This window comes from Ursus americanus, chromosome 29, assembly GCF_024610735.1.
Source record: "Ursus americanus isolate L20-20 chromosome 29, mUrsAme1.1.p, whole genome shotgun sequence".
Taxonomy (NCBI): Eukaryota; Metazoa; Chordata; class Mammalia; order Carnivora; family Ursidae; genus Ursus; species Ursus americanus.
This window is the reverse complement of record NC_142155.1, coordinates 24,555,543-25,132,258: the sequence shown is the minus strand read 5'-3', so window position 1 is coordinate 25,132,258 and position 576,716 is coordinate 24,555,543. Positions and strand designations below refer to the sequence as shown.

Sequence of the window (576,716 nt, the reverse complement as noted above, 5' to 3'; positions counted from 1 at the left end):
TCCAGTGCCACCATGTCACTCCTCCAAAGCCAGTGACCATCTATCACAGCCACCACCCCTCTCCCACTCTTTCCCTGCTTGATTTTTCTCTTACACACTTCCCATCACCTCTACAAGAGCAGGGACTTTAACTGATGGTATCCCCAGCACTATTAGAGCCTGGGACAGAATAAGAGCTAAATCAATTGTTATCATTGTTACTGTTGGTGCTAATAATTAAAAGTTGCAGAGGAGATGAGACTGCGCCAATCCCCTTGAAAGCTGCCTCACAAGGATCCATACCTATGGAGAAGGCAACTCTATCTCAACTCAGAAATGGGCCAAGGAAGTACATAAGACAAAGCCAAGACTTCCCTCAAAAACTCTTTCAAGGGGCGCCTGGGTGGCTCAGTCAGTTAAGCTGCCACCTCTTGATTTTGGCTGAGGTCATGATCAAGCCCCATGTCAGACTCTGCACTCAGCAGGGAGTCTGCTTGAGGCTTCTCTCTTTCCCTCTCTCTCTGCCCCTCCCCCTGCTCACACTCTCTCACTCTTAAAAAAAAAAAAAAACTCTTTCAAGAGTGCTTCTGCATATGGGCAAGTGGTGATTTCGAACGTCATTGATTACACTGCTTTATGTATTCATTACATGTAAAACTATTCTATAAATTCTTTGCTGGTAGGCTTCGATCTGGTTCTCTTTAAACTCCCCATAGCAGCATTTCTCAAACTGTACTATTCATAGAAATTGCCTGAGGATCCTGTTAAAGTGCAAATTGATTCCGGAGGTCTGGGGTGCAGCCTGAGACTCTGCGTTTCTAACAAGCTCTTGGATGATGCCGACACCACTGGTCCAGAACCGCGCTTTGAGTGCCAAGACCTTCAGCATCTAGCACAGGGCTTTATAATGTTAATTGATTGATTGATTGATTGATTGACACTGGTTGTTGATACTAGATAGGCAACAGGGCAGAGGGAGGGTTAATAGGGAGAGTTTATAGCCAGTAATTAGGAAAGTAGGAATAGACAGTCTCTTGCTCCTTCCATTTCCCCTTAGTCTTACTAAAAGCTCACCTGCACCCATCAGACACTCCCCTTCTCATAGTGTTCCATTTTTACTATAGAGGGATGATACACAATCCTTCCAGACAAATCCTTGCACCACGCGTCGCTGGTACAGCATGCCCTGATAGGTGACGAGTCATCCTGCTTTGCCTGGGACTTTCCGAGTTTTAGCCCTAAGAGTCCCACGTCTTCATTTTAAAGCTGTTTAAGTCTCATGTCCTGGGAAACCCCTCATTCCCAAGAAAACAGGACAGTTGGCCACCCTGCCTGTGCAAAGCACTCTGCAGAGGGGAAGTGAAGATGACAAGGTCCCATGTCTGCACTCGAGGCATGTGCAATCCAGTTGGTGGGGGATGGAGAGGAGCCGAAGCAGGTTTGTGTGACCTGAACTGCAAAGCCAACCTTCTAAGAAGATCAAAGCCCCTTATAAATCTCGGAAGAAGACACTATTTTAGGCCCTAAATTCAAACCAATAATTATTGAGTTCATAGAGAATATGATCTTTCACCCCAAACACCCTATATCATCTGGCCCCTGCCTGAAACCACTGAGAAATAAGAGAGAGCTTGCTCTGTTTTTGTGCAGAGATGAGGAAGGGCAGGCCTCATAATTCACTCTGCTAGGCAAAGTCAAGTCAGAAGTGAGCTGTTCCTTTGAGCAATAAGTCTGTGGCAGGAAATGCTGCTTGAAAAAAATGTTCTAAGCCACAGTTCTTTGACCAAGAGAATAAACAATGACAAAAGTCCAAGACATTAAGGAAAGTAGCTTTGTGCTCTAAAAATCATACATTAATACATATGAGGGTTCCTGACATTCTTACAATCTGGCTGGGCTATTTTTAACTGGTTGTGCCTCTCAGAAGGCATGGAGAGATCCTTGGTTTCCATGGCACTAACCTACAATCCATGAGGTCAATGTCAATAAGACCCACTGCCTTCTGTCTACCCCCTGCTTAAATAGTAGTTAGCTTTGCTTGCTAGCCAAGTATCCAATCGTACATCAGCCCACAAACATTTGTGTACATAAGGCCTGTGTTTCGTATTTGCAGATGTCTTTACTTTTCAAGGTCCTTTCCCACCTGTTGGCTCATTTTAATCTCACACCAAAGAAGGAAGCTTGTGAGTTAGGCATCGTTAGGCCCGCTGCATAGCTAAGACAGCAGGGCAGCACAGAAGAAGCAGGAGGCTGAGCTTCTGAAAATCCCAGTTGGCATCAAGCTCTACGTCTTCCCATTGGAAAGCCTTGGACAAGTCACTCTTCTTCGAGCCACCATAATCTCATCTAAAAAAGTGGATAATACCATCTTTGGGGCAGCTCTAGGCATTTAGGGAGTGTGACTGCCCAGGTGAGGTACTCAAAAAATGGTACTGCGCCCATCATCATCATTATTAGGAGACTGCATCCCATAAAAGCAACCGAAACTCCTAAGGTCACACATCTGACCTGGACAAAAACCCAGGCGCACGTCTTAACTCTCAATCTAGTGTTGTTTCCACTGGGCCAAATTGTCCTAGTGACTCAGTGACTGACCCAGTTATGCCTGACACCCTCAGCCAACTATGATCCTTTATGTGACAAGTGACTTCATTTAAGGGCTCAAAAGTCAGTAGATCATTAGAAAAAAGTGCTGATGGCAGAAAACAAAAAGCTGTGAATCACAGGGGCTATGGAATTGATCACATGACAGGATAGGATTCCTGCATATCGGCAAGCATGCTAGCTTCAGAGGGTCAGACAGATGCAAGGGGTGGTGCTCCCCGGATTACCAATCTCTGCAGCTCTGGAAGGCTCCACAGCATCCAGTCTGGGCTCCACGTTTAGGAAGAGGGCTTCTCCACTGGCGTTGATGGCACGACCAGAAGGCCTCACCACCACGGAGAGCTGATGCGTTCCAACGGGCAGCAGGTCTGTCCGACAGACCACGTGTGTTTGGTTTGAGAAAAGAACTTGGCAAATTGTTTTGTTCACCATAACCTCCACGGCCTGGGGATCACCAGAGAAACTAGTTCCGAAAATATAAACCAGTAAGTCGATGTCACCATCTTAAAGGAGGAGAAAAAAATAAAAGAACAAAGTCATCTCTCAGTGATAGAACTCCATTTAAGAGAACTCTGTCCAATGTTGAATGCTCCTTTCTTCTCACCTTCCCCTCCCAAAACTCAAGGAGTTGAATGCTGCCTCAACTCTTGGGTATCTATATTTACCATTGCAGTGTACAGCCCCCGTCTGAAGTTTTCTCAAACTAGGAATAAGAGATCACTAGTCAACTTCAAAAAATGAAAAAAAAATCAAAATGAACACCATTTCAAAACAAGGGACAGAGAGAATAAAATATTTTAGGTCATCAAAACTCCACCGGTCTCGGGGCGCCTGGGTGGCTCTGTCGGTTAAGTGTCTGACTCTTGGTTTTGGCTCAGGTCATGATCTCAGGGTTGTAAGACTGAGCCCCATGTTGGGCTCCATGCTGAGCATGGAGCCTGCTTGGGATTCTCTCTCTCTCTTCCCCTGCTCATGCATGTGCTCTCTCTCTCTCTCTCTCAAAAAAAAGAACAAACAAAAAACAAAAACCAAAAAAAAAACCCACAAACAAAATAACACCTCCCCGTCTCCACTTCAAACCATAACCATATCATTTAGACTGAACAAAAACTACACTTTCCGCAGCATCACTCAACATCCACCCCATGAATTGATGCACCTTCTGTCCACCCATAACCAGGTACATGGCCTCTAACAAATCAATCTGAGTCTGAAGTTCATGACTATCTCAATGTCAATTCACAAATCTTACCAAGGGAATACCACACAGAGTGGACCTGCGGAGTTGACGCTTCAAGGTACTGGAAAGAACAGGAACCTGAGCAATGGGCTGGTATGTCATTCACTCGCACAACCACCTGAAAGCAAGGCAGAATTAAAGGTAAATGTGTGCATTTCGTGTGCTCAGGAGTATTCAGAAAGCACTTGTGAAATTTGCCCAAATTAACATGTTTAATAACTCTTTTTTTTTTTCTTTCTTCTGTTTCTCAGTAACAAATCCTAATGAATGGTTCAAAACATGTTAGGTTTTCTTAAAATGGTGGTCATTATGCTGAAACCTACCATTTCTACAATCAAATATGCTAAATCTTGAGTAAATTTCCTCTCTGTGGTAAATTTAATAAAATTCAAACTGCCCAAGGACTTTTTATCACTCTAGACTATATTCAACTGGATACGTGTGCAAAGTCCTTTCTTTGCTGCTACATGCCAACAAAGTACGCCCCTTCCTTCCATCGTACTACACGGGTACGGAACTGGAAAATTGCGTACGTGGGCATTTGGTTTGGGGTCTTCTTGTCCCAGAATGGTAGGTTCCCAATAAGAGACTACAGGACTCTTCCTCTCACTGTTAGTAATGTTAATCTGGCAGAACTCTACAATACTTGGAGATGGGGAAGGTGAAAAAAATAGGACTTGTGTGGTGCTCTACGTATAAAATATGCATTAAAAGCACACCCTATATTTATAATACTGCTTGCTGATGGAGTGAGGGGGTGTGGGGATGGCATGAAGGCACAGATGATAAAGAACAGTTTTATCTCTAATGTTTTCTTTTATTCATAAACACACACAAAACATAATCTATCAAAATGTTGGCAATCACTAACCTTTGGTTTGGATACCCAGGTGTTGGTTACATTATTCTTTGTATTTTTCACATTTTAAAATTTTCTCAAATTCAAAGCAGATGACTTATAACAGGAATATGGGCAGATGGGAAAGATAAAAAGACATTTTAAAGAGAAAAGGCACTGACTTAGCTCATTTACTTTCCAGCACCACCGTGTGGAGGTACTAAATCCTATGTAGCTACAGAGGTTCTCCGTTTTTGGCACCGTAATAACAGCATCGATAATTATAATAACAGGATGCTGTGTTTACAAAGCGCTTCTATTTTCGAAGTGCTTTCCGTGCACTGCTGAAGTAGAAAGAGGACAGGCATAACTGTCTCTGTTTTATGGATTGGAAAACTGATCCTTGAAACCGGTTCACGTTACACATCAGGGAGGGGCTGAGACACTTGGAACTGGTACTTGCACTCTGGGCGGCCCATCCACTCTCACCTGAGTGTGCTGGTTGGCGGTAACCAACATGTCTCCAAACACGGGTCCAAGAAAAACTCCACCATCATACACCACACGCGTGGTTGCCTCAGGGTTCACTCCAGTTAGATTTCCATCAGAGACCTGAGATGGTTACATTTCTGGTGAGTTCTGTCATGGAACAGACGTCTAATCTAAGAGAAGTCTGAATCTCATGATAAAGGGTCTTTTCCCATCTTATTTAAGATAACCAGATAGCTAGAAAGGGAAGATGGGGTGACAGGGGGGTGAAGTCTAGAGACCTAACTGTAAGTAACAGCTAATGAAAGCCCCAGTAGACTAGAGGTTTATTTATTTGCAAGTAGAGTTGCCAAAAAAGGCACAAAAAACAATCTTCTCTCTTGTCTTGAGATATTTTGTTTCGATGTGCTTTTCTATTTTATATGTTTGCAATCCAAAATAATAAAATAAAAGGTAAGGGGAAAAGTGCTATGAGAGGACTCTCATCTGTCCTCCATCTCCGCCCCAGTATTTGGTTTGAAAACCAGATGACCCACAATACCATATAATGGGGATAAAATTTTATCTTGGGTTTCATTTTATAATAACCAAATGCTAGATGATCATTAGATTATTTTTTTAAACCCTAAATATGCAAGAGCATCTGGTTTTGTCATTATCCAGAGACAGCAAATCCTTTTCGAAACTTCCTTCTGCTGTGCCATCTGCCTCCATGATCATCTAAGTCAATCACATCTGCTTAAATTATCCAATAACAGATGTAGAATTATTGTATGGTGGACACTGACCAACAACTTCTACCTACACTGAGTTAGGGAAGGAGATGTTGGGTTTAAATGGTTTTATCAGCAATATGATGTATGAGATACAAAACACATCTTGAAAATTTCCCGAAAGATCACTGAACCCTTTTACTTAAATATTCCAACAAAACTAATAATTCATGACAGTTTTCACTCACGTAATTCTGATTTTTTTTTAACAAAATTGCTCCCAAATCCACACCACTACCATACATACCCTAATGAAATTGGGCAAATCTCCAACTTGGGTGGACCAGGAGAGGGTCCACACATGTTCGTAGCAAGACTTTAGATCCTCTTTTACAGTGAGGTCACTGACGTTGAGGTACCTGGATGTAAAGTTATCAGCATTGTTCTGTAAGAGCTTGAGAAGGTGACTAGCTGATAGATGCACAGGGACATCTGTGGAACAAGAATTTGATATAAAAAACACAAGATACGAATTACTCCATTGCACGGGGTTTCCTCTTTACAATAACAGAGAATAAATATCAAGATGCCCACTAATTACACAGGAGACCCTCAAGTTCAAAATATGCCTTCAAGAGAAACCCCAGCCCAGTTAACCATGTGTTTCCTAAGGCAAATAAAAGTAGATGCCTACTTTTTTATATTGTCATACATTTAATCAGTATCCTATCTCATAGCAAGCAGAGAGCATAGTCACATCAGACAAAACCATCCCCACTGTCAACTCCAAATATACACTCCAGACACCCTGGTAATGCCTGAAAGCCTAATTAAATAGTGGGTTTTCCCTGGAAAAATTTAGCTAGCCCTGTGAACAGAGAAAAGTTGGCCACCTTTCACAGGGAGTGGGGGAGGCACATAGCAGCTGACACCCATAAAAACTTAGCCAACCCAGCTGAGGAATGTTGGCATTGAACTTTGGTTTCTCTATTAGAATTCTTTTAAGCCCAACCACCTGCTTCCCCATTCCACATCCCCACAGAGAAATAACAGCGCTCTGTGCTTAAGCCCTGCTCGTGTTTGAACCCTGGTTCTTGCTTTACCAAAAGTTTCCATTTCATTAGCTACTCCCAAAAACCCTGTGAGGCAGACCATTTAGGTATCCTAATGTCTGTTTTAGAGGTGAAGAAAATGAGATCCAGTGAGATTCAGAAGCTTGTCAACCAAGCGAGATGGGTTTACCCTTAACCTAGAACGCCTTTTATTAAGGGTCTTCCTCTTGAATTCCACATGGCCTAGGAGTGTTAAGAAAATACCTCTGTATTTCTAAAGTGCAAACAAAATTCTCCTCCTTTTAAAAAATGCTGTTCTACATTTAAATCATTTGATGCCATTACCATTTCCAAAGGCCAGGTTAAGGCTGACTTTCCTGGATTGTTTGGCAGTGGTGTGAAGAGCATTGTAACAGAACATCGTGTCAGGAAGCGTACCTACTGACGGCCTGCAGCTCAAGAGAGGGGAAGCATGATGCAGGGATGGACTTCATAGACACAGGGCACTGCTGACACTTACTCACCCATTTATCAGACTCCGATAGCCCATGGCCTTCAGTTTGTCCTAAGTGGCCCTATTAGAGTAAAAACGCCACTCCTCCCACCCGAGAAGATTCTTGCAAGCCCAGCCATCTTTCTTCTTGGGAAGGCAGAAGACTTTTGGACCACATGCCAATTTTTATACAGCCACCCTTCAACTCTCCTGAGCCTCCCTTCTGATTCTCCTAGGGTTTTACCAAATCAATAGTGTCATCACTTCTATTCGCTATCCTTTGTGAAATGTGTATATTCTTAAGGATTTAGAAAAGGTTCCATGCCAATTACATCTGAAAGGTCTTTCTACATTGTTATGACCATTTAAATTCTCAATAGCATATGGTGTCACCATGGAGTTTAACTCAGAAGGACCATAGCTACCATGGAATTTGGACTAGGAAACTCTAGAGAGAATAGGACTGACCGGATAATCAAATACCTGAGTTCACATCCAGGCTGCCATCAACTGTTTGTATAACCTCTGGGCACGCTCCAGTATACTGGGCTCAATGGTGGCCTTCAGAAAGATATGTCAATGTCGTAATCCCTGGAACCTATGACTATTTCCTTGAGGCAAAAGAGTGTATATTGCCTTATATTGTAGAAGATGTGGTTAAGAATCTTGAGAGGAAGAGTTTATCCTGGGTTATCCAGGTAGGCCCTAAATGCAATCATATGTATCCTTATAAGAGAGAGACAGAGGAGGTTTTGAGACAGAAGAGGAAGAAACAATGAGACGATGGCAGCAGGAGTGGGAGAGACGTGGCCATGGAATACAGGCAGCCACCAGAACCTGGTAGATCTGAGAGAACAGATTTCTGTTCTTTTAACCCACCAAGGTTGCAGTGATTTGTTATGACAGCCCCAGGAAGCTAATCCACTCAGTTTCCACATCTACAAAATTAAAAAGTTGGGATTGTTTTAACAATAATATGGTATTGGTATTGTCCAGATCTTTAATTTTAAGAAGGCCACTTTCACACGCTGGAAAATAAACAAAATAGCTTTAAGACTGTCACCCTGCCTGACAATCTCTCAGGATGCTGTTTGCCTGGGAATGCCCCTAAAAATGGAAATGAGACACTGGTGCACTCCAATTGCCCCTTTACCAGGAATCACTGTCGTAGGAAGTTGGATGCGAAAGTATCCTCCTAAAGGTGGACTTGTCCTCTGTATCCTCTGTGTTGTCACCTGGACCAACCTGGCTCCTTCTTCTCCCCCTTCAGTGGGCACAGAGCTGTGGCATGTCAAAAACAAAGCCTTAACCACAGTAACCATCCAGAAGTGCCACTCTACACAGAACTTCACTCCATCTCAAAGACCATACAGTCGGCCATGTTTCCAGGACACAAACTCAACCTCCCGAATATTGGATATCCCTGTCCCATCACAGCAGAGAAGTTCATTGTAAATATTAGGGTTCTTTTTTTTAAGGTGTTATTTATTTATTTGAGACAGAGAGAGAGAGAGAAAAAGGGCACAAGCAGGGGGGAGGGGCAGAGGGAGAAGCAGACTCCCCGGTGAGCAGGGAGCCTGATGCGGGACTTAATCCCAGGACCCTGAGCCAAAGGCAGACACTTAATCAACTGAGCCACCCAGGAGCCCCAAATATTAGGATCTTACAGAATGTTCCACCCTGCCCCTGCACTGATTCCGGACCCACAGGGACCCAGAGTAAAAGGTGATGACTCTGGCCTCCACAGCTCTGGCCCTGAAGCACAGAGTGGACAGAGAACTTGGTATTTTCTGACCCATTCACATCATCAAGTGAGGAGTCAGTGCCCTGTTCCACAGATGCTTCCCCCCACTCTGTATCCCCATCTGAAACACAGGCCTCTCCTTCTGGCAACTTCTTAGCTGGTGCCTGTGTACAAATACACTGCCTGCCTAATCTTGCTTTTAATCAAATAAATCATTATTTTAGTCAAATAAATCATGACATACCATGAGATGGAATACCGTTCAGCCAATGAAATCATATTTTAGAAAAAATCATACCATTCCCCATCAATGATAGGGGGAAATACTCAATTTATACCATTAGGTGAAATGGGCATGTTGTCAAATATAGTGTGTAATATATGGTCCCAATTTGAGGTTTAAAAAGTCTATATGTATACCTTATATACTTTATATATGTACACTTTAAAATGTGTATACATGTATACGTATACAACAACTGCTTAGGGAAAAGGGAGCTAGAATATGGATCTGACATGTCAGTAAAAGTTACCTCCAAGCGGAGGGATTATGAGTGACTTTTTATCTTCTTCTAAGTCTTTTTCTGTATTTTCCAAATTTTCCACAATGAACATATATGATCTTTATCAATACTATTTAAGAACAGCATGCTGGTGTACAGAAATACAACTCTACAGAAACAGAGTGGTACTGTGTTGGGGGACGAAGCTAGCAGAGGCCGGTCCAAGGGGCTCCTGTCTTGCTGAGGCAGGAGGCTTCCAGAAGGAGTGAAGGTATTTGAGGAAATATCAGAAAGGAAGGTTGCCAGGACCATTCCATTGTAGACCTGTTCAGAGTAACCCAAGCCAGCCCCTGGCATTCCTGAGTTAAAGCTTTGGCACTTGGAATGCAGGACTGCAGGCTGGCTAATATGGCAGCCCCCTCCACCACCTGGGCTCCTTTACTCCTTGATTCTATTGATGGTTTGCATGTCTTTCCCGCCCAGCGGGCCGTGGAACACTAAGTCAAGGAGAGTAGCCCACAGATCAAGCTCTCTGCGCCTGCCTTTTATACACCAAACCAAGCGTGGTATGAGAAGAGCTCATCTTGGAACATGTTAGAAAAAGATGGAAAGAAAAATGTTAAAGGCAAAGTATCTCAATTCTTTCATCCTACCAGGGTTTAAGTGAAAAATGAAAAGAGCGAATTAGAGCACACGTGTTCCAGGAGTTGGGGAGAGCCTGATCCTTAGTTACTGCTCTATAAACCGTGGCCGGACTCTGCTGACCATTAAGAAGCCGCAATGCTTATGGGCCTCTAGTGCCATCTGGTGGTAAGTTGTTAGAAACAGTTGTTTTTGTTCCTTCGAGTATTTCAATTCCCCTCGAAAGATTCCAGTAAGATAAATATATGGGAAATGGAATGAGGGAAGTAAACTGAAAACAGTGGTAACGAGAAGCTCTGAACAGCATAAAAATACAACTACTTAAAAACAAATTCACTAGACACTAGTTCTCAAAGTGTCGTCCCCAGACCCGTAGAATCAGCATTGTCTGGGAGCTCATTAGAAATGCAAATTATCGGGGCGCCTGGGTGGCACAGCGGTTAAGCGTCTGCCTTCGGCTCAGCGCGTGATCCCGGCGTTGTGGGATCAAGCCCCACATCAGGCTCCTCCGCTATGAGCCTGCTTCTTCCTCTCCCATTCCCCTGCTTGTGTTCCCTCTCTCGCTGGCTGTCTCTCTCTCTGTCGAATAAAAAAAAAAAAAAAAAAAAGAAATGCAAATTCTCGGGCCTTGCCTCAATCCTACTGAGTTAGAGAGGGAGTGGTTAGGGCCCAGCAATCTGTGTTTTAATAAGACTTTCCGAGTGAGTCTGTTGCTGCCTTCCTAAGACTGAGAACCATGGTTTTAGGCAACAAGTCAGGTAGCTCTTCCTGATAAAAGTCCCACCTCTGTCTGTGTCCCCAAAGGCCAACTGACAGTCCTAAAAAGGGACGAGTGAGCAAAGACCGCTCCCTACCTTGCACTGATGAGTGGGAGCTCCCGGCCACACTCCACCAACGAGAAGCTTACATTGTAGACTGGAGAGGATCCCACTACACAGAGTGACTCCACCAGATTCCCACCTGGGCGAGCTGTTCCGGAATCTGCTTGAGAAACTAGAGACCAATGATCCTATCATTAACAAGCAACTGGTGTCTGGTGGAAACTCCCAGGGGCAGATGTGGAGTTATTTATGTCTCAGCCCCCACTTCAAGCAGATTCCCACCTGTCTGCCACTATGAAAAGCAAAGGAAGAGGAGGCAGGAGGACCCGGCTTCAGACCAAAAGGAAAATGTAGGGTCATGGTTTAGGGAGACAAACACTAATTCCATAGCAAAGCCCCTCGCTAGGCTAACTCCCTCCCGATGCTATGCGAGGCACCCCCACACAGAGAATCTGCTGCAGCATGGACTGCTACCCCTTCCTCCTTTCCTCCTCAAGGCCCCTGGCAACTCTGGGAATGCACAGCTGATCCTCTTCAGGAACAAAGGGTGCACAGGTGCCTCCTAGCGATATATGAGCGCCCATCCACAGAGCGGGGTCAGCATGTGCGCAGAAACAGGCCAAGCTTTCTTTTTTTCTTTTTTCTTTTTTAAAAGGACTTAGCAGATGTCATTAAGGTTACTCATCATCTGATTTTTTTTTATTTATTTAACGGAGAGGGAACACAAGCAAGGGGAGTGTGAGAGGGAGAAGCAGGCTTCCTGCTGAGCAGGGAGCCGGACGTAGGGCTCAATCCCAGGACCCTGGGATCATGACCTGAGCTGAAGGCAGACACTTAACGGCTGAGCCACCCAGGCACCCCAACAGTGCAAGCTTTCAAACCGACTGCCGATCAAATCCTGATTTCTCACTTCCATTAGGTAACCGTTTGGCTGATCAACATAACCTCTCCGTTTCCTCATTTGTGAAGTGGGAATCATAACACATTAATCTGCATGGCAGGGAGTGTTTAGTGGGATGGCAGATTCAAAATGACCAGCACAATACATTTTAATATCCTCTTCCCCTGGGTAAGGGTCACACCTTCCCCAAGACTGTAATCGGAACAGTGGACAGTGTAAAGACAGCATCTTTGCACATCCCCTGCTTATTTAGCACAATACCACGCACACAGTAGGTGCTCAATAAATGCTTATTTGCTCAGCTGGGTACAGAGTCATTGAAGGCTTGGCTCTGGTGTCCAGATTCCAATGTTCCCCACATCTTAGATGTGTGATTTGGGACAAGCTACTCAACCCCTCTTAGTTTTGGTTTCCTCATCTACAGAGCAGAGATAATAGGACCACTTCAGGGACTTCTGAGATCTCAGTGAGAAGTAAGTAGTAGGCACCACTAGGTAAAAGGAACTGACCTAGAGGAGATTAGGTGAGAGAATATAAAGTGTGAAGCTAATCAGATAAATCTCAATTAACTATGACTATCAGGCCTGATTTTGTAGGGTTCATCTTGCCATTAACTAATCCTCAAAGCAAAGTCGTCGCCAGCAGGGAAACTAGACAAAGTGGGAAGGAGGCTGTTTCACCCAAGCCACCCCTCCCTCCCTCACCCTCACCTAGATGGTTCCACATACTGGAACATTTGGTGGCTAAAGGGTGGGGGCAGTGAGCAGGGGCTCTGGCTCCTGGGCTTCGGGGGATTGGAGAGAATGGAAACAGAATTGATCACCTAGTCCTGAGTTCCCAGTCAATGGTTCAAGTGTGTGAAATACTGATCTTCTCAGGACTCCAGAAATCTGGACAGTGCTTGGTGGGGGGCACCAAAGGGCCCAACCAGTTGTCTCGGGCCCCAAGAAATTCAAATGGTTGTCCCAGCACACCATTTGTATATTATCATCATCTATGTGTGCCATAACATGAACAAGGTTTAAAATCAGTAATAACTCAGCTCAGATGCCCTAAAACACTTAAACGGGTGAAACAGATAAGAGATAGAATTGTGATGAGTATCCTAGAATGATGAAATCTCAAAGCCGAAAGTGAGTCCTCTTGCCACCCACCTCCAAGCTCTCCTGCCCTCAGCTCTATAACTTTGAGACAAAAGACTATAAAGGGAAAAGGGAAAGTGAGCAAAAGTTGGAAGCCTTGAAGCCCCAGGGGATAGACTGCACCATTCTGTTTTGGCCATGGGCTTCTCTTCCCCTGTGTACCCATCATACCTGGCCAGCCTTTGTAGGACCCGTAATGAGCTCTTTGTCCATAAGACTCACGGACAAGCAAAGCCAGGGGAGGCCTCTGTGCCTAAGGGAGATCAAGGGGGATTTGTAGGACCCGTAATGAGCTCTTTGTCCATAAGACTCGTGGACAAGCAAAGCCAGGGGAGGCCTCTGTGCCTAAGGGAGATCAAGGGGGACTTCCTAGAGGAAAGGGCCAGGCTTGAACTCCGAATGGTGAGTAGGAAGAATGTGGATAGGCAGAAAGCAGGACAAGCCTATTCTCATGAGGACACGGTTACTCTCTCACTTTTCTGAGTCTGCCTTAAATGCATAGATGAGTTGCTGAAGGTCTCATTTACAGGGCCAGATATTGCCTTGTTCCTTCCAGCACTTTGCATGACAGATATTAATTCATGGACAAGTGGAGAAATCCTGCTGGCCTAACAATAATAATGGTAATAGTAATAACAACTGTTTATATTTATTGAGCACCTACCATGGTCCAGGACCTGTAATGACTTAATTACATGCTATACTTCAGTTAACCTTCACAGTAATTCAATGAGATGGGGCCCTGATTATGCCCATTTTACAGATGAGGAAACCAAGGCTTCTCAGCATGAAAGTGGTAAAATTGAGGTAAGAGCACAGAAGCGAGAGCAAGCATTGGATAAAAAGGGGGTGAGGGAATTAGCAAAAGAGATAGAGAGACCAAGCGCACACAATCCCAAACCCATCTTCTTTCCAGAACCAAGGCAGACAAGATAGCGAATCACCTGTTCCCTCTGCATTAAAAGAACCGCCCCTAGCAGAAAAATTTGAGGTCAGCATTTGATAGGCCCCTTGACGAGAGCAGATGCGATCATCACCTGTTATGTTCGTGTCCGTGATAATAATTTCATCCACATAGAACTGCCCTGTCTCCTGAGACAGAGGGAAGAGGTCAATCCGATGAACCAGCACAGGGCAGTTTGCCAGAGGTGGCTGGAGATACGCCGAGCGACGCACACAAGTCTCCCAGAGGTCAGTGCAAGTGAACCGCCAGCTGAAAAACAAGCCCCCAGCAGAAATGGACCTCTCCGTGTGCCCCTGCAGCCCCTTCCCGAAGAGCCAAGTTCACCACCTTGGGGGCCTGTGGCCTGTGCAGTCGGGAGAGACACCCCAAGAACCCCTGCACCCCAAGAGTCCTGTGTGCCCTGGGTACAGGCATCCCAACCAAGACAGGCTCAGTTAGACTTGTGGTATCACACGAGTGAGTCACATTTCAAGGCAATCATTCGCTCATGACACTCAATGTCAGCAGCATTTTCAGATGACAGTATTAATTATGTATCTCGGGCAGGTCGTATGTTAGGCTCTAAGCACAGACAAGAGTAATACTCCCGGACTCACTCAGGTTTAAGACCACTTAACAAAACCCACAAGACCTATGTGGAAAGCACATCAAATCAAGGGGTCAAGATGCCTGAGTTTTATTGCAGAGTCTTTGTCTACTTGCTGTATAAATTTTGGTGACTCACAAATTCTCTGGGTCCCAACTTTTCTCATCTGCGATGTCAAGTAACGGTCCCTAAAATCTCTTCCACATATGATGTTCTATCATTCTATCCCTGCGAGAAGTGCCAGAGTACTTCTAAAAAGTATATATTTATATATATGCATTATATATATCCTTATATATATATATATAACTTTTATATATATGTTATATATATATAACATATATATAACATATATATTTATTTATATTCCTAACAACTTACTCTTTTTTTTTTTAAGATTTTATATATTTATTTGACAGAGAGAGACAGCCAGCGAGAGAGGGAACACAAGCAGGGGGAGTGGGAGAGGAGGAAGCCGGCTCCCAGCAGGGAGCCCGATGTGGGGCTCGATCCCAAGACACTGGGATCACACCCTGAGCCAAAGGCAGACGCTTAATGACTGAGCCACCCAGGCGCCCGAACTAACTACTCTTAAATCAGACTTCTTAGCTGAATAAGACATGTTCAGAATCCCAAGTGAAGAGGCGCCTGGGTGGCTCAGTCAGTTAAGCGGCCAACTCTTGATTTCAGCTCAGGTCATGATCTCAGGGTGGTGGGATTGAGCCCCACATCGGGCTCCACACTCAGCAGGGAGTCAGAGGTTGCTTGAGATTCTCTCCTTCTCCTGTCCCTCCCCCCACTTGTGTGTGTGCTTTCTCTCTCTCTCTAAAAAACACACAAATCTTAAAAAAAAAACAAAGAACCGCAGGTTACTATCTGAGGCCCAAAATAAGAGATCATTAGTACCTCACATGGGCCCCTGTCCCCCAGAGAGCTAATCATCCCAGCTGGCGGAATTCCCACCACACCTCCCCACAGATTAGCTACCTGTTGGGACGGGTCCCCACAAGACTCCAGTCACAGGTGATGTTCTTCTCAATGAAGTTTTGAGAGTCGGTTGTGAAAAATACGGTCACCTTCAGAATGTTATTCATGTGGCCTTTGTATGCAAGGCACAACTATGGACACCAAAACAGTGTATGAGTTCGATGAGTGCAAGAAGCAGCTGTTCAGGAGGGTCCCCCTCCCTAGGAGCCTGCCTCATGCCGTGAGAGACAGAGAGAGCCCAGTTCCCATCCTCCTACAGCTTACTAGTCTCACTGGAATGACAAACAGAATAAATTGCGATTGACTCCACAGAGAGTTGTGCTTGGCAGTGAGGACTGTAGAATATCTCAGTGAGAACACCCCTGCTCCAACCCAGTTACCTGTGCGACCTTGAGCAAGTCACTTCACCTCTCTGAGCCTCAGTTCCTGAACTCTAACTCGCTGACATCCTTGGTTTCTGAGTTTGGTAAAATTGTCACGAGAAGACGTTATAGCAGGATTTTTTTTCCCCACAGTTGGCCTTTCAGACTGGAAAATTCTTTTCTGTGAGAGGGCTGTCCTGTGCATTGTGGGATGATTTGTAACATCCCTAGAAACTACCCTTTGGATGCCAGTAGCACTTCCCCAGGGGTGACAACCAGAAGCGTCTCCATAATCGCCAATCTTCCCCAAGCGGGCAAAATCACCCGTGTTGGGAGCCTGTCCTGCAGAGGGCAGGCCAGAAGATGGGTGGTGCCCCAACCTGACCCGTCTAATCCCAACTCCCCCAGCAGTTCCACTAAGAACCGACTGAACACTGGAACAGATAGGAGATGGAATTCTGAGGAATATCAAAGAATGACACGATATCGGGGCTAAAAGAGGCTCCTCTTGCCACCCACCCCCCAGCACTGCCATAAGTTCAGCCAACCCGTTAGGCTCCCTCTAGCTCCCAAAGGGCAAACAGGCTGCACTCTTTTTATGAAAGATGGCAGAGCTTAGCACAAAGGATAGAAGTTATTCAAGAAATGTGCCAGTCCACCTATTAATAACAAAAAAAACTATAATAAATAACAGCGACTAGCATTTAACAGAGTCCTAACCAGTGCACATGTTAGTAGATTATCTCATTTAATCTCAACCACAATTCTAGACCATATGACAACCCATTTCACAGAGGGGTAAACTAAAGCAAGACCCTGAGGACATGTAAGGGGTAGAGTCAAAATTCAAAACCAGATAGTCTGACTCTTTCCTCAGGAGCAAAGAAGATACTGGAGCACATAAAAACACCCATAGGTCTCACAGTTAAAACAAAGGCATTTCATTTTCATGTAACAACTAACTAATGAAGGACCACAGGTTCACCACTTGACACAGCAGTTAAGAAACCCAGAACCTCAGCCTGAAATGCACTGGCAGATCACAGCAATCAGTCCTTCGTGCTTCTGTTTCCTCAGTCTCAACCCCACAGAGTAACGTCAACCCCTCCCTACCCACCTCAGCGGGAAGCGTGAGGGCTGCTACTTACATGCGTGTACCGATCTAGCCGGTAGCCCTTCTGGGAAGCTGGGGGTGTTAGGACCAGCCGTTGAGGCTGGTGGAGGCTGAACCTCCCACAGAAGGGCTCTGTCCCACTGGTGAGGTCCCCCTCAAAGCTGGAACCTTCTGGGCCTGGCAGCAGATAAAACAGGAAGACCGGCATGGAGATTGATAAGACAGAGCTTCCAACATGTGTAGAGGAGTTGGGTTATGAGTTCACCATGGCAGGGGCCCTAGAGCCCTTGGGTGAGCAGGGGCGAGGCTTGTGCTTAAAGGCTTGAAGGCTCCTGATGTGAGAACCCCTTTCTGTCTGCCACGGAGCATCGAAAATCTATTACGATTTTCTCTGCATTCCATGGCATCAAAAACATTTGAGAAGCAAAGAGACAAGGAGTGCTGACTGTAAGTGAGTTCACCTTAGTATCTTAAAAACTTGCCCTCACATTGTTAGAATTTGGTAAGATGACTGTTTCATGTAACAATTCCTTTACTTGGATACAATTTGAATGAAATAAGATACACTGTTGCGGTGTCTTCCTTCCGCCTGTGTGGTTTGCCCTTTCCCCACTGGACAGCGTGGGTAGCACCTGGCTCCACCTGACAGCCCAGGGGGAATGGCTTTTCTTTCTCTGACACCCACACCAAGCGGCTTCCTCCCGCGTATGTCATCACTCTCTTGGCCACTGTGTCCAAATCCAGTTTCCACAACTTTTCTTGACTCTGGTAGCAGGAAGTGAAGATTTCTCCCATTTTACAGAAAAAGAAACAGAGAAGACAATGGAGGATCAGCATTTGTCAAGCCAAGGAGAGCACACCTTGTTCAAATCCAAGCCAGAGTAGGGTGCTAGCCGAAAGTGGTTCCAGTTTGCACTTGACAGCAAGTAATTCCTCAATGGCTGTTTGAATCTGGTTTAAAAAAAAAAAAAAAAACCCTCTAGAATTTATACCATGGGCATAAAGACCCCCCCTCCCCCACAGCTCCTCCACCTGTCATTATTTGGAGAAGGTTCCCACCTGATGGGCTGTGGCATTTGCAGGAATTGGCTGACTGGTGACATTGTCCCAAGTAAGGAAGAAGCTCCCTCTGCCAGACACGGTCAGCATCTGTCAAGAGTAACAGGAATAAATGACGTATGCTAATTAAGCCAGAGAAACTTGGGACATATCTCCTCCACTGGCTATTTCTTTTTATTTATAATTTCAGTTTTGTCTAAACTCACTGTCATCTAGAAATATCTGCAAACCCAAGTGTCAGCACCAAACGATAATGTTTATATGTCGATCTCCCTATTCATCCGTGTCCCCCCTTCTCTTTAGGATGTGAGACTTCAATGCTGCCACTGAACAGCCCCCTTTCAGCCCTTCCCGCCCAGCACCCTCTCCCAGGGTGGGTGGCCTGGTGGGCAGGAGCACAGGCTGATTGAGTCTCTGCTTTGCTCCTCACATGTTCCCCGACAGGCTCACTATACTTTAGTTACAAGTAAGATCGGTCACTTGTTCTTTTCCACTTTGTTCTATGCTTATTTGGGTACATGTTTTACTCTTAGACTCTAAGCTTGAAAAGCAGAGTCCATATGGACTCATCTTTGTACTCCAAGAAGTGAACAACTGAAAGTACACTGACCTTGTTCAACACATATATGGGGCGCCACTGAGAGACCCAAAGGATCTTCGGGTCCTTTACAAAGCGGATGGAGAAAACACCGTGTGTGGGGAGACAGGACCTGGACCAGTAACAGCAATGGAATCACGTGTGTGCCCACTCATGAGCATGCACACATGGGTGTGTGTTTGGAGGACTTTATCTCTACTCTGGGGAACAAGATTCCAAAAGAGAATTTACCTGGAACTTAAATTCCTAAAACTAAGACCACAAGTAAAATTATCTTAATAATAAGACTTTGCCTTTTTTTGAGATGTCCTCACAACCCTATTGGATAGATAGCCTATCTCTTTGGCAGCAGAATTACCATGACAACTCAAGTCTCCTGGCTCCCAGCTGGTGATCCTTCCACTAGGCAAGACGATGCTCCTTCCAGAGTCCAGACCCTGAATCCAACCCCACAGGGCAGAGAAGAGACACACACCTGGATTTCTGGAAGTCTCTGGGCACGGATTCGGATCTGATGCTTCTCCTGGAGGTACGTGCTGACCACATCAGGATTCAGCCAGGTGTTGTGGATCTGGACGCCGATCCTCATCCCCCTGCTGGGGGCTCTCCCACAATGCTCTGCTTCCAGGTAGTACCTGGTGCCACCAACCAGCTCCAACTTGGGAGTCTTCCATTGCCAGGTCCCTTCATGCCCATTCTGCTCCCAGGCGTCAAACCAGTCGGCAATGCCCACCCCGACGGAGGCCACTTTCACCTGTGGTCCAAGAAGCCTATCACGATCAATGCCATGAAGCGTATGGGCATTTCTTCCTCAAACAGCAAGTGTCTGGACAGGGACTAACAGGGTCTTTGGACTGGTCTGCTTTTCCAACAAGTTAGCTCCGTCACACTGGAGCGTGTGGTTGTCCATGCTTCTCCACTCCTCACTCTAGCGCTGTCTATTAAGCTGTATGCAGGTGAGGCTGCATGGGCCGTGTTTAGAGCAGAAACAGCCAGCGTGAAACCCTGGCTTTACATGATAGTCTGGATAAAAGAGTACTAAGCCATTTGAGAAACCTAGAATGACCTGACCACATCAACATCTATGCTGTTCCTCTAGCAACCAGAAAAGCAATTTCACAGAAGTGTGTTAGTAATTTGAGGGGGAATACATGGTTCTTTGTCAATGGTGTTAGTGAATTTTGGCTTTTCGTTTAAAGCACTTTTTCTTATCCTTCAGAGCTAATGGGGAAATTCCTAAATAAGACTGGCTACATGTCTATCCAAACACCAGGGGAAAAGGCACAAGTTTTAGAGTCAGATAGATATGAGTTTGAACTCTAACTATGTTAGGGTCCAAGTGGCCCTGGATTGCCCATATAATCTTCTAAGCCTCAATTTCCTTATCTGGAAAATGGAGAACAATATACTTAGCTCACAGAGATGCTGGGAAGAACAGAGACAAGGAACATAAAAGATGTAGCTTCATGCTCAGCTTATAGTAAGTGCTCAATAAACATGCCAACACATTCGACCAAATTCTTTTTCAACAATTCAAATCATGTCAATTATATCTCAGTTTTCAAAAAAAATTAATAAAATAGGGGCGCCTGGGTGGCACAGCGGTTAAGCGTCTGCCTTCGGCTCAGGGCGTGATCCCGGCATTATGGGATCGAGCCCCACATCAGGCTCCTCCACTATGAGCCTGCTTCTTCCTCTCCCACTCCCCCTGCTTGTGTTCCCTCTCTCGCTAGCTGTCTCTCTCTCTGCCAAATAAATAAATAAAATCTTTAAAAAATTAATAAAATAAACCCACCCATGCCCCAACAAAATGAAATATTAAAATCCCTGGTTGCTTAATGGTACATAACAACTCTTAGTAGAAGATGAGAGTTTTAGTGTTTATTCTTTTTTTTTTTTTTTTTTTTCAGGAGTGAAGGACTGGGGAGAAGAAAAAGGAAAGTAAGAGGAAGGTGAATACCTTGGTCCTTGGGTCTTCTGACTGACTGAGGTACAGAGAAGCTTGGCTGTCAGCGTGGATCCAGAAAGTATAATTATTTGTCTCTGGAGCCACAAAGAACCCACTGAGCCGTGCTCTGGAGAGGAGAGAAACACAGAGAAGTGAGAGCAACCAACACCCAAATCACTGACCCAACAAATGGGCACCCTTGTACTTTGTTTTTTTCTTTGTGGCAACGAGGAAGAAACACTTGACTCTTGTGCTACGTGAGTGACCAGCACACTCGAGAAACAGCTATTCCTGTGGCACCTGCTAGTCAGTATCTCAGCCCATCCCTTCACAATGGCCATGACCCCTTTGCAGTCAATGTGTCTTTGGGAAAGTTGTAGCCACCGCACAAGGCTGTCTGGAGGCTTAGTTGAGAACATTTACTAACACTTAGTGCAGGGCCTGGTCCATGGTTAGGAACTCAATTAATAGTAAATATTATTCTTATTATTAAAAATAAAGAGATCACCAATCAGAATTTGCTCTGACTTGCTCTGGAACCTTCATTCCTTGTCTCCTATTCCAACATATCGTACTTCCTAAGGTATGTTTGATAATGTCTCTGGATCAAGTCAGCTATTAGCCACATTACATGTGTGCAAGTGCATAGCCATAAGCGTCTGTGGATTCATAAACCAGCAAATGCACTTCCTGCCGAATAATCTTACTTGACTTGTGGACAATGCTTTGCAGTTCCTTATGAAGGGAGTAAAGGGATAGACTTGCAATGGCCCCAAGTGACATTAAGAGAAGCTTCTACTTTATCTCCCTCATGGTAGACATGAACTTCACAGAAGCAGGTGTTTATGTGGGGTTTCACAGACTGCTGTGTCTTTTAAAATATCATATTCCTATGGGTGAAGAAGGATATGTGCCATAATGTGGCACAGGCAGACTTACAGAGAAATCACAAGACCTGAAATCAGAAAAATTCAGAGCCTAGTTCTGCTACTTGATAGTCATATAACATTAGAAAAACACTTTACCTATCGGGGACTATGGTTCCTCACCTACAAACTAGACCTATAAATGCTTCCTCAGTTGTTGCTTCTCATGAACTAATGTCTTCGAAGGCCTGGAACATGGCAGTAAGTCAATACACATCAGTTGAACTGAATCAGAAGATTGGGAGACACCCTGGCTATGCTGAGGAATGTCAGTACGTGCTGTCCGACCTTGCTCTGTAGCCACACGTGCATATGACAAGGCCGGCCATTCCTCAAGATCGTGACCTTGCTCTCCACCTTCTAGACCTCTGGATACTGAGCACAATGTCGTGTGGAATGTACGTGATCAGTAAATAGTTTTTAATCGTTTGAAGGCTTACTAATTAAACGTTATCTTACAAAAAGAGGGGCGTGGTGATTTGCTCTGAGCTTACCAGACACCTCAATACCTACGGAGAGTATTTTTCCAGTTAAAAATACTCTGGCCCACAGAGAAAAGTCAATCAAATGTGTCAACAATTTCAAATTAAAAGACACATCCTACAACTTCAAAGGAGAATGCAGGCAATTTTATGAAACATTTTAAAAATATAACTACATTTTTTTAATGTTTAAGATCAATTCCAGTGACCTTAGTATTAGAGACAGATCTGGCTAAGTAAATGATTAAACTATCTCAATAAATATCAAGAATATTTTCTGAAAATCATTTGAAAATAACTATTTTAAAGGTCCATCAATACAACAATTTATCAATTAATCAATAAATAGTCTAATCTTTTAATTTAAAATTTTTAAATTTTAAAGAACTGAAGGACAGAGAGGATGAAAAGAGTTACTCTGGTTTGTAGCCCTTCCAAATGGCAGTTAAAGAGACATTCCCTGCAGGTGGTACCATACAGCCAAAATGCCCTTTTGTGTTTTGAGGGGGTCTGACTCTCTCCCTAACACTCCCCCACACACTGAACATAGCTGAAAGGTTTTCCTTTGAACATCATTGATGTTTCTCAAAAACCATGATAAAGATGTATCATTAGGTGCCACAAGGGACCACAACGATTGCCACTTTGAAACTATACATTGGTGGTTAAATACCTAGTTAGTTAGACTTCTGGGACAATAGAGACTACTCTTTTCTGTTCACAGATTTTCTTCCCTCCTTGGCTTCTTTGATGTCTGAAATTCCCTGAACGGGAACAAAGTCTTTCATTCCACAATTGAGTTGAAATTTTAAATGGCCAAATCCTTGGAGGAAGTCACGGAATGGCTGGAATTCACATTCAGGGGTCATGACCAACCTCTTTGAGAAGAGGTTTGAAAGGAGAAGAGAGATCCATCACACAGTAAAGAATCCATCCCTCTGTATATACGCTGAGGGCACATGAAGGAAACAGTGTGTCTAAGCAATTCTCAACTTTTTGTATTTTTAAGACCACTTAAGAAAACTAGACATTTTGGCCATGTCCTTGAAGGGATTAAAAATACTCAGAACAACACTAATAGGAAAACCATAATCACACTGCCATTGCTGCTACAGAAAACGTCTCTTGGAGACCACAATAGCTTCCCCTGCTATGTGCCAGCCATTGGGTTGACCTTTGACACTGGGTGCTTGTTTCAAATGCCCGAAAGGCATATTCTTGCTTCTTTCTTTGGCGTTGGTTTCACGTCTTAGCCACGTACTTACAGCAAGTTTTACCCTGCTCTCTACCAAGTCCCCTGGCTTATCCAGCTCAGTGTTCCAATTAATAGTCATCTCCCAAAGCAGACTGTAAACCAACTTGTAGAAAACATAAATTTTACCGATTGATCAAAAGTTCATGTGCACCTATAAAAGGCTTGTTGTACTAGCATGACCGACACTGGTTGAGAACAGTGGTCAAACTGCTGTTGAATCAGCAGCTGTTCAAATTTTTCCCCTGGGAATCTCATGGCTTGTTGTCTCCTGGTCTCACCTAGGCCAGTAAAGACATTTTTGATGGGAACTCCACTTTTCCTACAGCATACCTGAAGGGCTGCCCTTCTTTTGACCAAAATCCATATGGTGAACTGGCATTAGGGACAATCTGCCACCGGTACCCAGGGGTGGCTGAGGTGAGATCCAAGCCCTCGACAGCATCTCCAACTTCAAACAGAAGCCCTCGGTTGCCTGTAAGACATGCACGCCTCATAAACACCGGAGGACATTCGTCCCCAAACTGGGGAACTACTTTACCTCAGATAACAGACTGAAGGTGATCCAGATATCTACAATGGTAAGTCAATGGAGATCCAGACGGAGTAGTCATGTGAGAGGTTCTACAGATAATACAAATGTTCTGAAAGCAGAAAATATTGCATAGTGTAGGACTGGGCCTCTTGGAAAGAGATACTTGATAAGGAGCAGTAAGGGGAAATCTTTTCAGGGGACCACAGAAGGGTAGGAGCCCCTTCTAATGGGAGTGTCAGGGCAAGAGAAGCCCGTCATGGGGAGAACTGACAGAGCAAACAACTGCTGTGATTGAATAAAGGAGGACAACATAATCGTGTGCACTGACTTCTCTTGTTCAGTAGTGAACTTAGGTATCTTTTTCTTTTAAGATTTTATTTATTTATTGAGAGAGAGAGAGAGCTCACGAGCTAGGGAGAGGGGCAGAGAGAGAGGGAGAAGCAGACTCCCCACTGAGCAGGGATTCAGATGCAGGATTGGATTCCAGGACCCCGAGACCATGACCTGAGCCAAAGGCAGACGCTTAACCGACCGAGCCATCCAGATGTCCCCTCAGTATGTTTTAAGGTCGAGTTTGGCCTGGGAATTCTATTGCTTACAACCCCTCTTTCCCAGAAAATCAGCAATCCTTAAATTTTTCACATGTCGTGGCTCCAATTTGTGGACTCACACGTGGAACAAATTATGTGGTGTGCTGCCAGTACATGATATTTTCAATGATATTGTACTTATTAACTTATGTTTCATATTTTTTTAAAGATTTTATTTATTTATTCGACAGAGATAGAGGCAGCCAGTGAGAGAGGGAACACAAGCAGGGGGAGTGGGAGAGGAAGAAGCAGGCTCATAGCGGAGGAGCCTGATGTGGGGCTCGATCCCATAACGCCGGGATCACGCCCTGAGCCGAAGGCAGACGCTTAACCGCTGTGCCACCCAGGCGCCCCATAATTTATGTTTCATATTAAGCAAACCCTGACACCATCAATACTGCATGCTAACTCGGACTGAGGGTACAGCTAGGGAATCATCCCCTGTGGATTTGGATTCCAGCACTGCCACTTCCTGCACGTGCAGCTTTGAGCAAACTGCTTACTGCCTTCCTTTTCTCGTGCATCAAACAGGGACAATAAACAGAGAGCATGCACCAAAGACTAAGGGAGATGGAGTTACATGTCAATTGTATCTAAATAAGGCTAGGGGGGAAAATGAGTCAATTTGATAATGCTGGCAAAAAAGAAAAAAAAGACTAAGGGAGCTTAAAATATATACACAAAGAGGCTGAAATATAGTAAGTATTCAATAAAGGGTTGCGGGGGTAACTATTACTATTTCAAACTAGTATTGTTGTTCCTTGTGAAATCCAAAAAAAAAAAAAAAGGAGGGGCGCCTGGGTAGCAAAGTCGTTAAGCGTCTGCCTTCGGCTCAGGGCGTGATCCCAGTGTTTCAGGATTGAGTCCCACATCGGGCTCCTCCGCTGGGAGCCTGCTTCTTCCTCTCCCACTCCCCTGCTGTGTTCCCTCTCTCGCTGGCTGTCTCTCTCTCTCTGTCAAATAAATCAATAAAATCTTTAAAAAAAAAAAAGGAAATAGATAAGGAACAAGCAGAAAAATAAGAGCATATTTTAATATAGTACTTGGATTACTGGAGAGCTGTCTTGATGCCTGTGCTGTGCATGGAAAGATGTTCGGGGCACCCCTGACCTCCCCTCAGGAGAGGCCAGCCGCACCACCCCTACCATTTCTGATGTGCCAACCAGCTGTTGCCAAACATCCCCTGTGGACCACGGAACATCACTGCTTTACGTAGTAATTTGCCCTCCTTTCATAGAAGAAACGGCAGAAGGTCTTCATAAAGGACGTTAACTCCCAGGAACAGCTGCATTCAGGAAATTATCCTACCATCCATTACCCAAGTAGCTAAGGCAGGAACCACGCGAAGAGGGGCAGCTCTCTATTTCCTGACAGGAAACACACATTCTCTCTATCACCTGCTTCAGTAGTTTTGTTGGCTGGATGGGAGGTCTCCCTGCATAAAAATGGCAGATCTGGGACCTGGAGAACGCCCCAGCCAAAGCTTTGCATGCGTTTTCACACCTGAATGGCCTTTCTTGAGAAAGGCTTCTCCCCTCGCTGGGTTACTTGCCCTGTGAGTGCGGAGCTTCTGGAGTTGAGCTCACTGTCTGTAGCTGAACCATGAAGTCAGCCCCTGTGGGGCAGGTGAGGAGTACAGACGGCAGCCCGTGGCTCCAGGCTCTGTAACGCACCAACTGCCCTCAGTCCCCAACTACACCTGAGCTTCCAGAGAAGTGCTCCAGGGCTGCGCTTTTCATCTGCAGAAAAGAACAAGTCGAACCTGTTTCTTGTCTCCCTCATTTCTGCCTACTTCCAGCATAAACTTGAGGTACAACACATCCCGAATTCCCAAAGAAGCAGGCAGCCGCCCACAGGGAAGAAGAAATGGCATTTACATGCACCCCACTGTGCCCCACTCTCTGGCCTTGCCTGCTGCTGTCATTATGAGCACAGGGGAGGACTCTCCAATGCTCTGGTCTTCTTAGACAATGGGCTCCCAACCAACCCACAGTGCGGAGGGCGGCAGCTTAGGCATTTCCACCAGTAGCTACAATGATGTCTTGACTGCCATTATGCTTTCTAGGTCAGGTCTCCCCTGAACCCCACTGGCCATTTGTCTGCTGGGGACTAGAAGTGCAGTGTCCCAAAACATTGGAACAAAGCTAAGGGCCTCTCTGAAAGGAAAGACCTGACCGTGGTATCCCAGGCCCAGAGTTCACTGAGCTAACCGGTCAAACAGCTGAGACAGCACTCATTTCTACTTCCCAGTTCCTCACGGTCATAACTGGAGTTCATTGAACAGCCGTGGTGATGACTGCCTTACCTGCCTGAGGAGCAGTGAGCCTCGCACCTTTTCCTGGAGCCCTAGTGGTGCACTCAATCTTCCTGGGAGACACGTGTCTAATATCACATGGAATGCCTGAGGAGAATTTGTCAAATTAGATAAATGGGTAAAGACAGAGAGAGAGAGAAATAGGCATACAGATGTAATGGCAGGACAACACAGCCACACTGAAGTACACAGGCTCCTCTTCGAAGGCAACGAACTGGATGTGGATAACATAGCAAACGCTGTCCCCCCAAATGAAGAGGGCCAGGAAAGAAATAGCACAGGGCAACGGGACATAGGGCAGCTTATAGTAATCAGAAAGAAAACCAGGCAAAGCAATGCCATTCACTGAGAATGCGCCCAACCACTCAGCTGAGCATGGGAGGATAAGTATGACATGAGATGATGAGGACATTTTCCTGCATCCTTGGTGTCGCCAACTGGAGAAGCCTCCCACCTGGCAGGACAAAAGGTCCTAGAAGAGTCCCACAAAAGGATTAGCCAAGAGGTCATTCCAGAAGAATCTGCATAGCAAATGAGTGTCCACTCCATCTTATAGAAAGGGCTAAGCAGGGAGGGTGGGGAGGAGGTTGCCTTTCAGTAGGAGTAGACCTTTGTCAAGAGGCAGCTGTACTTTTCCCTTCTCTTCATTCCCAGGATGAGCACCCCTGAGGGAATTGCCCATGAATTACGAGTGTGTCCACAGAACACCCTGTTTCTCAGGACTGCAACCCCACCCGGTCTCAACGAAACACGGCAGCGTGGCAAGAGTTGTAAGAGGCAAAAACTGCTTCCCCCAGTCTCTCCATGCTGTAAGAGATTCATAATCTCCTATGGCATTTAAAACTAGGAACTATTTTCAGCCCTTTCACCTTAGTTACCTGCTATGGTAACCTGGGCAGGATTGTCAAAGAAGTCTCCTGTAATTGTGATGTCTGTTCTTCCCCCAAGGCTCCCAGTTTCTGGAAACACTGAAAGTATTTCTGCAAAAGAAAAGGGAAAAAAAAAAAGTAAGCTTCCGAATATAGACCAGAATGTGACCTAGATAATAATATAATAATAGAAGGCTATCAGTAATGTATTCTTCACTTGAACTTTTCTAAGATGAGCAACGGATGCAAATTTTTCTAGTAATAGTCATTTAAAATACATATAAGGACTTATCTCTAACAATATGTATAATATATATATAGGATCAATATTGGAAAGTGACTGAACTCAGTCACTCACATTATCAACAGAAATCCCTACATACCATGATGCTTTCTTAAGAAATCTGTCACCAGACCTCAAGTACTCAATTTATAAGTGACAGAATAGTAGGTTATACATTATACAGGAATCAACTTTGGATGCACCAAGCAAGGCCTCGGTCACCCATATGAGTCTGCAGTTTGCACTAAGCAAAAGAATGAATCCCACCACCGTCTTCAGGACCCTTGCCCTCCTCCCCTGCTGCAGGGTCCTCCCGCTGTGTGCACTCACCACCTTGAACCTGTTCTTCCATGCTGTCTCCTGACTGCTTCAAAGACCCACTGTCATATGCCACATATCCCCCAGAATATAAGATTTTCTGGTCCTTTCCTCTCCTTTCCTCTCCTCTGATCCAACTTTGACAGTTCTAAGTTCCATTCCCTCCAGGGAAAAGAGGAGTTGTGTTCTCCAATAAACTGAAGATACAAAGAAGCTAATCATGAATGGTTATGGAGTTTATCAGGGCATTTCTTACATAATGCTGCTGCCCAGGAAACAGTGCAACTATGACATCCTGGGCTACTGACATTAGAGAGTGCACAGGAAAGTGCACAGGGGAGGTTTAGGAATAGAGTGAGGGTCTGGTGGAGTAGAACGAAATTTCTAGAAATGACTCCTGAGCAGAATCTTAAAGCATGAGTTAGAACTGGCCAAGTGGGGGCGCCTGGGTGGCACAGCGGTTAAGCGTTTGCCTTCGGCTCAGGGCGTGATCCCGGCGTTATGGGATCGAGCCCCACATCAGGCTCCTCCACGAAGAGCCTGCTTCTTCCTCTCCCACTCCCCTTGCTTGTGTTCCCTCTCTCGCTGGCTGTCTCTCTCTGTGTCAAATAAATAAATAAAATCTTAAAAAAAAAAAAAAAAAGAACTCGCCAAGTGAAGGAGAGAGAGGGGGGAAAGGGTGTTTAAATAAAGCAAGTGATAGACTGAGTGTGGAGAGAAGTTGAGTTTCAAGTCCATTTCAGTGTTGCTGGAATATAAGAGGGAAAGATGGAGCAGGAGAAGCAGACAAGGAGGAGACCAGAGTCTGGTACCTGGTACCATTTCCTATAGTGGGTGGCCAGCAGGGTTAGAGGGAGAGGCATAAGGTGTGTGTTTGGTGTAGGGCATGGTGGTGGCAATGTTGAGCGCGGACCAGCAGGGGACAGATGGCAAATCGGGGCCCCTGGGGACCATTGTGGCAGGCCGGGCAAAAGATGATGGGGCTCTGAATTGAGGCAGTGGTTTTAGAGATAGAGTGGATACATCATCTTTAAGAGATCGATGGGAGGTCTAATTGCAATGAGTAATCTACAACCATATCAAGAAACCAACAGGAGGTAAAACCAACAGAAACTGGTAAATGAATGGGTTAGAGATGAGAAGGGAGGAAAATTGTAGATGAATCCCAAGACTCTTGCTCAACTCCCTTTCTCGACAGCTTTTGGAGTTAGGACAGACACCATTTTGTCCAGTTTACAATATTTAATTACAGCTCAGAAAGCCTAAATGACTTAACCAAACTCAACAGGTAATTGAATGCCAGTCCTCAGGGAGCTCTTCTGGGAGCTCTCTGTCATTGTCCACAAAATGTCACTGTCCACATCCCCCCTCCCATAGCCTCCTCTGCTCTGAGAAAGTTCTGGCCTGAGAGTCCTCATCCCAAGAAGACATTGGTGCCAAAAACGTGAAATAGCTATGTGCTTGGAGATACCTGTCAGCCTGTGTGGCATTCAGGGTTCAACAGTGTTAGCCACACTCACAAGAAAGCTTGGGGTCAGGTGGCCAGGAGAGTGCACGTTCCATTATATTGTTTATGTGCATAAAATTTCGAACTGGATCTGCATTTTCTAGCACTGAAACCTTTGGTTTCTTTGCCTTTCTGGTCTGTTTCTTCATCTGTAAAATGAGACTAGCACTGTCTGTCTCATAGTTGAATTAAATAAATATTGTGATCTCATGTAAAACACTCAGCAAGCCCCAGCCACGCTTCTCTCGGCCCTCACTCTCACCACCCCCGCGGGCACGTCTTCAAACTGACTCCCAAAGAGACTAGTTACACTGCTTCAAGAAAATAAAGGCGAGGTCGCAATTCAGCTTTTTACACAATGAGACTATCTAGAGAGTGAATGGCATTTGCCTCACCGCCTACGCAATTTCTTGCACTTTTGCCAAAGGTCAATCCTGCTGCCCCAGGAATGTGCTCCTACCTCACGGACACATCTTCAGCGGTTTTATGATCGCTGTCGAGACTCAGATCTAAGCACCCTTCTTTAGTGGTCAACTTCCTACTGCCGAATTGGGTTCACAATTTCATGCAAGTTTCCAATTGTCAGCATTCATTTTTTAGCACGGAGGTTGGGGTAGCCACACCATAGTTGAACACCAATATCAGCAAGTCATAAATTGTTGGACGAATGCTCAGAGGTGGTGTTCAAGTAACTGGAAAGACACACTTTTGTACTTCTCGGGGCCACCCCATTTCTGTTATTTCTCAGAACATAGAACAAGGATGACCTCCTTTCTTTCATTCTGTTTATATCCACAAACTTTGTATAAAGTCTATGACTGAGTCTCTTTTAATATAGCAGTGAAAGCTGACACTCACACAAGCAACTGCTTCTCATCCCAAACCCCAGGGTCACCCATCATTATGAGGATGGCTTCAGGTGCTCATGGTTGTAGACAAATGGCGCCAGGAGAAAGGGAAGGAGGATCCAACATGGCGTGAGGCGTGAGGGCGGGAGTGAGGAGTTCAGGGAGAAGGGCAATAGTACCTGAGTATGTCTGGTAGAGGAAAAGGTCCAGTTTAGCACTGACCAGCCATGCATTCTTGTGTACCATGGACCTTCCAAGACAAAGTTCTGTTTTAGATGAAAAAAGCACTCGAGATTCCATTTCTTAAATCGGCTGTCTAAAATGAAGATTGGGGGCCAACCTCCTCTGATCTCTAGTACAGTTTGGATACCAGCTTCCTTTGATGAGTAGAGAACGATACCAATGGGGCAACCTGTGTTTTGTGATTTCGAAAGTTTTTGATAATAATACCTACTTACAGAGCATCACAAGTTAGGGAAAGATGAATGTGAAAGGGCCTGGTAAGGAGCCGGCCTATGGTTGATTCTCAATAGATATTGGTGTTATTCCTCACTAAATTCGAGAGAGAGAGAGAGAGCCTCCATACCTGGGGCTGTGAGCTGATGTGTCACTATCACCACAATGGGATGAATATCAACTAGAGAGTATGCTTTTAAGGAAAACCCCTGACAAATTATACGGTGTCAGAACATAGGTGAGGCATGCAGAAACCACTCAGAATCATTATTTACTCTCCAAAACTCTATGAAATTTGGATCCTTTCCATCTTGAAGAAGGCATTTCCTGGAATGGTACAATGCATTTCATAGAACAATGTACTGTTTTAAACTGACAGCATTATGAGATTACTTAAGACCTAATTCTCACAATTTTATCCTATCATTGCACTGAAACATTTACATTACCTCAAGACGAGTGTGTAGGACACAATTATATTCACCTAAGTAAAAGAAATCAAGTGGGTACAGGCGGTTTCATTATACTATTCCGTTCCTATGTATCTGGAATTTTCCATTATAAAAGATTCAAAAAAATAAGCAAGACAAGAAAGAGCTCAATAATATAAGGTGATGATAAATTTGCTTGTTTCCAGTTACTTACTTTCCTTTGTTAAATACTGAGAAACTAACATTCTGGGAGCCTGTAACAAAAAGAAACAGACATTAACACAGGAGTCTGCATGTATCACCGGGACCAGGCCATTGCTACCTTAAACCCAAGGACTCCAGATATCACCAAGTTACCACCTAAACCTGTAATTTCTTTAACAGTGCCCAAAATAAACACCTCTGAGACTCAGCACCATCACTGTTGACTTCCAACAGTAAAAGGATAAATGTGGTAGCACATGGCAGTTATAATTACACTTAACATGGTAAATCCAGCTGCACTGGTTGCTACCTGCAAATTTCTCACCTATATAAAGTTAAAATTATATATATATATATATATATATATATATATATATATATATATGCATTCTCTGTAAGTATATATATATATACACACACATAATTTTATATATAAAATTTTATATATAAAATTTTATATATATATGCACACACACATAATATATAAATATATAAATAAATGTATATAATATATGCAGTATATTCTATATATAATATATATATTTAATAATATATACAAAGTGAAAATAATTCCAGCAACCTCACCAATCCACTCACTGTGAGGATTAAATTAGTTTCTACCTGAGCTGTTTCATATAGCTTTTTAAGCAGTTCTCAATACATGGTAGTTACTATTATCATCCTTGTGAGAACCAATTCTTGAAACAGTATTTTTCTGATACAGAAAAAGAAACAGATAAGACGTTCAACTTATGTTGCTTCTTGAACACACCGATGTAGTTGCCTTCCACACGACACTGCAGAGTCCCAAGACCATGGTCTTCCTGAAGAGGATAGCTAGAGAAAAAACCAAAACCTGACATGAGAATTACCAGACAACTCAGTTCAGAAGTTCTGACTCTTTAGCCAGTAAAGTAAAAAAATAAAATAAAATAAAAGGCCAGTTTAGTCAGTGAAATTGACAGATACTGAAGGCATAATGAATTCATTGGAGCAAATATGTAGAATAGTACTAACTAGAGTTCTCATCAATACATATGCTAGCAGTCAAACACAGTGTGAGAGACAAAATTTACTCACTCGTAACCTCTCTTCAGACCTTTCCATTCTTTCCAAAACCTTTACAAGGACAGCAAAACTCTTATCAAAAAAAAAAAAAAAAAACCCTATTATTAAGTGTGAACCCCCTACAGAATGGGAGAAGATATTTATAAATGACATATCTGATAAAGGGTTAGTATCCAAAATCTATAAAGAACTTCTCAAACTCAACATCCAAAGAACAAATAATCCAGTTAAGAAATGGGCAGAAGACATGAATAAACATTTTTCCGAAGACATCCAGATGGCCAATAGACACATGAAAAGATGTTCAACATCACATGTCATCAGGGAAATACAAATCAAAACCACATTGAGATATCACCTCACACCTGTCAGAATGGCTAAAATTAACACCACAGGAAACAATAGATGTTGGTGAGGATGAGGAGAAAGGGGAACCCTCTTACACTGTTGGTGGGAATGCAAGCTGGTGCAGCCACTCTGGAAAACAGTATGGAGGTTCCTCAAAAAGTTGAAAATAGAGCTACCCTATGACCCAGTAATTGCACTACTAGGTATTTACCCAAAGGATGCAAAAATAGTGATTCAAAGGGGCATGTGCACCCCAGTGTTTATACCAGCATTATCAACAACCAGCCAAAGTATGGAAAGAGCCCAAGTGTCCACTGACTGATGAATGGATAAAGAAGATGTGATATATATATATATAGAATACATATAGAATATATATATATATACATATATATATACATATATACATACAGAATATATATATACATATATAGATATATATATACATATATAGATGTATATATGTATATATATACATCTAGAACTACATATAGAATATATATATATAGAATACATATATATATATATGGAATATATATAAAATGAAATATTATTCAGCCATAAAAAAGAAAGAAATCTTGCCATTTGCCACAGTGTGGATGGAGCTAGAGTGTATTATGCTAAGCAAAATAAGTCAGTCAGAGAAAGATAAATACCAGGTGATCTCACCCATATGTGGAATTTAAGAAACAAAACAGATGAACATAGGGGAAGGGGAAAAAAAAAGAGAAGGAAGCAAGCCATAAGAGACTCTTAACTATACAACAAACTGAGGGTTGCTGGAGGGGAGGTGGGTGGGGGATGGGCTCAATGGGTGTTGAGTATTAAGAAGGGCACTTGTGTTGAGCACTGGGTGTTATATGTAAGTGATGAATCATGAAATTCTCCTCCCAAAACCAGTATTACACTATATGTTAATTAACTAGAATTTAAATAAAAATTTTGGAAAAAAAAATGTCAACCTAATAAAGAAGGATCCTGAGCAAACAAACTGAAGACACCAGGAAGTAACTACATTATAGAGTTCGGCTCTACAAAATGCCCGTCCTAAAAAACTAAGCCGTAGAGTATAATTCTTGTGATGGCCTCAAGGGAAGGTTAAATCTACTCAATCATGAGTGACGTGAAAATCCAGCAAAATGTTGGTTAGGTAAACCGTAAGCATGTAGACACTCATTTTAAAAATTCATTGTAATACATAAACAAACAAACAAATTTTAGTTGTTTTAGTTGTTGTTGTTGTTGTTGTTTTTTTCCCATTGGCTGGTCATTATAGTGGAGTAGTTAAAAGCATGAAGTTGGAGGCCGGCTAGTCAGCCCAGGTACTCATTCCAGCTCTGCCACTTTCTCTTTGCAAGGCCTTGGGCAAGTTACTGGACCCCTCTGTGCCTCAGTTTCCTCATCTATAAAGTGAGACTAAGAACCATTTGTCCTCACAAGGATATTGGGTAACCTAAATAAAGAAGTGTTAGAGCAGGGCCTGGCCTAGAACGAGCACTTAGTATTAGCTATTTGTTTTCAAGAACAGTTTCAGAATCCACTTCAATTTGCATTTTGAATCAATTACCATGTATTTTCCAGTAAGTCTAAAAATAAGGCAGTCAGCAGTTATGGGTGATCTATATTAAAAAATAGATGTGTGTGCCTGAGCATGCACGTGTGTGTGAGAGAGAGAGAGAGAAACCCACATGGAAGAACATAAAGCATGTATGTAGGCAGGAAAGACGCTCACCGGCTTCCTGTCTGCCTGTTTACAAGAGAGCAGGCTGTGACCCATTTGCCTCCTGGAGCTTCCAAGATCAATGGGCTGGATAAAAAAAAAAAAAAATGGGGGGAGAAAGACATGAGACAATAGTGTTAGGCTCCCTGTAAACATTCCCGGCAAAACTCACGAGAAACATGGTTATGAGCATTCTCCTCTGGTTTTATGGGACACTCTACAGGTGGCTGAGCCTGTCCCCTGAGGAGCTGTTGAATCAATTCTCAGCCTGCAGGTAGGAGTGTATAGCACTGTTTCATTGTCCTCACTTTCACACTGCAGAAGGAGTGTTTCTCTTTTCCCCCAAATCTTCATCACGTCCACCATGTCTTGGCTTTATTGGGTCTACCCAGAACCACCGTGGAGTGTATGCCTTTCTTCCCCCTTTCAAATGCTGTATCCCAGACCCAAGCTGACATGGGACCAAGCAGTGAAGGTGGCATATTATTAAGGATACACTTGGGGCTTCTAGCCTCCACAGAAAGAATCATTTCATTTCAGGACAAGTTGACCATGACTTCATGCCGGAAATGTAGATCCTGAGAGCAGCCAGATCATGTCCTCTAAGCTACGACGGAATCACAGAGAAGAAACAGTTCAGAGGCGGATACCCCCATCCCTTCTAGGAGTACGAGGAAAATCAGAAACAGTATAGAGAATCTGCTCAACTATAGTTTAGACTATGTTCCTTCTACCTCATCGATCCTCGCTGTAACTACCTCAGATGTTGTATAGTCAGCTGCATAGAGCTTCCCCCAAAGACTACAACTCCAACACTTTCCCTCTGGTTCTCCTCTTTCCCTAGCACACATGATTTAATAGTAACACTTTCTGTTTCAAGAGTCTCTGGTAAAGTCATGTTGGCCACCCCAATCATTCCCAGAAAACAGTAAAACTCAACGGCTCTCAGTACCTTCTCCCGCATCTTCCTCCGATCTCACTAATAGAATTTCTAACTGTACGAACGCATACCGACCAACCAAAGAAGTTATAATGGTCTTTTGGGTTCCCACGCCATTTTATAAGAAATTTATTTCAGCCTGAGAAACAAGGGGGAGAAGGGTAAGAATCGAAAAAGAAAACCCACAGAAGCAATTACAGCACGATTCATGCTGAGCCCAGAGTGACTAGTTGTCGGTAAATAAATGGACCAACTTAATCGACCAGTTGCAATTACATTAACAAAGTTTGCTGAAGCCCAGCTCACCAGGGACCATAAACTGCAAAGAGGAAAACAGCAATTCTGTGCCAACTGCTCCCAATTTATTGCTCTCGGGGAAGCTGGTCTCAGGAAGCAACCCAGCATATTTGTAACTAGTTCAACACCGAAACGAACACATGCTTACCTATCAATGTACGCAGCGTCGAAATCAAAGGTTTCTGATCTTCCAGTGATAATCCAGCCATACACGTGTATTAGTTTTCCTGTTTTAAGAAGATTTGTTAAAAATTTAATACACTTAGCTCCAACCGTAAATTATAAACTATTTCTTTTTGGTTACATCTATTTAATATGGCCAAACTGGTCATGAGTCAGAATATGAATGCTTTTTTACAAACCGTGCAACAGGAAAGGAGCCCCAAATATGATCCAGTGATCAATACTACACGTTAGAAAGGTTAAAATAACCAATTACTGCAATCAGACTTAATCATCTATGCATGGAGCACAGAAGCAATAACAGGTCTTCCTCACAGTCCCATGAAGTATGAGGCTTTCAGGAGGAAGGGGTCGGTTTCCACATGCTGCCTTGTTCTACTCTCTTGGCTGTATGTACACCATCCACCTAACATGGGACTTAAGGACAATGTGCGTTGGGGGGCTTCACGTTTCACTTTCCTCTGGACGCTTGCTAATATGGCAAACCAGGAGGTATCTATCCCGCAATCTGGACGGGTATTCAGGATATTAATCTTTTTTCCTTATCTCAGAGTACAAAAGATAAATGTCAAGGATGACTCAAAAGGATGGGAACTACGAAAGGAGGGGATGAAATGGAACAGAATTACGGCTTGAAGGATGGGCAACGGCACATCTCATTCATTCAACCAATACGCTCATGTTCAAAGACAGGGCAGATTGGGGATCTGCAAACAGTTGGTGTCTGCCTTGCCCACTGACAAACGGATGACTTCTGCTGCTGAGCTCCTCTATGTGACTCACAGGGATTTCCACCGGGTAGCAAACATTTCCTTAATACTCTCCTCTTTTGAGTTCAAGTGCAAGAAGAAGTGCAGGCATCAGCAATCCCCTCTCAGCAAGGTGCACTCTCGGTACTGCCCCCACCCGCTCTGCTCACAAGAGGTGAGAATGGAATCTGATGTAACTCTTTCTCAAAGAGTTTGGGGGCCCCTCCCGGATGTGACAAGAGCTGATTTCTTCCATCGTTGAAAACACCTAAACTCAGCTCTGTGCAACTACATGAGGCCAAGTTTAAGCAAACACCCCATAGCGAGGTGATGTAGTTAAAGCTACCAGACAACCCCATGACCTGGCAAAGTGTGCCTTCCAAATAATCAGAGAATTTAACCATCTGCGCTGTGATCTTGTAGCACCACAAATGATGTTAAGAGACGAGAGAGGCTTTTTGGTTAATGAGTAAAACCTCAAAGATGGAAAAGAAAAGAGCACCTATGGGACTCAGGAGGTCACTGAATGCAGAGGACTTGGAATCTCTTCACGGCCACGCTCAAAGTCACAAAAGAACGTTACCAAGAAGTTGTTCCCTTCCGACTGTGTTTGTGTAGTATTAATATGAGATGCTTTCAGATGCGGTCATTGGATGACTGGCAGTGAAACCATGGGAACCCTCCAGGAAGCCTGAGAGCCGCTGTGCAGTGAATGGGTAGAAAGGGAGGGAACCTAATGCCTTAGACAAAGGTCACAGACACAAGGAAGCCTAGAGTCTGCAGTTCTCTGCTCCTATCAACACCTGGCAAAATAATTTCCCTTCGTTTTAATAGAGCTAAATTATTGATTCCTAGTTCTGATGGCCACAATTTTAAAAATTGGTAACAAGTTATAGAAATTGGGAATTCTGTGAGTTTTTGTCTTGTTCCTAAACAAAGCAGCCCAACAGAGGCTGAGAAATGGCTAAACCTACCCATGATGCCAGGCAATTCTGCGTCATAGTGAAGGACTGTTAACCACAGACAGAAATTCAACTGCTCTTGGAACATCATCTCTCCTGTCCCCACCACCTCCCCCATCTCCCTGGCTGCCACTCTGGGCAGGCTTCCCAAATGAAATGAGAGTAATTGTCTGGAAAGTGATTTCAAAGATGCCGCTGCATGGATCCTGCCTGGAGGGACCACTCCACTCCACCCAGGCCAGCCACCAATCATTCCCCCAGAAGGTGAAGGAGACAGTGTGCGGCACTCATACTTGGTGGGAGAAACGGGCCTGACAGATCTGGGTGAGCCAACATCCCATTTCACACCTCTGATGGCAGGCTCCTTTCTCAGCCCTCACCCTGTGGACTTCTGCCATCGAAACAAGAGCTTTCTAACACCAGAACAGCAGGGACCGAAACGTCCGTATCTGATTTTTCAGACAACATCTCATTTTAATAAAACATGATCATGCCTTGATTATTCAGACAAATGGAAAGGTACAGATCTCTGAATAACCTGCATTAATAAAAACATGCCAGATTCATATTCTTCAGGATATCATATAAATACATGCATACATGCTCTATGTCTACACACACACACACACACACACACAAAGTACAAACACTTTCCAGCAACTCAGATAGTCATTTTGACATTCTTGAGCAGTCAAGCCATTTAAAACTAGATCAGTTTATGCATTTAGACACAACTACATATAAACATTTAGCAACTTGTATTCCCATAATTACACCATCTGGAAAGCCTGAACAAAGGAAAAACATGAAATAGACATAGGAATTTGCCAAGAATCAGACAGCAACTTCCATATAATCCTAGCTGTACTTACAGTACTTACTTGTCAGGCAGGCTTAGCAATTCTTGAACCTATTTCTTAGCTGCAGTCCCTTCTTTCATGTAAATCTCAGCTTTCTCTCTCTTCTTCCCTTCTAGCCCCTGGCCTTCCATGTGGTAGGTAACACCACCACTCAGCACAGAACAAAACGCTGGATATACCTGCCCACTTTGGATTCTGCCTGTCTGAGTCCAAATCCTGGCTGTACACCCACTAGCTGACTTTAAGCAAGCTTCTTAACCTTTTAGGTTAAGGAAATGAGAATTTCCTCATCTGCAAATGAGATTAGTACTAGTCCCTATGTCATCAGGTTCTTACGAGGATCTAAGAAGATAATACATGCCAAAAGCTTAGAACATAGCCTGGCTCTCAGTAAGATTCCATAAAGGTTTGCAATGATATGGATGATTATAAAGTTGAGAGCAAGGAGGATTTCTACTTCCACCATTCTCTGGCAGTACCTGGTTTGATTTTACTGGCCTCTTTCTTTTTTCATGTTTGGATTTCTTTGGTTACCAGTGAAGTAACAGAGCAAAAGTGCCCAGAGGTGAAACCAAACCCAGTCAAAAATAAACCAGAGATTGGCACTTATTTTCAAAACAGCATCAGAGAAGACGCTCAGTGCTCCCATTTACAGAGAGCACCCATGTGGGTAGAAGAGTTTGCAATAGCTTTGGCAAAGGGATCCATAATTATTCCTATTTCAACAGGAGATTTCTTACCTGGAACCCCACTTGGTGGTGTAACTTGGTAAACAATGGGTGTCTGCCCTCTGGAAAACTGTTCAGGAAAGGTCATCACAAGGGAGAATTTCATTAGCATATCACAACCGCAAACAAGAAGCAAAAGTCATTCGGCATCGAATATTAGTTAAGTTGGTAAATGCTTACGTTTCCTCAAATCAACTTACACCTATTTCTTTTTATCCCTGTAATCTATCTGCGAAGCAGAGGTGACGGATATTATTATAGTTCTTCCATACAGGAAGTAAAAGGAATTTTATCAAGGTCACATAGCTCTCTGCCCTGCACCATATTGTCCAAACTTTGGCAAGTCTCTTTCCACCTGCTCACTTGTCATACCCAGGAACACATTTTACCAGAAAGAAAGGTAGGTAGGCCAGGCTTGAGAATTCCATTATTGTAACTTGGTATCTTGGAATCTTGAAGGATTTTTTAATTTTTCTAGACAAGAATTTCCTTACTTAGATTGAAAGAACTGCAACTTAAATTATTATCAGCCAACATCTAGGCAGGAATTAGCAAGCTACAAAAAACTGGAAGTTGGGTAGGCACACAAGTGATGTGTTTTTTGGGAAAATGGATGGTGCCTATTGGGAGAAAAATTATTCAAATGATTCAAGGAATGGGAAGCAACCTTACTCTTTGAGAAGGAGGAAACAGCACTGATGGGAGAGAGGAAAGCCTGGTCATGGAACTCCAAACCATCTTTCTATGCTCCCTCCCCCAAAGCACATTATCTGCTAATTATAAGCTCCAGAAAGGCAGGGACGATGCTGGACTCAGTCGTGGTCATATCCTTGTGCACAGCCTGGGATAGAGAAGACATTCAAATTTTTGTGAATGAATAGAGCGGCCTGCTGTGAGAAGGTTGATCTGGTGCCTGGAAATAGAGGAGAGAAAAAGACAACTCCAGGAATTCCATCTCACCTATAAGCATCTGGGTTAGCCCAAGATTAGTGCATTTCATGGCCAGGGCCAGTGTGAACAAACAGAGAAGCAGAAGGATGGACTGACCAGGCCAAGGTTTGACCCACGAGCTAATGACACTCAGGAAGAGACCAGGTCTCCCCCTCCTGCCACCCTCACCCCCAAACTCCTCTGGATGCCTAGACCACCTTCATTCCCCATAAACTACACTGCTTCCTACTTGCAAATCCAATGAGAGCAGATTGTTTTGCTTGGTCTGCTTCCAGCATTCCAGGGGTCCACCTTCTCAGGGAGACTATCAGCAAAGAATAACTCCATTGTTCATTGACTGCCCTGAGCAGAGGGAAAGCCCATGACATTTCAACAAAGCTGACAGTGGCTTGGCAGGTATGGGGTTTAGGCATTGATCCACATGGCTGTACAGCCTGCCATCGAGGCTAGTTTCCTTCTTTCTAAAGGAGAAAGTTAAAGAACAGGTCACAGAAAGTATGTACAGTCAGGAGGTCAAGGTAAGAATGTTGTGACCTCACCAATTGGGAACTGGCTCTAATCTCACCAAAAGATAAGGATTAATGCAATTCCACACACACCTGCCAAACATGGACTCCCTACCCTGGTTTCTCAGCTTCCTCCCACACCCCAGCTTTCACCCCTCACTGGGCGACCTCCGTACCAATGTCATTTCCATTGAAAGTATATCCTAGGAGCCTCATGAGTAGAGCAGTGGTTACTGCTCCTTCTCATTGACGTTAGAAACGGAGGCGCAAGAACAATCGAGTCCAAACCAAATCAGGAAACACGCCTCTGGTTTCCAGCTTGCCATGTCAGATCTACCACTCAGTCTATGAGCCTTCCACCAGAAACGCGGGGGCAACAGAGTGACTCCTCGATCACTCCCTCCTGTTCCTTGGCATGGTGGGGCGGCTCAGAGTTAAACCCCACAAAGTCTCCCTTGTGAGTCTCTCTGAGCTGACACGACATAACAATGGTACATTTCTAAGGAAAACAGGTCCCGCTCACCCAGCAAGCTAGAGACATGACAAAGTGAAAAATTAATGAGCTTTCAAATCAAGCTTCCTGCGTGCTGATCCCTGAGCCCCAGCGAGGTCAGCGGCAGCAAGATGGGGGAGAGGAAACGCAGAGGATTAGGAGAGTGAAGCCACAGCCACCAGCTGCTTGATAAACCTTCTGTGAGTTGTTCAAACCTGTCAGCGCCCGCAGCGGGCTCTTTGAAGTGGACTGGCGAGATGGAATTAATTTTTAATACTCACGGTTCCCCCAGTCCCAGTCCCAAAACAGAGACACACCGTGTTTTATTTAGCTTGGAATGCCTCTCATTAACTGCGTCCCCTGGTGATTTTTCATCAACTCGCCAAGCTAGGCGAAGCACTCAAGGACTTGTTTTCTTTAATGTGCAATTTTAGGGAGTGCTTCTCCTCTCTCCCCTTGCTCTCCTTTCCGATCTTTAATAAGTAGGAACACTACTATCTGGGGTGAAAGGAACATCAAAACCAAAAACAGCATGGTGATCAGGGAGGGTGCTTGGCCACCTGTCTTCTGTCGCAGTCACAGAAACAGTGGAGAGGTGGGGGTGCGGGGCTTAATAAGAAAGAATGATCTTTTTTTTTCTTTCCGCTGCATATGTACAGAAGCAAAATTCCAGAAAACAAGACTCTCTGGGAGTGAGAAACAATTTGTTAAATGTGAACTGACAGCAAATTCCAAATTTGTCAATGAATTGCCTGTATAAAAATGTGGACTGAACAGGGATGAATGTAGGAGACGACGTCTTGTGCTAAAGGAGCATTAATTAATGACTAAGACTTTTGTGAACAGCTCTTTGGCGGAGGCACCCTGTGGGAAGAACCATGACGAAGAGCTCTGTCAAACCTCAGCCTTTTATGAAAAGTCTAGGGCCCACCCTTTCAGAGATCAGTGGAAAACTAACCTGAAATGGACAATAGGCTGAACCAAACATAAAATTAAGACCAAATATGCATATTGCTTCTCTAACATAAGTTAGGCATTAACTCACAAACTCTCCCTCTCTCTGCTTCCCTTTAGCTCTGCACTTGAAGGAGAATGCCACCAGCAAATGCCCTTTCAATCTAGGATTGGAAAGAAGGGCAGGAATCAAGCACAAAGCAGAGGGCAAGGTAGAGCTTGGGTCCCTTCTTGCTACTGAGACTTAGGAGAATTGCAGCAGTGAAATGAAACATTGACCAATGACAATCTTCGCGGCTCCTCATGGGCTTCAGTTTAGATGAAGATTTAGAATCCAACACAGGGGGATGTCTGGGTGGCTCAGTTGGTTAAGCGTCTGCCTTCAGCTCAGGTTGTGATCCCAGGGGTCTGGGATCGAGTCCTGTATAGGGCTCATTGTTCAGCTGGGAGTCTGCTTCTCCCCCTCCCTCTGCAGTTTCCCCTGCTTGTTCTCCCTCTCTCTCTGTGACAAATAAATAAAATTTTAAAAAAAGCAGAATCTAATGCAGGTTCAAATCTTAGTTCTTTTAGATTCCACATGTAAGTGAAATCATACGGTATTGGTCTTTCTCTATCTGACTCCTTTCATTTGGCACAAGACCATCTCATTCCGTCCATGTGGTCACTAATGGTAAGACTTATTCTTTTTTATGGCCGAGTAACATTCCATTGTGTACATACACCCCATCTTCTTTATCCATTCATCTACCGATGGACACTAGGGCTCCTTCCATATTGTGGCTATTGTAAATAATAAACATAGGGGAGCATATATCTCTTCAAATTGGTGTTTTCATTTTCATCACATATATATCCAGAAGTGAAATTGCTGGATCATATTTCTATTTTTAATTTTTTGAGGAACCTCCTTGCTGTTTTCCACAGTGGCTGCACTAATTTACATTCCCACCAGCAGAGGAAATATACTTAATAATATTGTAATAACTCTGTATGATGACAGGTGTCAACCTAAACTTATCATGGGGATCATTCTGTAATGTATAAAAATGTCAAATCCCTATGATATACACCTGAAACTGACAGGACATCATATGTCAATAAAAAATTAAAAATTAAACTAATTTTAAAAAATCCTAGTTCTGCCATTTAGTACCTGGATGACATAGATAAAATTATTGATGATATGGGCACATTATTTCATCTCCCTGAGCGTCAAGTCACTCATCTGCAGAACCAGGATAATGAATAGCTACCCCATAAAATTGTTGGGAGCATCGAATTAATGTACATAAAGCACGGAGCCTGACATACAAGTGCTCCATACTTGACTTTCGATGGTATCGTCTCAGAAACCCCACAACTACCATCCCCCTTTCTTCTCACCCTGGAAACGCAGTCTCTGGCTGACTTCTAACTTGCTTGCTGACAGCACAAGCATCCCTTCAGATTCCCCCTCACATTCCTCCATCCTTAGAACCCACCTTGAACGTACAGTTGTCTCGCGGTCCTGGGCTTGGGCTGCCTCCCACCTGTCCCCCAGAGTGCACTTCCAGGTAGTACAGACCCTCATGTGCTTCAGACAGCAGAGATCTGAGGGCAGAAAGTGGAAATCCTCATGAACCAAAAACTGAACTACCAAAGCCAGCAGCCCCACGTGACCACTCCAAATTTCCTCTGGCATCTGAGAAACAGAGCTACCCAAGGAGTCCTATGTTTCACTTTTCACCTTCTAGATCCACTCACCCACTAAGACTTTAAAGATTGGATCCTTCAGCAACATGTTATAATTGTTTTATAGAAAGTCCTTAAAATTTAAAAAAAAAAAAAAAGCTGTCTTATTCCTCAGAATTGTAGGTTCACAGGACTTCACGACTTGGAACAGACTTGATAGATAATCTAATCCTAGTTTCCATTAAAAAAAAATTTGACAGTTCCAAATAGATTAAGAAATTTATGTGTGTGAATACCACAGGTCAAAGGCAAAGTGGGACTTGAATCCTAGACTCTTTCTGATAAAAGGCATTCATTTCACGTGTTGCCAAAAAAATTCTTGACTTCATAATATTCAAGCAGTCCATAAACACTTCATATATCCATCAAGAGAGTCCTGGACCCCCCCCTCTCCTCTTTTCACAAATATCACAGTGGTTTTGTCACCTCTTTGATGCTGTCATTCCTGTGGATTTTTGTAAGAGAAGGAATATGATAAATAAGGAGCTAGAATTAGGAAGTGCCTCCCCTCCAAGATTTTCTTACCAAACTCTTCAGTATGACTTTAAGTATTTAAATCTGCAGCATCCAATGTGTAACCATTAGCCATATGTGGTTACTAGGTACTTGAAATGTGGCGAGTCCCAAAGAGAATATGCTGTAAGTGTAAAATCACAGTGGATTTTGAAGACTTGGGGTGCAAAAAGTATATAAAGTATATCAATAATTTATATATTGATTACATATGAAATAATATTCTGGATATGTTGAGTTAAATAAAAATTACTAAAATTAATTTCATTTGTTTCTTTTGAATTTTTGATGTGGCTACTAGAAAATTTTAAATTACATTTGCAGCTCACATAATGTTTTGAGTAGACAGTGCTGATTTAGATGCTACAAAGTCTGTTTCGGTGAAAGCAGATACATCTTTATGATAATGAATATGACAGTATATCATTGATAATAAAATGTGCATTTTTTTCACATTTGAGGGTTACTGGAACTTGATATTCATCTTCCAACCAATGAGTACTTGTAAGAGGGTAGTGTTTCTTTCCCTCTGACAAGATTATATAAAATCAATGGTGCATCTGAAAATCAGCAGCATGTTGGGACTGAGGAGATAGAACATATAAAACTTCAGTTTTTATCTATTTCATGGCAAGTTCTTGCAGGAGCTCTATGCCCACATCTACCATAAAATGTAAGATGTACAACCCAGTTTTAAAACCAATAGCAGCAGGGCTGTAAGAAAGTCCAGTTCAAGAGACATCTATGTGGCCATGTCTACTCACAAGGCATTGTGTTAAGTACCATAAGGACTACAGGGTGGTATTAACACATCCCCTGGCCTCAAAGCACTTCATTCTAGGATGAATCTGACAAGTGAACAACTGACATAAATATCATGGGAAACACAGGGCTGAGGAAAACAGGGCCACTGAGGCTACACGTGCCATGCCTTTCTGTAAATTACAAAAGGTTCTCCTTCCTCAAAATTGTGGCAACCGTCACCTGGATTTCAGCCCCTATAAAGAAGGGCAATATTATACTCAGTTGTATGTTCAGGGAAGAGGTGACATTTGCAGGTTAGGATTTCAGTAGGCAGACATGGAAGAAAGGGAGCCTTCCTGAAGGACAGAACAGAAAACAAAAGGAAATGACATTTTTCTTCTCTTAAGCAATGATCCACTTTCACGCAGCATCTCTAAGACATGAGTAGGGAAAGAATGAACTCGTGGAAACTTCGTAAGCCAACAAAATCTTGAGCAAAACAGTAGATAATCTGGAATCCCGTACAAATCATACAAAAAGGAAATACACTGAGGACGAAAGCAAATTTCTTTTCTAGCTGGTTTTGGGTTTACGCACAATCATTACAATTACGCCTATTTCAAAAGATGAGTTCTTTAGATGGTGAAATCTCACTGTTTATTGAAATCTTAATAGCGACAGAGCTCCTTGCAAACGACAACAAGAAAACGCAGCTGGAAACACAATCCAACCCCTCCTTATAAGTGTCTCAAGTTTCTCAAAATTCTTCCCTATATTTTCATCCTCCCTTAAAGCCCTAGAACCCTAGTAGGGAAATTTTCAGGAGCATATTCACATGGGACATTTTTAAAGCTATAGCTGATAACTCCCTTATAGAGGGAGTTGCTCTAATTTGCCACCCAAAACTACTGAGATAAGCAAGGCACTCGCCCTGTCTGATCTTCTCCTACCCAGACAGGTTACCTGGTCCTGCACGTGAGCACTGGCAAATCCAAGAAGGCGGGAGAAACATCACAAGGGATACTCGGCAGGGCGGGCACAGCCACATTCACCAGGTATATCTCCAGCTGAGAGCCATTGGTGGGGTAAAGGAGCTCCGATTCCCAACCTGAACACAAGGGAAAGGGGAATCTCGGGCTGAGCAGACTTGTTAAAATCCACACAGGAGAATATAAAGACATGGCCATGCAGGGGCAATGTGACACGCTAAGCTTGCCTGAGGATTAAATGACTACTCTTCATTTCCAAATGCATTTACGACTGTGGTGTAAATGGATGGTCTCATTTATACGTTTATAAAAATTTTCTCTCTTCAGGTCCATCCATTGAAACCCGGGACTTTTTCAGCTCTCAAAATTACTCTTTACCCTGGTACAAATGGGTAAGCTAAGCTGCGGTTTAGAAGTTCCCACATATAGAACCATCTGCAAGGAAGATAACCAAGATTCTGGGGAACACATTGCTAAGGACTATGCTACACGCTTCCATATCGTGTCATTGTGGGTTCCTAAGGTACCATCCCACAGCTTGGGATAAGAAAGCGGACATGGGCATATCTAATGGTGTGATGTGCTCTGCTTCTGTGACATCAGCAAGTAAGCATCTGGAAACACAGAAATCAGTGTGAGTGGGTCCAACGCCCGTCAGGCCCTCTTTTACACCTGTCCCTAGCCAAAGACTCATATTCTTTAGGATTCAGAATACCAGTAAATAAGAAACTTGCATTTGTTAAGACCTAAACCCACCATCAAAAATGACTGTGATCCACGTTCCCCCTGCAAGACTACCTTCTTCAGGTTCAATGTGGAAACTCAGGGAAGGCTCTGTAAATAAGTAAGAAAAACAGTGTTTTTGTCAATACACCCACTTCCCTAATGTTATAAAAACAAAAGTTAGCATTCTTCAGAATCACCAAAAGGACTTGATAAAACACAGATTGCTGGGCCCCACCCTTGTAGTTTCTGATTCAGTAGGCTTAGGGTAAGGCCCAAGAATTTACCGTTCAGACCAGGGGCTGCTGGAGCTACTCGTCTGGGGATCACACCTTCAAAAATTTCATTTTAAGGAGAGTTCTGACTGATTCTCTTATTTTGGACATCCAAAACCCCACTGTTCACCAGAACAATCCTGAATTTCTACTTCCTTTGGGAAGGGCCTCAAGGACACATTTGGTCCCTAATTAAACATATAGTATCTCTTCTCTCTTTCCCACACTCTAATTGGTTTGTCATACTTTAGTTGTAAAGTCACCATTTATTTCTTGTAACTCCACTTCCCAGAGGAGAAACTTCTAGAAGGTGTCCCTATTTCAATCATCGTGCTCAGTATACCATCCTTTGATTTCCTCCTTTTGAGTATATGATCAGAATGACTCCCCAGATGGATATAAAATTCTGTAGATTTTTTTTTTTTTGCCTTGCCTGCTCAGAGAGAGGCTGAAGCATGGATCAGTGCTGGAATTTTCTTGGGAGAAAAAAAGACACACTATAGACTACACATGCTAGGTTAGATAGGGTTCTCCCATCAAGACCATTGGCTGGGCATAATAATCAAATCCTTGTCTTTGAAGACACTCTTGGACATGCCTTAGCCAAGGCAAAGCCAATTCAAGGAACCATCAAAAATCAGTCAGCTCCTCAGTGAGATCATAGATAGGAAAAGTGTTATCTACAGAACACTTTTCATTTCCTATATCAGAAAAGATAAAGGGTAATCCAGGCCATGCTAACTCTGGTTAGCCCAGGCCTTCCATGTACACAGCAGGCATAATGCACAACCAGGGGTGATGGGGAATCACTCACATCAACACAATTATTCATGGCAGCCCCAGCCACCCCAGCCCATGCTTACCCTTCAGAAGCATATTAGATATTTCTACCTAAAGAAGGCCCAAAACAAATGCTGTAAAAAGATACCGAGGATCACCAAATTCACAGAAAAAATTAGAGACGTGATTTGAGAAACGACGAGTTTGATACAAGCAGTCATTAACTGCTGAGACAAGATAAGCTATTCCCTTTGGGAAGATAAAGCAATAAAATCTAAAAAGAATTACATCATATAGCTCAAAAAGGAATTATAAAAAGAAGGTTGTAAGTTATTATTAGAAGCTCTAGACTATAACAGCAACCTCCATCAGCCATTAAAAAATCGAAGTATATATCCATAACTAATTTATAACCTCAACTACTAAACAGAAAAAAATAATCTTTAAGCAGTGAAAATTTAAACCCAGAACAGATACTTCAAAACTTTCCCCCCAAATAACACTTTAAGTATCAATAGATTAGTTCTCAAGGTAAGTTCTATCTATAATCCCTTCAGAACACATCCTACTTACCTGCCAGAAGTAGTATTTCCATACTCATCAGAGAGATCAGCCAAACAGTCATCCTGTCCACTTAGATCAATCCTCTCAAAACTGCTCAGACATTACAAGCATTTTCAATTTTGCGGGAGCAGGATAGCTTTCGTGCTTTATAAAAAAATAAAATGAAAAATTACTATCATTTTTTGCTCACATACTATTACTTGACTGTGCCAACACTTGGTAAATTAAGGAGGTGATACCAACATGGCCCTAGAGTCTTCAAAGGGACCCACCAAACTCCCAAACTCAGGAGAAAAGGATAATCCAAGAATCTTGTATAAAATCATCACTATTCCACCCCCTCCCCTTCTCCCACCAACATATTTTATGCATGTTTAAGCAGGGTAAATAATAACAGCCTCTTTCATTAACTCATTATCGAACAAAGCTTAATTTAAAAAATAATAAATTCTAGATATCAAGATACTAGTGGTTCTTGGGTGGGGGGTAGGGAGAGGTTGTTTTTTTTGTTTCATTTTGTTTCTACAAGAGTCTCAGTCCTCCAGGAAACCAATCAACACAAAAAAAGTAAAAAGTTTAACAAAGCAAGTGTTAAGTACGGTACTGGGTTAAAAAAAAAAAAAATGGTACTAATGGGAATTTGGGGGGAAACGGTCCTGTCCTCGCAGCAGAGGAGAAAGGGAGAAAAGACACAGGAAGAAAAACCTGGACTCTCCAAACTGGACCCCATTATTCCAGGGTCTCTCTACCCCATTCTTGTGAAAAGTTGGTGCAGTCCACCAGGCCTATCTTCCTCAACACTACCTTTATTGCGCCATTGTTCTGCTTAATGCTTTTAATTCAGTGCAAAACCTCCATCATTCATAAAATAAGAATACCTCTCAGTGGGGCGCCTGGCTGGCTCCGCCTGTGAAGCAGCCCACTCCTGATTTTGGCTCAGGTCACGATCTCAGGGTGGTGGGGTCAGGGCCCCCCTTTGAGCTCTGTGTTCAGCACAGAGTCCGTCTGCTTTAGAGTCTCTCCCTTCCTCTGCTCTTCCACCGGCTCACACTTGCTTCTCTTTCTTTCTTTCTCTCTCTAAAATAAATAAATAAAATATTTTTCTATAAAAAGAATACTTCTCAGGATTTCATCAACATTAACCGAGGTGATATAAACAAAGAAATTAACACAGGGCCTGGCACAAAGGAGACACCCCAGGGATGTTAGTTTTCCTTTCAGGGGCTTTCTGTTTCCAATGCAAAGCCCTGTCTCTGACCTCTCCGTCGGTCACGACCTGGGCCCCTACCTTTCCAATTTTCCTGGCCATGGCTCTCCAAAGTGAACCATGCACTGCACTGGACGGTTCTCCCCATCACCTCGAAGACAAGCCCCTTCCTTGGCTCCTGTGGCTGCCTTCTGCACTCCCCAAACTCTCCCATAGCCTAATGAAATCCTGGCCTTCCTTCCCAGCGCTGCTCAGGAGCCACCTTCTCCATGGCATCTGTCCCCTGTGTTGGTTCGAATGCCCCCTTCCCTGGAGGGCAAGGAGAAACAGAGGAAAGAGGCAGACAGACCCCTCCGGACTGGCAGGTGGCAGGTTCAACACAAGGAAACATACGTACGGGTATGTCTCGGGCACCCTCAGGACGAGTAGATCTCCACACCTGCCTCCCTGAATCTTAAAAGTTCGTATAGAGGCCTCAGCTGGGTTCAAACGACACCCGGCAGGTAGTCTCAGCACCACACTGCTCTCAAGGCCGCGTCCCGGAAAATGGTGGCCACTGTGGGAAAGGTGGGCGGAGTGTACATTTCAAGGGGAGGAGTAAGGAGCCTCCGATGCCGGGGTCTACTCTCTGGTCAACTGGAGGTCACGTCCTCTCCATGACCTCTCCTCCCAACACTCCACGCCTCCTAGCCCGTGTTTACAATCTCACGTGCCCCCTCTTCTGCAGTGCGCGCTGAACAGTCAGCAAGGGCTTCCGCCAGCATCGAGGGGGCTCGTTGCGCGGCTCTTCCGCTGCGCTTCGAGGCAGATACCACAGCAACGCTCCAGCGCACGCAAGAGAAAACTTAGACGAAGATCATGATCCCCAAAATAAGTAATAATTTTTTCCACCAAGAGCCCCGTGATCCAAACCATTCATTTACTAAGCCCCCTAGCATAGAGGTCGAATCGTTCAGGGCAGTCACTTGTGTCCTGGTGAGTTAATTAGCAGGCTCTCACGAGTGTGAACATACAACACTGTTTGGAGAACGGCACAGGTGCCTCTTCTTGAGGCAATAATAACGTCCAAAGCCATCCTATTTTGGAGGATAGTTTTTCTCATCAGAGACATTTTGGTGTTCAGTAAGGACAGACTCTGCCGGCTGTCATTGAAGGCTTGCTGGGTGAATATAGTGAGGGCTTCTATGTGTTTATGATGTCCTCCAGGCCAAGGGAGGGACAAAGATGGTGGCCAAATGATTGTACCGGTGGAAAACAGAACACGCTCACCTGGCCTTGAGGAGAGGAAGTTGGAAGCTTTAGGAACTTGACCTGGTTGTGCACACCATACGTGTTGGCAAGGGGAGGTAGAAGAGAGGCGATGAACTAAGAGCTAAGACCAGGACCCTCACCTTCTCCCTCTTTCAGTGGTGTATGTTCCACTCCAAGCATAGTGTGTTTCAACAGGTCCAGCTTGCCACAGTACAACTGGATCCCAAAGGAGACTGAGTAGTTTCCATTCACCAGGGACGTGAAATAATTCACCCATTCCAGTAGGACATTCCATTGTAACGCTAGGAGATAATGCCTGTCCCAGGTATGATGGGGTTTGGTGTTCTCAGCAGCGTATCTTTGATCCATATGAGAGATGGGGCAATGGCTGTTTTCCATGACTTCCATATCTTTGCCATTTTGAGTGTCTCCATGGGGGTCCCCAGTCTGGTATATGGGGCAATGGGCCCTGCTGACTTATCATTCAAATGTCTTAAAATCTGGGATAGTATTTTAGCCCATCTATCCAAATGTTTTTTCTTGTTAGTAATTTAATCTGTTGCTTTAATATTATATTTTTCTTTCCTACCAACCCTGCTGCTTGCAGATTATAGGGGAGATGGACCCTCCACTCAATGTCATGTTCTTTTGCCCCATCTTGGACATCACGACCTTTGAAATGTGACCTCCTATCATTGTCTATTCAATAAGGGTATCTGTACAGGGTACTTAGCTTCTCTAATTCCCTAATGGTAGCAGCCTGGTTTATGCTGTGACAGAGGATAGCTTGGGTTAAGCCAGATATAGTGCCCATATAAAACAAGGCATATTTAGAACCCTCACTCAGAGGGAGGGGCCCGTTACAATCAATTTGCCAATCCCTCACTAGTTGGAAACTCCGGTGGATGGTCCCGGGACTCCTTCAGTAGTTGCCTTGGATTTTGTTTAGAACATACAGGACATGCTGTTACTGCATTAACCAAGTCACTGTATTTCAGGGCCAAGATGGAATCCTTGGCACTAGGCCATCTTATTTGGGTGCTCTGGTGACCTCCCTTTGTATGTACTCCATCTTGCTAGGGTTTGTACTGGGCTAGGGCATCAGCTTCCTGATTGCCGCGGGGTGTCAATGCCTTACTATCTGTGATATGGAAGACAGTGAGGGCTATTTCAGGCTCTGGCGGATGGCCCCAAAAGTCTTTCCACATATCCTGAGCCTTCTAGGGCTTATTCATGACCATCCATCCTTTGGCTTCCCATTATTTAAGCCACGGGGTTCATCTCTTTGTAAAGTCCGACTGTCAGTGCGAAGGGTTAACAGGCAGGATGCATAAGGGATCACCAGTGAAACCACAGAGCTCAGCCCGCTGGGCTGTTGAGGTTCCTTCCAGCTCTCATCCAGATGGTGTCAGTGTTGGGCTGCATGGCAGCTGCAGTCCCTACAGAAGGGTCGCCCTGACCACAGCCATCTCTATACCAGGCACCAGCAGGAATTGCCCCCATTTCCTCTCTCCAGGCTGCTGGGGCCTCACGGGGCTGCCTTAGGAAGAGGGGTGGGACCATCTACACACTCCACACAGCCCAGCAGCCCCTGCATGTTTTAGAGGGTAGGCTGCTTCTCTGCTGCAAACGGGCATGCCACTTAGTCCAAGCAGGGGTTTGCGCCATGGCAGAAGTGGGTCAGTGGAACATACTTTTAACACATCTCTTGACGGGAAGGGAAGTTCTGACTATGATATGCTCTTCCTTCATGTGAGGCTCTACCTGGAGGAGCACGGGGTACACTGCTAGGAGCTATTGCTCTATGGGGACATAGTGGGTTTCTACCCCCTTCTAGAGCTAGGACTAAAATCCTAGAGGGATTCTGTCTTTCCTTGTCTCTGCTATTGTGCCCATCCCATACCTCATGGAGTCACAGACACATCTAACTCAAAGGGTAGCCCTGCTTGGGAGAGGCCCTGAGCTTTAATCTGCTTCACTAATATTTTCACCTTCTCAAAGGCAGCTTGTTGTTTTGATCCCCGGTTCTAGATGTGCCCTTTCTTTACTAAGTGGTATAAGGGATGGAGGTATAGAATTACAGTCCCCCCAAGTCCCCAAATCCGTACAAAGTCTTGCATCTCTTTCATATTTTTAGGGGTTGGATAGACTTACATCTTATCAATCATAGCTGCCAGGATAATGTGCATCTTACCCAAACAGCTCCCCAAATTTTTATGTCACTGCCTTGGCCTTGAATTTTCTGTGGGTTCACTGCCCATCTTCTCCCACAGAGATGTTTCAGCAAATCCTGCAAAGTGTCCTGCAGCGGAAACTAGTCTTCACATTTTAATATGATATCAATGTAATAGGCCCATTTTTATTGATGTGGAGAAGGAGACCAGGGACAGGTCTCAGATTACCATCTGGGAACACATTGTGGAGCTGCGCAAGTAGCTTGGGGAAGTACTGGCATCGTGCATTGTTGCCCCTCCCACATGAAGGCAAATTGATCTTGTGACTCAGTGGCCAGTGGTATACCTAAAAAACCTTTTGCTAAGTCTAGCACAGCATGGTACGTTCCTAGGATGGTGGTCACAGTGTCTAGGACACTGGCAATGTTGGGCACAGCCACCTGGTTGGGGGGCATGACATTAGTCAATTTTTGGTAGTCTACTATTATCTTCCATGAGCCATCTGGCTTTTTTATTGGCCATACAGGGCTGTTGAAAGCATTATGGGCAGTGTATACCATACCCACCCAGTACAGTTCTTGGATAGCTTTCCTAAGTTCTTGTGTCCCCCAAGCAATTTGTATTGTTTCACAATTAGCATTTTCAAGGGGGTGGTAGACTTCCTGATTCCCAGCTGGCATTTCCCCTCAGCACGGGTTTGATGATGCCACCCTGGAGGCAGAATTCAATTAAGGTTTTCAGAGTGTGACCTTGTAGGCTCTGGATGCCCAGTGTGCTCGCTCGTATTGAAGAGATAGAAACTTTGTGTTCTTGAAGCACCTGTGAGGCACGGTCCATTAAGTGTCTGGCTCTTGGTTCCAGCTGAGCATGGAGTCTACTTAAGATTCTCTCTCCCTCTCCCGTTGTCCCTCACCCTAAGCGCATGCTCTCTCTCTATAAAATAAATAAATAAATCCTTAAGAAAAAAAAAAAATCTTTGTATTCTTACAGAAGAGAATGACCAATTTGTAGTAGTGTCCCAGCAACCTTCCTGACCATAACTGTTTGTCCTCAGTAACCATCAATGGCGTGAGGGGGCCAGAAAACTTCTGAGGGTTATCATGCGTTAGGGTGCATTCAGCTCTGGTATCCACCAGAGACATCACCTCTTGATAATCTCTGGGGGACCAGTGAACAGTGAGCTGAACATGAGGTCTCCAACCTCCTTTACTGGCTCTCCCCTGGAGGCGATCGTGGGGTGCACCCTATACGGAAGGTGTGGAAGGCACCCACCTCAAGTAGGACTGTATCCCGGCGGCCTCTGCGGGAGCAGATGGGGCAGCAGGGATGGTAGGGGCCAAGGGAACTGGTCTGAATTGCCGTTCAGGTTTTAAGGTCTTCCACTGGCCAACCAACAGAGAGCATTGGATTGCCGGTCTGTTTTTCAGAGGGAGGCCTGGCAGCAAGGACGTCAAACCACAGTAACATCCTCATTACCTTTATCAGACACTTTACAGCCAGTTGGAACAGCTTTTCAGCTTTTTGAGTTCCCTCTCTGCTCCAGATCTTTCCCACAGCCCATACCCCCTCCCAGGATTTGTCAGTTTCGCCTAGATCAGTGATGGATGGCCCAACATCATTAATGTCTTGTCCCACGATTGGACTCGGCATGGATCTCTGCGTTCCATACTGGGTGCTGAGGGCACACTGGGGTAACTTGGCTTTCATTCGTGAGGTGACTGTGGCCTGAGTGGGGCAGTCAACGACAGGGACATTGATTCCCTGTCTCATGTCCAATTCCCTAAGAATTTCTGGTACCCTCTCTATAGATTTCCATGACCTCTTGTACCCAGGGAGAGCCCCCTTTTGGGCCAAGCCTCCCTACAGGCTAGAATAATCCAATCTATAAGGAAGTGAGTCCCTTGAATGCCTGAACATCACACAGGCACTGCTGGCAGGCAGAGTATGTGGCGACATTGCTCCTCTTCTCTGTCTCCTACCTATTCAGAGAAATGACACGGCCACTTGTATCCATCCCATAGCCACGCTAACCACACCTGGATACTTACCCTTTGGGGAATTTGGCATCTGTATCAGTAAATTCCGTGGGAGTATATTGTGTCTTCCTGAATGTTTCCTGAACAAACCGGTGGCTGCCCCGGCAGGCTGGGCTTGCTGCTGCATGCTTTGTGCTTTCCTTTGTATTAGGGCTGGGATGGCACGGGGCTCTTTGTCCATTTCATAACATCCCCCTCAACATCCTCCTCCTTGCTCTCCTCACTTCCCCGGGATTCCACCTCTTCGCATCCCAACCAGGCTTTGTCATTAGTGCTGGGATCTTAGTCCATGGCATTTTGTGCCCTCCTCGCTCCGGCACATGAAGATCTCCAGCTGATTACCCTGCTCTTCCACCTTGTCTGCCAGCCGCAGAGCCAGCAGAGGAGGGCACACCTGCACGTCCTTCTCTAACATCAGCTCTTCTTCCAACTTTCTAGCTTTGAGTTTCAGCCTGTAGTGGGGCATCGGTGTCTGGCCAGATGGCTCAGAGCAGAGGAGAGCCCACTGCAGCAGATCTTCATTTCCCCTCTCTGCCACCTGGTGCTCCACGCAGGTCCTCCACCCAGCATGTGGGTCCAGCTGGCATTTTCTGGTGTCCTGGCACTCACGTGGTAATCCACAATCATCTCACATCCAGGCCACCCCTCCCTGCATGGGGGCCACTGGCCAGTGCAGGATTTCCCCTGCAGATACCTCTTTCCTAAGGCCCATGTCTCTGGTCTCCTGGCTGGATGGCCAATCATTGGCTTGCAAACTGACTCCTGTACTCAGAGGGCAGGGAGAGACCAAAGAAAGAGGCAGACTGCTCCCGATTGGTGGGTAACAGGTCTAATAAGCAAGGGAATTTACATATGAGGCTTGTCTCTGGCAGCCCCAATGAGAGTAGATCTCCATATCTGCCTGCCAGAATCTTCAAGTCTGTATAGAGGCCTTCACTGAAGTTAGTCATGTAGGCCGTCCGGAGAGTCTCAACAACGCATCACTATCTCAGGGCTGTCTCCTTGAAAACATCTTGCCCTGTGGGAACAGGGGGATGGGGGAGGGGCTGCGGAGCCTCCAACTGTCCTTGTCGAACTCAGGTCAACCAGCAGTCACGTCATCTCAAGACCTCCTCTAACACCCAGCCATTCTGATTCTTGTCTCCCTTTCCTCTCTGAACCTCTAGCTCATGTCCTGGGCAGCCTGGGCCACATGGTGCACATGTGCCTCTTCTTTTAAATTATCTCTTCCCCAAAGAGGTCCAGGGCCCAGTCTTCTATTTCCACAACCGTCTTTGTGTAAAGGTTCCACAGGGCATTCAGTAAATTCTGGCTGGTGAATATATATTTTAGAACTCTATGTCTGCTTTACCTAATCTGACAGAAATGGCTTTCACACATGTGAGATGGGCAGAATCCATGGAAGCCTAGCTAAAAACCATATGCCTTGGATAACGCCCTGATGACTGCTCCGGAGAGGCTGATGAGCTCCTTCCGGGCACCCCCAAGTCAGACGACACAGACAAAATCCTCTGAAAAATACTGGCTGTGATATTTTCTAAAAGTTAAAAAAATTCTACCGGGTATTTACCCAAAGAATTCAAAAACACTAATTCAAAAGGATATAAAAACACTAATTTGGAAGGATATATGCACCCCTATGTTTACTGCAGCATTATCAACAATAGCCAAATTATGGAAGCAGCCCACATGTCTACTGATAGATGAATGGGTAAAGATGTGGTGTATGCAGTGGAATATTATTCAGCCATAAAAAAAGTATGAAATCTTGCCATTTGCAACATGGATGGACCTAGAGAGTGTAATTGTAAGTGAAATAAGCCAGTCAGGAAAAGACAAGTGCCATATGATTTCACTCATATGTGGAATTTAAGAAACAAAACAAACAAAGGGGGAAAAAAAGACAAACCAAAAAACCAGACTCTTAACTATAGAGAACAAACAGAAGGTTACCAGAGGGGAGTTGGGTGGGGTGATGGGTGAAGAAGGTGAAGGGGATTAAGAGTACACTCAACGAGCACTGAGTAATATACAGAATTGTGATTCAACAATTATGTTCGACAGAATTTTTGAATCAATATTGTACACCTGAAACTAATATAACACTACATGTTAACTATACTGGAATTAAAATTAAAAAATAATAAAAAATAAAAGTTAAACAAATTGACAGAACTAAATACGTGTATATATTACTAAATACATATTTAATTTATATTTTTAAGAAAACAACGAAACTAGCTAACATAGTTATACCCTTTCAGAAAATATAAAAGCCACAATAAACTCCCAGAAAAAAGAATATCTGCATGAAACTTAGAATAACTTATAGGAACGTCCTGATTAAGATAACCCAATATATGAAATAATCTATATTTAATTAAACTCCGCAAACATTTATTATATTCCTAGTATATGCTGGGCACTGTGCTAGGAGCTGGGAAAACAGAGACAATCTGAGTACATGCCTTCAAGTCCCCTGTGGATAGGATAGGGATGGAGGCTACTTACATTTATGAAAGGAGATCTATAATATCCAAGTGGATTCAACAAGTGTTCCTGTAAGTTGCAAAATTCTCTACATTTTTACATCTATTTGGAATAGAATTCAATTTTAAAACATTCAATTTTCAGAAATACATCTACCACATAGGGAAAGATACCCAGGAGTATTTGCTACTCAGTCCAAAGAACAGGATTTGACTTGCCTATTACACCCAACAGAATATTCTCAGCACAGGAGAGTCTATTTTCAATCCGGCTGCATGAATTTACTATTTCATTTCAATGCCTGCTTCCCATCTTGGAACAACAGAAGTCAATAGTTATACATTGGTTTTCTTAAAGTTCTATGCTCAGACCTGCATTTTTCTTCTAGAATAGAGCAATCAAATCAATAATAAGTGTAATTTTTCTTAACATGATTAATCCACTAATTCCTCCAGCCTCCACTTAATTCTCCCAACCAGAGAATTTCCAACCAAACAAGAGCTGTGAGCATTTGGTCAAGTCTCCTCTCAGCCCCCTCTCTCTCTGCTCCCATTCCTCCCCTTCCTCTTGTTCTCCCTCCCCTATCACCTTCCCCTCCTTTGGAACTCAGAGAATAGTAAGTTTGCTAATACAGATCCTCCATTTCCTTTTGCTCACCCGGACTTTGGCAAGAGACACAATACCTAGAGAACAGAGAGCAGAGACGTTTCTGAATCACACGGTACCTTTTCTGTTTCTGTCTCGTTGTGAGTCAAGGGAAAGATTATCTTTCCTTTCTAAATGATCCTGTTTCTCTCTGACGAGAATCAATGGCCGTGTTATCTGGTTAACGCTCAGCCAGTGGTGCTGTGCAGGTAACCCACTCTCGTTGGACTGTAACTCACCTAACTCGTTTGTGTCCTGGCCAAACATGCACCAAAGTAAGAGTTCAGAACGGACCACAGGGCAAGTTTAATGATTAACACAAGCTACGTAGGCTTTTTCCTCAGGGACTTTTATTAATGACCAAAGAAAGAGCGTCTTACATTTTTCTCCACTTACTGCATGAGCCCCAGATAAGAATTTTAAGTAAAAGTCCACCCAGTGAGACAAACAGGCATTCAATGATTGAAAGAATTTGCCAGGAAGTTAGTGACCAAACACAGGGCCCAGGACAAAGGCCCAGCGGAGGGCTGGTCCCTATTTGTGAACAGTCTTTTCATCGAGAGGAATGACTCGTGAGTTCCCTGCTATGGGCTGACACTCTCCCTACAGGGGTGTGCGTCTAAAGAAACAGACAAAGGAAGTGACTTGTTCAAAGTCTTGCTAAGAAAGGGCCCACTAGCCCTCTTTGTTGTTTTACTTTCCTCCCTCCCTTCTGACCTCGCTTTCTTGACCAAGAACAGGTCCTTAACTTGTACTCATCACCTTCTAGTAGGACCCAGACCATGGGTCTTGGTCATTGATTTGATTCTCTTGATAAAGAATCAGAGAACCAGCAGACCCAGGAAGTCAACACCAGCCACATTTTTCATCGGTTCATGTCTGACTTCTCTGTCTCTGTCCCACCACCCATTCCAATTTATATCCCAGCTTCCTGAGCATGTCAGTCTATGCCCAGTGGTTCCTGATCAGAAGAAATGCTCATCTTTTCCTGAACTTTCCTTTGGGAGGGGAACCTTTCCAGTAGAATTTAATAGCCCTGAGTATCCACCTCAAAGGACTATCAGTAGACCTAGGAAGCATCCCCAATGAGACCAGATTTAATCCACGGGACTATAGCACAATTCTGATGATAATAGTAAACCTATTGTCTAAAAAGTATCAGAGGTTACAGCAAATCTGCCATGTATCACACCCTGCAATCAGTGACAAGCAGGGTGCTTTTCCTAGTGCTGCAGCCAGCAGTACGGAGACAGGGTGGCTGGAGAGGTTGGGCTAGTAGGGAATCAACCACTCTGCCACCCTACCTGCCTGCTCAACCTCAGTTTCCACTCTGGATCCCCCCAGTGCAGGTCAACAAGCACCCTTCAAGCCACCCTTGTGTACTTGGCACATGAGTAGTGGGAAGGAGAGGACAGACCAGGTGGGAGAAGATAATCAAAGGGGATTTCAGAATTATTGGTAATTTTTTATTTTTGTAAAAGAAAACATATTCATGGATCACTCAGCTGATTCAAAATGATTTTTTAAAGAATATGACACAGTTTCTGCCCTCAAAGCACTTGCTGTCTGGCAGGGGGGACAGAAGCATGATCAGATTAGATTACTACAGTGGAGTAAGTCTCCTGGTAAAGACCTAACCATGTTCTATTTCTTGCTACTTTAGCAAAAGGTTTCCAAAACTTAATCTCATCTATTCTTGGGTAAATAGCCTAGACTAGATATTTATAATTCTCTTTGCCAGCCTAGCTGTCAAGATATTACCCAAAAGCACCCCAAATTTCTTATGGGTAGATTTACTACTCCATTCTTAACCAAAAGAATCCTGATGACTCTGGCTTCTGTGCTCTAGGAACTTCCTGGCAGTTAAGCAAGCTCTACTGTTAAAGAAATGAAGAGAAATGAGCCATTTAACGTTCCAAGGCCTAAGGGAGAAGTTGCAGAACTCTACAGGGAATGGTATGCCACCTGAGAGCTTAGGAAGCCTCAAGTACTCCCCTCTGTGAGTTCCCACATCCACCTCAAGACCCCCGAAGCTAGGCACAGATTTAAGTTGGCCAAGCAAATGCAACTTCTAGACATTTAATCATACTCCAAATTCCCTCTCATATAGAAAATCTAAATAAAGTCTTGAGCTCAGGTCTCTGACCCAATGATAAAGACAAATGTTCCTTAGAAGGTAGCCTGACCATGGTTCCCCTGCCACCATAACAGAGGTGGCCATGCCCACCCCCAGACATTGACACTGTTCCACAGGAAGCTATTTCTATGAGAGTTTATGAAATCTTGGCACAAAAATTTTTCCCCAGGGCTATGAAGCCAACTTAGGGAGGTCAAGGGAGAAAGTCATTCTCTGACCCCTTTCTCTTGGATTCCAACACCAGTCTGAATTCCTGGGGACTAGCAACTTTAGGAAATGGGGGGACAGGGGCACATGAGAATGCACCTCGCAGATCCCCAATTATGGAAAGCATAATCAAATAAGTGTCTCGATGTTGTGCTCTAAAGTTCATCACCACAGTTGCCAAGGCCACGCTCTATAGGCTTCCCCCAACCAGGGAGCGAATGGGACAGGGCTAGCAAAGCACAGGACTCCTCTCATGAAGACTGTGACTGGAAGGCTCCCCACCAACCTTGTAGAACCTTTCTTAGACTACAGAGCAGCCCAGGATGCTTCTACCCACCTCTCCTTCACTTGGGGTCAGTCTGACAGCTCTCCCAGTCTTGCTAGCTCGTCCCCATTCTCTCTCTTCAGCACTTTCCCTAATAAAATCCTTGCATTTAATCCTGTCTTAGCATCTATTTCTCAGAGGACTCAGACTAACACAGCTACAGTGGAAGAGAACACATTGGCAAGAATTTCAGACATTTTATTAGTCACCCCAGGAGCAGTGTCAATGGTGAAAATCCTTTAGATCATTTTGCAGGCTGTGGATCTTAAACAAAGGAAAGCAGAACAAAAGAGGAAGGACAAGGGAGTATCACCTTAGGAACTCTCTGAAACCAGTGTGCTTGACATCTTCCATCTGACCCTCCAGATCTACTCTCTACCTTCTCTGCTCTGCTCTGTGCCCAGGAAGGGTGACCTATGTGGACTGCTCCAGTGGGCTTCCTCGCCCGTTGGCTTCCGATTGGTTTCGCAAATGGAGGACACCACCGGGAGCCCAGGGGGAGGTGCAGAGAGGCAAGATGTGATAAGGATGTTTTTCCCCCAGTTATTTCCCTGCAAATCTCGGCTTCTGACAAGGCACCCTTTCCATACAACGCTCTCTCTCTCTCTCTCTCTCTCTCTCTCTCTCTGCAAGTTCTGGTAGCCTTTCTCTTCGTCCCTTCAGGCCCAAGACGAACAGCTCCTATCATCGCTAGCTTGCATGTACCACAACATCCCTTATTGCTTCTCCTAACCCTTGGCCACACCTCTAAGAAGAGTCCCTTTATTAATTTTTCAGCCTGAACGTTTCATCTGCTTCCTACTGGAACCCTAACTGGTATATAAGCTCCAAGAGATAGCTAAGCTCCCAAGCGGGAAAACGTAGTTCCAAGTCATCAAAAATTGGATGCTACTGTAAATGTGGCGTCATGAATACGCACAGGCTGGTGATGCCTGGCAACTTCTGAGCTATCCATGCATTCCCAAATCATGCGGCATTTCGTAAGGAAAACAATTATCTGTATTTCTCTGTACCCCCAGAACATTTTACATTGTACCTTATACAGCGGAGCCATGACAAAATGCACAGGAATGCCTTGTAAGTCCATCTCAGAAAAAAACACCGAGTGGTTAAAGGCCACAGAAGCCAAAACTAGATTTTGAATAGAAGCCAAGAATGCTTAATGCATTTCGCTTTTTCGCTTTGTCTTCATCAAACTTGTTTTTCAGATGCTCTTCAAATTATATGCATGTTTCTGAAAGAAGGCAGAAGCAGAACACAAAGCAGGACATTCTCATGGCCCCTTTGTCTAAGTAAGAGCTTCATCTTACCTGGAGGAAGTAAGATAGGGGAGAGGAGCTCTGAAGCAAGCTTTGCCCTCTTTCTCCAGGGACACGTCCTGTGTGACCAGCCATGGAGCTACGGCCATGGAGCTGTGGCCCCGCTGTGCTGCTTCTGTGTCCTCCCCGGACAATTCCCCTTTCACCTGTCTAAAACAGACCCACTGGTCCTCCTTCCTTTTCCTCAAGGCTTCCTAGCATCCCTTGTCCATGGAGAAACAGAACTAAGGCAATGGTATTCTCTCTCGCTTAATATCATATTCCTAATTAAATGGAGATCCTAATTTAAAGGAATATAGTTACTCCAATTTGGGGGTGGGGGGACAAATCTGTTCCACCAGAGGGTCTAAGGTATGAGTGACATACCTGCTTCATAATTTCTTCAGACAAGTTTTCTTTGCCACTAAGTAAAATTACTCAAAAGTAATTTGTCATGATTGCCTCTGCCCTACTTCAGTTTTGCTCATTAAATTATTTTGATAACAATGACCCCACTTACCCAGAAGCCAAGCTGTAGTGACCTCCATCATCTCCATGAGAGTCCTGAAAACCAACAAGGCCCCTGGAGGGCACAGATGAAAGCAGCTTACAAAGCCTGCACACTTGGGAGTAACATGGAACTGTAGGAGTTCCTCCCATAAATGAACAGAGCTGAAGGGCGACTCTCCCATCATAGGGTCTGAAGGCACATGGTGCTGTATGCCTCAATCGTCCTCAGGGCATCATTGGATTATAACATTCAACACAGCTGGGTTCATACCAACAAAACACAGCAATCAGAAAGCGGTGAAATCAAGTCCATATCTAAGTGTAGGGTGGCCACCTCTCCCCGCTTACCCTGCCTAGGACCTTTTCCAGGACCTGGGAGACTTCCAGTGCCAAAACAGGGCAAGTCCCAGAAAAACCAAGATGGTTGATCATCCTACAGCTAAGAAAACAGGGAAATGAGTATAATGCACATTAGGTCTTATTCTAGAAAAATCAAATATTTTATAAAATACATTGGCACTCAAAGGGGGTAGACTTCAGTTGCTTATAAAATTCATTTATGTGGAGTAACTCGATGCTTGTCATGTTGGATAAAATAGATGTTGCAATATCCAATGTCTTCCAGACTGCAGAAACTTCCTTTGCTCTGAATTTGAAGCATCTGGGAGAGATGGGGGCAAAACAGCATATGTCAGTTTCTGAATTACAGTAAAGCTCCTTCTCCCCGGGTTAGCGGAATTTAAAATAAATCATCCCAGCAGGGAGCAAAAACACAAAAGCAATTAATTTTTTTCTAGTTTGATACCATGTTACTCTCTGAGTCCAGAAGCCCAGCTGAGATTTCAGAAGTGTATCTCACACTTAGTTTTAAAATTATGAGTGACACTAAAGTCATACATTTCTGCAGCCCAGTAGAATGCTTGCTTTAGCAGCAGAATGTTATGATACTGTCAAGTTCTGTGTCTTAGGGGAAATTGTTTTAAAAATGGAAGAAGCGTTTGCCCCTTCTCCAGCAAATGTTGCACAGCTGATAAAACAGCACAGAGTGCAATACCTAATACGAGGGACATTGAAGTGATAAACAGGAGGGGATTCCAAAAATCTAGAAAGAAGAGTGCCTTCAGAATTCAACAATAAAAACAAGTTAATGGGTCAAATGACTCAGTAGGACTTAAGGCCATTCCTGTATCTGAAGAAAACCATTCAGATGGCCTATTTGTGAAGATATGTAATGTGACAGTTCTATGAAAATGGTCACAAATTCTTTGTCAGCTATCTCACTGGAAGGAGAGTCCATGTCTCTCTCCTCCTGAAGCCGGAGGGGCTTGTTGCTCACTTAAAACTAATAGAAGGCGTCAGAAATGATGCTGCCTAACTTACGAGCCTAAGTCAGAAAACACAATGCAGTTTCGCCTTGCGTGTTGGAACACTGATGCTCGGAGCTCTGAGTCCCCCTCCGTGGAAATCCAACTACTCTGGGGCCGCCATGCTGTGAGGAAGCCGAGCCACACAGAGACACTTCCTGTAGGTACTCCAGTTGGCGGTCCCAGACACCACACCCGTGAGTGAATGGACATTCTCACCATTCCAGACCCCAGGCACCCAGTCACTGCCAACCTTTGAGTCTTCCTATCTGAGGCCTCACACATCACGTATTAGAGACAAGCCATCCCTGCCATGCCGTTTCCACAGTCTTGATTCACAAAACCTGTGAGTATAATAAAGTGGCTGCTGTCTATGCAGCAATGGCAACCCGAATCATCCCTAAAAGCTTGGGAATAGGTGAGCCCGGGACAAACACTTACTTGATCCACCAAGCTCTGAACTAAGAGGTAAGCTCTGAACTAAGCTCTGAACTAAGAACTAACGCTCCTGTTACCTCATTGTTAATTCCTACTCATCCTCAGATCTCCAAATGACTATCCCAAAGAGAGTTTTCCTCCTAGACTAGATGAGGTTCCCCCACTCTAGACACCTGTTAAATCCTTACTTCTTCATTATAGCATTTAATCCAATTATACCTAAATAATTATTATGGATGTATTAAACTCTGTATGCATTATTATTGATGTAGGTGAAATGGATTTCTTTTTCTCCAGTCACTGTCTTCAGGCATGCTCATCAAATTTTTTTATTGCTTTTTAATAACACCTCAGGCATATCTCATAGCTTGCAGCTTATATCTATTTGTTAAAACAAATCCAGTCCAGGTTAAATGTGAATAAAGCGTGCAGTTGAGTTAATAGTATTATATCAATGTCAATTTCCTAGTTTTATAAAGGTTCTATAGTTATGTACGATGGTACCATTAGGGAAACTTTTAAACTATTTTAAAATGGTTTAAAATAGGGAAACTTTTGGGGCGCCTGGGTGGCACAGTGGTTAAGTGCCTGCCTTCGGCTCAGGGCGTGATCTCGGCGTTACAGGATCGAGCCCCACGTCAGGCTCCTCCGCTATGAGCCTGCTTCTTCCTCTCCCAATCCCCCTGCTTGTGTTCCCTCTCTCGCTGGCTGTCTCTATCTCTGTAAAATAAAAAAATAAAATCTTTAAAAAAAAATAGGGAAACTTTTAAATTATTTTAAAATAAAAGTATATTTAAAAAAAAATCCAGTCCATCTTAATGTGTTCCACCTTGCATGGAGAAAGTCGCATCAGGTATGTACCTGATGCCCTTAAACATTCAAATCCTATATCCAGTCCCCAAATCTGACCCCATGCCACCAAGCAAACATTTTGGCTCTCAGGTACAGGTGTAAAGGGAGAGCTACACCAGCCAGGATCTGCCATACCACAAGCAAATCAATGAGTATTGGAGGATAACAGAGCAGTCGCTTAGGATTTAGTGAAGGAAAACCAAACCCAGCTGAAAAGTGGAGGTTCCTTGGTATGCCGGCCAATCAGGTTCCTGAACCGTGCTACATCCTGAGCTTCGGTGCTTTGCCTGGCAGAGTACGACTGCCCATGAACGCTTTTCTGAATGCCAGCCAGTCTTTCGCAGGTGGGACACCCAGTCTCACCACACGCTGAGGGAGCCTTTTTATTTTGGTACACCATACTTGATACACCATAGGCATTCAACAAAGAAAGTAATAGATGGCTGAATGGATGGATGGATAGATGAAGAGTTAAATTAATAAAGCCACAAACCATGAACAAGATTTACAGCAACACATTTGCTATGTAGACTATGTCTGAGGCACTGAGGCATCATGCTGGGAACGTTCACGTCCTAAAAATAATGCCTGATATTTTTTTTTTTTACTTTTTCAAGATTTTCTTTTCTTTTTTTTTTTTTTTTCACACATTAACTCATAGAATCCTTACTGAAGTCCTCTGGGTTATTGTACCCATTTATTGTGACTCCAGAAATAGGAAGTAAGCTCTTTTAAAGTCACAGTTAATTAATGTGGAATAAGGACTAGAAACCAAAATCCCTGGACCCCAATGTGTTTCCCCAACAGAAATCGGTATACACCTGCTGCGAGAACTGGTCGACACCAATGCCAATGAGGTAGGCTTAGGGCCGACATGGTGGAATGAGATGCACTTCAAAGGAAACTTCTCCCCTGGCCCCCCGACTATCCCCAGTGCAGACGGACGCTCAGCAGCAGTCCTGAAGAACTGGACCTACAAGGAAAACGTGTGTCATTAACTGCAGTTGCTCGTTTCTCACTTAATGAAGAAATTAAATTGGGAGATGGAAAATCCAAACTTCTGACTCTAATTCAATACTATTAAGCAAAAGAAACAAATGTTGATTGAGTACCAGTGACGTTACGCTAGATGCTGTGAGGGCCACAGCAAGCCTCTGCCCTCCAGAAGCTTTCAATCTACTTGAAAAAAATAGAACACTTACCAACCAGGCAACATAAGGCAGGACGCTGGATGCGCCCTCGAAGAGGAATGAGTGATAAATCCAGAGTAATCACTTCAGGGAGGCCTTTGGAGCCGCTGACACCTACGTGAGATGTGGTGAGATTTCTACGAGAGAGAGAGGAGAAAGACTGTTTCTTTGAAAAGAAATGGAAATCCAAAAGTACCTTTGAAAGCTACAGAGAAGCAAAGCAAAATTGGTCTCGGGAGAGGCTGCAGCGCAAGGCTTAAACGTGTGGTCACTGAAGCTTAGCCATGTGGGGTGGACATCCCAACCACAGCCCTGCGCTTTATCAGCGATTTCTGTCACATCCAACAGCTAAACTGCCATGAACGGTACAGCGATACGTGCAGCAAAAAGAAACAAAAGATCTTTGTCTATGAAAAAGAAAAGTAACTTGCATTACATTTCTAAATAGTAGGTTGGTACATGGAGAAAAAGATCACTGGAAAAAAGGTGCAACTTGATGGGATCCAGCTTTGACTGGCTCCCGAAACCTCAGGCAAAGGACTGCCCTCCTCAGTCTCCACAAACCTGGTCTCTTTGTCCATCTGTCTGTGGTCGCGGCCCACTCCCGAGTAATGCTGCGTTTGGGCGGCTCCTGCGGTACTGGGCCCACACTCACCTTGGGCAGCATTTCCCACTTTCTTCTTGGCTTCACACCCTGTGTCCCTCAGCCAGCCCCCCCCCCCACTCCTGACCAAAGCTGCAGGGAAATGGTTATATTGGGCTCTTTATTTTGATATTACCTGTACATACCAGTAGCATCACCTTGAGAAATAAATGATTTCTCTATACCTTTTCAATTTAGACCTGGATAACCCCGCTTGGATCCCCAAAATAAGCTGAGCAAAATGGGTTCGTTGTGGGGGTAGAAGCAGAGCCTCAGCAGATTCAAAATTGGCAAAATTCTGATCACTCTGGAATAATCTCCAACTTTTTCATATTTAAAAATCAAGCAAGCAAATAAAACTTTTTTAAAGTGAGAGAGAGAGAGAGAGTGTGTGCTTGAGCAGGGAGGGGCAGAGGGAAAAGGAGAGAGAGAATCTCAGGCAGGTTCCATGCCCAGCCTGGATCCTGATCCCTGGCTGGATATCACCCCAGACCCCGAGATCATGACCTGAGAGGAAATCAAGAGTAGGACACTTAATCAACTGAGCCAGCCAGGCAGCCCCACAAGAAAATAAACCTTAATCAGATAAGACACTCATTGATTATTTTCAGTTAAAACAAATGGAATAAATGAGAAAGTGGAGTCCATGCCATGGTGACACATTTCAAACCTGGAATTAAAATCAGAGCTTCCAGGCCTGGGTTTTCAGACAGTCCCTCAGAAATAGATAAATTATGCTTATCAACCTGAAATGTGAACCTCTGTACAAAGCCATCACGCCTCATTCATTAATTCATTCAACAAAAACTTAGATGAGCACATCTGTGTGGCCCAGACGTGCCCTAGGAGGTTGAGAGAGACACAGACAGGTGGGATGGGCCACCTCGTGGAGAGCACTTTTCTCCTATAGGCTTTGGAAAGCAGCCGATGCTTTTCAGGCATCAAACGACATCAACTGACAGAAAGGGTAACTGGCAGCTGTGTAGACTGGCCGAGGGGAAAATGGATGTTGGAAGAGATGTGATGAGGCCTTGGGAATGATTCAAGGAAAATGGACTAATAGGAAAACAGTGGTTCCCTGAACTCCAGCAGCAGCCAGAGGAGAAATTTCTGAAAGGAATTTCTGCTACAGATCCAGGAGAACTTGACCAATGACATAATGTAACAGAAAGATATATCAAAGATGAGTCTGGGGTTTCTAATTTGGGCTGTTGGACAGAAGGCGGTATGATGACTGAGACATAGGGTGGAAGCTATTGATGCCCAGCTCAGATCCCCTTCACCAGGCTGGTGCACCTGTCCCTCTGCTGCTGCATGTAGGTTCCCTTGTAGCTGTGCCCATCTCCAGAGAATCACCCTCAGTCCTGGGAGCCACCTTGCCCAGAATGCCTGGGAGATTACACCCATCCCCCAAAGCAACCCAAAGCCATTGACGGATGGATGTGGAGTTCCACAGGCCAGCTTTGGATCAAAAAGGGCTTTGTGGTACTGTGGTACTCCAGAGCTCTCTGAGGGATCAGGCTCACCCACATCTTTGCATGCCTTCCAGGATCCTCAATCCCATTCCTTTACACATCATCACCTGAGATCACCCCTCAATAAGCACCTTGCCCACGGGTATCACTGGCTCTGCTTCTTGGGAACCTGACCTGGCACAGGCAACAAGATAATTGGAAGGAGAAGATAAGTTAGAGGCAAAGTGATTATTTTAGCTTGAGATGCTTCCAGAGAGCGTAGCATTTACAAGAAAAGAGGAATCTAAATCAAGAATCAGACAAACAAGGCTTCCAATCGACGACTTCCTAGTCTTGCAGTCTTGGAAAAGTTGAGGTGTGCTGAGGTCTCTCCCACTGCAGGGTGGAGCCCAAAGCCCATCACCCTCACCTCGAGCAGCTCTCTCATTTTACCGCAGGGTGAAGTTCCAATGTTACCACTTTCCATGTGTACCTGGGAGTGAAAAATTGGGGAAAGCACTGCTTAACCTCCGCAGCCCTGACTCCCCGTTTGTGAAATGGAAATTCTTACACTCCAACTCCAGGGGGTAGTCATGAGGACGAGATGGGAAAACCTAGTATAGTTGAGTCAGGAGTTAGCCCCAATAAATACCGTGATCATTAGTATTACCACCCAGAGGGTCGTCCAGGAGGCACCACGGCTCAGAGAACGTCTGAGCGGATGTTGGCTACTGGGCTCTTATCCAAATGCTCATTTCTTTCCTCTTCCTTCTTATTAAAAGGAAGCAGGAGAGAGTCTGCCAAGTGTGACAGAGCTTTGATTATTCTCTCGGGGGCCTTCATGTATTTTTTACACGCAGTTGGAGGTGGAAGGATGGAGGAGAGGTGGGGAAAACGAATGAAACCAGGATTTCTCTCTAACACTGCCCTGCACTTCCAGTGTTCTTGTGAGTGGTGCCCTTCATCTCAGAACTCTGATGGCACTGGGCATGCCTTATTTATGGATAGCAACTGCTATAGAACTTCAAAGAGGGCACCCAGCCAAGCCAGAGACGTGGCAGGAACACTCTGAAATGTGAAGTTCTCAAATGCAGTATGGAAGGGACCGTACACAGCAACTTCTGGGATCCAGCTCTGAACCATGCCAAGAATGCCCAACTGTCTGCCCCTCCTAACTCTGTGCATAGGTGGCCAAACCCTGTAGGTCAATCCCAGAAGTGTGCCTTTCAGCCAAGGCAGGTGATGCAAGAGGGCTTTCTTTGACTTTCTGCCACCCTCTGACAAACTCTCATATTTATCGGATATCCATGGCCCTTAGAGACCATGACTTCCAAAAAATAAAAAATATCTAATTCTTACCTTAAGTTCTAAAAAAATAAGACAAAAAAACAGCAGAAGAAAGAAAAAGCCAGTGTGGTAGACTGAACTGATTGAATAACACCTCCCCCCAAGATATCTACACTCTCATCCCCAGAACCTGTGACTGTGTTACCCTACATAGCAAAAGGGACTTTGCAAATGTAGTTAAGAATCCCGAGATGGGGAGGCTCTCCTGGACTATCCATGTGGGCCAATGTTTCACAAGGGTCCTCAGGAGGATCACAGTCAGTAGTAGAAATGACAGTGGAAGCCAAGTTGATCTGACACGAGAAAGGGGCCAGAAGCCGAGGCATGCAGGTGGCCTTTAGAAGCTGAAAACAGCAAGGACACAGATGTTCCCCTCAGAACCTCCAGCAGGGACCGGCACTGCAAACACCTTGACTTGATGATTTTGGACTTCAGATCTGCAGAGCTGGACGATAAAAAATCTGCATTGTTTTAAGCCCCTAGGTTTGCGGTACTGCTACAGCAGCCACAGGAAACTCACACAGCTGGGAAGGTTGTCTTTGGGTGCTGTTAAAGTGTGTTCCTCTTGGAAGATGTTGATGCAATTATCCATAAAACATAGTGAGCTCCTTAGCTCCTGAGTTACCCCTTCAATACTTCACCATCTCTCTCCTCCTGCCTCCTTTATTTTTAAAAAAATTTAATTTTATTTATTTGAGAGAGAGCACAAGCAGGGGAAGTGGCAGGCAGAGGAGAGGGAGAAGCAGGCCCCCCATGGGGCAGGGAGCCCAATCGGGACTCGATCCCAGGACCCTGGGAAAACGACCTGAGCCGAAGGCAGACACTTAACCGACTGAGCCACTCAGGTGCCCCAGCTCCTGTATCCTTTAAAAGGACCAAAAATATTCAAGGAGCAGGTACTCTGATATTTAAGTGAAACACACACACACACATACACAAAGGCTAGAAAAAAAAATTTTTCACTTAAGAGCAGGGAGGTACAAATTTTTATGTACACATATAAATAAAAAAGACTGGAAGGATATGCATGTCTAAAGACTAATAGTTAACTTTTGAGCAATAAGATTATGGGTTATTCTTTTTTTCTTCATTTTGTTTACCTGAATATTCTTATTCCAAAACAAATGCATATTATTGTATCATAAAGATTTTTAAGTGATATCCTGTATGAGAACAGTATTATCTTTTTTGTGACTTTAAAAGATTCTGTTTTGTAGAAACTGCCAAGGTCATATCCCAAATTTAGGACAATTGCACAGAGAATCCAGGATCTAACTGGACCCACTGGAGGGCAATATTGAGCCCTTGAAGATGAACACAGGACCAGACTGCTGGGAACAAATGACAATTAGGAAAAGATAGCCATTCAAAATGTAAAATTTCAGGCCCCTCAGTGCCCAACCTGGCCCAAAATATCTTCCCACCAATCAACCCCACGGGTCAGCATTAGAGCAATTTCTTTAATTTGAAAAAGATTTAAAAAGGATATTCTGTGCATCTGAAAAATTTAGAAAGACAATCCTTAAAAAAAAAAAAAACAAGTTTAGTGGACAAATAAGTTTGGAAAATGCTGTTATCCCCTTCCTTAAAAACATACAAAGTAGATTGAGTTATTAAAGCCTCTGAGAAGTCCTGCAGAAAGGAATCCTATTTAAGATGTTCAAGTATCTCACAAATACTTAATCACAGATCCATTGTTTTGCTTGAAACTAGGATTTCTGAACATTCTTGGGAATTTGTAACAAGAAATATATATTTGGGGGGGGGCGTCTGGGTGGGTCAGTCAGTTGAACATCCAACACTTGGTTTTGGCGCAGTTCATCATCTCAGGGTGGTGAGATCAAGCCCCACATCAGGCTCTGCACTCAGCGTGGAGTCTGCTTGGGATTCTCTCTCTCCTTCTGCCCCTTCCCCCACTCACAGACTCCCTCCCTCCCTCTCTCTTTCTCTCTCTCTCTCAAATAAATTTAAAAAAAAAATTTTTTTTAAAGAATATATATTTGGTCTTCTTCTCATTTCTGGCACAGAACTCATAAAATCCTTGGAATTTCCTCAGTAATAAGAGCAATAAATGTCATATGAAATTCATAATAAACCTCTTTCAGTTACATCTGACTTGACGTTACTGAGATAACTTTTGGAAAGCACCTAGGAATGGGGGCTGGTTGCCAAGGGAACCAATCTTGTGATTAGAGGGTTGCAACTTCCGGTTCCACTCATTTGACATCCAGAAAGGGGAGAAGGGCTGGGGAGGGAGTTCAATCACCATGGCCAATGATTTAATCAGTCATGCCTAAGTAATGAAGCCTCCATAAGACCCCAAAAGAACAGAGTTCAGGTAGCTTCCAGGTTGGTGGAGATGTGGGGGAGAGTGGTGCCCTCAGACAGAACATGGAAGCCCCCTGCCTCTTCCCACGTGCTTGCCCTATGCATCTCTTCCATCTGGCTGCTTCTGAGTTATGTCCCTTTATAATGAATTGGTAATCTAGTAAGTGAAATGTTTCTCTTGAGTTCTGTGAGCCACTCTAGCAAATTAATTGAATCCAAGGAGGGGATCATGGGAACTTCTGATTTATAGCCAGCTGGTCAGAACTAAGGGTAATAACCTGGATTTGCAATTGGCACCTAACGTGGGAGCAGTCTTACAGGACTGAGCCTTTCACCTGTGGGATCTGACACCATCTCCAGGTAAGTAGTATCAGAATTGAGTTAAATTGTAGGACCACCCAGCTAGTGTGACAGAATGGCTTGATGTGGGAAAAACCCACACATCTGGTGTCAAAATGAAGTAGTGTCATAGTGAAGTGTTGAGAGTAAGTACCCAGGAGAATGTTTTCCCATCTCATCTGGTGTAGAGCGTTCAACGCCAGAAGTCCCAGTATGTTCCTTGAGAGAAGCAATATATTCCACAAACACCCATCGGGATTTCAGAAATTGATTTTTCTGTGCTTTGGTAGAGTTTCATCATTGCCGGGCCTAGGTGCCTGGTCCACATCTACCCTTCTAACTACTCATATACCCTTTATTTACCAAAGGACTTATGAGAGGGACTAGGAGCAGAGAGATTTGATCTTCAAAGTCCTGGCACGTAGGACCAATGCAAGAGCTTACAGACATTCTGGGAAGTAGGCAGTGGCACCATTGTTTTCTACAAACAGGACTCTTCTCATGGAACTCTAAGCTCGGGGGACCCCACGTGTTTAAATATACTTCTACAAAGAGGTGATCACATTGAGGTGTGCTGGCTCCAATGCTTCTCTTCAGATGATCCATCTCCATCACTGGGGGGAACTGAGGCAGCTTAGCAAAGTCATCATCGCTAGGTAGCCCATGAGCAAGATCCCTTCCCTGAGGATATGGGGCATCAGAAGGAAGGGGGTAGGTCTAGAAGAGAAAGAGTGTGGCTAGCTAGGTCTACACCAGCAATGGTGGGGGGAAAGGAGCCCGGGGGGAGGAGGGGAAGGGAGGAGGGGATCAGGGAGGTTGTAAGGCAAAACGTAGTCATGGGTCAGGGCACCTGGGTGGCTCAGTCAGTTAAGTGTCCAACTCTTGATTTCAGCTCAGGTCCTGATGTCAGGGTTGTGAGATTGAGCCCCCTGTCAGGCTCCACACTGGGTGTGGAGTCTGCTTGAGATTCCCCCTCTCCCTCTTCCCCTCCACATCCCCTGACACTCTCACATGCCCACACTCCCTCGCTCTAAAAGTAAATAAATAAATATTAAACAAAAACATAGAAAGCGTATTCAAAATCAGAGAAGTGACAGCCATTAATCCATGTCTTTGCTGATCTCCTAGGCTGGGAGGCCAGAGGATATTCAAATTATCCGTCTATCAGTAATCAATGTCAATATTATTAATATCAATCACCTAGTCCCATCCCCTCATTTTTAATGATGAGGGAAATGAGGCCTGGAGATAGAAAATGACTTGTCCAAGATCACACAGCTGACAAGGGGCAGAGACAGGCCCAGCCCCAAGGCCTTCCCATTATACCTTTACTTTATCTTAAATGGGCCCCCTTCCCTATCAGAGGCACTTGACAAATGGAAACTCTGAGGCATACTGTATGTGATTTTTCTTAGGCTTTTTTTTATAAGACCGAGCCTCAGTTTGCCACCACACTTTAAGGAGGAGCTATTTTCCCCAGTTCTCCATCTCAGGGACAAGGAGAGTTCATTCTAATAGTTGAGATATCAGGATAGGGAGCAGACCATACTGAAATCAATGCCCCTCAACTTGAGCCCAGCTGAACCCCAAAGAATGGAGCCCAGACAAGGTTGGGCCCCTTTAATGCAGTGTAAGGCCCAGAACAAATCATTCTCTCAGCTTCCCCCTCATTGCCCCAAACTCTCCCTAACAATGTATTTATGCAGGTGAAATTTGGATCAAATGAGCTCCAAGGACTGAGTTAAATAACCCAAGGACACATGAAATAGCGCTCAAGGGGAACGGGTGGCAATGGAGAGAAGCCATCCCACCTGGCTGGTTTGTCTCGATGATTGTGGGCTGCACAGGGGGAGTGAGGGAGGACTTGGGCCTGGAATATTGTTAGCATCTCCCAGGGGTTGCTATTTGTGTGTTTTGTTGTTTAGCTCTAGCTGGTTGACTCCTTGAATCCCTGCCCAAGCCCTGGGTCACCAAATCAATACCCACTCCCCTCTACAGGTTTGGGATCTAAGAAAGTCACCCAGTTTGAGGAAGGCGACTGTAACAAAGGGGTCGGGCCAAGTAAAGAGCCACACAGAGCCTCCTGGACAGTGATTGAAGGTCACTGACCTAAACTAGGAACTAGACGAGGTTCACCTTCTGACCTCCCACCTCCATCTTTCTTCCTCTTCTCCCATCCCCTCAGCCCCACACTTGCTCTTAAAAAGTCTATCAGCTAGAGCCCTTCTTCCAGGGTCTTTCAAAAGATATGCATATGTGCACCATCAGCTGAGAACACCTTCTAGAAAATGACCTTTGTTTGCTCTACCCCTCTATCCGCAGGACCCTCTTGGGGTCTGATCCACTCTGAACACATGAAGGCAGAGAAGCTACTGCAGGGAAAACAGAAGATCTTACTTTGACTCCTGCTTCAGCATGGACATAGGCAAATCCCTCAATCTCTCTGCCTTCCAGATTCTTCCTCTGCCAGATGAAGGTGATTTTTCTTTGAAAGATCAGATTAGAAAGAACTGTGATATACTTTGCAAACTGTAAAGTGCCCTCAAATGCAAAGAACTGGCCTTATTTGGAATATTTTACTAAGATGTATTCATGTATAATGTGTGTGATTTTAAAAAAAGAGAGAGATAGATGGTCCTAGGAATGAAGGTATTAATGATATGTTTCAAAGCCAAAGGATAATTAGCAAGAAAATGAGTGCAGTGATATTAATATGTGTTCAGTTAATTTTAATAAACTATTAAATGTAAATAGATTTCATAATTGAAATTATGAAATGTTTCCTAATTCTTTCATATTTCATATTTATGAAATAATATTTATAAGATAGTTCCTAATTCAAATTTAAATAAATTTCATATATTTCAAATTGGACTGGAAACTAAATTGAAATGAAATTAAAACGTTTCAAGGAAAGGAAAAAATAAGATTAGATGAAACAAATAATTAATTTTTTAAAGTGTGAGTTGTTATCATTTTGGTAATTCACTTCCTTGGAAAGTTGAAGTGGAAGTTGGAGGTATCTGACTGCACTCCACCCCCAACCCCACCAGAAGACCCCCTTTCACCCCAGTCCCTCATGACTCATCACTTCTCTTTGGAGCCTTCTTATCTCCTACATACACTTGACAGCCATCGGCATGGCTTCTCAAGGGCAGCACAAGATTCCTGAAACGTGATCCCAGCCTGCTGTCCTGGGACAGTTGTTCACAGTGGAAAAAATCTCCCTGTGGTATTCCGCCCGATTGGCAGCCTCTGCTGAGGAAGGGGGAAAATTTGCAAGGGATTTGGTGGCATGTGGCCTTCTTGCCCCCACCTGCTCCCACTCCTCCCAAACGGAGGCAGCTGCCTGTTCTCAGAGCACACCATCTCCTGCCCAAGAATTAAGATCTGATTGTACTCCCAGGTGCTTTTCAGTCAAAAACTGCCTAGAGAAGCCACATGGAAGACCCCAGCACAAGCAAGATATTCATTCCTGGCAAACAGCTGCTACAAAGAAGCCTGAGTGCAACCAGAGTGAATCATGCTAAGCTGTTGAACACAACCAAATTTGAATTTAAAACAAAATTTAACAAGACAACCCATTGAACCAGTTGAAAAAGAAAAAAGAAGGTGCAGACGAGGAAACAGGACTTGATTTCTCACGTATACTCTTCTACACTGAACTTTTTACAATAAATATATGATTTAAAAAATATTTTAAATAAAAAAAGTGGAAAAAAATAAGCCAAAACCAAATGCATAGTTTCCTACAACTGTTAATTCAGAATGAAACAAAGATAGATATCAAAATGTTCAAAGAACTGTAGCAAGATCTGTGTTCAGTTGAAGGTATTTCTATTAGCCCTGTGCTCTTCATTTCTTGAACTATGTGTCCCTCTGCCCCCACGAAACACTAAATGACTGTGGTCTGAGCACAGATCCAAAAGCTTCGAGAAAAAATTGCTCCCACTTGCAGCTGGGTTAGGTGACTGTCGCCATCCCCTCACATCTTCTTCACAGCCAGTTGGTCTTGGGGAAGACTCAGAGGTGATGAAGCAGGGAAACCTGAAAACAGAGCTCAGTCAAGAGACAGAGTTGCAATAATGTCCAGACTAACCCTGGTGGGAGGGTCCCTGGTAGGACTCAACAGAAAGTTTAAGGGTCCAGTTGGAGATTGAGAGTACTCTGACGCTTAGTCTAGGAGTGACTTAGCAAACAAGTCTTCCCAGAGAGAAACAAGCGTAAATGCTAGAACCATAAAAATGTTCGATGAATTTTTGGTCTCACAGGTGCAACCTGATACTGGTTTTTGTTTATAACCTACTGCCATGGCTTCATGTACTATCTATGTGCCGATGACTCAACTATTCTGAGCTCCTGACCCGAATATCCAACTGCCAACACTGTATTTCCACTCCTCTATCTCCCAGACATGCGAAACTCAGCAAGTCCAGATACTTTGAGCCCTTGATCTTCTGCCTGAAATCTCTTCCTTCTCCAGGGTTTTCTGTTTCCAGGAATAGAACAACCATTCACACAGGTACTCACACTAGAAACCTTAGATTCGTTCTCGACGCAGCTCAGCTTCCCATTTCTAATGATCACCAGTGGTTACACTTTTAGCCTCCTCACTGTCTCAAAGGCACCCCCTTTCTCCATCCCCACTGCCACAGCCCTAATCCAGGCTACCACTCTCTGTCCCCCAAACTACTGCAAGTTCCTCCTACGCTGTGACCCCAATGCCACATTTACTCTTCCCATCTTTCACAAATCTCCAAAGCAATCTTTTTTCAATGGAAATCTGACATTCATCGCCTTAAAATCATTCAGTGGCTTCCCAGTAAAGTCCAGAATTTGTAATGGAACCTACCTGCTCTTCCTTTTTTCATGCACTCAACAAATGTTTACTGAGGACGACTGTGTGCCAAGCACTACCCAAGCATTGGATATAATAGTGAACAAAACAGACAAAAAAACCCTTACCCTCTTTGAACCTACAGCCTAGTGGGAGAGAGTGAAAATAAACAAGGACAGTGAGTAAAATATATAACAGGTTAGACTATGTAAAGTGCCAAGGAAGAAAATTAAGGAAGGGAGAGATGAAATGTCAGGGCAGGGACTAAAATTTGCAAAAGGAAAGGGAAGGAAGTCCCCAGACGAAGACACAAAGAATGAAGAACAAGCCCACAGATGGCTCAGGGGCAAGAGCTCCCATCAGAGGAACAACGAGGGTAAAGTCCCTGACAGAGGCATTGGCTTGGTCTGTTCAATGTTTAAGATTTATTTATTTATTTGAGAGAGAGAGGGCACAAGCGGGAGGGCGGAGGAAGAGGGAGAGAGAATCTCGGGCAGACTCTACACTGAGCATGAAGCCTGATACAGGACTCAATCTCACGACCTTCAGATCATGACCTCAGCTAAAACCAAGAGTTGGACACTCAACCAAGTGCACCACACAGACACCCCCGTTCAATGTTTAATGAGCAGGCCAGTGAGACCAAAGTAGAGTAAGAAAGATGAGCTCAGGGAAGTGACGGTTGGGGGACGGGGAGGTGTGGCAAATTGTATAGGACCTGTGGGTCATCAAAGCACAAGACCTTGACTTACCCTAAGATGGGAAGAAGTAAAGGGTCATGAGCAGAAGAATGATTTATGAGCCCCCATATGTACCAGGCACCATTGTAGGCCCTGGGGGTTGAGAATTAAATGAGACGAGATCCATGTTCCCACAAAGGTTACATTCTTTCGGAGGGAAACAGGCAAAGCACAAAAAAATAATAAATGAACAAGATGATTTCAGTAGTAAAAAACCTGAGTAATAAAAAATAAAACAAGATGGAGAGCCTGGGTGGCTCGGTCAGTTAAGTGTCCGACTCTTGATCTCAGCTCAGGTCTTGATCTCAGGGTCGTGAGTTCAAGCCCCACTTCAGTCTCCACGCTGGGCACGGAGCTTACTTTAAAAAAATAAAGAAGTAGGGGCGCCTGGGTGGCACAGCGGTTAAGCGTCTGCCTTCGGTTCAGGGCGTGATCCCGGTGTTCCGGGATCGAGCCCCACATCAGGCTCTTCTGCTATGTGCCTGCTTCTTCCTCTCCCACTCCCCCTGCTTGTGTTCCCTCTCTCGCTGGCTGTCTCTATCTCTGTCGAATAAATAAATAAAATCTTTTAAAAAAATAAATAAATAAATAAATAAATTTTAAAAAAATAAAAAAAATAAAAAAATAAAGAAGTAAATAAAACAAGATGATGTAATGGGAGTGACAAGGTTGCCTAGTAGCTTTACATATCCAGGGAATATTCTGAGGCAATGATAAATCAGCAGAGACCAAACATCCAAAAGGAGATGGCCGTGGGTGCAGAAGATTCCACATGAAAGAACAACAAAAGGAGAGGGCCTGAGATGGGCATGAACAGGAATGTCTAAAGAATGGAAGGGAGGTCAGTGTAGCTGGAGAACAGAGCATTGGGAGAAGGGACAGCGGTTGACATGAGAGAAGCTGGTGGGGTTCACATACGTTATAGAAGAGGTCATGGTAGGGCTTTTAGATTTCATTTTAAGTAAAATGGAACTCTATTGGGGGGTTTAAACCATAAAATAAAACATTCTGATTTGTGTTTTAAAAAATCTCATGGCTAGGGGCGCCTGGGTGGCTCAGGCAGTTAAGTGTCTGCTTTCAGCTCAGATCATGATCCCAGGGTCCTGGGATCAAGTCCTGCATCAGGCTCCCTGCTCAGCAGGGAATCTGCTTCTCCCTCTGCCCCTCCCACCTGCTCATGATCTCTCTCTCTCTCTCTCATGCTCTCTCTCTCTCAAATAAAAAAGTAAAATCTTTTAAAAAAATAAAAAAACCTCTCATGGATAATTAGGTACAAATTGATCAAAAGGAAGCAGGAGTGGTCATAGCCCAGCCAAGACAGACTGATGGCTTGTAATATGGCGGTGATGCACCGGAGGAGACAGACATGGAGTGTATTTGGGAGGGCTCAAAGATGACACCAACCTGGATCTGGGGCCTTAGCTACCGAATGTCATCTTCTGAGGTGGACAAGAGAGAGGAAGAATGTAAAGCGGAGGAGAGCATTAAGAGTTACAATTTGGCCATGTTAAGTTTGAGGTACTTCTTAAGACTTCCAAATGGACAAGTCAAGTGGGCAGTGTGCTATATGAGGTGGAAGGTTGGGGACAGGTAAATCTGGGGTCGTCCACATAGGTGTCTACTAGGTCAAGCCACGGGGCTGTGTAGGATCTCCTCAAGAGACGTTACAACTAGAGAAGAGTTGGGGGTCAGCAGCGTACTCTAATACTTACAGGCCAAGCAAAAGAGAAAGAGCTGACATAGTAACTGAGAAGATGCAGCAAGGAAGGAAGCAAATGATGGCTGTGGAGATGCCGCCATGGGAACTAGAAAGCAGTCGGTGAACTTGGCCATGTAAAAGTCATTAGTGACCTTGCAAGGGTTTCACTGCAGAGAGCAAAAAAGCTCAACTGCTAAGAAGAGAAGAGAATAAGAGGTAAAAACATGGGCAGGAGACAACAGACATGTTTTTCAAGAAGTTTTGCTATGGCGGGTTTTTGTTGTTGCTGATGGTGATCCTGGAGCACACCTGTATGGCAACAATGGAGATGATTCAGGAGAGAAAGAAATGGATTCTCAGGAACGGGTGTCGCCCTGTGTTCAGGCCTTATCCAAATTAAGTTCCCAAAGTTGTATTCCATTAATTTTCCTACCTCCAGAACCACAGATTATGCCTCCAACTATGGCCAGTCACCCGGGAGAAGATTTTCCTTAGTCACTGGGGAACTGGATGCTAGAGTATGGACGGATCAACTCAAACCCATTAGCTCGACTGGGAAAGAACTCCAAATGCAGGCATGAGGAGGGTGGGTCAGCAGCAACACCAACAAAATAGGCAGCTGGTTATTGTTCACTGGCACACAGAACAAGCCTCCTCCTGGATTTACGGAAAGCTCTCAATACACAGCAAGTGTAGACAACTCCTCAAGGACAGGAAGGGCTCTTAATTCATTTCTACATCCACAGCACCTAGTATAATAATAGGCACACAGGAACTACACAGTAATGTTTGTTGGAGGAGGGTAGGAAAAAAGGAAGGATGGAAGGAAAGGAGGCCAAGGAATTCTGTAAGATGCAAGATTGCTGCCCTTATAGTTCTAATGGCCCGTGTAAGTTTCTATATGTCTCCTTTCTTTAAAACTCTTCAGTAACAGGAAATAAACTAAAACACTCATTAAAATTCAAATGTATTAATAAGCCATCCCTTCTCAACACACACACACACACTTTAGATAAAAATGCACAATTTATGTATGGTGTATGGCCCTATCATAGAGTCAGGCATGGGATCCCACTTGAATGGCCAAGATCTTTATTTGTAAATTGCAAAGGAAGAAAATGAAGTAGAGATAAATTTACAGGATTGCTCTTCCTCCTCTGTGAAAAGACATGTATCACGCCATAAAGATCAACAGGATAGGGAGCCCTTGCAAGGCCCAGAGAAGGGATGCTTCATTATTGGCTTCGCAACGGGGAAGGCTCTTCCATGCTCTCTTGGAAATGGGACTCAGCCCAGTGGTAGAACTACTCACCGGGGTAGTGGGGAAGACAAGCCTGACTAAGGGAATGTAAGGCAAAATACAGCTCATGGGTTTTTTGTCTCCAAGAAAGAACCTGGAATCCTGCAGCTCTGAGTTGAATAAGAAAACCAAAGGGAAATCTATCTCAACCATAGCTGCTCCTGTTTCATTCCCTCCCCTGGGTCTGTTTCTGCAAGCAATTTATGGCTCATGCAGCTGCTTTGACAACAGGTTTGGGGCTTCTTTGGTTTCAGCCATCAGCTCAGCCCCGTGCAGCCCTGCTATATCTGTGGGGGCTTAGGAGGTGTGCTCCCGGCCACCGCCATCATAAGGAGAGCAGATGTTCTGCACGTGGGGAAGGGTGAAATAAATGGGTCTCTCCCTCTCCACCCTTGCATCCAAATAGCATGGAGTATGAACTCGGCTTTCTGCAGCCATGGCCAGGAAGAAGCTAAGAAGATGGGCTTACAACACTCAGTAGCATACATAGTGCTGCTCACTTCAGTTTATTTTGACACAAATGCATGGAAGCAGAAGAGAGAACCAGACAATTTCCTTGCCTTATAGTAAAGTGAAGATGTTGCTGATTCCTAAACATTCAGCTTCAACAAAGTTCTCTTTCTCTTATGAGTCAAGCTATTTATCATGCATCCTACCGGATATCACCACTTCATGCTAGAACTGAACCCATAATCTGTCCTCATAACTGCCCCCCTCCCAAATGGGGGTCTTCCTGAATTTCTCCCTCCCCTTCAACCCCCCTATAGTAACTAAGTCTGTGAAGTCCTCTTCCCTGTCTCTCAAACCCAGCCACCTCTTACCTTCCCACAGCCATTTCCTCACTGAGGCACCACCCCCTTCTGCCTGAATTACCCTCACTGCCCCCTAACTAGCCTCACTTCCCCAAGCCTTTGTCTCCTTTTAACTCTTGTCGCCCTGAGGGCAGTGTGTTCTCTCTAAGCACACGTAAGATACTGGGTTCCCCCACTTCCAACCCTTCAACAGCTCCCCAGGGCCCTCAGGTTGAAGCCCAGTTTCCCCAAAATGGCACTTGTGCATTCCCCATCGGGACTTTGACTATCCTCTTCTCTGTCACTGGCTAATTCCTACTTACCTGTTAGGTCTCTGTATCAACATTCCTTCCCTGTCCCACTGAGGTCTAACAGCCCTGCTCTGTTCACACCTGGTGCTGCCTACTCCCATCGTCTCTGCACTTGTCAGACTGCCTGAATCTCCCATTTACCTATCTATATCCCCAAGCAGTGAAGAGCAAAATGGACACACAGTGTTTCTCAAATGAATGAATGAATGAACTATTCTACTTATTCTCCACATTCCCCCAAACCAGAAAGAGTCAGAAAGACATGCTCATCCCAGCTGTCCACCACTCTTCTGGTCAAAACTGGCGAGAACAAAAAAGAATAAAGAATTTCAGGAATACCATAGCACCTGAAAACACCTCCCTAAAGCCCAAGTGACATGATATCCTGGACCTGTGCTCTTAATCCCATAGGCCCCCACCTCCTCGTAAAGTTTGTTCTATCAATTACCAAACTATGTGTTATAATTAACTGGAGTTTTTTTAAAAACACCCATTCGCAGAACCCATACCAGAAGCATTAAGTCAGAATCTCTGGGAGTAACATGCCATTAGGGATATGAACCTTGACTTTGGCTTTCCCTTCCATTATCTGCAGACTGATTCTACTCCACTTAGAGACATGCTCAGATCTCATCTCGAGCGAGACAAAACTCTTCTTCGTGCCTATGCTTTCTTATTTTTTAGAGAGGGGGGAGGGAGGGGCAGAGGGCAATGGAGAGAGAGACTCTTAAGCTGACTCCACACCCAATACAGAGCCCAACCTCACAATTCTGAAATCATGACCTGAGCTGAAATCAAGGGTCAGACCCTCAACAGACTGAGCCTCCCAGGCGCCCCTCCTATGTTTTTTTGTAGCTACTGATGCATCTTTGCTTCTCTTCTCATTCAAATTTTCTGAAGAGTAGATTATGCCAGCCAGCACATCTTCCTTTTTCTTCCCAACCTAATGTCTGCTCTCACCACTCCACTGAATCTGGTCAGACAGCATATTTCAATATGCATCCATGTTGCCATGGGTATCAATAGTTACTCCTTTTTACTACTGAGGAGTATTCCATCATATGTCTGTACCATAATTTGTTTGTTTATCCATTCATCTGTTGATGGAAACTGGTGGTTTCCAACTTCTGTTTTTACAAAAAAAACCCACTGTGAACATTTGTGTACCAGTCTTTATTGGGACATATGTTTTCTTTTCTCTTAGCCTAAGCGTAGAATGGCTGGATCACATGTTAGGTAAATGTCTAACTTTTTAAGAAATTACCAACCTGTTTTCCAAAGTGGTGTACTAAAGTTATATGCCTACCAGCAATGTGAGTTCTTTTTCCTCCACACATTCACCAAGACTTGATATGGTCAGTCTTTTTTATTTCAAACATTCTAATAGGTTTCTCATTATGGTTTTATTTCATATGTCCCTAATAACTGCTAAGATTGAACATCTTTTCATGTGCTTGTCATCCATAAATCTGCTTCAATAAAGTGTCTGTTCAAATCTTTTGTCCCCTTTGGGGGGAGGGTAGGAGGCATTGTTTGTTTCATATTGTTGAATTTTGAGAACTCTTTACATATACTGAATATGAGTTCTTTATGAGATACAAAATTTTGCAAATATTTTTCCCAGTCTGTGTCTTTACTTTTCATTCTTTCACAGTGGGTTTTAAAAAACAAGTTTTGATTTTGATAAAGCCTAATTTATCCTTTTTTTTCCTTTAATGGATCATGCTTTTGGTACTGTACTTAAGAAATCTTTTTATAACCCAGGGTCACAGAGATTTTCTTCCATATATTCTTCTGCAAATTGTGTGGTTTTAGGTATTACATCTAGACCTATGATCCATTCTGTCCCAGCACCACTTGTTGAAAGGCTATCCTTTCTCGGGGCGCCTGGGTGGCACAGCGGTTAAGTGACTGCCTTCGGCTCAGGGCGTGATCCTGGTGTTATGGGATCGAGCCCCACATCAGGCTCCTCTGCTATGAGCCTGCTTCTTCCTCTCCCACTCCCCCTGCTTGTGTTCCCTCTCTCGCTGGCTGTCTCTATCTCTGTCAAATAAATAAATAAAATTAAAAAAAAAAAAGACTATCCTTTCTCCACTCAATTGCCTTTGCACCTTTGTCAAAAATCAATTCTATATACGTGTAGGTTTATTTCCAGACTCTCTATTCTGTTCCATTGTCTATCTTAATGCCAAATACCACACTGTCTTGATTATTACAGCTTTATAGTAAGTCTTTATTGTAGGGAGTATGATAGGTATATTAGAGGTATGTCAGGCAATGTCAGGTCTCCAACTTTGTTAATCTTTTTCAAAGTCGTTATGACTTGGCTCTTGTGAATTTTTTTTTTTTAAAGATTTTATTTATTTATGTGACAGAGAGACAGCCAGCGAGAGAGGGAACACAAGCAGGGGAAGCGGGAGAGGAAGAAGCAGGCTCCCAGCGGAGGAGCCCGATGTGGGGCTTGATCCCAGAACGCCAGGATCATGCCCTGAGCCGAAGGCAGACGCTTTAACAACTGCGCTACCCAGGCGCCCGTCTCTTGTGAACTTTAGAATCAACCTGTCATTTTCACTAGGATACCTGTTTGCAGATATTTGGTTTAGGGTTGCACTGAATCTATAGATCAGTTTGGGGAGAATTAATATCTTAACAACACAAAGGCTTCCAACATATGAACAAAGCACATCTGCCCATTTATCCAATCTCCTTTAATTTCTCTCAGCAGTATTTTGTAATTTCCAGTGAAATTGGCCTCAGTCTCCTAGGATTCTTAGCGCTGTGTCCTCAACTCAGAGAGTCTGCTGGTCTCCACTTGGGCTCCCCCTCCCTGCACCACAGCCTGGGGACTGTCTCCAAGCAGTAAGCTGAGGAAATCTTAAACCTCATTTGTTTCCATCTCTCAGAGATCAGTGTCCATGACCTGATGTCTGGTTTCCTGAAAACCTTGCTTTATGTATTTTGTTTGGGTGTTTTGTTTTTTTCAGGCAGGAGGGTTAGTCTGTCCCCTGTTACTCCATCTTAGCAGAAGCAATAGTCTCTACTAAACTGCTTTCCTTTCTCGCTACCATACTCTTCTGTTTCCTGCTTTCATGCCTTGCTCATGCTATCCCCTCTGTCTGGAGTGACTTTGTCCCCTTATTCACCTGGGTAAATCTTGCTTATCTCTCAAAACTCAATCAAAATGTCTAACTTCTCTAAGGACATCTTCCAGGTGAGTGACACTCTTTCTCCTCTTCGCTTCCATATTATTCTGTGAATGTGTTTTCTTCCTCTGTTAGCACTTTCTATTCAGATTATCTGTTCATATAACCTTCTTACCTACTTGATCATCAGCCCTCAAGGAGAGGAGCCATAGTTTATTCCCTTTCCTTCCCGAGTGCCTGGGGAAGACCTTGGCACATAGTAGGTACTCCATAAACACTTGCTGAACTACATCTTTGAGACAGAAGCTATGAACAATGAGTAAGAAATGGCTATCTATCCTTAGAGACTATAATCTCCAGGGACGGTGTGGGGCAGGGATGGGTGTTTCCTTCTGAACACAACAATTTAATTCACCATCTCTCAGTGGAGTAAACAGCTTCTAGAAGCTGGGTTACTGGGTCAAAGAGTATTTTTTAAATGGATAGTTATGGCCAAATTACTTCCCAAAACAACTATCAATTTATGTTACCAATAATGTATGAGAGTTCTGACTTCTTTCCATCCCCACCGAAACTAAATAGCACATTTATTCTGGTTTTCCCAGTCTGATGTGAGAAAAGAGTATCTTGAAATGTTAAATTTACATTTAACATAAATGTTAAAATTACATTTCACTGCTCATTAATGAGGTTGAGTTTTAAATAAATTCAATATTTATTAGATATTTATGTCTAAACTGTGAGTTTCTATTTATGACTATCCTGGTTATTCTCTGTTCCTCCAGCCCCACCACAGATCCATTCTTTACCCTTCTATGCTCTGCTCTGCATGTCTGCTCAGGCTCAGATCAGGATCCAAGACCTATAGGGAACCCCAGCTCTCTCCAAGCTTCAAGAAGCCTTTCCTTCCCCTTATGCCTCCAGACCTCGGAGTGGTAATGGCTTCCTAATTTTGCTAGTACCATTGCTGTTGTCCTCAATTCTGGTCTCATCTCTGTAAATAGTCCCTTCATAAAACTTCTTCATTGAGATCTTTGAGTAAGCCATTGTTTCCTGCTAAGAAGTGACCAATAAATTAACCTTTGCCTGTTTTTACATTGTAATCTTTACTATCATTGATTTGTAGGAGCTCTTTATATATGGTGGATGTTTTACTTCTTGGATGATATAGATATTACAAATATTTTCTCCCAATCTATAACATGTCTTTTAAGGTTGTCTTTGTATTTCATCACCATACATAAGATTTTTTTTCTTTTTCCCCTGAGGTCTAGCCTGATAATTGCAACACTATACCTGAGTTAAAAACATACCCTCACTTCCAGATTTGACCCAAATACTCTTTATATATCATTCTTAACTATTTTCCTGTGGCCAGGTTCAATCTCTCCTGGAGTTCATATAACCTTTATTACATAAGGCTAATTTAGCACCAAAATTCTCCCAGTCTTCTATTCACAGATTGCTTAGAAAGAATTCACAGATTGCCATAGGCCTTCTAGCCATCTCTAACTTCTCTTTCTTTAGTTGTCCACTGGAATAAGTAGGGAAGATATAACTTCCCTGAAAGACTGTAAATTCCAGAAAGACGGGAATTTTGTCTCTGTTTTACCACTGCATCCCCAGCTTCTAATGACCAGTGTTTACCACAATAAATATTTCTCTAATAAATGAACGAATGACAAAGGAGAAGGAATAGCATTTTCTCTCTGCTTTCCAGCTCCTGACCGTGTGATATATCCATGACACATCAATGTGAGTGATGCTGGGCCAAGTATTCTTCCTTAGGAATAAAGCTTTTTCACTTCTTCTATCCTATAAAATACCCCATAAATAGCATTTATGCTCCCTAAAAACCTTTAGAAATGCAATGCAGGCTACAAGCACACAGAAGGGAGCATTCAGACTTCACAGGCAGGTAACTTATTTGCCCTGGGGCAAGCACCCTGGTAGAGTTGTGGGTTTTTTTTTTTTTCCCCTCTTTCTTCATTGTAAAACTACAGAGGCAGCTCCCCTTTGGGTTGGGTATATATGTAGGGATTGGGGCAACTACCTTAAGACAGAAAGCAGGGATGCTATCAGGTAGAAAAGGGGGTAGAACCAACTTTTCATTGCTCTTTTAGTGGGAGAAGGCTAAGATGAGGGGCAAGGGAGCCATGACCTAAAGGGTACAGGTGCAGTGCACTGGGAAAGCAACTACTGTAAGAAGCACCCGGGCATCAGAAGCTGTGCTGACCTTGGCCATAGTTTGGCTATCCATCCCATCATATGAGTAGAGCCATTCATTCAACTTGCAGATGTTCTAATCATTTAGCACATATCCATGAACAAAATAAGGAATTTACATTTTAGCTCTCATCCTTTCTGTGCACATAAGCCCTACCTAGCCACTCTCTAGATATGGCCTATGTGGGAACATGATCCTACAGGAAAAAGTCCTCGAATAACTATTTATTTATCCAGCTGTGGGGTTCAACCCTTGATATACCCCAGACATTTATAATCCCGAAGGGGACTATGTCTAACTCCTAGCAGAGTAGGGAAGGAAGGATGCCCACGAGGGGTCTGGTAAGGCATTCCAAGCTGGGGAGGAAGGGTATGGACACTCCTATTACATGTTCTTTCATTCTTATCAAGCAATTCAAAACAAAATACCATTTATCTTGGTAGAATACTCCATTGCCTCCTCTCCTCAGATCACAGGCTGAATGTCAAACATTTACTTGGGTTTTCTTTTTTTTCTCTTGCTTCCCACATTAACCACGTTTAATAAAAATTCCCAAACATTCTTCCAGTGTAGTTGGAGCTAGTTAATGATTTCTGTATCACAAAAGCTAAGAGGATGGCCTTTCTCAGAAACCACTCTGACTGACTTCTCCATTGAACTTCCAGCCGTTCTATAGACCCAACTCATGGCCAATCTGGTGGTCTGTCTTCAAAGGACCCAAATCTCCCTTCTGAACACACTGGTGTCTGGGGTCCACTAACCTTCTCCCCTTGCCCTAAAATTCTAGGCTCTTACTCAGAACCTTATTTTCTTGACCTAAACCCTAATAATAATTCTTCCCTGAGAAACTAAAATGCCATCTCATCAAAAATTATTTGAGATTATACATCTAGTGTTCTCTGCCCAAGAAAGATCTTGGTGGGGGTTTCAGCATGAAGACCTTTTGTCATTTGAGAGAATTTCTTTCTGTTCAACAGGTTTTTGTTTTAAACATTAACTAGGCAACTTGCTGGTCTCGGGCTTTAAGGGCAGGGCTAAGCCGGGGGACAGGTGGGAGTGCTGGTTTCTGTCGATGGAGAGAGAAGCCAGGCAGTCTGTACTAGTCATTTTCCTGTTGCTATTGTAAAGACTACCCCCTTACTTCTCCTTAAAATGATTCCCAGAAGGTCTGGGGATCCATCTCGACTAGGTCTATCAGAGGGTTGAGACAGGAGATTACAATTTCTCTACTGGGAAAAAAAAATCAACAAGAAAAAGGCTTACTTCACCCCCAAATCATTGCCAAAATGGTACTTTTCAGCCCCAGCCTCTTGTGGAAAGGGTGGGGGAGGGGCATGGGATGTGGTAACTCAGAGGCAGCTGATAGGGAAGAAGGAAGGGGTTTCTACAGCTGCCACTCAACAAGAACTCAGGTTTTTATCTGTAACTTGAGTTTCCACTGGACAGCCACATACATTGGTATGTAGCGGCAAATGGGGCTTCATGAAACCAAACGTCATGGGCCTGGCCCTTACCTATGTGCTCATCGGGACTTCCGACGATTCTCCCCGAAGTATGTCAACATTTCTGAGATGCCTCAGGGAGACTTTTATTTATTTATTTGTTTATTCACAAGTAAGTGCTCCCACTACCAAAGACCTCTGCCAGGTCCTACCTGACAGTTCCTTGAAAACTACAGATTCAGAAACGGGGGCCATGCTGCCTTGTGTACAATATAACTTAATACCCCCTCTGACTGACCATTCTCCAAACTTGATTTTTGTTCACTGTACATACATTAAATATTAATAAAATTAGAAAGATAGAAATTGGCTTATTTATATGTGTGTGACAAGTCTCCCAGATGGAGTCAGGGATACGTGAAATTATCATTGTGTTACTGAAAGAAAAAGTATAATTCAAAACAGTGGAAGCCAATTTGACATCATGAATAAATAAGACTTTTCATTGTAATTGGAAAATGCATGGGTGGCTAGATGGCTCAGCTGGTTATGTGCCCAACTCTTGATTTTGGTTCAGGTCATGATCTCAGGGTCATGAGATCAAGCCCTGCATCAGGTTCCATACTCGGTCTGGAGTCTGCTTAGGATTCTCTCTCTCCCTCTGCCCCTCCCCACTGCACACACAATCTCACTCTATCTCTCTCTAAAATAAATAAATAAATAAATAAATAAATAAATAAATAAATAATAAAATTTTTTGAAAAAAGGAAAATGTAGTCACTTAGACTTTCTCTCCTGTTTAGATCTCTGCCTGTTTTGTACCCTTCAACATTTTTTCTACTAGAGTGAACTTATTTCTCCATTTTTATATGCAAGTACATTTAATTCTATAAAATCTCTGACTCTCAAATTTTATGGGCCATGAAGATGATTAACACTTTCTTCACTTAGCTCCATGCCATAATAGCATAAGCCTTTAACTTGAAGGACGTCAGCCTAGAGTACTATGAAAACAGCCACTTGGTTCCTCAACCCTTCTTGCCCACCCCAAGCAAACCCTTTTTGGTTGGTTAGACCAGAGGTCTGAAAATGGGAGTAAACAAAGATCTTTTGATAAGTACATGGACATAGAAAGTTCTAGGGAAACCACTTCCAGATCCTTGGTCTCTACATATACTCTCTGCTAAATCTCAACTCTTCTGACTACCTCAATCCAGTTCTCCTCTTCTACTACTTCCAGAGCCCTATTTCTTGCTCTCCACAAAAAAGACATTTTGCCTTTAAAATTCCACCTGATTCTTCCCAGGGCAAAGTTTCCTGAGGTAAAAACAAAAAACAAAAAACAGGGGCACATGGGTGGCACAGCGGTTAAGCGTCTGCCTTCGGCTCAGGGCATGATCCCGGCATTATGGGATCGAGCCCCACATCAGGCTCCTCTGCTATGAGCCTGCTTCTTCCTCTCCCACTCCCCCTGCTTGTGTTCCCTCTCTCGCTGGCTGTCTCTATCTCTGTCAAATAAATAAATAAAATCTTTAAAAACAAAAAAACCCAAAAAAACAAAAAACAAAAAAAACAAAACCTCGGAGTGACCAAAAAAAGGGGCCATTTGAAATGTTAGAAGTCTGCAAAACCTGCTTCAGTCAAGGCCCCATGAAACTGCCCTAGAGCTGTCTCTCTTTCTCTTTGGTATATTTCTGTTACTGCAAGGTATGGCATTAGAGATGGGCACTTGGACCAATATGCAGGTGTGTTGAATTTAGATACAGAGTAAACTGAGGATGCCAATTTTATCTTAATGTCCTCTCTGACCCCTATTATCAAAAAATACACTGCTCCTGATGGAGAATTTGCGACACTCAAGACTAACTGCAGTGTGAAACTATCTTTGCAATCTCTTCATTTCAAACATCCAGATTTGAAAAAAAAAAACTACAATTTTTTTGTTGATGAAAACTAAGGGTATTGGCAAAAATGTAAATGACTTAAACATTTTCAAGTAGTCATCAAAGTCGACTTTGGATACTCTATTACAAATAAGCACTGTTCATTGCAAAATATGGAAAGTGTTATATGATTGTTGAAAAAGTTATAATTCTTGGTACACTGGTGATAGCTACAAAGTTGATGGAACTGTTCTTTTTAAGATTTTATTTATTTATTTGGGAGAGAGAGAGAACACGAGCAAGAGAGAAGGGCAAAGGGAGAGGGAGAAACAGGTACCCTGCTGAGCAGGGACTGCCCCCCCCCCATGTAGGGCTCCATCCCAGCACCCTCGGATCATGACCTAAGCTGAAGGCAGATGCTTAACCAACTGAACCAGCCGGGTGCCCCCAAAATTTATGGAACTGTTGATAGCTAGATGCCAAGAGCATCATTCATTAGTTGAATGATTCATTCGCCTATTTATTCATCCAAAAAATATAAGAACCTACTGTGTTCCAAGCACTACTCAGGATAGTTAGGATACATTAGTAATAAAACAAAGATTTCTGCCCGAGCTTATATTCTAGCAGGGAAAAGTACAGAGGATAAATTAGTTATCTAAGTAATAAATTACTCCCAAAATTTAGTGGCTTAAAAGAACACGTTTTTTTTATCTCACAGTTTCTATGGGGCAGGAATCCAGGCACAACTTAGTTGGACCCTCTGTTTCACAGTCTGCCATGAGGCTGCAATCAAAGAGTCAGTACAGCGTCTATGGTCTCATCTGAAGGGTTGACCAGAGAAGGGTCCAATTCTGAGGACTCTCAGCAGTTGTTGGCAGCACTCAGTTCCTTGCAGATTGTTGGACTGCATCCTCAGTTACTATCTGGCTGCTGGCAGGCCGCTCAGTTGCGTGCCACACACACCTCTCCCACGGGCAGCTTCTCTCATCAAAGTACAAGTCAAGAAGGCAATCGAGAAAATCTGCTAGCAAGATAGAAGTCAAAACCGTATATAACCCTATCATGCAAATGACATTTCCTCAACTTTGCCATAGTCTATTAGTTAGAAACAAGTTACTCGAAGGAAAGGGATTACCCGAGGCTCTGAATACCTGGAGGTGAGGATCACAGGGGCCATCTTAGAGGCTGCCTGCCACAGGGTATAAAGGGGAATTGGACATGCTAAGCCAAGGAATCTGAGTGGCACTTTTTAATAGCACTCTCAGAGTAGGCTGCATTGAAGCGACAAGTGAACAAAAGCCTGAAGGAGGTGAATGGGTCAGCCACATGAATATTTGTGGAAACCAGTTCAGGCAGAGGAAGCAGTGAGAATGAAGACCCTCCCCCGCAATGGGAGTACCCTTGGGGTGAAGAAGAAACATCAACGAGGCTAGTCAGTGTGATGAGGGTAGAGAGCAAAAAGGAAGAATACCAGGGGATGAGGTCAGGGGATTGGGGGTATGGGGAGAAATCATGTAGGATCTCGTGGGCCATCATAAAGACAATGACTTTTATTCTGGGTGAAAGGGCATTGCAGGGCATAAGGCCAAGGATGGACATAATAGGATGTATGCTTTTAAATGATCCCTTGGGCTGCCATGTTGAGAATAAACCATAGAGGGGCACAGGTAGAAGCAGGGAGAATTGTTAGGAGCTTACTGCAATAATTTAGACCGAAAAAAGGATAGTGTCTCAGAACAAGACAGAGATTGTGGAAGTTGGGAGAAATGACCCGATTCTGGATATATTTTGAAGGTCGGCCTATAAGATTTCCTGGTAATTTGGATTTGGGGTAAAAATGAAATAAGATTTTAGGATGACTCCCAGGATGGATTTTGGCCCAAGAAACTAGAAGGGTGCAGTTGCTGTCAACAGAGATCAGGAAACTTAAAGATGAAAAATGAGTTTAGAATTGAAAATTCGTTTAGTTCTAAAGACCTCAAGTTTGCAGTGTCTGTTGGAAATGGGGAGGGAGATATTCAGCAAGCAGGTGAACACATGGTTCAGGAATTCAAGAAATAGCATTCCTACAATTAAATGGATTCTCTATTCAGATATCTTGGTACTTCACTGAAAAGCCATTCAGCGGATTGTGGTGAAAATTGCAGTAGATGAAGTATTTGCCTTACAGATTGGCAAACCCAGGGACAGTTCCAGCCATTTCCAATTAATAATATACGTTCACCATTACAATAAATGAAACAATATTGTATTTAACAATACTGTTAAATGTTACAGCATGCGAAGGCTTTTTTAGGTTCATAACTGAAGATGTGATTTTTAAGTTTCCCTACTTTGATTTGTGTTGATTTGGGCTTTTTTGGGTGAGAAAGAGTAAGAATGTCTATCAATGGAGCTGCGGCAATGCCCAGGCACAGCGGCTTCATTGCTCAGATCCATGCTTTAAACCTTAATGAAACCCTGTTTTATTCATGAACAAGCTTGACTCGCCCAGTGGTTGAATCTGAATTCTCCCAGAACATTGGATGTTGCCTTTAAGATAGCAAATGTTATGAAGTTAGGGGCGCTGAATTCCATCATTTTGAGATGTATAAGATAATACCAACTTGAGCTGTTTGAGAGGATTTATTGCTGTGTTCAGAAATAAAATGAGTGTCCCAGAAAGGCATATTAACATGTTCATTTGTATTGAAAAAATAAAGATAGATAAGCAAAGTTGAGTAAGTTTATCTTAGCTGATGAGTTTGAGTAGACAGACTGGTTTTGCCAATTAGGTTATAATGGCAGAGGCTCCCAAAACTTGAATGAATTACATCTATGGCTCCAATTTCTTTATGGTTCCAAATTTTTGATGATACATATTCAAAGTCCATGATAAGATTTTCAGAGAGTTTTTCAAAAATATCGTATTGACAAGTGTGTATTAAAAGTTAACAATACTTAGATTTTTTTCCCAACACTTTGATTGTATTACAGTAATGGGGGTGCCCCCATGCGAAACAGTAACTGCTGTAATTAACAGTCATTCAATGTGCCATGATAATGCTTTCTTGGTAGTGTTCCCAGAAATTAAAAACATAAATATGTCAGGGTCTGTGAAGGATCTGGGACTTTACCCTACTTAAAAGTTAATGACCTCATCTGTGAGGGTTTCATGGAGACAGTCAAAAGACATGAAACTTGTGGGTCAGAGGCTATGATCTTTGTTACTCTCAGCACAGCAAGAAGCATGAGCTTGGTTGGTTTACATTGGTTTCCTGTGTCCTCCAAGTCTCATGGAGGACATGCAAGTCCGTGGATGGACTTAGGTGAGTGCTGTGTACATGCCTGTGGGTTCATATCACACGGAGCCTGGGGTTTCAGCACTTTTATAGCAAGCAGAAGCAAGCCTGCTCTTTATCTAGGAAGAGATGTTACTTCATCTCAAGGTTGCTCACCGCCCTGAGAAGTGTCCTGGGTAAAAAACAACCAGCGCCTTGCTTCTTGGCAGACTTACCAAGAATGTGCAGGGACACACAGGGCCCATGTGGACTGCCCCTCCCATCAAAATACTTTCATAACTGGGTAACAGGTTCTTTTGCAAATTGGGTAGGTCCCATTTCTTAGCTTTCAACAAAATTGAAGGAGAACCTCAGCAAGTTGTGAGTGATGGGTTACTAATAATAATTTTTATAATAGAATGCTACATAATATCTGGCATAAAACTCAAGGGTGGGTCAAAGAATTTTGAGAAATAGCCATCATAAAGTTCCTTCCTCTCCCATATTCTTAGTACTTAGTACTTTCTTAGTACTTATCAAACAAGTACTCTCAGTATTCATACCTATAAGTGGAAAAAAAGAAGAGAGTCAATGCCAAACCTCCTCCCTAAAAATTAGCAATATCCGTCATGGATGTATGAACACATGGAAAAGGTTGGAAAGTTTTTAAAGCCCTATCAATTTCATGAGATATATTTCCAATAAATATTAATTTTTATGTTTAGTAATTATTATTTGAGACGTATTTATGCTATTCCTACATACTAGGAATCATTGTAATGATAATCCAGAGAAAAACATTTAATACTCTGTATTCACATGAAATAGAACAATTTCTATTTTAATTTTTAATTAAAAGGTTTTCATCTTAAACTTAATGTCAAGCTTTGTACATACATTTGGTAGCAAAATCTGATAGATAAATAAAGGTACTTTCAAACATAATGCACTACATTAGGATAAAATGTGTCGTAAGAAATAAAATGGAATAACACAGGTTTCAGGCAAAGAGAATGAATATTACAAAACTCCAACTGCTTAAAAGAGCTTGCTTTTGAATTCCTTTAACAAAAGATGATGAGCGTCAAATTGCTATGGATTAGGTTTCACTGGATACATTTAAAATAATGATATACTAGTTGAACTTAAAATGTAAGTATTTATAATAGACTAGAAATTGAGTCTTTTAAGTAATTATAATTTAACACCCCAACTATAAATTTTAAAATGTATTTGAGAATATGTCCTTTTTCAAAATTGTTTTAACTGGTGCATGGACAAAAAGGACATAGGTTACATTTTTTAAAATAATAATCTAAATGCAGAAAGCCAGGACAGAATGTGAAAGACAAAGAAGACGACCCTGCCATAGGGAGTTCAGCATCTCTTTGGGGTAAACAGTTTTATGAGGATTAAATGAGAAAAAGTGTGGGAAGGCATGGAGCTGTCCCAGGCCGGAGGACTGATAAAACTTAGTTTCCTTCAGATAAACTAAAAAAAAAAAAAAAAAAAAAAAAATTCTGGGGGGGTGAATCCCATGACTGGTAATCAACTCTCATTTAACATCTTTGTAAGCTAAAGAGAGTTAAATCACCTTTCTAGTCTCTTTTAAGTTCTGGACAAGCCTCAGATGTTAAATTTACAAAGAACAAGAAAAGGAGAGGAGAGAGAAAGGAGGGAGGAAGGGAGGGAAGAAAGGAGAAATGGAAAGAAGGAAAGAAGGGAGAGAGGAAGGAAGGGAGGGAGGGAGGGAGGAAGGAAGGAAGAAAATGAACAAAGAAACAAAGAGAAAGCTTTTAAACACTACATGCACTGTCTTCCCAAACCAACCAACTGGGATAACCTTTGTGTTGATTTAAGGGCACATCTAACCAAATGAATGTTCCATTGTTCCCACCTGTTTCCCAAACAGCTTCAACTGTTCTGCGTTTGACCTGCTTTGGCTAGATCCTATATAGAATCTGCACTCTTGGAATCCCCCACTCCTGAGCCCCTCCACCACAGAGCTGGCCCTAGCAGCAGCTGGGAAAACCTTCTGGGGAACAGCTGGTGTCCAAGGCCCCACATTTCTGCCACTACCCAGGGTGAGGAGTAGTTGTCTGCAGTATCAGGATTTGGGGGACACATTGCATTAAATAACACTTCACATTTGTGTATTTTATTTCATTGACAGATAACTCTCATAAGCATTTATTGGTCTCAGTTGAACAAACCCGGCAGATGGTAACATTACGAATCAGGAGCCCAAGTTCTGGGCCTTGGTTCTGATCCTGCGTTTTGACCCTAGCACTGGATGCTTACTCCATGAACGACATGGAGGGGGGCGGAAATCACTCTAAGACTCAGGACTTTATTTCCTTAGTACAAAAGGAGAAGACTACTAGATGATCTCCTCTTAAAATAAACATTTATGGACAAATGCCTCAAAGCATCTCCCCACCCTACCCCTGCCCTGGCCACATCGATTCCAACCACCATTGAATGAAATTCCAGCTGGCCCCTCACCTTTATCGCACCGCTTCCTCTTTCCCCACTGCAATATGACTAAAGCCGACCAACCAAGAACCACTTCGGGGTAGCTCATAGCAAATAAGCTACTCCATTTAATCCTCCCACCAAACCTAACGAGGGAAGTAGTTCAGATATTATTACATCTAGGTTTTAGATGAAGAAATTGAGGTGAGAATCGGGGGATTCTAGCCATCACATAGAAAGTAGCAAAGTCCTACCTTCTAGTTTTGAGGAACTCAAACCATCTTGGAAATGAAAAAGTTAACAGAACTTTACTGCTAACACCACCTGCATGGGCGTCCAGCCTCCTCCATGCTGACAACTGTCAACTGTTTGGTTGAAAACAGGATAATCAGCGGGGGCCCCTGATACTTTATTTGATCTCTGGTCCATGCAGGCCAGTTCACGGGGCCATAAATGCCTCTCTGTCAAACTTGACATTTTGAGCACATTTTCAAGTCCCACTAATTCCTTAAGGAGTGGTGTCTAAATCGAAACCCTCACCTCCAAGTGGCTTTGCCCTGTGTGTGCCCCGCACATCTTGTTGATTTGTTTCTCCCGTATCGGGGTGGGTCTCTCCTTGACAACTGGGGGCCACATTTAGCCAAGCAGCTGCCCAATGGCATCTAAAGCTTGCGATATGGAGTTCTGGCCACATCTCAAAGGATTTATTATTATCATCCCATGATTTCATTATTATTATTATTACCGTCCTTATGAAATTTGGTAGCTGAGCCCACTACAGAGCATGAGACCCATATTTAACATGGAACACTCTGTTTTCTGCCTTCTCCCCATGGTTGTGGGGTTCCCCTCATTTCTGCTCACTGTGGGAGGGCTCTAAGAGGTACCCTGCAGTCATAAACAGGTCAGTGTGAGTATTGCCTCTGCCACCACTGCCCTGTCCCAGTGTTGCCTGGAGGTGGGGGTGGGGAGGGGGACTCTTCACGGGCTCTTTACCAAACAGGAGGCAATTAGAATGCAATACAAAGAGCACTGACCTGGGGTCAGGAGGTACTCATTCTGTGACAGAGGGCAAGTCTCTGCTAACTGAGCCTTGGTTTCCTCATGTATTCAATGGGGTAACTAAGTGAGATGATCTTGAAGATTAATCTTGAATACAGTCTTGCTCAGACCAGCTCTAATTTTACCCTTTTCCTGGCTTCTGGAGATTTCCACAGGGAAGAGCATCTCATTAGGAAAGATCTGAGGAAAAGACCCTCTCCACCCCTCAGTTCGACCTCTGCTTCACTCATCAGTTTGCCTGGTTAAAAACCGACCTGGTTTACCAGAGACTTTAAGGAAACAAAAGTAGCTCTTTATCACAGAAATCAGAATTCCTCACCTAAAATGTGCCAAGATTTACAAAGGGGGGGGGTCGACTAGGATTTTGAGGACTTGGGTTTCATCCCAGTTTTTTCAATAATTAGCCACTTAGCCCTCAGCAAATCCCCTAACTGCTCTGTACTTCTGATGGCTCATCTCCCAAATTCGAGTATCAATACCTCTCTGACCGACCTCAAACAGTCTTTGAGGCTCACAAAAATATGACTTGAAAATGTAAAGTATAGGGACGCCTGGGTCAGTCAGTTAAGCATCTGCCTTCTGCTCAGGTCATGATCCCAGGGTCCTGGGATTGAGTCCCACACCGGGCTCCCTGCTCAGCGGGGAGTCTGCTTCTCCCTCTGCCATTCACTCTGCTCATGCTCTCTTTTTCTTATCTCTCTCTCTCTCTCAAATAAATAAAATCTTAAAAAAGAAAGAAAGAAAATGTAAAGTATAACTCTATATACGGATAAGCCATTAAATTAAGATCACTTCCCTCCTTGACCCTAAATAAATCTCAGAAGAACTAAAAAGATTGATACAACATTAGAAAGATGTTTGTCTTCCTATCAGTGGGGTGGCTGGTGGGTTTATATTTTGTTGTAGAATTTAGCAAACCTCTTTCTGTGGTTTACTTAACAAACATTTATTAGGAGCCCACTGTGTTTACCTTATACTAAAGACAAGGGAAGAAATTAAAATGAGTATAAACCTGACTTCTAGAAGTTTATAGTCTTGGGAATTCAAGACTTATACACACACAAATTGTAAAACAATTAAAACAGTATAATGGTGGGGCACCTGGGTGGCTCAGTCAGTTAAGCGTCTGCCTTCAGCTCAGGTGGTGATCCCAGGGTCCCAGGACCAGTTCCGTGTTGGGCTCCCTACTCAGCGGGGAGTCTGCTTCTTCCTCTCCCTCTGCCCCTCCCCTTAGCTTGTGAGCTCACTCTCTCTCAAATAAATAAATAAAATCTTTAAAAAAAAAAAAAGTGGGGCACCTGGGTGGCTCAGTCAGTTAAGCGTGTGCCTTCAGCTCAGGTCATGATCCCAGGGTCCTCGGATTGAGCCCCACGTCCGGCTCTCTGCTTAGCAGGAACCCAGCTTCTCCCTCTCGCTGCCACTCCCCCTGCTTGTACTCTCTATCTCTGTCAAATAAATAAATAAAATCTTCTAAAAATAAAAACAAACAAATAAGGCAGTATAATGGTAAAGTGTATATAGACCTAAAATAAATACTTAACCCAGCCATGTTGGGACTGAGCCTTCGAAAGAGGAAAGATGGTGTTGACTAGCATTTGGGACAAGCTACGTGAACAAGACAGAACTGGAGACAGACTGTGAATGAGTGGGATGAGCAGTTTTAACAGCAGACCTTCATAACAAATGCCAGAGTTAAAATAATATTGGGGTTGGAGAGAAATGTTTATTTCTCTCTATATTCAATAGCAACAGATTTCAGACTGTGGTTTTCCAGATGATGATATTCAAAGAATCCAAATTTATATTTATATAACTTGTAGAAATCATACCAACATAGCATTACTCTTTTTAAATTAGGTTAACCTATAAATGTGTGGTCTAAAGGACCATTGCTGGAAAAAACAAAACAAAACAAAACAAAAAAACCCCTGGTATTTCCTCCAATAAGTATATGTTCTCAAAATGGCTTGCTTTGCGTCCACAGCCTTCCCCAGGGTGACCCCTCTACAAAGCCCTGGATCCAGCCACAGGTTAACCAGTATTTCTGGAACACTCTGGACATTCCAGCTACCATGCCTTTGCTCTAGCTGTTCCCCCATCTAGGAAAGGCCTTCCCTCAGCCCTCCAGGTATGCAAGGCCTCCCTATCTTTAGGTGACAGCTGAAACCCAATGTCCTCCAGTAAACTGTCACTCCCTGGTTCACCACTTAACAATCTCTGCTTCTGAATGCTCATCATACTTATTTTCTGTACTATCACTTTGCAATTATCATATTTTTTTTCTAGATAAAGGTTCTAGCTCCAAAAAAACCTGTGTAAGTCTCTCAAGGAGAGGAACATGGACATGTCTTTGCCTTTCCAGTGCTCAGCATGGTACACCAAGATGGGCAGACACTCACTAAATATATGCTGTTGAATCTAGTCAACCCCCAAACTAGCCGTATTTTCTCTAACTCCACGGCAGCCAACCTCCCATTGGAAAAATGGCCAAAACAAGCTACAGGCAAACTGAAATGACTGTATCTGAGGTGGCATATATTGACATAGCCTAAAAGAAACCCAGTATCAAAAGATGGGGGATTCATTCGCTTGAAAAAAAAGTAACGTTCTCACTCTTTAAAATAACACGTGCCTCATTTCAGTATATTCCATTAACAGAAGCATTAATATAGATTTGCCTATCTGAAAAGGGATTTAGCAAAGGACATTTCTCCTTGCCATGGGACAGCTGAAGAGGTGTAATTTAACAGCTTTCAGAAGCCCGTCACTGTGGTGATTGAGGTGGACAGAAGGCATGGACATGATCAAGGCCCTTAAAAGACACAAACAGGTGGAGAGTGTGCTGGGGGTGGGCAGAGGGCTGGGGAGTACAAAAGGAGGAGGCTCGCTTGGAGAGCAGGGACAAGAGAAGGCAGAGGGTGAGGCTCGCAAGGAGCAAGAGGAGGGGAAGAGAGGGGGGAAAGGGGGGAGGGGAGGCAAGGTCACAGCCAAACAGGACATGAGGGGAGGTAGCAACAATAAAGGACAGACCTGAGAGAAAGACAGACAGACGAATGGACAGAGCACAGGGGAGAGAGGACAGACCATCGGAGCAAAGGGTATATATACAGGAAGACAAAGATGGCTCCTCCGTGTGTGACTAGAAAGATAGCGATTAAAAAGAAGAGTGAAAGGAAAGAAAACGGGGAATAAGTGAGGAGACAAAATAAGGAAGAAGCGCACAGGTACTAGTTAAATGCTTCGAAAATCACCAGGCTGTTAGGCTGAGCTGGAGGAAGCCCCACAGCCATACCCAGGAGGGGACCATCAGTAAGACAGAGGCAGGCAATTTAAGTAGCTAGCTACTGAGGTAAAAATGAAAAAAAAAAAAAAAGAAGATGGAAAAGGTGAGAAGCAAGAGAAGGAAAACCCAAAGGAGACACTGGCCCAGAAACCTTTTTAACTTTCTGTAAGAATCTTCAAGGCCCCAAACTAGGCCAAGATTCTGACTGACATTTCTGAGCTCACCAGCTGCTGTTTCCTTGAGAGAATTCTGACAGGAAGGCATAGAAATGCAAGCCAACACTGCCAGCTCTGAAAAAAATAATAATAACAACCCATGCTCTAAACACCTCAATGAGGCTGAAGCCTGCCAGGGAAGAAGACACACAGAGGAGGAGAGACCCGCCTACAACTTTTCCCCAGGTATGTACTGAGCTGTTCCTGGTCTTGCTTTCTCCTCTAATTGTCCTCTGGCCGTTCCTGCCTTGCCCATCTGTCTAGCTTTCTTTGTGAATTTTTGGGAAGCCCTGCAGGCGATCTGCTTCTGTCATCTGAAGCCAGCACGGCAGTGTCTATGCAAGCAGGTGAAGCTCCACGTTCAGCTTATCACATGGGCAGGGGAGGACGGTCAGAATCCAAGTCCATCAGGCAGAGCTAGGCGAGGGGACATAAACTAGAGAAATCACCTCTGCCCACAGTTTCGGTGCGTAGGAATGATTTGTTGGCTGTGCTGACAGTGGACCTGTTTCGGGGGGGTGGGGGGGGGCTCAAAGCAAAGGCAGAGGGAAGGAGGGTGGGCGTGGAGACAGACGGACAGGGAAACAGCTCGGCTTGAGGGGAGAGATCTGGCATAATGGCCCTAGGAGCCGGTCAATTACCTAAAGAAGAGCCAGGCTTTTTGGAGTGATGTATGAAAATCTGACAGCACATGACCTTGAACTTTCGGCTTGTCTTTTCAGTGCCTTGGTAAAACACTTTGAATGTATGTTGAAATTTCCTTCAAAGCAACTCGAAGGACTTTATTTCTAATACGTAACTTATCTCAAATATTCCATCACTGAATGAGGGTGGTTTCTTCGGATGACCCCAAAGCCATCCCCACTAAAACAACGTGAAGTGTTAAGTCTTTTTAAAAACTAAGAAACGAAGTCCCTGAGCAATGTATTTCTTTGGAAAACTAGGACAAGAACCAGATTCTCTGCCATCTCCCCTGGACCTTAAGCAATTCTGACTACTTACTCAATGTAATAAGTGCACTTTTTTAAGAAGAGTTTTTAGAGCTAAAAAGCTTTATCATTACTTGGTATTATTACATTATGTTATGTTATCTAATCATTACGATCCCTCTGCAAATATGATATGAGGTCCTGTGAGTGAGCAAACCCCTGCTGGCCTGTCTTTCCCAAGAAAAACATTCACTTCATTTTATATCCATTCTTCACCATAATCCACTTAAGTTTTGTCAGTAAGATCTGGGAATCAAAACGACAATTTCCAGTAGTGTACAAACCCTCAGGCTGAAAACTCCTAGTGACTTAGCAATTTAGCAACTTAGTAACTTCGCACATGGGGGTTTCCCTCTCTTTGGAGTGCTGACCATCTGTCTACACCCTCCTGGGTGAAAACTCCTACAATCATACCCTTAAAGAGGACTTACACTTTCTTGGACTTGGTGTGGCTTTACTCTTTTTCCTTAATCTCCCCGTTTTCAGGAAGCTCAGAACAAAATGCCAATGTCTTGCCCTTGAATTATTCAGGCATCAAAAACATTGAACTAGACCAGTATGGTCCCCAGACAAGCAGCATCAGAATCACCTAGGAACCTGTTAGGAATGCAGATTCTCAGATCCTCCTCCAGACCTCCTGAATCAGATACTCTGGGGATGGGGATGGGCGTTCTGTGCTTGGGCAAGCCCTCCAGATGACTCTGACACGCTAAATCAGGAGGTTACAAGTTTGTTTTTTTTAAAGATTTTATTTACTTATTCGACAGAGATAGAGACAGCCAGCGAGAGAGGGAACACAAGCAGGGGGAGTGGGAGAGGAAGAAGCAGGTTCATAGCAGAGGAGCCTGATGTGGGGCTCGATCCCATAACGCCAGGATCACGCCCTGAGCCGAAGGCAGACGCTTAACCGCTGTGCCACCCAGGCACCCCAGGAGGTTACAAGTTTTAAAGTGCTGTTTCCTTTAACACAGAGAGCTCAGGTCTTGTTACAGGCATGACTCCAGCCCCTACAGAGCTATTGTTTTTAAAGAGACCCTTCCACAGACAACCACCTCTCAGTCGGTGCTTTGTGTCCTTCGTCTGCAAAATAGGAGTATTTCTAATATGTGTGACTTGTGACAGCCCGTTCTCAGTACCCGCAGGCAGTGAGTGCTAAGTGAGGTGATGATGGTGGTTTTATCAGTGCCCCCCTTCCTGTGCTGAAGGCTTTCACTGGGTGATGTGGGAAATCAAAAAGGAAGTAGTCAGGATCCTGGCCCGAGGAGAGGAGATGCGTGACTCAGAGGTACACAAGGATTGGAACAGCAAAGACGGGATAGGTGCCTGAGTACAGGTCCAAAGGAACTAAGAAGAGAACGAGAGAGAACGGGGAGAAAACTTTGTGGGGGATGTGCTTTTTGAACTGGGGCCTAAAGAGAGAGAAATTTTAACTAGCAAAGATGGGCAAAGAGAAAAGAACATTCCAGGTGAAAGCTGAGCGCAGGGAACACTGCAAAGGTAAGACCTTAGTGGGCCGGTATGGACAAGAGTGCCCGCTCCCCTTTGTGTTATTGATATTAGCCGTTTGTGTTGTAGAGACGTATCACCTTGTGTCTGGGTCTAACCATGTGTCACGGGGGTTGCAGAAATTCTTCCTTTAATCCAAACGATATAATTTGCCTTAGACTGTTGTAAAATGAATCCTTTCCAGAATTAACGATTTTATTACTTAAGCATCCAACCCTCTCCCTTCCTCTCAGAATAAATTGGAAGAGGTTGCAAAAATGCAGATTCCTGGGCCCCCCAGATGGCTTCTTTCAGTATCTTTGAGAGCAAGACAGAAAAATCTGCATTTTAACAAGCTCCCCTGTGATCCTAACATTCACTCAAGTTTGAAAGCGATGCTTCTGGAGCTCTTCTTTGTCAGACTTGCTGGGTATCACCTGGGAGGGCTTGTTAAAAATATGGACATCTGGCCCCTCCCCATGGAGATTCCAAGTCCATGGCTGTGGAGTGAGGTGGAGGGAAAGGGGTTTTGATAAGTGCCTCTGTGGCACGAAGGATCAGGCAAGCTTGGAAAACATCACGTGTTAGAATGAATGCGTGCTTTGGGTTAGAGAGGAACTCCAAGTCGTAGGTCAGTCATTTACCAGCTGTGTGATTTGGGCGAGCTTCTTAACTATTCTGTGCTTCCAAATTACCTAACCTGCTGGAGACAGTCTTATCCTGTCTAATAAAACGTGCTTCACAGTATTGCTGGGAGCGTAAATAAGTAACTGCCTTTGGTAATAACACTGGCTCCCTCTCTACCCCTTGTTCCATCTTGCCTGAAGTCCCAGCTCGGGCTCTCCAGCTCTGCTGGGAAGCAGGGCAAGGACAACAGTGCTGGTGAAATGCCACCAGGACTCACCTCTGCAGAGCAAGGTGGCAGGATGCCTGCAGGGAGAGGAGATGGGCTCTTGGAGCTAGCCTTGCTCTTGGCTGCCCCGGGAAGTTAAAATGGGACTCATGCCCATGATTGAATCAACATTCAGAACTGGCCAGTCCTCTAAAAATAGCTAGACATTCTGGCTGAGCCTAAGGAAAAATAAGGTCCTATCCCAACATACTACCCCATGCTTGCCTTAAAAGGAGGGGCCTCTGCTTTATTTCCTACGTCCTCAGCCAGATGATGGTAAGTCCCAAATAATTTGGCTTGTACCTTGGTGAACTTCAGAATAGCTTCTGTTTCATGAACAGCTACCCAAAACAGCAGTAGTGATACCAGTGCGTAAGGTCACATGTGCTCAATTGGGGGGGGGGGGGGGACACATCTGTGCAGACCACCCCTCCTGCAGACACTAGCAGGGTCCTACTCTCCATAAAAGCATGCACTTCTGGTTATATTTTAAAAGAAAAAGAAAAGAAAAGAAGAAATTATTGATTATTTTAAAATTTTAGTGGGCCGGTACGGACACTGTGGACAGAGAAAGGATAGGGAAAGCTAAGTTTCCTATATTAGCTATTCACAGAGTGAGACACAGGCGATTTTTCTGCAGAAAGTCCTGTTTTCCTTCCCTTGTCCAGCAAAGGGCTGACTGACTAAGGATCTGTCATCAGAGGGCCAAGGCCTTATGGCCAGTAAGGGAACAATCTGAGCACCTGACTCTATTTCTCTTTTCATAACAATCCTGAAAATGAGACCGGCGCGCCAGATACTCAGAACCTCTAATGATTGTTATCAGAAATGACACTGATGAATCCTTCTTCTTAACAAATCCTTTTCAGACATTTGAGAATATCAAAAATTGCTTTTAAAAAATAGGCAAACCAAAATTGAGGGGGAGAATATTTTTGATAATATTTAAGCTTTCTCAAGTATCTTAGAACGACCCCTTTCCTCATAACAATTATCATGTTAATGAAACTCTTGAAAGGTGAGCAAATATAGGGACTTGCATGCAGTGAGTGGTTTTGGTTGCTGTCTTCGGAGGAAGCATGTATGAAATACTAGTAATCATAGTAAGGGACCATTTATTAGACTTTTATACTGTGTTCACGGCACCTTACATAAATCTCTCTCGTTGAAACCTCTTTTTGAGTAAGCATTATTATTCTCACTTTACAGATTAGAGAGTGAGGCTCTAAGAGGTTAAGTAGTTTGCTCAAGGTCACAGGGCCAGAAGGCACAAAAGCACAGATGTCCACACCATGGTCTTCCTCCCTACAGCCCTCTGCCTCCAATAAAGATGACATCATGTTACTTACATTAGTTAGTTACACCGTGTTCTCCCTGTCGTAACCCGTCCCGGATTTGTCCCAAATCCAAGAGTCTTTCTGCTGACCACTAATGGGAAATCCCCATCCTCACTTCTCTGTAATGCTGTGTCTGAGTCATTTATGTTCAAATGCTACCCTGCTCAGCAAAAGAAATAGGAAAAAAAAAACTGTGATTGCAGCTTATGCTTCTGATGCTGCTTTTACTGTTACTTAAGTTCTGGAAGCTTTAAAATGATGCTTGCTTCCCAGGAACTAGGGAAAGGACCATTTACTAATTTAAAGCTTTGAGCAATTGTCTGATTACAGGGCAGAGCAAGGGAGAAATAAATCTTGTTTCAATAACACATTGAGTGACATTTTCTATTGTCATCAGTCTGTTATCCTAAGAAACTCAAGACCCTCCCATGTGTTATCTCATTAATCTTCAACCCATCCTGTGGTGGGCAGATGGGGTTACACAGCTATTTGCAGATAACTGGCATGGGATCTGGTACAGGGATGAGGGACAGAAAGGTCACCAATATCACCCAGTACACAAGTGGCCAGGTGACACACCATCCCTCCCCATTCTTCCTCTTAACACTACCTACCAAAGTCAGAAGATTTGGGCAGGTAGGACACTAAATAAATAATGTGAAAAAAAACCTACATCCGATTGCCATATCAATGCCCTTTGCCCTGTGCAAAATTCAGAGAAACGTGTCTTTATAATTCCCATCCTAGATTTTTTTTTATTTCCAATCATGCTTGGTCTGAAACCTCTTAATTCTGTTGCAGTTGTTTGTTTCATTTTATCTTTCCAGCCTACCTTGTGTTCCATTTTCAAATCTGTTCCATGCATTTCTTTCCTTGCATGTTAAGTTAGATGACCAGGGAAAGTGTCGTGAGGATTTAGACAACACGTTCCAGTTTCAAACTTTCCCTTCAGGTTCAAAATTTTTTGTGAATTCTAAGTTGGAAAGAATTTAGTTTCCTGGACTTAAGAACAACCGAGTAATTGTTATTAAAAGCTTTTTGTTATTATTTTTTTCCTGTAGATTGTGAAGTTACCTTTTAAGTAACCGTTTTACCATATAAGGTTGGGCTTGATAAAGACCAAGAAATTCACACCCCAATGTTGTGTTAGCACTATCTTGGTTATCTCACATCATTTCTCTAGAAATTTATTTCTTTTGTAATCTTACATGAATTAATCACCTTCTGGATCTCAACTTACTCATGAATGGCAAGTCTTTTAAAGCTGGCTCTTTCTAATTCTCTGGACCAAAAAACACAGTGGTCTTTCTCTTCTGTGCAAACCTCACTCCTCAAACCAACATGCCAAACACTTTGGAGGATCTTGATCTGACAGATTTAACCAGTTAAAATGAAACTTTACTCAGCCTGGAAACTTTACTCAGTTCATTGGAAGAGATGAGACATCTTCCTCTTAGCCACATCTTCTCCTTTGGCCCCATTCTCTCTCCTCCCATCAGCTCCTGCTTTTGATTGACCACCACCCCACACCTGGGGGAGGAAAAGCAACCCCACATTCTCACTCATCTGAAGCTTGCCTTTGACTATGGGGGAGAGCCATGTTTTCATAGCAGAAGCTTGTACAGCCATTGGATTGGATTAAATGAATGACTCCCAAGACCAGCTGGTAAAGATGGTGAATGGGGCACTTAGGACATTTTCCTATTTGCCTGAGAAAAATTATGGTTTCTAAGCCACCAGCAGCAGTGGAACATAGCTACAGAGGAACAAGTGTGCACAGAGTGCAAGGCCCATAGTGATTCTTTCCCTTTCTTCTTTCTCAACATGTACCTTCGTGGCCTGTCTCCATGGGTTGATGAAGACTGTCCCTCCAACCAGATTAGTTGCTTTTTTTTTTTTTAAGGATTACCATGTACATATATGTAAATCAATTTGTTTCTATGACCCTTCCCTATGAAGCCAGATAACAGTACTAGCTACTTCATAGAGTAGTAGTGAGGATTTCAGGAGATCGTATTTGCAAAGCACAGAAAATTATCCCTGTTACAGAGTATGCTCCGGCGGAAAAAAATTGTTCTTACGTTTAGTACTTGTATTAGTAGAATTCATTAACTGCCCTTGTCAGGGCTGTGAGCCTCTAAACTTCTTCGGGGCGCAATTCTACTTCGGGCATCCTCCCTATTTGCTAGCAGAGAAGCAGATGCCCGGAAGCTGCAAACCCCATCTTCTTCCAGCCAGGGTGGCCTGTCCAGACCCAGAGCGGCAGGCAGGACAGCTGCCAGCGTCCCTCACTCTTCCATGGCTCAGGCCTCCCAGACAGCAGGGCAGGTGACGGGCTAGGGGGAGCAGAAGCCAAACAAAAAGATCCTTCCCACAATGAACAATCGTGCTTGGAATGCTGCGCCGGCAGCTGCGGCCCATCACCGCGCGCCCACGACAACTGTACAGTAGGCGACCCAGGACGGCCGCTGGGTTTGCACGCAGGAGATGCTCTCCGCACGCATGAAGAGCAGTTCTCTGCTGGGTTCTCGCTTGATTTTAAAAAAGGTTTTTCCTTCATGGGATTCCAAACATGAAAACAGAATCATATTGACATATAGAAAGCCGCGGCGATTTAAATAATGAATAGTCATAACAATCACACGATGGTAACGGCACCAAAATCAGCCAGTGACACTTGGGTGCTGTTTAGTTCTGAACAAACAGTGGGGGGAGAAATTGGGCCCCCAAAGCACCGCCATTGCCCACCACACTGTTCCAGGATGGTCTGGGGGCCACAATAGGATGGCAGAGGAATGTCCTGGTGGTCCCGCCTCTGAGCGTTTCCATCTCGCGGAGGGGTGGGGGGAGAGGTGCCAATAGCCCACATCAGATGTACGGGGCTGCATCTGGGCGAGAGGAGAAGCCAGGCCAGGGCCAACACTGCTTCCCGAGGCCACATGCTTCTTTATATCCCCATACGGATTACGTGGCTATGGAATGTAAGGAAGTGTGTGGTTTCGGCAAGTGCCTCTTCCGCAGGCCCACCCCAGCACCCAGCACGGGTTTGGCCCCCTTCCTCACAGGGGCTTTGCCCCCACAGGCAGTTCCCTCTGCAACAGAAGCAGGAGCCTCTGCATCCTGTCGGGCCCCTCTCCCACAGACCCTTCTCTGCCTCCAGAAGCTTCATGGCTCAGCCCAGTTCCAGGCCTGCTGATGGTTGTGCCAGCCTCACAGACCCCACTGCTCATGCCCATTGGCAGAGAGAGGCCACATCACCTAAAGGTTTTCACACGGTCAGCCCTCAGCCTCCAAGTTCCTCCCTCCAGTCATTTTCCTCCTGAAATGAGAGCTAAACAAACTGAATCGTGATTCCTTCACATTCATCTGTAGCACTTACTTCCCGTTAGAACCAGCGGTGTCTCTGGCACTTTGCACAGCTCAAGGGCTTTCCCTGCAGGCCGGCGGGTGCTGTGAGGCTCAGGAGACTATAGTCTAGGTCCCCGGAAGTCCCCTGGCCCTGCTCTGCCCCCTTTTCCCCTTCACATCGCAGCCCTGTTGCAAAGCAGTGCCAGATGAAGCTGCTTGCTGAAAAGGTCAGAGTACTCAGAGAGCGGTTCACTCATCGAATTGGCTAAGTTCCTTTCTCCCCTCTTCCCTGAACCCCTGTGTCCCCAGCCCTGGCCCTAGAGGGCCTGAACCCACATGCAAAAGGAGTTGGACTCGCAGAGCGAAGGCTTGGGCATGAGGAGACACAGCAGTCTCCCAAGGCTTGGGCCATCACCTAGCCCAGCATTTCAGAATGGAGGAGGCAGCTGAAAGGATCCCCTCCATCACTTAACCCCCAGCGGCAGGATGGCCTTGTGCCTTCCACCGCTTCCTGCTGTTCGGGTGCGTGTATGTGAGGTCAGGGCTAGGCCACCCTGAATTTCTACTGTGAGTTCTTAAGCAGAAGCATGGGATTTGAGGGGTGCGTGTGGAGACACACAGGATGCAGAGGAGACAGCTGTGAGATAGAACTGAGAAGCAGCAAGACGGGGCATGGGCAGAGGAGGACAGGGAAGGATGAATGTAGAGTGGTGGCAGGCAAAGGGGACCACCTCCTCAGACGGGACTGCGGCACAGCCCCCACCAGGCTGCTGCGGTGCACGCGGCACTGCCCACTACCTCGCCCAGATGCCAGGCAGGGGTCTAATGGCCTTCCAGGGCATGCCGACCTGTACTCCTTGGGGGCTGGAGGGAATTCAGAAGAACGTGGGGGGCTTACCAGAGATGGGGCAGTTGCAGGACTGAACACAGAGACTTAGAGCTCTAGTTAAGTGGTTCTCAGCTGCAGGAGACGTTGCCCCTCACAGCACATTGGGCAATCCCTGAAGACATTCCTGGTGGTCACAAGTAAGGAGTTCTACCCGCATCTGGTGGGTACAAACCAGAGATGCTGCTAAATACTAAATATGATGCACAGGACAGCCCTCCTCAGCAAAGACTTAGCTGGCCCCAAATGTCCACCTGCTGGGATTGGGAATCCCTGCTCTAGACAGTGCTGCTTTGAATGAATAAGGTCTCTGATGTCGGCATATTACGACACACTCAATCATCCAAAGAAAATTACTGCCCTTCTTTTCCAAACGTCAGTCAGTCTTCACGTCTCTAAAATAGGCAGGGGACTCAAAGCTGTACTTCTTCTCAATGACAACCCTTTCTTTTTCTAAATCAGACTTGCTCCAAAGATAGTTCTCTTTTTCCTCCCAAGGTTGATTCCATGTCATCTGTGCAGAAACTGGGAGGCCGGGGAGCCTGGGTGGCTCAGTTGGTTAAGCATCTGCCATGGGCTCAGGTCATGATCTCAGGGTCCTGGGATTGAGCTCAGCAGGGAGTCTGTTTCTCCCTCTCCCTCTGCCACTCCCCCTGCTTGTGCTCTCTCACTCTCTCTGTCAAACTACTAAATAAAATCTTAAAAAAAAAATTGGGGGCTATTGTGCAGGTGGGGCAGGACATGAGTAAAGAGAGGAGAGAGGTGATGAGGAGTATTGTCCTGACTTGAAGAAATTACCCTGCAAGAGGTCTGTTCTGATTGGATGAGCGAGACACATGTACTGCCTGGCTGCCCCCTGCCACCACAGCTGCTACTCCCTTGCTCCCCAGGAGGAACAAGGACAAGGTTAGCCAGAGGAAGAGCTGCCAGGCCATAACCCCAAGACCCCTGTGTCACTGATAGGAGGCGGAGGGAGAAGGTAAATGCCTGACCGCGGAGCCAGCAAGATGCGTGCAAAGGCAGAGGGGACTCAGCACAAGCAAGAAGCTGCAACATGGTGCTCTACCAACCATCTAGAACCAAGCCATAGTCAGTGCGGCTCCTGTCCCCCCACCCCCCACTACATCATAGTGCGCTTTTCCCCAGTCGCCACATCTACAGTGCCTTGTTGACCGCACTGACTTCTGTGATCTCATACTTATTTCAGACAGAACCCCCAAGCTGCTGTCCATTTGGCAGAAGTCTGCTTGGCAGGGTAAACCCGTTATGCTTTTCTGATCAGTGGTTTTTACAACCTCAGGGTTGAAATGAAAATACTTGCAACCAAGGGAAGGGAAATAGGTAAAGAATGGGCCGAAGTTGAGAGTGAAACTTTGGGCCTCAAAAGCGGGCACAATTGTCTCTAGGACTTTCCCACAATGCCTGGAAGTGTCCACTGTGTCCACCGGGGACCTCGTGTTGAGCAACCTTTCTGTGGTTATCATTAAGTCTTACAATGAGGAGACAAGGTAGGTATGCTCTCCCACTATACAGGTGTAGACACTAAGGTTTAAAGAATTTATGTAACTTTCCCCAAAGCAAAACAGCCAGGAAGCCTCAGTGCGATTTGAACCCAGATAAGTGTGACTCCCAGGCCACTCTACTACACTTCTCTTCATCAGGGAGGGAAAATTAAAAGAACAGGCAGGAGTACCCCCCAAGGGAAGTGGACAGCCTTCTGGCATTCTTCAAACTGTCCTCTCTGCCTGCCTCTTCCCCTGCCTGCTCAAAAACATCATGACGATTGCCAGGCTGCCTGTCTGGGAAAGGTCTTTGTCTCAATCAGCTCCCTGCTCCCTTGATCACACTTTCCCAGAAATAGGCAGAAACCAGTGGGTACCTCTGCGGGTCTACTGGTTCTCAAACTTCAGCTGCGTGAGAATTACCTGGAGGGCAGGCACACGAATGCCTGCGCCCACCTCCCGTGTCGTAGCCAGGTAAATGTTACTTCCTCTGCAAGGCCAGCATTCAAGTTCTTTTTTTTTTTTTAATGATTTTTTATTATATTATGTTATCACCATACAGTACATCCCCGGTTTCCGATGTAGGGCTCGATGATTCATTAGTTGTGTATAACACCCAGTGCACCATGCAATACATGCCCTCCTTACTACCCATCACCAGCCTATCCCATTCCCCCACCCCCCTCCCCTCTGAGGCCCTCAGTTTGTTTCTCATAGTCCATAGTCTCTCATGTTTCATTCCCCCTTCTGATTACCCCCCCTTTCTTTATCCCTTTCTTCTCCTACCGATATTCCTAGTTTTTATGTTCCATAGATGAGAGAAATCATATGATAGTTGTCTTTCTCTGCTTGACTTATTTCACTTAGCATTATCTCCTCCAGTGCCGTCCATGTTGTAGCATTCAAGTTCTAATGCCCTGGAATCCGGACTTCTCCTTTAGAAACTACAAGAATCAAAGATTTCCCTACCTCCCTTGAGAAACTATTTTGTCAATTCTACCCATTTGTCAAACCAAACAATCTCAACATCTATCCCTAGCAGAATGACTAAATACATTGTAATATATTCACGTAGTAGAAAGCCATAAACAATGAAAATTAATAAATGACAGCTGCCTCATCAATATGGATGAATTTTACAAACATCATTTTAAGTGAAAATACCAAGTCAGATGAACACCTGTGGTATGGTACCATTATATAAAAAACAAGCAATATATTGTTTAGGAATAAATGCATAAATATAAAAACTATAAAAAATAACATTTAAATTATTTTTAAAAAGGGAATTCAGAATAATAGTTGCCTCTGAGGGGAAACTGAAGAGATAAATTGGGAAATGCATTCAGGAAGCCTCAACAGTATTGGTGAAGTTCTTTTCCCAAGGTAGACGGTTATTTGTGGTAATGGTTTTATCATTATGTGTCATAGCTTACCTATGTGTAACATGTATTATTTTACAAATACATCATATTTGAATTAAAAATTATAAATTTTATTTAAAAAATTAAAATGTAATCTTACATCCAAAAGAATATAGACCAAAATGTTATGTTGATTTTGGAAGACAGGAGGAGAGAGAGTTATGGAAGGAAGACTTTCGTTTTCCAAATTCTACAATTTGATATTATTTTAGCTCTTCGCAGTGTTTATATTTGAAAAAGAATAAAGATCTGTCTTTATGATAATCACCTGTGACCAACAAAGAATAACCAGCCCCTAAAAAGGAACTAAGCCATTGAAGGTGTTATCAATAGAGATGTTAAAAGGATTTAAGTTTCCTGTTTAGCTTTCTATAAAAGACCAAACCTAAAGTCCTCATTGGCAACCCTGTCGGGACCCCTCTCATTCTTGAGAGCTTTTTCTGTATCTTCACTTAATAAACTTCTATCTCTTTACTCAGAAAAAAAAAAAAAAGAATAAGGATTGAAGACAGAAGATAAAACAAAGTCACTCAATGCAAAGTACAAATTACACATGGCTTTCACAAGCCCTGTGAGACAGCGTCCTGGGTGTGGCAAGCTACTGGGATTTGATTCATGCTAATGCTGGTTCTTTCTGTGTTGCAGGCTTGCACAGACAATGCTCGGAGGTGTCAAGGGATCCTGACACTGGAGGCTACCGTCACCTCCCAAGGGAGCCGCCCCCTGCTCTGGCTGGTCAAACGGAACCAAGTCCGTCTTCCTGAGAGGTTTGGTCCCCTTCAACCAGCTACAGCAGGGCTGGCAATGCCCAGTCCTTGGAGAAACAGAAGAGATTCACCTGAAGCTGAAATCACTTACTAACGCTTCCCTTTAGGAAATGACTCTGATTTTGTCACATACTCTCATGCTCCCAGGAAGGGAAAAGAGAGGGGCCTTGGGTTCAAAAGTGAGCAAGATTTTCATGCTAAACACATAGAGCTCTGTGCCCTTGTACTCACAACTAGACCCATTCACGTGCTCTTGACACCCACAGCCAGTAAAGATTTGGAGGAGGGAATTTGTGCCAGCCAGGGGAAGAGTATGGGACCTAGAAGACAGGGCTCCTGACCACATGGGGCTAGGAGTCTAAGTAAAGAAATTAGACGTATGAATATGGCACAATTCAATGGAATCGCAAGTCCGAGCTCAGCTAGTTCCAAGACATAATTCTTCTCACATAGCCCACCAAACATGCCCAGCACATGGCACGACCATCGAACCTCTACACATCCATCCAGCCCAAGATATCTATTCACTAAACAATATGCACATGACTCAGTTTCCTGATCTGTAGAATGCGGATAATAGTCATACCATCTACCACGTATGGCTTTGTGTGGGATGAAATGAGAATACATGTAAAGGAGTTAGAAAACTCTTAGTAAGTGTTACCTGTTATTAAGGGGAATATCCTGACTTGTCTTTCTTTCAAAATTTGTACCTTTGACAGTGCACCTGGGAGTGTGCCCGGAACTTAGCTGGAGCTCAGTAACATTTGTTGTTTGAATTGCAGAAGCACACTGTTCTACACAGTGTGGTCTCATGATGCCAAGAGCCCACCACGTCTCCACACAGGGGATGTGGTGCTTATCTGCGCACGCCTTGGGGTCAGGGAGACCCGGGTTTGGATCCTGCCCCTCTCACTTTTTAGCTCTGTGACAGCCTCTCTGAACTTGAGTTAACGTTGCAGAAACCTTAGTTTCCCCATCTGTAAAACGGAGGCAAGAATACTTAAAGTTGATTGAAAGGATTAAAAAGTAAGGTTTAACATAATATAATAAAAAATCGTATATTAAAAAAAATAAATAAATAAAAATAAAAAGTAAGGTTTACAAAGGGCCAAATATAAGCCCTCAAGAATAGAAGCTGTTGTTTTGCTATTATAGTACGTGGCAACAGCTCAAGGACCACCCGTTGCGTCTGCAGGCACCGGACAAGGGGAGAGGAGAGTTTTAAAAATAAAATAAAAAAGAGCTCAAAAAATAAATAAAACCTCATTACATTCTATTTCCCAACTATTAATTCTACTATCATGTAGCATGCATTCATCTTTACATGTGTTACTAGTATTTAATGAGTTACTTTAAAAACATGCTTCATACATGAGACTGATACTATCATCTTAAAAAAATATCCTGCCTGGAAAGCCTTCATTTGTGAGCAGTGCTGAGATGCTAGCCTGTAACCACGTGTCCTCCCGAGCACACAAAGCCCACAGAGTGAGTATTCCAAAGGTGTGGAGTTTGGACATCAGCACGGGAGCTGGAGTGCCTGGGCTCAAATACCAGCATTCCTACTCCCCCCCCACCACCAGCTGTGCCACTTTGGGCCAGTTGCTTGACCTCTCTGAGCCTACATTTCCTCATCTATAGAATGGAGATGTTAATAAGAGCATCTACCTCAATGGGGTTTTCATGAGAATGAAGTAAAAATACATGTAAATGTATAAAACTAGTGCTGGGCACATAATAAGTTTTTAAGGGTTTTTATCTTTGACAATGTGCCTGAAATGTTCCTGAAACTAAATTGGTGTTCAATAAACACTTCTTCAATAAATCGCCACCTTCTTTTTTTTTTTATTATTCAAACACAAACTATGGGATCCTACAGTTTGTGTTTGGTTCACACAACCTGGTTCAACTATTTCTGCTGATCTCTTTAAGCTGGTGCAGATCAGTAGTAAGGGGTGGGACACCGGCCAGCCCCATCTCTCCAGTTCTGCAGTGTGATGGAGCTGCCCCCAGAGCGAGACGCACGCCTCTGGGGGGATCGGCAGGGGGGTACCTAAAGCACCGTGATAGAACTCCGAAGCAGACACCCCAAAGAACAGCAAGGTTAAAAGATTGAAAACAAATTTGACATAGTCAAAGACTAGGTGTACTTCACAAGAAAGGACCTTTTCCCTCTGGGAGAGCAGAGGTCCTGTCGGTAAAGATGAGATGAGCACTGGCAGGTGCAGGTAGCAGGAGACTAAAGAGAGGGCCACTTTCAGATTTGGGATTTTATGGCTAAACCACCTGATGAAACTGGACAGGACCACATAAGTCTAAGATAAATAATGTCTTCTGCTATGTTAGGAAGAAGCAACGCACACACACCTTGACTTGAAAACTCCTAGCCACCCCCATCTAACTGGGTGGTTTGGGAAGCAACTCTGTCCCTATGTCAGGTCACAGGACTTTCGACAAGGGTCAGACAACACGGGGTAAGTATTACCATCCAAATTCCCACAGCCTGGCCCCTGACCACCCCACTGGATGAAAGCAGTTCGAGTCACAGCTTGCAGCCAAACCCAAGATTCCATACTGGCGCCACTCGGCCCCAAGAATACAAATGCAATGCAAGTTTCTGTCTGATTTTCAAAGAACTAGAAGAGGAGCACATGTACCTCTACTCCTGCCAGCCCCGAAAAAGAAAGGCAGAACCCTTCAGAAAATGGGTATTTTCTGGTAAGTGTGAATGTTCTCGATAACTTTGCCCCAAGCCGCCACAAAACCAAACTCTGCGTCTTAGGAAGGAATCCAGCTCAGTCACAGAGTTGGGGCATCGTGCCATAGGTTTGCTCTTGTTCATCCTGCCACAGCCCCTTTGCAGGGCAGAAATCTAGGTTAGGCCACCCAGCGGGGCCATGTGGTTTTGCTATTGCCGCTATGTCCCTTCGTGAGTGTTCCTGTAGAATCGTCATTCCTGTGCCAGGAAGAGGCAGCACATGACCTCATGGTGGTCAAAACTGACAACTCTGGGTCCCCTTTAGAATGGATCCCATCCCCACATCCGGCAAGCGTTATCTCAAAGAGGGAAAAAAATGATAGCATGAGAAGTGCTGAAGGAGCTCTTCCCCACAGGAGTTGATGGGAAGCAGCGCCGGGGCTGTCTCGCAGGAAGTCAGAACAAACAGGAAAATCCCATTAGACAAGGTTCCTCAAGGCTTTCTTTTAGGTGATAATTTCCAGCACTGGCGAGACCGCAGGCCACCAGGCGGCCCGTACACGGCGGTGGGGAGTGAGTACGGCTACATGCTCTCGAGAGCAGCATTTATCAACACACATGCACTGAGGATGCTACTATTTCTCTGTCCCAAATCCTCCCTTCCTCTGTTAACAGCGCGGTCCCCCTTCTATGCTCATTCTCCTTCAAATTCTTCCTCCACTCTACTCACCACCAGGTTTTCTACAAAAACCTTTCATACCTACACACTGCTAAGTAATCCCGGTGGAGCCCACTTGTGGGAATTTGGACTGTGGTCTCTACAAAAGGGGATATATCTCCTTGGAGAGCTCACATGGAAGGATGTAAAACTCCACAACTAGTCCCAGTGTGTCCCCCCAGTGTTGCCTAAGAGAGAAGAATAAACCAGTTACATTTAAAAAAACAAAATCAGAAGAGATATAGAGTCCTGGGGGCATTCATGTCCTGGACCCACTTATTCCTAAAGCCCAGTCCCTAAATCCTGTATCCCTTTTAAGGCACTTACTACTGAAATTCTGCCACTTGGGAACAAAATATGTATTGTTAAGTGACAAAAACAAAATAACATGATCCAATTGTTTAAAAAATGCATCTATGTGTTGAGAAAAATATGGAAGCATCTGGAATGAAATTTCAATAGTAACTATTTCTAAATGGTGCATCTCAGGAGCAGTTCTCTGAATTTTCTAAATTTTGCCCAATAAGCATGCATTTATTACTTGTATAACAAAAATTTAGCAGCAGAGATTTTTTTAGATTTTTATACACTTTTTTCATTTTTCTCAGAGGTACACATGAACAAAGTTTTGATATTTAAAGCTTTAATTTTTTTAAGATTTTATTTATTTGAGAGAGAGAGAGAACAAGCAGGTAAAGCGGCAGGCAGAGGGAGAGGGAGAAGCAGACTCCTTGCTGAGCAGGGAGCCCAATGAGAGGCTCAATCCCAGGACCCCAGGATCATGACCTGAGCAGAAGGCAGACACTTAACCTAATGAGCCACCCAGGTGTCCCTAGATATTTAAAGCTTTATTTTTATTATTTTTTTATTTTTTAAAGATTTTATTTATTTATTTGACAGAGATAGAGACAGCCAGCGAGAGAGGGAACACAAGCAGGGGGAGTGGGAGAGGAAGAAGCAGGCTCATAGCGGAGGAGCCTAATGTGGGGCTCGATCCCATAACGCCGGGATGATGCCCTGAGCAGAAGGCAGATGCTTAACCGCTGTGCCACCCAGACGCCCCCCCCCCCCAGATATTTAAAGCTTTTAATGAAAAACAGTAGTGCTCTGCCCCATCCCCAGTTTCTACTCCAACGGTGGCATCCATGTCTAAAGCAATCAAAAAGATTATTTGGAGAAAAACATAGGTCATTGGAAATAGGTCTTTGGAAATGCAGATTGGGAATGTTCTGTGAGTCAGATCAGGCCATCCTTGCTGTAAACGTAACCATTACTTAGGCCAAAAGCCTGATGGCTCCTCAAAAGACAGGGCTGAATTTGGACATTGACTCCTCCGCTGTGGAGGACCCCTTGAATCCCTGCGGGCAAAGGGAACTGGAAGGAGGGTGGGTGGGGTCACTGCAGACGCCTCTGTGTCCTTGGCCAATGTGGACCCTGCTGTGACTATTCTACCTCCCAAAGAAAGAAGCTTCATACACATTCTTGACAGAAAGTTGCTGCTGAAAACTCTTCATTATGTCCTCCCCAAAATCCCCCCCTGCTATGTGAGCCCATTTCCTCTCGAGGTTTTCTCTGGGGAAACCAATAACAGCCACATTTCCACCCAGCCCCACCCTCAAATGTTTAGTTCTTTCGTCATAGAAGGCTAATAAGTAGGTCTCATATACTTAGAGACTTTTCAAGTAAACTATTAGGAATTTTTGTTCTTTTCATACGAAAACATATTGTTCTAAGTAAAAGTACACTAATGAGAGCACACTTAGAAAATACAGGAGTGTGTCCACGGCCCAAACTTCCTGATAATTCTATGGCTTGTCTCAGGGGGCCATGCCCAAGCAGTTTCTTCCCCCCGAATGTAAATCCTTCCATGGGCTTTTTCTGTTAGCAAAGATGCAAAGTCATTTCTGTTTTCTTATAGTTCTTGGGTGAAAAAAAGACCAATGTAAGAGAAATAACTTTATATATCTTGAATGTTGCCCTTTAAGATTTCTCATGTTAGCCTGAGTACCTCACATTTTATTATGGTCATTTTGGAGCAGCGATTTTGACCCCAGTCATGTTTGGACACTTAGCCATTTCATGACTCTTTAAAAACAAACGTTAAATAAATGTTCGACTTTTCCTTGTTATCAACTTCCATGTATAGCCACACTTACCCTCCCTAAGCCTTATTCCACCCCAGATCCCACCCCACCCCCAAACTTTCTCCAATCCCAAACTTCTATCCACCCCTACGCGGTCATTCGGTGAAGAGGGTTGCAGTGAAGGTGATGTAGGCAGGTTACTTGGTAACTTATTCTTTTATAAAAAAAAAACGCTAAAGGTTCACAGCTTGTCTTTCTGTTCTCATTGGAATGGATCAGTGGCCACATCGCAATGGTTTTTCAAAATATTCCTTCAGTCAACACACCCAAAAATGGTATTAAAGCCCAAGGCCCCAGAAGTTACCTGAAGGAAAAAGTCCCAATGTTGTTTGACAGCAACTGAAGTCTGCATAGCGGTATCCCCTAAGGGAATTTGCACACTTTTTTCCCTTTATTTTTTAGGTTTTGCGGAGAGAGACTACTGGTCAGAAGAATTCTAGCCAGTGACCTAAGCTCACAGTGATGTCCTGTTCCTGCCTGACCCTGCCTGACTCAGCTGTTGAGCATATGTGCTCGTCCTCGTGACCTCCGTCTCCCATCTTCCCCCCGCCTCCACATCCTCTTCCTGAGGCAGCAACTGTGGACACCTTAGAGAACTGGAAAAATGCCGTCCTGGAAAAACAACCACCTGTTGACTGCCTCTCCTGAACTTTAACCCCCCAGCCAAGGGCACTCAGTAAAGCATGTTAGCCAGAGGGACCCACTGTTCTGCTTGACTTGTCCAAACTGGAATGCCACACAGTGACACAAGGGACATATGCCAAAATAAAAGACTTACACTCTACAACAAAGAAAACCTTTCTCCCCTGCCTGTGGCAGGAGACCCCGCCACACACACGCACACGCACATGCACACGCACACCAGTACACACACATAAATAAAGAGAAAGGGAATCCTTTAAAAAAAATAAGCTTCTGTGTTACAGACATGCCTTTGGCTCCCAGCCTTTCCAAGTGGCAAATGGCTCCTTCAGTCACTCTCTGTTGGAGCTCATCAATGTGCTTTATTCATCACCGTGGACATGCATGGGAGGAGTGCGGTGGGTGGGACAGGAGGGTGTGAGGGAGGTGCAAAAGAGTGAAGAAAGAAGGATGGAGAAGAAATTGGAGGAAAAAGAAAAGGACGTACTTTTAAAAATATTTATTTATTTTAGAGAGAGAGAGAACAGGGGGAGGGGCAGAGGAGATGGAGAGAGAAAGAATCTCAAGCAGGCTCCACATTCAGTGCAGAGCCCAACAGGCGGCTCAATCTCAGGACCCTGAGATCATGACCTGAGCCGAAATCAAGAGTCGGACACGTAAGCAGCTGAGCCACCCAGGTGCCCCAGAAGGGACATATTTCTAAAGACTAAGAGCAAATACTGTATTCCTGAATTGTGGATCTTCCGAATACATCACTGCACATTGGTTTCTAAGCAGGAAGCGATAACGCCTTCTCAAACTCCAATTCTCAAATTCCAACAATGTAGCATGTTTTGACGTGATCCACAGAAGTGCTTCTTGATAGAGAAGGGAGGATTTCAGAGAGATCTGTCCGGAAATGGACTGGGGGGACTATGGAGGATCAGACATTTAGAAAAGAAAAATCTGGTGTGAAGAGGTAATGCTAAAAACTGCCATATACATTACTCGCTTTAGATATTTCTGTGACCTTAATATCTTCTCTCACTTCTCTTCCTCACTCCGTGCCCCTTACCCATTGCATTCCCCTGGCTCCCTGGAGGCCCCTGCCTCAATTCTGCCTGCCCTCCCAGGTCATAGTCTGAGCCTCGCTCCCAGGGTTCGCACCTAGCCTCAGCCGTGCAGTGACGTGCTGGAACGTCACCACGCTTCAAACCCACTGACAGAGTGAAGCTGAGCCAGGAACTCTTCCCTCTCGTCAGCTTAAAGGGGAGGGAGGGAGAATAAGGCTAGATCAGGAAAAGCCAAAAGTGTCCTGGGGGTGAGAGCTGAGCTGAGCCGAACATTAGCCGGGGTGCCGCAGAGCACCCATCCCTTCATGGCCCTCAAGGGGGACATGTGTTTGCTTATCATTTATGCCATTTCTACTTCTCCCAACAAACACATGCAGTACATCCTTAAGTTGTGCAGTTTGGGTTCTTTGCAAGTGACTCAAAAAGCCCATGATGTAGTGATTCATAATTCTTCTGAGACAGGAATTTGTGTTCCCTCCCAGAGGCTGGTGTATGGAAGTGAGTCATTTAGGAAGTGAGGGAGCCCCAGGGGGCTGCCCTGCATCTAGCCCCTCAGCTTGGGGGTGCTCACTTCTTCCACAGTCTCGTGTAATCCTCACAACAATATAGGTGTCTTTATTTCCATTTAAAGATGGTGAAATGACAAAAGCAGGTATTTGAGATTTAGGTCGTCTCACGGGTCCTGGAGCAGTTCAAGGCAGAGTCAGAGCAGAGCGTGGGATCCGAAACATGTACACGAGGGAAGTAACCCAACCTGGGAAAAGATGCTCCCTGTGGGCAGGCATTGAACTTCACCAGGAGTGTCCTCACAGCCAAGGCCAGGGGGAGATACGGCAAAGTTCAACAAACTCAATAGCTTAACACTTCAATCATGAATGCTATTGCCTAAGGTATCGTATGTATTTGCTTGGTAGACAGAAATCTGTTGAAAGAAATTCCTTCAAAGAGCCGGGGCACCGTTGGAGTTCAACCTTTTCTGACTCACTGGAATCCAGCAGGCAACTCTCCCCCTCCACCTCATGCTAATAGATCTATGCCACCAGAGCCTGCATGCTCAGATTTATCGAAAAGTACTACTTTTTGGTATTGTTTTCCTTAAAGTAATAACAGAATGGTTTTCAATGTACAAAAAAGGGTGAATCTCCATAGATGGCCAAGAAAAGAAACAGACCAATTCACCAATATCCAACATGCCAAATGATTACAAAAATCTCCAAGGATGGGGTCCCTGGGTGGCTCAGTTATTAGGTGTCTGCCTTCGGCTCAGGGCATGATCCCAGGGACCTGGGATCGAGCCCTGCATCAGGCTCCCCACTCAGCGGGAAGCCTGCTTCTTCCTCTCCCACTCCCCTGCTTGTGTTCCCTCTCTCGCTGGCTGTCTCTCTCTCTCTGTCAAATAAATAAATAAAATCTTTAAAAAAAAATCTCCAAGGAGTATATTCTTTCTACAAATACGCTTTTTCTTATAAACATATCCGTGATAAATATAGTCACGAAACAAAGAAGTATTAGGTAATTGTAAATAGAGGTCTAAGATCACCAAAAAGCATAGAACCTCTGCAGGTGAACAATACAAAAACAGAATTAATATTCACTTTAAAGTTGCCCAGAAAATAGAAAAAGAACAAATGTTAGCCAGTTCATTTTAGGAAACTACTGTAATCTTGACTCTAAAGCTATCTATGAGCAATACAAATAAAATTCCATTATTTTCATTTATGAATATGGATAATAGTCATAATAGCGATAATACTAGGTAAAATATTAGATAAGCAAATCTAAAGAGTAATAAAACAATAATATGTTATGAACAGGTGCATTTTCCCCCCAAAAGAATAGAAGCACAGTCCAACATTTTTTTAAAAATCTGTCAATATAATTTACTACAGAATAACATAAAAGAGGAAAATTATCTGATTATCCCAATAGGTGCAGAAAAGGCATTTGGTAGATTTCATCACTATTTATAACTTTAAAACAACTCTTAATAAACTAAGTTATATTTCAACTTGGTAAAAGTTATATACCTAAAAACAACAGCAGAGAAACTTTGGTGCGTTTCTTTTAAGAAAAGGAACAAGGTAAAGAAACTCCCCCATACCACTACTGTCCAACATGGCATTGGAGGTCCCAGAGGACATAGAAGGATGAAGGAAAGGTTTAAGAATTGGAAGGGAAGAGATAAAGCTGTATTTGCTGATGATATGATTGCCCACCCCACCCACCCCCATAAATACTAACAGAATCAACAGGCCAACTATTAGAAAAGAAAAAAAGAGCGTTCAGCGGGGAAGCAGGATATAAGATTTAAAAAGAAGAAGAAAAAAAACCCTGCATTTTTCAACATCAGCCAGAACTGCAAAATATGTTTTAGAAATAAGATACCAGGGGCGCCTAGGTGGCACAGCGGTTAAGCGTCTGCCTTTGGCTCAGGGCGTGATCCCGGCGTTATGGGATCGAGCCCCACATCAGGCTCCTCCGCTGTGAACCTGCTTCTTCCTCTCCCACTCCCCCTGCTTGTGTTCCCTCTCTCGCTGGCTGTCTCTATCTCTGTCGAATAAATAAATAAAATCTTTAAAAAAAAAAAAAAAAAGAAATAAGATACCAGTACCATGCTGTCTTGGTGATCACAGCTTTGTGGTATAGCTTGAAATCTGGCAACGTGATGCCCCCAGCTTTGTTTTTCCTTTTCAACAATTCCTTGGCGATTCGGGGCCTTTTCTGGTTCCATACAAATTTAAGTGCTGTTTGTTCCAGTTCTTTGAAAAATGTCATTGGTATTTTGATCGGGATGGCACTGAAAGTGTAGATTGCTCTGGGTAGCATGGACATTTTAACTATGTTAATTCTTCTGATCCATGAGCATGGAATATTTTTCCATCTTTTTGTGTCTTCTTCAATGTCTTTCAAGAGTGATTTGTAGTTTCTAGAATATAGATCCTTTACGTCTCTGGTTAAGTTAATTCCGAGATAATGTATGATTTTTGGTGCTATTGTAAATGGAATGGATTCCCTAATTTCTCTTTCTTCAGTCTCATTGTTCGTGTGTAGAAACGCAAATGATTTCTGAGCATTGTCCACAATAGCTAAATCGTGGAAGGAGCCGAGATGCCCTTCAACAGATGACTGGATTAAGAAGATGTGGTCTATATATACAATGGAATATTACTCAGCCATCAAAAAGAACGATTTCTCAACATTTGCTGCAACATGTATGTGACTAGAGGAGATAATGCTAAGCGAAATAAGTCAAGCAGAGAAAGACAATTATCATATGGTTTCACTCATTTATGGAACATAAGAAGTAGGAAGATCGGTAGAAGAAGAAAAGGAAGAAGAAAGAGGGGGTAAACAGAAGGGGGAATGAACCATGAGAGACTATGGACTCTGGGAAACAAACTGAGGGCCTCAGGGGGAGGAGGGGGAATGGGATAGGCTGGTGATGGGTATTAAGGAGGGCATATATTGCATGGTGCACTGGGTGTAATACGCAAGTAATGAATCATGGAACTTTACATCAAAAACTAGGGATGTACTGTATGGTGACTAACAATATAATAAAAAAAATTATTGTAATAAAAAAAAGAAAGAAGATACCATTTGGTGTTACAATAAAACTATCCGCTATCTTAACTGAAAGGTTTTATTTCTGAAAAATTTAAGCTCAATAAAAAACATAGAGAATGATTTCAATAAGTAGAGATATATTCTTTGCTCTTGGGCCAGATGGGTGATATATAGAGAGCACTTCTCCCCCATTAACCTACACATTTATGTACACATTTAATGTAATCCCAAACAAAGTTATACTTGGATTACTTTTTTTTCAAGTCAGAAAAAAATATTTTTTTTAGTTTCAGAGATAGAATTTAGTGATTCATCAGTTACATATAATACCCAGTGCTCATTCCATCGTGTGCCCTCCTTAATGCCCATCACCCAGTTACCCCATCCCCCCACCCACCTCTCCTCCGGCAACCCTCAGTTTGTTTCTTATAGTCAAGAGTCTCTCATGGTTTGTCTCTCTCTCTCTCTGATTTCATCCTATTTTATTTTTCCCTCGCTTCCCTCATGATTATGTTTTGTTTCTTAAATTCCACATATGAGTGAAATCATATGATAATTGTATTTCTCTGATTGACCTATTTTACTTAGCATAATACCTTCTAGTTCCATCCATATCATTGCATGTGGTAAGATTTCATTTTCTGATGTCTGAGTATTATTCCATTGTACATATATATACCACATCTTCTCTATCCATTATCTGTTGATGGACATCTTGGCTCTTTCCATAGTTTGGCTATTGTGGACATCGCTGCTATAAACACTGGGGTACATTACTAATTTTTTTTAGAACCAATTGCATTTAGTCAAAAATTAATGAAAGAATAATTATTAATAGCGAGTTAAGTCAACTTAAAAAAGAGGTAGGTATCTTGCCCTGCTAGACAGTAAAGCCTACTAAACCAAACTCATTGAAACAGAGAGTAGATTGGTGGCTGCCTGGGAGTGCGGGTGGGGTGCATAGGGTGACATTGGTCTAAGGATACAGATTTTCACTTATAAGATGAGTAAGTTCTGGGGAACTAATGTACAACATGATGACTGTAGTTAATAATACTATATCATATACTTGAAAGTTGCTAATAGGATAAATCTTAAATGTTCTCACCACACACACAAAAAAAGTTAACTATGTGATGAAAGTGTTAACCTTGTTGTGCTACTATTTCACAATATACACATGTATCAAGTCATTGTATTCTGCACCTTAAATTTATACAATGTTATCTGTCAATGATATATCAATGAAACTGAAGGAGGGGGGAAAAAACTTATCAGAAAGCCACAACTAGTGGTGTCTGCATAGTTCAGTCAGTTAAGGATCTGCCTTCGGCTCAGATCTTGATCTCGGGGTCCTGGGATCAAGCCCTACATTGGCTTCCCTGCTCAGTGGGTAGTCTGCTTGTCCCTCTGCTGCTCTTCCCACTGCTTGTTCTCTCTCTCTCTCTCTCAAATAAATAAATAAAATCTTTAAAAAAAAAAAAGCCAAAACTATAAGTTAGTTCAGTGTAGTTTTGATGGAAACGGAGAGATAAGCCAGTGAAACAGAGAGCTCAGAGGCACACCCATCTACGTACGGAAACTTAATAGCATCAAAATAGCCCCATATGTTGAACAGAAAAAGGTGGATTATTTAGAAGATGATGTAGAGAAAACAGCCTCCTTTTACAGAAAGAAATAAAATTGGTAGGTAGACTCCACGTAGATGAAAAACTCATGCTTAAAGTAAAACTCTAAAGACAATAGAAGAAAATACACAGTAACTGTCTGATACCTAGGTATAAGAAAGCACTTCTTAAACAAAGTCTCAAAACACAAAGTGAAAATAAAAGGGGGGAATGAATTAAATTATATCAAAATTACTGATTTCTGTTCAGTAAGGAACCCCATGGAAACATTAACGAACAGGCAACAGATTCACAGAAGTCCTTTGCAAACTATAAAATAAGCATTGTAAGTCGAAACAATGAATATTTATAGTATACAAGAAATCCCACCATGCAGCAATAAAACGAAGAAATTAAAAAGTTAACAAGTCTAAAAAGTTGTAGTAATCACAGAAGTGCTAATGGAAACAACCGTGAGATGACTTGATACATAAGTAGATTTGCAAAACATTTGGATCTGCATAGAGGACCCCTTGTGCTCTGGAAGAAGTAAAGGCTGAGGAGAGTTCTGGCAAGTCTCAGTAAAACCGATACGAACATACCTGATGATTCAGAGTTTCCACTCCTAGGTATAGAGCCTAAAGAAATTCCCACCCAGGTCTGTAAAAACACACATCAAGGGGATTATTATTACAGTGGTACTTGGGTAGAGGCAGAGGGGAGTTGGCTGCAGCCTGGTACCCATCACTGAGAGAGGAGCTGGGTGAAATGTGGAGACGCTGCCGCACAGGGTCAGAAACACCGGTCAAGGTGTGCTGGTGATAATTTGAATGGCTTTTATCATGGAATCCTGAGTGAGCCCATAAGAAAGAGAATGAGATCTATAACATAGTATCATTTGGGTAAGTGAAAAATACATATGCACAAAATAACACCCATGCCGCCGAACACATAAAAGCAAAAAGATACAAATGAAGCTCATTTTAATGCTTGCCTAGGTTGGCATGGGGGAAGATGAGAAGAGGAAGTGGGAATAAAATGAAAGAGGGAGAGAAAGAGAGAGAGGCTTTGGGCCCTTCAATGATAATGATAATGTTTAATAACTTGACAATCCTATGATCCTATTAGTTCCAAAGAAGGGGAGGAGAGAATATATTCATGAAGAAACATTAATATACTCCTGAAAATAAAGATTCCTTACAGTCTTTTGTCAGTGAATGAGCCCGCCACCACTACCACCCCCAACCCTGCTCCCCCTCATCCCCATTCATCTTCCACCTCCCTCTACCCCATGGCATCCAAATGCAGCAGCAGGAGCTGGGGCAAGAGCAAATTTAACATCCCTTAAAACAAAGTTATGAAAGTAGGTCACACAATACCGAATATATAAAAACAAGTAAATGTGGTACACTGATCAATTGATGAATGGCTTTCAAGAAATTGATTTTTGGAAAGTTGGCATAAAGCCATTAGGAAAACCTAGGTTCTGATTCTCTTTATCCAACTTCCCATAATACGTTGGAACAATGCCATCTTCCTGGCATCAGTTCTGTATCTACAAAATTGGGGAAAGCAGGAAATGGGCAAAAACATCAATTCTATAAGCCAATGAATATTCAGTAGACCCAAAAGCCAAAGAATTAAATTCTGTAGCTTCAATCTAGCACGTTCCTTCATGCAAGGACAGCAATATTCCTTCAACAGTGCTGGACACCTACTATGTGCTAGGTACTATGCTAGGAATGCACACAGATTTCAAGTTTTGACATAAAATCTACTCTTAGGACCAAAACTTTCAAAGACTGTATCTTAAAGCAACCAAAGTGTAGCATCATTGAGGAAATACTACATAGAATAAGATACAAATGTGTCTATAATAATTAATGGTATAAATATGTTTATAATTACTCATGCATTTTTGGTAGGCAAAAAATTGTCAGAAACACTAACACAAGCAGCACATAAGATTGCTTTGTTTCTTTCCTCCTTCTATTGAATTAAACCTTGACGCCCCCCACACACACTACAAAAAGGTCTTCAATTAAAAGTTTTTCCTTTAAATCTACATCTTATTCCCAATATAAAAATCTTCCTTTTATGTCCTTCCATAGACAAGGATCTTTATAATATATTTTTTAAAGATTTTATTTATTTATTTGACAGAGAGAGAGACAGCCAGAGAGAGAGGGAACACAATCAGGGGGAGTAGGAGAGGAAGAAGCAGGCTCCTAGCAGAGAAGCCCAGTGCGGGGCTCGATCCCATAACGCCAGGATCACGCCCTGAGCTGAAGGCAGACGCTTAACCGCTGTGCCACCCAGGCACCCCTATAATATTTTGAGCATATTATAAATATAGATTATTAACATTCCATAGAAGCAACAATATTTCAGAATGCTAGTCTGGAAGCATCCACATAGGAATGGAGTTTCTGTCTTCAGAAGATCAGTGGCAAAGCATTTAATAGAATTGGGGGTTCAGAGTCAGAGGTTACAAAGTAGTTATTTCATTTAAAAAATGTTTATGACCCTAAAAATATTTCTTACATAATGAACTATTAACTATAATTATGTCTTCTTTATCCTTCAAATTAACTTTTAAAATAAAGACTCTTGGATCTAGGTTCTTATTAGTGGTGCTAGATTTGCCATCTTCAACGTTAAAAATCAAAAAAGGAATCAGAAATAAACATTGAGTTGCATTGTAAAAAACAAAACAAAAAAAAAGAAAAAAAATGAAGATCAGTGGAACTTTGGCTCAGTGACTCTCCCCACCCACAACTGTCCAGGCATGTTCTCTCCACCAGGTATTTCTCAGGGTTCCCAGAAGAGTTTGGTCATATTGTTTCTAAATTTTCTCTTAGGTATTACATCATTTGTAGAACCAAAACTTTAATTAGGAAACTACCATGTAATAGAAGTGAAGGAGGTAGCAGTGGTAGGAATGAGGATCCCAGTCCCACCAGCCAAGCACCCCCTTCCTTCCCGTCCCTCTCTCACTGGTCTCATCACATGTGGAACCACCAGTGCATCACAAATACCAGCTTGGAAACCAATGATCCTGACCACTTCCAAGATTTTACAGAAAAGAGAATGGGACGTAGCAAAGGGGAATATGCCTCAGATGCCTCCTGAGGTAAGTCTTTTTTGGACCATGGAATTATTTTTAATAAGGTAACGGTGGAGCTAAAATTCACACCCATGGGGCGCCTGGGTGGCACAGTGGCTAAGTGTCTGCCTTCGGCTCAGGGCGTGATCCCGGTGTTCTGGGATCGAGCCCCACATCAGGCTCCTCCGCTGTGAGCCTGCTTCTTCCTCTCCCACTCCCCCTGCCTGTGTTCCCTCTCTCGCTGGCTGTCTCTATCTCTGTTGAATAAATAAATAAAATCTTACAAAAAAATAAAAAAATAAAAAAAAATAAAATTCACACCCAAATCTTCTATTTCCAGTTTCTTCTCCCTCCCTGGCCATCTTTGCTTACGTGTCTACTGTAAAGCAGTGATTAAGAGCATGCACGCAGAAATTGGGTCTCTTGGATTACCATTCTGGCTCTGTCACTTATCAGCAGGGTGATCTGGATGAATTAGTCAACCTGCAGATGCCACAATGTGATAAAATGAATAATGATATCCACCTCATAGAAGTCTCAGAAATATTAAATGAGATGAACCGTGTAAAGCACTTGAAACAGATCTTGGTGTCTAATACACTTTCATTAAATATTGGTCATTCTAACCTGAAGAAAAATGACTGAAGATGTTAATCTGTGGTAAGTGCTAGCTTTGTCAAGAAACACTTAATTTGATCATATGCTACAGGCAAACACAACGAAAATACTCAATCCACTTTGCTGAACAAAAAGAGAAAATTACTATGGTTACTGAAGGTTTCTGCTATTCCTCAAATTTGCCACCAGATGACAGCAGTTGATAACAGGAAAGACAGTTCAGCCAACGAGTTGATGAATGTCCATAAGAACATCCCTTCATGCCTCATTATACACATACGTTTGTAAAGCGTTGTCAAAGAGGTGTCGAATTTCCTTCCTTCTCTAGAATTTCTACTCTAAAATGTATGTTGACAACAAAGGTTTAAACAGAACAGAATCTAATTATATACATATAGTTACTACTCAGCATTTTGAGGGAATAATGCTCATAAATATTTAGAAACTATAGAATTTACATTGAACCAGATTTTCACAGTGAATAAGCTATGTCCAAGCCAATACGAGCAGTTGTTCACAAAATAAGATTCCAAGCATCAGAAGAAGAAAAAAAAAAGCACAGATTCCAGCCCCATTTGACTTTTAATTGAAGCATTGAAGGTAGGGTTTCTTTAGAACAGAGGGTTATAGGAGTCTGATTAAACCCAAAGAACCAATCTCGCTCAGTCCTCTGAGCCTCAGTCATGCTGCCAGTGGCTACCTGCAGACCTCAAGAGAGTAAGACAGAAGGGGCATGGAGGATTGCTCCAGAAATCTGGTATACAAATTAGCCTCCCGAGTCCTTGGGCCAGACATGACGAATTTGAGCCTAACGGGTCCGAGGTTCCACTGGAGGCCACCACTCGTGGAGAACCATTGAGAGTGTGAGCTCAGAGTCAGACAAGAGTCAGACAAGTTGGGCTCAAATTCTGGCTTTGCCATTTGCTCTCTGGCTGTCTTTATAAAATCTATTTCACCTACCTAAGCCTTCATTTCCTGATTTATGAAATGGAAATGATAGCACCTTTCTCAAAAACTTCTAACTGAGGGTTATGTGAACTTAAGTTAGTGAACAGTCAATAAATGTTAGCTACCACTTGTCTTATTTTTATCATCACCTAAATATTATATGCCAGGCTCTGAGGATACAGTAGAGAACAAAATAGAGATATACCTTCACAGGTTAGATATAGACAGGCAAATAAATACATACTGGGTGTTATAAAAAGGAGAGAATAGGGTGCTATGGGAGCCAGTGGAGGGCAGTTAAGCCCAATCAGAGAAGCAAGGGGAGGCTTCCCTTGGAGAAGTAAAAATCTCCACTGGGAACTAAAAGATGGAAAGCTTTATCCAGGTGGAGTGTCTGCAACAAAAGGAACAGGGCCTGCTAAGCCCCGGATTTCAGATATTGCATTTAGCTTATGCTTAATAATAATGAGAGCTAACACTTCCCAAGAGCTTAGTGTGTGCCAAGCACACTCCTAAGTACTTTACATGTAAAATGTATTTGCTCTTCATAATAACCCCCCATGAAGAACTATTGCAATCCCCCATTTTACAGATGAATAGACTGACGACTGACGCAGAAGACCAATTAGGTCACATGCCCAAGGGCATATATCCAGTAAGTAGCATAGCCAGGATTTGGTTCCAGAAACTTGACTTTCAAGGAATTACTAGGCTCTATTGTCTGGGAAGAACAAGCTAGAATGGAGTATTCTCTACTATAAGTTTGGAGAGACCCCCAAAAGACCAACACAACTAAAATACAGATCTCCAACCCCATCCAAGAGGACCCAAGAATCAGTGTTATCTCTCTGAAATCCTCAGATCTGAGAATGAACCAGGGTTTGCCCAGAACCCCTGGGACATCTACAGATCAGACCAGCCCCAAAGGAAATGGCAAGAGCCATCTGTCACCACAAAGACCTCTCTCAAGAAGCTCTCGAAAGCTATGCTCTCTAGTACGGTAGCCACTAGATATGTGTGGCTCCTGAGCACTTAAACAGCGCTAATGGGACCCAGGGGCTGAATTTTATGTTTTACTTCATTTTAATTAAAATTTATATTTAAAAATTGAAGCAATGTAAAATATTTCTCTGTTAAAAACAATTTATTGTTTTGGTAGAACTGCATTTCCCTTTCACTGCTGTATCACATAAGATATTGTACTGTAGCGTGTGTATTGGCAAATATTGTCTTTTCTAATTTCTTGTTAATTAATTTTTATAGTATTGCAGGTTGAAATGATAATGTTTTAGGTGTACTGGATTTAATAAGATATATTTAAAATTCATGTTATCTATTTCTTTTCACTTTAAAAACATTTTTAAATTACACATGCAGCTCACACATTCTCTCTACTGAACAGGGCTGGTCTAAAGGACCTGGAGGTTCCATTCAGAGTCACCATCCCATCATCAGGGAAGGGTCTGAGATGGAGGATTTGGCTTCTCACACTCCAGGTGCTACATCCTTGTGCTTTGAATGTGTGAGTTCTTTGAGCTTGAATTAGAACAGGTCAAAAAATCAGCTTACAATTTCTTAGCCCAACTGGCTAAATCCATGTGTTGCAGTAAAAAGAGCACTGACTAGGGAGTCAGATAGCAGGCAGCTCATAAACTAGACTTAGCTTTCACCAAATTCTTTTTTTTTTTTAAGATTTTATTTATTTGACAGAGAGAACGTATAAGCAGGGGGTAGGGGCAGAGGGAGAGGGAGAAGCAGACTCTCCCATAAGCGCAGAGCCCAACGTGGACCTCCATCCCAAGACCCTGAGATCATGACCAGAGCTGAAGTCAGACACTTAACTGACTGAGCCACCCAGGTGCCCCACCAAATTCTCTTTTTTAAAAAAAATACTCACTATGATGTATTTTACTTAAGAATAAATTATTTTTAACAGATCCATGTAGTCCTTTGAATAAGTGAGAATTTCCAAATATTTCACATCCAAGGTTAGGAATACCACTGAGAGTAGGAAAATGACAAAGGGAAATCTCTTGGCTATCAGAGATATCACAAAGCTTAATAAAGTAAGTTATATTAATTATACAGAGAAGGCAAAATTTAAAAGAAATAGAAATTCCCAGAAAAAAAAAGAAGAGGCATGACCAAAAAATGTCAACACTTGGCTCAGGCTATGGGCTTTGCAATCCTGTGCAGTTTTTCATCCCCAGGACGATTGGCCCTTTTAGACCTGCCCTCCCAGAGAATCTCATCAGAGCCTCCCCTATGTCTTTGTTCCTTAGGCTGTATATGAAGGGGTTTGGCATGGCCATGGCCACAGTGTACATCACCAAGGCTACTGCACTTGAGTGGGAGCTCTGGGTAGCAGCAGAGCTAAGGTACACTCCCAGGCTCATACAATAAAATAAGGAGATAACCGAGCGATGAGACACACAGGTGGAAAATGCTTTATACTTGCCCTGAGCTGATGACATTCCACGTATGGGGAAAACTATCTTAGAGTAAGAGTAAAGAATCCCATCAAAAGGACCAACAACCAGCAACATCACTGCAAAATATATCGCCATGTTATTGAGAAAGGTGTCAGACCATGCAAGTTGTATCAACTGATCGAGTTCACAGAAAAAGTGGGGGATTTCCAAGACTGTACAGAAGGACAGCTGCAACACCATTGATGTTTGTAACAAGGAATGCAAGACACTCAGGATCCAGGACACCAGAACCAGCAGTCCCCAGAGCCGGGGGTTCATGATCACCATGTATTTCGGGGGGTGACAGATGGCCACAAAGCGGTCGTAAGCCATCACAGTGAGGAGGAAGTTGACTAATCCTGCAAAGAGCATGAAAAAATACATCTGGCTGAGGGAGCCTTCATAAGTGATCACTCTGCTCTGAGTCTGGATGTTCCACAGCATCTTGGGGACGGTGGTGGAGGTGAAACAGATGTCTACAAAGGACAGGTTGGAGAGGAAGAAGTACATGGGTGTGTGGAGGTGGGAGTCAGCTGACAGCAAGGATGATGAGCAGGTTTCCAAACACAGTGATCAGATACATAGAGAGGAAAAGCCCAAATATGAGGGGCTACACTTCTGGTTCCTCTGAAAATTCCAGAAGCTGTAACTCTGAAATTCTTGTATAGTTTCCTGGGTCCAACAGTGGAGGTGACTTTCCCATAAGGAATGTAGAAATAGTACCAAGAAATTCCTATTCCTATTCCTATTCCTATTCCCACCACCAAATTCTTTAATCTCCTCATACGTGCTTCCTCACTCCAGGTGGGCTAGATGCTTACTAAGATCCATTGACATTGTGATCTTTCATAATTAAACCAAGTTATCAGAATCCATCCTGCTCCAGGTCAGAGAAAAACCAGTCCACAATCACAAACTCAGCAAGATAACATTTTGGAGATGCCCTTGGCAGAGCATGGACAGAAAGTGGGAAGACGAGCACAAGACCTTCACCCACTGGGGGGACAAGGTATGCACACCCATCCCCTTGGGTGCTCACACAGCTCTCCCCCAACACACCCTCATTATCTGACCATGCACAGATATTAACCCAACCCCCAGCCAAAGACCACTGAAAAAATGACACTTGAGACCATTCATTCATTCACCTAGCAAATATTTTGAGCCTATATGCTATCCACAGGCACATGATAGGTGCTAGGGATAGAATGTTAATAAGACTGAAAAAATACCTGCCCTCAGGGAGCTTAAATTCTGGCAGAAGAGACATTTAAGAAAGCACTGCACAGATAATTATTTAATTTAGTACAAAGTAGGAAGAAGAAACACCAGATATAAAGAAGGCTTAGAACAGGATCACCTACCTTGTCTAGGTGATATTTCTGACATGTTTGGCAAGCCAATGCAGCTTAGTGGTGAAGAAATAAGACTCTGGGTGCAAACTGCTGGGTTCGACGCCCAATCATGCAGCCAACCAGTGGTGTGATTCCTAATCACATTGTTCAGCCCCTCTATTCTTTACTTCTCTCACCTGAAAAATAGGGGTGATCTTAATAATACTATCTACCCACGAGAGTGGTTGGAAGGAGTTAGTGGGTAAATATAGGACACTAGTGGGTCTATTAGAACATCCTTGGCAAATAGTAAGCACTATATGCCAAGGGTTTGCTAACATTAGAGATTCCAATAGACTTTGGAGATCCCTAAGTTTTCCATTTGCAGCCGAGCCCATTTTAGAGACTTTATTCACAGCCAGTAGCGGAAGATTTTCTTTGGGGCCTGAGCCAGTCTCCCAAGTACAAATTACAAATGTTAGCCTGCCTCCAAACAGCACCAAGTGTCAGCATAGAAACAATTTCTTTCATAAATTTCTGGACCCAGAAAAGCAGCTGATAATGCACAGAAGAGCAAAAATCAGGGCTAATAAATATGAGAAAAATTTTCCAATTATACCAGTCTTCAAGGAAATGTAAATCATAACAGCTAAATGCATTTCTTTCTGTATCTGTTAGCAAGATATGTATAGTTATTAATGTCTGCTTTTTTTCTTTTAGTGTGGATTGCTTATGATAACAGTGCTAGTAAGGATTCAATTCAATTCATTCATTTCATTCAATAAATTAAATAATATGTACACTCCTTGCTAGTAGTAATAGAAATTGGAACCCGGATCTTCAGAAAGTAACTTGACAATATGTAACATGATTTCCAAAAATGTTCATGCCCTATCAATTTCACTTTTAGAGTCCTAAGATAATAATCTAAAGCAGAGAGAAAAATTTCTATTCAGAGATGTACATCCTGTTATTATAGCAGAATACTAGAAATAGTCTAATTACCCAATAATATGGAAATGTTAAACAAATGATGGTATATCCACAAAGAAATTTTAGGCGCCCATTAAAAATAATCACAAAGACTTTTTAATCATATGGGAAAATATATTCATATAATTTTAAATTTTTTAAAATGTCAGGTATAAAATTATATATCCAGGTTAATTTCAGACACATATGATGATAGACATAGAGAGATGTGAATGCTGTGATGCTTTTAGGAGCTGATGGGATAATTGGTGAATTTTTTGTTCACATGAGTATTTTTCTGCCGGTTCTGTTTTTCAAAATGCGCATAAAGGTGTTATTTGCTTTAATGATCTTGCGAGCTGGTAACAATAGATATGGGCATGTGACTGGAGAGTTTCAGGATTGTAATCGGACCTGAATTTGAAAGAGTAGCTATGGGTCAATGAGTGCCTAATTCAAGCCCACAACCCGAGGATTTAGGAATACAGAAGACAGGTATCTGAGCACACCACGGAGTAGGATAATTTAACCTTTACCCTTTCAATATTGTCTCTGCACCCTTCCCTCATCCTTCCCTTACTCCAAGACTTCCTCTCCTGGCTTCCTAGGTACCCTCGGAATATCAGGAAAGATTCTTTGAAAGTAGTGTCCACCACCATGTGTTTAACATCACTTGTTTTAATAAAAAGAGTTTCAGAGAATGGGCAAAGCTGGTAAGCAAAGAAATTTACCTTCAAGAGTGGCATTCCAAGCTCTACCATTACTGCCTGGTGACAGAAACGTGACGACCAGACCATGTTTTGAAGATGTGCCTTCAATCTCCCTCCATGCAAATGCAGCCCCGGGCTCTTGTGTCTGGAGCTTTACACATTCTGATTCCTTTCCCTGTGGACAACAAGAAGTTTCACTCGCCCACATGGATTTTCAATCTCAATTCTGATCCTTAAGACTCACCCAAACGTGGAGTGAATCTCACGAAAGAAAACCCACCTGTATTGGTTTCCCTCGATCCCCATCCCACTTCAGGATCCTTCTTATAGCATCACACCCAAGATCCGTGTAACTAACCAAGCATGTCTGCAACAACGTTTTCACTCATCAGCTACATGAGAGTAATGAAGATGGATGTGGCTTTCCAAGAGGGTCCCCGCATCTCAGATTCTTTTTATTATGCAAGCGTGTATTCTGATGATGGTGAATGTCATGGGTAAACCCAGCCTCTGGGGCCTGGCAGTCCTTGGCTCAGTTGCCTCAAGAACATACAAGAGTACCCCCGGCCTCCTAATGTGTTACAGGCGAGAAAGGGGACTGTTTTTTCGGAGGTTGTGCTAAAATGCTGGTACTCTGAGAAAACTTACATCAAAGGCATCTGAAGAATAAAGCTCACAATTACATCCATTTCTCTAAAAGATTCTTAAAATTTTGGACAAAGTAGTGTGCTTTCTGACCATTTTTCCTTTCCGTTTGCATTCATTGATATTAAATAAATAAATATTTTATTTTCTATTAGAGATGGATCATAAAATCATTATTGTTCTAACAAGGAAGACTTAATTTCGGTTAAATTCCACTCCTTTTCCAGCATTTATCTTTGATGTGTTTTCCAAGAGATGGATCATAAAATCATTATTGTTCTAACAAGGAAGACTTAATTTCGGTTAAATTCCACTCCTTTTCCAGCATTTATCTTTGATGTGTTTTCCAAGCTGTCTTTTTAATTGCTATTTTGTTGGAAACATAAATTCAGAATCATTAGATTCTTATTATTCAATGTATCTTTCCCATTACATGCTGTTTTTCTTATATTCACAAGATTCTAAACCATCTGCTAAATTTTCATCAATGTATCTTTTTATTTCACGTAGGGATTGAATTTTTAACTTTGATCGGAAAATCTTTTTGTAGGGAAATTACAATCCTTTCACCTCTCTCATTCTGTCAGTTTGTCATTATTGAGCTGTGAGCTCTTTCATTTGCATAGTTTCTATAAGTAAACCTGAAACTTTATTTTCTTAGAAAATAGGTCATAAATCATCTTAACTGATCCAGCTATTTCACTAACCTTCAAAGTTAGTGACTGCTATTGTAATCCAGTGGCTTAAATTATAGTTTTAACGTATCTTGTTAACTTAGCAACATTTGATCTTCTTGCTAGGGGATATAAACCATCCTTTTTCCCTTAATAATTTTAATAATGCCTCTTAACAAAGAAACTTTATACACTTCTCCTTGCCCTTATTTAGACTCGATTGCCTGAAACCTGTTAGCCATTCTCCTCTTATACCTTATAGTTCTAACACAGGGTCTAATTTACCAAAGAATTTCACTTAGTTCATTTGAATTCATTTATTTCTGAACTATCTCTTTTCAAAAAAGAAAAAAAAGGCCTTACTCTTTAAAGATATTTAGTAGATGGGGAACTTAGAATACATTGTTTCAGGTATATTGTTTTAAGTATACTTTTTTTAAAGATTTTATTTATTTATTTGACAGAGAGGGAGAGCATAAGCAGGGGGAGGGGTGCAGGACTCTATCCCAGGACCCTGGGATCATGACCTGAGCCTAAGGCAGATGCTTAACAGACTGAGCGACCCAGGTGCCCCAGTATCCAGTATTTTTAAGTGCCTATAATGAGGTTATCACATTACCATCTGTTAGCACTTAATCAATTAAAGATGAAGAACCATGGGTTAGGAAGCTTTCATACTTCATATCAAGTAGCATAGACAGTAGAAGAACCAGGATTTAACCCATGTATCTGACTCCAACAAGCCTGTAAGAACTTCAGGTATTACTGGGGAAAATAAACCACACACAAATAAATGTCAAATCATTTGTTTTAACAAGTAATACACACAATACGTGTCCTCCAGTGGACTCTGTGGTGAGGGTTGATTTTGTAAAAGCTCTCCAATCTATTTTATGGTGAAGAAGCACTGCTCTAGGAAGAGAGAGCAAGAGATATGTCAGAGGCTCAGTAAGGAGTTATAGCCTCATGTATTTGAATACGATGGAAGGACAGTTAGGCTATGGGTGGGTATCTGGGGGTGGGAGAGCTGTAAGTGCAGGAAATGCATGGAGGGGAGCTGCAGGAAGAGGGCTCTCCTTCTAACTGCACCATGTGTTTCCCATTGCCCAGCTATGATAGCACCTCTCATCCACCCCACTAAACCCTATCGTCTTCCTAAGTTTCGTGTCCTTCAACACAGTTTAGATTCACATCTTCAAAACATCTTTATCAAACACTAGAAGGAGAAATTACAATAAACACAATGAATGCAAAGAAAAAATATTGAACATAGAAGATAATAGGAAACTTAGGTAAACTCGAGTCACAAATCTCTTAATCAACAAAATGTTCTACATGCGTAGAGGTCACTGTTCTTCTTTCCACCTACAAGGATACTCCCCTCTGAAACCATTCTGGGTGGCCCTGTGAAAAAGGATCTCAACGCCTTCCAGAATTCAGTTCTTAATCTTTTAAGCATGTTCCTTGGGGCCCCTGCTTTCTCCAACCAGAATTTCTATCTTATCTCCAAAATCAGTGCTCTGAAACAGCCAAACTGTGGTTCCCTAATCTCTGACTTCTGTAACTGAGAAAAGCCCTTTTCCAGTCTGAGCCTAAATCTTGGGCACTCTGACACTCAGGAGGTCCTAGGATCATTTTGTACAGCTTTCTCCTGGTCGGTGCTAATGACTGGTTCATCCTTTAGTGACACTTGGTTTCTGCACCTTGAGTTTCTCCACAGTATCCAAGAAAGACTTCATCACCATGGTGTGGTACAAGGCGACAAGGTGACAAGTTTCATCTTGGCAGCACTCAGTCCCAACTTCATCCTACCTTCCTTTGGCCTGTCAAACCCCTAACCAAAGCTTCTTCTTGCTGAATGTCCTATTTCTCTTAATGAAGGTGATGGATCCTCCCACCTGAAAACACATGCACATACACATGGATCTTTACTTGTAATTTTGTAAGTTCATAGGTCTCTTGAATCCCATCCATAGACTTCCTAGAAATCCATGGACCCTAAATTAAGACTCCCCATCTCAGAACCTCCCACCTCTCCCAGGTCCTAGTCTGAGAAAGACACACAGTTCTCATGACTGTCATCCCCATGTCATCCATTTCCCTCGCAACTCTTCTCTCCCATAATGAATTACTAGCAAATTTTAAACATGTATAACTGCACCATTTTTAAACCATGTAGCCATATGATAGTCAAAAAGTAAGAAGTTGTCTAATTTCTTCAGAAATGATTTACAGGAGCAAAGACTTGCTGAAAGAATGGGAGCTCTATGTTTGTAAGACAGAAAACTATTGGGAAAGCAGCACTGGGAATTATAAAGGACAGAGCAGGATAAGGGCATTCTCTCATGTGGAGGATCTTGACGTATGACAGAGAAGACCAGACTTCATCTATCTTATAATAACTTTACATAGGAAAATCTTTGATTAGAGCAATGGTTAAAGGAAGATGGATGTGATTTTGGTAAGCAAGATGGGCTGTAAGGATGAGGGTCCAGAAATAGGGAAGTCCACAGTAGGAGGCCAAGACTATTGGAACAGCATGGGGGGATGGGGGTTCAAACAAGTGTGAGAAGAACTTCTTCCACTACATAGCAGAAGGACACCAGGGAAAAAAGAACTCAGTAACAAATTGCAGTTGGTGATAGGACTCAGAAGAGAGGTAGCAGGGGAAGAGAAAAAGGCAATGAAAAGTCAGAGACGATGAAAAGTTGTGGACCTCATTAACTTGGAAGATACTCCTTAAAGATAAAACAAAACAAATTAACTGAATTTACAAATGTGGGGAGTTTGGTTAGAAATTAGGATAAATTTCAAAGGCAGTTATAACATTTCTCTCTCTCTCTCTATCTCTCTCTATCTCTCTGAATGTGTTTAGATAAAGCATAGATAATTGGGCAAGTTTTCAAGAACACCTATTGACTGGATAAGCTCTCTGGATTGTTTCCATTTTCCATTCTATAAGTCTGAGTCTAAGGCCATGTTTACATGCTGTCAATCTCTTCAGATGCAAAGTGAAAAAATTAGCCCATCTGAATACAGTAGTAGTAAATAAAGTTATATTTGGCAACACGTAGGCGAAACATTCTGATAATCTTTTCTTCTTTCAGGTATCTTGTTATTTTATGGACACATCCTACATGAAGCAATTTCCTTAGAATGACAACTTGTGGCAGGCAGAATTTATCTTCTTTCTATGTATTTCGCAATGCATAAAAGTTTGATCTCCTATAAGAACTCATTGGGGCTGATGATGAATATGATTAAAATGGTTAAAAATAATAATACATAATATTTGATCTCCTATAAGAACTCATTGGGGCTGATGATGAATATGACAAAATGGTTAAAAATAATAATACATAATATTTATGGCTCTGTGCAAAAAAACATTACGTGCAGTATCTCTCCCAATCTTTACAATGACTTTATGATGTAAGTATTATTATTACTGCCATTTTAAAGACGAAGAATGTGGAGTTTAAAGAATATTAAGTAACTTGACTAAGGTCACAGATGTGTCTAACTCAAAGCTTTCCTATGTATTTGTGAACTCTGAGTGTGTCTCAACCACTGCTCTTTCTAAAACTAATTCTTGCTGCCTTTTATGCAATAATTGCTCAATAAATGTTTAATAGAGGATAAATGGGATGGATGGATGGATGGATGGATGGATGGATGGATGGATGGAGACTTTTGATGAATTATGACAAGCAGTTGGGCAACATATTTCTGCTGAGATCCCGGCTCCCAAAAACAACAGCATTTCTAGAGCATTCCTATGTATACACCACAAGCAACTTGCCGAAGTATCTCTTCTGGCAACAAGCACAAAGGCAGATAAGTGAGTTTTTCACCTCGGTCAAATGGTCTGTCAACCACTTCCTTGACAGCTGTTTACTCATCACATGTAGCAGCTGCTCTGTTGAGCCCACATACGATCCTGGTTCCCTCTGCCTCACTTTCAGGTATTAAGCTCACCACATTTGGTCTCCATGTTTTATGCAGCAGATCTTATCAGAAAAAAGTTTAAAAACCACATAGGTTTAGCAAGAGCTACACAGACTTACATAAAACATATAATTACTTTTAAAAGTGCTAGATAATAGGTCTGCACCTAGCCTTTTCAGGCAGGGAGATGATCTTGAGAAGATAATAAACAGACATGTATTAAACATCTACCATATATGTTTTGTACAATGCTAAGAACTGCAACTTAATAAGTTTAAGTCTCATGAAAATAGACCAAAAACATTTTATATGTAAAATATAGATATATATGTGGATATACACATATATACATATAAATTATATAATATATTCATACATATATATAATATATTCATATATATTTAAAATGTAATGCCATCAACTTTATAGCAGCATTATCTACAATAGCCAAATTATGGAAACAGCCCAGTGTCTATCGACTGATGAATGAATAAAGAGGATGTGGCTTATATATAATGGAATATTATTCAACCATTAAAAAAGAATGAAATTTTGCCATTTGCAATGAGGTTGATGGAGCTAGAAGGTATCATGCTAAGCGAAATAAGTCAGTCAGAGAAAGACAAATACCATAAGATCTCACTCGTATGTGGAATTTAAGAAACAAAACAAATGAGCAAAGAGGAAGAAAAGAGAGAGAGGGGCAAACCCAGAAACAGACTCTCAACTCTAGAGAACAAATTGATGGCTACCAGAGGGGAGGTGGGTGGGGGGAATGGGTCTAACAGGTGAGGGGGATTAAGGAGTGCACTTGTCGTGATGAGCGCCGGCTGTCCTACAGAGGTGTTGAATCACTATATCATACACCTGAAATTCATATTACACTGTATGTTCATTAGAATTCAAATAAAAATTTGAAAAAAAAGAAAAGAAAATGTAATGCCATCAGCAAAATAAAAACAATCATTATCATTCAGGTTGAGCAGGAATAATAAAGCTGAAAGAACTAGGGGCATCCTGGCCAAAATTTAATGGTATGGATGAAATTACTTTGTCACCTACACACGTTTTTCCTTTATCCTAGGAGGAAACTTACTTAGTGTACACACACCATTTAGAATGTCTTCCTGACCCTCAGCCCTTTTCTTTGAGAACAGAGCAAACTGAACCACAAGGCTAGACCCCCAGCGGCGCTGGTTGTACGACGTGATCCCGCACAAGGGTAGCTGATTGGACACTGACTCAAATTAAGCCAGTCAGACTCTCCTGAGACTCTGGCTTAGATGGGAGAAATGCCTATTAGTGGGCCTGAGAATGTGTGAACTTGGATAGCCAGCAGTGTAGACAAAAGGTATCCACAGAGAGAGTAATGACATAGTTTAGGGAAGAGGGTGACTAAAAGACTGGGGAAGCAATTGCTTGACTCCTGTTTTTTAGTTCTTGTGCCCACAAGTACTCTCCTAAATGCCTGCTGTAATTCCTGCCCTTGATTTCCTCAAGCCATCTTTATATCCTTACAATTATTTCACATTTTTGCTTAAGCTAGCTCGACTGAGTTTCTATTATAAAGAAAGAAACTATATAATCTGCAAATTTTCTTAATAAAATATAGACAATAATGCAAAAACCCTATATATCCGATAATAATAATAATAACATGTATCTGAGCAAATAAGTAACTAATAAGATATTTATCATTGTATCAATAGTGAAAAATTTGAAATGAATTTAAAGTGCATTAATAACAGACTAAATACATGAATAATGGTATATAAATACAATTGAACTTTGATCAAACGTTTTTAATAATATGTACATCAGACATTTTTCAAAATTCATTGTTCTTCATCTACGATCATCTTACACTTGGCATCAGGTTCATGAGGTTTAACTCCATACTGGTCTAATGTTTTTTTTTTTTTTTTTTAAAGATTTTATTTATTTATTTGACAGAGATAGAGACAGCCAGCGAGAGAGGGAACACAAGCAGGGGGAGTGGGAGAGGAAGAAGCAGGCTCATAGCGGAGGAGCCTGACGTGGGGCTCAATCCCGGAACACCAGGATCACGCCCTGAGCCGAAGGCAGACGCTTTAACCGCTGTGCCACCCAGGCGCCCCATGGTCTAATGTTTTAAACCTTGACTCCTGCAAAATTTATCTTCATAGTTGCAATGTATAATGACTGTAATATTCCAGTTCTTCAGATCAAACAGAAAAACAATCTGATTCATAGTCAACATATAATATGTGGTTCCCATGCTTAAGTTCTACTTCTTCCAATGACCCCATTTTTAGGGAAAAAGAAAAGTAAGATACTGATCTTCTAGTCCAAAATTAAGCCAGAAAATTAAGCACTGATCCTCTTACCTCCACCCTTGGTAAAAGACAGAAATATAGACACCTCTCTCTGCTCCTCCCTTAGTTATTTTTATGGAAATCTACACATTGGGGGGGTCATAAAATAAATATATGTTAGAGATATCTTAATCTAGACATAGTCACAGCACTAGACAGAGAAGGATTGTCATAAAACAGAGATAACAGACAAGGATAAATGGAAGAGGTGATACCTGCAAATAGATGAACAGAAGATAATTTGATAATGTTTAAAACTTCAAAATTTTTAAACTTCAAAAATAACAGAAAGTCACTTTTAGAAAGTAGGGAAGTCTGTTGTAGAATAAGTTTTTGTAATGTTTCATTATCAACAACAAGTGTTGGTGAGGATGTGGGGCAAAAGGACCCTTGTACACTGTTGGTGGGAATGCAAACTGGTGCAGCCATTCTGGAAAACAGTATGGGGGTTCCTCAAAAAGTTAAAAATAGAATTACCGTATGATCCAGTAATTCTATTACTGGGTATTCACCCAAAGAATATGGAAACACTCATTTGAAGGGATACATGTGCCTTATGTTTATTGCAGCCTTATTTACAATAGCCAAGATATGGAAATGATCAAGTGTCCGATGATAGATGAATGGAGAAAGAAGATGTGGTATATACATATATACATATGCAATGGAATATTATTCAGCCATCAAAAAGAATGAAATCTTGCCGTTTAAAACAACATGGATGGACCTAGAGAGTATAATGCTAAGTGAAATAAGTCAGAGAGAGACAAATACTATATGATTTCACTTATATGAGGAATTCAAGAAACAAAACAAATGAACAAAGGAAAATAAAAAGAGACAAACAAAAAAAAACAGACTCTCAATTATAGAGAACTGGTGGTTACCAGAGGAGAGGTGGGTGGGGAATGAGTGAAATAAGTGAAGGGGATTAAGAATCCACTTATCCCAAAGAGCACTGAGTAATGTATAGCATTGGTGAATCACTATATTGTACACCTGAAACTAATATAACAGTGTATGTTAATTATACCAGAATTAAAATTTTTAAAAAACAAAATTGTAAAAAAAAAAAATGTTCCACTATCAGTGTTTTCAGTTTTTCATAGTGAAGAGACCACAGACTTGAGAATCAGCCCTATCTGTGACCCATCTCAGGCCCACCACCTGCAGACTAGGTGACATTGAACTAGTAACTGAAACCCACCAAACCCTAGTTCTCTTTTCTGTAAATTTGGATAATAATATCCTATAGGATTGTTGTAGAAATTAAATAAAATAAGTGAGTAGACAAATACAAAAAAAGTCTTGCTCCATGATGTTACAAAATGTATATCATTGACATTTGTTTGACACCTATCATGTTAGGCCACTGTTTTTCATACTCGTAGGCCTTTCTGTTGTCAATATTTTGTTAATGTCTTTAATGGCTATTGCCTTTGTAATAACATTACCTAGGATTTTTAAGAAGCTTTACAGATATCTGTCAATTTATCCTCAACATTATTTTTATTATTATATTTGATTGTCATCCATCTGTGAATAGATTACCATACATTATATTCACGTTCTTGTGGACCAGATAGTATAGTCTCCTTAATAAAGCTGTTAACATCAATACAATTTTTATTTATTCTTACCAAGCAAAAACTGGTAAGGAAGTATTTTGACCCAAAAAATGCACTCCTTTCTCCAGCAGGGGAAAGTACAAGTCAGAAAATTGCAACTCAGTGATGCCTGAACGAATAAATCCTTTCATGTAATAATTTATCTGCCATAACCATTAGAATAGTGAATGTGTCCCATTATCATTATACTTTTCGTACTACTCTAACTACAGAGCGACCTTTGTTCTCCGAACCCATCCTGTTGGGCCTTGTCACTAGGTTGTTTTTCTTTTTTAACTCTTGAGTTGGAGTTGCTTCCTTCTGAGTCAAGCCATTATCAAAAAAAATTGTAACTTGCCGGCATTATGAATTCACAAAGGTCACCCTACTTTCGCAACCAAGCATGTGTAACCCTATGGGTCTTTCTCTTTCTTTGCTTTTACGTCCTGATAACATTGCATGTCAGCCAAATTCAGTGACTTTGGAAGTGTAGAACTCCACAGGAATTCCACTGAGCACCAGGTATTAGGTTGTCACTGCTATGGGGGGATGATATAGAGAAGTCAAAGACATAAGACAAACTTAGGAGCTGCTACAATATTTAACAATCAACCATTGGTTAAATGGTCTGCTGTTCACTCATTTCTCAGGATGTTAGGTTGCCAATCTGTTTCAAACACACACAAACAAAAAGAAGGTTACGAGGACGAAATGTTTAGAATACATTGTGAGGTGAGAAAACAGGTTACAAAACAGTATTACAATATGACCCAATTTCACTAAATATTTATAGTTTTTTAAATATATTTTTAAAAACTAAAACAATACACCTTAAACAGTCACAATTTTGTAAAATTACAGGAGCAGTACACTCCAAAAGCTTATTTCTAAGAATTAGAATTATGGATTAATTTTACTTTCTTCTTTTTCCTTTTCTTCCTTCCTCCACCCTGTTCTATTTTGTATAACAAATGAACATATATCACTTTCATGGTCTGAAAAAAACTGTGTGTGTGTGTGTGTGTGTGTGTGTGTACGTGTGTAGAAAGGCATATGATGATGGATGGATGAATGGATGGATGGACGGACAGATACATAGAAAATATATAAATATATATGGGATGTCAGCTCTGAGTTAAGTTCAAAACAATAAATGTAAACCTTGAAATTCCTTTATTGTCAGTACAACAATATATAAACCAGAAGGATGAATTAATAATTTGTAATGGGAACTATTCCTTTGTACTAATCAGAATGCCTGGATCTACTATCCACGGCACTGGTTTCCAGGTTATCTAAGTACCTAATAAGGCTACTTTATTATTAGCAAATAGTTTGGTAAGCACAGAATATGAATATAGGGTCTGGATTACCCTGAATGTCAGCCCCTCCTACCCTGCCGTATCCCTAGAGCTCAGCACAGTGCCTGGCATGTAACGGGTACTCAAGAAACATTTGTTGAATGAATGGCTATTTCATCCAAGCCTTTATGGAACCCTGAAGAAATTCCCCTACTTCCTCACAGAGTAGACATTCAAATGATCAGATGAGTATCCCTCAGAACCAATGGCTTTTTTCTCAAAAAAGTTTGACAAAATCTGACAAATTCTCATGCCCTGACATTCCGATAAAAGCTAACATTTTACCAACATTCAGTGAGCACTTAATACACATATATATTACCCCAAAAATATTATCTAATTCACTCCTCACCAGTCTTTCTGAGTCATGTTTTATTGTGATCTCCATTTGGTAGGTATGGAAACTGAGTCTCAGGTGATATAATTTTCCCAAGGGCACACAGCTACTAACATGGAGCTGAAATCTGATTATGGGAATGTCAAATGTCAACAACTTGTCCTTAACCAATATACTAAACAAGGGCCGTTTATAAGCCCCAGGCAAAAACTTCCCTTCAAAATGTAATGATAGGAAAAACTCCATCTCCTCTAAGAAATTAGCTGGCTTCTTCCTTTCTCAGAGTGAGAACTACGTAACTGAGCATATCTACTTTTTTAATTTGGCTGTCAGGAAGCTCAGAGGCAAATGTAAACCTCAACTAGAGTAATTATATTGGTCTTTATTGGACTTACGGACTGTGAATTTGGGTTTTCTTTTCCTGGAACTTGACTTTTGAATCTGCATGCCCTGGGCCCGATTCATATTTTTATCAACTTTATTACCTGAATTTTTGTTATAAATTATCTCAAATTCTTCAAAGGATTTTGGAATAAGGAATACAGCACTATTATCTATTGATCTTGCCATATTTCCAAGTCATGGAGCCACCACGGCCCCATAGCATGCTCTCTATTGTATCGCCTAGAGAAGAAAAACCAAGTAGCAATTCATATGCTGTATCTTTCCTTTCCACATTCTGTGGTTGTCTCTAAATCACATTAGCTTCAAAATATCTGAAAAGAAAATAAAGGTGCTATCTCGGTAGCCCACCCTTAGCGTGCGGTTTGGTTTGCTTGTTTAATTTTAGACCTTACTTTTCAGTGACATCCGTTCAGACTTGAAACTTCAGTCATTTGCTGACCTTGATTCTCAGGGTATAAGATGAAGTCAGCATTACCAAAGGGAAGGCCACCGTAAAACAAATTTGCATGTGCCTGTTAATGTATAGTTATAGAATTCTAAATTTATTTTTTCGAAAAAGAAATGGAAAGTTTCCTGACCCACTTTAAATCAGTGTTTCAGTAAAAGGCTAGTGAGAAACCCACCTAAGGAAGAGGCTTGGTTTCCATGAGGTTAGTAGTTATTACTCAAAGGAGAAATTGACACGCTTATATGATGTGTTTGATTGTGGATTTTAATGTAAGGATTGGGGAAACGCTGGTAGATTGCGGTTGTTTTAAGATGACGTGATGTGAGGTATCTTTTTTCTTGCATGCCTTGGACTTTTAAAGAGCTTCCAGGCATTATCTCAGTGCTTTGAGGCTGGAAAAGATGTGTAAACAGCAAGCCTCATTTATGAGATAAATGATAAAGTCATTATGCACTATTTGGAAGTTACCAGGAACAGAATCAAATATCTCACATGGTTAATGTAATGGTTGTTCACTGTTCTTTTGACCATATAGATTTTTAAAGATGTTCAAACAGTTTTATGATCTGATTTCATCTGATAAAAATAGTCCAGTCTGGACTACATAGGGGGCAGCATTAAAAACCAAAAGTAGAAGAAAATAAGTTACTCAAAGGAGCTGTTCACACAGGTCTTCATCAGCGAAGAACAACCCACCAAGAACTGGAATGACCAATGGTGAAAAAACAGAACCCAAATTTTGAAGAGGATTCTGCCTCTCATCTCTCAGCCCTCAACAGCCCATTAACAATCACCCTGTTCAGATATCCTCATTGTCAATCATTCCTTCAATTCATCATGTCATCGAAGGAGGAGAAATTCTTCCACCAGGGATTCCAGAGGAAGCCTGTCCCTACCCCTGCAGCATTCCCACCCACAATTCATCATTCAGGATGGCCCTCAGAAGCACAGGCCATTGTGAATACCTAACAGTATTATGCTGGAGAGGAACAATGATACTATCAGGCTGACATTAAGATTGATATTTCCTATGGAATAAATCATGTTAATTTCATATATCGTATGTCCTGCTTCTCACAAGAAAACAGTTTTAACCGCGAAGCTGAGCCTCTGGCACATAACACCATTAATATTTTGAAGTTGGGGGTAGATGATCCAGACTTTGATAAATTGAATCTAAATCTGGGTCTCAGTTAAATCCTGACTTTGGCAATTCTCCAAGGCCTCCCAGATGACTCTTTATTGCAAACATTCTTCTCCCTTAATATCATATCCTCATTTAAAGTGTCTGATGTTGCTTGCTGTATGCTAGACCATTTTCAAAGTATCGGCCGCTAGATTTAAAACTCAACAGGAAGGGCACCTAGTTAGCTTGGTTGGTTAAACACTTGCCTTCGGCTCAGGTCATGATCCCAGGGTCCTGGGATTGAGCCCTGAGTCAGGCTCTCTGCTCAGCAGGGAGCCTGCTTCTCCCTCTCCTTTTGCCTGCCTCTCCACCTGCCTGTGCTCTCTCTCTGTCAAATAAATAAATAAAATCTTTAAAAAAAAATAAAACTCAAGAGGATTCTCTGCAGCTACTATTTCCTTTTATTAGATCAAAATCAAGAGAAAAGGAGTCTTGCTATTGATGTGCATAGCACTAAATAAAATGGCATGCATGTCTTTGTATAGCCATCGCCTTTCAACACACTAATCGTTAATGATGGCACAGTGCCTCTGCCTATACTGAGACAGACTATTGTTATTTTTTATTAAAAAGGCCATAGAATAGAAATTAAAATACAGTATCATGACAGATGATCGCATTGTGGTGAGCACGGCATGACATATAAACTTATATAAACTTGTATATGTTGTACACCTGAATGCAATATGTGTGTCAACTATACTTAGAAAAGAAAGAAAGAAAGAAAGAAAGAAAGAAAGAAAGAAAGAAAGAAAGAAAAGTAAGGAGAAAGAAAGAAAGAAAGAAAGAAAGAAAGAAAGAAAGAAAGAAAGAAAGAAAGAAAAGGAAGGAGAGAAAGAAAGAAAGAAAGAAAGAAAGAAAGAAAGAAAGAAAGACAGACAGACAATAGTATTTCAATGGTAACTTCACTACCCAAGCAAGATTTTTTCAAAATTAGCTTATTTATTTATTTTTTTAATGATAGTCTTAATTTTCCACTACATCAAGACAAAAGATTCCACAATACTCTCTCCTGAATGCAAAAGGAAGAAAATTTTCTTCTATCTCTCACATTGTTCTTTATTATAAGTAGAGAGAAATAAAGTTTGGTGTCTTAATAAAGTCAAGGAGCCTTCAAAATCCTTTTCCTAAGTCAGGAAGCCCACAGGCATTTCACCAGTATCATCCCCTCAAACGCACCCAGGATTTTGGCTCCCAGGAATATTTCCTGGTCTCCAGCAGCTGATCTTCTCCTCACCCAAGTCCCAACTCCCAATTTGTTGTTCCCCATGTCTTGTAGACATCTGTTTTCCAAGCCTTCAAAGAAGGAAGACTGAGAAACCTGAGGAAAATCACAAGGCAAAATAATCATCCCTAATGTACTGCTCCTATTTGTTCTTCCACCATTTTCTTTGAAAATTCATAAGTAATCAAAGATTACCTGATGCAAAAACTCATTCTATCAAGAGAGAAACTGAGCCTCAAGGACATGAGGTACCCAAAGGCATGGGTAGTTAATGGCAGAGCCTCAGTGAACACAAAGTACCTTTTTGTCCAGTGTCCCAAGGATCCTAATTCTCAATCCAGCATTTCCACCCCTGCCACCTCCATCTCAAACCTGAGCCAGCTGCCTCTGTAGACAAATACAGAGGAAGAGCCTCCCCACTCTTCACACCCCCTTTGTGCTTCTGACCATTCCTGTAGGAGACACAGGCTTCCAGCTCAAGTGTACATCTGGGAAACCAGTCCTACTCAAGGCTGGTCACAGCATGCTCTGACCACCACTTCAAAATAATCATTTTTACATTTTTATGAAAACCCACCATGTTTCCCCACTCTTATTTTAAGGGTTGGCATGTCAAAAGTCAGCACCCAGGCTGGATTTCATTGGTATAGGAGGCAAGCAATAGAGAGAACAACTAGAGTCAGCTTTCCCCTCTTTTGGCCATCAACCAAAATAATTGGCAGCAAGCACATTCTCCTCCACTTCATCCTTGCCAGAAAGCAACAGGCAAGAAATTCTCCACTCCAGGGTGGTCCAAAACAGGCCATAACCTTGTCATACGACAAAAGGATTAGGATGGAGAGTCAAGGCATTAGCTCAAAATGGTTACTGGAATGCAGTTGGGTCCCAAAAAGAATATTCAAGATTCTAAGCTACCCAAATAACATTCATACTGTCAATCAGTCAAAATATTGAGCACTTATTATTTACCAGTCACCATGTTAGGTGATACAAAGACAAAGAAGATGGTGACCTGTCTCCAGATAGCTCACAGCCTAGCAGCAAAATCAGATATGTAAACAAATGACATGCAATGTACTAGGAACATGTGCAAATGCTTGTGAACAAGAGAGAAACAAGCAACACAAAAGCAACCTATGAAGACTCATGTTGTATAAAGCTCAACATTAGGTACCATGAGAGTTACAAAGACAAATAACACACTGGCCTTGAAAGATTACAGCAAAAGCTAAAAATGGAAATAGACATATTCCTTAAATATGCTTTTCCAGCCAAACAAAACACAGTACAAAATGAAGCAAAAGTTATTAGAGAGGTAGGTATAAGCTATGTGTATTGGAAGCTGTTTGTTCCAACTAAAAAAATCAAGAAAGACCGCCAGACCTAGAAGACACATTTGAACAGGTTCAAGAAGGACAAGTAACATTTTGAGGTTGAGAAGCTCATTTCAAGATAGTAGCTTAACAAAATGCATGTAGGCATTAGAAGGAAGAGAATCAGGACCCATGAGCCCAGGTCACAGAGCACAGTGGGAGGTAAAGCTAGAAAGGTTGCAGATGTCAAATACTAACTCAAATACTATTTCAAAGGCTCAAGGTTCTGTGTTTTGTTCTGTATGCAAACTAAAGGAACAGAAAAAGGCACAATTGGAGCCATGCTTTAAGGATTACAGCAGGAATGTTGATGATAGGTAGAAGGCAGCAACTGGAAAGAGCAAAGATGGCTATTCGAATAGTCCAGTGGGTAAGAGTTTAAGTTAGAGGAATGGCAGTAGGTCTGGAAATAGGGAATAGATGTGAGAGACAGAGCAGCTTTTGAGATTGCTACCTGATCACATGTGGAGGAGAAACAGGAAGGCTCATAGTGACTCCATGTCTTCAAGGGTAGATGGTGATATCAACACCAGAACTAGGGAAATCAGGAGATGCTGTATCCTACCTCCTCTTCTATCTGTATCTGCTTCACCTACCAAGTTCATCTACAGCTGCCACCGAGATCAGCTGTTCGTGGCCTCCCTCGCTGGACAGTCAGGGTCTGGCCAAGAAAAGTGACTTCAGGCATTTGCAATAGAGAAAATTTAATGCAAGGAACAGGTTACCAGAATGATTGAGATTGACATCAGAGGCTACTACTATCCCAAACCTGGAGGGATAAAAAGAGCAAGCACTGTTCCAGAAGACAGAGTAAGGAGACACTTTGTTCTTCCCCCTCTTCTCCCAATTCTCAGTCTTCTTCCCTCCAATTTCCCTTTGGCTGAACCTACCTGGAAGTCAGCTGATGGAAGAGTCTAAGAAAGCAGCCTTTGGGGTCAGTCCTCTGAGGCACAGAATAGAGCAGGGCAAGGAGGAATGCGTTGCATAACAAACAGGCCCAAGATCCAGCAGACTTCTTATATTCCCCAAAGGTTGAGTTAGAACTGCTAGTCAGCCCCCCTGTGTTATCGGGTATAATATGACATACCAGCTGCAAGGACCTAGGAGCCATCATTCACCTCACTGGGGAGAGGATGGCATGTGGCCAGACACATCTGTATCCCCTGACCCCTTCCTTTATCGTCCTTGTCCTAGTCCTCAGTGTTCCTGAGGGAGAGCTATTCTCAAGGACCGGAAATTCAAGTTCATCTCATTTAGAGTGGAAAGAAAAGGAAGGAAAGAACCATTATCCCTGCTCTTTCCTCCTTCCCCTTGTTGTCATTCTCTACTTTCCACTGCCCTCCTTTTCTCAACTTCCATCAGCTTGCTCCAGTCTCTGTCTTCATTCTCAATTCCTTCCTTCCCCTCACTCCCTCATTTCCATCTCACTCCTCCTGAAGAATGGCATGTGTTAACAAGTTGCTTGGTAACATGTTGTATTGGACATGCCTTTAATAGTAAAGCTCATGTCTCTTGAACCTAGTTATTAGTTTCTTGAGCAGAGTAAACATTCAACAAAGCAGGTGTTAATTCAATGAAATAATATACCCTCCCATCATTAAATTTTTACTCATTTTTCAATTGTTTGTTTCCATGGAAAGACCTTGAATAGTTTCTAGAATGGACTCCACAACATCTGCCTAGGGAATCTGGTGAGGAAAGGAATTATCCAATGGGAAATCAATGTACGTGACACCAGAAGACTTGAACGTTCTATCAAACTTTCATTTCCCCATAAACATTAAAATAGAGCATAGCTCTTATGGCCGCTTATTATTTGCCCATAAGTAAACGATATCAGCTCATCAGTAAAATGTCTTTGCTCAGCTTCTGCCAAGTAATAGTTCCTTGAAGAATGAAGAAAGGACATAGTCTTTCGAAACATGAATTTCTGCCCTTCCGTTTTCCTATTACCCGTCATTAAGGGGAGGTTCTTTTCTGACCTCATTTGAGGATGGAACATTTAAGTAAAATGGTGTCATTCTTGAACCCACTTCAATATGTCAACGTAACTGACCACAGAAGAGCAAAGTCCTATAAAAAGGGGCAAGATAGCGCTACACTCTGTCCATCTCGAAGCAGGCACAAGCTGATCCATCTCCAGTCAACTGGGAGAAACTACAATGGCTCCTGTGACAGCTTCACCCATGGTGAGTCCTGCACTAATGTGCAATGCTTTTGTTGATTTGGACCAGGTAATATTTCTGCACTGCAGGCGTGAAATTCTGGATTCTAACTATGGAGATCCAAGAACGCTGCATACATAGGATAGGATACTAAAGATTTGGTAGATACTCATCATTTTATAGCATTTTCAAGAACTGATACACATCAGTTTGAAAGATGAGATTAAAACTGAAAGATAGCTAGATTTGGGCTAAACCACATGAGAAGTGTCACATGATGTTGTGCAGTGAGAAATAATGCATTGAAAATCTGCCTTTCTGAGTACAAGGGATTTAATATAATTCTCCCACAGCATTTTTCTTTATTCCATAATAAAATGGAACACTATCCTTGAGGATTTAATTAATTGCAGTGCTGACTTTCCTTTCCATTATTCTATTATTATACTACAGGCTTCTTTTTAAAGATTTATTTATTTATTTAAGGGGGGTAGGGACGGGGCAAAAGGAGAGGGAGAGAATCTCCAGCAGACTTTCTGCTGAGCAGAAATCAAGAGTCAGATGCTTAACCAACTGAGCCACCCAGGCACCACTATCATACCATAGTCTAATACACCAAACCTACTTATTCTAATAGATACATGTGTAACTATGTTTTAAAGTATATGGTCTTTATATTTTTTAAATATTTAACTTAATTGATTACAGAAGCAATATACATAAATTTAGAAAAACTGGAAAATATACATAAGAAAACATAAGGGGGGGGACCAGTTTGGGGTTGAATGTCTGCCCAGCATTTCTAAGATGAACACTGATATGATATGACATGCATTTTCTACAGCCCTTTCTTCTAAGGTGAACATTTGACTTCACATAGGGTTTCACAGAATGCTAGGACAGAGATAGATGACCTGCCGTTTTTACTAAAATTACTGCCAAAATGTAAAAAATGTGTCTCTCCTAAGTCAAAAGAAGAACGTTCAAGACTAGTAAACACTCCATGATCTTAACATTATTTTGGTCATATAACCAGTTTTTCATCTAACTGATCCAAAAATTTATTATAGATTGCCCTGGAACATAGTATATTCTCCATGATTAGCAAGACAATAATCTTTACAGTTTGTTAGCAAAAACCACATGCTAATCCAGTGTCCTACCTCTTCTTTTTCCCATTCAGTTCCAGGTACTGCTGCTGCTGCTGCTGAGCCTGGGGGCTATTGTGAAGGCAGGAATAGCATTCCCACAAAATCCAGGATGCCCAAATACTGAGGACAAGAACTTCCCTCAGCATGTGAAGGTCAATCTCAATATCCTCAACCGGAATACGAACTCCAGAAGGCCCTCAGATTACTACAACCGATCCACTTCACCTTGGAATCTGCAGTACGTAATGTATCCCCATAAAAATCTCTGTATTGTTCTATCTTTTATGCAAAGGACTGCCAGTTTAGTCACCTTGAGGATGATTTTACTCAGAATCATCAGTCAAATCTGGAAGGGCTACTGTGCAAAGATTCTCAAATTTTATTCTACAGACTTCTTTGATAGAGTGCAGGTCCACCTTGTCCCCATATGACCTATCCATTAGATTTCATTGTCACTAACACCAAAAACCCACTCACATGAATGGTGGTAATTATTCTAATATTCATGATACCCCAACTCTATTGTTCATTTATTTTTTAAAAAATAGAAATTTATCTTGGGGATTAATGCTTGAATTCTCTTTACCAGCTCTACCATTGAGATGATTTGTTGAAAACAATTAGTAATTAATTGGGATTTTTGTGCTTTCTTTTTTTGGTCATGTTAGCAGTGGGATAATATAGTTTGAAATCCATGGGATCGAGCGTTCTGGGATCGAGCCCCTCATCAGGCTCCTCCGCTGGGAGCCTGCTTCTTCCTCTCCCACTCCCCCTGCTTGTGTTCCCTCTCTTGCTGGCTGTCTCTCTCTCTGTCAAATAAATAAATAAAATCTTAAAAAAGAAGAAAGAAAGAAAGAAAGAAAGAAAGAAAGAAAGAAAGAAAGAAAGAGAGAGAGAGAGAGAGAGAGAGAGAGAGAGAGAGAGAAAGAAAGAAAGAAAGAAAGAAAGAAAGAAAGAAAGAAAGAAAGAAAGAAAGAAAGAAAGAAAGAAAAGAAAGAAACCCAGTGAAGGAAATATCCTGTTGGATATTTCCACCCCTTTTAGAGTCGGACAGGCTTGATCTATATTACCAACAGACCTGTATTTGCTGTGTCCTTAGTACATCTAATATTTAGACCCCATTAAGATTAAATACAAAATGGTTTTCAGTGCTTTCATTTTATGCAAAAAAACCCTCAGTTATGTGGTGACTAGAGATTCACCTGACTGTGGTGTTTCTTCTCCTCCCATTACTAAGAGTAGTTCAAATAAATCAATTCAAAAGTCAAAGCAAGTCATTCACTCAGCTGGAGGAGAGACGGAAGAGAAGGTTATAGAGGGGCTTATGCTTTTGTTTCCAGCCCTTCATGTCAGCTCTGGGCTCTGTCCCATGAATGTGCTGTCAGATAAAATTTTGATGTATTCCCTGCTTCAAAGACAGATTTCATTAGGTCAGATTAATGGCTATCGAATTCCTAGATGATTCCTTTGGCCTTTCTCTATCAAATATACCCTAAGAAATTGTCGTTTGTATCAAACTTAAATCCCCTCTGCAGTCTAGTCTCTCTTATTTCATTCATTCTTCAAAGAAATTGGGAAAAACTGATCATTCTCTTCTATAACATTTCACGTACCTACAAATCCAGGTTTTCCCCCAACTACTTTTTCTGACTAGCAGCACTTTGAGAATTTGCAATGCCTATACTTTGTCACCCTGTAAATTTGCCTCCCTTTGTTTTTTCCTGTCTGATTTCCTTCCTGCTTTACCAGGTGTTCATTTTCTCCCTCGCTTTTGTCTCCCCTGCAGCCGCAATGAGGACCCTGAGAGATATCCCTCTGTGATCTGGGAGGCAAAGTGCCGCCACTTGGGCTGTGTCAGTGCTGAAGGGACTGTAAACTACCACATGAACTCCGTCCCCATCCAGCAAGAGATCCTGGTTCTGCGAAGGGAGTCTCAGCACTGCCCCCACTCCTTCCGGCTGGAGAAGATGCTGGTGGCCGTGGGCTGCACCTGCGTCACCCCCATTGTGCGCCATGTGGCTTAAGAGCTTCTGGTCTAACCCCAGCTCCCCAGAGTAGTTAGGCTTTCTGGGGAGTAGACCCAGCCCCATTTCTGACCGAACTCACTAGGGTTCTTAAACTAGCTCATCCAATAGAAGTTTCAGAGATAACACTTATGTGCAGAAATAGAATCTGAATGATCTTTCCCTCTCCCCAGAGATGAAAGTTTTGACTGAGTACCAAATTGCTTTTTGTGTGCTTTTCTAAGGGCTCTAAGTTATTTATGTATTTAATAGACCCTGAGATAACTTTGGGGCAGAAGATTCCATTTTAATGTTTTATATGCCTTATTTTGTATTTTTTAAGATGAGATTCCAGACTTGAGAATTTAATTATTTAACAGGTAAACCTATATTTATATGAACTATTTATGGATCTATTTATGTTTAAGTCTTTAGAGAAAGGTGAAAGAGTGTGATTATCTGTTCTGCCTAGGGAAATCCTACAATTTAGTGGCGGTTGAAAATTGTGTCTTTGGGAGTGCATGACATGGCTGTAAAAAAAACTAAACCTAATCTCCTATTTATTAACTTTGTAAATTGTTGAGGTTTCACAAGAGAGATGGCAAGTCTAACTCTGCTCTGTTAAACCCTCGTAATAAAAAAATTTTTATAATCAAGTTTGGAAAGAAAATTGGCTTCCTTATTTTTTCTCATTAAAAGTCCTTCAGAGAGCCTAGCTCTTCCCTATTTGAAAGAGTATGAAACTTTGCTGAAAGAAGAAAACAAAGCATGCTTTGAGTAATAGCACCCCACTCACCCCAAGTCCACATACTCAATGTCCTGTCTCTCCCCAAACTCAGGCTTCTTTTGAAGATTAATGCCAACTGGAGATCTAGAGAGGAACATTTTTCCCTTCCTCAGGCCACAACCCAGGACTACCCCTCCTGCTCCTGGCCTCTGATCCCAGGCTCCCCAGAACACAAAAAAGAGCCACGGAGGCAAAACAAACTTCAAGTATGAGAAATGTTCAGCCCAAGTAAAATAAAAACTGAATCATATTCAATTCCAGAGTAGTTTCAGGTTTCAAGTCATAACCCTGTTCCCCCACCATGGCCCAGTACGCTCTCTTGCCCTACTTCTGGAGGTCCCTGGAAATTCTCAGGCCAGTCCAACCACTCCTGGCTTGGTGAAGTCCATTTTATGGGCTCCTTTGTTCTTCTTCTCCCACATGCTCTAGCCCCACTCAGAGACCCATGGCTTCTCTCTGCTCCTTTTCCAGTCCCAAACCCAGGGGTCCCTCCTTCCAGTGTCATCTATGCGCTCACTTGGAGTCCCATGGCCGTCTCCTGTCCTGGTCCCCATACAAGAGGTCCAAAGACAGCTGCCACTGGCCATTTCTTACCACCTTCATGCTTTACAGCCTTGTGCTCAAATCCTGCTGTTCATTTCCCAGTATTCCCTGAATGGTGGTGGTGAAAATAAAAATTTGTTTCCGTTTTCGGATGGAGGGCTGGAAACAGGCATATATACCCACAGTCCTGACCCACTCTTTCCCACTAGACTGTATTTCTGGGAATCCTGTGGGTGGGGAGAAGCAGTTACCTTCCCATCTCCCTCCAGTAGGTGCTGCTTTTATTCTGTCTTCACTTTGCCCTGTTAGAACCATCATCTGCCCAGTCACCTGGAAATCTGAGAGGTGTCCCTGATGCTTCCCACTTCCTCTTCTTTAGTCCTAATGCCTACACATCACCAAACACAGTAAATTTCACTTCCTGAATGTTCTCAACTTAATTCCAGGTTCAGGACATCATCTCTTCTCATTTCTCTCCTTAGTTATTGCAACAGCGTCCCATCTGTCCTGGTTGCTACAGCTCCTGTCCTCCTCAATCCCTCCTCCTGCATCTGTCTATGGCACAAAAGCAGACAGGACAAGAGTCACCTTCCATAATCTGGCCCCGCACCTGCTTTATCTCATGTGCCTCCTCCTTGATGTTTACCCTGTAGCCATAGTGAAGTCCTTGAACTTTTCTTGAACTCAATGCCTGTGTCGTGTGGTCCCCTCTGCCCTGAATGCCTTTACCACCTTCTCCCTCCTGTTCCTCCATTCATACCCCGGGTTATGGTCTGAATGTGTATGTTTCCCCCAAAATTCATATGTTGAAACCTAACCCCCAGCGTGATGGGATTAAAAGGTAGAGTCATTGGGGGTGATTAGATCATGGAGGCAGAGCCCTCATGAATGGGATTAGTGTCTTATAAAAGAGACCCCAGGAACTCCCTCTCTCCTTCTGCCAGTTGAGGATACAACAAGAGGTCTTCAACCTGGGAGAAGGCCTTCATTCAACCATGTCAGCCCCTTGATCTCAGACTTCCAGCCTCCAGAACTGTAAGAAATAAATTTCTGTCAGTTATAAACCACTTAGTCTGTGGTATTTTATTTTTTACAGAGCCCAAATGGCCTAAGACACCTGTCCTGCTCCCCCCGTTCCCACCCTCTCCCACTGCTCTACCCATGCTTTAAGACTCCATTAGGTAACATTTCCTCTCAAGAGCCTTGCCAGACCCATCACTCCAGAGTAGGTCCCTCTCTTCTGGTCTCTAAGAGCACAGCAGGTATCGTTTGTCACTACTCTTACGTACTGTATTGGACTTATCTATTTCACCAGTTTGTGGTCCCTTGAGAGCCAAACCATTTGCACCTGTCCTGGAATGTAGCAGACAGTCAATACCGAAGTGAACTTTGAACCACTAGCCCACAGGCACCTCAAAGTCAACAGGTACTAAGCTCACTAGCTCTACTCCCAAACTCATTCTCCTACTGTCTTTTTTATCAACTCAGATGACATCACCTACTTATTCATCTGACCAAGAAATCTGATTTCTCTCTGTCACTCATTCCTCTCATCTAATCCGTGACAAACCCCTCCTCAGTTCCCTTGTGTCTTCTCTCTCCTCTGGAACTCCAAAGTTACTGTTAAAGCTGCATTGTAATAGGATCCTAAATGGTCTTTCTGCCTTGCTTCTCACAGTTTATAATTCAGTGATTCTCAACCTGGCCAGTGTAGGTCATTATGAGCTGTTGCAATAGACAAAGCCCAAATAAATGAAAGTTTATTTCTTGTTCATGTTACTATCCGGCAGGGATTCTCAGGGAGCTCTGCTCCATTCAGACATTCAGGAACTCAGGCTGGAGTAGGTTCTGCCTTCTTGGAGCAGCACCATCTAGAACTGCACTGTCTCAGGGGTGTCTGCAGGGGCTCAGTCGGTTAAGCATCCAACTCTTGATTTCGGCTCAGGTGGTGGTCTCAGGGTTGTGAGATCAAGCCCCACAAGGGGCTATGTACTGGGCCTGGAGCCTGCTTCAGAGTCTCTCTCTCCCCCCATCCCTCTCCCCCTTCCCCACCCTTTTGGGCACCATGCACTCTTTCTCTCAAAAAAAAGAAAAAAAAGGAAAAGAAAGAAAGAAATTCTAACTGATTAGCAGATACAGCAGAACTGCACCGCCTTATAGAACAGCCGCTAACCACATGCAGCTACTGAGCATCTGAAATGAGGCTGTTCTTAACTGAGTTGTGTTATGTGTAAAATACATACTTACTGCAGAGAAATTTTTTGTTATTTTTGAGAGCACTTTCTTGCAAGAGCGCAATTATTAGTTGTGAGGGTCTTAACTGCATATGTGGCCCACGCAGAGGGTGCTACCAGTATATTAGCATGCGTGCTTCCTAAACACAAAGCGTGAGCAATCTTTTTTTTTAAAAGATTTTATTTATTTATTTGACAGAGAGAGACAGCCAGCGAGAGAGGGAACACAAGTAGGGGGAGTGGGAGAGGAAGAAGCAGGCTCATAGCAGAGGAGCCTGATGTGGGGCTCGATCCAATAATGCCGGGATCACGCCCTGAGCTGAAGGCAGATGCTTAACCGCTGTGCCACCCAGGCGCCCCAAGCATGAGCAATCTTATTACAGACGGCGGGTTATAAGATATGAGGGGGACTGTGGCAAATAGTCTTAATATTTTGAGGGAGTTGGACAGTGGAACACTGAGATGCCTGTTTTCCATTTTGGCTCCTTAGTTCTGGGGATTCTAGTATTTTCCTCCCCTTTTTAAAAATTGAGATATAATTGACATATAATATTATATTGCATCATGATTCGGTATATGTGTATATGTATATTTGATATATGTATATATATATGTATATATCGCAAAATAATTACCACAATAAGTTTAGTTAGCATCCCTCAGCACACATTGTTACACCCTTTTTTCTTATGATGAAAACTTTTAAGATCTACTGTCTTAACAACTTTCAAATATATAATACAGTATTGTTAACTCTAGTCATTATGCTGTACATTATATCCCCAGGATTTATTTAACTTATAACTAGAAGTCTGTGCCTTTTGACCACCATCACCCATTTCAATATTTTTAAATGTAAAAATATCTTGCTAACTTTTATATTAATAAATGTTGAAATGATAATATTTTAGATGTGCTGGGTTGGTTAACTATATTATTAAAACTGAAATTACTAGAAATTCACCTGTTTCTTTTTATTTATTTATTTATTTATTTATTTATTTATTTATTTATTTATTTTTGAGAGAGAGAGTGCAGGGGGTTGAGGGGTGGGCAAAGGGAGAGAATCCTAAGCAGGCTCCACACTCAGCACAGAGCCCAATGCCAGGCTCAATCTCATGACCGCAAGATCATGACCTAAGCCAAAACCAACAGTAAGATGCTTAACCAATTGAGCCACCCAGGCGCCCCTTTACTTTTTTAATATGGCTACTAGAAGTTTCAAATTAAAATGTGGCCAGCATTATATTTCTGTTGGACATGTAGCCAAAGAAATAAAAGAGAAGGCTGAAAACTATATATGCAGTTTTTAAGAGCTGATCTCATTAGTCAAAACACAGTCACACAGACCCAAATTAATACCAATGAAGACTGAGTAATGTAGTCTTTCTGCCTGTTCAAAAAATGGAAAAAGAAATGGCATTTGGTGAAATAGAGCATTTCCTCTGCCACAGGACATATGAATGAAGGCTCATTCAGGACATACTCCCACTTATACGATTCCAAACAGCTGAGCTGTTCGATGGCCACTGTCTAGTGTAAGAAAGCCTAGGTTGCACTTGAGAGTGATATTATTATAGGAATAATCTTGAATCTACTCTAATTTTTTCAAAAATATTCTTTATAAAATTTGGTATTTTAACATACTACAAAACAAATAACTTTGTTGTAATGCACCTTAAAACCAACTAGAGCACACTGTGTCTTGTTACCATGCAACAATCATTGCTCTGGTTCATTTCTCTCCTTATTTCAAGGGTGTTCTTTCTCAAATGCAGATCTGATCCCATAACTCCCCTGATCACTCCTCAGTAACTCCCTCATGCCTTATGATAAAGCGCAAACTCTCTTGCATGACATAAATATTCCTCCATGACCTTGCCCAGGCCACCTCTCACAGTGCTCCAGACCACGTGATCCCTCTCCACCACTAGCACTCAATGTCATGCATAACTGTTTCCCACATCTGGGGCTTTGCTTATGCTTCTTGCTAATCTGTTATTTCCTTCTTGGTCTCCCCATTTCTCATCACCTTTAAAAGGGCATAAATATCTCTGGAGATGGGGGTTGAGAAACTATTCTTAACAAACTCCCCAGGTGGTGCATTCTGTCTGGTAACTCTCTGCAGACCAGCCCTTGAGAGGACGGTTGGAGACGACCGATTTGAGATGTTCTCTGGGAATACAGATAAAGAGTACCAAAGAAACAAAGAGATGATAAATACAAATTGATAGGAGATATAAAGATCAGGGAGCAGAGATGAAATATGTGAACAACAAATAAGGAACCTGGGTAAAAAAAAAGAAAAAGAAAAGAAAGAAACCTAGATACATTAAAGAGATACAGTAAAGAAAGTTATAATAGGATAAAAGATCCCATGGTTGCAGATTTTTTTTAAGTGAATCTGAAAAGTAGATTTAGACTAAATGATTTTAAAGAGACCATACTCATATATATTGAACCAGGTTTTTTTAAATTTTAAGAATAGAAAAGATATAAGACTCACAGCCAGGAGGAAAATATTAAATACCAGATCAGGAACCAAAATTACATTGATGTCAGACTTGTCCACATCAGTTCTGGTTCCAAGATAGCAGAGGAGCAGGATCCCTAAAGTTCGTCTGGTCCTGAGAATTCAGCTAGAGAGCTACCAAACCATTCTGAATACCTATGAACGCAACTGGAAAACGAAGAAAAGAGTAGCAGAAACTCTATGAACAGAAAAGCGACCACTTTCTGCAAGGAGGAGAAAAGATGGTGGAGGAGTAGGGGACCCTTTCTCAGCCGGTCCCCTGAGTCGAGTTGGATATCTACCAGACCAGCCTGAAAACCCACGGAATCAGCCTGAGACGCAGGAAGATGCATCTGGATCTCTGCAAATGAACATCTCCAGAGCTGAGTATTGAGGTACGAAGCGGGTAGCCATGAAACTGTGCACAGATATTGGAAGATAAACAGAAGGGGGAGGAAGCCCATGCGCTCTGGCGCCAGGAAGCAGTAGCCTCCTGCACTGGGGAGTGGCCGGACTCGCAGACCGGCACCCGCAAGAGAGCAGACTGAGACCGTGAGCCGGAGAACGCGTTCTGGAGCGTTCACTGGAACCGGACTAAAACCGGGAGCTTGGGAGCGCGTGCGCGTATCCAAACTGAAAAACAGAGCTCCAGAGCGCACACTCAAACTAGACTGAAACCGACAGCTCGGGAGTGCACGTGCACCCGACTAGACTGAAAACCGGAGCTCCGGAACACTCACTGGAACCAGACTGATACCGGGAGCGCGTGGGCAACCTGACTGAAAACCAGTGCTCCGGAGCACCCATGAACCACATTGAAACAGGGAGCTCGGGGGCGTGCGTGGGAACCGGGGCAGCTGGCGGTGTTAGAAGCACAAAGGACAGAGACGTGCCAGCCCTGGAAGTGAGGACTGGAACACCAGCTGTGGGGCGTACAACCCGGGACACTGCAGGGTTTTTACCAGCACTGACAGAAACAGAGTTAAAGTGGCCAAGAGAGCTCAGTGGAGAGCGGACTGCAACCTCCCTGTTCTGAGACAGAGGCTAGGATACGGCCACTGCTGCTCTGACTCTCAGAAGAGGCACAGAAAACCGCCAGGGAAAGCCGCCAGAGAACAAAAGCCCGGAAATACCAGCTCACATTGTGCCCATCCTCAACCCCCTCATAGGGGACAGGGCAACTCTACCCAAACAGGGTTGCCTGAGTATCAGTGCGGCAGGTCCCTCCCCCAGAAGGCAGGCTGAAAAATCAAGAAGCCAAATCCCTAAGGTCCCTATAAAACAAGTGCACGCTGCCTGGGTCCTGGTCAATAATTTGGGCTCTGGGCGTCCCCGCAACTTCTCCTCATCAGAACAACAAGGAGGAGAAATCCCCCCCAGCAAAGAAAAGATAATGTGTCTGTGGCTTCTGCCACAGAACTGATGGATATAGATATAACCAAATTGTCAGAAATGGAATTCAGAGTAACAATGGTCAAGATCATGTGTAGGATTGAAAAAATATTAATGAAAATATTAATTAGAATATAGAAGCTCTAAGGGTGGAAATGAGAGTGAATCTGGCAGAAATTTAAAAATGCTGTGAATCAAATGCAGTCTAAACTAGATGCTCTGATGGCCAGGGTAAATGAGGCAGAAGAACGAATTAGTGAATTGGAGGATGGGATGGTAGATGAGAAAGTTAAAACAGAAACTTGGCTCAAAAAAATCCAATCTTAAGAATGTAGATTACGGGAGATTACTGACTTAATGAAACGTTCCAATGTCAGAATCATCGGCATCCCCGAGGGGGTGGAGAAAGAGGTCTAGAAGAGATATTTGAACAAATTGTAGCTGAGAACTTCCCTAATCTGGCAAAGGAAACAAGCATTCATGTCCAAGAGGCAGAGAGGACCCCTCCCAAGGTCAATGAGAACAGACCTAAACCACGTCACGTCATAGTGCAATTTGCAAATATTAGATCCAAGGATACAGTATTGAAAGCTGCCAGGGGGAAGAAAATCCTTACATACAGAGGGAAAAATATCAGAATAACGTCAGACCTGTCTACAGAGACCTGGCAGGCTAGGAAGGGTTGGCAGAGTATTTTCAAAGCCGTATCTGAGAAGAACATGCAGCCAAGGATCCTTTATACAGCAAGGCTGTCATTCAGAATTGATGGAGAGATAAGGACCTTCCAGGATCAGCAGAAACTGAAGGAATTCATAACCACCAAACCAGCCCTATTATTAAGATATTAAGGGGGGTTCTATAAAAGTAAAAAGGACCAAAGAGTGATACAGAACGGAAATTTACAATCTATAGAAACAAAGACTTCACAGGCAACATGACATCATTAAAATCATATCTCTCAATAATCACTCTCAATGTGAATGGCCTAAATGCTCCCAGACTTGTCCACATCAAACACCAGGAAGTAATGGAGTAAAATCTTCAAAATACTGAGGGAGAGAAAATGACCTCACATGGTGCCTGCTCAGGAAAGACTTCTTTGACCACCAAGTGATAAATTTGTGAAATTTTATTGAGTTGTACACTTATGACTTGTACATTTCTCCATATTTATGTAATGGCTCAATTCAAATTTTTCTTAGGAAAAAGGAACAATGTTTAGCACATGTAGATTCCCAAACAAATATTTGCTAAATAAAAGAATGGCTCAACCAAAAATTCTTTATCAAATAACATTTTGTAAGGTCAACAGAAAGACCTTCTCCAACATGTGAGGATGGAGGAAAATGGGGGCACCCTTCCAAGTAAAAACAATATTCAGAAATATATTTTAGCTGATTGAGACATGAACCAAAGCTAGGGATTTAAGAATGGAACCTTTGTTCTGACATTCCTCGTATCCTGGACACTCTGTGAACATCAAAACTAGGTATACATGCATGATGTCTAAATAATGGTTATAAATGTTTTTTAAGTGGATCCAAAAGCCAAAAAGAAATTGTTTTGTAGAAAGTGAGGTAGCTAAAACGTAAGCTAATAACAATACAATAATCATCACCTAGATAACCGGACATCAACATCTCGATGACCTGGATAGTCATCATCCTGTAGACCTTCAATCAGAGATTCAGTAAGCCACGCCCAGAAGCAGGTGTGAAAAGGAGTGACACAAGCAGAAAGGCACAGAGTCCCTCGCCTTCATTAAAGTGAAGTCAAAGTTATTGCTTCATCCTTGGCTTTGACACATACACATTTAAAGGTCACTTAATTTAATAAATAGGCTAAAATTTAAAGGTAGCCATCAGTAGATGTAAAACAAACTATATACCCTGTAAGTCTCTGCAAAGGATAAAAGACAAACCAAATATTGATCAAAAACCAAAGCCAAAGAACTTAAGGAACAGGAAAACATCAGGAAAAAAAATCAACACAAAGAAAGCATAAAATAAGAGACAATAAGACTGAGTGTTTTTAATTCATCTCTTAAAGAACAAAAAGCTTCAAATTTGGTTTTTAAAAATCTAAAGATACCCTAGAAATAAGAAATAGCCCTAAAACCAAATGTCATAGAAAGTTTCAAAATAAAAAGAAAAACAAGGACATCAGGCAAATACATTCCAGAAGAAATCAGAATATCAATATCAGAAAAGTAAAATTCAGAAGCATTGAACATAAAAAAGTAACTTCATATCAATAGAATTTATATTAATAATGGAAAAATGGGTTATTAAAATTTATGCATAGGATCACATCCAAATGTATGAGTCAAACAACTTTAAAAATGCAGAGACACTGCTGTTATTTAACATTGTCTGGAAGTTCTGTCCAGCAATGAAACAAATGTTGGAGAGGAAAACACAAAACCATTAGTATTTGCAGAGGGTATAATTACATACTTAGAAAAAAATAAGCAAATCAATAGAAAACCCATTAAATGTAAGGAGAATGCTCAGAAACTGGTTAACTACAAAATAAATATTTTTAAAACAAATTTCCCATCTGATGATAATAACAAGTCCAAAAATACAATAAAATAAAGTACAACTCATTATGGAAAAACAAAAACCTAAAATACCTAGAGTTAACCTTATTGAAATATGAGAGAGACTTAGAGAACTATAAGATATCAACGAATTATTGAAAATAATAGAAGTAAGTGGTCAGAAATACAATGTTTATAGATGGGAACGTTATATACATCCACAAAAGGAAACAATTATTTCTTAATTATTTCTTTTTCCCCAGGTTTAATCAAATGTAATAGACATACAACACTGTGCAAGTTTAAGGTGTATAATGTTGTGATTTTATATATGTACATATTGCAAAATGATTACCACAGTAAGATTAGTTAACACATTTATCACCTCACAGAGTTACAATGTTTGTGTGTATGTGTTGAGAACTTTTAAAATCTACTCTCTTAGAAAATTCAAATATACAATACAGTATTCTTAACCATAGTTGCCATGCTATACCTAACTTATTTCTATGTCTAATGCAACACCAATCAAACCCTGATAAGCCTTTTGTGGCAACATAACAAACTTCTAAAATTCTTCCTAGGAAGAATTGTGGTTGAGAAGAGAAAAATCAATACGCAAATTAAATAACCCAGAAATATATCATAGTATGTACAAAGAATCTAAAATATATGGTAAAAATAAACTGCCACTAATTTGTCACAAATTAGTAACAGGGAGATTATTTAGTTGAATAGGTTTGGGTGTATTTATTAACTATTTGGAAGAGAAATAAAATCAAAACATAGCTTTCCGTTATTTCATATATCCAAAAGAACTTCAGATTATAGAGTAAAATTATAAAAGATAATAATCACATGGGGCAACTGGGTGGCTCAGTCAGTTAAGCATCCAATTCTTGATTTCAGATCAGGTCATGATCTCAGTGTCATGGGATTGCGCCCTACATTGGGGCTCCATGCTCAGTGGGGAGTCTGCTTGAGATTCCTTGCTCTCTCTTTGCCCCTTCCCCTGCTCTCTGTCTCTCTCTAAAATAAATAATAGATCTTTTAAAATAATAATAATAACCACAAGTTATAAAAACTGAAAAAATATCTCTAGCCAGCGAGATTATAGACAATTTTTACTGTCATTACATTTCAATAGATAGTCAAAAATTTTACCCTAAGTACATGTTATGTTAAAAACAAACAAACATTTTAGGGGCACCTGGTGGTTCAGTCAGTTAAGCGTTTGACTTGATTTTCGCTCAGGTAATGATTTCAGCATGGTGAGATCAAGCCCTGCGTTGGGTTCCGCACTGGGCACAGAGCCTGCTTAAGATTCTCTTTTCCTCTCTCTCTGTCCCTGCCCCTCCCCACTGCTCACTCTCTCTCGCTCTCTCTCTCTAAAAAACAAAACAAAACAAAAACAAAAACAAAAACAAACAACTCCAAACATTTAAAATTTTCTATATACTGGGCTCCTGGGTGGCTCAGTCAGCTAAGTGTCTGTCTTCGGCTCAGGTCATGATCCTGGGGTCCTGGGATTGAGCCCCACATGGGACTCCTTGCACAGCAGGAGCCTGCTTCTTCCTCTCCCTCTGCCCCGCCCCTGCTCATGCTCTCTCCCTCTCTCAAAAATAAATAAATAAAATCTTTAAAACATTTTTCTATATACTGAAAAATTAAAATAGAATTAAATATTGAATAATTATCAGATATCAGTACGGCAGAAGAGTCCATAAGCTTTACAGAAAAAGGATTTTCAACCTAACAGGGTGAATTAAATATCTAATTTTCCTTTGTCCTGAAACTGTACTAAAACTACAATAAAGAGATTATTTAAAACAAAAAAATCCATAAACCCAACAGACAAAAGCAACATAATGTTACAGGTATATAGCAGAGGATAAGTGATAGCTGATTTTATAAAACTGAGAGAGAAAAAATCCTAAACCAGCAGAGAGGAAGCTGAGAACCAATCCAATTTATATCCCAGAATCTTCAGAAGGCTCAGGCCCTGGTAACACCAGGTCCCTCGGAGTCAGGGGTAAGGGAGAAGGTGGAAGACTCAGGAGGTCTGTATGAAAAAACTGTTTGAGCAGCAGCTGATCCTTGCCTTTTCTTCCCAACCTCCAGCTGCTAGGCAAATGCTCCTCCCAATCCAGAAAGTTGGAATTTATCTCTAGAGAGGGTAAAAGAGCAGATCTTTGGACCGGGATCTGCCAGCACAGATGAGGGTGTGGTAGGACCAAAACCAAGATTAAGTGATCCTATGGTTCTGAATGCTGAGGAACATCCCATCCTAAGATCTCTTTCCCTTCAGTTTCCAGAACTCAAGCAACAAAATCTCTACCTTCTGGCAGAAGCTGAGGAATCTTACCAGTCCAAAAGGAAAGGCCTACAGATATTCACAGAGGGTCACTAGAAATGGCCATCCTAATCATCCTTTATGAAACTCCAGAAATTTACCCACTGAACTTCTAACCAGCTTTTATCTTAATCTCAAGCAGACATCTGAGAAAATCCCTCTCAAGTGGAAGATATGCCAAAATAAACAAACAGAAAAGAGGAGTTAGGAGGAAATGGAAGATATACAAGAAGCCATCCAAAAATATAATTAATATCCTCAGATAGAGAAGATTATGCATCCAGGAAATTAAAATAGGATACTGCTTTAAAACGGGAAACAGGGAAAACCTGGGCGGTTCAGTCATTTGAGTGTCCGACTCTTGGTTTCAGCTCAGGTCATGATCTCAGGGTCCTTGGATTGAGCCCTGAGTCAGGCTCCACACTCAGTGGGAAGTCTGCTTGAGATTCTCTTCCTCTCCATCTGCCCCTCCCCCTGCATGCTCGCTCTCTCTCTCTCTCTCTCTCTCTCTCTCAAATAAATAAATCTTTTTTTTTAAGGGGGAAATAGGACATTAAAAAAAAAAAAGGTACTCTTAGAAATTAAAACCGTGATAGCAGAGATAAACCAGTCAATAGAACCCTAGAAGAGAAAGTTGAGAAAATCTCCCAGGAATTAGAGCAAAAAGATGAGAAATAAAAGAAAAAAAGAGAAAGGAAGAAAAGAAAGGAAAGAGAGGAAAGAAAGGAAAGGAAAGGAAAGGAAAGGAAAGGAAAGGAAAGGAAAGGAAAGAAAGAAAGAAAGAAAGAAAGAAAGAAAGAAAGAAAGAAAGAAAAGGGACCAATCCAGAAAGAACTGTATCCAAATAGAAAGGAAATCAACAACAAAACATATGAAAAAAAATTTCCAGAACTGGAAAGTATGAATTGTCAGAGGACACATCAACCACCCAGTCTGAGTGAAAACAGACACACCAAGGAACATCTTAGTAAAATTTCAGAATTCTAAAAACAAAAAGAAAATTCCACAAACTTCCTAGGAAAACACATCAAATATAAAGGACCAGGGATCTAAATGGCTTCATAATTCTCAACCACAAACATAGAATATAGAACAGCAAATAATGCATTCAAAATTCTGAAGGAAAATCATTTCTGACATAACACTCCAAACACAGTGAAGCTGTGTTATGAAGGAAGAAAAAATACATTTTCAGATATTCAAGATCTCAGAGAATTTGCCTCCCGTGCAACCTTCCTCAACAAAGTATTTAAGAATGTGCTCCATCACAGTAATCAAAAAAACTACCAAAAAACAAACGTCCAGGACCAGATGGATTCACTGGTGAATTCTACCAGACACTTAAAGAGGAATTAATACCTATTCTTCTCAAACTATTCCCAAAAATGGAAGAGGAAGGAAAACATCCAAATACATTTGATGAGGCCAGCATTATTACCCTCATACCAAAACCACAAAATGACACCACACACAAAAAAGAATACAGACCAATATCCCCGAAGAATAAATGCAAAAATCCTCAACAAAATATTAGCAAACCACATACAGCAATACATTAAAAAGATCATTCACCACGCTCAGGTGGGATTTATTCCCAGGATGCAAGTTTGGTTCAATATTCACAAATCAAGTAATGTCACACATCACATGAGCAAAACAAAGGATAAAAATCATGATCATCTCATGCAGAAAAAGCATTTGACAAGATTAAACACCTATTCCATAATAAAAACTCTCAACAAAGTGGGGTTAGAAGGAACATACCTCAACATAGTAAAGGCCATATATGAAAAACATATAGCTAACATTATCCTCAATGGGGAAAAACTGAGAGCTTTCCCTCTAAGGTCAGGAACAAGACAAGGATGTCCACTCTCACCACTTTTATTCAACATAGTACTGGAAGTCCTAACCACAACAGACTAAAAAGGAAATGAGAGGCATCCATATTGGTAAAAAAGAAATTAAACTGTCATTATTTGTAGATGACATGATACTATGCCTAGAAAATCCTCAAGACTCCACCAAAAAACTACTAGAAGTAATAAACAAACTCAGCAAAGTGGCAGAATTCCAAATGAATACCCAGAAATTGGTAGCATTTCTATATACTAATAATGAAGCACCAGAAAAACTTTTTTAAAAAAAACAGCATTGTTCACAATTGCACCAAAAAGAATAAAATACCTAGGAATAAACTTAATCAAGGAGGTAAAAGCCCATACACCAAAAACTATAAAACACTGACAAAATAGGGGGCACCTGGGTGGCTCAGTCGGTTCAGCAGCCAACTCTTGACTTCTGCTCGGGTCATGATCTCAGGGTCATGAGATTGAGCCCCACATCAGGCTCCCTGCTCAGCGGAGAGTCTGCTTGAGATTCTCTCTCTTTCCTCTCTCTAGTTTCCTCCCCTGCTCATGTCTCTCTCTCTAAAATAAAAAAATAAATCTTTTCCAAAAATTGAAAAAAAAACACTGATGAAACAAATTGCAGACAACACAAGCCAATGAAAAAATATTCCATCCTCATGGATTGGAAGAATTAATATCATGAAAATGTCCATCTTACCCAAAGCAATCTACAGATTCAGTGTAATCCTTATCAAAATACCAACAGCATTTTTCATAAAAGAAGAACAACTAATCCTAAAATTTGTATGGAACCACAGAAGACCCTGCATAGCCAAAGCAATCCTGAGAAAGAAGAACGAAGCTGGAGGTAGCACAATCCCAAACTTCAAGCTATACTACAAAGCTGTGGTCATCAAAACAGTATGGTACTGGCACAAAAATAAACACATAGTTCAATAGAACAGAATAGAGAGCCCAGAAAGGAACCTACGATTATATGGTCAGTTGATCTATGACAAACTAGGCAAGAGTATACACTGCAGAAAAAAGAGTCTTTTCAATAATGATGCTGGGAAAGCTGGACAGCTACGCGTAAAAGGATGAAACTGGACCATTTTCTGACATCACACACAAAAATAAACTCAAAATGGATTAAAGACCTCAATGTAAGACCTGAAACCATAAAAATCATAGAATAGAGTACAGGCAGTAATTTCTCTGACATTAGCCATAGCAACATTTTTCTAGATAGGTCTCCTGAGGCAAAAGAAAAAAAAAGCAAAAATAAACATTGGGACTACACCAAAATAAAAAGCTTTTGCACAGCAAAGGAAACAGTCAACTAAATGAAAAGACAACTTACTGAATGGAAGAAGATATCTGCAAATGATATATCTGATAAGGGGGCTATATTCAAAATATATAAAGAATTTATACAACTCAACTCCAAAAAAAAAAAAAAAGAAAGAAAGAAAAGTCTGATTAAAAAATGGGCAGAGGACCTGAATAGATATCTTTCTTAAGACACACAGGTGGACAACAGACACATGAGGAAATATACTCAACATCCCTCATTATCAGGCAAATGCAAATCAAAACAAAAATGAGGCATCACCTCACACCTGTCAGAATGGCTAAAATAAAAAAGACAAGTAACAAGTGTTGACAAGGATATGGGGAAAAAGGAACCCTTATACACTGTTGATGGAAATGTAAATTAGTGCTGTTACTGTAGAAAACAGTATGGATGTTCCTCAAAAAATTAAAAATAGAAATACCATATGATCCAATAATTCCACTATTGGGTATTTACCTGGAGAAAATGAAAAAAATAACTTGAAAAGTTATCTTTATCGATACCTATCTTTATTGAAGTATCATTTACAAGAGACAAGACATAGAAGCAACCTAAGTGTCCATCAATAGATTAATGGATAAAGAAAATGTGGGATATATATAACAGAATATTACACAGCCATAGACAAGGATGAGATCTGCCATCTGAGGCAACATGGATGGACCTAGAGGGTATTATGCTGAGTGAAATAAGTCAGACTGAGAAAGACAAACACCACATGATTCCACTCATAAATGGAATCTTTAAAAAATGAATAAACAAACAAAAAGCAAAATCAGATCTATAAATACAGAGAACAAACTGGTGGTTGCCAGGGGGGAGGGGGATGGTGGGAGGGGCAAAATGGGTGAAGAGGAGCGGGAGATACAGGCTTCCAGTGATGGAATGAGTAAGTCACAAGGATAAAAGGCAGAGCATAAGGAACATAGTCAGTGATACTGTAACAGAAATGTGATGGGACAGATGGCAGCTACACTTGTGGTGAACACAGCATAATGTATAAACTTATCAAGACGCTAAGTGGCACGCCTGAAACAAATGTAACATTGGGTGTCAACTACAGTTAGAGTAAGTAAGCAAGTAAATAAATAAATAAGTAAATAAATAAAATAACGTGCTCCATCAAAACAAGAGCATAAACCAAGACACAGAAGAAACAGAATACGGGAAAAAGGGAGTCAACATAGGAAAGAGGCAAAGGGACTTCCTGATAGATTGGCAAAGAAGATGCGGGATGGCAGCTGTGTGCCAGGGATGGAGGGCACCCGGTCTAGATTAGAGCAATATGATTCAAGAGACACACCTAGTAAACACTGTTATCAGTAACATCCCAACTCCCACTGAGCTCTCTCTTGAATTTAAGATAGCCGGACAAGCCTATCCCAGATTCTTCTCTGTACTTGGCCTCTCTTGGCTATGAGCTGAAGAGCTCCTTGCCCTTCTGACTGGATTAGTTTAAGACACTTAGCTCCCTGCCACCAAAGGGTCTGTTTTGATCTACCTCTGAAAACTGAAGATGGGACCTGGTCATCTCCGAAATAGACAATACGGAGCTCACCGTGACTATCCTTCTGCTGGACCTGGAGAAGGTTCAATACCGGTTGGGGTGGGCTGAATGGCTGAGGAACAGCTCCAGAATGCTTAATGGTGGAACAGAAGTTTATCCCCACTCACATGCTGTAGACTGAATGTGTGCCCCCAAAATTCATATGTTGAAAGCTAATCCCCAGTGTGATGGGGTTTGGAGGTGGTGCCCCCTGGATGGAAGTAGCTCATGAGGGTGGAACCCTCTTAAATGGGATTAATTCCCTCACCCTTTCTGCCATGTGAGGACACAGCCTCCAGAACTGTGAGAAATAAGTTCCTCGTCCTTATAAGCCACGTAGTCTCTGGTTTTCTGTTACTGTAGCCCAAGTGGACTAAAACATCACATAAGACTTTGAGTGAAGTATTCCTGCCTGCACCCTCCATGTGAAGATTTGGGAACCCAGGCTCCCTTCCCTCCCATATAAGGGTGCTGGGAAATGAGACCCCAGCATGTGCAGAAGCATCCCAATGACAACTCTGCACCAGATTCTGGGGGCAGCTGGCCACTCTGCTTCCCTGGCCCCACCCCACACCTCTCAGGTTTTCCTAGGTCTCACTCTGCCTGCTCCAGGTGCTCTTGCAAAGTCTCAGGAAAGCTGAAAGCAGACTCTGACCAAGATAAAGGAGTCCACAGCTCCTGGATGGCCCCCAAAACAGTGGGGATGTGGCCTCTCACCAGCTAGGTTTGTGGTTGCCCCTTGGTTTTTCACAACTAAGCAATATGTCATTTAAGGATGTAAACATAAGTGTGATATGACTATTTTAAAAAGCAAGAGAAAGGGGAACACAAAAATTAGGACAGTGGTCCCTTCTAGAGGGAAAAAGGGGGGGGGGGGCACCAGGACCTCAAGTCCTGGCAGTATTTCACTTCTTAACTTGGATAGCACAGTTTTAGGTGTTGGGATTTTGTTCGTTTTTATTTAATTTTTTAAATTGTACACATACATTTTATTCATTCTTGCACATGTATGACGCATTTCACAATTAAAAGGTTTTAAAAGATATGGGAAAAAACACAAAGGAAAAAAGTGATAGATTCAGCCACACAGAACTGTAAATCTTCTATATGTTGAAACACTAAGTTGAAAGGCAAACAACAAATTGAGAAAATATTTGTCACAAATACTGCAAGACATTAATATCTGGATTATTAATCTGAGAACTAAACACACTCCCACCTCCAGGCCTTCACCCTTGCTTTTCCCTCCCCCAGGGCACTCTTCCTCGGATGACCTCATGAGCTTCTCTTCCCTTATTTTAATCTTCAGGCATATGTCACTTTCTCGGCAAAGGCTTCTCTGACCACCCTAGTGCTCCTCCTCCAACTTCTCTGATCTATTTTTCTCCATGGTGTGCATTCCTCCTAACATACTATGTCACTGACTTATTCTGTTTTTGTTTCTCTGTCCTCACCAGAATCAAAGCTCCTTGTCGGCCGGAATATTTGTCTGCTTTGTTCACTGCTGTATCCCCCCCACCCAGTGCCTCCAACAGTGTCTGGCACCTTGCAGGTGCTCAGTAGATATTTATTAACTGAATGAATATGAAAAGCTCAAGTTAATTGGTAAGACAAGCATTAAGAACATATGCTCAAAGGACAGAAGATGTAAACTGAAAATGTAGTAAGGGATCAAAATGTCTTTGAAACCCATGCAGAAACATTTACTATCACTAATAACCAAATAAGTTCACATTAAATAATTATCTACCTTTTACCTATCAAATTAGCAAAGTCAATTTTTTACCTCTAATCGTATTGGCAATAATGTGCTAAAATTAGCAATTATTTACTGCTAATAAGCATAAATGAATACAGCACTCTGAAAAGCAATTTTATAATTTAATTCAAGAAACTTAAGAGTGTTCATGCTCTTTGGACCAGTAGCTACACTTCTAGAAAGTTATCTGAGCAAAATAATTTAAAAATATACAAACTCTGTATGCAAAACTATCATAACTTATCATAAAATATCATGAAAGTTTTTCAAATGTTTAAAACGTTATTAAACACTTGAGTAAAAATCAGGACGAGAGAGAAAAGAGTTCAATTATTTGAAAGAAGACATTAAAAAATAGGAAGAAAATACATAAAAATACTAACAGGATTTAGTCTGAGTCATGGGGAATGGAGAATTTTAATGTTTTCTTCTAATTTTTTAAATTTTTTAAAAAGATTTATATATTTATTTGAGAGAGAGAGAGAGTGTGTGGGTGTGTGGGTGCGCGCGCGCGCTCGGTGGGGGGAGGGACAGAAGGAGAGGAAGAGAGACTCTCATCCCATCCTGGGCTCAATCTCACAAAACCGAGATCATGACCTGAGCCAAAATCAACAGTGACTGAGCCTCCCAGGTGCTCCTATAATTTCTGATTTTAAATGAACATTTGTTTCTTTTTTAAATGCTGGTACCTTTATGATCTTTAAATTGGCATCTTTAAAAACAATGGTTGTTTGGTAATTTAAATCAGTCATTTCCATGTTTAATGAAATAGTATAATAGTATAATGCACTTGATCTTAGCCAAAAGGCCGAGAAGTGACATGAAATAGTATAATAAGCGGGAGATATGAAATTATATGAAAATGGCTCTAGGAAAGAGTCAGTATCTGAAACCTGCAACTTCACATCAACAGAAACAAAAACAAAAAACAAAACAAAAAGACAGGCCACCCTGGTTGTGGCCCATTGCGCCCCCTTGTGGCGGCACATACAAGTAGAGAAACGGCAAGGAAAGAACCCACTCGAGCTGAAAAAACCCCACAAAATCTAGCAAATAATTCACTCTAAAAACAAAGCCTCATATTCAAAACATCAGGAAAAATATCTCACCCACACAAAGCAACACTGAGGTAAGCATGTGCATTCATCCGTTTTATGTTGTATCAGTTCCCCGGAATGAAGACCACAGCCACAGATACTAAACTTCAAACCTCTGTTAAGGAACGATTTGTGCTGAAGGCTCAGTAAGTCTAAACTAGCCACATCGGTTATTTCGCTTGATCAAATTAAGGTCATCATGCCACATCTCCACCATTTGCTCAGACTTGTGGTGTCTCAGATGAAAAATCAATTCAGCAAGATCAAAAAACAAGTTATGGGGGCAGTTTAGGTGGAGGTGGGGAAACAGGCAGAAATTGGGTTCAGAGGATTTAAATATCAAAATGTCACAAATTGAAATGCTAAGAAAGTAGTAATAGTTTACCACCTCTTAAAATGGGGAAGATTTTTGAATATTACATCACCTATTCTAACCAAGCTTTCACTCCATCATTTCCCCAAAATGGCTCCTGTCACCAATGACTTCCATGTTGCCAAATTCCATGGCCATTTCTCAGTCTTCATCTTACCCCTCCTCTCAGCAAAATTTGACACGTAGAAACATTCCCTCCTCCTTTCTTTTTGCCCCAGTTTCCATTCCATGGCTAACCTTGCAAGCAAGTTTTCTTCAGATACAAAAGCACCATGACTACACCATGAAGGATAAGTGGAAAGATGAAGTAAAATGTCCCACACACGTTTGCCCCTTCCATATGCCAGCCAAGTGCCAAGGGTGCTGGAACCTAGTCTCAGAGACCTAGGGAAATCCATGCTTCCCACATTCCTAAGTCTCAGAGGGGTTCCGCCAGCCCACCTTTCCTCCAAATGTGGCTCATGCTCTCACCAGTTATCCCAGGGCACTGGGCTGGACTTCATGTTGGAAGGAATACCTACCTTCCCAGGGTTATCTGTTGTCAAATGTCTTGGGCTCTGAAAGATGCTCAAAGGGTCCATCAAGAACCCTGTCTAGTAGACCAACAGCAGACCTACCCTGAACAAAATAGTGAATGAGATGAAATCCAATTTTCCTTGATTTGTTTAATGATCAGTTTCTCCTGCTGCTTTATCAACAGGCTTCAGCTGCAGCTCCCTGCGCTGATTGTGACCGTATTTCCAGTGGGAAAATACATCAAGACATGAGGTCTCAAAGGGGTCTGTGTGCCATTTCTGGGTGGGAGGAGAACTTGCATGATGAAGTTTCAACTTCAAAGTGTTGACATTTTCAGGATAGATCCAGTGATTTGGGGAGCGATGGAAAGAATATTTAAAATCCAAACTGGCTTATACAATGTGAAACAAACGGAGGCTCTTCCTATGTTCAAATTACCCCTCTGTCTCTTCTCGACAAATCATCGCTTTCTATTTTCTCTCTATCCTTCTCTCAGCTGCCTTTCAGGGGAGTTTTTAATCCATACGAAGATATCAGGGACAGACATTAATGTGTCATTACTCCTTGCACATTTTCATTTCATTTCCCTATTAGACCGAGAGAATTATCAAATAGTGGGCACCCACGCACCATCGAGTGGAGCAAAGAAGCCTTTTCTCACTCCCCAAAAACCAGAGGCAGCAAATCATTTGATAACAAGCCTGAACTTGCTTTTGACAGCCCTGGTGGACACCTGGCCTCAGCTTTAGTAATTCCGGATGTCCCTAATAATGCTCGTTACACTGCTCGCATGGTCATGGTGCCTAGGGTGTAGAAAAGCCTCGATAAACTTAAATGATTTGCTATTGCATTTATTTGTTTCTATTGGCTGGGCAACTGGCTAAACTATATATAAAGGGGGTCAGCAGAAAATCCTGAACCCCCACTAATATCGTGGTAGAGTACACAGACCAAACTAAGAGAGAGCTGAGTCAGCATGTGCTGCCACATGTTTGGTCTTGTTGCTGGGGTGGTTTTCCTCTTCTGCTGGAAAGGTCTCTCTTCGCTCCCTTCTGCTTGCATGTGGGTCCCATTTGGAGGTCAATCTGCACCATTCATGCTGCCCTCTCCTCAGCCCCGATCAAACTCCAGTGGGAGGAACTGGGGGATATAATGTAACAATGGGTTTTTACCAGTTTGATGAGTTTTCTCCTTCTTTCAAGTATTCATTTGATGCTTAATCTGTGCCTTTTTTTGAACTAAGGATTTATGGCAGTAAAAAGGAAACATAAGACCATCTCCCTAGAGGAGATCGTGCCTACCCCTCCTTCTTCTTTCTCCTCTCCTTCTCTTCCCCTTCTCCTACTTTTTCTCCTTCTTGCTCGCTTTTTGTTCCCCCAAGAAATAAAAGTTCTCCAAGAAGGGTGAAAGACACAGCTTCTCCAGAGGCTAGGGTGCATCGATAGGTCCATTTTACAACTTTCCTAAGCCTTAGGCACTCTTCCTTTCGAAGGCTCACCACACATGAGATCCAACCACAAAAATTCATCTATATCCAACCACAAGCATAATTTGTATATAATTATTTGAGTTGATAAAATGCAACTGACTAGTTGACATGATACTTGATTCTGTGAAAGTGTGTAATTTTTTTTTAAAAGACAGTATAAAATTTAACTTTGCTTTTCTGACATCAGTTTCCTTTGACATTTTGGAACCAGTTAATTCCCTTTTCACCTCTCAAACATTTTTTCGGCTCCAGAAAAGTTTACAAACCCTGAGCACTATGCACTAGAGCTTAAAGGACAAACAGCCCTGGCTGGAGTAGGTTTAGCCCAGGTCTATCTGTTATTAGCTCTATGAGTTCAGGTAAATCACTTAAGTTCTCTGAGCTGCAGTCACCCTATCAGTCAAATGAACCCATTCAGACATAACTTAGCAAGCTCTGAACCCACCACTCTCATAGAAAAGCAGCTCAGTGACTAATTGTTTTTCCAAATTTTCTCACCCTGAGTCTTAAAGCACACACAGTCCCCAGCCAAGTTACTCTGAGCTAAACAGAAAGTATGATATAGATTGAGATTGGAAAGAACCTGTGTGAATATAGCATCTCCTGCCTTTAAGTTCCAAGGCTCAGTCACTGAGAACCTCAAATGGAATGTGCTGAAGGAATGACACATTCTCTGACATTCTTTTTTTTTTTTTTAAGATTTTATTTATTTATTTATTTGAGAGAGAGAGAGAGCATGAGCAGGGGGAATGGCAGAAGGACAGGCAGACTCCCCACTAAACAGGGAACCCAATGCAGGGCTAGATCCCAGGACCCCGAGATCATGACCTGAGCTGAAGTCAGGCTTAACCAACTGAGCCACCCAGGGGCCCTCTAAGAAACATTTTTGTGTTTGCTTTTGTTCATTCCTACTCTCACACTTCAAGCCCCAGTCTCTGTGTTCTGTAACAAAAACAATGACTCTTCCCTTCACATTCATGGGGAACATCCATCCTGGAGATCCAAACATCAGACCTCATGTGCTCTTGTGTCTTGGTGGGGGTGCTGTGAGGAGACAGGGGTGAATAGAGGAAGCACACAGATGGGCTCAGGCAACATGGAGGCATCTCAGAGCATCAGTGGTGGAGCAGAGCTTGCAAAGAGTCAGAGAGCAGTTTGTTTCTTCAACTGAACAGCTTTTCTTGGTTATTCTCCACGAAGGCAAACCCAAATGACCAAACACAGTTGATTTTTTTTCTCAGATATAACAACTGTCATGCAAAGAGCCATGGATCAAAAGCAATTGAGGGGCACCTGGCTGGCTCAGTCAGTAAAGCATGCGACTCTTAATCTCAGGGTTGTGAGTTCAAGCACCACGATGGGTGTGGAGCCTACTTAAAATTAAAAAAAAAAAAAAAAGCAATATAGATCAATCATTTTACTGTTTCAATTGTGTTGAGCACTTATTTGGAGCAAAACATCCTGCTAGGGGCTATGGAGATAGTCAAAGATGAACAATGAAGTGCCCATCCTCAAAGAACCTGTAGTCTGATAGGGTCAGGGAGAGTGGGGATAGAGGACAAGTATGAAGAAAGAATTGAGGTCTTGTGGCAGGATATAGACTAAATTAGTGAGATTATAAGTGTCAAAGACTTTCAGAAGAAAGGCACTTCACTTTTGGAGGGGATGGCCAAGAAGAGCTTCACCGTGCTTGGGAGCCGTGCTTGGGAGAAGTTTCAGAATAGCTGAAAAAAGAAGTGATAAAAGTAACCAGAGGCTTAGGAAACAGAGAAAGAGGAGGGAGGGAGGCAGGTGGGGAAAGAGAGGGGGATGGGGTGAGCAAGCAAGCAGGGTCATGGTCCAGGCATTTCCTGTTTCTTAGACTACAAAGGCATATTTAGAACCCAGGTTCGGAAGCTCAGAGCCTGTCACAAAAAGAACAGTAAGAAAGGGTAGTGCTAACACTAGCAAGAGAGGCCTGGAGGCCTCACGAGTGGTTGTCCTTGTGCTCGCTCCCCCACATCATCACGCACCAGCTCTCGCCAGGTGTACAATTGAGAGCACAGCTGACAAAGTTAATTCTCAATGCATGTAGCTCATTGCTGGTGATGTAGGGGAAGTCCATATGTGTCTGTGGTTAAAAGCAAGCAGCCTTAAAAGGCTCATTATCAAAGGTGACCTGTATCTCACATGTCTCATGTTGGAATGCTACAGGCAGGTTACTGTCATGAGTTCCTGGAAGGAGTAACAATGCACAGTAGTTTAAACATGCCCAGATGTGTGCCAAATGTATACTTGGTAAAAATAATGGCAATGAAGATTTGGTCCATAACATTTACTGAGGAAACTTGTGTCATCAATCCCGCGCTAACTATTTGGGAAGACAAAGGTAAAAAGCCTGGCTCATTCACCTTTATCTGCCCAGTGCCCTCCTGGAGGAGTAGGGCCTTAGCTGAATCTTATTGGATGATTACAAGGATTATTATGAACGTTTATGCAGGAAGAAAGTTTGAATGGTCTTCCCGTCTGTGTCTCTGTCAAAAGGTAGGAAAGTGATATTCTGCATAAGCAAAAACATTATAACATCAGTTTTAGGAAAATAGAAAAAGAATAAAAAACAAGAAGTATTTACAAACGCCTTGGTTGCCAGATTGTGGTTTGACTTCCTTGTAGGAAATCAACAATAGATTTAAAGAACTTCAAATATGGAAATGTCACAATCCAGTGAGTGATTCCTTACTCCCAAAAAGCAAGAAGTCCTGCTTATGCCCAGCTGAAATCTTCGTCTTGGTTCATGTATCACTGTATAAAAAGTCATTACAGCTATTACCCCATTTTTGGAGGCCATGCTACGGGATATCAAAGAAGCCATAATAACCTTATTTTTAATTGAGAAAAAAACACAGCATTGATTCAGTAATAAGACAGCACTGGTCATAATGACACCATATAATGATATAATACTATGTCAAATTATATCCCATTAACCGAATCTTATAAAGTGGTATTACTCTCCTGAAGAGATCTATGCTAATTTGAATAAAGCAAGAACTACAAAGAAACCTTTGTAGAGAAGAATTCTGGAGCTATGAGCTTGAGTAGGGATGAGAGCACAGGAACTAGTGACTAAATGGAGCAGACAGTCTTAGCTCAGACTGCAGTCAGGTCATCTGGAGTAATAGGAGAGTAGGCAGATCCATGTAGGCAGGTAGGCAGGTATGTGTATACCATAGGACTTAAGTTCTCTTCTGGTTGCTTTTTTTCTGAATAAAATAAGAAGCAAGGTTATCTACCTAGTGGAGGAGGTATTGGAGATTTGAGGAAGCTATCAATCGAGGTAGACTTGGAGAAGAGAGGCAATACATTGGTAACTGGCGCCAGGAGATAAAACACAAAACAGTTACACAGGAGAGTGGGTGGCAAACGGATGTTTGGGCAGCATTAGAGGCCCAGTTGAGGTTCGTGATCATGAATTTAATGTGAGATTAGTCAGCAAGATTGCAGATTTTTCTCCACCCACATTCAGCAATGTAAGTTCAAGTACAGAATAAATGGAGACTTGAATTTAACTGCAGGTGGGGTTTTACCAGTTGACTATGACCAAGTGACAAAGGCAAGGGACTGAGGTCATGTGCAAAAGGAGTGATTATAATAATTGGCCGTGGGATTTAAGCTTGGTAGGAAGGGGAAATAATGACATAGGGCAAGGGACACTAAACTGATTATAGGGTTTAGTGGGGGTGAGGGAGCAAGTGTCAAAGACTGTTGGATCTGGGGTAGTCAACTCACATTTAGTCACTATTGACTATTAATTTTTCCAGTCCACCTGCTTTTTACTGAGGTATAATTTAGTCTCTGTCTGATCGACATATCTGACTCCAATCCAGCTTAGAGAGTGATGAATTTCATAATGGGCAGAGTAGCCAGTTTGGGGGGTGATTGGGATGGGAGTAGAGGAAAGGTCAATTAAGGCTTATACTCCTAATATGTGGTTTAGTGAGGAAGCAGGCAAGAGGAGTTGTCTAAGATAGAACAGAACAATTGACTAGAAGCTGATACTGCCCCCTTTAATAGTACTTTGTATGTAACACATAGTTGCTAGCTATGTTTGAAGAATGACATTGAGTGGGTAAATGAACAGCATTCTCAGCATGGAGGAAGTAACTGAAAAGATATGATTTTTCTGAGGAAGAAAGTAAGTAGTGGCTGTGGAATTGGAGAGAAGGGACGACTTTGAGAAACATTAAGGGTAAAATTAATAGGATTTGATGGGGAAGTTGGGGAGAAATAAGTGGGAGTGGAGAAAGGCAAGGATGGCTCCAGATTTCTGACTTAGTTAATGGGGTGGATGGTGATGTCCTTCATTAAGATGAATAATGGAAGGAAGAAGAATACTAGGTTAGGTGCCAGTGGAAGCAGTGGATTTACTTTGAGCATCTTGGGTTTGAGCTATCTGTGGGACACCTACATAGAATGTCCAGTGGGAAAATGGAGAAATGAGTTCAGCAAAGGTCGGAGCTTGAGGAACTTGGACAGTAAAACCCCTCAGGCCAAAGCAGGTGACATCCAAAGTACAGCACGAGCATGTGAATGATTATCAGAAGCAATGTTTTCATTGGCATCTCCGGAAGAGAAGTTACAAAGTGAAAGGACCCAACAGCTGAAAATTGAGCCCAATGTCCATGAAGGAGGCTCAGAAAGAGCAACCCAAGATGTACAAAGGGAAATCAGAGAGAGAAGCTAACAGAATAGAGAACTTAAAGATGAGGAAGGAGTCAACAGAATCAAATGTCAAGAAATGTCAATTAAGTTATGACCTAAAAAGCGTCTGTTAGATATGAGAAACTAAATCATTGAGCCCTAGAAAGAGACGTGTCTTTCATGTGATGGCAGCCAAAATCAGATTAGAAGAGATGGAGGAGAGAATGGAAGGGGAGGAAGTGGGAGACACAAGAAAGGGTCTTTTTGAAGTAGCTTGGTTATAAAAAGAAAGGCGTTAGAGTGGTAGCCATGGGAACCTGTGAATTCTTTGTAGTTTTTATGGTTTTGCTTTTCGAAGACTGAAAAATTCTTGAGCAATAAACAGAGAAAATGGCCAGGGGTTGAAGACAGAGGAGAGTTCAGGAGAGTAAGGTACCTCGGGCCAAGGCAAATAGAATCTAAAACACAGAAAGACGTCTACCTCTTCCTCTATTGTAAGAAGCAAAGGATGGCTCAGATATATCTTTACGTCTGCCACGCTTATTGAAAGACATGTCTGTCCTTGTTTCCTCCACTTTCTCATTACCTGATTCTATGCATTCTGGCTTCTGACTCCACTGTTTTGCTGTCACTGCACTTTCTAAAGTCTTGAATAACCTCCCAATTTCAAATTCAGCAGTATCTTCTTGGTTCTCTCCTTCTAAGCCTCTGTGCAGGATTAACCCTATTGAACACCCTCTCCTCCCTAAAACTCTCCCTTGGCTTGGTTTCTGTGACACTCTACCTCATCTCCCTATCAATTTCTTCTGTTTCCATGTCAGTTTCACTTCTTTGTCTTGTGCCCTAAATATGGACATGCTCCTAAGATCTGTGACTTCAGCTGTCATCTAGATAAAGATGGCATTCAAATTTACCTTTCCAATCCCTATTATCTGACTTCAGCTGTCCAGGACTCCATTGTTCAGGCCTCCATCTCAAGATATTTTTTTTAATGGAGCAGACCAATCGGGGTCACTGGGCATTGTAAATAGCACCAAATCAGTAAGGAGAATCAGTGATGACTGACCGAAGCTTTCAATATAGGACTATGGTAGAGTGACTATGGCACAAACATGAAAACCAGTAAAACACTGTATCACCTGGGGTGGATTCAGAATAAAGATAAATGCCAGTCTACCAGGAGAAAAGAGAAAGGCAGAAGGTTGACTTGTACTTATAAAGGATGAAACTGGAACCAGATTGCTCACTGAAGGACATGTGCCAAGATGCCATATATTCTGTGAAGAAGCTCAAAGGAACCCTCACAAGATCAGACAAGTTGACATAAAAGGTGAAAAATCAACTTTTCTGATAAAGAATTATCTAAGATGGAACTATGGGTACATGGGATTGGCCCTTGTACGTGCAAGCCCCCGTAAATGGTAACACCTAAATGAAAGGACAGAGCTCTTTAGTGTCGCAAATGTTGAAATCAATATAGTAAATTAAAAGCATGTTGATGGGGTGCCTGGGTGGCTCAGTCGGTAGAGCATCTGACTCTTGAACTTAGGGTCATGAGTTCAAGCCCCACATTTGACATGGAGCCTACTTAAAAAGATAGATGATAGATATAGATAGATAGATAGATAGATAGATAGATAGATAGATAGATAGATAGATAGATAGAATAAAAAATAAAAGCACATTGAAATACCCTTACCCACCCACTACAGAGATGAGAACTTTAACAATCCCAAGCAAGTGCTGACAAGAATGTGGGAGCAAATGGAGCTCTCGTATGTTTCTGGCAGGAATGCAAAGTGACACAGTCACTTTGGAAAATAGTTTAGCACTACACACTACATAAAAAACTAATGATGTACTGTATGGTAACTAACATAACATAACAAAAAAATTAAAATAAAATAAAATCTTTAAAAAAAAGAAAGAAAATAGTTTAGCAGATAAACATACACTATCAAAAGCCCCAACAATCCTACTCTTCAGTGTCTATGTAAGAGAAATGAAAATGTATGTCCACGCAAAGATTTAAATGTAAAATTTTAGTCAGAGTAGCCCAAAATTAAACAACTCAATGCCTATCAACTGGTGTAAGAATAAATAAATTTTACCATAGGCACACAATGGAATCCTATTCAACAATGAAAAGGAGCAAACCACTGACACACAACACTATGAATGAATCTTAAAAGCTTTGTGCTAACATGAAAGAAGCCAATTGCTGGAGAATATTCTACCATTATTCTACCAATATTCATTCTACCATTTCACTGTGCCTGTGATGAGCAAACAGTTTTGCCCAAGGGCAAATTTTAGAAAAGAAGAACAGAAATATTTGCAGGTTACACTTTATTTTACAAATTATAGTTTTTCTATCAGGAGTGCAGTATCTGCAACTAGGCTTACACATCTGTTTAATATTTCTTTAATGAAGGGTTTCAAATGATTTGCCAAAGCTTCTGAAATGACAGAGGACCATATAGTACAGTATCTGGTTTTAACTTTCGTCCTTGAATAGATATTGTTGTTGAGTAAAATATTCATAAAGCTCCTCCCTGTCCCAGATAACCTTGGGACTTTATCTCTGTGTCACAACCAAGACTCCTCCCACAACCCTTGTCCTCTCTCTTGGCTCCGTCTAGCTTGTGTCTCAGTGAGCCGTGTGGTTAACCAGACTGTCTACAGCCTCCTGACTAGATGATGGTTCTCCGTAGTGATGCTTACCACAAGAATGTGATAACCCTTTCTCTCAGATCCAGAGAGAAAGGGGAAGAAACAAATGCATATGCTCTCTACATTGCAACGAAGTTGAAATTCTCATCTTGAGTAATAATATGAGTGAATCTAGCACAGCCAGAAGGAGAGCTACTCCAGTGACAATCTCTTTGGAGACCTTTCCCCTGCCTTTTAAGACTCCTTGCCTGCCCTCAGCCTCAGCCTCAAGTCCAGAACTAAAGAAAACTGAAACAGAAAAAAACTTTTCCGTACTTCTAGAAAAAGTTAAATCTTTCACAGTCAATCACGGCTCAACCTGAAACTCGGCTCAACCTGAAACAACTCCTGAGTTGTTACTGTAGTTGTAATTTTTCTAAATTTCCTCAAACACTGGTAGATCAACAAGTTCAAAAAGGTCCTAAACAAAAAAGAAAGAGAGAGAAGGGAAGGAAGGGAAGGAAGTGAAGGAGGGAGGGAAGGAAGGAAAACAGAATGCGTCCATGTGGTCTCGAGGACAGGGAAGTTGGCAGCTTTAGGAACTTGACATGGTTATACACACCATACATGTTGGCTGGGGAAGACAGCCTTGTCAGGCACAAGGACATGGACTGGGGGTGGGATATGCCAGTAGAGGACCCCCACCCCCATATGCCAGTAGAGGACCCCCAATGGTGTGTGTTCCATTCCAGGCATTGCACATTTCAACAGGCCTGGCTTACAGCAGGACAATGGGATCCCAGTGAGATTGAGTAGCTCCCCCTCACCCATGGGTGTGAAGTAACCCACCCATCCCAGCAGGACATCCCATTGCAAATTCTAGCAGAAACTGTCTTTCCAAGGCATGATGGGGCTCGATGTTCTCAGCAGCATAGCACCTGAGTCCACAGTGAGACTCAGGGCGATGGATGTTTTCCATGACTTCCATCCCTTTACGGTATTGGGTGCCTGGGCAGGGATCTGAAGTCTGGCATATGAGCAACAGGTCCTACTGGATGATCACTCAAATGTACGTAAGCCTGGGACAGTACTTTAATCCACCAGGCCAAGGGGGTTTTTAACTGTTAGTAGTATAATCTGCTGCTTTAATATCCCATTTGTCCTTTCTACAACTCTGCTGCTTGCAGGTTATAGGGGAGATGGACCCTCCGTTCCTTTGCCCCATCTTGTATGTCACAACCTTTAGAATGTGACCTCCTATCATTGTCTATTCAACAAGGGTACCTGTACATGGTACTTAGCTTCTCTAATCCCTAATAGCGGCAGTCCAGTTTGCACAAAGACTGGAGACAGCTCAGGTTAAATCAGATGACTGTCCACACAAACCAAGACATATTTAAAATCCTCACTCACAGGGAGGGTGACCAGTACGATCAAGGTGCCAATCCCTTACCAGTTGGGAACGCTGGTGGAGGACTGTAGCCCATTTTAACAGTCTCCTTAGACATTGTTTGGAACACACAGAACATGTTGTTACTGCATTAACCAAGTCCAAGGGCCATCTGGCTTCCTTGGCAAAACACCACCCCACCCAGCCCTGTGGTGGCCACTCTTTCTATGCATTCAGTCTGCTGTATATACTGAAGGGTCAGTTGCTAGGGCTTGTATCCAAGCAAGGGCATCAGCTCCTGATTGAATAAAAGACCTCTAAACCCCTAAAATCCTTACAAAGACTTGTGTCTCCTTTATGTTGTTAGGGGTTGGATAAGCTTGCATCGTCTCAAACACAACTTCTGGGACAACGTGCATCTTACCTGACTCCCAAAACTTCATGGCAGTGCCTGGGCCTTGAATCTTCTGTGGGTTCATGGCACATCTTCTTCCTCGCAGATGTTCCAGCAAGGCCTGCAGGGTGTTGTCCTGCAACAAAGGCAAATATTCACATGTGAACCTTACATCATCGACGTAATGGGTCCATTTGATGGATTCACGGAAGAGGAATAGGGACACATCTTAAGCTACCATCACATGCACTACTGTGAGGCTATGCAGGTAGCCTTGGGACACTTGAAAGATTTATTACTGTCCCTCCCATGTGAAGGCAAACTGATCATAATTATCAGTCTTTTCCATGAGTCTCCTTGAAGATGAAGCACTTCTGCAAAAAAATACTTTTTGCCAAAGCATCAGAGTAAAGCAATTATTGCCTGCAAATAACAAAGGACTTGCAAACAGCAATCATTAAGGATCTGATGAGAGTGCCTTTTACTGCCATTGATTGACAAGGGAATTTGGTTATTTCTTTGACATACATTTTCAAATGATGACTGAAACCATGATACTGGGGCATATCAGATTTAGGAATTTCATACAAATATACTCTAAAGAAAGTCTACATTGTTTCTTATTTGACAATGCTTCCTATGAAATTTAACATATACAAAAAGTCACATAGTTTTAAAAAAAATAACTTAGCTCTTTTAATAGAGATTACTCAGTCTCTTAAGCAATCAAAGGCCAGATAAAGACAAAACACAGAGTCTTTTGTTTCATAGGTAGATTCCATTAAAGGTAAAGAAAAACCTGTGTTTACAATTTCTTAGCAAGAGCAGACCAATAGCCTAAAAAAACTTTGTCCTTTTAACAGAGAAAAAAACAAATTCTAATTTTGCACCAGTGTGCATTTGATATTAAAACTCTTTTTTCTTCTCACACAAATCCATTCCAATTTTAGCTTAACTGCATATAACAATCCTTTCTCAATATTCTTTTTCCACAAACAAATACATATATTCTTTTTCCACAAACCGTCTGCAAATTTCTATATCCATTCAGCTTTTGTCCTATATTGTTTTTCCATCCTGGAACAATCATTTTACTTTAGGACAAAATTACTTTCCTTTTTCCTTTACAGAAAGAAAAAAAGAAGAAAGAAAGGAAAGGAAGGAGGGAAGGAGGGAAGGAGGGAAGGAGGGAGGGAAGGAAGGAAGGAAGGAAGGAAGGAAGGAAGGAAGGAAGGAAGGAAGGAAGGAAGGAAGGAGGAAACCTATACCCTTCATACCTTTCCTTATCCAAAAAAGCCCACATTTATTTTCCTTACCTACTTATCATTTTCTTTCACCCTTCTTATTTCTAGTAGTTTGTTAGAAAAAAAAAAAACAAACAAACAAACAAAAACGACCTTAGATCTCTTATGAATCAATTTTGGCAATACCTCTGGAGGTAGGAAAATATCACCAGATGTGACTTAATGATCTTTGATTCCCCAGTAGCTGGCACAATGCTGGATCTTTAAGCGAAGAGTTTGGGGAGGCTGTCACAAAAATTTAACCTACCTCTCCAGTCCAATGTCTCAACCTCCTGGAGGTGTGTTTTTAAAAAAAAAATTTTTTTTAAAGACTTCAAAAGTGATGTTTCAAAGCAAGGATTTAAACAGAACACAAAGATCTATTTTGGCAGCGGAATCCCTTCTCAGTGCCCCCACAAACCACAGCACCTAGAAAATAGTCTGTTTTGCTAAGCCTGAGACCCAGCCATAGCTGACAATCCCACATGAGGATGGAAACAAAGAATGAGAGGCTCTGGAAGTGGAGGAAGCAGGTTTTCCTAAAAACATCACATCCACAAAGACAAATAGTGACGCACTCAACTTTTTTTTGCCTTATTGCCCTTTAATATAACAAATTCAAAGAGCTTAAGAAGCCAAAGAATTTCAAATAATCTTCATATCGAACATGATTGCCATGCAGTTGTTTACTTTTCTAGGTTTCACCCTGCTCCACCACAGTAGAAGGAAGGTCATTTTGGAGGATGAAAATGTAGGTCAGACATCTGGGCTTAAGTTCGTGGAAGGAGCACTCCACCGACACTGACTTCCTTCCCCTGAGCTTACTGTAAGACGTTGCTCGTTTCGGTCAGATGGTGAGAAGCCAACTTGGGGTCCCAGAATGCTCTTCGTGCGTCTCCCACACGGGGCACACAGCAGTCAACCTGAAACAGCATCCTTCTGCATCCTTTCCGACCCACCACAGGGGTGAGTCAGAGGCATTTCCCAGCCTGCACCGCCTGCTGTCACCGAAGACACTGATCAACCGGGTTGGCCATGAGACAAAGCAAATTGTCCAGAATAGACTAAAAGGGGGCCCGAATGCAATGAAGCTCTATTACTGCTCTGTGGCAAGGACAGTGGCCCAGTGGTCACCGACAGGTAAATCATGCCTGATAATTCCTGATGCAGGCCCTTCCAGCCCGGGAGTACAAGGCTTAGGCCCGTCAAGCAACCAAGCTGATGAAGAGTTTCCCATGCAAGAATGATTTTCAAACAAGAAATAAACAATCAGATATGCACTCTATTAGTTTGTTACCAGGGCTACAACAAATTAGCGCTAATTTGGTGGCTTAAAACAGCACTTGTTTATTCCCTTACAGTTCGCTGGGCCGAAGTCAAGTTGTCAGCAGGGCTTTGCTCCTTCCAGAGGCTCCAGGGAATTTGCCATTTCCAGTTTCCAGAGCTACACTCTTCGACCAGTGGCCCCTTCTTCCATCCATCGCATTATCCTCTTCTGTTGTCAAATCTCCCTCTGTCCCCCCCTCCACCCTTATAAAAACGTTTGTGATTACATTTAGGGCCTACCATAAAATTCTAGGATAATCTCCCCATCTCAACAGGCTTCATGTAACCACATCTGCACAGACCCTTGGCCATGTAAGGTAACAATCACAGGTTCCAGGGATTCGGATAATGAATATCTTTGGGGGTATTTCGCCAACTACCCTATGTAAGATTTTCAAAGAAGAAAACAATCAGAGGCACTCTACAGCACCCTAACACGATAGAACATAATTGTCTCTTGATTATTTAGAAGACAACACCGAAGAAAGAAAGAAAGAAAGAAAGAAAGAAAGAAAGAAAGAAAGAAAGAAAGAAAGCAAGCAAGCAACACCCAAGGTTGCTCTCGTTTTGAATATCAATTTACCAGATTCTAAGGTCACAAAAATGCTTGTTAATACAGAATTCTGACAAATAAGTGAAACCAGAGATTCAGCTCTATTTGATTTCAGAATCAACAATGAGGGAGGTTTTCCTCCAATAAGAGTCCCCTAAAATCTTTGAAAGCTTAGTGCAAATAGTAGAATTAGGAAATCTGCATTTCCAAGCTGCAAGCATTTTTTTTTTTTTTGCCTTGCACAAGATGTCTTGAAACTCCCTATTTTTTTCTAAGAAATGCACACAATTAGGCCTTTTAATTATGCAAATATAAAGTGGAACAACTTGGGGAAGCTGTGGCTCCTGGGGACTAAATTGCTCTTTGTAAAAGGTGATTTTGAAGGTCATTTATATTGCCAGCAGAGTTTGTCTCTGCAGACTATGTCCTTTGTAGGAAAAATGCCTTTTGAACTGTCGATATCCTGTGCTGTTGTGCACCGTTGCTTGTTATTACACAACTGTGTATTTGTGAGTTTTTAATTAGCAGTTGTTGAAATAGTCAAAAATGCAGCAAAGATACCAAGGCACAATTTTCCACTCCCGCTGGAGGACAGAACAATAAATAGAATTGGACTATAGGTATAGGCCAGCTCACCTAGACTCACAAATTCAAGGCTAAATGAACTTTTAGAAAGTGTAACAATGCTGGGCTATTGGAGCCTGAAATAATTGTCCTCAGGGCTGATGCGATTACCGTGGCCCTGTAATAAATCACCCCAGATTTTCTGGTAAAACAACCATTTTATTTTGGTGACAAAACTTTGGGAAGGTCTCCACGGCGCAATTCTCAGGAGATCTTGCAAGCAGGCTGGCTCGTGCATGTACAACCTGTGAAGTTGCATACGGACACTGCTCTTAAGTGGGCCCCACACTTGGTTTAATGCTCTGCTTAACAGTCGTGGAATTGTGTGCTTTAATTTTTCACTGGGCCCCACACATTATGTAGCCAGTCCTACTTACGCGGTTGCATTCAGATATTGGCTGGGACTGCAGTGAATTGAAGTCTCGGCCTGGCTGAGTGTCCCAGATGGCTCTTTCACATGCCTGGAAGTTGAAGCTAGCTGTGGGCTGGGAGCTCATTAAGCATTGTCAACCAGAGCATCTATGCATGGCCTTTCCAGCTTGGCATTCTCAGGGCAGCTGGGCTTCCTGCATGGTGATTGGCTTCCACCAGAAGTAGCATTTTAAGAGAACCAGATGGAAGCCTGCGTAACCTTTGCTAGCCTAGCCTTGGCAAATCATAAAGCCGGACAGATTTCTGTCAGCCCTCTCCTGTAGGCGGCAGGGAGGGGCAGGGATCAGTTGTCCAAAGCCAGACACTTGACCAAGGTAGTAAGCAACCTCAGGAAACATTAGAGGGAAATGAGGAAGTTGCTCAGAGATTCCCAGAAACCTCTGAGGAAGAAGGCCAGGTAAAGGACTGGAATTCTAACTAAACAAAGAAGATGAAGGCCATTCTAATTTGAGGTATTTAGGGAAGCTGGTTTAGTCAAGGATCTATTGATTCCATTTCCAGAGAGCTTCCCATAAAATTCTATAATTGTATGAGTATGCAAATATTGTACTTCACCTGCTCTCTCTGACCACTCCCACAGAAGTATCCTCAGAGAAGATTCCGTGGTTGAGGCATTTCAGTACAGGCAAGTGATTCCTGGCAGATCTCTCACAGAGAGGCAATGTAGCTTAGGGAAAACAGGCAAGAGTCTACCACCAGGCGACTATTCTAACCTCAAGGAAGGTATTCACTCAGTCTGTGCCTCAGTTTTCTCCTCTGTACAATGACACTAACTAATAGTTTCCAAATCCCAGCTTTATTATAATTGAACGAGAAAATGTATATAAGTTGGAAGAGAGTTTATCTATTCTATTGTAATAATTCAACAAGTCTTAGCTTTCATTATAAAGAGTTTTGCTACTAATGAGAATAATTGGGAATCCCTTGGTATTCGCCTTCTGTACAGTAGAAGTAATTCAACCATTTCTTCACCCAGTAAACTCATTCTCATGTGACAACTTCAATTCATCTAAATTCTTACGCCCAAATTATAGTAGTAGATTTCAAAAGCAAAGCAGCATAGATCCAAAGGGTGTGTTTTCTTTTATACTTCATTCTATTTTTTACATGTTTTCAAATACAGGAACCAGAAGTTTGGCATCCCCTATGCACAGTCCAAAGCAAGTGGCAGAAGCAAACCTTGTTTTCTTAATGGATCTCACTTGGAGTTTGGGGTGAGCCCCGAAGGCAATTAGGCATTTGACAAGTGATCGGTGGGAAATCTGTGGGTTTTTTCTCCTAGATATTGAAAATCCCACGACTGTGGAATTGGCAGATGCCTGGGTCCCCACAGGAACCTTGGAATTTCCAAAGAGCGAGGCGTCCCATCTAAGGAAGCCAGGTGCACTCAGATCCCACTCCCACCATCCAGTGCACGGAGCCCATCCAGGGCGGTGCCTCCCAGATCTGGTCTCTGTCAAAGTCACGAGAATGTGGTTGTGGGAAATGGTTACATGGCTTCTGGTGCTGTCACCACTATAAACAGGGTCTGGTCCTTGCCTTCAGGCCATGCAAAGGGCTGTGGTGTCTCACCTACAGACAGCATATAAGGAAACCACAGAGGTAAGCCAGTGGAGTAGGAAGTCTGTATGTTTTGTAACAGCCACAACCCCAGAACCAAGTCATAAGTCCATCTTTGTCAAATGCATTGATTTTCTTAACTTTGAAAACAAGAATGAAAACGTGGGAGTATGTATCCAGAGGCCCTATGTAAGGTGGTGTATGAAACCAGTAAGGAAGAGTAACAGCTAGTTCAAACTCAGAACTGCTATAATGATTTATATTTATTATTTTTTTAATCCACACCACAACCCTAGGAGGAAAGTATTACTGTCCTCCTCATTTTATAGTTGAGGAAACCAAGGCTCCAAGAGATTAAGTAACTGGCCCAGGGTAGCCTGTAGATAATGAAAATGCACACACATAGAATTTTAACAGGGAAGACACTGTACATAAAGAGATACACTCTTCTGTCCACATTATATAGCTCGTAATAAAAAAAACAGTAAAACAGTGACAAGCATTATCTAACTTTTGTAAATGGAAATAAAGATTTTTAAAAAAAGAATAGTTAGGGGCACCTGGGTGGCTCAGTTGTTTCAGCACCTGCCTTCGGCTCATGATCCCGGGGTCCTGGAATTGAGCCCCATGTCGGGGCTCCACGCGAGGCGGGGAGTGGGCTTCTCCCTCTCCCTCTCCCTACATGTGTGCTTGCTCTCTCCCTCTCTCTGTATCAAATAAGTAAATAAATAAATTTTTTTAAAAAGGAATAACTAAATAAATTCTGGTTTATCAACCTGAAAGAATAGTATGTAGCCACTAAAAATTATTGCGAACACTATATAGAAACACAGAAAATGCGTAAAATGTAATTTGAAGTAAAAAATTACCAAATACAGATTGCATGTATGTTATGGTTACAGCTGTATAAAGCAGGTGAGACAAATGAGCAGAAGTGAAAGCAAAATATGAAAATTAATATGTAATTGAGATACTGGATGACTTTTTTATTTTTTAATTTATTTTTTTAATTTATTTTTTTTAAGATTTTATTTATTTGACAGAGAGAGAGGCAGCCAGTGAGAGAGGGAACACAAGCAGGGGGAGTGGGAGAGGAAGAAGCAGGCTCCCAGCAGAGGAGCCTGATGCGGGGCTCGATCCCAGAACGCTGGGATCACGCCCTGAGCCAAAGGCAGATGCTTAACGACTAAGCCACCCAGGTGCCCCTTTTTTTTAATAACATACTGGACAATACACGTACCATGCCAGGTATTAGTTTTAGCACCTTATCTATATTATCTCGTTCTAGCCTCTCAACAACCCTGTGAAGTAGGTATTGCTATCATCCCCATTTTACAGTAGAGAAAAGGGAGGCACAGAGAGGTTAGGTGACTTGCCCAAGATCACTAGTAATGGCACAGCTAGTAAGTGCCGGAGATGGCATTTTCACCTGGCATCTGGCTCCAATGCCCACGTGCTCAGTCATTAGGCTGTGATCTCTGACACTGCTATGATGTCTGTACATTTTAAGAGAAGAGATGGCCATTTTGCAAGCAAGAATGTCTTCATGCTCAAATTGGAGTCATCCTTTTTTTAAAATTTAATCTTAGTTTCAACATACGTTCTCTTCACTGCTGAGAAAAATTCTCAAAATCAGCACCCACTAAGTGCTGCTAGTGAGATAGTAGTACTTCATAGTTTAAAAAAATTTTTTAGGGTCAGGAAGAGCAGAGGGAGAGAGAGAATCTGAAGCAGGCTCCATGCCCAGCATGGAGCCCGATGGAGACCTTGATCTCAGAACCCTGAGATCAAGAGTCAGAAATCAGAAGTCCAACGTTTAATCCACTGAGCCACCCAGGTGCCCCAGTACATCACAGTTTTTAAAGCACACACTTCACATAGTACCTATTATAAAATTACAAGACCGAGTTCATGCATCTGGTACTAGTAAATAGATATGTGTTTCTGGAAAAGCAGTGAGTAGTGGATCACCAATGTTCTTCGTAAATCAAAAGTTAATCTTGAGAACTTCCAGTGACCTATGTAAGAAATGTAATCATTCTTAATTTTTGACAGAAAAAATCCAGTGAAGATGTAAGTACTATGTAACTTACCCAACTTTACACAGGTGGACCCATGAGATGATCAGGCAATAGGGGGTCTTCGGTCCAAGAGATGCAAGTTTAAACTTTGAGTCTAATATTCACTAGCTCTTGTGAACTTGGGCAAGTAATTAATTCCTCAGTTGCCTCATCTGTAAAATGGGGATAATAATCTTTCCAAACTCATGCCATGTGAAGACCAAGATGCATATAAAACAGCACAGTGCCTGACACACATAGCCAACACTCAGTGTGTATGAGCTCCTGTCATTGTTATGGATCTGTCATTGAGTTTAGCTCCCAGGGCCACATTAGTACTCCAGACGTGAAAAGTAAGGTTCTGTCAGGGCACCTGGGTGGTTTCGTTGAGCATCCAACTTTTGGTTTTGGCTCAGGTCATGATCTCAGGGTCATGAGACCAACCCCTACATTAGGCTCCATGCTCAGTGGGGAGTCTGCTTGAGATTCTCTCTCTCCCTCTCCCTCTGCGCCTCCCCCTGCTTGCACACATACACCCGCACTCTCTGTAAATCTTTTTAAAAAAGAAAAAAGAAAAGTGAGGTTCTGTTGCAAATGCAATTTAATCCTACCACGAACATAAGAAGATGCAGAATTATGACTTGGTAAGTGTAACCTCCCGATTGTCCTATTCATAAACAAAAGAAGCAAATGAAGGAAAATCCTCCACAGATAAATGCTTCTCCTCGCTACCATTGGGCAGACACCCTACATCTGATTTCTCTCTCTAACTGAAGGATTCTGTCTTCTTGGGTGCTCAGTAAGGAGGAAGGACTGGGTTTTTGTAGTCTTTTATGACACTTGGAGAGGTACAAACAAGGTTCAGAAGCTATCACTTTTTCAGCGATTCTTTTGGCACCAAATAGGGTGCCAAAAAGAAAGTCTCAGTGTTGGAGAAAATGTATGTTCTTTTGTACCCTGAAAGAAGTCCAGCAACGTGTACAACTCCTGGGGCTTATTGGACCAAAAAAACCGCTTTTCTCCTAATTTATATGGGTGTAGTAGGCTACAATGAACATTTGGGGGCCAAGGGGAATTTTTTTAATTAAAAAAAAAAAGCTTATATCTATAGCTTCCTCTATTCCTGTCAAATGAATTTAAAGTAGATTAAACAAAAGACCTATATAATAATATTAACAATGTATAGATCTTTTGTTTAAACCACCTTAAATTACATATGTGTGTATAGAGAGATTAAATGGAGAGCGTAAACTTAATGACCATGAGGGATAATACAGCTGTGGTATTTAAGCAGAAAAGTTGGTTGTGAGTTTCCTGGGGCCAAGCAAATAGGAAACATAAGTTCTGTTCCTCTTGAGATAAGGACTACCAGGTACTAAGTACCTATCATTTCCTGGGTACTGTATTAAGTCTTTATGTTTTATTTCAATTACTTTACACTCTACTCTTTAAAATAGATATCATTCCCCATTTAACATATGAAGAAGCTGAGTCTCAGAACAACTAAATTGCCTAAATTCATGTAACTGGAAAATGGTAGAACCAGGATTCAAAGCCAAAAGCTGTTGAAGTATTATATGCATTTTTTTCTACCACTTCTTCCATTAGAAAAGAAAAAAGAAAAGAAAACCAATTTCATAACCATTTTCCTCACTGTAAATTACAAGTGAAATTTCTCCTGTGGAGCATTACAACCATAGGTGATTTTTATCTGGATATGGGAATAGGGGAGAGAGGGAGAGAAGAAGAGGGAGGGAAAAACAGAGAGAGAGAGAGAATATGTATTTCCCCTCAGCTGAGCTGCCATAAATAAACTGGATATCAAAAGAAAAGACTATATGCTTTCAAGCTCCATGTGGAAAGAGAAGTTCCTCTCTCTACACATTATGATGGCAATGCAGTATTCGAACATCAGGACTGCTCGACGTAGACCGTTTCTCCTGCATTCAAAATAAAGGACCTCTGAGTCCCAGGAAGCTAGGCTCAGCGCTGAAGAACACAGGCTGCTCTTTCCGCCTCAGCAGTGTCTCCAGTGGCTGCCAAAGACAGACTCCCCCCTAAGGGAGCCACTTACCTATGGGCGCAGTGTGCCCCCTTGTGAGCTGGAGACAATGTGCAATTTCCTGAACGACAGCCAGCCTTCAGAGCAAGCTGTAACTCGGGCCCCAGACGCCAGGGGGCACCACGTGCAACGTAGTTGGAGGTGTGGGATGTGCATTACTTCTGTACCTACTCCCAGGCTGCAAAGAGAAATGACTGATATGAATATTTATTGGAAACGTTATCTAGTGCTGCAAATCCAACATAAAAAGTCATGAACTTGGAGTCATTAAGCCCCTTTCTGCCACAAACTACTTCACACAACCTTGAGCAAGTCACCCCACTCCTCTGGGCCTCATCTGCAAATGGGAAAGTTCGACCAGGTGATCTGCAGGGACCCATCCAGCTCTAACAGTGTGAACCTACCACAAGAGAGAAACTGTCACCTCTCTGGTCTCCTAACTGGCCTCAGCTTTCTGATCCTGTTTGTTCACTACTGCCGAAAGGGTAAGATACAGCTATGGTTTTATCACATCTGTAATACAGCACACGAAACCATTCATAAGTGGGCCATTTGCCTACTGTTCTTTGCCTACCACCACATTCATTCATTCAATCACTCTTTCAAGAAATATTTATTACATCCCCCACCGTGTCCACGCTATCCCAGGCACATGGAACTACTCGCTGTTCCCCTAATGTGCCAGGCTTCTTTGTGCCTCTGTGTTTGCTTTCACTGTTCCCTGTGCTATGGATGTGGATGCCCTTCTCCCACTTTCCACTAGACCAACTCATCTTCATCTCAGCTCAAATCATTTCCTTTCTGAAATTTCCTGGATAGCTACCATCCTCTGTGGCTTCTTAACATTTCATACCTCGGTCATAGTATTGAGCATATTGTTTTGAGATGGCACGTGTACATGTGTAACAAGGTAATATCTTGATACCCTCAGAGGTGTAATTTTTCCCTCTACAATTTCCTTCCTCTGTGTACTTCTCCTACCACTGACACGGAGGCTTTATATATGTACTATCCTCACGTTACGGCAATTGCTGCCAACATCAACAGAGAAAGAAGGATTCATTGCACAAATCTGAGCACCAAAATGGACTTGTGAGATTCATAGCAAACTTACGAAGCTGATAGCTACTACAGAAAATGTTTTCTAGATTTCAAGAGCCTGCACATTTAAATATCAATATTTATACCATAAGCAAAAGATTCTGCAGCCAAGAGATAAAGACCCGGCCTACCCAGCTACTCCATTCCCACTCCCACCTAGACTAGAAAAAAGTTTCCCACACTAGAGTTAAAAATGGGTGTCGGGCTTCTGCCACCTGCCTCAAGCCAAGTGTCAGGTGGGAGTGAGAACCTATGCCCCACTTCCTTTCTTGGACCTGGAAAGCAGCGGCAATGTAGAGGTATTCTGAGCCAGTGGTAGCATTAAGGAGAAAATGTGCTGTGCCATGTAGAAGCAAGGGAGGGATGAGAGAATCTCTGAGTTTTCCCCAGAGTGGCATGAAAACCAGAATCTGGAATCTCCTGTTCCCCAAGAGGCATAAGATATTGATGAAAGACAACCAGTAACCCTAAAGGTCCCAGAAGTCAGAATGAGGCAGATACAAAGAGAATGCATGTCCCCATGACCAGGGACTCTGCAGATGGCCAGTCCCAACACTGTGGTCCTTCCATATGCATTTCTTACTTGTCTCTGTATCTCTAGTGGCCAGCATAGTGGCCAATAAATGTTCATTTTGTAATATAATAGAGCCAGGAACATGGAGCAGTAAAGAGTTAGCAGAGAACCTGAGTTCTGTTCACACCATTTTCTTTAATTCTCCATGTATCCCCAAGTACCATTAATAATAAAATAACTCTCTATCTCATAGAAACAGAGAATAGAATAGTAGTTGCCAGAAGCTGGGGGGGGCAGAGAATTGGGGAGATGTTGGTCAAAGGGTACAAAGTTATTTATAAGATGAATAAATCCTGGGCATTTAATGTATAGCATGGTGACTATAGTTACCAGTACTGTATTGTATACTCGAAACTTGCTGAGAATAGATCTTAAATGTTCTCACTACACACACACACACACACACACACACACACACACACACAGAGGTAACAATGTGAGGTAATAGAAGTGTTAACTACCTTATTGTGGTAATCATTTCACTATATATGGAGAGACAGAGAAACAGTCATCATGCTGTATGCTATAAACTTACATAATATTGTCAATTTATCTCAATAAAGCTGAGGAAACAAGTTCCCAAGATCACACACATACAGTAGTAGTAGTAGTAATAATTATTATTTTTTTAAAATAATGCTAACTAATCCTCTAATGAGGAACTGATGAGAAAATATGAAAAACAAATGACAAGTATTTACAATTTCAAAATCTTGAGGGCTCCAAGCTCTGTGAGTACAAGCCAAGACTGGAAACAAACACCAGAAGTATTTTTCAATCATTAACACTTTATTATATTAATACTCAATATATTAATTTTTCTCCTAAAACTTTATATAACAAACATCATAAATAGATGGACAGTTTCCTTACAAATAGGAGCATCAGGCCAACGTCTCTATTTAGCAAATCTTAATAAACATGTGTACTAGATTCTTATCCCCATCCTTGCCACCCCACCCCACCCTGCACAGCCCCTCCCACACGCTCATATTGTGGTTACATTTTCTACATTTTCATCCACACGGAACAGAATTTACCAACAGAATTCTCCGGGAATGGCACCGAATCACAGTGACGGCAGAGCTAGAAAGTGGTCGTCACTGCGCACAAACAAGCGGGCCAGGCGCGCCTTCCCTCCCGCCCATCCATTTTCAAGGGGTTAGGGACAGTGGAACAGCTCAGGACTAGGTTATGGTTCAGAAGCGCCAGAAAGTTGACACTATATCTAATACAGAGCTTTGAGAATTCCGGACAGGTCTTATCAAGAGGCCGATGAAGTGGAGAGAAGTGGGACCACAGAGGACTTGCTGCAGAGCGCTGGGGAAGGAGTGGCATTTCGGGGTTTCTTCAGCCAAGCTGACATTCAGGCGTGCACATAGCGGACAATGGGAGTGACACAGGTGCAGCCCACTGTCACCAGCACTTTCTCCAGCCGGAAGGAGCGAGAGCAGCCCCGAGGTTCCCTCCGCAGGACCAGGAACTCCTGCTGGATGGGTACCGAATTCATGGAGCTGTCTTCCTGCCCCTCAGCATTGATGCAGCCCGAGTACCTGCACTGGGCCTCCGCAATCTCCGAGGGGAACCGGTGGGGGTCCCGGGTGATGCTGCAGGGGGAGCGGACAAAAGCAGATGGTGAGACAAGGGAAAGGGAGATAGACAAATGTGAGCATCCCACCGCACTGGGCACTTACCTGTAGAGAGGCATTTCCCAGCAACCCAGGGCTGCAGCCAGATGGCCTGGGTTCATCCACTGCCCTTCGGCAGGTGCTTAACTGCCTAAGCCTGTTTCCTCCACTCTAAAATGCGGGTTCTCACAGGTCTCTTTCATCGGACTATTGAGCATATTCAATGATACAAATGCACATGAAACACTACATGCTGGCATTCAATAAATGTCAGATCTTTTATTTTTCATTACACTGTCATAATTATTATTCATCCTTTGCTAGATATATAAAATATCAGTAGAAGGTCTCCTAATATACAGTCTACAAAGCCTGCTGCTTGGAAAGGAAAACCAAAGCCCCAGAGGTCTTTGAATCCAGCACATTCTCTCAGTTTCTTCCTTCATAGCCCCCTCTGCCAGGAGGCACAAAGGCAGCAAAGCCATGCCAGCCAACTTGCCACCATACACACTCCCTTCCTTGTAGGAAGCCATGCAGGAGCCCCAGAAACACTTCTAATTGCCCTGGAATCTGTTTTCATACTTCTATTTGGAACATATAGATGAGTGCTTGGTATTCCCAGATCCGACACATCAGACAATATCACAGGACAGTACCCTGAACACCGCATCCCCATCTTTCATCCCCTCTCCAAACTGGCCTTTCTTGTCCACTCTGCCCTCCTCCCCATTCCTTGAAGACTGATGTCTAATCTGAGTGGATCACTCCACACTGACTTTTCTGGTTCCCACTTATCCCCATGCAGAGATCATTATGGGGGCTGTTTTAAAGAGCCCTCTTCCAACACAGAAAGGTTTGTCAATTCCAACCTAGGGCTTCAAGAAGCAGGAAAGCAAACTAGCAGGACCTCTGACCACATAGGAGGACCTAGCCCAAAACAGCAAGAAAAAAATGTGAGCTCCCAGGCAAAGTGGGATTTCTGTTTTTAAGGGTAAATATTAGGGCTTTAATTTTTTTCTATATTTCCTAAATTTTCTACTTTATGATTAGAATAAATTAACATATTTTTCAAAAGAATGTGAAGATCAGTCTCATTTACACTTACTTGTAATCCCAGGGGGAGCTGGAGCGGTTCTGGAAATCATTTGAGATGGGAATACCCTGGTTTTGCCTGAGGATACGGATGTCAACCCTCACACTATTATCCTCTAGAGGAGGGCACAGGGCAGCATCCCCTGTTTTTGGGTTTTTCCGAGATGCCACCTCCCTCAGGAGGGTGAGCCCCAGCACCACCAGCAGCAGGGACTTGACCTAGAAAATAGAGAAGGTTGAGTTGGTTAGGGACTCTGGTGTCCTTTGTTGGCAAGAAGCACCCCATGCGCTAGCTGAACTCAGGATCCCCGGTATTTTATGGGACCACGGCTTCTTTCTAAACCTCAGGTCCTCATCTGGAAATGGGAACAGTCACTCATGAAGATATCAGGGTGCCAAACTGAGTAGTAAACTCATTAGCCTCGTGATTGAGCCTCCCACAGTCTGACAGCTCCTCAACAGTGGGACAGAAAGGTGTCAGGATCTGGGACTGGGTTTAAATCTTGAACTGGCCTCATCACTGAACCTCTGGTTTCTCTTCTTTCCAACTGGATTATAATACTTGCTTTATAATAATATTCCCAAGATTAAATGCAATATTCTATGGAAAGCACCTATAAATTTATCTAATAAAAATAAAGGATTAATAAATGATAGTTCTTGTTTTTATTTCCAACCTCATATTTCATGACTTCTCCACAAAATCCTTCCTCCCAGCCATCCCTCCACCTAGAATACACTGCCCTACCACTATCTATCCAAATCCTACCCTTCCATCAAGGCCCCACACAAAGGTGGTCTTCTCCAGGAACTGTCTCTAAAGTCATTCAATTTGAAATATGTTCATTTTCCTTAAATCATAAAGCACTTGCCATTTGGCATTGAATGCCATAGCATTCAAGTGCCATGTCTTTATTGTCTGGAAATGTACTATTTTTGTTCAGGTCAGACAGACACCTATTGGATTGTAAGTTCCTGCAGGAGAACGTATCACAGAACAGGTGTTCCACAAGTACTTTCTGGATGAATGGAAGAGCAGGTGAGTGAATGAATGAACAAAACAATACAATTAAATTCAAAGCATTAAGAAGAACACTGCACAAAACCAACTACAGCAAAGTTCCAATTATCCATGCTCTTTGAAAGAAGCAGGGCCACTAATGACGCACAGTAACAGAGAATAAGGAAACTATTTGCCTTTAGCTCTGGAACATATATTCTTTATACTTAACATCGATATATCGGTCTATCTGGTGCTATAGGAATGCAAGAAGAAAGTTCTCTGTGAAGACCTAACTAAAAGAAGAGCTAAAAATCTCTCCAGCTTCCCTTTGTTGCAACCACGCTCTGCTCACCCCACCATCACAGCCGACCCTTACTGGGGACGGACGAGGCCCATCACCAACTCTCAACATAAAGCAGAACAAGAGCTGAAGTGCACTTGCTTTCATTCTCTGGGTTCAATACTGTTCAGGCTCACATCCTTCATGGGTTAAGGTAGGGGCGGCGATTAGACATGTCTGTTTAAAGGACCTCCTTTTTATATTTTACAGATGCTGGAGGCAAGCAGTGACAAGAGTATGCAGAAAGGTCACGGTGTCAGTTTGCTGTACTAAGGTAGCTGATACTAAAAAGAAGTTGAAAGCAAGATTGACTCTGATAAGCCCGAAGTAGGCTGATTTGCCTTCAGATAATCAGCACTTGTCTACTTTCATCTACTACAATCATTCATTCATTCAACTCTGTCTTGACTCCATATGTGGTGACTCAGGACACACGCTCTGGAGTCAGATGTCCTGGGTCCGTAACTCAGTTTCAGGACTCTGACTAGCTGCGATTCAATTTCCTCCACCAGGAAATGTAAAGATTAAATGAAATGATCCACATAAGGCAGGAAAAGCACTGCCAGCACGTGGTAAGGATTCAACACAGGGGGCTATTAGGTCGACCTTGTCTGAAGACACACAGTGGACAGGAAAGATGTGGAATTTGCCCTCATGCATCTTCTGTCTAGACAAAGTGCTATGAAGTAAGTTCTAAAAAGTTAAAAGATGCCTACTGTGACCACAGGGTCCTTGGCTTCCCAAGCCTACCAATCACTTCCTTTGGTTTCTTAAGAAAATTCCTCCTGTGTATTTCCTCTTTCCTCTTCGGGATCAAATTCACTGAGTCACTTCTAGCTTTCATTATCAAAGCTTTGAAGTCACTGTATCTTTGGGTTATATGATTCAGCAATTATTTCCATGCTTCTAACAAATCATTATATTTGCTTATATTCTTGGAGTATTTTAGAACACACCTTCACATCTCATTGAAAACTGGATTCTCACAACCCCCTCACGAGGTAGGTAGAGCTAGTATTAATTATCCCAGTGAGACTGGTGAAAAGAGTCATGCCTGAAAAGTAACAAACAACTTGGTTGTGTTCACCAGCCTGCTGGTGCCAGTCTGGGGACTCAAACCTAGCAGTGGTCAGTAGTGTTGCCATTGAAGTTCGTTATTATTATCAATATATAGCCACTCGTGGTGTTTAATCTTAGCTTTGTCCCACAGGAGGAGCCAAGCTTTGTAAGCAATGTGACAGCTGTGTCAGAACTGCATGAGCGTTGGAAGTCACAGAGCTCTTTATCAGGAAATCAGATGATGCCTGCAAATCACTCTAGTTTGTTCCACAAAGCTTTTGATCTGCAACTATAGATTTTAGTGGTTATGCACCAGGGGCTTTGATATGGCTCTTGCTGATTCTTAAGAATGACATACACAGCACTTCTTCTCTGAGAGGTTCAGAGCATCTTATAGATTTGAATTCTTATAGGTCACCTCTGAGGCAGATAAATAGATATCACTCCTACTCTGTACAACAGGAAACAGAGGCAAGAGAACACACCAGTGAAGGTGGGCAGTATCAGGACATTGACAGCCCAACTCTACTGCAAGCTCACCTGAGACCATCTGAGTATTTGTCTCCTGAACTTCTCTGTGATGTGCACTTACAGGAATGAACGTTCTCCAGAGCCTGACCAGTTCCTAGGTCCACAAGAATTTGCCTCAACTACTTATTGAATGTGTCCTACCTGCCTGTACCTCCCAGCTTCTAATCATATTCTAATACCCCTTGTACCGCCATGTTTCTTGCAGATGGCCCAACAGATTACTTCAAACAAACAAGAAATAGAAATGGCTTTGGAGCACAAAGCCATCTGACAGATTTGTTTAGACACAATGGCTTCAAATTTAGAAATCTTGCCTCTGAACCACTCAAGGAAAAACGTACTGTACTTGAGGTTGATAAACCTAGATTCATATGCCAGTTCTTATGTGTACAGTACCCAGTGATGTTAAATCACTTGGCTTAATTGAGCTGTTTTTCATCTGTATGATGGAGAAAGTGGTCCCAATCTACTTCCCTGGGTTGACAAGAGTTTCAGAGGTAAAAATAATAATATTATTAATATTTAACACATTGAATGCTTTCTCTATCTTTACTGGTTAATATATTAAAATGGCCAATTTAACTAAAATCTAAGCCATTTCAGAGTACAGATTTAGTCATTCTCAATGATATCAATTAATCGCCCAAGAAAACCTCTGAGGGAAATGCCATCATTATTCCCCTATACAGTTAAGGGAATAATTATGCACAGAGCAGCTAAGTCATTTACCCAAAATCCCACATTTAGTAAGTAGTGGAGCCAGGTCTGTCTGACTCCAAAGCCTATGCTCCCCAACTATTGCACTTTGCTGCATTTCTGGTATTCTCTAAAACAATACATAAATATAACATAGTATTATCATCACCACATGCCATGACCTTTTATGAAATCCAAGCTTTTTTAAGTTACACGGCTTGTAAATGGAGAAAAAAAAAAAGAGGGCTTATTTAAGCACTGGCTTATATGGCATATAATTTCCCAAGCCCTGTTTTCAAGCTCCTCTACATTATATTCTTCCCAGGTTTTACCTGACTAATGCCAGGCAAGACTCCAGACCCAGAAGAGGTAGATTTCCATCACACTAACATCTCTCTCTCCTCCATGAGGAATGAGGCAATGCAAAAATAATGAGCTAAGACATAGCAAATTTCCCTCCTCTGGGAGCTATCCAAAGTTCAATACTGAGTGGTTTCACTTCCTTCATCCTGGGCACTCTTTGTCTACTACAACTGTAGTCTTAGGGGAATCATTAAACCTTTTGGGCCCCCACTTGCCTTAGCTAAAATACATGTGTACGTATCCTAAAAGGCTGGAAGTCCCCATGATGAGATAAGAGTTTTAGACCAATGTAACTCTATAATGGTGGCCACAGGGAAGATCATGTTCAGCTGTCTGTGACACCAGAGGTGAGCAAGCTATCAACCACCTATGCAAAAGCCACCATATGAGAAGCTATGCTTTCCACCCCATCATAACTTCTAGTTATTTGTTCTTTTTCTCCACCAGACAGGGGTCAAAATTAAAATCAGTTCTGTTCTTAAGAAATATTCTCAATAAAGACGCCAGTGAAGCCTAATTCCTTAGAAATCTGCTCTCCTGAAATCCTAGGGATGGTGGCTACAAAAGAGGAATTCTCTGTACTCACCATGGCCGTGTTGCGCAGGATGGTCATTGTCATTTTGCTCTGGTTGCCTGCTTTGCGTAGTAAATTCTTCCTGTGTGTGTGTCACCCTGTATATGCCTGTGCTGTGTCAATGAGAGTACCTGTCAATTTTATAGCAATCACTGTCCTTATTTCGATTGACCTCCTTACTGTCTTAGTTGTGGTTACCCCAGAGTTACTGACGAATGTAGTTTTTTTTTTTCTATTCCACTTCCTGAAGGGGAATCAGAGAGGGACCCTAAAAGGGGATGACGGAAAAAGGACCAAATCTTCCTTTTCTTCCACCCCCTTGCCCTCAAATTACAGCAAAATTCTTAACTAATTTACTACAGAGATGAACCAAATTACAAATTGCTGTCATGATCTTTTATGTTCTTCCCCAAATGGCTAACGATTCTTGTCACGCACCATATGTTCTACTTTCCAGTCATGCAATATGAACCATGATTTAAGTGGGAGATATGTCATCCTTAGAGGGTCCTTGGTATTAAATGAGAGGACTATCTTTAGCTCCATTTTATGAATGGGGAAACAAAACCAAAGAAATTAATGACATCAGTAAGAAATTCAGAATTATATCCGCAGGTAGTTTCAGAGACTCCCTGAACAAATTCTATTTTAACCCAATGTTTAAAATCCTACTGATGCTGAATAAATAATCATTTTCATAAAACATATAATTGAACATTATCTTAGCCATCTCTCTTTTTTTTTTTTTAAGATTTTATTCATTTATTTGACAGAGAGAGAGACAGCCAGTGAGAGAGGGAACACAAGCAGGGGGAGTGGGAGAGGAAGAAGCAGGCTTGCAGCAGAGCAGGGAGCCTGATGCGGGGCTCAATCCCAGGACCCTGGGATCACTCCCTGAGCTGAAGGCAGACGCTTAACGACTAAGCCACCCAGGTGCCCCTATCTTGGCCATCTCTGATTGAGGATATTTTTTTTTACAAAAATGAGTTAGCAAGTAGAACTTTTAAATGCTCTAACATAATTTTAAATGACCTACAGAAAACTAATTTTTCTCAGTTCCAATTCAAGTCAACAAACATTTATTAAGCACATACTATATGTCTGGTATTATATTCTAGGGATACACAGATATTTCTGAAATAACAGTAACTTACTTTTTTTTTTAAATCTCCATTAAGATCAGGGAAAATTACCTATGCTCTTTTTAAAAGGCAGGGTACACTCTAGCAGGCAAACTACTTTTCTATCACAACATGTTTGAATAAACTTTCCTCCATTTTCTTTAAATGAAGGAAATGAAAAGGAAGCAGCTCTTGGGTTCATTGGAAGCCCTCCAAGACTGATCGAAATTCTTCTGTGATCATGAGCCTTTCATCCATATTTCTCCTCCCTATGCCTGTGGATTCTTCTCTGCACCTCTCCTCTGGATCAACGAATTTAACTCCTGTAAGAAGGCTTCCTTGAATCGTTCCCTCAGGAATCTTTCCCTTCCTCGTGACCTCTGTGCTCATATTTAGTCTATCTCATACTTGTGTGTATGTTTTAGGAGGGTTTTCTGAGGGCTTCATGGACTTAGGGTAACTTTAGTTTCTCCTCCCCAATGATCTCTACCAGAGTCCTTCTCTAAATATACATCCCCAAATCTACAACCTAAATTAAAAGAGTACATTTTCTATGCATATACAGATTCAAGACAAGTCCCCTAGCTGACCCCTTCCAGCCAGACTAAAGCCCCTAGGCCACTGTATTAGAGAACTTTCAAGGCCGTGCCAGATATGTCCTTCCATAGATTCAGGGAAGTTAGCACATAAATCAAGAGCCATGTTTTCAAAGTTGCTAATTATCAGTCATGCTACCAAAGCAATATATGCAACAGACCCTTAAAAGCATATGAAATTGAGCGGGTTGAGTCACTTGCTTTCTTTGGTGGTCTCTTCTCTATTCAGAGCCAAATCTCAATGCATAGAAGACTACACCAGCCCTCTTGAAAGAAGGAACAAGTAAGTTATTTTGAATTAAGAGTGCCTAATTCAGGGCACCTAGGTGGCCCAGTCGGTTAAGCATCCAACTCTTGATTTCAGCTCATGTCATGATCTCAGTGTCATGAGACTGAGCCCCACAACAGGATCTGTGCTCAGCATGGAATCTGCTTGAGATTCTCTCTCCCTCTCCCTCTGCCCTGTCTCCTACTCACACTCTTGATCTCTCTCTCTCTAAAATAAATAAATAGATTGATAGATAGATAGATAAAATCTTTAAAGAGTGTCTGATTCAATACAAGAGGATTTGCTGCTGCATTGCAGAGGACAATTAAATGGCCCTTTATATAAGAAGGAAACTGACCTTTTACACCCAGCAGTCACAAAGTCTTCCCTCATCAGGGTAAAAATAAGTAAGTCATCAAGATATCAAACTAGTAACCAGCTATCGCCAAGTTCAAATTGAATCAACAGATCCAGATCACCATTTCACCTAACATTTATTAAGCATGTCTTACATTGCAAATTATGTGCCAGTACTAGGGACACAATAACAAATATATGATTAACACACAGCTGGTTATGGTGGACGCCCTTCACTGAATACCCCTGTACCACCCATGACCCAAGCTGTTACCACCCTTTCAGAGTTTCAGTAATACACGTGGACCTGTCATTCAACTCACTGAATGCCAGGAAACCCTACGCAGAAGTCCAAGAACCCACAGAAAGAGATGGCAGAAGATGTTGTAGTTCCAAGAACGAGTAACACACAGCCTCATGTGTGCTAAAATATTATAGCTGGTCAGACAATCAAGTTAGCAAGATTTTTTTTATGCCCTACTATGTGCTGGAAGCCATGCCGCACGTTTGTTGGGGCTACTCTTACAGGAAATAGACTGTACTATTATAGTCTCTACCTTAAAGAGTTTAAAATCTGGTTAGGGAAAGAAAGCAAATAAACATATATTAATTGATAAGATGATAACATGAGACTGTTGGGGATATTGAGAGTTAAACATACACATTTAGTTTACATTGGAGAGATTTTATCCTCAAAAAAGGTATATCTGATCAAGATATGCAGTCATAATCTAGCAGTATATATGTGGATATAGAAATTGATGGCTAGAAGTGAGGAGTACCACAGCAAAAGGCTAAAATAGCAGCATGATTAATAATGGTCAGGCAGCAGGCTGCAATGACATGGCTATCGTAGGCTAGATTAATGATGACCCATGTCATGCAATGGCAAAATATTTAGTAAAATTATTACCTGCAATAACCTAGAGGTACAATAAGAGCTATAGAGAAAGAGATTGGAAAACAGAAGGTTAATTGTGTATGTTAGATGCTATTGTCTGCATTTGACAAGGTAATACAAGAAAGAGCTGGCGAGTTTATAAACAAAATGAAAGAGAATGAAGAGTCCAAAAATTCAGAGCCATAAAAAAACCCTATTTCTATACTATTTGAACCCCTATTTCTATACTATTCTAACTATTTCTATCCTCTAAAAACAAAAGATAGATTGAAAAGCCTTCGAGGGAGAAATGTCCAGTAAAACCTTTCAACCAATAAACTTTCTACAGGCAAGAATCAAAATGAAGCATCTAGTAAATGCTCTTAATTCTGTAAAAGGACTCAGAATAAAGAGTGTAAGGGTATAGTTCTAGTAATCTACCACTAAATCAAGAGAGGGAGAGAGACTTACAGGAATGAAAAAGCAAAGCAATAGAGAGTTCTGGGAATTATACCATGAAAAGAACCAACTTAGATAAAAGTTCACTAAGTTTTTGAGAGTTCTCAAAGTTAGTCACAAACCAACTCTCAGTCCTGTAACCATCTAGGAGCAGGAAGTAAGGCCCCAAGGAAGGTATATTCGCCAACACTATTTCAGATGTGGCCAGAGATCACTGGTGGGGAGAAAACTCCCAGGAGGTGGAGCCAGGGACCACATGAGTACTTGGGAGGTGAACCCCTCTCAAAAAACAAAATCAGGGTCTAATCAAAGAACATCCCACATGCCCTGGCTATGGGATCCCCACAATGTCAACCAAGCAGGATTTCAAGGTTGTTACAGACCAAAACTATTATGCACCTCCCACTCTCTCTCTTTCCAAGTCTAAGTGTTTTATCCCAGTCTAACCCGACTGATAGAAACATTAAGTAATCTTACAGGCTTTTCTGTTTATTTTCATTTTTTTTTTTTATCAGAGGTCTGACTCCTTATCAAAATGGCCAGTTGAATGATATCATCATATACAGGTCTAAAGAACACTTATAAGGAATTAAATGCAAAAAATAAACTGAGACTATCATTCACTATCTTATTCACTAAACACAAGCTATTAGTTTATAATCTACTTTAACCTCAGTCATATCTCCAAATGATCTTAAAACACTACTTTCTAATTTCCCTGAAGCACTTCTTTATGTTAGAGTCAGACCTTTCTGAATACGGGCTTTTAATGCCCATCTTCAAGCTTCTTACAGCTCTTCTCCTTCTCAATCATAAAAATTCTTCCTCTGCTTAGGCTATTCAAACAATCAAATACATGGCTTATTTGCTTTTTTAGCCCCTAGATCATTTAGAAAGTCCACGTCTCATTCCCTTTTAGAACCTTACCTCTCTGTCCCGTTGAAGAAAACCATGTGGTAACATGACCACATTTGTTACAGATGTAAAGCTACAGACCCCACAAACTCCACATAATCCTTTTTTCCTCCTTTTAATGCAAAAGGTTATTTCCTGTTCCAGGATTCTTTGTGCCTGCTAATTCAGTTTCACCTATTTTGTTTGAAGCTAAATTCAAACTCATTATGAGCTTTCTAGAATCTCCAGAAACTCACACTCCATAGCGACCAACCCCTCTTTTTTTAAGTTGAACACATTTTCACTGTGAAAAGATTTTCCAGAATAAACAACTTTACTTTTGATTTAACCACTAGAAAGAGCTTATTATAATGATCATTTGTCAATGAAAATATTATGACAGGATTCTCATACACTGATGTTTGCGGGCATAGGGATTATGTGCGGCTTAGGTCAACAGAGATAGAAAACACAGAAAAGGCCTCCTTCCCCTTCTCTCTGTAAGTGTCTCAATATCTGTGTGTGTGTGTGTGTGTGTGTGTGTGTGTGTGTGTGTGTGTGTGTGTGTGTGCTGTGTGTGTTCTGTCTGTCTGTCTAAAAAAGAGTATAATTCCTGATCATCTGATGAAAAAATGAATCTGTGTGAAGAGTTGCAGTGAAGAGAGATGAAGGAAGAGGAATGGAGACAAAAACTGACAGGGGAAGGAAGAGGGAAAGGGGAAAGGAAAGGAAGGAGGAAGGAAAAGGGGAAGGAAAAGACTTAACAAAGGAGTTTCCCCAGGGTGCCGTGTGAGAATCCTGGATGAAACAAGGTTGAGGTCACTGCAGAAAATTCCAGATCAAATGAGGGACCCCTCAATTCTGAATCTATTCTCTGGAATGTGGAAGCTTTTTGCACCAGAGTTTTATCTCCTTGTTAACAAAAACACCATTTATTAAGTGCTCACTCTGTGCCAGTCACTGTGCTGGGCACCTAAACTAACATGGATAAGAAGAAAAATAAAAGTACTGTCCAAAAAAAAGAAGGAAATCACCAGGACAGTTTACTCCACACAGGAGAGCCATGAATTTTATCTTATGCCAGATGGCACCTCTGTTTTGGAGAAAACTTACTGTGGGCCTTTGGGAAGTGCAATGATAGAGACTTTCTCTATCCAGAGTAAATACAGGGAGGAAAATGCTGTTCTTCCAGGGTAGAAACTGAGAGGGAAGGTGCTACACATACACATAACAGGAATCTGAGTTACCCCCGGGGGGAAGAGAAATGAGGGATGCCGGTGAGAAAGTGTGGTAGCTGACAGAGCAGGAGAACTTTAAAGAGTCAGGAGCCTAGTCTTCAAAGTGTTTCCATGCCTACATTGTACATTGTCTTCCATTAATTCCAGGTCTAAAATCGTTTACACACAAGAGTCCCACAGTGTTGACACAGATGCAAAGTGAGGCAGAGAGAGGACACAGTCTCAGAAACAGAGGCAGCAGGAGTGGAGCAAACAAACATTTGCAGTGAGAGAGTAAACACCGCCCCCACACCCCCACCATTCAGGAGGGTATTACTGCTCAGCTTGATCCTGGGAACTTGTTAAAAAGGTAGAATCTTGGGGCCCCTGGGTGGCTCAGTCAGTTTACCGTCTGCCTTCAGCTCAGGTCATGATCTCGGGGTCCTGGGATTGAGCCCTGCATCAGGCTCTCTGCTCAGCGGAGTGTTTGCTTCTCTCTCTCACTCTCCCTCTGTGCTCTCTCTCTCAAATTTAAAAAAAAAAAAAAAGGGTAGAATTTCATGGTGCCTGGATGGCTCAGTTGGTTGAGCTTTTGACTCTTGGTTTTGGCTCAGGCTCCGTGTTCAGTGGGGAGTCTGCTTGAAATTCTCTTTCTCCCTCTCCCTCTGCCCCTCATCCCTGCACAGTCTCTCTCCCTCAAATAATAAATAAATAAATCTTAAAAAAAAAAAAGGCAGAATCTCTGTTGACAGATATTAACTAGACTTATTGTGGTAATCATTTTGTAATGTATACAAATATCAATCACACACTTGAAACAAATATAATGTCATGTATCAATTATATCTCAATTAAAAAAGAACGACAAAGGAAATGGTGTACACTAAAAGAAATTAAAATAGAAAATGTATGAAAAAATAGCTTAACCTCACGAGTAATCAAAGTAATGAAAATTAAACTAAGATAGCATATTTAGCCTATCAAATTGGCATAGATTTTTTTTAAGATTGATTGATTGATTGATTTACCAGAAAGAGAGAGCACACAAGCAGGGGGAGCAGCAGGCAGAGGGAGAAGCAGGCTCCCCATTGAGCAAGGAGCACTTGATCCCAGGACTCTGGGATCACAGCATGAGCCAAAGGCAGACACTTAACTGACTATGCCACCCAGGTGTCTCAAACAGGCATAGATTTTTAAACATGCAATATGAATAGGAGAATAGGGAAAAGGGGCACTTGCAGGTATCACAGATAGGAGTGTTTTGGTACAATTTTGTGTAGGTCACTTAATAATATGGAGCAAAAACCTATAAAAAGGTCCACCCCTGGGAATTGTTCTAGATAAATACAGATGCACTCATATATCCACATACAAGGATATTTACTGGGGAAAATTGAAAGTGCCCTAGATTTCCAATAGTAGAATAATGGTTAAGTAAATGTCAGCATGCAGAATGATAGAACTTTTATAGCCATTAGAAATTGTTTTCCAAGAAAATTTAATAATTTTAAAAATACCTCTGTTGTAACATTTGTTGAAAATATCAAGACATAGTTCATATAATGCATGACTTTACTCTGTATGTATAGATACATACATACTAGGTATATGCATACGTGTATATATATGTATATGTAAATGTACACTCATAGAAAAGTGCCTGAAAATATACACAAAAAAAAAAGTAGAATCTCTGGTCCCCACCCTAAACCTATTGAATCGGACTCTGCATTTTCACGGGAGTCCCATCACATGAAAGTCTGGGATGCTTTACGGAACCTTTAAAAAGTGTTGAGATTTCCGGTAAAATCACAGCGGGGCTCACTTGATGCATTACATTCTCTGAAGCAGAAATGGAGAGTCAAGTGCCCTGGAAAAGTGATTGGGACAGGAAAACCTGAGCATTAAATCTCAAAGCTGTACGCCCTCATAGCTAAGAACCATAAGGTTCCTCAGTGAGGGCAGGATGAAGGGAATAATAGGACAGTAAGGTTGTTCCATGTCATAATTCAGCAATAGCTGCTTTAGGGTGGCCTAACCAAGCTACCCACAGGCTAGCTGCAAGCAACTCAGGTTTCGTGCAGACTTTCACTTACTCAGCAGCCAAGCTGATTTCCTGCATCGAGGTGGATGGAATTAGTCAACATAAGACCCGAGTGCCGATGCTTGGGGAAAGCCCGAGTGAGTATCTGTCAAATGCTGTCGAATTTTCCTGGCTTCCTCCCACTAAAATTTCTCCTCAGTTTGTTTCTACCAGGGTCATACAGGAACCAGGGATCAGCAATGTTTGCTCCTGGACTTTCCCACCGTTGTCATACTGACAACCAGCAAAGTTCTGGGGTGGAGAATTGGGATGGCCAGTCTAGCCCCAGAAAGATGACCTTGCACTCCAGGTTAAATTGCCAATTCTTTACATATTGGCTCGAGTCTAACGTGTGGTCCCAGGCCAGTTCATTAAAGAAAGTCACCGTCCAAGGGGCGCCTGGGTGGCACAGCAGTTGAGCGTCTGCCTTCGGCTCAGGGCGTGATCCCGGCGTTCTGGAATCGAGCCCCACATCAGGCTCCTCCGCTATGAGCCTGCTTCTTCCTCTCCCACTCCCCCTGCTTGTGTCCCCTCTCTCTCTGGCTGTCTCTATCTCTGTTGAATAGGTAAAATCTTTAAAAAAAAAAAAAAAAAAAAAGAAAGAAAGAAAGAAAGAAAGTCACCGTCCCAAACTTGCCATGTGAGGGAAACTCATTTTTCAGCTTCTGCTGCACAAAATGTTTTGTATTTCTGAGCCCTTGCTCTCTCTGGGCCAGTTCCTTTTTCCTGGACTGACCATTTCAGTTCTTTCTGCTCATTTAGGTTCGCCACAAATTCTTAGCCTCTTCCTCAAAATCCATCTCCTCTGACTGGTAACCCACTTGTATCTTTCCCTTTTCTGATCTCTCAACTTACTCTCATGCCATTTCACTAAGCATTTACTTAGAGACAACTTGTCTATTGTCCTCTTGAACAGCTATTTGTACATGCTTTTGCTTTTTAAGTTTTCAAGTGTTTATTCCTAATGTGTTCTCTGGATCTTACACTCTTTAAAGGAGACAACTGTGACTTCTGTTTTATGTTGCCACCACTCCTGCACCCCCAGCAAAATATCCTATTCATACCTAGTACTCTGAATATTTACTCACTTGATTTAATCTGATGTTGACACTAGTTTATTGTTTCTTCCACCTAGTTACTTGCTGATGAAGGGGATCAAAATATGCAGGAAAAGCTCTCTGCCTACACCCCTCCCCCACCCCAGTCTTTCTGTCTAAAAGCAGGGCATAAATTTCCCTTTGTAAAGGTGTGTCCTTCTCCCATTATGAAGAGGAGGATAACTTACTCACGGGAGGCAACTCCTATCAATGGTGAAGTCCCAACTGGAGTCTGCATAACAAATCCTACTAAATATCCTTATCTTTTATTAGTTTCCCCCGCATACCTACCTTCCCATAATTTACTTCCCCTAGAAGTCCAACTCTTTGTCTAGTTACTTTTCCATAGTTTATCACTCTTTGTTAAAACAGAATATGATTCCCCACATCTAACCACTTTTTTGGTCCTTCCTATCTCTTCCATGAAGACTTCCAGATACATATGTAATAAACTCTTTTTCCTGTTAATCTGTCTTTTGTCAGTTTAATTTACAGGGCCTGGGTGCATAACCTAAGAGGGTGCAGGAGAAAGTTTTCCTCCCCTACATTACTTTCAATTCCTAATAGATCAGATGGGCTGCCCCAAAAATTATTAAAGAGGGTTATTTTGAACAAGAGAAAATTTACAGACACATAATATTGTTTTCAAGTATTTGGAAGTTTTGTAAAATGGAGAGAGATTAGACTGTCCACCAGAAGGTCACACCAAGATGTTGGGGAATATCAGGTAGTGACATTCCAGAGGGCAATTATATATTGGGGGTCTCTTTAGACTGGACCTCCTTGAAGGTCTCTTCAACTTTGGGATCCTATGAAAACCAAAAACAAAACAAAACAACAAAAAAAGTATTGATATTTTAATTAAACCCGCAATCTCAGTCTTGGGAGTAGGGTATTTATGAGTGTGTACATGTGGGTGGATACAGTTATGTATCTTCTGCCCTTTTCTTCAGTTTTTTCCTCTTTCTATGGAAAACGATCACATGACTCCAAATGCTAAAAATTCTGCGTACGTTTCCCACAAAGATCCAGGTTAAGAAGAGAATAACTTGGGGGTGGGGGGAAGACCAGAGAAAGAGCACCGAAACAACCACCCTGCTGAGAAATGTGTTACTTTCACTCCTGCATGGGACTGACTCACAGTGATGACTCTCGGGGCTCCCCTCATTTGCATAGCAACACCGTAGAGTGGCAGGATGAAATGGGTTTCCTGCAAGGGGCAGTTCATCGTTGCGGAGGTGAGGGACTGCAGGGTATACAAGGGAGAAGGGTGGGAGAGGAGGAAAGGAGAGTGGAAGGGATGTGGGAATGAAAAGTGGAGCCCGTGGGAGCAGAGAGCAAGTGCTCCCCAGTTAGCAGGCTTGTTCCACAGCTCCCTCCGTTGCATTTGACCCAAGAGGAAATCAGAAGAAGGTGGATAGGGAAAGACATCAGGGAAAAAACAGGTGTACTTATTTAAGCTGGGGAGAAATCTTCCCATAGATTGCATGTTTATGTCCATTACCCAGGTTTTATGCTAAGCAAATAACCCAGAGAACACCACTGCTGACTTTCTTATTCCATGACACCTCTCATACCCTATAAATGCAAGTGTCCAGAGCACCCCTTCACCTGGTCCCCAACTCACAGTAGCCATTAAGGCAGGAAGGTACCTCTTTACTTTTGCTGTTGGCCTCCATCACAGATGTCTGGAGCTGCACAGGTCTTTGGGGGTAATCTGGTTCAACCCCCTCAGCTGATGATGGAGGTTGGATGGCTTTCCCAAAGACTACCTCTGGGGGAGGAGCCAGGCTTGGACAGAGGCCTCTTGACTCCCTCTAATATCCATCTTCAAATAAATGGGCTCTTCTCTCCAACTCTTCCAGGGCCATTTTTCTCTTTAACAAAGTGCTGTCAAGGAAGGAAAGTGATTCTAATATTAATAGCCTTACATGGTAGGGAAAGCCCTACAGCTCACAAAGCATTTTCATAGACTTGATTTTATTTGCCTCTCACAATTGCACGAGGAAAAGATGATAAATCTCTCCGTTTCACAAGTTAAGAAATTGAGACCTAAAAAGTGCATGGCAACTGTCCAAAGCCATGCAGTTCTCAAATAACAGAGCTTGCAATCCAAAACAGGGCTTCTGACCCCAAGAACAGAGAGGTAGTGCAGATGCAGGCTGGAGAAAAGTTTACAACACAGATGCCCAGGACACGGTGGAAAGGAGAACCAAGTCAGAGGATCAGCCCTGAAAAATGAGCAGCATCTTCTAAGTAATGTCTGGACTAGAGTCAGGACACCTGAGTGACTCTGCCTGTTCTCTGAAGATGAGGAGAAATATAACCAGCCTTTTACTTGTTTTATTCTTAACCCTTTATAGCCTTTGCACATTGTTTTACACACATTTATCTGGGTGCCAACAAGATAAATGGAAACAAGAGCAGGCCAGATGGTTTCAGTGACAGCTCTTACGATGTCTTGCTCTACTGACTTTTCATCTCCAGTTCTCGAAGATTATATAGCGGTGGGAAGTTGCCTTCTCTGCACTTGCTGTTTGTAATGATAGAATTTTTAAAACAATTCCGTTAAGTCTGAATTGCAAGTACTACGGAAGGTATTATATGGGAAGTACATAGTTTGAGATCTTAAAAATTAACCAAATCCTAACCAGAGTAAATTTGGCAATTTAAAAAAAGTGTGGGTGGGGGTAAGCAACATATCTAATGTCAGCAAGGATGTTGGACAAAGGGCATCCCTCATACATACGTGTGGGGATATAAATTAGTAATTTAGTGAAACATGTCTATAACTTTAATAATGTTCGTATTTTGTCCATTATGTTTTATTAGTCATAGTAACATTTTTAAAAAGTAGAACTATGCACATGGTTCATCTCCAACTTTAGGCTACGTTTTTGGAGATTTTATCCACTTTATTATAGCTCTCATTCAGGACTCCATCCACTTAAATTAATAGAATAGCAGCACACATATGTAAGATGGCATGAGCCAACCTTTCTATGCCAAGGTTAAATGTTGGTACTTAAAGGTAGGAAGGCTTAGCTTGCCACCAAAAGTACCTGCTGGGAAAATGATTATCAGAATGGTAGATCTCAGCAGAGGCTAATAACCTCCTACAGGCTGTGGGAACATACTCAGGGTTTAATAGTAAAAATATTTCACAAACAAATTTAGAATCTTAATTCTCTCCCTTGAGGAAAGACTGAAGAGAATGAGCTAGGATTACATGCTGGTTAGTATCGGACCAGACAGAAACCAGCACTCATCACTGAGGCATCAGACCTGACAAAGAAAGTGAACTAGGTTTATATTTCAGCAAACTAAAACGAAATTAAACAAAAACCAATTTCATTCTAAAATTTTTCCAGGAATTAAATGAAACCCCTTGAGATAAATGGAAACATCCCAGAGTTCTACCCACAAAACAGAGAAGCCCCAAAATCACAACCCTCAAAAAGGCTTTTTAACAAGATGCTAGAAGATTCATTCCGATCTGCCTCCAAGTGGTGCCAGGGCCAACAACGTGTCTTGTGGGTAGAACTGACACTGGGTGCTAAGAGTCATATGCATTACCAGAAGGGACTTCAGATCACCTATTTCAACCACCTCCCTTCCCAGATAAAGAAACCAAGCACTTCCCTCTAAGGAAGTGGGTTGCCCAGCCTGGCTCGCTAACTCAGCCACATACTGCCAGAAAACGGAGCGGAGGGGGGTGGGGGAATGGGATAGGCTGGTGGTGGGTATTAAGGAGGGCACGTATTACATGGTGCACTGGGTGTTATACACAAGTAATGAATCATGGAACTTTACATCAAAAACTAGGGATGTACTGTATGGTGACTAACATAATATAATAAAAAAATTATTATAAAAAAAAAAGAAAAGAAAAGGAACTCAAAGGCAGTGCCCTTGCTTCCCAGTGCGGGGCTCATTTCCTCTGCCAACTCTGGGCTCTCTGGAGAGATTTCCTGTGCAACCCGTGCATAGTACTTCACCTCCCCTTTTCCCTACTCTGAAGCTCAAGTGGTGATACCTGGCTCCTGAGAGGGGAGCGACCATGGCAGGGGAGATGGAGAACTCCCACAGAGCTCTTGCCAGGAGGGAGTAGTGAGGCGACCAGTACACAGTGATGCACACCTGCCTTATTCCACTGACCAAACCCTTTGGGGAAACCTGACCTTAGGAAGTTTGGAATCATCAGGATCACTGGGGATTGAAAACTCAGGAAAAATGAGAAGGGCATAACTGATTCTCTGGTTTCTGTGAGCCTTTCTCCTTATTACCTTCGTCCTCTGTGTTTTCCTAACCATACCTCACAGGGCTGTTGTGAGGACTGAGGTAACAGTGCCCACACGGGGCAGATTCCAGTCCCTGGGAGAAAGCTGACGAGCCCAGTGCCATGAGCTAGAGATAAGGGTCATTCCTGTGAGAAGCACTTGAGCTACACTGACCAAAGGGCAGGAACCATCAGGAAGTGGAAAGGCAGGGAAAAAAACAAAACTCAGGAACTCAACAAGGGGAAAATTGTTTCAAATGGCTTTGGTCAAAGGATCACTTTTTTTGTAAACACACCAAAATGAAACATTTCGTTTTCGTGAAACTTGGACTTTGCAGTAGTAACGGAAGTATCATGGAGTATTTCTGTGCTGGCAGGCACTTCTCACTTGCTCTTAGTCATGCCTCACAAGCACCCTCCAGGCAGTGAGTATCCCCATTTTACAGATCAAATAACAAGCAGCTCAACACTTACCCTAAGTTATTTGGTAAGTGGCAGAGGAGAGACCCCATTTCAGCAACTCTTATCAAATTGTCTTTTTTGACAACTATCTTTTCATATTGACACTTCATTTATCCAGGAGAGTTAAGGAATAAGGTAGCATAAAATTTTCCAAGATAGGACATATTTCTCTAAGGCCCACAAACTATCTTAACTATTTCTATGGCAAAATTAAATGTAAACAGACTTCTCTTTTTGAGTGAACTATATAGATAACGTATATTTTTTTTGTCCTGGTAAATCTGGGCCATCACGGATCTTAGCGCTGTATGGCAGTGACACCCTCAAGGGAGAACGACCTCCAGAGAGGTCACCCCTACATGAGCGGCCTATCAGTGCCTACAGCAGGAAGAGGAACATAAGGACACTGAGCAGAAACATATCCTTTAAATGCTTACCAACTTCTTTAATGTTACTGTAAGCTGGGAAACTACACACACACGCATTTTTAAAATACTGATGTAAAGACTCACTGAGTTCCTAACAGTCAATTTAACACCATTAGCATCTATCATGGCTGCAGGACACATGGTCTTCTCCCTTCAATTCTTTTGGTTAGCTTGTAGAGCGCTGAAATGTCAGCAAGGTAAACTTGGCTTTACGGCTATTACAGACTGCTAGATCTGCCTACTCTCCTATTCTGCCTCAGTTTCTCCAGGTGTGAAGGATAGTGAGTCCTACTGACAAAATGCTGGACCTTTCTGGAAATGATCATTTGAGACACCCCCTTTTCTTCATATCAGTACCCCATGGTAGACCACACCCCTTTTTGATACTCTCATGGCCCCCTCAATTCCTATAGTTCTTATTGTATATGCCCTCATTGTATTTTAGAATTTCTCATTGACACATTAGATATAAATCCGCAACCGGGAGGCCTCAAGCGTGTGCAGTCCTATATTTGCACCCACTGCTGAGCAGAGCACAATACAGGACTCATTGCCAGTGCTCAGTTCATGTCAGATTCCACCCTGATGCCACTTCCCTCTCCTGACTCTGTAGATATTTCCAATAGAACTTGGATCTCACATCTGGCAGAAAAAAAAAAAAATCAAAGATGAAACTAGAATTCCCCATCTTCTGCCCCATGGTTTCACGGTAAGGTGTTCCCCTCATCAAAAAGGGAGAAGGAAGTACTTCACCAATCTTAGAACCAACACAACCTCCTTTACAGAACAGCTTCCAGTTCATGTGACACAGGCCCCCATAAAGTCACGCTTTTTTTTTTGTTTTTTTTTTTTTATTTAAGTAAACTTAAAAGTTCTTGGGAAGCTACTCAGAGCATTACAGCAGGAAAGAAGCCACCTGGGCCCCTTCACAAACTTCCGCGCAAAAAGATGAAGAGCTGAACATCCAGGTGCAAGTGGTTTCACAAGGATCCTGTAAGGGGATCTCTTTATGGGCCAGAACTCACAGTATTGAGATGTCTGATATATCAGGTATTACATCACCATGAATGGGCTTTGATTCAGGCTCAAAAAAGGCAGACAAAGGGTCAACTCTCCTGGACTTTCACTCACTGGCATCCTACGGCCACTTAGGTATTCCAAATTGGCAAAGTTTGGCTTGCACAACTTTAACTGATTAATGCTGGTGTCACTGAGGAAGAAAACTGCCTAAAGTCCTAAGCCCCAAGGACAGCACAGCAGCCTGCTGCCACCCTGTGGTGACTTGGTGCAAACGTGGAAGCAGCAAATTCTGCAGGGCAGAGCTTTCAAGGAAAACAAAATTAAAAGTGTCCACAAAAGCACACAGTATTAAGGCCATGTGTATAATATAAAAATAGGTAAGTTTATTCATTGTCTCAGATATTTAGGTCAGAAGTATGTATTAGTTTTAATTGGTGCTACAGAAAAGAAAGCTTTCTTGGCCTTCATGACTTGCTTCAGAGCTTCACTCTACCAGCACAGAACAACCCAAAGACTATTCCAAACTGATGTACTCAGGAGAGAAAAGACAGCCAACAAACAAGGAAAGGATGAGCAGAAACCAGCTGTGCTCCCCCCAGATTCTCAGAAGTTGTATGTTATTTGCCGCAAATAATGGTTTGGTTTGTTCTGGATGGGAGATAAGGAGAATGAATGAAGACAGAACAGTCTTAGTCCTTGCCCACTTTCTTTTCTTTACCCCACGCCAGCTTTCATTACCCATTCCCAAAGCTCAGCGTCGTCACATGTCCCTCAACTTCGGTTCAATTAACACTGTTATTCAGGAAATGAAGGCAAAGGCTGGCAGGAGCAGGGAGAGGAAATATGTTAGACATGTTCTTGGGAGAGCCCCAAACTTCAGAAATGAGTTCTCCTCAGATGAGGAAGATGATGCCCTCGGAGACCATGACCTGGTTATCGTCCTGCATTTTGCTCAGCGCAGCCTGGATCTCTGCTGAAGAGAAGGGCTCTTCTCTGTCCTGGTTGATGGATTCTGTGAGGCGATTCATGCCCACGGACTGTGCATGAGCTTCCCGGAACACATCCAAGAGGGCCACCTTGAATTCCTTCAACCTGCCCAAGTCAGGAAAAGACAGGTGAGAGAGAAGTAAACAAACCCAAAAGCTCTCAGGCAAGATCTATGTAAGTATTAATACAGTATAGGCATCCCCCAACATTCTATTATAGAGCGCCACTTTCTGCTCACCTGGATTCACTCAATTCCACCTTCTGGGACTCCTTGGTCTCCTGTGAGTCTGCTGTCTTTGGAGTGTGCACTTTGGAGGATAAATGGTTGCAGATAACGGGAAGACAACACGGTGAAGCCATTTCCACAGACACCAGAGAGGTAATCTTCTCCACTCCCCCCACCTCACTGAGCCCACTGAACACCCACTTCCTAGATTCTTATGGAACCAGCCAAGGTAAAGAAACTGAGTCAGGCAAGAGACCCTCAACATACATTATCTGAGATGCTTACACTGGGCGTGGCAAAGAATACAGTTCCTCGGGAAGGAAGCAAACAACTGAGCAAAACCCAGCTTCCAAAGTTTTGACTGGGTTTCCCAAGGTTCTCTTGGAACAAACCTCTTGAACACAGGGCCCTGAGCACAGGGAACCAAACTGCAACCCACCAGAAAATGTAGTACACAGAGCAACTAAAGTTACCAAAGGAACCACCTCTTTATCAATAGGAGACATTCACTCACCTTGAGGCATTTCCTCCTCTGTGTCGCTGAAGTCATAGGGGTCATAGGAGCCCCCATCCTTGGCATCAGAGTGACGAGTCCTCCTCCTAAAATACCCGTAGCAGTTAAGAGAAAGGCTTTGGAGAAAACCATCCTGTGCCTCTGACCAGAGAAAAAGAACTAGAACGATCTACAATCAAAGGAAAATGCTAGGCCCAGGCCTGTACAAATTGTCACTTTTTCCTGAAAGAGACCAAAAGTCTCTGGACTAGAACACAAACAGGTCCTGCTTCCCAATGCTCTTTTTCTCTATCAACCACCTTAGACATTCAGTCACAGGCATGAAAGGGAAAAGTTACCATGAGGAAAGGATTCTGGAAGATACACTCAAAAACCTGTTTGAGTTAGTGTGCTCCTGCTACTTAGCGTTTCTTTAGCAGGGAAGAGGTCAAAAGCATCCTACCAGGGGTGCCTGAGTGGCGCAGTCGGTTAGGCGTCCAACTCTTGGTTTCCACTCAGGTCGTGATCTCAGGGTCCTGATCTCAGGGTTAGGGGATCGAGCCCTACAACAGGCTCCATGCTCAGCATGGAAGTCTACTGAAGTGTCTCTCTCTTCCCCCACCCACCCCCTGCCGTGCACGCAGACAGTCTGTCTTTCTCTCTCTAAAATAAATAAATAAATCTTTAAAAAAAAAAAAAAAAGGCATCATACGAAAGAATAGAGTGGCTGGCTAAGCTCTCTACCTTGCCTAGGTTGTCTTTAGCCGCCAACCCTACAGATTTAGGCACCCTTTCCCCAAAAAAACTTGATGGCAACCAGCAGTACTGATCCACCTCCCTCCCCTCTCCCCAGCCCCAACTCACGTCTTTGTCTCCTTTCTCTTTGCTCTGCCTTACCTCTTGCTCTTCTGCTCTTGGTCCTCCTGGCTTTTCTCCTCTTCATCCTCTGTCTCTGATTCATCCTCATTTCGCTTCTTTCGTTTCTTCTCCTTCTCTAGAACCTAAGACCAAGCCAAGCATGGGTGGGTGGGAAGGGTCACTGATGCTGGGAAACTGAATGAAGAACTCTGAGTAAGAGTCCCTTCTATACCATCAGCAGAAATAACTTCCATAGGTCTAATGACTGAGCCTCTTTCATCCCCGACTCCTAGAACCAGGGGAAGAAGAATAGGCTGCTACCTATCTTAAAAATGCTGAGAGGTGGGATGCCTGAGTGCCTCAGTCAGTTAAGTGTCCAACTCTTGGTGTCAGTTCAAGTCATGATCTTAGGATCATGGGACCGAGCCCCACATCGGGCTCCTCGTTCAGCAGGGAGTCTGCTTGAGATTTTCTCTGCCTGTCCCTCTGCCCCTCCTCCCGTGCTCTCTCTAAAATAAATAAGACTTAAAAAAAAATGCTGACAGGTATGTTCAATTCCTTTGACATAGTAGATACTTAATGAGTATTTAAGGAACAAAGAAATGAATAAAAAGAAGTCCAGCCATAATGGTTAAGTGGAAAACAATTCATTTCTTTATAGATCAGGTGGTTAATTTAACTTAATGACAACTCCTACCCTAGCAAAAAGAGTAAGCAAAGAAAAGCCTATCAGACCCACAACTAAACCCCAGAGGGCTACAATTCACTCAACTGGAGAGGGGGTGGGCAACAAGGAAAAGATAGTGAAGGCTTCAAGGCTCGGTGTCTTACAATGACAGAAACACAATGTTAAAAGCAGACACAGAGAAAGAATGACAGGCCCAAGGTTGAGAATTCAACTTCTGATGCAAGTTTTTGAGACGCCAATGGGATACCTGAAGAGACTGGCAAGGGAAAAGGTATAGAGGGAAGAGGAAGATCACCACTGTTAATCCTTTGGAAACCTCTACTTTTTTAAGAGACTAAGGAAGTATGAAAAGGCAGAGAAGCAGTCGATTGATGGTACAGCACTTCAATGAAACCAGAATCTCTGGGGCCTCTAGGGGTTCTGGCATCAGTATTTTAAAGCTTCCCAGCTAAATGCTACTTTCCACTAATGACTTAAATGCACGTGTCAACATGGAGGACTGGGCAGCCCAAGCACCAACACTTACTCAGGAGGAGCTCTCAGGCCGAAACATGTGAACCCTCACCTTCTTGAAGTAAGCGTACTGGACCAGCTCCACAGCTTCCTCTGCGTCCTGCAGGTCCACGGTCTTGCTCATGCGGGCCTTGGCATGGGCTGTGGCCAATCGAATCAGAGTTTCCAGTGTCCGGGCTGTAACTGGGGATGTCTGGGGAAGAGCACAAGGGAGGATTACTTGTCCAGAATTCCTTAGGCATGTCCATCATTCCTACAGTACAGAAAAGGATAAAGATACTACTAGAATGACTGTAGGAAGTAAAAGGAAAGGATTCAGAGCTCTGTATTCTGTATAAACGCCACATAAAATTCAGAAAATTAAAAATAGCCAAGGAAATATGAATGTTGAGGGAGAAAGGGGTAGGTGAACAGGGAAGAAGAAAATGAGGCACCTAAGAGGTGGGAAGAAAAAAGGCTAGAAAGACTACAATAGTGAAGGAGGAAAAATAATCCTTCACTGCCGACCTGCAATGCTCCAGGAACTTTGCTTTTATATCAACTGCATCGTCTAACACTCTCATTAACTTCTCCAAGTTTTACAGATGAGGTCAGGGCTTCAAGTAACTTAGGCAAGGTCACACTAAAGGAGGGGTATGAAAGAGGTCATCCGAGGACAAATGTTTAAAGTTGGGTAAATTCAAGTCCAAAGGAGGAACAGAATTCTGGCATGTTCTCATCAAGTGGTTCTCATGGGGCGGGGGGGGGGGGGTGAGTTGTACATACTCCTATCTTTTTAAAATGCTATTGGCAGAGAATGGCATCTCTGACCTAATGAGTCAGAATATCTATGTTTAGGACTGGACATGCATTCTTTTTAAGTTTCTGGTGATTATGATATGCCCGCCTAGTTAAGCATCCCTGACATTACCCAACCTTCTCATTTTATGGATAAAAAAACTATGAGCTGAGATGGGAAGAGATTAGTGCAAGACCCAAAAATTAGCTGAAGACCTGGATTTAGAACAGAGGGCTAGTTCTTTCTGTCACACCCCCACATCTCCCATTGTATGATCCTTGACCTGGTCACTTCTACGTTCACGTTTCCCAAATTATCATGGGATGGGGTATTATTTATACCCCATGGAACAGTATAAACAATACTTCACCCCATGTTCAAAAACAAATGTATTCACTTTTAAATAAATTCACCAAATCTTTTAATGATTTAGAAGCTATCAGAGGGTGGAGATTACACACTCCATTATAAGCTCCAATTCTTGGATAACCTAAAAAGCAAGAGAAATCCTAGCTTACATTAGCATAACTACAGAATCCAAATTGAGAGATTTACCAGACCCACTAAGACCACAACTAAAATGGTGTTTTGTTCAATGAGAAGGTTTATGACACACTGGAATATGTTCACTTGAAGGAAATAATTAAAAAGAAAAGGGGCTGCTTAATCTGAAGAAGACAAGTCATACACAATCCCCAGAAAACAAAATTAAGACCCATAGGTCTAAGTCATGAGGAAGCAAGTTTAAGCCCAATAAATAGAAAAATATTCTAACATTTCAACAGGCATGTTGCCACTGGAGGTGTCAAGGAAGAATGCAGAAGTTTCAGAAGATGGAATGCCTATCTGGGTGTGAGGCTGGAATAGGCTCTAAATCCAAGACTCTATGTCTATAGCACATAACAGTCTTGGACTTAGGTCTTTCTGCCATGAAATCCTGTATAAACTCTACTGCCCCAAAAAGTTTAGATAAATTCACAGGCAGATTTCTTGAAATAGCTTTGGATAACAATTATTGGTATCCCACTAATCATTTGTCAAAATTCAGCTCAAATACCACACTCTCTTCCCTCAAATTCATACCCCTTCTATAAAGTCTAAAGGAAAAACTAGTAACTTCTTCATCTATACTCACTCCAATCATCTTTCACATTCATTCCCTTTTAAGTACTATACTGTGGTAGTTACTTATAAATATGCATATATGATCTTTCCATCTACCTTCCTACCTCCTAAGTTCCAGATCTGAGTTCTCCGAGGATAGTTCCTCCTATTTTAACCCTGCATGTAAGAACAGACACCAGTTCAGTTCCCAAAAGTGGCTCCTTATGTTCGCAGAATGAATCATAACTTCTGGAAGCCAATGTCATCTGAACTAATGAGATACCGGTGTTCTCACTTCATTTTCCTTTTGTAAAAGGAAATTATTAGAATTGTAGAACAGGAAGCCCTTCAGACCAGACAGAAAAAGGTAAGTAATCACTAAGTAAAATGCTTTCAGAGCTCCCAGATAACAGGGACTGCCCAGCCTTCTACTTCAGGAATTCCCAGGTCCATCTTCCTTGTGGGGACTCACCCTGGCAGTGTCCGAGCTCATGCTGTCTTGGCTGCGCAGGCGCGAGTACTCTTCTGCAATGTAAGCGGCTGACTCCTGAGTTAGGATGGGCTTGATGATTTTGGCCACGTGGATGTACTTCCTCATGAACGCTGCACTCACCATCTTCTCCCTGGATGCACACACAGTGAATTCTTCTTCTCTGCCACACTCTGGCACTTGACTGGGGTGGGGGCTTGGCCTCTCCTCAGAGATACAATCTAGAATCCACTATCATAAATCCCATTTACATAGAATGTGTACGAAACCCTTTCATATATGTTTATTGAATTCTGTAGCTATTACTTAGATATTTGTGAGGTAAACAGTACAGGTAAAAGTTTAGGTATTATTTGCCCTATTTAATAGGTTAAAAACTACAGCTCACGGAAGACTTAAATTCACTTTTCTGACTCTAAATTCTATGTTCTTAAATGACAGGTTTGAATCTACATGCTTCCTACTGCACCACAGCCCTAAACAGAGGTATAAGATTTCACATTTCATGCTTTGAACACCTGAACCCCAGTCTCCTTTATCCAATTCCACCTGCACAGCACCCAGGGCTTGCCATCTACTGTCCTTTCAACGTTAGCTTGCCACAAAAGGCTACAGGATTTGTGCAGTACTTCATGTACGAGGATAACATCATATACCTACCATCAGTTGAGCATGTTGTCAAAGCCTTCCATTTTAGAAAGATTAGAACCTAAGCCTATCACCATAAACACTTACAAGGCAACAGGCCAGGAAAAGAGGTATGTAAGTGTAGGATCCAGAAAAGAAAACAGGGCCACATGGCTACAAATCCAAGCATGATCTGGCCTGGGCAGCACATGAAAACTTGCTAATATGACAGAAATCGCAGGTTCACTCAAGGGAGAAGTATGAAGAACACTCACTTTTTCTTCTTGGTCCCATGCAGAAGGTTGTCATGCTTCTCATAAATCTGGGTGTCCTGCTGGTCTTCCTGGTTAAAATTGGGATCGTCTGTGGCCAGGTTATCCACGGCACTACCCAGAGGCATAGCTGGAAAACCCAAGTTGGGAGAAAGGAGAGTAAGAAATTGCTTCTTCTGAAGAGAGAAAAGACTAACAAAGCAAAGACACACAGACACGTGGAGCCCACAGTAAGAAAGGTGGAACCACCTGGCTCACAGAAGATGCTCAAAGGTGTTCCTACACCCAGAAATGGACAAAAGACACATCTTAGGATAACTCCCAGTGAGCAAGAAGGGAGTGGTCACACAGGCAAGGGCGCCTGCAACTTCAACCCAGAAACGGAAACACCTACCACAACCTGGGCCAGGTCTGAGATAACCGCATCTGTTTAGGTTCCCCTCCATTAGTCAGTCTGACTCTTCCCATGGCCTCACCATCGCCATCCTGTTCCCCAGGTGCCCTGTAACGGTGCATCCTAAGGACGTGGTCCGAGATCTCCCGATCCTGCTCAGGGTCCATCTGATCCAGCATGATGAAGAGTAAGTCAAACCGGGATAGCAGTGAGTCCTGCAGTCCAATGTTCTCCATGGGGGTCTTATACTGATCATACTGTGGAACGGAAGGAAAAAGGAAAGTGGAGGCAACATCAATGGGGAAGAAAGGACAAGGAGGCTATTTAAAGCTATTAAAGTACTTAATTCAGTTCCTCCACCTGCAACCCTTCTCTCACTGAAGCTCAGGAGACCTGAGCAAACTCAGAGCCCCACCTCCTAGCTGATGTGCCTCTAATAAGCTTACTGTAGGTCTCAAACCAGCTTCCTCCTTCCCAAGCTTTATTCTGCTCCCGCCATTCCCAGGGCAGGACCAATCCTGAAAGATGATTCTTTCTCTCCTACCTGTTATAAAGTTGACAAGCTGGCTAAGCCAAAATCACTTGGAAACTTTGGAGTCCCTACTCAGAAGGTAGTAAGTGAAACCGCAATGAAAATGGTCAATAATCTATAAATCATAATGTTTTAAGGATCAAGGGAGATCTTCCCTGGGACTCAAGGACCTCTATACTTTTTTATCTTTCAATTCGGGGCCTATAAGGCTACCCACCCGTAGATACTTCACAGTCAGAGGGTCTAACAACCTTGTGGGTAATATCACTAATGATTCTGACCACGTTCCCATTTCAGGACCTGCCATTTTCTCCCTACATTTCCCAATATAATTCTTCAGAACGACATAAACATATGTTACCATTAATCTAAAAATCAAGGTTTTCAACCCAAGCTATGCATTATCAGCAACCTATGGAGCCTTCTAAACCATAGCTACCAAGAGCCCCAACCCTAAGATTTGAATTCAGAAACCCTGAACTGGGGGCCAGGCACCTGCATGTTTAAAAAACTCCACCAAAACAGGTAACCCCATACACTGTGGAATTATAAATTGCCAGAGCACAGTATGGGCTCTGGGTTCAAATCTTGACTCTGCCATTTTCTAGCTTGTGACTCCTGAGTAAGTTACTTAATTTTTTACACCTCTATTTTCTCACCTGTAAGACAAGGATAATAACTACTTACCCATGAGGTTATTGTGAAGATAAAAGCAAAGTATTTGTAAGTCTTAGTTAACAGTATTGTTATGGTACAATCTTTAAAGAGAGCAATTTGGCAATCTCTACCAAAATGAAAATGCATATAACTCTTTAATCCAGTGATTCCGTTATGAGGTATTTATCATACAGATATGTGTAACAAAATACACATAAAGGGATATTCACTACGACTTCATTTCATAATCGCAAGAGGGAAAAGGGAAAATGCCAAATGCCCATCAAATGGAGACTAAGCAAATTACTATAAATCCATACAATGGAATATAAGACAGCTGCCACCCCCCAAAAAAAGAAAAAAATAAAGGCAAAATTCGGCAAACCCAAGCTGGATAAATATAAAAAATACACCTTAGCACATCATCATCATCATAGTAAAATACAAAGATAAACAGACTAATTTGGTAACAAGGAGCCAGTATAGTTGTTGGTACACGCTTAAGTTTTTGTCTCCCCAAACACTCAAGAGTTGTTAGTGGTTATCTCTTGGAAAACGGACAGGAGAGAAAAGAAAGGCTTTTAATGTCCATACTGCACTCTCTGTTCTGTTTATACATCCTACCATCTGCATGTGGTACTTTTATTGTAACAGTAATACAGGTTACTGGGTTGTGAGACCGCAGGTCACTTTGGTTTTCTTCTTTGTATTTTTAATTACTTGAAACAAATAATTTTCCAGGGGTTTCTGATGTAGATGAAAAGGTGAGGAACCATTGCACTAAATCAAGGACAACAGCAAAATGATGGCTGAGCTTAACTTTAGTCTTTGGCCTAGTATTCCTCTGGGATACCAAGAATCAACTTCATGGCCCAGCTATTCAGCAAAACTAAACAAAGGTGAGGCCAACTGGAAAGTGCCTGATTCCACTCACCCTGCCATAGACAGGGTTGGCAGCTGCCAAAACACTGCAGCGGGCATTCAGCCGAGCATGGATGCCAGCCTTGGCGATGGTGACTCGACCCTGCTCCATCACTTCGTGGATGGCTGTGCGGTCCATGTCGGACATCTTGTCAAATTCATCGATGCAAACCACACCTCGGTCAGCAAGGACCATGGCCCCTGCTTCCAGACGGCGCTCCCCTGGGAAATGAGGAGGTAAAGATACATTTTACTATCCAGGTTGTAGAAGACGAGGGGAAAGATTTCAATCTCCTTCCTAAGCACTCAATGTCGCTCATGAGAATATAGTGAGGAGCGGTCAGTTCTTAGAGACAGAGAAAAACCCTCACAGGTCAACCTTTTTAGCTTCAATCTGAATGATCCCTAAGCAGCCAGCCTCCAACAAACTTCTTTCATGGATTCTCTATCTTCATCTTCAATTACCCAACTAGATCTCTGCTCTCTTTTCACTGGTCTTCATATCCCTTCCTCTAATTTATAAAATAGCACAATCTTCATTTTTATTTCCCTTCCAATTTATAAAGCTTTCTCCTTCAAAAACTGTCTTCTAGGAGACATTCTTATCCATAGAGGACCACCCAAAGACTTAAATAATTTACCTCCTATTGCCAAAGGATACTCAGTCCTCTACAACCCAGCTCAAACTAACCTTTCTAGTGTATCTTCCCAATACAAGCATCCCGAGAGCAAACTCAAAGAAACTATGCTTGATCTCACTGCAGGACCTTTGCTAAAGACTCTTCTTATACCCTTACCGGTTTCCTGGTCTGTGGTGACAGCAGCCGTCAGACCCACTCCAGAGGAACCCCGGCCAGTGGTGGGTATAGCCCGGGGAGCAGTGCACAGAACATAGCGTAGAAGCTGAGACTTGGCAACCGATGGGTCCCCTGTAATTGGGTGGGGACAGTGGTGACTTCCTAGGAAAATCTTCCCCCTACCCCAGGAAGTTCTACTTTTCTAGCACAGCTCTTAGCATAACAGAAATTTACAGTAATTGGTTGTAAATAATATTCCTTTCACTTTCCCTTTACCGTTCACGGAAGAATTTATTTTAGACATAAATCAGGAAACACAAAAATGAGAACAGTAAGAAAAGATTCATTTTAGTCTTTTGCCTTTTGATGGAACTAAAATACACCAGGTAGAGAATACACAATCATATAGATTATAGATTCCCACAAGCATACTCCAACAAGCGAAGACCAAGAGTCTGATACAAATCCCCAATGCCATACCGATCAGGAGAATATTGATGTCCCCACGGATGTGGCTGCCATTTTCAAGGTCTCGTTCCACCCCTCCCAAGAGCAAGCAGAGAATTGCCTTCTTAACATAGTCATGCCCATGGATGCTAGGGGCCAACGACCTGGCCAGCTGGTCAAAGATATCCTACAGGAGGAATAACCAAAAGCGTGAAAAGCCTAGTGAGATTCAATGGGGTTTTGCTGAGCTCTGCTTTATACTTCAGCCTATAAAAATGCTTGAAGAACTCCATAAATGTAGATACTATTTCTAACTGTAAAAGCTTTTCTTAAGACAAATCACACTGATCAGACCACTGTCAGAACAGATAAAGAGAAAGCCTGGATTCCAAAACCTGCTTAGAGGTTTAATCTTTAAGAAAAAAGTATTTCCAGGTTCAAAACACTTTAGGTTTAATAAAAATGTTTGTTGTGATTCCAGTAACCTTTTGCTTTGGTTTGGTTTGGGTTTGTTTTTTCAGTAACCTTTATCACACAGGCATATACAGATGACCCTTCAACAATGCAGAAGTTAGGGGTGCCAACCCCCTGTACAGTTGAAAATACATGTAAAACTTTTGATCCCCTAAAAATTTTACTAATACCCTACTGCTGACCTCGCCTTACCAGTAACATAAAAACAGTCAATTGACACATTTTTATGATACGTACTATATGATGTATTCATAAAATAAGTAAGCTAGAGAAAGGAAAATGTCATAAAGAAAATCATTAGGAAGAAAAACACATTTATAGTACTGTACTGTATTTATCAGAAAAAAACCCACAAGCAAGCAAACCCACACAGTTCAAACTCATGTTGTTCAAGGTCAACTGTATTTTCTTCAATTTTACCTGTGGACATTCTGTCTTTAAAAAGAAAACCAAATTAGAGAACTAAAACAAAAATAACCTATTTTAAACTTAAATAACAATGCATCACTACTGTCTTCCATATAGACTTATTGGTACATTGATATTCTCTTATTCTAGTACTTGTATTAGGTTCATATAGCAGCCTAGCAGGTAACAAAACAGAAATATTAAACAGCAAAATCACCCTTTTACTTGCTGACTGGGTCAAAACTAAAAGCTAACACCACATCCTATAGAGACAAAACCTTAACCCTCCTCATGATCCAATACAAAGATGAAAGGTGGCCCATGCGAAACTCAACCCTAATAAATCCATCCCCACCCTTAAATCCCTAAAAGATGCTCAGACCTTGGAACGAGTTTTACTGAACTTCTTGATCTTGGCTATATCCTCAGCAGAGAACGAAGGCTGAACGTCCTTGCTCATTTGCTTCACATTACAGGCAATCAGGATAGTCCTGGGACAAAGAGGGGAATAAGAAGCAGCCCGTGGTTTTCAATTTCTAGCATCAGAGCCAACAGCAAATCAAAAACAATAAAGAAAAAAAGATAAGTTGTTCTGAAATCAACAACTGATTTTCTCTTAGTCTATGACACAAATAGGCTGATGATTCTTCACCTCAGGAATCTATCCTCTGCTGCCCCACAGATCTTTCTTCAGACCAAAGTGTGGATGAGAAGGAGGTGGGAATACGTGAGAAACTCACGTAAGTCATGAGGCTATAACCATGTTACCAGTAACTCCCACTTTTAGCATAAGATAGTATTACCAGTTTTATCTGATAGAAAAGAGGTATCCCATCTCCCAGGCAGCTAGACTGCTCCACCTGTCTGATGTATTCTCCAGAATATGTCAAACTAGAGCAAGAATACTACCAGAAATGCAAGCTACCAGCAGCATGCCAAATACCTCACAACTGCCTCTTTACCTGAAGGTCCCTGAGGTGTAGCCTCCCTTCTTTCCCGGAAGGCAACGGTAGGTCCCCACCACCTGGACTCGGTCACCAGGCTTCACTTTATCTACCAAGTCATCATCCAGAATGACATCCACAGAGCGGGGAAGTTGGCCAGCTGGGGCCTTCTCTGGCATCTCCTGGATGGTGATGGTCTGGTGGTCCTTGTAGACAGAAAGGCCATATTCGGTCTCGAGGGGATTGTTTTCCTCATCCTGAAAAAGACACACAGAAAAGCATTGTTATCTCGTCCTGGTCTTAGAAATGCCGCACTCATTTTTTTGTAGGAAAGAAATATAATCTGGAAATGACCTCATGAGATTTTAGTATCTAAGAACAAAAAAAGCCAAATGTCTTCTCTAATTTTTCCATTCCCATCTGTTCTAGTAACAATCATCTAATGAAAGGGACAACTATAGTCTGATGGAACCATGGCTATGTTAATATCTAAATTAAGATACTTATTTCCCCTGTACTATGAAACAGTATTTCCACTCCTAGGTAATACCCAACAGAAACATTCATCCAAAGCCACATACTACAATGTTCACAGCAGCATTACTCCCAATAGCCAAAATTAGAAAATAGCCAAATGCCATCAACAGAATGATTAAATAAATGTGGTATATCCACCCAAGCAAACACTATACAGCGATGAAAATACATAAAATATACCTATACACAACACGGATGAATCTCAAAAACATCTGTTGAACAAAGGAAGCCCAACACAGGAGTATTTAGACAAAATATAAAAACAGGCAGAAGTACTCTGTGTTGCTAGATATCAGGATAGGATTAACCTTGGAGAGTGTGGGCCCTCAAATACTTCTGAGTGCTAGGAAGGTTCTGTTTCCTGGTTTGGATGCTCATTTTACAGGTATTTTCAGCTTGTGAAATTTCAGTAAGCTGCATACTTACATAAACTTTCCTGTATATATACTAAACTTTAGTAAAAACATTTTAAACTTTTACTTCCTTGCTATTTGAATTTTCTAAAAACACAACAGTTACCGTTTACTGAATGCTTATTATGTACAAGGTATTGTGCTATTATCTTATGAGATGATCTCCGGTAATCACCCTAACAACTCAGTAAAGCAGGTATTTTTCACGTGTAAACAAATAAGGAAACCGAGGCTGGAGAGGTTAAATTAGCTCCCCAAGTCACACAGGAAATTGCAGAGCCAGGACTTGAGGCAAGTGTAACTCCAAAGTCATATTCTTCAGCACCATACTAGATGACCTCCAGGAATCCAATGTATTTCAGGTTTTGAGCAAAGCTTGGCCCTGGTAATCAGCACAAGAGTATTCCCTGAGCAATTACTGAAGACATTTTAGAAGGAGGGATCTTAATGAAGAAGACAGCAGGATGACTTAGAAAATGCAACCGGCCTGAAAGCAAAAGGACATGGGTCCTAGTCCTTGGGGTCATCACTAACTGGGACCGCGTGCAAGCCACTTAACCTCTCCAAATCTCAGCATTTCACCTGGAGACAGACTAAATGATTCTAAAGTATGCCTCAGTTATAATTCTAAGATACTCATTCTTGTTTTATGTTAAGATTCCTGCACCAATTGAGTTGAAAATAAGAATTGGGTCTCATTCATATCTGTATCCTCCTTAATAATTCTTTGGATACAGTGGCTCTCAATTAAAATTTGATGGCAGGGGCGGGTACTCTTTGATAGAATGAATTCAGACATCAAGTAACCAACATTAATCATCTTCTCTCATTAAGAGAGCCTCACATTGTCCTCAGTTCAGATCAATCTGAACACTAAGTATGAAGCCATTTCCAATGCCATTCTCCTCCCAACCCAAAGTAAAATATTTGCGAAAATTTCATGGTAACATTATAGCATAAGTATTCTCCCATATTACTTTAAGTAGATTATAAAGTTATATATAACTTTGCTAAAAAATCTATGTAGATTAATGACTTTTTTCAATCCTTCCATAATTTGCCAAATTTTCTAAAGTGAATTTTTTTTTTTTTTTTAAATTAGGATTGAAGATGTTCATATTAAACTCTGGCTAGCAATCAATCTTTCCTTTAGATTAATCCTTACTTTTCATCTGATTTATTTTAGAAGACTTCAGATATCACTCAATTATTTGCATTAAAACAGACATCTTTGACTCCAACCTCCCAAGAAGCCCAATTAATTCATTCCCCTCACCTTGGTGGGATAGACAGAGCTGGAAGGAAAAGCCACCAGGGTGGTGAGATCAGAATAACGTCGCTCTATAGTCTTCTTGGTAGCAGGGCAGTAATGGACACTGCGGACGACTTTGGGACGAACTAGAGAGCCTGGCAATGGAAAAAATATGCATATAAAATCATGCAACTAAACAATGACAGAGGTGGAATCTGACCCAGGCAAGTCTATCATGACTGTAAACACTGTGTTCTTCTGACTAGTTTAAGCTACTTCAATAATATTTGTTATTTACTCATTTTTATATTTATATTTAGAACATCAACATATCTATGTAAAACTTCAAGTACAACCGATCCTGACCAAGAAATAATAGGAGTTCAGAGTTAGAATGAGGAGATTTCCAAGAGCCAAGACTCCCCTACACTCCGCAGAATTCAGCATTCTGGACCCCCAATCATTGTGCACACCACAGCTCCTTCTAGCTTCACCCTGTTAAGTTCAATGCTATATGCTACCCAGCTCTACTCAGCCTCTCCTGCTTCCCCAGCCCCTCTTAAGTCTATCCCACTTCCACTCCCTTAGCCCCCACTTGAAGCCACTCACACTTAGTGACAATGCCCTCCACGCAGACTACACAGCTGAGGAAGCAGGAGGTAAGAGTCCGGGGAGAGACATGCTTGGAGCCAAAGCTGCCCTCCAATCCTATGTAGAACTCCTCATACTGCTTGGCATAGGTAGCATCAATGGAGGCCACAAAATCCTTTAAAGCCCGCTGGAAGGCAACCAGCTCCTCAAAGGCATTGCTCAGGAGGCTGTACATGGGCAAGAGAGAGAATAATTAGGCAGAGAGAAAAAAACTCGAAAAAATTGACCCTCAAAAATAAAAGCGGTGTGAAAATCTAGTGCCTGCTTTCTCCTGCTATCCTAGAAGACTCAGTAAAATACATCAGAACTGACAGCTAACTTGAATTCAACTTCTCAAAGATGCAGAAATGGTAACTCAGTTAAACATGGAAGGAGGAGCTCTTAAAGGAAAATGCCCACCACCTACTTTGGGAAGAAGAAAAAAACACAGAAGAGAGTGAGGCAATGAGGGTCAAAAACATTTCATCCAGGTCCTCTCCTGGGAAGCCTGTTCCAATCTGGGGAAGAGAAAGGGGAGCCACTGTCACTCAGAGCCAGGATATCCTCTTGGGAACCCTTACCACTTACCGGTTAGCCCTCTTCTCATTTTTCCTGCGCAGGTCATTCACATTGACAATCAATCGGTGTTGGTTGTCACTGATCAGCTCCCGAACTTTGCTCTGATAAATTCCTTGGTCTTCCTGCAAAATAACCACCACATATCACAACAGCCACAAACTCAAAATAGGACTGTTATTTAAACAGAGGCAGTTCTCACAGCAAGATAAATCAATCTCTGCAGCAGAACTGACCTCCAATTTCTCCACATTTTCACTCACTAGCCTGAGACTCCAAATACACTCTAAGGAGTTATAATGATCTCTTCAACATCCATGCTATTATTTCTATTATCATCTGCAGCTTTTCTGTATGCAGTCATTTCTCAACTTCTAATGGGGAATTAAAATAAGCTCATAGAAAGTCTAAAAGGACACATAAAAATCTTGTCAAAACGTCAATTAGCATATTAAAATGACTTCATTTAAGAATTACATAGGGAATTAAAATATCGTATTTCTCGATCAGCTGTATAATAGGGAAAGAGTTCTCTCAAAACCGGACCTAAAGGAAGAGGGAGCTTTACTATTTGTTTACAGACCCAGCATTATCGAGCCTTTAAGATGCTTTACCCATATTCTATGGCTTCCGATCTTGAGTGGCATACAACCCCCCCCCCCAGCATGGCAAACACTTCTCTTCTGCATCTGCTTTGGCACCGAAAGGTGCGACCATGTCAAGAAGTCTTTTCCGCCCTGTAAGAAGTCAGTCCTTACAACTTGCAGGTTTATAAGGCAGCGGGTCACTACCTTTCTACAGCATTCTTTCAGGATCTCCACACTCCCTCCAAATTCAGAGAGCCGGGAGTTATTTCCGAAAGGTCAAAGGGAGCTGTGCCATTTTGTGTGCGCTTAAAAGAAACCCGTCGCCTTTCGCGAGACCCCGCCATCATTTGCCCTGAGGAGAGCCACAGGATTGCTCTCTCAAGGCTGCACGTACAGGAGACCAACCAACTGAGGACTCCACCGCGAAAAACGTTACGAGATCGGGGATGGAAGCCTCCTGAGGGCGCCGGCCCGGCCGCAACAGCCCGCGTGGAGCAGCTTCTGCCGCGGCCTCCCTCGGCCTGTCAGCGTCCCCAGGGGCTCCAAGCGCCAGTCTCGGGGCCCCGCGCCTCCCTCACCTCGTCATCCAAGAAGTCCAGGTAATCTCTCTGCGCCTCTCGCAGCTCTACGTCGTCCAATACCACTGTCCCCGCCATGCTCGCCGGCAGGGACCGCTGCCTCCAGTTCCGCGCGGAGGGTCTTCAGATGACCCCGCCTCGGCGCGAAAACTTCCGAACGTTTCCCGCCACCAAAGGCTACGTCGAGAAGGGGCGGGGTTTTCCGGAAGAATATACAGATTCTGATTGGCCGATTCCTCTTACGCGAGAATAGCGAGTATCCAATCGAGAACTGTTCTTCTTCGTCTTTCCAGAGCGGCGCCTCGCGGTGGCGGGAAATGTGACATCCGGAGCCCTCTGTTTCTCCCCTCACTGACAGAAAAGCTGACCAACGGGGACGGAAGGAGGCTCGCGGAGTCTGATCTTTGCACAGCCGGGCGAGGCGAGACGCGCTGCATTCTGGGAGTCGTAGTCTTCCCCCTTTTACCGGATGTTTTGTAGGGCTTTATTTTTTTTCAAGCTGCGGTGCCTTGACCTGCAGCTGAGAGAGAAGACAGCCTGGCGGTTGTGCTAAAAGTAACCTAGACGTCAGAGAATGGGAGTTTATACGCAAGGAGATAAAAACATAAAAGCAAATCGTTTTTTTTAAATGCAAGTCAAGTGTGCTGGGTATGTTTCTCAAGCAATTGCCCTCAAGTGGCATTCCGAGAAAAAAAAGTGAATTTTGAGAATCCGTGGGATGGGAATAGAATAATAGCATCTTTGGGAAAGGTTCTTTAGTTCAGCGACCCGTTTGCTCTCTGAATACCATTGCCTGAAAGTACCCCGTAAGAATAGGCGGCGGAAGAGGGCGAAATGAAAGAAACGTTTTCAGTATTGAATTCCGCCCCCTAGAGATGGCCTGATGTGTTATTCTACAAAATTCAACACATAATTACTACACCATCTTACTTGCAAATGGGTAAGTTAAAGCCTTTCTCGCCTTATAAGGAGATCCCAAGACCTTTTAAAGTAACTTAGTTTATTGAAAGATAATTAAATAGAAGAAACAGAAAAGTATTTCAAGCCACTCTTTAAGTATCAATCGTAATTAAGATATAGCAAATCTGAAATTACAAATAACTAGAACATCAATTGCATGTTTGCAACCATTGCAAAAACGGGGGGGGGTTGCTTGTTTTTAGTCTTTTGTGGTTTATACTTTTTAGATTTATTCTTGAGGTATAATTTATATACAGTAAAATGCACAAAACTTAAGTGTACAGCTCAATGAATTTTTATTATGTGTATACCCATGTAACCACCCAGTGCACAGTCAAGAACAGTCCCATTGCCCCAGAATGTGTTTTTTATTTTACTGAACAGGACTAGACACCTATTAATTACATATCTGAAATTTCAGCCAATTAATTATTAGCTTATGTTCAAAGGTCTCCAGGACTCACTTTGCCCTAATAAGTATTCTAAGTATAATCTGCCTAAACAAAATATATATGCCATCTGTTTGTATGTGAATATGTATTTTTAGTTATTACACAGTTTATAGTTTCTTTGTGTTTGGTGTCATCCTAATGGGTAGATACATTGATCCTTAGTCAAGGAAAAAAGGTGGCCATCTGACTGCTTGCTTTTGTTTATATTAACAGGCAAAATGTTTTTAAAAATAGAAAGAAATTCTACATGAGGATCCCGTTTGCAATTATACAGTGAGAGATAATTACTTATTAACTTAAGAGTACCTTTATCCCTTGATCATAGCTATCATTTTATGACTATATTGAAGGCACTACCGACAATATTCTCAGCTCTGGAAACAAGTTGAAATTGATACTAAAAGAACCAGGACGCTTTGTTCAAGCAAGCAAATTAAGCAAATAATTTCATTTGCAAAGGAAAAGTTCAAAGGAGTGGGAGTATGAAAACCAAATCCATGACTCTAACACACTTTTCTGTGGGCTTCAGTTTCCTCATATAAAAGATGAGGAAATTAGAAAATTCCTAATAATTTCTCCCATTCTAACATTCCATGAGCCCATGGCAAATATGGAAATGGTGTAAAGACAATTCCATTTAAAATTAATCATGCTGTGTTTCTTGATAAAGGCTTAATTTGCCTTAATGTCATAATCTTCAGTCATGAAAGACATGTGGATATTTAATTGGTGTTTCTCCCTTTCATTCGGGCATGAGATCTTTGAGCAAAGAAAGTGTTTTATTTGTTATTCCCTACTCCTCCAAACCACTCAGAAAGAAAAATCAATCCGGTTGTTATTAAAAAAAAAAATGCTAGGGGTATTTGTATGCATCTCATACAGTCTATATAGAGTCTACCTGAGCTTAGCCAATGGCCTTCTTCTACTTCTTGTTCAGAAGGAAGAGGCAGGTGTAACCTGATGAAGTAGTATATCAGTCGTTTCCACTGTTGCTCGCATTCTTGCTTTCCCTCTGTATCCATTTTCTCTCCACCCTATGCCTTGATGGACCTAAGCCAGTCTCCAAGGCTAAAAAAACACTAGGGGGCCCCCTGGAGAGCAGAAGCATGCAGGAAGATGGTGGAAAATAAAAGATTACAAAGTATATGTAGTACTTCCATTTTCCATGTCCTTAGGGACCAAAAAATACCGAAAGGCATCATAATAAAAACGATTTATTCTCACTAAATGATACATATCTCTCTTCAAACCAATGAGCAATATTACGTGTTGCAAAACTTGAAACAATACTCCGTGATTAAGAATGAGATTTAGGCACTCAGGAAAATGCCGTATGCCATTATATACCTTTGGCCTTCACTCAGAGGCCACAAAAGATTGGAAGTCAAAAACTCCACATCTCTAGGTGCCAGAGCAGCCTAAGGAATAACATACAGGACCAGGCTTGCCCTGGCTAAGCTGATCTGTTTTCTTATGTTCTACAGACTTGTCAGAATCTTCTCTACATGCTGTAGTCTGGGGTCTTGAGTACCAAGATCAGCAGGCTCATTTCTCTTTCTGGCTGCTCTAATTATTAGTTGTGCGACTGTGGGCAACTTAATTAACTACTCTGTACCTCAGTTTCCTCATCTTGAAAATCAGGAGTGGTATCTAGTTTAAAGAATGGTTTGAGTATTCAGTGAGGTAATAACAGATGAAAAATATTGAGAAACGTGCCTGGGGACGCCTGGTGGCTCAGTCGGTTGAGCGTCTGCCTTCAACTTGGGTTGTGATCCCAGGGTCCTGGGATCAAGTCCCAAGTCGGGCTCCTTGTTCAGTGCGGAACCTGCTTCTCCTTCTGCCTGCTTCTCCCTCTGCCTGCCACTCCACTTGTGTGCTCTCTTGTGTGCTCTCTCTCGCTCTCTCTCTGACAAATAAATAAATAAAATCTTTAAAAAAAATGTGCCTGGAATGTAGTAGCATGTAGTAAGCACTAAATAAATGTTAACCACTGGCGGTGGTGGTGAGATGGTGGTGGAGGTTTTAGTGGTTGGAGAAGAGTCAGCAGATGTTGGGGAAGAAAGGGAGGAAGCCCCCTTGTGCATTGTGGAACAATGAAACAATCATATTCAAGCCCCCTCCCACTTCCACCAAAAGCTTAGAATAGAACCAATCCAGATATTTCTTTCAGTGAGATCTTGTTTGGTGCAAATCCAACTGGCTAAAGGAGTAATACATTCTGAGAGTATTATCTGGCTCCAGTTCTGCCTGTGTTGAAAACCATCAGAGGCATTTGCTCCATGCCTAAGGAACATTATGGAAGAAGACCAATGGTCTCTGGATTTAGCCAGCATGTCTTGCACTGACAGGAGAGTGCCATAGCATCTGCCCCCATCTGTTGCTTCCTGGAATCCTTCCAGTTAGATATGCTATAAAGATCAGGAAAATGCAGGAGCCAGAGGGCATCAGTAATCCTGATTTGCCCATTAGATTTGACAACATAGCTGGACTGCAGACAATTTGTGATTCATTGTCATTTGCCAAAGTTAATTTCAGCAATTGGGTTTCTTAGTCCTGGAAAGGTCATCTCCGTTCTTTTCTGGGTTTTTTTTTTTTCAGCTTTACTAAGGTATTATTGACAAATAAAAGGTCATTCCCATTCTTAACTGCACAAATTTCACTAAAGCTCTGTTTGAATAGTTTTGTTTCAGTGCTTAAAGATTTGCAGAAGAAAATCACCAAAAACTTACTGAGTAAATAACTCATTTACACATGAGATACTCTATTAATAACCACTCTGTAAATCTGTCTTGATTTGTGGGCACTTAAAAAAACAGTCTCTATGCTTTTAATTGTGCCAATGTAATGAAGTGTTGAAGAGATTTAGCCATATCAACCAACCAGTCAAATATTAGTGGAACATCTGTATACCTAATTCTGTCCTGGACCAGAGACTTTAGCTTAGTGCTGCCAAATAGTAATACAATGCAAGACTCATAGATAATGTAGTTTTCTAGTACCTACATTTTAAAAAGTAAAAACAGTTTTTACTTTTGAGAGGTGAAAATTAATTTGGTGATACATTTTATTTAACCCAATTTATCTAAAATATCAATTCAATATGTAATTGATATAAAAGTAGTATTTATGAGGTATTTTACTTTTTTTATACTGAGTCTTTAAAAATCCAGTGTGATTTCTATACTTACCCAAATCCCAATTCAGACTAGCCACATTTCAGTTGCTCAATTACCGCATGTGGGTAGTGTCTACCATATTAGACAACACAACTTTAGAATACAAAAATCTATCTCTTGAAATAGGTTACGATTTAACTTGAAAAAATAGCAAACATTTATTGAACGTGTACTATATGCCAGACACTGTGCTAAGCATTTTACCATATAATCTCATTTAATCCTTAAAATAGTTTGTGATCTGTTTATTTTTAATCCTTATTTTACAGGTGAGAAGACTACAGCTTTAAAGATCCCAAAATCCCATACCAGTAAGGGACAAAGGCAGTGTATGAACCCAGGTCTGTATGGCTATATATTATATACTCAAATAAGAACAAATGAGTATGTTAAGATCCAAATGCAGAATCTGACCCAACAGACTCAGTAGAATTTACTTAAATATTAAGGAAACAGATATTTTATATTTTAAAATACTTTGAGTTAAAAAGACAGCGTATTGTATTTTTACCCAGCACAATACAATTTTTCTTTTTCATTTTACTGTTTAAAGTATAAAGAGCCTTTTCTCTGGACATGATGAATACTTTCTGCTAGTTTACAGATGGGCTAGTGTCTGTATATGTCCAATAACATTTGTTTATTCATTCATTTATTCAATTATGTGTGAGTTATGTATGGTACAGTAAATTAGATATTATTTGTCATCAGTTTTTATTTTGTCTTATCGTTCAAGTAAACTGTATATCATAATTTGGAAGTTTCAAAATCATTTAAGTGCCTGTTTTTATTCAGCCAACAGAGCTTTGAGATGTGAATATTTATTCATACTACAAATAGTACTACCAGTATTTTATTATATTATATGCAAGGTATTTAGGAGGATACCAAGATGAAGAAGATGAAAAGTTTACATTCTAGTATGGAACATAAGGCACAAACATAAATTGCCATGAGAAAAGGCAACGTGTGTTCTAGGCATGGTACAAAGTGCCATAGGAGTTCAAAAATGGCAGATATAAATTTGCATAGGAGTGATGATAGCTAAAGAAAGGGATAGTATTTGATTTGAGGATCAACAGGTGGGCAATATTTCCTGTAGGGAGATGTGACAGCAATGACATTCTAAGCCAAATATAAAGGCAAGTGAGTACACAGTACGACTAGAAGCAGGGCTGCATTGGTCCTGACTGTGGAGGACACTGACTGGCAGAGTAGGGCTGTGCTTGATTTAGTAGGCAGAAGGGAGCCCTTGATAGCCTTTGAGAAAAGGAGAGACAGTATGAAGTGCTTTAGGAAGATTAATCTGGCTAGAGAATAGGTAGAATGGATTGTTCTCATCAAATGAAAGAAATGAGGCCTGGAAAGGGTGTTCAAAGAAGGAAAAGAAGAAAAGGATGATAGTGAAACATTTCAGAGGAAATATGGACAGATCTAAAAGCTATTTAGATGAAAGTAGGAATGAAGGAGAGAGACATAAAAATTATGAATAAACGCCTGTGCTTCACACACAATGCCTCGAGGGCTTACAAAAAGCATCTAGTTGATAATGATCTTTATTTAGATCTCTGTTTAGAATGAAAAATTGTTTTACAGTTACAACACAGAGGAAAAGAAATTTAAGAGGCAACCACATCTTTCAAAACACCAGTAGTCAGGAGAGGAATACAACTTTAACATTTAGTTCCAAAACTTTGTCTAGGATAGCACGGAAAAGGAAGGAAATTATATTTTGTTGAATTTTAAAACAAGGTATATATAAACTATACATCAATAAAGCAAAGCGTACATAAATTATGCCTCAATCAACTTTATTCTAAAAATCTAAGCAAAGAAAATAAATCATGAAAGCGGCACGACTGCATCTGGTCAAGTGGAGGAGGATCTTGGGGAAAGCCAATGACCTTTGAAGTAAGCTGAATATCCATTTTAATTGGCTCCGTGCCATTTGCCGAAGAACTTATACAGGCCCTGTTCACAGCATTCACAATCAGTTTAATAGACCAGAAGCCAGGATTTGGGAAGACTGAGTCTCAATGCATCCTCTTCTCAACTGAACATTTGACATCATAGGAGCAAAATTTGAAAGATGCTTGTGAGGCACTTTGAGATACAAGCTGCAGAGATGGTTGTATTGATCACTCACTTCCCCTTTATAGAAATATATTAAGATCATGTCCTGCATTCTTCATCCCCAGCTTATAAGCCATAGTTCACTTCCAGCATCTTCTTATATTCTTCTAGCTCAATTGTGGTAATCCTTAGATAAAAAGAAATACAGGCCTTCATTATCATTCTTCCAGCCCTCCAGTATTCCAGAGAGTGTAGGGAAACCATTAACACTCTAATTTTATATTTTAAGAACTACAACAATCAATCCAAAAATCTCTGGAAAGCTAAGAAGTTTAATGTTTACCTCTTTTCCCCAGCCTTTCAACTGGATTCTTTGATGAGCCTCCAAAAAAATAGCTCTGATCTGAAACCAGACCCAGATGGATATTTTTCCTGGCCTGTTTTCATCTGGTTAGCCACCTGTTTCTTTCTGTGCTAGGACAGGAAGGGGAGATGAGAAAATGGAAGATGTTGGCTTAAAGCCCTAGAGGTCTGGGGAAGGTGGCTTTTAAAATAATCATTCTTTATTCACTGCCAGGCTCCAATGCCACCTTCATTGATTGGAAATGCAAAGTAGCCAGCAGTGTTTATAAAAAAAATAAATGAATATTAGGGCGCATACTAGAATTTCGGAGGTGGAAGTCACTGTAGAGGCCATTAAATTTAAAGTCACAGTTCATAATCTAGACAACCAAAGTCCAGAGAAATTCAATTAGATTCTAAAATCAATATACTTAAAATAAATCAGTAAAGAAATAGTACACAACAAGACCCTGAAAGAAAGGTAGTTTTGAGCAAATCAAACTCTTAGAATTGCAAAATATAGTTATTGAAGGAATAAATTAATGGATGGGTTAAAAGCAAAATGACACATTTGAAAAGAGAATTAGTAAACCAGAAGGTGGAGCTAAGATAATTGCCATAATGCAGCAGAGTACAGGAAATGAAAAATACAAAGAGAAGTTAAGGGAAATGAATGATAGAATGAAAAGTTTCAATATATTTAATGGGAATTCTAGATGGAGAAAAATTAAGGAAATAAATAATATGTAAATATTTTCCAGAATTGGTCAAAGACAAGAATCCTCAGATTAAAGAATCATAATGAACCTGAAGCAAGGAATATGAAATCACACCTTCACTTAGACACACTGCAATGAAACCCAAAAATATGGGGGAAATATTAAAAGCAATCCAAAAAAAAGAACAACATTTAGGATAGCCACAAATTTCTCTATTACAACAACAAAGGCTAAAAAACCATGGAATAATATTTTCAATTCCCAAAGAAAATAACTGACAGCCTAGAATCCTATACCTTGATAAACTATTATTAAAGAATAACACTTGAGACTTTGTATTTGTTAGGGCTGCCATAACAAAATACTACAGGCTAAATGGCTTGAACAATAGAGACTTATTTCTCATAGTTCTGGAGGCTGGTAGTCCCAGATCAAGGTCTGGCAGGGTTCATTTTCTGGTGAGAGCTTTCTTTCTGGTTTGCAGATGTCCAGTGAGTCCTCACATGGTCTTTCCTATGGGCATATTCAGATAGAGAGTGAGAGACTGAGAGAGAGAAAAGGAAAGAAGGGTCTCTCTGCCTCTCCTGTTCTAAACAAAGATTCACAACAGCCATGTTCTGGTTTCAAAAAGGAAAGAAAACTTTATTATTATTATAGAAACCTTGTAGAAACAGAAGAGGAAAGGAATCTACACATAGGTGAAGGTAATAGCAGGCAAGAAATGAGAATAAGACAAAGTTACATCAAATCAGGTACTTACAACATCCAACATCATTAGCTAGGGAAGCCCCATGGAAATAGCCAGGCTGGAGTCCTGACTGAGAGGCCTGGGCAAAGCATCCTCCCCTCAGGTGGGACTTCCAACTGACCATCCCCATAAGGGTTATATTTATATGGCAAATAACAGGGTTTGAAATTAAACATTTGTTCACCTACATGCTGTTTGGAGCGAGCTGTATTTCTATGTTATCATGATTCTCTATTTTCAAGAAATCTGGGCCATGTGTATCTGCCTACCCTCCCAGATTCCATTCTGGGGGGGCCAGCCCAGCCTGGAGCAGGAGGGGATGTGACAAGATTTATAGTTCTTGGCATCCAGAACAGAAGAGCCAGTTCTGACCTGGAGGCCAGATAATATATTTCAAACAACTAGGCTCCCAAGGTTATTCACAGAGCAGGAGTCTCACAAACAACATTCCTTAGCCTGCCTGTGTATATGCAGGTCCAGGTGGTCGGCTATGCAGGACAAATCACAAAAACATCTACCCCTACAGAATATCTTCTAATAAGGCCACCAGTCCTGTTGGTTTAGGGCCCCACCCTTATGACTTCATTTAACCTTAATTATCTCCTAAAGACCATATCTCCAGATCCAATCCCATTGAGGGTTGGGGCTTCAGCATATGAATTGTGGGAAGGACACAATTCAGTCCATAGCAGACTCCTATAGGATAATTTCAGAAGAAAGGAAATTGAATATAAAAGTAAGGGGAAAAAACAAAGATGAGCAAAGGAATTGGTAAACACAAAGGTAAATCTAAAGGAATATTGACTCTAAAAATCATTACTACTAATGACAACTAATTTGGAGAGGACTAAAATTAGATGTAAATAACTAGCATTGTCCAATACTACTTTCTATAATGATTGGAACGTTCTATATCTGCTCTGTCCAAAATGGTAGCCATTAGCCGCATATGGCTATGAAGCACTAAAAATGTGTCTATGCAACCAAGAAAAATTTTAATTATATTTAATATTAATTAATTTCAACTTAAGTAGCTGCATGTGGGTAATGGCTACCATGTTAGATAGCACAGCATTACACAATAACAACATGGCAAGTGGCTAGAGCAGATCAAAGTTAAATAGTCTAAGGTCTGTTTGTTTGGAAGGAGAAGAGACATTTTGGAGGCAGTTATTCATATTAAAAATTTAAGGATAGAGGCTAGAAAAATTGAAATAGAATGTATCATTTCCAAAGTAGTAGAAGGAAAGAAGAATAAAGAAAACACTGTTGATACACAGAAGGTAGGAAAAGAGATGGAAAAAAGAAATCAAAGAAAAGCATGATAAATAGAAAGCATAAGAAATACAATAGAAATAAATAAGAAATATATCAGTTTCTTCTTACAATGAAATACAGAATTTTATTGGAACCTCATATATCAAGGGCATATTGAGTAAAAAAAAAAATCAGGTAGCAAAAGATATGTATAGTATTAAACCTTTTATGTAAAGTTTCAAAACATATAAACTATTAGTATTTATTTTTATTGACACATAAATATGTTAACTATAACAATATGCATGGGAATGAATGACACAACCCAACTTCAGGAGAGTGATTTCTTCTGGAGGAGGTGCAAGGGAAGGGGAGTAGATCTTTAGTTGAATCTAAATATTTTTAAGAAAAGATCTGAAGCAAATATGTTAGTGTTAACTTATAAAATGTGGGTGGTGAGTACCGAGATTTCATACTATATTGTTTGAAACTGATAATAGTTTCAAACTCTTATTTTTTCATAAATAAAAACTCAAGTTCAAAAGAAACACATCCATCCAGATACTTTCCTCTTTTCTCTGTATTAGATTGTTTCTATCTGACTGGTTTAGATCTTAGGACTTGAACTTGATTCTTTGTCACTTAGGAAACTTCCATCCACAAAATAATAATCTAACATAATGAGTCCTCCTCACACCAGAGGACTAAGGAGCTAGATAACCCAACTCCACTGGAAAGTTCTGTTTCCTTAGGACAGGGGTCAGCAACTTATTTAACATTGTTTCTATTAGTGGGATGAGTGAGTGCTGTTGGGTACCATTGGATGCTGTGGGGAAGGAAGAAAGAAAAGAGAGAAGAAAAAGAAAAGAATAGGGGAGGGAATAGGGGAGGAGAAAGTTATGGTAGAGGGCTACCAATCTACTTTGCTTACATGGGAGCCACCCCCCACATAACCTATAGAAGAAAGTAGGGTGGGGCCGCCTGGGTGGCTCAGTCAAGTTAAGCGTCTGACTTTGGTTCAGGTCGTGATCTCAGGGTCCTGCGATGGAGCCCCAGGTTGAGCTTCCTGCTCAGTGGGGAGTCTGCTTCTCCCTCTCTCCGCTCATGCTCTCTCTCTGTCTCTCTCAAATAAATAAATAAAATCTTTTAAAAAAAGAAAAAAGAAAGAAAGAAAGCAGGATGGAATGACCTCACCTCATTGCTTTGGCATTTTTCTGTTAGTCCTCCTTTCATTGTATTGCAATTACAGTTTACATAGTATCTCCCCCACTGGACCATGTCTTATTCCACTTCTTACCTTGAGTGCTTAGCAGTTGTGTGACAGAGTAGGTCTTAATGAATGTCTGTTGAATTAACGTTGAATACACAACTTCAGATCTTAAGTGATTTCCTGGGTTCTTATTTAAGCCTTCCAAGCCTTTCTCTTTTGCTTTACTACCTTCTTGGGTCCTCTTTCAGGCTCTCAAAATTTGAAACCTTTAAGCCTCTGTCCAGCTCTAAGCTGGGACACTCAGAACAACTTCTAGGTGGCTCACAGTGTGCTTTGGCAGGAAGACAAGGGAGATAGACTGAGAGCAATGTCTGGAAATGCGGATGTTCTGAAGGTGTCTCAGGAGTGCCACCAAGTCCTGAACTTGACTTGTTTCCTTTGTAGGAACTGTGACAGGGAGCCATGGTCAAAAGGATAAAGAAGAGGGATGTGGCAGTTCCTAACACCTAGTGTTCATGTCCTTCCTCCCCTGGTCCCAGGCAGAAGTATGAGTCCCCCAACCACCTTCTCACTCCCAGCCCAGCCCTGGCTTCCCAAAGCCAGCCCTAGTGTTCATGATAACAATCCTCTCTTTTCAAGACAAATCAGCTGTTCCTCACAGCTGTGGGTGGTACTATCTTAACAGAGACAGCAGTCTGGCCGGCAAGATATTTCTGTCATCTGTGCTGTGGGAATAGGTCTGTTCTGCTTGGTTGCCATTGAAGGGATTTTCCTACAAAGCTGTTTGTGCAAACAGTCTATTGGAGGATAACTGGCCCTGTTTGGGGCCTGCTTGCTTATTGGCCAGCCAGTGTCTTTCAGCAGTGAGCTGTTCAGGAGCCAGGGTGAAGCGGAGGCAAATAAGCAAGAAGGCTGACTGTAGCCCAGATAATTGCACACTGCAGTGAGACAGACACTGGGCAGCGCACCCCTGGCTTATTTAGAGGAAGCCTGCTGTTTGCTTCAACAGGGCCCAAGACAGCAGTTGCATACTTACCTTTCCCCTTCAACAGATTGGGGTGGCTGTGGCTAGCCAAGGAAACTCCTCAACTCACATCCAGTCTTGTTCGGTCCTGGGCAGGTCTGGGGCCTCTGGTTCACCTGGGTGAATGAACCCTCTCTGTAGGTTCTGTCGGTCCCTGCCATAGGCTCTAACCAAAGCAGGGCAGAGTACAAGGGCCTACAACATTAGCAAGCTCTATCTTGAAACCTCCACAGCATCATCTGTTGTACCAGGCACAGCCCTGATAATCTCCCTGGAGATTATCAGGTACGGAACACAAAAAGCAGCAGCCATAGCAAATTCTATAGCAGTGGGGACTTCTCTGGGAGTTCTTTCCTCAATCACATTGTCCCTCACCTATTGCCATTCCATCCACTCTCTGCAATAGAGGTAACAGAAACAGAGTACAGGGCCTTTCATGTTAGCTAGCCTCAGTGTGGTCCACCCTGACTGTCCCATCACCCACTGGGGGTTGTAAAGAAAGAAAAGGGATCCCAGCCTACTGCCCCCATAGCCTCCAAATTGCTCCAATAGGGATGCTATGCCCTGGGAGGGAAAAGTGAACTCTGAACTCCCACACAGCACAGAAGATTTGCCTGAATACTGTGCTAAGAAACTTGACCAAACTTTAGCCTGGTTCTGCCTACATTAGGCTCAACATAGGTGACCCCAGCCCCTGTGTGTCTTTGCTCAAGAAAACGAAGTTCTGTCAAACTTCAAAAAGTACTTTGTCCCAACCCATATTGCCAAACTTTTTTCAACCATTTTCCACTTACCCCCTTCAGTAATTTTCCAATTCCCCATGGCCCCTTTATTAGTTCCTCATAGTCGTCCCTAGTCCCTTTTTATTCCACCCTTTTTTACTACCCAGTAGCCCCTTTTAATTACCTTTATGGGGTGAATTCCCTGTAACCCCTTAAAAAACCTCAGCCTTAGTTGGTGTTGAGCTCACTTTGTATTGAAGTCTCTCTTCCCTGTTGCAGTAGTCTGAACAAAATCTGTCTTGCCACCTTTAACAAGTGTCCAGTGCTGTTTCTTTTTGGTAAGACCATGCCAGAACTTCCACTGATGGCTTCAACCCTCATGATCCCAGGCCAGGAGCCACTGGAACCATCCCAGACACCACAGCGGGATCCATCTGGGGTCTGCTGGCTCCAGCAGAGATCCAGCAGTTGTTCACCATCATAAAAGAGCCTGCCATCAAGAGGTGCCTAAAGATGTTTCACCGCAACACTTCAGTCTTTGAAGATGTGGCCGGGTGCCTTCAGGAGCAGGGATGTGTCTGGCATGCACACCAGTGCTCCAAGGGCCCCTAGGTGGCCTACAAGAAGGCCGACATAGCATTCTGCACTACAAAGTGATAGGTCGAGTGCTACAGATCACGGGCAACAGCAGCCTGACAAACCTCAGGGAGCAGACCTGTCCATGGGCTCTCAACCACTACCAGGGCAACACGGGAGGAGAAAAGGTAATGAGCAGAAATATGGATGAGCAGAAGGATACTCACCTGGGCAGGAGCAGCTGGAGGCACCAGAACACAGATGGAGACAGAGACAGAGTATCAGTTTAAGCTGGAAGTAGAAGTGTTAGAGCTGTCCAGTGACCTCAGCCCTGAAAGTTCAGCTGGTACCCAGACCAGTAAGACAACTGAGATGAAGGATACCCAAGAGATGATCAAGGGACTGGGCACATAAGTAGCCAAGTGTGTTCTACCAGAGCCCCAGGGACATGAGACTGGGTGGAGAAGGAAGTCATAAACGATAAAAGTTGGAATCCCCCCAAAGGAGTCAGAGGTCCTGAAAATTTAGAAAGCATGGTGTCACTACAGGTGTTGGAGTCAGCATATTAAAGCTGAAAGGGGTGGCTGGAGACTATCGTCAACCCTAGCATTTTACAGATAAGGACACCTAGCTGGAGGAAAGTACTTTGCAGAAGGTGCCACTGCCAGTCAATGTTAAGCCTGACACTAGAACTCAAGCCCAGTGATCCTGCCACTGGCTTTTAACTGGCTCTTGCCTTAATGTAGTTGATAATTAGTCATCATGGTAATCTTCTACAGTCTTAAAGCTGAGGCCTGGAAAGAATGGGATGAGGAGAGCAGCTATAATTTCTCTCTTTCTCTAGCATAACTCCAGAGGAGGCCAGAGTCTCCAGACAGAAACCAGCCTCCCAAAAAGCCTCCATCAGCAGGCCCAAATATCCCAGGGGTGTCTACAGTATACCCTGGAGCACAGGTGGGCTAAGAACACAAGCTGCAGCACAGCCAGGACCCTCAGGCACCATCAGACTGTTGTTGCCACAGTTGTAGATGAAATGGCAGTGCGCGGGTTCCTGGTCAGAGAACTGGCCTAGGAGTCAGCTACTCGGCTAGAACAGCACAATACCCACTTGGCAGCCCTGGTCCAGCTGGCCGGAGAGTCACACCTTGCACCAGGAGGGTGTCCATAAGAGAGTAGCCCTCCTAAGGTCATCTCTAGGCCACTTGGGCCAGGAAGGAGACTCACAGACCACAGCTTCTTCCATACCCAGGTACTTGGGACGTTGGGAGGATTTCTCTACTGGGACTTGGATTCTTGCTTCTTTTTTCTCCTCCTTTTTCTTTCAGAAGAAATTTAAAAATTAAATGGAAGAAAGGGGTAGATAAAAAGATGAATAAGAAGCAAAGAAACTTGGGATTTTAATAAAAAGATCTTGATTTGAAAGCAGTTAGTGTTTTAGGTTTTTTCCTTATGTTTTATTCTGTCTCAGCCACACAGCAAAGAGCGGACAAGCCTCAGGATCAGGGCTTCTAATGATTAGAATCAGGCCTTAGCTAAGAGAGGCCGTGGTGGTGAGGCTTAGGCCTGTTTTCTTGTTAACCCCAAGTCCCTTTTGTTATCATTCATATATTCAAGAGACATTTGAACATCTACTTTTTGCCCAGGCGTTACCTTAAGTATGGGGTATGGTATTCATTAGTGATAAAAATGTATATTATCTTGGAAAAATAGTATGGCAGTTTTAAAAAATTAAAACTGAAACTACCATATGATGTAGCAATCCTACTTCTAGGTATAGATCCAAAAGAATTGAAAGCAGGATATCAAAGAGATATTTACATACCCATGTTTATTGCAGCATTATTCACAGTAGCCAAGACGTTGGGACAAAATAGATGCCCATCAGTGGATGAGTAGATAAACAATATGTGGTGTATTTGTGCAATGGAATACAATGTAGCCTTAAAAAGGAAGGAAATCCTGTCACATGCCATAGCATGGATGAACCTGGAGGACATTGTGCTAAGTGAAATAAGCCAGTTACCAAAGGACAACTGCCATATGTAGTCAGATTCACACATACAGAAAGCAGAATAGCGGTGACCTGGGGCTGAGGGGAGTGGTAGGGGAGTTCTTGTTTGAAGGGTATAGAGTTTCAGTTCTGCCGGATGAAAAGGTTCTGGAGATCTATTTCATAACAACGTAGATATACTTAACACTACTGAACTGTACATTTATAATAATGAAGATGGGAGATTTTATGATTTTTTTTTACCACAATAAAGAATACACATCATCCTTGCCCTCATGGACCTTATTATTTAAAGGGGAAGATAGTCATTAAATAAAGCTACAAATGAATAATTACCATTATAAAGAAAACGAACAGGAAGAGTTACCAGGCAAGGCTAGAGATCACCTCAATGTGATCCAGGAAGGCCTTTCTGATTCTGGCGCAAATTTAGTTATCAGTAGGCTCTTTAGAGAAATCCATGCTCCCCATTCCCTTGTCCAAATGTAGAATAGTCCTGGAAATGAGTCTCTGCTAACCCAACTGCGGCCCCCTGCCCTGGGCACTGCAGGTGACATGTGGTGGTAACAAGAGTCTCCCACCAGCAAATACATGCCAACTCCTCTTCCTTTCTAAAGCACAGAGTGGGCTGAGAGGGGCAATTGCCTGAGCCTACACTGGAGCATTCTTTTTTTGTGTGGTATTTTGATAAGCCTGTGTATATGACTTTTTTTTTTATCGTTATAAGCAGGACTACAGCCTATTTTAGGCCTAGTGTCTCAAAGCATCTTTAGTATCTCATTTACAGTTATTGTGCAGAGAGTAGGAGCTCCACACACACACAACTCATAAATGTTCCTCTCCAGCCATCTCAACTAATCCTTGGAGGTGGGTGTTTTAGTGGTTATTTTCAAACTCCCTGAAAAGACATGTCTTTTTTCCTGGAGGAAAGAGGGTTACCTTTGATGCTTTTTCACCAAATGATGGTAAAACCATTGGTGAAACTTCTCTCCTTCTGTATTTTTGATGATCTCAGCCTCTGCTGAATTGCTGTACTCCCTCCTCTGCCCAAGGCCATGCTGTCACCATGACCCAGGCCTCTGGGTAGGCACCTGCCTTCCTTGGTTCCAGAAAGTTAAGAATGGCAGGGGACAGGAGAAGCAGGCCCCCTTTCCTCTTCCTTTCCTGCCACCTAGCTGGAAAGTCTTCACCCAGGAACTGGGACCAACTCTCATCATCATAAACTTGTCTGAGGCCTCAGAGAATGCTGCTGGGTCTACAATGAGGAAGGACAATGGCATTTTCACACTAGAAGTGATACAATGATAGAGCTACAAGCAGACTTGGTGATTTTAGTGAGGCTCTCTCATGTTACAGAGAAAGAAGTTGAGACCTGAAGGAGGTTCCAAGACCATGGGGTCCCAGGAGATGGACTTCCCAGTCTAGAACTTTTCCAAGTTTAGGCTTCACCCAAAGCTTACCTTGATCTCAACAGACCCCCAACCACTATTTTCCCAGTGGTAATCTCTTGGTAGAGTGCAGTGGCAAGTGAAAGATGGGCCTGAGGTGTGATTTTACTCTTCTCATCCAATGTTTGAGTGCCACCCCCTCTCCACTGGTCACTGCTTCCAGTTGCTTAGCATTCTTGGGGCCCTAAGACCAGCCTTCCTCTCACCTCAAGCCTGAAACAGCTCAGGAACAAGTCATTCCTCTTCCTTCTCACCCTGAAATTAGCAAATACTAAACTTCTGCCCTATCTCCTCATGTCCCCCAACCAAAACAAAGGCTTCCTGTCTGCCTTATTATCATCATTCATATTTAAAAGCATTTATAAATTACTTACCACCTCCCCTCAAGGTGACCTGTAAGTCTTAAGAGGTTTTTTTAAAGACTATTCAAAACTTTGTTTTAAATTACACTTTTTAACTAGTAGAGCTTTCTCATATACTCATGGTATACTCATGGTCCATGAGTACCTAAAATCCTCTCCACCCACCTCCCCACCCACCTCCCCACCCTCCATACAGACACCTGTAAGGTTTTTCACTTGCCAAAATTATGTGAGGGAAGGAGAGAAAAATGGAGAAGGGTGGGGAGCAGCACAGGGTAAACACAAGCAAAATCACAGCTGGGTTTGGGATTGTTTGGCTACATTTCTAAAGATGGAGGAGAAGAGGCTCCTCTTCCAGCTCTACAGAATTCCAGTCCACAGTTTGCCTCTCACTCTTGCCAGCTCCAGCCTCTGTGGGTGGGTGAGCCTAAGCAGGTAGAAGAGGGTTCTGGGAGGGGAGGGAAGATACTTGCCTTTAGAAAACTGCCTGAAATGTCAGGGCAGCTGCAGAAACTGTATCCATGGAGTCCCTCGATTTAACCCAACCCAGAGAATGGACAGCTTCATCATCCAGTAAACTACAATGGCCAATCATAAGTAGAAGAGGGTGGATGCTTAACAAAGTAGAATTTTCTGGGTGATCTGATAAAGTGTCCTCCACCCCACCCCTACATACACACACACACACACACACACACACACACACACACACACACACACACAGCTGTACAGTTCAGCCTCCAGCTTTCAGATATTCCCCACTGATATCCTAGCTGATTCTCCTGCCCTCTTTCTTCTCCCTCTAATTCATCCTTCTGTGCTACTAAGGATTATCTTTTTTTTTTAAGCTTACTTATGGAATTTTTTCTTAATTTAAATTCAGTTAGCCAAGGTATAGTGCATCATTAGTTTTTGATGTACTGTTCAACGATTTATTAGTTGACTATAACTAAGGATTACCTTTTTCAAAGGCTAAACTGAGGGGGGCCTGGGTGGCTCAGTTGGTTAAACATCTGACTCTTGATTTTGGCTCAGGTCATGATCTCAAGGTCATGAGATCAGGCCCCAGCTGGGCTGTTGGCTCAGCAGAGTTGGCTTGAGATTCTTTCTCCCTCTTCCTCTGCCCCTTTCCCCACTCTATTTCTCTCTCTATGAAATAAATAAATAGGGATGCCTGTGTGGCTCAGTCAGTTAAGCATCTGCTTTTGGCTCAAGTCATGATCCCAGGGTCCTGGGATAGAGTCCTACATCGGGCTCCTTGCTTAGCAGGGAGCCTGTTTCTCCCTCTGCTTGCTGCTCCCCTTGCTTGTGCACTCTCTCGCTCTCTGTTTCTCTGACAGAGAAATAAATAAATAAATAAATAAATAAATAAATAAATAACATCTTTAAAAAAAAAAGATAGACTGATCATGTCACCCCTTGCTTAATTCCATTAGTGATTCCTTTTGGCTCACCGGAAGGTCAGCCTCCTTAGCATGGCACGCAGGCCCTCTGCCTGCTCTGCTGCCCCACACTTCCACCCTACTCTGGCCTCTAGCTTGCAGAACTACCTGCAGTGCTCCTGGAGCACCACACTTCACCCCTGTGCCTTCTGTAGGCCTCACTTTCTGGAGCGCCTTCTAGCCATGCTTGTCCTTTACCACTCAGCTCAAGGGCAAACTCTTACAGGTCTACTCAGTATGCTGCCCCTCTTCTGTAGCCATGTGCCCAGGTCTTATCTCCTCATGACAGCTCTTACTGTGTGTCAACTGTCCAGTTGCTTGGCTTTTTATCCCACTGGAATTCTTGAAGGCAAGGATTGGATCTTTTTCCCTTTTGTAGACCTAGTGGCCAGTACATAGTAGGCACATAAAACTTGTAGTGAATGAATGATCTCAACAGTACGTGCACTGCCCAGCAGAGAGTGGTTGGGAGATGACTTCATGCCTTGAAGGATCCCTGGGCAACTTTAGCGCACCTCCGTCCTCTCCTAGTTGTAGAAGGGACTTCAGAGCTCAGAAGAAGCAGGACGGAGATGTGACGACAAGCAGAGGTCAGAAAAGAGAGAAGATGCTCTGCAGCTGGTTTTGAAGATGGAGAAAGGGGCCACAAGCCAAGGAATACAGGTGGTTTCCAGAAGCTGCAAAAAGCAAGGAATAAACTCTCCCCCAGAGCCTTCAGAAGGAGCATAGCCATGCCTACACCCTGACTTCAGCACACTGAGGCTGATTTTGGACTTCTGACCTCCAGAACTACAAGGTAATAAATTTGTGTATTGTAAGCCACCAAGATTGTGGCAATGTGTTGCAGCAGCAATAAGAAATTAATACAGATTATTATTAGAACAGGATTGGTTTATTATTATTTGAACAGTTATTACAATAGGTGTGTGTGTACAACTGTAAATGTATATGAAAATGCATTATGCCTTTATGGATGACAAAAGCAGCACTAAGGAAATTTTAAGCAGGACCAGCAGGTGAGCAGATCTGGCACTGTAAACTGCTCAGGCTGTAAGGCAGCCATACACCTGAAACAGGTTTCTTTGACATGACAGTGCCACTTTGACATGCAGGCAATTTGTTCCTCTCCCCTGGAGATGACCAGCCTGCATGCCCTTTCCATGCCCTTTCCATGCACTTTATAGAAAGATACAGCACCTTTGGAGGGTTGCAAACATTAATGGCACTGTTTTATCCTCTGGGAGAGGGGAAGCTTAACATGGAAAGAAGAAAGAGGGCCTAAAGGAGAAATTCAAGTGAAAAAGCAGGGTGGAGAGTTATCACCTTGAACTGGCCGGGTTTGGACTACCAGGTGCCATCTGATGACCTGACACACCTGGAACTCCAGCTGCCTTTGGGCCTCATTGTTTGCACGGCAGCTTCCTTGCCACAGCAAGGGCAGAGGCTCTGGGCCCACTCCAGACAGAAGACCTCTCCTCAGTGGATACACAGATTATGGACCCAGCAGCAGCCAGTGACCACATCATAGATGTGCTGGGCCTGACATAATGCCTTACCCCGCCACTGTCACCAGCCTCCCAACTGCCTGAAGGCTTGCTCCACGTGCCCCAGAAAGCCAAGAGCTGCCCATTGAAACACAGCTCCTAGGGAGTGATGATTTGGTGTTAGGAGGCTGTCAGTCACTGATGGATGGAGAAGGTATGCTCTATTCACTCACAAGGACAAGCTTTATGGCCTTAAGGCTTTCCCCATTTCTTTTTGGATAGGGGGTAAGAGAGTGCCTGCATCTCCCCTAGGGCAAAAATGACTTACCTGCAATACATGGGAATTATGGCTGGATCCTGGGCAGCCAACAAATGCTTGGCTGAAATGAAGATCAAGACCAGCCACAGCTTAAAGAATTACCGAAAAGTACTGTACTGATGCCTGTTTGGGGTAGTTCTTTTCCTACCCTTTGGGGCAGGACACCTCGATATGTGTGCCTCCAGTAGCCCCAGCACACATCAGGAAGCCATATTTGGTCCAGAACTTCTCCATGACCTCCTCCAGGTCAGGCTGGTTTTCCTGGAGGTGGCGAAAGGTAGCACAGATGGCATCTACAACCTTGTGGACGGCCCACCCAGCACGAGATCTGCCCACTTCAAAGAGCTCAGCTACACAGCCTGGAGGCACCAGAGAGGCCAGCAGAGACATTCCAATGGCTACTTTCTGAGGCATGGAGGAAGGTAGTTTCCTGTGGGAGGCTTCTCTTTGAAGATTTGGGACCAAGTTTTTGCAGACACAGTAAAATGTCTCCTGAAACATCTAGAAGGCGCCTCCATCTGCAAAGGCTAAGTCTGTCTGCTTGGAGTTCCTGCCAAAGATGGGATTGTGTAGGGAGAGCCCCAGTCCTGTGTGCTCTTCTTCCAAGGGACTAGGACACGGCAGGCATCTGTGGCTTTCTGAACAGAAGTGGATGACTGTGTGGGTTCTCCAGGTATGGAGGACGACCTCATTCAGGTGGACCTGGGCCAGGACAGCCTTCTTGTCAGCCCCTTCACTCTCAGCCACAAGCATGGCAACAATGGCTCCCATTTGCAGGGTGGCTTGTATAACAAGTTAGGGCACCCACTGGCCTGGATTCATGGAGCATGCTTTGGGGGTTGTGGGTACCACTGAGCTGAGTTAGGCAGAGTGATGTGTAGGTGTGTATGCCTTTCCTAATGATGGTCAATGAAATTCTTATCCCCCAAGTAGGTGTGGGCACCAGGAAGCTCAGGGTTGAGTTAGCTGATGAATATCAGGCCTGCCATTATGAACTGGATGTAATGAATGTAATTTCATCTGTGTAACCACACATCAGCAACTTCTGTTCATTTCCTTGCAGATTGAGCCAGCAATACAGGAGCCAGGATAAAAGAACTCAGAGCAAATGAGACTAGGTTCTTCGTATGGCTATCGGTTTGCCTTCTTTTCTTCACAGACAGACTTCTTCTTAATGACTCCTCCTGGAGGACTTTTCCTTTCTCTTGGCCTTCTGAATCTTTTCACAAAGCAAACACATTGGTGAAATTCTACAGGAAGTCTCCTCCCACACACGAAAATCAAGGGTTACCCTGAAAATACAAAAGACTTCACCAGTTTTACTTGCCCTGATCATCGGGCGCTCCCACCAGGAAGCACGTGAAGAGCTGATTAGTTAATATTCTGGAGGACAAGAGGATAAGATCGTTTGCAATTCGGGCATCTGGCTTTTAGCTAAAAATTTCACCCTGGATTTCAACTTCTTTATTATGAAGAAGGATCTGCTTCACAGAAGCACAGAAAAAGATCAATTATTCCTTAGTTTTTAGAATGAACAACTACAAAGAAGAAAAGGCTTTAACATTAGCACTTATAGTTCTAGACCTGAGAGTTCCACATTGCCGAGTCACTCTCAGTGACCCTGAGTTGCCTAATGCTAGAACTGAGAAGCTGCTAAGGACTTCACACACCACTGCAGTGACTTTCCTGATATTTTTTTCCTAATGAAAATCTACTTCTATAACATCATGTGTCCTTTGGGCTGATCTTTTTCTAAGAGCTGGTGGCCATCCTAGGCTGGACTAGGAGTGTTCATATCCTAGCTCCATAGGCTGTGTGAGCCTAGGAAAGTTACCGCCTCTCAGTGTGTCTCAAGTGTTCTCCTCCTAAAGCAAATAGGGCGTACTCACCTAGCCCGAAGGTCCCTTGCTGCTCTAACATCCTTGGGCTAATTTAAAAGGCCAGATTCCATAAGATGTCAGCGAAGATGGCTGAAACTGCATCTCAGAGCTTGTTTCTAAGAAAGTCTAATAAATATAATGTAGTAAACATTATTAATTCAGCAATGCATTCCACAAATATTTATTGAGACTTATTATGTGCTAGGAATTCCAACAGGCACAGGGGATTACATTTCACCTAGGTTATTAGATCAGCAGCTTAGAAAAAATGCAGTGATTACTCATCCCTTTCTAGGTGGCTGTCTGTAAATGGAAAGTCTGTGTTTGCTGTTGGTGGCTAATTCTTGACTTGGGCAAGACTGAACATTCTGGCACTTGCGCCTTTATGACTTAGATGAATCCTTACATGTAGTAATTAAGCCTATCTTCTATCTGGGTGGGAAGGAGTTTATTAGTTACTGTCACAACCTTGGGGCTCACTGTAATCTCATGTTAATAGTATATTCCCTGTCCACCTGTCTGCAAAATTGCTCTCTTACTAAACTTTCTGGCATCTTCTACTTGGAAATGACAGCTTAGCCAGCCCCCACTGATCAAGAGGAAATTTGGGTTTCTATTCTGCCTTCTCTGCCTTACCATTTCCTTTGATATAAGACATCTTCACAATCAGTCTTTAGTAATTCCTCCTCCTAACATGTTAAAAACTGAGTGCCTAGTGAGTTTGCTTCCTCCTTAGTTATATTAACTCAGCTCACCATCTTAGAGCTTGGGGCTTTTCACAAATCATATAAACTTCCCCTTAGCAGTCATGGACTGGACCCACTGGACCCCATGAGGAGAGACAGAGGCAAGAGGAGTTTTCAGCTGATTTTCTCTACATCCCATTGCCTACCTTTGAGCAAGTCCTTCTGTTGCTAATAAGTTGCTATTAATTGGTTGGTGGGAAGTGGAAAGGAAGAAAACTGAGTGCTCACAACGCCCTTCCTCCCCCAGCAACACACCCCTTAAAAAAAAAAAAGACGGTACATGGATGAGGACACTTTAAGAACTTTCTTTTTCCCATTCCGGTTTGAAGCTTTTATCAGATACTGCCCCCAGATCACTTTCACTAACTGCTCTACTCTGTCCCTTTTCCCAAGGTTTGCTCTCCCTCTCCGCCAGCACCGCCCCTGTTACCGCCTCCAGGCAATCTCTAGAGGAAAGGGGGTTTGTTAAATCTGAAAACCTTGCAGCGCAGATGCAACGAACCGAGGACTGATCAGACTCTCTGTTTCACCTCAGAGCAGGGATCTGTTCACCCAACCTGAACTTCGGCTTCCGGGCGGAGGCAGGTGAGAACGCACCGAAACCAGCCCTGGCCGAGGGCACGGGCAACCGGAGCGCCCCAGTCCGCGCTCATCATGCAGCCCTGCTGGCGGGACAGTCCGAAGAACCTACGCGCAGCCGGACCCGGCGCCCGCGGGAGGTGGAGCCCGGAATCCGGGCCGGGCGCGTCTCACCGTCGCCGCCGCCGCGCAGGCCTCCAGCTTGCGCTCGCGCTCCGCCCGCCATCCGCCCCCTCCTCCCTCGCTCTTTTCGGCCTCTCCCTCCTCCCCGTTTCCTCCAAGCCGCTTTCAAAGTGTATATTGCCAACTTACGGAAGAGTTTCAAAAATAGTGGGAGGGACTCCTGTCTGCCATTTACTGAAAAGCCCCAATTGTCTTCTGCCGGATTGGCCACGCTTTAACTAAGGTGGGAAGATGTTCTCTCTCAGGCCTCCGAAAGGATCTCGAAGGATCCCTCCCAGCCGTCTGTTGTCTGTCGAAGGGCCTGCCTTTTAAAGGGATGGAAAACTGACTTTGAAGTTAAAGCGTATCCAACGCAAAAACCCTTCAGAGGAGGTAACAGGTGGTTGCGAGGTGTTATTCTTACCAGAGACCTGGGTCTTGCTACTGCTAATACTTGCAGTGAGTGAATTTACCAGACTTCTCCCAGGCAAACTCTTAGCTGGCAGGAGATCCTTGCCACAAAGGAGAGTTGGTAAGCAGGGACAGGTGCGCCGCGGGGGGTGACCACCTGAATTGGATTCTGCAGTTTGGGAACTTGGCTCTCAGAACAAAAAAGAGAGGCAAGAGTGAGAGAAGAGAGAAAGAAATTTAAAAACCCTCAGAATAAAAACAAACAAAGAAACCTCAAAACAAAACCTAGAAGCTCCAGCTTCCTCCTTCCGCTCTCTGTAGTAAAGACTCAGGCCAGTGATTACAGAACAAGGCTCACAGAAGTTGGCTCTCTGGTGGAAGAAGCTGGCCACCGGAGGATTTTGACTGATAGAGAAATAAATGCTTAAATTCAACCTGTAACAAGATCTTACTCTGGCTCCGTCAGCATGGTTCTAGTCCCTGAGCTTCTACAAATAGCTCTGTGGCTTCCAGAGTCCCTTTCCCCCTCTGACTGGGGAGGATGTTTGCTCCCCTATTGCTGACCACTCTCAAAAGCCAACCTCATGTCCGGTGGGCCGACTCCTGCTCCTCAGGCTGGTTTGGTTTTGTTTTTACATTAGTTGCTAACATTAAAATACTAGGAGATTTCTCATAAAAATCTGGATTTCGATCTTTATTAAAAAAAAAGATTCATACACACCATCAACACTGGACCTAAATTTTGCACATATCAACAAAAGACAGTTACTAGATACAGTCTTTACCAAGCCAGATTCACACATTGCTACCTGCCAGGTGCCACTGGGTATTTGAGTGTGGGCCTGTGCTCTACTCCAGGTCTAAGCCCAGGTTACAATCCTTCCCAGGAGGTCAATGCTCATTTCTCCACTTAGTCTACTCTTGTACTTCATAGCGCCACTCTGGGGCCTTGGTCTGCCTCTCCCAAGCATGAGGAAATTTTCTAGGAAGCCAAGTCGAAGCCCTCAATTGATATAAAACCTACGGAAACTGACCAGAAAAGGAAGTGAGTTTAGCCTGCAAAATTAAATTACTTCATCAACATAAATAAAAAAGAGCTGATAAAAGACTATTGAAAGACTTAGGAAAGGATGTGGTCATGATTAACACCGGGATCCTGTACTTCTTGCTTTCCCTCTAAGTTCCATAACTTATAACTGTTTATTGAAAATAATAACAGCTATTATTGAATGCTTACTGTACACAAGGCAACCCGACGAGGTTCGTACTGTTATTATTCCCATTTTGTGAATGAGGAAGCCGAGGCTTACAGAGGTCAGGTTATTTCCATGGGTCACAAAGCTAGTGAGCTGGTGGAGGTGGGATTTGAACCCAGGGTTTGATCAAGAGTGGGAGCACTAGTGTCTTGGAACACCTTGAAGTGAGGGGCTGAGTCTGCCGTTTTGTAGCTCTCCAGAGAGACACAGAGGCTCACAAACTATTGAATGACAGAAATAAGGAAGGAAGGGAGAGAGGGAGGAAGAAAGAAAGAAAGAACAAAAGAAAGAAAAAAAAAAGAAAAAATCAATAGCCCAAAATTTTTATTTTTCATGGAAACAATGAAATTGAAAAAAATAGATTTTAACTTGTTATGAATCCGTTTATCTATCCTCCAGTCTGTACATTTCTAACTTGCTCATTAGAATGTGCAAAATGCATTGTCTAAATAAAAACATAGCCATCTTTTACCTTTATCACAATGGGAAGCAAGGTTTATCTAGAATAATTTCTTCTCACTGAAAACTCGCTGGCACCTAGTAATTATTTCCTTCCTTTTTTATATGTTCCCAACTTGCCCTTCAAGAACTTTGCCCAGGACTGGCATCTACGGTTTGCAGAATCAACTCTCTTCCCCTTTTCACAAATTGGAACAGTGTGTACCCATCCACAGCCTTTGGCACCCCTCCCTGGCTCCCCAGTCCCTGAACAACAGCCAGCAGTCTTCTCATATATAAATTCTCTTGGTCCCCCAAACAGAATTTGTTCAACCTTGGAGACATAAGCCCCTTCAAAGCCAGGCGTTCTCTTACAATATCCCATTCATTTTGTGCTCCAGTGTCTTCCTACCGATATTTATATTATGAATGTTCAACTTCACGAAGGTCAGAGCAGGAAAGCTGGTGTTCTGAGATGGAAACCAGGAAATCCTGGATGCAAATCCAGATTCTGTTACTCTCTGGCAGTCTGATCTTAGGCTAAGTTATCCAAGTCCTTGAGCGTCAGTTTGTACCTCTGTAAAATAGAAATGACAATGGCTACTCTTATTAGGTGGTCAGATCATAAAGAAGATTGAAAGGCTTTGTAAGTGCTGAGACAACTGATTGAGAATCACAACAATGGAGATGAGATGAATAGAGCTGCCTCCTCTCAGCTGTGTGGATGTGTGGGACTCCGGAGTTGGAAGGTACTAGAGAAGCTGCACAGTCCTGCCTTACACTCACTAGAACTGGTACTCGTGAACAGCGCCTTTCAGCGTTGCAAGGCTTCTCTCTGTCCCGCGTTACCCGCACAGCTCCCGCTCCTGAGCCACGCACCTGTGCCTTCCATGCTCCATCCAGAGCTTCACAAGGCCTATTCTCTGTGCCAGGCACTCTAAACACACAGTCCCCTAATTCTTACCACAACCCTATATCATATGCACTCTTATCTTCACTTTACAGCTGTGGAAACTGAGATGTTAAGTAACTGGTCCAAGGCTACACAGGTAATAAATGGGATTCAGCCAGGTCTGTCTGGATCTGAAGCCCCTGCTCTTTTCTGCATGATTACACTGCCTTAAAAAAAAAAAAAAACAGAATTGTGCTTATTTTTCTCAAGTCTCAGCTCATCCCTTTGCTTCTCTTGTAGGTGTACCCTTCTGCTAATGGACTGAAATTATGTCACTCGAAATTCCCATGTTAAAGCCCACCCCACCCACCCTGGTCCTAAATGGGGTCGGAGCCCTTGGGAGATACTCGGGGTTAGATAAGGTTGCGAGAGAGGAGCATTCATGATGGGATTAGTGCCCTTATAAGAAGAGGCCCAAGAAGGCTTGTTCTCCACCCCCTCCCTGCCCCCATGCCCACAAAGAGGAGGTCATGTGAGCACACCTCTCAGGGTCAAAGGAGAGGCCTCAGAACCACACCTACCTTGTGGGCACCGTCATCCTAAACTTCCAGTCTCCAGGACTGAGAAATAAGTGTCTGTTGTGTAAGCCACCCAGTCAATGGTGTTATGTCTGGCAGTCTGAACAAAGACGTTGTGTTTGCATCTATGCTTTCCCTTCCCCACTTGGTTTTTTCCAAATCTGACCTCAATGAGCTTGCATTTCAACCTGCACAGTGTCTCCGGCTCTCAGCTTCCTGACACCCCCATTGTTCATTGTATTCTCAGTGTTGGGTTTTTGACAGCTCTCTCACCTTCTGGAGACATCTTTTTGTTCAGTGTCTCAGGCCAGGTAATCAGACCTACAGTTTTTTCCTGAATGGTTTGATGTTGCCTTCATAAAATCTGACTGTGTCTGTCCTTGGATACTCCGAAATTTTAAAAAGACATGGTTACTTCTTACCAACACTCCTAGTGCTTTCAATTGACCCACTAGTGTCTGCTTTGGGGTCCAAGTTAGGCCCAGACTAGCAGTGCCCTCTTACTTCCTGTTTCCTAGGAGCTGCAGTATTGGCCAGGCAAATCAGCAGCTTACCAGGTAGAGCGTGTGAGCCTTCCTGCTCTGCTGGCTTCTCCGTTCCCTCATCTTTTCCATCTCAAATCCCTGTGCATTTGTTTTCTTTCTACCCAGTTCAGCCCTTGATTACAGGCTGTACCCTGCATAATCAAAATTAATATGTGTATTTTTAAGTGTCCACAAATTTAACATCAAGAAAAAGAATTAACTGCAATGCAGCTCTACTCTTAGGTGATAACCTATAAACAATGTATGATGTAAACTGTGGGTCCATTTGAGTATGTTTGGAATAATGTGGGGGTAGCAGGGCCTCTGCGAATAAGAGTGCCTGGAACCTACCAGAGTCTTAAAACAGCTCTGCTTGATTATGCATTATTTCAAACTTATTCTAATTCCCTCTGTAAACTCTTGATATCTTAGTGAGGATGTAAATCAGTGAAGCAGTCAAATCCATCGATGTGTTGGTCTATCTACTATGTATTAAACACTGTGCCCGGTACTCAGGGTGGGAGTGAAGGGTAATATATAAAAGACAAAATGAAGTCCCTGGGCTTAAGGAGTTCAAGGTCTAGGTGGCGAAAAAGGGCTTCATCTTTCCCAACTTTTCTTTGCCTCCCCTGGCTTCTTTCACTTCCTCAAATTCACTGAGCAACTTCTTTCCTTCCTACTTCAGGGCTTTTGTAGATAACTGCTCTTTAGAATACTCTTCCTGCCACCCTTCCTGCTGCCTAATCCGTTCTTCAGGATCTGTTTGAATGTCACTTCTTGGAGACCTTCCCTGACCGCACCCTGCCCCCACCCTCTACACCCTCTAATTTAGGCCCCTCTGTTATTCATAATTTTCTAGGGTTTTTTTTGTTTTTGTTTTGCCTCTGCAGCACTTATCACTTGAAAATACTTACATTTATTTATTTATTTACTTACAGTTTATCTTGCCTCATTCTTTTATAAGTTCTAGGAGGGTAGAAACCAGGTCTGTTTTGTTCACAGTTATATATCTAGTGTCAATCACATTGTATGGCAGACAACAGTGTTCATTAAGTATTTGCTTAATAACTGAGAGAAGAGCACACACTCCTAAAATAGGTAAATAGCAGTGTGAAAAATGCCTAGAATTAAAAGGAAATCACAATACTCTATATGATACAGCAGTGGTGCATACATGTCATTATACATTTGTACAACCCATGGAATGTACAACATCAAGCGTGAACCCTAATGTAAATTATGGACTTGGGGTGATTATGATGTGTCAACATAGGTTCATCAATTGTAACACATGTGCCACTCTGGTGGGGGTTGTTGATATTGAGGGCAGCTATGCATATGTGAGGGCAGAGGATATATGGGAAATTCCTGTACCTTCTGCTCAGGTGTTCTGTTAATCTAAAACTGTCCTCAAAAAAATAAAATCTTCTCTAAAAGAGGGAAATTGGAAAAAAGATATGGACCTGTAAGGAAGCAGTTGAGTAGAGAGAGGAGGGATAGACAGGATTTGATTAATGGAGAAGGGGACTGAGCATTGAGTTGGGAGAGCAGCATGAAGAGCACCCTGGTTGTCAAGATAGGTTTGCTGGTCTCAGAATAGTTGAAACGCTAGCTTGATGGCCTGATTCCTGCTTGAAAATGGTGGAAGACCAAATTAGACAGTACGTTCAGACCATACTGTGGAGGGCCTTGAAAGCTGTTCTACGAGTGACAGGGAGCCATTGACAGTAGTGGTGAGACATGAGGGAAGCGCTGGAGGTGAACTGTGGGGTAGATGGTAAACTGGGCATAGAATAGAGACAGGGTTCAGGAAGATGGACCACCAGACCCTTGCAGTTATCCATGGATGAGATTCTAAAGGCTTTTTGAAAGCAGGGATCCTGTTTTTCATTCTTTTATATCCATCCCTACACCCTATTAAATTCTAAATATTCAAGTTTGAACCATGGATGAGAAAACAGAGATAATCTGACATGAATACACTAAATAATATTTAATTGGAAGGAAAAAACCTGTGAACACACAAGCATACATTTCCTTCAAAACTTCAAGTTGAACCATGAGTTTATTTTGTTCTATTTTTTAACATTGAGTATCTGGGGTAATTACAGCATGAGTTTGCCTTTTTTTCTTTCTAAATTATTTGATCTCCACGCATAGATGGAGAATGGGGGCACAGAGGGAGAGTACCAGAACTATATTTTGTGTTTCTTTTCCAGATAGCACTGTCACTGGCCTTATATCTGCCTACTGAGCACTAATCACTAATTATAGAGGCTCTGACTGCCACTGGATTTACCCCTGGCCTCTGTGACTGGGCATCTCCATATATTGCCTCATCCTGTTTCGTTCCTTAAAAGTTTCTCTTTGAAATAGAACTCCTATGGGGAGAGGAAAATGCTTACTCCGTGTGAAACATAAACATAAAACTGGTATGAAAATGACCTTGAGTTAAAAGAGAATGTACAATATGAATGTCTGTGCATTGTTAAAAATAACAACGTCTGTATTTTTTGACATGGAAGAAACCCTTGTAACAGAGACCCACATGTCCATTCTCCCCTTAATCCATATTGTACACCCCTCAGTGATCAGCTGGTCATATGTCCCTTTGGGACAAAGACTCCATTTACTGCCATCTCTTCCAGCTAAGTGTTCATGTGTGTCTAAGTTCTTTATATGCCTATTGTAATATCTTTTAGTGAGGGTATCTTGTCTTTTATATCATCTTTCTTTCTAGAAGATCAAAGTTTTTATACATTTTCAAAAATAGTATCTTTTTCATTAATTAAAATGTCAATATCCATAGTGTTCAAGGTATTATAATATTTTCATTCCTAAAGGATGTTACAGCTGTTTTAAAAAACAATAACTTTCCAACTTACCCAAGGACATTTTTTTTCTTTTCTTTTCTTTTTTTTTTTAAGATTTATATATTTACTTGAGAGAGATTGAGAGCAAGAGCATGCATGCACAGTGGAAGGGTGACTGGAGCAGAGGGAGGGAGAGAATCTCAAGCCAACTCCACAATGAGCACCAGGCCCGTGGGGCTCAGTCTCATGACCCTGAGATTATGACCTGAGCTGAAACCAAGAGATGGACACTCAACCAACTGAGCCACCCAGGTGCCCAGACATTTTCTTTCTTATTTTAATACATGTAAGTTTCTTTGAAAGAAAATAGAATAATGGAGAAAGAAGCAAGCAGTCTAATTTCATTTTTAAATGTGAAATAATTTTCCTGGTAATTATTTGCAAGAAAGATATTTAGATTACCTATTTAACACTTAAATCTAATTTAGGGTTAATAATGTGTAATTAACACTACTCACATTTTATAAGAGATAACTGATGTATGAGAAGTATATATTAGAGCTCTCTGTAGTGAGCAAAAAGAAGTCAATTCTGGCTAATTTAAATACAAAATAAATTTATTTATTTTAATTTAATTTTTTATTTTTTTATTTGAATACAGTTAGCATACAATGTTACATTAGTTTCAGGCATATAACATAGTGATTCAACATCTATCCGTTATGCTGTACTCACCACAAGTGTAGCTCCCATCTGTCACCATACGACACTATTACAATATCATTGACTATATCCCTGTGCTGTGCCTTTCATTCCATAACTGGAAGCCTGTATCTCCCACTCCCCTTCACCCATTTTGCCCATGTCCCCACAGCTCTCCTCTAAATGGATTTTTTTTAAAGATTTTATTTACTTGAGAGAGAGAGAGAGCATGAGCAGTGGGGAAGGGCAGAGGAAGAGGAAGAAGTGGGCTCCCCACTGAGCAGGGGGCCTGATGCAGGGCTCAATGTGGCGCTTGATCCCAGGACCCCAAGATCATGACATGAGCCAAGACAGATGCTTAACCGACTGAGCCACCCAGGTGCCCGTGGATTTAAAGTATTGGGAAGGTCATAGAATCTTCCAGGGTGTGAAAACTGGACTTGGAGGCCACATTGCAGAACTGACATCCCTGATGAGGTTCAGATTTGGTTGCCTTCTAAGTGAAACCAGCTAGAGGAAATGAAATATCCTGCATGGGTAAGGGCACAATTTGGTGACCTTGGCATGATTTTGAGAGATAAAGGCATACTTGGCTATAAAAATGGGATACTATGGCCTTAAGGTTTAAATTAAGTTTACATGAGGGGCGCCTGGGTGGCTCAGTCATTAAGCATCTGCGTTCAGCTCAGGACGTGATCCCAGCATTCTGGGATCAAGCCCCGCATCGGACTCTCCGCTCTGCTGGGAGCCTGCTTCTTCCTCTCCCACTCCCCCTGCTTGTGTTCACTCTCTCACTGGCTGTCTCTCTCTCTCTCTCTCTGTCAAATAAATAAATAAAATATTTAAAAATTAATGAATTAATTAATAAGTTTACATGACACATATGATGACTGCTGTTCCTAACTTAACTCAAGCACAAGAACATCTACCATCTCATAAATCTTACAAAATCGAGTCCACAGGACATTGGAAATAATGCATATATTCTATCTGTTGTATTACAAATACAGATTAAAATGCTCAATATTGAACAGTCCCCTGATTTATTTGTGCATATTGAAGGCTCAAAAAGTTGCCCCCCCAAATTCTCTCAGTTATTGAAGCCACCATTAAGAACTTAAGAGGGGTTAAAATGGGTTATTGGCAACAGTTCAGGCATAAGGCAAGGAGCCAGTCCTGGCAGTCTGATTAAGGAGTTTGCAATACAAAACAGCTCATGAATTCTCCTCTGACCAGAGCAGAAAGCACCTTTGTCCCCTCTGCAGATGGTTGTTCTAAGTCAGCAAGATGTCTCACTTTGATTGGTTTCAGGGTTAGAGAGACAGGGTGAGAAATAGGCAGGGTCTTTAGTATACCCACCAGGAATGCCGACCCCACCCGGAAGTGTGCTTTGACTGTTACTTGATGCTTGTGAAAGAGGAGATGCCTCACTGATGCATGATCTCACTACTGTTTTTGTGGTCGTTTTGTTTTGTTTTGTTTTGTGGTTTGTTTTTTGGTTTTGGGGGGTTTTTTTGCCTAAAAAATAAATATTTGTTATTTCAAAATGTCTATGGGTCGGGAGCGCAGAAGAAGCTTAGCTGGTGGTTCTGGTTTAAAGTCTGTCATGGGGTTGCTGTCAAGCTATTGCCTAGAGCTGTTGCCATCAGAAGACTTGAGTTGGGTTGAAAGATCTGCTCTCAAGGTGACCTGCTCATATGGATAGCAAATGGGTGCTGGCTATAGGCAAGGGGTGTCAGCTGCTCACCACATGGGCCTCTTCATAACACTGCTTATTTTTTTAACTGAGGTATAATTGACATACGTAATGTTCAATTAGTTTCAGGTGTACAACATAATGATTCAATATTTGTATACATTGCCAAACGATCACCACAGTAAGTCTCGTTAACACCCATCACCACACATAGTCACAAATTTTTTTTTCTTATGATGAGAGCTTTTAAGATCCACTCTCTTAGCAACTTTGAAATATGCAGTACCGGATTTACTGTAGTCACCATACTGTACATTACATCCCTACTCAGTACTTTTAAGACAAGAAGAGAGAACAGTAATAATAATATAACTTTCTAACACTTAATGAGCAGACACTATACGTGCCTGGGATTGTGCCAAGCACTTAGATGCTTTACATCCTTTCATCCCTGTGGGAATTCTGGGTGGAAGGCACTGCCATGTCTCCATTTCACAAGTGAGGATGCTGAAGATCTGAAACGTTGTGCAACTTCTTCAAGGACAAGCACGTAATAGTGAGAAGTAGCCTGGTCTAGAATCCAATCTGTGATGGCAAAGCCAGGGTCCCCAACTCCCGTGCCACACACTGTGCCCTTCCCATGGGATCCTGGCCTTTCTTTCCTTCTTAGCACTTTTCTTGATGTCTCTCAACATCATCCACTCCCCTTCACATCTCTCTCTTACCTGCCACTTAGTTCCATGGCAGTGCCCTGGGAGTGTAAATATTAGAATGACTCCCTGGTGAGCCTCTGTGTTCTTACTGGAACCTCACAGAATCAGCCACAGAATAATGAAATTATCAAACTAAAGAGAACTCTATGCATCTTCTGCTCCATCCACTCTGAATTTGTGTCTCCTAAGTGGCATATGCCACTAGTAGAACTGCTTAGCGCAGCATTACCCCCACAGGCTCAGGACCAGAGCTGTTCCCTCCACCACACCAGAGGGAGACCCATCCAGACTAGAAACTTCACCAACCCCAAGCCATATCGGGAATCCATTTCCTTGCTTATCTGGCAGAGTGCTCTCCTCTGGCCTCAGCTTGGGTTTACACTTCCCTCTGGGCCCTCAGTTCCTGTGTGCATTGCTCCAGCCCTGAGTTCTGGCTGAGAAAGTGTCTTCCTTCTAAGCTCCTGAGATTCCCTACCCAATTCAGGCAATTCTGCACTAACCCTATCCTTTCCTATTTTCTCTTTTGAAAGCAAGAAAGTCTCCCAACACTCCAGAGAAGGCCCACCCTCTTCCCTGACCCTTTCTAGTGACCCACCAGTTCTTGTTCAGGCTGATTCTAGCCAACAAAAAGCAAACCGCAAGGTAGAAGAGTGAGGAAAGGGCCTCAACTGAGCCTCTAGAGGTATGCAAGCCACCAGAGTGGACACCATCTTCCCAGGGAACTTTTTCAAAATAATTTTACTGAGGCATTGTGCATACTAAGAATACAATCTGGCGATTTTTAAAGTAAATGTATCAAATAGTGTAAACCATCAGCATAAACACACTTTGGAACATTTTTATCATCCCAATAAGATCCTTCATGCAAATTTGTTGTTAATTCCCTGCTCCCCACCCTGGGGAACCACATAGATAATTTCTGTCTCTATGGCTTGGTTCTTTACAGATATTTCATATAAATGGAATCATATACCATGTGTTTCCTTGTGTCTGCCTTCTTTCACTGAGCATAAGTTCTTTGAGATTCATCTGTAATTTGATCCTTTTTAATGCTGAGTAGTTTTTTCATTGTATGGATATTCCATGGTTTATCCATTCACAAACTTTGATGAACATTTAGGTAGTTTTTAATTTGGGGCTATTAGGAATAATGCTTCTATAAATATTTATGTGTAAGTCTTTGTGTGGACCACTGGAACTCTTTTCAGACTCAACAGGCCTGTCTTTGCATTTTGTCCCCAGTCCTAACCATTAAATTCCTATATTTCTTTTAGAAATGCTCCTCTAGCCATTGGTTCACCTGGGGAACAGAAAAGACTCAAAGTTCCTGGGCCAACCAGTGATCACATCAGTCATAGTTCTGATTACTACCTTCATCTATTTACCCAAATATTGTCTGAAGCTTCTTGGAGACTCACTTACCCACCTGGAGAAGGTGGAACCCTTCACAAATCCCCTGACACATATTCTTCGTTGGATTGCTTTCCTTTTTAAAAAGGTTTTAACAAATTTTCTATTGATGGGCTTTCAGATTGTTTTCAAGCTTTTATTATTACAAGAAAACACTGCAGTGTGTCATCTTGTAATCTTATAAGTTGTAAGTACAGTATGTCTGTAGAATAAATTTCTGGGAGTACAATTTCTGAGTCAAAGGGATATGTTTTTATAATTCGAATCAGTATTGCCATTGTTCCTTCTATGGGGTGACAAGACATGCATATTTCCTCATACACTCATTGGCTCTTGGAATCTCAGCTGTCTTTTAATCTTAGCTAACCTAACAGGTGTAAGGTAGTATCTCAATGTGATGTGAATTGAATTTCTCTTTTTAGGAGTGAAGTTGAGCACATTTTTATGTATCTAAAAGCCAATTTTTTTTTCTTTTGTGAACTCTCTGTTCCTGTCATTTCCCCCATTTTTCTATTGTACTTGGGTCTTTTCCCTATTTCTTCATAGGACAATTAACCCTTTGTTCTGATAGAAGTTGCACATATTTTGTTTCTTTTCACTTTGGTGGGTGAAACAGAATTTTATTTATTTATTTTTTCATTGTGGCAAAATATATGGAACATAAAATATATCATCTTAACCATTTTTAAGTATACAATTCAGTGGCATCCAGTACAGGCACCGTATTGTACAACCATCACCATTATCCATTTCCAGAACAGAAATCCTAAATAGAAACTCTGTACCCATTTAATAACAAGTCCCTTTTTCTCTCTCCCCACTTCCCCCACCCCCGACCCTGGTAACCACTATTTCCACTTTATGTTTCTGTGAATCTAACTACTCTAGGGATCTCATATAAGTGGAATCAGATGGTATTTGTCCTTTTGTGACTGGCTTATTTCATTTAGCATAATGCCTTCAAGTTTCATCTATATTGTAGCATGAGGCAGAATTTCCTTCCTTTTTAAAGCTAAATAATATTCCATTGTACGCATATGCCACATTTTGTTTATCCATTCATCACAGTTTTATTTTAATGTGGAAAAAATCTATGTTTTTTAAATAGGTTCTAATATTTATGCTAATGGAAGTATAAAGATTCGTTTCTAGTTTCTTCTACCACATTGATAGTTTACATTTTTTTTTAATTTTACCTTTGAAGTTTTGATTCAGCTGAAATTTATTCTAGTTGAATTTGCAAGTTTTGCATCCAGAGAAGAAAGTCATTTTGAAGATCAGGTTCCCCAAGAGACAGATTTTGGGACAGAGATTTGAATGCAAGAAGTTTGTTGGGGAGTACTCTCAGGAATCATACCTATAAGGAATGAAGGAAGTGAATTGGGCAGAGGGAGAAGTTGAATTGAAATGCAGTGGCAACAAAGCTTTATCCGATTGCATGAGCTCTGGCCCTGGAATGGCTTTGCAGAATCGTCTTAAATTGAGTGAAGAGGTCCAGGCATTTGTACTCCTGCATCAACCAGTCCTTGGAAATTACTGACCCTAGGGTATGCTTTTATTTATTTTTTATTTATTTTTAATTTTTTATTATGTTACGTTCGTCACCATACAGTACATCCTTAGTTTTTGATGTAGTGTTCCATGATTCATTGTTTGCGTATAACACCCAGTGCTCCATGCAATACGTGCCCTCCTTAATACCCATCACCAGCCTATCCCATTCCCCCACCCCCCTCACCTCTGAAACCCTTGGTTTGTTTCCCAGAGTCCATAGTCTCTCGTGGTTCACTCCCCCTTCTGTATGCTTTTAGATGTGGCAGCTCCCTTCAGCTGAGATCAACTCCTGCAGAGGGAGCCAGCCAGGAGCCTCAGTGAACAGCACTCCCAGCAGCTGTGGGAATTGGTGCCTCGGTCCTGAAGCAGGAGTATGGATGGCACACTACAGCATCCACTACACTGCCTTCCTAACACCATGTAGGAACTAATGCATCTCTTTGCTAACTTTACTATATACAAAATCCCATATGTTTGGGTCCATTCCTGGACTTCTCCCTTCTGCTCCATTGATCTATTTTTTCATACATCAGCAGTATACTGTTTTAAAAAATATAGTTTTTATAATATGTTTGAATATATGCTAGGGCTAGTAGTCCCTTCTCATTACCTTCAAAATTTTCCTAAATATTCTTGCTTATCTTTCTGTATAAAGTTTAGATCAGCTTACTAATTAAATTTGGGTGGGAGAGGATGACTGGATTAAATTTATAGATTAATTTAGAGAAAACAGACATATCTATGATGTTGAGTCATCATCCTCTCCAAGAATATATTTTGACTTTCATTTTGTTCAAATTATCTTTTGGGTTCCTTACTGGTGTTCTAAAATTTTCTTTCTATAGGTATTACGCATCTATTACTGTTTAATTTATATGTGGCTATTTTATCCTTAAATTTTTTTTATAAATGGGGTCTTTCCTGTGTATTCCTGACTAGTTGTTTGTCTATGTGAAGATTAATTATTTCTGTATATTAATTTTGAATGCAACCATCTTACTATATTATTTTACAGTTTATGGTAATTTGTAGCTGATACTCTTGGGGGTTTCAGATATGCAGTTTTATCACTTCCAAATCATGACATTTTTGCTTCCTCTTTTCTAATTTTTCAGCCTCTAATCTCTTTATTCTACTTAATAAGCAAAAGTACAAGATATTTTAAAACACTAAAACTCTGAAACACATCCTTCACAACAGGAAAAGAGAGCCACTATGTATACTTCTACGGCTGTGGTTACCACACTCTTACAGTTATAATTACATATGGTAGTTATAATCTTGTAAGTGGCTGTCTCCATTGTAAATTATGATCTTCCTTGAGGGCAAGGACTGTGTTATTCACTTTTATGTCCCTGGCACTTAGCTTAGTACCTCAATAAGTGTCTGTTGAAAAATTAAAAAAAAAAAATAATCCAATAACCACAAACCAAAACCTAATAATCCTAAACAAGTAAAAATAACTATCATTTACAAAGTGTCTGTTAATGTCAACTAGCCCATTTCTCTTCAACTTTTTTAAACCATGGAACATAAAATAATGTTTTTTAGGTCTGAACACCTCTCTCCTTGGCCTAGTTCTCTGTTCTGCCAACCACGTGTCTGCTTCAGAAGACTGATAACCTCTGTATCACCAAACATCGACTGCCTGAAACTAAGTGAGCCATGCTGGTCAGCTCCAATACCCTGGACAGCCTGGGAATTGAAGACCCCAACCTCCAGGGGTAGGGCAGATGTAAGGTGAGTAATTCTGGAGAGCATGGCCGGAGACTGAAAGCCTTCTGAACAGTGTCTATATTTGGTATCTATCATTTTTAAACATCATTACAAAAATAGAAAAGCAAAATAGGATCTGGTCTACTCTGAGGTCTCTCAATTTTTTTGGTGGTCTAAAATATTTTCAGAATAATACAAGTACTAACAGAACTCAGCCAGAACTTGAGGTTATATGCACTGATTCCAAGTCCAGTGTTCTTTCCAGCAGATTCCCATGTTGAATTTTACTCATCAGAAAACCTTTCAGTTCTCTTCTATTTGGCGATGGCGGTGAGTGCCTTCTAGTTTACAAAAATGTTGTCAGCATTCCTAGGAACAGTAACACACAAAAGGAAATTACAGTAACAATAAAGCATAAAATCTCAGCCAGAATTTGCAGAAAAGACACAAGTACTATTTTACATTTATTAAACTACCAACAAATTCTATGGTAATAATTTCTAGTGACAGAAGATTGTGCTGAAATGCTCCTTGATGCAGCAGTATAAATGCTATAATTGTTTTGGAGAGCAATTTGGTAACAGATACAAAGAGACCTAAAAATAGTTGTTCACTCCCTTTTACTCCATCATCTTACTACTCGGGACTTATGTAAGGAGTTAATTCAATTGAAGAAGACAATCATCTGAAGGGAGATATTAATTTTATATAAGATGTACTCTATAAATAAACCTAAATGACCACAATAGAAGAACAGTTTTGGGGTTTTTTAAAAAATTTTATTTATTTATTTATTTGACAGAGAGAGAGTGTGCGTGAGCACAAGCAGGAGGAGTGACAGGCAGAGGGAGAGGGAGAAGCAGGCTCCCCACTGAGCAAGGATCCTGATATGGGACTCGATACCAGAACCCTGGGAGATGATTAACTGACTGAGCCACTTAGGCACCCCGGAAGGATGGTTTTTAAAAATTATGCTACATCAACTGAAGGGAATGTTATATCGACATAAAATGAGATTTATGAAGACTATGTAATAATATGTGGAAAGAGTGCATTATGATAATGTTAAGTTAATAAACACAAAAGTACATGTACACAAAGATAATAATCAAGCCCCCACCCATCCTGCAAAAATATGTATCAACTAGGGAGGAACACAGAAAAAAAATAGATGTATTAGGAACTGATACAATTAAAAACTGCCACAAGTTAAGTTCCCCAGAAAGCAGTCTGAGATGGAGATTTGAATGCAAGAGGTTTCTAACCCTTGATCCTCGTGACCAGCACGTGGGGATGGGTGGGTAACGTGGAATGATGGCAGCAGGAGTGGGTGGAGAAAAACTTGGATTCGTTGCAATCCCAGGAGAAATTCTGAAGCTGGACTGGCCTTGGGAAGGAGTGATTTTGAATGAACCTAGTGAGTATCCTTCCCTGAGGGAAACTTAGAGGAAGATTAATGGAAAAAACTCATCTTCTCCACTGCACCTGGTCTCACGGTCCCACCTAGCACTCATTAACTCCATCTTCTACTGTCTGTGATAAAGTTCACTCACCCTTAGCTAGCAGTTTTTCTGGGTTAGATAGTTTTTCTAAGTAGCATGATCCAGACTCTTGTACCTTAGGAGCTTGATCTTCCGGTCACCTTGCCCTTCTCAGGCTAAGGCTGCTTCAAGAAAGTACCAAGTGGTCGCCAATGTATTGGGGTCAAATATATTATTCCATGCCCCCCTCTCTCCTCCAGATGTTTAGGGTCAATTTCCCCCTAAGGCAACTGACTTCTTTCTATGCCTGCTGATTTCTTGGCATGAGGAACCTGAAGTGACTAGGCAGCAGACAAAACTTGAACTTGAATAAGATTCTTGCTGTGCACCCTGGTGGAACACCCTCTCCCTGGGAGCTAAGCTCTCTAAATTCACAAAGGCCAAAGTTGCAGGAACAAGAGCAGAAATTCCCCCAGTGGACCTCTGGGAGTGTGGGTAAGCAGGCACACTTCTACTTCTACCCCGTGGTTCTTAGACCTATGTACTCTAACCATTAGGGACAACACAGCGTATAATGGCTGTTGATTTAAGGTATATACTGTAAGGTATCACCTCCAGTCCAGTCTCTCAGTTGCACCTCAACAAGTCATTCCATTGCTTTATCTGTGTGATGCAGTATGGGATGGGATAAGGCCAGTGGATCCTATGATCATATACTCACTACTATACCTCACCTATTCCAGTGTGATCTTTTGTAGAACCCCCTATTAGTGGATCAAATATTCTATGAGCCCTTGGATAATGGTGTTGTCTAGGAGCCTGTAAACAGGAAAGACAAACTAGTAGCTGGAATATTTATTGATTTCAGTCCAGATAAATTATTGCCCCTTCCAGGGTGGAAGAAGTCCAGTGAAGTCAACTTGACACCAAATGGCTTGTTGATCTCCCCTAAGTGATGATGCTCTTTAGGAAAATAGGATTGGTTTCTATTGCTGGAAGATTGGAAATTTGGTAGTGGCAGTAGCTTCAGCAGTCTTGGTGGGTGGGAGCCCATGCTGTTGAGTCCATATGTATCTACCATTCCTGCCACCATGGCTACTTTGTTGTGCCAACAGTGAGGTACAACACAAAGCCTAGCTGATGTCAACTGGCTGAGCCATTCTGTCTACTTAGAGTTTAGTGTGTTCTGTGGTTCAGTTAAGAGTTCTGGGTGTATAAAATAACCCAGATATGGAAGCTGGGCAAAGGATCATGAGTTTTTATTAGTATTGCTGCCCTCAGCCTCTTGATCATTCATCCTTGATTATTTTGCTTGGGTAGATTGAACAATATTCTTGTTGGTTGTCTATCCATCTTGCCCATAAGGATATACTGTTTTCTGTTAACCAACTCCATAGCTTTCTGGGATCAGGCTCCTCTTGCTGCCTCTGCAACCTTGCCTCTCACTATAATAATTGAACCCATTTTGCTTCTAAAGGTTAAGCACTGCCACTGCCTCTAATATTTCAGGTTATTGTCATCGCCATCATTATCAAGGAGCCCAGTTCTGTAATGACATCTCTAACCACAAGCTCTGGACTATAAAGGAGAGCCACCAGTGAGTTCCTCAGTGAATCTGATGTCCCTCTTACCAGGGAATGTCGGAAAATAGTCATCTGGCAGAGTTTTCAACCTCACATAATAAATCCACTCAAGCATGCTTCCTTCTATAAGACATTTGGTTCCTTTTTCCATGGTCTGCAAGAAAGGTTCTGACATTTATTCCTCATTGAGTATGAGCATCACTTTCTCCAAGTATCTAAGAGCCGTCCTAGCAGTGTATGCTGGGGTCCCTGCCAATGCCTTATAATCCTATATAGCCTAGGAGACTGCTCCCATATCAATCGACACTCCCTTAGCCAACTTAATATTCTACTTTCCCTTGATTCCACACCCTCAGACTCCAATCCTGTACATCCTCTCTTAGCTCTGTACATATTGGTCAGATCCTGCAACTCCTTCAGGGTATAGTTCCTTTCTTCCTCTTGCAGACCCAGTGCATCCCTAACTACATTTGCTATGACTTAATGGGTTATGTTTTGTACTATAATGGGTTATGATGGGTCTAGTGGCAAGAAGGGAAATGGTGGCAGATTCTGATGGTAACACAGGTTGTCTTGCAAGTCAGAAGCCTAAGTACCATCCTTAAGGGGGGAATGAGTACCAGCCTTTGACAGGGAGGAGTAGGTCCTTTTTGCACACCTAGAGGCTTCAGGGGAATATGCAGATTCAAGATTTCCATCACATCAACCCAACTATCTACCTTCCATTTAGCAGGGTCCCACTCTTTCCCAATTAGAACTTGGACCTAAGAGTAGCAGACCCGCCACTGAGAACTGAAGGTTTTCTGGAGCTCTGCTAAGTTTATGCTTAGATCTGAGCCTGATCTTCATTTTTATCTGCCCTCCAGCTATTGGAGATGCGAGTCTCATTGTACTTTGCAAGGAGGCCCTGTGACTTTTATGTTTAGCCATTATTTTTTAAATTTTTTTTTAATTTTTATTTTTGCAATCTTTTTCTCATTATTTTTATACATAATTTCTTTTTTAAATTGTGTTATGTTTAGCCTTTAATTGCTGATTAATCGCACTCAGCCTTTCCTTGTCTTTCTCCAGAGCGTTTTTTGCCCTTGTAATTACCAATTTCCTCATGCTTATCAAATACTGGTTCCATTGCCCCAACCAATGCATTCCCTTCCAGAAAAGTATGCCATTCCAGAAACTGTCAACAGTCACACTGCTACTGTGGGCCTGGCTCTATCCATACTCTACCAACAACTCATGATGGGGGTCCTTATTTCTAGATAACTGGTGGGTGACCCAGATTGAACATCTGCTTTCTTGCACCACTCCCCCCATCAACTGTTACAAGCTAGGTTTCCAGCGAGGCAGTCTGTGGTGGTGAGAAGCATGCAGTAAGTTTTTGGAGGGCACTCTTGGATCAACATCTGTGGGAGTGTAAAGAAGTAGGATTGAGCAGATAAGTTCAGCTGTGAGTCTGTCACACGTAGGCCTCTGCAAATTCTGAAAGAATCTCTGGAACTGGGATGGCCCTGAAGAGTGGCCCTCACGTTGGGGAAGTTGACCAGTCATTGGGTGTGGGCTGCCCCTGAGAAAGGGAAATAATTTTGGATGAAGCTATTCATTTCAGCAAAGGACGGAGGAGGTTAGCTGGGATCTGCCCATCCATCCATCCACCTGCAGCTAGCTAAAGGAAAACAGACCTGAAAGAAGGGTCTAGATTAGGGCTGCATACTACCATGTCCACTGTCATGTTTTTTAAGTTGTTACAACGAATTATATTTTAACAGCCAAAAAAAAAAAAAAAATCAAGTCATTTAAAAAATGCCCAGGAGAAAATAGTATCATCTTTTCTGTGCTTTCTTCCAGAAATCTAGTGGTTTGTGCTGGGACAGGTTTCCCCTCCTGAAGAATGGCCCAGACATCCCACAAAACAAATAGAAGCTTGGGAGCAGCTTGGTCAGTGAAACTACTGATAGGGGGGTCAATTAGCCTCTCATGACTCACCATCCCCCAACTTACCCAACCCATACCCAAAAGAGGCATGTCAGGTGTAGACTTCTGGCTGCTTCGCAGCAGAATGGGCAGGCAAACCTATGTAACCTGAACAAATAAATCGAGGCTTGCGTGGAGGCCTATTACCATGTGGCACCCACACTAAAAACAAGCATAAATCTGATGCCTAAGACCTTGAAAAACAGTTTGTGTCTTTACTGAAGCCTCATGAAAATGTGGCAAGGGCACACTTCCTAAAAAAAAATTATACTTGCTAAGAATTCTGTGAGGACATCTCATTCCTAGGTTTCGTGTCTTCAAGCTGCTGCTTTCTGAATCTCTCCTTTCTTCTGCTGGTAAAACTCCAGAAGACCCTTGCCTCCACCTCTGGATTTAGTCCTTTCGTTCATGGGTGTATACACAAATCAGTTTCATGTGTGTAAATCAATTTTGTCTTTCTCTGCACTTATCAGTTCTCCTGTCCTCATTACCTTCAACTGCATGCAAAGGACAGACGCAGACTCATGAACAGAGGTGCAGGGGGAGGGGTGTAAAATTTGACCTGTCCCACTGGAATTGGTAAATACACGATATTTTCAATGCGATATTTGATGGTGAAACACTTCACCAGATAAAAACCCAATCATAAATTTAAATGTACAAATTACCCCTTCTTTGGAACTGCCATCTCATTATTCTTACGATGGTCTATCCCCTTCTCATCCTCTCATTGCCCATCAGAGTGTTTCCATGGTGCTTTGTCTGGAATAGATCTGGCTGCTTTCCACTTGTCCTTTCAAAGCAGCTTGTCGACCTGCCTGATAGGGGAGAACACATAAATGTGAGTGCAGACTTGCGCATAGACACATGAACACAATTTTACATATTATTTCAGTGAGTTCATGGACTCCTCAGTAAGTCCATTAATAGCCACTTAATTAGTTTCCTTCCCTAACTCTCAGTTTCTAAAATTCTGACCCCCAAATTTTAGCTAAGCCAGTAATACACTTAGAGGCCCATGACAGGATACAAACTCCATTTTTTTATATTGACAAGTGATTCATCCTTATAAATTACATAAAGCATACGTAAATTGTATACTAGAGAAGCCAACATTTTTATTCATTCCTCCCTTCCTCTGTTAGTCACTCATTCATTTAACAAGCATTTGTTTGCTAAGCACTTACTATTTTGGAGTAATGTATTTACTTAAAATCAATGTCCAACTTTAAGAATGAAGTCAGTTCATGGGGACAAGGGCTATGTAATTAGGCAATTACAGTAGTCCACCAGGACAGAGGGTGCTGTAGGAACCTCAGGGAAGAAAGGGGAGGGGAGTGGAGGGGAGGGTGGTGGCAGGGAGGGCAGCTGATTCAGCCTGAGAGTTGGGTATGGCTGAGAGTGATTTCAGGGAGAGCTTTTTGGAAACAGTGGTGCATAAACTGCATATTGGGAAATTCTTGGCGTTTTCAGAAGACAAGAGTGGGAGAAAGATGTTCCCTCCAGAAAGGATAGCATTTGCAAAGACGGAGAGGCAGGCGGAAGCATGGTGGGTTGGTGAGCTCATCACTGGTTTACTAGGGCTGGTGTGGAGGGTAGATAAGGAGATGGTCTCAAGAGGTGAAACAAGGGCCAGTTCGCAGAGGGCCTGGGATGCTGATTGAGGAATTTACTCCTTACCCGCAATAAGATGTAGAGCCTCTGAAAGCTATTTAGCAGTCACGACATAATCAGATTTGCGTGTAGCATGGTGAGGTGTGAGGGTCCTCACACCCATGCATAGAGATTGCTTCTATGTCAGCTGCATTTAAAATTTGGAAATAATAATAAAGAATTGATATTATAAACGACTTGTTTTTAATAAAATAGATACTTGGCTATGTGTTTATGTAACACACTCTGAGCCACTTAGTTTTAAATATTATTTTGAGAGGCACCTGGGTGGCTCAGTTGGTTAAGCATCTCCCTTCGGCTCAGGTCATGATCCCGGGGTCCTGGGATCGAGTCCCGCATCGGGCTTCCTGCTCAGCGGAGAGTCTGCTTGTCCCTCTGCCCCCCACTCGTGCTCTCTCTTTCTCTCTCTCTATCTCAAAAAAGTAAACTCTAAAATAAAGTAAAATAAAATAAAATAAAATAAAATAAAATAAAATAAATACATTTTGAACAGTGTTATCTCCAGAGGTGTGGGAATAGCATGCCTAACTCCCCTACCAGCTTATCCCTGTTCCAGCCTTCACAGAGGCTCTTGATATAACCTCTAATACCAGGGGAGTTTAAGTATTGTTTGTTTACAATCGTATATTTATTTCCACTTTATTTTTATTTTTCCCATTATTATGTTTTTAGTTTTAAAAGGAGAGAAAATGGGGGTGCCTGGATGGCTCAGTCAGATGCCTGACTCTTGATCTCAGCTCAGGTCTTGATCTCAGGGTTGTGAATTCAAGCCCTGAAAGCCTATTAAAAAAAAAAAAAGAAGAAGAAGAAGTGGAGAAAATGAAAATGAAGAGAACATGCATAGAACATCAGTATCATTAAGTGGATATTCCACTTACTTACATATTTAGAATATTTTTATTAATATACCTCTTCCCTGAGTAGTCTGTGGCCTATTTGCTTCACTTTCTGGGTAAATTTGTGTCAGAACTTAGATCAACTCAAGGGAGGGGGTATGCACATGAATGTCATTTGTCGTGCTATATTGAAGCAGGAAAAAAATGTCTAAACCCAATTCACTGGGGTAGTGAAAAGAACACAAAGTTTGGTAACAGACAGATCTGGGTTCAAATCCCAATTCTGTTACTTATGAGATAGATAGCATTGGGCCAGATATTTACCTTCTCTGAATCTTAGTTCCCTTTGCGTAAAATAGAGCTAATAGTAATTTTCTTGTAAGATTGCTGTGATAAGTGAAAGTGCATGTATTCAGTGTTGTACAGTGTTTAAGAAGTGGTGCTGAATAGTCGAAAGATCACCATGAGCAGGGTGGTTTCTGAAGCTTACCACGTGGGTTGCTTACCACAACCAGGCATAGGAGACTCACTCGGGAAGGTGAGCAGTTGGCTCAGGAGGCCTAAATGAACACTGTTGCAAAGAGGAGAGAGACTAACTTTTAGAAAGATTCAAAACTGGATGGTTAACTGGAGTATATGCCAACTACGGTAGCAAACAACCCCCAAGTCTCTATGGTAGGATACGATAAAGGTTTATTTCTCCCCTGTGTTAGTTCAGGGCTGCTGAGAAGCAGATGCCCCGATGAGATTAGTCACGAAAGAGGTTGACTGGGGGGAAACACCTGTGAAGGATAAATCGGAAGATGCCAAGGGAGGAGAGGAGAGCTTTCAGACCTCAGTACAGACCTGACACCACTGAAAGAGAGCGGCAGGGAAGATTGAGTAGGGAGATTCCTGGACTTCACTGTAGATCCAAAAAAATTCATCCAGGCCAGTGGGGACTCCAGGAGTCAGAATCACCTGCTGGAGGAACCCCATGACTTGCAGGAATGGGTCTGAATTTCTATACTCACCATGCTCAGTCCTTCACTGGTAGCAGCCCATGGGAAATGTAGCCTTGGCACAAACATGGTGATAAGCCCAGTGTGGCAGCAGCTATGGTCATAGTAAATCTTGTCCCCCATTCCCTGCAGTAGATCTGAACGGCACACTTTCATGACCTCCCCACCAGCACCTCCTCCCGCCCCCCCCCACACCCATCTTGTACAATGCAGATTGATTCTGGGGGTTGCAGAACTCCACTGAGTCATTCAGGGACCCAGGCTCCTTATATCTACAGTTCGACCCTCCTCTGGGTTCCTGAAGTTCTCTCCATTCAGTTGGCAGATGTGGAAAGAGAACACAAATAATGTATGAAAGGTTTCCACAGGTTCCACCTGGACTTTGTTCATATCACGTATGTTCAGATTATATTGGCCAGGATGCAGTCATACGGCCCCATCTCATTGCAGGAAGACTGGAAAATATAGGCCAATTGCATACCTCAACAGCCATTTGCACAGGGCGGATGAGAGACAGAGCAATATCCCCAATTTCTGGCTTGGATTACCGGATAGATGGTGATGCCATTCATTGATATAGAAGATACAGGGGAGGATGGGACTTCAGAGGGGGTCGAGCTGTCTAGCTGCCAGCTGGACATTCAAGTCTGGAGCTTGGGGTTAGAGACACCCCACGTGGTGGTTGAAGCCATGAGTTGCTGAGAGATAGTCTTAGCACATAGTTCTTAGGCTAAGAACACAACTCGGAAAAACACTGAAATTTAAGGGACTGTGTGACTCAACGTCTATTTCAATCTCCTTTCAGTGCGCCTTCCTGTGCTGCAAAGTTGGAAAGCTAAAAACGTTTCTGAGACTCCCTGCAGCGAGGGTTTCCAAGGATGTGATTTGGGTTCTGCCAGTTGGATGCACTCACATAAGACTCTAGTTTCAGAGCTGAATTCGTGAGGGGCCAGGCAGGGCAGGAGGTATCCATTTTGCTGGTGTGGAGTGTAGCAACTCTGGCCCTCCGGTGGGCCGCTCTAGCTGCAATTTCCCAGCTCAGCAGGCACTTCCTGATTGTGGCAGACTCCTTGGCCACCTGGTCCTGCGTAACTTGTAACTGAGCCCGGAGGCTATTTCTTCAACGCTCCCACTGATTCTGTAAGCCAATTAATACCTTGTAATTAACCCTTTCTACTTAAACTAGCCAGGGTGTGTTCCGCCCTTTGTGCCTAAACCAGGACAAGATACAGTCGGAGAAATCGGAGCCATTGAGAGAGGCTGAGGAGGAGAGGCTAGAGAAATGGCATGAAAACCAGGAAAGACTGCTGCCCCAAAATCCGGGGAAGGGAGCGTTTCGGCCAGTGATCAGCAGTTAAAGGCTGCGGAGCAGCCAAGACAGATACAAGTGTAAAGTAAAATAATCCAGCCAGGAGGTCACAGGAAATCTTGGCTGGACCAGTTTCAGTGGAATAGTTGGGGAGGAAGCCAGGTTGCAAGAGATTTAGGAGATTCTTCCATTTTATTTGGACTCAATTTATAGGGTAAGAGTCAGGTATTATAGTCAGGTATTAGGAAGATTATTTCATGCTCCTTACTGTGCCTGAAAATCCAGCATGGCAGTCAAATCCCTCCAGATGTAGGAATTTGTCTTCTGACATCATTTATTCAAGAAGGCTGTAAGCCGGGGCGCCTGAGTGGCACAGTCCTTAAGCGTCTGCTTTCGGCTCAGGGCGTGATCCCGGCGTTCTGGGATCGAGCCCCACATCAGGCTCCAACGCTTGGAGCCTGCTTCTTCCTCTCCCACTCCCCCTGCTTGTGTTCCCTCTCTCGCTGGCTGTCTCTGTCAAATAAATAAATAAAATCTTTAAAAAAAAAAAAAAAAAAAAGAAGGCTGTAACCCCAGCTCTGTTAGTTCCATAAAACAGTTCTCTGAACCTCCATTCTTAAAAGAGAAAAAAAGATCCCTTAGCAAATGGACATATTAAATCTACTTGGCCTTCTGCACAGTACATGGAGATAAACCACCTGCTTGTACAAATAGGAAGCCCAGAAATCCCTGGAGATGGACAGGTGAATTCCTCTTGCTTCCCTGCCTCGCCCGGCCCTACTCTTGGCTCTCCACTACTGCAAAGAGGTGGAATTACATGCCATTCTCTGCAGCCCCCTTACTTTGTTCCTCCCCATAGGAATACAGCCATAAAGGTGCCTACCGGTGGCCATGGGGCCTCCTGATACACCCGCCCCACCTCCTATTCCACCCTACCCCATCCATTGACTTTATCCTTATTCCTATTAGAGACTAAACATAGCCAGGAGAGTGAGTTTTTCACCGTGGATCATTTTAATTTTTCCATTCACTGTTGTTCTAATCATCAATCATCCATTCTCCCTGTTAACTCATTCTATAAGGTGAAGAATTAAAGCTGTGTTAGAGTTCAAGGTCAGGCTACCTTCTGCAGCCAGAGGCACCCCTGCCAGCCCTCAGCTTTACTCGCTTGGCTGCTGTCATAGACCCTTTGGGAGTGGAGAGCAGGGGCATGTGGGCAGAGGCACTGTGCCCACTGAATGGGTGTCAGTGTGGGCTGAGTCAATCTGCTAAGAGGGATGGGCTGGTGCTGGTCCATGGGAGGCTAGGAAATCACTCCTGACTTCTAAACCTCTGAGACTTCAGGTCTTATAATTTTCCAAAACAGACCTGTGATTACAAAGGCTCAACCTAGTCATCACTGCCCAAGCCCAGATGTTCTGAAGACGTGGGGCGTAAGCCTGTATTGAAAAGGAAAACGATAAGGAGGTATTTACCCAGCAAATACATTCTGTAGAGCAGATCACACGTACACATTGTACTGCTTTCCTCCATCTTCCCACAGCACCCTACGAAGCTCCCACAAGCCACCAAATCAGGATTATATTGTGGCTGTCCTTTCTGTAGGCCGTGCTCATATTGTTACAAAAGATCATTTAATTTTATTCAATTCGGCCCACCAAGTTTATGCATTTATTTTAGCTCCTATTCTATGCCTGGCACTCTGGGGCGAGACACGAATTAAAACACTGGGACCGCCTTGAAGGTACATTCAACAGAGTTAGAGAGTAAGCACCTTGACTATTTCACAGTGAACACTGAGGGAAGTAGATAAAAGTGCTTTTGGTTTTTCTCCCCTCTACCCTAGACTTTCTGAAGATCATAGCCTATACTTTCCTCCCTCTCTCTTGCCTTGGGGAAAGAAAAATTGAAACCTTTATGTAAGGCTTATTCCTCCATGGGATTTGAACCAGACAGGGACTTAGCTTCATTCATCAACTTTTTCTCTCATTATCAACCTCTTTGCACTTTCCCTAGAAACATGTTCGAATCTATTCTATCTTTACATTTCTTTCTCTATCTTCCTTTCCTCCTGGGATATAGTTTGTTTGGTTTTTTTCTTCCCATTCATGCAGTCATTTACTCACTTTATCCCAAAGACTTAGCGATGGGCAGTGTGGGCAAGGCCTCTCCTAGGCTGGAGACATAAAAACAAATTAAGTCTTTGCTTTTGAGGAGCGCACTTTGTGGCTGGGGAGACACATTTAAAAGGGTATATATTGGTGCCCCCTTTCTCCCTCTTCTCATTGTCGAACTTTCTGCAAGAGGAGCCACCGCTTTGTTTCTCAATTCCTGTGGCTCTCACAGTTCTTCTGAAATAGACATCACGAGTCTGCTGGGACTTCCTATTTCCAAAGATTCTGTCCTCACATGGCGCTCACTCATCTCGGCCCTCTTGCTGGACTTGACATCTTGCTGAACTCCTGTTACAACCTGTTTTTCTGGAGAGAGAGAGATCCCGTTCCAGCTACACCATTTACTAGCTGAGTGGCCTGGGTGAGTCACATATCCTTTCAGACTTAGTTTATCCTGAGATTCTGTCAACCAAGAATTTTAAAAGTCCATGTATCAGTGTTATTGTGATGATTTAGTGGAGATATTGCATGAGAAGTGTCTCTCATGTGGTTGGTATTAAACAACTATTGTCTCCTTTCCTTTGATGACATTAAACATTCTTTTTAGGTTTTTGCCTACGTGGCAAAAACGTAGGCAATTACTTAGAATTTCTTTCCTGGATATTTATTCTCCCTATCCCTTGAATGATAGGCATGCTTTAATGGAAATTTGCTTTTTGGGGGAGCTGCTCTGCAAAATTCCAGGGCAAGTCCAAGATTTCTATCTGGAGAGCCTATACCTTCCCAACTTCTAGCTCTAGCAGATCTGAGCACAGCATGTTACCCAGGCCTGGCCAAGCAGGGTCTTTCACTCTCCTGGACAAACAGTGATTGGTTTAGCAGTAGACAGGAGACCTCCTGTCAGAATCACTGAGCATCCAGGAGATTTCTGCTAAGGCTTCTGGGAGTGAGGCACTTTTTCCCACTGGGCTTAAAAGTATAAAGATATAAGACCAGAGGCAAACACAGCCATCCTGCTACCACAGCGGAGACACAGCTTACGAATAGAGCAAAGCCAGAGGAAGTAAAGCCAAAGGATAGAGAAAGAAAAGTAGTCCTGGTGATATCATTTGGGCCTCTGCACCAAATCACACCTAAAATGACATAACATCAGGACTTCTCTGTTTACTCATTAAGTCCCCCCTTTTGCTTAAGCATTAATCCCTTTTTGGATTGAGTTTTCTGATACTTGTAAGTAAATAAATTTTAACCAAGAGAGAAATATGTTAACATTCACTCCTCATTTATTCAGAAAGTGCTCATTGAGCATCTTCTGTGTGCCAAGGACTGTACTAGGAACTGGAGGTACTGTTGTGAGTGAAACCCATCTCTGCCTTCAGTAAGCTAGTAAGAAACAAGGAAGGAAGTAAAGACAATATAGTGCCCTTAGAACTACAGAAAGGGGTTTTATAGCCTGCTCTGGAAGCACAAAGAGGGAATACTTAACACTGTCTCAGGGAATGATGGAAGACTTTCCAGAGAGCATAATCTGCATGGAAACCCAAAGGATACATAGCCAGGCAATGATGCAGAGTGGGATGAAGATTGTTTTGTGCAGTGGGAAAATGGCAAGAAAAGGCTCAGAGAAAATACAGAGCACAGGACATTTTGGAGACCTGTAAAAGTAAAATAGTGTCCTAAGGAAAAAGTCTATCAAGAGTCTAGAGAGGTAAGCAAGAATAAAACCATGAAGGACCTTGCAAGCTTGAGGAGTTTGACTGGAAATGTGAAAGGCTTTCAGTAGGAGAGTGTGTGGCCATGATCACCTATTGCTACATACACAAACGTACCATCCATTCCCACAGCTGTCAATGTCATCTACTCCTAGGCTGATGACATCCAAATCTATGTCTCAAGCTTCTGTCCTGAGCTCCAGGTGCACGTCCTACGGGAACCTCAAATAATCTCTTCATCTTCCTCCCTTCTCTGTCATTCTGCTTGAGTCCCCAGATTCAATAATGACAATTGTCCTCTTTCCAGTCACTGGCTCTAAAGCCCTGAGTCATGCTTCTCTCTTCCATTTCCTGTACCATACTCAATGGTTGCTCTATCTCAGCAATCTATTTTCAGAATGTCTCTATCATTTTTATGTGAACTGGAAGCTGTATCTTTAATTTTCCAGAAAGCTTTCCCATCCCCCATCTTCTGATAATTGAGCTGGTATATGACCAAGGCCTGGCTATTCATGGTATCTGCAGCAGACAGATGCTAGGGTGACCCTTCATGAGTCCCACTTTCTAGTGTTCATGTCTCTGTGTGATCCCCTCTCTTAAGTGTATGTATATGTGACAGTTGGTTCAGTTGGTAGAGCATGTGACTCTTGATCTCAGAGCTATGATGAGTTCAAGCCCCGTGTTGAGGGTAGAGTTTAATTTTTTTTTTAATTTAAAGGTAAAAAAAGAGATGGAAAAAAGGTAAGTGTAGGTAGGATGTGTGACTTCCTTTTACCCAACAGACTATGGCAAAGGTGATGGAGTGTCACTCCCATGTTTATAAGATCCATCTTGCTAGAAAACTTACTCTAGAGATTTTTCTTGCTGGTTTGAGGAAGTAAGTGGCTATGTTGGTAGGTATGTCCCCACTTGGTAGGAAACTGGAGGCAGCCTCTAGTTGCCGAAGGCAGTCTCCCACCAACAACGAGTCAGGGACCTCATCCTACAACAGCAAGAAAATAAATTCTGCCAATAACCTGAGTGAGCTTAGAAGTAGACCCTGTCCCAGTTTTGCCTCTAGATGAAAACCTAGTGCTGTCTGACCTTGACTGCAGCCTTTCAGAGAACCTAGTTATACTGTCCTCAAACTCCTGACCTATAGAAACTGTGAGATAAGAAGTGTGTCTTGTTTTAATCTAAGTTGGTGGCAAATTTTTATGCAGCCAAAGAGAACTAATACAGTGTTTCATTCTCATTGCTTGGTAGATATGCTAGTTGTTTGTCTACTCACCACTGTTCTCTCTGTCAGAACACTAATTGCATTTTAGATATTGGGCATTCATATCTCCATGGGTACCTCTCCAACCCCAGGGGATATTGGTTGATTGGTCTTAACCAATCTTGTTTATTCCGTTTGCCTCAGCACCGATGGGCTGAACATGTGTACATAGGACACAATCACAACCAATGGAACTTAAGAGGATATTTCCTCACTCTAAATATGGATGCAAGTCAAAGACTTGCTTCTTTCTGCCTAGGACTTTGTTATGTGACAAGATGATTCTGGAAAATGCAGTAACCATCTTGCCTTTGAAGGGAAAGTCAAGAGAATAGCAGAGAAGCCACCTGAGACCCCAACTAACATCACTGAACCACTATCTTAACCAACTCGGAACTTCTTGTAATCAAAATATTAGATTATCCTCATTATTTAAACTATTAGTAAATGGGTATTCCATAGCTCCCAGGTAAGAGCACTCTAACTGAAACCTCGCAGAAGGTTCAGAACAAGGAATGGGAACAGGGTCTTTTGGAATCATTCACTGGGATTGATGTCCAGGTTCTGGACAAAGTCCAGCAGGCTTGCTAAACTGGAGGAGGAAGTGGATCCCAGGCTGCTAGAGGCTGTCTTTACCACCACTTTCAGAGGGGCCTCTGTGCGCAAAGGAAGAGGCCAAACTCATGGAGAGAAGGAGAGGCAGAGCAGTAGTGAGTCCCATGCTGCCCCCAAGCACTGGTTTCCCTTAGCTCATATCATTTGGTTCTGTAAAATAACCTCACGTTCTTCTTACCTATGCCAGCCAAGGAATAAACTCTTATTTATCAAGTTTAATTTTAATTGCTATCTCTTGCCCTGTAGGAATCCCAGCTAATACACTCTTCTGCCCTTCTAGCGCCTGCCTAGTTTACTGCCTAGCAGTCGGTCTCTCTCACCCTTCAATCTGTTCTTTCTCTGTATCTGATTATGTCACTTCCCTCCTCAAAAACCCTCAGAGCACCTCCTGGAAGGCAGCTTTAAGCCAGAATTCCTGAGACTGACATTCACAATCTAGCCCCGGCCTGCCTTTCACCGTCTTGTATTACGATGTTTCTTAAACTTTCCACTTTTACCATCTCCTGCAATAAGAAATATTATATACTTTAAAAAGAACTATTATATAGAATATAATTATGTAACATATAATTATATAAATTATGTATTCTATGACAAATAATTATATATTATAAATTATATATAAAATATATAATATATAAAAGAAAAAAGTATATTGTACATGGTAAGAGTAAGTATTGTTTTGTAAAATGGTTGTTTTAGTTGTGTGTATATATGTTTATAGATAGGGTCAAATGTAAAAAATGCTTATATTGTACATATATAATTATATAGCATATAATTATATATACTATGCACACTATAATACTATATATACTATATTGCATATTATAGCATAAACAATAGTCAAATTATATACAATATATAGTATACAGTATATATGTAATATGTGTGTTTTTTATATTATGACCTAACATATATGTACACAAATATAACTAAAACAAACATTTTACAAAACAATACTTATCCTTACTATTTACAATACACTATCTTTCCTTCTTTTCTATCCTATTGATTCTTTTTTAAAATGCTGCTTGCAGGGGCGCCTGGGTGGCTCAGTCGTTAAGCGTTTGGCTTCAGCTCAGGGCATGATCCCAGGTCCCTGGGATTGAGCCCCGCATCCGGCTCCCCACTCAGCAGAAGCCTGCTTCTTCCTCTCCCACTCCCCCTGCTTGTGTTCCCTCTCTCGCTGGCTATCTCTCTCTGTGTCAGTAAAATAAAATAAAATCTTAAAAAAAAATAAAATAAAATGCTGCTTGCAGCCCATGTGCTTCTCTTCTCACCAGAGTGAGAAACTCAGTTGTTTTGTGCTCTGGGCTGCGGTCGCTACGAATATAGGGAGTCCGAGATGCTCTATGCCATGATGAGGAGCCCCAAGACCGGGTCTTTTTGTTGTGGGAGCAAATCTATAGCCCAGTTTCCTGCTTCCGGATTTAGGAAGTTTGCTGCAGAGAATGAGGATGAGGCTGAGCCTTTGGCAGGAACTCTAAACCCTGATGGCTGAGAAGTGGATTACAAAGAGCAGGGGATGATTTCAATCAGCTTCTCTTGGACAGACCCCCAGGGCACGCTGAGATGCTCAAACATTGAATAACTGCTCCTCACAAACTTCCTAACAATCCTGGATGAAAAGGATCCATGGAGAAGGAGAAGTCTAGGAATCTCCCCCTGAAGACTGGTTTCCAAAGCGGGAGAGAAGCAGACCTCAACTCATAGGCATCTACCCCACCCTCCCACTCTGTTCCCCAGCAGCGTTTTAAGGAAGTTCTGAGGGGACAGTGTACTTCCATTTGAAGTAGAGAGCAAGATTGGGAAGCAAAGAAAGATAAACATGTACAATAATCACAAGTGAGAGCAAACAAGAGACTCGGTGACTTGCTGGACGATGAGATGAAGATTTTAAAAGGCAGAACATTTGCAAAGCATGTAAAACAGAACATAGTACATTGTGTTAGTAAAGACAGCATTTTATGTATTACATACTGCTACACTATATCATTCTGGGATTCTTTTATTTTCAAGCTAATAATCATGAAGATATATCTTTTTACAAAAACATATCCCCCACTCTCTTCATGGGGATAATTTGAACTGATATTTAACGTCCTCTAAAATCACTACTTTATAGTTAACTGTGGTGTATGTAGAATAGTTGAAAATTTTGGAAGTGCATAGGAAAGCCATTATATAGACCACAAATAAGAACTATTGTAATCTTAAAAAATGCCAATATTCCCTCTGGAGACAGTATTTTAGATATTTTAAGGTAGAAAAAAACACAAAAACTTGAGCTTCTTCAAGCAAGAAAGGCCCTGAGACAGGGCTACTTTTTATGACTGATTTACAGCAGTATTTTAAACTTTTATATTCAATTGATGCAAAAATGTTAAGAGAACATACCTTACCTTAAGAAACATGATCGTAATTCCAAGAATCACTTGTCTAGTGACAGACATTGAATATTTTTAGAAAAGTTTCTCTTTTGTCTTCTACATACCTGAGCAGGAAATAAAGTAAGTAACATATTCAATATAAATCAGTATCCTTGTGTGTTACAAGTTTTCCCCAAGAAGAGCTCATTTTATCATTTAATTCAAGGGAAGCCAGTAGAAAATGTTCCATCAAGCTGCCTGAAGTATAACAGGTCCTCAAATACTTGAAATAGAGTTAAGTGAATATGAATGAAGTTTGCAATAGTGATGATACAACAAGTTATATTTGGAATGAGTTGGCTTGCCACATATCCAGATTCTCAGCACTCACAGCTTCTGTTATGAACACATTCTTCTGTCCTTCCTCAGCATCTTGTCCTGTTTTCCCATAGACCTTGCCAAGCTAAAGCTACCATCTCTTTTCCGTATACTTTTTAACTTGTTATTTTGAGATATTTGTAGATTCACATCAATTGTAAGAAACATCACGGAGGAATCTCATATACCCTTTATTCAGTTTCCCCCAGTGGTAACATCTTGCATAACTAGAGTGCAACATCACAATCAGGATATTGACATGCGTGCGATCCACCCAGGTGTTCAAACCTAACCAGTTTTGCGTGCACCTGTTTGCGTGTGTGTGTGCATTTAGTTCTATACAGTTTATCACAGGTGTAGATTCGTGTGTCCACCACCATAGTCAAGATAAAGAACATTCCATCAGGGGATTCCTTGTGCTACCCTTTTATAGCCACAGCCAGCTCTTGCCCTTCCCCCATGCCCTAACCCGTGGCACCTACAACTCTGTTCTCCATCTCTACATTTTTGTCATTTCAATAATGCCATATAAATTGAACCATTCAGTGTATAACCTTTTGAGATTGCAGGCGTTTTTTAATTAACATAATTCCCTTGAGATCCATTCGAGCTGTTGCCTGCATCAGTGATTCATTCTCCTTTATTGCTGAGTGATACTCCATAATATAGTTGTATGACAGTTTATTTAACCATTCCCTGGTGAAGGACATTTGGGTTTTTCCAGTTTTTATCTATTGTGAATAAAGTTGCTAAGAACAGTTCTGTAAAAAACTAAACCAAATTAAACAAATGCTGATTGCAGTCCACAAATTGATGTCATGATCCACTAATGGGTTGATACACAATTCTAAAAGATGTCTTCAATTCCTTGGCCCTACTACTAACCTTGTTCTCGAGCCACACTAGTGGTCTTGCTCTCCTCACACATGGCTCATGAGCTCCTATTTCTCTAACCCTGCTTAGGCTATCATTTGTGCCCCAAATGCTCTACTAGAGCATCTCTGTCTAGTGAAATCCTACTTACTAGAATAAGTTAGGCGTGTGTTTGGCTACAAATCACAAGAGACTTGACTACAGGATTTTTTTCTCTCTCTGTGTCATAACAGGTATCGCCTAGAGCAATAGAGAAAAACAACTAATATTATAGAAAAGTTGGCAAACTTTTCCCGTAATATTAATAATAAATATTTTAGACTTTGTGGGCCAAAAAGTAAATAGTAAAGATTTTAGACTTTGTGGGCCAAAGAGTAAAATCAAAGATATTGTGTAGGCACTTCTATTAACAGGAGAGGAAACTCCTGCCCTGCCCCATTTGTTTGGTTTGGGCCATATGGGGTGGTGGGCATGCTTTACATCCACTTGTCTCCTGCTGCAGACATTCTTGGGAGAGAGAGCTTATTGGCTTAAGTGGGAGGGGCCTGGTCAGGTGGGTAGTAGGGATGGCTACCTCATTGGTTAATTTCATTCTGCCCCAGTGACATCAGGGTCCTGTGCATCTTATATTCTTGTGAGCCCAGAGTATCAACTTGGGCAGTTGACCAGAGACAGGGGGACTCACATGGTCACAGATCCCCAAACTGAGAGTCCATCACTCAGTGCCCATCTGTTGCCAGTGGTGGAGTCCCTAATATCTTGGTGGTGGTCAGCTGGACCCTAGACATCCTCCCTCACATGGGAATGATTAGTAAAGAGACACACATCTGCTTAGTGAGGACCATTCAAACCCAGTGCTTGAGAGACTCCTGTCTCTTTACTAATGATTCCTGCCAGTCCCAGAGAAAACACCAAATGACCCAGTTTGGGTTACATATTCATGCCTGTTGCCAAGGGCTTAGGACACTCTGATTGACCACTCTGGGTCCATTCTTGACCCACAGGCCAGGAGAAGGGGGTCAATGTGATTGTCAGCACTGCCATGTGAGGGAGGGTGAGTTCCCAAAGGAAAAGATGCTGGCAGAAACAGATATCCACTACAGAAAAGAGTCATTACATTGCCGCTAAATTGAATTGAAGTATCATTATGAAGTAGTTATACTCAAGGTTTTAATGGATTTGTAAATGCTGCTCTCCTGGCAGTATACAAAACACTAGACAGTATTCATTTTCAAGAAATTTACAGCCTGGGGTAGACATAAGTTATTTGGCTACATATGATTCTTTTGGTAACAAACGAAAGAATATTTAACAAAATAAATAGCATGGACAAAGCCATAAGTTTCTGAATAACAGAGACTCAGATGTAAGTCAGTAGTGTACTTTTGCATAAACAAACAGAAATGGAGAAGATTTAAATGATATATCTGCAGCTGTACTGAAAGCAGTGACCAAAGTGGGGTCAAAACACAGGACTGTTACTGAGGGAGCAGGGACTAAGCCTTCTGAGTCCATCCAGCTTGGTGTGTTATGCCCTAACATGAGAGGTACTCCGTCCCAGCAGACATGCAGAGTGTCTGCTGACTGATTATGTTTCCCCTTGGCTTGCTCAAAGCACCTGGTTAGACAAGAGGCATTTTGCTATGCCAGGCAGCACACATGCTACCTGCAGCCAGGCTGGGACTTGGCCAATGAAAGAACCGTTTCACAACCAGTGATACAGGACATTGAGATGTTCTAAGTTTCCTCACTTTCCTTTGCCAAGTGTAGATTAGGACAGAGGATGCAGAATGTGGAAGTGGCAATCCTAAGGAGAAGAGGGTATGTTATGCTATTGTGGTGCAATCGGGTGGGGGTGGTCAGAGAGCTTGGCAGTAGCAAAGCAAAGAGCAGAAAATCCTCTTAATGTGTGCAAGGCAGTTCAGTGCTGTCTTTACTTAGTAATTACTGAATTAAACGGCCATACAGTCAGTGTGCATCAATTCCTGCTTGTCAGCCAGAATCAAGATCTTCTAGCAATTCAACAAGGATTGTTGATTGATTCAAAGTGGCCCACGCCCCCTAAAATGCAGATGTAGTCTCCCTATCAGTGATAGTTATCAGAGTGAGTAATATAAGCACTGATTAATTTCTTCTGCCATTCAATGATGCAAGCATCTTCCATATTTGTGTGATGCCAGGGGTGTGAGGCAGAGAAGGAGAGGGAGTGTTGAAGGGGGAGACAACCGGAGTGAATACAAGAAGACCTACAGTCTCCAATCCCACACATCTGTGTGATGCCAGGCAAGCTCTCTGGCTCTCTGGATCTGTTTTCTTATCTGTCAAATGACGGAGTAATTTCTAAAGTCTTTCCTAACTCCATTTTTTTTTAAATTTTAATGTTTATATTAAAAACATTCTCAATTGGGGTGCCTGGGTGGCTCAGTCGGTTAATCGCCCCACATTTTGGCTCAAGTCATGATCTCAGGGTCCTGGGATCAAGCCCTGTGATGGCTCTGCCCTCAGCGGGCAATCTCCTTGAGGATTCTCTTCCTCCCCCACATCCCTTGCGCGTGAGTATGTAGACTCTCTCTCCCCCACACACATTCTCTCTAAAATAAATGAATCCTCAAAATATTTTAAAAATAAAAGCATTCTCATTTAGAACTCTTTTGGTTATCAATAACAGAAACTCACTGGAGCTAGCTAAAGCTAGAAAGAGACACTTGTTGGAAACTCTGTGTGCAAGGAATGACACATTAGTGTATTTCCTTTGACTCACACAAAACCTGATTCTGATCCTTCGTCCCATTGTGCCAGCAGGAACATGCAGGATAGGGTGTATGGGAATGTAGAGACGATGGTGTGAGAAGCAAGATGATACACAAGATATTGAATACACGCTACAGCCACAAAGATGCATACCAGCTGAACACCAACCTGGGTGGAGGGATTGGGAGCTGGTGAGATGGGGGAGCAAGGGAAAAAGAATTCAACAAAAGGAGCTCTTCTCCTTTCCAGTCCTTTTCCTCAAAAACAAGAATATTGGTGCCTTAATAAATTAACACATAAAGATACCTAAGCTTTTAATGGAATTCAAGGGTAGAGAAAGAGCCAGCCTACAAGGATGAATTAGAATCAAGGGTTTGGATGGCATTAAGACTCTAGATCCACCCCTTGCAGGCTCCTCTCTGGAGGAAGGACTCCCTCACTGTTTTCTTTTTCTCATTTGCTCCAACTGGCTTTGTCTAGTTTTCCAGTTTGAATGCTGCCAATATCTCCTAAATTTACTTTTTTGTTGTAGAGAGCTTGGCAGTAGATTAAGAGCACTTAATCACATAGATTAAGGATGAACCAAATCCAAATACTTCATGAAGGGGGACTAGTTGGCAAAGCTTGGGTCAAGTGCCTTTTTCTGGACCATCTAGCTGTGACCATAGTCCTATTGTGGCATAGTCATATTGGAAAAACAAAAACAAAAACAAAACAACCCTGCTGTATACTCTTGTGGCTACAACGTAAATGGTAGCCCAGGAGTGGTATTGAAAATATTTAACAGTTGCTATGGGATGAACATCAACCACTGAGAATGAACAACAGCCATGAAGAACCAGTACAGCTGAATAAGGGCATTCTAGCTGGATATCAGCCTGGGAGAGGGACAGAAGAGGACGAGCTTTTAGAAAATGGGAAATAATCATGAACTAGACAATTATCCAAGAGCGGTCTATCACAGAGTCTAAGAAAAAAACAGTCAAATCCATTGTAAAAACGAATAGTGTCCCTGGAAACTTTTTTGCAATTAGAGAGATAATTTAAGTTTCATTTTGGTCTCTATTTGATTGTAGGAATAATTCCACAGAATGTTGTGTTAAGTGTTGCAAACAATAGAAAAAAAATATAGCACGGGACACTCCCTATCCTCTGCCCCCAGGAGCTTTCACTCTGATGTGAGAAGGAAGACAGGGGAAATGCATAGAAGCAGGCATGTAACTGCATAGTGCCCCCAGTGTGTGCCCTGGGAGTCAGAAAAAGAAGGCATCCTTGTGGCCTAGAGAAGTCAGGGGTGCCTTCAGGGAGTAGCTGAGGCTGCTTTTTATTGCTCCTTTTAGCAAATTCTATAGATTAATGAAGGGACCCACCATCTCCACTTTGAGGGATGTCCTCACAAGGTCCAAGACAGCCTTACAAATCAAAGATGGGAATGCAGGAAACTTTGCTAAAGATTAGACACCAGCCTTCTGAATGAAGTGCTGCTACATGCTACGGCACAGAGGAGCCTTGCAAACATTATGCTAGACATGAAAGCCACATATTAGATGACTCCATTACATAAAATATCCAGAATAAGCAAATCCGTGGAAAGAGAAAGCTAATTTGTGGTTGCCAGAGGCTGGAGGGAATAGGGAACGCGAAGTGACGGCTCCTGGGTATGGGTTTCTTTGGAGGATGATGAAAATGTTCTGGAATTAGATAGTGGTGATGGTTGTACAACATAGTGAATGCACTAAAAGCCACTGAACTGCACACTTTAAAATGGTGAAATGTATGGTATGTGAATTATATCTTTTTACATTTAAGATTTTATTTATAAAAAAAGGGACACATGGGTGGCTTAGTCAGTTAAGCGTCTGCCTTAGACTCAGGTCATGATCCCAGGGTCCTGGGATTGAGTCCCACATCGGGCTCCCTGCTCAGTGGGGAGTCTGCTTCTCCATCTGCCTCCCGATTCCCCTGGTTGTGCTTTCTCTCTCTCTGACAACAAATAAATAAATAAAATCTTTTAGAAGAGAGAGAGAGAGAGATTTTACTTATTTATTTTAGAGAGAGAGCGAGAGCACAAGTGGGAGGAGGGGCAGAAGAAGAGATCCTCTAGCAGACTCCCTGCTGAGCACGGAGCCTGGAAACAGGGCTCAATCTCACCACTCTGAGATCATGACCTGAGCTGAAACCAAGAGTCCGAGGCTTAACTGACTGAGCCACCCAGGCACTCTGTGAATTATATCTTAATAAATACACAAACAATAAGAAAAACAAAAAAACACCAGCCTTCTGGTTAGAAATAACTTCTTTGTTCTTAACCCTCTTTGCTTTCCTCTATACATTTGTCCTCCCTATACCTACGCTGTGAATGTCTAGCTATTCACTGACAACTACCTAATTTATAATGCCAGACTAGAACCCTCCCCTGGGCTCCCACTGCAGCTGAACATCTTCCCCGAAGATCCCACAGTCACCTCAAACCCAACATAAGGAAAATAAAACTGCAGTTTTGGACCTGGCCCTCCTTTTCCCCGTGTACTTCCTCCCTAGTTGATAGCTCCCCTGACCATCCAGTCATTTAAACCATCCATGTGTGGGTCATTCTTTCTGTCATTCATTCATTCGTTTGTTTATCCTCTCAGTTAAGGCTATCTGAAGACCTGCTATGTATCAGGCATGGTGCTGTGTGCTGGAGAACAAGATATACATGATTTCAGCCTCTGCAGAGGACTCTGGGAAGGCGATTTAATTAAGAAATCCAACACAGTGGGATGAGAGCTATGACGTGGGAAACACAGGGATGTGTGTCTGTAGGCAAGCACACAGCTATTGGCATCCAACCTCCTACCTCCAACTAGCCACCAAATGCTTTTGATTTTACCTTTTAAATATTTCTTCAATCTGGTGTTTGCTTTTCATTCACAATATACCCTTGCCTTCTTTCAAGCCCTTAGCAGCTCATGCTAACATGACAGCAACTGCTTCCTAACCAGTCTCCTTGTCCCAGTTTCTCAGGCCTCCAGCCTCACTATTCTCAATTCCTTTTCCCACATTGCCTCCAGAAAGATCTTTCAAAACCGAAACATCTCACGTAATTTCCTTGTTTATAATTGTTCATCTCCTGTAGTGATGCAACACACCTGGGGGCTGTGCCATGCTCCCATCAGAACAGGAGCCCACGAAAGCAGATTGATGACATGAAGGGGGTTTGCCCCCCCAATCCCCAACTCTGGCAGAGAATCCTTCCGAGGACATGCATAGTCCTTTATTATGTGGCCCCCGCTTCCTTCTCCAATATCACTCCTTGCCATGGCTCCTCTCGTGGTCGGATAGATTTTCTTTCTCTAACTTTCCCAGTCCCCATGGTCTACACATCACCAAGCAAGGCAGAGAAGTTGACAGGCTTAATATAACAATTCATAAATGCTTTGCTGGCAAATGGATAAATGAGGCCACACGAAAGTTCTGAAGATCTTTCAGGTATTTGACCTTGAGGCCAGCTCTTGGGCTCTATCCCCCACCCACTTGATTAGAAGCCCTGACCCAGCCCAGCAGCAGGGGTGGATGGAGTGACGACAGCCTCCCCAAGACTGAGCACAAGAAGAGGTGTGACGCTGCGCAGAGCCGAGAGTGGAGGGAATGAAACAGCTTAAATGTACCAAAGAAAGAGGGCAGAAGAAAGGAAACAGAGAGAGAGCCCAAAGGGGAGAGATGACTCTCCTGTCCTTGCTTACTCAGGGTACATATCATACGGCCAGTGTGAATGTTGATACCCAGTCTTGGTGCTAGTTAGAGGAACCTGTGCGGTAAGAGCAGCTGCTCCTGAATATCTCTTCCCCTGCGGATTTTATATGAGTTGGAACATGCCACTGGAACCCACTTTCTTGAATATTGCACATGTGTGATTAGGTCTCTTCCTTCCTTGTTGAGGGCTATAAGCAGGGGTTGCACCCATATGTGCCCTACACACTAGCCCTTGTCATTCCCTGCTAGTGTGGTGCTGTTGTGTGCCTCCCAGGTTTTGCACCTGCTCTTCCCTCAGACCAGAAAGCTTCTCTCTTCTCCTGTCTGTTCATTAGTCCTCATCCTTCATGATTTACCTTGAGCTTTTCCGGACCCTGCCAACAGGATAAGCCAGGTGACTAAGGAGCTAGACGAGGCTACTTCCCTGTTTTTCCATACAGGGAAAAACGTCCTGTATCTGTCTCTTACAGCCCTTGCCACAGTGTATCACAATTATTTGTATAAATGTCTTCTCCACTAGATGGGAGGATGGGGATTGCATCAAGTGTATCTCTTTATCCTTAGGTCTTAGCAGAGTGCTCTTAGCACCTAGGGGGTCTTCAATAAATATTTTCTGAATAGATGAAAGAATTAATAATAGACTGCTGCATATTGAATAATAGGCACCCATCCCTTTGTTTCCAGACTAAATCTTATTTAGTGTCCTCATAGCATCCAAGTAAGGTATTTCCCTCCTGACCTAAACAATTTGCTGACCCCCTTGTCAAAAATGTAGAGGGATCAGGGCTAATTGGATTTGTCTGAAGAGGAAGAGAGAAGAGAGAAAGAGAGAGACTTAGAGCAGCCAGGTCTCATCTTGTTGCAAAGTTTACTGGGCTCAATCTCAATAAAATTGGATCAGCCAGCACAGTTCTCTTCCAGCCCTGATTTAATAGAGGGGATAAGAGATGTCAAATGCACCATCAGAGAGGATCATGGCAGGAAAGAAAACTGTTTAGATTCAAAGGAGCTGGCCGAAGGAGCCAGTCATGCCCATTAGTGGCTGTTAAGACAAGAGGCACATTGCCTATTGCACTCAGTGTCCCCTCCAAGAACCTCGGGTTCTTGGAATCCAAGCATGGTGATTTTGACCTCCCTGCCACCCGCTTCCCTGGTGCCACTGATGATGGAGTGACTCTGATACAGTTTATGGTTGCCTTGAGCTAGTTACCTCTTTGAACATCTATTTAAAAAAGAGGATAATGATACTTGTTTGTTGTTGTTATGAGCTCAGAAGCACTGACAAATCACAATTGTTGTAACTAACTTCGTTATGTTTTTGTCCTACCGTAATCTACAATTATAGTCCATTAGAATTATACTTAGGTACAGAACAATCAACAACGGCCATTTGTGTATTTATTTTATTAAGGATTTTTTTGAAAAATGTTGAAAATAACTTTTAAAAAAATTAAGTTCTCCTGAAACATCACCATCTAAAAGTAACCATTATGAGAGTACAGCTCTCTTTTTCTTTTGTCTCTCTCTCTTTTTCAGATTTTATGTTTAAGTAATCTCTACATCCAATGTGGGGCTCAAACTCACAACCCTAAGACTGAGAGACGCACGCTGCATGAACTGAGCTAGCCAGGTGCCCCCATATATGTCTTTTTTTAAAAAATTAGATCACACTGCATATCCAGCTGTTTTACTAAACCACGGAACTGCAGACTGCAAGTTTCTCTATGCTACATGGTCTGCACGATTTTTGAAGACTTTACAGTATTCCGTCTCATGCATGGACCCTAGTTAATTTGGTCAGGACTCAGTCATCGTATTTTACCCCAGAGACTATTTGCCCTGTGATCTTCCTGCTGAAACTTCCTGTTGGCATTGCCAAGATTCTACGTTTCCGGTCAAAATACCCAGGGTTTTAGGTAATTCTTGGAGGCTCTCAGGAACATTTTGGGAGAAAGACCCAATCAAGTTGGATCTCTATGCATAGAGTGGCTTCCAGGTTCCTCCCTGGGTTTCTTCAGGGCTGGAGAATCATGGTCTAGTGGCAGGAGTAACCAGAGAAATTTAATTTAATTGAGAGGGAGAAAAAAGGAGGGGGAGAATTTTACTTTAGTTTTTTTTTTTAAGATTTTTATTTTTAAGTAATCTCTATGCCCAATGTGGGGCTCGAACTTATAACCCCAAGATCAAGAGTCACATGCTCTACTGACAGAGCCAGCCAGGCACCCCAAGAACTTTACTTTGCTTTGAACTCTTCAGGATGCCCCCTCCATCGGCTGAATTTCTGCAACTCATTTTACCTCAGTTCAATTCAGTTTGACTTAAAAAAATGGAGTGGTCTATTTCTGTAGCATGTCCCGCTGGGGACCCAGAATTACCCTTGCTCATTCTTTTTTCTTCTCTCTCCCCCTCTCCCAAATGGGAAAACATGCTTCTCCTCAGTTGCTTTTTCTTGTCCTCATTGTTTCCACCCCGAGGGCATAGTCTTTTCTAGTCCATTTCTAGATCATTCTACCATCCTCTAAGGGATCTGGAGTAGATGATCATGGACTCCTGGGCTCACTGGATTCCAAATATGCAGAGCATTCACATGATTTGTTCACTTATTCGGTGATTTTTTTTTCCAGCACATACCATGTGCTAGGTCGTATGGGTGTGGCAATGAATGGCATGTACACAAACCTTGCTGCCTAGGACCTTACAGTCTAGTGGAGCATAGGGAATTACAAAATGATGTAATGATGCAAGAGAGGTCAGCTCAAGATGCTCTATCTCAGTAGACCAAAGGTCACTTTTGACCAAACTTATAACTTTAAACCTGGCCCAGCATTCAGGTCACTGGGCTCATTCAGAGAGGTATATATATGAACTAGAGAAGACTCCAATTTATCTTCTCCACTCCTGAGGTCTGGGCTAGGGTAGCCCTTGATCTCCCCTATTCTCCCCCATACTCTTCCTCGGGTATAGCCCTAGATCTCCAGATGGCTGCATGGACGGGCCAGTTCTGGCTCCCTAGCTTACCGCTATGAAGTAAAAACAGACTCAGTGAACGTGAGCTGGCTTAAACTGGTCAATTGTTTCACTGATTTTTTTTTTTCTTTTTAAAACCATTAAAACCCTGAAACCAAGCCAGAATCAAACATGAATAATGCAATTGTTAGTCATGTTGGCCAAGATTGCCATTTTCATCTTTCCATGCTCTTTAAAAGAACTGAGAGCCAAGATAAGTCTCTTTCAGACAGACATCAACTAAAAGGCAATGGATGGAACATTCTGCCACTGTAGGGAATTCTGGCCCTACCCCACCACTGTTTAACAGAGGATGGATAGTCTGTGACTTTGCTTATCAACCTGACTTAGATGACAGATGGTAGGCAGAAATGAGCTACAAGGGGCTGTATACTGCCCCCTGCAACACACCAGTGGGGGACATGGTGAAGTCAAAGGTTCAAGCCTCAGTTTTCCATCCTGGGTGACTTCACATGACTCTTCTTCTCTAGTCCTAAAGCTGAGAAACGTCCCTCCTAAATTTCCCTGTAAACATAGTCCGGATTGAATTGGAGTTGGGCAGGCTAAAAAATGTTTACTTCCCCAAATTTTTGACCTCAGTCTTGGAAGTTCAATTCCTCTGATTTTCCCCAGGGTCAGGGATTGCCCACCCTCCTCCCTCCCCCAGGATATAATGACTAAGAATCAGGAACAAAGTGAAGGGAAGAAACTTAATTGTTAGGACCTTTCGAGAGGGGGGCAACCACGTTATTTACTCTGAGGCTCTTCATTCTTCTAAAGAATAAGTAAAAGCCTCATATTTTAATATCCACACTTTTATTTGCCATTCAATTACTATGATCAAATTATAAACCTTGTTTTCTAAATTTAAGTGTTGTTTGGAACAAATGTTAAAATTCTTATATACATCAAATGTTGTTGGAATGCAGGAATTTATATTGTTGTATTGATTATATAAAGGGTAACTGGTTGCTCATTTTATCATTCGTCCTTATAGTTTCCTATCTGATGCTCTTGGACCAGGCACGAGTTGCAACAGAATGGGTGGTCAAATCCAAGGCCACACAACCTCACACATGCCCAGGAGCAATTGCTGTATTTTGTCTCTTGCCTACATGTGTTCATTGGTTTGCTCCCTGAATTGTTAGCTAATTGTTATCATTAAGAAATAAAATGGGGGAAAAAAGGAATAAACCACTCCAGAAGAAATAAAATTAATGAACCCCACCATTCCACTATTAAGTAAAATAACATAGACACACAATACAAGAAAACCATTATACTTATTTTTATTTTGAATTTGATTCAACCACCGCTCATTAGAATCCTGTGTGTGAAATTAGTATCATGGTTGTTTCCCCACTTGGCCAGCAGGCAGTTTAGAAAATAGAAAAGCAGAGTGTGGGGGCACCTGGGTATCTCAGTCGGTTAAGTGTCCAACTCTTGATCTCAGCTCAGGTCTTGATCTTAGGGTTGTGAGTTCAAGCCCTGTGTTGGGCTCCATGCTGGGCATGGTGCCTACTTGAAAAAGAAAGAAAAAGAAAGAGAGAGAGAGAGAAAAGAAGAGGGAGGGAGGGAAGGAGGGAGAAAAAGAAAAACTAAGTGTGGATGTCTGTCTGATGATGGAATGTTAAGGAATGGATAGATTTGATATCAGGGTTAAAAATATAGATATTCAAGTTTTTCCAAATCACTCCTTTCCAGTCCACTGGAATAAGTATATCTTCTCTTCAAGTAGAAAGTATTAGAACAAGGATCCTATAAGCAACCATTCCATGAAGCCATTGCTTTTTTACCACCATTTATCAAGCCCTCATTATATGATAAGCACAATGCTGAGTGCTTAATATGTGTTATTTCATTTAATCCTAGCAATAAATATATGAAATGGGTACAATTATGATTTCCATTTTACAGATAAGGAGCCTGAAGTACAATACCAAAAGCTCTAAGTGATGGCAATGGGGCTCAGAGTCAAGATGGTCTGATTTCAAGCCCAATTTTTTTAATTAAAGTATAATGTATAACACTATATTAGTTTCAGGTGCTCAACATAATGATTTGATATTTGTATAGATCGCAAAATTATCACCACAATAAGTCTAGTTTCCCCTGTCACCATATAAAGTTACATAATATGAATACAATATTATTGACTATAGTCACCATGTTGTATGTTACATTCCCATGACTTATTTATTTTATGATTGCAAGTTTATACCTCTTGACTCCCTTCTCACATTTCACCCACTTCCAAACCCCCTTCTCCTTTGGCAACCACTAATCTGTTCTCTGCACCTATGAATTTCTGTTTGTTTTGTTTATCCATTTGTTTTATTTTTTAGATTCTACATATATGTGAAATCATAGACTATTTGTCTTTCTCTGTCTTACTTATCTCATTTAACATAATACCCTCAGAATCCATCCATATTGTCACAAATGGCAATATTTCATTCTTTTTTTATGGCTGAGTAGTACTCCATTATAAATACACCACGTCTTCTTTATACATTCATCCATCAGACACTTTGGTTGTTTCCGTATCTTGGCTATTGTGAATAATGCTGCAATGAACATAGGAGTTCATATGTCTTTCCTAATTAGTGTTTTCATTTTCTTTGGAGAAATACCGAGAACCAGAATTATTGGACCATAGGATAATTATATTTTTTGTTTTTTGAGGAATCTCCATACTGTTTTCCATATTGGCTGCACCAGTTTGCATTCCCACTAACAGTGCATGAGTGTTCCCTTTTATCTACATCCTTGACAACAATTCTTACTTCTTGTGTTTTTGATAATAGCCATTCTGACAGGTGTGACATGCTATCTTATTGTGAATTTGCATTTCCCTGATGAATAGTGAATCTTTTCATGTGCCTGTTGGCCTCTACATGTCCTCTTTGGAAAAATGCCTTTTCAGATCTTCTCATTTTAAATTCCATTTTTAAATTGAATTATCTGAGAGGTTTGAATGTTGTTGTTATTATTGAGTTGTATGAGTTTTCTATGTAGTTTATTGGCTATATCATTTGCAAATATCTTCTCCCATTCAGTAGGCTGCTTTTTTATTTTTTGATCGTTTCCTTTGCTTTGCAGAAGCCTTTTAGTTTGATGTAGTCCCATTGGTTTATTTTTGCTTTTGTTGCCATTGCCTTTGAAGTCAGATCCAAAAAACATCACCAAGAGCCATGTTAGGGAGCTTACCGCCTATGTTTTCTTTTAGTAGCTTTATGGTTTCTGGTCTTATTCAAGTATTAATCCATTTTGATTTAATATTTGTGTGTGGTATGGGATAGTGGTCCACAGTGCAAAGAGCTTCTCCTTTTCTCTGCCAAGATAGTGAGAAAACTCATGGCCCTCAGTTTGCCTATGAGATGTAAAAGAAAACAAAAAAAACCCTAGTGTTTTAAACAACACTGTTTCTTGTATGAGTTTTCAGGAGTAGGTCTCTTAGGGTAGACCAGTATAACCCAGTATAGATGTTTCAACAGATGGTTTAACTATAGCACACTTCCATTTCTCCATGTCACTGTGAGGGTAACAATTCCTATCCCCTTCCTACTTCATGTAAAATATATGAAGTTTAGGGATACAATGTCACCGCAAGCACTTTGAGCTTTTTGGAAGAACAATGCTATGTAAACACACTGAGAAAGCAATAGAAAAACAGTGTCAGTGTGGTATGTATACAACATAAAATGGACCAAATTATTTTTTTAGAGTTTGGGACAAAAATAGCTCCTTAATCTTGCATATCTAGTTTTTAATTACTCTGTATATTGGCTGTGTCCGTGGCTCTCAAGGGCAATCTGAACAAGGAATGTGTCTGATAGAATGTTGATTGGGTTGGCAGTTTAGCATTCTCTTTCTAGAGGAAATTCTGTAATATCCCAGATCTTGCCTGTTTCCAGCTTTTGGAAAAACCACATCAAAATTTTGTTGACAGATGAAAGCGCTACATGGAGGGAGATTGGCCATGAATTTCTATACACTAAAGGCCATCCTTACTATCCTTTATGAAAGATCCAGGAGGCTTTTATTAATTCAAAAATAGTAACGTCACTTTAGGGCTCTTTTTTCCAGAATTACCAAAACGTCACTTGTACTGCCCAAACTAAAGTGGGCCATCACCTCCAAGTAAGAAATGGAAGAAGCTAGTGTGAGATCCAAGTAGTGTGAGATCCAAGGATGTGAATGTACTTAACACTACTGAACTGTACAGTTAAAAAAAATTTCATATTATGTTTACCACAATTAAAAGTTTTTTCAAAAGGTTAAGATGATAACATTTATGTCACGAGTATTTTACCACACTTAAAAGGAAAAAAGGCAAGACGAATGAGAAACCACCTCTCTTATCTCGTGGCTCTGGACGGCACCACTCGTAAACAGAACCCTCTGCCCCCAGATGAAAATGCCTGATACCCATTACACTTTAGGCTGAACTTTCACGTCTGCCCCCTAGATAGAGGTTCATAGGACAGGAACATTTAATATTTTCTTTTCTTTTCTTTTTAAAGATTTTATTTATTTATTTGCCAGAGAGAGAGCATGAGCGGGGGGAGAGGCAGGTTCCTTGCTGAGCAAGGAGCCTGACAAGGAACTCGATTCCAGGACTCTGGGATCATGCCCTGACCCGAAGGCAGACACTTCACCGACTGAAGCACCCAGGTGTCCCCATTTACCATTTTCTTACTGTGACACTGAGAAAGCCTTAAAGGACTTGTTGGTCTTCTTTTAAGACAAGAGACCCTTTTCCACACTCCAGGTAGAGGGGCTCTCAGGGGAGAAGCAGCATAATCAGCATGCATTTCACAGACTCTCCAGCTCTCACTGACAGCCCCCTTCAGTTGGATTGAGTCTGTGGTTGGGCCTTCATATTTGCTGACCAGTAATTTTGTTTCTAGAGTGGCAAAAAGAGGAAAAAAAGGGACTTTTTATTCCCTGTCAATCAGCTATCCTGTACATTTATGATCTCTGGCCAAAAGATAAATGTGTGTTAATATTGAGGGCTTGTGTTTTTGTGAATATGGGAGGATTCCCTGACATCTTTGGGGTGAAGCAGGGATGGAGAGGGCAAATCTGCAGAAGGCCTACTGTGACACTTCCACCAGTATCTATGAGTACTGGGTCTGTGATTCTATGGGAAGACCAGTGGCCCTGAAGCCCCGGCCCCTTACTCTTTCCTAGTCCTGACTCGGCTTCAAACCTGGCCATTGAACCGCTGAATTGAAAAGTCTTCATTTATGAAGTTCGAATAAACCCTGTTGGAAAACCTACTATTTTTGCTTCATGCTGTTTTGCTGAAGATAAAGACAATAATGGATTTCAAAATGTTTTGAAAAGTGAAAACACAGTACAAATGTGAGGTGTTGTTAAACATGTTACTGGAGCAGGGTGGTATAATGGCAAAGTGGCAGGTGTCAACAAACCGGAGCTAGGCCCCAGTGTCTCGGGAAAGTAATGACATGAATCAAATGAACCTCCTCCAGGAGCATTGGTTCAGGCCATCTTCTCAGGATCCGATCGGTTTTTCTTTTTTTCCAGATAATGGAGGCTGCTTTTCAATAGCAAAGCCAATTTGATTTGTTAATTGATGTTCCTACATCTGAAGTGTATTTTTGTCCTGGTAAAAATACAGACGGGCGAGGAGAGCAAGTCTGGGACCAGGTGTGGAGTTTCCTCTCCTGCCCTGTCCCCTTGTGTGTGTAGCTCATTGATATTGCGGACGCGCTAGTGAGCTGTGGATTGAGGATATAGGGGTAGAGACGTGGTTTCCTCGCATGTCAGTGTAAGAGGTGTGTTTGTGCGGTGCCTAAGTCGCAGGAGAATACTTCACGGGTGTATCTCAGGGGTGTGAAAATGTGTGTCTGCCAGGGCCCTCCTTGGTGTGTTATAACATGATCTCACAGGCAGAATGACCCTGAATGTGCAGATGCGGGTGGCTGAGAGGCCAGAACTTGAATCGGTCTTGAGATGGAAGATGAAGTTTGTTGTTGCCGTCCCCCTTTTCCAAAAACACCTCCAAAAACCAAAAAGCAAAAAAGCCTTGGAAAAGGGCCTCTGGAGTGTGTTCTTCGAACCGATAGGACAGCAGTTAACGTGTCCCTCTCTCAAGCCCGCGGGCCTTCCCAGCTGAAAGGAGAGTGTGTGGGACTGACCCCGGGAGGAAGGAAGAGGTGTCAGTCAACTTCCTCGGTGAGGCGGCACCCCGGTCGCGCGGGGCGCGCGGGTCTGCGCATCCCGCCTCCGGCCGGGAAGGGGCGGAGCCGGGCGGTGCCCGCCCCCCGGCGGTCCCCTCCCCCGGGCCGCTCCCCTCTGCTGCGCCCGCCGCAGTCACAGCCGCCTGCGGGAAGCTGGTAGCCGGGAACCCGAGCCGGAGTGCGGGCTGGGCTGGGCTCGCTCGCGGGCTCACCCGCCGCCCCTGCAGGTGAGTCGGGGGCTCCGAGCCGGGCGCGCGGTCGGGGGGGCGGGGAGCGTCAGGACCGCGCAGTTGGGGAGCCCCCGGGCTCAAGCACGGGGGGGTGGTGATGGAATGTCCCCGCGAGGTTGGGGAGCCCCAGACCCCGAGCCCCGAGGGGCGCCCAGAATCGCAACATTGAGGAACCCGAGCCCGGGGACTGGGGTTCAATGCTCCAGTGTTGGGGAGTCTCAGACCCCGAGCCCTGAGAGTGAGGCGGCAGGTCAGGATCCAGACGTTGGGGACTCCCGGAGCCCGAGCCTGGAGGACTGAGGGATCAGGACCGCGACGTTGGAGAGCTTCGTTGCCGGAACGAGGGTGTCCTGTCGGCATTCTTGGGGCGCCCTCCGCAGGGCGGAGGGGAATTGAAGGCGGGGGGGAGTGCGGCGGCGGGGAAGCCCGAGGCGGGCGGGGCGGCAGGGGAGCCCCGGAAAGGGTCGGGGGGTGGAGAGGCTTGTGGCTTTTGGGGGGGAAGGAAGGAGGGGGCCTCTCCTGGAGGGGGCGCGGGAAGCGGAGTTGTGCAGGAAGCCGGGGATACGTTGTGGAGCATAGGGGGTCGGAGGGATGGAACGCCTCGGCGGAGGATCCCGGGTGGCTGGGGGCGGGGGTGAGGGGGCAGGGACTCGCGGAACGTCTCGGCCTAGGGGACGCACCCTCTCGGTGGAATGGGGTCATGGAAACCTCGAGAGGGCATTCACTCCGGAGGGCAAGACCAGGCCATCACAGACGGGGGGCGGGAGGGACTAAGGAGCGGCGCACCTCGCTGACTGCCGCGGGGACCTGAAGGCAGCGAGGGCACCCCAGATCCCAATGCATTTGTGGGCCCTGGAGCACAGACCCACGGGGGGTAGATCCGCGGGCCCCGATGGGGTCTTTGCTGCATCTCCTATTTCTAAGCTGGGTTAGAAGTGATTTTGCCCAGGGACCCATTGAGAACAGTCTGGGCTTAAAGGAGTAGTTAAGGAGTGAGATTTCAAATGTGCAGAGAAGCTCTACCTGTGTGTGTGCCTTAGACACAACTCATAATAAAGGTGTGTTTAATTCTTAGATCCACTTGTGTTACTTGCTCCTCACTCTCCTATACTTTGTGAGAAGCCGTTTCTGAGTAAAAACTGGAGGAAAATAAGCGAGGCGGGGGGGGGGAGGGGCGTGCACGCAGGCACACAGGGACACACAGCGCCCACAAATGCACTGCATTCCACAGCCGAGTAAACACGAGAAATATTGTACAGTTTTGGATTGTTTGTGTTGGCATGGACTTCCTCTACCGAAGTTAATAGGAAGTTACCTGCATGGAAGGTGGACGGCCTTTGACTACCCTCTTAAGATAGTCACAGCGGGTACCCACCCCTGTGCTGCTTACACCCTTGACCAGGTCACTGGCAGGACACTAGGCTGCTTAGTGCCTCAGTGAATGGGTAGCCAAATGTGTGTCTAAAGATAAACAAACGACCAGTACATTTTCTGGTTTTTTTTTTTTTTCCTGTTGTTTATTTTGGGTCTCCAGCTCCCTTCAATTAGTTAAATAATATTGACATTGTATATTAACTTATCCATATGGTTAATTTTGTATGGTAATTAGTTTAATTATTTCATGTAACAGTTAATTCAGGACTACTCAGGGCCCCAGGAGTCCTATCGAGTGGATTTCTCCCCTGGAAGTTTCCTGGCCTTTGAGGGGCAGGCAGAGAGAGAGATGATCCCCACCCCTTTCCTTCTGTGCTGTAGATAAAGGTCCAAATCTGACACATACTGAGATTTAAACTTCCTGGGAGGACCAAGGGCTATTTTGGCAACAAGCTTATGTTGGGCCTCTTTTTTTTTCTTCATGAAAAGGAAATCTCTTCAATACTGATGCAAGTTAACAGAAAAATGATTTATTCATTTTGCAAGTATCATTTCAGGACATGCTTTTTTTTTTTCATTAAGGGGGAGGTCAGAACCTTGCCCCCAAATCTGCGTTATCATTATTGCACAGCGTATTTATTTACTTGGACATACCTAGCTGATTCTTTATATTCTTTATCCAAATGTTATAATAAATATGCCCATATTTATACATTCAAATGAGTATTTCTCCCCTTCAGAAGACTCATCTTGGCAAGCTGTGGACTGATTCTAGTGATGCTGTCATTGCTGAGCATAATTTTGGAGCTCCTGCCTTGGAGTTACCTTCAGAGTTTGTAACACATTTACTGAATTGCCTCCATGATGGCAAACCTTCCTCAGTTGGGAAACAGACAAATACCAAGCGGGATCAACTCTGGTTTCTGAGGTGACGAATTGAGGCTGTAATAGGAAATATGCCCATTAAAGTAATGAAAGTCCTCTTGAAGGACTGGCAGTTTTAAAGGGGGCATCCAGTACAGGTGTGCAAATGTGTCTTAGGATTCGAAAGTAATTGCTTTGAAGCAATCTTTATTTGCGTGTGTATGCTCTCATGTGCATGTAAAAAAAATTGGTCCCATCACCTATTGTTATACGATATGGCCTCTTGGGCTGGAGAAAATAAGCCTTTCTTTTCTCTTTCAAGGTACTCTTTACCAGGCAGGTTCCATCACTGTGCATTTTTACAGAAAACAGACCAAAAAAAGACTTGTTTTCTCACCAAAAAAAGGTACCCAGAAAGTCACTTACCCCACATGTAGTTAATGACTGGTACTTGAGTTTTTATGTGAAAGGATCTATGTAGAAGTAAGGGGAAGAGAGTGAGTTCTGCAAATGTGTTTCAGTTTTGGCACTCCGTGGCACACAGTGTGAAAAATTAACATGTCCTTTTCCATTTTTTCCCTAAATTACCAATTTTTTTAAAGGTTATGTAACGTGAAGCTTCATACACCCAGGGCTTGAATCTTGATCTAGCTGTGATCTTGGGCAAGTGATTTCATCTCTTTCAGACTCAGTTTTCCTACCTTAAAATGAAGATGCTAATGATTGTGCACCCCATGAGGCTGTAATGAGATTTCTGCATGCAAAATACTGAATCCAGTGCCCGACACATAAGTGCTCAAGAGAGTCTAGCTATTTTTGTTACTAATACTGTTTATTGATAGTTTTATATTAAAAGTCCTTTGAAGCCATGTATAAATTTACCATTTCCAAGGTAATGATATTCCCTCTGCTGGGCTTTGCAAATGAATATGTGAATGGGAACATTTTGTTTTTACTCTCCTAGCTTCTCAGGAATTTTTTAAGTGATCTTAAAAAGCAACCATTGCTAGCTGCTTTATTTTGAATTCAGATTTTTTTTAAATGAACATTCTTATTTTTATTGTATATTAGGTATAACAGTTTGGTGAAAATCTGAAGGAAAAAATTTTAAAAGCTCCTCCTATAATTCTTTTCCTTGATCGGTCAAATACTCTTCTAATGTAATAGCCACCGTTCTCTTGGCATGTATTGAAAGGGATGATTCGGGTGCACATTTGTTTTCATTGAACTCGAATTTCAATCTGCTTTGTTTGTTAAATGACAGGGAAGAATAACTTGGCACTAAGTTCTTGGCTCTTTCATAAATACTGACATTAATTTTTTTCCGATTCTATGGTTTCTGTTGTGATATAAATTAGGGAGCTGTAAAAATGTGGGAAAAGAATTTTATCTTAGTTTTAATCAAATAGCTAGGGGTTGCTGTGAAATAGATGTTTCGTGAAATGTTCGACATTTAGCGAGAGTTCTCTGTTTTAGGCAGGTGTGTGCAGGAGACAGAGGTAGAAACAGACTTGTCATCCAAGAGTTCACATAAGGTGTTCCCTTAGGACCATACAGTGGCAAAAAGTTTTTTCTCCTAATGGCTTATGGGACTAAGGATTCATGTGGATTTCACTACATGTTCTCTTCCCTCAATTTCTTGAAGAAAGCTAAATATACGGGTCTCTTAATAGTGTTCATATTTTTGAGGAGGATTAACTCTTAGAATTAGATCCTGCTGTGCATTCATATGCCGTGAAAGGAGATCCTGCTATTAAAGTACTTAGTGAATTTTAAGTGATCTATAACTGTAGCATAAGGTGGTATTATTGTTGTACAGTACTTTCCTAGAGTATTCTGATTATCACCTCCAGAGTAGTGTTTGGTTCCAGCTCTGTCTCTCTTCTGAGTAGTTGTGAACGTACTTATGAAGTACCAGGGAGCAAGACAACATGGTGGTGATTTAGACTAGAGTAGTGCTCCCCTCCTCTCCGCCCCACATCTGATAATGTCTGGAGATAATTCTTATTATCACAGCTGGAGGGGAGAGGGATGTTAAGGCATGTAAGGGGTAGAGGCCAGAGATGCTCCTAATAAGCATAATGTAACGCAAAGGACAGCCCCCCAAACAAAGAATGACCAACTGAAATGTCAGTAGTGCTAAGAAACTCTGGACTGGAGCATGGGATCTGGAGTGGACATCAACTTGCGTTAGCATCCTAGCACGTCCCTGGGTAAGTTCCTTAAACCTGAGATTTTATATAACTCGTGCCTGAAGAGATATTGTAGAATTAAATGAGATAATGTGTATAAAGTGCTTAGTGCACAGAAGGTGTCCAGTAAATGGTAACTCTTAGTATTATGTCTCGTTAGGAAATCCAGGGACTAGGCTTCAAACAGCTTTGGTTATTTAACTCGTTGTGTATAGAACCAATCCAGGCTTCCTGATCCCATCTGTGTGTCTGAGAGTAGGGCAGAGACACGGTAGGGTGGAGACACCTCTGGCCCGCCGTGGTTCCTTCTGCATTCTGGCCCAGGTTCTGCCGTTGTCCTGCTAGGCAGCCAAGTACAGGCTGAAGGTGATTCCAGCCAGGTGAACAGGACAGTCTATCTCCCGCACCTCTCTTGTGTAGAGGAAAGGCGAGCTGTGGGTGGAGGCCCCTTCTGTTTCATCTAGGCTCAACTGGGAAGGAGATAGCCAAGCTGGGAAGCTCCTTCCGACTGAGCTAATCTCTAGGATCTACTCAAGACCCTTGTCTATGCCTGGCCAGAGCTTTCTCTGCAGCCTTAGCAGGCTATGAGCAAGGTCTGGCAGTTTCCCTTTTTTTTCCCCTTAGCCCCTTCTACTCAAGCGACAAGTTCTTTGGGGGTCCCTTTACTTTTTAAAGAGCCGTCCAAATCTACTCCAGTTTTTGCTCTGCATGGGGTTACCAGCCATCTGGGAGGAGATAGGAGACCTCCCATAAAGCCCAGGCTCTGTTTTGATCTTCTTGCCTTTCTGTGTTTACCTCGTGCACACTGGAGCCACTGAGTGAGTAATCCACTCACTGTAAGCAGCAGAGCTTCAGCACGGTGGGGGTGGGGCAGCCATTCTGGGTGCAGAGAGTATTTAGCAGACCAGGATGTAAATAACACAGCGGTTTTTTTAGCTGTGAGCTAGAAACCATTAGTTGTGTTGTACAATAGAATCAACTGGGCCTCTCTTAAGAATGCTGAGGCCTCAGCCCCACCACAAACCATTGATTCAGAATTTCAATGGGTACGGCATGGGCATCAGATTTTTAAAATTACTCTGATGCATTAAAAGGAAGGAAGGAAGAAAGGAAGGAAGGAAGGGAGGAAAGAAGGGGGAAGGGAGGGAGGAAGGAAGGGAGAAAGATAGGGAGAGTCTAATTAAAAATAACAAAGTAACGTAAGAATTATTTTGTTAAGCTTTTGTTTTAGTGATGAATGTGTGCCTGTTTGCAATGTAAAAATACGTTTCTTTTGGGGCGCCTGGGTGGCACAGCAGTTGTTCGGCTCAGGGCGTGATCCCGGTGTTATGGGATCGAGCCCCACATCAGGCTCTTCCGCAGTGAGCCTGTTTCTTCCTCTCACTCCCCCTGCTTGTGTTCCCTCTCTCGCTGGCTGACTCTATCTCTGTCAAATAAATACATAAAATCTTTAAAAAAAAGTACGTTTCTTTTAATGGGTTGCAGTCAAAAAGTTTGAAAAACATTGTTTTAGAGCTTTAGAGTATTTAATTAATATTGACAAATTTACCTCTTTCAATATTCCTGTGTGAACGTCTGTTGGACAGATTTCAAAGTGTTTTTATTTTCCTTGTGAAATAGAACTTTTGCAACCATCCTATGGAGGCCTAGAGAACAAATATCATCATACTGACTTTTTTTTTTTTTTTAACAGATGAAGGGAACTTGGGGTTGGTGAGGGTAAGACATTTGTCAAAGTCGCAGTGAGAAAATGTCAAAAACAGGGACTTAAACTCCCAGGGCTTCTGATTACTGCTGCGGGCCTTGGTCCACCACATCTTTATGCCTCTTCTGATTAGCAAACCCTATGAAAAAGAATTACGACTAGAACATGAGTCTGGCTTTAGCCTTGTAAAAATAATAACTGTTGACCGAGCACTTGCTAGTGTCAGGAAGCGTGTTTGTGTTACTTCATTTAATTCTCAGAATAATCGTATGAGATAGGTACTATTATTAGCCCCATTGCACAGATGAGGAAACAGGTTGTGACTTGCTCAAGGAGCAGAGCTGGGCCCTGACAGCAAACCCACATTTTTTATGGGTGCTCTTTATTGCCCCAGTACTGGTATGTTGCCATTTCTCTAACTTCTAAATTCCTGCCTCTGGGGCAGTTTAAATAAGAGGAAAATGGCCCTATGTCTTAATCTGCTCAGGTTGCCATCACAAAATACTATAGGTTAGGTGGCTTAAGCAACAGAAGTTTATTTCTCACATTTCTGGAGACTAGGAAGTCCAAAATCAAGGTGCCAGCAGATTCCGTTCCTGGTGAGGGCCTTCTTCCTGGTTTACAGATGGCCGCCTTCTTGCTGTGCCCTCCCATGGCAGGGAGGGGGGAGCAGAGAGGGGGGAGGGCAAGAGAGCAAGAGCAAGAGCTCCTCTACTTGTAAGGACAGCGATCTCATCATGGAGACCTAGTCCTAATGACCTCATCTAAACCTAATTACTTCCCAAAGGCCCCACATTCAAATATCAGTCATCACATGAGAGGCTAGGGCTTCAACCTAAGAATTTAGGGTGGAACACAAACACGCAGTCTAGGTCTTGTAGCTTCCACTCAGCTTTCTTGGCGTATGTGGCTAGAAGCCCACACCCCACAGTGATTAAGTGAGGAAAGCCCTCTCTGCTGCCTGATCTACGTTATGCATCCTTTTTCAGCCCATTTATGATGCTCAGTGCCAGGAATTGCTGAAATTCATGATGGGGCTTTGGTAGTCCAGGCTGAGAAGGAACCTGAACACTAACCCCGTGGAGTGAGACCTGGACGGACTTCGCAGTGGTCTGGGAACCAAAAGATATCTTGTTCATGCATGCACTCATTCATTCATTCATTCATCAAATATTACAGACTCATTCATTCACTCATTCATCAAATATTATGGAGGATACAGTTTGCAGGTAAGTTTTAGAGATGACAGTCCCCTTTAAAAACTGGAGGGAGGGACTGTTTATCATGGCTTTCTAATGACCAGACCAAAGCAAAGTTTAGGGCAAGTGTAAAGAGGAGGCGGCTGGTTGGCTACCTACTGACAAGTTTAGGGTGGAAGAATTAGACGTCAGCGTTATCCCACATGACGTTCAGAAACCACACTTCTGCAAAAGTGGGCAACTGCTGCTCTCTGTAGTAAGTCAGCTGGGTTGGATGATCAGGTTGAGTTAAGCCTGGGGCTTGGGGCACCTGGGTGGTGCAGTCCGTTAAGCGTCTGCCTTTGGCTCAGTTCATGATCCCGGAGTCCAGAATCAAGCCCTGCATGGAGCCCCACATGGAGCTTCCTGCTCAGCGGGAAGTCTGCTCCCTCTCGCTCTACTCCTACCCCGCTCGTGCTTGCACTCTCTCTCTCGTTCTCTCTCTCTCGCTCACTCTCTCTCTCAAATAAATAAATAAAATATATTTTTTAAAAAAGCCTAGGGCTTAAGGAAGACTTTACTTCTCTGCATGTCTGGGAGGGTACAAGCCTCCAAGCCATCTAGATAGTGAATAAACTATTAGTATTTTCTATGTGAAGAGGATTCAATACTATATCAGAATAGTATTTGTTGAGTGAGTGAATTAATAATTACGATGAATGTTAATATATAATAGAGATAATTGGGGACTTGAAAATTTTGAGACGAGTACACCCAGCGAAGTACCAAGGCTAGCTCTCCCGCCTTGAGAGAGTTCAGCCCCCGGGCTGAGCAGACATCTGACTTTAACCAATTCCCAGTTCCTAGGATTTGAAGATCAAAGCAAAGGTTAACAATTTTAAGAGTTTTTGTTGGTCTTGAGATGTAGCTAGCATTAAGGGCAGTGACATTTATCCTTCTGGGGTGATGTAGTCCAAGATTAAGAAAAGCAAAGAAGAAAACATGTTTCTCTTCCCAAGGAATAAAGAATTTGTTGTTTTTCATCAGTAGCTTGAAAATTTGCCTTATCCTTGACACCTGCTCTTTGGGGTCTAAGAGAATACCCAAGAGGTTAAAGATAAGTCTATAGGTGGGAAACTGAAGGAGGGCTACACCTACCCTACCCAATTGAAGATGGAATTAAAACACACATACCTTATTGAATATGGCTTATAGATCATACTTCTTTGAGATAAAAAACTCTCGTTGGTGAAAACTACCTTCTCATTTCTCTTTTAGACTTTGCAGAGGATTGGTAAAGAATTTTTAAAAATGGACAAAAAGGGAGAATGGTGTAAAAATCAATGTCAAAGTGTAATGGCTCTTGAATTAGGAAGTTTATATTCTCCATGGTATATTTGAGTCTGTCCAAAGAATTCATTCCAAGAGTTCCATCTTAGCTTTTTTATTCCCTCCCTTAAGCAAAATAAAGGCACTGCTACTATTCTCTTGAGCTGCCAGGAACCCTGAGCACTTCCAAATGTGGAATTAGTTTCATGCGTATGCTGATGCTGAGCTTGGAATTGGCTGCAGTACTAGAATGTCACCCAGACAGGTTCAGGTAAAGCCGCAGGGATGTCATTGACACTGGGCAGCATTTCAGGTAGAAACTGACTCATCAAATCTGGGCTTGGTGAAGGGTTCAGGTTCATTCATGAGGTGCCATAGGTGTTTCTTGGGTTTTGTGGCCTTTTCTTTTTTTCCTTTTGAAAACATTCTGAATGATGACTTGTTTGTGGCTTACGTCTCTGGATGTAATGCCACCTTCTGAGTTGCTGCTGTCAGGGTCCTTGACAATTTTCTGTCTCATCTAAGATGGTCCTATTTTAGATCTCTGCAGCTGGAGAGTCGTTCCGATAGAGGAGCACTTGGACGGATGAGCGAGAAAAAGGAAACAGACGTTCTTGGGGGAGTCAATGGAATCACGCCAGAGCAGCAGCGGTGGGATTGGAAGGAGAACTCTGTTAGTTCCCGGGTGGGGATTTTTTTTGACTATGCAGTAAGTGCCTAACCCCGTGCTAGTTACTTTGAGGGGTTCAAGAGAAACATAAAGCATGGCTTTGTGCTTAAGGAGCTTATCCTACATTTGGATCATCAAATTTTCCTCCTATGAAAAAGAAAGAAAACTTTAAAGTGCATATAGTTACATGCAGGGCTGTAAAGCCCTGGAAGTGGGGGTGTTCCACTCAGTTTAGCAAAGGGCAGAGTCACCGTGAGCTCTTAAAGTCGGTATGATTCAGGAGAAACAACCTGCGTGAGATCTTAAAGGGGGGGTAACTTTTAGGTAGAGAGGTGGGTATTTCTGATGGGAGAAACAGCTTAAGCAATAGCACAGGGGCAGGAATCAGAAAGGCGCCTGTATGTGGTGCACGTAAGGCCCTGAGGAAATCACTTCCTTCTGCTTCATTTTTCTTCACCTCACATGGCGCCACTTCATATACTATGCGCTTAGCTGCTCACGCTCTGTCTCCTGCACCGGGTCCCGGCGGTCAGCCATGTGAGGAGTACACGGGGCAGGACTGCAGAGCTAGATGCCCTTTTGTCGTGGGGTGCTTGGAGAGGAAAAGAGAATGAAACCATTACAAAATATTTTTCAAAGGCCAACTCCGCGCTTGGCCCTAGTTCGACAGTGTTGTTAGAGATACAGACGTGATCAAGATCCCTGCTTTCAGGTAACATGTATTCTCTCAGGGGGAGACAGACAATAAACAAGTAAGTCAGGAAATATATACTTTCAGGTAGTGAAAAATGTTATGAAGAAAAATAACTCAGGATAAGGGGAAAGACAGTGCTGGTTTTAGGTAAAGTTAAGGACAAGATAAACATTTCCGATTAGCCTATCTATCTATCTATCTATCTATCTATCTATCTATCTAATGAATATATATGTTCATTCAGCAGACATTTCACAATAAGTAAGAATGGCCTTGCTAGACTTGAATTGAATCACATTTTTCTCCTTTTTACTTTTTATAATTTTTTTTTAAATTAAAAGATAGGGTCACAGGATATTTACAGAAGGAGAAAAGGGAATCACGCAGGAGAGGACATGTAGTATTGATGACAGTAACATAGTCACCTATACATCAGCTCTGTGGAGGAGATTGGATGCAGCTGCATCAAAATTTTGTCAAATGAAAGAGAAAGAAAATATTAAACTATAATTATGTGGTCTCGGTATGTCTCATGGCATGGGGAACCACTGGGTCTAAATATTAACCAAATTCCAAAGGAGGTAATAACAATACACCCATGCATACACACAGTCATAGACATAAAGTAGCTCCTATGTACCGAGGAATCACCCTGTGCCAGGCATTGTGCAATGCAGTTTATTTACATTATCTCTAATCCCTAAAACAGCCTTGGAAGGGAGATAATCCCAGTTTACAAAGGAGAAAACAAAGATGAAATGGCTAGCCCAAGGCCATTACAGTTAGTAAGTGTCAGAGCCTGGGTGGCCTATTCACTGTTTGTGAGAGGGCATGAGCCCATGAGTGTGAGTTTAATTAAGGACTCCTTTAGAGTGGTGAAAATCTGGGGTGGATTTTCCTGGCCATCCAGCTCATCACCCTATCTAGGGGATTCCAGGAGCTGGGAGTTTCTGGAACTGACTCTGAATGTATATATGCAGTTTCCTGAACCTATTGGAGGCATAGACTCTGGTGGCGGGGGTGGGAGGTGGTGGCGGAGCTGTACATTGAGCATTTTTTCATTATCTCCTACGCCTGCAAAACTACATAAATGTGTGCTGCTCAGGCCATTAAAGCTTGGAAGTGCTTTGCTTTGGACTGGGGTGATGGCAGCTCAGTTTGGAGCCAATCACCAGTTCATCTAAAGCTGACTCAAACCCTGACTTGTGTATCTAACTAAAAGATAAGGAATAATGAATATTTATTGGATGTGGTTGATTTAGTAAACTTTCAAAGCATAGAGAACGAATAATAATCAATTTGAAACAGGTTTAATGGTGAAACGGTTGGGCAATAATGGATGAGTGACGATGAAGTTCAGGGCTTGTCTGACTCCCCCCTCCCCCACTGCTGGCCCCAGGGCCTATCCACGTCTCTAGACAGACAGGCTGCTATCCTTGTGCCTCTTTGACCTCAGAAGAATACCTTCTCTCTGATCTATAACAGATTACGTTTATTGGGCACATGTTGTGTGCTAGCAGTTTTATGCATATTATCTTCTCTCTCTCTCTCTCTGTCTCTCAAACTTCCTTTTGTAGAAAACTTCAAAAAGATGGAGGTGCACAGGATGGTATAATCAACCCACGTGTACCCATCCCCCAACTTCAACAATTATCAACTCATGGCCAACTTCTTTGTATGTATACCTTACCTGCAGATGATTTGGAAGCAGGTTCCAGAATTCCTATTATTACTTGTGAGCATTTTAGAATGCATTTCTAAAAGAGAAGGACTCCTTTATTATAATTCTTTAAAATTCACAACAACCCTATTTATTAGTCAGGTACTATTATATCCTTATAGATGAAGACAGTGAGACACAAGGAGATTAAGTTCCTTGCCCAAGGTCACCCAACTTGTAAGTGGCGGTCTTACAAGTTGCCTAACTCCAGAGCCTGTCCTGTTAACCGCCATGCTAGGTGGTGGCCACTAGACCTCTCTGCTGTAGCTAACCCGACACCACAACTGGATCTGTTGGAAAAACAGACATCCAGGGATGTGACTACTATTTCTGTGAATTTCACCACCTGACCACTGCAGCAAATTGGGTCTCTTTAGGTACACAGGGACAGAATGGCTCTGAAAGGCTTGGAATTGTCATCTCCATGAATGACATGACCAGCCTGGAACATTAGTGGATTCTGTCTGGTCAGCAACCCTGGTAAAGCACCATCATTGCCATAGTATTTGAGGTGTTGGAGAAACCCACAAGGAAAAGGACTGGACAGAAAATATGACTGTCATTGGGCCATGGCTGCCAAGGGAAGGAAAAGGTTTCTTTTAAAATGAATTTGCCTTTGGTTTTCTCTCTTGGCAGAAGGATTCAGTCTTCCCACTGAGGCTTTTCAGTTTGTTTCTAGCACAGCTAATTGTGTTTATTTGTCTCCAGAATCACATGCCTGCCTCCTGTCCCTTGCCTTTTCTTAAGGTCTCTTGCCTGCTTTGTACTACAGTTACTGCCAAAAATGTTCTCCTCACCTGGGAGCCAGTTGGCTGACAACACAGAGTAGATGTTGGGAGGCCAACTCTGTCTCTCCAGAGGGCTAACTTGGCTTCTGGCATCCAAACCCACCTCAGGGGACATGGAGAGAGATTACAGAAGCTGGCTATGAAAGGAACCGTGTCGTTTGCCTTGTGTGCGCCCACTTGGTCCATCAGTGTTGAATGCAGAGTAGAAAGCAAGTAAATACTATTGAGTGAAGGAGAGAGCTTTGCTGGTTCAAGTTCAAGAAATTGATTCTCCATTTTTCCTATCAAAACAAGCATCGCATTGACTTTTCTGCTTAATATTCTCCTTTGTCTTTGGGATCACTGACATTTACTTGACTCTCAAGCCTCAGTCTTTTTTTTTTCTTCCTCCTTGCCCATGCAGTCCTATCACAGAAGCCACATAACTGCCGGAGAACTACTCAGATGCTACTTAACCCTCTCTCGGTGGAATTCTGAGAGGTGGCACCTGTCAGGGTGCAGGTGAGCAAGAGCTTAGAAATTCCACCTTTGGGGGCTTAATCGGTTAAACATGGACTCTTGGTTTCTGCTCAGGTCGTGATCTCAGGGTCGTGGGATCGAGCCCCGTGTCAAGCTCCATTCTCAGTGTGGAGTCTGCTCGAGATTCTCTCTCTCTCTCTCTCTCTCTCTCAAATAAATAAAAATCTTTTAAAAATAGGGGCGCCTGAGTGGTGCAGTCGTTAAGTGTCTGCCTTCGGCTCAGGGCGTGATCCCAGTGTTATGGGATCGAGTCCCACATCAGGTTCCTCTGCTGGGAGCCTGCTTCTTCCTCTCCCACTCCCCCTGCTTGTGTTCCCTCTCTCGCTGGCTGTCTCTATCTCTGTCAAATAAATAAATAAAATCTTTAAAAAAAATCTTTAAAAAATAAAAATAAATTCACCTTTGGCTCTCTCTGGGACATGCCAGCAAGACCCTCAGCTGGGGTCCTTTTCAGGGAGCATGGATTTTCTTTAAATATTTATTGTGAATATTTCAAAATAGTCTTTTTTATGATTGCTGCAACTTCTACTTTTTAAAAAAGTCAAGTAGGGAAAACAGTGGACTACAAGTCTCTCAGCTCTCTATTGTAGAATCAACTGAGGGACGGCAAATACATGGCTGTGTGCCAGGCTCCCTCCTGAGCCTGGTGTCTCTCAAGAGCCTGTGGCAGTAAATCAATCCCAGCAGGTTTCCCTCTGAGTTCGGCCCACGCCTAGAATGCCTCTCAGCACAGGACTCTAGGAAGCCCTTACCAAAGAGGTTGGCATGAGGGTTGAACTCCATTTGCTGTTTCCAAAGTAAATGGTCTTTAAATCTCTTCCCACACTAAAATCCCTCGAGCCTTTCTGCCTGTGGTCACATTAGGTCCTTAACAGCCAGGGACAAGCTCTCCTCTTTCAGCCAGAATCAGATCAAAGGTCGGGGGAGGAGGGAGATGTTACCACCATCTGGAAAACAGATGATAGAGGAAAGTGTTTTAAATGTTGATGGTTCAGGGAGGATTTAGAGGCGATGCCTCTCCCTTTCCAACCCATGTGGATTTACAGAGCACAAACCCATAGTAGGTTGGGTTTATAGATTTTTCATTAGTCAGTAAGACTAATTAAAGTCATTCTTTTCATGAGAGAAATGGAATGCTTAATGCTCAAGGGGAGTAGAAAGGAATCGGCAGCCCAGAACCCGTCTTTAAGAGTTCCTAATCTGGTCTAGCAGTTGTATTAAGCTCAATTTAGATTCAGTGTAGTTGAATGAGAAGTGAAAACAAGAAACTTGGTACTTAGTTGTAATTAACTTACTCTCAGATGACTAACAATTCTTTTTAGTTTTGAAGAAATTTGGAGGTTGTTAACACCTGTGAAACAATAGGACTTCCTTGGCAGAAGATGTTTTAAATACTCACGACCGTATTATAGATAATGTGCTAGACTGTAGGAATGGCCTGGGCCAGTCTATACTTACCGGAAAAAAATTGCTGTCTGATAAACAGTGTGGACAGAGGCTGTGAGGGCTGCTCCGGGCCTGGCCATCTCCAGGACGATTGACAGAGGATACCAGGCCGGCCTCTGGGTGGTCAGGATCAGGCTGTGTGTGTTCAACTGTGGTTTTCTCTTGTTGTTTTAACCGACAGTATATTCTTTTGCAAGCAAAAGTCAAACCAAGGCTCTTTTTGGAATGCTCTGACTTACTAGCAAGGACCTGCACAGGCCCTTTTCCATTTCAGAATCTCAACAGGTTATGGGGGCTGGAGTGGAAAGGGTGGGGAAGGGAAAAACCACATAGGTCAACAAAGCATTAGTTTGGTATTTTTAAAAAATCAGGTTAGGTTTAGAGCCCTGCTTCCTACTTTTATCTAGCAATGCTTATCTAAAAAATCATACTTCAACTGAAATTACTGCTGGTTTACGACATTCTTTACCTTCTCCATTTTTTTGGATATTGTAAAGAAAGGGCCGAAAAACATCATTTGCTGCTGTTATTTGGGAATGTCTGAAGTAGTTGAATTCTCTGGTGAGGCTGAAATAGCGAGCCGGAGAATAATTGCAACTTTTCAGTCTATACTACCGTCCTTTGTGGAAGGGAGCGCCGGGGTGGTGGGAATGGAACTGCAAGTACTGACCTCGAGTTTTCTGGTAACAATCAGTGCTTGTCTCCTCCCAAGACCCTGTGATCTGTGCAACTCAGCCTGAATAGCTTCTGGCTGGTACTGCATCTTTTGTTTTCTAAAGGCACTCTTAGGATGTTAAAGTGCATCCTTTTGGGTTAAAATCATGGGATCTAACAGCATCTCATTTGAATGTTAAATGGAAGATGAACTTAAATAATGTGGGCTGTTACACACGAAATCGGCTTAAAACTTGGAAGTGACGATTTCTGGACCTGCAGTCATCTTGTCTTAGGCTTATAATTACATTCGTTTTTTTATTTTTGCAACTTTAATTCAGAAATCTCAAATTGTTGGCCTTTATTATTCTCATTTTACAGATGGCACAATTGGTGCCAGAAGGATTGTGGTTTATTTTTAAGTATGTGATTCATTTAATTTGAGCAGGATTTGGGCCTTCTGTCTTCTGGCTCCTTTGGCCTCCAAGATCAATACAACCTCAAAGTAGAAAAAGTTGTCCATTTTTTAATAGTGTTTATATAATGGATATGCCTTGTTTACATTAATGACAATGCATCTACTACAATACAGCTTTGACTAATCAAAGTCCTCAGTTAAGCTAATTGTTACTGACACATTCCACTTTGAAAAAAAAACCATCAAAACAGGAAAATAAAGTCCTATTAGAACTTTTACTTAAGAGGGACGCCTGGGTAGCTCAGATGGTTAAGCATCTGCCTTGGGCTCAGGTCATGATCCCAGGGTCCTGGGATCCAGTCCCACATCGGGCTCCATGCTCAGCAGCGAGCCTACTTCTTCCTCTGCCTGCTGCTCCCCCTGCTTGTGCTCTCTCTCTCAAATAAATAAATAAAATCTTAAAAAAAAAAAAAGAACTTTTATTTAAGAACAACTTCCCAGTAAGGCTCTAGGCTGACCATAGATAACTGTCCACAATCTTTCGGACCATTGGTACCTCCGTTATCCGAGCTGCCTAATGATCAGTGATATCTAGAAGGAGCTGAAGGACTTGCACAGTTCTGAATTATACAAATTATTTTCACTTACACATTTAGGAAAGTGAACTAATACATTTTAGACTGATTTCCAATAAATGAAGTAGAAATAGCATTTCCTGAGTGGTGTAGAAGTTCGGGGCAGAGGCTCTGGAGCAAGACTACCTGGGTACGGATTCTGGGTCCACCACTTCCCAGCTGCGTGGGCCCTTCCCTTGGGCAAGAGACTCGACCTGTACTCCATCTCATAGAGTTGTGAGGAATAAATAAGTCAGTGACATGCAAAGAACTTAGACGTGTTCCTCTCATGGAGTAAGAGCTCAATAATGTCAGTCATTATAATACTTATTATCGGCAACTGGATAAAGAGGAGTACCAGGTTAGGCTGAGGAAAAATATATATCTCTGGTTTCCGGGAGCCATTTACAGAGATGGGAACAAGGAGCACGGGACAGAAACAAGGTCAGTGGAGGAAGACGCACTCTTCATTTGGAGGTATTGTGTTCAAAGAATAATATTTGTTCAAAGAATACTTGCTTTCATAAGATGCTAAGTAGATTGCATAAAGGTATTTTGTGGATGGATGGATGGATGGAGGGATGGACAGATAGACAGATAGATAGCCAGACTGAGATTTTGACATAGAAACAAGGAAATCAAAGACCAGTATACTGTCAGTGTGTCTTTCGTTCACCAAGTCATTTATTCATTCTTACAGCATATATTTACTGTTCTAGGTGCAGGGATACATCAGTGAACAAAATAGACAAAGATCCCTCTGCTAATGGAGCTTATATTCTGGGCTAGCAGCAGGGCCCAGAAGGACAGACAATAAACATAATAAAGAAAAATAATATATTAACATCATACCCATTAAGATGGCTACCAAAAAACCCCAAAACAAAACAGCGAGATAACAGGTGTTGCCAAAGATGCTGAAGAGTTGGAGCCCTTGTGCACAATTGGTGGGATTGTAAAATGGTACAGGCAGTATGGAAAATAGTATGGCAGGTCCTCAAAAAATTAAAAAATAGGAGTACCTGGGTGGCTCAGTTGGTTAAACGTCTGACTCTTGATTTTGGTTCAGGTCATGATCTCAGGGTCATGAGATCGAGCCCCACAAAAGGCTCCCCATTCAGTGGGGAGTCTGCTTGAGATTCTCTCTTCCCTCTGCCCCTCCCCCCACCTCTCTCTCTCAAATAAATAAATCTTTTAAAAAGTAGAATTACCAATAATAGAGCAATTCCCCTTCTGAGTATATAGTAGCCCCCGCTTATCTGTAGGGGCTATGTTCCAAGACCCTCAGAAGATGTCTGAAACTGCAGAGAGTAGTGAACTCTATATATATCCTATGCATACATGCTTATGATAAAGTTTAACATAAATTAGGTACAGTGAGAGATTAACAACAATAATAAAATAGAACAATTATAACAATATACTATAACAAAGTTATGTGAATGTATTCCATCTCTCAAAATACCTCGTGATTCCATACTCACCCTTTCTTGTGATGGGAGAGGATGACGTGCCCACGTGAGGAGGTGAAGTGAGGTGAACGCCGCAGGCACTGTGACCTAGCGTTAGGCTCCTGTTGGCCTCCTGAGGATACATCGGAAGAGGATCATCTGCTTCTGAACCACCGTTGACTGCAGGAAACTGAAACTGCCGAAAGCAAAACTGCAAATAAAGGGGGGCTACTCTATACCCCTAAGAACTGAAAGCAGGGTCTCGAGATTCTCGCACACCCATGTTCATAGCCACGTTACTCACACTAGGCAAAAGGTGGAAGCACCCAAATGTCCATTGACAGATGAATGGATAACCAAAACAGAGTAAATACATACAATGGAATATTATTTGGCTTTAAAAAGGAAGGAAATTCTGACACGTTGCAACATGGATGAATCCAGGGGATATCATGCGAGGTGAAATAAGCCAGTCACAAAAAGACGAATGCTGCATGATTCCACTTATCTGACGTACCTGGAGTAGTCAAATTCATAGAGACAGAAAGTAGAGAGGGGTTCGCCAGGGGCTGGAGGAAGGGGAAGTTGCTGTTGAATGGCTAGAGTTTCATGTTCGCAAGATGAAAAGAGTTCTGGATATTGGTTGTACAGCAATGTGAATGTATTTAACACTACTGAACTATGCACTTAGGAAGGGTTAAGATGGAAACTTTCATTAGGTATATTTTACCACAATTTAAAAAACGTACAAGAAGGAAAGTAATGTATTAAGGCACAAAGTGAGAAGTACCACAGAAAACAAGAAGTAGAGCGGAGGAAGGGGCCCCAGAGGGCTGGGGAGGGTGCAAATGATATGAAATCAGTAGGATGGTGGGTACGCCTCCTTGAGAAGGGGCGATCTGAGCAAGGACTGGAGTTGTTTGTCTCTTGGCTGCTGTGATAGTCGGAGTCTCCATCTTCCAGGGCCCGCAGGTGGTGTGGGGCTATTGCCAAGGCAAGGACCAAGTGGTGCATAGCTGTAAAGTTGATGTTGGCGGGCGGCTGACGCAGAAACCGCGGCCGTGGGCTTTTCAGCTCGATTGGAAAAACAATCCAGGCACGCGGGTGGCACTTGCACAGATTATAATCAGATGTCATCTGAGACTCGAGGTCACGTTACAGTAAAGAGAAATGGTTGTTCTCATACTTGGCCCTTTCTAAAATCAAACTCCATAACCTAGAAACAGCAACCAGGAGTTCGATTTTTTTTAGTGCCTCCTAAGTTTGTGTGTTGTTATTTAGCCCATTTCCAACATGAATTTTAAGCGCCTTCTCAGTACTAGGATTTTCAGGGCTTCGGCTGACCTTTCTGTCAACCCATCACTGGGGGGCGGGGGGGAAGCTCGAGAGTACTTATTTTAGTTACTGTCTCTCTGGTAGGTCATATGGCTTGGAATGGTGAGCTGCTTATAAAAATCCCGTGACCTGGACATGTTTTATTACTAATTTATGAGGCTGGTATAAACAGATATCAACTTGCCGTCGTTTAAGCCAACACTTTGTACTGATGAGTAAAATGGAAAGAGGTTTGCAGCATCGGGTTCTTTAACTGATTTTCCCACATCTCATCTGTTAACCTTTTCCAAGTCTAGTAAAAGCAAAAGAAGTATAACGAGAATGTATCTCTGCTTTGGAGTCAGGAAGAAGTCCCTCACGATGCCTTCATCGCCACACCACTAAACTTGGAGGGGAGATGAATATCCCTGGGTGGACAGGCACCTTGCCCCTCCACAATCCTGTCCCTGGTCAAGGATTCTGAAGCTACACTGGCAGCCATTGGAAATACACACACTGTCTGTGTCTCTCTCTCCAGGCTACACTTGTGCAGTGATTGCTGAGGTCTAGGGACTATTAGGGACTAGGTAGAAGGAGGAGAAATGGATTCCCTCTTAAGTCGTGCCTGCACTGGTGGCACTAAGCATTGGTTGACTGATTTGTCACATGCTTATCAGCTCGATGTTTGAGTTCTTTTACATCTGTATATATTTGCTTTGATCTTTGTACGTAGGCACTGCTTGGGGTCATTTAGCTCCAGGAAGTTATCAAGCTCAAGGTATCCCCTGTACCTCCAGTTTCCCCCAACATACAGTGTTGATGGTAGTGATGGACTTCTCTTTACCCTCATGGTGAAAGGGTAACACATGGGAACGCAGTCGCCATTAAGTGTATACTCTCGTCATGAGATATGTGTCATTAGATGGTGATAGCGGTGCTTGGTAGCAAAAGAAGGAAAGCTCAGTGGCTTTCCCCCCGGATCCGCTCTGGGCAGATATCTGCCCCCCGCTCTAGGTAGGGGTGGAGTGGGGGAGGGAATTGAATGCCATGTGACACAGTACTTGCCCATAAGAAACTCAGGGGCTGCTAGGATGTAAGAAAAGTACCCAAACAACTGCAGGACAAAGTTCTATGTGATGGTGTCTTTGAAGAGATACACACTGAAAGCTGCAGGAGAATGGCTGGACGATACTGCTTCGACCGGGTGAACAGGAAGGCCTGGGAGAATCGGCATCTGAGAGGTGCGCTTGGGGATGGATGAAGTTTCCTGAGGTAGAGATAGGGAGGGGTCCATTCCAGGCAAAGGGAACAGCCTGGGCAAAGACCTGAAGAGGAATCCGCTTCAGAGGCATACGCCAAAGAAGACATGTAGGAACTACGCTGCAGCCTTGTCTGTCGTAGCAAATAACTGGCAGCAACCTGCATGGCCATCCACGGGAGGGCAGACAGAGGAACTGTATTCGGAAAATACTCGTCAGAGAAAATGAATCAACTAGAGAATCGTGTCACGATTCATATGGAAAATCACGAAATTAAAGAAGGAAGGCTGCAGGATGTTAGATACAAAACTTATATAAAGGTTAAAAATATACAAAACAATATATATTGTTTATGGATATTTCATGATGTTTTCTATCATTACATGTAGTTATATAATTTTATAGCGTCATAATGTTTTCATGTGAAAACATTAATGGGGAATGAAAAACACTAAATTCAGTGTATTGAGACTGCCAGTGGGAGAGAAGGATGGAACGGGTGGACACAGGAGGCTCAGTTGTACCTGTTTTATAGACACGTATACATCCATATAGACACATATACACAAACACCCTCATGTATACACACATACACATAAATATACATATGTATTTTAAAACCCAAAGTACATGTGACAAGTTAAGAGTTGACAAATAATTGTTTGTTATATTCTCCAAAGTAGTCTGTGTACTTGAAATATTTCATAATTTCAAAATGAAAGAGAAAGTCTCAGGGCACGCCTCGGTATAGCAAATGGTATATAGATCAGTGGTTTGCAAACTTCCACATGACCCTTGGTAACAAACAGATTTTATTTTAGGAACCAGGGGTTGCATGACAGTACTTACCCTTTATATGTGAGGTGCACCCTCACATGTTCTAGTCTATTTACTCTATTTTGTTCTGCATGAAATGAAACAGTGGGTGATGTTTGAAGATGCAGATTAGGGTCAGGACCCAGAAGGCTTTGCCAGCCTCAGGAATGTGATCTCTCTTTGGCAGAGAGGGGAAGGCTACCAGTGGCTTTGGGGCATATCATCATCAGAGCCAAACTTTAGTCAAGTCAAATAAGGTGGCACTGGGGCCAGAGATTAGAGGATGCAAGCTCAGTTGTGACGTGGTCACCATAATGTCGCCTGGACAGTATATGGGCTTGCAGGGGAATGAGTGAGAAGGAGGGATAGGTTTGGATATGCAGCAACTTAAAAAAGGGGGGGTGCCTTGATGACAGATTTGAAGGAAGGAGGGGAAAAGGAGAAATTCCAGTTTGATTTCAAGGCTAGGTGATTGGGAGATTGGTCACACCAGTCATCAAACTAGGTACCTCTGTAGTTGGTTTTAAACACACAATGTTTAAAAGATGGGACATCCAGATGTATATCATGAGGTTTTGGCAGAAGTCAAAAGGCATGGATTCATAATGGTCTCATAATATTTCATGAGTGTCTCTAGCAGTACACAGTAGCTGGTGAGGAAAGAGAGAAATTGGGTGTGATCAAGGTGGGGCTATGCAGGCTGACCCATCGTGGAGGGTGAAGGGTGTTGGCCAAGGTAGGATTGAAATGGCTGGCAGTGGGACCAAAAGAGGTGGGCTAAGAGAGAAGAAAGGTTGGGGGATCCAGTGTGGTAGAGGGTGAGGCAGTCACACAGGTGGACATCAGGGGTATTATGGTCAGGAAGGAGGAGGTTCAAATCTGAGATCTTGGAGCTAAAGCCATCCTGAGTGATAAACAGTCACTACCTCGGTAGAACTTGCAGGCTTGGCAGGTGGGCAGGTGGGCAGGCGGGCAGGTGTCATGTAACGGAGAGGAAAACCGGAGCTATGGGGTAGTTTATAGTTATTAATCTGAACTTTTCAGACTTTTCAAACAGAAGCTCCTCTATGCAATGACTAATGATTTTTAACTGCACCAGCTACTGATTATGAATTATTACTCCAAATTGTAGAAAAGGTCACACTGGGAAGTGGAGAAGGGGCTTCAGGGGTACCCTTCAGAGAGTCCTCTTGGAAAGCCCTAGGAGAGGAGGCTCTGGATAGCACACCTAGGATGTTACAGGGAGCCAAGATTCCTCGTCTGGCATCAGATCAGAGGCACACAGGCAATCACTTTTCATCCAGCTCTTCTTTTTCCATTCCTGTTTGAGGGACTTTCTTTTTCCGAGACACGGGTGGCTGGCTCTTGGGACACAGAACTCAGAAGCAGTGGGGTCTGCCCATACTTTAAGGGCTGATTTGGTTTAGGGCTTTGAATAGATCACTTAAATTCTTTGCGCCCGTTATTCTCACAATCAAGTAACAGAAACTAAAATAAGTAAATCAAACAATAAATAAAATTAATGTCTTGAATAACGTCCTTGCACAACTTAATGAATTTCACAATTTAATGTAAAGGAAGACGTGTACAACATAATGCTAAGGGGGTATAACAGCACGTGATTAATTCTGCTGGAGGCTGTTACTAAACTGCACAGAAGAGCTTATATCTGAGCCAGAACGTGGCTTTGCCAGGTGTAGATGGGGTACAGTTAACACTGGTGAAGTTGTGTGGCTTGTTCAGGGAACCAGGACAGTCTGTTCTGATTTCTGTGCAACAAGGATTAAAAAAAAAAAAAACTAGGTCCCCTAATCTGCGAACTCCTGCTCCAATGTTATTTTACTTTATCCTTTTTTCTGCCTGGCCCCTCTCTTTCCTGCATCTTTGCTTGGGCATTCTTGGGCACAAAAGTACCAATGGTAAGAGTGAGCTGGTAACTGGAAATCAGTCAACAGTTTAAACACTGTTATGGATACCTACCACATAGTTGAACCACACACAGATAAACAACATCCAACTCAAATGTTGTTTCCTTTTGAAAAATACCTCACATTTTCATTATCGAAGATCTCACTGATTTTACCTTTAGAAGCAAAGAGGGCCAAAGGGGAATCTGATTTCACTTTGTCTCAAACAATTATTTATTGACACATTCTGGGGCACCTTTACTCCGACAGTTGCTGATAGGAGAGAGGAAGGATAAGTAAGTCAGTGTTTTCTGTGTCAAGGAGCTTGCAACCCAATACATAGGAGAGGCAAGGCTTTCTACACGCACAGCAGTGAAATTGCGCTTGAGCCTGGATGTTCTGCTTACCAAATGCGTGGACTAGGTAGGTAGGTGTTCGGGGAGAAAAGAAATCAAAGTGGCCTGGAGAAGGATTCGTGGTCAATGTGGAATTGAATTAAGGCCATGAGGATATCTAAAGAGAAACTGAGAATGAAGTGACTTACTTGATTCTTGGGAGCAAATAAAAAGTCCAGGCCTTGGGACCACCAAAAGTGTGGCCTGCATTAGCTGCAAAAGGGTTAACTTTTCATTGCTAGGGAAACTGCATTCCTTACACCCTGCTCCAACCTGGGTTTAATTTGTTATCAGATTCTTCTGCTATGGAAAGTACATTTCCCAGATTGATTTGCTGCCAGTGGAATCTGCAGCGCTCTTCAGGGTTCACCTGGGTTGGCCCCAGTCCCAGCGGGACTGCGGGTGGGTGACGAAGCTTCCTGCAGGTGAGAGGCTGGACCAAGCCGAGAGGCTGCGTTACTGTGCCAGACCATACCTAACGAAGCCTGTAGTTACATTCTTATGGGACTCCTGTCCCTAGGCATTAATTAACAGGTGTTTCAGACAGCAGAGTTCACCTCTTCCCAAACAAGAAGTCTCTGAAGAAAAGCGAGCATCACACCCAGCTAACCTGTTGATTGACTTTGGACTGTTCGATGTGTTCTAAACTGTTCCCAGATCCCCCAAATCCTCCCACTAGAATTAAATACAGGTACTATTTATTACCTGTTGAAGGTGTGTTCTGTGTCTGTAATGATGCGTTTGGAAGACAGTACCTGTTCAAGTGAGATGACCTGAGATGGGGGAAGTATAGGAAGTAACAATAAAGGAAATGCGGAATCCCAGTCAGAGGGTTCCAGCTGGAAAGAGAGAAAGGCACTCAGAGGAAATACGCTCTGTTCATCTTCCCCAGAGCATAGCAGCAAATTAATGTTGTCTTTTCTTTCCCCTATCAATATTATGGGGATCCACAGAGGAAGAGATTCAGAGGTGGAAAGTTCACTGAGCCCAGAAGGTGACCCGTGTTTCTGGCATATCTGTGGCACACAGGGGCACCTCACCTTTTTTACAGGCAGGGTTCAGCCATGTCAGGTTCCCACGTGGTCCAGGAACTGACTGGTGTATTAAGGCCATGTGGGTTTGTGTGCAGTGATTAAGTCTTCAGACAATATTGCATATATCGCCTTTCCCAATCTAAGAACATGACTGCCGCCTTCATGGTAGATGTTACATATATATATGTTTTTCCCCTTCAAGACCCCCATGACCATTAGCTTACATTATGGCAAGTATAGATAGGTTGCTTCTAAAAATAATTTTATTAGTATGGAATCCTAACTAGTCAAGCTCAAAATCCATAGAATAATGCAAATAAGTGTATATTTCTTTGTAATGCTGGGATTTTTTTGGGGGGGGGTGAGGGAGAGTGTCTTAAAATCCATTGTGCTAATTAATCATGTTTTACCAGGTTTTACATACTTATGTCAAATATTCCTATTTGTAGAATAGCAATAACCATTTTCTCAATTACAAAAGTAGTAAATGTTCATTGTTAAAAAGTACCATGATGAGGGGCACCTGCTGGCTCAGTCGGTTGTTCATTGTTAAAAAGTACCATGATGAGGGGCACCTGCTGGCTCAGTCGGTTGTTCATTGTTAAAAAGTACCATGATGAGGGGCACCTGGTGGGTCAATCGATTAAGCATCCGACTCTTGATTTTGGCTCAGATCATGATCTCAGGGCTTGGGATTGAGCTCCCACCTAAGGCTCCGCACTCAGTGTGGAGTCTGCTTGAGGATTTCTCTCTCCCTCTGCCCTTCCCCACCCATGCGTGGCGTATGCACTCTCTTTCTCTCAAAAATAAATCTTAAAAAAAAAAAAAAAGGAATGTGATGATAGTATCTACCCTAGAGGAAAAGTAAAATTCTCCATAATCCCACCACTTAACAATGTCTATATTAATGTTTTGATTATATGCAGTCCCATACTTATTCTGTGCTACATGTATATGTTTATAAAAATGGAACATACACTTTTAATTTGCTTCTTCCTTGTAACAATGTCCTTCATTCATTTTATTTGTTCAGCAAATCCCTGTTGAGCACCTACTATGTGCTAGCCAGTCCCTGTTCTAAGTGTCAGGGAGACTATAGTGAAAAAACAAGGGAAAACACACATATTTCACATGCATCTTTCTAGTACAATAAATGTTAAAATCTACATAGTTATTTTAATAGGTACATAGTATTCTGTTGTATAGATTTATCAGAATTTATGAAATCAGATCTCCCATTTTTGGATATTGAGATGTTATTTATGATTGTTAGGTTTTCTTAAATATGGAGAGAATATGCATTAACCATTTGTGAACCTGAATTCCTGTCAAAATTCTCTCTGCTAATAATAGGATTCTGCTGGTAGTGCCGCTCTTTAAAATGATTTTATAAACACTGATATGCTACATGGCAGAGGTGGCTACAAAATCAATGTGGGTCTAGCAGCCTCTCACTTGAAGGATTCCTGGAGATCCTGGAGGGGTTTGAGGTTGTTTGCACCTTCACGTCTGTCCCCGTTAGGCGAAAGGCTGCTCAAAGCAAGGTTCCAGTCCTTATACATGGACCCTAAGTTGGTGTCTTGGCTGCTGTTTCTTCTCAGCCCTTTATAGTTATGCAGTGATGTGTGATGCTGGACTTCTATGAATTCTGGAAGCATTTCTTCTGCTCTGTTTGATGGAAATTGCTGCTCTTTTGTTCCCTGTCCAACAACCAGCAGGCCACCTTCCTGCCATCTGTGTGAGCCCCCCACAAAGTGACATGAGGTGATGTCATAGGATCTGTTTTTTGGTAGTTTCAGCACACTGCTTGGTATTCCATACAAAGCAAAACATAGACCAGATGAATTGCAGAATTTTACAGCTTCTAGAAATTGTAACCCCATTTTATGGACAAGGACAACAAGTGTAGAGAAGTTGTGTGATTTGCCGAAAGTCCCATAGCTACTGGTGGAGCTGGAACAAGAAGCTAGGATTTCTTTTTCTTTCTTTCTTTCTTTCTTTCTTTCTTTCTTTCTTTCTTTCTTTCTTTCATTCAATCAAGAGAGAAAGAGAGAGTGCATGCATGAGCAAGGGGAGGGGCAGAGGGGGAGGGAGAGAGAGAATTTCAACAGACTCCATGCTAAGTGCAGAACTCATCGTGGGGCTTGATCCCAGAACCCTGAGATTGTGACCTGAGCAGAAATAAAAAATCAGACGCTTAACCAACTGAGCCACCCAGGCGCCCCTAGAAATTGGGATTTTTACATCCTCATCTGGTGCTTTTCTAGGGAATCAGCTATTCCAAAATTGTGTTCCATTAAAGTAGGTAATAGACGAGGGAACACAATTGCTTTGAAGCACTTCTATTTGGCCTCCAGATACAATATCATCAGTACCAAACTATGTCTGTTTGCCAAATATGCGGCTTTGCATTTAATTCTCTTTGTTAATCAGGGCAAGACTTTTTAGATAGCATGCTACAGAGCGGAATTCAGTGACTATTCTCAATGTTGGTGTGCTTTCCTCCAACAGGCTGATAAATGACTTTGGTCTTTAGGTTTATGATTGGAAGGTCTCACCACACCAGTTCTGCAAAGTCAGCCATAACAAATGGTGTCTCTAAAATGAAAGAGGCTCACTGGGCTTATGATCACTTTTATCTGGGTTACAGACCCACTTGGATTGTCTGATAGATTTCAATCAGATTTTCGGGAAGTCACATTTTCTTCTCTTGGAATCTGATTTACAAATAAACTCCATGGCAAAGAAATGAGCTTTGTGATACTGGCTGCTTTTATAAAGCCAACTGCAAATTATCTTTGTTAGTGGAGCAGAGCGGTTTTACAGCAGTGTATCTGAAGTTGCATATCGTCATTTTGGGGTTTGGATTTAGAGCGCAGTTTTGGGGGACATAATGGTTAAGAGCCTAGACTCTAGAGCCAACTGCTTTGGGTTACCTGCTGGCTTTGGGACTTACTGTGTAGCCTTAGGAAAGTTCCTTAATCTCTCTGTGCTTCTGTTTCCTCAACTGTAAAGTGGGAATGATGACAATAGTAGCACTAATGCCAGATAGTTGTTAGGAAGTTTAAATGAGCTGATATTTGTAAAGTACTTAGAATACTGTTGGGCATGTGATAAACACCGTATAAGTGTTTCTTATTATTATTATCCTGACATTTTTCATTCCATTCAGTCATTTATTCAACAACAATTCATTGGAACATCTATGTACTAGGCACAGTGGTAGGTGATAAAAGATTCTCAAGCCCTCAAAGGATCTTCTAGTTTAGTGGAAAGAGACTATAACAGGCACACCTCAAAGATACTGTAGGTTTGGTTCCACACAACCACAGTAAAGTGAGTACTGCAATCAGGTGAGACAAATGACTTCTTTGGTTTCCTAGCACATATAAAAGTTGTATTAATACTGTACTGTAGTCTGTTAAGTGTACACTAGCATTATGTCTTAAAAAAGAAACAAAGTACATACCTTTATTTTTAAAAAAATCTTTATTGCTAAAAAATGGTAATCATCCTCTGAGCTTTCAGTGAGTCGTAATCTTTTTGCTGGTGGAGGGTCTTGCCTTGATGTGGATGGCTGCTGACTGATCAGGGTGGTGATTGCTGAAGGCTGGGGTGGCTGTGGCCATTTCTTTTTCTTTTTTTTTTTTTTAAGATTTTATTTATTTATTCGACAGAGATAGAGACAGCCAGCGAGAGAGGGAACACAAGCAGGGGGAGTGGGAGAGGAAGAAGCAGGCTCATAGCGGAGGAGCCTGACGTGGGGCTCAATCCCATAACACCGGGATCACGCCCTGAGCCAAAGGCAGACGCTTAACCGCTGTGCCACCCAGGCGCCCCTGTGGCCATTTCTTAAAATAAGATAACAACGAAGTTTGCTTCATCAGTGGACTCTTCTTTTCATGAATGATTTCTCTGTAGTATGTGATTCTGTTTGATAGGGTTGATATTTTGATATCTTCCTTTGAAGGTTGACATCTAGAATCATGAATCTTTTCCAGGAGGTTTTCAGTTTACTTTGCCCAGAGCCATCAGAGGAATCACTATCTATGGCGGCTATAGCCTTATGAAATGTGAATTAAATAACACTTAATTTAATTTATATTCTAAATTTTATAATTTAATTTATAAATTATGGAATTTATTTTTTATTTTTTTTAAGATTTTTATTTATTCATTTGAGAGAGACAGAGACAGAGCACAAGCAGGGGGAGAGGCAGAGGGAGAGGAAGAAGCAGACTCCCCACTGAGCTGGGAGCCCGACATGGGGCTCGATCCCAGGACCTGGAGATCATGACCTGAGCCGAAGGCAGACGCCCAACCATCTGAGCCACCTAGGCGCCCCTAAATTATGGAAATTAATTAAGAATTAAATAGGACTTGAGAGTTGAAATTACTCCTTGATCCATGGGCTGCAGAATGGGTCTTGTGTTAGCCAGCATGAGAACATTAACCATCTCCATCAGAGCTCTTGGCTGATCAGGTGCACTGTGAATGAGCAGTTATATTTTGAAAGAAACCTTTTTTTTTGAGTAGTAGGTCTCACTAGTGGGCTTAAAATATTCAGTAAACCATGTTATAAACAGATATGTTATTCCATTTTGCTATCCATGTATAGACCACAGGGAAAGTAGACTGAGCATAATTCTTAAGGGCCCTAGGATTTTCAATGAGCCCTGGCTTCAGCTTAAAATCACCAGCTGCATTAGCTTCTAACAAGAGAGTCAGATTGTCCTTTGAAGCTTTGAAGCCAGGCACTAACTTCTCTGTAGCTACAAAAGTCTTAAATGGCATTTCCTTCCAATAGAAGGCTGTTTCATCCACACTGCAGATTTGTTTTTTTAGTGCAGCCACCTTCGTGAATTCTCTCAGCTCGACCTCCTGTGTAACCTGCTGCAGCTCCCACATCAGCACCTGCTGCTTCATCTCGTGCTTCTATGTTGTGGAGATGGCTTCTTTCCTTAAACCTCCAAACCAGCCTCTGCTAGCTCCAGACTTCTCTTCTGCAGCTTCCTTACCTCTCTCAGCTTCCGTAGAACTGAAGAGAGTTAAGGTGTTGCTCTGGACTAGCTTTTGGCTTAACGGAATGTTGTGACTGGTTTGAGCTTCTTTCCAGGCTGCTGAAACTTTCTCTGCATTAGCGATAAGGCTGTTTCACTTTCTTTTCATTTGTGTTCACTGAAGCCGCACTTGGATTTCCTTTAAGAACCTCTCCTTTGCATTCACACACACCTGGGCTGTTTGGTGCAGGAGGCCTAGCTCTGGGCCTGTCTTGGCTTTCACATGCCTTCTGCATAAAGCTTTATTATATCTAGCTTTTGATTTTAAGTGAGAGATGTGTGACTCTTCCTTTCATGTAAATACTCAGAAGCCATTGTAGGTTTATTAATTGGCCTAATTTCAATATTGTCATGTCTCAAGGGACAGGGAGGCCCAAGGAGGCTCGGAGAAGAGACCAGGGATTGGCCAGTCCGTGGAGCAATCAACACACACATTTATTGATTAAGTTTGCAGTCTTATATGGGCACAGTACATGGTACCCCATGACAAATACCGTAGTAGCAGCAAAGATCACTGATCAAAGATCACTGTAACAAATGTGATAATAATGAAAAAGTTGAAAATACTACAAGAATCACCAAAATGTGACACAAAGTGAGCAAATGCTGTTGAAAAAATGGCACTGATAGACTTACAGTGCTGCCACAAATCTTCATTTGTAAAAAACGCAGTATCTGGGGGCACCTGGCTGGCTCAGTCAGTAGAGCATGCAACTCTTGACCTTGGGGTTGTGAGTTGGAGCCACACGTTGCGTACAGAGATTACTTGAAAATAAAATCTTCTAAAAAATGCAGTATCTGCAAAACACAATAAAGCAAAACACAGTAAAACAAGGTCTGCCTATAATACAAACCAGGACACGTAATTATACAGAAAGGAGAGTGCTATGGTGTGGGGTGTGTGTGTGTGCAGTGGTAGTACAGGCAACGAAGCACCTGAAAGGAAAGGCTCCCCAGGGGAAATTTGAACTGGGGCATAAAGGATGACTAGGAGTTGGCCAGTGGGCAACCGTGGTGTGGGCATCTCAGGCAGGTACCCAAACACAAAGGCCTGAAAGAATAGCAGAATTAATGGACCACGACATAAAAGTGGCAGGGTTAGGGGATGGTTGGGATTAGTCATGGAGACACACAGGTGGGACCAGAGGAAAAACCTCCTAAAGCCTACAAAGATGACTGTGGGGAGATAATGAGCACCCAAAGTAGGACAGTGGCCAGGCGCTTCTGAGCCCCCACAGAGCGGGAACCCAGCAGATGGAGGAGGTTGCCAGGAGCAGTGAGGGCCGTGGGCATACCTGGTGTAAGCGGTTTCATCTGTGACCAGGAGATCGGAGACTGGCCCAGGCGCCGCAGTGCTCATCCATACAGCTCCTCTCTGAAAGTTAAATGGTTATTTATGGGCACTTGACGTTTGCAGTATGCTTCCAGGGGACACAGCACTCACAGAAACAGGTCATTTCATCGTTTTATTTAATGTTACTGAAGAGGAGATGCATTCTGGGTAGTTTTCACCCATCAAAACTAGGTAAACGAAACCAAACCTTAAAAATGAATCCTTTGATTGTGATTTATTTTTAAAAAGAAAATGTAAATATACAGTTTCACAATTTTTTACTAAAATGTCAAATTATTGCTATGAGCATAGGTTTTACCTGTTCCTCTCTTTCTATTTTGTCCTACAGTAATTATCTTTAATTTTTGTAAATCATCTTAAAGGAGCATATGAAATAAAACTTTAAGATTGGACCCCTAAATAGTCTAAAACACGATGTAACATTTTTAACACTTTCTTATATAAACACTACCTAAATTCATGGTACAGATATCATACTCATATTATTAAAAAAGAGTTAAATAATAGTTCATATTAAGATAGAACTTTAAATTCTAATTCCATTGTAATCTGAGTCTAATTAAAACTCTTTATAAAGCAATTGAGGAAGGTATTATGAGGATTCCCAGAAATGAACCAAAAATTTTAAATTCCGTTTCAGTTTTCAAAGACTGCATTAAAATCAAATACAGGGCAGAAACATTATATATTACTAAGTTAGAATCCTTCTGTGAGTTTTTAAAATATTACTAGTACTTTAATGTACATGTTTTGTCTCTTCAAAGTGCTATCCAACTACCGCCCGTTTTAGTAGTTATCCTCTTTTTATAGTGAGAGATGGAAAGACAGGAAATCTCCTCCCACCCACCTTTTTTCATGAAAAACATTACGATGAGTAGTTTAATGTCTTGGGCATGGCCACAGAGCTAATTGAGGAGAGCAAATATGAAACAGCCAGACCCCCTGACTCCCAGAGCATTATTTCTCTTTTCCCTTAACCTTGCTGAACAGAAGGAAATTGGTGCCATATGTCTGGGCCTAAAGAACTGCTCATTCAGTAAATAATGATTAGGCGTATAATTATTTTCTATGCTGCATACCATTTTAGACATGGGAACTTGCACACTACACAGTCCTGCCTCGAACGGAGCTGGCCACAAACGGGGGAGGGAGCAGAGTAAACCAGCGCTCAGGACCCCAGGACAGAAGTGTGCTGGGGGAGGAAGGCCAGGGTAGATGGTTGCTGGGGAGAGTCTTAAACATGGCCTGGGGGTTAAAAAAGCTTCCTGGTAGAGTTCCTTGGCAGAACATTGATGAGCTGGGGTTGCTGGACTGGAGGGCTGTCATCATGTGCAGAAGTATGCACTGGAGATAAAGAGTGTGGCACTTTTGAAAAACTCCCAGTATTATCATCCAGGCCATCAACATGGCCTGGGGTGTGGGTCCTCTTCTGGAAGAGGAAGCTGGGAGTGGAAGGAAGTCAACAAAAGTAAGGCTGTTAGGGACTTCGAGTTTGTGTTGTAAACAAGCAATGGTGAGCTGCTAGGGAATATGCAGAGGGGAATGGTGATCAGATGTCCATTTTTAAACTATCACCCTGAAGTGGTTTGGAGAAGAGAGGGTCTGGGGGACATGAGGCAAGGGAACTTGAGGAAGAAAGGTCAGTTATGACACTGCTGTTATCCTCTGCATAAGTTCATTTGGAAAGCCTGAATGGAGAGCCATAGAAATATAAAGAATGGATTCCAGAAATGTTCAGATAAAATCAACAGAACCTAAATGACTGATTAGATGTAGGGGAAGGGTCAAATCTGGGTTGCAGAAGAAGTTTGAAGATGTTGAATTGCCCATGGAATATTCAGTTGGAAATCCAGAGCCATTGGATATTTGAATCCAAATTTCAGGAAAGATCTGGCTGTGGATGTATGCATGGCAATCATCTGATACAGATGATAACTGAAGCCAAGGGTGTAGGAGAAGTACCCGCATGAGAGGGACTGTGGATGTGGAAAAGGGAGCAGATGATGGACCCCTGAGAACACCACAGCTAGCAGGGGTGGTGGGACAAAACAAACAAACAAACAAACAAACAAACAAACAAACAAACAGGCAAGACCAGAGAGGATTGTGTCACTTAAGCCAAGAGAGGGGGCACTGGATGCAGCACGAATCCCCACAGCTTGGTGAGACAAGGATTGAACAAGCTAAAAGCTTTCTGCAACATCAAATCTAAACTTTCGCTAATGCCATGGCACCTACCCCACTCACTGCCTTATTACTCCCCAACAGCCCCTCTGCTCATGGACCCACAAAGAAGCCACAGCATTCCCTCGCTCATATTCACCCCCTCCCAGAATTCCCTGCTCCTCACCCCTTCACGTGTCTCAACGCCAGCATGCCCCGAGCATGCTTTGCTCTGGAGACCTGTTTGTATTTCACTCTACTTAATACTCAATTATATGCAGTCTGGTGGTATTGGCTACAGATTCATGAAGTTTGAATCTCCTTGGAGGCTGTTTGAGGTCAGGGGTCTTAGTTTTATTCTTCCGTCGTGGCCTTTGTAGTCTGCAGCATTGTTGAGCAGACAGTCTTTGCTCTGGAATAGCTCTGTGGTTGATCAAAATATGACTTGAGCTCAGCCAGTTCATGAGAATTCTTCAGGAAGATTACATTTTGGCTGTCTCAGCAGAGGAGCTGGAACATACCCTGTGCACAAGAGATCATTCTAAGGTAACGTCTTGGTTGGCTGATGACCACATCAGCTCAGGGAGGAGTGCGTGGGGACAGAGGCCAGGAATGAGGGGCAGACCCTTACTCAGAGCCAGCACCAGAAAGGCTGGAGGTGTGTGCCTGCACCAACATCATGAGGCTAATATGTGGTTTCCTCCCAGACAGACTCTCAAACTTTACAGCTGGCCCTTTGACGCCTATTTCTAGAAGACAGCACACTCTGGCTTAGTGAAAGTAGTGCTTTCTACAGGGTAAGCTATGGGGGTAGCTACTGGACAAGGGCTTCTGAAGCTAATGATGATAAAAAAAAAAATTATACCCTTGGGGCGCCTGGGTGGCACAGCGGTTAAGCGTCTGCCTTCAGCTCAGGGCGTGATCCCAGCGATCTGGGATGGAGCCCCACATCAGGCTCTTCCGCTATGAGCCTGCTTCTTCCTCTCCCACTCCCCCTGCTGTGTTCCCTCTCTCGCTGGCTGTCTCTATCTCTGTCGAATAAATAAATAAAATCTTAAAAAAAAAATTATACCCTCTCACCATTGCTGTGGCTATGGTGGCTGCTCTCAGATGAAGGGAGAATTTTATGGCAGGGGAAGGGGCAGTTGCAAGCACAGGACAAAGAAATAATCCCCTCTCTTTCTGACCATTAGTTTAGAATTTTTCATCACCCTGCACTTCCAAACAGGAATTTAGATCCTTTTCACCCACAGATATATGACCTAGATCTTTGTAGCACCCTCATCACCGACAGAGATAAGAGATCATATCCTGAGTCGGAGGCCATTGGGGTAGTGTCCCTGCAACAAACTGGTCCCTCTGTGGGTGTTGGGCTGCACACTCCAGAGGATGGAGTTATTAGGAGACCCTGAGGCTGGTGTGGTGGCGTTTTAAAGATCCTTGGAAAAGAAAGCCTCATTTGCAAGAGAAATAATGATTCTGCCAATTTTTTTCCTGTACATCCTTTCCCCTGAAGCTAAAGTTAAAACCCTTACATCTTGTACTTCTCTGCTTCTTAGTTCTATAAACCTCTCCTAGTTTATTTTCCATAAGTATGAGAGAAGTAGAAATAATTTTCTGAAAAGAACTTGTCAACATAAAGCCATGAAGTGAGGTTGGTGATGTGAAGACTGGAGGAACTCTTGGGGTCAGAGCTCTGTAGACAGGGCTTTCTGGAAACTGACAATAAAGCAGCATCATGATCTGCCCTTTCTCCCTCAGAACAGACAAATGCTGGTTGATTCCCAGGTCTGTACTGTGCTCGGTTCCAACCATTAGACAACCAAAACCCAAGTTTTCACTTGTGTTATCAATTTGTAAGAACCTACTATTGTCCTAGACACCCTATTTTGAGGAGACAAACATGAGCAGAAATTGTGTAGTCATGTGTTATTTAACTCTGGATGTGGAATTATCTCCAATTGGTTTGGGTGCCCAGAGATGATGGAAACACCCTTAGACGGTAATGCTTGGTGGGGCCTACCTGGGAGCGTCTTCAGGGATTCCTTCCTCTACAGCTCATATCCCCAGTGACTCACCTCTATTTCCCCAACCACAAAATCACACCAATATTTCTATCTGATTTCCCTCTCCACTTCACAAGAGATGGCAGAAGCGTATATCTAAAGAATAGAGCTCTTTAATTCACCAGGGCTCCAACAAAGCCCAGCTCCCCCAGGCCACATGCTTCTCAGCCAGTAGCCACAGGACAGCTTGAAACACCATCCATGTCCCAGGCCCAGTCATGCCGTGGATCTGCTTGATTCCGGGGCCAGCATACTCCGCGTGTTCCCACCTTCCGGTCCCTTTCCCTTACCCCTGCTGTGCTCTTGTCACCGACAGCCACAGGAGGTCAATTGGAGGTGTCGCCATCTAGAACTTAACTCCCAGGCTCTTGGATCCCCCTGCTGGCTGACAGCAGAAGCACTGCTTAGCTTTTTCTTTTTTTGAATTTAGGTATTCTGATGACTGTTTTCTTTCTCTCTCACTCCCCCCCTTTTTGTCCTTCTGACTTCATAATCCTTAATAAGCATTTTATATTTAGAGTCTCGCATTTAACCACAACCACTCATACAGTATGTAGAATTATTACTCCCATTTTACAGATGAAGAAATTGAAGCCCAGATAGCTCTATAACTTGCCCAAGGTTACCCAGGAAGTGGCCTGAAACCAAGGACTGAATCCAGGTCTTCCTGGACTCTTTTTTTTTTTTTTTTTTACATTTTATTAATCTTCATGTCCTACATTTTAGACCTGATTTTTTTTCCTTTTCAATATTAAGAAATGCGAGTAGAAAGATTAATTTTTTTTCACTAAAATTAGTAGTGCCTCGAGAAGCACTTGTTGTATCTCTTCCAGCAGAAGGGTTCTGAAGCAAGGGGGCCATTTAGATAAATCAATCAGGTTCTGGACTTCTCTGAGGAAAAGAGGCTGGGAAATAGGAAGTACAGAAGATAAATGTATATATGCTGAAAATCCATTTCTTTACCCAAAAAAATTCACATGAAATTTTGCAGCTATTTTGTGAGATATTTTATGAAATAATTGCTATGCTCATCGGGCTCATCTGTCATGTAAAAATTCCAAGTGTAAGGTTAGCATTTTTGAGGTCTGAAATTTATTGAATACAGATTTAGGTACCCAGGAGAGACAAATCCAAACTGCTTACTTTTCAGAGCATAATTTAGAAAGAAAAAAAAACACAAAAACACCCTCCCCATCTTTACAATTAGATTTTAGGTTAAGTTTAGGTCATGCGTTAATTTTCTTTAACTGTTAAAGTATTTCCCAGAGTATGTATTGGTCTTTACCAACCAAATTCATGACTCATTTGCCTGTCTTTACTTTTAGGTTCAAGTTAACTATTGCTTTTCTCAGAATTTCAAGTTACTGGTGAAATTAGTGGCTATTTTAAGATTAGATGGGCTCAAGAATGTAAGCTATCGTTAGTAACATCAATATTCATAATTTTTGTATTTCAATAGCTCATACTATGAGAGCCTGTCTGATGACTACATTTTAATAACATCTAGGAAGCTTCAAAGCCTCTAAAGGCACCCTTACTTAAGTATGTTGTGGCTATCATGACAACAGGCTGGCTAACAGATGGGACTTTGCTTCCCACTGCAGTGGGTAGCAGAGACGAAACCAGAACCTTCGGTGGGAAGGGATTCCCACTCGATTGCGTACAGATGAAACAAAAGTGAGGCTCAGAGAAGCCGTCTGTGGCTCCCGGGCTCCCCCGACGCACTAGAAGCACTAAGCGGCCCCACCGCCCTTGTGGCCGGGGCTCCGTGCACCTGTCCCGCGGTGTGCAGACTCTCGTGTGTTCCCTGCAGGTCCCTCCGGCAGCCATGACGACCGCCATCTTGGAGCGCCTGAGCACGCTGTCGGTGAGCGGGCAGCAGCTGCGCCGCCTGCCCAAGCTCCTGGAGGACGGCCTTCCCAAGATGCCCTGCACCGTGCCCGAGACCGACGTGCCGCAGCTCTTCCGGGAGCCCTACATCCACACCGGCTACCGCCCTACGGGCCACGAGTGGCGCTACTACTTCTTCAGCCTCTTTCAGAAGCACAACGAGGTGGTCAATGTGTGGACCCACCTGCTGGCCGCCCTGGCCGTGCTCCTGCGATTCTGGGCCTTCGCCGAGGCCGAGGCCTTGCCGTGGGCCTCCACGCGCTCGCTGCCCCTGCTCCTGTTCATCTTGTCGTCCATCACTTACCTCACGTGCAGCCTTCTGGCCCACCTGCTGCAGTCCAAGTCGGAGCTCTCGCACTACACCTTCTACTTCGTGGACTACGTGGGCGTGAGCGTCTACCAGTACGGCAGTGCCTTGGCCCACTTCTTCTACAGCTCCGACCAGGCCTGGTACGAGCTCTTCTGGCTCTTCTTCCTGCCGGCGGCTGCCTTCTGCGGCTGGTTGTCTTGCGCGGGCTGTTGCTATGCCAAGTACCGTTACCGCAGGCCTTACCCGGTCATGAGGAAGATCTGTCAAGTGGTGCCGGCAGGGCTGGCCTTCGTCCTAGACATCAGCCCCGTGGCACACCGCGTGGCCCTGTGCCACCTGGCTGGCTGCCAGGAGCAGGCGGCCTGGTACCACACCCTCCAGATCCTCTTCTTCCTGGTCAGCGCCTACTTCTTCTCCTGCCCGGTTCCCGAGAAGTACTTCCCGGGTTCCTGTGACATTGTGGGCCATGGGCATCAGATCTTCCACGCCTTTCTGTCTGTCTGTACGCTCTCCCAGCTGGAGGCTATCCTTCTGGACTACCAGGGGCGGCAGGAGATCTTTCTGCAGCGCCATGGCCCCCTGTCTGTCTACATGGCCTGTCTTTCTTTCTTCTTCTTGGTGGCCTGCAGCGCTGCCACCGCAGCCCTCCTGAGACACAAAGTCAAGGCCAGACTGACAAAGAAAGATTCCTGAGGCTGGCAGGTGGGGTGAGGTGTGGAGGCAGCCCTGTGATTTGGGGAAAACTCAGTACAACAATAGGAGTTGACTTTTTGTTTTTAAGAGTTGCTTTTAAATTAACACGTATTTCCAAGGATATGCTATCACATTGGAAAGCCAAAGGATTCAAGAGTTTTGTTGTTAATAGTTGTTGCTAATAAAAAGAGTATTACTTTTCCCTGTCTCATAGCCTTACAAGATACAGGAAAGGAAGGGACGTTGGCTAGGATTCATGGGACACTGAATTAAGGACTATCTTTCTGCCTGAATTTAGTGGAATTCTGACTTTGGCCTCCAGGGGCAAGTCCTGGAGCTAAAGGGATAATAAATTTGGATTGGAAAGTGAGTACGTGGCTGGTCCACACCATTTTGGAATAGCCATCCTACTATATCGGTCTTTGATAATTGAGTAAACTGATCCAAGAACTTGATTTCGTTTGGATTTCAGATTGTCCAGGGTGAAGAAGTCAGAATCTTCAAGATGATTCAGTGAAACTCTTAGACATAATGAATTATGTGGTTCATCTGATTTCTGGTCCCTCCTCTCTTGCCCACTCTGACAGTGACCCTTTTCTCAGGATGACGTGTGCCTGGCTGTTTTCTCTACAGTGTACTCCCATCTGTACCTTGCATGGTAATATAGAGGACTATGAAGCAGTCATATTTCCAGGAAATGCTTGGATCCATGTGGACATTCAGGAAGTTTACTTTCATATACTACTAAACGGTACTAGAAAGTACAGTGCCAAGAGCCATCAGGAGGCCCAGCCAACAAACATGGATAATGTTTTGTGTCATGTGACCCTTCTGTTTTATACCTGCGGACCGCAGTTCTTGAGATTATCAGGGCTGCCTTATAGGCCAGAAAATCGGGGGCTTGTGCTAGGGAACCTTCTCCAGATTTGGACCAGCATGTTTCAAAAACAAAAACAAAACAAACCCTAATAGAGTGAATTGGTTCTGGTTCTTCTAGGGATCTGATTATTTCAAGAGGAACCCAAGGTCCAGCCTCTTAACTAGATACTACCATGCAAAGGACCCACTTAACTACCATAGTTCAGGGTCCTCAGGCAGGAGGTTATGCCTCGATTTAGAGCTGAATCCTTAAAATAATCAAGCCCCAGGACAGATAAGCATGTGTGATCCCTGTGGGTTGGTCCCTGAAGGCTCCTTTGGGTAATAATGGTGAACCAGGTACCCTGTTGCTAGAATTTTCTGTTACCCAATAGCTTCTTGGTATAAGGGGTACTGTGATTGATGTGTTCTGGCCACACAGCCCTCTCTGAGGACTGAGTTATGTACTCATCCAGTGAAGGGGTCTGTGTTGTTGGAGGAGCCATGGGAGTCTTCTCAGAGGCTATGTTTCCTATCAGTATAAGGTCCCTTTTACTATAAAGGGAAGTACTTTGTTTTCACTCCAGTTTGATGAATCTCTTCTATTAATAGGTTATTTTGTCTTTAGGTCTTTGTTTTCTTCCTTTCTCTGAGCGATTGGTGGATTTTGTGCCTTATAAATGGAAACATATGAACACTTTACTTAATATATGGCCATGTGGAATTTTCAGTTTTGGGTTATTGGGATAAGAAAAAAAGAATGCACTGCATTTGAACCAGTGGGTGAAAGAAACGTCAGAAAACCAGAATTACTTGTCAATCAAAAGACACTGTCAACCAAAAAAAAAACAAAAACAAAAACCAACCAAACAAAAACAAAAAAACAACTGAAGCTTTCCTATAATCTTCATATCAAGAAAGCATACGTCTTGTGTGCTACATGGATTTCCTAGATGGATTTCTCTGTTAATCCTTAAATACCTGACCTTCTGTGCTACCCAAGTATCTAACGCAAGCTTCTGATGTCTAGGCCAAATTCATCACAAATAAAGTTGGCAAAACTGAAGCCAATTGAACTAAGCAAGGGAATGGGGGTGTTGTACAAACACATCGCAAGAAGCGGGTCAGTTTAAAATGGGGACTAGAAAACGTTTGAAATGTTCATTTTTATGGATTCAAAGCCCATATTCTTTTAAAAGTTGTGAGGAAGGTGTAAGTCAGGCTCTTAAATATGGCGGTAGTCCTGGTGGACAGAGATCTTCAGGGCAAATGCAAGTATTTTTTAGAAAATAGGAAATAGGGCAGTGATAGCAATCTTCAAATGCTGTCAACAGACCAAGGCCAGCTGACATAATATAAATGGTCTGTGACAAGTTCAGATAGACTAAACTCTTTAAGATATTGCCATGAAATTATTACTTTAATTTATACATGTATTGGTCCCTCAAGTGATAGGGAATTTTTAAAAAATAAAGTTTTTCACCAGAGATATTTGAGAACACTGGGGACTACGTATCTCATTAAAATACCAGTATCTTAAAAAACAAACAAACAAATAAGATAATCAGTGTCTTATTGGAAATATATAAACATATTAAATGCAAATGTTTTAAGCTACTCAGAGTTTTGAGAGACTAAATACTCCTTTTAGAACATTTTCATTAAAATGAGTGCATCAGCAAGGAACAGGCCTAGTTTATTTAAAAGAAATAATAAGGTATTTGGTAAAGGAGGTGATTGTTTCCTCCACCATAGCCTCCCCAACAGTTGACATCTGGAAATTCTGCCAGTTATCTCTCTATATAAAATGTAAATGCCTCTGGAAAACCTAAACTATCAGTCATTTACGTCTTGTGAATAAAAATTCTGATGGATTTGTATGAGGCCCTACTCAGGGTAAGGAGATGGGGCATCAGGACACAGCTGACTGGGGACACATTTGCCTATTTCCCTCTTGCCCAGTACTTCCGGACTTAACATTTACTAATGAGCTAACGTCAGTACTCCTCAGATGTTAAAGTTTCATTTCCCACCTCTGCTAAAAGCACTTCACTGTATAACAATATTCTCAGCCCTCTATTGGAAGCTTGAAACAGTAGGAGCTCAGGTTGTGGAATGAAGGTAGCTCATTCCTACTCCTATCCACAAACGGTACCTTTATACTTCACAGGTTCTTCAGATGCTGCACTGTAGTTTCAAGTGGACCCTCCAGATGGCGCTCATGTCTTACTCAGCGTGGCTATTATATCTCAGTCTTTGGGCTATTAATCGTATTGGTCCTAGTGTTTTGCTTGATTGCTTGGCAAAGAAAAAAATGGAACTATTTTCTGTTTATATAAATCTACTTACACGAATGACCATTAAACAGATTTTGTATATACGGATTGCTGTACTGTCAACAACTATCTTGCTTCTTTGACAAGGCCTACCTTAAAGAAAGCTTTTATCTAGACAAACATTACCAGGAGGAGGAGGTCAGGACACTTTATATCCACCTAGAAGTAGGAAAGTACAAAATCTTTAAAAATCTCCATACCCCAGCCCCCTAAATACACACACACACACACACACCCTAAACCTTGTGAAAAGATGCTATTGCCACCCCCCTCCCCCACAAAAGGTATGGAGTTGATTTCTCTGAGGATTTCCATCTAATTGAATAAGTGCTTCTAGTTTCATGGAAAATAGTGTTAAATGTTTTCAAAATTTTTAATAGGACTACATTTTTAAAATACAAAAATTATGAATTATAATTGTACTATAACAGCTACTATAATGAATGTGTTGTGAAATGTGGCACCTATCGACCAAAGGATTTTGTAGCCTGTTATATTTAATAGCTGTGAAAAAAAAGTCATTCTCCAGACTCTTCCAGCTTCAAGCCATAGTGCTATCACAACAGTGAGAAAACAGCATTTGTCTGGCTTGAGGTACCATTGACAGAATTATGAATATCCCTCTTGCCCTAACCCTTTTTATGACCCATGGGGGCCGTAGGCAGTTTGAAAATGCTTCTGTTGTCACTGTTAATAGTTTAACCACTCTTCAGTTACTGATTCATCAAGTATTTGTGAGCACCTATTGGTGGCAAGTACCCATGTTGGCTCTGGAGATACGACAGTGAGGAAAAGAAAGCAGGGACCCTCCACAGAGAGTGTTCAGACTGCTAACTGAGAACCAGCATCTTCCCATGTTGGGCCATCACAGGATCTCCCTCTAGGTCTCGGTCCTATCCTAGTCTCAACCTGAGGGCCAGATGGCTGGCCAAACCCAGGGAAGGCTGGGACCTGCTCTGTACCAGAACATTTTTAAAAGGATTGAGCTCTCTCCCTTTGCCTGCAAGAGATTAGAAATCTCTCTCCCACCAGCAAGGCTGTCACCTATGGTCACCTCAACCCTTCTTGTTACTCCCCTTGCTTCTCTAGCCCTTTACACTGTCCTCTAGGGTTTAATTCAGTCTCAGACACACTGAACACATCTGGACACAGAGAAGCCCTATATTTCCACAGGCAGTAGTTAAAGTCCAGCTAATTAAAGCCCCATCCTGCAGGGAATGTAGGGTCCCAACCTGAGTACAGGTTCCTGATTTAGTAAATTGGAAACAGCATGTTACACTCTGGCTGCCTCCTTTAAAAAAAAATAATAACCATCATATCCCTTAAGGAAACTTTATTAAAATAATATGGAAGGAAAAGCATTGCAATAAAAGGAAAATTCATTTAAAAATTAATTTTGAGAGCATATCTACCTAAGGTAAGGGCTTTTCTTACCTAACAGGATCTCATAGGAAGACGGATGCACTGTATTTTAGACTCCGGGAGGCCTTGACCAACTCAAAGGCTACAGAGTAATAACACCTCAGATCTTATCATGCATTATGCTTTCCAAAACATTTCCACATCCATTCACACTTCTAAATAATTGTGTGAAGTAAGACCCAAAAGATCTCCACTAAACTGGGAAACACGCTAAGAAAGTAGAATGATTGGTTCAAAGTCACATAACTCATTGTAATGTTTAAACTCAAACACATTTTTCCTTCAGATAAATCCAAGGCTCAGCTAATCAGAAACATCAACACCCAAATATTTGCAGAACCCTTTACAGTGTGTGAAGCACTTTACTATTGTGCATACTTTAACCTAATCTCATTTTAACTTTTGTTCCTAAATACCTCATGAATAGCGAGGCTTGTATTGTTTCTTTGCAGGTTAAAGTGACTTACTTCACACTGTGTCCTTGGATGCCAAATAAAGCATTCTTTGCACGTCACAGTTTTCTCAAAGTCCACAAGGTCATTGGCGACAGGCCCTTGGTGGCCTAGAGTATAACATCAAATCTCATTCTCCAGTCACAGATTCTTGAAAATACCTTGATTCCTCAGCTAAGAAATTCATCTAGTATTGATAATCTTGCCAAGATTATGCAAGACTTCCCTCTCATCTCTCACTAGGGATTGTCAGTTCTTCAAACAATCGGTTCTCCCAGGGATTTTGACAAGTGATTTGGCTTTGAATATGGGATTAAAAAATTCTTCGCTGCCTTATAAAAGAGTTATACAGACTTAGCAGGAAGTTCCCCAAGAGTCCTTATTTCTCATTTTTCAAGTAATATGTGCTTATTAAAGAAAATGCAAAAAAAAAATAGGGAAAAAAGATAATCCACAGACCCATCACTAAAATAAATCTCTCCTGGGAAAAATAAGGCTATGGTGAAATGTTGTCAGTGATAGGTAAATTAGCAGTGTCACATAAAGCTTCCTGAAAAAACAGAAATGGGTAACTAGAAATTTTAAGCAACCGAATACTTTCATTCTATAAAGTACAAAATCAACGGTCTCTGGCTCAATTTACGGGAATACCAAGATGGTTACATTACACTGCCTTCTGACATTACATGATGTTGGTAATTTGACGATGCTGTGGCTGAGACACGGGCTCATGCGACAAAGCCGATGATACGTTATCTTGTGTTGAAAGAATTCTTTGAAACGCCTCTCCTGAATCAAGCCCTCTGAGAGTGCTCTGCTAGAAAGACCTTCACTGGAGGGGAGGCCTCGCCTGTTGAACTGGTGAGTATACGGATTCACCGACAGCCACTCCACAAACACTGAACACCACTAGGTGCCAAGCCCTGTTCCAGGTACCAGGAATACAGCAATGGATGAAACACACAAATCCTTGCCCTTGGGGAGCTTACATTCAGGGGTTAGAGGTCGGGGTAAGACAGACAATGAACCAAGTAAGTAGGATACATAGAACGTTAAAAGGTGATGGTGCCAAGGAGAAATAGATAGCAAGGAAGACTAGGCCAGGGGGGCGGGGTGGGGGTGCAGTTTTAAACAGGATGAGGGAAGACTCCAGAAAGAGGTGAGGGAGTTGGCTCTGTTTCTTTCCCAGACAGAGAGGACCCTGAGGCTAGCATGAACGGAGAGAGCGAGGGCAGTAGGAGATGCAGATCGTGAGAGCCTTGTAAGCACTTGGGCTCTTACTGTAACTTCAGGACGGGGTCTGCTGGGAAAGAATTCTGTTCGAGAAAATTCACGGTCATTGTTCAATTACTAATTACACATTACCTTGCCCACAGAAAGTAGAGTAAATCCTGTTCCCTTCAGTCTACACAAAACCAGGTTATCATTAAGTGATTCCAACTGTGGGCCTGGCTACTCTGTGTTCCTGTGGACACACTCTGGGGCCTGCAGGATTCTTCCCAGATTCTTCTTAGCGTTTTTTTAAGTGCTCAGAATGCTGACCTCCACTTCCCAGATAGGTTTTGAATGTTCCCTTTTTCTACTGACACTGGTTTGTACTCTGGATAATCCTCTGGGCAAAAATGCAATGAAACACCCAAGGCAAAGACTATAAACTAGGAGTAATAATAACATTAACAGTTTATATTAGCTGGTGCTCACTGCTTGCCAAGTCCTTAGCTGAGCTGTCTTCCTAGATTCTTTCATTTAACCCTTCATGCAATCCTATGAGATGGATACTATTGTTGCCTCCCTGTTACAAATGAGGAAACTGATAGATTAGGTAAATTTCCCCCGGCCTACCTGGCTAGTAAGTAATGCAATCTCACAGAAACTCAGACCTTTGAATCCAGAGTCCATATTCTTAACAACCAAAACAAAGCGAATGTAGGTCTTTTGGTCTAACTTCCCCACTGCCAATTGTGTGACCTAGAAGTGTAGAACTGGGAAGGAAACTTAATGTGGATTTTTTTGTATGTGCCCTCACAGATGAAATAAACCTAAAGTTGCAGTTTTTGTTTCATCTCTAGACACTTGGGCCAAGCATAAGGCGTCAGGCTGTTACTGCCGATGCGGTATCGATAGTGAAATTCTTAAATGTATTTTTGTGCTAGAATCCAATACAGACCTAGTCACATGACAAAAGTCAGACTCAGAAGCCATCTGTGACCACCCAGAAGACCTTCAAGGACTCAAACCAGCTTTAAGAACCACCGACTATCCTCAATTATTTCCCCACACTTCTCTAGTGAATCCTTCCTCATCTTCAGGACCCATTAAATGTATCCTATGACTCCTTAAAGTGAACTTGAGCACTATTCTGGGCTAACACAATTTCTTTTTCTCAAAGACAACTATGCAAACATGCAAAGCATCTCCACTCAGTGTTTCTTTTTTTTTCTTTCAACAAGAACAAATCATTTTGAAATCTCATTTTACTGTAGGAAAAATACCTTAACACAAAGTTCGCATTCAATAAGTACTAATGGCAATCATTGTCATAATTATCATTATTTCTATCACTTTATGCAGAGGAAGGTGCTATGGGTTCTGTTCAGAAGTGTCAACACTTTTCATGGGCTCTTGGAGGTATCTCACCAGAGTGGGAACTCTCTGCCCTCGGGAGGGATTTCTCTCTACTCATTACAGATTAATACACATTTTATTTTGCCAGGGTTCTGCATACGTTTTCATCCATAGCTTTCACTTGGTTTTCAAGATGCCCCCATGACCCCCAAACAATTAGTGACCATTAATTCTGATTCAGACTTCTCATTTCAGAGATGAAAAAGTAAAATCGCAGGTAGGTAAGTTGTCTGAGCTCACACCAATACTCATAACACAGTGAGGACACAACTATGGTTCTCAAGACCCCAACCTGGTGTTTCATTTTCTGTTCCAGGCTGCATATATAAAAGGGGAAAAGGAAGAGTGTTTGAGGTGTGCAAGGGGAGAGGGGGTATCAAAGGCATTTCCCCATTGTTTCAAGGTTACCAGTTACCTGAATTAATGGACTCGCCTGCCCACGTTTAGAATCTGTAACTATAGTGGATATTACTGCCACATCACTCGCATATTTCTCTTTGTCCCTACTATTAAAAGCCTTCTTAGATCAGAGATGACTGACAAGCAGGATGGCAAGGTCAAGGATCCCTCACGTGCTGAAGGAGGAACGTCTTTTCCATCTGAGACAAGACTGAGGTAGAGTGTAAGAAATACTCAACCAGGAACAAGTCATTAGCTGATGGTTTCTTAATCTCCTTTGGTCTGCAGATTTCTCATCAGCAAAATGAGTGGGATGGATAATGTCAATCAATTTCCAAGTTTTTTTTTTTTACTGTGACCATGAAAAAACTACCCAGAACATGAATGTGTAAGTACATATCTTGAAAGCTTTTTCAGTAAATTATTCTTACCCATGTAACATGGGATACATCCTGATAATTTATATCCTATTTTTTCCCTTTTTTTTTTTTTTTAAAGATTTTATTTATTAATTTGACATAGAGAGACAGCCAGCGAGAGAGGGAACACAAGCAGGGGAAGTGGGAGAGGAAGAAGCAGGCTCCCAGCGGAGGAGCCTGATGTGGGGCTCGATCCCAGAACGCTGGGATCACGCCCTGAGCCGAAGGCAGACGCTTAACGACTGCGCCACCCAGGCGCCCCTATTTTTTCCCTTTTTTTAATAAAACAATCTGGCTGTTGTCACTGTCCATTAAGTTGATTTTCCCACCTCCTAATGGAGACTGGCAGTTTGAAAAATACTGGGTGGTCTCCAAGTCATTCACTCATTTACGTGGTCAATCATTGTACAACTATTGATTGAGTATCTATGAGGTGTCAGCACAGTGATGGGATCCGGGAAAACGGCAATGAACAGAACAAAGAACCTATCTTTATGACGTTTATATCCTGTGAAATCTCTGATTCTGTGAGATAATGTTTGATAGGCTTTTTCAGAGAAAAGGGAATTCGAATTGACCCAGCTCAAGTCATAGAACGGGTTTGACTTAAGGAAGAAAAAAAAGCAGCAGAAACACAAGTTTTTCGGAACCCCTGGCAGGAACCCACTGCAAGGCCAAAACAGTCTAACCCCAAATTGCGTGAGTTTGTGTCAAAGAAAGATTTCCTGTGGGTCCTAAATCTGTTCCTGTAACTACTTGGAAATCCCTAATGATGCTTCTCTCTCTTCTACTACACTTTGCAAAGATCGAGCTGACTTCACTGGGCACTCTTCTTAGATAAGAGATTCCAGAAACTAAGGACTGAGTGGTGGAAATGAATGCTGGAGAGCACTCTGACTGAGGGACCCTCCCCTGCAAGGTCTTACCACTATGGTCACACACTAGCCACACCCCCAGCACTTTGAAACTTACAGGGGTATAATTGAGTTTTTCAGAAATCATGCTGTACCATTTTTATCCAGCAGAGGGAAGCGGAGCACCCCAAATCATTGCATAAATCTCTGGGACACACACACTATCTGCTTGATAAATGCCCTGTGACTTTACGTACTAAAGAAGAATATCACAGGATTGCAAACAAATTATGGATAAAGCCAGTGCTCTGGGCAAAATGCTGAAAAAGGAGATGCTTAATTTTGGCAACTGCTTTATTTTAGCCTCTGCCAGTCTGATATCTCCCATCAGTGTCTGGGAGTCGTCATCCAGCATGAGGTCCTGTTTCAGGTTTGGTCTATTGACAGACTGACCTTCCATATTTTCCTTTCCCCAAGTTTTGAAACACCTGCTAAAGTCACGTAATATCTCTGTGGTCTTCTGAATCCAGGCTTTATGCACAGCCTTCAGACCATGGCACTTTTTAGGTTAGTTGCCAGGGATGGTCAGATTCCTGCTCTCTCCTGTATATTGCACAAAGTGGAGAATGGTGAGCGCAAACCGAAGTGCAATCCACACTGAGTAGTCATGTTTGGGAGAAATGGGATATAAATTCTCTTTTTAAAAAAAGATTTTATTTATTTGAGAGAGAGAGTGAGCAGAAGCAGGAGGCAGGGGAGAGGCAGTGGGAGAAGTAGACTTCCTACTGAGCAGGGAGCCCGACCCAGGCTCGATCCAAGAACCCCAGGATCATGACCTGAGCTGAAGGCAGACGCTTAACTGACTGAGCCACCCATAACCATACCAAACTTCAGGATTCAAGCAGTTTTCCAAAGCCCTACCATTTTTATTTCTTCCCCTTCTTTACAGACTTGTCCCTGTGCTTTTTAGCATTGATGCAGCACTGCCCAGCTTCCTCTCCTCAGAGGTGATGGCCTTATTAGGAGAACATAGACCAAGAAAAGTTTTCCTCACCATGCATTTCTAGGGTCTGAAAGTAATTAAAATACACTGGTTAACCATTTAATTAGGGTGCTCTCTGGAACAGAAAGGCATTTGAGCAGAGGCCACTCCTCAAATAGAAACAGATACCACAATGGACAATAGGCTTAGGCATGACTTACCCTTTCCAGCCCCCATTAGGCATGACTTACCCTTTCCAGCCCCATGGACTCCTTCCCTACCCAACCTAGAGAATATAGACCCAAGTGCAACCATGCAGTTAGTCCAGAAGGGCTCTTTCAAGAGTATCCTAATGCCATGGATTTACTTTTAGTAAGATAGAGGGGAGGGCAGGATCATGTAACTGGTAAGAGTTAAAGGTTATCATTAAGAATCAGCAAGGATTATAGCTACCAGTGTTTCTGGGTACTCAGAAACAATGAGGTGGAGAGAAGTGAGAGAGGCATCTTCAACCTTTTTGAAGGTTGAACTTGCCATTTGGAAATATTCTTCCAGTAGCTGGCTTGCATCCTAGGTCAGGGGCTAAAATGTAATGCAATGGACAGATACTTGTAAAGTTTTCAGTAAATTCAACAATGGTAATTCATTGATTTTTTTTAAAGATTTTATTTATTATTCGACAGAGATAGAGACAGCCAGCGAGAGAGGGAACACAAGCAGGGGGAGTGGGAGAGGAAGAAGCAGGCTCATAGCAGAAGAGCCTGATGTGGGGCTCGATCCCAGATCGCCAGGATCACGCCCTGAGCCGAAGGCAGACGCTTAACCGCTGTGCCACCCAGGTGCCCCGGTAATTCATTGATTTTTAAAAAGCATTAAATGCCTACATTAAGGTAACATACTAATAGAATTTTTTTTTTAATTTAAAGGTTAAAAAGGGGGGAGGGAACGAGAACAGGAAAACAGAAGTAGTGAGGAGAGAGGAGGGGTTAGCAGAAAGTAAACTGGGCAGGATGTGGTGGACAGCCACCAATAACTGCTTCAGGTGCCACCAGTGTCATGCCCTGGGCGCCCTGAGCTTCATGCCCATTAGTGAAACCCAACAGGGGGGTTTGCTCTGCAGCAATAAAAGCAAAGCTGCTGTCTGCATTAGCACTAAATGTGGAGATATGCTTTCTGTGGCACGCTTGCTACTCTATCATGTTCCTAAACTGGCTCGTTATCAGAAACAGCTGTTACAAAAATCAGATTCCTGGGCTTTCAGACCTAATGAATCCCATGTCTAGGCACCAGGGTTTTGCTTGCTTTTTGTTTTTATTTTTATTTTACTTTTAAACTCGGTGCTGATGGATAGATTTTTTCTTTCATTCCTGAAAACGCTTCAGGAATGGGATTATATTTCTTTTAAGGCATAATAATTTAAACAAGTTTTAGAAAAATCACCAAAGGCGAGAATACCTAGGATCCTGACATATTTCTCCCCACTTGTTTGCTTCTTAATGGCTTCGTTTCCTCTTCGAAGGAGTTGCATTTCCCCCTGTGGGTCGGATCTTTGCATTGCAGCTGCAGATAGGTACTGAGATCGGGAGAATTGAGGTAAGTACCCTACAGCTCTACAGTCAATGAGTATTGAGCTTCCTGGGGCGAATAGGCAAGGCACAGCCTTCAAAAATTGACAGGTTGCAGAGCGGCAGGTGTTGACCGTAGAATAAAGAGAGGTGAAGATGGGAAATGGTAATACGGCAGTGGGCGGATCAGGGATGAGACGGCTGCATTAGGTCACTGAACATCTTTGAGCAGGAGATACAACAATGAATAGAATAATCCGCGACCCCTGTGCCCAACAAGCACCGGCACTAGGGGCCACTTTCAACCGGAACTAACTATTCACACTTCAGTGTGAACCAGGACAAGAGCCCTCTTCCCACGGCTGGGTGAAGAGAGGGCCCGAGCTCACGGAGCGGGCCGGGAGCAGTGAGGACTGGGGGGACGGAAGGAAGCACTTTCGCCTCCACTCTAACTCCTCTAAGGGCCGGCTCCCACCCCGGACCTCACCGGGAAGACAGCAGCCGCTCCGCAATCCCCTCCTCGCACCCCGCCCACCAGCTCCCACCTCTCAGCCAGAACGCCGGGCCCGCGGGCGGCGCACGCGCACACCCGTCGCGTCTGCGCCCCAGGCCCCGCCCCCACGCGCGGCGCTCCGGATGTTTGGCATTACCATGGAGCTTCGCGAGGTCTGCGGACGCGGCTCGTCTCCCGGGCAACCGGGGAGGCCAACACGCGACTCAGGTGGCGGCGGCGAAAGCGGCCGAGATGGTGTCCAACCCTGTGCATGGCCTGCCCTTTCTCCCGGGCACGTCCTTTAAGGACTCCACGGTGAGGACTTCTCGGCCCAACCCCCACCCGGCCCCACCCGCGGCGGCCTCGGAGGGCTCGGTCCTTGGTGCACCTGCTTTCTCCTCCACCCACGATTGCCCTTTCCCTTCAGACCCGTCCTCTGCCCCCACCTTTTCTCTGTCCCCCTCCAGCCTCATTCTCTCCCACTCTAAGTTTTTTCACCCCATCGAGGCAGTCTCTTGGCCTCCTTCGTTCTCAGCGTCCCAGCTGCGTTCTTCCTCCTGCCTTGCTCCTTTAAGGAGTCCCTGCCTCTTCTCCCTCTGGATCTGTTTTCCCCCACCTTCCTCCCAAGCTCTGGCTAGGTCCTCTCCTAGCTCATTCTCCCACACCGTACCCCTCTCTGTCCAGCTCCCTTCTTAACCGCCCTCGATCCCCCAGCCTGGCCCCTCTCCCACTCAGCCTCTCTACATCTCCGTCCTCCTTCCCACAGCCGCATCCCGCCCATTTCCCCAGGCCCATCATTCCCGCTCGCCTTCTTCCTCTTTCTTATCCTGGACCCACTAATCTTACTCCGTCCCAGCTCCATTTCCTGTCTTATCTATATCATTTCCACTCATTCTCTTCTTTCCACTAGGTTCTTTTACGCAGTCTCCGCCCTTCTCATGTGTGCTTCTACCTAGCCCCATCCCCTTTCCGTTCAGCACTTCTGACTTGTCTACAACTTAGTCCCACCTTCTCCCCAGTCCTGTTTTATCTTCTTTCTCAATCGCTGTTTTCTCCAAAAGTTAGACTTTCAACACTTGGCTCTCTTCCTCCGAAACCATCCTTCCTTGCTTAGTAGGAGATAATTCCATTCCAGTCCTTTCAGCCACAATTGATCAGCGTTTGTTTTTTTTTTTTCTTTCTTTCCCTAGTCCTATGCTTTTCTAACATTTTCATGAAAGATTCCTGATTAGATGGTTTTGCTCCTTCCCTACTTTAACTATTTTTAGTTGTGTTCTGTAGACAAAATTGAAGAGGGGGAAAAAAGCTTGGGTTTTTTTTTTCCCCTCCTGACATAGCTTAGCCCTTGACAAAATTATTTAGTATTTGTTTTAATTTTAACCTGGTTACTGAAATATATGAAGAGCAATGTTGAGATTCAGTAGACTGACTAGCATAGATGAGACAATAATAATTCGTATTTGTATAGTTTAATAATTTCAGCTATAAGCTCCTTTCCCTGGGTATAAAGATAAGATCAAAATACATAGCCCATTTATTTTCTTTGGGAGAATGAATTGAAATTGAAGTTTTGGTGAGGGAGTTTGGATTCTGAGCTGCTTCTTCATAATTATCCCTGCATTAAGACACAGCATCATCGAACTCTTCCTTCAGTGGGCTTTTCCATTCTATGTAAGTTAGGAGATGTAGGCACATTCCTGCCCTGGGCAGAAGCAGCCTCAGCATTTGGTGTTGGTGAGTGTGGGTTACCCACCAGGTGGAGTCGAGTCCATTTGGGGGTTTAAAAAGATGCGGACGGGAGGTGCCAGGCTCTGAGAATGTACCTTGCTGTACTTCATATAAGATGAACTGTGCCTTGGACATATTTTCTATTTTAAATAGGCTGTCCAAGGGTCAACCTATTTGCCTTATTTGAAATTTGGAAAACATGGTCACTATCTATATTCAGCACTGAAGAACTAGGTGTGTATAACACTCAAAGCATTCAGAGGATGAACCATAATGACTAAGAGGGGTGGGGAGGCTACCCGGTCTCTGGTATTTTGTTAGACTAGCCTGAACAGACTAAGACAGTTTGTAAATATTTTCTCCCATTCCCTAGGTTGCCTTGTCATTTTGTTGATTATTTCCTTTGCTGTACAGAAGCTTTTTAATTTATGTAGCTCCTTTATGTAACTTGTTTATTTTTGCTTCTGCTGACTGTGCTTTTGGTATTACATCCAAAAGTCATTGTCGAAACCAATGTCAGGGAGGTTTTTCTCTTTTTTTCTTCAAGGAGTTTTACAGTTCCAGGTCTTATGTTTAAGTCTTCAATAGTTTTGAGTTGATTTTTGTGAGTTCTATAAAAGAGGGATCCCGTTTCATTCTTTTACGTGGATACTCAGTTTTCCCAGCACCTTTTTTGATGGTCTTTTCTTTCCCCATTGTGTATTCTTGGCACCCTGGTCAAAGACAGTTGACCATATACGCATGAGCTTATTTCTGGGCCCTATTCTGTTCCATTGACTTATGTGTGTATTTTTATGCCAGTACCATGTAGTTTTGATTACTGTAGCTTTGTAATGATAGTTTGAAATCAGGAGGTGTGACGCCTCTGGCTTTGTTCTTCTTTCTCAAGCTTCCTTTGGCTATTTGGGGTCTTTATGGATCCATGTGAATTTTAGGATTGTTTTTTCTATTTCTGCGAAAAATGCCATTGGAATTTTCATAAGGATTGCAATGAATTTGTTGATCACTTTGGATAGTGTAGACGTTTAAACAATATTAATGTTTCCAATCCAAGAACACAAGATATATTTCCATTTGTGCCTTCTATAATTTCTTTCATCAGTGTTTTATAGTTTTCAGTGTATAGGTTTTCCATGTCCTTAATTAAATTTATTCTTAAGTATTTTATTGTTTTTATGCTCTTGTAAATGGAATTGTTTTCTTAATTTCAATTTCAGATAGTTCGTTAGCGTATAGAAACACAATTGATATCTGTATGTTGATTTTGTATCCTGCAACTTTACTGAATTTATTGATTAGTTCTAACAGTTTTTTGGTGGAGTCTTTAGGGTTTTCTGAATGTAAGATAATGCCATCTGCATACAAAGAGAGTTTTACTTCTTCCTTTCCTGTCTGGATACCTCTTACTTCTTTTTGTTTTCTGATTGCTCTGGCCAGGATTTCTAGTTCTATGGTGAATACGAATGGTAAGAGTGGACACCCTTGTCTTGTTCCTGATCTTAGAGGAAAAGTTTTCAACCCTTCAGCACTGAGTTTGGGGATGTTAGCTATGGACTTGTCACATATGGCCTTTACTATGTTGAGGTATGTTCCTTCTATATTCAACTTGTCCAATTTTTATTATGAATGGATGTTGTATTCTGTCAAACGCTTTTTCTTCATATGTTGAGATGATCATATGATTATTATCATTCATTCTCTTAATGTGTTGAGTGACGTACTGATGTGTGTGTGTGTTGGACCATCTTTGCATCTCAGGGATAAATCCCATTTGGTCATGATGTATGATCCCTTTAATGAGCGGTCGAATTCGGTTTGCTAAAATTTTTTGATAATTTTTGCATCTATATTCATCAAGGATATTGGTCTGTAACTTTCCTTTCGTATAGTATCCTTATCTGGTTTTGGTATCAGGGAGATCTTTCTTGTTTCTTAACGCATGCATTTATCACTATAAAATCCCTTATTGGGGTGCCTAGGTGGCTTAGTTGGTTGGTCATCCAACCCTTGGTTTTGGCTCAGGTCATGATCTCAGGGTCATAGGATTGAGCCCTGTGTTGGGCGCCCCCTGGGTGAGAAGCCTGCTTGAGATTCTCTCTCTCCCTCAAACCGCAGCACGTGTGAGCTCACACTCTCTCTCTGTCTTAAAACAAACAAACAAAAACCTATTAAACTGCTTTTGCAGGTTCCCAAAAGTTTACATACGTTGTGCTTCTATTTTCATTTGTTTCAAGATACTTTTTGATTTCCCTTTTGATTTCTTCTTTGACCTATTCGTTGTGTAGGAGTATGTTAATTTCCACATGTTTGTGAATTTTCCAGTTGTCTTCCTGTTATTGATTTCTAGTCATAGCATTGTGGCGAGAAAGCATTCTAGGTAGGATTTCAATCTGCTAGACTTGCTTGTCACCTATCGTATAACCTATCCTGGGGAATGTTCGTATACTTTAGAAGAATGTGTATTCTGCTGTTGTTGGATGGATTGTTCTTTTTATGTCTGTTAGGTCCTTTTGGTCTAAAGCATGGTTCAAATCCAACCTTTCCTTGTTCATTTCCTATCTGATTTTGTCATCTATTGAAATCCTTTTCTAATATTGTTTTGTTGTCTATTTCTCCCTTCAAATCTGTTAGTATTTCCTTAATATATTTAGGTGCTTTGATGTGGGGTGCAAATATATTTATGATCGGTATATCTTTTTTCCCTGTGTTTGTTTTAATTCCAGCTTAATTAACATATAGTGTTATATTAGTTTCAGATGGTTGGTATATCTTCTCGATTAATTGATCCCCTTACCATTATATAATGACCATCTGTGTCCCTTGTTATCATTTTTGACTTAAAATCTATTTTGTCTGATATAAGTATAGTTACCCATGCTCTCTTTCAGTTTCCACTTGCATGGACTATCTTTTTCCGTCCCTTCACTTTCAGCTTATGTGTGTGCTTCAAGCCAAAGTGAGTGTCTTATAGTATAGGCAGCATATAGTTGGATCTTGTGGGCTTTTTTTAATCATCCAGCTTTTTGCCTTTCGATTGGAGAATTCAGTTCATTTACATTTAGAGTAACTATTGATAGGTAAGAACTTACTAATGCCATTTTATGTTTTCTGGCTGTTTTGTATTTCCCTTGTTTCTTTCTTCCTGCCGTCTGTTGTGAATTGATGATTGGTCATAGTAGTATCTTTGATTTCTTTCTCTTTGTTTTTTGTGAAGCTACTGTAGGTTTTTGCTTTGCGGTTACCATGAGACTCACATGAAACATATATGTAACAGTTTATTTTATACTGACAGCAGCTCAACTCTGATCACATATAAATACCCTATCCTTACTTACCCTCCTCGCTTTGTTTTTTGATGCCACCGTTCACATCTTTTTATATTTTGTATCCACTAAACAGATTCTTGGAGCTAGAGATGTTTTCAGTACTTTTGTCCTTTAATCTTTCTACTAGAACTAAGAAGTGAACACATCACCATGTTATAGTATTAAGGTATTCCGAATCCTATATGCTCACCTTTACCCGTGTATTATGTATTTTCAGTTACTAATTAATGCCTTTTTGTTTCAGCTTGAAGAACTTCTTTCAGCATTCCTCATAAGGCAGGTTTAATGGTAATGAATACTCTCATCTTTGTTTATTAGGGAAAGTCTTTGTCTTGCCTTCTGAAGCACATTTTTTTTGGATAAAGTATCCTGGGTTGGCAGTTTCTTTCTTTTAGCACTTTGAATGGACGATCCCATTTTCTCCTGGCCTGCAAGATCTCTGCTGAGAAATCTGCTGATAGTTTATGGAGATTCCCTTGTATGAGAATTTTTTTCTTTTTTCTTTTCTTTAAGATTTTATTTATTTGACACTGAGAGACATGAGAGAGAGAATACAAGCAGGGGGGAGTAGGAGAGGGAGAAGCAGGCTCCTCGCCGAGCAGGGAGCCCGATGCGGGGCTCGATCCCAAGACGCTGGGATCATGACCTGAGCCGAAGGCAGACGCTTAACAACTGAGCCACCCAGGTGCCCCAAGAGAGTTTTTTTTTTTTCTTTTACTGCTTTTAAAATTCTCTTTGTCTTTGATTTTAGACAGCTTTATTATTATGTATCTTGGAGAAGATTATTTTAGATTGAAATTTTGAGTACCTATAGCTTCGTGAACTTGAATGTCCAGATCTCCCCCCAGGTCTGAGAAGTTCTTAGCCATTATTTCTTTAAATAAGATTTCTACCCCTTTCTGTCTTCTCCTTCTAGAGAAGGATCCAGTGATGCATACATGATTTTTCTTGTTGGTGTCCTATGAGTCCTGTGGGCTTTCTTTATTCCTTTTCATTCTTTTTTCTTTTTGCTCTTCTGATTGGTTAACTTCAATTTATTTGTCTTCCAGCTTACAGATTCTTTCTTCTGCTTGTTCAGATCTTCTTTTGAAGCTATAGTTGAATTCTTCAGTTCAGTCATGTGTTCTTCAGCTCCACATTTTCTGTTTGGTTCTTTTTTATGTTTTCTATCTCTTTGTTGAACTTCTTACTTTGTTCCTTTCCTGATATCATTAAATTGCCTCTCTGTGTTCTTTTGTAGGTCTCTGAGAATCTTTAGGACAATTTTGATTTTTTTTCATTAGGCAATTCCTGGTTCTCCATTTCTTTGGGGCCAGTTACTATAGGTGGTGGAGTCTTGTTTCCCTGATTCTTCATGATCCCTGTATCTTACGTAGGTGTCTTCACATGAAGAAGCAGCTACCTCTTCCAGACCTTATAGACTGACTTTGGTAAGGGATGACTTTCACTTGTGGGTGGAGACATGCTGAAGCTTACTGTGATCCTCGGCCTAGTGGTGCAGGGCACCAAGTGCAGGGATGTGTGGTGGCACTGGGTTCAGGTTTGGGGGGCATGATATCTCTTTGGCCCAGGCCACTGAGGTCTACGGCACTGACAACTGTGTAGTCCTTGACTGGTGCTACAGGAGGTCCATAGTGGCTGCAAGGGCTGTTGGGGTCTTTAGCAACCTCCAAGTCCAGCAGCTAGGGAGCAGGGCAAGCAGCAGTGGTGACAGCAGCTAGGGGTACATGTAATTGGCTGTAGGGTGCCAGCTGTGGGTGCCTGTGTAGTGGCAGGGGCCATTTGCAGACATACACGTAGTGGTGGGAAGCAGAGAAGGCAAGGGCCAGGGCCAACTATTGGGCTCACTGGCAGCTGCAGGAGGCCCTGGTTTTTGGCGTGTCCTCCTGTGCCTGCACACTCCCCTAGCATGCACACTGCAGTGGAGGCCTGTGATGAGGGTCGGACCGTGTGCAGATGCACAGCCAGAGGGGCTAGTTCCAAGTACATGAATGGGGGAGGGTCAGCCAGAGGGTGTGCTGGCATCTTGCACTCCAGCAGCTGCAGAGGCCGGAGCTGGCTGCCAGTGTGGTTCCCAGGCTCTGGTGGGGATATGGGGAGGGGAGGGCGGGGAAGGGGCTCTGATGCCTGGCATCATGAATGCCTGTGGGATGAAAGCTGGTGAAATCTGCAGGGGGTATCCATCTGCAGCTATCCTGGCCCTTGGCTTTGGGTCAATGGTAAGATCTGCTGGGTTGTCTGAGCGGAGCGGGTGTGTGCACACCAGTCACTCCCACTGAGGGGCTGCTGCCAGTAGCCCCTACTTTGCTTCCGTGTTCCTAGCTGGCCTTATGCACTTCAGCTTTGCCAGTCTGGGTGGGAGGAAACTGAAGTGGGCCCTTCGTGGACTGTCCCAAGAGACTGGAGAAGCTGGTTGCTCTTCCTTCCTGGCCAGGGGACCTCTTTCTGGCCGGGAAGTTCCCTCTTGACACTGAACAGTGCTGGCTCGAGGGATGAGATGACGCAGGCAAAATGAAGTCTTCCTTCTCTCCTTGTGTAGTTCTCAGGTTTTTTGTTTCACTGTGTTCCTAAACTGGACTCCAAAGCTCTTCCAGAGCTGTTTTGGTCCATGCATAACGGTCTAATTGTTGATCTTTGTGGAGGGGTGGGGAGGCTGGGGTGTCCTATGTTGTTACCATTTTGGTCTCTCCTCTGCCTTCAAAAATAATTCCTTTCTACTTTTTTCTTTTTTTTATTTAATCTTTTGTTTTTTCGATTACCAAAGAAATGCGTTCATTATTAAAAAAATCAATGTAATTCAGAAAGATCACAGAGAACATTATCCAAATCCAGTTTCTTTTTGTGCACATGTTTGCATGCTTTTAGTTATAGTATACATATAATTCTATTTTTTAAAAATTTTAAAAAAGATTTTATTTATTTATTTGAGACAGAGAGAGAGCACAAGTGGGGAGGAGGATGAAAGGGAGAGGGAGAAGCAGACTCCTCACTGAGCAGAGATCCTGATGTGGGGCTCAGTCCTAGGACCCTGGGGATCATGACCTGAGCCAAAGGCAGACACAACCTACTCAGCCACCCAGGTGGCTATAGTATACATATAATTTTATATGCTGCTTTTTGGGGCTTATTAAATCATAAACATTTTTCACAGATTGCCACGTGGTCTTTAAAACCAATATTTTAATGGCTGCATCATAGTCCATTAAGCGAGTTTTCCATCATTAACTCATACGTTTGTCTTTTATATTGTTTCCAGTGTTTTACTATTGTAATTAACATTGTGTGGTTAATTATATGGTCAGCTTTAGGCATATTGTTCTTTCCCATAATTTTGAATTATATTTTTAAAATAAAGGATCAAGGGTAGAATTTATTGAGTTCAAGACTTTAAATATATAATACTCACTTGCTTTCCAAAGAGTTGTATGAATGTATCAGTGTTACTAGAACAAGAAGGGCCTTTTATTTTAGGTAAAAACTCATTTCACGGAGTCAGATCTTCTAGGTTCCATGGTTTATGAATACTAGATAAGATTAAAAACACAGGAAGAATTAAGTGAAAGATTAAGAGTATAGATAATATTTTAGTTTCTCATGAAAAGTGAGCTGGTAATTAAATTGGGTATTCTGGAGCAGGGCTTTAAGTTTTATTTTAAGCTCAGGCTGCTGCTTTTCCCCCTGTTCCTGACCAGGTGTTTTAGCTTAAAATATAAGAACCTTCTATTATAGGTAAGCTTTTTGATACAAGGTTTGTGATGTTTATAACCAAAGATTTAAGTTACGATGTTTTTGAAAGTTAGCTCTTTTACCTAACACATATTTATAAAATATTATTGATGAAACACTTCTTTTGTTCTTCAGAAAACAGCATTTCATAGAAGCCAGACGCTGGGCTACAGGAATGGCTATGCAGTTGTTCGACGTCCAACAGTTGGGATAGGTGGGGAACGGCTCCAGGTCAACCAGCTGTCCCAGGCTGAGCTGGATGAGTTGGCCAACAAGGCACCAGTTTTAACTTACGGACAACCTAAGCAGGCCCCACCTGCAGAATTTATTCCTGCACATGTGGCTTTTGACAAAAAGGTATCATCTGGGATTTCAGGGTACCCCTTGAATTCAGATTTCTGAGAGCCAACTATTTGCAGAAAAGTCAACAGCAAACCACAGGTTTTCCAGAGGACTCTGAGGAGAAAATTGTTCAAATGCCTCAACCTTTAGTCATAGACAGCTGAACTCAGGATTGAAAGAGGCTTTCTTTAGTCAGGAAGCCTATTACAGAAAATAATTCCCTGTAGACTTCACCGAAATATTTTCCAAATACAGTTAAAGAAAAGCTGGATGAATTCTGAATTCTTGAGTTCATATTGTTCCACGTTTACCTGCTCTGTGCTGTCCATTTTTTGGAAGTCTTATCGGTACTGATGGCAAATTCTTAGTCTCTGAAATGCAGAAAGTCATCACAACAACTCCATCTTTTGTTAGTTTTCTCCAAAAGTTTTTATTTTTCAGGGAAGGCTTCAGGTTTGGCATTTACCAAAGGATAGTGTAACATTTTCGTTTGTCTCATTTACCCTTATGCTTTTGTAATGTGAGCTGTTTTATTTCCATCTGTTGACCTTTCCATATCATCCTTGATTCTCCTTGTCAATGAGTCTCCTCTTTAAACTAAAGTGAGGTAGTCCTAACTCTGGCCATCCAACAGAATCCCTCGTGGGCCTTTAAGAAACTGAGATGTCACCCTAACCCTCATCGACCTAAATTTCCAGATGATTTTTCTGTATAATTGAGTCTGAGAACTACTGACCAGATTGTACAAGTTAGCTTTCCTAATTTACTCCTAGCCTATTTTCTGTCTTTTTTTTGGGTCTTTCTTTTCATTTTATTCTTCTTGTTAAATGTCTATACGGTGTTCATCCAGCTAGTCAACTTTAATTGAGTACCTATTGAAACTAGAGGCTGGAAGATAGAAAATAATCTGGTGGTGGAATTATACCATTTACATTCATAATCACTTAGTTAAAAAAATTTTTTTTAAATGTCTCCTCCAGAATCCATATCATCCCCATCTCAGCGAACTCATCCGATAGGAACACATTCATATATCCAATCAGTTGTATGGTCGGGTATTTCTTTACCTTTTTCTTGTTTCTCTGTGAGTCTACAGATAGTTTCAGCCCCAGCTGTGCCCCTAACCCCGAGTTTGGCCCCAGGCAAGTCACTCTACCACCCTAAGTCTCCATTTGTAAAATGAGGGAGGTTCAATTAGCTGATCATTTCTGGCGCCCACATTTTATGTATTTATATATCTGTGGCTCAAATACAGACCATTTCGTGCGTGAATTAGTGCTCATGCCTCCACTTATAGTGATCATGTCTCCATCTCAGTTCTTTGCAGTTGATCTAAAATGTTACTTGAAAATGATCTTTTGTCTTTTGCTTTTGCTGTATTCGCTTTCTCCTTTGAACATTCTCATCCATTCATGCATTTCATCTTTTTATTAAGAGTTTTAGCGTTTGATTCCATTATATGCGTATTTCACCTATTCAATTTCCTGATCTCTTTTGGTTTTTAATCTTGTTTTTCCACAGTAGACACTAAACCGTTTTAGCAACAGCACTCATGTGTAAAATTATTCATCTTCTCATTCATCGAGCCATATTTGTATCTTCACTAAACAGTGTCCTTGGTTGGTTCCTCTAATTCCAGTGGAGTTTTAGGTTCACACTCTTGTCTACCTACAATACCATTCTAATATTTTCTCTTCATGAGAGGAAATTATTAAAAATTATTATTTTGTAGTTTAAATGAAAACTATTTAAAAATTATTAAAAATAAAGACAGGATAAAAGAAAGTTTTAAAATTAATCCCCAAACTTGTCAACACAAGCTTTTAAGATTTTTGAATGTTTTTTAAATGTGCAATAGAGTGCGCCATTTTGACTTCCTCCTGATGCTCCCCAGAGGACCTAGGGTTCACTCCACGTATCATGTATGTTTCTGAGTACAGTGACGGTGTGTTTACATGCCACTCAAAGGATCTGTGCTGGATTGATGATTTGAGTCTCATTCATATAAATTCTCTAAGAATGAATATATCATTAATATGCATTTACAGGGGACTCGCGTTCTAAAGAAATGGACTTGAGCCTTCATTTTCATTTTGAAACCAAAGGTTATAGTCTTGCCCAAATTTTGGACTCTCTGCAGAAATTCTGAAAGAGATTTTTGACACAGAAGTGAAGCTAGTAGAGTTAAGGTCCTTAAGCCATCTCATCAAGGAACACAGTACTAGAAGTCCATATGTAGTTTGAATATCTAGAGCAGAGGTCAGAAAACTTTTTCTGTGAAGGGCCAAATAGTAAACATTTGGGGCTTCGCAGCTGTCTTAGTCTACTAGAGCTGCCGTAATAAAATACCATATACTGGTGCCTTATATAATAGAAATTAATTTTCTCACTGTTCTGGGGGCTGGAAGTCTAAGATCAAGGGTTCTGCTGAATCAGTTTCTGGAGAAGCTGCCTTCTTGCTATGTCTTCACGTGGCCTTTCCTCAGTGTGGGGATGCTGAGAGAGAGGTCTTCTTCTCCCTACAAAGCCACCAATTCAATTGGATCAGGGCCCCACTGTTGGGACCTCACTTAAGCTTAATTATTTGCTAAAGACTCTGTCTCTAAATACAGTCATATAAAGGGTTAGGGCTTCTACATACACATTTTTTTGGGGGGGACAAAATTCAGTCCATAGTAGCAGCCCATGTGGTCTCTGTCACAACTACTCAATTCTGCCCTTGTAATGGGAAAGCAGCCATTGGCAAATACCTGCTAATTATTTACATAATTATTTGTGGATACTGAAATTCGAATTTTGTATCATTGCCATGTGTTGTGAGATTTTATTCTTTTGATTTTTTTTAACCATTTAAATATGTAAATAAAACATTCTTAGCTTGAAGGTCATACAAAATCATGTGACAGGGATAGATGGGTTCTGCAGACCGTAGCTTAGCAACCTTCAATTTGGAAAATAGGATTGATGGGTATTTAGTTCTCCTGGAGTGGTTCTCTTTGTAGGAGGGTACTGGATGTCTTTTGGGTGAGAGACTAATACAATGCCTTTTCTCCCTTCCTTGTGTGTTATAGGTGCTGAAATTTGATGCCTATTTCCAAGAAGATGTTCCTATGTCAGCTGAGGAACATTATAGGATTCGTCAAGTGAACATTTACTACTACCTGGAAGATGACAGCATGTCTGTCATGGAGCCTGTTGTGGAAAACTCTGGGATCCTTCAAGGCAAGTTAATCAAACGCCAGCGGCTAACCAAGAATGACCGGGGAGACCATTACCATTGGAAAGACCTAAATCGAGGAATAAACATTACAATTTATGGCAAAACTTTCCGCATTGTTGACTGCGACCGATTCACACAGGTATAGTAAATATTTCTGGAAATTGTGGTGTCCGAGGCATCATTCTAATTTATGGAAGGATACGTTTCATTTATAAGGGTAAGAGGAGGGGTAAGAGGGGTGGCTCCGTCAGTTAAGTATCTGCCTTCGGCTCGGGTCATGATCTTGGGGTCCTGGGATCCAGCCCTGTGTGGGACTCCCTGCTTGGCGGGGAGTCTGCTTCTCCCTCTCGCTCTCTTCCCCCAACCCCCGCTCGAGCTCTCTCCCTCTCAAATAAATGAATAAAATCTTTAAAAAGAAAAAGAAAAAGGTAAGAGGAGGTAATCTGTCCTGTATGGGTTACCGTGTAGGTTAATTAGGTGTTTGTGTGTGTGTCAATATGTGTCAACACTGTGTAGTGACCTCACTTTTTTTCACAATGATATGAATACGTACCCACTGAGATAAAATTAAACTTGCATCAGAGCTGAATCATTTGTTAAGAAACCAGTTCCCATACTAGTTCAAGTGGAGGATAGGGGAGATAGCACCCTTGATGGGATAGAAATATGAAAGAGGCATTGGGTAATTTATCTGAAGCTTGAGTTGCAAAAGTAGTATTACCTTTATTAGTAGATATGAGCCTAACATTTTTTGTGCAGTTCCTATTTTTTCCTGTAAATCATACTTGCTATGTTCTGGAACAACTTGCTATCTAAAGAATTCCTGAAATAAAACAATTTTTAAAGGAGAATGCTTGTTTATACCGAGAAGAATCCTCCATTTCCTCTATTTCCTAAGTATGGATTTTTGACAACTTTTCTTAAAGTTATGTGTACATATATAGACAGAGAGTCCTTTCTTTAGCACAAAATGTAGATATTAGGAAGTCAATTCTAAATTTGTCTTAGTTTTAAAAATTTCTAGAAGCAAAGATAGAGTTTCTGAATTATTTTATGCCTTTAATCCCACGTTACCAAATGCCACATGTGATTAATCTTTACCATGCACCAAGTTCCTGTGAATTCACTCATTTATGTTTTGCATTTAGTAATTTATTTAGCAAATACTACTGAGTGCCTGCTCCGTGCCAAGCATGGTTCTAGGTGCCAAATACATAGACTTGCCCTTATGAAGGCTATTACATTCTGGCTGGAGGACACAAAAATAAGCAAACAAGTATATAACATGTCAGATGCTGCTTAGAGCTTCGGGAGAAACTAGAGCTGAGTAAAGGGGAGGGGAGGGTGAGGGGGCTGCTGTGTATCGAGGCTGGTCAGGGAAGGCCTCATGATAAGATGACAGATGAACAGAGACCTCAAAGAAGTGAAGGAAGGAGCCCTGGCATCCGTGCCAGCCCAGAGCAACAGAGAAAAACAGTGCAGAAGGTAGAGGTGCTAGGCCATCTTTGGAAAAACAGGGTTTGATCTCTCATTTTTTAGGTTTTTGACGTCCTTTTTATCATAGGCAGTTTCAGGATTGTACCTATAATGAGGAATTATAAAATGTTATGTAAATTTTGGGTATTGTGATTTTTTTTTTTAAAGATTTTATTTATTTATTCGACAGAGATAGAGACAGCCAGCGAGAGAGGGAACACAAGCAGGGGGAGTGGGAGAGGAAGAAGCAGGCTTATAGCGGAAGAGCCTGATGTGGGGCTCGATCCCATAACGCGGGGATCACGCCCTGAGCCGAAGGCAGACGCCTAACCGCTGTGCCACCCAGGCGCCCCATGATTATTTTTTTTAAATAATTTTTTATTATGTTAGTCACCATACAGTACATCCTTAGTGTTTGATGTAGTGTTCCATGATATTGTGATTATTTTTACTTGTCTCTTTATGAACAATTTGAATATCGGCAGTTCATTACTGAGCACTGAGTCAACTCTCGTAAAGAGAGACGCTTAACCGACTGAGCCACCCAGGCACCCCAACTCTCACTGTTCACAGTAGTTCTGTTCTAGGAAGTCACCACAAGCCCTTAATCAGCAACTATGGATCCATTGCTCCTAGGAGAAATACAGGGTTAGGTTTCTGTAACCTTGTTTCATGTGTGTTTCTGTTTAAAGATGCCATGTTTAAAATATTTTGTTGTTTCATGAACACTGAACTCATGGCCAGTAGCGCTAGAATGTACAGATCAGACGATTCTAAATTTTTACCACTCTGCATGTGTCTGCAGAGGACCACAGAAGCACTAGGACTATAGATTTGGAGGTTACAAATTTTAGCAAGTAGGCAAAAGTGCAAATATAGGATCTGTGAATAATGAGGATCAACTGTATTTTAATGACTGATAACAACTAGAGTTGTATATTTTAGGTATCGATGACTAGATTAAATTATGTTTTCAGTAATCAATCTGTTAGAAGTTGGCTCCTATAACAGTTTAAAATTTATACCCATCTTAGCTAATTTGATGGTTTTCATTAGGGCTGGATCTATGAGTGGATAAAGAAGATAGTTGTCTTTATGGTGTGGGTTTGAATAAGGAGCCATCTCTAATCAAATATATCACCACCACCATCCCTTCTCACCCCCTCCTCACTGCTCCAAAAAAAACGTTGGTCCTATAGGCAGAATGAACACCTTAAAAAAAATAAGCTCCGGAAATCAGAGATCTAGAATCTCTTATCTTCATTAGAGTATTACTGGGACTATAGCAGATGTGAATCCTAGTCCACATACGCAAGTGTGCAGGAAGTACTGTTTTGTGTTTTAAAAATAACTTAAAACCTACTTGAGCCCCCATCCAACTGGGCTGCTGTTTCTATTCACCCTCAGCTTTGCCAAAAATTCGAGACCCTAAGAAGGTGGCACACCCAGGCCTAATGGGGTCATACAGGCAGGGTCCATAGGCTGTCAGTGACTAAGGGCCCCTCCTGGATGCTTTGGTGCTAAGTCAGATACTGAGACCCCGAGTGCCTGAGACCGATGTGCCTGACTGGCTGCACGTGTGCTCCAAGCATCCTTAAGAGCACGGGTGGAGTTTTGCTCTTCTGAAACCCATCAACTTGTGTCTGTTTTCCAGTCTGGGAGAATTTCCCCCTTTTTCTCTCCTTGCCTTCAAAGACATTCCCTTCTCTCCCCTCCTTCTGGGATACTTTAGAATAATCTCTTCAAAGAGTTTAGGCCTTTTCTAAGAGACAGGAAGAATAGTCAACTTCAGGACGCTTCTGCATTCCTGCCAAAATCCCTAAGGTAAGGTTAACAAAGGGCCTGGTTATCTGTTGAAAGCAACAGAAAGGAGTAAAACCCCCATTAAAGACCTCAGTCAGTAATCCTGCTACACTAATACATCATCTCAAGGGAGAGGGGAATATTGTTAGTCATTACTCCAGCTCAGTGGTTTTAATAGACATCGAGATCACAGTATTTGAATATTGAGAGACATTGGAGACTGCTTAGTGACACTTTAAATACTAAGATTACAAGCTAGTTAGCAGCAGAGCTAATGTTAGAACCCGAATATTTTGGCTCTGAGTCCTATATATTTTCTATTGAATTGTCCAAAAGCAAATCACACAATTCCCAAAAGAAACCCAGATTTCAGATTAATTTCTAGTTCCAGAATGTAAACAGATCCCATGACATTGTTCTTTTCTGATTACCAAAAAAAGTACAGCTTAATGTGGTGCTTTTATGAAGAAGAAATGCCAAGTTGTATTAAAAGATATAGTTACTGAGAATATTGTATTTACTTATAATTAGCAAATCAGACAAGATCATATCATGTTCAAATGCTTTCCTTAACTTTATCTGGTGCAATTTGAGTACTTGGGTTGTCTCTCCTATTTTGCTGAAATATTTTCTGGTCTAAAATAACCAGTGATTCTTTTCCTTTTTGGAGGGGGGTGGAGATGGGGACTTAATCAGATACTTGTTTTTGGTGAGTTGAAAAGTTGGGAATTTGATTTCAGCTTAACTTTACCATTGTGTATGTAGCTTGCCCCCATATCTGATATGAATTACATATTGTTTGAAACTGTGGTTGGGGTTCAGATGTGTGTATGTAAGCAATCCCAGGACTTACTCTGTTCTTGGGTACCTAACTAAATTTCGTTGCTCTAAATTCGTATTTGGAGCCAGTTACCGTACTATCATGTCTTCCAGTTAGCTTAGCATATAGTCTAGAAGCGTTATAATGTAGAATACTTATGGTAATTATCAGTTGTTATCTGCATTATAGCGTTGGGTCAGTTGGAGGCTTAGTGCTGCTAAGATGTACCTCAGACTGCAAGCTAATTATTAATTTGGACAATGGCATAGAAATTATTGTTACACTTATCTTTACATGATCCATTAATACTTACGGTAGCTTCAAGAAAGATGATCATTATTACTTTTGTATGATTTAGGTATTTTTGGAAAGTCAAGGAATTGAATTAAATCCACCAGAGAAGATGGCTCTTGATCCTTACACTGAACTCCGGAAACAGCCTCTTCGCAAGTATGTCACCCCATCGGACTTTGACCAACTGAAGCAGTTTCTCACCTTTGACAAACAAGTAAGTGACATGAACACCTCAGTGCGTTTGCTCATTTCCAAATGTGGTACATGTTTATTAGCAAGTTGTTCTGGTAGATGTGTGTTTTAAAACATTACATCTGTAATTGAACAATTTGGAGACAATGCGATCTTTCTGGTTTCATCTAGAGTTAGAGGTACAGGAGTGCCCACGTTTTGTGTTAGAGACCCAGCAGAAGTTGTGGAGTTCAGTCTTAGGAGTTCCACCAAACTCTCCAACCTTAAAGCAATTCCTGAGCTATGTCTGCTTCCCACTTCATTTCCGACCAACTACTTCTTTTCCCAAATAAGAGTTCATTTCATAGCCGCCTTTGGGAAACCCTAAGTGATTTATTGGGAAATTTCAAAGCTATTGCATATAGGTAGGTTTCTAATGTTAAAATAGCAATTTCACAGAAATCTCGTAGCAGATGCTTCCTTGTTAAATTTTATATGAATGTCTGAATACAGAATATTCTGGGTGTTTTCCAGCTCTGTTCCAACCATCCTATCCTCCCCACTGTGGGTTGGTGTGTGGGGGCAGATTTGGTCTTCTCCTTTCTGTACAAAAGGGAAAGAGAAGATGGGGAGATCATCCTCAGGGCTTCTTTGCTGCTGGTTTTCTCTCAGAAATGTAATTCCTTTTAGTTCAGAAAAATTTGCCTAGCACTAGCATTGTCTTTTAAGGACATTCTTTATATCGGTCATATATCTGTTATTCTTTTCTTTAAAGATTGTGTTGTTGATACTGTTACTAGAAGACGTATGTTGATGGATAAAAAAAGACTGATTAATAAATGAAAATTCTTTCCATACTAATTATATATAAACATTCACATATACCTTTATTAATACACATGAGCCCCTGTATAAAACACATTGCTCTTTTTTCCTTTTTTTTTTTTTGTTTATTGAGGTTTAATTGACGTATAATATTATATTAGCTTCAGGTATACAACATAGTGATTCGATAATTGAATGTATTGCAAAATTGTCACCACAATAAATCTAGTTACCATCTGTCATATTACAAAGTTCACATAATATTGACTGTATTCTCCATGCTGTACATCACGTTCCCATGACTTATTTATTTTATAACTGGAAGTTTGTACTCAATCCTGTTCACCTATTTCACCCATTCCCCCACCACCCGTACCCCAAGCTCTTGCCCTCTGGCAACCACTGATCTGTTCTCCATATCTATGAACTGGGTTCGGTTTTGTTTTGTTTTTTTAGACTCCGCGTATAAGTGACATTATTTGTCTTTCTCTGTCTGACTTATTTCATTTAGCATAATACCCTCAAAGTCCATCCATGTTGTTGCAAAGGGCAAGATTTCATTCTTTTATATGGCTGAGTAATATTCCATTGTGTATATAAACCACATCTTCTTTCTCCGTTCATCCACTGGTGATCAGGTTTTTTCCAAATCTTGGCTATTGTAAATAATGCTACAATTAACATGGGGTGCTTATATCTTTTTGAATTAGTGTTTCATTTTCTTTGGAGGCTACCCAGTAGTGGAATTGCTGGATCATATGGTATTTCTATATTTAATTTTCTGAGACACCACATACTGTTTTCCATAGTGGTCACACCAATTTACATTCCCACCAGCAGTGTACAAGGTTTCCTTTTTTTCCAACCAACACTTGTTATTTCTTGCTTTTTGATGATAGCCATTCTGACAAGTGTAAGGTGATATCTCAGTGGTGTTTTGATTTGCATTTCTCTGATTAATGATCTTGATACCTGTTGGCCATTTGTATGTTTCTTTGGGAAAATATCTATTCAGATCCTCTGCCAATTTTTTTAAAATCAGAATTTGTGGTTTTTTTAAAATCAGAATTTGTGTTTTTTTTAAAATCAGAATTTGTGGGGGTTTTGTTATTGTTGTGGGAGTTCTTTATATGTTTTGGACGTTAATCCCTTCCTTATCAGATATGATTTGCAAATATCTTCTCGCCTTTAGTAGGCTACCTTTTCATTTTGTTGATAGTTTTCTTCGTTGTATAGAAGCTTTTCAGTTTGATATAGTCTTATTTATTTCTGCTTTTGTTTCCCTTGCCTTGGAGTCACATCCAAAGAAACATGGCTCACATCAGTGTCAACAAGTTCACTGCCTACGTTTTCTCCTAGGAGTTTTATGGTTTCAGGTCTTTAATCCATTTGGAGTTTATTTTTGTGTATGGTGTGAGAAAGTGGTCTAGTTTCATTCTTTTGCATGTAGCTGTCCACAGTTTTCCCAGTACCATTTATTTCCCCATTGTATATTCTTGCCTCATTTTTCATAAATTAATTGACCATAGAAGTGTGAGTTTGTTTCTGGGCTCTCATTTCTGTTCTGTTGATCTATATGTCTGTTTTTATGCCAGTGCTATACTGTTTTGATTACTATAGTGTTGTAGTATAGTTTGAAATCAGGGAGCATGATACCTCTGCCTTTGTTCTTTAGAGGTTTTTTTTTTGTTTTGTTTTTGGCTATTCAGGGTCTTTTGTGGTTCCATATAAATTTTAGAATTATTTGTTCTAGTTCTGTGAAAAATGCCACTGGAATTTTGATAAGGATTGCATTAAATCTGTAGATTGCTTTGGGTAGTATGGACATTTTAACAATATCCTTTTACTGTGAGCACAGAATATCTCCATTTATTTGTGTCTTCTTCAGTTTCTTTCATCAGTGTCTTATAGTTTCCATTGCTCTTTTAATTCAGCTTCTCTTTCACTGACTAATATTTTGGATCAAAATGAATTCTGCTTTCTCAGGACAAACTTATAAGCCTGTTATATAATACTTTCCAGCTGTTGACATCTGGTATATAATTTCAGATGTTTTTGTATCTTTGGTGAATTTTTTTTACCATCTGAGATTACTTCATAGTCTTTGTAGAAAATCTTTTCATCATTTTCTGATATATGAATGCCAAAGTAGAGGTTAATCTCTCCACTTGTAGAATTCTTACTTAAGTCACTACTTTGGATTCCTTAAAGGTTCTTCGATTTTATGCAATCTGGGATGATACAGACAGCATGTTTGGTGAATGTCGGACTTACATCATTCATTACTATCTTATGGATGATACAGTCGAAATTCGAGAAGTCCATGAACGGAATGATGGGCGAGATCCTTTCCCACTCCTGATGAACCGCCAGCGCATGCCAAAGATTTTGGTGGAGAATGCAAGTATGTTTGATTCAGTTTATCCTCTGTAATTGGGACATCTTTTGAATCTCAAAGGAGTTACTTAATCAGTATGGTCATTCCCTTTACACTTGGGAGGCTCTTGCTGTGTTCTTGTAGTACTCAAAAAATAGTTTTCCTGTAACTCCCCTCATTGCTTGCCCCACAGTCTAGGCTTGCCTCCAAAATGGTCCGGTGGAGATGACTGATACCCAAATCAAGGAAACAACCAAACCAGCAGTGGGAGATTCATTTAAAGTGCAGAAGAGCAAGGCTTCTGAAGTAAAGCAATTTAATATCAGATTTTTAATGCATTTTTAAAACAAGCTGGTTTTTATATAGCTTACAATTTCCTTATGTTCCTTCCTGACTTTGCTTCTCACCTCAATACTTCCTAAACAGGAAGTTTGTATGCGGGATAACTTAAGATTGGAAAAGGCATGTTTGTGACTCATAGAGGTGGGGCGCCATTGTGTCAGCCCCCGCTCTCTTTGCTGGTGTAAAATAATCTAGTGGCTGGAGAGGGAGAATGCAGCAAAGTGCAGCTGACACCCGCCACCCATCAGTCTTTCTCTGGGATAAGTACACTTACTTTGATTATTGACTTAGTGGTTTAAGAATCTTCTCTTGCAACTGAGGACTTCAGAGGGGAGGGGGGTGGGGGAATGGGATAGACCGGTGATGGGTAGTAAGGAGGGCACGTATTGCATGGTGCACTGGGTGTTATACACAACTAATGAATCATCGAGCCTTACATCGGAAACCGGGGATGTACTGTATGGTGACTAACATAATATAATAAAAAATCATTTAAAAAAAAAAAAAAAAAAGAATCTTCTCTTGCAAAAATGTCATCTTGGTCACATGTAATGACATCTCTCATGCTTGGATGGCTGACAGAACTCTGTAAATACTTTTGTTGGTTTTCTTTTTACTCAATTTTTTCGGAACTAGGAGATAAGAAATTTCAGGTATTGTGCAAGAGGTTTGTCTTAGAGGTTAAAAACAAGTTGAGGTTAGAGGTTATAAACAACTTGGCAGTCTGAAGGCTGAATTCAACCTACCTACATGTATTGATTTGCCTATATAGTATTTTATATATATATAAAAAAAAAGCAGTGTTACTTGGGGGTAAAGAGGTGGAGATTTCCATCATTGGGAGAATAGATAAACAAAATGTGGTGAAGGTATATCTTGATAAATAGTAGTAGTTACAAGCAATAACTAAATGTAAAGAAAGCAAATTGACACACTTAAAAGCCTAGTGCTGTGTAGAAAGAAAGAAAATGAGATGTATAATGCAATAACATTTATGCAAAGTGAAATACAAACAAAACGATATACAAAATACACACATAAAAAGCTGCACGTTAGAATGGTTGCATGTGAGGTAGAGAAGAATGAGATTGGGGAAAATAAAAGGTAGTAAAAATAATCCTCATTTTAAAACTAAGAGCATTAATGGTAAAAATCTCTTTTAGAGAAATGAGAATAATCGCTAACATAGCTTACATCTCAGATAGCAGCAACTGGATTTGAGCCCTAGTTCAGCATAGTCTGGCTGCTGTTGACCATATTCTTATACTTGGCCTCCTGTAGAATCTTCTTAGAGTTCTAGGACACTGAGACTAATGTACTCATTTAGGCCTTCCAGAATGCTTACATGACCCTGAAATTCCTGCCATCTAGACCTAACAAACGTTAGATTTACAGTAGATTAAGAGAAAGAATGGAAATTTATTCAGGCATGAAAGAAGAATCACTGAAACTGAACCCCTTGAAATCTCGAGTTTTATGTTTGTCTCTGCCGTGTCAACGTGGCCTATGTTTAAACCTTTAAATATGTGATCATCCTCTTTTATAACTTCCCCAATTTTTTCTTTAAGTAATCTCTACACCCAACATGGGGCTCGAACTCTTTTTTTTATTTTTTATTTTATTTTTAAAGATTTTATTTATTTATTCGACAGAGATAGAGACAGCCAGCGATAGAGGGAACACAAGCAGGGGAAGTGGGAGAGGAAGAAGCAGGCTCATAGCAGAGGAGCCCGATGTGGGGCTCGATCCCACAAAGCCGGGATCACGCCCTGAGCCGAAGGCAGACGCTTAACCGCTGTGCCACCCAGGCGCCCCGGGGCTCGAACTCTTGACCCAAAGATCAAGAGTCGTACACTCTACCAACTGAGGCAGCCAGGCGCCGCTGTAGCTTCTCAAATTTTAACAAAATTTTCATCAAAGTTATGCGGGGAGGCAGCCTGGTGACATATGTAGGGTCCTTTGAAGAGATAGGAAGCGTATCTTTTTGTGAAAGTTAGTCATGCAGTAGCAGGACAGAAAAGGCTAAGCTTCCATTAGCTGAATAATCCCTTTACCTAGAACTGTGATGTTGGAAAAGTAGGATCTAATTGACTCACAGAGTCATTTATCCAGTGGGTGATTTTAATTACATTCAATTAAACAAGAATTAAATATCTGCTAAGGGAACTACTTCATGTGCTAAGTGCTGTGAAGGATAAAATGAAAATGTAACATCCAACCTCAGAATCTCAGTCCTTCAGTCACTTCTAATGACTAGGGAGACAAGTCATATAAATACACAAAGCTGTTGAACAATAACACAAGTGTACCAGATCATCTGATTATGTCATTAGTTGTGTCATGTAGTCAGAGCTCAGAAGAAGAGATGTGACCTAGAAAGACTAAGGAAGGCTTTGTGGAAGAACTGAGATTGGGCCTAGACTTAGAGTGGCAGAGAACAACGGGAAAGTGCACTCTAGAGAAGAACAAGAGCAAGGGTTGGGCATTAGGAACAAGTATGTTATGTTTGGGGGCATCCAAGAGACAGTGGCTAGACAGAGTTTGTGCTGACAGACTCTGTCATGGACAGTTACGGGAGGATCTTTCAGAAGTTCTCTTTGCCGTGGCCTTCATTTGAGTAGTTAAGATAAGTAAAAGTTGTATTTTTATAATGGATAGAGTTACAGTTACAGGAATTATGAAAGTTCTTTCTTTGTTGAACGTATTTGCAGTTTACCAGGATGTGGTAAGTCATGTCAAAAGAAGGTCACCAGAAGCCTTCTACTCAGCTGTTGAACCTAAGGGTCTAGGTTCTTAAAGTCTGCTAATTATCCTTTAGACCAGTTTTCATCCTTTGACCTTGCCTTTCCCTTGGTAAATACAAATGTTAAACAATATCAAAATTGTACACTCTATGTACAATTTATTGTTGTCGATTATACCTCAATAATGTTATAAAAATATAAATCCAAACTTAGATGTGTTATAGTCAAACTTAAGAACACCGTATTCTACAAGATCATAAAAGCAGCCCCGAAGAACAGGGTTATCTATACAGAATGGCAGCTACAATGACAACTGATTTCTTACTAGCAACACTAGTTACCAGAAGACTGTGTAATAATATCTTCAAAGTGCTGAGAAGAAAATAGGATTTAATACCTAGAGAAACTATCTTTGAAGAAGAAAGTGAAATACATTTCCAGGCAAACAAAACAGATTTTACTGACAAAAGACCCTTACTAGGAAAATTCTAGACTATACTTTTAGTAGAAAGAAGATTATTCCAGAAGTAAGGTATGGGATATAAGAAGTGATTTTAAAAAAAGAAGAAGAAAATGGCAAAGTGTGGGTACATCTAAATAAACATTGAGTATACAAACTAAAAAAAAAATGTTGAATTTGTGGGAGTTAAAAAATATCAAGGTAGAACTGAAATATATTACAACAATGACTTAGGAGGAAGTGGTAGGATTAAAAAACAACAAATTTTGAAAAATGTTATTTTTAAGAACATAAGATAAAGAGACATAAAAAGGTTAAAAACGATGTACAAGCAAATAGCAAAAGAAACTGATAAGGCTGTGTAACTAAAATACCAATAGACATTAAGGCCAAAAGCATTGCTAGAGATAAGAAGATTATTACATATTGCAAGACTTGTATTTACCAGGAAAATGTACTAATTCTAAACTTGAATGCAGTTAGTAACATGGCTTCAAAACATATAAAACAAAAATTTATAGCATTATTATACAAAGAGAATGCACAAATTCATCAAAATAATGAGCGTCATTAAAACATTTCTTTTTATAATTGTTAGATCAAAAAGATAAGTCAATAAGCACATATATATAGGATTTAAATAATAGAATTATCAGTGTTGCTATAATGAATATGTGTATGCATTAACCCCTGGAGAATCCCCATTTCTTCAAGCACAAATGGAACAGTTATAAGAACTGGTCAGTCTTAACAAATTTTTAAAGTCTGGGCATCTTATACCATATTTTCTAATTTCAGCACAAGTTAGAATTCAATTTTAGAACTATAAAAAAACTCATGTATTTGGAAATTTCAGTTGGATGAAATGAGCAAATTTTAATTGAAATTAAATTAAATTTTTATTGCAGTATAGTTAACATACAGTGTTATATTAGTTTCAGGTGTACAATATGGTGATTCAACACTTCCATGTATTACTCAGTGCTCATCAAGATAGGTGTACTTTTAATCCCCTTCACCTATTTCACCCATACCCCTGCCCACCTCGCCTCTGGTAACCACCCGTCTATCTCTGTAGTTAAGTGTCTGTTTTTTGGTTTGTCTCTTTTTTTGTGTGTGAAATGAGCAAAGTTTTAGAAAAATTTAACTCGTCCAAGAAGAAATAGAAACCAAATGTCTTTAACTATTAAGGAAATAGAATCACTTAAAAAATTCTCCACAAAGAAAACACCAGGTCTAGATAACTTTTCAGTTTTGCCAAATAAAGAACAGCTAATCCTAAGCCTAATATAGATTCATAGAAAAGAACTAATTAATTAAGAGAAGACCAATAAAACCAAAGACACCATGAATAAGACTACAGTCCCATATGGAAAAAACTTAAATAAAATATCAGTAAATGAAATCCAGCTATATATGAAAAAGATAGTTGTTAAGCAAACAAAGGTGAATGGTTGTATAGTGCGTGTGCGCGCACACACACACACCCACCCACCCCAGGTCTCCTGGAACATTGTTGACTGTGTCCCCCAATGCCCATCACTTCCTGGGGTAACTCAAAGGGGTCTAGTAGGGTTAGGCACGAGGCACGGGGAGAAGGAACCTTTGGTTGTAGGGCTTTTAAGATGCATGATTAGGGAAAATCATGATGTTTTGGCACGCTCAAGGGCTGGAGCTCAAGCCTTTCTGTCTGGTGTAACAAAACCTTAACCTTCCCTATTTTTCCATCTTAGCAATTATCAGTTAGGGGAATAGTGGCCTATCTCTCAAGTCCCCTGTGATCAGAGTTCTAGGGTCAAGCTTTGTGGTTACAGCTGTACAGTGTGGCACTTTACCAGAATTGACTATCTTATGGTTTCCGTCGTGGCCACACTGCAGGGAATCAGTCTTAAATAAGTCAATCCTTAGTTCTCACAAAACCATGTGATAGAATTGGATTTATTCCTCCCAAAATGCAAGGTTGATTCTACATTTGAAAATCTCTTGAGCGCCTAGATAAACAGATTAATCTGATCATCTCACTGACTGACCCCGCCTCCTGCCAGAGGACTAGATCAGACTGTCCTAGCAGTGATCACAATTGAAATGGAACTATTATTGGTGTAATTTAGAATCTGTGGTCCCAAACAGACTGTTTTTTCCATCAAGGTAGAACTTTCACCTACACTGCTAATAGTTATAGTCTCAGTATTTAACAGTGAACTGGTACGTGATGTATGTGGTCATTGATAATATGTTGGTTGAATGAATAAATAGGTGGAAGGTTGAACTGAACGACTTGGATCCCTCCAATGATCTCGTACTCTGTAGGACATTTATTCTTTCCTCCTGTAATGATTTCCCCTAAGCATGAGTTCTGCCATGATTAGTGACCTGCACTGATAGTTCAAGCTGAATACGAGAGAGAGACCTCACAAAAACCCTCTAGGATATCATTTCTGTGTCTGGCCAACAGATGGGAGAGTAGAGGAGACCCTTGACCAGAGCTAGACACTATACTCCCTCAGATTCTCAAGAGTGCCCGGCTGCTGTGTGTCAGTCCTTCTTCCCGTCCTCATTCCTTTTCTTTCTTCTCTCCCTGTTATCCTGCGTCAGAGAACTTCCCTCAGTGTGTGCTGGAGATCTCTGATCAAGAGGTGTTGGAATGGTATACTGCCAAAGACTTCATCGTGGGGAAGTCGCTCACTATCCTCGGGAGAACCTTCTTCATCTATGATTGCGATCCTTTCACTCGACAGTATTACAAAGAAAAGTTTGGACTCTCTGATCTACCACGTATTGATGTGAGCAAGAAGGAGCCACCTCCCGTGAAACCGGTAAGGGAGCACTAGTTCTGAGTGATCTTTTGATATAGAGGTTTAAGAAAAAGAAAAAACAGAATCACGTGAACACCGAGTAAACGACGGACAGAGCATGTGCTGTAGAGCACTTCACAAGAGTACAAATGGCTAACGGGCGTGTGAAAAGACCCTCCTCCACGCTCAGAGCAGTCTCGCTTTAGAGTCTTTCTCCCTCTCCTGCTCGCGCGCACGCTCTCTCTCTCTCTCAAAAATCAATCAATCTATAAAAGCAAAAAAAGACCCTCAACTTAACTGATAATCAAAGAAAATAGAAATGAAAATAATGAGGTTTTGGATCTATTTGATTTAAAAAGACCCACAATATCCAATGTTTGCCCTGTTGTGAAGAAGTGGACCTTTTCTTTTCTTTTCTTTTCTCTTCTTTTCTTTTCTTTTTTCTTTTCTTTTCTTTTCTTTTCTTTTCTTTCTCTTTTCTCTTTTTTCTCTTTTTTCTTTTCCTTTCCTTTCCTTTTCTTTTTTCTTTCTTTCTTCCTTCTTTCCTTTCCTTTCCTTTTTTCTTTCCTTTCCTTTCCTTTTCTTTTTTTTTTTTTTTCCTTTCCTTTCCTTTTCTTAAGTAATCCCTACACCCACTGTCAGGCTCAAACTCACAACCCCGAGACCAAGAGCCACATGCTCTACTACCTGAGCCAGCCAGATACCCCGAAAAGGTCATTTTCATATACTGTTAATAGGAGAGCCAATAGGAAAACAATTCTTGAAGGGCAGTGTCGTCATTTTAATTTTTTCAAAATAAAATATTACCTATCTCTTGATCTAAAAAATCTGGTTTGGGGACCATAAAACGATATGTAAGGATGTGTATTGTAGCATTACATACGGTAAAGTGTAAGGAGATTGGCAGAAGAAACTATAGTACAGTGAGAGGACTTATAAGACTGGTTAAAGAGAAAAAGAGGAAGTCAGTCTCTGCATATTAACATGGGAAAATGTCCATCACATTTGGGAGTAAATGCATTTATGTGATATGGCTCTGTTTGTATACATTGCTGCAGACAGTATCTGCTTACACCAAAGAGAGGACCCAGAGGAATATCCGCCCACACTGTTCAGTGGGTAGTTCCACATGTGGGAATGGGGGGACAAGGGAAGTGCGAGATGACGAGGGACCTTTCTTTTTATACTCTGTGTGTTTTTAATTTCTTTTCTTATCCCAAACCCTGTATTACTTTTATATTTTTTAAATTTTGATTAAAAAAGACATCTCTCAAAATTCCAGACTGCTAGGGCATTTCACTGTTCCCTGCCTATTTATCAGACCCTTGTACTTAAAAACTAATTGGGAGTGAACAGAAGCTGATTAATGAAGCTGTTGGAAGATGGCTTTCTTTCATTGCCACATAGCTTTCCTTAGAATTATACTGAGCCACGAAATTTAGTTCTGTGTGCCACAGGGTCCACTGTGATCTGAGAGTAAGGTCATGGTGCTTTTAAACGCACCCACATAGTAATCGAATAGACTTGAGCCTTCAGAGTGGTTCAGCCACATATTTTAGAAATTTAAATAAGAATTGCATGTGGGGATGCCTGGGTGGCTCAGTCCTTGAGTGACTGACTCGATTTCAGCTCAAGTCACGATCTCAGGGTCGTGGGATGGGGCCCCATGCGGGGCTCTGCACTGGACGTGAGTCTGCTTGAGATTCTCTCTCTCCCCCCCCAAACCCCCCCTCACACTTGTGCTCTCTTTCTCTCCAAAAAAAAAAAAAAAAGAATTGCATGTGTTAAAAATGACACATCATACAGCAAATTCAAGAAGTGTCTGATGTGGTGAGGCGGTTCCGCATCACAGACTTCAAGCGCTGGCGCCTGGTACGTGCATGTGGGGCCAGAGCAATGCAGCCAACCTCTTTGGTCTGTTGCCTGTAGATAAAATTGGGTATTAATACCTGTGACCTACTTTTATATTACCCCTCTGTGTGTAAAATAATGTCGTGGCTCTTTCTTTTCAAAAGACAGATGTGAATGGGAGGAGGATGGCATTAATGACCTCCTCCAGCGCAGGCGTCTGCCCTCCCCTGCCCGGCTGCCCGGCTTCTCGCACTTGACCTCCGAGTACACTGAGTTAGCTATTGTTCGGCCGTCACAGCCGCCTGCTTCACCCTCCTGCACTTCTGCTGATGCTCTTCCACGTGCTTGAACCCCTTTGCCATCATTTCTTTCCACAGCTCTTCCTTATCTTTCCAGACTCGGTATATAGGCCTCCTCTCTTCCAAGAAGGCTTCTCTAAGCTCCCGGCAGGCTTAATCACCTCTCCTGTGTGTTCCTGGGGTCCCGTGCCTCCCTCGGCCAGCACTTGTCTATTATAGTAAAACATCTGTCTAAGACCGTAAGTTCGTCGAGGGCAGGGAGCATCTAACTCAGTGCCTAGCACGTAGGATGCATGTGGTATGTTTCTTGAGCTAGACAAGAGGACTGCCTATGAAGTACGTGTTTGTTCCCCAAAGAGGCAAGTGATATCTTAGGCCAGCCTTTTAGAACCAACATTTCACAAACACAATTACAAAGAAGGATTTGGATTTGGGTATGCTGAGAGTTCCCAGGGGCAATAAAACTTCTGGAAGGAAGTATGGATCATGATAATACTTCTCACTGTCAGTTTTTTCTCTAGATAGGACTCCTTACCAATGAATGGGCTCATTGATTAAGAATTAAAATAAAGCACTTGCTTCTGTCCCCACATTTTGGAGTACCATTTGCTGCAATATATGAGAAAAAGTACGGTAGGAAAGACCTAGATTTTGACCAAGCAAACTGTTCCATCACTTTCGTTTATAGAGGAGTATAGTATGAGATAGCAGTCCAAGGGGCTTGCCCAAGGTCACACTTGAGAGTACAAGGGTGAGTCTACAAATGTCAAACCCCTTTACAAGAAGGAATCTGACCTAACCAGGGAGTAGGATGAGGAAGGATTGCAATATAATGGTGCATTTTTCTTCGTGAAAAGGCTTTGATCCATCTTTTGAGCTAATGAAAGTTTTGAGTCCTAGAACTCCTCTGCTCCCCATTCTTTCACTGTCATCTTTTTCTCCTAACCTGTCTTCTAAAGCAAGGAAAGGAAGGGAAGGCTTAGATAGAGAGCAGAGTGAACTGAAGAAGCACTGTAGATTTTGGTTCGTTTGTTTTGCCCTATCTCAGTCACCCTGTAAAATAAGACCAGTTCTCCATCCATACATATGGCACATGAGTCATAGTATTCGGTCAGTTTATTTTCAGTAAATTCTCTGTAATAAACAATTACACGTAAGCACTCTCTGTCTGTCTTTGTTGGGAGTCTTTGTTGGGAATGAATAGGAGAGCGCCACTTACCAAACAGCGAATACCTTTCAGCTCTCCTTAGTCATTACGCTTCCATCACTTAAACCCTGTACAACGTGGTTGGAAAGCAGGGGTGGGAAGCTGTAGCTGGGTCTCAAGGGATGAAGCTAGAGGCAAGCTAATGGGAAAGGATAGAAGTGGGTATGAGGAGGATATATTTGCTTCAAGAACCATGACACTTCGGCTAATCTGTTAGATCAGGAATAAGTAAACATGTATCCACTGGCTAGATGTGGTCCGTCTCAGGTTGACTCCATCTGGAGACATGCTGGTAGGGAAGAGGAAGAATGAAGGACTAGGAGAGCAAATTCGCCATGGAGCTGGTCTCCAGAAGCTTTACCTGGAGGATTATGGGAGTCTCAAGCTCCTGGTGTACTTGTTTCGTTAAGATAACGTGGGTGGAGCATGTAAGCAGGATTATAGGAGGGAGTGGCTCATCTAGTTTAGAACAGGACACCGATGGTAGCTTGGAGGAGAAGAAGCGTAGTGCCAGGACCCCAGGCATAGGGGCTGATATTTAGGGAAGGTCTTCAGTCCAAGCAGGGGGCATGAGGTGCGATCAGAAAAAATAGGTTGAACTCTGTTGAAACACACAAAGAATTTGAGAGGAAGGCACTCAGATGCTTATCTCCCTATTTCAAAATTCTTCAACCTCCATGCCAACCAGACTGCTCTGGTAGTATGTTGATACGGATGCAGAGGAAGATTATATTCCACCTCCGAGTATTTCTGCCTATCCTCTCGAGTAACTCAGATGCTTAGCTTGTGGTGTCTCACGCAAGGTCCCTCTGTCCACGGCAACTTGTATCTTCATAGAGTAGTGGTTTTGCATTTGGAGCAAGTTAGGCCATTGTCCATCTACCGGATGCACTAGTCATATTTCCGCCATGACGATCACGTTAACTACGGCCCCAGGAGGTGGGCGAAGAGCCAGTGTTCTAGGCACCACACCTTGGATGAGCAGAGAAGTCACAGGTTTTGGAGGGAGTACCTGTTAGAGATGGACCGTATAGACTAATTCGTCAAAGTGCCCGAATACAATATATAAAAAGATTTGGGGATGGTATCTACAAGTGAGAAGTATGGACTACGCCGACTCTGCTGAGAGAGCATAGCAGGAAGGAGTCAAAGGGAAAGCACCCTGCTGCAGTCCGCATGGAAGAGAGGGAAACAGCCGCTGAACTCAAGTTCTTAGACCAAAAGATCCTACCATCTTAGAGTGATGCTTTCAGCTCTTCATGGCGCCTGAGTGAAAAATAAAAGCTCATCCTGTACTTTCCCACCAACTCAGCAAATAACCTTCATAGCAGAAGTTTGGTTTCTTTTTTTTTTTTTTTTAAGATTTTATTTATTTATGTGACAGAGAGACAGCCAGCGAGAGAGGGAACACAGCAGGGGAGTGGGAGAGGAAGAAGCAGGCTCACAGCAGAGGAGCCCGATGTGGGACTCGATCCCGGAACGCCGGGATCACGCCCTGAGCCGAAGGCAGACGCTTAATGACTGCGCTACCCAGGCGCCTCAGAAGTTTGGTTTCTTGAGTTTGTTTCTTTGCTGGGAAAGGAGAGTCCAGTGTGGACAAGGAGTCTGAGTTCTTGGTAAAGAATGGCTGCCGTTCCTGTTTTGTGCAGCCAAAATAAAATAAAAATATTAGAAATATGAAGATAAATAGGAAAGGAGTAGCACAAACCAAGCCCTGCCCTCCCCCAGTGCCAACACACACACATACACACTTTGGGTGAACTGAGAAAACAGTTGCCAGTTAGGAAAACTGTTAATTATTGGAAACTGTTAGGCTGTTAGAACAAAGAAGTCACAGATCCTTGGGCTTGTCCATGGTAGGATGACCGCAAGGGCCAGGACTGGGACCAGGAGTAGGGCCAGATCTGCTTTGGCGGTAAGGGATCAGTGGACATCAGCAACACACGAGTCCCCTGTTATCCACGGTTTCGCTTTTCATGGTTTCAGTTACCCACGGTCCACCACGGTCTGGAAGCAGATGACCCTCCTCCTGATGTATCATCAGAAGGTCAATAGTAGACCAACACTATGTCACATCACCTTTGTCATTCACCCCACTTCATCTCAGTACATAGGCATTTTATCATCTTACGTCATCACAAGAAGGGTGAGTGCAGTACAATAAGATATTTTGAGAGAGACAGACCACATTCACATACTTTTATTACAGTATGTTATAATTGTTCTATGAGAAACAAACTGAGGGCCTCAGAGGGGAGGGGGGTGGGGGAATGGGATAGGCCGGTGATGGGTAGTGAGGAGGGCACGTATTGCATGGTGCACTGGGTGTTATACACAACTAATGAATCATCGAGCCTTACATCGGAAACCGGGGATGTACTGTATGGTGACTAACATAATAAAAAAATATTAAAAAAATAATTGTTCTAATAATTTTATTATTAGTTATCGTTGTTAATCTCTTACTGTGTCTAATTTATAAGTTAAATTTTATCAAAGGTAATTATGGGAAAAGCATGGCGTATGTAAGGTTCAGGCATCCACTGGGGGTCTTGGATCATATCCCCCGTGCGTAAGGGTGACTACTGAACTTTCAGTCTAGCCCTGCGGTTTACTCTGTAACCTCAGCAGTCACTGCTATGAGCAGTGATCATGGTGCGAAGTTTATATATAAAAAGGAATGGGATATGCAATGTTATATTTTCTGACTATAGTACATTTGTATATATAGAAATTGCTTTTGAATAATTGTCTTCTAGATTTTTAAAAAAGAAACTTAGTTACCTTTAATATAATTTTAACACAAATAGCATCTGCTTTATTCTTGTATTTCTCCAGGAATTACCTCCCTATAACGGTTATGGACTCATTGAAGACTCTGCTCAGAACTGCTTTGTTCTCATTCCAAAGGCTCCGAAAAAAGATGTTATTAAAATGCTGGTGAACGATAACAAGGTGCTTCGTTATTTGGCTGCACTGGTGAGGATGACTTTCACATACTAAGACTCCATTCTGTCTCAGTACTGTGCCCAGTTGTCCTTTTCATCTGTTAAGCTGTAGAGTAACAGCTATCAGAGTTGTGTGTTATTTAAACAGCCATGAGACCCAGTCCCCAGCCTTTGGGCAGGTTGGATAGCATGAGGGGTGGTGCCCTGAATCAAGACCTAGCTCTAGTCCCATCTCCTGCAAACATCATTTTTAGACCATTAATCTCTCCCTTCCACCCCTCAAATTTTGACTGACCCTTATTAGGTAATTATGAAAGCCTGACATAGTCAAATTATTTGGGTACTTGTGTGCAATCAAGTGTACTGTGATTTCCTTGAGGGTAGGGACCACATCTTAAAATTTTTATCATTACCTGTGATATCTAGATTGGTGTATTTTGTATTCCTTGAATGTAGTAAATGGAATCATACCAATTTAATAGATATTGCCTTTGAGAGGTCATCTGGCTAGTGAATTAAGAGCATGGGTTTGGAAACAGAAATTTAAATCCTGAATATTCCACTCATTGGCTGAGTTACCTGAGGCAAATCACTGATAGGAATTCAAAAGGTAATGTCTTTAAAAATGGAAAATATACAGAAATAGGACTATAAGCATTTTATTTAGAGATATGGATATATAGAGAAATTGAAGTAAGTTCCTTCTGGGAATAGGAATTGGGAGTGTGGAGAGGTAGGCCAAGTGATTTTTCAAACTGTATGCATATATTTGAAAAAATTAAATCAAGACATAGTTGACTACTATATTTTAGAAAAATGTTGAACAATACTTTAAATAAAAAGGGAGTTCTAGCAAACTCTAGGCCAACTAGCATACTCCATACCATAAAAATTCTGATTAATGAATGTTTTACATTATCACCAAGTTCTCTCAGTCGGGAGGGCTTTCTAGGTTCCATCAATGTTCTGTTTCTTGACCTGGGTGGTGGTTCCATGAGTGTTCCCTTAATGAAAATTCTTTGAACTGTACATTTTGGTTTTTTGCAGTTTTTCTGCAGTTTTTCTCTATGCGTGTTATAGTTCACAGTGAAAAGTGTGTATATATATAAAAGAAATAAAGTAAGCTAAACCCAGACAGCTGGTTGGGGCCCAAGTGCAAATATGAGTAGTGAAGTATCCGGGGCTCAGGGTGGAGTGCCGGCGGAGGGACTTGGGGAAGCTCTAGAAGAACATAAGAATGCGGTTTGAGCAGTGGTCTCCATGGCAGCAGGCTTGGCCTCCCAAGGAGCCTGAGGACAGCTTATACTCCATGGATGCTGTGAAGAAAATATTATAGCCTCTGCTTATAATTTATCATGAGTGCACTTATTTTATAGCCCTGATATTTTTATATGTACTTTGTAGGGCACAGAACATGTTTATGTAGAAGAACGGATGTTGAATTATTCATTCATTCATTCATTCATTCATTCATTCATTCATTCAACAAATATTAGAGAACTCCTTTGGGTCTGGCATAGTTCTGGGCATCGAGGGTACAGTGGAAAACAAAACAGGCGAATCTCTGGCCTCGTGGAGTTTACATCCCAGTTGAGGATATTCTGGTCAAGAGTAAATATATCATCAAAGAACAAGTAGTAAGCATGCTGTAAAAAGTCAAGCAGGAGATGGAGTGATGGGAAGGAGCTCATTTAACTGGAGAATAAGAGACACGCTGGGGAGGGGGCGCACAGCTGAGTGGAGACCAGAATGAATGACCGAGGGGGCGAGGCAGCAGCCTATCTGAGGGAACTGCATTTCATGCAGAGGTGGTGTCCAGGGAGTGGAGGGTAGGGAGACAGAAATGAAGATGGGGTCAGGCACCAGCTCAGAGTCTTGGCAGCCAGTGAGCTAACAAGGCCGGAGGGGTAGAGTGGTGGGAGTAGTCACCCACAGGCAGGTAACAAGGGGTGTAGGTAACAAGCCTGCAGACAATTTAAAAATAAACCCAACAGTTGATCTGCTTCCTACTGTCATAGTGTGCCTGTAATTCTAAATACTCGTCCTCAAAAGGCCACAGTAGAATTTCAGTTACTAAATGTGGAAGAGAAGAGGGCAGTAAAAAATTACCATTAAGCACACACCACAGCAATAATTGTTGCCGAGAAGATCCATCCGTGGGTGCTCAAATTAGGGGAAAACCTTTGAGGAGAAACAGAATTTTCATGGTTTCAAGCTGTGTTTCCTAAGATTTTTATCAACTGCAAAGGGAAAGGTGGTAATTTTAGAAGGGAGAAGCCCAGCGTTTATCTTCTTACCCACGTGACCAAGGTCAACATCACCAATCATAAGATCTATCCACATCGTGAACTCCTTGGTACGCTCTGAGAAAGACAAGATATTTTTTCTGTGGTATTTTTGCCAAAGATGCAAAAATGAGATGTACAAGGGACATTCCACAAGGTAATTGACCCCTACTCTTCAAAAGTGTCAAGGTCATGAAAGACAAGGACAGAATGAGGAACCGTCACAGCTTGGAAGAGATCAAAGAGAAAGAACAACTCAACACAATGTGAGATCCTGTATAGGATCCTGAGTCCGAAAAAGAACATAAGTGAAAAACAGGTGAAATCTGAATAAGAGCCGTGATTTATTTGACAGTATTGTGCTGTCACTATTTCCCATTACTATGGTACCATTACTCTGCGTTTGATAATTGTACTATGGTTGTGTACGATGCTAAAATTAGGGAAAGCTTGGTGAGAAGTATATGAAAATTCTCTATTGCTAATGCAACTTTACATTTAGTTCTAAATAAAAACGTAAAGAATTTTTTTTTAACTTTTAACTTTTTAACTTTTTTTTAACTTTTAACTTTTTAACTTTTTTTTAACTTTTTTTAACTTCACCCCTGCCAGGGTGAACCATTGGCCCTCCTTGGACAGCCCTCCTGTAGCCGTGCTTAGAACTTCATATCTTATTCAGTGTGACGGTAATCCTCTGGAGGTTTGAGAGCAGAGGAGTGATGTGATTTGATTTTTATTAACCATAGTAGATGTTTGTTTAAAAATCTTTTTATTGTTAGAGTGTCTAATCAAAAAAGTTTGGAGACTGCTAGATTAGGGAATGGTATGAGGAAATTATTTGACGAAGAGGAAACCCAGTGACTTTCTTTGACAAATGAGAAATTATTATACAAGCAATTCCATGTCGTAAATGAAAAGATATGTGCTGAAGTTGCAATTTGAGAGGATTTTGGTCAAGAATAAGCATGTCTGGATTTAGGCTTGTTCAATCTGGAATTGGTTTCTTAGGGTTATGTGATCACTCTCAGTAATGTGGTGTGGGAACAGTCTTATCCACAAGACAGTGTTTCAGAATCAGTTTCCACTCTATGACATTATATTACTCATTCCTCCTTTCTTAAGTTTTCTTTTTAAAATTATGTGTGTAAATAGATTTGTTTAAAGAAATAAACTTTGCATAATCATCTTAGTGTCTGTGAAATTGAACACGTCAGCCAAGAGGTCTCAAACTGTGGGCAGCCTGTGGGCAGAACGTAGCCCACATGTTTTGTTTGGCACACACAGTGCTTTAAAAGAGTTAAGGCCAACATTTTAAAATCAGGGGTTTTATTTTTTTTTCCAAGTTTTTGTTTAAATTCCAGTTAATTAACATACAGTATAATATTAGTTTCAGGTGTAGAATTTAGTGATTCATCACTTACGTACAACACCCGGATTTCTGTCTTCCCGTGAGAAATAGGAAGATCCCGCAACATTGGGCTTACATTCGCATAAGACAGCCTCCTTTAGATGAGGCATGTCCTTTCCAGGCCACCACAGTCCCTGTCCCCCCTTACTGTTCACTTACATCATACTTTGTGTATTTGGTTTGTATTTTACCTCTAGTCCTGTAGATACTTACGTTTAGAACATCTGGGTCGTTATGTACCTTCATAATAACTTCCTTCCTTCTCCTGTCTAGGAATCTCCTATCCCAGAAGACAAAGACCGCCGATTTGTCTTCTCCTATTTTCTTGCCAGTGACATGATCAGTATCTTTGAGCCGCCTGTCCGCAATTCTGGCATCATTGGGGGCAAGTACCTTGGCAGAACTAAAGTTGTTAAACCGTCCTCGACTGCAGACAACCCCGTCTACTATGGCCCGACTGACTTCTTCATTGGTGCTGTGATTGAGGGTAGGTCTCAGCACAAGTGAATGGGTTCTTCTTAGTGGGGATTTAATTCATTTAACTCTTGTAAGAGGCAGTGAGACTGCATTCCACCTGAACTGAAGCTAATATTCTTGTATATGTGATGCAGTGTCTCGGTCTCCTTCCATGTCAGTTAAACTGTAAGTTGGACGCATTCGTGGGTTATAGATGTATACACCCCGAGCTTCCCGAACGCTGAGCGAACTACTGCATGTCAGAGAGCTATTGAAAGTTCATTTGGCGAGGTCACAGATGCCTATCTATGAACTTGTCATTGGAGGATCAGTATTATTTTACCCCTAATGGCATGATTAAAACCATAACCAAGCTACGTGGATTTCTACCCTCTCCCCAGTGTTTGGCCACCGGTTTGTCATCCTTGACACAGACGACTATGTCTTGAAGTACATGGAGAGCAATGCTGCCCAGTATTCACCGGAAGCACTCTTGTCCATTCAGAACCGTGTTCAAAGGCAAGAAGCTCCTGCACCAGGATTGGAAAAGTATGTTTGACCATCTAAGGTTCCATTTGGCTTTGGCACATACGAGATATTTAGGAAATAGCTCTTGATAAAATGAACGGGTAATCACATTTTAGATTTTCAGATTTCCTTCACCAAATGGGAGTTATTAGACATACACAGAAGGTTCTCCGGGTCCACTATAATAACTAGTAACTTAGAACTTTTTCAACTACATTTATTTAGCAAATAATTATTGAATGCTTAGTATGTATCAGATACCATCACTAGGCCCTTGGGCTTTTATCTGTCAACAGACTAGACAAGAAGTTGCTGCTCTCATGGAGTTGACCTTCTAAGCAGTAGGAGAGGGAGACAACCAATCAACAACACAAGTAAATCACACAGCATGTTAGGGGATGAGCGCTGTGGAACAGCGGAGAACAGTAAGAGTGCTAAGGATTTCCAGAGGGTGATGGTGAGCAGCAGCTGATCCGGGGAGCCGGGTACACCTTGAGAAGTGACAGCGAGCAAACGCTGGAAAGAAAAGGAGTTAGATCTGTGACTGTTTGGAGGAGGGGCTTTCCAGGAAGAGGGATGGGTGAGTGCGAAGGCCCAGCCTGCCCAGAGTTCTGGAAAGAGGCGGGGCGGTGAGAGCGGCAAGAGAGAGGGAGTGAGAGGAAGAAGATGAGGTGGGGTTAGAACATAGCCCCATAAGAAGGGGCTAGACCCTGTAGGACCCACTGGGTCTTTGGAAAGATGTTGACTTTTCTCTGAGTGAAATGGAGAGCCACTGTGGGGTTCTTGGGAGAGAAATGGCAAGATTTGACATGTGTTTTACAAGAACTCCCCTGGCTGCTGTGCTGAGACTAGGTCATGAGGGAGATGAGTTAGAGACCGTGTTATAGTAATCCAGGCAAGAGACGAGGGTGTGTGGACCAGGTGCATCAGTGAACGTGGGGAAATGTGGTCTGATTCTGGATATATTTTGAAGGTAGAGCCAATAGGCCTTGAGACAGATTATACAGAGGATATAAGACAGTAGTTAAGAATGACTCCAAGGTTTTTGGCCTGAGCAACTGGAGGGAAGGAGTTGCCATCAACTGAGAAAGGGAAGATGTGTGTTTTGGGTAGTAGACGGTTTTTCTGGTTAGGGGAAGGATTTTGGTTTTGGTTATTGCAGGAGTGCTGACCACACTGACCCCATCTTTGGCCCTCCATCTTGTTCATGCCCACGCAATGTCCCCCCTCGGAGCTCTGTGTTCCTGGCCCTGTGGAGGTTAATGTCTGCCCTGATGGGATTGCAGGAAGGCTTGTTCTGATCTTTCCTAAAGTGGTGCACAGAAGGCCCCACTTTAGGTGACTAGTAGAGATGGCTGGCCACAGAAGGCCCCACTTTAGGTAACTAGTAGAGATGGCTGGCCACAGAAGGCCCCACTTTAGGTGACTAGTAGAGATCCTTTGGTGCACAAATGACGCCACTTTAGATAGCTGCCCCATGACCTCACCACCATGCCCCTTGCTCCATAAAAGCTGGGGATTGAAGTCCTGACTGGGTGGAGAAGAGGGGGCAGAAAATAGCCGAGTGCTGCCTGGATCGTCCCGTCTGGATCCGTTGACCCGATCTCCCCAGTAAGTTACCCTGAAAGAAACTGTGTAAACGGGACGGAGTGGCTTGCTTTGCTTTTCAGTCTTAAAGCGCCTTTCCATTATAGAGGACACTTTGCTGACCCGCCTCCATCTTCTAACAGCATCTACTGAATATCCATGTCAAGCTATCAAACAGGCCACCGGATATATAAATCTGGCTTTCAGGCAAGAGGTCTGGGCTGGGGATGTAAATATGGAAGTTGTTGGCATGGAGATGATTGTTTCAAGCCATAGGACCGGGTGAAATCTCTAAGGGAGCAGTGCAATTAGAATAGCTCCCAGGACTGGGCTCTGATGTCCTCCCACAGTAAGCATTGAGCGAGGAGACCGGGAAGTCAGCTAGTGAGGCAGGAAGGAAAGCAAGTGGGGTGGTGGCCTGGAAGTCAGATGAGGGAAGTGCAGGCAACCCTCCCTTTGCATGGAGCTCCGAACTCTAAAAGTAACCATGCCCAACAGTCTTAATAATCAATGGGAAAATTCGCTGTTCTGTGACCTTTAAAAATTTCTGTCAAAACATGAAAAACTCTGATGGTTATATATGTATAAGGAAGTGAAAAAATAGTAAAACAATTTTTATTTAGTACACTGTAATTTAAAGCAAAGGCGGGACACCTGGATGGCTCAGTCAGTTGAGCGTCTGACGCTTGGTTTCGGCTCAGGTCATGATCTCAGGGGCATGAGATCAAGCCCCTCATCAGGCTCTGTGCTCCTGCAGGGAGTCTGCTTGGGATTCTCTCTTCCTCTCCCTCTGCCCCTTCCCCTACCGGCACACACGCTTGCTATAAGCTGTCTAAAAATAAAATAAAATAAAATCGAGAATTAAAGTGTTTTATTTCTTTCATAAATTTGTTGAGACAGGGTTGAACAGTGCTTGCCTCATTCTTGTCACATAACCAGCGCAAATATCTTTTCTATGCCTTGGCAAATTGGCATATTCTTTTCTAATTTTGGATCAACTTTCAACATTTTATTATTTTTGCTTTCGATGTTGTGAAATATCTCCTCCCGTTCCTTTAATAACCGTGAAATACCTACCTCGAAGAGTTCTTTTAATGTGAAGTTTCTTGCTGCATCTGGGAGATGCTTGTCCGTTCCACGCATCCACTGTCCTCATTCAGGCTCTAAGTCACCCTTCCCCCTATCTGAGCACTGAGCTGAGAGTCCCCGCTGGTAGTGGTGTCCTCGTTCCCAGTCAGCCACTTCAGTACCTCCATTATGTTAGATTCGATTTTTACATCCAGTGTTAGCACTTTCTGTGTCTTTGCTTCACTTTCACTTTTCTTCGCCAATTTCCTCTTTCAATGATACATTTCGAATCTACGTTTTGCTGTCTGTGAGCTAAAAAACAGACACCCAATGGCCAGTCACTGACAGACTTTGAAACAAATGAGATGATTGTCACTGATCCATGTGCATGAGCTGTTTGTGTGGTGATCAAGGCCACTGACCAGCCTGACAGTTTGTGCTTTGTGTAATTCCTCACAGTTAATAAGCAGTGGTAACTGGAATTTGAACCATGTTGTTGAGGGACTGGGTTATTTAAACAGTGTTAACTGAAATTCACCCTTATCAGAGCCTTGCAAAGGGACAGCTGCCGGTACATCAAGGAAGACAGAAGGTTTCATTGTGTTAAATGGGGAATTAGCAATGTGGGGGGATCCAAGTGGGATTCTCCCCATTTCAGTGGAATCGGAAGGGCAGGAAAATCCAATGGGAGGGGATTTAAGAGAGAGTGGGAGGTTGGCAGCTACTTGGGGTGAGCTCAGCATAAGGTATAAACTTGTTGAATCACTATGTTGTGCACCTGAAACTGTGTGTCAACTACACAGAAATAAAATTAAAGGAAAAGGGAAGAGAGGAATTTGAGACCGGAAATATAGACAACTTTTTTGAGGAAGTTTTGTGCAAAGGGGAAGAGACATGGGCGGTAGCTGACAGAGGAACAGAAGTTTTTGTTGTTGTTGTTATTTTAAGATAAAATAAACAACAGAGTGTTTATACATAAATGGGAATGATTGTGCAGAGAGGGAAACTGACAAATGTGTAAGAGGGGAGCTTTGTGGAGTGTGTGTGAGAGATGGGACATAGAACCTGGTAGAGGAATGGGCTTTAAGATAGAAGCACCAAGCGTTCATCTCTGCTGGTCGTTCTCAAACTTTTTGGTCTCAGAGCACCTGTATACGCCTAAAAATTAGGACCACAAAGAGGTTTTTTGTGTGTGTGGTTTATATCTATCAATATTTACCATAATGAAAATTATATCTGAGAAATTAAAAATATTCATTAATTTGTTTTAAAAAATAATAAAACCCATTCCCTGTTAACACAAATAATAGTGTTTATAAAAATATTTTTTTTCCATTGGGAAAATATAGTTGAGTGGCATCATTTTACATTTCTGCAAGTCTCTTTAATGTCTGACTTTATTAATAGAAGACAGCTGCGTTTTCATCTGCGTCTGTACTCAGATTGCTGTGATATCATTCCTCATACAGCCTTGGAAAACTCCATTGTGCATGTGAGAAAACAAAAGTTAAAAGCAAATAATACTGGTTTCCTATTATTATGAGAATAGTTTTGACCTCACAGACCCCAAAAGGATCTCAGGAACCTCCGGGAGTCCTGGATTTACTCTTTGAAAGCTTGATCTCTGGCAACAAGCAGGGGTGTGGAGTGTGTGGTGGAAGCCCCTGGGAGGTGGGTGGGTATGGTTGAGGGGCCCTTCTGAGCATCTCGTTTTCAGAGTCATAGTGCCATAGGAAGAATAAGGATGGGGATGTGTTGGAGGTTTCAGGAGAGAGGAAGAGCTGTGAATTGTACCATTCTACTGACTATATCAATAAAATATAAAAATAAAATGAAAATAAATGCATAGCATTATTTTATCTACTAAGAAATAAACCGTCAATTATGACTGGCATTCACCATCCGTATAAAAACGCTTCCTACTTCCAGACATCTAAGAAACAAATGTCACAGGCCTAATGAAAATACGGCAACTGTCTAGGAAAGTAGGCAGCACATGTTCCGGAGAAGCATGGTTCGGTGACTGGGCAGCTTTAAGGGCGGAGGGGAGATTCATGGTCCTGTATCTAGTTGAAGTGCTTCTCAAAAGTTTCTTCCGTCATTTCCCCATGTCTGTGCAAATACCAGCAACACTGGAAAGCTTCTTGCTTTGGCATACTACCAGTAGAATCTCTTTCTTTTTCCTGATTTAGTAATGACCAGAGGATAGTGTGTGGCACTTCAAATAAGATACCAATAAAAATAAAGAGAAATTCAAGTTCTGAATTAAGAGTTCCATCGCTGTCCCTGTTTGGACCCTTTTCTTCCCTCTCCTCTCCTGTGATGGGTCAGATAGATAAGCGAGAGAAAATGCTTGAAGGTGATGTGAACCCAGGTGCCGCACCTTCCATGTCTTCTAGCCATTCTGTCTTTGGCTCCTACATCCTCCCATCTGATCAAGAACCGCTCTAAGGGGCTGCAGATCCTTTACTTGACTAATCATTGCTAAGAATAATGAAAGGGTCTCTCCAGTACTTGTCAGACCCGAGGACTTCTTGTGTCAAGGATCAGCCACAGGAGGATAATGCTGAGAGTTACCTGTTTTCTTTCTCTGAGCCAGAAGATTAAAAAGTGCCCATGTAATTGAGTACTGACTTTATCTGAAGTTTCTTTTGGGTTTCGGGTCCTCGCTATGGTGTATGGAGCTCAGACTTACAAAAAACCAAATGCTCCTAAATCCATCCCTGGACACGAAATCTCCGTGTGGTCACTTATCGTTGCTTAGTTGGCAGTCTGTCTGTGCTGTCGTCTTCGAGGGGCTGCTCCTGCCCGGCCCAGTGAGCTTTTTCATCCGTTTTCACTTTTAGCCACTTTTCCCATATAGACATTCCCAAATATTTTCATTTTTTCCCTGTTTTCTTTATGCCCCAAGCTCTTCCATAGTCAATTTGCAGTTGGTCTCCAATATGAGACCAAATGATCCAGGGTAAGTCCCTTCAATTTTCTCACTCTCCACCTTAGAAAGTTTCTGAACCATTACCCCTTTGCTTCCAAATCTAATGGTCTCTTGTCATTGTTTCATTAGTTCAACAGATATGTGAGCTTGCACCTTGTGCCAGACCTTAATAAATGCTCAGGCAAGTACATGAGAGAGCAGGGAGCTTATAGTGTAGGACAGAGGATGGCAAATATTTTTAGTAAAGAGATAGGTAGTAAATAGTTTAGGCTTTGTGGGCCATACCATCTCTGTTGGAACCACTCAGCTGTGCCCTTACAGGGTGAAAGCAGTCATAGTCGACGTGTAAATGAAGATGTGGCTGAATGGCAATTAAACTTTATTCAGAACAGGCAGCAGGTTGGTTTTGAACTGGTGTAATTGGCCAAGTCCCTGGTCTAGTGTTTAGCCTTTTTTGATCTACAGGTAATCACTCTTCACCATTGCCCTCCCCTTTTTTATTCCATTACTTTATTTTCTTTTATTAAAAATTTTTTAACATAGTGTTATATTAGTTTCAGGTGTACAATATACTCGACTATTCTATACATTACTCAGTGTTCATCACGATAAGGGTACTCTTAATCCCCTTCCCCTGTTCTACCCATGCCCCCCACCTCTGCTCTGGTAAGCTGTTTGTTGTCTCAATTTAAGTCATTTTTCTCTTTTATTCTTTGTTTGCTTGTTTTGTTTATGAAATTTCACATATGAGTGAAATAATATATTTGTCTTTGACCTATTTCACTTAGCATTATACTCTCTAGCTCTATCCAAGTTGTTGCAAATGGCAAGATTTCATTCTTTTTTATGGCTGAGTAATATTCCATTGTGTATGCACTCATGCATGTGTATATATGTGTGTACACCACACCTTCTTTATCCATTCATCTATTGATGGACACTTGGGTTATTTCCATGATCTGGCTGTTGTAAATAACGCTGTAATTAATTAACACAGAGGTGCATAAATCTTTTCAAATTAGTGTTTTCACAGTCTTTGGGTAAATAGCCAGTACTGGAGTTACTGCATCATATGGTAATTCTATTTTTAATTTTTGGAGAAACCTCCATCCTGTATGACCTCCACAGTGGCTGCACCAGTTTGCATTCCCACCAGCAGGGCACGAGGGTTCCTTTTTTTCTGTATCCTTGCCAACCCTTGTTGTTTCCTGGGGTTTTGAGGTTAACCATTCTGACAGGTGTGAGGTGATAGCTCGTTGTAGTTTTGATTGGCGTTTCTCTGGTGAATGATGTTGAGCAAATTTTCATGTGTCTGTTGGCCATCTGGACGTCTTCTTTGGGGAAATGTCTGTTCATATCTTCTGCCCATTTTTATTCGGATTATTTGCTTTTTTGGTGTTGAGTTACATAAGTTCTTTATATATTTTAAATACTAACCCTTTATTGGATATGGCATTTAAAAATATCTTTCTCTATTCAGTAGGTTGTCTTTTAGTTTTGCTGATTGTTTTCTTTGCTGTCCAGAAGCTTTTTTACTTTGATGTAGTCCCAATAGTTTATTTTTGCTTTTGTTTCTGTTGTTTCAGGAGACCTATCTAGAAAAATGTTGCTACAGCTGATGTCAGAAAAATTACTGCCTGTGGTCTCTTCTAGGGTTTTTATGGTTTCAGGTCCCACATTTAGGTCTGTAATACATTTTGAGGGTTTTTGTTTTGTTTTGGGGGTTTTTTTTTAGTTTTGCATGTAGTGGTCCAGTTTTCCCACCACCATTCGTTGAAGAGACTGTCTTTTTCACGTTGCATATTCTTGTCTCTTTTGTCAAAGATTAATTGACCATATAGTTGCGGGTTTATTTCTGGGCTCTCTGTTCTGTTTCATTGATCTATGTGTCTTTTTTGGTGCCGGTACCAGACTTTTGATTACTACAGCTTTGTGGTAGATCTTGAAATCTGGGATTGTGATAGCTCCAGTTTTGTCCTTTTTCAGGATTATTTTGGCCATTTGGGGTCTTTTGTGATTCCATACAGATAATAGGATTATTCTGGTTCTGCAAAAAAAAAATGCTGTTGTTATTTTGATAGTGATTACATTAAATCTGTAGATCGCTTTGGGTAGTATGGACATTTTAACAATATTTGTTCTCTGCGTCCATGAGCATGGACTATCTTTCCATTTGTTTGTGTCATCTTCAATTTCTCTCATCAGTGTTTTATAGTTTTCAGAGTACAGGTCTTTCACCTCCTTGGTTAAGTTTATTCCTAGGTATTTTATTTTTGGTACAATTGTAAATGGGATTATTTTCTTAATTTTTCTTTCAACTACTTCATTCTTAGTGTATAGATATGAAACGGATTTCTGTCTATTGATTTTTGTATCCTGTGACCTTACTGAATTCTGTATCAGTTCTAGTAATTTTTTGGTGGAGTCTTTAGGGTTTTCTATAAATAGTATCATGTCATCTGCAAATCTGACAGTTTAACTGCTTCCTTACCAATTTGGTGCCTGTTCCTCCCTTCTTGTGTCTCAGTGCTATGGCTAGCACTTACAATACCTTGTTGAATGAGCGTGGTGAGAGTGAACAGCTTTGTCTTGTTCTCGATCTCAGTTTTTCACCATTGAGTGTGATGTTAGCTGTGTTTTTCTTATATACGGCATTTATTATGTTGAGGTGTGTTCCCTCTAAACCTACTTTGTTGAGGGTTTTTATCATGAATAGATATTGTACTTGGTCAAATGTTTTTACTTCATCTATTGAAATAATCATATGCTTTTATCTTTTCTCTTATTGATGTGATGTATCACATTGATTTGTGAATATTGACCCACCCTTGCATCCTGGGAATAAACTCCACTTGATCCTGGTGACTGATTTTTTTCAACGTTTTGTTGGATTTGGTTTCCTAATATTTTGTTGAGGGATTTTGCATTTCTGCTCATCAGAGATATTGGCTTGTAGTTCTGTCTCTCTCTCTCTCTCTCTCTCTCTCTTTTCCTTTTTGGAATAGTTTGAGAAAAATAGGTATTGTCTTTATTTTTTTATTTTTATTTAAATTCAATTAGCAAACATATACATCATTAGTTTTTGATGTAATGTTCAATGACTCATTAGTTGCATATAACACTCGGTCTTCTTTAAATGTTTGGTAGAATTGGAGTGTCTGGGTGGCTCAGTCAGTTAAGTGTCTGACTCTTCACTTGATCTTAGCCAAAAGGCTGAGAAGCGAAGTGTCTGATTCTTGATTTCAGCTCAGGTCGTGATTTCAGGGTTGTGAGATTGAGCCCCACGCCAGGCTCCACAGTGGGCATGGAGCCTGCTTAAGATTCTCTGCCTTTCCCTCTGCTTCTCCCCACACCCCTTCTCCCTCTCTTAAAAAAAAAAAAAAGTGTTTGGTAGAAGTCACCTGTGAAGCCATCTGGTCCTGGACTTTTTTTATTGAGGGTTTTTTGGTTACTGATTCAATTTTATTGCTGGCAATCAGTCTATTCAAATTTTTATTTCTTCCTGATTCAGTTTTGGGAGGTCATAAATTTCTAGGAATTTGTTTCTTCCAGGTTGTCTAATTTGTTAGAATATTATAAAAAAATTATATGCCTTCACAGTCCTCTGAATTTCTGTGGTGTCCGTTATCTCCTCTCTTTCATTTCTGATTTTGAGTCCTTTTTTTTTCTTTTTTAATGAGTCTGTCTAAAGGTTTATCAGTTTTATTGATCTTTTCAAAAGAACAAGCTCCTGGTTTCATTATACTGTTCTGTTTTTTTAGTTTCTATTTTGTTTATTTCTGCTCTCATCTTATTTCTTTTTACTGGTTTGGAGTTTTGTTTGTTCTTTCTCTGGCTTCTTTAGATTTAAGGTTAATGTGTTTGAGATTTTTTTTTCTTGCTTCTTGAGGTAGGCCTGTATTGCTATAAACTTATTTTTTAGAACTGCTTTTGCTACATCCCAAAGATTTTGGACCATTGTGTTTTCATTCTCATTCATCTTTATATTTTATTTCCTCTTTGATTTCTTGGTTGACCTATTCATTGTTTAGTAGCATGTTATTTGTGTTCTTTTCAGATTTTTTTTTCTTGTGGTTGATTTCTAGTTTCACAGTATTGTGGTCAGATGCATGGTATGACTTCAGTCTTTTTTAATTTGTTGACACTTGTTTCAGGGCCAAACATATAGTCTATCTGGAGAACATTCCATGTGCACTTGAAAAGAATGTATAATCTGCTGTTTTAGGATGGAATGTTCTGAGTATATCTCTTAAGTCCATCTGGTCCAGTGTGTCATTCAAAGCTGCTATTTCTTTGTTGATTTTCTGTTTGGATGATCTATCCACTGATGTAAGTGGGGTGTTAAAGTCCCTTATTATTGCATTACTATTGTTCACTTCCTTTATGTTTGTTATGTTAGGTGCTCCCATGTTGGGTGCATAAATATTTATAATCATATCTTCTCATTGGATTATTCCGTTTATATAGTGTCCTTCTTTGTCTCCTGTTACAGTCTTTGTTTTCAAGTCTAATTTTTCTGGGGCACCTTGGGGCTCAGCTGATTGAGCATCCCACTCTTGGTTTGGCTCAGGGCCATGAATGATCTCAGGGTCGTGAAATCAAACCCTACATCAGCGTCCCCACTCAGCAGGACTCTTCCTCCTCTCTCCCTCTGCCCCTCTCCCTGCTTGTACTCTCTCTCTCTCTCTCAAATAAATAAATCTTAAAAAATAATAAAAAAGTAAAACCTATTTTGTCTGAAAAGTATTGCTACCCTGGCTTTCTTTTCACTGCCATTTGGATAAATACTTTTTCATCCCTTCACTTTCAATCTGCACATGTCTTTAGATCTGAAATGGGTCTCTTATAAGCAGCATAATATAGATGGGTCTTGCTTTTTTTTTTTTTTAAAGTAGGCTCCATGCATGGAGCCCGATGTGGGGCCTGAACCCAAGACCCTAAGATCATGACCTGAGCGAGATCAGGAGTCGGATGCTTTACTGATTGAGCCACCCCTGGGTCTTGCTTTTTTTTATCCATTCCATCACCCTATGTCTTTTGATTGGAGCATTGTCCACTTATATTCAAAGTGATTACTGGTGGGTACGTACTTATTGCCATTTTGTTACTTGCTTTATGTTTTTATATTTCTTCTCTGTTCCTTTCTTCTCTTGCGCTCTTCCTTTGTGGTTTGCTGGCTTTCTATAGTGATATACTTGAATTCATGTCTCTTCATTTCTTGCATATCTATTACCAGTTTTTGATGTGTGGCCACCATTAGGGTTATATGTAACATCTTCTGCATGTAGCACTCTGTATTAAGTTGATGGGTTATATGTAACATCTTCTGCATGTAGCACTCTGTATTAAGTTGATGGGTTATATGTAACATCTTCTGCATGTAGCACTCTGTATTACGTTGATGGGTTATATGTAACATCTTCTGCAGGTAGCACTCTGTATTAAGTTGATGGGTTATATGTAACATCTTCTGCATGTAGCACTCTGTATTAAGTTGATGGGTTATATGTAACATCTTCTGCATGTAGCACTCTGTATTACGTTGATGGGTTATATGTAACATCTTCTGCATGTAGCACTCTGTATTAAGTTGATGTTCACTTAAGTTTGAACCCATTCTAAAAGCACTAAATTTTTGCTCCTCTCACCTCCATGATTAGGTGTATGGTATCATATTTTACATCCTTTTATTTTTTTAATCCCTTGACTAATTTTTATAGATAAGCTCAATTTTACTGCTTTTGTGCTTCCTACTTTTCTTAATCCTACTTATGGTCTTTCATTTCCATTCAAAGAGTCCCCTTTAACATTTCTTGCAGGGCTGATTTAGTCGTGATGAATTCCATTAACTTTTGTTTGTCTGAAAAACTCTCTCTATCCTGAATGATAGCCTTGCTGAGTACAGTATTCTTGAATGCAGGTTTTTTTTTTTTTCTTTTGGCACTTTGATGATATGCCTTCTGGCCTTCAAAATTGCTGCTAAAAAATTTACTGATAGCTTTATAGGGATTCTTTTGTATATAACTATTTTCTTTTCTCTTGCTGCTTTTAAGATTCTGTCTTCATTATTACTTCTTGCCATTTTAATTACTGTGTGTCTTGGTGTGGACTTCCTTAGGTTGATTTTGTTGGGGGCTTTCCAGAAAGCCTCCTGGATCTGGATTTGTTTCCTTCCCCAAATTCAGGAAGTTTCCAGCTATTATTTCTTCAAATACATTTTCTGCCACCTTCTCTCTCTCTTCCTTCTGGGATCCCTATAATGTGAATGTTATTACACTTGATGGTATTCTTGTGTTACTTAATCTGTTTTCATTATTACTTTTCCTCTCTCCTGTTCAGCTTGATTGCGCTCCGTAACTGTGTCCTCCAGGTTGCTGATCTATTCTTCTGCTTGTTCTAGGCTAGTATTTATTCCTTCTAGTGTATAAAAAAAGAAATATATATATATTAATATGTAAATTAAATATATATATTTTATTTCAGTTACTGAGTTCTTCATCTGTAATTGGTTCTTTTCAATGTTTTCTATCTCTTTGTTGAAGGTCTCACTGAGGTCATCCACTCTTAAGTTCAGTGAATATCTTTATGAGCATGATTTTAAATTCTCTGTTAGGCATATTACTTATCTCTGTTTCGTTTAGCTCTCTTGCTGTGATTTTTGTCCTGTTCGTTCATTTGGGACATATTCTTTGTCCTCCTCATTTTGTCTAACTCTCTGTGTCTCTTGCTTTCAGTCCAGTTGTCTGCAGTGGTTCTCTTTGCCTGTTGTGGGCAGTGTTTGGGTCCTGTGTAGTAGTGGGTCAGTCTGGGGCCACCTTGGGCTTGAATTGAGTCAGACCATGCATTTGCCAAAACTAGTAGCACTAAACTGCAGGGCACTGAGAAACTTTCATTGGTGGGCAGGGCTGTAGTCAGACCATATGTCTAGCCCCAGCCCACTGCTGGGGCCATAGTCCAAATGGTGTGTATGGTTATCTTTCCCTCTCCCTGGGCCAGGAGTCACTTTGGAGTGGTGCTGGGCCCTCTCGGGGCTGTTTGCACCCTGCCAGGCTCGTGGCACCACTTAGGATGGAATCCTGCCAAGGTCAGGTTGGAGGGGAGCAGGTTGCACTGTGCCAGGAAGGTCCATGCTGATTTTCAGTGTAAGGGAACCTGCAGCTGCCGGGTGTGTGTGTGTGTGGGGGGGGGTAGGAAAACAACTGCCCAGGCCAGGATGGAAAGGTAGTGTCTACAGGAAAACCCACAGATGGGGTGTGTTGTTAACAAGCTAGGTGGAAAGTATTCATGCTGCCCTGGTTCCCTTGATGTCCTTGTATTTTAGGGAGGGGTAATGGTGCCTGCTCTTTTGTTCCTTTTTTTTTTTTTTTTTTTTTAAGATTTTGTTTATTTATTTGAGAGAGAGAGAGTGCATGAGCAGGGGAAGGGGCAGAGGGAGTGGGAGAAGCAGGCTCCCTACTGAGCCTAGAGCCATGCAAGGCTCAATCCCAGGACCCTGAGATCATGACCTGAGCTGAAGTCAGCCACTTAACTGAGCTGCCCAGGCCCCCCTTCTCTGTTGTTCTTAAAGAAGTCTCCCAAAGATCCCTGTCCCTCCAGTACACACTCTGAGGTTAGTAAACAAATCTCCCTTCTTTATACCCCAGCTGTTTTTCAAACTGCTGCGCCTATACTCTATCTCAGTGGGGTTCTTTGTTGTGCTATCTCTCTTTAAGGCCAGGGACTCAGTTTCCTATTGCCCCTCTGGCTCTCCCAGAGCCAAGCTACTGATTTTTAAAGTTCCAGGTGTTAAGCCCCACTGGTTGTTAGGCCCCTCTGGTTTTCAAAACCAAATGTTATGGGGATTCATAACAACTCACAACCCTGTGAGTCCCCTGTGCCTGAGGTGCCTGGTGTGGGGTCTGCTCCTCTCTTCTGTCCACACTGGTGGAGTCCCTCCCTCCCACAGACAGTCCTGTGGATCTTTTTGGCTCCCAACCACATCTCTGTCCTTCCTACCCTCTCAGTGTAGTCTCTGCTCTACATTTAGCTGTGTGTATGTACTTGGTATTCTTCGGATCATTTTTTGGGTTATTTACCTTGATGTGGGTATTATCTGGGTGTATCCGTGGGTTGAGGTGAGCCTAGGACCCTCCTACTCCACGTTTTCTCTGGAAGTCTTTACCACCCCTTTTGTGTGTGTGTGTGTGTGTGTGTGTTTTAAGAAGTGGAGAATTATGTTCCATTTCTTTATTTTTTTAATAATTTTTTTATTATGTTAGCCCCTTTTGAAACCCTCTTTTGAGTTCTAGAAAGTCAGAGTCTCTGATACTCCTGCTACTTCTCTGGAAGCCTATTCTTTGCATCTTTTTGCTACTTTTTGTCTGCTAGGTTGGTGTTTCTCAAGATCCTATTCTTGGTCCTCTTATTTGCTCTTGCTAAACTCTCTCGACAATCTTACTCTTTGCACAGTGTCTGAATAAGTTGCTCTCCATCCTGACCATTCTCCTGATTCTAGTCCGAGATTCCTGTCGGCCTGTTCCATGTGTCTTCATCCAGCTGAGCCACACAATTTGTACAACAAAAAAAATGGGCCATTGTCATTCTCCTCTTTCTAGCGCAACTGCTTTTCCTTCTTTCTTCTTCCTTCTTTCTGTCTCAAAGTGGTGATAACAGTGAGTTGTGATAACATATGTAAAGCGCCAGCATAGTGTCTGGCACACACACAGGAGGCAAGAAATAAATGCTAACTGCCCACTTTCTCTTAATCACAACAGTGTTCCATTTGCCTTGGTTTGAAACCTTGGAGATACCTTTGACCTCTTTTATTTTGCACCATATTCAATACGTTAAATTCTTTCATTCTGTAATATGTCTTGCCTCTGACTTCTATTCATTCTCCCCACCATTTCATAATTTAAAGCAGTCAATCAGTTAGGAGCTGCATTTTTCTGCATATAATAATAATAAAAAAATTTACATTAGCTTAACCCAGTGGAGTTTAATGTTCCTCCTGGAAGACAACATCTGGAAGGAAGCAATCTAGCTGTCATGGTGGCTTCACAATGCCAACAGAGACTTGATATTTTTTCTTTCTCTTCTCAGACATTCTTAGCAAGTCGTTTCTGTCCTGCTTTTCACTGTGTGGCCACAAAATGAATGTTCCATCTCCAGTACTGCATCCATATAGTCCAGGCAGGAAGAAGGGGAAGGACAAAGGCTAAAAGACTGAACAGCCAATCTCACCATGTCTTTCCTGTTTTTAAAGGGCTTATCCAGGAGCCCCACCTAGCAACTTCTGCTGACATCTCATTGTCTGGGCTGTGTCACACAGCCACTCCTAGCTGCTGCCCCAAACAAAATAAGGGCTCTGTTAGGAAAAGGAGAGGATGAATACTGCACAGGGACCCACCAGTATCTGCCATACTTGCATCACTGCTTACCTCGGCATGCACAATACCTCCTGACGTATCTTCCCACGTCCACTCTTCCCCTTAATCCACTTCACATGCAGTTATCAGACCAGTCATCCTGGAATTTGGCTCCACATTCATCATACGACTATTTTCCCCTCAATTTTATTGAGGTCTAATTGCACATAGTTAAAATCTACAACATGGTGGTTTGACATACATTGTGAATGACTACCAGAATCAAGTTAGTTAGCACATCCATCATCTCGCATGGCTACCACTGGGGTGTGTGCATGTGTGTGTTAGGAATGCTTAAGATCTCTGCGAATATCAGGTATAGAGTACAGTAGTAGTAACTCTAGCCACAATGCTGTACATGAGACCTCCAGAACTTATTCATCTTGTTACTGAATGTAATCTTGACCAACATCACTCCCTTCCTGCAGCTCCTGGTAACCACCCTTCTACTCTGTTTCTAGGAGTTCAACTTTTTTTAGATTTCACATATAAATGATATTATACAGTATTTGTCTTTCTCCGGGTTATTTCACTAAGCGCAATATCCTTCAGGTCATCCATGTTATCACAAATGGCAGGATTTCCTTTTTTTTTTCTGGCTGAGTAACATTCCATTGTACCATGTTTTTTTTATATATGTGTCACATTTTTAAACTCCATTCATCCATCTGTGGACATTTAGGTTGTTTTCATATCTTGGCTTTTGTGAATAATACTGCAGTGGTTATGGGAGTACAGATGTCTCTTTGAGATCCTGATTTCATTTCCCTCAGATGTATATCCAGAAGTGGGATTGCTAGATACTATGATAGTTCTATTTTTAATTTTTTGAGGATATTCCATAACTGTTTTCCATAATGGTTATACTAATTTATATTCCTTCCTACAGTGGGGATGTACAAATTTCCCTTCTCTCCATGTCCCGCCCCCAAGTTGTTATCTCTTGCCTTTTTGATGATAACCATCCTTACAGGCATGATATCTCATTTGGTTTTGATTTGCATTTCCCTCATAATTAGTGATGTTGAGCATCTTTTCACGTACCTATTGGCCTTTGTATATCCTTTTTGGAAAAATGTCTACTCAGATCATTTGCCCATGTTTTAATTGGATTGTTCATTTTTTTGCTATTGAGTTTATGAGTTCCTTATATATTTTAAGTATTAACCCTTTCTCAGATACATGGTTTGTGCTATAGTCTGAATGTTGGTGTCCCCTCGGAATTTATATGTTGATATCCTGATCCATATTAAGAGGCCATGCGATGGTATTAAGAGGGAAGGCCTTTGGAAGGTGGTGAGGTCATGAGAACCCTAGGAATGGAGTTAGTGCTTTTATTAGAAAAGCCCCAGAGAACTTGCTAGCCCCCTTCTACCATATAAGGACACAGTGAGAAGATACTGGCTATGAACCAAAAAGAGCCTTCACCAACCACCACATAGAATCTGTGGTGCCCCAGTCGTGGACTGTTAGCCTCCATAACTATGAGAAATAAATTCGTTTATAAGCTACCTAGTCTCTGCTATTTCGTTACAGCAGCCCGAATGGACTACGACCGTTTGTAAATATCTTCTCCTATTTCATAGGAAACTCCTCTTCATTTTGTTGATTATTTCTTTTGCAGTGCAGCAGCTTTTTTTGGTTTGATGTAGTTCCACTTGTTTGTTTTGATTTTGTTAACTGTGTTTTTTAGTGTCCAAAAAATCCTTGCCAAGACTAATGTCAAGGAGCTTTTTTCCTTTGTTTACTTCTAGGAGTTCTATGGTCCAAGGTTTTATGTTTAAGTCTTCAATCATTTCGAGTTAATTTTTGTGAGTTCTATAAAATAGGGATCCAGTTTCATTCTTTTGCGTGGTTACCCCGTTTCCCCATCACCATTTATTGAAGAGACTGTCCTTTCCCCATTGTGCATTCTTGGCACCCTGGTCAAAGACAGTTGGCCATATATGTATAAACTTATTTCTGGGTTCTATTTTGTTCCTTTGGCTATGTGTCTCTTTTTACGCCAGTACCATGTAGTTTTGATTACTGCAGCTTTGTAACGATAGGTTGAAATCAGGAAGTGTGACGCCTCCAGCTCTGTTCTTCTTTCTCAAGATTGCTCTGGCTATTTGCAGTCTTTGTGGTTCCAGGTGGATTTTAGGATTTTCTTTTCTATTTCTGTGAAACATGCCGTTGGAATTTTGATAAGGATTGTGTTGAATTTATAGATCGCTTTGGATTGTATGGACATTTAAATATTATACTTCCGATCCAGGAACATAAGCTGTCTTTCCATCTGTTTGTGCCTTCTTTAATTCACCGTCTTATAGTTTTCAGTGTACATGTCCTTCATGTCCTTACATTTATTCCCAAGTATTTTATTGTTTTCGATGTTATCATCAGTGGAATTTTTTCTTTTTTCTTTTAGATAGTTCATTGTTAATGTATAGAAACACAACTGACTTTTGTACGTTGATTTTTGTATCCTGCGACTTAACTGAATTTGTTGATTAGTTCTAACATATTTTTGGTGGTGTTAAGGTTTTCTGTACATAGTACCTGTGCTGTACAACATGTTCTGTGAACAGAGACGGTTTACTTCTTCCTTTTTTATTTGGATGCCTTTTGTTTCTTTTTTTTTTTTTTAAGATTTTATTTATTCGACAGAGATAGAGACAGACAGCGAGAGAGGGAACACAAGCAGGGGGAGTGGGAGAGGAAGAAGCAGGCTCCTAGCAGAGGAGCCCGATGCGGGGCTCGATCCCAGAACGCCGGGATCACGCCCTGAGCCGAAGGCAGACGCTTAACCGCTGTGCCACCCAGGTGCCCCAAGCTTTTTGTTTCTTTATCTTGCCTAATTGCTCTGGCTAGGTCTGTGTTGAATACAAGAGGCAAGAGTGGGCATCCTTGGCTTATTCACTACCGGGTATGCTGTTAGCTGTGGGCTTGTCATACGTGGCCTTTATAATGTTAAGATGCATTTCTTCTACACCTAATTTGTTGAGTGCTTTTATCATGAAAGAATGTTGGATTTTGTCTAATGCTTTTTCTTTATTGAGATGATCATATGATTTTTATCCTTCATCCTGTAATGTGGTGTATCACGCAGATTTTTGTGTATGTTGGACCATCATTTCATCCAAAGGATAAATACCATTGGATCACGGCATATGATCCTTTTAATGTGCTGTTGAATTCGGTTTGCTAATGTTTCGTTGAAGATTTTTTTCATCTATGTTCATGAAAAACATTGGTGTATAATTTTCTTGTAGTGTCCTTGTCTGGCTTCGGTATTGGGATAAACCTGGCCTCATGAGTTTGGGAGTGTTCCTTTCTCTTCTGTTTTTGGGGAAGAGTTTGAGAAGGATTAGTATAAGTTTTTCTTTAAATGCTAGGTAGCATTCATCAGTGAAGCTTATCTGGTCCTGGACTTTTCTTCGTTGGGGGATTTTTTTATTACCAGTTCAACCTCCTTACTTGTTATTGGTCTGCTCAGATTTTCTAGCTCAATGATTCAGCCTTAGCAGGTTTTGTTATAGGAATTCATTAATTTATTTCAGGTAATCCAATTGGTTGATGTATAATTGTTCGTAAGGATCTCTTATGATTCTTAGTACAATTATTATCATAGAAATACAATCTCCTTTCATTTTTGATTTTTGTCTTTTTATCTTTTCTCAGTGTAGCTAAAAGTTTGTCAGTTTTGTTAATCTTTTCACAAAACCAACTCTTAGTTTCATGGATCTTTTCTATCATTTCCTTCCTTCTGCTAACCTTGTGCTTAGTATTTTTTTTTCTAGTTCCTTGAGGTATAAAGTTGGGGTGTTTATTTGATTTTTTATATTTTTATTCATTTATTTATTTACTGCACATGAGCAGGAGGCGGAGAGAAGAGGACGAGGGAAAAAGAGAATCTTAAGCACGAGTCACACCCAGCGCAGAGCCCAGTGCAGGGCTCGATCTCACACCCCTGAGCGGAAATCAAGAGGTGGACTCTTAACTGACTGAGCCACCCAGGCACCCCCAAATCTTGTGTGCTTAATGTAGACGTTTATTGTGATAAACTTCCCTCTTAGAACTGCTTTTGCTGCGTTCCATATTTTAGTATGTCATATTTACATTTTCATTTGTTTCAAGGTATTTTTTTGATTTTTCTCTTTTGACCTTTTTTGCTTTCTTCATCATACTACTACTAAGAGATTTCCATCACTTAAAAACAAAACTCTCAAGTTCTTAGTCCGGTATTTAAGAACCTCTACAGTGTGTCTCCAAATGACCATCTAACTTAGAGTTCCAGCTTACCTTTCCACACACACTGCACCCCAAACAGGTTTATGATACTAAGCTCCAGCACTCCTTTCTTCTTGTCTCAGGCTGTTCCCATTGTCTGCAGTTCCTTTATTTTGTTCTGCAGGTCCAAGTCCTCACATCCTTCAAGGCCTAGGTCAAATGCCACCTCCTAGTTCAGCCCTTCCTGATTCTCTCAGGCTTTGCACCTCCTCTCCATGGTAATGGTCCTTTTCTCCCTTCTGTAATTTTAAAGTCCATGTCTTAATTTCCTCCTGGAGAGCAGGGATCCTTACTAGAGACAGGTTCCTTCTAGCATTGAGCCATGCATGTTCAATGAACAGTTGTTCGATGGCGGAATAGTTCTACTGGGACCGTCAGGAGAACTTTGTTCAAAGCGGACGTTCGCGTGTGCGTATTAGGTACTACGTTGCTTTATATGTAACAGCCCATTTCATTCTCACAACAGTCTTCCAGGTGGCTTCCTGTTAAAGCTCCCACGTGACAGATAGTGAAACTGAGGCACAGAGCAGTTACGTAATCTCCTCAAGATCATGTAGCCTTTAAGTGGTAAACAGCTTTTGAACCAGATTCCAGAGCTCATACTCTTTACTACAATTTCTTCTTTTTCACCAGAGAAAAGCAGCAAGAAATCGAGAATGTTGTTACTCAGCTTCCTGACTACCCGAAGCTTTCTGAGCAAGGAACTGCCTGTGCTGGGAGTGGGTCTCCCTTTACTGGGACCAAGGGGAGACCTTGGATCATGGATCAAGAGCTAAGGTTAGGCCAAGGCGTTGACGCTGAGCCTCTGCAATTGAAATGGCCACACTTTAAAGTTCTAACACATCAAAGAGTTGCCCACGAACCTCCCCGCCACACACACACACACACACACACACACACACACACACACACACACACATATAAAAGAAAGGACAAGATCGAAGTCTTTTTGCTGTTGAAGAAAATATGTGAATTCCATTTAGTTCTTGCTAAGTAGAGGGGTTTGCCAGGTTGCTCCTAGGAAAATAGTCTAAGAGTGGGATGAAAACCATACTGTCTTCTTACCTACGGGAGATCAATCACCCCATAAAACTCATGTTTGCTTTTATGGAAAGTAAAAGAAGGACATTGGAGGGGTTGGCACAGAGTCTGCACCTAGAGTGTTGGGAACCCAGCCACCTCTCTCAGTTGGCAGTCCCTGCTAAGGATTATCATTGGGCCCCTGTGTTCCTTTGTTAACATGTGGGTCTTGCAGCTTTCCTAGAGAATGGGTCCTGGGTTGCACCCCTCAATAAAGTTGGGGCTATAACTTTCCCCAGCTCTGTCTTAAACAGTACCACCTGTTGCAAGCTGCTTGAATTTACTGCAAAGTACTCAAAGGCAGCAGATGCCATGGGCATTTTCCCTATTGTATGAAGCAGTTTGAACAACTGGTCCCTTTAGGGAAGGGAGAGTTATCTGCTCTTTCCCAAAATGATTGGATGATCACATTTTAAATATATATGCTCCACGGCTCTAACTCCTGGGAAGATATGGAAGATTGAGGTTTGACTGCTTTCTGCCACCGAAATAGCTCCCTGGCAGTCATGCATGACTTAGTACATATGACTGGAGGTATATCCATCAGATATACATATTCTGCTCCAATAATAATGCCGGACAGCATTTAGATACTAGAGATTTTTATTAGAATTTATATTGCTTTTGTCTTACTTTATAAAGGTAACACATGCCCAGAATAAATAACATTCAGGGAGTAAAAATTTAGAAAATAGTAAAAAAAATATTTCTTAAAATCCCATAACCTAGAGATGATTACCTCCAATACTGCTTTAATATGCATATAAAATAGAATAATCCTGTAATATTTAGCTTTTTGCACTTGATAGTATATCATGAATATTTCTGATATGAAATGTTTTATGGAACATTGATAATTTTTTGAGTAGGTATTATTCACATGAGTTTTTTTAATATATATAAAATATATACATAAATATATACATATACATACATATATAATATATACATATACACATATATATGTACATTTTTTATATATACATATATCTTTGAAGGGCAAATAAAAAGTTTTACTCCTGCCCTATCTTCCATCTACCTGCTTGTTACCCTACATTCCCCATAGGTAACTACCTGTTTTGTTGGTTTTAAAATATCTTCCTAGAGGTTTTTTTTTTTTTAAATATTGTTAGTCACCATACAGTACATCCTTAGTCTTTGATGTAGTGTTCCATGATTCACTGTTTGCGTATAACACCCAGCGCTCCACGCAATACGTGCCCTCCTTAGTACCCATCACCGGAGTTTTTTGCACAATATAAGCAGATTTAAATGTTTTTATTCCTCTCACAACTTTTATGCAAAATGCAGCCTTCTGTACCCACTTCTACACTTTGATTTTCTCACTAACAGATCTACTCTTCCTGCAACACTGTCCATGCTGCGCTATTATTATATTGCCTGATTGTTTTTGACATTGCTTAAACAATTCCTGATTTGGGGATGAGGTTTTTAGACCTTTAGCAGTCTCAAAACAGCTTTATTAGATTCTATCTTTGTATACAACTCATGATTATTTCCTTAGGATAAATTACTTGAAATTCTTTGCTGGGCTTTTGCTTCATGTTTTCCAGATTGTTCCTGAAATGTTCTAGCACTTTGTACCTTCCCCCAGCATGGGTTGCCAGCGGGTCAAAAGGGAACGAAGTTAAAAGAGGCCGTTTGAAAGAGTGACCCTTTCAAATATATGCAGGAGGAAATAGGAACAGGAAAGATACGGGGGACCGGTATTGTGATGGTGTAGGGAGAGAGGGTTCAGTGAGAGGTGGCTGGGTGAAAGAACACGTCAGAACCTAAGTGAGATGTCCATTCTGGTCTTGCCTCTACCAGGACATCTGGGATAAGTCTCTAAGGTCTTCGAGTGTTTTCATCATTGACTAAGGGAGGGGTGCTTTCTGAGTTTATTTGGGCCTCATTTTATCCCAAAACAGATTTATAAAGATGAAACGTCTTTTCTAGCTCTAAAATTCTTTTTTTATAACAGTACCTTCATGTTCAGAGAAAATAAATATTGGGCTTCTGCTTATCCTGGTTGTTTTGAAGGGCTAGACCCCCCTTTCTGACGCTGTGGGTTACTCATCTCTCTCTGTTTCAGTACATGCTAAGCCTAACCTCCTCAATCCACCATCTTTCGTAAAATTCAGAGTGAACTGGAGACAGCATGTTAACAGTACGAGATTCCGGACTCTGTGTGAATGTAGTTTTTTAGAACATTCCTTTGCGTTTGGATGACGTGACCCAGACGGTGCAGGTGTGCAACAGCACTCGGCGGCAGCCGGTGACTCGCACAGACACCGAACCTGGGGAGGTGATGGCGGGAGACCTGGCTCTTTGTGGGGCAGAGATTTAACAGATGGCAGCCAGGGAGGCTGAGCTTCAGCTCAAAAACCCCTTGATCAGGCTCCCCAGTCATTAGCCAGCCCCTGCAGGCAGGTGTTCAGTTATCGGTCAGCTTGGCGTCAAAGTCGTTTGTCATCAGAAGCTTCCTCAGCTTCTCCAAAGGAGAACTTTGGTCACTGAGCTAAGACTGGTCAAGAATATCTAAGATGCTCAGGCGTTTCCTTCCTTTCTCTGCAGCAAGCAAACTAAAGAGGATCCAGGTGTGCAAGAACTGGAGGCATTAATAGACACAATCCAGAAGCAACTGAAAGATCATCCTTGCAAAGACAACATTCGTGAAGCATTTCAGACTTATGACAAGGAAGCTTCAGGATATGTCGACAAAGAGATGTTCTTTAAAGTCTGTGACTCTCTCAACCTCCCAATTGATGATTCCTTGATTAAGGAGGTCAGTAGGAGTTGCTCTTCTGGGTTGATTGCAGAGGCCGTGAATACCCATTCTCTCCCAGAGGCCACTGCGTGTGTATTTTGTTTTAACAGGAACATTTAAGACGTTCAAATCCAATCTCCTAATCGGCCCTGATTATGGTGTTTCCCCTTGATTCTTACTTTGGGGTTCTTAGGGCTGCTGTAGGGCCTCTCTGTAAGTGGGTATGGGCTAGAGGGCACGGCGTGGCTGATAAGCACCTCTGGCTGAAGGAGGGCTGCAGAAGTGGTCCCAGAAGGAAGCCCTGAGGGGAGACTCAAGGGTAGGGGGCAGCCTGTGACCCCCCCTCCCAGCCAGAGCTTACGTTAGCTCAGTACAGCCAGCATGGAGAGGGCGTGACCACAGCCCAGGGCCAGCTGCACATGGAGGAAGGACATGGACATTCTCCTCCTAGAATTTTCATGAGTGAATTGAAGAGGGGGTTTGGTGCCTTTGTTTCATTAGAAATCCCCTTAGCCAGGGCTTCCCCGGAACTCAGAACAAAATTTCTCCCACAATTGCCAATGCCTGTGACTTATCATTGGGACTTCTCCCTGATAAAAACCCTTCTGCAGACCTTCTTAAAGATCTTTTAGCAAAAAGGGATGTTCAGAAGTGAAGACTCATTTAGGGGAGGGAGGATGTCATGTGGCACTGGAGGGGCTAGGCTGGAGAGCAGGATTTTTCAGATATTGGAACATCAGCAGGGAGGAGTAGAGGGCAGATAGAAGAGAATGTGTTCACTTGGGCAAATGCCCATTTAGCTTCCCAAACCTCAGACTGACAGCATGCCCAGCTTTTCATTTGTAAGTCATTTGTGCTATCCGTGACCTTGACAGAGGAGAGAGGAGTTGCCGTCAGTGAGCAGTGGGGCGGGGAAAGTGGGTGACAAGGATTTGCACATATAAAGGTAACCACAGCAGCTCAGGCTACTCCCTGCACAGTGGAGCTTCGGGGGACGTGGTTTGTGCATGGACGTAAGGCTTCTTGGCCTTTGGGCTAAGATCAAGTGAGCAATGACGGAACTAGATTCTTCTATTAGCCTGTGATAACAGCAGCTTGCTATTTTAAGAGTTATACTCTGTGCAGATTGGGTGGACAGAGCTCGTATTTGAATATAAAAATTATTAAAAGTGCTCTGGAAATGACAATGTTCTTATACATGTGAGTCCTGAAATCTCTGGCAGGCCATTGACTCCCTCTGAGCTTGTTTCATTACGCTGAAGATGGGGATTACGTCTGACCTACTTGCCAGGTTCACAGGCGTGTTCTAGAATCCGCTGACAGAAACTCTGACCTGGTTTACGAAGGCCGGGGATGCAGCTCTGTCTCACCTGCTCTCCGCTCTCTCCTGCAGTTGATCAGGCTGTGCCCTCACAGAGAAGACAAGATCAACTACCATCACCTCGTCCGTGCTTTCTCCAGCTGACCTGGCCGATGAGAGAATGCAGTACGTTTTGAGGTTGGACCTACATTTTGAAACACCTTGTACTTTTCACAGAGGCATTCACAGGGCTCTTAAAATTATATTTTTTGGTTCTTAGATTTCAATATTAAGTCTAAATTAAATTGGATCTTTCAAGAGCTAAGATTGGTGCTTTATTTAAGGAGGTAGGGGTAGGGTACTGTGATGGTTAATTTTCTGTATCAATTTGTCTGGGGCCATGGGTGCCCAGATGTTTGGTGAGACATTTTACTGGTTGTGCCTGTTTCTGGGTGAGATTAACATCTGAATCGGTGGACTGAGTAAAGCAGATTGCCCCGGGGGTGGATGGGCCCCATCCAATCCCTTGAAGGCCTGAACAGAAAAGGCTGACCATTTCCCAAGTAAGACCGCATTCTTCCTGCCTGCCTTTGAACCGGGACAGCAACTTGTTCCTGCCTTCAGACTCAAACTAAACACTGGCTCTTCCTGGGTCTTGTGCCTGCTGACCAGGCCTTCAGACTAGAACTACACCATCCGCTCTCATGGGAGCAAAATCTTGGGATTTGTCAGCCTCCGTAATCACGTGAGTCCGTTATTATAAACTTCTTTCTCTACATATATATTCCATTGGTTCTGTTTCTCTGGAGAACCCTACTGCAGGTGTGGAATGATTACGAGCAGAAGGAAAGCTAGACTTTGCTGGGAGAAGCGGCACTTGGGGTGCTGGAAATACGCACACGGTCTGCTGTTGCTGCAAGCCGACCGCCTACCACGTGCCTGCTCACCCCAGGATCATAGGGAAATCCACGTTTTTCAAACTGCAGCTCTAGGCCTATTAGTAGACCTGCATTTTTAAAAAATAGAAAATGAGTGTGGTACAAATAGGTTATATATTTCATGAAACTTTTGTTTCAACTGAGTGCATATTTACTGGGCCATAAGGGAAGATGTATTCCTTGATGTGAATTATGGTTAAAAATATATAGGGGGAGAAAAACGCTGCTTTTCGAGCGCCAAGTAGGTACTGGTTATCTAATGAGCTCTGCCTCAGCTTTTAGAACCAACCAGGGCTGCTCCTGAGTTGAAGCCAGGCCCCTCCTCCGTCTTCATCACGGCCAGCCCAGATTCCTCCCTGCTTCCCCGGGCGGTGGTGTAAAGGGGTGGGGAGCAGTCCCTACAGGATCCAGACCCCTGCCCTCTCAGAACCACTAGGGACCTTCCCCACGGTTCTTCCTCCACGGCTGAGCCAGGCCACCTCCAACTAGCTGATTAAAAGGGCTATGAGACCATATATATATTGCCTCCTCCTTTCCTGCTCCAGGTCAATATCTCAAGAACTAGTGAAAGCCCCTAGTCAATTAGTGAAAGCCTAATTTCCGAGTATTCAGAAGCCCATTTCAATCTAAAGTAAAGATACTAAGCTGTGTCCTGCCTGCCCAAGCTTAGAAGCCTTGGTGTGTGTGAGAGCGAGCACGCTTAGGCTAGGTAGAGCGGGTTTCTTTTTGCTTCGGGCTTCTGCTCCCTTTGCCCCATTCAGCCACACTGCTGTTTCTGGCGTAGGTAGTGTCCAGGAAGGGTAGTGAGTAGACGCTGGAAGAAAAGGGCAAAGTCTTATTTCTGTGGCCAGCGAAGTCCTCATCTGGGTCAAGGCCTTCTGCACGTCATGTGCCGAAAGGCCGGCGCTCTCGCCCTCTCTCCCAGGGCAGGTCTGGGCATTCTGAGGACACCCCCCAGGAAGCCTCCCAGCACACCCTCCTCAGCGGGCTCGGTCTCCGGCGTGCCCGGTTCTAACGGTACTCTCCCTCCACGCTCCCCCTCCTCTGCCCTGGAGGCCCTATGTGTGGGGGTCCCCTCGGGCTTCCCCTTCCAGGGCCTTCCCTCTTGCCCAGGGTGTCCAGCTAGATCGCTGTCTGGGCGGGTGTCCAGCTAGATCGCTGTCTGGGCTGAGCCGGTCCCTTCCTGGAGACTCACTGTAGGGGAGAGTCGGGTGCTGAATCTCCCACTCTCTGAGCCAGGACTCAGGTCAAACTGAGTCCGCTGAAGCACCTCCCTCACTCAGGCTGTGCACCTACCGTACTCCGACAGCCCCTTGCAAGAAATCCACACTCCAGTAACTTCTCCACAACCCCAGCAAGAGGGACGTTCCCAAACTCTGGATCCTCCAGTCTGTCACGGATCTGCACCAACTGCACCAGACGAGGTACCTGCCGACTTTGGGCCTTAGCCGAAAGGGAGACATTTGGAAAATGTCCTCTTACCCACCTTTTGAGGTCCACGTGCTCGTCACCCTTCTACCCTCATTCTGACCGTTCTCCTTTGGTTCCCTGCACCTGCCGCATGGCAGCGGGCAGCAGGATGAAAGGGCAGCCCCGCCGTGAATGGGGGAAGCGCCTCGCGGAGCTGTGCCGAGTACGGCTGGCAGCACAGGACTTCAGCGCCCTGTCGCTGCCTCACTTCCCAAGCTCACCCCAGACAGGAAGGTGGGGAGCTGCCAGCTCCATCGCCAGCTCCAGCAGACCAGAGCCAGGAGGCCACTTCTGTGGTCCCCACGCTCCCTGCTCAGCCCCGCTCGTTTATACGAGACGAGCCGACCCACAAATTGTTCTCCTCCTGAATTCTGAAGGGCGCCACAGCCACCCGATGTCGCTTAGGCTACAGTCACCCCTGGCATGCCATGGGGTCCTGGCTGAGGTGACAGAAGAGTGGAGCATCAGCCTGCAGCAAGCAGCAGTAGAGGAGGGGAAAGGACCACCTCTGAGGGGCCACCAAGGAGGGGAGACAAGGCCCTCCTCGAGTCCGCTACAGGGGCCACTGAGAGCCGTGCTGGCCACTCTAGCTGAACAATGTGGACAGGATGGCTTAGGACAGCTTATGGATTCAGGGCTAGCAAACGCTGCCCTGTGGGTGAAGCCGGACTCCGGGTTAGCTGCTGCTCAGGCCGTGGCCCTGTACTGTCTGCACCACCCGGGGACCTCAAACCCGCCTCTCCGGGCTTCGAGGGCACTTGGGACCAACAGGTGGGGAAGACCTCGTTAAACGTTTCCAGAGCATCAATCACTTGGGTGAGTGACTTTTTAATATCCTGCGGGCACTGACTAGCCTGAGTACACGTGTTCATTAAAAAAAGAGTGATTTGTACCATGAAGTCAGCATTCACTATCCCTAAATCTCACCACCACCACGCCCTGCAAAAACAAGCAGCAAGCACACAACCCCCAAACTGCAGAACACTGATGAGCAAACAGGCTCAGAAAGGTTAACTGCCCAAGGTCACCTCGCTGCTTGCGGCAGAGCTGGACCGAAATCCAAGTTTGCAGCAAGCTTGCCCTCCACGCGCATCCCTCACCTTCACCTCCGGTGAGCGCGTCCCGTGTAAGCTAACTGCCACCTGCAACCGCCCTCCTCTCCTGCACGCTGCGAAGATGGTTCTGGAAAACACAGAATGCCGCAGGCAAGAGCAGGCCCTAGAACAGACCCCAGCAATCCCCACGGCCCACCATCCTGATGAATACTCCTCAGCACCAACACCAGTTTTTCACATGCACACCTGCTTCCACCTCGCAGCCGTGACCTCACCACACGGCAGGCGGCAGCCCGCGGCGCTTCCTCGTCGAGCTGGTCGGCAGAACCCGCATCAGAAAACGCCTTTCCACTTTTCTACTGTACGGTTACAGACTCAAAAACACCTACAATGACCCAGCACTCACGGGAACGTTCTTCGTCCTTCATTCCGATTCCCTCCTTCCCGGGACCAAAAGAACACATGCAGCTCAAAAAAGATATACAAGAAAGGACTAGTAGACTGAAAAATAGTATAAATGGGACTAAAATGGATACAAAATTATTTTTCAAGTGAAAACAAATGTAAGCATCCAGATTAAAAACATAATGGAACCAGACACAATTACTGATAATTCTATGCCTTTTATTCAGTTATTTCAAAAATATTTGATTTGTTTCAAAATGTACATTAAAAAAATCCATACAAAACTGTAATTTGTTTTAAAACCAGACAGAAACAGTGGAAAAGGCTTTTGAAAAAAGTTCACTGAAAGTAAAAAGACCCACCCCTCCCTCCCAAAAAAACAAAAAACAAACCTTTTACATGAAAGCATAAATACGGCAGGTACAAATTCTCCTTGAGTTCCTTGTTGAAATTTGGTCCATAACATGAACAGGCTAAAGTAGAAAAACGAAAGACCACTTGCCCACATTTGCATTATGAGTTGCTCACGCACCAGCAGCAGCTCCTCCTTCAGGTGTTAATTGAACAAGAGAACTGAAAAATGAGGTGTGGGGTCTCATCCCATGAACACTCGAATCTGTACCAGGGACACGGGGGAGCTCAGTCCCAGCCAGCTCCTGTCCGTGAACGGTCCACGCGTGGCTGTGCCTCGGAACCACCTCCTTCCTCTCCACACGAACAAGAAACTCTAGAACGCTTTTAGACAGAGTGACGGTGACCTCTCCGGGGTCCAAGAGATCTTATTCCCAGGCACCGACTTATTTAATGCCCCATCATGAGGATGGTTTTTTTTTCCTTTTCAACAGATTTTTTAAAAATCTACGGACTTTGAGGCGATGCTACACTGTTCTAGGAGAGGGCACAGAAACCCACCCAGATGAAGAGAATGACAGCGAGAAAGGGGAAGTGGCGCACGTTTCTTCTGTGGGGAGGACGACCACCCTCCCGCAGGCCCCTTCCCTTCCCAGCTGCAGGGTGCTTAGGGACAGCAGGGCCTGTGGGAAGACCACGGGCGGGGAGAGTTATTGCACAACCCGGAGGAGCAAGGAGACGGCAGGCAGCTGCGGCTGCGAACACAGGTAACACTGAGGAGCGCGAAGAAATTCTGCAACAGCCAAACTAGACCCACTGTCAGCCTGGGGTCTGTGAGCAAACACTTGTGACTGGGAAGTCAAAGTAAACACCTTGACCATATCAACTGTGGGTTGAATGGGAGGCAAAACAGATTGGAAGAGGTTAGAGCCAGGCTACTTTTCTTTTTAATCAGGGGGCTGGGGGAGGGGGACCTGGCAGAGAAGGGCTCACCGCGGGAGGCCTCGTGCCCCTGGAGGCCCCTGGGCTTCTAGGCTTCTGCAGCCACCCATGCGGGCCGGAAAGCCAACACAAGGGAAAAACCAGAAACAAAACCTAGAACATACCATGGACCCCAAGAGCATGGGGGGAAGGGATGGAGACAAATGAGGCCAAACTGTCATAATCCATGTCCCTTTTACATGGACTATACCGGGGTCCAGTGTCCTCAGCTGCACATGACAACCCGCCACAGGGGGCTGGCCACACAGCATGCGTGGAGGCCAGAAGGCCGCACGGCAAGTAAGGCACTTCGTACACAGAGGAGGAGGGGCTGCTTGGGACAAGAACTCTCAGGGGTTGCGGAGCACAAGGTCAGCACAGGACACACAAGTCCCAGTGCTTTTCTGAGACCTCTAGAACAAGAGGGAGCGGGCCAGAGGGGAGGCAGCAGACGAGGAGCAGCGGTTAAACGGTCCCTGTGGGAACCAGAGTAAAGCGAGAGGGTGAAGGCTGCCTCCTGAGCCACCTGGGGTCAGAGGGGGATTCTACTGAAGTTTCACATGATCTGACAATGCCCCTGTTCCCTGGTCGTGCCCAGAGTTCCTTCTGAGGACCAGGCCCGTGGGCAGGGGAGGCAGTGGGGGGGGAAGAAAGACCACTCTGTTGTCCTGCCTCCATCAGGGAAGAACAGAGGGCGACATATGACCTTTGCGAAGGAAGTCTGTTCACTTGGGTCTCCGAGGCCCTCAGGAGGGGAGAAACACTGACTGGGAAGGCGGAAATCCAAACCAAGCCTTCCCGAGCCGCATGGGGCCTGGCAAGCCACTGCAAATTTAAAAAAGCATCCAGGGAATAGAATTTTCTCTTGTGGAATCTTGGGAGGGGGTGTACTCTCTGCCCCTACCTCTCCTTCACCACTTAGAAAAAAAGTCAAAGGGTACCGAGGGAGAAGATCCCTAAAGAAAAACCCAGACGCACAGAACACCCAAGCCAGGCTTCCAGGGTTTCTAGGGGCCGAGGGATTCCCGTCAAGAGCCGCCATCTGCAAAGGTGGCCAGAGCACAAGGTCTAGTCTGGTTTCTGAAACGTTAGTAAGCGCTGCCTTGGGACAAACACAAAAGGTTCTCAGCAACAGTTTAGGTCTGGTGGCCCAGACACACACACACACACACACACACACACACACACACACACACACACACACAGAATGGACTAGAATGGGGGAGCAGCAGCTCCCCTCGGGCTCTGCCTGTTCCCCCTTTCCTCTCGAACCTTCCCCTACCTTCAAAAAGAACACACGTAACTTATTAATAGTGCAGCTCTCAGAGCCTGATGGTAAAAATAGCTTTCCCAACACTGAAGCTCAGCCGTCCCGGGTCCCCACACCCACCACACAGCCTGCCTCGCCTGCCACTGCCGCCTGCTCGGCCTCCCCCACGCCTGTGCCAGTCAGGGATGTTGGGAGAGAGGCGGCCGGAGCTGAGGTAGATTCGCATCCGTCCTGCTCTCGCTGGGCCGGCCTCTCAAACTTGGGGCTGTCTGGCACGGCCCCCCACATGGCTTGGCACTTTGGGGACAGAACGTTTAAGACTGAAGACGACAGCCAAAGCAGCCAGATCAGGACAAGCCAGCACAAGCAGCTCACAGGATGAGGTGGGGTTATTCGGCCCCTGGCACCCTGCTTTGAGCAAGCCGGCCAAAGCCTGGGCTCCGCTCGGAGACAAACATGGCCGAGATGCCAGGGGGGTGACAAAGCTCCCACAATTACTCTTCTCCCCCCTCCCCTCCGATCATTCCTGAGGCCTGGCCGATGACACACTAGCCTTACTCATGGTCTCAGGGGTGTTGACATGGCAGAAAAAAATCTCACTAGCCCTCATCCCTGCACACACCCTATGCTTTAAGAAACGGACCACGGTGGCCCCAGCCACTGGGGCGGCGGCACCACCCCTGAATCACACGCCGCCGCGCCAGCTTACAGGACACTTAGGGGACACGGAGCCACGTGGCCTCTGGCAACACCTCCCTAGACCTATGAACGCGAGAAGGGAGGCTGCCTGATGGCCGGCCTCGAGCTATCGCCCCACCTCTCGGCCTGCAGCACGCCACACACCTGCCACCGTTTACCTGGGGCTCACCTGACAGAGTGGCCCCTTGCGGGGACAGAACGCTGCCTGGGACACGGCCAGGGGAGAAATGGGATGGGCAGGGAGGCTCACGGGGCAACTCTGGAGGCTGCTGGCTGGACGCCCTTCCCTCACCAGGCAAGGTAGGGAGATGAACAAAACCACAGCCTGGGCAGGGGTATTTAGCCAAACGGCTAAGGGGTCCTGGCTCAGGTCTGCTGGGTTGATACCAAGCCACCCCCCAGCAACGTTCTGCTCTGCAGCCCAGAGAAGTGTCAGAGAAGACGGGAGGGATGCAGATCTCACAAGGGCCGTCCTGCTTCCTAAGGGTCATCAGAGGCCAGCAGCAGCTCTGCCCATGTCTACAGACTTAGCCTAGACAGAGCGAGGAGGGTCTGCAATGGTGTTCAGGTACAAATCCCTCAGTCACTGGAAAACCAAATCTATCTCTGATGCAAGTGACATGGAGAAAGGGAGCTGCCCTGATGAAAAGGCCCATCTCCCCCTTTTAGGATAATAATCCAAGGTTTGGCTTCTACTGAGGTCGGAAAGAAGGCCAGCACCTCCAACGATGCATTTCTACGCCCATCCAGACCTGCTCCCTGCACCTCCGCGCAGAGTTCGAGAGTTCTTAATTAGGACTTAGCCTGACCCCTTCTGAAGTCCTCCCCAGGCCCCATATGGACTTGGAGGCCTTGTCTCTGGGGGGAGCAGAGGGAAGGAAGAGCGGAGGGGAAGGCGGAACCTCCCATTGGCACAGGGGAGTCTGCTCGTCTGTCCGGCCCATCACTCTGATCAGTCCCGCGTTCGTACAGTCTAAAATGTTGCAGGTGCGCTCAACAAACATCACGAGGTGACAACGACCAGCCCAAAGACACTCAATAGATGAGCCAGAGGGTAGGCGGCCCGGCAACTCCCCGCGGCACCAGGGGGCCAGTGCGGGGCTCGGTGTTTCTGCAGCAGGAGAGGTTAAGTGAGACAGCGAGGCCAGCCCCTCACTGGGCCGCCTGGGTCTGGGCTTCAGGACCAGCATCCTCCAGGCCGCTCTGGTCACTGCAGGTGGGCTGGGGTTTGAATGCTGGCGAACGGCTGAAAAAGCAGCTGGGGCTGGGGCTGAAGAAAGGTCTAGGGCGACCACTCCGTCATCTCTGCCACCATTACCTTTCCAGAAGCGCCTGCTGCTCCGTAGCTTTGCTCTTGCTCCAGAGGGTGGGAAGACTTGTCCTTCAGCACCTCCCCGGCAGAGCGAGGGCCGAGTGGCCTCCATCCAGGAGCGGCCACCGGGAAGCAGCCTTGAGTCCCGGGACCCAACACAGTTCCCACCACCTTTCTGGACCGGATGGCCGTGCCCCACAGCCAAACGCCTTGGCATTTCCAAGTAGCAGTGGCGCTGCCGGGCCGCTGCGTGGTGCGTGCGGCACTGGAATCATACATCTCAGTTAATCAGCACCTGGAGATGATGATCCACGCGGGCTGCTCTCTCCTCCCCTCGCCTGAACACGGGGCCTCCCGGGGGCCAGCTAGCGGCCCCGGGCGGAGGCTCCAGGCTCGAGGCTTCTGACTTTGACAGGTCCTGGGGACTGATGCTGGCTGTCGGATGGCCAGGACTGCACTGTGAGCTCCCGCTCATTGTAAAAATCAGACAGAAAAATTGCACAATACGGTGAAAAGTCAAAGGAAGCAGCCATGAAGGAAGAGAAAGAGGAGGCAAGCCAAAAGAGAACCACAAGAGCCTGGGTTCTAGAAAACCCAACACAGCACAGAGGTGAGGACGTGAGGTGGCTTGAGGGAGAGAAAGAAGAAGAGTTTTGGTTTTATTGAGAAGGGTTTATGGAAGAGTAAGAAGAGAAAGCCAAGAAATAAGAAAGAGGAAAAGCCCCGTTTGAAGACCGGTTCCTGCTGCTCGAGAGGCAGCGCCAGGAGCAGGAGGGGGAAGGCAGTGGTGAGGGCCGGGCTCCCCACCTCCCTGCTGGGCCCCCATGAGAGGATCCCTGTTCCAGCACTTTGGCCTCAAGGAGACTTGAGTTTCTTAGTCCGTGGGGAGGTGCCATTCTCCGCTTTCACCACTCCGTTTTCATGGTAACCTAGGAAGCGAAGGGAGACAGACAGACATGGTGTTCCCGTGGGACTGGTGCAGGGCACACGGGGCAGGCCAGGGGGATGTCCGGCGCACCTTCCCACCGAGAACGGCTCCCAGGGGGCTCTTGCTCCCCTGCAGCGTGACTCTGCGGGAGGTGGCTGGTCCCTGACTGTCCTTTAGCAGAAGGGTGCCGGGGTCACATAGAATGGTGATCCGGGAACAGGCTGGGGCCCGCCCACCCCGGCCTCAGGCTGGACCAGATCCTAGGTGGAATCTTGTAGACGCCACCAGTGGCCTCAGTTTCTCTCAGCCCCCCTGCAGGGTACCCGCCCAGCTCCTGGGGAGGGGAGAATGGAGAGGAGGGGCAGAGGCTGCAGGGACAGGCATCACTCAGAGGCCCGATACTCCTCTGGCAGAAAAAATGGTGCTATCTTTTTATTGATGTCACAAACCCCTCCCTGTGCCTGTTCCAAGTCCATGTGGCTGCGGCCTCACGCCCCACAGCCACTCCCAGCCAGGCCTGACCCATCACACCCAGCCACACACGTGTCTGCTCCAAACACACAGCAGGCCCTGCCAAGCAGGCCACACCTGGAGAGAGGCAGGTGAGTCAGAGAACAGAGCCTGGTGCAGACCGGGCCCCCAGGCTGGACACAGAGGGCAGGGCTGGCAGTGGCCTGGGACCCAGGCCAGGCGGTCACTGGAGCGTGGCCAGGGCCACAGAAGTGGGCGTCCCACCCCTGCCGCCCACCTAGCACTGTGTCCCCCCTGAGTCACTCTTGAGGACAGAAGAGGAGCCAGCAACCCGGGAGGCGGGGCCATGGCAAGATGCAGAACAAGAGGGCAGGTGAGGACAGAGCCGCACAGGCAACAGGCGGCAGATCTTGGCCGGCGTTCAGAAGCCACTTCGAGGACACGCATCCCGCCAGAGCTCCCCACCCAGCTGCCGCCCCACCCCCCATGGCCAGAAGGGCTCCCAGCCTCCTCTGGGCCAGCCTCACCCACAACGTGTCCCTGGCCCCTGCCCAGCCACGTGCCAGTCAGGCCCCGGCAAGAGCCGAGAGCCAGGGCCCAGGGAAGGACGGAGGAGCGGCAGGACTGGTCCCGGGAGAGCCTGCGGGCCCGGCTCCTCCCCCTCCACCCCAGACGGACTTCTGCTACCTGCCTGGGGGCCTGGCACTCACCAGATTCCCTCTTGACGAGCCTGGCTGGCAGTCTGGGGGCAGCTGGGACTCTCCGCTTGGCGCTCTGCTCGTTCCAGTACTCCCGCCAGTGCCGCAGCTGCGAGTGGATGAAGCGCCACATGAGCCAGGCCTGGGCGGCGCACACCAGCAGCAGCACGCAGAGCCTGCGGAGGGACCGGGGCGCGGGCTCAGGGGGGCGCGGGCTCGGGGGGGGGCCGGCCGGAGCGGGAGACACGGTCGCTCGGGGGCCCCGCAGCCCCCACGGCCGCCCCCTCAGCGCCAGCATGCCCCCACCCTGCCCCCAGCCCCCAGGAGAGCGTGGCATCCATGCCTATCACCCCTCTAGCACACCATAGGGGTGCTGACGGAGGGACGGGGCTAGGGAGACCGGGGCGGAGGAGGTGACCGACGCACGTCCAGCTCCCTAGTCACATGGCCTCCGTGGCCGGTCTCTTTCGTACCCACAGCACAGAACGGGACTCCTTTAAGCTCCATAGATATAGTCAAAGAATTCAAATGAACTGAATTAGGATATAGCAAAATAATTCTAGAACAGTGGCTTCTCATCTAGCATGCCGCTTAAAAGCTGAGCAACGTAGGACCAATCCACACCCTCCCAGGCCCGAGGGTGGCATGGAAACACAATGGCTTCCTCCCTGCCTTCCCAGCCACTGCGGAAGGCCACCGGCCAAGCTGCCGAGCACACCACTGTACAGAGTCCAAGCGTGGCTGTAACAATCAGCCGAGGGGCTAGACAGGACACGCATCGTGCACCACGAAGCGCTAGACATGGGTGAGGGGATTCCCACTTGGGGACTCTGACCGCAGTCCCAGCAGGCCAGGCCAGCCAGTGAAGACGGTCTTGCCAGAAGCAGAAGGCTGGTAGTGCTTCTCCTCTCAGGCCTGCTGGCTAGAGATCTCCAGCAAAACATCCCTGTGTGGGAGACTCAGGGGTCTGTTGCCCCCAACCTTCCAAAGTTGTGCCAAGTTCAGGAGGCTCCTGACTGCTCAGGGAGCCTGAATTTCTCACCTTGGGCTTTTTCCCAACTCACCTGCAAAGTAAGGTGTTGAAGTTCCCTTTCTCGGGGTCAAAGGCCTGGTTTTCCATGCGAGCAAGTCCAAAGCCAATGGCCAGCACGGCGAGTGTGAGGATGAAGAGGCGGGTGACCCCAAATACAGCAGCCCAGGCACTAAACCTGCCCACGGAGGCGGAAAAGGGCCGTCAGCCTTTAGGGAACCGTCACCCACCTCTCCAGAAGCAACCCCAAGTGCAAAGAGCATGCGAGGGTAGCCGAGTAGGGTGTCTGAGGGAGGAGATGTTTAGAATCAGAGGCTCCGAAAAACAGCCTCGGGGTGCCGGCTACGAGTAAGGGGCAGGTCACAGCCCGGGCAGGAGCCTCCCACCAGTCAGGCCTCACAGGAGGCCGCTGCCCACGGCGCCTCCGAACAGGCCGGCCTGCCTCACGTCACTTACAGCTTCTCGTTGTTCTCATCGGCGAAGTAGAAGAGCCGAGCCGTGTGGAAGAGGAACTCGGTGCTGTACTGCAGCAGCAGCAAGAGGAGGCCCAGGCGGCTCAGGCTGCGGGAAACGACAGGCCTCAGTCCCCGCGCGACGCCACGGACAGCAGAGCCCAGGGCCCGGCTCCTTCAGCTCCGCGCCCCACGCCCCCTCCGCCCGGCTGGCCCTCCTCGGCCTGCAAGATCTGGGTCTGCGGCCGCACCTCTAAGAGAACATGGGACCCCCTGGCCGTCCACCTGGCTGGCTGGGTCCGGAGCCCCTCCCTGCTCCCACATGGAACCTGCTTCGCCTGGCCTGGGCCAAGCACATAAAACGTGCTCAGAACAAGGGGCTGAGCTTTGCGGGTGGAAATACGAGGGATTCCCACCATCTGGTTTTTCATTATCCAGGTCCTCGCAGCTAAGAGGTACACAGAGAAGCGAAACTCCACATAACGCAAGGATATGTGCTAATGACCCAGCCTCTTAAAACATTGGCACCACCCACTCAGACATCCCCCTCTGCTCTGTTCCAGGCACGGGTCATCACTGACTTTCTCAGGCAGTTCACTACAGATGGTCAACTGTCGTTCAAATGCGTGCAGAAAGACTGCAAAGTGCAATTGCAGATCGTGCCGAACGTGCAGGGGGCTGCAGGAAGCCGGGAAGGTGACGTGGGAGCACTCCCACAGGCGGTGCTAACCACGGATCCCGCCACTTCCACCCGATGAGACCAAAGCAGGGCAACATGGACTGGGAGGGACGTGGGATCCTAAGGCTGGTCGAGAGAATGATGTGAGAACTAGCCAACATCTTCACGTGACCTGGAAACTCCAACGTGATCTTGCCCGTGACCTTGTCTCACGCCTCATCTTCTGCACTCCGGCCACAGTGGGCTTTACACCCACTCCCACCTCAGGGCCTCTGCACCTGCTGTTTCTCTGCCTGCACCGCTGTCCCCCCAGAACTTCACATGCCTGAGTCTTGTCATTCCTGCTGCAACCTGAGTCACCTCCTCAGAGAGTCTTCCCTCCCCATGACAAAGGTACCAGGAGACAAGTCCCTTTCTCCCATTATTATTCTCTTCATCACACTTAGCAACACAGGCAATTACTTCCTTTCCTTTTTAAGAGACGATGGGGTAAAAGGGAGAGAGAATCCCAAGCAGGCTCCACACTCAGCACAGAGTCCAATGCAGGGCTCGATCTCATGACCCCGAGAGCATGACCTGAGCCGAAATCAAGAGTCAGACGCTCAACCGACTGAGCCACCCAGGCACCCAGAAATTCAATTTTCTTAATGGCCTGCCACTGGCTAGAATGGACACCCCAGGAGAGCGAGGCCTTGGTCTGCCTTCACCCCGACGGGACTGCAGCTCCTAAGGCAGCGCCGGGCCCGGGGGAGGAGCTCAGGTGCGTTTCAAGTGAGTGAAGGCCCTTAAAAGTCAAGCTCTTCACCAGAACAAGGCCTCGTACCAGTCGGCATGTCAAAGGTCTGTCTTCCTGGGGAAATCCTTAGTCAAGGGTCTCCCGTCCCCACACTCGCTTCTGAAAACCAAACCAAGGATGGAGAAGGTAGGTCGTGGTCCTGACGTGAGCAGAGAGGCGGCTGCACCAGCATCACCGGGGAATGGAATGGGCCTCACTTTCGAGGATCTGCTGCTCCCTGCCCTCCCGGTTCTAATCTGATTTCCAAACAAGAATCACAGGACCCTGCCCGAACAGGGCCAGACTCCTGTCCATCTCCTTCTCTGGGATGCCAGAGCTGCCTTCCCCCTAACTCCATTCCCCCAGGGCGGTCAGCCTCACAGGACACCAGCCGTGAGGGCCTGGGAGATAACGGGCTCCAGAACCTCCGGGGAGCCTAGCAGAAAGTTACCCACTGCAATCCCTCAAAATGTTGGCCCAGAGAAGTACAGGGTGTTCTCCTATGCTGCACAGATAAAGCTCAAAAAATTCCAAATCAGCAACGACAGAGCCTACTAATCAACAGGATTCTTTTCGTAAGAGACACTCAAGGCCAAACACTACAGCGGCTCCTCCGACTTCAAAGCTATGGTTCAAGTGCCAACATCCCTCCAAGCCTCCCTGGCTCCGTGCTGGGAGGACTGTCACTCTTCTGGGTTCCCACGGCCGAGGACACGTCACGTAGCCCCGCACTGGCCACACTGAGCAGTCCTGACCTGTGCCTACAACGGTCTCCGGCTGGGCTAGGCATGAACCCTCAAAATAAAGCAACCGCCACCTCTGTGTTCCCAGGTCCCAGCATGGGGCTTGGCAAACAGAAGGTGTCTAATAAATGCCTCCTCGTTGAAACCTGTGTGGAGAGCTGCATGGACACAAAAGGGCACGGCGGTCCGGCCGGCTCCGGGGTCTCACTCACTTTAAGAGGTAAGCTCCAGCTATGTGGACCAGGTACAGACAGATGTACTGGAGCTGCCGGGGGATTTCCTCCTGCGAAGAGAGAAGCCGACAGTAAACATGCTCCCTCCCCAGCTCAAGATGCAGGAATGGGGAGGGGGGTGCAGAGGGATGACAGTGGGCCCGGCAGGGCTGCTCTGACCCAGCTGGCCCCAGATCACGCCAGAGGCCCGAGCACCAGGCTGCTGGCAAGTCGGAGGGCAAGGCACCAGCTTCTGGTCCGCGGGGCGGGACTGGGTTGAGAAAGAAGAGACAGGGACTGGGGAACAGGGCTTTTGGAAATAATTCAGAGAGAGAGTGTTTAAAAAAAAAAAAAAAAAACAAGAAAGGCAAAAACCTCTGACCTGCTATCCGAAGACAAGAGGTAGACCTCCCCCAAAGCCACATGTCTAGTGTGGGAGGCAGAGACGCGCTGGTGGCCTGCCCTCGGGGACATCTTCGCGAAGACTTCGCTGGCTCAGCATCTTCCTCAACCCGCAGACACACCCCCGTCCCCACCCAGCTCTGTGCTTCCAGGGGAAGGCACCGCAGCTTACCCCTGGGAATAGCAGGGGGAGTGCAGGCCACAGGGCTTCCCAGATGGGGAGTACTCACCTTCCGTACCTTCTGGAAGTACAGTTCAGGAAGTGCGTGCAGCCAGTAGGCCAGCTGACACAGGTAGAAAAACTTCACCTGGAAGCTAGAGACAAGGGAACGGGTCACAGGGGAGGGACAAGCACGGCGTGGGGGAGGGAGGGCAGGACTGGGGTAGGAGCTGGTCCAGGAGCCAGAGGGATGCCCTGAGCCCAGGGACCCTGCTCCATAGACGAGAGCACTTCACGGGACACAGAGTCCACGGAGGGAAACAAAACTGGTGGAGAGAACAGAAGAGGGTTCCTGGGCCTGGAGAAGGGAAGGCTGTGCCTGGACCGTGAAGACGGGGCACCGATATGCTGAAGCGTGAACACAGCTAAGAGGCAGAGGCGGCGGCTCAGCAGGAAGCCCTCCGCTGTTGCTCGGAAGGGTCTCAGGAAAGGCACAGAGGGTCTCCTGCGGGAGGCAGCACAGAGCAGGACAGGAAGGGGGGGCTGCCTCTGAAGGGGCGCCGGCTGTGCAAGGCCCGGAGGAAGGTGCGCTATCAAAGCGCTGAGGTCATCAAGGAGGTACCAGGCCCAGAGACCTTGACAGACGTGCTCTGCTTCCGTTATCGGTCTCCGACGGGGTGGGTACCCGCTGCAGACTCAATGTGTGTGTCCCTCAAAATTCGGATGTTGAAATCCGAATCCTCCTGTGATGGTATCAGGAGGTGGGGCCTTGGGGAGGTGATTTAGTCATGAGGGCGGGGGGCCTCATTAATGGGATCCATGCCTTTGTTAAAGAGACCCCAGGACCAGACCCTCAGCAGACACCAAATCTCGGGCTTTTCAGGCTTCCAGAACTGTGAGCAATACATTTCTGTTGTGTAATTTCTAAGCCACCCAGCCTCTGGCAGTCTGTGACAGCAGGCGGAGCTGACGTCGCCTCTGTGACAGGGGCTAGTGCAGGAGACGTTCAGTTTGGGAGTCTCCGGTCAAGCGCGCTAGGAGGAAGCAGCCCCCAGACAAGACCGCTGTCTGCGACACTGTGCCTGAAAAGGCTCCGGACGTGAGCGGCTCCTCATGCCCGCGGGCCCACAGTTTTCTGGCCACAGGCTCGGATGAGCAAGCCGGTGGACCAGCTTGCTTCTCCCTGGAGACGCAGTCATGAGAATACTCACGGGAGGTACACGTGTGGGTAGTCTTCCCAGAGGCTTCTTGGGTTTGTTAAATATCCTTCCTGTAGTGGGCAAGCAGAGACGGCCTTTAGAGAGGTGGGAAGGAGACCCGCTGGGGCCCTGGGCAGGGCCGGGGTCAGGGGCACACCCGATCCCCAGCTGCCAGAAAGAGGGACAGGAAACATGAAAATGAAGGATCTCTCTGCATGGGAGCCACCCGGCCCTCCGCCGGCTTCTTTCTTGTGAAAGAGCCATGATATTGTAGGAAGAGCCCTCGTCTGGGGTCTGAAGACCTGTGTCTGGACGTGGGCCTGGCACTCACTGGCTGTATCCTCTGGGCAAGTTAGTCTCCCTACGCGTCAGTTGGCTCATCTGAAAATGAGGATAAAAATACCCTTGCAGAGTTATTGTTAGAAATAAATGTGATAGCTTATGTTTATGTGTCTAGCATTTTGCCTGGCATGAAGGCACTCAGGAAATGCTTGTAGAATGAATAAGCAAGTGGACTGTAGAATCACCATCCACGGGGAAAAACGAAAAGCCTACTTTGGCTTTTCACATCACTATGAATAAAAAGAACATGGGCCCACATAGGCCTCCCTAGGAGGCCTCACCCCATAGGCCTCAGAAGTGTGACACTTTCCACACTGTCGTTATCGTGAGAGGTCTCCGTTACTCCACAAGTTCCTTCACGCTAGGGTCTTATCATGCCCTTCTTTATACCTCCAGCCCCTAACCCGGGGCCCGTTATAGAGCAAGGGAGGTAACCTGCTAACCCTCCCATCATGAAACATCTAGAAATGCTGCATGAAATCTAATGAGTATTCTCTTAAATGCAAAGGCTTTTCCCAGAAAGGGATCCCAAAGGGACAGGAGGCTAAAAGCAGAGCAGTGAGGTGAGGCAGGGGCAGCTCAGAAGGCACTAGGCTTGGGGCCAGGATGTTCGTGCCCATGTGGGAACAGAAGATGGGCCTCCAGGGGTAGAATCCAAGACGCCTGTATGAAATCAGGACCCCTGAAGGGCTACAAAAAATGGTTAGACTAGAGTTTGCACTAGCTTAGGTTAGACTAGAGAAAGGGTAGACCACAGTCTGACAACCAATAAAGAGAGATAAAGAAGCTTTCTGCTCATCCTGGGCTTGGGATGAAAAGCAAAATACATTACCCCTTGAAAATCTGTAACCTCGGGTTCACTTTCACATGGGTTTGGAGTTCAAACTTATACCCCTTGTATGGTCCAAGAACTATGAAGCTTAGAAATTAGTATTATTAATACAGTGGGCCACTGATACCACCAGGGCATACTCTCATCCAAGGATGTCCAGGATCCTCACGCATAAAACCTTGCTAAAGATGAGTTTGTAGTCCAAAATTACAAAACCTAAGAGGAAACACTCCACTGTGAGCAACAGTCAGCTGACATTACAAGAATCCAATAGAAACTTGTTGGTTGAATGAATGAATCAATGATGAATGCTTCAGGCAATTTTTCTCTTCTGAGGGAAGAACAAGGCTCTTATTTGTCCCTCAGAGAAGGTTAGGACAGGGAAATGAAGGAAAAGACAGGAAGTAGCTCCTGAAAGGAGATGCTTTTTCAGCAGCATAGGTGAAATCTGAGCTGGGCCACCAACCTCAACTGAGGTACAAAAACCTCAAGCCAGGTTCCTCAATAAGGTTCCACTGAGCTGGTGGCTTTGATGAGGAGACAGACTCAATGTCACACCGGAACTAAGGTCAGGGGGTTAGCAGTGCTCTGGAGAAGGAGGAAGCCACCATGGGTCAGGAACAACACTCGACTTCCTGCCTAGTGGCTCGTCAGCTGGATTTCCAAGAGAGGGCTGACCCAGCCACCCTCGAGTCACTGAATGCCCTTGGTATGGTCCCCAGCCCCATCTCACAACCCAGGGCCCCATTAGCACAATGACTGTACTGATAAGTCCAGTCGGGGACATGGCCCAGTGCAGTCATGGTAACTCAGATCTGAAGGAAAAACTCTCACCCCAACTTCCCATGGCCTCATTCCCAGTCCTTTCTCCTTACCACTGCCTTCCTCCCTTGGTCACACGCAGACTGAGGCAGATGTGGAAGGTTCTGGAGTCTCTGGAGGGTGATAGGAGCCCTTTCCTACACTCCTGCTCTCAGGCTCTGCCTGCCCTCCCTGCTGCTCATAAGCACCCAGGTACCCAGCAGTATATATGGTCTTCCACTCTCTACCTCATTCCAGGGAAGTCTCTGGTGAGAACAACCCTTCTTAGAGGAAGCAGCGATGTACTTAAGAAGAAAATGGTCCATCTGGGACTGAGATGGGAAGGACATTTCTGCCTGAGAAGAGACTGGCCAAGAGAAACAGCACTGAGAGAAACCTAAAGCCCAGACGACCTTGTGATTTTAACAGGAACCCTCCTTGGCTTGGCCCCTTTTCTTAGGAGACAAGGAGGTCAGAAGTTTGAAGCCAACAAGCAAAGAAACTCCCCAGAAAAATGCTGCCTGCTTGTGAATGTCTAGTCCACAGGGAGTACAGGGAGGAGGGCGGGGGAGTCAGAGGAAAATGACTCACTGCTCTGAGAACAGCCTTTTCCAGACCTCGGGCCAGGCAGCCGCCTGAGGGCGGCCCGGGGCTGGCATACCCTCTGAGCTCCGGCCAGGAGAGGGCCGAGTGTGGCAACCCTGCCCCCATCCCGGTCCCCGACAGGCACTGGCAGAGGGGCTGGGGGAACTCCTGAAATCCTTCGTTCTCTCCTTAACCTAGGAGCTCAGGGAGGCCCATGCAAACTGCAGCAATCTCTCCCTTTGCCCCCGCAGCCTTCCTTTTTGGTGAACGGACAAACAGAACCACAGAAACAGCAGAACCCAGTCATAACACAGCCGGTTGCTACCTAGACTCAGACATACCAACATCATTCGTCCTTCAAGAACAATCATGTCCTCGAGTTCTGCTCTAAGTGGCCAGTCTGTTAATAGAAATCAGCCCCGAGTGAAGGGCCTTCCTTCTACCAGGCTCTCACGGAGCGCTCTTAAGATATGAAGGGAGACCTCCCAAGGAAGTCGGGCAGGGAGACCAGACGCCTACCCACCCTGCTTCCCCAAGGACAGTGCGGGTGTCTTGTTTTATCTTCTGAACAATAAATAGTAGTTCAAAGGTAGACGAAAAGTAAGGAGGTTGACCTTCTCCCACATTATTGGTTGGTCCAGCCATGCTCTCTCATCACTCTGCATATAAAATGCAGAGAGAAATGTCTGGATCAAACACTCCCCCCCCCAAACCCAGTTATTTCTAGGGGGAGGGATCTGGGGCAAATTTTCACTTTTTCTAAAAAAACCTTTGTGCATTGCTCACTTTTTAATAGATGACTATCTATATGTTTATAAAAACAAGTGACTCGTGATTTTAAGAACTGTTGAGGGCCTGCAGTTTAGCCCTCATTCTCCCAAGCCCAACTTCGTGAGCGCTCAGTACCTACCAGGCTCTGCACTCGGGACACTGCGGTGGGCACGGACTGTTGACAAGCAGCCTGGGGGCTAGCGGGACAGACAGACAGCAGAGCAGACACAAGTGAACAAGAAAAACACAACAGCACTGGGCGGAGTGGACACAGTACACTCTGGAGGTGGGGGGGGTTCTCTGAGGTGGAGACTTAGATGGGAAGAAGGAGCCGGGCAGGGGGACTCAGGGGATGGAGCACTGGAACAGAGAAACCACCCACGCAGAGCCCGAGGGCCGCGAGAGGTGGAAAACTAGAGGTAAGAAAGGGGCCCAGATCACAGGAGGAAGAGAAGGATTTCACTGCAAGTGGGACGGCAGCTTGACACAAGGGTGCAGGATTTCATTTATGTTCCAAAAAGACCTGTCTGGCCGAGCGGAAATTTGGGTGGATTTGAGTGGCAGGCTACTGGAGCAGAAACAGCCTCCTTCCAGAAGGACAGCCAGTGGTCCAGGCGAGAGAGGATGGCGGCGTGGACTGCAGACCGGGATTTCCCAGCCTTGGCAATCCTGACACTGGGGGCTGGACAGTTCTAGTTCGGGGGCTGGCCTGCGCACAGCGGGCCATCCAGCGGCATCCCTGGCCTCCAGCCACCCGCTGCCAGCAGCACACGCTGCCAGTGTCCCGGGGGGCCCAAATCTGCCCTGTGGACCACGGGCTGGGGCAGCAGTGTGGGTGGAAAGCAGCGACAGCACCTTGACGTGCTCTGTTGCCGGGGGGGTGGGGGGTGGGTGATGATGAACTGAATGTGGGAGGGAAAGAAAGAAGGATCAAAGAAAATTTCATCCTCACAGAAAAATAGCATTTAAAAAACACTAGCTATTTTTCGCGCCTTTTACAAAACTACCCTCTCTCTCCTTCCTCAGTCACATATTATATAAGAGGATGCCGCAAACGGAGTGGCTGAGAGCCAGGGGCTACACGGTGCTACTAGGGGTCGGGGTCACTGGAACTTTCCAGGGTCCCCTCGGTCTCCATTTCCTATGGAAGATGTTGAGTGGGGGACCTGGCTGTCCCACTAATAAAAGCCTGTCGTGAGCTCCCCACGTCAAGTGCTACACGCTCCCAGACTAAGGCGCGTCATCATTTTCAAGCCTTGGAAGGCCTGAGAGAAGCAAAGACAGAGCAGTTGAGCATTTAACATTCTGGAAGGGGTGTTAAGTAACGTGGCTTTTGGCCTCCAGAATCTGGCCTAAATGTGTCACGGCTCGGGTGGAACGTCTGGGGGTTAGGTAGCACTTTACTGGGGTACAAGTGACCCAGAGATGAGGCAGGGCTTCTTCTGAAAGACCCAGAGGCCATTCTGCCTCAAAGCAGCCAAGGGAACTCCGCGGGCTGCAGGAACCAAACACTGAGAGGCTGGCGGAAGAGGTCTGGCATCCAGCATTACCCAGACCCAAGGGGGCCAGGACCTGCACCGCACAATGGCAGGGGGCACTCCTCAGAGGCCGCACTGTAGGTCTTCCCCCCAGGACAGTGCACCGGGGCAGTCCCTCTTGAGGGGACAGAAGCCTGCAGTCCTAGCATGTAGAACCCCTAATGTTCTGGCTAGGAAGACTGTTCCAGGATTAGATGATAAGAGAAACACAAGCAAGATACGAAAGGACATGCTGACTCCCGCCTTCAGATAGGAATTCAGCGTCCGGCTCTGGACGTGGAGCTCCTCGGGCTGTGAAAGCTCACCGCGGTCATGAAGGAAGAGGAAGCGGGGGAGAGGTCAGTGGAAGACAGGGAAGGGAGCTTCTAAAAGATGACAGGCTGGCTGAATTTTCCAAGTCCCAGGCCTGCATTTCTCACAGGACAATTCTGGATCTTGGGAAAGAGACCAAGTTCCAGATAGGAGGTGCTCCAAGGGGGGACAGGGGGCTGCTCATTAACCCCGGTCATGTACCATGGGCCAGGTCTTGTTACGGTGAACCCCGAAGGGCTGTCCACACTCCTTGCTAGGAAGGAATCCTGCCATATCAAAGCCTGCTTGAAAGAAGAGTCCTACTGGAGGAGATTATGCTAAGTGAAATAAGTCAAGCAGAGAAAAACAATTATCATATGGTTTCACTCATTTATGGAACATAAGAAATAGCAGGAAGATCGGAAGGAGATGGAAGGGAAGAATGAAGGGGGGGTAAACATAAGGGGGAATGAACTGAGAGACTATGGACTCTGGGAAACAAACTGAGGGCTTCAGAGGGGAGGGGGGTGGGGGATTGGGACAGGCTGGTGATGGGTATTAAGGAGGGCACATATTGCGTGGTGCACTGGGTGTTATATGCAAGTAAAGAATCATGGAACATTGCATCAAAAACTGGGGATGTACTGTATGGTGACTAATATAACAAAATAAATATTAAAAAAAAAAAGAATTAGTGGGGGGACGGACTGGGGTGGGCACAGGGATCTTTATGGAGGGATGGAAATGGTCCACACCTTCACTGGGACGGTGGTTACAGAGGTGTAGACATTTACTGAGACTCAGCCTGTATACTTTAAGGTGTACATTTTATTGTATGTAAATTGTACCTAAATAAAGTAGGTGACTGTGCCTTCCCCAAGCAAAAAAAAAAAAAAAAAAAGAGTCCTACTGTGTAGAAAGGAGAGGTAGATAAGTTGTCTGGTCCTCCATGCATTTGTGGGAGGGACATGGACTCACACAGAATTTGATGTGCAGACGGGGTGGCGGCAGGGGAACGCTGGCCTTGCTTGCAGGAGGCCACTGTGGGAAAACTAAGTGTGCTGGACCTAGAACCAGACTCCTAAGTCCACGTCTGGCCCTTGCCGCTTCTGAACCACGTGACCATGGGGACATGGCCAAATTCGATCTTGGAGGTCTCCAATCCATTAACACAGGAACCAGAATAAACGTACTCCTCTCAGTAGAGAGCACTGGTAGGAGGGCCCAGTCAAATGACGCAGTGCTATGGAGGTGCATGGTATCATTCCCATACCATCCCATAATAACGATAACGCGTGCTTATTTTTGGGCAAGAGGGCTCGCTCCAGCTATAAAAGAGCGGTTATACCACTTGGCCCCTCTCGTACCATGAGGATGCAAAAATAGCTTCAGTTCCAAGAAACCGCTCCAAGTTTTTACAAATTGCTCCTGCCTCTTTTCCCTCCCTGCCCCCTTTTATTAGCAATTCGAGAAGAGACCGCACGCTGGCAGCCCAGGCCCCGGTCCCCAGGGCCACTCACCGTCACCACCACGTAGAAGCACCAGACCACCGAGCTGAGATGAAAGATGACCAGCTGCCCAGATTCGTTGAACTTGCTGTGTTTGACCTTGGAGAGGTGAAGCCGTTTGCTGATTTTCTAGGGAATAACGAGAATCCTGGGTGTTAATACATGCAGGCTGGTGGGTCACGGGCAGGCTCTGAATGCCCACTTCGTACCCACGAGAGGGCAGCCGTCGGAAGCTGGCCGTGACCCGAGCTAGTGCGCGTACACCTGCTGGGTGCACAGAGCGCTCAGTTCAAGGCCAGCGTTTTGAGAAAGTGGCAGGATGGAGGTCTTCAGCCTAGATGTGAAGAAAACATCCCCTGCAGGCTACAGGACAGACCCATAAGGGCGCCGTCCTGCCATTTCAGGCAGCTCTGCCCTCCCATCATAAGTGCTGCCGTCCCACGCACCAAGAAGGCTGTGAGCGGGGACAGGAACCACGGTGTGTGGCGAGGGATGTCCAGGCAACAGGACCGATCAGGGCATGCCAATCAGGAGGCAAAGGGGTCCAGAGCTGCGGTCTCCTCTGCGGTAAGGCCCCGCCACCCGCGGCATCTCCCCAGTTTCTGACGTCGGGACCCACACGCATCACTCACGTCTAAGATGTACTCCTGAACCACAGCGTGCAGGATGACAGTGATGAAGACGTAGAACAAGATGGTGACCAGGTCCTTGGGCCCGTAGTGGTAGTGCACGGTCTCACTGTCTGTGGGTAAGAAGAGCCACGTCAGCATCCCTGGGGCTGAGGAAGTGCCGTGGGACCCCAGGCTGAAGAGACCTCCGAAGCAGAATGTGCCGGGCTGTACCCTTAGACGCAGAAGAAAGTTTCTTCCCTAGAATCCTACCCAGGCTCTGGACGTGGCCCTTGGGAAGTGCTGATGGGGTGGGTTAAAGAGAACCAGGACGACTACCTCCCCTGCCTCCGGGCAGGACAGCATGGCGGTTAGGAGACAAGCAATCTCGATCACACCATGGCTGTGTGACTATGCAGAAGTGACCAACCTCTCTGAGCTGCAATTTCAATTCTTCCCTGTCAGATGGGACTGCAGCCTTCGTCAGGGAAGCATGGAGTGGGGGTCAGGGGTGTGGACTCAGAAGCTTGAGTTTATATCACAGCTCTGTCATTTCCTCTGTGACAGTGGGACGCCCCTCTAGATGACCTTTCTGTGCCTCAGTTTCCTCATCTGTAAAACGAGGGTAACAGTACTTCCCGTACCGTAGTTTCCCTGAGAATCAGAGGACTTCCATGCAAAGAGCTCAGAACTTTATCTAGCGCATAGTAAGTGCCACAGAAGTATTTGTTACTATTTTTGTTGCTGGGCTAGTGTGAGCATGAAGTGAAATAATTCGTATGTGAGATGCTGATCACAGTGCCTACACCCATGGCAAGCATGCAATAAATGGTAGCTGACTGAAGTATCATTTACTAGCAATAAATCAGAATCCCAGACTTCTAAGCCTTGTCAAGCTCTGTGGTGGCAGCCTCGTTCTCCACGGACAGCCGAGGATGTCCAGTTAGCAGGCTCGGGCTGCAAGGGCTCGTGAACCCAGGCCCGGATCTCCGCTGCTCTGTAAACCGCCCCGACTCGGCCAAGCAGACACACTGGCTGCCCTTCCAGCTGTGCCGCACTCACGCCGAGTCACGCACCCGTGAGTCATCGCTCTCCGCCGGGATGCGTTTACCAGAAGGTAGACTAGGGTCGGGGAGGGCCAGGTGGCCAGAGAACGGAGCAGAGCTGACTGGGTCACTCTGGGAGTCACGCCACGCCCTCTGCCAGCCTGGACTTGGGAGAATGGGTGGTCCATGATGCCGAGGGGGGGGGGGACAGCGAGCCCGGGGACCCCGAAGTCAGACAGACTTGCCTTTTTCCTCTCCCACCTCCTTTCCACAAGGACCTGCTGTGTGAGGGGCACCGGGCTAACTGCCGAAGTGCGGAGATAAGGGACACTGGCCCAGCTTCGGGGCACACAGACCGGCGAGGAGACGGACGAGTAAACGTACGGTTACCCTACAGTCAGGCACGCGGGGCCGAGAGGTGACAAAGCGCCCCGGTGAGCCACAGCGGGCCAGGGCCCGACACCGGCTGGGCTGGGGGTGGCAGGGGGCAGGTCAGGGGGAGCAGGAGGACGTCGGAACCTGGGGATAAGCTCGGGTAGTCAAGTGGGGGAGGAGCATCGAGGCTGAGGAGGCGGCATCTACAGAAGCTGCCGGGGATGAGGCTAGGGTGCCAGGGGGGCGGGGGAGGCCACGGTGAACACCTGGGTGCCCTGTGAAGGGGGGCAGGGGACTTGATCCTGAAGGCAACAGAGACACCTCGAAGAATTCAGATTCAACAGGCAAATGATGAAATATGGGTTTGGGGAAGTCGACTCTGGCAGCGGCCAACAGTGTCATGCCTGGAGGTGAAGACACTGGTCAGGGAGTTGCCACCATGATCCATAACAGGAACCAGAGAGGCCTTGATTAAAGCAGGAGAGCAGGGACAGCGGGGAGGACGGCCATCAGGGAGAGAAGGGGCAGCACGCAGTGATGGGCCCACGCAGGGGCTGAGGGCTGCGGGGGGCGGGGGGGTAGGGGTCAGGCACAGGGGCCGGAGGAGAAGGCACTGGAGATGGGATGAGGACAGCTGGGAGGACACTTGCCCTGCCTCCTTCAGAAGGGAGGACCAAAAGACACAAACTGGATGGTAGCATATTTTAAACCATAAAATAAACACGCAAAGTTTCATCGAGACCAGCATTACCAGGCAAAATGGGATTTATACTCAGCCAAACAAGCACAGTCCCAGAGTAGTGAGATAACACCTGCCAAGACTTTGGATTATCCTCTTTAAAGCCTCTTCAGGGCTGCCTGCCACTCTTCATCCCAAATACTGCGGTTCGAAAGAGATATGACCATAGCCTTCGATCCCTCTTGAAAGAAGAATGAGCACGTGAATTAATACATTCTTCCGTCCCTTCGCTGTTGAGAGCGACATGCGTGTTTTTCCATCAACAAATAACCCACATGCATGGCTCCGTTCTGGGGGCCAGAAGACCATGAACAAGGTGGGCCTGGCCCTGCCCTCCTGGAGTTTAGTGGGTGCACACCAAATCCTCATACGAAAAAACGAGAGGCTAAAACTACAACACAGCAGCAGCAGCAACAACAAAATCCAAACCACCAGATTAAAAAATGGGCAAAGGATTTGGTTAGCCATTTATCTAAAAAAGACATAAAAATGGTCAACAGGTTATGACAAAGTACCCACCATCATGGTCATTAGGGAAATGCAAATCAAAACCATGACACCACATCCCATCAGTTAGAATGGCTATCATTTAAAAAAAAAAAAAACACACCAAAAAACAGGAAATAAGTGTTGGTGAGGATGTAGACAAATTGGAGCTTCTGTGCATGGATTGTGGGAATGTAAAATGGGACAGTCACTACGGAAAACAGTATGGTAGTTCCTAAAATATTAAAAAATAGTAAACTCAAAATGGATGAAAGACCTAAACGTAAGATCTGAAGCCATAAAAATTCCTAAACAAACAAACGCATAGGCAGTAATCTCTTGGACATCAGCCTTAGCAACTTTTTTTTTTTGGATCTGTCCCCCCCGGAGGTAAGGGAAACAAAAGCAAAAATAAACTATTGGGCCCACTCCAAAATAAAAAGCTTCTGCACAGCAAAGGAAACCATTAACAAAACAAAAAGGCGACCTACAGAACGGAAGAGGGTATTTGCAAATGACATACCCAATAAGGGGTTAACAAGCAAAATATATAAAGAATTTATAGAAGTCAACATACACACAATAATAATCTGATTAAAAATGGGCATTAGACCTGAATAGACACGTTTCCAAAGAAGACATCCAGGTGGCCAACAGACACATGAAAAGATGCTCAACATCACCCATCATCAGGGAAACGCAAATCAAAACCACAATGAGAGAAAACCTCACATCTGCCAGAATGGCTAGAATCAGACAAGAAGTAAGTGCTGGTGATGACGTGGAGAACAGGTACCCTCGTGCACTGTTAGTGGGAATGTAAATTGGTCCAAACACTGTGGAAAACAGTACGGAGGGTCCCCCCGAAATTAAAAAGAGAAATACCATACAATCCAGCAATTCTACTATGGGTATTTACCCAAAGAAAATGAAAACACTCATTTGAAAAAGCTATCTGCAGCATTATTTACAACAGCCACGTTATGGGAGCAACCCAAGTGTCTACTGATAAGATGACTAAAGAAGATGTGGTACACATATAATGGGATACTACTGAGCCATATAAAAGGAGTTCTTGGGGCACCTGGGTGGTCCAGTCGGTTAAGTGTCTGCCTTTGACTCAGGTCATGATCCCAGGGTCCTGGGATCGAGCCCCGCATCAGGCTCCCTGCTTAGCAGGGATCCTGCCTCTCCCTCTCCCTCTGCTGCTCCCCTGCTTGTGCACTCTCACTCTAATAAATAAAATCTTAAAAAAAAAAAAAAAAGATCTTGCCATTCGCGACAACATGGATGGACCTACAGGGTATTATGCTAAGTCAGAGAAATAAAAATACCTTATGATTTCACTTATATGTGGCATGTAAAAAAACCAAAAACCAGAACCAGACTCCTATACACAGAGAACAAACTGGTGTGTGCTCGACGGTGGGGGTGGCGAGTGGGTGAAGTAAGTGGGGGATTAAGAGGCACACACTACCAGTTATAAACCACGGCACGGGGATGAAAAGTACAGCACAGGGAAGGGTCAATCTTGTGATAATGTCGTATGGTCACAGGTGGAGACGACACTTGTGAGTACAGCGTCATGTATAGAACTGTCAAATCACTATGCTGTACACCTGAAACTAATAACATAGTAGGTCAACTATATTTCCGTTAAAAATTTAAGAAGAGTGACCACAGGCTCCTGCAATTCCACGTCAGGGTACGTGCTCCAAACAACAGAAAGCCGGACCTCAAAGAGGTATCTGCACACCACATTCGCAGCAGCACTTTTCAGAGTAGCCAGAGGTGGAGGTGACCCAGGTGTCCACTGACAGACGGATGGACAAACGACGCGGCACGCACGCGCACACACACACACACACACACACACACAGATTATTCAGCCTTAACAAGGAAGGAAACCCCGTCACAGGCCTCAGCACAGATGAGCCTGCAGGTGTGTGGAGCAGAGTCCCAGACACAAACCAGAACGCCGGGAGCAGGGGTCAGAGCGGGAGGGGAACGGGGAGTCGCTGGTTAATAGCTACAGTTGTGGTTTTGCAAGAACAGGGTTCTGGAGGTGGGTGCCCAACGACGTGAACACATTCAACACTACTGAACTGTACACTCAGAGCTGGTGATGATGGCAAATTTTATCATATGCATATTTAAATTAACCCACCACCAGTGGGGCGCCTGGGTGGCTCAGTCAGTTAAGCGTCTGCCTTCGGCTCAGGTCGTGATCCCAGGGTCCTCGGATCGAGCCCCGTATGGGGCTCCCTGTTCAGCAAGGGAGCCCGCTTCTCCCTCTGCCTGCTGCTCCCCTGCTTGTGCTCTCTCTGTCAAATAAATAAATAAAAATCTTAAAAAAACAAAAACCCACCACCACTGGCCAGGGGTTAGATAAGTGCTCTGAAGTGGACTGAAGGCTGAAGGGAAGGTAACAGGGAACAGAAGTGTTGCTCGCTCAAGGAGGGGACACAGCTGAGCTGTGCAGGGGGAGAGAGCTGGTGAGGGTGGAAGCCCCAGGTAGATGGGGGGGGGGATGAGGTCGGAGGAGTCTGGGAGGCTGCAGGGTGGGGGGGCCAGATCATGACCTTCGTGTCCCCTTACAGGTCAGAGAAAGGTCTGGAAGGCTGCGGAGGCTTTCAGTCCTATATTTATAAAGCTCACTCTTCCTGCCACATGGAGAAGAGTTAGAGACGTGAGCACGGAAGGCCGGAGGTCATGGTGGTAGAGCCATGGTGAGAAGGCACATCCCAATAGATGTGGGTGATGGAGCGGCCCTGGGGAATGGTTCTCAAGTTCCTTCTGGAACCTTGTCTGTACTCTGGAGCCTTCCTTCATGGTTTCAGAATTCTGCAACATGTGTTATTCTGTTCGATCCTCATAACCACCTGAGAGGTGGGGAGAGCAGCTGAGGACACGGGGTTCAGAGAGGTAAGGGACAGGGGCCCTTCTCAGGGCTCCCAGGGGCTTCAGCACCCCAGCAGGGCCACCAAACGCCACCTCAGGGCCAAGACGACCCACTCACCCCCACCCCTCATCCCGCATCCTTACTGGTGATAACCCACACCCGAGGTCCTTCTCCGACTCTGGTAACAAGCAGCAGCACCCACAGATACTCACAAGCTGTGCCCTGATTCATACCCATGATCTCTGGTGCCCTCCCCTTATCCGCTATCTCCCCACTTTTGATCAAAGCAGAAAAGGAAACCAGTTTGGCTCCTTCCGCTCTCCACAGAGCCACGGTGGCTGGAACTTTGTGATCTTCCAGGAGGCTCTAAACCAACCGATGTTTTTGGTACTTTTTTTTTTTTTTTTTTTTTTAAGATTTTTGGTTGTTCACTAATTCTTATAAAAATCCTCTCACTCCCCACGTTGGAGCTCCTGCTCCTGGAGGACTGCCCCTGTCCTGCACGGGCTCTCAAAGAGGCTGGCAAGGGTTTGCAGTAGCTTACTTTAGTTTTGCAGAAGAGTCCCTTGCAGCACGTCTCTGAGCTATTAAACCAGAGAGGCCCCCCAGTCATGAGTCACAGCAAAATGCCGACAGGTACCAGTGGTAACCCAAACGAGGAGAGCAGTCGAGGTCTTGCAAAAAATCACATCTGCCAGCACAGAGGTCTGCTGCCTCACACAGGGAATGTCTCCACCTCCTCAGGACGCCTCCCGCTGATTTTCTTTAAACAAGCGCCCTCTTAGTCTATCGTTCACCTTCCTACTTGGGGAGGGACAAGTTTAAGAAATAGCCACTTTCCTATAAAGACAACATGGTATATACACACAACGGAATATTCCTCAGCCATCAAAAAGAAGGAAATCTTGCCATTTGCAATGACATGGATGGAGCTAGAGGGTATTAAGCTAAATGAAATAAGTCAGAGAAAGACAAATCAGATGATTTCACTCCTTTGTGGAGTTTAAGAAAGAAAACAGATGAACACATGGCGGGGGGAGGAGAGAGGAAAACAAGCCATAAGAGAGTTAATGAGAACAAACTGAGGGCTAATGGAGGGAGGTGCGTGGGGGGATGGGCATTCGGGAGGGCACTTGTGACAAGCAGTGGGTGTTGTACGTAAGTGCTGAATCACTGATTTTTACTCCAGAAACCATTATTGCACTGTATGTTCACTAAATTTTAAAATTAAAAAAAAAAGTTCTCCGTACAAGGAAAAAAAATATATATATCCACTTTCCTTTCCGCTTTACTAAGAGACAGTTAAAACTGGAATACACAGTAACTGACACGTAGTCTCGATGTCAGGGACCCTGGAGGGGAGTGTGGCTGTGGGAAGCGGCACAGCGTATGTGCCCCCGGGGGTGATGAAGGAGTGGGGAAGGTGCTCCTCAGAGACTGTGGCCATGGGAGGGGTGCAGCCCGGTATGGCCAGATTCCTAGTATTTCAGAAGCGAAGAGAAAAATTTTTACATGAAATCATCAGATTTAAAAATATTGGGGACTAATTCAAAATTAAAAAAAAAACACTTTATGGGCCAACACCAGACTGGCCAAAGAAAACAGATCTGCAGGCCAACTCTGACCACGGGCCACCAATAGCCTCCAACTACATGACCCCTGACACCCTTCCTCCTGTGCACCCCCACGGAGTATGTCCATACGCCCTTCTGTGGGAATCAGTCTAGCTTCGGAAGAAAGCACCCCCGATCTTCAACTGCAGACGCATCATTCATCTCCCATCAGACGCGGCATTTGCTCGGCTAATCTCCGATCGCGGTTTAAAAAGAGCTAGAATCATCAATACGCGCCTTGGCTGTTTTGACCACCTCTGTCAGCAGCTGTCCCTGGACGGGAGTAAGGTTTTTAGGGACATCCTGTTTTGCTTCCTATGACTAAGAGATACACTCCTGTTTCCTTTGGTGTCACCCGTAAGCGGCTTCTCCTGTCTGCCTTAACGTGTTCCCATCTCGTCCGGGTACTCCCGTGCGGTCTCGCACGTCCTCCTGTGACCTGAGCTGCTTGGTGGCCATCTGTAACCATCCCATCCACCTTTCTCTGGGCATCTGCCAACCAGACTTGTGCCTTTGTGCGAAAAGCTGGCTGTTCAGAGAGCTTTGCTGCACAATCTGGCTGTCTCTGAGTTCCCAGTGCCTTTCCCAATGCCTGCATATCCAGACTGACAAAATTCACTTTCTGGGGGTTTCTATGCTTATGACCAACTCCGTTTCCACGTTATTTTGAGTTCTAAAAGAAAAGCTTAGGGGCACCTGGGTGGCTCAGTCGGTTAAGCGTCTACCTTCCATTCAGGTCATGATCCCAGGGGTCTGGGATGGAGTCCCGCATCAGGCTCCCTGCTCAGCAGGGAATCTGCTTCTCTGTCTCCCTCTGCCCCTCGCCCCACTCGTGCTCACTCTCTCCGGTGCACTCTCCCTCAAATAAAAGCTTTTAAAAAAATAAAGCTTTAAAAAAAAAAAAAAAAGGAACTTAGATATGAGGGGGGAAAAAAACCACCACAATCAAAATCAAGAGGCAAATCAGCACCTGGGGGAAGATATTCATAATTCAGATCATCAATGAAGGTCTAACCTTGTTAATATGTAAAGAGCTCCCAGCACCTGAGGATGAAAGGATCAAAACTGCAACAGAAAAACGGGCAAAGGCTGTGAACGACTCACAGAGAGAGATGGCCCTTATGCACTTAAAAAGAAGCTCAACCCTACCCAGAAGAGAAATGCAAATTAAAACTACAGCGAGCTCCCGTTTCATACCTATCAAACTGGCAAAAATCCAACGTCTGACAATCGACTCGGGCTCTTCCACACTCCGCTGAGGGGAACGCAAATGGACCCCCTCTCTGGAAGGGCAATTCGGTAATTTCTACTGAGATTACAAGTGCATCAACCCTTTGATGTGGCAACTCCACTTCTGGGAATTTATCTTAGAGTAATACCTGCCATGTTCAGAATGACACGTGTACAAGGGTATGCGCCCCAGCGCTGTGTTTAACAATAAACTGGTGGCAGCGATCCAGGTGGTTTTCAGGTCCTGGGGCCTGGTTCCGTAGATCACCGTTCCAGTGCCCTGGGGCTACTCGAGGTGCGGCTGAGGACCAGCAGCGCCAGCATCAGCCGTGAGCTGGGAAAGGAATGCCGGTACAGATCTCCCCGGGCCTGTCGGGCCAGAAACTCCCAGATGGCCCCGGACTTGGCCCTTAGTGACTTCTCCAGGTGATTCGGATGCGCACTGAATTTAAGAAGCGCCCACATAAACAGTGGAGCTGTTCTTAAAAATGAGAGATCAAGAACAGGGGAAACTCATCAGGAGATTCAGAAAGCGGAATAATGGTCACTTTGGGAGGGGTTACTGGCTAGGGGGAAGCTGGGAGCGCTGTATCCTGACTAGGGGATGGCGGCATGGGTGTGCACCTGTGCACAAGGTCACCATGCTGGACCCTTCCAGAACGTGTGTGCTTCACGGCACGTGCTACACCCCAGTACGGTTTGTGAAGACGACAACAAAGCTCTCTCCGTGTCGCCAGGGAAAGAGATCCAGGGTAGATTGCTTAGTGGGGGGGAAAAGCCAGGTACAGAACACACAGGATTCTACCAGTTACAGGAGAAAGGAGAAAAGAAACATGTGGATTTGTGTGTGCGTAAAGAAATACTGGAAGGTGAGAGGAGAAATCCAGGAAACACAGGGAACAGCAGGGATTATCCACAGGGGATGGGGGTGTCCAAGGAAAAGTTCCAGGTGCGGGGGGCAACACTTTCACTCTGACTTTTTGGACAGGTGAGTATAGTTTCTATTCAAAAAATAAGCTTTAAGTAAATAAATGCTCAAATTCTTCCACTTTGTACATTTTAGATGAAGGAGTGGTGTGTTCCCCACCTCATTGCTTTATTTATTTATTTAACCCCAGGGACCCAGACCAGACACAGAGACCTCAAGCTCATTTCTGGAGTGGCCACTCGCCCGTCATGTGGACAAGGAGGGTTACACCATCTACCCGATACCATCAAAGGTGTAAGGATGAAATAGGTAACGAACTTATAAACTATAAAGTGCTAGACGAACAGATGGGATCACTATGACTGCTTCCACCAGAATCAGAAGGTAAAAGAACATACTGTCACCATGCACCAGACACAAAGGCACTCCCATGACAGTGCTTATTTAGGATAAAGATTACGAGCAACAACCATAAGCCACTGAGCACATGCTCTGTGCCAGGCACTGGAGTAAACACAGCTTGTAAGTGGCATCGTTCACCTCTCACAGGAATTCTGAGTATTATTCCCATTCTACAGACCCGGCAGCTGAGGTTCGAGGCCAGCAGCTAGTTAGGGGTGGGCCAAGCCCCCCACCGTGCTGCCAGTGACAGGGGCCAAGGCCTCCTGGCTTTCTGACTCCCCTTCAAAGGGCACAGACGATGCATCTGTTAAACCCAGAAGGCCCGCCTTCTCTCCAAGGTGCTAGGAGAGGACTGGTGTGGGGCACAGAGCCTCGAAGGGCAGCATTCGGACCTCCACTCCTGCTCTATCTGGCCAGGCTGCCCAGCCACGCCCTCGCTGGCCTCCCGACCCGGAAGACGCGGCCAGCAGGGTCTGACCTACAAGCACCACCGAGGTTCTCACACGCACTCCGCTGTCAGCGAGTGGACTGTGGTCCCCCAACCCCCCCCCCCCAGAAATGATGAAGTTGAAGTCCTAACCTCTACCACCTCAGAACTGGACCTCACTGGGACACAGGGTCTTTACAGAGGTCAAGTAACAACGAGATTATTAGTATGGGCCCTAATCCAATTTGACTGGTGTCCTTACAAAAAGTGGAAACCACACACGTGCAAGCACGCGAGATGGCCATCTGTACACCAAGGAGACAGGACTGGCACACAGCCTTCAAACGAACCAACCTGCCAACACCCTGATTTTGGAATGTCTAGGCTCCAAAACTGAGAGACAGTAAATTTCTGTGATTTATGCCACTTGGTCTGTGGTACTTTGTCACGGCAGGCCCAGCAAAACTACGTGCTCTTATCTAATCCTTCGTCACACACACCAACCACCCTCCCTCCCTGCAGTTAATTAAAGATCTAGCTAAGGGATCGTCAAGGTGACCATTTTAACCCCATTTTACACGACTTGGGATAGATTTTCGCCAACTTTCTAGTAAAACAAACAAGAAAAGGATACTTGCATGATGCCAAAAGATGTAGCAAAAGTGAGAAAAGCAGTAAGGAGAATCTGGAACCAAAGGGCCTCACTTTGGAATGGTTTTCTTGAGGCACCATTCCTTTTTACAAGGCTGCAAACCCCCCGCCCCAGGGCCTTCAGGGAAGCAATACAGCAACAACACCTGGGTGCCAAGCACACACTCAGCCCCCACTGCTGTCTGCAAACGTGAGGCTCCAATAGACAACCCACATGGGGAGACGGCATTCGGAGAACGGGGGGGAAGCAGGCGCTTTAAACTAGTAAGTGAATAAATAAATAAATACGTAAGTAAAATTCATTGAGAGCCATAAAGGAAAAATAACTCCTCCAGGATCACATACAAAATGAGAAAAATCTAGAATCACAACTTTTTTTCCCTCTCCTTGGATAAAAACAATGTCAACAAGTCCATTGTTAAATTAGGAATGAAAATTATTTCAGTAAGAATAAGAAAACAATTATCCAAGCTAGATAGAAGACTGGATCGGGAAAGACGGGAGTGTGAAGAAGTAAAAACATGGGGTGGGGTCTGGATCAGAGGGTTGTGGGAGGGAAGGGAAAGAGTAAGAAAATTCTCCAGGAGAAGAGACAAGAGAACGGGAGAGCGAGCGGGTCAAAGACGCCACTGCCAGGCTTCTGGCTGGTGAACCCTTAGCCACAGGCACTCAGGGGTTCCACTTAAACCTCTAGAAATGCACACTGAAGGGGACGAATCCTCTGGGCTGTAACAAGGAAGCAGAGTAAACTAGATCCAGGCTGGAAGGGGTCACTGGAGGTGCTGAGGTGTGCACCTTGTGAAAATTCACGGAGCTGACCACTTATGGTTTGTCCCCTTTTCTACACAATTGTTATAACAGGTGCCCTGGTCTGAACGTGTGCCCCCCAAATTCACATGCTGGAGTCCTAACGCTCTACTGCCCTCCCACCAACGTAAGGTGCTACAGGCAGGGGCCTTTGCTTAGGTCGTGAGGTGATGGATAGGCTGGGGCCTTATAAGGGACCCCACAGCGCTCCCTGGCCTCTCCCCCCGCCAGGACACAAGTCGTCTGTGCGTGGAAGAGGGCCCTCACCTGACCGTGCTGGCACCCTCACCTCAGACTTCCAGCCTCCAGACCGGTGAGAAAGAAGTGTCTGCTGTTTATAAGCCACCCAGTCTGTATTTTGTTTGAGCCTACCAAACAGAGGAAGGCAGTAGGTTTAATAAGTTTCAGTTTACTGGCGGGGGGGGGGGGGGGGGGGGGCAAGATCCAAGTCCAGGACTGGCTAGAAGTCCTGGGTCTGAGGCACCCCACTCTTTTTCAGATGGTTGACCAATAAGGCCAGGGACACTGAGGAATGTGGTTTCTTTTCTTATTCACACAGGACTCTAGGGCCAAAGGGAATCTTGGGGGCTGTTTGGACCAAGGGGATAGGACAAAGCCAGGTCTTTGCCTCCCTGGTGGGTCCCCCCTCTTCTCGCTGCCCCCACTTAGCAAACCCAGCCTTCCCATGGCTTGCCCGAGGCCCTGGTGCTGCATGGGATAGGAGCAGCCCAGCTTGAGATGGCTCCCTCGGAAGGTCTCTCTGTGTCTACACACCCTCAGCGGAAAAGGATGGGGCCAGGCTAGGTGAGCCTCGAATGCCCTCCAGCTGGGTAGGCCACAGGTCGGGGAGCTTACTCTGTAATCAAGCAAGGCTCTGTCTCCAGAGCCACTGCTGCCCACCTGTCTCTTCCCTTTTGTCCCCCACAAGCTTATCTGACAACAGGGGCTCAGTCTGATATGTGATGCCAGTCTTTCAAGTACGTGATACGAGCAGGAGACAAGACGAATTCCTGCCAGGTAGCACAGGAAACAAAAACACCGTCTGAGCCCTGGACAAAGGCGTTCAGCTGAATGTGGCCTGGAAGCCATCTGTCTGCGGTGGTTTATTGGGGCAGTGTGTCTCGTCCTACCAGGGGCCATGAGAACAACGGCCAAGCCCCGGCAGGGGAGGCCCCTGGCCTCTGCATCCCTAGCTGCAAAACGCTACACAGCAGCTGTGGGCCACAAAGCACCGCCGAGCACAACAAGAGCCAGGATGTGTGCTTGTCACCTTTGAGGACTACAAAACATACCCTTCTCCCAAAGAGGTCCCTCAGCCTTGGTGATCGAGGGGTGCAGCAGCAGGTGGGCTCAGGAATGTACAGCTACGGTGACCCCTGCCCACATGGCCCTACAAACGTGGCCATGACTTCTTGGGGAGCTAAGGTCCAGCTCAAAACCAAACCCACCCCGTGGTACTCCTCACCTCCCCCCACCCCTCAGACCAAAGAGTTCTAGAAGAACCAAAATTGGGAGAGAACAGAAAAATCCAAGCGAGTGAGAGGATCCAGCGGCTCTCCGTGTCTTACCTTTGAGGTCGGAAGCACAGGGTTATTTGAAAGCCTGCCTGGTGCTTTTTATGCAGGGCACTGAGAACAGCACTTCTCAGTCTTCACAGGATCACCTGTGGATCTCCTTAAACAGCAAGATCTGGGGGCGCCTGCGTGGCTCGGTTAAGTGGCTGACTCTTGGTTTCCACTCAGGTCATGATCTCAGGGGGCTGGGACTGAGCCCCTCACCAGGCTGCATGCTCAGCTGGGCGTCTGCTTGAGATTCTCTCTCACCCTCTGCCACTCCCCCTGCTCGAGCACACACAGCTCTTTTTCTCTCAAATAAATAAATCTTAAAAAAAAAAAAAAAAGGCAAGATCTCACGCAGTAGTTGTGTGGTGGGGCCTGAGAGCCTGCAGTCTAATAAGTTCCCAAGGAATGCAAATGGTGCAGGCCTGAGGACAATTTGAGGGGCAAGCCCTTAAGATGACTCTCAGGGGCTGAGAGGAAACACATGGAGCTGAGACCGTGACCACAGCTCTCAATTTTGCAGATGAAGGATGGAGACAACAAATGTTAAGCAGTCCACCCAAGACAACTGAGCAAATTAGTGGCACAACCCAAAACAACCTTGTAAATGCTAAGCCCATTTCGGGTCACCTGTTCTAGATCAGATGAAAAGCCAGCAGGCCTTGAGTCATTCGGCAAATTAGTAGCACAACCCAAAACAACCTTGTTAGTGCTCAACCTTGCAAAAACCCATCCGGAGTCACCTGCTCCGGATGAGACAGAAGACTCTGTGTACAGAATCTTTTTCTGAGCTTTTACATTCTCTATATTTCTGGCCATAACACCGACACTTGGTGGTATTTTAATCAGAAAGACGACTCCGTCTCTAATGGTTACACCAGAAACTGGACATTTTATTCCTTGCCAGAGCTGGGCCGGGTTTATGCTTGCCAGATAAAATACAAGACGGCTGGGGCTCCTGGATGGCTCCATTAAGTGCCCAACTCTTGGTCTTGGCATAGGTCTTGATCTCAGGGTTGTGAGTTCAAGTCCCGCCCAGAGTGGAGCCTACTTTAAAAAAAAAAAAAAGCCAGTTAAATTTCAGATAGATAAAGAGTACTTTTCTAGCATGATTATGTCCCATGTATAATCTGGGATATATTCATACTAAAAAGGAAAAAAGAAAATACTGCTTAACTGAAATTCAAGTTTAACTGGTGATCCTGGATTTCCATGTGCTGAGTCTGACAACCCAAACAGGGTAGCAAAATGGGAATAAGGACAGTAGGATTTGGTAACAAGGAACACCTCCTGCTTCATGGCTGTTGACTCTAAACAAAAACACAAGGATGCCAGCAGGGCAGGCATTCCATCAGGCTGTCCACAACTTATTACTACAACAATAATGCCCATCTCTCTGAATGGGGCTTAATCTTCTTAGCCAGCTCATTATAACAGGACAAAATCATACATTTATGGCTGGTGGTATGAGTTGAATTGCATCCCCGCAAATTCATGTGTTGAAGTCCTAACCCCTGCTACTTCAGAACGTGACCTTATTTAGAAATAGAATCGTAGCAGATGCCACGAGTGAAGATGAGGTCACGGTGGAGTAGTGTGGGCCCCCATCTGGCGTGACTGATGTCCTTCTACGAAGGGGAAACGTGGACGCGGAGACTGACATGCATGCAGAGCAAATGCCGTATGAAGACGAGCGTTCTGCGGCCACAAGCCAAGGGCCCAGAAGCCAGGACCGAGGGCTGGAACAGACCCGCCCCAAAGCCCACAGAGGGAGCGGGCCCTGCGGACGCCTTGATCCTGGACTTCTTGCCTCCAGAACCGTGAGACAATGAATCTCTGCTGTTAAGCCACTCAGTTTCTGGCACTTTTATGACCTGAGCCCTATACACAGATGCAGGGAGCTGGGAGGAGGCAAGAGAGAAGGCCAGAGGCGAGAAACTCACCAACATTACCATTAGTTGTTGTCTGCAGAATGTGAAAACCTCAGCTGAGGAAATAAACGGGGATTCAGAAATGGTAGACCGCTTTGTATGAACACGGCCACTGCTCCACTAAAATTCAAATTTAAATGTCGAACTGAGGGGCCCCTGGGTGGCTCAGATGGTTGAGCGTCTGCCTTCGGCTCAGGTCATGATCCCAGGGTCCTGGGATCGAGCCCTGGTGGGGCTCCCTGCTCAGTGGGGAGTCTGCTTCTCCCTCTGCCTGCAGCTCCCCTGCTCCTTGCTCTCTATCTCAAATAAATAAATAATGAATAAATAAACAAATGAATGCTGAATTGAAAAATAAACAAATGTTGAACTGAGCAAGTTACACACAATTTAAAGAAACCTTAGAATTCAGAATTTACCCAAGTTATACAAAAAGGATACTTTCCCAAGCACCCTCAGCCTTACAGAGATTTGGGAGGAGGGTTCTAAAAATCGCAACCTCAACAGACCCGTGACTGCGAACTGCTGTTTTCCCATGAGACGCCTGCTTTCCTCCCATACTTACAGACCAAACGTGACCGCACCGGGCTGGTGGTAATGAGGTCCAACACAAAATTAAGCGGGCTCTTCTGATTCCCTTGCCTCTCTTGAGTATTTGCTTGTCATATTTCAAATAGCCCCAAATGGCAAGATTTAAACAAGAGATAGGCTATTTAACAATACTTTATCCTTTCTTTCTAAAGTAACTGAAACCTCCTCGTTTCAGTACGGATTATAATGTACCTTCACCTTTACCCACGCCTTGTTCTGGCCTGGAGGAGGGTGCCAGGAGCAGAATTCAATAGCCCCACCCTAGAAAAATGCCAAACCTAGTAGGCTCCAGTCACACTGGCCTTCCTTCAGACACCAGAATGTGCCAAGATATTTGTTTCTCACTTGAGGCCTTCACACATGCTAATCCCTGTGCCTGGAATCCTCTTTCTTCTGCTTGGACTCTCTCCCTCTGCCCCCAACACAACTTGTCACACATATGCGGCTCCAATGTCAGCCTCTCAGCAACATCTTCTGTCCTTATTTTTTTATTTTTCTTTATCACACATAAGTTTATCTGTTCCTTTCACCACCCCAACCACAACCGTAATTTTTTTCTTGTTTACTTGTTTATTATCAATCCCTCCATAATAAATGGTGAGCTCTAGGAGTCAGAAATCAGACATGTTTTGTGCACAAAAACTAGACACACAGATCAATAAAATATAAGAGAGAGCCCAGAAATAATCCTACACTTACATGGTCAATTAATCTATGACAAAGGAGGCAAGAATACACAATGGGGGAAACAAAGTCTCTTCAATAAATGGTGTTGGGAGAACTGGATAGTGACATGCAAAAGAATGAAACTGGACCACATCACACACAGAAATAAAGTCAAAATGGATTAAAGACCTAAATGTGAGACGTGAAACCATAAAAATCCAAGAAGAGAACACAGGCAGTAATTTCTCTGACATGGGCTGTAGCAACATTTTCCTAGATGTGTCTCCTAAGGCAAGGGAAACAAAAGCAAAAGCAAACTATTGGGCCTACATCAAAATAAAAAGCTTCTGCACACCAAAGGAAACAACAAAACAAAAAGGCAACCTAGAGAATGGGAGAAGATACTTGCAAATGATCTACCTGGTAAGGGGCTAATATCTAAAATACGTAAAGAACTACAACTCCATGCCAAAAAACCAAATACTCTAGTTGAAAATGGGTAGAGAACCTGAACGGACTATTTCCGAAGACATACAGAGGGCCAACAGACACGTGGAAAGTAGCTCAACATCACCAATCATCAGGGAAATGCAAATCAAAGCAATGAGAGAATACCTCACCCTTGTCAGAATGGCTAGAATCAGACACAAAACTAATAGGTGTTGGTGAGGATGTGGAGAAAAGGGAACCCATGCGCACTGGTGGTGGGAATGTAAAGTGGTCCAACCACTGCAGAAAACAGCATGGAGGTTCCTCAAAAAAGTAAAAATAGGGATACCATATGATGCAATAATTCTACTACTGGATACATACCCAGAGAAAGTGAAAACGCTCATGCAAAAAGATCTATGTATCCCTGTTTATTACAGCATTATTTATAGTAGCCAAGACACGGAAGCAACCAAAGTGTTCATCCATAGACGAATGAATAAAAAAGATGTGGTGCGTGTATGTGTGTGTGTCTGTGTGTATGTATACAGAATACACAGAATACTAGCCATAAAAAAAGATGAGATCCTGCCATTTACGACAACAAGGACGGACCTAGAAGGTACTACGTTAGGTGAAATAAGTCAGAGAGAGACAAATACCATATGATTTCACTTATATGTGGAATCTAAAAAAACAAAGCAAATGAATAAGCAAAAAGCAGAATCAAGGGCACCTGGGTGGCTCAGTCGGTTAAGCGTCCAACTCTTGATTTCAGCTCAGGTCATGATCTCAGGGTCCTGGGATCAAGTCCCCTGTCAGGCTCCATGCTCAGCTGGGAGTCTGCTCCAGGATTCTGTCTCTTCCTCTCCCTCTGCCCCTCCCCCTCCTGCCTCTCCCCTCCCTCATGCTCTCTCAAATAAAAAAGTAACTCTCTAAAACAAAGCAAAAAAATAAATGAGAGCGTGATATGATCAATAGTGGCACACCTCCAAATCCCGGTGGGAGGTCTTTACGCTCACAGGTTCCAGGTTCAGCCCTGGAGCCAGAAGTCTACCTTCTCATTCCAGTGGGAGATGGATTCTTTTAGGATATCACTTGTCTGCTAATTTCTCTGGGAGAGTTTCAAACTCAAAAATCAACCTCTGCTCGCGATCTGGCTTTGCAAACACAGGCACATCTCACTTTAGTGCACTTTGCTTTACTGCACTTCGCAGACACTGAATTTTTTACAAATTGAAGGCTTAATGGCAACCCTCTGTCAAGCAAGTGTATCGGTGCCATTTTCCCAACAGCATTTGCTCACTTGCCTGTGTGTCCCATTTTGGTAACTCTTAAAATATTTCAAAGGTTTTCGTTATTATGTTTGTTGCAGTCATCTGTGATCAGAGATTACAACTGAAAGCTCAGATGATGGTTAGCATTTGTTAGCAATAAACTACTTTTTACTTAAGGTGCGTACTCTGCTTTTTAGACATAATGCTATTGCCCACTTAACAGGCTACAGTGGAGTGTAGACATAGCTTTTATATGCACTGGGAAACCAAAAAATTCATCTGACTTGCTTTACTGCACTATTCATTTTATGATGGTGGTCTGGAACCAAACCCAAATATCTCCGAGGCCCTTCCCATAATAAAAGCATGCCCTGGTCACATGCACATCAGCTGCTGTAGTCCCCAGGACAATACTTGCTCATGCTAAATTAATAATGCAGTGTTGGGTTATGATCTGGTGTCCCATATAAATGGACTTCAGGGAGAAATGCAATGAAAATACCAACACAACATTCGATTGCTGAATCTCTTTATAAATTAATAAATTGGCATCCTGACACTAAAAAAAGAAAAATCTTGTCTATTTTAAATTTGCAAAAAAAGACTTAAAAACTTAGGACTTATGGATCATAAGAATGAGATGACAGGGTATTTTGGCAATGCATATATAAAACCTTTAAAATGTACATAGTACTTGACCCAGAAACCCCAGTAGCAGGAATGTATCCTGAGAAAATAATCATAAATGCATGTTAAAAATTTAGTCCCAAGAATGTTTATGGTAGCACTGTTTACAACAGAAGCTGGAAACTTAAATATCCAATAATATGGGATTGAATAGATAATTTGTGGTAATCCCTATTAAGAAATAGTCTGCAGCTTTTCAAAATACCTTACTGAACAGAATAATAATTAATGGCATGGGAAGAAGGCTCATCATATACTCGAAGCAAAAACAGTGGGTTATGAATCAATACTCATGAACTGTAGTGGTTAGCTGGGTGGTGGTGTCACGTGTGATTTTTATCTTCCTATGTTTATCTGCATTTTATAAATTTCCTCTGAGAGTCATGTATCACACAAATATATTTTGAAAAAATGTTTATATACAAATATAAATTTTAACCAGTCACAAAAAGACAAATACCGTATGAGTCCACCTACACAAGCGACCTAGAGTAGTCAAATCAGAGAGGCAGGAAGCAGCACGGTAGTTGCCAGGGGCTGGAGGGCGGGGGGGGGGGGGGGGGGGTGGTGGTTACTGTTCCATGAGTCCAGAGTTTCAGTGTTGCAAGATGAAGAGGGTTCTGGAGATGGGTGGTGGTGATGGTTGCACAACAGTGTGAACGTGCTTAATGCCCCCGAACTGTACACTTAAAAAGGGCTAAGATAGTAAATCGTGTGTTATATGTATTTTTTCACAATTTTCTTAAAAATCAGGAGAAAAAAGGAGCACCTGGGCAGCTCAGTCAGTTAGGCGTCTGACTCTTGATTTTGCCTCAGGTCACGATCCCAGGGACCTGGGATTGAGCTCCACGTTGTTGGGCTCCACGCTCAGTAGGGAGTCTGCGTGAGGATTCTCTTTCTCCCTCTGCCCCTCCCCCTGCTCGTACTCCAGTGCTCCCTCTCTTGCTCTCTCCCTCTCTCAAATAAATTTTAAAAAACTAAACAAAACAGAAAAAAGCTAAACAATTTAAATTAGTAAATCGTAAGGACCACTGGATCTAGACGTGTCTTAGTTAGAAGGATTGTCAGGAGAGAGGAGCAGCTCGTGTAACACTGTATGTCGACCTGACTTCCGTTTTAATAAAAGAACCGAGGGGCAGAAGCAGAGAAGGCAGAATGTGACCTCGGGCCACGTGGCCCCGAATGCAAGAGCCCACGGTGCCCGCCAGGGCTGGAGTACGCCTTGTTTCCTGACCACCTGCACTGGCCGTGGGGGCTCCTGTCTCTCCTTTCCTGAGCATGGAGTTCTCTTCCTCTCTCGATAGCCTCCCTCAGCTTGACTCTCATGAAAGAACTGACTGGGCTGCCCCTGAAGCTCAGTTTCCCCCGAGTCTGGCTCCAGGGACTACATCCTCCGTAGGCCATGGCGTAAGGGATTTGCCCCCTGAATCCTTGAGCTAGTCACTGGGAGAGTCAGGCAAAGAGACCCGCCCCTGGAAGTCAAGATGATTCACCTCTGTACCCACACTAGATTCAGCGAACAAAATTGCTCCTTTACTCATCAAGAGGACGTCCAGCGCTCTGCTACTGGAAGAGGGGTGTGGTGCCTGGCTCCTGATGGTGGGCCCCGAGGACCCCGAGAGGGCAGAGCCGTGGGCCGAGGGCTGCGTGTGGCCCACAACTGTCTCTTAGCGGTGCTAGGAGGTGGGAGGCTAAGCCTCAACAGCTAACAAGATCGTGCATGCACCCAGGAAAAGTAAGTTTCCCGAGGCCTTCAGAGTTAACGGGGCCGGGGCAAGACACACTCGTGCTTTTCCTACCTGCTGCAGGCACGCTGACGTTATACTGAGGTAAAATAAACAGGAAGGCAGTCTTGGCGGTGACCTGTAAAATAAAGGGAAAACGTTCCATTTTAGCTTCTTGGTCCCATCAAAAGAAACAAGCGGATCCTGCTACCAGCCCCCAGGTCCCTTCCCTTTCGCATCGCAGACCCACAGACCTGTCCTATTACAAAAGGGTAGAACCTCAGGAGGCGTTAGCACTGTCTGTCTGTGTGTCTCCCCGTGTTTCTTGAATGTCATGCCTCCCGATACCTCCACTAAAACAAGCAAAAGTATACTGGGCGCTGGTGGTATCTAGACTCGTACTCGCTGCAGATGAAACCAAACAAGCCGAGAGCTCCCAAGCCAAGGGCACAGACCTGCCTGCCATCCATTCAAGTGTTTATTAAGTCACTCCTAGGCGCCCAGCACTGTGGAAGACAGAAACCGGTAGCAAATGAGGACTTGGACTTCAAGAAGCTTCCATTGAGCTGAGGACTCCCCAGCACACTGGTTAACTAACTGCACACGGACGGTCTACACCTGAGCTTCAGAAACCGAGAACTGCAGCTGCGAAGTTCACATCCACTGTGCATTGGGGCTCGGGGCACAACGTAACACCCCACGCCGCTGGCTTGTTTATTTCGAAAGCTGCCTCGAAACTCTTACTTGCGCGGTGCCTAGTCTCTGGTCGTCACCTGGCCAGTCGTAGCCAAATAAGGCCTCGGGCAATTCATCCTGCAGGGAAGAGCTGACCAAATGTGGGGACTCAAAGCTTGGACTTAAGGATCGACTGACTACCTGGGGTCAAATGCTGGCTCTGCCATTTGCTAGGTGTGTAACCTTACACCCCGAGCCTCAGTCTCCCTTGTCCACAAAATCAGGGGCATCTGTAGTACCCCAGCTGCTCTGGGTGGCGCTGGCCCAGCTGCTAGTGTGGTGTAGGGCTCCCCAGATATTTCTGACGTGCAGCTGGGGCTGAGAAGCACCACCCACACCGAGCCGAAGCAAGGGAGGAGGCCAGGGGAGGAGGAGGCCCCTGGATACACCTCAGCACTAAAGACTGACTGGTTTTCCTCTCAACAAAAAGGTCTGAAGGCTGTACTGTGCGTGTGGGGGGAGCGCACCGGCACAGCAAAAGCAGCATGGAACCGAGTGAATGGTGCACTGCAGACTGTCCCGGGGTGGACTCTCAACACACTGAGAAGGAGGGGACTGTTCTCAGCCACCCTCCCCATCAACAAACCCCATGGCTCTGCAGCGAGGTGTCATTTGCTCTTTGTACACAGCCATGCATGAGGCTTCCCGTGTTTGTGCTGTTGTCTGGGACGTGTTCTGTCATGCTCGCAGGGAAAGAGTCAAAGGAGACTAGGGTAAGAAGGCGCTCTGCGGAACACAAAGCGTTCTCCAAACACACAGGTCTTCCCCACCTGCACCCCAAAGCCTTCCTGCTGTGGTCCAGAAGACCTTTTTCAGGGGGCTCCCAACCTCCCTTCTAGTCTAATTGCCCTTGTTTCTTTAGAACAGATGGACACTGTTCCAGCCAAAATGTGCTACTATTTCCTTTGGGGGGTTTTTGCCCCTCTCGCTTTGTATCCTACTTCTGTTACACCCCCTCATACACACACCCCAAATCCCATTGATCAGAATCTCATTTATTCATCATAACTCAGCTCACCTGTAGCCTCTCGATGAAGTCGTCCCTAACTGCTCACAGGGTGGGGACTCCTTCTTCCACTGGAGGCGCCCTGCACCGCGCCCCCATACCACCCTTCCTGTCTACTCCTTTTATTCCTCCTCATGTGCCACTCATTGCACACAGGGACTAACCCAGACGCACATGGGAAGGGCTCGGGAATCACTTGATGGACAAGATGGAAAATCAGAAGCTGAGTCTAGGCTGGTGTGCTTCACTCAGCCGTTCTGTTCCCACTCTTTCAGCATCCGCCCCACTGTCTGGCTGTCCTTCCTGTCATCTCCTGCCATCCCCCAGCCTCCTCCTCGACACCACCTGGGTGCTAACCCACCGGAACCCACGAGGTCATGAAGCCCCTCCCCCACCACCACTCCAGCCACGGCGGTGTCCCCTCCTGAACTCCACTCACGTTGGTCATCCTTGACCCAACTGCCTGACTCTATACTGTCTGCCATGACTCCTTTGAGGGTAAGCCTTGTCTTCTCAGGCTGACAGGCCTGCAAGAGAAGACATGGAAGCCAGAGGAAGGGGGAGAAGGAAAGAGAGAGGAGAAAGGCAGGCAGACAGGCAAGAAGACAGCATTTACTAAACACCGCGCATGTCCTAGGCACAAATCCCCATTCAGTTTCATCCAGAAAACACACCCATCTTTTAAGTTCGTGGAGTAGAGTGGGCCTCTGTGAGGTTTTGGTTGACCAGTATCCATTCCCTGCTTCCTGAAGGCACCAGCGTTTCCTGGGGAAACACCTCTCCCCAGCTGTGTGTGTGTGTGTGTGTGTGCGCGCGCACACGTGCGCGTGTTTGGGGGAGGTGGTCACTCTGATGACCAGCTTCCTCCTGGAAGGATGACAGGACCAGGCCCTCTCCCCAGGACAGAAGACCAGCCAATCAGACACCTTATCCTGGACTCTGAATTTGGGGCAGGAAAGGAGAAACGTGCTGGTCGGTGCCGTGTACCCACCCATACTCTTCCTCTGCAGTTCCCACAGCCCTGCCCTAGAGCGCCCCAGACCCCCATCAACGGCAGGAACCCCCACAGGTGGCCAGAGTCCATTTCTGCGATACAGTGTAGTTCCATGTGTAGAATCCTGGTGTTCAACTCTAGCTCGCACATTTGAATCCCTGGGCAAGCTTTTAAAATCTCTATGCCTGGGTCACCCCCAGCCCACTAAACCTGACCCATCCACACGTTGCGAAGCTCCCCAGAGTGCTCCCCCGTGCGGCCTAGTCTGCAAGCCCCTTGTGCAGACACTGGCCCTCGCCATCTTCTCGGGGAGAGCCCATCAGGCCAGTCTCTGTCTTGGAACTTATCCTGTGCCCTTCACAGAATTTACTTAATTCATTTATGTCCTAAGTACATTTTTATTTTAACTTCTAAAGAAATACACATACTTTAAAACACTGAACAATTCGGAAATACATAAAAACCTAACATCCCCTCTGTGTTCTCTGCTTTCTTCCCTTCGGCAGCCCGTGTTTATGTCTCCCTCTGCATGTTTGATGCCAGTTCTCTGAGAGCTCTTCCTATGCACGCATCCATTTGGAATTTATTTCATTTTATTTTGACATTATAACTTGAGCTATGTTTACGTAACTTGACGCAAGGGGTGAAAGGGTGAAAAAAATTTAAAAAGGGCTACACCTTATAAATAACATCTAAATCACACTTTTAGCTCTGTCACTGAACCAGTTATTGCAGCACCCTACAGACCAAGATACAGAACTATTCAACGCACACCAAGGTGTTTGAAGTCTAGTTAGCTACATGGAGAATGTATAGGTCAACTTTTGTTTATTCATGTCAACAAACAAACACCTGGCTACATAATAAAAACTTCCTGACCCATTCTAGAACTTTTCATTAATATTTTCCACAGGGTCACTAATATTTGACACAAAAAGCTCAGCTAAACAAAATGGGATTTGACAGTGTATGTAAATGTATAGAGCCTACTACTCTTATCTCCTGAAAGAATCATCCCCCTTTTTTTCCTTTGAGGAAGATAGATATTTGGTATAGGGGCTGTACATATATTCTTTCCCTAGTCCTGAAGATACTGTCACTTTTTTTTTATTCACATTAGTTCTGTTCAATGAAGTCACTGCGGACACAGAGTTAGCGGACATGGGACTGTTGCTCCCAGGAAAATACACCCACAGTCTCTGGTCACAACATTTCCATCAACCCATCAATATACAACCTTGTTTATGTGTGTTTTAGTTTAAAGACACTGGATGTAACATGTATTGCTAAAGCATGAATACTGGACCCACGGCCAACACCGCTATAATTCATGCCGACAGAGGCTTATCTAACATACATAACACGTATGTTCTCGGTCAGGCAAATCAGAGCCTTCTCATGCTTACGAACAATAGCAATTCAAGCACCTGGGGTAAGGACCATTTCGAACAGCAAAATTGGCAACGAAACACACAAACATGCAAAAAAAAAAAAAAAAAGTGGCACGGAATTGACCACAAAAAGGACACTTGCTTACAACAGGAGAGCTGAAACTAGAAGGCAAAGCATCGTCTTGTTTGACTTTGGCTGGGAACGTGCTCATGGGGGGACTCAAATTTTCCACTGCTGTATGCGTGTCCACAAATGATGGCAGAATCGCCCAGTGCTGACTTTAGAGTTACAAATAAATTCTAGCAAGCAGGAGCGTCGGCAGACACAAAACGTGCGAAGGACAAGGATCAACTGCGTTGGGACAAACCTGACTGCCAGCTCCATGAGGACCAAGATATTTTCTTCGGCAGCACCTTTTTGAAGTATAATTTACACACTATAAAATTTACCCATTGTAAGTGTACAGCTTAATGGGGTTTATCTTTACTTATTTTTAAACTCTGTCCCTTCACTGGAATAGACGTTCTAGGGAAGCAGGGAACTTTCTTGTCTTGGTTATCTTCAATCCATAGCCTCAAACAGTGCCTAGGACACAACCAGCACTCAGTAAGTACTTGTTAAATGAATACAGTGATTAAATAGGGGAGCCAGGATTGTGCTCAGCTAGCTGACCCTCAGCCTGTCATCTGCCCACACTTATGCTCAGATCCATGTCCTTTCTCCCACCCCTACCCCCAGAGTCGCCAGTGCTGGGCCTGTCATAGGGCATCTCATAAATACCTATTTGATGAACTAACACAACAAGCAGCTACAAGAGCAACCAAGATGAATGCTTAACAAATGTTTCCTGAACATGATTCTCAGAGTATAGGATCTAGGACACTGATTAAGGCAAAAACACCAAATTCCAGTATTTTTCCATCCCCAACCTCTGTGTAGCAGCAGGAGAAACCATTCTGGGCCATGCACCTTTCTCTGTAGGCAGTCATGCTTGCTCCCACTTTACTGTATGTCAGCAAGCTGATGTCAGGTTCCTTGTTTTATAGACGGAGAAGATAAACATGGGGCCCAGATGCATACAGGGGCCTCCTGAGACCCCATAACTTTTTAAGCAGAAAAGGCACGTTCAATTTGATTCTTAAAAAATGTGTCCCAAGGGGCGCCTGGGTGGCGCAGTCGTTAAGCGTCTGCCTTTGGCTCAGGGCGTGATCCCGGTGTTCTGGGATCAGGCCCCACATCCGGCTCCTCCGCTGGGAGCCTGCTTCTTCCTCTCCCACTCCCCCTGCTTGTGTTCCCTCTCTCGCTGGCTGTCTCTCTCTGTCAAGTAAATAAACAAAATCTTAAAAAAAAAAATGTGTCCCAAAAACAAATTTAGGATACACACAATATGGCACATAAAACAGAATGGCAACATTAAAGAGAAGCAGGAGAGGACCAAAAAATCTCTCTTGAAGGCAAAGAGGGGGAGTAAGGAATGAAGCAGATCCCCAAAAATGCAGTCCAGGAAGTTCTCCTCATTGGCTAAGGGTGGTCAGAAATTTGGCTCTATGCTTTCCAGAAGCCATCTGAAGGAGGAAGGAGTGATCTGCTCCTTCATTCACCATGTTCATTAATTTGAAAAACAAAAGACTACTCAAAAAAAGCAGTTCTACTTCTCTAGCATAAAAACCACTCTCTGTGCTTTACGAGGTCCTTTGACACCCCAAAACCCCCTTCCATAACCCTCTGCCAACCTCAGAGCAAGGACAGAACCACAGCCAAGCTCCCGTCTGCAAGTTCTCATTGGGTTCGTAGCACACACAGGGCTGAGAAACAGAAGCTTATTAAAAATGTCATTCCAATTATTTCCCATCCCTCTAAGGCTGTTTATAGGAAACATTATTGGGTTTAATAGCATTTTAAATGCCAGGCTCAGTGGGTAAAAGCGTAAAAGTGAAAATGTGCTAATATACTAATGCAAAGGGAGAACGCTAAATTATGAAGGAGGGGCCACATCTCCCTCCCTTCTTCCTCTCTCCGTCTCTCTCCCCCTCGAACACACACACACACACACACACACACACACACACACAGAAAGCTTCACTGAACTTTTAACTAAAACAGAGCATCGAGCACAAAGGCAGCGACACGGAGCATACGCTTGTAGAGCCATAACAAAACTTAAGCCATTCCACACGCCGTACTCTATTAGGGGCACATGAAGCTGAGCTCTCGCCTGCAACTAGACCAAAGATGCCAGGAAGAGAGCTGCTCTGGCAAAGCATACTGGACTTGGATCCCAGGTCCAGTTCTGCTGCACGGCAGGTGGGTGACCTCAGGCAAAGGTATTTTACCTCGCTGGACCCCAGTTTTCTCATCCATTCACAACAACAACAATTATGGCAGTTAATGGTCTGAAGTGCTTAGTCAGCACCTGGCATGGTCCTAAGGGCTTTCCGGAAATTATTTCATGGAATGCTCACAATGGCTCTACAGGATAGATACTAATAATATCCCCATTTTACAGATAAGGTGGAAAGGATCAGGCCAAGTGGGCTAGAATATATGACGTGAAAGATCCTCTCCGCCCTGAGCTCCAAAAGGCCATCGTCTCCAGATCCCGCTCACTGTCAAACCCCAGGAGCACAGCCTTACACCGACAACTTGTTGGAGGTCATCCCCAAAGTCTGACCTGCATCCCTCCTCCTCCACCTTGTGGAGACAGGGCCTGGGTGTCTCCCGGATCTGACAGAGCGAGGAAGCAAGGCCTCTGGAGCTGATCCCCGCCCTCTACCGCCAGCCGGCCAGCCACAGACCCCAGGCACACCGAGGCTTCCCGATGTCCCGGTCTGTCATCTCTTCCATGCAAGTTGGTATCCGGGCACCAAAGAGAAGAGAAAAGAAATGCAATGAAAGCAGACTCATCGCTTTCCTCTTAGGTAGCATTTCCCCCTCGGGTTTGGCTGGTTCTCTTCATTCCTTGGCAGACACAACCACGCGTGGGCACTTGCAAGGGGCTGGGTTGGAAGGCCAGCCACCGAGGACAGGAGAGGGTGTGTGGCCTGATTCACAGAAGCAGCTCTGTTTCCAGGACTGCTGCCCTGCGACCACCACTCCCACCTTGGGGCCAGAACACAAAGAGCAGCCTGTGGGGAACCCTGACCCCACACGGGCTTGGGGTCCCCCTCCTGAGAAGCACGGGGAGGGCCAAACGAAACGTCCTTGTCCCCCAGCTCAGCCAAGCGGGCTCACCTCAGACCTTCCCAAAATTGATTTTGCATCTTGCAGCTGAGGCAGTGGATAGGAAAATTTCAGTCAGACAGGAAAACAGTTCAAAGTTACGCCCAATTGGTGGGGAAGATTTTTTTTTTTTTTAAACGAGTCTTTTAGCCCCTTTTTCCTGGAGCGTTTGTTCCCCGAGGCTCCCGCTTCAGGAGAACCCCAGGAGTCCCGCTGGTCACCTGCATGCACGTTTTTATGACCGGGACTCGATGTACCTGGTTTGCAGCCCCCCTGTCACTCAATAAAAGGCAAATACAGCTGAAACAAAGATGCTTTTCACTCCCGCTTTCAGAAATTCTCCGTTTTGGATGACCAAAGCTGGCGGGGAGGGCCGGGTGCCTGAAACCAGGAGGCAGAGTTCTCACAGTACCTTTCTGTGTGGTTTTTAGCAACGCCTAAAGATTCTGGTATTCTCACTTGAAAAACTGCCTTGATAGAAGAATTTAGCAAAGCTACACAAACACACACACACGACAGATTCTCGACAAGCCCGTGTTCACAAGGCTGAACAGACTTACCCTTAACAGTCACAATCTCTATTGGATTAAAAAATGATAATGAGTATTTATGAGAAAAGTCCATAATCAGAATAGCCATGATAAAATGATATTACCTGCTTTATTATACACATCGGTTCCAAGGTCTAAATTTTATATTGGGGTAAACAGGAATTTAGAAAGGGTCACTTACAGAGCTTTAAAAATCTTTGGAATTGGGTTTTTTTAAAAAGATGCATCTGAAGGTTGAATTTGTCACGCTATCCGTCCCCAGTGTGGGAAGTTAATTATGTACTGGAAAACAGAGGTGGCCCACGGGAAGACAGCTCCTCCCAATGCCTTTATATCCACAACTGCATGATCACTTCAAGAAGACCGCATACGTCAGCAACCTATGCTTGCACAGGCTGAACTTGACCTACGAGATGCCTTACAGATAGCCTTGGAAACATACACACTTTCTCATGAAATGTATTTCTTCCCTCAAGGCCTGAATATAGACCCCTTCAACTGTCCCCTCAAAAAAGATCGCTGGACCAATCCTTCTAGTATCCTACTTGATTATATACGTCAGTCTCCTCACCCCCCCATCCCAATAGCTTCCCCCCGCATCTGGACAGCATGGCATACTCATAAACCATTCCGTGTGGGAGCTAAAAACTAAAGAAAAATAATGAAGCATGCAGACAAAATAATCGCTTAGCATATCAATGTTCTTCAGACGCATTTCTCCTGCGCTGCATGGCAGAGTTCAGATCTAATATAAATATTAGATAAATATATAATTAAAAATCAAAACAGGAAAAAAGAGGTTTGGAGTGTGGAATTTCAGGCTGCAACGGACGACTGGGTCCCATTTCGGACCAGACTGCAGAAGAGGGGCCCCTGCCAGGGCCGCGGGGTCGTTCCAGCTGCAGTTTTTAACGAAGCTTGAGCTGCGTAAAGCAGGACGCACCAAGGGGGGCAATTCGAATGGTCACAGATGTGTCTGCGGCAGCAAGTCACTAATCATTGTCAATCGTCAGGAGTGGGTGCCAGGGAGAATCGTCCTCAAGGCGCTTACGGCATTTCCTGGTATTGGGGGAAAGGACGGATTATCCAGGGCTCCGAAGCCCACAGCAGCGGGACCAGGCGGACCCAGGTCTACCTGCCTTCACCTGCTCCTTTACACCAGGGAAGGAAAGAGGAGGCAGAAAGTGATCTGTCTGCGGCAACCATTTTCAATTATTCTCTACCATCTGGAAAGTTTCCTACTCAAAACAGCAGTGTGTCGATCCCATGTTTTGCCTGCAGAGCCAGGCACGGGGATTAGCGCTTGCTGGAAACATGAACTGTGAGTTCACAGGGATGGAGCGAAGTGAAGCCATCTCCAGGGGCCATAATCCAGGCCCGTCAGGGGGCTGCTGGCTGATTCACCCCGGGAGCCTTCAGATTCCTCTAGTTATTTGCGTCGGGGCACCTAAAGAGAGGCCTGGACTCAGCGTGTCCTCCTCTGCCCGCATCTAAACTGAGCGAACCAGGGCTAGAAGCAGATAAATGCCTTTTTAAAATAAGCCATTTGTAGGAATTTTAGATGTGTGATCTCCGCTGTCCCAGTTTCTGCACACCCCGACTCCACTGAGGGGGAAAAGAGATTAGATGATGGGTCCCAGTGAAGGGGCCACTGTGGTACCAGTCTAACACCAGTAAGAACCATACTCTTCCACACAAGGCAAGGAACGAGGGCAGGCTGGGGAGCCCTGCTACGTGCTTCTTGATTCTGCATCACCTTTACTTCCTACCGCTCTCTGTGTCACAACAATGTCTCCTGCTCCTAAGGGACATGCGTTATAACCCCATTCTGGGCTGGCATCCAGCCTGTTTTGCATGAGTCTACAAAGACCCGTCAAGGACCACCTGAATGAGAGCACCTGATAAACAGAACTTAATGATGATGATTTGATTCAAGTGGATTAAATCAAGGCCAAGAAGGTTAATGAAAAACATCTAGCACTCAAATATCCCTATTTGACAGCAAATAATATTGACAGGGGATATTCCAAATCATCTTCAAAGTGGAGAAGGAAAATAACAACATAAAAGGCAAAAGTTCTCAGAGAAACGTGCTACAGATAAACAGAAAATACAAATCTTACCCCAAAGGCATGGCCTGGGGTAAACACTACCCACATTGTGTCCCCAACCAATCCGTCCATACCCCTAAACCTAATAAACTCTGGGCAAATGCTAATATTTAGGTATAATGCCGTATTCCAAGATATCTCCCTTTCCGTCTTCTCCTACTTCCCGCCCCCCTCCCAAAGATATAGCTATATACACTACAGAACTCATTTTACTAATAGAAAGTAGTATTTTAGGTGCAACTGGGTGGTGCAGTCAGCTGGGCACTGACTCTTGGTTTTGGCTAGGGCAGTGACCTCGGGGTCTTGGGGTCAAGCCCTGCATTGGACCCCATGCTCAGCGCAGAGTGTCCGTGGCATTCTCTCTCCCTCTGCCCCTCCCACTCAGGCTCTCTCTCTCAAATAAATAAATAAATCCCGAAAGAAAGAAAGAAAGAAAGAGAGAAAGAAAGAAAGGAAGAAAGAAAAGAAGGAAAGGGAAAGAAAGAATTTTAAATAACGTCTAAAAATTGGTGTGCTTTTTCTCTGCCCAGCCTCTCAGCACCCCAGGAGACTGACTGTGGTCTCACACAGCGTAAAGACAGCCAGGGAAGAACGCCAGCCGTGAGCAGGAGCGCCTGAGTCCAGTCTGAACTCACAGCTGATCCTCAGAGGTCGACAGGAGGCTGCAGGCACCCTCGAGGCCTTGCCGTGCAACACCCCACTGCTAATAAATCCAGGCCTTGCAACAAGACCCAGGAGGCCAGGTGTCCCCCCTCTGGGGCCCACTGGGCAACTCTCTTTCAGGGGGATACAAAAAGGAACAGGAACTGCCTGGGACACCAGTGACCTTAAGCTTTGGCCAAGAAACACCGATAATCTCCATGCAAGACAATCACACAGTGAGAGCTGATGGAGGGGAGGACACAGCCACGCACAGACACACACAAAGTGGGAGGGAGAGAGGAAAGACTCCCCCGTAACAAGGCCTTGGGCGTGGGGTGTGGGTCTGCTCCTTTCACTCTTCAGCCGCTGCTCTGTCCGCCCTAGGCAGGAACCAAGGCCATGGCCGGCAGAGGGCAGATTCAAGGACTATCCTCGAGTGCTCTTTCTGGGAAAGATGACAGACCCATCTTCTGAAAATACTGCAGGCCTTGATCTACAGTCCCCCATGACTCCCTAGTGCCTGGAGAGAATCAAGCCCCCTGCCTGGCATCACAGGATCACAGGTATCCCACTTCACCTTTCCAAGCTTTGCCCCCTCAAATCCCAGACACAGGAATGCCCCCCTACCCCTCCCACTCCAAACACCTATCCCAGGCAGGAAAGGCAACACTCAAATGTGGAACCCAGGCAGATAAATCAGTATGTAAAGGCTCACTTGTAACACAACAAAATCATCATGATTAGAGGGTACAGCAGCCCCCCCTTACCCGTGAGGGGTATGTTCCAAGACTCCAACTGGATGCTTAAAATTGCAGACAATATCGAACCCTCCATATACTATGTTTTTGCCTCTACAAACCTACATATCTATGATATTAATGCATAAATCAGGCACAGTATTAACAACAATAATAAAACACAACGATTATAACAGTATGTAATAAGAGCTATGTGAATGCGGTTTCTCTCTCAAAATATCTTAGTGTTCTGTACTCCCCCTCCTAGTGATTATGAGAGATGATAAAATGCCTACGTGAGGGGAATGACGTGGGCCTTGTGGCGCAGCGTTAGGCTACTACAGGCGATCTGAGGGTCACGGGCTTCCGCACCGCAGTGGGCGGCAGCTAACTGAAACCACACAGATGAGGGGACTACTGCACGTGCAAGCCGTTCAGGAGACCAGAGGGCCCCCCGACTGAAACGGGGACTGAGCCCCGCCCAACCACGACATTCCATGGAAAACGTCACCAGTGAGGTTCTCTCTCACCTGTATCTTGTCGGGATGGATGGGCCAAGAGAAGGCAGGAAAGGGGCTGCTGGCACTAAGGAAGAGAAGTAGGGGAAATACGATTCCCAGGAAAAATGAATGGTCTGTGTGTAGGTGATGAGGCTGGAAGGCTGGCAGGAAACAGGTCTCTGCAGGGTCCTTGACGGCAGGTATAAAAAGTGGACTTTATCCCACCCGTGGGGGGTAGTACAGAGAGATCTGCATCGCAGAGAGCACATCCCACTCCGGCTGTGGAGGGTGGGCTGGGAAGGGGAGGTAAGCCAGGCCATGTGGAAAGCTTAGGAAGGAGGTTGCTACAAGGAATGACACGGGCCTGGATGAAGGTAATGGCGCAGACACAGGACAGTGACGGGTGACCTTCTGAAGATTCAATGGCCCAATAAATTAAGGTGAAAAAGCAGTCAAGAGCGGTGCTCGGGTCGTGCTCAGGAAGCAGGCACACAAGCATATAATTTAAGTAAAATATGCGAGGTATTAGGAGGGTTACTCAAAATGTCGTAGATGGTGGAGGCACCTGGGTGGTGCAGTCAGTTAAGCGTCTGACTCTTGATTTCAGCTCAGCTCATGATCTCAGGGTCCTACGATCGAGCCCCGCCTGGAGCTCAGCACGGAGTCGGCTTAGAGTTTCTCTCTCCCCTCTGTCCTGCCACTCTGCGCACTCGCTCTCTCTCTCTCTCAAATACATAAATCTTTTTAAAAAAATGTTGTAGATGGTGGTATCACCAACGAGAAATAGCAGAAGTCCAGGGCTGGGATGGGGGACTGAGCAGGACCAGCCAGAGGCCAGAGGAAACCCAAAGGGCCCCAGCAGCCAAGGGAGGCCAGAAGCAAGGAGTCAGCGCTCACCGCGGAGAGACCTTCAGGGAGAACAAGTCAACTTGGGGCTGAGAAGCAGGCTGCATGGGGGGGTAGGGGTGGTGGCAGCAGTCTTAGTTTTAGTTTTTTGTGGGTTTTTTTCCTGACAGGTCCCAAGTGGCGGGAATGGTACTCAGCACACAGTGAGGTTTCAGTAAATATTTGTGGAATGAATGAATGCACGAAGAGTCCATCAGATTTGGGGAACAGAAGGCCACTGGGGGCTTCGGAGAGTAAATGTTATAGAAAACGGGGGTTGGCGGAAGTCAGTGTAAGTGGATGAATGTGAAGTGGAAGAGTGGAGACAGAGGTCCGTACTGCTTGTTAGGGTGGCTATGATCTAGAGGGGAGGCCGGGGTGGGGAGGGGGCAAGAGGTCGGGGAGGGGTGGGAGAAGCTTGAACCTACATGCGGCGAGGAGAAAGACCATGGAGAGAAGAGTGGCTGGGTATGCAGAACAGGAGCGGGAGCTGGAGAGGAACACATCAATCCAAGGGAAATTTCCTTAGGAAACAGCATCTAGAACCACAGGAGAGGGATGCCTGAGAGGGAGCACTGGCCCTGAGCGGGTTCCCCATCAGGCCCCATACCTCCCAGTTCCCCAAGATCCCTGCTTCCTCTGACACTCTGACAGTGTCTAGATACAAATACCAGATATAGAGAAGATGCTCTATCAATGTGCCTTGAATCAATGTAGTTCAGTGAAGGAAAACAGAAAGACTACCGAGAACTTAAGGGAGGAGGCAAAAACCAAAATTAAAATCCCCCCATTATATTCACAGCAGGACTAGAAAATGTTTCTGCTCTCTATTTAATCAATTATTTTTGTTAAGATTATTTATTGGGGGGGAAGTGTGTGTGTGCTCGCAGGGAGATGGACAGAAGGGGAGGGAAAGGAAGAGGGAAAGAATCCCAAGCAGACTCCCGGCTGAGCATGGCCCCCAACCCCGGGCTTGATCCCACAACCCTGAGATCATGACCAGAGAGTAAACCAAGAGTCCGACACCCAACCGACTGAGCCACCCAGGTGCCCCTAATCAATTCTTCTGAACCAGCGCTACACTGTTACTCTCTCTGGCCATGACTTTACTTTCATCCATTTCCCAAGAGGGAGAGGCTGGGCCACCTGGATGGATTTACAAGAGGATGGCTGTCCTGTGGGTTCCCAGGGGGAGTAGTTGCAGTGCTGGCCAGAGGGCCAGGAGGAGGCCTCTGGCTTTCTCTCATTCCATCAGCCTGTGCTGTCTCTGGCCGGACTGACGGGGTCCGGAATCAGAACCCACAGACCCGCAGATAAGCAACTGGCTGTGGGCCAGGGTCCATGTTCTGAGACTTGCTGGGGTGATTCTGGGGCTTTTTCCTGGATCTTATAAAGGCCCCATCAGGTTTTCTAAACGGATGTGTCAAGGAAAGGTGTGTGTGTGTGTGTGTGCACACGCACGCACACACGTGAGCAAAGCTAGCTGCTAGGACATTTTTTCACACTCCAGAAACAAGTCTTTGTTCAGTAACGTCTCCAGAAAAACAGAATTAAAAAATACATAAAATCAACCCTTCAATCACAAAATATTTGAGCTCATGCTCTGGGCAAGGCACAGTGCTCCAGGAGATAGAAAAACTCGTAAGACCCACTTCCTTCCCCCAGAGACCCAAATCAGGAGCTAGGTGATCAATCTAGCCCAGCTCCCTTATATCAGAAGTAATAAAACTGACCACCTTTTATTGACCAGTTACTGCAAGCCAGGCAAGGCTGAAGCACTTTATATGATGATAACCTCACGCAACCCTCAACAACCCCGTGAAGAATGACTAATGTGAAAGATCTTACTAAATGCCAGGCACTGTGCTAAACACTAAACACGATTACCTCATTTAACCTCCCACTCAGGAAAAACTGGGGCTGGGTCTGCTACTGTTACTACTATTATTTACGGAGCTCCTACCGCGTGCCAGGAACTGCTTCAACCTCTTACAGAAATGATCTCATTTCACACCCCCCGCCAGAGGCCATACTGTACCGAACAACTGAGGCTCAGGGAGCTTAAGACACTTGCTCAAAGGCACACAGCCAACAAGTCCAAAAGTGGAACTGGATCTCAAGATCCATCAGACTGTGACGTCGGAATTCTTATCCACCATGCTACCTGAGCAATGGCTCTAAAAACTTAGGATCAGAGCAGACTTTGATCCATGAAAAGTGAGTTTTAAGACAAGAAAAGATGTCACGGATCAGGACACAATTAGGCAACAGACAAGGGAAGGCTGTTTTTCTTTCTCAAGGCAGAGACCACGGTTTTACTTGTATTTGCACCCCCAGGGTCCTGGGCACAAAGAAGGGACTCAATAAATATCCATTAAGTGCTCTGGGTTTGGAGATTTACGGATCTCCTCTGGGAAGACTTCAGGGAGGGACTGAGCTAAGCTGGCAAGACAGAGTGTGGAGGTAAAAAAAGACATAGATTGTAGATAAGCAGAGGGGAGGACTCAGTGTTAGCACAGAGTCATTACTGTGCTGAGAAAGTACAGGAGGAGGACTCCAGATGGAACCTTCCAGCTGAATGTAGTCATGGCGGTTTGGGGGGACCATCAACTGTGTGGGCCAACTTTAGATCTCAGCTGTCCTCATCTGTTTCAAACAAGTCTAAAATGGGAAGAGGGAAGGAAATCTGGCTCTCAGACTCCTTACGGCTTTCATCCATTCATTCATCCATCCATTCATTTATTGTAAAAGCTACTGGGCCCCAAAGCCAACTGTCTCCATCTACTGAGTTCATCAATAGAGATGTGCCTATTCCCGCACCATGTGCATTTCAAAACCATGCTTCCCCAAACCACTCAAGCCCATATAAAGAAACAGTTGCTTCCCTCAAAGGGAGGCAGCATTGTAACATAAAGATTCAAATTCTTTATTTCTAGCCACAAAACTCTAAAAGCTGTCCCATATTTCATCCTTTACCAATTAAATTTTATCAGTTACCTAATGGACAAGCGAGTCTGAGCTCCTCCATGTGAAACTGTTAAGAAAGTAATTTCCTGTTGGATACCGATATTCAAAGACTCCTGGTAACTGGACACGGCGATTAGAATCCCATTAATGCTATGCTGGAAACTCCTCTTGGTCCCTGAGGGCAGAGCGTGCAAAGCACCGGGGTAAGAGAAGGAAATGGGTTTAAGTGGTACTTGAGTATTATCTGAGCTAGCGGCAAAAGATGGAAGTGGAGGCATTTGATGTACTGCCACTTTTAAGGAGCAAGGGCGCTCCTGGTCTCACGAGAGACCAGGGCAATGAGCAGCTGAGAGTAGATGTGTTACGCTAATTGGTCTGTTGCAGTCAGTAAACATCTATCCAGAAAGCCCATTGTCAGAGTCTGCAGCATCGATCTTGCTTTGCCACCTTTTCCGATTGCCTGTGGGTATAAATGAGGCAGGATTCAAATAGGAAATAGAGGGTCTGTAAGTGCTACTGGGCCGGACAATTCTCCACTTGCCCCTCCAGGTCCATTCTGCATCCTGCCCTGTGCCCCAGAGCAGAGAGCAGATGGCCTTTTTGGAGCGCATCAATGGGCTTCCAGGACCACCAGCTTCAGATGAACCTGCGGGAGATCAGAGGGCGCGAGGAGGGTGCTCATTACCTGGCTCCCTCCCTGCTCGGCAGATGTGGCAGCCACGTGATCTAGATCAAAGGTCCGGCCCCTCTCCTTCGGCCACAGCTCCTGGCATTACCTCCCCACTCATCCATGTCTCTTTCCTCCTTACAGCTTAAGAAATTCTGTATCCACTCCATCTCTGGGCCCTTCAGGCTTAGGGCTATCTCCCCACTTCTGCAAACCTGGGGTGCTTTACCATCCCTCATCTGTCTCCCCTGATCCCGTCTACGCCCTTGTTAATAGCACCTTCAATAACCTTTCTTTAATCACCCCGTCTGTTTCCGGTGGGACCCAGACTGATGCAGTTAATGCTCCTCAAAAAACAGACTTAATACTGACAGCACATGATAATAATGAACCTCACTGTTACAACCACTGGCAACAGGGCATCTCAAATCAGCAAAACTCTCTCCCAGATATACATGCTGGGACCACCCCTCAGGACACCAGCCCCTCCCTCCGGGTCAGCTGAGTGCCGAATGCCCAACAGTGCTGAAGACTAGCTTTAGATGTGCAGGACACCCCGGAACAGACTTCTCACAAACTCCAACCGAGACAACCCTCCCTGGGGCTCAGTGACCACCTGTCTGAGTGTCTCAGGGGGCCTTTCCTGTGGACAGAGGAGAACATAGGCCCTCGAGGACCCCACTGACCTCAGGCTGCCTGAACAAATCCCAGGCCTGGCATCACACACATACTCGACTACACAGCCTTTAAAAAGACTGATTGTGGAAAATCCCAGCCACTATGAATGGGGACTGACTTTATACTGACATAGTCCTGTCTTTTAAATAATATCTGACCCGCTCCAGTTAGGAAGTGAAAGGTTCTTTGCCTTACGTTCTCAAAGTGCTGCTACCTACGGCTTCCTGAGACGAAGGGGTAAGCCAGGGAGCCCTAGCCCGCTAGCTCCTCCGACACAAAGAGACTCTTTTCCCCCTTGTATTTTTTCAGGGTAGAGCAAGAATTGGAGTAAGGGTGGGCACGAGGGGCAGAGAGGGGGGAGGTGAATGAGGGGAGGCGGGTGAGTCTCCAAACAAACAGGCCACTCATCTCTGGGATGTCTTTCTACCTTTTCCTACAGCTGAGTAGCCTGGGGGCAAGCTGTCCGCCAAGCTTCCCCGCCCGCCCGTGTAAACACTCTGGCACCAGCTGGGGTTTGGAATCTGCTGAGGCTCAGCCAGCTGGCGACCTGGAGATGGGTCAGATTAAAGGAATGCGTCATGAGGGAGGGGGTGGGAGGCAGAGGCTGTATTTACACAGAGGGGGTCTGCAGGGGTCAGTAAGGCACCCCCAAAGGGGGGTTTCCGGAAGTGGAAAAATAGGAAGGTGAGAAGAAAGGGGTTTCAATGTACCCAAGTCGCCATGCCCCACCCAAATGTCCCAAGGCTGTTATGTTCCTTTATTTTTTCCTTTTAAAAACTGACTTCTTTGTCCCCATCTCGGTCCCCACCCTCCCCCGCCGACATCTCCCAAACCAATTACACACAGCCCTTTGAAAGGTTCGCAGCTGCCTGCCGGAGAAGGCTCAGCGTGATCAGACGGCGCGGACACTCAATCCTCTGCGATCCCAATTTGGGAATGTTAACACGGAAACCCAAGCCACGTGCTGACAAGCAAGCTCTGGGCCACGGTCAGCCCCAGACAGAGGCCAGACGCAGTGGAGGGCACAGAGAGCCAGCAGTCCCGGGCAGCTATCCTGGTCTCCAGCCTTAAAGACAGACACTTCAGGCTCCCTTTTGCACAGCCCGGAGGGGGAGAGAAGAGCAAGATTCAGAGGACACAGCCCACCAAACAAGACCACCAGGCCATGCGGGCCATTCTGCTGCCCTGCAGAGCTCTTGGGGGACAAAAATAGACAAGGCCAAAGTCCTGGTGGGCATTCGTGGCCACACCTGTTAGGAAGGCCACCTGCAGCCCTCCTGATGCACCTGCAGATGTCTAACCCCAGATGGGTATATATATTACTCAGAAGAGGAAGTCGGCAGCCCTGAAGAGCAAAAGAGAAAAAGCACTGGGAGGAGGCAGGAGACCCATTCTGGGGAAACTCAACACAAACCAGATGTGGGCCTCAGGCTACTCCCCTCCCCCTCGCTAGGCCTCAGGGTTCTTATTTTGCAAAGGGTATTTGTAGAAGTTCTGCTTCCACTGATTTCTTCCACACGCTTTCACGCACTTCTAGGATGGGGATTCACCTCCGGATGCAGGGTTCAAGCCCGGCCCTTCTTGCTCCCCTGGAAACCCCCGCCACGGTGCTTGCTTCTATTCCAGTGACTCTCAAATCTACTTCTCCCCACTCAGATCTTTCTCCCGGAAGACAGTCCTGCATCCCCACCAAAATAGAACATCACCAACTTCCATTCGGCACACCCCAAATCAAATCTTGCACCTTTATTCCAAAAGCTGGTGCCCAGGAAACATACCTATACTTGCCCATGTCCTAGGCTACCCATCATCCCTTACAGCCAGCCACCTGGTGGCTTTTTACTTTATTATTTTATTAAATCCATTATTTCCACTCACACTGCTACTAAACAGCCTCACACCTTCATCTCATACCAGTCTATAGAAGAGCCTTCTAATTGGATGGTCTGCCTCAGTACGCAAGCCCCTCCAACCACTCCCACCATCCTAGACAGAACAGCCAGGCTACACATAATAAACAATAGACACCCCCTTCATGGCTCCCCACTGCTTACAGGATAATATCTCTTTAATCTGACATTCCTGAACCTCCTTCCCTCTCCTCCTTTGATTATCACAACTCCCCCAACTGCCCTGGGTCTCCCAAAGGATATTCTAGATTATTATTCCATGAAATACTCTCCAAAGTCAACAAATACATTTGGTGCAGATATACAATACTCATTACGACTATATTAAAGCTCTGACAAGTCCTGCAGTAAACCAACCTGTTTAGCCTAGCATTTCCCCAAGCCTATATGGCCCAGGAACTTTTTGTTAGCATTACACCTACTAACTACTTTCTCCAATTCTCAGAATGCTTTTTCTTGCCTGAAATACCAGCGCTCTGTTCTGTCATCCATTTATGTCTCTGCTTTGACTTTCCCTTGAAGACCAGTTTTTACCTCCCGCCCCTGGAAGCCTCCTTCTCCCCCATCCTCCCAGGAGCACCCATGCTGCTTCCTTCCTTCTAATCTGAAGTACCTGCTTTCTGTACCTCCTTGCTGAGAGGCAGGGGCGCACAATGGTTACGAGCCTGGGTTTTGAAATCAGAAAGACCGTATTAAAATCCCAAGTCTGCCCTCACAAACTCTGAGATGGAGTTGTTTATAGCTTGTTTGGTGTGGACAGAAATAACAGAATCTATCAAAGAAAATTGTTGAGGGGATTAGCGGGATAAGAAAGTCAAGTCTAGCACAAGGCCTGGCACATCACAGTATTCAAGCTGTAACAATTACACATTTCTCTCCTGATTTCTTATCATGGTTTTACCACTTATCATTTTCTGTGTATCTTCTATATGGGAAGCCACTGGAAGCCCTACAGTTAGGTGCCGTCCCTTCCCCTACCCCTCCCTCTACATATAAATCGTTAACAAATAGGTCTTGATAAGGCAACCACAGCTCCACCCTCCATCACACAGCAAGTAAACGTGTATCTCGTGTATCTCGGGCAGGGAAAAAGAGCCACCAGTCCTAGACTATGGGCACTGAGCAAGAAGCTGTCAGTACAGAGATTCTTCAAGGCAGTCGAGTCCTATAACTTCACAGACCCTCCTGGACCCTGCTGTCCTGCTCCGCCCCCAGCGCTTGTTTCCTAGGCCCTTGGAAGGGGGAGAGGGGAGCTTTGTAAACCAAGGTGAACGGGTCTCACCTGAAAGTGGCCTGGGTGGTCCCCCTCCACAGCCCCACAACTGGGCAACAATGGGCTGCTGTACTGGGGTTTCGACTTGAAATTTTCAATTGCTGTTTTTCAAAGCTTAAATTTTCAACACAGCCCATTTCATTCATGTGACTTTTCCAGTTCGTATCTGGAACTGAGAAGTTTCATTTCCACTTCTAGTCAATCTTGCGTTTTTCCTGATGCTTTTGTAGCGGCTCCTCTGAACGGTTTAAAATGTCCCTATTTCACCCTCTGAGCCATTCTTCAAAAGGCTTCTGAAAAGCAAAGCTTTTATTTATAGTAGGTGGGAATGACATCTCTAAGATCAAGGGCAAGGGCTTATCTTTACAGCATCCCCTAGCCACAGGCCGAAGCCCCTCCCCCCCCAACACCAGCTCCCATTCCATGCTCCAGGCTCTCTCCCTTCCTCTTTCCATTCACCTTTCCTGCTCTCCAAGCAACAGGCTGTCACTGATCCCACCTGTCCAACTTTCTACTTCCAAAATGAAAACAGCTTTCACGTGCCTTTTCTCATCATCAAAATAATATACGTTTTACTGAAATGTACAAAGAAAAAAATGTACTTGTAACTCCATTACACAAAGAAAACCACTGATTATATACTGATGATTATCCTTACAGATATCCTCTTATAAAAATAAAACAAATCCACACGTTTACAGAAAAAGCCCCACAACAATATGGCATTCTGTAATTGGTTTTTTAAAAAACACAGCCATATGTCCCGGACATTGTTCAGTGACACTGCATATCAATGTATGTCCCCATTTGAAATTTAACCAATTCCTTACTGGTAGGCATTAAGGAACCACCTCATCTTTTAAAAATGCCAACATCTCAAAATATTTGGATACAATATCGAGTAGAAAACAATCCGCATTCGGTCTGTGTATTTTTATTACAATCACAAAAACCATAGTGTCTGGGCTTGAGAACAGAACAGAAATGAAATCAACTGTGCTCTGCAGAATAGCATGAGGAAATCTGTTTATAAAGGCAGTATTCAGACAGCAAAAAGTCCTTCAACAGAAGTAATTCGTAAAACGCAGAATCCCTATTGTCTTTAAAAAAAATGCTATGACAGGTCATGCCTCAATGTAAACTATTTCAAGTGGCTGATTTCCACTTATTTAACCTCCGAGTTTTCTTCCAAGTAGCAAAGGAAAACAGCAGTGCTGAAGCCATGTGATCTTTGAGAAGGGAAAAGGGGAGAAGTAATTCTGGAAAGGAAAGGCATTCCCAGGGAGAACCACGGGCTGGGGGTTCAGGCGTAGAGCCCATTAAGGAGAAGCCCTCAGACGGACTCAACCCATTCTTAAAAGTCTTGGTGGCCCAGGCAGCAATGTTTGAGTGTGAAAGGTGTTATCCGATGCGGAATGGAGGCGCCAGAATGTACAGACTACACATAACTAATATGGAATAAGAAAATGAGAGGCACAGAAAAATGGCTGCCCAGTGACAACTGTAGTTGCCATGGAATTCGGTAATTGATATTCATGAGTAACTAACATCGGTGAAGTCCTTAGGTGGTATTGGGCTATGAAAGAGTGGTATACGTGCGTTAGTAGCTTACTTGATGCTTCCAAAAACTTCATGAGGTAAGCACAATTACCTTCATTCCTGTTTTACGGACAAAAAAACTGGGGCACAGTTAAGTAACTTAATCAAGTTATCTAGTGAAGTGAGGGAGCTGGTAAAGAATGAGGCAATCTGAATTCAAAGCCTGCATTCCCAACCTGTGCACACTTCACGGTATTTACGAGCCCAGTACAATCTGGCACGTGCAATGGGGAATCAGGGTACACATCCAGATGGCTAGGGCAATTAGCCTCAAACCTGCAGGGTATTTTTCAGGGGAAGGAGACCCTGTGAGTTAATCATCACAAACCTTCTCTACAAGGAGCTCTATGGACTGTACAAGAACGCTGCGACTGTCTTTTACTTCCACGACGTCTCCGTGGAAATGCACAAAACCAGACGCGACCTGGAGCCCATCTGTTTCGTTTCTGACATGCCCCTAGTCTGGGATTTCGGCCACATCACCGTGGTCAGTTTTTAAAAGTAAAGCAGACGAGGAGCACTTGGGAATCATCACGTAAGTCATTCCTGGAGAATGCCGAGCTCGCATGCTGAAGGGCAGCACATTTAGTTTAAACACACTGGGTGGACGAGGTCTAGGATACTATATTTGGGCAAACCGTTCATTTGGGGTTTGGTGCCATTCTGGTTTTGGCAATGGCACCCTTCTCCCACCCTGCCCCCGCCCCAGGCCACATGGGCTCAGCTACAGAGCTTGGCCCTCACAGAGGCACAGTCTACCAACATCTCCCCAGGCTCCGGAGAGCAGAGGTGGCAAAGTACTCCAGCGAGTGATGGGGTAAGAAACAATCAGCAAGCCAGAAGAGAAGGTGCCCTAAAGCACTGGGTGGTAACGCGGACCCATCCATCCCAAAGCGCAGAAGCCCCCCAAGCATCTAATCCTATAAGGAGCACCTCAAGACTCTGGCCATACTGAACTGAATCCACCGGGGTTTTTTATCCATGTTCCTCACCAGACTGAACAGAAAGTGTGTCCTAACCATCTCCGTGTCCCAGGCACCTTCAAGGAGCAGTTGCTCAATAAACAGTTGTGGAATGAATTAAAAGGAGCTCTGGAGATTGTCTGCACAACAGTGTGAATATACTTAACACTACTGACCTGTACACTTAGAAAATGGTTAACAGAGTAAAATTTATGTTATGAGTATTTTACCAGTTTTTAGAAAAACACAATAGTACCTGTTATGGGGTGGAGGGGAGGTGACACACATTCATTCTAATACTTTATGAAATTCGGTCGAGTATGGGTTGGGTAATCTGAGTTTAAGAAGTATGGGGGAAGGTTTAATGAGGTAGCTGTTATCAACAGTGGATCCTGATTTCCTGAGACAAAAAGTCACAAAGAGATGGCAAATATGACACTTAGTAAGTTCTGCCAGGTGTTCTGAAGCAGGAAGGGTCGATAAATTGTGTAGGGGGGGTGGAGATGTGGCCTCAAATCCACCCAGGGAATTCCACTCCACTAATTCCAATAAATACACTCTTCCTCATACACTTCCAACCTTGACCTTAGAGCTGGAGCTCCTGTTTATTAAAGTTGAGAGAGAAAGCTGTTCACGAACCTGCCTTCCCTCGTGCCTCCTGTCAGGATGGGAGGGCAGTGTTTCACAGTGAGATCTGTGGGATGTTACTAAATACTACTTGAGAGAGATGGTCAGGTAGGTCAGAAATGTAGGACGCTACTTTAATAAGTTTATATGCTACGTGAATCTCCGAAGGGGGCATGATATGCAGAGTTTCACACACCTCTCTGACCCAGAACCTCCCGACCTCCCACTACCGCCCTCAGATTTCAGTGGGATTTTCTGAGTTCAGATCCTGGCTCTCCAGTTTCCTGTGTGATCTTAGGCAAATGATGCGAATTTTGTAGGTCTCAGTGTCTCCTTCCCTTTAAAATGGAGTATAGGACACGTGCTCTGGAGTCAGATAAAAAGGCTTTGAATTTTGATTCTGACATTATGACCGATGCGGCCTGGTCAGGTTACTTAGTCTTTCTAAACCTCAGTTTTCTCATCTGCAAAATGGGAGTAATCATGGTATCGACCCCACAGAGTGAGTGCAGACTGAATAAGAGAAGACAGGTGAAGTGCTTACTTATTACAGCACTCCGTATACATTTATTCTTTGGCCCCACCAACTGTGAAGTGCTATATAAATGTCACCACCCTTTAAGGCCCAAGCAAAGACCCACCCTTCTTTCACAATGCTCCCCTGGCTACCAGAGTCTCAGCGCCCTCTCCTCCCTGGGTACACTGCTTATGAGACTATTCACAAATTTATTCAGCTTTAGTCATACGCTGATGTGTAGTGTCAGATCTCACGCTGATACCTAGTGTTTTCTCATATAATTCTTATCTCAAGTTCTTTTTCCAAAATAGAATTGACCAAATTCTATTCATTAACTCAAAGAGTTTAATTACGTTTGAAAAGCTCTATACACCCCGTGTAAAAACATTTTTAAAGGGAAGCATGTAACACTGGGAAGCTAAAGTCTTCCATAACCTACCTCCTAGAGACATAATAAATGTTGACAGTCCTCTGTGATCTTTCCAGATTTTGACTGTGTATATATAAACATAAGTTTTTTATTAGAACGGGCTCACCCTGTACATACTAATCTCCAACCTATTTTTCCCTAACCCATCAGTCCACGTCATTACCTAAGCACTGACCTTAAGTCTCTTAAACAGCTATGGAGGATTCCGCTGTACGACCACACCGTAATTTACTCAATCGGTTCAATACAGATGGATATTTAGGTTCTTTCAAATGAATGACGACTTTAGGGCCAGAGCTGTGTCCTGTGTGTTTTGGCATCTCCGCAGAGTAAGCACAATGCACATGGTAAGAATTCAGGAAATTGTGTTGTGCAAACTCTGACAATATTTGCCTCAGAATCACAGATGATCACTGAGCCACAGTCTATTAAAGGCAACTCTCAATAGCAGCCCTGCCGTGAGAAGCCTGGATGAGAAGGAGCAATATTGGCGATGCTGGCCCTTGAGATAGACACAACTCTCAGATCCAAAAGAAGAACTGTTCAAATTATAGTTCCGATCCTGGCTCCTTTCCTGTATCAAAAGTATTTGGTGACCCAGCAATTCTACCCTTAGACACAGGCCCAAGAGAACTGCAAATATTATGTCCGCACAAGAACTTACACATGAATATCCGCAGCAGCGTTATGCATGTTCCAAATGCCCATACCAATGAGGGAATATACGGACTGTGGTACTTGCATACAGTGGGCTATTAGTCATAAAAAGGAATGACACAAGCTTCGACATGGATGAACCTTGACGACATCACGTGAAACGAAAGAAGGCCAACAGAAAAGGCCACGTGTTGCATGATTCCATTTACATGATGTGTCCAGAAGAGGCAAATCCAAACACAGAAAGCAGATTAGTGGTTGGGGGTGGGGGGAGTGACAGGAAGTGACTGCTAACTGGTTTCTTTGGGGGATGATGGCAATGTTCTGGAATTAAATAACAGTGACAGTTGCAAAACATGGTGAATATACTAAAAACTGCTGAACGTACACTTTAAAGGGTGAATTTTATGATATGCAAATTATACATCAATTAAATATGCAGAAGTCCTTTGAAAACTGGTTATCTGCTTCACCACGTATTTACCGCAAGAATATTATAGGAGAACCGCCAAAATGCCAAGTATCCTGCTGGGTCCTGGAGACACCGTGGTGAGCAAGATTCTCTCCTGCCCTAGCGGTTCGCAGTCTCCTGGAGAGCGACGAGGCCACACACCACAGAGGCAGGGCGATGACAGCCGTGACAGGGGAGCCCAGAGAACTGACTGCTGGAGCAGAAGCAAGCACCCCGCCCAGGGGGGGCAAAGGAGGGCATTCCGGAAAAAGTGGGCTATGGCCTCAGGAATGAGGAACAGTGGCCAAGGAAAAGCAGGAGAGTGTCCTGACAGAAATATTTGTATAAAGGGCCAGACAGGAGAAAGACATCATAGAAGAGCTGAAAGAGAATCAATAGGGAAGAACCCCCATTACCCAAACGTGCCAAGCTATGTAATTTTAGAAATCCAACAAGTATTTGACTCCTGTGACCGGCCGGGCACTGTGCTCATTGCTGAGAGTATCCTGAACAAGATCAGTGCGACACTGGCATTACATTTTCAGTGATACATGGTAAAGAGTCTGGGGCTGATTCCTTGGTTTCAGCATGCTACTTAACTAGGACAAGGACAACTGTCCATTTCTATCAAAAATGCAAATGCACTAATGCTTGGACCCAATCATCCTACTTCTGGTACATATGCTACAAGATATATGGCTGTAGAGGCACAAAATGACCTATGTACCAAGATATTCACTGCAGCATTGCTTATAAGAGCAAACAATTGGAAACAACCCAAGTAGCCATCAAAAGGGGACTGGTTAAATGAATTACAGCGAACCTGCATAATGCAAGCCTATGCAACCTTAGACCGCCCTGACAAAATTCTCAGTGCACTGACATGGAAAGAGCTCCAGGATATCTTGTTAACCAAAGGCGACAAGGTGCAGAACAGCATAGATAACAGACTTTGTTTTGCACAAGAAAGGGGACAGGAATACACACACACACACACACACACATATATATATATAATACATAATATATATACATAATATGTATATTGTATATGTCTATATGTATACTACATACATATGCAAAATCTATCATATAATTTATAGCTGCTTGGATTTGCATAAATAAACCCAAGGATACACAAAAATTAATGAAAGCGATACCTGGGCCGGGGGAAGGGAGCTGGATAAGAGGCCAGGGAGGGACACTTTCATTGTATTCTTTTTCTTATGTTTTTGATTTTTGAACCATGTGACTGTACTGCCAGATATTACCTATTCAAAAAACAAGTGTTAAATGGCTAGGATTAGAGCTTCCCTACCTGCACGCACACGCTGAAGCAGCAGGCACTCCTAATACGCTCAGGAGCGTCTCTTACTGGGTACCCAAGAACCCTGAAGAGACAGCATGGATAGAACAGCTGCAAATGACCACCGGCAGCAGAAAGGCAGTTCAAGACACACACTACCCTGTGTGCGCACTAGACCACCCTCCATCAGTTCACACCAGCTACACAGAGGCGCTGGGGATACTGCAAAAGTGTCAAGCAACCCCTTCCTTTCAGGGAGCTCACAGCAAATACAAGGAGCAAGCTTCAGCCCTACTGCCTGTGACCCTTCAAGTACAAATGTGATGGAGTCACTTCTGTGCTCCAAAAACTTCAATGGCTCCCTATTACCTGAGCTGAGGAGTAAATCCAAACTTTTGAACAAGGGCCAGCATGGGCCAAACCCTTCCTGCCAGTCCAGACTCATCTTCCATTACTTCTTTCTGTAACCCCCGCCCCCACCTCACTTTGGTAACACGGAGCCACTTGCTACATCACCCCCTGCACCTCTCCGTCCTTTACACACATCCACTCTCTGCCTGGCCAATGCCCTTCAGCCACAGGGCCCAGCTCAAACAACTTCTCCGTTGTCACACAAACTGTCCCTAATCCTCCCCGGAGAATTATGCTCCCCTCCCTGACTCACGCGGTGCACCTCCTACACACGAGAGCAGCAGTGACACTGTCACCTCCCTAAGGACTCTGGGCTCCGTGACGGCAGAACCTTCACCTTTTCATCTTTTATCCTAGCTCCAAGAACAGTGCTTGGCAGAGAGCAAATGCTCGGTCTGAGTCTGGTTGCATGAATAAACAAGAGAAATACAGAGGCAGGCAGAAAGGAGGCGTGAACGCAGCTAGCGAAGAAGGGCCGGGGACAACGTAGGGGGCAGGTGGTGCCTCTGTGATACGGGAGGCAGGCACAGAGAGAGAATGTTCTGGAACTCAGGTAGGTGGTTTGCACTGGGGGGAGGGGAGGGGGCAGGGCAGGGGCAGGGCTTGAGTGAGGAGGAGAGGAGGTCCAGGACAAAGGCCGGTCAGACTTCGAGGGAGCCTAGAACGTCATGTTAAGCAGCCCGGACTTTAGGTGGCACCATGGAAGGATCTGAAGTAAGGGAGCCCCAGGCTCAGCTCTGTGTCTGAGGACCATCAGTGGTAGCTCTGTGAAAAGGGACCAGAGAGGAGACAAGGGGCTGAGGTCCAAGCTAGAACCCACATAACCATTCAAGGGTCTGAGCTAAGACCCAAGAACAGTTAAGTGTCAGAGGGCGCTTGGGAGCAAACCAGGGGTAAAACCGCTGGGACTTCGACGCGGTGGACAAGGCAAGGGAGAAATGATCACTGTGGGTTTCTGTCCCGACACATGCCCTTGTTTTCTCTCTCTCCTCCGGAGACAACATCAACCTCTCGCGGGGGCAGGGGCTGTTTAATAAAATCGTGGACAATCCCCAACAGGCCTTGGTAAGAAGACCCTCCAGGGTTCAAACAAGGTGCTAGAAATCAGACAAGGGCAAGTCTCATTGCATCTGTTTCTAGGGTCTGCGAAAGTTTACAGATGGGAGGCACAGGACAGATCACTTCAAAGAATTCTTCCCTGACACCCCCGTCAGGTACTCCCTGACACGATATGGGTATAGACTCTAGTATACACTGAGTGCTCGATAACTTGGCCAATGAAATGCTCCATACGGGCTATGCCTACCTTCCTCTGTCCTCCAATGAACCCCACATGTCCATCCTCACCTCACCTATCTCTAGAAAAGCCTCTGCAAAAGAAATTCCCCCTCCCTCCAACTCCCCTGAACACTGGAACAGAACCAGCTTCCTTAGGTAAGGCCACAGTACTTGACTGCAAGCCGCCTCATGGCCGATTTAGCTAAAAAATAATAACAATAATAATAACAACAACAACAGGCAGAGAAAAAAGATGTTCCATTAGCTGAGGCCCTCTCTACTTTTTAAAAAATTAGAAATCATATTAGATGCAAACAATACCTTTTAAATAAGTTCAAAGGACGTGTCAGTGATAATGCAAAGGCAACACGAGACCGTAAAACAATGATATTCATGTTCAAGGGCAACATCCCATCAATGCATGCCTCAGGGTCACAATAAGGTCTACAGAAAGGCTGTTCCTCTCTCCCAGCTTTAGCTGTCCTTGCCCGGGCTGCCTGCCTGTGTCCCACGGAGTGCCCGGGGAAAGAAAACTGGGAGAGAAGAGGCCTTGCCGTTCCAGCAGCCTCTGAATCAACATCAGAGATTTCAGATGTGGGGATCCCGGTCCCTCCTCCTGGCTGGGGTGAAGACTGAAATTTCGGAGCGGGGGGCAGTTCTCACAAGGATCAGTGCCACAACCTCCTGACCAGACCCTTCGTTTTCAACCTCCTCCGGAGCATCCTAGGACACGAGCCTGCTGAGTACACACACGCTTCATGCCATCCCCAGCTGTGCACTCACGCACGAGGCCGAGCTGATCCCCTTGTCTAGTGTCCTCTCGCCTCCTCTTCTCTCCCTGGCCTGGCCCAACTCCCACTTACCCTTATTCTGGGCAAGCCCCCCTCTACTTAGTGAACACCACTGCATGCTAGACACTGAAGACCAATATGGCAGCTTAACTGGAGGGCTCATCACTGAGAGACTGTACTGGCTTCCCTTTATCCGTCTCCCTTATTACGTGGTAAGGTTGCTCCCTGTAATTGGGCAACATGTCCTTCCCCTGTGCTCCCAGCATCTAGAACAACGCCCCACAAAAAAGCACTCTTTCATCAATGTTTATAGAAAAAGGAGGCCAGAAATCAGAACGAACTCAATCCAGATTCATATCCATTGAGCCATGTGAGCAACAACCCAACTGGTGGGACTGAGAAGCCAGCAACACTGGTCAAGTTACACTTGGCTACAGCTGCAGGCTAAAGGTGTGGGAAGTGGCCACTGACAATCTGACAAGGCCACAGTTGTCAGCCCGGAATGTCTGGACCCATGAAACTCAAGGAACAGTGACCGGGAAGCATCTCATTTTCTTTGTTTTGAAGCTCCAAAAATGACCACAGGAGAGCAAGTCATGTCAGCAAATATGTCAGCTGGCTTCCACTTCAGATTTCGGAATCTTGCACAAAATAGGTGTACTTACTGAATGATTAAAAAAAGAAAAAGAAAACTGAATGGCAGGTGGTCGAATAGTGTTGAATGAAGGTATTTCCCAGGCTAGATGATAAGAATGTCAAAAAGGTGTCTTCCACATTTCTTGGGTAAGAACATACACTGTACAGCAGATCAACTTTGCCTTTTTATTTCAGGGCTATTAAAAAAAACTACGGCTTGCCAGAAATTTCTGGGGTTGAGTCATTCTGGATATCCAAATCTTCCCTATTGCTAAAGATTGAGGTATTGAAACTTTAACATTAATCCTTGTGGACAGAAATGTTTCTAAAAATGTTTGTGAGAGGGGCGCCTGGGTGGCTCAGTTGGTTAAGCGTCTGCCTTCGGCTCAGGTCATGATCTCAGGGTCCTGGGATCAGACGGGCACTGGGCTCCCTGCTCAGCGGGGAGTCTGGTTCTCCCTCTGTCTCTGCCTCTCCTCTCTGCGTGTGTTCTCTCTCTCTCAAATAAACACACAAATAAATCTTTAAAAATAAATGAAAATTAAAAAAATAAAAATGTTTGTGAGCATACTGTAGACCTTCTACTTTCTGTGCAGATAATCGTTATTATCAAGCGCTGCACTGCGCTGGTCTATCACGGTAACCTTGAAATCTACAGCAATTGTGCGGATACTAAGTGACACCAAGTACGCAGGGTTTTTTGTTTTTTCACTTCTTAGGACTCTTAAGCGTTTCGTAATGGATAGTCCTCCCAGCTGTCGGCTACCCCATTTTAACTTATTCTTTCTTCTATAATCTTGGAACCAGATAACCAAGCTTCATATAACTGTGTGAAAAGTAAATGCAGGGGCGCCTGGGTGGCGCAGTCATTAAGCATCTGCCTTCGGCTCAGGGCGTGATCCCGGTGCTCTGGGATTGAGCCCCACATCGGGCTCCTCCACTAGGAGCCTGCTTCTTCCTCTCCCACTCCCCCTGCTTGTGTTCCCTCTCTCGCTGGCTGTCTCTCTCTCTGTCAAATAAATAAATAAAATCTTTAAAAAAAAAAGAAAAGAAAAGTAAATGCAGGTGGGCTTTGAGCAGGGGTCAGAGCCCGAGCGGCTAGCCTCAGTGCAGTGTCAGGACATCGGTGTAGGGCCATCCCTGGGCTGCTCTGGGAGCCCCTCTTCCCTACGTCCTCCCCATGCCATCCTATTTCTCAGCTCCGTTCCAAACAGAGAAGGCAGCCACAAAGGGGGTTTCTGCAGAGTCAAGGTGTCACCGCAAGGCTGTCCGAGTGTAGTAAGAACAGCAGGTAGCTGGTATTGGGTACCCAGCCTGCGCCAGGCCTCCTTTCAAGTGCTATATTTATATCAACATTTCTGACATATTTTAGATCAATACTTCTAATCCTCCCAACAACTCTGTGGCATATTTTTACTAATGAGTAAACTACAGCACAGAGAGGTGAAACCATTTACCAAGAAGACATGGCAAACCAAAATAGAACCAGAAGTAGAACCCTGACCTTAGCCGCGGTGATATGGGGCCTCTGACGGTTCCCCCACAGCACCTCACCACACGATACTGCTTATTACTACAAAAGCAAACAGAAACGAGCACTCAGAAAGCAACGTGGGCCCCACTGGGGTCCGAGAGAACTTTCTGCGGTCATGGAAACCCTCTATCTATATCTGTGCTACTGAGATGTCAACTGTGGCTAGTGTGACCGAGGAACTGAACTTTTCATTTCACTTCATGTTGGTGAATCGGAACAGCCACACGTGGAGGGTGGCCACCTGCTGGATATGGACACAAGTGTGTCGTCCCCAAGTGTGGACTACTTTTGGTGAGCTAAACACAGATGTTTCCAACAGAAGATGTAACAGGGTAATGGGTAACTCCTACTTGACACCAGGCACCAGAAGGAGGTCATAAAGCATTGCGGCCTCTCTCACAACCTCTTCTCCACCCTGCACTGGGTTTAATTCACTCTCCTAAGTTTGAGGAAGAAAACGTGCTATTTGGTCCAAGTGGTGGAAGAGGTTTCCCCGTGAAGTGGGAGCTTGCAGGAGCAGTGGTTGCAGTTGGCCGGGCAAAGCCTTGAGAGCACTGCTGGGGGCGGGGGATGAGAGCAAATCACAGGTCAGGTTGCGGATGCAGGCTCACCCTACTGATCTGAGAAAAATAAATAAATAAGCCACAGATGAGTGAGTGCCCGTGTGTATGTGACAAGCACGTCACTGAGAATGAGGATCTGCTCCAGGCCAGGGCCCCAGAGCACACTCAGAGGACCATAATGGTAAAACCCACAGGGCAGGGCAGAAGACTGCGGCCACTCTTCCTGCTCTTCCCCAGTCCCCTGGGCGGCCTTGGAAAGGCCATGGGGCCTATGGCATGAAAATCACAAACAAAGCCTACCCTCTCCCCCGACCCCAGATGATTCCTTTCTAACAGGAGGATTTTCTCCTTCCCCAACACTGGTTCCACATCAAATCCAAATTTAGGCTAGGAGCTGATTTTCAACTCAAATAAGAAAGGAAACCAAGATTAGAAATTGAGACAGCTTAACCTACTGGAGGTCCAACTTTAGTCTGACTAATCCTAAACCTACGTGGCTGGGGGGAAGATGCCTCCTCCCCTCCCCTCCCAATTCTGACTGGCAGCTTAAGTCATATACACATTCCCCAGCCCTGTTCTGTGTAACCACGTGGAAATGGCATGACTGAGCCACATAACAGTTGACACCCCAGCAAGCAAGTGGGGCCCCGAGAGCTGAGGGGCTTGCATGGGCCACGTAGCTATTTAGTGGCAAAGCCCAGGGGAGAATCCAGGCCACCAGGTCTTAGTCCCCCGCCCTCGCCACCACACGCCTCCATGCCCGGGTCAGGACTCAAGCCTCGAGGACTCTGGAAGAGGAGCATGTGCTCATACTTCATGCCAACCAGAGAGCAAACTGCAACTTAAAAACAAACAAACAAAAACAAACAAATAAACAGCTATCAATCATTCCTTTCCACCTTCCAGGCCACAGTCACAAAATCCATACGTACAAGTGGTTCCTTGCCCAAGAGGTCAAAAGTTGATCCGGTGCAAAGTCAGACTACAAACTACACCTGCTCTAAACTCCAGAAATGTTGGGTCTGAAAAGCTCAATTCTGCTCCAAGTTCCAAGCAATTCTCAGCAGGAAACCAGGCATTGTGAAGCGAGCCTGGTGATTTCCTGCAGGACTCCAGGAATTGCTGGAGGGGAGGCCTGCTTACCCCCGGATTGCTCCTTCAGGGAAGGAGCCCCCAGACTGCTCTTCACATTCAGGAAAGGAGTCGATAATACATCCCTGGTACGTCTAAACCTGAAGCCACATTCTCACCAACTCCCAACGCTATCTTCTGGCAGATCCCACACTGTACCAGGCACACAGACCAGACTGTAAACACTTGTTGACTAACGAGTATGATCCTGTGCATTTTTCAAAGCGAGTGTGTGTGTTTTGGGGGGGGGGGGGGCGGCAACAGAGAAAGGAGAAGCATATTTGTAAAAATCACATCTCTATCTTTTGTCTTAAAGTAGGTACACCCTTCTGCCTCCCCAGAAGTCACAGAAATCTTCCTGATAGTGGTGGGTCACTACAAAGTCTCTTTTTAAAACTCTTCATAAAAACAGAGTATCTACACATTTATAATAAAAATGAAGGAAAAAACCGAGTCATAATACTCTGCCCTGAGGCACCTGGCTGGCTCAGCCAGTAGAGCATGAGACTCTTGATCTCCAGGTCATGAGTTTGAGCCCCACGTGGGGCATAGAGCCTACTGAAAAAAATAATAAAATGAATAAATTAAGTAAAAAAAAAAATACTCTGCTTTTGCAAACTTCAGGAGCTTTATTAAGAAATCCTCTCCCTGGGGCGCCTGGGTGGCTCAGTCGTTAAGCGTCTGCCTTCGGCTCAGGGCGTGATTCCAGCGCTCTGGGATCGAGCCCCATGTCAGGCTCTTCTGCTGGGAGCCTGCTTCTTCCTCTCCCGCTCCCCCTGCTTGTGTTCCCTCTCTCGCTGGCTGTCTCTCTCTCTGTCAAATAAATAAATAAAATCTTTGAAAAAAGAAAATCCTCTCCCTACTTCAAAGACAGGGCAACTGAGGCTCAGAGTATTATGTCCTTCTTACCCCAGGCATGACCATCACCTCCATTAACCCAAAAGGAACATTTCAGATCATGTTAGAATTTGATGGTAAAAAATCTTAAGAAATAATATGGAAGAGTTCTCCTAACCTCAATCAATAAAGACCTCCTAGGGGCGCCTGGGTGGCTCAGTCGGTTAAGCATCTGACTCTTGATTTGGCTCAGGTCGAGATCTCAGGGTCCTGGGATCAAGCTCCGTGCTCTGCAGGGAGTCTGCTTGAGATTCTCTCTCTCCCTCTGCCTCTGTCTGCCACAGCTCACACACTCGTGCTCTCTCTCAAATAAATAAATAAATCTTAAAAAAAAATTAAGACCTCCTAGTACTAGAAATCACATCTGTGCACATGCACGCACACACACACACACACACACACACACGCCCAGCCTTTGGTCAGTTCATTTATTCTCAAAGCTATAAAGCACAAGAGTACCAGCTGTGCCTCACAAGTTGTCTAGAAATGACCACCACTTTTGTCCTCTAATGACTGACAACCCCACACTCACGGTGTTGGGTCTCAATTTAATAAACCACCCTCTTCTACCAACAGCAGTGGCTTGAGGTTGAGACCCAACAGTCTGTCTTTAAGCCGCACCTGCCACTTACATCGAGTTCAAGACCTGAGTCCCCTCCACGAATAGTTTACCAGCTTTAAGCTACCACGCGGTGACCTCTTTGAGGACAAGGACCCCACCTTATTCATCTGCATTCCCAGAGCTCAACAGAGGCACACGGCAGGAATTCAACAAACAGCTGCCAAATTAAGGAACGTAGCACACTTAAGAGAGATCTATCAATTACAAGCTTCCTCACATACCCTTGCATTCAAAGGTACCATCGAGAATTCCAGTGGGCAGATGTGTAGAAAATTCCCTAGACTTGAGTCAGAAGATGTAGGTTCAAGCCCCACATTTGGCAAAAATTTCCTCTACTGTCCTGGGCAAATCTCCCAACCTCTGAGAGTCTTATTTTCCTTTTTTATAAACATAGTAAATGACTTCTAGGTTTCCCTCTAGCCCTTCAACTCGTGAAATGCGAAGGAAAGATATGCCCTTGAGCGATGGCCACAATATTAACTTGAGGATAAGGCTGGGGAAAAAAGAGCAGCCAGACGCAGCTCTGCTTACCCAGATGTCAGCTAACGACAGGCAGTAACTTTCACGGTAGGTAAAGCCCCTGCCCGTTCGCCTGTGTTCACATGTGATACACACGTCTGGGTTCTTCTCTGTAGTCTCTCTCAGGGAGATGCACATTTCAGGGACTGTTCCAGGCAGAAACGCCTCCAAGTGGAACAATGACCTGCAGACATTACTTCCAGGTAATAAACAGATTCCACTCAGACAAAGAAAAATAAAGCAGCCTGTGGCTACATTCCATAGACTCCCTGTTCATGGAAGCATTAGGGCTGAGCTCTAAATGTGAGCCAGACTCCAACTTTTGGCTCCAGCTGTAACTCGGAGGGAATGGTCCTTGGCCAAGTCTCTCCTCTGGAAGCCAGGCTCTGGATGGCTATGACAACCCCCATAAACCATCCAGATTACAGGGTGAGGCTAGTAAAGCATTTCACAGATGTAAAGTGTTGCCATCCCCTCGAGACAAATGAGGGAACCCGTCAAGAGGCAACGTGGCTCGGGCGGAGAGCCACAGAGCAGCGCCTCACCTAACCCCGGGCTCCCACAAACTCACCAGAGGGTTTCAGAGGCCTCAGACCACCCCCCCCAATCTGGCTCCACTTCCTCTGCTGAAAAGCAAGGAACACTGTGTGAACCTACCCTGGCCAGAGGAGCTGCCTGCAAAGCTCTTTAAACCAAGCAGTGAACTCGCCACGCCAACCAGCTGTGACGAGGTTGGGCTGGGGTCTCCTCTACTTGGGACACTTGAGACAGCGGAGGTAAATCAAGGCAGAGCAACAGACTATTTAAAAGATAAAGGTCTGCTTGTGAAATAAGAAGGGCTGTGCCAGGAGCCATGTTAGTAGTTTTACTGTTTTCTTTTCCTACTTCCCCCCCCACCCCATCCCCTTTCTTTAACCATTAAGTAGCAAGGGATACCAGATACACAGGGCTGGATGAAAAGGTGAAGAGACAAGATCCGTGCAGTTTCCCATCACAGCCTGCTAAGAGCGCTCTCGCTGATTAGAAAGCACTTCTGTCATTTGGGAACTCTAATCTGGTCTTACCAACCCTCTGGCTTCGTCATTTACCAGGGTGGGAAGGGGAGGTACATCAGCTCTGCCACGGAGTGATTTCTGGGGCCCCTGCCCACGACGGAGCAGGGAGCTCATGCCTGCCAGAGTGAAGTTTTCACCATAGCAACACATGCACTCTGCAAACAGTCTGGACTGAGGAGCTCTGTTGTGACTGGTCCGGACAGTGCCCCCGAGAAACCAGCCAGGGAGAGCGCAGACGACGGAGCGAGCAAGAGAAAAGGGGCATCTATTTAGCGTGTGGGACGGTCTCCTCACGGTTCTGACTCCTCCACACGGCGGACGGTGGCTGCCCAGAGACCCACAAACGCTTGCTCTAATGAGATGGATGTCAGAGAGGAAAGAGATGTTCTCCCAAGAGCAGCCGTTCCCCCAGGCACCCTAGGGAAAAGAGGGACCCAGTGTAGAGCAAAAATCCCCTTTGGTGAGCGAATGGCCAGCACTGGAAACCGTGGAGGCCAGGTCTCAGGGCAACACATGTCATGTCCAAAATGAAATGCAGCCCCGGTGCCCCAATGAGCCAGTGTGATGGTGGGAGGTGTGCTCACAGACCCAGCAAAGAAGCCAAGAACAGCAGCGATCGGCGTGGTCATTGAGGCGATCAATCAAGAGTTCATGGGCCGGGCACAGTGCCAGGCATTTTTACGGGTCTCAGCCTTCGTCTCCAAGTAAGGGTCAAAAACTCACTAACTGATCAACGCCACCTTTCTGGATATCATATTTTGGCCAAGGAAAGACACAGGGATGGCTGATGGGCCATTATGTCCCATAGGCGAGGCTTAACACTTGAGGCTTAATCAGGAAAACTAGCTCCAAATTTCTGCTCCGTTGCTCAGATCACGGGGCGATGCGTGTAGAAATCCAACCACAGAACAAGGGCACCCCAGAGAGTAAGTCACCCTTCTCAGTTTCCCTGGACTAATTTCTCTAGAACACGACTGAAGGACGGTGTCAGAGCCTAGGGAGGATGATGCATAAAGTCAAAAGCTGTAAAAGCTGGCAGAGAAACATCTTCAAAAGCACATGAGAAGAGATAACCGACGTCCACAGATGCAGGTCTGTGAGATTTACATACCTCTTCTTCATAGAAACACGAAAGAAGCAGAACTGTCTCCCAATGCTAATACGTGGGCAGGACCAGCAGCCTGGCTTCAGGTTAGAATGCCCACATGTATGTCTGGGCTGATGTGAACAGGTGCCACGGCGCCCACGTGCTAACAGGACTCTCACCATACATGCGGCAGACTCATCATTCTGACAAGTCAATCACGGCGTCAGGAACGGGGAAGAAGGGAGCCCTACAACAGCCACCTCCAGAAGAAGCAAAACCAGCCACCACTGGAAAAGGTCTCTGGGTCCTGAACCCTTAAAGTCATCGCAGACCAAACTGGGAACCGAACCTACAAAGGACAGGCCTAGAATTTTAGAAACATGTCCTTGCCACAGAGTTGGCAGAGCCTGCAAATGAGCTTTAAAACCAACAAAAAAGTTTCTGTTTCAAAATGACATTTTAGAGGTAATGTATAATTGCTTCCTCTCTGTTCGAAGTTACCCACACACACACACACACCCCCCCCCCCCGCCTTTTTCTCATTCTCCATTCACTAATGAGAGAGTGTTCCTCTTCCCCTGCCTGGTTCAGTTTGAAACGTGGCACTGAACAGGCCACTGGAAAGCAAAGGGAAAGGGGAGGGGAAGGCTGCTTTCAGATCTGACGCACACACACACCCCCCAGCTGGCCGCCCACACCCTGAAGGAGGGTCAGGCCGGACTCCACCGCAGCCAGGACTGAAGAACCCAAACCGCTGGGTAGAAAACTCCCACTTGCACCAACTCCCCCGAAAGCAGAGTTAAGAAAGAGAAAGCTGGAAGGGAAGGAGGGGGAAAATAAAGCTCCACATTCCTGACATTTTTTAGCCAAGTGCTGTGGCTGCACAGAACAGCTCTATTCCAAACAGCCTTGCAGAATGGAAAGAAAACCTGAGTGCAGGGCGGAGAACCTGCCCCCTGCCTTGGAAATGGGAGAAGGAATTTTAGGACGGCCCAAAACTAAACCAGGAGGAAGAGGGAGGGGCACTTTCGTGTGTGTTCCCCAAAGGAAGTGATCCCCAGGGAGGAAATCTGGAGTCATCATCTCCCAGGCGATAGAACTGAAGTCCCAGGGTCCTTGGGGAGGGGGGGGACTGGAAGCCCCCAAATGCTGGCGAGCTGAGGGTGAGTTTGGGAGGAGTAAGGCACGGGTGAGATGGAGACCAGTCAGAAGGCCAGGGGCTGTGGCTGCCTGCGGTGGAGGCAGAGGGGTCCAGCTCATTGGCAGAGGCTGGGCGGGGGACCCCAGAGGGAGGAGCGGCCAGGAGAGTCACTCTTTGTGGGAAGAATCATAACTGTGTTTTCCTGACTCAGCTTCTGAATGAAGGAACTCTAGCCCTGCCCAAATTAGAAACCCAAGAGCCTGACATCCTCTCTCCCTGTCTCCCCCTTCCCTTTCCACCTCCTTCTGTTCTCACTTCTAGGAAAAAGCTTGTTAAGTGCTGGACTGTCTCCCTCATATGCATCCCTCAAATACACCACACCTCCAGGGGAGAACCCAGAAGACCCTAAGTAATATCTACTGAGTCCTGTGCTGGGTTATGAGGTGCCACCCCTGGCTTTACTCCAAATGTGAAGATGCCCACGTGTGTCTCTCTGAGGTCCCTAGGACTAACTGAGCTACTTCTGCTCTCATTTGATAGGGAGAGCAGAGCTCCAAAAACCTGACTCTCCTCCCACCATGGTCAGTTGTTAGGCATGGACAACAAGGACCTCTGTGGTGAACACAGCAGAACACGCATCCTTCATAAAGGAGCTCTGGGCCTGGCCTCTCTATCACATACCAGCATACATCGACAATCCCACAATGTACCTCCGATGCTCCTTCTAGAAAAGGTGCCCTGCCCTGGAAGCCCAACCGGGGCAGATCTAAGCTTCTGCAGATAGAGAGTGGTGGGAAGAGGGGGTCAGTCCACAGGGCATTTTGGCCAGGGCCCTTTCCACACTCCCCAGGCTAATCCCAAGACGGGGAATGGGGGAAGGCATTTTCTTTATTTCCTCCATCCTGGACCTTCTTCTTCTGTCAAGTAGTGGGAGTTAAGGGCTCCTAGCACTTTTCAACTCCCACAAAGTTCCAGGTTTTATGCATAGGACTTTCTACAAGACTGACGGCAGGAGAGGGAGGGAGGTACTGAGCTCAAACCCTAAACAGCTCTTTTAAGCAAAGATAAAACCCACAGAGCCACGAACCTTAGCAATTGCCTGAAACACAGCGGAGAGGCACAAGCTATGCAAGAGACCCCATTGGCTGAAGAACGTGCGGCTAAGAGGTCTACAGCTGTCACGTGTGTCTTTCCAACCACACCCTCCAAGACTGGTGACACGGCACTGGGAGGCCTCTTCCAACAGAGGACAGCAAATAGATACTGAGGGTATGGGCTGCACAAAACAAAATTCTTATTTCATTAAAGCTAGTACTATGATCAATAGTAACAGGGTTTCAGCAGCAAGTGACGTGTTTTCACATTTGTGGAATCTGTTCTGGCTTTTACTGCTTACATGATCTCAGCTAAACCTTCCAATAACCTTGTGAGGAAGACAGGTTTTACTAACCTCTTTCGCCAAGGGGAAACTGAGGCTGCAGTCAATTTTTCAGTCCGACTAGTGATAGAGCAGAGATGGGGACCCAGGGACACGCCTGGCTTGACAAAGTCAGGGTGACTATGCCATAAGAGCTGTGGGGGTGGGAGAAGGAAGGAGGGAGGGACAGAAGTGGAGGAGCACTAGCAAAATCTGGAGTGCAGACCTCAATCCTGGTCCCGGGTTTAATTCCTACAGACCCCAAAGCCCAGGCAAGGACGCATTCACACATCCAACCCTGACTCACCACCATGAAAATGTCCCCAGCTTGAGGGCAGCTTCAGGGCCAGGTAGACCCCTTGTCATCCTTAGAGGGGAGACAGGGAACCCAGAGAGAGAGGAACACTGAAGGAGAAATTAGCCACACTAGGAATCCTCCATCTCCAAGGTCGTTTATAAACGGTTACAGCTTCCTCACCCATCCCTGAGAATGCAGATAAGCAACACAACCGGGCAGGGAGGACCAGGCACGCCTCAAAGGAGACCCGTGAGAGGGAGGGGAGTGTCACTCACATAATCTCACTCTTGAGACAAGATACACCACAGCAAGCTCTATACTCACTTTTCTCCAGTTCTTCCCACTTTGGAGATCACATTTTTCTCCCTCTCCGAAACAGAGAGTCATTCCCTTGGATTCTGACCCCCCCAGTGGGCTTACTAAAACTCTCTGCTTGGTGAGGCCTAGCTGTCCCGGGTAGGACCCCACCCTCTCCACCCTCTGACTCCCACAGCTCTGAGAGAATCACCTTTCCCCTAAAAGCAGAGAATATCCTTCTCCCTCTACTTGCCCCTCTAACAGGGGCAGAAGCTCTGGGTCCACTACAGATGGATCTAAAGGAACACTCCACAGGGTAATAAAGGGTATATGAAACCTGGCCTTTTAGGCAACGGCAAAAAACAAAGGGGGGGGGAGAGGAGGATGGCAGAAAGGCACCGCTGGAATGGAGTCAGGGCCACACGTGAACACCCCCAGCACGTTCCAGACACGAGGATGCATAAGACCTGGAAAACCAGGTGGGACGTGGAAAAGGGTCAGGGTCCCTCCCACTGTAAAAGCCCAGAGGAGCTGGCAGCCACCGCTTGGGAGGGGGAATTGTGCAACGACCGCGGGTCTGGGAGGCTCCCGGACACACCAGAAAGGAAATCCCACTGGTCGGGCCAGGGTGGCAGCGCTGCGGTTGTTCGAGGCCAGGCTTAGGATCCAGGGCTGCAGAGTGCGCTGCAGGATAGGGTGGGTGCTCAAGGGGGCGGCAGAGCAGGGCAAGGCTGGCAGGGCGCAGAGCTGAGGGGTAGCGTCCGGGCTGACCAGGAGGCCAAGGGGGCGTAGAGTGCACAAAGCCGGGGTGCAGAGAGTGTGCATGGCAGCCAGGCGCCCCGGCTCTGATGAGGACCCGCAGGAACTGCAGGGCTACGCCGGCCGACGCACGAGAGGGGCACCCCCTCCCCAGTCTCGCTCACCTCGAACATAAGCCCGATGAGGACGCAGAGCACCAGGCAGAAGCCGATGTCCGCATGGTTGTGGATGACGAACTCCTGGCTGAAGAGCGGGTAACTTTTCGTCCTCCTGCGGAAAGCCATGGCAGCGGGCGCGCAGCGGCCGGCGGGGCCCGCACCCTGCGCTCTCGAGCCGCCGCGCAAACTTCTCCAGCCCCGGCCCGGTCCGCCCGCCGGCCCGCTGCCCCGCTCGCCCTCCCGCCCGCCGGCCTACCGCCCAACAACTTCTGGGGCCCGCCCCCTTCCTCCGCCCGCCCCCGCCCCCGCCGCCCGGAACCGCCCCCGGCCGCAGCCCCCTCCCCACCCGCGGCCCGCACTCCGCGCGCCGGCCTTGCTGCGGCCCCGCCCCCCGCGCGCTTAACCCTCTGGCCGCCGGGACGCGCGGGGAGGGGGGCGGGGCCGGGGCGCGGGGGGCGGAGAACGCGGCCTGGGTCCTCGGGCCTCACGCCCGCGTCCCGGCCCGCCGCAGCCGCGCCCCGCCGCATTCTCGCTGCTGCGGCCTGGCCGCTTGCCGCGCCCAGGGGATCAGGCCGCGGGGGGCGCTGACGCCCGACCTTGCCGGGACAGGAAGTGGGCCCGGGTTTCCCACTTGTCGGCGCCCGCTCCTTCCTCCGCGGGAAGGGAAGGGCCGAGGAGGCCTCGGCGCGGCGGAGGGGAGTGGGCCGGGTAGCCGGATACTCCCGGGGTTGCCGAGCGGAGAGCAGCGCAGGTTCTGTGGAGGGAGGGGAGTGCCGGCGGGCCTTCTCGCTGGCCGCAGCGCCATGCACGGATGATCAATGAATCGAGCCAACCAAGTGTTCATGGAGAGCTTGCAGTCATCTAGGCACGGTGCAGATTGCTGGGAATACGCAGCAGACTAGCAAAAAGACCTGCCCCGGGGGAGCCTGTGTTCCAGTGAGGGGAGTGAATGGATGGGTGCGGTTTTGCTAACTTCTGAGACATTTGTGCCACTATACATTAGTTACACACGTCTTACCCAAAGTCTGCCTTAAATATTAATTGCTCTGAAGAATAAACACTGAAGAAGAAAAAAGAAGGCACTGTCTCATGTAAAGTTTCTATTTAATATTAAGTTTTAAAAGTACTCCTGGAAAAGACAAAATGTATGTTTAATAAATTAATTTATATAGGCAAATATTGGATTTATTCCTACCAGTAATGGAGTCAACTAATCACTTTCCAGATGTGCAAAAATGCAAAATGAACAAAGAACTATTTAATTCCTGCTCTCTTTTTCATTAGGTCCATAGTTATTTCACTTCTAAGTAAAATAGAATTTCTTCAACATGGCATGGTGTACGAAACGTGATTGAGACTGGACTTATCTTGACTTCCTAGATAAATTTTACATCTGAAGTTTCTTCACTCATCAGTATTTAGCATACAGTCTTTGGTCTTTAATTTATCTGACTTCAGGAAAAGGGAAAGTAATGCCTACAGTGGACCAAACATTTAACTTCAAGGCCGACCTTTCTTAAGGTTGGACCCGAGTCTCATGAGGAATAGAAAGATCAAGAACTCCAGAGCATCTTAATTTTCCATCTGTGAAAAGGTGTTCGTATTTTCAAACTGCAGCCACATCTATTAGGTTGAACCCTATGCAATCATTTTCTCTATAGTTCAAAACTAGAATACCAGCATTTCAGATGGTTCAACCTAATACTTTCCTCGTGTTTCCCCATGACCATTTGTAGATGATATCCTGATGGGAATTTCTTGCAAAAAGTGGCATATTGGCAACCTCTTAACACTGTGTTCAGGCAGAAAGTCGTAGGAGATAGTTAGGTATTATAACCTCCAGGTTTATAAATGAGAAACCTAAAGTAAAGGGGATAGCTCAGACAGTGCTCACACTGATGATTGCCAGCCCTGAGTCCTTTCAAACGCAATCAAACAATTAGACAAAGGGATCTTAGATGCACGGTTTGCTATTCATTACCTTGCAACCGCTTGGAAGAAGCACTAGATGCCTACTTCAGCCGTCCCAGCCATCTCTAAATTCTAGTTTCAAAACCATCTTCAACCCCAGACAGACCTCTTCCCAAGCCCTCATCCAATCGGCCATGGATGCTATGAAACTCAGCACCTCAGAACAACAACAACCCCCTCCTCGCCCCGGCACCATTCTTCATCTGGCCCACACTACTTACCCACAGATACCCTGCCTCCAGCATCTCCCCCTTTAACACACCATTCCATTAGAAGCTTCTCTTGGGCACTTCCTAAGAGCCAAACACCATGCTAGTTACCAGGGACAGAAAGACAAGACAATCCATGTGTGGTGGTTTTAAAATAGGTCCTCCAATTCTTTGATACTCCCCCCTTCAAGAAGTGGCGATGAATCCCACCTCTTGAATGTGGGAGGGACTTAGTGGATCATTTCTAACAAATAGAATATGGCATAAGTGATGGCGTGTGGCTCCCAAGACTAGGTCATGAAAGACATTTTGGTTTTCCCCTTTCTGTCTTACATCACCTGTTCTGGGGGAAGCCGGCTACCGTGTTGTGAAGATATTCAAGCAGTTTTATGGAGAGGTCCACGTGGCCAAGAACCAAGGCCTCCTGCCAACAACCAGCACGAATTTGCCAGGCTTGCCACATTGGAAGCAGATCCTCTAGCCCTCGTCAAGCCTTCAGATGACCACAGTCCCAGCTGACCACAGTCCCAGCTGACTGCCGTCCCTGCTGACCTCTTGACCGGATTTGGTGACTGCTTTAAAAGATCGACAGGAGTTAAAGGATTCAAAACTTAAAAAGGGCCAGGATGACATAAATGATGGTGGGACCATTAAAAAAACTATGTGGGGGCACCTGGGTGGCTCAGTCAGTTAAGCATCAGCCTTAGACTCAGGGCATGATACCAGGGTCCTGGGATCAAGCCCCATGTTGGGTTCCCTGCTCACTGGGGAATCTGCTTCTCCCTCTCCCACTCCCCCTGCTTATGCTCCCTCTCTCTCTCTGTCAAATAAATAAATAAAATCTTTAAAAAAGATAAATAAAAATAATAAAAAATCTGTGTGGAACAACAGAGAAAGAGCAGGCATAAGAGAGGAGAAGATGGCCTCACCTTTGAACAAGCTGGGCTTGAGGAGTCATGAGACATCCAAATCGCCACTTCGACAGCTCAGGTAAAAACAGCTGGACTGGAGTTAGGGAGGGAAACCCAGAATTAAAAGTATTTGTGGTTCACCTGCAATGGGACTATTGAAGCCGTGAGGTTAAGTAAGTGATGCCAGGAGAGTGTGCTGAGTGAGAAAAAGCCTGAGGACAGCAGCATCCTAGGTAGGGAAATCCCAAGCTGAGAAGGGAGGAGGAGAAAAAGGAAAAGTGGGGTGCAGGAAGCCAGGACACAGGCATTTCACAAGAGTAGGGTAAATCGGGCAGGATGTAAATAAAATGAAGCCCCTCGATGCAGCTGTTATGGCCTTTGAGAGCATCCCCCCCCCTTTTTTTTTTGGAGAGCCATGTTTAACTGGACATTCGAGTGGGCTTAACAGTGAGTAGAAAATGAGAAAAGGAGGTGAGAAGGTAGTCTATTCTTTCTAGAAATTTGGTGAGGAAAAGGGAAATGGATGGTGTCTTGGGAGAATATAGAGGATCTAAGGCAGGATCTTTAAATTACATATATTTTTTGAGATTGGAGCATGCTTGGAGAAGAAACAGGAGAGAGAAGGAAGAACTGAACTTTACTGGAAATATTAATACTAGAGATCACTGAAGAATCAAGGAGAACAGTCCAAACATAAGGGGAAGAGGGAAAACTCCGCAGGCAGGGACAAGGACCTAAGAATGGGTGAATATATAGTTACATCTGGAGGTGGAGGAAATAATTACCTCTCATGTTTCTATTGTACTTTACAGTAGCCCTGTGAGGGAGGCAAGACGGTTATTACCAACCCCTGCTGTCGCTCTTCTGAGACACATGAATGACCAAGGGCCACATAATTAGTGGGTAGCTGAACCAGGACTCAGACCAGCAGGTCAGCACAGGGTTCCCTTTGCTGGACCATCCTGTAGCCTTTCAGGCTTCGCAAAGCGTGGCACTGATCAGGGCCATACCGTCTGTCTCTCCACCTGTCCCGTCATGGCTGCTGATAATTCTGCCACACCAACTCTTCACTAAATTGGAGTGGCCCCTCTTTCCAGAACAGACCATGTAGCTTCCAATCTTTATGTCTTCGTCCCCCCTCACAAGGCCTTTGTTTCACATCCTTTTGCCAAAATGGTAACCATCCTTCCAGATAAAGAGCATGTATCTCTTCCTTTGCAAAGCTGTCTTCAGGGCACTGGGCTGGAGGCATGTGCACTGTACCGTTTGTATACCTCTCAGGTAGCAGCACGTTCTCCTGCAACCGGTGTATCTGTGTATGAGTTTTACACGCCCCCCCCTTTGGATAGTGTCACCATTCAGGGCAGGAATCTAGCCATTTGCTCTCACGTGCCAATAGCACCAAGCACCAGATTCCCATATGGTATGTTTTCATCAAGTGTTGGTTGAATGAATGATTGAATGAGAGATGCTTTTGCTTGGGCTGGTATAAATGTAACCATTACCCCCAACAAATGGAAAATGTATTTTCTCACATAACAAGAAGTCCTGAGTTAGTTCATTCCCAGAAGTAAATGACACATCCAAAGCTAGGGTCTCACTCTCTTCCCACTTTGCCACTCTGTGTTTGCTTTTGCCTCAGACTTGTACCTCATGGTACAAAGTGGCTGCAACAGCTCCCGGCATTCTTTACTCATTCCTTCATACAACAAGACCCAAAACTCAGACAAGAGGGAGAAAGGCATTTTGAAGCATAGAGAAAACTTTCCCAGAAGCCCCAGACTTTTCCTAATGCCTCACTGGCCAGAATTGTATCCCACGGCTATTCCTAAACCAGTCATTGGCAAGGTGAATGGAATGGACATAACTGGATTAACCCCACCAGGGAGACATCCTCAGAGAGCCTGCAGAGATTTCTCACCTCCTTTGAAGATCCTGGCTCCCCTTACTTCAATAAAATAAAAATTCTGATTGCAAGGAAAAAGGGGAGAACGGGTGTGGAGCAGGCATCCAGAAGGATCTGCACAGTGATTTTTTTCAGGGTTTCTTACTCTATACATTTTCATGTCTTTTTCTCACAGGACACACTACACTCTTGCCCCAAACCATCCTTGCTTTCTGGTTTCTTACAGAAGGAACATGAACCTTGCAAATGTCACACCCCTAGCAGTTACTGTTGGAGTGTCTGGCTGAAGGATCTCCAGCTTGACAAAGTGGACTGTTTGGGCCCTGGTAGCCCAGCATATTAGATCAGACTCAATACCCTTGGCCAAAGAATGAGGCTTCACAGCCATCAGAACTTCCTGCCCCTATGAGCACAGCAGTTTAGTGGAACCCGTGGTATAGGAAGGACAGAGCTGTAGGAGCAGTCGTCCCTGGCAGCAAGCACTAAGGAGTTGCTTTATAAAGAATTATAAAACAATGATAAACCTCTAAACACAATGTGGTATCCTGCATTAAACCCTGAAACAGAAAAAAGACATTAGTGAAAACTGCTGAAATCCAAATAGCCTGTAGACTGGTTAATAGCATTGTACCAGTGTTAATTTCGTGTTTCCATAAATGTACCATGCTTCTATAAGCTAGGTGAAAGGTTTATGAAGACTCTCTATCCCATTTTTGCAACTCTCTTACAAATCTAAAATTATTTCAAAATTTAAAAAAAATTTTAAATGAAAAAGTGCCTAAAAATTGGGTATGCTTTTTTGTATTATCACCATGGCAATTCTAAACAATGTTAGCAGTAAAAACAATTCCACCCCTCACCCAAGTCTTTTGGTTCTAAGTTCTTTTTTTTTCTTTTAATTTTTATTTATTTATTTGACAGAGACAGCCAGCGAGAGAGGGAACACAAGCAGGGGGAGTGGGAGAGGAAGAAGCAGGCTCTTACTGGAGGAGCCTGATGTGGGGCTCGATCCCAGAACGCCGGGATCATGCCCTGAGCCGAAGGCAGACGCTTAACGACTGCACCACCCAGGCGCCCCTGGTTCTAAGTTCTAAGCAATTGTTGTAGCTGTTGTTGAATCTTAAAAACAGAAATGTAAGTTCCAACTTCGCACATTTTTATTATTTATCTTTTAATAAGCTTTGCATTCGACATGCAGGTTAATCCTAATAACTCTCATACATACAGTTGCCCCTTAATATATGGGTCTCAGATGCACGCATTTGTTTTGAGTAAGTTCATATCCAACTGGAGTCATCTGAGCTTGTTTCCAGCCCAGTCATGTCTCCAGCCCAAGGGTACTTGAGAAGCTTGGGTTTGAACCACAAATTGAAAACAATTCTAGCACAGTGATTTTAAAGCTGAAGAAATAGTACGGGTGGCTTCAATTCTGTCATTCTGTGTGACCACTTGCAGCTTTTATGTGTGTTTCAAATTTAAAACAGTGAAACAATGCAACGTGTCATTATTATTATTTGTTTCATGTCACGTGTCATGATTATTTCTGAATTGTTTTCATGTCGAGGAGTAGAGAGTTAAAAATGATCCGCTCCAGGCATTCAATATGCTAAATATAAGAGTGAGTGGAATTAAGATCCCAGGTACTAGAAACTACCGTAAAAATCATGTTTCCACTCCCTTCCTTTAGAGACCAAGAAAGTTCGAAGGCCCAGAAAGTTCGAAGGCCCAAGGTTAATAAGGATTTGGTGAACTGGGGTGAGGACAAGGGCCTCTCCCCTCCTGGCCCAGTGCCCCCAGCACTGTCTCTGCAGCCCATGCCCGCTGTCCTTTAGCAGACAGGCAACAACTTACAAAAACCAAGTCACTTGTCCAGTGTCAGCTAGTGACTCAGTGGCAGAGCAAGACGTGGGAACCAGGACTCCTGACAGCGCAGGGCTCTAACCACTGCCCCCTATTTCCTCTTTCCAGCTCTCATTCAGCTAAAGACAGATTAATTCCAGACGACTAAAGAATGTGCCACCTGACATATGGGAAGAGGGGAGCATTTTTTTTTAAAGAGTCACAACTCAAACTGACATTAGAAAAGGGTAAATTTCAGTCAGAATTCCCACAAGAAGAAAAACCCTGGAATGCAACATTTGGGAAGCATGGGAATGATTTCAGACCTTGATTTCCACTGCTTCTCCAACTTAGGGGCTATTGTTCAATGGAAACTATATTGGGAACCTTAACTGCCCACAAAAATGCCCATCCTTAGTTTTTTTCATGTTTAAGGAGAAAGCAATAATTATCGGGGTGATCTTTGTGATGCAGGGGGCCATCACAGTGAGGAAAAACTCAATAGCAAGAACGCCATGGAAATGTGTGCATGAACCATTGCCTTCCCTGAGCCACTTCCTCCTATACTCTCTCCTACCCTTTCCTAGACTAGACTTTCTAGACTCGACTAGGCTAGACTAGACTTTCTAGACTCCTAGAAAGATAGACACTATCTTGATTAACTCTAGGCACCTCCCTGTGAACCTTTGCTACCAATTCTTGAAATTCATCCCATCTCTGTTTCTCAGATCACAGCCCGGCTTCAGAAACCATTTACTTGTAAATTGTCAGCATGGACACTACATACAACTATTGGGATCTGTCTTTGCACAGCTCCCTACAGCAATAATTATTTAGGTGATCCCTGATCCCCCACTGGGCTAATAATTGATCTCCTACTGCATGCTTGAAAGGATGATGGTTGAGGGGATGGATGGATGGATTGGTGGGTGGATGGGTGGATGAATGGAAAGGTGAATGGTTGGATGGCTGGATGTAGGTAGCATTTTGTTCCCTACATGAGTGGACGGATAGATAGATTTATAAGTAGGTAGATGGATAGATGGATGAATGGAATGGAAGAGTAGATGAGTGGATGGAATAGAAGAGTGGATGGTTGGGTGGATTAATGGATCAATATACAGGAATCCATTTTTATATTGGTGCCAGGGTAATTCCATAGTAAATGGGCCCCAAAGGGATTCTACTTCCACCTAGGAGATACGTTCAAGACCAAAGCTATATTTAGATTGGGTAAAACTTAGCCTTGGGGTAGACTTTAAGGCCCTTAGAGGCAGGAATTATAGCTTTCCATCTATGTGCCTTAATAAGCAGCTCATTCCCTGCTACATAGTAGGTACTGCATGAATATTTGTTGCCAAGAATGAATGAATGAATGAATGAATGAATGAATGAATGAATGATTTGAAATACGCAAATCAAGGAATGCTCCCTTGACCCTGAAATTCACTCCCACATTCTGATTCTTTGTGTTTATATTCCAACATTAAAATTTCATTCCTTCATAAATCAATTACGTATCCAGAAAGTATCCATTTAGGATGTAGAATATTCCTGGATACTACAAGAAATTCCTGAAAGAGACTTCAGTTCTTTCCATTTGTTGTCTCCTTGGCAGGAATTGGCCAGCCACACTGCTGTCTCTCCTGATTCCTTGCTGATGAGGTTGGGCACGGGGCAGGTCCAGAGATTTCACTGACTGGGCTGAAGGATTCTTGCTGACCAGTGGGAATGGGCCCTTTACAGTAGGAAGTGCCAAGCGCTGTGACAAGCGACCCAAAGACTCTCCTCTCTTATCTGATCCCTGGCAGCTAGCCCCTGGCCTTCTCAGCATCCCCTCCTCTTGGTAGGATGGGAATGCTTTACTTTGTCCCCTGAGTTTCTGCAAGGCGGGCAGGGCATGGCGAGTGAGGAAAGAAATGAGAGACGAGGAAAAGTGAAAGCAAGAAAGGAAATGAGAAGAAAGGAGACATGGGACAGTAAAGAGAGGAAAGGGGGAAAGCGCCCAGCGAGGCTGACAATGGGCAGGGGCAGGAGAGATAGGAATGATCTTTGCGGCACAATGCCTCCAGTAATAACATCATCCTTGTCTTGCCTGAACAGATGTGCAAGGACTGCATCTACTCATTATACAACATGAAAATGGAACACGTTTGTTTCTATCAGCCTCATCAGAAATCTTGGCAGATGCTGTCAGAAAGTGCGCACTGCTCCTGAGATGTGATTTTTCAATAGCGCGCACTGTACTTTTTTGATTGGGGTTAGAAAAGAGAGGAAAAGGAAGTCGATTGAGCTTTTTTTTTTTCTTTTTAAATTTTGGAGTTACTGTCTCCAAGGAGGCTTTTCCTTTGACCCCACGGAGCTCCTCTGACTAGCCAGGACAGCATGACCAGTGGTCTGGGGCTGACCAGCAGGCTTAGGGCCACCGTAAAGCCCTGTGCCAAGGGCCCATTCCTTTGAACTAGCCCCCTCTGTACAGGTTTCTGGGCTCCCCCTTCGTGGCTGTCACCTCCCCTTAGTCCAGCATTATTCAGAGCTTCCACTCTCCTCCACTGCACTTCTGCCTCGACCTCCGTGTCCGTCTTGCATGAAGGCCTCTGAAGTGGGTGGTTCAAGCAAAGAGCATTTTGTTCCCAGCTGAACGAGGCTCAGGGAGACCGGCAGTGCCAGAGACAGGAGTGGGCACCATTTGTCACTAAACTAAAGGCTTGCAGTGTGCAAGTCCGCCACTACAAACACCACCTTTCCCCGGGAAGGCAGCCAAGGCCTGGAGCCCTGTGTAGGAAATCCCCAGTGAGAGGCCCTTCCTGAGCGCCACAGAAAATGGTTCTTTTCATAGACTGAGTCCCCTTCCTTTCTAGCATACAAGCCCACATCACATCCCCCTTCCTGGCCTTCTACACTCCGTTCACATGCCAAGTGCCCCCGCCCCGGCGCCTCATGGCTCCTGTGCCCCTTCCCTTTCCCCTCCACGCTCAACGGGCTTCCCCAGCCCTTGCAAATCCTCCTCCATCCCCCAGGTGGGCTGCTCTCCCTCCATGCAGCAAGCACTCGGCACCCCCAAATGAAACTGTTCCATGCCAGGTCCTCACATCTCCAGAGGCTCCTCTGGGGTTGAACTGAAATGATTTGTTGACTTTACAAGATTAGCAAGGGGAGCAAATTCCACAGATGCCTCTGTCCCTAAGTCTCAAAGTTCAGACCTCCAGCTTGAGAGCAGGAGGGAGGTGATGCGGGCAGGAGCACGAGAGCTCACGAAAGAATGACAGTTAACAGTCCCTCTTCATGAGGCAGTCACTAGCTGGCAGGCAATGGTCTACGCCTCTCATGGCTTCTTAATGCAATCTTCACGACAACCTTCTCTCTGTAGCAGGCACTCTTCCTAGCCCTGCTTTACAGAGGAGGAAAGAGATGGGACGTGAGGTTGCAAGAGACAGATCCAGGGTGTTCCTGGGGGATGGCACTCCTGCACCCCTCGGACTGCCTCTCCTGACAGGCACTGGGGGTAGCAGGAGACGTGGATCCCAGCCTCCTCCTGCTACTGCTCAGGTCGGTCACTTCGGGCCAGCCACATTCATTTTCCAAATGTCCTTCTGATGGGAAAAATTATGGGAAGGAAGTGATTTCCTAGGGCACTTCCATACAGTGACACTGATTCTTGTCCTCATTATAAAGGCACTCTGAGAGATCCCCAAATTTCCTGGACTCAAGGCCAGCCCCAGGTAAAGGGATGAAATAGCTGCTCCTTGAGTGTGTCCCCGTCTGGAACAGGGCAAATGTACCGTCCAGCGCTAGGCAGCTGTTCCAGTCCAGCTCTCTTGGGCAAGACAGTGTGATCCCTCACGCTTTGATATGAGATGGAGTCATAAATACCATTTCAGATACCAGGGGCCATATGATCCCAGATGTCCTGCGCCCCTGCCAGGATCCCTGCCCCTGGCGACTGCCCTTTGCCCGCACTCCAGCACACTCTCACCTTTCCACCTTGACCTCTAGCCTTCCCTAGAGACTCAGGCGTACCTCTCCTGCCAATTTTGACTGAGCGGACAGGATGTTAGGAGCTCATCCCCAACCACTGGCGGAAGATTTGCAGCACCATATTCGGTCAGCTGGAAGATGAACCTTTTTACCCCCTTTTAAAATCTTATTTATTGAACATGGATCCTAAAACCGACAGCCCATCATGGTTCATTTGGTAGCACTTTTTCTTTCACAGTGGTTCATGAAGTCATGGTGTATCTTGTAAGTGAAGGCCTCTTCAGTTTGATGAAGTATGGTAAGTAGCATTTTCCAGATCCAAGCTCTAGAAGCTCAGCCGGAGGGTGGCAACCTGGGTGCTGGTTCTCTGAGGCTTTTCCCCTCCCAATCAGGACTGGGTCCAGTATAAAGGAGATGATCTCCCGGGGACTTACAGGGCCCTCTCGTTGTAGCCATGGCTGATATATAAAACGTTTAACGCAGACCAGTCTGACAGAAGACAGCTGGAAACATCTGGCATGTCTGTCCTGGCGCTTACCCGATCCCAACCCTGGCTATAGTACTCCTTGCTCTTGGCTCCAAACCTGCCACCATCTTCCCTCCTTCCTAATTTTACGGACACTTGCCAGCACTCTCGGGAACTTGGCCTATCACCCAACCCCAGGAGACAATCCCTAAGTGGACGAAGTCAGGCCTGGTTATCCCAGTCTCCTCTGCTTTTACTGTTTTCAGGAGTGGACATGTGTATTAACTTACTATTACTGCCATAACAAATGACTAGAACTTTAGCTTAAAACCACACAAATGTATTATCTTGTGTTTGTGAGGGTCAGAAGTCAGGTACAGGTCTCACTGGGCTAAAAATCAAGGTATCTGCAGGGCTGAGTTCCTTCCTGGAGGCTCTAGGGGAGAACTGGTTTCTGTGCTCTTTCAGGGATTGGCAGAATTTAGTTCCCTACTATATGACTAAGGTCCCTGGCTGTCAGTTAGGGACCTCTATTAGAGTCGAGACGCCCCTTTCCAGTTCTTACACATACAGTCCCCTCCACCTCAAGACCAGAGACAAATCCTCCTCACACTGTCATCTCTGTCACCCAGCCGGGCTTATGGGATTAGACTGGGCACCCCAGGTAATCCAGGATAGCCTCCCCATCTCAAGATTCTATCCTTAATCACACCTGCAAAGTCCCTGTGGCCATGTAAGGTCATATTCACAGGCTCCCAGGGACAAGAGAATGAGCATCTTTGGAGGTTCTGCCTGCCACAGCATGTGACCCACTCACATGGGTCCTCACATGGCCGAGGAGCTATATAGGGGTATCTGCTGGGTGTTGGGGGATACTGCTCCCTGATATAAAGACAGACTTTGAGAGTCCTGCCCTCCTCCTACCTACTTTGTTTGAGATGATATGAGCTGGGGCCGCTAGCTTACCAGCATTAGGGGATCACCACCAAGAAGAAAAGCCATTGAAACAGCCTGGATCTCCTGCCTAGCTCCTGTTGACCCCTCTTTAGGGGCTGAGCAAGGCTCCTATATTTCTGGGTATGGCTGGGGATTAGTCTTGTATGAAGAGATCTCCCATAGTCCATAACGCTACCTGCCAGGTTGTACCTCCTGCTTGAGATGACCGTCTGAATTATGTCCGAACTTGCGGTGCCCTCTAAACTTGATGGCTTGGATTGCTGGCTGCCCTCAAGGCGGGTCTGTCTCCCAGCCCTGTACCATCCAGGCTTAGCTTTTCCCTCCCTGTTAATCTGCATGTCCAGGGTCCCACCATACCTATATTCCGCCCATCTTGGTGTTTCTGGTGTATCTTAATACACAGATACACTAGGCTGCTGGCCAGTCCCTGACAAGTCCTTTCACTTTTATGCTTCCGTGCCATTCCTCCTGCTGCTCTGTCAATCAGAAATGCCCTTTCTATATCCTTAGATCTTTACCACCATATCCTTGCAGCAATCTTAGGAGGAGGTGCTATTACTCCCATCTGGGAAATGACTCAAAACATCAGGTAACTTATATAAGGTGACCTGGCCAGTAAGTGGCAGAACTAGGTGCTATTGTAGGTCTCCACTGACTCGAAAGCCCACGTCCTTTTGCTCACTCCCATGTTTGGCATTTTAGAGGAGACACTGCCCAACTGAAGTCTTGAAGGATTTGTCTTCCTCATTACATCCTAAGCATCTTGAGCTCAGGGGGTGAGACATTCTTTAGTGACCCCAGAATCAGTGGTGTGCTAGTCACGGTTGACAACTGGCCCTGGGAGATGGTCGGGGGGGGGGGAGGCCGGGAAGCCCTATTTGTACTGTTTCCCATGGGGTAAATTCTTTTTTTTTTTTTTAGATTTTATTTATTTATTTGAGAGAGAGAGAGACAGAGATAGTGGCAGAGATAGCGAGAGAGAGTGAGAAGCAGGCTCCCTGCTCAGACACGGGGCTCAATCCTAGGACCCCGAGATCATGGCCTTAGCCGAAGACAGACGCTCAACTGACTGAGCCACCCAGGCACCCCTCCCAGGGGGTAAATTCTCCCATCGTGGCTGATTTCAAGCTCCCAATGTGACCTGACTGAACAAGGCGTTAGGAGAGATGTGCAGAAACACACCATCTTATGATATTTCCACCATACAGACACAGTAGATGCGAGTAACCTCAAGAGGACAGAAAATAGTAAAAAGTAGTAAAATAATTAGGGAGTGAATGAATATTGATTAGTTATTACCTTTGTTTTAAATCTAATTTATTCTGTTTTAATTTTATGTAAATTAACTTTAATAATTATTGTGTTTTATGATCGGCTTGCAAATTTTCTGAAAGCTTAATAAATAGGTCTGCGACTGGTTTGAACTGGTTCTGGCACACCACTGCTAGAGTCTAGTACAAGGATTTGCTTTTTTTTTTTTTAAAGATTCATTTATTCATTTAAGAGAGAGAGAGAATGGGGCGGGGCAGGGGCAGAGGGAGAGTGAGAGGAACAGAAAGAGAGAGAATCTTCAACAGACTCTCTGCTGAGCACGGAGCCTGACACAGGGCTCAATCTCACGACCCCCACCCCCAGACCATGACCTGAGCTGAAATCGAGAGTCAAACACTCAACCAACTGAGCCACCCAGGAGCCCCGGATTTGCTTTTAACAGGCACTGGAATGGCGGTAAGGATGCTAATTAAAAGAACATGAGTATTCATTAAGGAGTTTTGAAGAGAGTTTGGTAACTCAGCCTTCACTATTCTTTCCTGTGTTTGAGAATTTCTTAGTTCCATTGCTCAGACTTCACCAAAAGCGAAACAAATAAAAACTAGCCAACCGGAGGGACGGCAGAATAGCCAAGTCTCCCACAAAGAGCTGTGAATACTGAACTCTGCCCAGTGTCAGGGTGGGGCCCTATGACAGCTTCCAGTTCCAAAGGGTCCGTGTGGACCAGGCTCTGCCTCACCCCGCCCCATCACCACCACGCCCACAAGAGACCTCCTGGAGAAAAAGCGCCAAGTCAAATTAGCACTCAGTTACATTCAAGAAAGGACAGCCTCCCAGGAAGCAGGGAGCCTAGAAAGAAAGAAAAACTACATTGCAGTCTCCCAAGAAGTCCTGCCTCTCACTGTCTTCAACTTCTGTCCTGGGTGCAATGCTGATGTCACTGGAAACTGGAGCAGGCCGGCTCAGCCTCGGGAGGGAGCGGGACACCGGGTGAGTCAGCTGTGTGGCCTTACACTCAGCACTCTCCCAGTCCTGGCTCAGGAATCGTACCTTATATGGACTTGGGCTCAAGAAGGCAGTCCCACTGATTTGTATTGGAGCTCCCTTAACACTGCATTTTGGGATTAGGTCATCGTTACTAGGAAAAGGGAGACCCCAGAAAGGTTGGTGAGCATGAGGAAATCTGCCGATTGTGGTCTGGCAAGGGAAAGCTGAGAAGAGGGGGCAGCCCCATCCAGCCACACGCTCTGGGGAATGAAGGCCAGAGCCTGAGAAAGCAGTGGGAGGGACTCTTCGCAGCGGCTGCCAGGGGAGGGACTGGGCAGAGGACCAGCCCACTTCTGCAGACTCCGTTCTGCCTCTGGCTGGCTGGGGGCTGCTGGAACTTTATCCCCAGGCTGATCCTGACGAGGGGAAGAGCTCTGAAATTTCAGATATGAGAGACAGCTCCCCTGCCTGGGAGTGAAGGTGGCTCTGATGCTGGTGAATGGACAGGAGCCCCACTGATCCAGTGAGGGACAGACCAGGCTGCGAGTTATCCTGAAGTGGAGATGGGTTCACCCGGGGAAAACACAGCTGGTTAACCTCCAGCCTGGGGCAGCCCAGTGTGACGCAGCCAGGCTGTGGGAATGCAGGGAAGCAGGAGAGGAAAAGGAGGTTGGGGAGTGATCTGGGAAAGTGGCTTTTAATAGATGGCCAATAAATTGGATCCAATGGGTTAAGATTAACCAACTTTTGTCATTGTTGCTTCAGCAATCTGTATGCTTTAACTTTTTTTTTAAGCTTGAATTATTTCATGACACTTCTCTCTCCATATACCCCCTGATTTTGTTCAAAAGACCAGAACTGTGGAACAATCTATCGCTGTGAGAAGGAACTACTCCATATGCAAAACACAGACAAATCTCACAAACATACTGTGAAGTGAAAGAAGGCAGACACAAAAGAGTACTGTGAAATCCCATTTCTAGCAAGCTCGGAAACAGGCCACACCAATCTGCGATGTGAGGAGTCAGGATAGTGGTTCCTTTGTTGGCATTAGCAACTGGGAGGGCAGGAGGGCTTCAGGGGTGCTGGTGATGTACCAATTCTTTGTGTGGGTGCTGCTTACATGGCTATAGACACGCTGAGCTGTCCACTGAGGGACACATTTCTGTATGTATGCTATATTTCAATCAAGTTTCCTTTAAAAAGAACCAGAATGTAATCTTTGAAAGAAGTGGCGACAGGAAGAATAAATTCCTGTGTGCCAACCACAAGGAAGTCTCTGAGGGTTGGTGTGACAGAACGGCACTCCCCCCATCCAGGGCAAAGAGAAGACAGGATTTCCAACTGCACCCTGTTATCCGCTGCTGGTCTAGGAAGCTGAGCTCCCCTGCACCTCACTTTCTCTGCTGCAGAACAAATAGGTTGGAATCAATTGCATGGTCTCGGCGAGAAGATTCCTCTTTCTTACCTGTTCCAGGGGAGACGGAATAGGATTCCATGTTCATTTTGCCTCTCATGTGATCTTCTTTTGGAGGAATGATCTTCAAGCTTGGTGAGGTCACAGATCGCTTTTTACACTGTCAAAATGTGCACACGTACACACACACATACACACACACGTGCACACCTAGGGGTATGGGGTTCCTCTCAGTACCCTTTATCCATCATCAGCCTCAAACTTCCCACACGTCTCCTTCTTCACCTTCACCATCCTTGATCTGTATTCGTTTCCTAGGGCTGCCATACAATGTGCCACCGACTGGATGGCTTAGAACTACAGAAATTTTTTGTCTCACAGGGATGAGGTCTACAAGTCCAAAATCAAGGTGCTGGCAGAGCCATGCTGTCTCCGATGTCTCTCTCTGAGCTTCTGACAGCCACCAGCATTCCTTGGCTTGGAGAGGATCATTCGAATCCTCCGTGTTCATGTGGCGTTCTGTGACTTCCCCCACACGATCTTCCCTCTGTGCTTGTCTGTGTCCATGTGACACCAGTCCTACTGGATTAGGGTCCACCTGAATGACCTCATTTTAACTTGATGACCACTTTCTGAGGTACTAGGGGCTAGGACTTCAACAGATATTTGGGGGGGGGTGGACACTAAAAGGTTTCAGGAAAACCTAAAGTAGCCCCCAACTCCATGTCCAGCCAGGAAGGGTTAAGGATCCCAGGTGAAGACCAACCACCAAGAGACTTGGATAGTGATACCATCCTATGCCTGTAAAGTGCTTCCCACTCCCCAAGCACTTGCATAATTATGAAACCATTTGATTTTTCACAGTAAGAAAGGCAGAGATGCAGGCTTGGGTTGGAACCTCAGCTCCATCTGTTTTAGCTGCTCGACCCTGAGCGCACTGCCTCTCTACCTCAGTTTCCTATCTGTCAAAAAGGGATGTGGTGAGAATCAAGCGAATTAGCATGAGCACTTCCAACACTGCCTGGTACTGGTACGCAGTTAGCATCAATAAATGTTAGCTACCAGAACAAAGAGCCCAATAGTGTCGCCTGCGTCTTACAGATGAAGAACCTGGGGCACACAGGCTAATTCAAAGCAGATCCAGAACTGAAACTCTTGGGCCTTCTGGGATATAGCACTGACTCGTCAGGCTATCTGGCATGACTCGCTGTCCATTTTTAGGTAAAAATAACAACAATGACAGTGCTACCTTTTACTGAGCCCTTACTAAGCGCCAGGCACTGTGCTAAGTGCTTTATACTCAGCATCTCATTTGATCCTCATAATGACCTAGGAGGCAGGTATTGTCCCCATTTTAGAAAGGGCAAATTGAGGCCTAAAATTTCAGGAAGTGAAGTTGGATCGCCGCACTAGTTTGGATGCCAGTCTCTGCAATGCCAGGGCCTGAGTGTTTGACTTCTTGTGCTCCACCACCTCCAGAAAGAAAACCAGCATGGTTGCTGGCTTTATCCACAAGCAGGGGTTGCCAGGATGAACAGGGTGATGTGAGTATGCTCCCCAAGGGTCAAGAAGAAGCCACTCTTAACCATCCTTCCCCTTTCCCCCTGCTGCTTCAAGGACTGCACCCCAAGAAGTGTCCCAGATCCTTCCAGGGAAGAGTTTGCAGATCAGTCCCCAGGAGCTTAGGAAGCCAGGCATCGGAATGAAGAGGCACCAGAGAAGAGCTCGTTGACCAAGCCAGAGGGATTGTCAGATGCTGCCAAAAAGACAGAGGAGGCCCCAGGGCCAGAACCAGAGGGAGCCGTGGTGCCTGGCACAAAGGCTTTGTGACACCTCTCAAGTCTGTGAGGGGAGAGGGGAATGATTTGACAGAGAACCCCAGGTGCTTCCTGTCCGAGAAGGGAGAGCACCACTCCTCCCAGGTGGTTTCAGAAGGCTGCCCGGGGACAGCTGCCTGGTTTGGGGAGGACTAATGAAAGCAGTCCTTTGGGGGCCCGGGCTGGTCCCACATCCATCCCGATGACCACACATGGTTGTGGCTGGCAGCCCAGACAGACACGACTGTTTTGGCTTCTGTCATTTCTTTTTCTCCCTGTATGGGCAGCACTGTACTCAGAGTCCTTGATCCCAGCTAGCCTGATTAGGGGCCTCAGGATCCCAAGCGCCCTGCCTGTGCCTCTTGGGGCCCCCTGGTGGACGAGCAAAGGTTCCATGAATCATTGGAGTCCTCAAGGAAGGCCGGTGTGGTTGTGGAGAAGAGGGAGAAAGAGGAGGGGAAAAAAATCATTGTGGATTTTCCCCCAACAGAATTTAAAGAGCTCTGTTGTGAATCTCTCTCTGGTCCCCAACTGGGGTGAATGATTTCCTATGACTTCAGGATCCACAAACACAACAGCAGACCCCGGAATGGACTTTGCGGGGGTAGGGGAGCAAAGTGGAGGGCTGGCCTCTTCCCTTGACCTTCCATTTGGAGCACCCCACAACTCTCAGGACCTTTAGAAAGTAACACATTTAGAGTTTTCCCAAAAGAATGTGAGCTGTGGCCTGAGGAAAAGGTGTTTACTCCCACGGAGGTGGGATTTTTATTGCTGGTTTCAACATCAAGGAGGTGTGAACGTTATGGACAAATCCTGACAATCAATACCACCTGAGGAAGTCCAGAAAGGGGGCCCACAGGCCAGTGCTTCTCACACGTGAGCCGTGCAGCTCGGAAGCACCTGGGGATCTCGTGAAAATGCAGATTCGCAATCAGTAGGTCTGGGGTGGGGCGCGAGAGTCTGTGTTCTCTGCGTGCCCCTGCTGCTTGCTCTATGACCACTCGGGACTAAGAAATAATCCAGTGCTTTTCTTGGCATTGCCCTCCATACACACCTCCCCTCGCCAAAAACAAAATAAAACAGGGAAACCTTATTGCCTGGAAGTGTCTTACATAATCCCAGATAATTGGGAAGGGACTGCCATACCGTATTTAGAATTTTAATCTGCTCCCTCTCCGGCCAAGAATGGGCTTACTCTTGATCGGGTCAGAGGGTCAGGCAAAGGATGAAGAAAGTTCGATGGAAGCTTGGGCAATGTTATAGAACAAGCAGAAACAACATATCACAACTACTGTTTTTGCTCTGAAATATATTCTTAAAGGTGGCTTTGACTGATATATATGCATAAAAATACTAGAAAACATAAATAAAGGCAAATTTTAGTTGTTCTTTGTGTTTTTCTCCATTTCCCAAATTTTCTACAAGCCAATAGATATATATATATTTTTTTTTTTTTGAAGGCTAAACTTGAAACATGCTGTGCTGTCAAAATTTCTAAGGCCTTTCCCCTGGTGCTAGGAACCAGAATGGAATCTGATGTACATACAGGTACATTCTGCGGATAACTAAACCTTTGGGGTGGGGTAGGACAAGAATCTTCTGGTGCTTAGGAGACCAAGAGGGAGGGCAAGTCATCAGTGAACCACTATTCAGCATGGGAAGGAGCACAGAGAAGGCTTATGAGGAGCACCCAGTCTCTGCCTCCTGAGGTCATGCTGACCGCTTGCTGGCCCAAGGTCTGATTTATTTTAGTTTCCATGGCTTTGAGCAAGGCCAATTTGCACAATGATGGTCTGGCATCTTGATCCGTGTTTACAAATCAATGAACAGACTACCTAAATCAACGAACTGTGATCTTGCGCATTTTATAGATGAGAAAAACCAAGTTGGGCGGGGGGAGGTTGCAGAGGGTGAAAGTAATCGTGGAAATGGAAACTTCATAACTCGGTTTCCCATCCCATGGCACTTCCTTTAAATCAGGGATTCCCAATCTTCAGAACTGCAAGGGCAGCATAACTCTGGATAAACACACTCCTCACTTATCAGCATGGTGCTCTGTATACAGTGGGTGCTTGGTTTTTGAATACACTAATGTTTCTTTCATAATGGCCTGAGCATAGAGCACAGAGCAATTTTAGGAAATGGCCATCCTTCCCACTGGTAGCAATAAGCTTTGCAAAGAGGTTTGCACAGGCAGTCACCCCAGAGCTATCTGTTAAATGGAATAAAAGATTATTGAAGCAAAAAGATTTAAGAGGACTGAAATAACAAAACAGATTTTTAAGAAACGGGAAAAGGGACTACTCTAAATGTAGCAATAGTCTTTTCTATTTAAATATATAAAATGGCTTTATAGGTTTCAAGCACGTGATTTCTAATGTTCGAGGAGATAAAATTCCAGGAGGGCCCATTCCTTGATCTCTCTGCCCACTGTTCGGGAGCGAAGACTGGTCTTCTGTTGGCATTTTGGCTGCTTTGTGCCAGTCCCACTCAGTTTTTGATATTCTTTATCCTTCATGCTTGGGCTGCAAAGGTAAATATAAGCAACAGTTTGCTCTTTTTGTCTCCAGTCTTTATTCCTCTAGGTCCTTTATTCCCTTGACCATGACTCTTCCCATCAGATGTCCACTATTTTCATGGCTTCTCCAGAAAAAAGGAAAAAGTCCTTTATACAGAGGTACAAACAACTGATAACAATTTAAAGCAGCACAGATACGTTCTATCCCAGGCCAAACCAAGAACAGACAAAACTTGCTCCTTCAAGATCTCCTTGACTATTTTTGATCCCCTGTTTTCAGGGTCAAGATGTCCCTGGCTTCAAGAGCACCTTTCTGAGACTCTCTATCAGCTCAGGAAAGGCTCCCTATCTGCAAACTTGCCCTGACTCCTATACTTCTCCCCTCCTCACCATCCCACCAAAATGTACCCAACCCTGTCCCCGCCTTCCCTGTCTTCATCATAAATTGACCAAATGTACCAACAGGTTCCCTTAATAGTGAGAATAGGGGGCAAGTGCATCGGTGAGATGGTAGACCAACCCTGCCCTTTGGCCCAGGAGCCCAATAAAGGTTAGTGACCGATGAGTTAGGCTGTGGCCTAGGTGGTCTTATAACAATTCCAAAGCACCTTCCTCCAGCCCTATGGGCATCAGTGACTCACCCGCAGTCTTGGAGGACCAAATTGCTCCCTAAGTGAAGCAGATGAAAACACAAAGTGGTATTAGCTGGGGTGGATCACTGCCCTTCCAGCGTGTTTGCATTGTCTACTTCTGATCCAAGGTCCCTGGCTGAGCAAATTGCTACGTGACCAATGAAATTTCTGCAGCAGTGGATTTGGCACATGCCCAAAGCTTCTGTCGTAATAAAGTGCACTCCCTGACTGCCTTGCTAACGGGAAGTGGGCTTTGCAGCATACATGCCACGTGCAGAGAACCAGAAGACCAGATGTGGGGCTCGGCACCTCTTTTCCTGGGCCAGAACCAACCCTGAGTCCCCACAAGTATGCTCTATGTTAATTCTACACTAACGTCCAGAATTTTTTTTATGAGAAGCAGTCTGTTGTAGAGAAAAGCAGCTTGGGAGACTCTTGGACACCCTGACTTCCGGCGTGGGCTAGCACCAGCCGCTAATGCACACAGTGCTCCACTCATTTGCTGTTGAGGTAGCATGAGCTGCAGTTCTCAGACCCAGGTCACAAACATATGACCTTGAGAAGGGAACTTTCTGTCAGCAGGAGACAAGTCTGCCATCTTTGTCATACCAGGCTGCTGTGGTGAGTAGGTTGGAACTGTAAGGCCCCAGTGAGAGCATGGGTTGGGGGCTTGGTCAGGAGGGCCACACAGCCCCAAGAAATTTCTGGGGGATCCTCCTACAAAAACAGTCACCCAGATCTGACTCATTGGTAGTTCACTGAAGGCTACTGACAGGAATGGGTCTCTCACTCTAACCGAGGATGTCAGACTGGGGCAACTGGGGGAAATCTGTTCCTGGGATGTGTGTCTGTTTGGGGTGGGGGTGTACCATTGCCTTTCTGATCTGAGAATTAATGTGATGAGCCAAGAAAGACTCTTGGAAGGGTAAGGTACAGGCAAACATAAATGTGACCAGTTTACTTCTTAAATATTTATCAGCCTACACTTACTTATCTTGAGAGGCCATAGAGCACAGTGGTGAAACCCACAGTCTTTGGCACCAAACAGATCTGGGGTTTGAATTCCAGCCGTACTCACTGTGTGGTCTTGTGCAAGTTACTTAACTTTTCTAGGTCTCACTTCCCTTATCAGTAAGATAGAGATGATCATAATAAAACAGACTAGAGTTACTATGAAGACGGAATGAGCTAATACAATCAAAATGGTAGAACAGAGCATTCTTTACTAAGTGCTCAATATGTGTCTGCTCTAATCTTGGGAATAGGAAAGCTCATCATTTTTTGGTAAAAGTCAGGTGGATTTAGGTGTCCTTTATGTGCAATCAAATCCACCCCTTTTGGTGTACATTTCTACAAGTTTTAACAAACATATGCAATCAAGTAACCACTACCACAATCGAGATACAAGACCCCAAAAAGTTCCTTTGTGCCCCTTTTTCATCAACCCCTCTCCCCTGCCCTAACCCTAGGCAATACTGATCTGTTTGCTGTCCCTGTAGTTTTGCCTTTTCCTGAATGTCATATAAATAGAATCACACAATGAGTGGCAGAAAGCTCATCATTTTTAAAGGCTGACACATAGGTGGCATCCAATGAATTTCTAAGTATATTTAAAGAATCAAGTTACAACTTTCATTCCAAATCGGATGATATATTTCCTGTTGACTTACAGAAGAGGTATAATATTTCAAAATGCCTCCCGAGTTAGTTCCTTTATGGGCAAGTGGATCTTTCTCACATGCTATCTAATCAGTCATTACATCTCAACCTTGAGGCTAGAGTTGGCAAGGAGAAGGATATAACATAAGGAGATCTCAGGTATTCTGAAAAGTGAAATAAAAGTTCTTACCTGAATGAAGAGTGGGAAGAGGAGCTAGAGTCACTTGAGGCAGGAAGTCAATTAGATGGTTCTCCATTTCTCTATTTTAGGGGAAGTCTGGGGAGTTGTCAGGAGTAACGCCAAGGGCAGGGGCATTTTGTTTGTTTTGTTTTGTTTTGTTTTGTTTAATTTACGGCTTGGACTCTGGGTTGAGCTTGCCATGCAACCTGTCCTGCAGCAAGCATAGGACATAGCCTGTCTTAAGTAAACTTGGTGGCACAGTGACTGTCTCAGTTCCCATATGGTATGGAGGGGTTCCTGAAGTTCCTTCATGGAGTGAGAGGGAAGAAAGTAGCTGAGTTGAGAATGGCCTACTTTGACAAAGGGAAATGACCCTACAGCAGAGAGCATGGGCTAATCACTTAGACCAGGAGATAGATAGAAGACCGCTTCGAGGGGTTTAACACTAACAAGAGCCTGGAGAATCAAGGTAGCCAGGAATCACCCCCAAACCCTGGTTAAGAGGCCAGTTTTGAAACACAGCCACAGTCGACTTAGCTGTATGCAAAGGTCAGGAGGGAAGACAGTGGGCAATGGCGGGGATCAAAGAATCCAGGGACGCTTCTTGGATTCCAAACATCTCTACTATAGTTCCAAGATATTCAGTTCACACACCCCTCCCCACAATCCCATCTTGTGGAAAGCACAGGAGAGGGCAAGGACACTGGCAAGACTAAGCCTTCTCCTTCAAGCCCTGTTTGCATTGTTGTAGCAGACTAAGGGGACTCCGTGGGCGAGGGCTTGTGAGAAATTCACAAGTTGTTTTCCTAGCCCACTGGAACATAAGGTGTGTGCCTCTCCAGCCCCAGTACACTCCCATTACAATTTCACAGCTACTGTATCTTGATTTCTGATCCATTACCTCTTGGCAGCGGCCCCTAATTCCACAGCTTTAAGACTCTTGGTCTTGGAATATTAGTCAGCCATGAAACAGAATGAAATCTTGCCATTTGTATCCACATGGATGGATTTTGAGAATATAATGCTAAGTGAGATCAGTCAGAGAAAGATAAATACCATATGATGTCACCCATACGAGGAATTTAAGAAACAAAACAAACGAACAAAGGAAAAAAGAGATAAATCAAAAAATAGATTCTAAACTATAGAGGACAAGTTGATGGTTGCCAGAGGGGAGGTGAGTGGAGGGATGGGTGAAATGGGTGAAGGGGATTAAGAGTACGCTTGCCATGGTGAGCACTGAGTAACATATAGAATTGTTGAGTCACTATATTGTGCACTTGAAACATTAATATAACACTGGAATTTCAAAAGTTTAAAAAATAGAATCTTGGTCTTGCAACTTGTACATAAGCTGGACATTTTCAGGAACGGTGCAATGTATCCCTCTGTAAATAATGATTTTGTTTTTTAAAGATTTATTTATTTTTGAGAGAGAGTGCAGGGGGAGGGACGGGGGGGCGGTGGTAAGAGAGAATCTCAAGCAGACTCCCCGCTGAGCACAGAGGCTGATGTGGGGCTCTATCTCACAACCTGGAGATCACGACCTGAGCCAAAATCAAGAGTCAGATGCTTAACTGACTGAGCCACCCAAGGGCCCCAATAATGATTTTAAAAAGTTTGTAACTCAAATAAGCACTCCATAACTCATTTTTAAGTTTAAGATTTTACCATTCAGATTTCTTCAAATTTCTCCCTTTCTTTTTGGATACACACAAAGGTACATCATGCCATTAGATGCATTTATGCATTTCTAGAAAGCAAACATGAGCTTTTTATAATGAGCAATTGTGATAGAATTTGGCTTCTAGGAGCAGATTAAGAAAATGATTATAAATAATAGGAAGAACAAATGCCCTTTCTCTGAGAGCAAATAAACTTGAAATGTTAGGGCAGGTTACAATGCCTCAGTGATAAAGTCATTAGTAGTTCCTATTGAAACAAGCTTAACCCAAGGGAAATTTCATTGCCAATTATATTTTCCATGTATAACCGGACAGGAAAAATATGAGATTTAAGAAGGTAGAAAAGGAACTTCTTTGTAGGCCTCCATTAAAACTGGACATTGGAACATGAATGCCCTCCAAAGTATATCATTAATTTTTGCACTCTTTTATCACTCTGAAGTGAGGAAACCAATCTAGGAAAAAGATGAGAGTCAGCATTCTGAAATGCAATGGAAAATTATAAATTATGAGAGCTATTGATAAAGCGAGTATTTATAGCTCTAGCAACGATTTTATATTATTTACATCTGCACTGTAGACACAATCAAAGCCCACTAACTTATCCCCATTTATTAATGCTGTTTTCATTTTCAATGTCAAATACACATGAGACAAAGATGCTTGGAGAGGGTCACTTGGATCAAGATTTGAAATACAGCCACTTAAAATAAAGGCGTCCCCAGCCAGACTATATGTTTTGATATAAATTGCATCCCAGCTGATATCACTGAGGATGTATCTTTGCTATTCACCTACAAATGCAAATTCTCGTGCATGGTATCAGATAGTGCCTGGGCATACAACATGGTCAATCACCTGTTGAGTTTCTGATTCTGAAAACTTTGGAAGAGTTTTCCCCAAAAACCCCTCCTTCCAGATTCTACGGTTGAGAGAAACATAATCAAACAGGAAGTATCGACAATTGCCTCTGTCTTAGCACATCGGTCCACTTCCTCCTGGGTCCCCTGCTTAAGGTTCTCTTAAAAGGCTGTAATCCAGGTGTTGGCCAGGGCAGGGATCTCATCCGAAGGCTGACTGGGGGAAGCATCCACTCTCAAGCTCATGTGGTTGTTGGCAGGATTTGATTCCTTGAGGTTTTCCAACACATGAGCTTACTTCATCAAAGCACGCAAAGTGAGAAGGTAATCAGGAAGACAGAAGTTACCATCTTTTTGTAACCTAATCATGGAAATCCCATACCCTCAACAGTGCTGAATTCTATGGGTTTTAAGCAAGCTACTCCAGGTAAGGAGATGTGAATACTAGCAGGTAGGGATAATTGGGGCAATTTTAAAGGTTGTCAATCACATTTCTTAAGAATTTGTTGAGCATCTCCTAGGTGCTCGACACTGTGCTAGATGCAGAGAATATAGTGGTGAACTTCCTTCTCTCAGAATTTACAGCCTGTCTGGGGGAAAAGGAGAAGTCCTTGAATAGATTACTGCAGTTGTGATAAGCCCACCAAATTAGAAATACAGGGAATAAAGGATCCACCCTGGTCTAGGTTGAGGGGGGTAGGATGTCAGAAAGGGACATTTTAATGGAAACTCAAAGAAGGACTGGCCCAGAAAAAGAAGAGGAGGAAGGAAGTTTTCCAGGCACAGGGAATGGCCTGTGCAAAGATCTTGAGGCAAGAAAGATCATGTTGTATTTGACGGAAAAGCAGCTGGAAGGTAGAGTGAGACAGTGGGAAGAACAGGAGAAGGAAGTAGGACCTTGTCTGCTATGTTAAGGAGGTTGGTCCATAGCCAATGACCAAAGGGAGGCCCTTGAGGAAAGGTTCAGAAGATCTCTTTGGGGGGAATGAAACATGAGAGACTATGGACTATGAGAAACAAACTGAGGACTTCAGAGGGGAGGGGGGTGGGGGAATAGGATAGACCGGTGATGGGTAGTAAGGAGGGCACGTATTGCATGGTGCACTGGGTGTTATACACAACTAATGAATCATCGAGCCTTACATCGGAAACCGGGGATGTACTGTATGGTGACTAACATAATATAATAAAAAATCATTTAAAAAAAAAATAAAATAAAATAAAAATGCACATACCAATTAAATGAAAAAAATCATAATATATGAAAAAAAAAAAAAAAAAGAAGATCTCTTTGGCCACCTTTTTCCTTCTACAAGTCTTCTCTCTACTGGCCTATAATCAGTCTTATGGCTATGACCCTGCTTCATGACACTACTTACTGGCCTGACTCCCCTTTATCCTGTAACAATATCCTGCTGATATTGTATCATATAGTCCCAAAGGTTCTTCTGTCTTCCATCTCCAGGATTTTCCTGGCAGTTTTCAAACTGTTTTTAAACAAACAAACTCCTGTTATTCAAAAGAGCCCAAAACAGAACCACTTGGATCAAAGATCCTTATTGGAGGAGAAGGGACACTTGGGAGTGCTCTCCCCCACATGGGGGCCCCCAAAACACCTGTCTGGAGCTCCAGGACTCCAGTTTGAGAAACATGCCCCTAGGCCACAACTTTATCAACTATTATTCCCATGGACCCGTTCTGTTTATAAACTTTTATAGAATCCTTACGACATATTAGACATGTAGTAGGCACTAGAAAGTGATTAAGTTGTCTCTTCCCTCCATGAATTCACTGTCTCAAGAGGGATTCATGGGGTTGAATGACTCATTGCGCTACCATGTGATGTGCAATTATGGAGGTTGGGCAGGGAACCGTGGTGGCTCAAAGGGAACACGGTCATGGAAGACTTCAAGAGGAGATGAAGCTTGAGGAAAAAGGAGTTTGCAGGTGAACAGGAGGCCAGGTAGTACCCATCTCTGAGGATTTGCTCTGAATCTGAAATCACTTCCTTCACTCTGCCCATGTCAGACAACTCACTGCCTAGATAGGGGCCCTTTCTCAGTATAGTAAAACAACTGCCCTAGGCTTTAAGTAGAAAGGCTTTGGTTGATCTGTCTGGTTCTATAATAACCATAGGGTTAGAAAGCTTGCATTGGATTTTTAATTTCTCAGAGTTTCTGGATTAGAATAGAAGATGAGCAACTTTACACAGTTCTACACCTCAAATTGTCTTTTCCCCCTTAGAGAAGAAGAGACTGAGCAGAGAATACTCTTTGTATCCCATCTCAGAGTGTTTCCTCCCTACCAAGGTTCTGCACAGAAAAGTCAGCCTTTGACCTCTGGTCCGATTTCAGTCTTAGGCCATCCAGTCTAGCATGTTCTGTTGGTTTCTGGGATCCTTCCTGATGTGCCTCTACAATCCCGAATTCTAGGGTGAGATGGTTTCCATTTCCTGGTTAATTAATTATCCAGGGATTTGACTCATCCTTCATAACTGACAACTGAAAGCTTGTACCAGTCCCCAAACAGTAAGTTCAGTAAATTTAAAGTCCCAGCACAGTAAAGAACGCAATACTAGGCTGAGGCTATGCAATAGCAGAAGAACTGGCCACACAGAGGAAAAGGCTGCAAGCCCGGATGTTAGGTTATGCAAGCCAGGCACTCTGTTGTTTAATTGTTTTATCTCTCCTTGACTCATCCGGCATGTTTTAGCTTAGCCTCAGGCCAGGTTTGAGTAAGAACAGCAAAAGAAAAAAAAAAAAAAAAAAAAGAACAGCAAAAGAATCCAGCTCAACTTTCTCCCCCTCCATAAGATCTTCCCTCCAACAAAAAGGAGGCTCTATCTCTGTCCTACAAACTCAGGTCACCTCTTGATTTTTGAACATACTGTTGAGTGCGGGCATAGTATCTTGGGATCCCTACACCTCTTCCAATGCTGTATTAAAATTTTGTGCTGTTTTTCTTCTCAAGTGATGCACTTTGCCTGAGTAGATCTTAAATTCCTTTTAGGCTCAGGGAATGCTTTACTCGTGTTGATATTTATGGTTCTTTCCCCCCTCCGGTAGACTTAGCACGGCGTCGGTAGACTTAGCACGGCGTCGTAGGAGTCGGCACTCTATCAATATTTGTGTGTGAATGAATAACCAAGACCTACCCCAGGTATGACTCAGCCAGTCTCATTGACATGAGGGTGCCCTAGCTGGGGCTTTTGTGAGGGATGCAGTTCCAGAGGCTGTCTGGGTGGGCAGCATATGGTTCACAGCTGGCAGGCAACATCCACAGACCCCTGGGCAAGTCTGTGTGAAAGTCAACATCTTTATGCCTTGGGGAAAATGTCACTGGTTAAACCTGCGTGGAGGGTAATTACCATTTACTTAACCCCAGCTTGGATGACATATCACCAGGCTTCACTTGCACCTTCCTTTTGGTTGTAATTTAACCATTTTTGCAATATTTCACTTGTTTACCCAAGAGTGCATTCCCTGAAAACAACCACCCAGAGGATTCTAGTAAGAGTAGCATGGTTTTTATTTCCTTTCGACTATTGCTGTATACTTACACTACGGGCAATTCAAATTTCATCTCCTTCAACCTAGATGAAAAGTTGAAGAGGAGGTAATATAAGCAGAGTGTCATGAAGCTCTTATTCAAATCAGGATTTGCTTTTTAGTGCAAGTAAGGAGACTTCATGTTCTAAGTCACGGATAACCATGTCTGGAGGGTGTTAGACCCCCCTAGGGCATGCCCTCCTGGCTTTATGACTGTGGGTGACTCACTCAACCTTCTGGCAACTTCCTTCCTGCCACTAACGAGGTGAGAAAGACAGTGGGGATATTATGAACTGCTTCTCAGGCTAAGGATATTATGAGAATGAATTGCTTTTTGTCCACCCCTTCTAGGAAAAAGATACACAAAAAGTGTGGACTTCTGGGCTCACCTTTTCCATAAGCTGGATCCTGTTCCCATTTCCCCTATTTCTAGCAATAGAATAGCAATTATTCACTGCTTAACACCTTTCCAAGGCAACCAGTCAAGCCTTAGCAAATCTTCCTTGTCAAAATCTGTGCATCTGTCCCTTTTTATATACCTCATTCATTTACTTTGAGGCTGTTACTGACCATCAGTGAAATGCAAGCCATTGTATTAGTTGCAATGAATAGAAATAAGTATAAGACTAAGAAATGAATAGAAATAAAAAATAAGACTTTTTATTAAAGTCTTAAAAAGCTTTATTAAAGCTTACAAAGCTCTTTAAAGGGCACAATTATCAACTGTTTCTCAGTTTTTTTCCTTATACATGAGAAGCTGAAGTTCCAAGTGTAATCTCCCATCTGCAATCTCTTACTCATCTTCTCTATAAAGCACTCCACTGCTTAATTAATTAATTAATTAATATTCCTAAATACACTTATAATCATATCATTTCATGGAGGTAAAATTTTTAATAGCTCTTCAGTGCTCACAGGATAAAGATCAAACTCTTAATTTAACTCTCAAGAGCTTCTAAAATCTGGAATGAACTTATTTTGTGATCTTACTTCCCACAACTCCCCCCTGTAAATTTTCTACTTGGACAAACTGGTCAGATTACTATACTTAAAGTATATATCCTTTTCCCGCTCCAATCTATTGCTGAGAAGAAAGCCACTGGCCCAAAATGGTGTCACTTAGGCTAAGCCCCCAAACTACGACTTAATACCTAAACCAATTGTAGTTTCAACCTCCCCCAGAAATGTAGAATTCACCAGTCAGTCCAGAATTTTCCGATAAGCATCAGTGAGTTAATCTGTCACTGGCCTCTCCCCATCCCTCAAAGGAAGATGAGGTAATTTGCATGATAAGACCCCTTGCTCTTCCCCTAAGGGAAAGTGACCTTGCCTGAAACAATCTTTTTCTTTTCTTTTGCTAATAACTCCTCGCTCCACCCTCCTTCCCATAAAAACCTTCCATTTTGTACAACTCCAAGCTACTTGCTAGATGGGCTGCTGCCGGATTCGTGAATTGCTTAATAAAGCCAATTAGATCTTCAAGTTTACTCAGTTGAATTTTTGTTCTTTAACACTCTTTATTCATATATTCAAGAATGGATTGGATGTCTTCTGTGTGGCAGTCTGTGATAAGAGATGGTGCCCAGTTCCTGCACTCAAAGAGCTTATTGTGTAGTCAAGGATACAGACAAATGAATTGACTGTGGCAATGATAGGAGCACGGGACATAATGAAGCTCTGAAAGGGATGGGAATGCACAGAACCACACGGTATCCAGCCTCAGGGAAGTCAAAGAATGGTACTCAGAGAAAATGACATCTAAAGAGACACAGAGAATGAGTCAAAGTTATGCAGTATGAGGAGGAAAATGTGTACCAGACAGAAAAAGCAGTGGCCTGGGGATGAGAACACATTGGGTTTGAGCAATGAAGAGAAAGTGAATCCAAATGTGGAATACACATTGAAAGAGGCCGAAGTGGGAAGCAAGTCCAGAGAATTTAAGATCTAGTAACCTGGCTAACAGTTTTAGGCCGGACAGGCATGAAGCAGCAGAGGGCCAGGACCAGATTTGGCTGTCGTGAGAATGGCGTACCCCAGTCTCATACATCAGGAAAGAAGTCTTTGGGAGCATTAAGTATGGCCTTTCTTTCCAGGAGTATTGTTAGTGATCTTATTAAGATGTTTGATTAATTTCCCTGCATTCGTCCTGGAAGTCTGAGAAGTTCAACCGAAGCATTCTTTGAGAATTCAGGTTCTTGTTGGGCCTTAGAAAAATGACAGGGGAGATCTGCCGAAATCAATACAGAGACAAGTATGTCAGCTGGTGTTTCCTATCAAATTCTTGTCATAAGACAATAGCTACCACTGGTTGAGTGCTCACTATATGCTCATACACTCATATCACTTTATTTGAGATACATATTATTATACCTATTTTAGAGATGAGAAAACTGAGACTCAAACAGTTTAAGTATCTGGCTCAAAATCTTAGGCTTGATGGCAAATATTTGCTTATTATGATATTAACAAATAAAGCTGGAATTTGAATCCAGGACAGTAGGACTCCAAAGTGCAAGTAATTTTAAGATTTTGTTTAGTTGAAATTTACTCTGTATTAATCAAAGATATTTTATAATATTTCCTTTCCATCATCCTTCTCATAAGGCCAGGTGTATAGGCTACTCTATGCTTTGCCTAGAGTGGTAGGAATATAACAAATGCACATGGCATTGGATAAGAAATGAGGAGTAAAGGAGAGATACACCAGGGAACAGGGTAAGGGGTGTTTTAGAGTGATTTGTACTGACGAGATATGGGAGGGCAGAATTTAAACCATGCAAAATGACCAGGACTAATATTTCTCTCACTGACTTCAACTCTGGCCCATGTCTTGGAGTACTAACTAGTGGGCTGGAGTCAAATCGCTTCTCTCCTACAGCCCATTCGAGAGGTTTAATGAATGGTTCTTTACATAAGGCTCCCTTGTAGGAAGGAACAAGGTACACAGAGCTGAGTCCTCCAAAAACAAAGGCCCATGTCCAGGTTTTAAAAACCACCAAACAACCTGTACCCAGAAACAGTCATTCCTTTAGATGTGTAGGAACTGAGCAACTCCAGAAATGTTCCAAGCCAAACGGCACAGGCTGAAAAACAAACAACAGCAGCTAGCTTGCATGAGGTTTCCAGGAATCACCCTGTCCAATAAAGAAAACATCGGCCCAAGTCTACTAGTTCAATTCAAGTCTCAGAGGATAACTCTGTGTCTCCATACCATTTTACTATTTAAAAATGGAAAAAATAATGAAAATGATCTAAGACCTTGAAAGTAGGTTAGGAGCTCAATGAGATATCAGAATATTTCAGCTGATATTCTACCACTTACTATGTTCTCTAAGAAGCAAGGAAGGTGTTCATCATAACATGTCTTATGATTGCAAAAACACGGCAAACAACCAAAATATTCATGAATGGGAGATGGCTAATATACCAGTCTAGCCATATTGTGGAATACCATGCAACGTGGAAGAAGGAAGTACTGATGGGATTTACAATTTACAAAAGTAAATTACAGAATAATGTGTACAGTATTAACATATTGACGATATTTATGTATTAAAAAATAGAAACCAAAACTAAATTTGAGCATCTCTGTGTCCTTTCTGAGAGTAAATGTACTGGAAAAAGTTCTGGAAAAGATACATACATCTGGAGAGGACAGGATGGAGGGTGAAGACAAAGTAGGGACTTCAGTTCTATTTATAATATTTAATTTTTGGTAAGTAGATAGATTCCTGCATTTGCTGTGTAACTATAATTGGAAATAATTATCAAATAGATCATAATAAGTTAATTTGAAGAAGTACAGGCTTTAGGGTTGCTTATATGAGGATCCCACTTAGATATCTGCCAAATCCATGTAGAAAAAAAATTTTTTTAAAGAAATGTAGACTTGTTAAGCAAGAATTTCCATTCATGTTAGTGTATTGAGATGACAAATCCGTGTTTTCCATTAGTTGGTGTTTTGAGACTCTGAAACAGATAATCAAAGGAAACTGTGAAAACTTTCTTACTGAAAACCTTTATTACTAAGACATACTTAAGGAGTAAACTTAGGAGATCGGACTTAAGATGGCGGAGGAGTAGGGGACCCCTTTTTCAGCCGGTCCCGAGTCGAGCTGGATAGGTACCAGACCAGCCTGAACATACACGGAATCAGCCTGACACGCAGGAAGATACATCTGGATCTCTTTAAATGAACATCTCCAGCGCTGAGTATTGAGGTACAAAGGGGGGAGCTGTGAATCCGCGCACAGATATCGGAAGATAAACGGAAGGGAGAGGGAGCCGCCACGTTTGGGCGCCGGGAAGCGGTACCCACCTGCACGGGGGAGCGGGGGACTCGCGGACCGGCACCCGTGAGAGAGCGGACTGAGACCGTGAGCCGGGAACGTGTGACCAGACTGAAAACTGGAGCTCCGGAGTGCGCGTGAACCACACTGAAACGGAGCTCCGGAGCGAGCGGGGCGGCTGGCGGCTGGCGGCGTTAGAAACACATAGGACAGAGACGTGCCCGCCCTGGAAGTGAGGGCTGGGACGCCGGGTGTGGGGCGCACATCCTGGGACGCATCAGGGTTGAGCAACACCAACAGAAGCAGAGTTAGAGTAGCCAGAGGAGCTCAGTGGAGAGCGGACTGCGATCTATCTGTTCTGAGACAGAGGCTGGGATTTGGCTACTGCTGCTCTGACTCTCAGAAGAGGCACAGCAAACCCCCAGGGAAAGCTGCCAGAGAACAAAAGCCCAGAAATACCAGCTCACAGTGTGCCCATCCCCATCCCTCCTCGCAGGGGACACGGAGACTCTACCCAAATAGGGTTGCCTGAGTATCGGCTCGGCAGGCCCCTCCCCCAGAAGGCAGGCTGAAACATCAAGAAGCCCACATCCCTAAGGTCTCTATAAAACAAGTGCACACTGCGTGGGTCCTGGGCAATAATTTGGGCTCTGGACAGCCCTGCAACCTCTCCTCATCAGAATGACGAGAAGGAGAAATCCCCCCAGCAAAGAAAAGACAATGAGTCTGTGGCCTCTGCCACAGAACTAATGGATATGGATATAACCAAATTATCAGAAATGGAGTTCAGAGTAACAATGGTCAAGATGATGTGTAGACTTGAAAAAAGTGTTAACGAAAATGTTAATGAGAATATAGAATCTCTAAGGGCGGAAATGAGAGCGAATCTGGCAGAAATTAAAAATTCTATGAGCCAAATGCACTCAAAACTAGAGGCTCTGACGGCCGTGGTAACTGAGGCAGAGGAACGTATTAGCGAATTGGAGGATGGGTTAGTAGAAGAAAAAGCCAAAATAGAAGCTGGACTTAAAAAAATCCACGCCCATGAATGTAGGTTACGGGAGATTACTGACTCAATGAAACAATCCAATGTCAGAATCATCAGCATCCCCGAGGGGGTGGAGAAAAACAGAGGTCTAGAAGAGATATTTGAACAAATTGTAGCTGAAAACTTCCCTAATCTAGCAAGGGAAACAAACATTCGTGTCCAAGAGGCAGAGACGACCCCTCCCAAGCTCAACCACGACAAACCTACGCCATGTCCCGTCATAGTGCAATTCGCAAATATTAGATCCAAGGATATAGTATTGAAAGCGGCCAGGGCAAAGAAATTTCTCACGTACCAAGGCAAAGTTATCAGAATTACGTCAGACCTGTCTACACAGACCTGGAATGAGAGAAAGGGTTGGGGGGGGCATTTTTAAAGCTCTTTCAGAGAAAAACATGCAGCCAAGGATCCTTTATCCAGCAAGGCTGTCATTCAGAATTGATGGAGAGATAAAGACCTTCCAGAATCGCCAGTCACTCACCAATTTCGTAACCATGAAACCAGCCATACAGGAGATATACAGGGGGTTCTATAAAAGTAAAAAGGCCCCAAGAGTGATACAGAACAGAAAGTCACAATCTATAGAAACAAAGACTTTACAGGCAACATGGCATCATTAAAATCATATCTCTCAATAATCACTCTCAATGTAAATGGCCTAAATGCTCCCATAAAACACCACAGGGTTGCAGATTGGATAAAAAGACATGACCCATCCATTTGCTGTCTACAAGAGACTCATTTTGAACCTAAAGATACATCCAGACTGAAAGTAAAGGGATGGAATACCATCTTTCATGCCAATGGACCTCAAAAGAAAGCTGGGGTAGCAATTCTCATACCAGACAGATTGGATTTTAAACTAAAGACTATAGTTAGAGATACAGAAGGGCACTATACTATTCTTAAAGGATGTATCCAACAAGTGGATATGACAATTATAAATATCTATGCCAACAGGGGAGCAGCAAGATACACAAGCCAACTCTTAACCAGAATAAAGAGACATATAGATAAAAATACATTAATAGTAGGGGACCTCAACACTCCACTATCAGAAATAGATAGATCACCTAAGCAGAAAATCAACAAAGAAACAAGAGCTTTGAATGCCCTACTAGATGAGTTGGACCTCATAGATATATATAGACCACTACACCACAGAACAAAAGAATACTCATTCTATTCTACTGCCCATGGAACACTCTCAAGAATAGACCATGTTCTGGATCACAAAACAGGTCTCAACCGATACCAAAAGACTGAAATTATTCCCTGCATATTCTCAGACCACAATGCTTTGAAATTGGAATTCGATCACAAGGAAAAATTTGGAAAAAACTCAAACACTTGGAGACTAAGAACCATCCTGCTCAAGAATTGTTCGATAAACCAGGAAGTAAAAAATCAATTTAAACAATTTATGGAGACCAACGAGAATGAAAACACAATGGTCCAAAACCTATGGGACACTGCAAAGGCAGTCTTAAGGGGAAAATACATAGCCATCCAAGCCTCACTCAAAAGAATAGAAAAATCTAAAATGCGGTTTTTATATTCTCACCTCAAGAAGCTGGAACAGCAACAGAGGGACAGGCCTAATCCATGCATGAGAAAGCAGTTGATCACGATTAGAGCAGAGATCAATGAATTCGAAACCAGGAGCACAGTAGAGCAGATCAACAGAACTAGAAGTTGGTTCTTTGAAAGAATAAATAAAATAGACAAGCCACTGGCAAGACTTATCCAAAAGAATAGAGAAAGGACCCAAATTAATAAAATTATGAATGAAAAGGGAGAGGTCACAACCAACACCAATGAAATAGGAAGGATTATTAGAAACTTTTATCAACAGCTTTATGCCAATAAATTAAGCAACCTGGGAGAGATGGAGGCCTTCCTGGAAACCTATAAACTACCAAGACTGAAACAGGAAGAAATTGATTTTTTAAACAGATAAGTTAATTATGAAGAGATTGAAACAGTGATTAAAAACCTTCCAAAAAACAAAACTCCAGGGCCTGATGGATTCCCTGGGCAATTCTACCAAACATTCAAAGAAGAAATAATACCTATTCTCCTAAAGCTATTTCAAAAAATAGAAACAGAAGGAAAGCTACCAAACTCATTCTATGAGGCCAATATTACCTTGATCCCCAAACTAGGCAAAGACCCCATCAAAATGGAGAATTACAGACTGATATCCCTGATGAATATGGATGCCAAAATTCTCAACAAGATCCTAGCTAATAGGATCCAACAGTACATTAAAGGATTATCCATCATGACCAAGTGGGATTCATCCCTGGGATGCAAGGGTGGTTCAACATTTGCAAATCTATCAGTGTGATAGATCATATCAACAAGAAAAAAGCCAAAAATCATATGATCTTCTCAATAGATGCAGAAAAAGCATTTGACAAAATACAGCATCCTTTCCTGATTAAAACCCTTCAGAGTGTAGGGATAAAGGGTACATTCCTCAATCTCATAAAAACCATCTATGAAAGCCTACAGCAAATATCATTCTCAATGGGGAAAAGCTGGAAGCCTTTCCCTTAAGATTAGGAACACGACAAGGATGCCCACTCTTGCCATTATTATTCAGCATAGTACTAGAAGTCCTTGCAACAGCAATCAGACAACAAAAAGGGATAAAAGGTATCCAAATCGGCAAAGAAGAAGTCAAAACGTCTCTCTTCGCAGACGACATGATACTCTATATGGAAAACCCAAAAGAATCCACTCCCAAACTACTAGAAGTTATAGAGCAATTCAGTAATGTGGTGGGATACCAAATCAATGCTCAGAAATCAGTTGCATTTCTATACACGAACAATGAGACTGAAGAAAGAGAAATTAGGGAATCCATTCCATTTACAATAGCACCAAAAATCATACGTTATCTTGGAATTAACTTAACCAGAGACGTAAAGGACCTATATTCTAGAAACTACAAATCACTCTTGAAAGACATTGAAGAAGACACAAAAAGATGGAAAAATATTCCATGCTCATGGATCAGAAGAATTAACATAGTTAAAATGTCCATGCTACCCAGAGCAATCTACACTTTCAGTGCTATCCCGATCAAAATACCAATGACATTTTTCAAAGAACTGGAACAAACAGCCCTTAAATTTGTGTGGAACTAGAAAAGGCCACGAATCACCAAGGAAGTGTTGAAAAGGAAAAACAAAGCTGGGGGCATCACAATGTCGGATTTCGAGCTGTACTACAAAGCTGTGATCACAAAGACAGCATGGTACTGGCGCAAAAACAGACACATAGACCAATGGAACAGAATAGAGAACCCAGAAATGGACCCTTGGCTCTTTGGGCAACTAATCTTTGACAAAGTAGGAAAAAACATCCAGTGGAAAAAAGACAGTCTCTTCAATAAATAGTACTGGGAAAATTGGACAGCTACATGCAAAAGAATGAAACTTGGCCACTCTCTCACACCAGACACAAAGATAAACTCCAAATGGATGAAAGACCTCGATGTGAGATAGGAATTCATCAAAATCCTAGAGGAGAGCATAGGCAGCAACCTCTACGACATCGGCCACAGCAACCTTTTTCATGACACATCTCCAAAGGCAAGAGAAACAAAAGACAAAATGAACTTGTGGGACTTCATCAAGATAAAAAGCTTCTGCACAGCCAAGGAAACAGTCAAAAAAACTAAGAGGCAGCCCACGGAATGGGAGAATATATTTGCAAATGACACTACAGATAAAAGACTTGTATCCAAGATCTACAAAGAACTTCTCAAACTCAATACACGAGAAACAAATAAACAAATCATAAAATGGGCAGAAGATATGAACAGACACTTTTCCAATGAAGACATACAAATGGCTAACAGACACATGAAAAAATGTTCAAAATCATTAGCCATCAGGGAAATTCAAATCAAAACCACACTGAGATACCACCTTACGCCAGGTAGAATGGCAAAAATAGACAAGGCAAGAAACAACAACTGTTGGAGAGGATGTGGAGAAAGGGGATCCCTCCTACATTGTTGGTGGGAATGCAAGCTGGTACAGCCACTCTGGAAAACAGTGTGGAGGTCCCTTAAGAAGTTAAAAATTGAGCTACCCTATGATCCAGCCATTGCACTACTGGGTATTTACCCAAAACATACAGACGTAGTGAAGAGAAGGGCCATATGCACCCCAATGTTCATAGCAGCATTGTCCACAATAGCTAAATCGTGGAAGGAGCCGAGATGCCCTTCAACAGATGACTGGATTAAGAAGATGTGGTCCATATATACAATGGAATATTACTCAGCTTTCAAAAAGAATGATTTCTCAACATTTTCTGCAACATGGACTGCACTGGAGGAGATAATGCTAAGTGAAATAAGTCAACAGAGAAAGACAATTATCATATGGTTTCTCTCATCTATGGAACATAAGAACTAGGAAGATCGGTAGGGGAAGAAAGGGATAAAGAAAGGGGGGGTAATCAGAAGGGGGAATGAAGCATGAGAGACTATGGACTCTGAGAAACAAACTGAGGGCTTCAGAGGGAAGGGGGGTGGGGGAATGGGCAGGTATTGCATGGTGCCCTGGGTGTTATACGCAACTAATGAATCACCGAACTTTACATCAAAAACCAGGGATGTACTGTATGGTGACTAACATAATATAATAAAAAAATATTATAATAAAAAAGGAGTAAACTTAGGAGTAAATAAGGAAATCCCCGCAAATTAAAGTGAAATTGAGTAAAATATCCAGAGTTATGCTTTGTTTTCCAATATATGAGCAATTATTGATTGAAGACCCTAATGAAAAACATTATGTTAACAATCGCAGCAAAAAGGTATAAAACATCCTAGAATATACAGGAACTGTATGACCAAAATTTTATTAGGAAATATACATAAGTAAGTTGAAATAAATGGAGACGTAGATTATATTCCTGGGTGAAAAAACTGGTTATTATAAAGATAAATCCTTCTCGAATTAATTTACAAGCTTAAGGCAGTCCCATTGAAAAATCCAGTGGAATTTTGTTTTCTTGTAGGACTTTGAGGACATGAAAGAATAGACTGATGAGAAAAATCAATATTTTTCTTGTTCCACAAAAATTAAAATATAACACAGAACATCGATTTTTTAAATGTTGTGGTATTGATACAAGAATGAAAAGAAAAACTGATACAGCAGAATAGAACATAATTCTGAAAGAGATCTATCAGTATATGTTTTTGAGATAAATATCATAATCCAATGATGAAAGGAAGAATTATTCAACAGATGATATATTTTTTAAATTGGTTATATGAAAAGGAAAACAAAACACCCCTAATTCCAATGTTTTGGGTTCAACATTTCCATATAACTATAAGATATAAGATTTTACTTGAAAACACAGATACAGATATAAGCGATATTTATAGAGAAGGACAGACTAAACATAAAAAAAGAAAGAGATAATAAAAGTGAAGATCATGTTTTGAGCATGTTAAAAAAAGAAAAACCCAACTCTTACAGGGCTTCTGGGTTATACGATTACAGAGGAAGAATGGTGGCCCGTGGACCCTGAACAACCCCACTGTCTCACTTCTACATAGCAAAAAATACCATCATTCAAATTCAATAAAGACAGAATTGAAAAGCACTTCCTTCTTCATTATACATGACAAAAAAAGTTCAGGCAGAGTGATCCTTTACAACATGGAAGATCACTTTTCTCTTCAACCCTTCCAATGACTTCCATCTCATTCCAAGTAGAAGCCAAAGTCTTTGCAGCGGCCTCAAGACCCTCTGGCCACCTCTCTGACCTTGCCTCCTTCTGGTCTTCCCCTCCATTACTCTACTCCAGCCACATATGGCCATTTTGTGCCATGAACCCGTCAGGCACACTCCCATTCCCAGGCCTCCGCTCTTGCTCTTCCCTCTGTCTCAAGGCTCTCTCCCTCACTTTCTTTAGACCTCTCTGTCATTTTTTTCATTAGGGTTGCCCCTCCCCCACAGGATTGCTTTATTTTCCTCCATGGTACAAATGCCCACTGACATTCTGTATATTTACTTGTCTCTCTGTTTTCTGTCTGCCTGCTTCTTGAATGTAAGCTCAGTGAGGGCAAGGATTATGTCTACTTTGACTACTTGTCTATTTCTAGCTCCTAGAACAGCGCCTGAAGGTAGTACTCAGTATTTATTTGTTAAATAACTGAATAAATATATTTATTAACTAGTACTTTTTAACGATTTTATTTATTTATTTGAGACAGAGGGAGAGCATGAGCAGGGGAAGAGTCAGAGGGAGAGGGAGAAGCAGGCTCCCCAGTGAGCACGGAGCCCGACATGGGGCTCCATCCCAGGACCCTGAGATCATGACCAGAGCCGAAGTCAGATGCTTAACTGACTGAGACACCCAGGCACCCTTAACTAATACTTTTTAATATAATTGCCAGAGAATCATTTGAGCTAACTCAGACGAAAACTGACTAAGGGTGGGAAGGCAGCTGGATCTCAGTTACTAGAACCAGTACTAGAACATTATCAAGATCTAATATTGTACTCCCTACTCCCTGATTCTCTACTTCATACTTATCTTTTCACACAGATCCTGATCTCTGTTTCCCAGAGCACATGGTGATCAAATGGTCCCCAGAAGCACCTAAGTTTTATTGTAGGTTGCCCAGCTACTTGGGAGACAGGATGACCTGCCTCTGTTGGTTCTATTCCAAATTCCTGGGGAAGGCTGTGAATAACTTAGTCTGGACTGATGTCTATCCTAGGACCAATTGACTGTGGCTAGGGTGGAGGTGGGGGTCAGAAGTTCACTATGAAACCATGCTGCCCCACTGCAACTATATGGATAGAGGAGAGGCCAATTCGTAATAAAGGTATTAAGCAGTTAAACCAATAGGTGTCTACTTTAACATAAAATTAACTCCTTCAGATAAATTATTAAAAAATGCCAATCCCTAATTTAAAATGAAAAAGATACAGATAATTTGCAAAAAAGAAAATACAAAAAAAGGGGAAATATGATTGTCCAATGTATTTTTTTTAAAGATTTTATTTACTTATTTGACAGAGATAGACAGCCAGTGAGAGAGGGAACACAAGCAGGCGGAGTGGGAGAGGAAGAAGCAGGCTCCCAGCGGAGGAGCCTGATGTGGGGCTCAATCCCACAACGCCGGGATCACGCCCTGAGCCGAAGGCAGATGCTTAATGACTGTGCCACCCAGGCACCCCGTCCAACGTATTTTTAAAAGGGTTTGACTTCATTTATAGTCCAAAAATACTCTATAAAATGATAGTATATTGCTGGGGAAAATATTTGTCACAATAATGAGAAAACATTAATGTCCTTAATATATAAAGAGTTCATAAACAAAAAATGAAAAGTATTAATATGACCTCGTAAGGGTAAAAGATATGTAAAAACTACTCATAAAAGCTAAAGCTTAGGGGCGCCTGGGTGGCGCAGTCGTTAGGCGTCTGCCTTTGGCTCAGGGCGTGATCCTGGCGTTCCGGGATCGAGTCCCACATTGGGCTCCTCTGCTGGGAGCCTGCTTCTTCCTCTCCCACTCCCCTGCTGTGTCCCTCTCTCGCTGGCTGTCTCTCTGTCACATAAATAAATAAAATCTTTAAAAAGAAAAAAAGAGAAAGCTTAGAAAGATATCTGCGTTCATAGACTGGAAGACTTAATATTGTTAACATGTCAATACTGTCCAAACCAATATACAGGTTTAGTGCAATTCCTATCAAAATCTCAATGGTATATTTTGCAGAAACAGAAAAATCCATCCTAAAATTCATATAGAATCTCAAGAGATCTGTAATAGTCAAACAATCTTGATTAAAAAAAAAAAAAGAAACAAAGTTGGAGGTCTCATATTTCGTGATTTTAAAATTTATTACAAAGCTTTAGTAATCAAATCAATGTAGTACTGGCATAAAGACAGAAATGTAGATCAATAGAATAGAATAGAGAGCCCCAAAACAAGCCCTCACATATGTGGTCAAAGAATTTTCGACAACAGTGCCAAGATGATTCAATGAGGAAAGGACATTGAACAAATGTCGGGAAACTGGATATCTGTATTCAAAATAATGAAGTTACACCACATACAAAAATCAACTCCAAATGAATCAAAGACATAAATCAAAGACCTAAAACTATAAAACTCCTAGAAGAAAACATAGGGGAAAACTTCATGACATTGGAATCGGCAATGATTTTTTTTTTAAGATTTTATTTATTTGACAGAGAGAGAGAGAGGGAGAGAGACAGTAAAAGCAGGGGGACCAGCAGAGAGAGGGAGAAGTAGGCTCCTGCTGAGCAGAGACCCCGATGTGGGGCTCGATCCCAGGACCCCCGGGGTCATGACCTGAGCTGAAGGCAGATGCTTAACCAACTGAGCCACCCAGGCGCCCCTAGCAATGATTTCTTAAATATGACACCAAAGTACAGGGAACAAAAGCAAAAACAGACACATGGGACAACATCAAAGTTAAAAACTTCTGTACATCGAACAACAACAAAATAACCAAACCACATAATGAAAAAACAACCTATGGAATTGGAGAAAATATTTGCAAATTATATATCTGATGAGGAGTTGATACCCACTACATATAAAGAACACCTACAACTCAACAACAACAACAACAACAACAACAACAAATAACCCAATTAAAAAACAAGCAAAAAAGTTGAGCAGACATTTCTCCAAAGAAGATATACAAATGGCCAACAAGTATATTTAAAAGACGCTCAACATCACTAATCATTTAAAAAAAAAATGCAAATCAAAACCACACCTCATACCCGTTAGGATGGCAACTATCAAAAACCAGAAAATAGCAAATGTTGGTGGGGATGTGGAGCTATTGGAATCTTTGTGCACTGTTGGGGGGATGTGTGTGTGAAATGGTGCAGTTGCAATGGAAAATAGTATGGAATTTACTAAAAAAAAAAATTAAAATAGAATTACCAAATGATCCAGAAATTCCATTTCTGAGTCTATATCCAAAAATAAATAAATAAATAAATAAATAAATAAATAAATAAATAAATAAATGAATGCAGGATCTAAAAGAGATATTTGCACACCCATGTTTATTACAGCATTATTCACATTACCCTTGAAGTGGAAGCAATCCCAGTGTTCACCAACGGATGTGGTATATACATGTAATGGAATATTATCCCGCCTTAAAAAGGAAGTCCTGGCACATGCAATGACATGGGTGAATCCTGAGACACTATGCTAGATGAAATAAGGCAGTCTCAAAAAGACAAATACACAAATACATACTATTCCACTTATATGAGGTGTCTAGAATAGTCAAACTCACAGAATCAGAAAGAATGATGGTTGCCAGGAGCAGGGGGAAGGGGAACACGGAAAGCTGTCGTTCAGTAGTTACAAAGTTGTGCAAGATTTTTTTTTAAAGATTTTATTTATTTATTCAACAGAGAGAGAGCACAAGCAAGGGGAGCAGCAGGCAGAGGGAGAGGGAGAAGCAGGCTCCCCACTGAGTGAGGAGCCCAATGTAGGACTCAATCCCAGGACCCTGGGATCATGACGTGAGCTGAAGGCAGACACTTAACCTACTGAGCCACCCAGGTGCCCCAAAGGTTGTGCAAGATTAAAAAGTTCTAGAGATCTGCTATACAACAATGTGCACATACCTAACACTACTGAACAGTACACTTAAAAATGGCTAAGATGGTATATTTTGTGCTGTATGTTAAAAAAAATAACAAAAAAGGTGGGTTTATACATGCATTCAAGTCTGAGATACGCTATTCTAGATACTAAAAACCCTGGTATTGTACCTGGAGTTTCAAAGCTTTAATATTCTTAAAAAATATTTTATAGATGCTATCTGGAAAATATACTAAAACAGCATGTGAACAAAGCAATGAATAAACTGAAAAGAGATAATGAGTTACAACCTTCCAAAGGAATGTCCACCAAGGAGATTTATGTTGATTTACAGACACAATGCAAATAAGGCTTTCACTCATTGACCATAGTGGAAAATCCCATTATTAAAAATGTACTGATGGTCAAGCAAAGGAATTTGGTGATCCCTCTTTTAAGCATAATGATGCACTTGGAAAGATGAAAAAATATATATACTATTCCCATCTGTCAAGTTGGCAAATATAAAACATACATATAATGTAGAAAAAAAACCATATTGAGAAATAATATACATACAGTAATGGGCACAAATTTTAAAGGTAATATTCAATGATTTCTGACTCACATGCACACACACACACACACACACACACACACACACACACACACACACACAGAGTGAAACCACACAAATCAAGATACAGAACACTTCCAAAACTACAGAAGATTCTCTCATGCCCCTTTCCAGTCAACCTCTCTTGAGAATGTTTTAGAGATAATACTCAGTATTCATAATTACATTGTGTGACATCCACTTCCATCATCATTAATAGGTGTGTAATTAGTGGCTGCTTTCTATAAAGCATTTTATAATGTTATCAAAAGTATTATTAATGCTCAAATTCTTTCTAAGGAAGGAATTGAGCTTCTTGGAATCTGTCATAAGCAAATAACACGAAATGTAATAAAACATATACATATGAGGATGCTTGCCACAGTAAAAATGACATCAAAAAATTAGAAATTGGGGAGATGTAGGTCAAAGGATACAAACTTTCAGCTGAAGAATAAGTTCTGAGGATCCAGTACTCAGCGTGGTGACTACGGTTAATAACACCGTATTGTACACTTGGAGGTTGCTGAAAGTAATCTTAAGCATTCTCACAAAAAAAAAAAAAAAAAAAGAGCTAAATATGTGAGGGGATGGATGTGTTAGTTACCTCAATCATGGTGATCATGCCAAAATGTATACATATATCAAATTATCACCTTGAATGCTTTAAATACATACAACTATATTTGTCAATGATTGCTTAATAAGGTTGGGAAAGAAATAAAGCACACACAAAAACATTAGAAATAGCCTAAGCATCCATCATAAGGGAATGGTTAGATTATAATATAACCACTTGATGAAATAGTTTGCACTCATTAAAAATAAAGGTTTTGAAAGTTTTTTCACATGAAAAAATACTCACAATGGTCACGTGTTAGTTAATAAGGATGAAATGAAATGAGAAATGCAGTATGACCCAAATTTTGAAAAACATTACTTTAATTGGGGAAAAAAGAGATTAGCTTGGTATTATCTTTAGTTAATATGAATATAGGAAATTTTAATTTTGTTCTTTTGCTTTTTGTATTTTCCAAAATTTTTTAACATTCCATGTGTTGCTTTTGTATTTAGAGGAAAACTTTATTTTAAAAAGCAAGCAAGGAAAGTATACACATTCCCAGTGGTTCAGTTCCTTTGAGGATGAAATGAAAGCTTTCCCATGGTTGACTGCAACTTCCATACAATTTATACTAGAGACTTAAATAATGAAAACAACAAAACATAGAAAGGATCAAAAGTCAAATGGACACTTCTATGAAGAATCTCAGGACACACCTTGTGTTACAAACAATTGATAAAGGTTCATCATTTCAATGTTTTGTCGAAAGGAAAAGACCGTGAAAGCTGCATAAAATTCTGTGTTACTCCTTCAATGGGAAGAAAGGAGGAAAAAAGAAAAAGCCCAAGCTTATGTAATGACTCATTTTCACCTTCTTTCCAGAGTTCACACAACAGGTCAAACTCAATCCAATCTGGAAGCTTCTGGAGGGAAACCAAAGTCCTTCTAATACCCACGTAACACAGAGTACATGCATAAGCAAACATCTGACCTGCTCTTTAGTAGTTTTAAGGTCCCTTACCAAACAGAAAAATTGGAGGCGAGAAATTGTACTCCCTGGTGGATCCTCAAATAGCTCCCTGCTTTATTTTTTCTAGAAGTGGGAGGGAAAAATAAACTTGCCAAAGTCTGTGCAACACAATCCATATGGTTGGAGGAAAAAGATACTAGAGTTTTAATTTATATTTATTTATTTATTTTTAAAGATTTTATTTATTCATTCGACAGAGAGAGAGACAGCCAGCGAGCGAGGGAACACAAGCAGGGGGAGTAGGAGAGGAAGAAGCAAGCTCCCAGCGGAGGAGCCTGATGTGGGGCTTGATCCCAGAACGCCGGGATCACGCCCTGAGCCGAAGGCAGACGCTTAACGACTGAGCCACCCAGGCATGTCACCTTTAAAACTTTCTATTCTCTCTGTGTACAGAATATGTAAGCACAGTGTTATATGCATATAATTTTTAAATAAATATACATACCTATATTAGGGTGTTCATGCTCACATTTTTTTAATGGCAGGGGTACATGCAAAAAAAAAAAAAAAAAAAGTGGAGGCTGTTAGTCTAGACCGGAGGAACTTAGCCTCAGTTAACTGTGAAGCATGTTGCAATTAATGGTTTACTGATGCTAGTGAAATACGGTGTCAGCTTGGGATCTTAAGAAAATCAGAGCAGATTCAAAATTGTTTCCTTCATAGGCAGTATGCTTAAAAAATTTTTTTTTAATTATAAAGACTTTATATTTTAGAGCAGATGTAGGTTCACAGCAAAATTAAGAGGAATGGGCAGAGATTTCCCACATACCTCCTACTCCACATACACATAGCCTCTCTTATTGTCAACAGCCCTCACCAGAGAGGTACATTTTTATAGTTGATGAACTTACATTGACACATGATAATCAACCAAAGTCCATAGTTTATATTAGGGTCCACTCTTGGTGTTGTATTTTCTATGGGTTTGTATAATGACATGTATCCATTACTACAGTATCATATAGAGTCTTTTCACTACCCTAAAAAATCCTCTGTGGTCTGCCTGTTCATCTGTCCCTCCGTCCTCCAACCCCTCCAACCACTTTACTGAACTTTACTTTCTCCATAAGTTTTGCCTCTCCTGGGATGTTATACGGGTGGAATTGAACAGAACGTGGCCTTTCGGAGTTGCTTTTTTTAACTTACTAACATGCATTTAAGCTTCCTCTATGTCTTCTCTTAGCTTGATAACTCATCTCTTTTTAATTCTGAATAATAATATTCCATTTAGCATTAAAAGGAAATGTCTGGATATACTACAGTTTATTAATCCATTCACCTGAAGGACATCTTGGTTGCTTCCAAGTTTTGGCAATTATGAACAGAGCTGCTAAAAAAATCTGTAGGCAGGTTTGTTGTTGGATTTAAGTTTTCAGTTCCTTTGGGTAAGTACCAAGGAGCTTGATTGCTAGATCATACGGTAAAAGTATTTCTAGTTTTCTAAGAAACTGCCCAACTGTCTTCCAAAGTAAGTGTGCCATTTTGCATTCCCATGAGCAATGAATGAGGGTTTCTGCCGTCCCACATCTTCACCAGGGTTTGGTGTTGTCTGTGTTCTGCATCTGGCCATTCTGATAGATGTGTGGTGGCATTTCATTGCTGTTTTAATTTGCATTTCCCTAATGACATAAAATGTGGAATATCTTTTCATATGCTTATTTGCCATCTGTACATCTTTGGTGAGGTGCCTGTTAAGATCTTTGATCCATTATTTAATCAGGTTGTTTGATTGCTTATTGTTGAGCTTTAAGAGGTCTTTGTATATTTTGAATGATGGTACTTCATCAAATGTGTCTTTTGCAAATACTTTTTCCCAGTCTGTGACTTGTCTTCTCATTCTCTTGACATTGTCTTTTGCAGAGCTTATATTTTTAATTTTAATGAAGTTCAGATTATCAATTATTTCTTTCATGGATTGTGCCTTTGGTGTTGGTAGTGTGCTTTTTTTTCCCCCCGGGGAAAAGATAGTCATACAGCTTGCTTCATTTTCTCCAAAGGCCCAAATCAGCCCTTATTAATGACATACTACTAATAAGTAGGAAAATTGAAAATCATTGCAATGGACTGTTTTCTCATTTTCTCATGAGAAAATTTCTCACTTATTTTTTAAATGAGAAACATGGATAGATATATAGAAGAATATAAACAAAGAATACACAAAGTATACATAAGTAGTTTATAAACAAGAATGGTGCTATAAACATTTCTATTATAATGACATGATAAAATATTATTACCGAACCAAAGCAATGTTTGCATTAATGTTATTGATAGTAATGCTAATTTTTAAAATTCAACAGATGGCATATTAAAATGATAAAACAAGTTTTATCTAAGCTTATTCTTCAATTGAAATATTTACTTGCCCTGTTGATATAACTGTGGAGAAATGTGCTGAAAAACAACTTGTCTTACATTTTAAGTAAAGTTTAAAAATTAGACTAGCCCTATGTTTTCCCATGCTTTATTATAATTATTGAAATTCCAAATGACTGATTTAATAGATGGATAAAATGGTGCATTAATATTAAATCAAGAAAAAAAGTCCTAGTACTATTTTCTTATCTTTGCTATAAAATATTTTGACTTTTTACAGTGTCTGGACAGAACATGAAGGAGTGGCGTAGTTGTAAGCAGCATCTATCATTTGTGAAGTGGGAAAAAGATGAGGGCCTTGGGCCTATGTAGTTCAGTCCCATCTGACGAGATCATTTCTTCACTGGTATTCCAGAAAATCTATACTGCTCCTCAGTCTTCATGTAGATCATGTAAACTAGAATTGCAGAGGTGTAGATAGTGTCATGACCCAGAGAGAGCCTGAGGTCTAGAGATAGGAAGAGGAAGATGAGCAGTCAGGGACTGACTATGTCACAAGTGGATCGATATGTGATTTATTTCACAGTTTCCTCAGAGATAACCCGACCACTTGTCACAATAGCATCCTAAGTTAACATCTCCAGCTACCCACAGCCTCACTTAGCCATGGATGGGGTCACAAAATGTGATATTAATACGAGAGGACATTTTATTCCCTTTAGATCTCACAGTGATTTTGTCAAGCCTTGAAGGTGTTCCATGTGAAAAGGGAAGAAATCAAGAACCAAAAGGAAAAAAACAAACTAGCCCAAAAGAAACCAACCAAACAACAATAACAAAAACAAACGACAAAAGATTTCCAGTCTTTGTACTAGAAATGGTGAACAGATGTTCCTCAGACCCACTGAGAAATGGCCTTAAGTTAAAATAATCAGAATTTACACATATCATAATTTGGGTACAGATGGGATGGAGAGCCCAAGGGGTTAAACGTCTAGTTATAAATAGGAAAGCAGAGGTAGTGGGTGAGGATATTTTCAGAGGGGAGAGTTAGTTAACATGGTATGGGTTATTGATGAAAGCTGCTCAACGTACATTCGCTCTTAGTAGACATTAAAATCAAATAGACTCTCACCCCTCTGGGCCAACACAAATTAATTCTCAGGCCTCTCAAGATTTTGAAACTCTAGGATTCTTTCTAGGATGTAATTACAATTTACTACCAGATTTTCCCATGAAATGTCATGAAAAATGGACATCTCTCAGAAGTGGGACATCTTAGTCAAAGTAAACTCCATTTCCCTGTTCTTAGCAGGGTCACACCTGGACAGCTAACCTAAGATTTGTGATTTGGGGGACAATCTTACGGACATTAAGCAATGATTCTCAACACTGGCTGCACATTATAATTATCTGAAGAACTGTAAAAAATATCAATGTTGCAATACTGTACACTGAAAACTTTTATAAAACATCATTGAAAGCAATTAAAGAAGACCTAAGTTAATGGAAACATCTCTGGTTAATGAACTAGAAGGCTTAATATTGTTAGGTTAGCAATACTCTTCATAGTGATATAAAGATTCAATATAATTCCTATCAAAATCCACGCTGTCTCTTTTTGGTAGAAATTTGACAAGCTGATGCTAAAATTCACATGGAAATGCAAGGGACCCAGAATAGCTAAAACAAAACAAAACAAAAAACCAAAACAAAACAAAAAACCAAAACAAAACAAAAAACAAAGTCGTAGGACTCACCCTTCTTGATTTTAAGCTTACTACAGTAATCAAGACTGTGTGATACTGGCATAAGGATAGATGTATAGATAAATGAAACAGAATTGAGAGTCTAGAAATAAATCCATGTGTCTATGGTCAACTGGTTTTTGACAGGGTGTCAAGACATTTGGTGGGGAAGGAACAAAGTTTTCAACGAACAGTGTTGGAATGACTGGATATTCACATGCAAAAGAATTAAGTTGGATTCCTACTTCATTCTATATGCAAAAATTAACCCAAAATGCACCAAAGACATAGATGTAAGAGGCAATATTATAAAACTATAGAAGAAAACATAGATGTAAATCTTTGTGATTTTAGATTAAGCAATGGTTTCTTAGATTTGATACCAAAAGCACAAGTAATAAGAAAAAAGTAAAACTGGACTTAACTAAAATGAAAAACTTTTGTGCATCAAAGAGTTTAGAAGAAAGTGAAAAACAACCCATGAAATGGAAAAAAAATTATTCGTAAATCATATATCAGATATTATGTATCAATACAACTATTGATATCTAGCTATTGATACCTATCTATACTCCAGTATCCAAATATAAAGACTCTTACAACTCAACAATTAAAAAAAAACCAATTTAAAAGAATTTGAATAGGGGTGCCTGGGTGGCACAGTCGTTAAGCATCTGCCTTCGGCTCAGGGCATGATCCCGGCGTTCTGGGGTCAAGCCCTACATCAGGCTCCTCTGCTAGGAGCCTGTTTCTTTCTCTCCCACTCCCCCTGCTTGTGTTCCCTCTCTCGCTGGCTGTCTCTGTCAAATAAATAAATAAAATCTTAAAAAATAAATAAATAAAAGAATTTGAATAGACATTCCTCCAAAGAAGATATATAAATGAGCAATAAGTACATGAAAAGATGCTCAACATCATTAGTCATGAGGGAAATAAGAACTACAGGCCAATATCTCTGATGAACATAGATGTAAAAATCCTCAACAAAATACTAGCAAACCCAACCCAACAATACATTGAAAAAAATCATTCACCATGATCAAGTGGGATTTATTTCCAGGATACAAGAATGGTTCAATATTTGCAAATCAATCAAGATGATATGTCACAATGACAAGAGAAAGAATAAAAACCATACAATCATCTCAATAGATGCAGTAAAAGCATTTGACGAAGTACAACATGCATTCATGATAAAAAAAAAAACCCTCAAGACAGTAGGTTAGAGGGAACAAACCTCAACACAATAAAGGCCATGTATGACATCATAGCTAACATCATACTCAGTGGGGAGGAACTAAAAGCTTTTCCCTTAAGGTCATGAACAAGACAAGGATATCCACTCTCACCACTTTAATTTACTGGAAGTCCTAGCCACAGCAATCAGACAAGAAAAAGAAATAAAAAGTCATCCAAATTGGTAAGAAAGAAGTAAAACTACCACTATTTGCAGATGACATGATATTTTATATAGAAAACCCTGAAGATTCTACCAAAAAACTACTAGAACTGATAATGAATTCAGCAACGTCACAGGATACAAAATCAATGTACAGAAATCTGTTACATTTCTATACACTAATAATGAAGCAGCAGAAAGAGAAACTAAGAAAACAATCCCATTTAAAATTGCATCAAAGTAATAAAATGCCCAGAAATAAACTTAAACAAAGAGGTAAAAGATCTGTACTCTGAAAACTATAATACATGATAAATAATATTGAGAACACAAACAAATGGAAAGATATCCCATGGATTGGAAACCAAATATTGTTAAAATGTCTATATTATCCAAAGCAATCTACAGATTTAATGCAATCTCTATCAAAATACACAACAGCATTTTTCACAGAACTAAAACTAAATCCTAAAATTTGTATAGAACCACAAAAGACCTTGAATAGCCAAAGCAATCTCAAAAAGAAAAACAAAACTGGAGGTTCCACAATTTCAGACTTCAAGTTATATCACAAAGCTATCATAATCAAAACAGTACTGGCACAAAAATAGAAACATAGACCAATAGAACCAAATAGAAAGCCCAGAAATAAACCCATAATTATATGGTAAATTAATCTTCGATGATGAGGAAAGAATATGCAATGGGAAAAGACAGTCTCTTCAACAAATGGTGTTAGGAAAACCGGACAGCTACATGCAAAAGAATGAAACTGAACCACTTTCTTGAACCAAACACAAAAAATATACTCAAAATGAATTAAGAACCTAAATGTGAGACCAGAAACCATAAAAATCCTAAAAGAAAACACAGGCAGTAATTTCTCTGACATTGTCATAGCAACATCTTTCTAGATATGTCTCCTGTGGCAAGGGAAACAAAAGCAAAAATAAACTATTGGGACTACATCAGAATAAAAAGCTTCTGCCCAGTGAAGGAAACAACCAACAAAACTAAAAGGCAACCTACTGAATGGAAAAAATATTTACAAATGACATATCTGATAAAGGGCTGGTATCTATAAAGAGCTTATACAACTCAACATCAAAAAAATAAATAATCCAATTTAATATGGGGAGAAGACATGAGTAGACATTTCTCCAAAGAAGATATACAGATGGCCAACAGACACATGAAAAGATGCTCAACATCACTCATCATCAGGGAAATGCAAATCAAAATCACAATGAAATATCACCTCATTCCTGTCAGAATAGCTAAAATCAAAATCTCAGGAAACAACAAGTGTTGACGAGGATGTGGAGAAAAAGAAACTCTCTTGCACTGTTAGTAGGAATGCAAACTGGTGTAGCCAGTGTGGAAGACAACGTGGAGGGTTCCTAACAAAATTAAAAATAGAATTACCCTATGATCCAGTAATTGCACTACTAGGTATTTACCCAAAGCATATGAAAACATTAATTTGAAGGAATGTGTGCACACCTATATTAATTATATTATTTAGAATAGCCAAATTATGGAAGCAGTCCAAGTGTCCATCAATAGATGAATAAAGAAGTGGCATGTACATACAATGCAATATTGGTCAGCCATAAAAAAGGATGAAATCTTGACATTTGCTGTGACATATATAGAACTAGAGAGTATAATGCTGAGTGAAATCAGTCAGTCAAAGAAAGACAAATAACATATGATTTCACTCATACGTGGAATTCAAGAAACAAAGCAAACAAAGAAAAAAAGAAACACAGCAAGAAACCAACTCTTAACTATGGAGAACAAATTGATGGTTATCAGAGGGGTGGGGGTGGGCAGATGCATGAAACTGGTGAAAGGCATTAAGAATACAGTTATCTTGGGGGCGCCTGGGTGGCACAGCGGTTAAGCGTCTGCCTTCGGCTCAGGGCGTGATCCCAGCGTTCTGGGATCGAGCCCCACATCAGGCTCCTGTGCTATGAGCCTGCTTCTTCCTCTCCCACTCCCCCGGCTTGTGTTCCCTCTCTCGCTGGCTGTCTCTATCTCTATCAAATAAATAAATAAAATCTTTAAAAAAAAAAAAAAAAAAAAAGAATACAGTTATCTTGATGAGCACTGAGTAACATATGGAATTGCTGAATCACTATGTCGTACACCTGAATGAAACTAATATAACGCTGTATGTTAACTATACCAGAATTAAAATTTTAAAATAATAATTATATTTTTAAAAAACTATACGATATCATTTCTTCACAACCACTAGGATGGTTATAATCAAAAAGATAATAACAAGTGTTATTGGAGACAGAGTGGGAAAATTGGAACCCTCAAACATTGCTGGTGGGAATGTAAAATTTGGAAATTTGGAAATTTGGAAAACAGTTTGGCAGTTCCTCAAAAAGTTAAACATTGAATACATATGACCCTGATCTCAGGGTCATAGGATCAAGCCCTCCGTCATGCTCTATGCTCAGCACGGAGTCTGCATTGTCCCTCTCCCTCTGCTCCTTCCCACGCCCTCATAAATAAACAAAATCTTTTTTAAAAAAGGAATTACCATATGACTCAATAATTTGACCCCTAAATAGGTACCCAAGAGAACTGAAAATATATATCCATACAAAGACTTACACATTAATGTTCATAGTAGCAGTACTCCTAACAGCCAAAATGGAAAGGAATGTCTATCAACTGATGAATGGATTAACAAAATGTGTTATATCCATACCATGGAATATTATTTAGTCATAAAAAGAAATGATGTACTGATTCATGCTACAGTATATATGACTTAGACAACAATATGCTAAGTCAAAGACGTCAGTTGGTCACAAAGGGTCATATATTGTATGATTCCATTTTTATGAAATGGCCAGAATAGGTAAATCCATAGAGACAGATCAATCAAATTCTAATCTGAGGGGATGGGGCCTGGGCCTTTGAATTTTTAAAGGCTCCTGGTAATTTTGAAGCACCTGGGACTTGTAGACCACTACAAAAAATAAACCATCAATCTTTTTTATTATAATTTTTTTGGCAGAGAGTACCAAGATTTTTTGATCTGCCTCCCACTCCCGTCATTGTTCTAATGGTTAATTTTGATGAGGACAGTGGTGGGAAAAGGTCTAGAGTAATGACTGCTAAAATTCACCAGTGCTAGAATTACTCATTAGTGCTATCGACAAAGGAACATATTGTTTCATTATGTTATAATGTGCTTTTTAAAAAAGTTTTCTGCAGTGCTAAACAGCATGTTCTTACATGTTCTCTGCATTGTAATATCATTTAAGATTTTCCAAAGGATGTGACATTACCCTTAATTACAGTGTCAATATAACAATCTAAAAGCCAGAAAGTTTTTGGTTGTGTTGTTTTTCATCTACTCCTGCTTCAAACTTCACAGCAGAATAGCCACGATAATCTTTAGCTCTGAGGACTTCTTCCTTTGGACCCAGGAGTGGGATACAGGCTTCAGATCCTGGGTGGTGCACAGGGTTGGGTGCTTTAAATCCGGATAGGCTAATTGATTTTAGCTAAGTGAAGGCTAGAACCACAACTTCCCAGTGGTTTTTAATTTTACTTTATCATTCGTTTACTATTCCTACTTAATTTTCAAAAGGAAGTTGAAGTAACTGATTGTCTCAGAAAGTAGATTTAGGCTGGAGCTGGCCTGATAAGCAAAGGATTAGGTTTCCAGCATGATCCTTAATGGATTTTAACCTGGGTATTATGTATCATTTTGGAAAATGACTGCTTTCCACATTGTTTAATCCCATGATGAGAATCAGCGGGACAGAGCCATGCAGAAAATGCAGATATAACAGCAAGGTTCTCAGATATTCTACTGGGAAACACCTTGTTTCTGCTAAAATACTAGAATCATATACACATTTACATTTATTTTATTAGAAAAGTTTTCCGCATTTAAGCAATAATCTTTCTGAAACATATCTCTAAATAATGGTTTTCAAACTTTTCATCTATTATTAAGCATATGGATGAAATGCAAAACATGCTCATGGATCATATTAGAATAATGCAAAATAACTCTACCTGTAACTTTATTATTTTTTATCCCATACAAGAAAGCATATCAAAATTGAAGTGAGCAAAAATAATGTTAATTATTGACTAGCTGATGAGTACATGTCTGTTGTTCGGTGTATTAGTCTTTGCTAATATTGAATTATACAGATTATATTAATACTTAATTTGGGGTAAATTCAACAGAAATGCAATTAATACAACCTACTGAGGTAGGTTCAATATTGGGGTAATTTTGAATCTATTGAATTTAGAATTATCTTAATAATAGCATCAATTAAAACAAACTTCTTACTAGATATTCTATTCTAGCATGATGAAGTAATTGGTACCACAAAGCCCTACCACTATAAACCCCCACAGAACTAGATAAAATTTTTTAAATAGCTGTTTTCAGATACTGGACAATAGTCATGGAGGACTTTAATTCTGAAAGCAATAAAATAAGTTACATACACACAAAAAAGACTTCACTGATGAATTATCTCAAACATTTAAGGAAGAAACAGTACTAATCCTATACAATTCCTTTTAGAAAATAGAGGAGAGGGAACACTTACATCTGTTTTATTAGACCAGAGTTATTCTGATATCAAAGCTAAAAAAAGACATTACAAAAAGGAAAACCATTGACCAATACTGTCATAGATGTAAAAGTCCTTCATGAAATTTTAGCAGATTGAGCCTAGCAACATAGAAAAAGAGTAATCATCATGACTGAATGGGATTTATTCCAGGAATGCAATGTTAGTCTAATATTTGAATACAAATTGATGTAATTTAAAGAATAAAAAAGGAAAATCATACAATCATCTCTACAGATGCAGGAAAAGCATTCAACAAAATTCAACACAAAATAAAAGGAAACTTCCTCAACCTGATAAAGGACATCTATTAAAAAATCTACAGCTAGCAACATACTTAATGGGGGAAAAATTAAAACATTTTCCCCCTAAGATGAAGATCAGGGCAAGTATGTCCACTCTCACCACTCCTAGTAGAGGTCTGAAATACCTTTACCAGAGGTCTTCAACAGTGTAATAAGATAAGAAAAAGAAATAATAGGCATTAAACTGTAAAGGAATAAGAAAAACTGTCATTTGCAGATGATATGATCATGTATATAGAAAATCTTAAGCAACTTAACAAAAGCCACTACAGCTATTAAGTGAATTTAGGATGATTTCAGGGTACAAGGCCAAGATACAAAACTCAGTTGTATTTCTATATATTAGCAAATGAATATTTGAAAAAGTAAACTTAGAATAATACCATTTTGAATAACACTAAAAGCCCAAAAGTTTAGGTATGCACATAATAAAATATATGGAAGATACCCTGAAAACTTTAAAATATTGCTAAGAGAATCAAAGGAGACAGACAGGGGTGCCTGGGTGCCTCAGCCATTAAGCGTCTGCCTTTGGCTCAGGTCATGATCCCAGGGTCCTGGGATCAAGCCCCGCATCGGGTTCCCTGCTCCGCAGGAAGCCTGCTTCTCCCTCTCACACTCCCCCTGCCTGTGTTCCCTCTCTTGCTGGCTGTCTCTGTCAAATAAATAAAATCTTTAAAAAAAAAAAAAAAGGAGACAAACAGAAAGACATACTATTTCTTGTTAAGATGTCAATTCTCCAAGAATTGATCTAAAGATTCAATACAAACCCAGTCAGAATCCCAGAAGACTGTTTTGTCAAAATTGACAAATGGACTATGAAATTTTTATAGAAATATGAAGAGCCTAACAGAGATAAAGTAAATCCAAACAGAAAAAAAAAAAAAAACCTGGAGTACTTGTACTACCTGATTTCAAGATTGTTATAGTACTACGGTAATCAAGACAATGTGGTACGGGCATAAAGACAGACAAACAGATCACTGGATTAGAATATAGTATAAAAGTAGGCCCACATATATTGATTTTTCACCAAGGCACCAAAGAAACTAAATGGGGAAAGGAGATACTTTCATCAAATGGTGCATAAACAATCGTCTGTGTGTGCAGGAAAAAAATCAATTGAACTTATATTCACACAAAACACTAAAATTAATTTGAGATGGATCATAGCTCTTAATGTAAAAGCTGAAATCATAAAGCTTCTAGAAAAACACACGGGGGATATTTCTGCAACTTAGAGATCAGTAAATATTTCTTTGTCAAGGACCCGCAAAACGCTAATCACAAGAGAAACAAATTGAAAAAATGGATTTAATCAAAATTGTAAACTGTTTATTAAAAGTCTTTGTTAAGACACTGAATAAGCAAGCTACACATGGAAGAAAATATTCACAACACATATATCTAACAAAGGACCTCTATCTAGAACATATGAACAACTCCTATTACTTAAAAACAAAAAGATGAACAACTCAATTTTTAAAAAGTAGTCAAAAAGACTTATGCTTCCAGAAAAATGGAGTAGTCACATTTTTTCCCTTACTCCTCCTACAAATGAGTACAGCTAAAAACTCGACATTCTACATAAAACAAAGCTGAAAGATGGAGAGAAGACAGACCAGCGGTAGACCTCAGGAACTGAGGAACAAGGTGGTGAGTTCCTGGGTTTTCTTTTTGTCTCATATATCCCAGACTAAATAGTGGAGAAGTCAGCAGCCTAAAAATGCCAATGAGTGCGCAAGTGTGTACCCTCCATCCCCCAGAAAAACCTGCTGGCTCTAGTCAAAGGACCAAAAGGGGACAGCCTAGGAAGACAGAAAACTGTTGGACAATAACTCTACTCCAGCCAAATACTCTAGATAAAACTGCAACCCCACCCCCATCCTCACCAGCAAGGCCAAGTAGGGAGCTTAAATCTCCATCCTCATGAGGTTATAATGAGGTACTCCAAACCTCTCCCCTACCCTCCCAGTAGAGTGGTATCAGAAATCATGGAGCTAAAGATTAAGTCCTGGCTTTAACTGAGTCTCCGATTCCAGTTGCTCATTTTTTTTTTTTTGTATGCTATGAGACAATGAATTGTTCTTTCAGCGTAAACCAGTTTAATGAGGTTTAATTAAGAGCCTTAATTCAACTTAAAACTATTTTTTTCTGTAACCTAAACTCTGCTATGTACTTTATCTCAACTTCCTATCCATTCAGACTTTTTACTACTTAATTCTTCTCTAATTGTGTTGGCCATGCTTGCCCCACTTTCTTCAGTGCCTAGCTTGTATCCTATAATGCATCTCCTCAACAACGCTTTTGGTCGAAATCAATTTTACTGAGCTATAATTTGCCTGCAATAGGCTTCCATTTAAAATGTAGAATTTGGTGAATTCTGATGCATCCATATACCACTGAAACTACAGCTACAATCAATATAGAGAATATTTTCACCGCTCTCAAAAGTTTCATCTTGCCTCTTGGCAGTCCATCCCTCAGCTCCAGGTTTTTTTAGTCACTATATTTGCATTCTCCCTGCAGTTTATATTTACACTTTCATGCCTGGCTGCTTTCATTCAGCATAATGATTTTGCCTGTAGGTTGCATTTATCTGTAGTCCATTCCTTTTTATTGCTGAGTAGTATTCCACTGCATAGATAGACTATATTTTGTTTATACGCTCACCAAGTAAAAAGTTGTTTCTTGTTTGGGCTATTGTGCATAAAGCTGCAATGAACATTCATTGGAAAAAAATGATGGCATACAAGCATATTTATTCACAGGGACAGATGCTCATGACCAATTTGTAAATGGAAAAAACAGGTTTCAGAAGAGTTTATAAATATGCACCCATTTTTGGTAAAGAATATTTTTGTGGAAATAAGTAAATGCATAGAAAAAAGTCCGAAATGTTAATGATGGTTATATCTGGGGGTTGAGGTCACACAATTTTTAAGGTAAAAACAAGTAAAGTGGGCAAAAAGACTGGAACAGTCACTTCACAAAGGAAGATGTGCCAATAAACATGAAAAAATTGTTCAACATCTGTAATCATCGAGAAAATGCAAATGAAAGCCGTGACAAGATACCACTACTGATAGCACCAAATGTTGGGAAGAATATGGAGCAATAGAACTCTTATGTATTACTAGTGGGAACATAAAATTGTACAGCCACTTTGAAAATCAGTTTGGCAGTTACTCGTAAGTCCAACATGTATCTGCCCTATGACTCAGCAAATACACTTCTAGAAGAAATGGAAACACTGGACACAGAATAAGCTTGTGCCTAGATATTCATAGTAGTTTTACTCTTAACCCTGAATACTCCAGGAAGAAAATCAGATTTCAAAATATTTTACCTTATTTTTTCTTTTCCCAGCCTCAGCCTCGACAACTAGAAGAGGAATAAACTAGAAACAACCCAAATGTCCATCAGCAGGAGAATGAAGAAATAAAATCGGTATGTCCATATGATGGAATACTACTCAGCAATGAAAAACAAAAACTAGATTGGGATAGGCCGGTGATGGGTATTAAGGAGGGCACATATTACATGGTGCACTGGGTGTTATATGCAAGTAATGAATCATGGAACATTGCATCAAGAACTGGGGATGTACTGTATGGTGACTAATATAACAAAATAAATATTATTTAAAAAAAAAGAAAAAACAAAATCAAAAACTAAAAAACTTCAGATACCTGGTTGGGCCTCAGTATCATTATATTGAGTAAAAGATGACAGAGACAAAAGGATACATACTGTATGATTCCATTTGTATGAATTTCTGAAATAGGAAAAGCCAATCGATGGCAAAAGAAATCAGGACAGTGGTTGTCTGTGAAGCTGGGGGCAGGCAAGGACTGATTAGGATGGGGCTTAAGGGATATTTTGAGGGTCAGACAGTACTCTGTATTGTTACAGGGTGTGGTTGACACATATGTATACCCCCTGCCAAAGCTCATCGCACTATACTTACCAGCTGTCATTTCAGTTTATATAAATTACACTTCAATAAAAATGGGAAAACATTAAAACAAATCTTTTTGTTAATGTAAATTTTCAAACATACAAGAAAAGTAGTTAGTATACTATAAAGAGCCGTCTATCATAGTTGAGTAATCATTTGCTCACTTCACTTACTGGCAAAAAATTGCTGAAGACACACGTAATTCAACTGATCCCCACATATTCATGAGCCAAGAATGACTGTGTTTACTTTCTAAAGAAAGGCAGGGATTTTTTGTTTGTTTGGGTTTGTTTTGTTTTGTTTTGTTTTGTTTTTTGGCAAGTTTCATGGTTTGAGAAATCGTAGTATTTTCTACTTTCCCAGGGATTTCAATGGAAAGGCAAAATTTGATCCCCTGATACCTACTGAAAAAATGTGGTCATTTTCAAATACCAGCAAGGCTTCATTTTTTTAGGCCTTTTTACTAGTCTGTGTTGTCTTTTAGGAGGAAACAACCAGGACTGATTAACTGATTTTTAAAATAAGCTCAGGGGGGTGTGGGTGGAGCAGTCAGTTTAGCCACCGACTCTTCGTTTCAGTTCAGGTAGTGAGATCAGGGTCTTGAGATCAAGCCCCATCAGGCTCCTTTCTCTCTCAGTGTAGAATCTGCTCGAGATTCTCTCTCCCTCTCCCTCCGCCTTTCCAGCTGTGCTCTCGCTCTCTCTAAAATAAATAAATGAATCTTTAGAAAAAAAAAATAAGCTCAATATTTTTTCCATTTCACTAGCTAAGGAACTCCAGTGATAGTTTCTGCTGGTACTACTCTCCATTCGCGTTTTAGAAGAGGAATCAATGCAAGGAAGGAAGGAGGTAGATTGAGATTATGATGCTGTTCTTACCAATTATTTTCTACGTGATCTTGAATACATCTCTTAATCATTCTGACCCTCAGTTTCCACATCAATAGGCATGAGAATCCCTATCTCAAAGTTTCACAATGGAATTTAAATACTGTCTGTGAAAATGCCTTGACATGTGCCAGGAGCTCAGTAAATACTACTGCCTTCCCTGAACTCCTTAACAGAAGACAAGAATGAGGAACATATTTTCCTTCATATTTCACAGGTAGGTAGACTCGGATATCTGGACGTTCTTTGGGTAATTTATACAAGTCCTGTCTGAACTATTTTTCAGGTGAGGTGGGGATGGGTGGATCAAGGTAGGAAAGGGTGGAAAGGCTGAGAGATCCTCACCTTTTTACCTCCTAAGAACATTGAACATTTTATAATAACTCATGATGAAATACTGCTTATTGTTTACAGTTCCTGTTTCTATGAAAGAGTATTTGGAACACAATTTCTTGTGGTGGTGGTGTTTTGTTGGTTTTTTGTTTTGGTTTTTTTTTCCCCTGCACTGATCAGTACAGGCTGCAGTGATGACTCTCAAACTCTGAACAATGGTCCCCAGTGTGTGGGCAAGGAGGGTCAGCATATGGAGGCCTCTCATATAGCCAAATACTGGCTCTCCGCCCTTGCTTCAGCTTTGTTTAAAGACAAGATCTGTTTCCTCCTTTGTCATCCCCTACAAGGCCTCCAGACTCCACTGTGAAGCCCAGCCAGATTTCTGTAATAAATTACCTGGGAAGCCAAGGCTGAAAAAGGAGAAAAGAACAAGGTGAAATGTTTTGAAATCTGACTTTTTTCCTGGAGCATTCAGGATTGCCTATTTAGAGGGGGCAAGGTTGCAGTAACGTCTGTGCTAAGAGGTTTGCAAGCTAAAGTTTGTAGAAAAAGTTTGGTCGGTTCATTTAAGTCATTACAAGTTTTTCATATCAAGGTGAAATGTTTCCAAACTTAAAAAAAAGAAGATAAAGAAAATAGATTCAAGTGTTACAAAAGAACGCATATGAAATGATGTAAGCCTATACAGGCATAACTTGTTTTATCGCATTTCGCTTCATTGCACTTCGCAGGTAATGCATTTCTTACAAATTGAGGGTTTGTGGCGACCCCGCATCCACCAAGTCTATAGGTGCCATTTTCCGAACATTTGCTCACTTGTGTCTCTGTGTCATGTTTTTTGTTAATTCTTGCAATATTTTAAACTTTCTCATTATGATTATATTTGTTGTGATGACCTGTGATCCGTGATCTTTGATGTCACCGTTGTAATTGTTCTGGGGCACAATGAACCGTGCCCATATAAGACAGTGAGCTTAACAGATAAATGTTGTAGGTGTCTGACTGCTCTACTGACCAGAGTTTCCCCATCTCTCTCCCTCTCCTTAGGCCTCCCTATTCCCTCAGGCACAATATTGAAATTAGGCCAGTTAATAACCCTACAATGGCCTCTAGGTGTTCAAGTGAAAGGAGGAGTCACAAATCTCTCACTTTATTTTTTTAAATTTATCTTATTTAAATTAGATTTAATTAACATAGTATATTATTAGTTTCAGAGGTAGAATTTAGTGATTCATCAGTTGCACATCGAGTGCCCGTTCCATCACGTGCCCTCCTTAATGTCCATCACCCAGTTGCCCCATCCCCCACCACCTCCCCTCCAGCAACCCTCAGTTTGTTTCCTGGAGTTAAGAGTCTCTTATGGTCTGTCTCCCTCTCTGTTTTCGTCTTATTTTTTCTTTCCTGCCCTTATGTTCATTTGTTTTTTTTCTTAAATTCCACATAGGAATGAAATCATATGATACTTGTCTTTCTCTTACTGACTTATTTCACTTAGCATAACACCCTCTAGCTCCATCCATGTCGTTGCAAATGGCAAGATTTCATTCATTATGATGGCTGAGTAATATTCTATTGTATATATATTACCACATCTTTATCCATTCATCTGTTGATGGACATCTGGGTTCTTTCCATATTTGGCTATTGTGGACATTGCTGCTATAAACATTGGGGTGCAACACATCTCTCACTTTAATTCAAAAATTAGAGATAATTAAGTTTAGTGAGGAATGCATGGCAAAAGCCCAGACAGGCCAAAAGCTAGGCCTCTTGCAGGAATTAGCCAAATTGTGAATGCAAAGGAAAAATTCTTGAAGGAAATAAAAAATGCACACAAATGAAAAGAAAGTGAAAGAGCTTTATCGCTAATGTAAAGAAAGTTTCAGCAGCCTGGATAGAAGCTCAAAGCAGCCACAGCATTCCCTTAAGCCAAAGCCTCAACCAGAGCACGGCCCTAACACTCTTCAAGTCTATGAAGGCGGAGAGAGGTGAGGAAGCTGCAGAAGAAAAGTCTGAAGGCAGCAGAGGTGGGTTCGTGAGGTTTAAGGAAAGAAGCCGTCTCCATAATATAAAAGTGCTGATGGAGAAGCTGCAGCAAGTTATCCAGAAGATCTAGCTAATTAATGGAGGTGGCTACACTAAACAACAGATGCCCGCCCTTCCTCTCTCTCTCTCTCTCTTCAACAGATTTTCAGCGTAGATTAAACAGCCTTCTATTGGAAGGAGATGTCATCTAGAACTTTCCTAGCTACAGAGAAGTCAGTGCCTGGCTTCAAAGGTTTCTTTTTTTTTTTTTTTTAAGATTTTATTTATTTATTTGAGAGAGAGGGAAAGAGAGCACAAGTGGGGAAGGGAGTGGCAAAGGGAGAGAGAGAAGCAGACTCCCTGCTGAGCATGGAGCCCAATGTGGGGCTCAATCCCAGGTCCTGGGATCATGACCTGAGCTGAAGGAAGGTGCTTAACCGTCTGAGCCACCCAGGCGCCCCTGGCTTCAAAGGTTTCAAGCACAGTCTCAGTTTCTTGTTAGGGGCTAATGCAGCTGGTGACTTAAATTGAAGCCAATGCTCATTTACCCATCCGAAAATCCTAGGGCCCTTAAGGATTACACTCATTCTACTTTCCCTGTGCTCTGTACATGGAATACAAGACCTAGATGATAGCACACCTGTTTATAACATGACTTACCAAATATCTTAAGGCCACTGTTGAGACCTACTATTCAGGAAAAAAGATTCCTTTCAAAAATGACAGTTCATTGACAATGCACCTGGTCAGCTAAGAGCGCTAATGGAAATGTACAGCAAGGTTAATGTTCTCATGCCGGCTACCACAGCATCCATTCTGCAGCCCATGGATCAAGGAGTAATTTCAACTCTTAAGTCTTATTATTTAGTTCTTAATTAAATTCTAGTTTATAAATTAAGTCATAAAATGTATACTATAAATTAAATTAGATATTATTTAATTCACATTTCATAAGGCTATAGCTGCCATAGATAGTGATTCTTCTGGTGGATTCCTCTGGGCAAAGTAAACTGAAAACCTCCTGGAAAGGAGTCACGATTCTAGATGTCATTAAGAACATTCATGACATTTACAGTAATGTGGATGGAACTAGAGGGTATTATGCTAAGCAAAATAAGTCAGTCAGAGAAAGACAAATATCATATGATCTCACTGATATGTGGAATTTAAGAAACAAGACAGAAGGTCATAGGGGAAGAGAGGAAGAAACAAAACAAGATGAAACCAGAGAGGGAGACAAACTATAAGAGACTCTTAATCATAGGAAACAATCTGAGGGTGGTTGGAGGGGAGAAGGGTGGAGAGATGGGGTAACGGGGGCATGGACATTAAGGAGGGCACATGATGTAATGAGCGCTGGGTGTTACAGAAGACTGATGAGTCACAGACCCCTAACGCTGCAACCAACAATACATTATATGTTGATTAATTGAATTAAAATTTAAAAAAAAAGAATATTCGTGGGAAGAAGTCAAAATCCCAACATTAACAGGAGTTTCAAAGAAGCTGATTCCAGCCTGTAAGGAGGACTTTGAGGGGTTCAAGACTTCGCGGAGGAA

General features: G+C 43.3%; 7 protein-coding genes and 1 long non-coding RNA gene across 43 annotated transcripts in view; 4 read left to right on the top strand and 4 right to left on the bottom strand.

Annotated features, from left to right (window-relative positions):
- Positions 1 to 62,462, bottom strand: part of PKHD1 (PKHD1 ciliary IPT domain containing fibrocystin/polyductin) — a 513,811-nt gene extending 451,349 nt beyond the window's left edge. For 17 of the 32 annotated variants that reach the window (XR_015722268.1, XR_015722269.1, XR_015722271.1 and 14 more), the window contains exons 1-28: positions 58,756 to 58,908; positions 49,751 to 49,949; positions 48,882 to 49,016; positions 47,287 to 47,364; positions 46,505 to 46,649; positions 44,035 to 44,143; positions 39,662 to 39,719; positions 36,316 to 36,394; positions 34,943 to 35,017; positions 32,567 to 32,631; positions 31,805 to 31,844; positions 30,883 to 30,953; positions 27,757 to 27,858; positions 26,870 to 26,965; positions 23,773 to 23,914; positions 20,792 to 20,906; positions 19,307 to 19,585; positions 18,234 to 18,323; positions 18,035 to 18,125; positions 17,209 to 17,351; positions 15,699 to 15,829; positions 14,199 to 14,374; positions 11,152 to 11,290; positions 8,562 to 8,689; positions 6,171 to 6,355; positions 5,151 to 5,273; positions 3,836 to 3,941; positions 2,811 to 3,086 (exon numbers count right to left, since the gene is read on the bottom strand). Coding sequence is in view for 23 of the 32 variants with exons in the window: in XM_087857017.1 (XP_087713143.1) it covers positions 2,811 to 3,086; positions 3,836 to 3,941; positions 5,151 to 5,273; positions 6,171 to 6,355; positions 8,562 to 8,689; positions 11,152 to 11,290; positions 14,199 to 14,374; positions 15,699 to 15,829; positions 17,209 to 17,351; positions 18,035 to 18,125; positions 18,234 to 18,323; positions 19,307 to 19,585; positions 20,792 to 20,906; positions 23,773 to 23,914; positions 26,870 to 26,965; positions 27,757 to 27,858; positions 30,883 to 30,953; positions 31,805 to 31,844; positions 32,567 to 32,631; positions 34,943 to 35,017; positions 36,316 to 36,394; positions 39,662 to 39,719; positions 44,035 to 44,143; positions 46,505 to 46,649; positions 47,287 to 47,364; positions 48,882 to 48,933 (3,094 nt within the window). In the remaining 9 variants the exon portion in view is untranslated. The other 15 variants (XM_087857019.1, XM_087857022.1, XM_087857018.1 and 12 more) reach the window with 15 other exon arrangements.
- A 38,781-nt stretch (positions 62,463 to 101,243) lies between these two features.
- On the top strand, positions 101,244 to 120,756 carry LOC148107520 (uncharacterized). Its single transcript, XR_015722279.1, has 3 exons — positions 101,244 to 101,964; positions 114,287 to 117,129; positions 120,374 to 120,756. It is a non-coding gene; the product is annotated as an uncharacterized LOC148107520 (long non-coding RNA).
- Positions 120,757 to 129,780: 9,024 nt separating this feature from the next.
- On the top strand, positions 129,781 to 157,901 carry IL17A (interleukin 17A). The gene is made up of 5 exons (XM_087856900.1): positions 129,781 to 129,972; positions 130,753 to 130,847; positions 133,794 to 133,889; positions 155,882 to 156,115; positions 157,664 to 157,901. Exons 1-5 carry the CDS (start codon positions 129,781 to 129,783, stop codon positions 157,899 to 157,901), a joined length of 855 nt encoding a protein of 284 aa, XP_087713026.1.
- A 44,020-nt stretch (positions 157,902 to 201,921) lies between these two features.
- On the bottom strand, positions 201,922 to 223,578 carry IL17F (interleukin 17F). The gene is made up of 3 exons (XM_045805241.2): positions 218,832 to 223,578; positions 203,655 to 203,860; positions 201,922 to 202,528 (listed from the first exon to the last, which is right to left on the bottom strand). Exons 1-3 carry the CDS (start codon positions 218,856 to 218,858, stop codon positions 202,288 to 202,290), a joined length of 474 nt encoding a protein of 157 aa, XP_045661197.2. The 5' UTR covers positions 218,859 to 223,578; the 3' UTR covers positions 201,922 to 202,287.
- Positions 223,579 to 223,729: 151 nt separating this feature from the next.
- Positions 223,730 to 240,746, bottom strand: MCM3 (minichromosome maintenance complex component 3). Its single transcript, XM_045802291.2, has 17 exons — positions 240,552 to 240,746; positions 239,399 to 239,511; positions 238,790 to 238,998; positions 238,205 to 238,335; positions 235,997 to 236,235; positions 235,417 to 235,525; positions 234,186 to 234,339; positions 233,706 to 233,837; positions 232,922 to 233,130; positions 230,881 to 231,055; positions 230,408 to 230,534; positions 229,488 to 229,638; positions 227,186 to 227,326; positions 225,972 to 226,075; positions 225,096 to 225,181; positions 224,594 to 224,663; positions 223,730 to 224,460 (listed from the first exon to the last, which is right to left on the bottom strand). Exons 1-17 carry the CDS (start codon positions 240,627 to 240,629, stop codon positions 224,262 to 224,264), a joined length of 2,427 nt encoding a protein of 808 aa, XP_045658247.1. The 5' UTR covers positions 240,630 to 240,746; the 3' UTR covers positions 223,730 to 224,261.
- A 299-nt stretch (positions 240,747 to 241,045) lies between these two features.
- PAQR8 (progestin and adipoQ receptor family member 8) lies at positions 241,046 to 355,173 on the top strand. 3 transcript variants are annotated; one of them, XM_087857016.1, is made up of 5 exons: positions 241,046 to 241,491; positions 245,409 to 245,480; positions 271,270 to 271,467; positions 278,782 to 278,970; positions 350,852 to 355,173. In XM_087857016.1, exon 5 carries the CDS (start codon positions 350,867 to 350,869, stop codon positions 351,929 to 351,931), a length of 1,065 nt encoding a protein of 354 aa, XP_087713142.1. In that variant the 5' UTR covers positions 241,046 to 241,491; positions 245,409 to 245,480; positions 271,270 to 271,467; positions 278,782 to 278,970; positions 350,852 to 350,866; the 3' UTR covers positions 351,932 to 355,173. The 3 variants fall into 3 exon arrangements, with proteins under 3 accessions (XP_087713142.1, XP_045658248.1, XP_045658253.1); XM_045802292.2 differs by lacking the exons at positions 241,046 to 241,491; positions 245,409 to 245,480; positions 271,270 to 271,467; positions 278,782 to 278,970 and adding an exon at positions 291,179 to 291,336; XM_045802297.2 differs by lacking the exons at positions 241,046 to 241,491; positions 245,409 to 245,480; positions 271,270 to 271,467; positions 278,782 to 278,970 and adding an exon at positions 313,925 to 314,051.
- Positions 355,174 to 364,477: 9,304 nt separating this feature from the next.
- On the top strand, positions 364,478 to 430,336 carry EFHC1 (EF-hand domain containing 1). 2 transcript variants are annotated; one of them, XM_045802307.2, is made up of 12 exons: positions 364,478 to 364,651; positions 373,252 to 373,473; positions 376,530 to 376,817; positions 381,136 to 381,285; positions 384,279 to 384,471; positions 390,586 to 390,806; positions 396,981 to 397,121; positions 401,057 to 401,270; positions 401,641 to 401,788; positions 421,670 to 421,813; positions 424,694 to 424,904; positions 426,280 to 430,335. In XM_045802307.2, the coding sequence occupies exons 1-12, from the start codon at positions 364,589 to 364,591 to the stop codon at positions 426,349 to 426,351; spliced, it is 2,067 nt and encodes a 688-aa protein (XP_045658263.2). In that variant the 5' UTR covers positions 364,478 to 364,588; the 3' UTR covers positions 426,352 to 430,335. The 2 variants fall into 2 exon arrangements, with proteins under 2 accessions (XP_045658263.2, XP_045658265.2); XM_045802309.2 differs by lacking the exon at positions 373,252 to 373,473 and having other exon boundaries at positions 426,280 to 430,336.
- A 5,110-nt stretch (positions 430,337 to 435,446) lies between these two features.
- On the bottom strand, positions 435,447 to 511,836 carry TRAM2 (translocation associated membrane protein 2). 2 transcript variants are annotated; one of them, XM_045802328.2, is made up of 11 exons: positions 511,576 to 511,836; positions 470,235 to 470,298; positions 449,717 to 449,826; positions 449,097 to 449,213; positions 442,429 to 442,487; positions 441,288 to 441,372; positions 440,656 to 440,726; positions 438,251 to 438,355; positions 437,829 to 437,972; positions 436,777 to 436,873; positions 435,447 to 435,596 (listed from the first exon to the last, which is right to left on the bottom strand). In XM_045802328.2, the coding sequence occupies exons 1-11, from the start codon at positions 511,693 to 511,695 to the stop codon at positions 435,573 to 435,575; spliced, it is 996 nt and encodes a 331-aa protein (XP_045658284.1). In that variant the 5' UTR covers positions 511,696 to 511,836; the 3' UTR covers positions 435,447 to 435,572. The 2 variants fall into 2 exon arrangements, with proteins under 2 accessions (XP_045658284.1, XP_045658274.1); XM_045802318.2 differs by having other exon boundaries at positions 436,777 to 436,940; positions 511,576 to 511,835.
- Between the last annotated feature and the right edge of the window lie 64,880 nt (positions 511,837 to 576,716).

What these genes read in the sequence shown, in the direction of transcription:
- PAQR8 (XM_087857016.1), top strand. Translation starts at nt 350,867, where the DNA reads ATGACGACCGCCATCTTGGAGCGCCTGAGCACGCTGTCGGTGAGCGGG.
- IL17F (XM_045805241.2), bottom strand. Translation starts at nt 218,858, where the DNA reads ATGGAGGCCAACAGCAAAAGTAAAGAG. An exon ending in CCAACAGCAAAAGTAAAGAG is followed by an intron (nt 203,861 to 218,831) that starts GTACCTTCCTGC and finishes TCTATTTTCTAG; the next exon opens with GTCAAGTCCCTGCTGCTGGT. An exon ending in AGCTCCCCCTGGGATTACAA is followed by an intron (nt 202,529 to 203,654) that starts GTAAGTGTAAAT and finishes CTCCCCCTGCAG; the next exon opens with CATCACCCGGGACCCCCACC.
- EFHC1 (XM_045802307.2), top strand. Translation starts at nt 364,589, where the DNA reads ATGGTGTCCAACCCTGTGCATGGCCTGCCCTTTCTCCCGGGCACGTCC. An exon ending in ATGTGGCTTTTGACAAAAAG is followed by an intron (nt 373,474 to 376,529) that starts GTATCATCTGGG and finishes TGTGTGTTATAG; the next exon opens with GTGCTGAAATTTGATGCCTA. An exon ending in CATTGGTGCTGTGATTGAGG is followed by an intron (nt 401,271 to 401,640) that starts GTAGGTCTCAGC and finishes CCCTCTCCCCAG; the next exon opens with TGTTTGGCCACCGGTTTGTC.
- IL17A (XM_087856900.1), top strand. Translation starts at nt 129,781, where the DNA reads ATGAGGATCCCAGTCCCACCAGCCAAGCACCCCCTTCCTTCCCGTCCC. An exon ending in TGGGTAGCAGCAGAGCTAAG is followed by an intron (nt 133,890 to 155,881) that starts GTACACTCCCAG and finishes ATGCTAATCCAG; the next exon opens with TGTCCTACCTCTTCTTTTTC. An exon ending in ACTTCACCTTGGAATCTGCA is followed by an intron (nt 156,116 to 157,663) that starts GTACGTAATGTA and finishes TCTCCCCTGCAG; the next exon opens with CCGCAATGAGGACCCTGAGA.
- TRAM2 (XM_045802318.2), bottom strand. Translation starts at nt 511,695, where the DNA reads ATGGCTTTCCGCAGGAGGACGAAAAGTTACCCGCTCTTCAGCCAGGAG. An exon ending in CGTCAGCGTGCCTGCAGCAG is followed by an intron (nt 449,827 to 470,234) that starts GTAGGAAAAGCA and finishes TCTTACCCACAG; the next exon opens with ACAGTGAGACCGTGCACTAC. An exon ending in GATGAGAACAACGAGAAGCT is followed by an intron (nt 437,973 to 438,250) that starts GTAAGTGACGTG and finishes CTCCGTGGGCAG; the next exon opens with GTTTAGTGCCTGGGCTGCTG.
- MCM3 (XM_045802291.2), bottom strand. Translation starts at nt 240,629, where the DNA reads ATGGCGGGGACAGTGGTATTGGACGACGTAGAGCTGCGAGAGGCGCAG. An exon ending in TGAGCTCGGACACTGCCAGG is followed by an intron (nt 227,327 to 229,487) that starts GTGAGTCCCCAC and finishes GCTCTTCCCCAG; the next exon opens with ACATCCCCAGTTACAGCCCG. An exon ending in GTGGAATTGAGTGAATCCAG is followed by an intron (nt 224,461 to 224,593) that starts GTGAGCAGAAAG and finishes TGACTTGGGCAG; the next exon opens with GTTGAAGGAATTCAAGGTGG.